The sequence below is a fragment of the Urocitellus parryii genome, chromosome 7, assembly GCF_045843805.1.
Source record: "Urocitellus parryii isolate mUroPar1 chromosome 7, mUroPar1.hap1, whole genome shotgun sequence".
In the NCBI taxonomy this organism is placed as follows: domain Eukaryota; kingdom Metazoa; phylum Chordata; class Mammalia; order Rodentia; family Sciuridae; genus Urocitellus; species Urocitellus parryii.
Genome location: NC_135537.1, coordinates 171535305 through 172112020, shown reverse-complemented (window position 1 = coordinate 172112020; position 576716 = coordinate 171535305). Strand labels below are relative to the sequence as shown.

Genomic DNA, 576716 nt, shown 5'->3' with positions numbered 1-576716 from the left:
GCTTCCGGGAGGACTGGTTAGAGTTTAGACAGGGAGGGGGCGGAGGAGAGGGGCTCTGGGACAGCTGCTGGTGGGACGGGGCTGAGGGTGAAACGGGTGCCAGCCTGGGCCAGCCTGGGCTCTCTTGGACCAGAGCAAGCGTGGCATTGATTGGGGGAGGGGGGACGGGGAGGGTCGGGCCTAGGAAGGGGAGTTTACGGATGGGTCTTTACTCCATCCTCCCAAAGCAGTCCAGTCTCTGGTTTGTGAGAAAGTGGAATGTCAGAAAATTAAAACAAAGCAAAACAGTAACTGCAGGGTGTCTCCATGAAGCTGCTTTTGAGCAGTAAGGAGAAGAATGATCCGGACGTTGCTAGAGCAGATTGGTAGCATTTCTTCTCATGGAACGGATACTAATTTGGAAACTGATACAGTGAGGGATGCAGTTTGCCACTATCAGGTCTCCCCTGTCAGCATCTCTGTGATTTTAATGACTTTTCCTTCAAGGTCAAAAAGTAGTTGCCGTAGCTCCGAGTGTCACACCCTCACATAACCAGGAGAGTGGGACATCTAAAGGAAGAGAGAGTTGAATTCCTAACTTGCAACTTTTATTAAAAGGAAAAAAACTTTCCCAGAAGCATCCTCAGGGTTTTTCTTCTTTGTCAAAGCCATTACCGGCAAAGGGAACAGTTATTTGGTGTGGCTCCATCTAGTCAATATTAATCCCCAGGGGATGAAAGACGTCATGAAATGAGCACGTGCCAGATATTCGAACAGAGCTGGGGAGACAGCAACCCAGCTTAGTGACCCCTGTAGGTGGTGAATTTCTCAGGTCCGCGGCCAGTTCTTCTGAGCAAAAAAGCTTCCAACCATTCAGCTCAGCAAACATGGGGTCACTTGGGAAGAAAGTGGAAGCCGAAAGAGTAAAGTTTACCGAGTCCTGTGGGCCAGGTGCCCATTCCTCCCCACCTTGTATCTTCACTGTACCCAGAAGCTCAGACTCAGGAAGGAGCAGCAATTGTCCAAGCAGCCAGCCATCAGAGGCTAAGTTGAGATTTGCACTCAGATCTTGCAACCACCCAGTGCACGGTTTTCCACGGACCCTCAGCTTCCCAGACAGCCCAGGCCTGGCAGCACGTTGGCCCCTGGCTCCCACCCCACTCCCCGCCCCACTCACGTGTCCTTCCTGCTGCTCCTCTTCTCCGAGCCCTGGCTGGCATCCACCTGGACGCACCGGGCTCTAGGGCTTACTCTGGAGTCTCGGGACACTGGATCTGTGAGGGTTTCCCTGGATGATGGCCCCCCAGGGGTCCTGTAGCCTCGTCCAACAAGCCCCTTGCCCCCCATCACGGGCCTCCTCAGAGCTGCCAAGGCTGTAGCAATCAGAAGGATGCCCTTCTCGTGACTCTAGCACAAAGCGGCTCCTCCAGCTGCGCTCCATCACCTGTCGTCGCTGTGAGCCTTCATCAGGCAACTGACTCCACCGCTCTGAGCCTCAGGTCCTCCTGTGCAAGAGAGGGGGACAGTCTGTGACAATGAGATGAGATCATCGGTGACCCCATACCACGGTGGCTGGCCCTGAAGCAATTCTCCATCAGTATTAGATAGTGGCCACGGAGGCCTCCGGGAAACAGAACTCGGCTTGTGGCTGGTGGTAGGGTTACCATGGACAGCCTAGGGTGTGCAGAGCACCGAGAGTTTGCCTTCTCACGACCTTGATGCGACCCACGGCACGCCATCTTGGTTCACACCAACGTGAAGGAATGAATGGCTGGATGCTTCTTCAGCCCCAAGTGAGAGTGAGCCCCAAACACACCCGTGGAGGGAGAAGTCACTGAGAACCTTGGCTATGGGCCTTCCAAAGACAGGTGGCTAATGAGCTTCACCGAATGCATCTCACTGATACCTCTAGGGATATGGCAAAATGTCAGGTGCATTTGCTGGTCACTCTGTCTGAGTTGGTGCCACACAGGGATGGCCTGCCCAGGTGACTTATGCAGGGATTTATGGAAGATTTGTGTCACCAACGGTGCTTTTCACTGGGTAGAGGCCCGTCACCAGCCAGTAGATCCCTGGGTCCACCTGCTGCTCCATCTGTCTGTCCTCAAGTTTTTAACTGATGGCTGCTGTCTCCCTTGTGAAAAGACCCCTGGCCCCTCAGCCATCAGCAGTGGCAGGCACTGGAATTGGACCCCCACGCCTACCAGGGTGTGAACTCACACTGGTCACTTAACCCTCTGAACCTGCTGGCACCAACTGCCCTGCCACTCATTGGCTGGGATGAGATAGAAAGAAGGTAGAAGGGGAAGGGTTGGGGGAAGAGTGAGGCTCTGCCTCACACCACCGTCGTAGGTGGTCTGTGGATCCATCGCAGCTTATTTTGAACACACATTTGTGCTCCTCGGAGGGCGGGGTGGGGGGACTCTTCTCTCTGGTAGACTAAAACACACTCTCCCGAGAGATTAGCTGCAAATGCAGCCCCACACAGGGGTACTCCATCTCATCACGTGATGCTGGCAAATCTCCGAGTCTCCAGAGCTCAGTTTCCCCAAGTGCTAAACCAAGAGAAGAGGTGGATAACCCACTTCTTGGCTCTGACTTCCTTGAGCTCTAGCCGACTTTAGACTTATTTTTAATTTTTTTAAATAGCTGTAGATGGACAGCATGCCTTTATTTGTTTAGTTTTGGATGTGGTGCTGAGGATCGAACCCAGGGCCTCACATGTGCAAGGCAAGAGCTCTGCCACTGAGCCCCAGCCCCAGCCTCTGACTTTAGGTTGTGAGGGACACCATCACGTCTGGGATCCCAGCAGCCTGAGGACTGGAGACCCAGCAGCACAGTCAGCCCTGTGCGCTTCACCTCACTCTCCCCCAGGACCCTGGAAAGAGGTCCTGGAGAGTTTGATTCCCAAGGCCACAAGGCTAGTCAAGGACTGGCCCAACTCCTGTGTGTCTTCCATATTTTGCCAAGTGACACAGGGACTCCCCAGATTTGCCATGAGATACTTTCACGTCATTTTGTAGGGACACCAGATATGTTTGGGGGCTCGAGACGAAAGTCCTTTCGCATCTTCCAACAAACAAGACCGTGTGTGTCGACTGCACCCAGGATCCGGCCCTTTCAGGATGGAGGAGGAGGGGCCCCGGGAGGGCAGAACGCCCAGTAGCACCCGCCAGGTCTGTGAGGGATGGAGGACGGCGAAGAAGAAAGAGCCGGGAAAGCTTTCTTCCCCCCTCAAGTCAGAAAGCAGAGAGCGCGCACGCGAGATCAAAAACCACTAAAGGTCCCTCATGTCAACCTCTCCCTGTTTTAATTAAGCAGCCGTCCGCACCCCCCCACCACCCCGGCTTTGCACTCAGCAAGGGCTGCACAGCAGCAGGTCACAGTGAAGCCTTCAAACGGCCCCGCAGCCTCGGGAAATGCCAGCAGCCCAGGTGCAGGCGGGTGCAGCTCCCTGCGCCCGGGAGGAGCCGTCCCCCCAAGAACGAGAAGCCCCGAGAACATTCCCTGGACCCTCCTCCAGCTCCAATGGTCCTCGGGAGGAAACGCCTCTCCCCGGGGAACCCGACTTACCCCTGCAGACATCTCTACTCTAAAACTCCAATCAAATGTCACGGAGCCACTCTTCCCATCGGTGCACGTAGCGCAACCGTAATTCTCTGCTCTTCTTTAAATGCCAGTCACAGCCCTCTACATTAGTTCACCACTGAGAGGCTTCCAGCCCCACTTCGAAAACCCGAGTCCTCAAGGAGGGACGGCCTGGCGCCAACGCCCTCCTGTCTCCTCCGCCTGCTCTGTCTGGGTCCCTGCTCCAGCCACCTGGCGCTTCCAGAGTTGTCTCTGATTCTTCCTCTGGGCCTGGCCACTCTCCTCTCTCAGCCTGGCTAGGTGCCCGCTTCTTCGTCCCCAAAATCTTCCTGCAAAATCGTCCCTGGAGTTCTAATGGTAACCACGGCCGTTTGTGAGCACCTTGGTTCTCCACTGAAGCCCAGGTGTGGCCATCCAAGGGGAACCAGGCTGTGAGCCCTTGGGGGTCTGCTCACCGTGGATGGCCAATGTCCCTGTGTGAGCAAAACACCCGACTGGAACAGCTTGGAGGAGAACAGGCTTGTCTGGGCTCAGATCTCAGTCCGTGGTCAGCTGGCGGCCGCTCTGGCCTTGAGGTGAGGCAGTGCTGTCATGGTGAAAGGGAAGGACAGGAAGCCGCTGGGCTCACAGCAGTAAGAAGGGGCTGCGTCAAGATGTCGCCCCCATGCGCTCACCCCGGTGACCTCCCTCTGCCACCGCGCCCCGCCTGCCTATGGCTGCCACCTCCCCCACTCATCCTTTCGAATTTTCAGTCCATCCACTGGATTAATCCATTGATGAGGTTGGAGCCTTCATGGTCCAGTCATCTCCTCAAAATCCCGCCTCTGGACATGGCCACCGTGGGGCACAGGTCTTCAATGCATGATCTTTGCGGGGACATTGCAGACGGTGACCATGCCCAAAGCCGGGGTTCTCCACGCACATTTCTGAATGGAGTGAGAGCAAAGGAGGGAGGATCTGGATGCCCTGCAGCCGCAGGCCAGGCTCCCAGGAGGGGAGCAGCCCTTGTGGAGTGTGGATCCTGCCGTGGATGCCCAGTGAGCCTCCTGGGAAGAGAAGAGCAAGGCCCCCTGGAACTGGGAACTCGGGGAGGCAGGAAGGAGGGAGAGGGGAGAGGAGCCAGTGAGAGAGAAGAGGCCCAGAGGGCTGGGAAGGGGCTGCGTCAGAGGGGAGGCAGGCAACACTGAATCTGCAGAGCACCCCCACCCTACCCTAGTGACCCGTGGCAGTGGATCTGCAAGGAAGAGAAGTGGGGACAGGCAACAGGGGCAGGGGCTGCAGCCATGTTGGCAGCTGGTCACAGGGAAGCCAGGAGGCAGGGGAGAGGCCAGGGGAGGCCCACGGAGAGAGGCAGTGCCAGGCTCAGCCCCGGGGGGCCTCCGCCTCTCGGCTGCACTGGGGGTGGGGGTCATCAAAGGTCCTGTCTCTTAGGAGTTTGTGCAGACCCCAGGGCTCATCCAAAGGACCCAGAGCAAAATAAGGGTTCACTTGTTCTACTCAGTCACTGCATCAACTCTTCAAAAAGAGTATGATTATCCCCATTTTACAGATGAGGACACAGAGGCTCAAAGAGGCCCAGCACAATCTGCTCCAGGAGCAACTGCCTCACAGAATCAGCTTAACAAAGAACGTGGGTTGAGCACCGACCTGTGAAAGGCACCGGGGACCCGGGAGGCTCAGGACCCACTTGACCCTGGGGGGTGGGTTTACTGGCATTTCCTGGGTGTTGGTGAATGCAAGCCCAATATGGCGTCCCGCCTCCAAACATCAGGGAGACCCAGGAGGCAGAGAGAGGAGGAGGCTGGAGAAGGCTTCCCAGGAGGTGCCCCGCCTCGATGTCCTAACCAGGGCTTGTGACGAGGTCCGGAGGAGGAACAGTCACTGCTCAGAGGCAGAGAGACGTTGTGGTTGTTTTCACAACATCTGCTCCAAGTCCTGCGCTCCCTGATACTGTCACAGGAAACAAATGCTCCGGGTCACCGGTGGGCCAAGGACCTCCAGTGTCGGCTCTGGATCTCCACGTGAGGCCGTCCCTGCGACCCTCCTGTCGGTTCAGGAGAGACGGTGCCCGCGCCCCACCATGGGTGAGGGGTAGACATACAAAACAGAGCACAGTTCCAGGCCCGTGGTCCTCAAGCTTGGTGGCACATTAGAATTCCCCAGGGAGTCCCGCCCGCCCCAATTAAGTCCCCGTCTCTGGGGACAGGCCCAGGCATGGCTCAGGCCAGCCTGCAGCTCTGCTTCTTCACCTTCAAAAACAACAAGGACAATAAAGGAAAGTGTCGAGCGCGCGCTCTCCCAGCGAGGAACAGAGAGCAGAAGAGAACTGGCTCCTCTTTGTGATCTCCATCCAGACCTCCATCGGCCCCCTCCCTGAGGGGTTCTTCCCAGCAACCTCCAAGCAACCAGCCAACTGATGGCTGCCCTGCAGTTCTGCTCCACGGCTGCGGAACAAAGACCTCTTTGAGGCTAACAAGAGGGCCACCAAGATGTCCAGTGAGGGCCTGGGCTGCCCATCTAGAGCCCAGGGAGCGTGGGGCAGGTGGGGTGGCCCACTCCTCAGGCAGCGTCTCTGACATCTCTGCCCACCCAGGTTCCAGGCCTGGAGAAGGTGCTTGGCAGAGTGACGTGTCTCAGGGAATGAAGCCAGCGGCTCACCAGCACACCCTGCACTGTTAGGGTCACTGTTAGGGTCACTGGAGGTAGCTGTTGGGTGGCGGTCAAGAAACCACAGACTTCTCTAGGCCACCGTGGAGGACACTGGCCATCCCTCTCCTGCTCCTGGTAATGCCCGCTCTTAACTGGGTCCTCTGCGTTTGCTTTTATGCATACGGATGGCTCTTCGAGGTCACCCTACATGGACCCTCCATCTTCTCCCACCTCACCTGCTGTCTCGGGGTCCTGACGTCTCGCTCATGCCTGGTCCTTCCTTCCACTGGGGTGGGTGTGTGTGATGGGCTCCAGTCCCAGCCTCCACCCCCTTGACCCATCCTGAGAGCCTGTGTGTCATAACCGCGATCCGCTCCGGCTGTAGAGTGGTCTGCGTGTTACATGTACATGTAGGTGTGGCGCACGTGGCTGAAGCCTGTGACTTCTCTCTGTCACACCTGCTACCCCTCTTGGGAGATCACGGTGTTGGGTGGACCCTGGAGCAGGCTCTTCACGGTCGCAGTGAGTTGGGAATGAGGGAGGGACGGGGACCCTGGGGAGAATGAATCCGCTTCTAGTCACTGGTGTGAGGCCTGATGGAAACGGTCGACTCTGACCTTCTCTGAAGACCACTGTCCCCGGGGGCGGGGAGAGAGAGTGGGGTTGTCCCTTCTACATCCCCCGGAGACTCACAACCACAAGTGGGAACGGGTCGCTCTCCAGACGAAAGTGACTTGTGACCCCAGTTTTCTCAGCGGTTGCTTTGATGAGGACACGACCCTGCCTTTCTCTTCCCTTTGAAGATTTGGGTCCCATCCCCGGCACCAATCAACACAGACTCAGTGTTGGTAGGATTCTGGGAAACAGGAACTCGGATTCCAAGCTGGTGAACATACAGTCCAACATCATTTCTGGGAGAAATTTGCTACTATACATTAAAACCTCCTATCCCTTGATTTACCCACTCTCCGGTTCAGGAAGATCTCTGAAGAAAATAATTAGCATTGTATACAAAGATCTGTAGGTAAAGATGTTAATCACCGAGTTCTTCATGGTGATTTCAAAGTCAATAACAACCTGTGGAGCCTGGTGGTGCTGCCTATAATCCCAATGACGTGGAAGGCTGAGCCAGGAGGACGGCAAGTTCAAGGCCAGCAAAAGCCCTAAGCAACTTAGGAAGACCCTGTCTTAAAATAAGAAATGATAAGGGCCGGGATGTAGCTCAGTGGTCAAGCACCCCTGGGTTCAACCCCCAGTACCAAAAAAAATTAATCACAACCTAAGTGTCTGAAAACAGGGAATTAGTTTAATATAGTTAGATATATTGGATAGAATACCACCAATAAAAAAATAATTTCAAAGAATATTTAAGACATATGGGAATGTTCACAATGAAGTATTAAGTGAGAAAAGTAGGTGAGCCGCAACACGTTGCATGCATTAAAACACAAATAGGATTTTTAAAAAATGAAGCTGGAGGAGGCTGGGAAGCCACATCCATCCCCAGCCAAGCGCGTGGTCTACAGGGAGCACGACGTGAGCTCGCTGCCTAGATCTTTTGTCCACTCCTTTGGCCGGAGAGGTGGACTCCGGGGACAGCTCACCAGAGTCACCTGCGGGAGGTGAGGACGCTTGTCAAGGGAGGGACTGCCAGACAGACAGACAAGCAGGCACCTCTACCACGGAGGAATTTGAGGGAGGTGATGAGGTTGGGGGGTGGGGTGAGAGCATTCCTAGTGACAACCTAAGCCTGTCCTTCGACACCTACAAAGCAGGGCACCAAAAAACAATTCAAATTCTCTCCCCAAAGCTTTGAAGTAGGGGGAGGTCAGGACTTGCTGGTCTCCTTGTCTTTCGGGTCTCTTTCAGCCTGGTACTGATGGAGTCTCCGTCCACCCCAGGAGGGGCTGGGCTGCAGGAGGACCGCCTTCCTGCTTGGGGGAGCTAAGGAGGAGGCCCAGCCTGGAGGCCCTGCAGGAGAGCCCCGGGGATCTCAGAAGAGAACTCAGAACAAAGTCCAGAGGCCAAGTGGGGAGAGGGAGCCCAGACGGGAGGGAGCCAGGGAGGCCTGGGGCTCAGGGCACCCTGGGTCTGCAGGGCTCCAAGAAATGGAGGGGCTCCCTTCATGTCCTCCCTTCATGTCCTCCCTTCATGTCTCAGGGCAGCTTTTTCCCTCAGCTCCACGGGGATCCAGGTGAGCTGGCCCAGCAGAGGAGACCTCAGGATGTCCCCTGGGGAGGAGGGGTCACAGATCACAGCTCACTTCCTGTGGACGGGAGGGACACCAGATCCTGCCTGCACACCTGGCTTCCTGTCTGCAGGTGCACATCTTCTCCCTGCCCCGCCCCCACCCACCTTCACCCACTGCTCCTCCAAAGGCTCCCGACACTTGCTGTGTCCTTTCTTCACCCTTGCTCTCCTACACAGCTGGCCTCCCGTCCATCTCTGTCTCCTGAACACATTTTCAAAGCCACCCAGAACCTGCTAACAATCTCGGGCCTTCTGCCCCCTTTAATGCTGTTGGCCAAACCCCACACAGCGGTGCATGAAACCTTGACCCTGGCTCGTCCCCACTGCTTCCCCCCTCCCAGGCCTAGCCCCTTCATTCCAGTTCCTCCTTCTACCCCCCAAAGCCTACGTCTGTCTACCTCCAAGTTCAGAAGACGCGCAAAACTAAGTCTGCAGCCCAACTTCTGTCTGCATCTCCAGCCGCGGCTTTGATTCCTGAAACTCAAGGTCTCAAAAGAAATTCATTCCCTTTGATTCAGTGGAACTCAACAAACACGTGTTGCCGGCATTGTGCTGGGAAAACAAGCCCTTCCTAAGAGAGGTTCCCGGAGCAAACCCTCACGCCCCCCGGGGCGCTGGCAAACCAGCTCTTCTACAGAGAAAGTCCTGATTTGTGACATTGGCCGCCTATGACACAATCTCACGGTGGAAATGCTCCACCAGGGCTAGTTTCAAGCTTAACATGACATTGCTGAACTTGACGGTGGGAAGCGAGGCATAGAATCAGTTCCCCAAAGGAAGAAGGAGCCCACCGCTCCAGAGCACCAGGGCCTGACCCCCACGCATGGGTCAGCTCCTGTCTGGTCATCCATCCTCGGAGCATAGGAGCCTCCTGACCCTCTCCTCTCCCCTTGCCCCTCACATCTGGTAAATCAGCAAATGTGACTTTAATATAAGGCCCTAAGCCGTGTGCGGTGGCACACGCCTGTAATCCCAGCAGCTCAGGAGGCTGAGGCAGGAGGACTGCAAATTCAAAGCCAGCCTCAGTAACAGCGAGGCACTAAGCAACTCAGTGAGACTCATTGTCCAAACACTCCAATTAAAAGGTAGATTATCATAAAACTGAAGAAGAAAAAGGGGAAATAAGGGCAAGACCCAACTTTATGTTGTCTATAAGAAACACAATTTAAATATTAAAACAGGTTAAAAGTCAAAGGATGGGAAAAGATACAATATATCTAAGACAGCTGAGGACGGCAAGTTTTTCCCCCCAGCTCTGAGAATTGAACTCTTCCTCTGAGCTAGGTCCCCAGTCCCTTCTTTTAAAAAAAAAAAAAAATTTACTTTTTAATTTTTACTCCAGTGTAAGTTGCTGAGGCTGGCCTCAAACTTGTGATCCTCCTGCCTCAGCCTCCTTGAGTTGCTGAGGTTAAAGGCATGTGCCACTGGTCCTGGCAGGGCAATGAATATATTATCAGAGATGAACAGAGATATTCCTTAATGATTTAAAGGTCAATTTACCAAGAAATATAAAAAATTTACATATACCTAATGCAGAGTTTCAAAATGCATGAAGCATCAAGGAAAGAAAAAGAAATCGACAATTATACCAGGAGATTTTAAACTTTTTTTTTTCTCAGAATTGAGAGAACAAATAGATAGAAAAGCAGTAAAAATATAGAAGGTTTGAACAATAACACTGTCAACCTAACTGACATTACTAGAATGTTCCATCTAGGATTAGTAGCACATACATTCTTTTCAAATGCACATGGAACATTCATCAAGGTAGACCATTTGCTACACCACAAAACAACTTTGAACATGCAAAAGGGCTGAAGTCATAGATTATACTCACGGGCCACCAAAGAATTCAATTTTTTTTAAATAAGAGGAAAAATATCTAGAAAATCCTAAAATTTTTGGAAACTAAACAACATACTTTTAAATAGCACTTGGAGCAAAAAGGAAATCACAAGAGAAATTTAAAAATATTTTGAACTGAAAGATAATAAAAACAATGTATCAAAATATGGAGGATGCTTCTAAAGCAGTCTTTAGGGGGAAATTTGTAGCTTTAATCCTTATACAAGGAAATAAAGACCTAAAATCAACTATTCAAGCTACTTAGAAAGAATCTAGGGGCGGGGATAGAGCTCGGTTGTGAAGTGCTTGCCTAACCTTTGTGAGGCCCTGGGTTCAATCTTCATTACCACAAAACCAAATAGACAACAAACATACCAAAACAAAAGACGTGGCTAATTTTCCTGGACATGGTGGTGCACACCAGTAATCCCAGTAACTCAGGAGGCTGAGGCAGGAGGATTGCAAGTTCAAGACCAGCCTCAGCACATTAGTTAGGCCTTGAGCAACTCGCAAGACATCGTCTCAAAATAAAAAATAACACTGGGATGTGGCTCAATGGCTAAGCACCCCTAGGTTCAATCCCCAGTCCAAAAAAAAAAAAAAAAAATCAAATAAAACAAGAGCAAATTAAATTCAAATCAAGCAAAAGAAAGGAAATAATAAAAATAGAACAGAAATCACATCAAATAAAAAATAAAATTACAACAGAAAAACTCAATGAAATAAAAATCTAATTCTTAGAAAATATCAATAAAATGATAAAACTCTAGCTAAAATACTCAGGACAAAGAGAGAAAACACAAATCATCACTATAAGAAATGAAAAAGAAACATTACTACAAATCCCACAGATAATGAAAGAAGAATAAGGAAATATCGGAAACAACTCTATGTCAATGAACTTGAAAATTTAAATAAAACAAACAAAAACACTGGAAAGACAGAATTACCAAAACTGACCCAAGAAGAAATGGGAAGTCAGAAATAGTCCTAATCTATTAAAGAAATTGTATTTGTAATTTAAAATATTCTCCTAATGAAAACTTTATACCAGGTAGTTTAATTACACTGGTAATTTCCAATCCAACATTTAAGGAGATATAATGTCAATCTTCCATGAATTCTTTCAAAAAAAACAGAAAAGAGACCACTTCTCCACCTATTTGTTCATTGAGGCTGGAATAACCTGATGCCAAAACCAAATAGAAGTCACACAAAAAAAACTCTAAACCAATATTTCTTGGATACACAAAATTCCTTAACAAAATATTAATAACTTGAATCCAGTGATTTAAAATAGATACTATAACATGATCAAGTGGGGTTCATCCCAGGAATACCAGGATACCTTAACATTTAAAAATCATCCAATTACAGGTGCAGGCCTGTAACCCCAGCAACCCGGGAGGCTGAGGCAGGAGGATCACAAGTTCAAGGCCAGCCTGGGACACTCACTGAAACTCTGTCTCAAAGTAAAATTTAAAAAAAAGACTGGGAATGTAGTTCAAAGATAGAGCACCCCTGGATTCCATCCCCAGTGCTTCACGAAAAGAAAAAAAAGAAAAAGAAGAATGAATGAATTGTACTCTATCAACATTTAAAACACAAAAGTCTCAAAGACACCACAGAAAATCGAAAAGGAAAGCCAGAGACTGATAGAAAACCTCCAAAATATAAAGAAACATCTGACAAGACTTGTAACTGGAATATAACTCTGACAACTCTAGATTCAATTTTTCCCCCCAAGAACTTGGGCTTGAACTTAGAGGTGCTCTACCACTGAGCTACATCCCCAACCCTTTTTGTATTTCATTTCCTGAGGTAGGGCCTCCACTTGCCATCCTCCTGCTTCAGTCTCCTGAGTCACTGACTGGGATGGCAAGCTTGCCACCACACCCCGAAGCCAAATGACCCAATTTTTAAAGTGTCAAAAGATGTACTCAGATATTTCCCAAAAGATAATATACTAATGACCGGTAGCACACAAAGAGGTGACGGATGTCACTCGTCATCAGAATCATGGGAGCGGCATACTGATGGCTACAGCCCGTAGGTGTGTTTGAAATCTGAGAGTAATCGTGTCAAATGCTAGAGAGGACGCTCATGCATCTTCGTACATTGTTGGTGGAGGTACGAAGTGGTGAAGCATTTTGCAAAACAGCTGGCAGCCGATGATAAAGTTAATCCCATGTTTACATAGGGATCAATGATGTTACCTGTCCTCAAGTGCAAACATGGCCATGTAGCCTTGGAAATGAGAGCTCAGGGAGCGTTCACTGCATATCTTAAGGTATGAATAAGTCTGGATTAAACAACAGATTTATTAATATCCCCCAATCAGGAACAACCCAAGTGTCAGTCAGCAGGCAAACAGATAAAGGAAGTATGGTATATCCATACAAGGGACTAGTACTCAGCAATAAAAAGGATGAGCTATTTACATGTCCAACGACAGGGGGTGAATCCCCAAAACTATGCTGAGCCAAAGAAGCCCGACATGAAAGAGTAACACGCCATCTGATTCATAGGAAAATCTAGAATTCTCAGCAGTGGATGATTGTGTTTCCCCAGGGGTAGGATTTGGAAATATCTGGGAACATATTTTTGATCATCACAAGTTGGAATTTGCTCCTGGCATCTGGGAAGTAAAGGCTGGGGATGCTGCTAAACATCCTCCAAGACACAAGGCAGCAAAGAATGATTGGACCCCAGATGAGAACAGTGCCAAGGTTGAGAAACCTCAGGCAAAATTAATCCAGAGTGACAGAAAACAGTTCCGTGATTGCCGCTGGCTGGGGGCAGGAGAGCGAAGGCTGGCGCAAGAGAGTCCAAGGGCGAAGGCAGCATGTTACACATGGGCTGTGGGAGAGGAAGCATTTTGCTTTATGCAAATTATGCCCCCATAAAATTGATTTTTTAAAACACTGGCTCTGAACACTGCCTCAAAGAACATTTTTGAAAGTAGGCACACAGGGATGCACGCCTCTCATCCCAGCTACTCAGGAGGCTGAGGTGGGAAGACTGCAAGTTCAAGCCCAGCCTCAGCAATTTAATAAGACCCTGTCTCAAAAAGCAGAGAGGGTTGGGGGTGCAGCTCAGTGATGGGACACCCCTGGGTTCAATCCCCACTGCAAAAACAAAAAAACAGAAAGCTGGGCAGAGCGCTTGCCTGGCATGTGCTAGACCCTGGGTGTGATCCCCTGTAACACACACACACACACATACACACACACACACACACACATTTGACTCTCCCATTTAGCAGTAACTTAAAGGTCACAGTTCTAACTGGAAGTCTACAAATGACCACGATCAGAACTTTAAGTAGCCAAGATATTATTTTTCTCTAGATGGGAACTTAGATACAGCCATGGGGAAACCCCTGACATCCCATAAAATTCGATCTACAGTTCCTAAACAGAATTTGAGGAAGGTAGAACCAGCTAAGAAGCAAGAATAAAGAAATGCCCTGGCCAACCAACAGCATTATACAAGTGTACTAGTATATCCACACGTACATGTGCATGTGGACACATACTTACGGCCATTTACACGATGATACAAAGAAGTATGTATAGGAGTTAATAACACTTGCCCTGACCCATTTATTTATTTATCTTGGTATTTTTTGAGTTGAACACTGGGGCACTGCACCACTGAGCTATATCCCCAGTCCTTTTTTTTGGGAGATTGGGTCTCACTAATTTGCCCAGGCTGTCCTCAAACTTGAGATCCTCCTGCCTCAGTCTCCTAAATCCCTGGGATTACAGGCCTGTGTCAATGCTTTGTCTCTACACCTATTGATATTTTAATAAAACCCCAAACACTTTCCCCTACCAGCAAAGCTGCAGTCTTTTGGAACCCGAGGTATCATGAGGAGCAGGCAGCTCTCAGAAACTGCAATTCTGGCTGGGTGCAATGGCCCAGGCCTGTAATCCCAGCTGCTTGGGAGACTGAGGCAGAAGGATCGCAAGTTCAAAGCCAGCCTCACCAAAAGCGAGGCATTAAGCAACTCAGTGAGATCCTGTCTCTAAATAAAATGCAAAAAGGACTGGGGGTGTGGCTCAGTGGTGGAGTGCCCCTGAGTTCAATTCCTGTCTCCCCACCCTCCCCCAAAAAAATGCAATTCTGGAGCCCTCATTTCAAGAACAAGCTCCAGCCAGTTTGTGCCAGCCCACTGTGCCCTTGCCCTCGGAGGGGCCCTGGGTTGGTAGCTGGTGGGAGCACATGGACCATGGAAATCAACCAATGCAACAGATCAGGGCTTGTTCCTCGGGAGAGCCTGTTGTTAGAGGTTTGCCAGCACATCACAGCTCTGACTCAGAAAGAAATGAAATTCATACCCCACAGAGAACACGCATGGGTGTGAACGGGGACGTTGTGGTTTGGAATTTATGATTTTTTTCCTCTTATGTCATAAAGACAGCTACGACTGCCCTGAAGATCCATCTTCCCATTAAAAAAAAAGGGCTGGTGGGCAGGGTGGGGGACCTGGCTGCGTTCCACGCGGTGGTTTAAAAGAAAACAGTGACTGGTAGCAAGGGGGCTTCTGGCTAAACCAAACCAAACCAAACCTGGCTATTGTCTTGGAGTAAAATGGAAGTACAGACTTGGGTGAGATCCTGGCCGGTCCTCCAAGGAAGGAGAGAGAAGCCCTGGCTTACGGAGGGCCTGGCCACAGCCTCTGCGGGCTGTGCTTCAGCTGACACCACCCTGCCAGGAGCCCAGGGGACCGAGGTGTTCAGGACCCAGGTGAGTCCCCAGCAGGGCTGAGCAACACTTCCAGCACTTCATCCACGGGTTCTTTACCTAGGGACTGAAGCCAGGCCCAGGGAGGAAAACCGTCCCTAGAGACCAGGTCCCTCCCACTGCCTCCCCATCCCCCACTGCGCCCTCCCACATGGGTAGTCGATCCTACCTGAGAGGTCTATTGATTTCTGGGGGACTTGCTTGGCCTGCAAGGTCAAGTTGACCCATTTCTGACCCCAGTAACAATGAGCCCCACCAGATACCCCATGGCTGGCTCGGCCAGCTCAGCCACACGCAGGCCTTGGAGGTGGGAGCTGTAGAAGACAGTTCTACGGCTTGAGGGTGCTCCTGGAATCTACAGGTCATCTTTAAAAAGGTGATCTTTTTTCCTCACCAAAGCAGTGTTGGGTGGCTACGAGACACTGCCCCCATCCCTGGGCTTGGCCTGCAGACCTGGAGAGCCCAGCGGAGGCCAGATGCCTGTACTGCCTGCTCCATCCACCTAGGAAACCAGGAGCCCAGCCGTGGGGGGCCCCACAGCCAGCAGCCCGCTGGGCAGGCCAGAGCTGGCCCCCCAGACCCCCAGGGCTGCACTGGGACTGGAGTTGGGGGGACCCTCAGCGCAGCCCCCAGCCCCTGGCAGAGGGAGCTGGGCGACCTGCCCTTGGGGTCCGGGTGGGGCAGGAGCCCTCTTGGGGCTGCGGGCTCCCTCTGATAGGGGGATTTTAAAAACTTGATCAAAAAAAATAAATACGAAAAGAAAGAGAGAGGACACAAAAGCACAGGAGGGGCGAGCCCCCGGTAGAAATCAATGCCGCCTTTAGACCCTCCGCGCTGGAGGAGCCCGCGTCTCTCTGTTGTCTCTGGGAACCCGCTGAATGGCTGGGAAAGTGTTTTTAATAAACACGAGTTCAAACGCGGAGGCTGCGCGGCCAGCAGTCACGCCTTAAACTCCAAACTTTACATGAGAACTCTCCCCGTCCCTTTGAACTCGCCCTCCCTCTCCGCGGAGCCTTCCAGGGTCGATGCGTTTTGGAGATTGCTGGCAGGATGGCAGGCTTTGAATACTTTCCCCCCTTTAGCAATCTCTTGCCTTCAGAAACCATTAGTGCCCCACTCAGCAACATCAAGGTGTGGCTTTGAAGTCCCTTCTGGCTACGGGCCTCTCGCACTCTTTGGTTACTGTGCAATCAAATAATTAAATGGATTCTCAGGGGGGGAAAAAATCATTCTTTTCCTTGGTAATTAAACACTCCAGGTTGGACGGAGCGCGCTGGGTTGCCAAGGGACGGCGGATGGGGACGGCTCCAAGCCCAGGAGTCTTGGCCTGTGGCCCCCAAGGGAGAGAAGATAATAGGAAAATCAGCTCCCTCCTGGCTGCCCTCGCTGCCCCACGGCCTCCCGGAGCCCCGGGCGACCCAGGTCCCCCCTCCCTGGGGCTGGGGTGGGAGATCCCCGACCCCAGGGCCCCTTGGCGGGGATGGGGGGCCGCTGGGGCCGTGGGCTGGGGGCTAACTCCGGGCCCAAGAGCTTGAGCCAGGAGGCTGTAGCTGCTGAGTGACAGGGCCAGGCTCCGCCCCTCCCCCTGTAGAGAGGGAGGGGGAGAGACGGAGAGGAGGGGGAGAGGGAGGGGAAGGGGGAGGGGGAGGGGAGGGGAGGGGGAGAGGAAGGGGAAGGGGAGGGGGAGGGGCAGAGAGAAAAGTAGGAGGGAGGAGAAAGGGAAAGGGGAGGGAAGACTGAAAATGAGAGACTGGGAAGGCAGAGAAAGGGAAGGGGTAGAGGAAAGAAGGGAAGGAGCGGGGAGAAGAGATGAGGGGAAATGGGGGAGGGGGAGAAGGGGAGGAAGACGAGCTGGGGAAGGAGGGGCAGAAATGGAGGCAGGGGAGAAGAAATGGGGAGGAAGGCAAAGTGGGGACGGAAAGGGGGTGGCCAAGGGGGAGGAGTGGAGTCAGGCAGGAGGACTGATTTCTGGTCTCCCCTCCTCCAGGCCTCGCGGGTCAGCTCCTGCCTGTACCGACCTTCCCTCCTCTTTCTGTTGGGGCAGAGCCCAGGGGGAAGGGTCCAGGCGCCTCCCACCTGTAGCCTCAGTGCCCACTGGTCTCTGCCCACCTCTGGCCTCTGGGCCCAGGCTGCTCTTCCCTGATGTACCGTCCAGTCTTGATCATGCCCAGGGCCCTTCAAGTCTCAGCTCAGAAGTGACCTTCCACGGGGAGGTCAGGGGCCTTCCTCAGTATCTGCAGACCAGAGCCTCTCTCCCCCTGAGTCCTAACCCCTCAATGGGGCTGCTCTAGGTGGGGGATGGAGTCCTCGTCTGTGTCCCCCTCCACCAGCGCAGGCGCACACACAGTAGCTCCCGGCAAGTGCTGGCGATGAGGATGGTGTGCAGAGGAGGAAAGCGGGCCTGGGTCCCAGGAATCCTTAAACAAAGGCCGTGATATAGCCTTTATAGTGGTGATGGCCAGCTTCCAAGTGTGGCATCCTGTGCAACGTGAACTTGGAGCAGCTAACCTCCCACGGCTCCCATCCTGATTTACCAAATGGCCAGTTTTCCCCGGTGAACTTCTCTCTGCCCTCTGGACCGTGTGATGGACATGCCTGAACCTCCGGAAGCTTGGTCTCTCTGACATCAGAGTTGGCCAGGGGAACCGATAGCCCCCCCGGGGGAAGAGAGCCCTGGTATGAGTTCTACCTTGTGGGTAGGACGTGACAAAAACCCATCAGACTGGCTTAGGAAGAAGAGATAACAGCGTTAGTGCCTCCTTGTCTGGACTCTCGGAGCAGCTGAATCTGAGGACCCCGGTGATGTCATCAAGACTTGGTTGACCTTTTCATCAGCCTCCATCCCACCCCTCCTGGCTCTGATTGCCTCTTGGTTAGCTTCTGCCCAGGTAGGAGATCTTCACACTGTGACCCCAGAAGCTCCAGGACTTGGTCCTACCATTTTAGAAGCCCCGGTAGAAAAAGACCCCCACGTTCTCCGAATCCCTGGCGCTTGTCACAGCGTTGACTCTCATTGGACCGGCTTAAGTCCCGAGTCCATCCCTGAACCAATCAAGGTGGGTGCTAATTGGCCTGACGGGTTGTCTATCCTTGTAGGGGCGGGGTGTTCCCTAAAGGAAAACCAGGGTGCCCTGCGGGGCTCAGAAGGTGGATGTTGGGCTGGCGGAAACACAGCTGGGAACCGTGGAGCAAATCTCAGGGGCGTCCTTTCTGGAGATTCTCAAGGGGAGGAGGCCAGCTAGAAAGACCCTGTGTGTTTGGAATGAAAGGGGGAAGATACACCAGGACCAGGAACAAAGTCTCATCAGTACAAGGTACAAGGTCCACAAGGTCCACCTGTACAAAGGTGGGAGGCCTGGAGCTCTGGACCCGGGCAAGCAGCCGAAAAGCCAAAAGGTGGCCAGGGCCAGGAATTCCTGTCCACAGTTCACTGTCCTGGGAGCCAGCAGCCTGTGCTGGGCATAGCCTGCCTGGGCCTCCTGGTAGGCAGAGCTGGGCTCTGTGTCTTACGAGAAAAGGTGGCAGAAAGGAGCACAGTCCTGACCAGGATGGAGACCGTCAGCAGAAATAACCATCCCCAGGACACAAGTCTTCACAGTGGGGAAATTTATCCTGAAAAGCCATGAGACGCTGAGGACACTCTTTTGAGCAATAGAGTATGTCATATATTGGAAGGAAATTTTTTAAATATTATCAGTTGGTATCTCTGGGTAATGATCATAGGTTTCTTCTTCTTCTTCTTCTTCTTCTTCTTTTTTTTTTTTTTTTTTTGGTAATTCTGTATTTTTCAAATTTTCTACCATGATTACTTTTGTGCTCAGGAAAAATAAAACTTAAAGGAAAAAAAAAAAAAAAAACCTAAGCTGCTCAGGTTGAATGTTCTAGAAGCCACCCTTTCACTACCATCATCCAGTTTTCCATGTATTTCATTTTCTCATCATTTCTCTGTCCCTTCCCTGGGGACCTGGCCGCCTCTCAATCTGGACAGTCAGCCTCTGGCTGACTAGAAGCAGGTGGCTGAAACAGTCCTGCCCCCTAAAGCGAGGTGGGGAGGGGCGGAGGCTGGGTCTGGAAGCCCAGGCCTGGTTCCCACTGCGCCTGCTGCTGCGGAGGAAACTGGGGCTCAGATGCACGGCAGCTGTGACTCTCCCCCTCCTCTCAGCTCCCGGGCTTCTTCAGGCAAGATGAATGAACAACAAAGGCCTTGTGGCCATCTCAGCCAAGCCAAGACATGGGTGTCATCTGCGGGACACATCGGCACAAACCTTTTATGTTGACAAATCAGGTTGATTAGAAGACGGATGGCGGCGCGGTCTTCAGCCTGCCAAGTGCTCAGCCGTGATTCACAAAGCACTTACAGGATTGATGATGACAAATGGCCTTATCCTGGGGGAAACGGACATGACACCCCATTGCCTGATTGAGGACGGGAGTGGAGACACCATTGGAAATGTAGGTGCCAGGCAGGATAGAGATTCTCCTCCCAAAGTTGGTAAGATGCCTGCCTCCCCCCCCACACACACACGTTCAACCAGGTAGTTGATCCCCTTCCCTTGGAAAAAATATGGAGGAATTGCACTTGCAGTCCAGAATCCCAAAAGAGATTCGGACAGCTCCACCGTGGGGGCCGCAGCCTGGGAGAGGTCTAAACGCCAGGGGACATACCTTGCCTATGCTCTTTCCTGGGATCCGTCACAAATTCCATAATTTCTCTCCGTGACCGATTGCAGGGTTTTCTGTCTTGGTCACTAAGGTTGCTGGTGGAGAGACAGACAGGTCCCCACCATTCATCCTGTTTTGCCTTCCGTGGGCAGAGAGGGAAGGCTCAGGCCCTAGCTTCATCTTCAGCTGTGCAGAGATTTGGGCCCCGTGGATTTTCGGTTTGACCCAAGCTGGGTAGAAATGAGAACCAGCCCTGTGTGCAGAGGCCAGGGCACAGGGCACCCAGCAAACGCTGCCTTCGTGGGCTCAGTAGGGCAGGGAGACAGGCAGAGAGGGGCCACTGCACGTGGGAAGAGGAAGTTTCTTCAAGAGGTGATCTTTCTGAACGATTTGTGCTTTTTTTTTTTTTTTTTTTTTTTTAAATCTTATTGTGAGGACAGACAAAATGGTTGGTGTGAGAACATTATCATTCAGGAGACGGACAGCACTCTAGTATTTGTTGTTCACCCAAGAAGTCCGGACTTCCACTCCTTCAAGTTAAGGTGAGGCCGTTAGGATGGGCCCTGATCTGATATGGGTGGTGTCCTCAGGCAAGGGGGAAATTTGGCTGGCAGGGTGTGATGGCAGACACCCGTAATCCCAGCCACTCTGGAGAGACTGAGGCAGAAGGATCACAAGTTTAAGGCCAGCCTTAGCAGCTTCGGCCCCAGCACTGGGGACTGAACTCAGAGGTGCTTTACCACTGAGCCCCATCCTCTGCCCTTTTCCATTTTTTATTCTGAGACAGGGTCTCACCAAGTTTCTTAGGGCCTCTCCAAATTGCCGAGGCTGGCTTTGAACTTGTGATCCTCCTGCCTTAGCCTGCTGAGTCGCTGGGATTACAGGCGTGTTCCACGACACCCAGTTCAAAATTGTAAAAAATAAAATAAAAGGGCCGGGATGGAGCTCAGTGGATAGTTCCCTTGGGTTCAGTCTGCAGTACCCCACACACCAACACAAAAAGATGGGGGGGGGAGGGTTTGGACACAGAGACAGACACGCCCAGAGGGGGACAATGTGAAGAGAGACGGGGGAGTGACGCTGCCACCAGCCAAGGACCAGTGGCACTACCAGAGGCTGGAGGAGATATGAGGTTTCAGAGGGAAATGGCCTCGTGGACACTTTGACCTTGGTTCAACCTTCCGTGCTTGTTTTTTTTTTTTGTGGGACTTTACGGTGGCGCCGAGGCCATACACATTCAGTGGAAACTCTACTTTGAATTTTGAATTTGGTCTTTTGGCAGGTGAACAGAATCCCACCCGGTACTCAGCTGGGCTTGTGACTCCAGGCACGGACCACCTGGTGAGCAGACAAGGTGTATTTGGGACCTTAACTTCTGACAGGGTTACAGGAGTGAAGAAGCATCTGCAGCCCCAGAAAGGCTGGCGTGCCACAGGCTGCAGAGAGAGAGCCCTGGAATCAAACCAGGGCACAGACACTAAGGCACTGGGGACCCAAGGAAGCACAGGTCACCACCTCAGACCACCTAGTGGCATATGGCCCAAGTCCTCAAAAAGACCTCCGAAAAACCTCCATCCTAGTAACACAGGACTATTTAGCTGGGAGCTTCACGGGCAGCTACGAGGACGGATGGAGATTTCATCGCCACGTGGCTTATAGTTGCAGAATTTGGAGACTACGTGAACTCCCAATTCTAAGCGGTTACATGAATACGGCTCAGCCTTACATTTAAGTCATACTGTAGGAGAACATAGGAAAAAAAAAAAGTTAATGATACGGAGATACACCAGTGTCGTGTGATTGAATCAACAGGACAGGTCATAGAATCATGTACACCGTGCGGTCCTCTGTGTGTGTGTGTGTGTAAGTGTGTATTTCATCTGAAAGGACATGGCAGAGTGTTTAATAATCTTCGTCTTAGGTGGCATGACTCTAAACAGTTTCTCTGTTCTTCTTTTGCTTCTATTCCAGAAATATTAATTGAGGGCCTTCGAGGTACACGGCCGGGGTTTCATAATCTGCGGTGAATGAACTAGGGACAAATAACTGAGCAATTTAATAATCACAATCTAGTTACAGACCAGGACATGAAGTGTAGGAAATTAAGGAAGTTCTGCCACGGAGGGCATCTGGCAGGGGCATACGTGGATCCCATCCCCAGAGAAGACCTCTGACACTGACGTGAAGGTCTGAAGGTGGAAAGGAGACCCTAGCAGGAGTGGCTGGGGGGTGGGGGGGTGCCCAGCAGGATCTGCATAAGCAGCCAGCACTCAGGGGAGGGAGACGGTCACTGGTGGATGGAGCACAGGGATCTGTCTTCAGAACTGGGCACTGGACAAGGTGCAGGAGCCTCTGTTCAGGGGGCAGCTGTTCTACCTGGGGCAGGTCCCTTCCAAAGCATGTCCTTCCCGCCACACTCACACAGTCTCCGCAGCTGCCAGACCTAAGGTTCTGTGCACATTCTCCATCTGGGCCCAGAGAATGTACCAGGCAGGCTGGCTGCTCCCTGGGATAATTATGGAAATAGTCAACTTTTTTGTTTTTAAACCAAGTTGCTACCCCTCACTTCCTGGGGTGCCCCTTGAAGTCCAGCCGAGGCTCACTCTAGGAAGTCTGGACCCTAGGGTGAGATAATAATTGCTAAGGAGGATGTAAATAAGTTCAATGAAACGTCTATGTAATTTTGGGAGTTTTTGTACAAACATTTAAGGAAAAAAAAAAAAAGGAACATTTTTCTTAACCAAAAACCAAAATAACTTTACCCTAATTATTCAAATGGACTGGAATAGTTTCTTGGGGGTAATTAACTATTTCCTTCTTTTTGACAGTGTGATTATGGTCCTCCTGTTTTCTGGGGTGGGGATGATACAATAGGATCCTTTTACCAGACCCCACATTCCAGAGCCCTACACGAATGGTCACCCTGGGCCAGAGTCAACCTAGAATTTCCAAGTACCGTGGAAGGACTCGGGTTTGAGAAAGGAAAACTGACAGATGCCTTGGAGCTGGAGGTGGGCGCCAGCTGGGAGTCGGTTGGCCTCAAGCCTTCTTGGTTGTGTGCCAGGCAACGGGTGAGCAGGCGGACCCCAGGGGTGCAGCCAGAAGCAGGTGAGCGTGGAGCAGAGGAGGCGCCCCCGCTAGGAACACGCCTCGGCTTCCCAGGCCCTCTAGAAAGTCAGCACCTCTGTTGGCCTCAGTGAGCAGATGAGGAAACTGTGGCTGCCCCACAGGAGTCGGCTGCAAGTGGACTCTGGCCCAGGTCCGCCCCACCCATAGTCTGCTCTTTTTTTTTTTTCCAAAGCTGTTGGTGGACGCATTACCTTTACTTATTGATTTATTTTTATGTGGTGCTGAAGATTGAACCCAGGGCCTCCTGCCTGCTGGGCAAGCTCTCTATCCTTAGCCACAACCCCAGCCCAGTCTGCTCTTGACCAGAATGATCTGGTGAAGAATCAGAGAATTAAGTCTGGAGCAGGTGGAAGGACCCAAGCCTGTGAACCTGAGGCCGAGGCCTGAGCAGCACGGGGATGTGCACACCACCCCCTGGGGGGGACACACAGACGTTGGCTGTCCTGGGGGGCGGCGGGGGGCGCTCGGTCACCACAGACCAAAGCAACAGGCCCTCAGGAAGCACTAGCAAGGAGTCTGAGGATGAAGATTTGGGATAGGGAAGAGGGGCTGATAGGCCAAGCCAAGGGTTTCTAGTGTTTTCTTTGGAGGCACAGATCCCTGAGAGTTTAGCGATGCCGTGGATCCCACCTCAGAGGAAGGCACACATAACTGATTCTGTACACATTGAAGGTTTCACTAGCCTGGGAGCACATCCAGGCGGAGGTAAGATGCCCTGGTTATGAGTATGAGCGAGAAGCAGAGAAACAGGCCCCTGGGAGAAGCGGCAGAAGTACATAGTTCACCTTTATACCATGATTACCATGTCTCTCTATATAAGGTCTGTTGACACCAAATTCACATCTTTATACATGTATTTTGTATGATGAGGACCGTGCATTAGGAATTGTAATGTACACACACACAAAAATCAATAAGAGAGCTCATGTATATGGCTTAATTTGGCTTGAACATACTTTATATACAGAGTTACGAAAAATTGGGCTGTGAATGGATGATTATGAATGTAATGCATTCCACTATTGTCCTGTATGTAAGAAATAAATTTAAAAAATAAACACAATCTAAAAGAGAAAAAAAAAGAAGTATATAGTCCAATAATATGTAAGAAATTTCTTCAACGCAGTAGCAAAACAACTTAACAACCCAATTTAAAACATGGGATAGGGGCTGGGGATGTGGCTCAAGCGGTAGCGTGCTCGCCTGGCATGCGTGCGGTCCGGGTTCGATCCTCAGCACCACATACCAACAAAGATGTTGTGTCCGCCAAGAACTAAAAAATAAATATTAAAAATTCAAAAAAAATAAAAATAAAAAAAATAAAACATGGGATAAAGACTCGACTCCTAAGACGTACAAGTATAGGAAAAGATGCTTGATGTCAATCACCAGGCAGTAGGGAAACGTCAATCAAAACCACAAGGCACCATCACCTCCTCCCTGTTAGGGTGGATGTTAAACAAAAACCAGGTGGTGGTGAGGCTGTGGAGAAATGGGAACTCTCCGGTGTTTACCGCAGTGTTAGTCACAAGAGCCAAGCTATGGAACAACCCATGTGTCCATTGTTGGATGAAGAGTTATAGAAAATGTGGGGTAGAAATACAATGGAATACTACTCGGCCTTTAAAAAGAAGGAAATCTTATGATGTGACAACATGAATGAAACCCCAGGACATTTTGCTAAATGAAATAAGCGAGCCCCGGAACAAATAATGTAATTCTGGGGCTGGGGTTGTGGCTCAGCAGTAGAGCGCTTGCCTACCCCATGTGAGGCCCTGGGTTCGATTTTCAGCACCATATAAACATAAATAAATAAATAAAGGTATTGTGTCCAACTACAACTAAAAAATAAATTTTTTTAAAAGAAAATGTGTGATTCTGCTTCTATGAGCTATCTAAAACTGTCACTCATGGAGCTGAAGAGCAAAATGGTAGTTCTGGGTGTGGGTGGCGTGGTGATTTGCCAATCAATCAGCAAATCCCAACCTGCGAGCTGAGTAACTTCTAGGTATCTGTGGAACCGCATCATCGCTGTGGCTGAGAGTACTACACTGTACGCTTCGAATTCTGCCAAGGTGTTTGGTGTTTATTCCACAATAAAAGAAGGGCTGAGAACATGAGTGATGGGCTGGTCCAGCTGAGAAGCCCAGCTGAGATGCCAAGTCCTCGCCCACAGCCACCCAGGAGGTGGTACACTTTTAGCCTCTAGCGTCACCCGAGCTGCTCCTCCCGGGCTGCACGGGAAGGCCTGAAGAGGCACAGGCACACCGCACCCCCCCAGCCGTGGCTCCAAGTGCTGCTAGGGCTGTGGTCAAGCTGCCCCTCCCGCACAGAGCCAGGACTCTGGCCTTCATCGCCCTCCACCCGAGGGCAGGGGGCAGCAGGGACAAGTCAAACCAGAGCCACAGCAGACCCCACCTTGATGAGCTCTCAGCACACAGCGCAACCCACAGAAGTCCTCTTAGTTTTAAAAAGGGTTCATCTGTAGGATTAAGCCTTCTTGCTCAACACACGGCCGGGGAAGCCTGCTCGGCCCGGGAAGGGAGCTCCAGTGAATCGCCACCCATCCACTGACCTCCGTGTCCACATGAAGCACATCTATCCCTGGCAGCACCAGCCTCGCCCACTCTTGAATCACCTGCTGCTAGTTCCCCACACCTGGCCAGCCCAGAGAGTGATCAGATGAGGTCATCAGCCTCCCCAGAAAGGGGAGGGTGACAGGCAGGCAATGACTTCAAAGTCCCCTGGCCTCACCTGGCTATGCCACGGATACAAACCCATTTCCAGGGGGGCTCTTCACCTCTGAGACACTGAGTGGAACGCAAGTACCCCTAGGAGGACCCACCTCAGTCCCTTACCACTTGCACCTGCGTGGCCAGACTGCAGACACGCCCCTAGGAGGAAAACCCAGTACACGTGGGGACGCCGTCATTCACACCTGCTCCCCAACAAGAGCCTCAACTGGCAACCAGGAAATAAGTTCTACCAAACCTCCAGGCAGGCGCAGATCAGCTAAGGGCTCAGGTAAGGCGGGATGAATGGCAGATGCTCAAGCAGAAATGGTGTCCTGTTGCACCCTGGGATTCAAAGACGAGGCCAACGTTTTGAAAAATATAAAATTTTAATAAAGGCTACATCTCTTAATTACAATAATTATTGTACCAAGTAATTTTCCTTAAATGAACTCTTTATAATGCATAATTTACAGTATAAGTAGAACAAAATGCCATGACAAAAGTCATTGAGTACAAGACTTGTAATAAAAAGGCATAAAATATATTTATACATAAACCCCTTTCAAAAATTAAGGGAAGCTTGAGCCCTCAATATAGGGCGACACACAGGGGTCCCGTGCAGGTACAGGTACTGTACTGATTCAGAGTCAAGCACTAGAGATAGTGGATTAATACTCTTTTGCCGTACACTATATACAGACGTATGGTACAGGTGACCAGGGCGGACCACGTACACATTAACTTAACACAAACCCCAACACGGTCAAGCGTTGGAGCAGAGGTGCTGCTAGGTCTCCCTGCATCTGGATGGGCAGGGTGGCGGCAGGGGTGGCGAGAGTTTCCTGAATGGCTGTGGTCCAAAGACTAATGGAAAAAAATCAGAACCGTCCCTTCAATACCAGCACAGCTTGAACCACACGGCCGGGATCCCAGCGGCCCCAGCCACCGGGCCCAGGGCTGAGAGAGGCTACAAGATGTGGGGCCTCGGTCCCAGGGTGACTCTGGGGCCCCAACAAGGCACCCCCTCCTCCACGATGGAGCAGCCCATCCAACGTGACCACCCCAAAAAGGTGATGTCGACACACAGCCAACCCTCAAGACCTTTATGACAAAGCAGCACAGGGGTAAAAAAATGCACCAATTTCTGCATGTGTCAATGGTAGGGCACCATTAAATTAAAAAAAAAAAAAAAAAAAAAAGAGATGTCCATCCTCCCGGGAGAAAGGCAGTGCAAGGTGCAATTCCTTCTTCGCCAAGAAACCCTCCGTGCACTCCCAGCTCCGCTCCTAAGTGCAGACAGAACGACTGAACTCCCCCTCTCCCTTCCGTGTTTAAAGCAGCATATCCATAAACTGGGGCTGGGGGCAATCAACTGTTCAATAAATATCAGTAAGGACTCCTGTTCAGGTAAGCTACACAGCTTCGCTCAGTTTATGGATCTCAGACCCCTAGGAAGTCATCTATTATGTATGGCAGGCTCTCCAACACAGTCAGCATCTTCAACAGCCACGAGTGGTCATGTTTTTAATAAATAGTTCAGGCTTTTCTTATCTCAGTACCCAGCTCATGAATAATGAAAATCAACCTCCCCCCCTCCGAAGGCCCAGTGGCCAATGCTTCCCCAGAGTTAGTCTTCGTCATTGGTTTAATTTTCCTTCAAAATGTCGTGTGGCTGTTGCTTAGGTCCAAGACGGGGCATGCGGGCCCCAGCTCCACGCTTCGCCAGAGGCTCAATCGATCCTCTCCACTTTGCCCAGAATCCTGCCCTCGTACATGGGGAGCACCGTCTCGTCGTCCCAGATCTCCTCAAACACTGCTCCACAGGCGAACTCATCACTTGCTTTTTTGAAGTAATACCTTAAAAAGAAAACAGCAAGAGTTTGTGGAGACTGCACCTTCCCGAGGAAGAGCCGAGCTGTGCACCGGCGACAGCAGGTGTGCTGGCAAGTCACTCTCCTCCTCTGATTAAGGGGCAGGTGGGGCGTCTGGCCAAAGGGACCAGACACACGGGGGAGGCTGTCCCCCTCCGGCCCGCCCAGGCCTCTCCCACCAGCGCCTCAAGAGGCTGCGGCCTTCAGCTCACACCTGCCGCTGCCCAAGGCCCACATGACGTGGGAAGCAGAGCTGCTGCTTTCTCCCGTTTTGGGGGAGGGAGAGAATGGGAAGGGCAAATGCGGGGGGGGGGGGGTGTTTATCTGCAGTGGCAACCAGGCTCGGGGGAGGGTGTCTTTCTGACAGAACTGGACTCAGTTCCGGTTCGGCCAGCCTAGCAAAGAGCCTGCACCCACAGGCATCGGCAGAAGGCAGACTTGCAGCTGGTCCGTCAATCCAGAGGCTGCTCGCCCTTCCCACCCCCTGGGCCCAGGGGCAATGGTCCCTGGCACAGCCATGCAGAAGGCCGGCCAGCTCTGGACCTGTCCCAGTGTCCAGAACAGAGCACTGGCCCCCCAACACCCTCCCCCTGGTCTCCATGTTCCTGCGTCCTCTCCCCTGCTCCCCCTCAAGTCAAAGAGCAGAGGCCCTTCTCTGAGCTGTGGAGTCAGGCCCTCTGAGCACCCCCAGGCCTTTCTCCTAAAGCTGTGTGACTGTACAAACGCAAAGGTGGCCTCTCTCTGGAAACCACTGCTGTCCTCGGCCAGGCCCTGTAGAGGGGATCAGTAAGGGCCTCTTGGTTCCCCGTTCCCAGCAAGGGAGACCCCCTCAGGCGGTTCGATTCACCCAGCCCGTAAAGGCTGCTTGAGAGGGAAGGTCACAGTCCCCTGGGAGCAGGAGCAGCCTCTCAGGGTCACGGCTGGGTTTTGTTTGTTTGTTTTGCCTTTTCTCAAAACAAACAAAAAATCAACTGCTTTGTCAAGAGCTGAACTTCTTCCTGTCTAGTGAGGGTGAGCCAAAGGCTTTCTTAGGAGATAGGGTGAAGTCCAAGGGAACAGCTGGGTCCAGTCAGCGCCTCTGCTCCAGCGCTCTGGCCAGGGGGAAATGCTTCAGTCCAGGGAGCAGGTCAATCTTCTTGGGGAAGCTTTCAGAGGAGACGGTGAGAAGCAGAAAGTCACTCTTTCCCCCAGGCACCCATCCCAGTCCCTCAGGCAGCCCAGCCCTAAGCCCTCCAGGCGCTCCAACCTGGGCTCTCAGCACCTCCTCCAGAGAGGAGAGGCAAGGCTCCCCCGCCACCCGGGACTTCAAACGCGCTGCACTGCCCTCATTTTCTCCAAGAAACAGGCTTTTCCACTGCAACATGCTTTATGTGGCAAACTCTGCTTTCTTCTGACATCTGGCACCAATAGCGTCTGGCACGTCTGGAAGGACTGTTTGCTTTTTGAACCCCTGCCACGTTGAGATTACTCAACAGCCCAGGTCCCCACTCCACAGCCCCAACCTCGCTGGGCCTTTTTATTGGGGGGGGGTGGGGGTGCAAATTGAGATGTTGGGGCCCACACAGCACTGGGGGTAAGGCCTGGCACTCCACCCCCACCCCACCAGGAGGGCACTGAATCCAGCCCAGGCCCTGCAGAGATAAAGCAGCTAGGAGGACCTTCCCACAGCCTGATCCAATCAGGAAGGAATCTGAGCGTTGACCATTTGTGCAAGTCTTTGTGCATTAAAGGGGAGGCCAGGGCTTCAAAGCCAGGCTTATTAAATGTGCCTGAGGAAAAAAAATCAGAGCCAGATGTGGCCGGAGTGGCTGACTGCACCTTCCCTGCAAGGCCTGCTCCGTGCTCTGTGGCTCCTCTCCCCTGAAGGTCACCTGCAGCTCCCCTCAAAGTCCAGCCGAGTCAAAGCCGAGATCAGAATGAATCCCTGGAGGAGCACACTTGTGTAATTAGTTTCACCTGTGTCTCCTCAAGATTAAAAGAAGCAGCAGCCAGGCCTGTTCCCTGGTCCCTTTGATAACTTCTCAGAATTGTCTCTTCCCAGGAATTAAAGGGAAAGATCTAGGCTCAGCTACACGCCCTGCTGGTCAGTCACCTGCAGGGTCTCAGCCCATCCTCCATCCCCTCCCTCTCCAAAGGAAGTACTCTCGGCCCCTGCCCAAACTCTCAGATGAAGACGACTACTCTGGAGGGAGGATGGCTGGACCCTGTCCAGGAGCCAAGGACCTCCCCGCCACCCCCACGCCACCCCTACAGGTTGCTAAGCCCTTCATCCCCTGGGTCCGGAGGCAGGATGTGCATGGATGCCTGCTGTGACCCTGCACGGGGCACACAATGAGGAGGTGGCACTCCTTCCTGGGCGCAGATGCACTGAGTGAGCACCTTCCCAGTGCCTCTGGGGTCCTGGACACAATGGAAGCAGAGCCCAGCTCTATTCTCTTGGGAAAAAGACCATGGACAAAGGGCAGAGAGCTCTGCAGAATCTGCTCTCATTAGAGGAGACAAGTGAGAGATGGCCCAAGGTTGGCCCCCACTCTCCTCAGCTCCCGAACCCTCTCAAGGGCCCAGAAAATTCAGTGTGGCCTTCCCCAGGGCACTTCCACTCTGCAGATGAGGAGAGGAGGCCAGAAGTTAGGTTCCCTTCCAGGGCCCAGCAGGAAGGGTGGCCAGCCCTGTTCCCCTGTGCCCACCCACACACCCATTCCTTCCTCAGTGACCTCGGACTCTTCCTTCCATGGTCTTGGCCCTTCTCTTGAGCTTCTAATGTGGAGACCTCTCTAACCTGAGCCACAAGGAGGGGTGCTTTCAGGTTCTCCTTCACAATCACTCTGCCCCACACCCACAAGGTCCCTCATGTCAGGCGGAGCCTCCACCCCAGGGACAAGCCCGGCTCTCCTGAGGAGGCAAACTGCTGCCCTTTTCTTCCCAGTCCGTCCACTTGGAGGAAAAAGCCCAGTCAGGTCCCCAGAGAACCCCAAGCAGCCTCCCTCTTTTGGCTACTGCTACCACTGGGGGTGCGCACGCGCACGTGTGTGTGTGTGTGTGTGTGTGTGTGTGTGTGTGAGAGAGAGAGAGAGAGAGAGAGAGAGAGAGAGAGAGAAGGAACCAAAAAGCCGAGAGAGAGAGAGAGAGAGAGAGAGAGAGAGAGAGAGAGAGAGAGAGAGAGAGAAGGAACCAAAAAGCCAGCACCCCTGGAAGGGCCTCCCTCTGAGCCGGTCCCTCCAGCCCCGCCCAGGCCTGCCCAGGCCAGGGCAGCTGCTCCAGCCTCTGGCTCTGGGTTCTGAGCAAACAAACTCTAGAGCAAAAAAAGCCACAGGACTCTTACCTATAATTTCCCTTCTTGCTGAGCTGCTCTTTAAAGTGGCCCAGGGTCAAGCTCTGAGCCTTCAGCATCCTCCTGTACGGGATTTCTTCTCCACAGAAAAAGTAAGTAACAACCAACTCACTGGCCTGGAGCGCGTGGACTCCTGCCAGTTTCTTTGGCTCTTTGTGACTGAAAATAAGAGGAAGTGCAGAAAGTTTAGCATCTCAAAACAGACACACGTTTAAAGACACGCCACGCCATACCGAGGCAGGACAGGGTGTCCTGACACTGAGGCAGAGCACAGGGCCCTGGGCCCTCCTGTCAGAGGTGGCCGCCTCTGGTGGACACACAGCCCAGAATCACACGATCTGCACAGAGCATGCAGGGAAGGAGGTTTAACGTCCAGCTGTAAAATTGGTATCATCTTCCTCAATGCCACATGGAGGGACTCCATGCAGGTTAGTGCAAATGGGGGGTTTGCCAATGAAGGCAAGAGAGAGGAGAAAGAACCGGAGCTACTAGGCTCATCCCCATTAGGGAATGCTGGGAGGTGAACCTCCAGAGGCGGCTTCTACCTGAAGCCCACCTAGCGTTCTGACAGAAAAAAACACAACTAAGGTAGCCCAGTCATTTCAGCAATCCCAGTTATCCCAAGGTTTTGTGATTTTAAAAGTAACAACAACAACAATGATACTGATAATAGGCTGCTGGTGCCAGACAGCTGGTAGCCGTAAGGCCAACCAATTACAACAATGGGTGGGTCCAGGAAGATGACTTATTCAGGACTTCAAATGCCCACTGCTCAGGATGAAGAAGTCTAAGAAATAAAACTTTAGACTGTTTTGAATGACCATCCTATAATTAAACTGAGCCAGACTTCTCATTCTACTCTTATTGAAAAGGATCATGGCTCAATTTTGGAGAAGACCACATAAAACAAAAAGATGCTCTTGTCAGTTATCTGCAACAGTAGAGAACCTCCCTCCTGCTCAGGGTGACACGAGATGCTTCTCATACTACTAAGCTCAATTTTGGAGAAGACCACATAAAACAAAAAGATGCTCTTGTCAGTTATCTGCAACAGCAGAGAACCTCCCTCCTGCTCAGGGTGACACGAGATGCTTCTCATACCACTAACTTACAAGTTCAATGGGACAACTTTGCTTCTACCCATGTGCTAAGGGCTTCAGGTCCTAGCTGTTCATTCCTAGGAGCCCCAGAAAACCTGTGTTGTGATGCAGTTCTTAGTACTGACATGTTTTCCGGGATCCTCACTGAGTGCAACATCGACATTTACTGTTGCTCATCACTGGTGTTAAAATCAAGATGATTTTATATGCTGAAAAGAGTTTTACAAGAAAGTACCAGCCGGACATGGTAGTGGTACACACCTGTAAACCCATGACTTGAGAGGCTGAGGCAGGAAGATTCCAAGTTTGAGGTCAGCCTCAGTAACTTTAGCGAGGCCCTAAGCAACTTAATGAGACCTTGTCTCAAAAAGTAAAAAGGGCTGGGGATATCGCTCAGTGGTTAAGCACCCCTGGGTTCAATCCCCGGTACAAAAAAAAAAAAAAAAAAAAGTAATTCCAGATAACAAGTACCCGGAAATGAAAGCCACTCAGCACATCTCAGTAATGCTGGGTAAAGACACTCACTCTTCTGGAGCCAGGCTTGGGTTGGAGAAGGGCATGGCTCCTGCCTGACCAGTGGCCAAGTGGTTCCTGTCTCTCTGCTGACTGGCCACACAGCACCTAAGGACACAGCCAGGGCAAAGGCATTATGAGATGCACAGCTGTCCCCAGGGCAATTGAAAACAGAGAGAAAATTACTCTCCTTGGCCTCCTGAAGAAACATGTGCCCAACCTCCATCCCTGTGAGACCCAACCAGGGCCCTATGTTAACAGGGGCTTCAGGAGGCCTGCCGTGTCTCTCAGAACAGCCATCCTGAACCCCAGGGAGCCCAGGACAGGACTAGTCGTGGCTACTTACACATTCATCTAACCCACCTTAATGGTCAGGAGACATTCATAAGGAGTGGGATTTGTAAGGAGATGCTGAAGCTCACCCTCCCGCTCCCAGGTGTGACTTGCCCAGCAAACAGATCCTGCTCTAACTGGCAGAATGATCATAGCTAAACCAGCAATTTCTAGAGGGTAGAAAGGAGGCTCTTACTCAGCCCCAAGCAATCTCTCCCCCCACAGGAGGGCCCTCCCATCAGCAACAGGCCACGTCTCCACCTCAAAACCCAACCCCTGCCTCAACCTCCAAGGCCCCTTGCACTCACCTCTGCTTTGGGGGCTTCGACACCTCTGCCAGCCTGCGGCAGGCCTCCTCTAGCTGTGCCAGGGTGTTGGGTGGTGTCAGGGGAGGCATGGCAGGGTCCTGGGTAAAGGGGTGGGGGCGGGGAGCCGGCCGGGGGTGCCCGCTGCCACCCCACAGATGGTGCCGGCTGACTCGTTCACCTGAGGACCCACGGGCAGACTCCGGTGGGTAGGCCTTTTTTGTGCTTTGGGCACTAAGCAAGGAATAAGAGAAAGAAAGAAAAAAGAAAGAGAAATTAGGTTAGAAAAACTGGAAAATGTGACTTCAACAGAGACTTGTGTATTCTGCTGAGAGAGGGAGAAGAAGAAAATAACTCTACCATAACACCAACACGGGTCATTGCCAAAACATGACATTTTTGTGGTCTGCCCAGTCCAATGTCTAATATTAAGAGGGCAGGAGCAAACAGTCACATTTGTTTTCCCCACTTCAAAAATAGCCATCCCCACAATACCTCCGCACGGAGGCGGCTGCCCGTGTTTACCTATGGGGCTTGGGCTTGCTCTGCCGCTCACTCTCCAGCATCCACTGCCAGACATCCTGCGACCTGTCTCCTTCCTCCCCAGGAAGCTGCAAGGCCCCAGCTCCTCCAGGGGCCCCTCCTTCTCTGGAGGGCAGGGCCAGGCCCGGCTCCGTGCCTTTCCCGGTTCGTTTGGGCAAGGTACTGCCTCTGCTGCCACTGTGGGGAACCAAGAGCCACACTCAACCCAGCCAGCCAGTTAAGTCTCCAGGACTCTGCACCAGGCAGTCAGCAGATGGAGTGCGAGGAGGAAAGCCCGCCCATGCACCTGCCACCTGCCACCCTGCAGCCGCCTCTGCCCACCTCCCAGAAGCCAAGTGCCCAGGACCTTGGACCCCACCTCCTACCCGTCCAGGGCCTGGGCTGACAGGGAAGCTCCACCCAGGACATGCTGGACTCCTGACACTCACCCAAACTGCTCCCCGGGGATGGGCTCTGGGGCCTTGGGGTGGCTCTTGCATTTTGCGTAGCAGTAATACTCGGTGCCCCCAGGGCAGAAGCAGCGCACCCTCTGTGTGGCCTCTGCCTCGATCTCCTCCTTGGTCTTGGGGATGGCGTGGTGATGGATGTAGTGGTGGTGGACGTGCTTCGTCGTCTGTTTGGTTGTGAAGCCCTTGCTGCCGACCAGTGGGCAAGCAGCGATGGGGGGCAGCTTGCCCCCGGGCGGGAGGAGGGAGTGGTACTGCTGGTGGTGGTGGTGGTGGTGGTGGAGGTCGGGCGAGCGGGAGCGCGGGCTGTAGCGGCCCATGCCGGGTGACTGGCAGCCAGGGGTCTTGAGGACTCTAGACAGGTGGTCGTCCAGAATCGTCTGCGGGTCTTCCTCGTAGCTGCCAGAGGGCAGGAGGGACAGGGGGTGCTGGGCAGGCGCCCCCTCCCGCGAGCTCAGCGCCTGCTCGGACCCCTCCTTCTCTTCGTCCTGGAAGGGGAGGCAGCAGAGGGGAGGTGACCCAGGTGGCAGGTGGGGCCCCGGGCTCAGGTTCTCACCCACACGGGGCGCCACGCTTGCGCACACGGGGGGGCGCTACCTCGCGGATCTGCTGCAGCCTCTCCTCCAGGCTGTGGCGGCTCTCCAGCTCCAGCTTCAGCTTCTCCAGCCTCGAGATGAGCTCAGCCGCGAAGGCCGCAGGTTCCACGGGCGTCATCTCCTTGGGCAGGCGGTGGGTTCTCTAAGGAGGCGGGGGAAGGGACAGGCACGCTTAGCGGCCCGGAGGGCACTGGCGGCGGGCCCTGGCCGCAGCGGGGCCAGGGAAGCGCCTCGTCCCCACGTCTGGGTGGAGAGCGATTGGCGAGGCGGCCTGGGCTGCTCGGGATTTTTATGTGCGGGCGCCGCGGCCTCATGGAGAGCCATGGTCCCCACCAGCGTTTGCCTTGGGCAGGAGCAGTTGGTCGCACTCCGAGAGGCCCTGCTTGTTCTCTCTGTAGTACAACCAGCCCATCAGTAGCTACTCTGAAGTAGAAAATCTTCAAAGACTGTTGTCAAACATCAAAAAAAAAAAAAAAGCAGGCCTCTGAGGTGGGGAGGGGAGAGAAACCAACTCAAGGAATAAAAAGTAGAGGCTAAACAGAAAGGGAGTTGGAAATTAGAAAAGTAAGATTGGAAAGGAGGTGGGGGGAGGAAGAGGGGAAAAAAGAGTCCAACGGCCCCAGATCAGAGCAGAAGTGGTAATTTATTTCCTGGCCGCACACTGCGCACCTTTGAGGTGGTGTTGTCTCCACACTGTCCTGGATCTCCCCGTTTTTCTCCTCCCCTCCTCCCTATCTCTTTGTACAGAAAATGAAGAAAGCTGCTGCAGGCGAGGAGCAGAACACTGCTGAGCTCGGCTGCCTGAAGCTGATCTATCAAGGGAAAAGGGAACATCTCCAAATCAAGTGCAGAATATAAAAAGGCACCGAGAACGCCTGCCAAAAGCAGCAAACAGAGAGGACCCCCACCGCCCAGCTTTCTGTCCTTTTTCTGTCATCTTGCTCCCCCCACCACACCCCCCACCTCTCCACTTGTTCTAACCCCTTCTTCCTCATCTCCCTCTTGCTCTGCCGGCTTCTCTGGGGTGGGGGAGCAGAATGCCAACTTGCAAAAAAAGGCCAGCATCTCCCCAGCTGCAGACACGGGCCTTGCCACGGCAACCACTTAGCTTCGGAAACCTGAAAGGCCCCCGGGTAGATGGCCATTCTCACCGAGGCGGGCTCCACGCAGCCCAGCCCCCATCAGAGTAAGGCCTGGTGGAAGAAGTCGATTTGCACACCCCAGGACAAAATCATCTAATTTACAAGCCTGGACAAGAGAACTTTCCATTGTTAACATACATGCCACCACCACCCCAGTCAGAAATACCTGTCATCCACATTACTGCATGGGCAGAAAGGGAATTCTGGGGCACACCCGCCCCCCACTCCAATTAATTAAGTGTTCTGATTTGAAGACAAAGTAAGCCTGCCCTTGTCTGTGACAAGCGTTCAGAGGAGAGCTGTGGTCTGCACTGATGCAACATAGGATTAGCACTGATGTGTTAATTTCCTAAATACCACATAGCCAGACAGACCAACTGGACTCTGAAGTTGGCAGATACCTGCTATAAGCTGGGTGCTCTCCTCCCTTCCCTGAGGAAGGGTGTCCTTGCATCCTGGATCTCAGGACATTCTGAGAAGCATATCCCTGAAATGGGATGCTTAAGGGGTAGCTCTGGAGTTCAGGGGGCCATGTACCAACTACTTTCAGGGACACGTAAATAAAAGGAAGGTTCCAGAGAAATCCTTTACCCACTACCTTAATCATAGGAAGAAGTTGCTCATGGGACCCTCACCTCCAAACACTTCATTCCTTCAAATGTGTTTGGCAGAGACTCATCAGCAGGTACTAACCCAGCTTCTGAGGTTTGAAACAGGCCCAAGAGAACAGCTGTCCTCCAGGGCTTCAGAAGTTAGTAAGGGAAATGGCCAAATAGATAAATGGATCACTGAAATGACTGAGCCATGCATCAATGCAATAAGAAGTCCCAGGGACAGGGCTTTCCTTCCAAAGGAGCAGATTCCTCTAAACTCCCCATTCGTGCACTCTATCAAGTATTCACTGAGCACCTGCTATGTTTCAGGAAACCTTGTTAGTCTGAATACAGAGTGCACAAAACTCCCTGCCCTCAGCAGGCTTCCATTTGCGTGGGAATGCAAATGACTTCATCGTGCAGTCATCTCCTGGCATTGCTTAGTTTCTGGAAAGGAGCTAATCTGGTTTCTTTCTCATAGGGAACTTTCCCTTTTGTGATTCAGAAAATGTAAAAAAGATTCAAAACATAAGTCATCTTGAACCTCATCACTACATCACTGTCACCACACCCCACAGAACCATGTTCTGCCTCTCATCCTGCTCTTCCTCTCTCTCTTTCCCCTGGGGGACCTTAAGTACAGCTCTTCCTCTCCTGTACCTCCCCACCCCACTTCCCATCCTTTTCTTCAGGACTCGGCTCTGGAGAAAACTGCACCTCCCCACCTCCCCCCTGAAATCTGTACTCACCGGGAAATGAGGTAGGGACACCTGGCCATTGGCCTTCACACTGCGATGCATTTCTCTCTGGAGCTGTTTCTTACTCCCCATACGGTAAGGAGGGATTCCATCGCTAAGGAAAAGAAAAGGACACGATCCATTGGCTCACAGGGATCACGGTAGCACATGCGTGGACTCACACATGCTGTCCGGAGACCCTACCAGAGCACAGGGCCACACACTTCCACAGGAGAGCACCACACACCGCCAGACCTGATCAGTGTCCCCACAGGGAAAGAGCCACCTAAGGCCAAGTTGCCAAACCAACTCCAAATCCTGCCCATCAACCCTCACTGGGAACCTGGCCCCTCGCAGATGCAGAAGCATCAACTTGAAAGGAGCTTAGGACGTTCATTTCTCAGGCGGCTGTCTCAGAACTGGTGTGTCCTCCAGCCAACCCAATACAGAGCAAAGGCTTTCCTGTTTTCAGGTGCCCCAAACAGAAGGTTCTCAGGCCCCTTTGGTTCTCCCCACAGCCTGTTATTATTCCAATTTAGGAAAACAGTGCATTACACATGGTGCTAGAGCAAAAGGTTGGAGGGATGGGAACCAAACCCACAGAGGATAACCCAGGCATTACAGAAGGTGTGCATAATCTCCAGCAGTCAACTTCTCAATCATTCCCAAAGTCCGTCTTTTTGATAAATCACCCTATGATTTCCCTTGGCTCCAACACCCGCTCCATAAACAAACTGGGGCATAATTTGGGCAAGGAAGTCCTTCTTGAAAGGAGACCTTAGGGCAACCTGAAGGAATTATGGGCCCATATGTCCATCAATCTATTTAAAAACAAGAACAAAACATTAGCAAATGTAAGAATTTTTAAAAAGAAAGCCTCCACTCAAGGTAGCAGACACTAAACAATGACCCAGAGTTGCTATGATTCTTTTTAGAAAAGCATTTCATTTCATTCTTGAAAGCAGTAGAATGGTTAAGGAGTGACTGTGTGTGCCGCCTCCCCCCATTTATGGGCCTCCCCGAGGCCACTTATTTACCAAGCTGCACGCTCAGGGGCTGGAGATGCTGAAGTCAGGTTCAGACCGTCTCCCTCTCCCTGGGGCTCTGTTCATCATGCGGTGAAAGGAAGGAAGACATCTTTGGTGCATCAGCAGTGCTGACCATGAACAAGGCCTGAGAACACCAAGGGAGCACCAGGAGGAACTGGGTGACCTGTGGCTCCTTATCCTAAGTGATGCTCTTCCCCAAGTTGGCTGACCTAGGCCACAAACAAGGCCATTGAGGGAACGATGGAGAGTGCACTAGAGCAACAGGCCAACCTAGGCGAGCCACACCAGGGCTGGAGGGTGCACCAAGGGGATCACTGGGGGGCGGGGGCAAGAACTTCCAAGCATGAGTCATGCTCCCCGCAGAAAGGGGAAAGGGCAGCAAGCAGAGAGTGTGCGCTGTGGCAGGGGCAAGCTGGCTGACCAGCGCCCATGAGAAGCAGGTCTCCCAGTCAGCTAGCTACTCACTGAGGCCTGCACTTGACCAGGCCCTTGAAGGGCTCTAAGTCCAGCACCTTACTGAGTCACCTGAAACTAATTTATTATCTGCCAGACACAGGAGAAGACTGGACTCCTGTGAGCACATCTAGCTTGACCAGGAACCAACTCCCTCCCAAGGCAACTGACTGCAACCTCAGGCCATCAGCTCCCACAAACTGAGTTCCTACTGGGGGTCAGATGCTGGCTGAAACATCTGACAAATCATCGGACTTCCTTCTCACAAGAACCTTAATGAAGCCCGGCGCGGTGGCACACTCCTGTAATCCCAGGGCTCGGAAGGCTGAGGCAGGAGGCTCATGAGCTCAAAGCCAACTTCAGCAAAAGCGAAGCAACTCAGGGAGACCCTGTCTCTGAATAAAACAGAAAATAGGGCTGGGGATGTGGCTCAGTGGTTGAGTGCCCCCAAGTTCAGTCCTTAGTACCAAAAGGAAAAAAAAAAGAACCTTAATGAACACACATTCTACAGGTGAGCAGAAATAACAATTTGCCCGAAGTCATAGTCAGTAGCTGTTAGACCCAGGGTCAAATTAAACCATTGCTGAACTCCAAAACAGGTGTCCATGACTCAGCAGCCCACCCTTAAGGCCATCGTCATTCCGGATGCCACTCCCAGCCCACCAGAAGAGCAGAACTTCCAGAGGGTCTGAATGGAGTGGTGCCATTTCCTAAACCCCAAGGAGTCACTGGACATCCTGAAAGAAAAGAGAAAATTTGAGGAAGGTTCTAGAAGGTCCTCTCTACAACTTAATACTCCCTGGTCTGGGAATGTGAGCGGTGGAGGTGATCCCACCGATGAATCCTTCCTTTCACCGCATGATGAACAGAGCCCCAGGGAGAGGGAGACGGTCTGGACCTGACTTCAGCATCTCCAGCCCCTGAGCGTGCAGCTTGGTAAATACGTGGCCTCGGGGAGGCACATGCTGGTCTAATCCACTGGCACTGTCCAGGGCTGCAGGTGGTGCTCATGGCCCTCTCCTGACCAGCTGCCCACCTTCAGAGACCTAAGAGTGGATGGCTCTGTTCCAGTCCTCTTCATGACTATCTTGGGGGCAAGAATCAAGAAGCCCACAGACCCTGCCACTGCACAAGTGACACAGGCTTCGACAGTTCTAGGATGGTCCTCCATCTGTCCCCTCTGAAACTCCTTTCAGGTCCATGAACAGTCTTTTCTCTGCTTTCCTTTTGGATGGAAACCCGTGGTAAAGCTTTATACCTCTTCTGCTTTCTCAATGCAAGGTAGGAGAGACAGAGAGACAGAGAGAGAGAGAGAGAGAGAGAGAGAGAGAGAGAGAGAGAAGAGGAAGGTGGCAGGAGAAGCAGGTGACAGCCAGACTGAAGGCAAGAAGACCAAATGATTTCAAATGCACCCCGCCCCACTCCCCAAACACCCAGGGCAGGTGAAGGATCCAAATGTGTGAAAGGCAACTTGTGAACAGAGTAGACAGAGGAGATTTGAGCTTGGAAAGGTGCAAAGGAATTTACAGGCACCTTCAAGGAAATGTGGCTTTAACTCCCCCAGCCAAGAATCTTCTTCCCACACAGTCCCTCATTCCAAGAGGGGGCCTCTCTCTCTCCTTTTATTCAAGTTCTAGAAGTGTATGATCAGTTTCCTGGCTGCTCAAAACTGTGGGCTGAAGAGTGCCAGCGCTCTGGTCCCTCTACAGTCTCCTTTAATTATAAACATTTTAGCTAACGAGCCCGCTGCCAGGCCCAGCTGTTTCTGGGGAGCACAGATTTTGAAGTGTGGACTCCACTTAGCTGCCATTTAAGCCAAGCCAATTAGCTGAGCCTTTTGACTCCGCTGTGCCCGACCTAACCTGAATGTCGTTTTTCCGGTGGCTTTGAAATAGCAGGCTCCTGCACACGCGCATCCATGTGCATCTGCATTTGGCAGCCACTCTGAGGCAGCCTCCGATCACAGCCAACATCAAAAGCCTGGTTTGTAAGATAAGGTAATATTTGAAGTCTGCTTGGATGCATTCCCCGGTGTCCAGAACAAACCCCCATAAATAAGACATAAGGGAATAAAGATAAATAAATAAATAAATACAACAAATCGCCCTGTATGGAATGGGAGGAAATCATCTTGTGCTGATTTGGGGACTCTGAGCAGAAGCAACCTACAAACGTGGCTGACCTTAGTGACAGGAGCAGCTCCACACAGAAAGAGGAGCCAGTCCTCCACGCCGTGGGCTCGGCTTCCTAGTCCTGCCACCACTGCACGCCAGGCTCTACTTGGGTGGCACAGCGCCACTGCTTCTGAAGTCCTTGGCCCCCCGTGCTCCATCTTCCTACGCCTGATGCCTGGGAGCGGCCCCGCACTCCTTCTGTCCCCAAGGCCCCACGGATTAGGGTTTAGGATTTTGCTGGAAGTCTGCCAGTTAACTTCCAAAAATATTTTAAAAAACAAAAAAACATTCGACAATCATTTCTTCCAAGAATACAGGTTCTGAGTGACAGGCTCATAAAACAGCCTTCTCAGAGGCCTATAATGGAGACTCAAATCCCCAGCCATCTTTAACAGGGCTTTTTACTTAGCAGGGGAAACAGAAGTCAGCAGCAGGCTCTAGAAGAAGGCAATGATTTCTTTCGAAGCCCCTGCCTGCTCTGCACATCCAGGCCTGGCGTGCGGCTCACCAGTAACCAAGCCCAGGCCAGCCCTGCCCCACCTTCTACCCAGGCTGCCTGCAAAGGCCCCTGGGACTTAATTGGTTCTGTCGCAAATGAGACGATTGCTTCCCTGGGCTTGTGTCTAATGAACTCCAACCTTCTGGAGTCTATTGAAGGCTGCCTGTGACCCCCTCGGTCCCCCTCCCCAGCCCTGTCCCCTCCCAACTCCCAGCAGGGCAGCTGACCCCCCTCACCAAGCCCCTCAGCCCCTGGCTGCCCACGCTGGCCATTGTGAGAGGAGAAACAGCCGGGGCTCTTTTCATGCTTTATGGGGCGCTCCTATTCACTTGCTCAGGAAATTTCAAAGGGGCCTGCTACCCTCTTATCCCCTCTAAGCTCCCCAGATGAACAATGGGCTGAAAGCGATTCAGTGCAGCTTTTCATCCCCACACACTTTATTTCTCGCTTGGCACTCTCATCTGCACGAGGCCCACAATTGGCAGAGCTCTGAAGAGGGGGTCTAATCCCAGTCCTGGGAATCCCGGTGACTGCCCGAGACAGGGCAGATCACACACACCCAGGGCCATCAGGCCAGAAAGTGCCTCACATCGCACCAAGCTTTTAGTCCATGCCAAGTCTGTTCAGCAAAGAGTGGGGTGACCCCAAGCGACCCATCCCTGGCAGTCAATGGCAGCTTGAGACCTCAGGAACCTCTAAAGTGTTAGTAAGCCCCATCCAGTCGACTCTTGGTTCTGGAGACCCTCTGTCCCCCATCATAGGCAGCATGAGACAAATAACCCCAAGTATGGGCGATATCCCACTCCACAGCTGCACTTACAGTTGGTCTACACACTTGGAATGATAGTGAGTCTAACAGTCCTCTCACCTGGTTGGGAGAAGGCTCTGAACCACCCAGAGCTGCCAAAAAGATCAGAGCCCACACCATGAGCCCTCAGGTCTCTGGGCCTCACAGGTACTCTCTCTAGGCTACCTGGTTGACTCACTATGGACCAAGACAGCTACACCTTGTGACACCCTGTTGTAACACCCAGAGGTTCTGCCACTAGGAGCCCCAAGGTATGTGCTGTGCATGACAGAAAGCTGCCAGGTGATGGATTTCCCCATTTGTCTCTGTGCTCCTGTTCTTTACTGGCCTCCACACTATCTCCTGCTACCCAGGATCGGTGGCCTGCAAATCTTTCTGAGTCCTGAAAGTGGATTCCCCACACTTGAAGTCCACAAAGTGGTTCAGCTAATGCAGAAAGGGGTGAGAGCTTTTGTGTCACTTCTAAATGATAAACTGGAAGGCTGTAGGGAGAGCTTCCTCCTACTCCACCCAAACCTCTTTTTAAAAAAGCATTCTGATCACTAATGAAATGAAACCCAAAGTGACTTAAAGATCTCATGAACAACTAGTCCCATCAACACGGTTCATGGCAGAAATGCTCATACTGGGAAAAAAGAAATGTTCATGCTCAGAGAAGACACAGGGGGCAAGGGGCAGGGATCGCTGTTCTGCTTTGGCAGAGTGGTCAAGGAGGCGGCAGGATCTCCTACCTTGTTGTCAAGTCACCAGGACCTGCCTACCTTTCTGACCGGGTCTTGTGAGGATCAAACAGAAGCAAGTATGAGGACCACACCCGAGTTATCTCATCATGAACCCAAAATAACACCTCAGTGATGGGCACTGAAATGCAGCCAAGACCAGGAAGCAAGCCAAAAATAGTCTCTAAGAAATCTAAACAGAAGCCTCACAGTCTTAAGTAAACTGCACTGGACTTAGAAGACTCCCTCAAAGCCTTCATTCAGTTCCAACTTACTCTTGTATTTTACACGTAGCACTCAGACTCCCACCATCCACAAATCAATAAATGTGAAGAGTAATACTTGGACAAGGACAGTAGGTAGAACGACAAAGAGAAAAATGACCTAAAGGGGGATCAATACATGTAGGGGCAGGTGGCCCCATAGAACCCCACAGCCTATGAGGTGATGGTACAACACAGTATGAACACAGATCTGGATATTAATTTTTTGGATTATCAAGAAATAAACTATGCCTTGTCTAATACTACTCAGTGAAGATAGATCAAATTGCATTGTGAGAAATATGTCCATCAAAGAATGATTTTTCTCAAGTATGGATACTCAAAGCGCTCAGTGAACATGGGACCCGAGACCTTTCATTCCTCCACAGCGGATGAACCCCTGCTTGCTCTGTGTTCACTAGTGCCAAAATGCTGTTCTTTTATTAAAATGGAATTTTTCACTTAGGGATCTCTCGTCTTTTACTAACAAGGGAATTTGAGGTGACGTAATAAAAGCCACCAGGAAAACCAATAGCAGAGTCCCAAGCTAGCCTCCTCTATGTTCCCTCTGCCACAGGCCACGCAGCAGTGGCCAAGAGAAACCAGATAGTCTCTAACCAAAGGGAAGAACAGACCTCCAGTTTAGGAAGCCAAGAAGAACAGATAAATAAGCAGGCAGGCCCCACACCACTCAGTGGGTCCGGTTCGCCCTTCAAAACTGTTTCCTTAGCAGGCAAAGTTCTGGCTCCAGAGCATTTGTTGAAAAGCCTCAGAGACCATTTTTGGAATGGTGATTCTCAACTCAATGTTGGATAAAGAACCTTTGGGGAACTGCACCCATGCCCAGGGTCCACCTGAGTCTCCTGAATCAAAACCTCAAAAGATGGCAGGAAATGGGGACCCCCGCTCCCACACACCCCTACAAGACCCATGGAGAACTACTCTCCATCAAGAGAACTACAGCTTAACTTCAAATGGCCTCAAACTCAAAGCAGGACCTCACCAGATGATCTTCTGATCCCATCAGACCACCTCAATGACTTGGATTACTTAAAAAAAAAAAAAAAAATCGAATCACCCACCTGCAAATGACCCAAACTCAGGTCCCACTTTGAGGAAACCTCTATTCAGAATCTCCAGATTCTACAGTCCAGCCTCCACCAACATTTACTGGACTGAACAACGTCCACTGGAACATCTCCGTGTGGGCACTGCACACACGGTGTCCCTTCAGGAGATACCTAGCTTTCTGGACCACCCCACTTCGATGCCTTTTCCTCAAAAATACAATGAACCCTTGCAGCTCCTCCTGTGTCCCACCTGATGTTTTGAACCTGCATTTCAAGCCCAGTCAAGGCCAACTGCTCCCATAGGGAGAACCAGAAGGCAGGTTTTGAAACTCCAGGAATGCTCATCTTGACCTTCTGCTGGACTTCGGTTTTCTTCTGCTAAGGTGCCACCTCAACTTCCCTTTGAAAGCTCACAGCTTAATGCCACCCAACAACCATGTCACTCCCCTCAACCAGAGCCACGCCACTGTCACACTCCCCTGCATGGAACCAAGGTCCACACTCACGCAGATGGGAATGCCAAGCCAGGGGAGGAGGAGAGGAAGCAGGGGGAGTGGCCAGGTACTCACACACTGCTGTCCGTCAAGGACATGGAATCATCTGTCAGCGCATCACTGGAAATCTCGCTGTCATTAGCGCTGGTGGCTGGTGCAAAGACACAGCCAGAACCCATGTGATATGGATTGACAGGGTCGCTCCTCTTGAGGGACCTGTGGAAAAGCACAGTCAGAGTGTGGCCACTGATGGTCAGTGGAAACCCAGGTCATCAGGTGAATACGCAATCCCACACCTGTCCCATGCCTCCTGCTGCCCAGGTCCAGGTGGGCCACAAAAGGGAGGCCCATCAGCCAGTGAGTCACCCTGGGGAGATGCAGGCTGGGCCCCCCCCTCCCCCGTCAGCAGGTGTCTGCCAGAGCACAGTACTCCCAGAAGTCCAGGGGGTCCTACAGAGTCCTAAATACACACCTGCAAAGAAGGCGTAGACTCTGCTCTGCTCTAGGAGACTGTGATAACAGAGGGGAACAAGTCAGTGGATACAGGTGTCTTTCTCCCCCCTCTCCATACTGAGCCTGGCCAAAACAGTGCAATGGCAGGCCCCAAACATCCGAAGCATCCTCCCTCCCTGCCCGGTTGGTTAGCCCTAGAGATGTGAACAACTGGGGGCCTGATGGGCTCTCTGGCTTTGATCCTGGTTCCACAGCAGGCCAGACGGATGGGGCAGAAGACTTGAGGACAGTGTTAGGGCTCCCTTGGCCTCTGTCGGGCCCCTCCCCCCATCCAGGCCTGCCTTCCCCCAGGGCTGGCGGAGGCCAGCCGGGCCTGAAATGAGCAGCACAGCTGTTTTAAAAGGAGGCCAGGCTCCTCCTCCAGGGATCTCCAGCCCTTTTGTCTCAGTGGCCTCTGGGTCCCCATTGCTCTCTCTTGATCTCCTCCCAGAACAACCAGTGTGCCCCTCTCCTGCTGGGCTGCATTCCTCTTGTGTCACCAGCCAGGGAGTTCAGTGGGGGAAGGGAGATAGGTCAACAGGCTGCAGGAAGGGACCCTTCCTAAAGTCCCTTCAAGCCTAGTGTACCAAGACCCTACCACGCCCCGCAAGGGCAAGGCAGCAGCAAAGAACTCAACTGGAGGAGAAAGGAAGGCTCCCCCCTTTAGAACACATTCTATCAGGCCACAGAAGACAGTCCACAAAGACAGCCTTGGGGCTAGCAAGAAGAGGGGTCTATGAGAAGTCAAGGTGAGTCACCAACAGGTGTTCACCAAGCTCCTACTCATATGTGTCCAGCACCCTGCTGGGCTCTGGGTATTCGCAGTCCCCAGGTTCTGGTCTCGTGGTCTTGGTGGGCACATCACCATCACGTGGGGGGTATCAGGAGGGAGGCAGGCCTAGTGTTATCAGGGGCACAAAGATGACATACATTGCCCTGGGGACGGAGAGCTGTGCTGTGCCCATTTTATAGCTGAGGCCCTTGGTGGTGCCCTGGTCAGAGCCGGAGCTGGCGGGCATGGCGCTGGTTCATCCAGCTCCCAATGAATCTTTCTTTCTGCCTCTTAATACAAATACAGTCTCAACCTTTTGGAAAGTTCTAGAATACAAGGCAGGACATGAGCAACCTGATACATGATATCAGGTGGCCCAAATGACAGACAGGAAGTTTCTAGCAGGGATGGTTGGGGACAGCTCCCTGGGATGGGTGGAAATGAGGTACATCATGATGAATGAGCAGGAATCCAAGGAAAAGACACCCAGGACTGAAGGACAGGAAAGCTCTCCCCCGACCAGCGAGCAGGGTGCAGGACAAGGAAGGAGGCCCTAGGTGCAGGGCCAGTGTCTGTCTGACTGGGACGGGGAGGGGCCCTAAGGCTGGGGGCAGCAGGCACGGGGTAGGGAGGAGAGAGAGCAGGATGTGGGGCCCAGGGTTTGCCACCAGGTGGGACTAGAAGGAGGGGCAAGTGCAAGCCGTGAGCCTCGTGGGAAGCTGTTGCCACATTTGGTGGAAGGGCAACAGGGGGCAGTGGGGATGGAAAAGAAAGCAGGAGAGCCTGCCAGCTGTGTGTGCCAAGAGCTACCCCCGCAGAAACACTGGAGCAAAGCTCCAAGCTCACCTGCCGCCCTCAGTTCAGAAACGTTAATGACCAGGAACACCACTGACCAACCAACCACTAGGCATGCTCCTGAGGGGACAGGGTCTTTGTCACTACTCCCCAGCACCAAGAACAGGGCTGGCACACAGCAGGTTAACAGCTGCGGTTTTCAAATCCTCAAAACCACCCAAGGAGGTCCCCAAGCCTTAAATGGGCCAAGTACCTTATCAAGGCCACCCCACTGGAGACTTGGTTGGATGTCAGCTGGGACCTGACCTTGTTCTAAGGCACTAGGCTGGAGCAGAAAGCCAGACCTTAGAGATGTGACACAGGCATGGAATTAACCAGAAGGTGCAAACATGCTGCATACTTTTGTAACTGAACTGCCCCAAGGACACTGGCCCTGTCCACCTAACTGTAGAGGCTAAAAGTCTTGCCACCTCCTGGGACTTTCAGCAAAGACTCAATGAGAATGGTCAGTCTCCCGTGCACCCCTGCACCCCATGCTTTCTGAACAAGCAGAGAAAGGCTGTGAACACAGGCCACGGGGGACTTGGGGAAAGCACCGTCCCAGCCCATGAGGAACTCCAGCGGAGGATGCTCCCAGCTCACCCTCACCCCGAGGCAGAACCGGAGGAAACGGGCTTCACAGTCAGAGAGAAGAAAGGACTTGTACCCGTTCAGAGAGCTGTGAGCGGGAGTGGATGAGGGTAGGCCAAAGAACCACCCAAGTCTAAACTGCCCCAGTTCCAGCTCTCCAGGGCTCGCAGGTGGGGGCCCTGCCTCTTTGTAGATGACCTCTTTGTAGGTAGGTTCTGCACACTCTTGACAGAGACCAGAAGTCAGAGACTGGGACTGGCCAGCTGGACCCAGGAACAACCTCCCACGTTGGGGGGCATCCACCTGAGAAGTGAGCAGGTCAAATGTGGCCACCTATGCTATGCTCTCCCACGCTGACGGGCCAGGCCAGGGCACTGTGATTGGAGGTGTCACAGTCACACTCCAAAAGAGCCAACCACCAGCAAAAACCACTGTCCTCAAGAGTGCTACTGACCTCTCCCACAGGATTTACCATGACTTAGCTCAACAGAGCGCTGGCCCTTTCCTGTCCAATGTCTGTCTCATGTACCAGACTGAGCACTTCATGAGGGGTTCGGCCCTGTTTGCCACGTGTCTCCAACACCAAAAGTAGTTGGTGGCACGTGGCAGCTCAAAACTTGGTTAAGCCTTCTTCAAAGACCCAGATCCAAACAGATTGCTAAAAAGTTTGAAAAGAGGAACAGAGCAAGATCAGAGAAACCGAGCAGCCGTAAACAGCACTCAAACACTCTCCATCCCTCGGTCCTACTATCTTGGTGGCATTAACACATCAACGATGCCTCAGATGTAAGACTTATATTTCTGCCTCCACAGGGAGAAAATGACTCAATAGAAATTCCTTCCTCCCCAGCAAAAAAAAGGACACCTAACTCAAACCCCATGTGCGCAGAGTCCCGCCCACTCTTTCACACTTGGATCCCAAAATAAACCCGGCTCCCTCCACTTCTAAAATAGAGGGCTACTGTGTGGCCAGTAATTAAAACTGGAATACACTGCTCTCAACTCAGTGGACTGCAATAAAGTACTTGGATTTTCCTGCAGTCATAACAAGATGAAGCAGAGGAAGGAGGTAAGGTTGTGGGGAGACGGAAACTCAATTCTGAAGTGCCCAGAACTTTCTCAAAAGCACCACTTAATTTTAAGAAAGCAGATTAGAGCTGTTTTCTTGTGACTACTTAAAAAAAAAGGGGGGGGGGGAACCTCGACCATGCTACAGTAATTGCACCCAGATGCTTTGATTCCTTCTTCCTGGGCTTCCAGTTGCTGCAAGGACTTTACATTCCTATGGAGCGCAGAGGCCTGGGGCACATATGGGTATGCTCTTTGCACCGGGCGTGCATCCACAGCCTTCCTCTGCCACTTCAGTATGCAGAGGGGTTTCAGCTGTCAGAGCAGAGGCTCCTGGGAGCTCAGCGGATGTGAGTGTTTGTGGCTAGCCCACTCTTCTCTCATCTCCACAAGATGATGAGATGCTCTGCCGCGGCCCCTCCCCACAGCCCGGAACAGAGGCTCCCTACAGAGAGCCCACAGAACCATCCTCAGGGCCTCCTTACAGGGCCCTTTACAGCAATGTGACTTAAAGACGACTTGCTTCCAAGCCGGTGCTAAGGCTTCCAAGAGTCTCTGACAATATACTTACAAAGTCCCTGCCCAAAAGGCAACACCCTCTTCAACAGCATTTTTGAAGGCAAGATCAAGGGGTGTGCAGTGAGGGGTCAGTGCCTTTTGGAACCAGGCAGAGTTTGACAAGTGTATCTTAGCCAAAGGCCTTCACCGAGCTTCATCCTCTGATTGCTGACTACTGCTTCCTGCATATCTTTCCAATGGCATCATTTTCTTTGATAACTGAAGCCAAGATTGATTCCAATGGCTTCACACAAAAACGGGCCTCATCAGCGAGTTCTTTCAGAGAACAGGAAGCACTTGGAGCCAGCAGAGGGCCATCTGCTGGGCCCAGTGGATTTTAAGTGAGGCCAGAGCAGAGGGCCCAATCCAAGGCAGATGAGCCCTGCCTGGGGCCCGGGCAGAAAGGGAAGCAATGCTCTGTGCACCCTACACTGTATCCCCTGCCCAAAATAAATGCTGGGCCGAGAGCCCACACCCGCAGTCCCCTCAGCCCACACCCCGACACTGTGTGTTTGTGTGCTGGGGTTTTTACACGTGCTCCTACCAACAGGTCACTTTTGCGCTCAGTTATTTATAGAGACCATCAAAAGCCTCAGCATCCCACTCAACCACTAGCAAACCAGAGCCCTTCCCTCTGAGGATAATTCCTGCTCTTCCGTCCCAACTATTTATATTAAACCTGACACCAAATCAGTAAGGACGCAAACAAGTCATTAAAAATGAGGCTCCTTTGAGTGCCCAAGGTAAACACAGGGCTTGGAAGGCTGGCCAGTGCCCTGGGCATCTGGCTGCCAAGACTCTCGACAGTTGACCAGAGACCCTCGGCAGGGCTCCTGTTCTGTTTCATTTAGTTTACAGAAGTAACTTCCTATGCCCCTCCTGTGTGCCAGGCACTCTGCACCATGAGGAAGTGGATGCAGGGGTGGGCTTAGCACCAAGAGACAGTGGATGCCTGCAGCACAGGAACTGGTTGGAGAGACGCGCTTGAGCAAGTCCAACAAGCAGCAAGCACTGAGGCCTGGGAAGGGGAACCTACAAAACCTCACAAGGAAAAATGGGCCAAAACCTAAGAGCTACTCTTTAAAAGTGATATGCCAACTCGGTGCCCTTTTCACATCCCCAATTACGGTTAATTATACCAATTATAACACTTTATATCTTTTCAAAATGCTTCCCTTTACAAAGGGCTTTTGTGTTTATTATTTTGATCCTGAGAACAGCCCTATGACTATGACAGAAGGATCATGCCAACCCGTTTTACAGATGGGCACATTAGGTTCAAAGTCTTCAATATTAGTTTCAGAAAGATGAACAGGGCTGGAACCAAGGGTCGGGATAACTCCCAATACACTTTCAGCAAAGACTCGATGAGAATGGTCAGTTTCCCGTGCACCCCTGCACCTCGTGCTTTCTGAACAAGCAGAGAAAGGCTGTGAACAGAGGCCGCGGGGGGACTTGGGGAAAGCATCTCCCTTGGTGGGACCGTACCCACACTCAAATATCTTGCATGTTAAAATGAAATTAGATCATGTGGGTATTCTTAAATTCCCTGACAATGCTCAGGGAAGACAGGCAGGCTGCATATAGTCCAGGGGAAATGCTTCATTCCAACCCAACAGTGGGAAGATCACACATGAATCTAGTATGAGGACGCTCAGCCAATGAACAGCCATCCTCTATCCATCAAGGGTGTCCCCAGTTTACAACCAAGAAGGCAGCACTGAAAAAAGGATCTTCTGTCCTGTCCTGGGACCTCAACAGCTGCTCATGAGCAATCTCAAATTCAGTGCTGGAAATACCCCAGAAGAAGCCTCAGAGAGGGGGAAGAGCAAACCAGGCTCTCTCCTGCCCATGCACAAGGAGAAGAGTGCTCTCCTCCTGCTGGCATCCAAAACCACACTGTGCTATTTGCAAAGGTGACAATCAGGTTGAGACACAGAAGCTCCACTGTCAGAAGGCCTCTGGGAAAGCAGCCTTGTCACAGGCCTTCAGGCATCTCAGCTCTGACCACAGGTGAGTGGGAGGGCAAGGAGGCCAGCAGAAGAGGTTCACCCATGTCATTATGATGGAGCAGCGCACAGTGGCAGGTGTTCAGTGACTTCCCTACTTCAGGGGCCAGAAACAATCTTCCAAAACAACCTGACTTCCTAAGCTTAGAGGTGCTGAAAGAACTCCTTCATGTGGGGCTGGGGCTGTAGCTCAGGCACTGGGTTTGATCCTCAGCACCACATAAAAAACAAATAAAGATACTGTGTGTTTATCTACAACTAAAAATTTTTTTTTTTTTTTTTAAAAAGAACTCCTTCATGTGTTCCTGTACTTCCTTGCAAAAGCCAATCCTGTTCAATTTAGGTATAGATCAGATGTCTGAGCATTGGTAAACTGGCTGCCAAGGCTGTGAGGGCGCCCCCTGGTGGACAGAGAATGAGCCTGCCATTGTCTCTCACTAACCGTCAATGCCCTTGGCTGCATGTAATCATAGCCTGCTAGGCTCAAACCTAGGGACCCCAACCTGAGAGGCTGAAGGTATACTATCAGGTGCCTACCCTCTCCTCCAGTACTGGACAATGGAGGCCACACCCTTCAGAGAGGGGGAAACCTCCGGGCAGCTACCTAGCAGACCAGGGTCCATAACATTTAAGATCTACAGGGAAAGCAAAATAAGCCATTTAGATGGCAATCAAGTACGGCCCCACCTCTTCCCTTGCATGTCATAAGCAACAACCTAGGACCAAGAAGTGCATTCTCTTGTCAGATATTAGGAAGTGGGAAAAGGCAAGGAAACAGAAAAGCTCAACCTTAAAGAAGATCTTAAGTTGCCTGCAAAGATTGAGAATCTTAAGAATCGGCCATTCTGCAAAGGATTTTGTCTTTGAAGCCTCAAAAGGAGAAAATATTCTAGGGCCCAGTCCTCCTGGACCAAGGTCTCTTCTCCATCAGCACTAAGCAACAAAATCAACTGAGGTCTGACTCTCGGGCTCTAGGCATTGAAAAACTTCAATTCATAAACCAGCAGAGTCCAAAGCTAAGGGACCTTCCCAGGGTTAGAAGGGTTTGTGTTGGGGTAAATATCTACAAAGAGAACCACAAGTTTGGTTGTTAAGCCAAATGCTGGCTCTTATCTTAACATAAAAAAGTTCAAAGGATCCCATTTACCCCTTGACGGGTGCACACATTATTTCCTCTGCCTTCACCACAACCCAGCTTCCTCCCTAGCCATGTTAATTCCCCTCTGCTGATTAGTGGTGGAATGACCCCTTCCCAAACCGGTGCTTAGTGGGTCTGGTGACTCAGAGGCATCAAAAGCTGCTGTCCTCTCTCTGTCTCTCTTTCTCTCTCTCTCTCTCTCTCTCTCTCTCTCTCTCTCTCTCTCTCAACCCCTTCTGAGGCTCTAGCCCAGGATAATAAGTAACCCACATTAATGAATACTGCCTGCTACTGTTTGAAGTCAGCACTGGAAGACTTCAGTATTTAGCTGTGCCTGCATCATCTCCACCCACCCCCTTAAACAACAAAACCAAGATCAAAGGGTTCTGGCCAGCGGTCCTAGATCTCAACAGACCTTTGTCAGCCTCTGCAGCACATCCATCCATCCATCCATCCATCCATCCAACTTAATTCAAAACATCTGTAAAGTCCAGATCAGCCTGCAAGCCCCGCCCCCACCCGCCTCTTCCAAAGTCTTACCTGTATCCATTTTCAACAGTCTCTGTGGACCGCACACTCGCTGTGGCCCTCAGGGTTTTGCTGGACAAGCCAACCACAGTGGGTGAAAGTTTGCACTTGAAGTCGGCACAAGTCCATTCCTCTTCTTCATTCAAGGTGGGGAGGTAGCCACACAAGACCTTTAGGCTCCCGAGTCCAGCATTACTCATGTAAGCTGTGTTCTCTCCCCCACTCCTCACATATTCGAGGTATATATCAGAAGTCAAAAACATCTGGTAGGCATTTTCCTCCATCACCGACTGGATCTCAGTCTGTGCCTGGTCAAACATGATGGAGTCAATCTGTTGCTTCTTGATGCCATCTCTTATGTAGGTCTTGGTGGCAGGTTTCAGTTGCTTGGAGACAATGCTGTTGTTCTCAATGTACCTCTTGTAGATTGCTTTGGCTACTCTCAAAGTTTTGGTATCCTTAAGGTTCATCTGCCTGAATCCATTGCAGGCAAACCAGAAGTCTAAAGTATCCACACATTTCTCCCTCTCCAGGAAAGTCCGAAAGAGGTAAGCACCATCTTGGTCGCCCAACAAGCAGTGCAGGGACTTGGTCCATCTAGTCAGAGGAGAATCCGGGGATGCCCGCCCCTCGGGCTCCCCCAATCCATCTTCATTTCGCCTGGTGTTTGAGGCGACAGGCATGAGTTTAGCGGCCTGGCCCTTGCCCATCCCCAGCTGGCAGGGTGGGGTCTCCCCTTCTTCCCCTGGAACCGGGGGCCGAGGGGCATCCTCGCGGAAGCTGCTGCTGGGATCCGGGAGGCGAGTCACCAACACAGCGCTACTCATAGTGAGGAAGCTCTTCTACTGAGTTGGGATTTTTTTTCTTCCAGTTCCTCTCAGCAATCCTCGTGGTCTCTCTCTTTCTCTCTCAAGTCAGCAGGGGCTCATCTGAGCCTCCTCTCTGGGAAGAAAAGGAAGGGGGGAGGTGGGGAGAGAGAAAAGGGTATTGATCTAATCAAAACCAGATCTACCCAACATCAAAGCAAGAAAGTAAACAGGCTTTTCAACTCCTCAAATTCAAATCAAGCAACCCCGCTATCCGTGAGGTGCTCATCTCAAGTATCCGAAGCTGCTTTTTCAAAGGCGAAATCTGAGCTTCCCTCACTCTTTTTCAGGGGTGGTGGAGCTGGGGAGGGGCGGAGAAGGTGAGATGGAAGGGCGGGGGCGGAGAGGACAACAAGGGAGGTGTAGGACACAACTTTCCAAATACCGGCTCAGCCCTAGCGCACGCACACAGGGGCAGCCCAGTCCGCCCCCCCTCCGAGAGCATCAACTCCTAGGAGGCACACTCCCAGCAGTCGGGCTGTGCGCAGGTGATGTCAATTTCGGTTAAAATTTCCCCGCTCAACTCTGCACAGATAACTGGAGCTCCAAACGTGCCCTTCCCCGGCATCTGGTTCCCATTCCTCCCATCCGCCCCCTCCAGTGAGCTCCCCCTTCCACCCCTTAAAAATATAGAAGATCCCAGCCCAAAAGAAGCCCGCCCAACATAGACGGAATGGGGCTCCCACACTTCCAGATTCAGTAGGCACCTTCTCCTGTCCCAGATGCAAATGTTGCCGCCGCCCCCCCACACACACACGCATGCCAAGAATCCGTCTCAGGCTACACCTCTGTCTTACCCGCTCCCAAAACCAGAAAGCAAATCACTCAGATGAGACTGGTCTTGGAACTTTGCAAAACAGCTGAGAAGCCTCAGAACCCGTCGCTCCCTTACCTCTAACCCGCCTCCCTGAGTCGCGAACCCTACAAAACCAGATCAGAAGCGGTCTCACGCTACTACTGCCTGTGCCAAGAATCCCGAACTCCACTGACCTCAAAGCTCTTTTTTTTTTTTCCCCAAAAGGGGGGAAAAAAAACCAAAGTCTTATCTAACCAATAAACAAGTCGCTTTCCCTAGCACGGGAAAGATCAAACTAAGAAGGGTAGGGGCGGTCCGGGTGGACTGCCGGGAGAGGGGCCGGGGACCTGGCCCTGGGTGGGTACATGCCGCCCGGGCCTGGGACCTCAGGACGCCCTGCTGGGCAACGCCGCCTGTGGAATGGCAGGGCTGCGGGTGGCGCCGCGCACCCGGGAGGAGGGGAGGTGGGGCGGCCCCGTTACCTGCAAGACGAAGGCCGCCGAGGCCGGGCTCTCATCTCCTCCGAGCCCCTCCAGCCCGGCCCCCCAGCCCAAACTCAACCGAACACCTCCAGAGCCCGGGGGAACGAACCGCAGAGCGTGGAGTCCGAGCCCCAGGACGGGCGAGCAGCGACCCGAGCTCGGGCGGGGGTCGGTCCCCAGCGCCGCGGTTCGCAGCAGCGCCCGCAGAAAAAGCACGGAAAGCAGCCGCCTAGTCCAGAAATGGCGACGCGCGGAGTCGCTGCCTCTCCGCAAAAGGGGCCTGGGAGACCCGGGGCGCGGGGCCCGGACGGGAGGAAGGGACGCGGGCACCCCGGGCTCGGGCCGGTCCAGCGCGCAGACTGAGCCTCCGCCAGCGCTCAGGGCCCCTTAGCGCGGACCCGCGGCTGGGAGGGGAGAGGAGGAGGGAGAGAAGTGGGAGGGGAGCACCGGGCGGGGGAGAGGCGGGGGAGGGGGCGGAGGGGAGCGAAGGCGGGGGTGGGGGCGGAGGGGAGGGCAAGCGGGGGGCGCCGCCGCCCTTTCATCCCACCTTCCAAAGGCACTCCCGCGTACACTCACTGCCCGACTCACATCCATAACCACAGCGACGCGACCCCCGAGGGGGATGTGCGCCCTCCGCCACTTGGAGAAGTCTCCCAGCCCGGCCCCCAGCCACCCGGCCCCCGCAATGGGGAGGGGGCTTCGGCGCAGGACGCACGGGGTGGCCCGGCCAAGCCCCCTGGAGTGCTGGGCGCCTGTCCGGCAGCTCCCCTCCGCGCTTGCCCAGAGCGAGCCCCGAAATAGCCGGCCTGCCAACTTCAAAGGGCCGCCCGGCACATCAAAGCGCGCGGGCCGCCCGGCCGCCGCGGCCTCGTCACTCACCATTGATCGGCGCGCGCGCTCCGCGGCGAGACCTCGCAGGCACCCCGGGCAGGGCCCCGGCCCCAGCCCCCGGCTTCGCTCGCAGAGGCAGTCCCGGGCCCCCCCGGGCCGGCCGGGGCGTCGGAGAACATAGGGAGTCCGCGGTAGGGGAGGGGGTGCGGGGAAACGACGATCCCGGATTAGAGCGAGGTCTCCGCGGGGGAGGGGAGAGGCGCCCGCCGCCCCTTTTATGCAAACGATCCGAGCGGGCCTCCGCCCCCGCCGCGGCCGCCCCTGGCCCCTCCGGCCCCCGCCCGGCCCGGCTTTCAACACAGGTCCTGTTTCCAGCAGTCACTCGGCGCACCAAATGTCCTCCGGGCGCTTCCAACAAAAACTGCGCTGTGGATTTAACTGTGCACTTCAAAGGCGCGAGCCGAGCGCACGGTCCTGGAAGGGAGGTACTCGCCGGCCGCACCCGGCCGCCCCCCGCGCCCGCCGTCCCGGAGCCCGCCGCCCAGCCCGCACCCCCTGCGTGCCCTGCCTCCGGCCCGCTGGGCCCCCTCCTGTCGCCCGCGCCCACTACACAACCCGACACGACCTCGTCCTGGTCCTAGGGGGCTTTCCTTGAGCTACTTCTCTGGGGCCCCGCCGCCGCCCCCACCTTTTACAGCAGGGCTTTCGACCCGGGAGGCGGGCGCCGCGGTCGCCAGGCAGCCCCCAAATCCATCGCGCTGCGGGGTTATTTTTATTTCCCGGCTCTCGGGCTGTTACTGAGTTGCCAGGACCTTATCAAAGCGCAGCCGGCTCCAGCCGACTCCCTCGGGCCGGGCTTGGGAGCCAGTGATCCCGCCGCGCCAATCACAGCGGCGCTCGGCCGGCCCGCGCCGCCTGCCTTAAAGGGACAGCGCCCCGCGCCCGCCCGGCCCCGCCCCGTCCCGCCCCCGCCGCACGCTCCGCTCCCGCGTTAACTCTTCCCCAGACCTCTACCGCCCCTTGTCAGCCCCCCGCGGCCTCCCGGGCGTTCTCTGCCGGAGTTCTGGTTCGGTCTTTCAAGTTCTCCGGCCTCTTTGCTCTTGTCTCCTCCCCCTGCCTGCCCTCAACTGCTCTGGAATGCAACAGTTTCTTATAACAATCTGGCCATCGCAAGAACTGCAAGCAAGCAGATTTTTTTTTTTCTATCATCAAACATTTTCCACCTCTGTTCAAGTTTCCCTGGGAATTTGTGCTCGGAGGAGCTTGGAAAGGGAGTTTTTGCCCTGGAATCGACTGGCCGAGTGCCGTAGGGCGCACGCCGGCCCGAACGCGGAAGGCACTCCAGGAGTGTGCACGCTTGCACGCATTAATCTGAGTTTGGGTAAATAACAGTTTGCGGATGATTTGCGTTTGTGCATGTGTGAAGATGAGACTGTGAATCTTCTAACTCAGGCCTGAGTGCTGGAGACGCTCCCTGACTGACACTGCGTTAGGGAGTGTGCCTCAACTCCACGAAGATTTACCCCAACTTCCCAACCTCGCCTGGCTGTCAGAGCGCTCAGTGCACCCACCTGAGCCTTCTCTCTGAACCAGCGCATGCTCACTACTGACTCCCAAAAGGTCTCCATCCTCCCCTATGTTACCTATTCAACAGACAGGGAATGTCTTTTTCCCCTCTTGATACACGGTTTCAATGTATTGAAAACACTCTCTTGTCACCTTTGAATTCCTCCCCACATTCACCCCCAAATGTTTATAAGGCACGAAATAGACTGCAAACCCAGAACATTATTTATACATTCATCAATTGCTATACACTTGATGAGCTAATAAACTTTTCTTCCTTTTAAAAAACAGAAAAGTGTGAACTAAAGAGATCCAAAGAGTGAAAGAGCCCTGGCCTCAACAGAGCTGGGCAAGTCTTTGGCTCTCCAATGCTCCTGACTTTTTCTTTATTTGTTGCTGAACTTAATGGATGGCCTATCAGTAGGCCTTCAGAACTTTAAAACAGGCAAGAGACATGACTATCTAGTTTCCAAAGGAAAAGAGAAATAATATAGGCCAGGGACTGCAATCCGTCCATCTCTGCCTATGGGGCTGCCATAAGGGACCAGAGTTCTTATAGCCAAACTTGAGCTACTGGACCCATGACAGGTGGCGTCTACCTCCCCAAGGCCTGCCTCTCTGTGTCCATCAGCCTTGCCTCCCAGGCCTAAAGCCAGTACTCCAGGCTGTGAAATACAGTCCCTCCTGGGAAGGCCAAGGAAAGTGTGTGTTCCCGGGATACATCTTGGTCTTGGGACAAGTGTGAGAGGTAGGAAATTGGGGGGGGGGGGGCTTAACAGCTTCCTGGCATCCTGGACAGTGAATGGCACAAGACTGCTCTCAGCCTTCATCTCAACTGGTATGCAGATCTGGACCAAGGGCACACCCACCCCTACTGGAGACCAAGACTACAGGAATGCCAAGAGCAGAACTGACACCATGGTCCCTGGGAGTCATTAGGCCACAGAGGGTGTTATTACTGGAACAAAAGTGTAGAGGGGGATGAATTGCATAGAAGCATCTACAATACAAACAACAGTAGGAGTGGTGCATGTATACACACACACACACACAGACACACACACACTCTGCGGGGGAGGGGAGACAAAAAAAATCAAAACAGTCCAAATCAAAATAAACAATGTTCAGAAAGAGGAGCCTTTCAAAAAGGAAGTGGAAAGTTGGTCTTCATGGGTGGTTTTCCTCCCCTCCCAGTTGTCCCCACTGACCCTCTGGTGCCCCCCAACCAACCACAATCCTCACAGGCTGGGTTTTAACCAAGGGCTCTCCTGCTCCTTCATTATCCCAGGGCTGCGGCAGCAGGAAGGAGGGGCTGGGGAGCCCCGTTTGGTTTGGATCTTCTTAGTAATAACTCCTCTGGGAACTGGATTCCAGGACAGGTGCTAGGGTCACCTTAGGCCAATGGCTCCCCCACTATCACTGCCATATTACCCTCTGCCCATTCCCTTCCCCGGGGCTTCGTATCTGGTGGGGCATTTTCCATCTGGCAGGAGGCTGAGCCAAGTGCTGAGAAGCCAAAAGCCCTTTTCAGCCGCTAGGTCTTTGGCAACTTGTTGATAATATTTCTAGAGGAGGATCCCCAGTCCTTTGCTTATTCCCAGCCCCTTTCTCAAGATAGCACAGCTTTCCATTTTCCTCTTCTCCCTGGCAGCAGTGCTATCATGTGACTTGTTGTAATCCTGCATGGTTGCCTGGAAACTGGAAAGCAAGGTGATGGATTTTCTGCACATGCTCACTCACACCCTCCCCCCCCCCTTAAAGAAAAACCTGACAGAGGATAAACAGCCCACTTTACCTAAGTGTAGACAAGTTTAATAAAGCAGAGAGTGATCCCTTTCTGGAATTATATCCTGGGCTGAAATCCTAGAATCCCAGAAAACAAGGACTAAGGGCTCCCTGGGAGGCAGCAGGTCAGATCTCTGACCTGTCAGCCCCACAAAGGAAAAAAAAAAAAAAATCACTGTGAAGGGGAAGTCCCACCAGCTGGGACTTCAGAGTTGCCAAGACCCAGGACACTGCTCTAAGATTCAGGAACTTGTTTTTTAATTCTTTGGAAAAGTGCAGCCTTAGACAATGTGCCTTTGTTTTCTCTAAAGACTCGGAGACACAGGTAACCTTTCCTAGGACTGTCAGTTACCTACCCACTCTTGTCATCTGTTCACCTGCGGAGTGGAGGAACGCTCTCCTCAGAAAAGTGTTGTGTGAACTGTAAGCTAAATGCCCTGCCCGTGTTCAACACAGAGTAGGTGTCCAAAACATGGGGGTTCTTTCTGCATGGTCACCCTCTTCTCACAATAGCCTGTTCCCTGTTCTGGGAGAAAATTCCCTGATCTCCAAGCAAAGATTCCCTCCAATTAAGAGTGCATTGTGACCCCCACCCCCGGAAGCTGAGCAGAGGAGGGCCTGTAGCAGAGCCTAAGGAGGTTTTCCTATCACCATCCTTCAAAGACTGTCCTCTCCAGTTCTCAAAAAGAAATAACAGGTTTCTCAAGCCGGGTGGCCCTTTATGTGTTATCTAACCCAACCCATCACTTAAGAGATGAGGGGAATGATGCAGAGCTGAGTGAGAGCTTCCCAGGGGTCTGGATGCCTGGCCCATCCTGTTCTGTCCTCCATGGGGAGTGGACTCAGGGTAGACACTGCCCAAGAGCCAGGCCTGAGCACAGGGAGGCTCTGGCTTTCAGGACAGTGTTTCTAGGTACCTGTACCATTTGGATGCTTTCCAGAAAGAATCGCCACAGGGCTTCAGCCTGAACTTCCTCTGCCACATGCAAAGCCTTGATCCTTGGAATTGGGCTCCCCTCAACCTGACCCTGAAGGGTTCCACCAAATCTTCTATGAGGGCAGCTGTTTCCATGGACATTTCAGTTGGGCTTGGTCCACATAAGGGAGAACTGACTTCGTCAGAGACTCAGAGGAGGAGGAAGAGAGCAGCACTCGGACACGACTTCCTGCCACTCTTCCTCCCTGCTCCTTTCCCCCTTAGCAGAGGAGGAATTCTAAATGCCAAGGTGGAGACTTTGAGGCCACAAATGGGAAAGTAAGGTTTCCCTGAGAAATCCTATTACACCATCAACGTTGTTAAATTTATACCACAGTTAAATGATAACTTAAAACTTTCTAACTTGGTTTATTTTCACAAGGCTTTAATATTTATAATGAATGGAGCTATAAACTGCTGAACTTCTCAGCATCTCACCATTCATCATCTTGAGAGTTTGGCTTGGTAGGAATTGACCTTGGGTGTAACCAGAGGAGGTCATGGATATTGAAGCCAATCCAGAGTCCCATTTTTATCATCTCCACAGTGTGTGTCACACACACACACACACACACACACACACACACACACACACACAGAACAACAACAACCACAGCACTCACCTCCAAAAGGTCCTTTTCAGAAAAGGTATAGAAAACCAGAAGGGCCTCTGAAGTCATCACTCCCACCAAGAGCATGTGAACTGCCCACAGTAAGCTGGCCTGGTGCCCCAGCTGTCCCAGGGCCTTGTCTTCTCCCAGATGCTTCCTTTTGCTCATTTCTAACAGCTTCTGGAAGTAAGGTTTAGCTCAGCTTGAATTGATTCTCATATTCTTTAATTGTTTCTTGACTCTCTTGGAGCATTGCCCCTGTGTGGCCAATGGCTTGCCCAGGGGCTTTCCTAGGGATTTGCCATGCTGGGGCAGGAGGCCCCGCAAAACCCCAGCCTGCCTCAGAACCTTCTGGGTGTTGCTCCACCTTCCCGACATCACATCCCCAACGTTCTGCTCTGTTATAAAACCTGCAGTGCTGAAGCCACGCTCCTGTCCCTCACCTGACTGCAGTCCACACCTGCAGTAGTACAAGCAGTGTGGTCAGCATCTTCGACAGGTCTACACTGGCTCCCTATACTTTCTTAACCCTTGTCATCTACTCAACCAGTTACGGCCTCGCTTCCAAGAAAACCGTTCTCTGAGTTGTTAAGTCACGTGGCCCTGTGTTGCTTGACCTGCCTGCAGCTCTCTCCTCAGATCCTCTCTCACGTATCTGAGGATGTCTCTTTCCTCCACTCATCCCTCTTTCTTTGGGATCCTTCCTCAGGGATTGCCCTGAACTATGTAGAAACCAGGGCCTCCCAAAACTATAACCCCAGCTTCTTTCATGATCCTCGTTGACCGTCTCCCCACTTTCTTAAACCAGCCACAGTCACCTCCAATTTAACGCACTTATAACAGAGATATTTTGTCCCTCACTGATACCAGCTATCTTTCCACTAGGCAGTGACTCACTGTCCCCAGCTGTCTAACGGTGGGGCGTGGTGGCACACGCCTGTAATCCCAGTGGCTCAGGAGGCTGAGATAGGAAGGTCACAAGTTCAAAGCCAGCCTCAGCAATGGCGAGGTGCTTAGCAACTCAGTGAGACCCTGTCTAAATAAAATTCAAAATAGGGTTGGGGATGTGGCTCAGTGGTTGAGTGCCCCTGAGTAGTTCAATCCCCAATACCAATAAAAAAAAAAAAAAAAGAAAGAAAAAGAAGAAGAAGAAGCCTAGACAATGTCTGGACTCCACCCTTTCCCTCAAACACACCCATTCATTCGCCCAACCCTGTTGATCCTGCCTTCTAAATATCTCTCAGCATCACCCCCTTCTTCCCAAATCCAGCCACACCACAACTCTTCGCCTCTCTTGCTGGGAATATTCTAACTCTTATCCATGTCTGCAGATTCTGCACCCCAGAGTTGGCCATGCCACTCCCTTGCTTCACATCCTCCCAGCTGCACAGAGCCTCCAAGACAAGCCCCCAGCCTTGAGCACACAGGCAGTAAGGTTTCCCTCAGAAATTTCCAGCATGTTTCTTGCTGCCACCCCACATCCCCCCCATGCTCAGTCCCCACGATGGCTTGCATTGCTTGCATTTTCCCTTCCTTGGTGCATTTTTGCTGAAGTCTCTCCTGACTGACTGGCCACTCTCCAGCTTCTTCACTCCTATCCTGCCTGTCCCCGGTCCAGGGTGGATGGCTCTCCTCCAGACTCCTACAGCACCCCAGCCTCCTCTCCAGCAAAACATGGTGGTTGACGTACTTCTCCGTCACACCCAATCATAAGACCTCTGAGGACAAGGATCGCGCTTTACAATGCTTGCATCCCTTAGCCCAGGACCTGGCACAAGGAAGGGACTCAACACAGGGCTGACAAGAGCGATATGCAGAGTACTTAAATCTGTGCACCAGCCTGTTAGGACTGATGCTGGCCTGGCTGTGAAATAGGGTCTGGGCCCTGCCAGAACTGAGCCTTTGGTGGGTGCATCATGAAAGCTGGGGGTGGCGTCCCCTATGTTGACCCCCAGTGATCCCCATTTCCTGGCTTCTGTGCCATGTACACTTCCGACAAGGTTCCCAGGGAGTAAGCCCTCTGAGGAGACAAGGAGGGGTGGTCCCAGGAGCACTGTGTTTGGACATAATGGCTTCCTGAGCAGAAGCATCAGGGTGGGACTTGCTGACAGAAAATGGCCAACATGAGGAGCTATCCCTTCTAGAAGTCACAGAAGCCCGTGTTTTCTATGCTTTCTCTGGGGCCATGAGGCAGCTCTCACCTCAACTGAGTGATCTAGAAGCCAGTTCCCATTCTGCCAAGGCTCCAGATGACTGCAGGCCCAGTTGTTGGTCAATCACCTGCAGCCTCACCGGAAAAGCCTGAGCTGGAAGCACAAAGCTGAGCCAAATCCAGATTCTGAATCCACTCATGACCCCATCCTCTTTTTTTGACTCAGGAGCACTTAACCACTAAGCTACATCCCCAGGACTGCCCCCCCACCACGCCTTTTTTTTTAAATTTAGAGACAGGACCCAAGAACCAAGTTGCAAGACATGTGGATTATGTCAACCTTTTCTGTACTTGACTAGTAAAGGCACGTTGATAGGGAATGGCAATAAGTATCCTGGCAACAAGTTGAGTGCTGTGGCCCAGCCACAAGGTAGGCTGAGACAGGAGGATGGCAAGTTTGAGGCCACACGGAGCAACTTAGCGAGACCCTCAGCAACTTAGTGAGACCCTGTCTCAAAAAATTGAAAGGACTGGGGATGTAGTTCAATGGTAAAGCATCCCTGGATTCAATCTCCAGAACCAAAAAAAAAAAAAAAGTATAACCTGGCACCAATTATAACATGTTTAAAGCTCTTCAAAGGTTACTGGAAGTTTTTATAAAACATATAAAAATTCTCCAATGGATGGAGAATGGATGGAAAACCAAATTATTTTGAGACTTTACTGAGTTACAGGATAGAGACCTTCGATGACATTCAAACCAACATTTTCATAAGTCTCCCCCTCCCCCTAAATAGAGGGACAGAAATTATCTTCCTTTTGGAGTGAGAGGGAACCTGAAAGATGCTAATGAGAATAGCATTCCAATTTAAATTGGGTGAAACGTGACTTGGGCAGGGGGCTAATTCTTGGAATGGTGATGCTCTTTGAAAAACAAACCTCAGAGAGCCTGTAAACCTTGGCAGGGTGGGGGTGGGGCAACTCCTGAATGGAATGACCCATAAATTCTTTGGAGAATTCTTTGTCATTTGATGACTTTTTAAATGACAAAGTTCTAGAAAGTGAGTCCTCTGAAGAGATAATGAGAAATTGCCTCAAGATCAGTATGGTTGAACACAATGGTATTCTTAGCAAAATTTAAAATCACAAACAAAAGTCAATGTGTGACTGGAGCCCCCCACCCCCTCCACACACACACCTGGACCGCTGCCCTTGAGAAATGCTTTGAAAAAATACATAATAATTATGGAAGCCCAAATCCAGCTTGCTAACCTGAGTGAATCACCCCAACACTTAGGGGATGTCAGGGAAAACTTAAGTGGGACTCACAGGCTTTGAGCTAGTCCTGGCTTTTCAGGCAAGGAAGACTGGGGTGCGGAAACAGGGAAGTCAAGAGAGGGAAGCTTGCAGCTGGCGGTGTCCGTCAGTCCTTGCCCAGGACTGACTCTACTTTTTTTTTTTTTTATTGTTGGTCGTTCAAAACGTTACATAGTTCTTAATACATCATATTTCACAGTTTGATTCAAGTGGGTTATGAACTCCCAATTATACCCCGTATACAGATTGCTGAATCACATCAGTTACCCTTCCATTGATTGACAAATTGCCTTTCTAGTGTCTGATGTATTCTGCTGTCTGTCCTATTGTCTACTATCCCCCCTCCGCTCCCCTCCCCTCCCCTCCCCTTTTCTCTCTCTACCCCTTCTACTGTAAATCATTTCTTCCATTTGTATTCTCTTGACTTACCCCTCCTTTCCTCTTATATGTCATTTTGTATAACCCTGAGGACTTTGAAGGATTGTGGTTTGTTTTTTCTTTTCCCCCAAAAGGATCAGTTTGTTCAAGGTGTTCGATCTGCCCCCCTTTAATTCACTCAGCAGAAAATGATCAGGACCTGATGGTCTGATTTGGGAGCCAAAAAAATACAGTCACAAAGAGCTGAGTGACGGGTAAGGGGCTTCTTCCCAGCCCCTTCCCTATTCCAATGTTGACTAAAACCCCCGACGGACTTGCCAGAGAGGTGAGAAGAGCAGGTGCCAGACAGCTGCCCGCCTGAGAGGTGGGGGAGGGACAGGTCAGTGTCCTCCTGGTGCTTGGAGGACACCCCGGGGGTGCCCCAGCTGCAGGATGGCTTACCGAGGCCCAGACCCAGAATGGCTGAAGTGGAGCCCCACCACCCAGGAAGGAGCGCGGGGCGGGCGTGGGTGGCCAGGAGGCCTTTCACCCATTTCCGCTTTCTCAGGCGGCCACCCACTTGGCGTAGGTCGAGCAGCTGCTTCACCCGAACTTGGCTCATCTCTTATCGACCTGACTCTCCCCAGCCCCCACCGCCTGAGCTTTGACCTTTGCTACCCCCAGGAAGGCTGGCTTCCTTCCCCTCCCCAGACATCCCCAGGGGGTCCCTTGCTCTGAATGCGCCTGTGAAAAGGTGTCAGCCGTAAACCCTGCAGGACTGGGGAGGATCCCGAGTGGCCTTGGGACAGCTGCTGTGCCCCTGGAAGATGGGCTGGGATGTAGCTCCTTGGTAGAGGCTGGCCTAGCAATCCCAGTGTCCCCCACAACTACCCGACACGATGGGCCTGTTCTTTTCCCAGGGAGCCTGGGCGGCTGGGAAGAAACCTGGTGTCCCATGCAGGGTCCCAGTGTGAAACACCAGGGCAGAGCCTCTGCCATCAGCAGCCCTCCACCTGGATAAGGTGGGCAGAAGACACCAATAAGAACCTGATGGAAATGCACCAGGGAGAGAGGCGGAGCGGGGCAGACTGGCCGGGCAGCTGGGCAGAGGACGCCGGCCGAAGGAAGGAGGCGGTTTCTTTACCCTAAAGTATGATTATGAGCCGAGGATTGTGGCTCAGGTCAACATGGACGCCTGGCCCCCAGTGGAAAGTCTGTCACTTTTCTGTGCCTTGGTTTCTCTAAGTGTAAATGGGTCTGGAGGTCACTATGAAGATTTAATGAGGTGCCGGGGAACCAGGCTTGAGAGCCCTGGAGAAGGGGTGGACATCTTAGGGAAAAGTCAAAGAGAGCAACCCAGTGTGGGTGCTGCTCCCCACCCCTCCAGGGGACAATTCTCCCTGGAAGTCATTTAGGCTCTTCAACCCCACTCATTTAATTATAATGCAGAAATAAAATAAGGGCTTATTTCAGGTGGGATTTGAATGAAAACATTCCGCCCAGTAAATGTAATTTCTCAAAGTAACTGCTCAGCACAAATGGCTTCCCAAGGTCTGTGAAGATCCTGTCATCCGTGCAGTCTTTCTGTTTTCAACTAGGGGTAGGGTCTGCAGTCATCTGGCCTCGCGGAGCCTCCTTCAGAATGAACCCACTCCCACCCCCGAGCCTTGATGTGATGACAGGTACAGTCAGCCCTCCAGTCAGAAATATTCAGAAAAATAATCTGTACTCAACATTTTCCTTGTCATTATTTCAAAGCAATGCAGCTATTTACATAGCACTGACACTGCATTAGGTATTATAGTCATCTAGGGAAGGTTTAAAGTCTGAAGTACAGATTCTATGCCAGTCCAACACCCTTTTATATAAGGGGGACTTGAGCATCCTTGGATTTTGGAATCCATGGGGGTCCTGGAACCAATCCCTTATAGACCCTGAGGGGTAACTGTACTTGCAAATGGTCAACTGTTCTTTGATTTTAAGACTCCCAGCCCTAAGATAGAATCAACAGCCCCCCAGTCTTGCTGGTTCCCCCTATTGCCACCATCTCCCACCTCCGGGCCTTTCCCCAGGGCTAATATCTGCACAGGACTTTGATTCCCATTGTTCCTCCCCAGCGCTATCTAATGGGTCCTTGGGATGAGGAGAGCCCGGCTGCCCATTCTCAGCCCTCTTGCCCTGAAAGCCTCTCCAGAGCCCCTCTCTCTGTGTTTCTCATAGAACTTGGCATAATTGTTGACACTCACTACAGCATGTGAGGTCTCTTGAGTTTTAGCAGTGTTGTAATAATGGAGAGATGACCACCAAGTTCTATACCTTTGTAAATTCTGCAAGATGCTGTGTTTCATCAATTTCTTTCCATATAGATTCTATACATCAGATTCTGCATCAGAAAGAGACTTGTTGGAAGAGAAGCCTCAGGGTTGTGGTAGGATGGCTACAGATACTCCACCCCTTCCCACTGGGGTACATTTGATGTTGCCCACAAGGGGTTCCTAAAGCCATGCTGGTGCGCAAGTTCCCGGTAGGTTTTCCCAAAGACCAGGATGTCTCACCCGCACAGGAGGCTTCTGTGTGTCCAGGAGATGTGGCTGAGTGGGACGTATTGGTGTTTTGATGGCACTCAGGCAACCCCAGGGTAGATGGGAGGGTTAAGAGAAGACGACAGGAGCCAGAGTCCAGACCACGTCCCTCCAGCTCCTTCCCAGTCTTCCCATCACTGGGCTGTTGATTCAGTATTACTAGCGCCCAGTTCACTATCCGCCTGCCTGGGCTGCTCGTCCTCTTGCCTGGGTCTACATATCCTGGAGCCTCTTTGCCCTGGGCTCCTAGGCCTCTTTGCAGATGCTCACCAAGGGACACTGAAGATGTATGCAAACCGGTCTCCCACTGTCTTTGAAGCCAACACCATCCCTGGTATAGCAGGCATTCAGGGTTGAGAGAGGGAGAAGTCAGCTTGCTCATTTGGGAAGTCCTTGACTTTGACCAGAGGTCTGGCTGTATTGGCAGTGATGGCCATCCATGTTCAGATTTCACTTCCTTCTCTGGGCAGCTGGTGGTGGATGAGGGAAGTCGCTTGGCCTTGCAGGATAGAGCAGAACCAGTGCAGGGGTTCTTGGCCTTGTCTCCTTGCCTGAATGCCTAGGGGCAGAGGAGGGCAAAGGGAATTCTTGGGTCTTCCAGCTGGACCTTGTCAGCCTGGACTTGCCAGCTCTAGTCCAGTGAATGGCGTCTCTAAAGGCTTGGCGAAGGAGTCTCACCGACGCTTCTCTCCTGACACCTCTCATGGAGGCTGGTCAGTTCCATGTCCTCACCCAGGGCTTTTCATCACTGCTTTTCATCACTGTGGCTAAAATAACTCACACAACTCAGAGGAGGGAAGATTTCTTTTGGCTCACAGGGTTAGCCCACGGTGAGCTGATGCCAAGGCAGAGACATCATGGCGAAGGAGGTACCAGAGGAAAGCTGCCCAGGTCATGGCACCAGGAAGTGGAGAGAGAAGACAAGGGCCAGGGACAAGATGTGAGCCCCAAGGCCAGGCCCCCAGTGACTTGCTTCCTCAAACCGTGCCCTACCTACCTGCAGTTCTGCAGAAGTCCACTGAAATTATTAACCCTCTAAACGATTAACCCATCGATGAGATCAGAGCCCTCGTGATGCAATCCCTTCCCCAAAGCCTCACCTCGGACAGTGCTGCACTGGGGACCTAGTCTTCAACATATGAGCTTCTGGGGACACTCCAGATCCAAACCATAATACTCACTGACTCTGGGTGGGGGCACACTTGCCCTCCACCCCTCTGGCTTCCATGTGGCTCCAGAAGAGGAGGAGAGATCTACCTGGTGAGTTTTGGACACCAAACTGGATGTGTGTAGCTCTGCCCTTTCCACTTTGGTGTTGGCCTGCAGAGTGCTGCCCTTCGCCTTCACCACACCAAACCCCGAGTTTCCTAGGGCAGGCTCCAGTGGGCGGATCTAAGGTTGGCCCTCCACACCAGTATCAGGTGATCACGGGCCTAACTTGGGATCCGGCTCTTGGAAAGCTAATCACTGCTGTTTATTGCCATGCACTTACTTGATAAGCCATGAACTTGCATTCCATTTCCATTTGCCTGACTCTGGGCCACTGGTGGGCCACTGCCACCCTCATATGTTTGCCTCAATTTACTTTGTTTTTGGCAGAGAAAAGAGACACTTTATGAACCTCCTAAAACCTCAATACTCAATTTAGAAGTTGTTTCCTCTATAAATTGACTTTTCAGCCAGGCCTTCCCCCAGGGCACCCAGGCCAGATTCTAAGGAAACAGAGGGACATGCAGAGATAGAAGATACAGCCCATCCCAGAAGTATTTTCTATCACACTTCTGCATAAGGTCTGTGCTGGGCTGTTTTTGTGGCATATAGATGGTGCTAGATTTTTCCCACGAAGTTTGTCTACACAACCTAACCGACACAGAGCCATCCACGTTGCCAGGATCAAACCTTCCACTTGTTCTGTATCCAACACAATATGATCAAGGAACAAGCAGAAAAATTAACCAGCAAGAAGCACATGATGCTTTGGACTTTGGAGTCAGAAAGACAAATCAAGTTTCAAGTTCTGACTCCAAGTTGTGATCTTGAGTAAATTGTATGTCCTTTTAAGCCTTAATTTCTCCACCGATAAAATGGCACTAAGGACAAATGACCACTTTATGAAGGTTCCTGTGGCTGAAATAATCTTTGAGCCATCCTTTTTTGTTCTCCCCACATTCCTGTTCTTGGCACCTAATAGGCCTGGGTGTTGAGGGTACGAAGATAATAGAGTATGCAAAGTGTCAACCATGGCTGCTGGCACCGAGAGCAGAAAGACTATGGATGTGGGGAGTGTAGACCAGGTCTGGGAAGCTGTCTAGAGACCTGATCAAACTCAGTCTAGCAAAAGGCTTCTGGGTAGAGGCAGGCATGGCAATACAGATTTCTAGGTGACCCCAGACCAGCCACAGTGAATCCTCACCTGTTCCCCAGAGGAAAGGTGGGTCTGTGACTCACAAACCACCAGCAATAGCTCCTGGTCCTTGGGGTCATCTTCTCTCACAAACAGCGGCACCATCTGAACCCACGGGGCCGAGGGAGCAGTAAAAGGGCCATAAAGGGAGCAGGAAGAGCCACAGTAAACCAGAGGTGGAGTCCTCAGCAGTTTCCTTTCTGATAAGTACTTCTAGGGTTCCCAGGAAACTACTATGATTTCCAAGTCTTGGTTCTTGTCCCCAGATTTCTGAATCCTTGGCTTGGAGTTCATGGAGAGAAGATCAAGGAGGAGAAAAGGGGAAGCAGGATAGAAAAGGAAGTCAGATCCCACCAAGGGCAAGAGGCAGGCTGCAGTGGGGCTCTAGGTAGCAGAAACATAAGGATCACTAAGGTACAGAGGCACTTCCCGTGGACTGGCCTAACAGATGGCCCCACTCACTCCCCTACCCCGCCACTCCTGGAGGTCAACACTACTATTAAATCTATTTTTCAGAAAATTCTGGACTAGAGGTAGGACCCACAGCATAATTTACACAGTACAGTACAACACAACACACAAAGGTGCCCCCCTTGTCCAACATTTATTAGGGATTTCAAGATGGCAGACTGCTAGCATAGATTCCTCTGAGCACGGGACCTTGAGTGACTGCATTGATCTTACACCTGTGAAATCAGCCCTGTATGGAGGAGTTGAGATGATCGACAAAGTTCAAATTGTAGCAAGAAGTGGTAGAGCCAGGCACTAACAGTTTGGTGAGAAACGTCACAACTTTGGGTTGGTCTCTCCATTCCTCTCAACCTTTCTACAAGATGGACACCCAGCCATCAGCCATAGGTCAGAGAGGAAGTCACATCCCTCCACGGGCAAGAGGTAGGCTACAGAAGGGCTCTAAGCCACAGGTTTAGAGAAAATAAGTGAAAAGTTCAAGGTCACCCAGCTTCCTGACAGATGGGTCCTCCCTTAAGGCAGAAAACTCAAGATGGGCCATGGACTCTCTTCTGGGACAGTGGAAACTTTCAGGGTTGGAAGAAAATGCTGCATATATGTCCCCTGGATGTGTCTGCTCTGCCATCAGGCAGGCACTCACCTGTCTTGAAGCCTGGGTTTGAGTCTGCCCACTTCTGTGTTTTCTTTTTCTTTCTTTCTTTCTTTCTTTTTTTTTTCTTTGTGGTGCTAGATACCGAACCCAGGGCCTCACACATGCCAAGCAAGCACTCTACCACTGAGCCACACAACCCCAGCACTTGTGCTCTCTTTTATAGACAAGTTATTCATTAAAAACCCTGGTGCAGTGTTAGTTTTCCCCTCTGACTGACAGGAGTCAGTGCTCCTGAATCTCTGAAGCTAGTCTAAGCTGCTATTTTTAAGAATCAGAGCCATCAAACTAAAGAGGCATTTTATGACTTTTTCCAGTTGGCTAGGTGTTCTTACCAACTGAAGGCACCATCAGGAGGGTTACTGGTGACTGTCCAGATTGGGCCCAGAGGCCCACATTCTAGTTCTGACTCTGGCTCCAGCTATTTCTATGACTTAGGCCATTGGGCTGCCTGAGGTCCTCATCTGTATGAGAAAGGGCTCAAACCTCAGTTTCTCTGCCTCTGCGACTCATATTGGCAGCTCTTCTGTCCCCATTCTCCCTTCTCACTGCATATCTCAGCCACAGAGGGCAGCCCAGTCTCACTTCAAAGTGACCAAACTCATTGGCTAAGAAGAATAAAGACATCAGTCTAGTTGGGCATGGTGGTACATGCCTGCCATCCCAGCGGCTCAGGAAGCTGAGGCAGGAGGATCTCAAGTTCAAAGCCAGCCTCAACAACTTAGCTAGTTCCTAAGTAACTTAGTGAGACCCTGTCTCCAAATAAAATATTAAAAAGAGCTGGGGATGTGGCTCAGTGGTTAAGTGCCCCTGGATCCCCAGTACCAAAGAGAGAGAAAAAGAGAAAGAAGAGAGAGAGAGAGAGAGAGAGAGAGAGAGAGAGAGAGAGAGAGAGAGACAATAGGCCAGCCACCCAACTCACTCCTCTTCCCTTTTCAAAGCCTGGGCAATCCTTGGCCTCCCTTTGGACTCACTGGGAGAGGACAGGTGCCTTGGGTCTAGCCTTCAGGTCTAGTATTCAAGAATAACAGCAGAAGCAGATACATGATGCTGAGAGGTTGGTGCTAACCACCTTATTCCCTCTGTCCTTGTGACCTCTTTCAAAAAGTCATCATAGGGCTGGAGATAGAGCTCAGTTGGTAGAGTGCTTGCCTCACATGTATAAGGCCCTGGTTCAATCCCACATACACACATAAAAGTCATTGTCCCCTTGCCTGCGTAAGGACCAGGTTTCCCAAACATTCACAGAGTTAATAATTAGTCCATAATGCCACCTTGTACATTCCTGGAAATATTCTGAGCGTGGTGGGTTGTGTATAGTTGCAGGAATTTGGAAATGACGTCCATATCTGTAAGGGATTGGTTAAGCAATCCATACGCCGCGCCCCCCCACCCCTCCGCACCCCACACACCCTGCAGTATGTAGGAATGCTACGTGGTTATTGAAAAGGTAATAATAGAGTGGCAAAGATATGGAAATGCTTTGACATTGCCTCAAAACAAACAAACAAACAAATAAACCCAGATGCAAATATACTCAGCCAAGCAAAATATATAGAAAAGAGGACTTGACAAATGTAGACGTGGGATTATAGGTCTTTCTCTTTTTCTTATTCTTGCTTGTTGTGCTTGTTTTGCTGGCCACCCCAGCCCCTTCCAGACAGGCAGGACTGGATGGCTGCAGCTGGCACTGTGCACCCCTTCCCACCCCTTCCCCAGGCACAGTTGACTGGACCAGGCCTGGCCATGGCATTCTTGCGAGCTGGTCAGCACGTGGCTTGAGAAACTGGGCCTAGAAATATGAGCTGGGTTATTCAGCTTTTCTTTTGGACTCAGAAATTTGAATTGAGAAGCAAGTTAGAAATTGTGCTCCCTGGGGCTGAAGCTGTGGAAGGGGGCAGTGTGAGGCTGGCAGAAGGGCTCCTTGGGTGAGGGGCTTGCCCAAGTCATAAGGGAGGTCAGGAGAGGGAGGAGCCATGCCCCAGGGTAGAGAAGACATGAACCCCTGCTCCCGCAGGGACTCCATTCTTGGACCGTGCCCCTATTTTTCCCTTGAGGCCAATGGAGGGGGTCTATGGTTCTTGCAATTGAACAATATTATCTTGCACTTTTCAGAATTTCTACAGCCATTATATGTCTTTCAGGAAAATTAAGGACCACAAAAAAGGGCGTTCTACAGCATCCCCAGGTGATCCTCCTGTCTCAGATGCTTTCTTGTACCCAAATGCAGGTGCTCCTTGACTTCTGCTGGAGCTATGGCCCAATAAGCTCATCCTAAACTGAAAATATCCTACGTCAAAAAGTGTACTTAATACATCTAACCCAAGAAAAACAGCATAGCCCAGCCTACCGTAAACATGCTCAGAACACTTCCATTCACCTACATCTGGGCAAAAATATCTGACCCCAAACCTACTTTCTAATAAAGTATTGAATATCTCAACTTATTGAACACGGAGAGAAGCGGAATGGTTGTGTGGATACACCTTCACACTACTGTGAAGTTGAGAAAGCCCGAGTCCCCCATCCCTAGGCCTGAGACAGCTGGGTGTTCCTCAGCAGGGTCTCATGTCTTTCTGCCAGGGATGCCCGAGTGCTGCGGTTAAAGGCCATCTGGAGGCTGTGCTGCTAAGATCTCCATTTGGGGCTTTGGCATCAGAGACTCCCAGCCAGGACCTGCCAGAGGCAACCTGACAGGCCCACAGGACCTTGTCCCTCTTGGAAATGGCATCTTTGAGAGGCAGCATGCGCCGCTCACCTCATGCTGACCACGTTCTCAGACCTGGATCCGTGGACATGGGTTTCCACATGGGCCTCCACGCTGCCTGTCAGAGAATCAGCCCTTGCACATGCACCGACCAGGACCCAGCAGCCCAGGAAGCCCAGACAGGAAAGTGGAAGAAAAGACATAATTGGTTTTCTAGAACTTGAAGTCCATTTCCTCAGCAAGGGCACTTTTGTTAGCGACTCTGGACAGATAAGAGTGATAAATTTCCTGGCCCTATAATCCTTCAGCATTTCCCTTCCACTCACAGCCATCTCCCCTTGAAGTCTCTGTTCACACTTCCTGCTACCTCAGATTCTTGGCCAGATGTACAGATTTGGAAGAGGCAGAATGGCCTTGAATGTTCTTCTTCCTGGAGAAGAGGCACAAAACCCTGCCGCCTGTCTATTAGCTTTGTGAACTTTCTCGCTGCCTGCCCCAAATGTGGATTGCTGAGCATCAGAGGTCTAGGGTGGGAGAAAAGCAGGAGGGGGCCTGGGAGGAGGGAGGTGGATGGAGTCTTCAAATCAATCAGGTACAGTGCAGCCCCCTCCCCAGCCCCACTGGGCTGCCGAGAAGAAGCAAGGAAACGGCTTTGAGAGCTCAAGCCTGGGCATATATCCCAATTTCATCACTTAAAAGCTGTGTGAACTTGGGCAATGGTTTTCACCCTTCTTAAGCCTCAATCTTCTCAACTGTAAAATGGAAATAAACTCTCATCACGGGAAGGATGAAAGAAGGAAACACACATAGAGGTCCATGTAGACAACAAGCACCCTGGATATGTCCCTCCATCTGGGGAACAGGCTGTGGCAGCCCTTTTCCTCCTCAATCTATGGGGAAAGGTCCACCATCCTCTGGGAGCCCTGTGGGGGCTGGGCAGCCACCTTTCAGACTCCCGCACAGCAGACTGCTCACTTTTCCGACTCTGTCAATAGGCAGTGCTGTCCCAGCCGCGGGAAGGGTGAGCAGTGATGACCATGGCTCTGCAACCAGGTTTGGAAACACGTGTCCAAGCCAATTCCAACCAGATGAGGCTGGCCTGCTTCCAGTGGCCACTTTCCATCCGAGCTCTGGCCAGGGGAGCTTTGCCCAGATCCGGGCCAAGGCAGCCAGGCCTGTTTGTTCCCCAGAGTCCTTGGGCTGAGACTGACAAGCTCACCTCTCTATTCTGGAGGCTCCATTTGGAAGGTCCAGCCATGAGTCATGGAGCCCGGCGCCGGTGAAGGTGGGAAGGGAAGGTGTGAGCTCAGGGACACAGAAACACCCCGGAGAACCCACCTGCCCGTCCCATAGTTGAACCAGGTCTGTCCTTTCCCTAACAGTCAGGGGAAGGGGCTGGACAGTGGGGAGGACTGAGATGGTCTCACCACAACTTGGGGTGAGCCATCGGCCTCCTCTAGGGCAGAGAAATATCCCGCATGTGGCAGATGGGCCCGAGGCAGATGTCCAGGAGGAGCCAGTGACTCTCTCCGCTGGGTTAAAAATACTGGCTAAAAAAATAAAATATGCCACGGCCACCCCAAAAACCCACTGGAGAATGCGGCAGTCCCAGAAGGCAAGGCAAGGCAAATGTTTTGAGTTTAGCTATTAAGCATAGTTTCCAGCGAGTGTACTCATGTCTTGAAATGAAACAGATGAAAGCAACATGTGTCCATGGTTGTAGGAAGGCAATCATGTCATCAACAGGAAATAGAGAAATTGAACACTGAAGCTCAGCCCAGAACTTAACTCTTCTCCTGCCCTGGTCCCCAAGGCCTGCTGCACGGAAGACCGAGGGAGCCTCCTGCACAGCTGCCCTGCACCCACCCCCAGGGCCTCGGGAGCCTCTGCAAGGATCAGGAAGGACTGCCTGAGGACGGCCCGGGTTTCCTAAGAGAAGGTGCTTTGGGGGTGAGGAGGAGCCTTCAGCTCTGGGTCCACAGAAGAGGAAGCTGCAGACCCTTCTCCATGAAGAGGCTGCAAGGCTTTGGCAGTGGCATCACAGTTAAGAGTTCCTGGCAAGGGCAGTGCCAGATGCTGGCAGGGGCAGCAAAGCCAAGGCCAGTGTGCTGGCACTGAGAGGGCGGGTGGCGCCACCAGGGAGCCCTACAGGCCCCAGGAGGCACCGAGTCCTGCTGGGGCTCTGGCTGCACAAGCCAGAGGCAGAGCCTGGGAGATCCCTCCTCACCCACTCTCCCTACTGAGGACAGAATAATGAGAGTGTGCACCTGCGCCTCGGCTCACCCCAGGGCGCCTCGTGAAGGATGGTGATATTGGGCCTAGGCAAGTGGAGTCCCTGTCCCTGTATTTTAGTCATTTTTTTTTTTCACTGTTGTGACTCAAAGACCCACCACAACAACTGTAGAGGAAGAAAAGTTTATTTGAGGGCTCAGGGTCTCAGAGGCCTCAGTCCATATACAGCCAGCTCCATCATGGCGGAAGAGCATGGCAGAGGGAAGCAGCTCACATCATGATCAAGAAGCAGAGAGAGAGCCGGGCGTGGCACACGCCTGGAATCCCAGAAGCTTGGGAGGCTGAGGCAGGAGGATCCTGAGTTCAAAGCCAGCCTCAGCAATAGCAAGGCTCTAAGCAACTCAGTGAGACCCTGTCTCTAAATAAAATGCAAAATAGGGCTGGGGGTGTGGCTCAGTGGTCAAGTGCCCCTGAGTTCAATCCCCGGTATAAAAAAAAAAAAAAGAACCAGATACAAATATATGTCCCAAAGCCACATCCCAATTCCCACCTCCTCCAGCCACACCACTTCAATTACCACTCAGTTAATCCCTATTAGAGGATTAATTCACTGATTGGATTAAGACTCTTATAACCCAATCATTTCTTCTCTGAACCTTCTTGCATTGTCTCCTGTGTGAGCTTTTGGGGGGCACCTCACATGCAAACCCCAACACCCTGTGCTCAGAGAGTGGTCCGAAAGGCTCCTTGAGAGCAGCCTCGTGCTTTCGCCTCTGGTGAGTGCACACTGTTGTTCTGAGGTCGCCTGCCTCGTGGCTGGCCCTGGATGTCACATGCAATAATATATCAAATCTAAGCATCAAACAGATAAAGAGGGATCGTGGAGCTCTGAGGCCCAGTGGTACCAGACAGTGCTGGAGCTGTGCCTGTCTCCTGCACCGGAGTCCTTGGGGGAGGTCTCAACAAATGCAGATTCCAGAACTTTGCACCAGAGACTAAGAAGGTCAGCTTTAGGGGTCAGTGGCTTAGCCCAGTGGTTTTGAGACTAGCCCACACCAAGGCATCCTGGAACAAGTGGATGGCAGCACTTGTCATTCCGTGCAAGTAAAATGCCTCAATTTCTTCTACCATGATTAAGAAGTAACCTTTTGGAAGGTCTTGATGCTGGATTCCAGTTATAAGTGCTTTGGTATTCGCTCAGAAATGTCTTTATTGGAGTCTACTATACCTGTATTAGTCAGCCTGGGAGGCCATAGCAAGATGCCATAGGTGGGGTAAGTTGAACAACAGGAATTTGTTTCTCAGTCTGGAGGTGGAGTAGTCCGAGACCAGGGTGTCAGCCAATCTGGTTCTCTTTCTGTCTTGAAGATGGCCAACTCCTGGCTATGTCCTCACAGGGTGAAGAGGGAGCTCAGAGGTTCTTCCTTGCAAGGGTACTAATCTCACCATGCAGGTGCCACCTCAATGAGATCTCATTACCTCCTAAAGGTCCTGTCTCCAAGTATTAGGGGTGACGTCTTCAACTTATAAATTTGGGGGGACACAATTCATCCCATAGTACCATGTGCATGGAGTTTCCCCAGGAGCATCACAGGTGGGTCTGATCCACGTCTGTGAGGGCGTCTGCCACACACCTGGGCACAGGGCAGCGTCAATGGCCATCAAACATAGCCTGTGGCCTTTAGGATCCCTCATTGTGTGAGAGACAGACACAGGAAACAGACAATGTAGCAATGGGGAAAGGGCCAAGCCAGGGATGTCCCCAGAGTGCTCAGGGAGTAAAAGGGGGCACTGAGCCCACCTTGGATGAGATGACAAAGGTACAGAACCATCCCAAAGGAGCTGAGAAGGGCATCCCAGGAAACAGAACAGCTTGAGCAAAGGCTTGGAATCTAGAAACAGCCTTGGGAGTGGGGATAGCTCCCGCAGAGCTGTATCTTAGGTGCTAGCAGACATGGTGCAAGGCAAGGGGGCGGAGGGGCTGTGGCCACTGCCAACACTCTGCTAGGACGGTGGCCTTAAACCTGATTGGGAGGAGCTATGTGACCTGAGCTGTTTCAGAAATTCTGTATTGTGGGCGTGTTGGGGCGGGTTTCAATGAGTAGTAGGATTTAGGAAACAGGGACAGCAAGGGAGTCCATTACACTAAGAGATTGCATTTATTTAGATATTTACACTTTATTTCAGCTCCCTAGACTCTGAGTTGGGAATTCATGTGAATTCTTAGGAAAGAGTCTTGGGAAAAGCCAGCCATGGAGTAAGGAAGTGGAAGGGACACAGAAGGAGGGGAGCCAAGTAAAGGCATGATTCCCTGCTCCCAAGCCCCAGGAGGGAACTTTGGGCCACCTCTGAAGGCAGCACAGGCCAGCCCTTACTGTGTCCCGGTGTGGTGGCCAGGGAGCTGGAGGTTTTACAGTCATGGTGAGGGGCGGGGGTGGGGTGAGGATGGGCACACAGATACCTGGGGCTCTCTGAACTGCAGACAAAGCAGGTTCTAGAAGCTTCCACCAGAGATGCAGGAGGGAAAATTGTGAGTGAAGCATGAAGAAACTGGGGACCTGGATGGGATGAGGGGATCAGAGACCAGAGTCCCACGAGGGCCTCTGCCACCATTATGGCACTGCCCAAGGACTTCCGGTGTATCCCATGAGCACTAGCCTCAGCCAGGAACTGGTGCTTGTGAAGAACAAGTGTGGTTCAAACCTAGAATGTCAAGGAAAGCTCCAAACAGGACTGATGAATTGGCTCCATCTCCAGGATGAGGGTGAGCTAAAGATTCCTTCCAGTGGGAAGGGGCACAGGCCCTAGCAATGAAAGCACTCCTTTAGTGCTGGCCCCGTGATGACCTCAAGAGCTAACCGTGAACCCCGTTAACGGCTACAACAGGGCTTTGCAGCAAGAGTCGGGGCCCATCAGGGTCTGCCACTGACACCAGGCAGGGTCACCTCCCCATCCATTAGTGACTCAGTGCCCTTTATCTCCACAACCAAGATGACTCTAGCTGTCCTACTCACCTCTATGATGGTTATAAGAATAAAAGTGGGATTCCAGCCTGGGCAAGTTCTCCAAGAATGTTCAAGGCACCTTGTTAACCCAGAGCACACCCCACTTCCTGAGTAGTGAGTAATGTCGGCCAAGGGCTAGCAGGAAGGAAAGGGGCAGCACTAAACAGCCCCTGCAGGTCGATGGCTGCCCTTGAAGGCTTCATGCAGATGATAAGCTGCACAGGCTGCAGCTCTGACCCTCAAAGCCTGATTCTGATAATGCCTCAACCACAGATATCACCAAGGCATGTGATCTAAAAGCAGTTAATCACTGAGCATTGGAGTTAGCTCTTCAGATTGCAGGATGAAGAGAGATCAAAGTTGGCCATTCACTAAGACTCGACAGGCCCAGCGCCAGATCCCTGCCTGCCTGCCTGCCTTCCTGGGGCCAGGCCAGCCTTCTGAGGTGCTCCAAATCTATTCAGCCCCCAAGTTAACCTCTTCCCTGTCACAGTGAGGAAGGACGTCACCATCTCTCTCTTGGAAAACCAGTACTGTTGGATGATGTGGCTGAGGGATCCCCATCCCACCTGGCCCCTCCCCATTTTCTCCCTGGTAGGCCCACCAGCACATCTCCCTCCCAAACACTCAACTATGTGCCCCAGGTCCTTTTATAGAGCCTGATTGTCTTGAATTCTAAGTTGCAAGAAAAGAGTCAAAACTCAGAGAGTCACCTCTGAACTATCCTGGGAGTCAGGGCGCCTCTGCCAGCTTCTCTGTTGGGACTTGAACTGTCTTCTTGTGGGACACCTGGGTGTGGGGCTGGGAGCCTGTGACCTTCCCTGGGGTGGCCAGGCTCTCCTTGGACAACAGGGTCTACATCAAAGCCCTCATCATGGCAAGGAAGTCTCTGCCCACGACTTGCTTACTTTATTTTTACTATAAAATAAGCTTATTGGTAATAAGCTTTTATCATTTCTTCCCTATAGTCGATGTAACAAATAGTACGGTCTTAGACATATGTAGACTCCTAACATAAATTCCATTATTTGAGTCTTAATTGCTTTTGTAATTTCCTTTTGCTTTTTCCCACAAAGACCTATGCTGTTCCTTCCATAAACGCATTCAATAAATGCAAAAATAAACTGGGAAAAAGCTGTACAATTTTAATAAACTACACGACTCTCACATGAGACACATTTCTTAAGAGGTTCCTTCTTCCGGAACAGGAAGGTCCTTGATGCTGGTCACTTGTTTTTTGAATAATCCCAAAGCACCTCTATGGCAAACAGCGGCTTCTTCCTCCCTGGACCAGTGCGAGCAGATGCCACAGTTCCTCGTTATTCCTCTTGGTTTCCTTTTTCTGAATTGCCCTATATCCCTTCGGATAATAATAATAAAAAAGATCCTTGGTCCATCCCTACAACCACAGATATCACTAAGGCATGTGAGCTCCACCCAAAAAACAATTAATCACTGAGCATTGGCGTTTCCTTTTGGCAGAGAACTTCATTCAAAGTTCTGTGGGCGAATGCTGGGGACACGTGGAAGCTACCTACAACTTTAAGGGCAAGATCAATTCACTCTACATTCCCAGCAGCTCGCCCTAGGCAGGTACACAGCTCTGGCAGGTGCCCTGGGTGTCTGATTAGTGATTGGCTGTAGTTGCCCACAAAACTCCTAAGCCACAAAGGACCTGCTGGCTGCTGTCTTGCCCAAGCTGGGCTGGTCAGTAAATGGCAGTCTGGACTTGAATACACATCTGTCTAACTTCAAAGTCTGGGATCCTTCCAGTACATCACACACATCTCTGAACTAAAACATCTGGGTTACCACATCACAAAAATCAAAGCTTGGCAAGACTCACGTTCCTAGCATCTCATTTCACACATGATTAGTTCTATACCAGAGCCAAGGACTCATGACCCTGACCTCAGGCACATCTTTACTGACCAGGGGTTCTGGGTAAGAGAGTACAGAAGGCTCATGTCCATGCAGTTCCCTGGGGAAGGACAGACCATGCTAAGCTTGTTTCCAGTGATCTCCAAGTTCTCTCTTCTCTAAGAGTAAGCAGGCTGAAGTGTGTAATATCTATTAGCAGATGCGTTTCTCAGAATTTAGATTCAATTCTGGAATGGATCATACCATCTTCCCCTATCAGCCTACACTAAACATCTATGATAATTTTCCAAGAGCAAACCAAATGTAAGGAACCAACCAACTAACCCTTGATCCCATGATTTGGAAGGTGCATAACTTGATGGAGGAGAGTCTTTTCTGGTCTGAGTACATACAGCTGCACAGGACAAGTCTTTCTTCAGGGGACAGACACTCTGTGATCTCTGCTAATCCTGTCACCATTGGGCAAAGTGTTATTTTGTGAATTTATAAAAGAAAAAAAAGAGAAAGAAAGAAGACTGGAAGTGGAGCCTGATCAACTGAATAGGTCACAGGTGATCAACAGTGCTAGAACCCCGGGCGTGGGCTTCCCAGGACATTCTGCAAAGGGCTGGCAGAGGCAAACAATCATGGAGGGGAGGTGGCCACAGAGGTCCCAGGAGGGCTCCTGGCTCTCTTCTGCCCTCCTGATTCTCCTGGCTGGGCCCCCATGTGCCGGTCCACTCTAGGAGCTTAGATCATGGCTTGAGATGCTGCAAACCCTTTGCCAGGGCAGCAGTCATTTCTGCTTCTGGAGAGAAGGTTTTTGCAAGGAACAGGAGTGAGAACCACAGGCCGCTGGGGCCCCAGGGAGGCGGTCTTCTTAAACCTGCTGGGGACCTGTGCTCTCTGAGAGCTGCCCACAGTCCTTTGCACTCTGAAAGTGCTCGGAGGGGGCTGTGTCATTGCTGCTGGTGGTCCAGGGGCTTTTCCTGGTCCTTTGAGGATTCAGCTCTGCAGAAGCCCATGAGGAGGGCTGGCGGGGCTGAGGTGTGCTGGCAGCAGCATAAGTACTCTAGGAACCTCCGCCAGCCCCTAGCCTTCCGAAGGGATGGCCCAGGAATGCGATCAGAGAGCCCTGCTGCAGTCTGCAGAGGGAGGCTATAGTCCTTGGGCAGCTGTTCAAGTGGTCGGTCCATTTCAAAGGCCTTTTGTTAAACTTCTAACAGCCAAAAGGACTGCCCCAAGCTGCCCCGGGAAAGGCCTGGCAATTCCAGTGACCTGGAAGGCTATCAAGCTCCTCCAGCCGGGAAAATGGAGAGCTCTGCAATCAGTGCAATAAATCAGGGATGGGTCCCCAGGGGCCACAATGACCAAGAGGAGGTTCCCTCCGCCTTTGGGATTTATTGAAGGGTCACATGCAGGTGTGCCGAGCAGAAGGCGACAGGGAGGCTGGAAAAAAGCTGGGCAGGGATGTTGCCACTGCTGTCCATCGTCTCCAGGGCAGTTTTCTACTTGAACGTGGTCTTCTTCCTCCTTCCTCCTTCCCTCCAAGGTCTCTTCCGCTCGTCTAGCATTAGCCATGGGATTCAGAACTGTGCCTGCGGCTGTGATCTGCTGCTGCCAGTTAGTTCACTGGTGGCTTTGGGCAAGTCCCCCCATCTGTTTGAAACACTGGCTTCTCATTTATGAAATAAAGCTGTTGGGTGGTCACCAGGCCTGCTTCTCTCTGCTGGACCACTGAGCATCTCAGGATGATGCAAGGAACATGGACAGGAAAGCCCCTGAGGGTTCAACCCTCCTCCTAATACTTCCTGTCCCAGGCAGCACAGGGTGTACTTGGGTCCTGTCCACAGGACCCTGCCTTCTCTGCAAAGCCTGAGCTGGGAGCATCAGTGAAGACCCAGGCCCGCTGTCACTAAGAAAGGAAGGATTTCTCCCTGCCACAACCTACTGCTTCCTAAGTACCTTCACTTGATTTGAATTCTTGATTGCCATGGTAAAGGGGTGGGCTCCAGCGGGACCTTTGATCTTCTGGCCTTCCCCAAGGTTCTGGGGTCTGTGGTTTGGCAGAGAAGCCTGGGTTAGCAATCGCTACCATCCGCAGCGGGAAGAGCTCAGGCCCAGATTGCTGTCAGGTTCCCGGCCAGGCCCAGTGTTACCTGGCGCTTTGAAGCTCGTAATGACTCCAGACCAGCTTCTCAAGTCAGCGGCTACAAATGTTAATAAAATTAAAGCCACCTGAGAGTTCAGCTTGGGGATCCTTTGAAAGCAAGTCTGTGATGGGTTATTACCCTCAATTACCTAGTTGTCCACTCTCTTAGCTTGGGGTTAAACTCTTAACTCTTCCCTTTGAAGTCATTATCCTTTTATCTATGACTGGACCAAGGAATTTCAGGACAATAATCAATGGAAACTTCATAAGAATAGAAGAGCCGGGAGGGGAAAAGGTGTGAATATCCCTTTAACTGTTGGCCTATGGGGAGGAGGATGGGCAGAAAAGGCACTGTGTCCCCAACTTGAGGAGAAAAGGGGAGCTCGATAACAAAACCACCCAGCCAGCAATGTTCAGACCTGAAAAACACAGAGAGAAAGGGATCACTTAGGGCCGATCAGAGGGGCAGCCCTCATCAAAGGGGTAGAGAAAGTAATGAAGCAAAAAGACACAATTAAAAAATGGGCTTAATTAGGGCTTTGATGTCTGACACGGTACGACACTTAAAGGGGGGAGGGGACTGAGTCCTCTTGCCAGGAAATGGCTTGTTAAACAGAGCTGCCTCCAAAGAAGCTGGGACAGAGGGGAAATCTCCTCCCGCTTCTCCCAGCACAAACCCAGGCTCATGGAGATCCTCACTATCAGGAGGAAAAAAATCAACTCTTTTCCTTTTCTTCCCCTTTCTTTTTGGCAAAAGTCTGGGTTCCAGGAGGCAGCAGCTCTTTCAGGATCATGACGCTGCCTATCTTAAAAAGAGAGAGAAGGAAAAGGGTGAGAAGGAGCGTGTGTACGTGTGTGCGTGTGTGTGCTAATAACGTTGGAAACGTGCGTTTCATTTCTCCTCTCCATTTAATCCCATTTGGAACGCTTGTCGACACAGAGAAGATGAAAATGCCGGAGGAAGAGCCCGTCTCTGCAGCTTTCCAGCCGCACTGGAAGGAGCCAGGAGAGATCTCTCAAGGAGCCGCACCTGCCCCTCCACGCAGCCCGCGCCTAGGCCTGACACCGAATCAGCACGCCGCCAGCGAGGGCTGGAGAGGCACATTTCGCCCTCCGTACAGATCCCCCACTCCTTGTTAAAAAGAAAAAAAAAAAGAAATAATAAAATAAAAGCTCCCTTTATTGTGTGCAACATCTGGAAAACTCCCTTCTCCATCTGCCAGGCCCTGACAGTGCTTTCAGCCACTGCGTCCTGGAGCTGGAGGAAGCCTGGGGACGGCAGGGGGGTGGGTCAGACAAACGGCTGCCCCCCTCCCCTGCGAGGTGTGGGAGCTCTGAACCCCGAGCCCTTGGCCTGGGTTCTGGGTTCTGAGTTGAGTTAAGGAAGCCCTTAACCACTGTGGACAAGCTGCCTTGAGGACCCAGCGTTTGTGTTCAGGACTGGGCTGGGAATGAGCCTGTTGGGTTTTTATTTTCAAACCTCCCTGTCTTGGTTTTTATTCTTATTTATCTGTGCTCTCAGCCAGCACTCTGGAAAGTCCGGGGAAAGGGAGCAGGTTTTGAAAAGCAGAATGGTTTATGTGAAAAGATCAAAATGTTTCTCATACTTTCTCCAAAGGCCTAGGGCTCTTTTCTCCCAGGGACTGAACTTTCTCTCTCAGAGAGTAATCCTTTAAAGCCTCAGCCCTCATTTCTTTTAGGTCACTCTTCCATTTCTTGGATTTAAAGGAACCAGAGGGGTCACGGATGTGGGCATGTCATTCAAACTGAGCCGTGGGGCTCTTGCCACCCTGCTTCTCGGGATGGGGGTTAGAGCTGAGCATGGGTGAGGCTTCCCGGCTGAGAGGGGCACATGCCCTGGCCCAGACAACGAGAAGCCACAGAAATGGAGTATAGCTCAGGCAACCGTCAGGGGTGGCAGATGCTCTGGGCTGTCACTATTTCTACCTGACACATAGTTGTACACAGAACCGTACGTGAGCAAAAGGTGCTGAACGGCCTAGGAGGCTAGATGCATCTGCTACCAATTAATGTCAAGGCTAAAGTTAGCTTAACACAAAACAAACTTCTTCGGATCAAGCGTAATTATTGTAGATACATAAAAGCTGCTTTATAATATGATTTGCGCAGACCCTGGAGGAACTTCTACTTGGACTGGAGGGTTTCATTTGCTTTCCTGTCAGAAGTACAACTGCTCAAACATTCAACTGTGAAGAAATGAAAGATTTAAAAAGCACTGGAAGCCTGAATCAGCCTGCATTTGGAATCATCAGAATCTCTCCTCACTCGGGGCTTTTCCATTTTATAATGGTTTTCTAATCTTTGCCCATTGGACAGTAAGATGCTCAGGGATGTTTGTGCAAGGAGGGGAAACCATTATGGAAAGACTGGAGATTTTAGGGTTTTCAAATGCCCTGGGTCATTCTAAATTACTTTTGAAAGTGTTTTAGTGTTTTCTCTTGGCAAAAGAAATATATGATATGAAGAATATTTTAAATTTTAGGTCCAGGAAATTCTCTTCCGGGTTCTGATATGTAATCATGCTGGACTGGTTGGGCAGTAAGCCATGTGAGGACAGGGCTGACAGGTTGGGAATCCAGGAGGAGAACCACTAGATTCTCCTGTGGGGACCAGGACCAGCTCCATTCTTGAGCATGGCAACCCACGTTTCCCTCTGGGGCTCGTCCTGTGGTCCCTTTACCTCTTGGTGTTTGTTTATGAGACAAACATGGCTGCAGCTGAAGAAAATAGACGTTAATTTCCAAGTGAAGCTGAACCTGGACCTTCCTAGAGACTTCTCCCTGAAGGCTGCAGGCCAGAGAGGAGTCTTACTTCAGGCCCCAAGTAAAAGGCTCTCTTTCATGTTGATTTCAGGGAGGGAGGCTTTGTGTCTGATGAGAGTGGGTGTCAGAAACAGGTTCCTGTTAAAGGTGGCTTTGCTGGAGGCACCCAAGGGCCCAAAGCCAGGGACATTCTTCTTAATAAGCCTTTGCCAGCTCCTGGCCTCAAAGCAGAAACAGGCCGCAGGTCAGCACTCGGGGCAGACGCCCTCCTTCGCTGGCTGCCCAGTTTCACACTGGGTGGCGGGGTGGGGAGGGGTGTAGGGGCATGTGTGAGGGGGGATGGGTGCGTGCCGGGGGAGCATTCTGCTGGCAGCAGGGGACACTCCAGAATGCTTTCGCTCTTTAGGAAAATGAACTTGAGATCCAAAGACTGTGGGACATCACACGTAACCATCCCAGTAAGCTGAGGTTCGAAGTCTTGTCTGAGTAGCTTGAGACTCTCCTTCACTCTGCCACGGGTTGTCTGCAGACCACTTTCCTGGGGCGAGTTCATCCCTCTATGCCTCAGTTCCCTAGCCTGTAAGATGGGGAAGCTCTCCTCTCAGAAGTGTCGAGGATTAGAGCTGGCCTACTGTCTTTGGCACATTGTAGCAAGTCCTAAGTATACTCATTATTTTTCCAATAATTCTGTGAAAACAAAACAGGTGGGAGCGGATTTCACAGGGCCCCCAAGACTGCAGGCTCTTTGAGAGTGGGAACTGCATCTCACTTCATTTCCTCAGGCAGACCTGCGGATACCAATACATGGTCATGGTTGCTGTTATAGATCATTAAAGAATTGCTGTTGGCCACAAGAACAATTGTGGTGGAGGAACTGGAACTACAGGAGCCTTTGCTTTGGAAAAGCATTATTTTATAGTGTTGTTAACAGAACCTTGAGTAGTTTATCCAACAGAACTAAAAAACTGAGGGGGCCAGCTGAAGTCTACAATGTGCTAAACAGCGACACCCACTGGTTGATTATGGAAACGCAACCTGATTCTATGAGACATTGTCACAATTAACCCAAAGGAAGGGGAGGAGAAGGAAGTTCTGAGTTGGAGCATCCTATAATCAACAGCATAGGAAATAAAGGCAAAGGAGAGTCAAACACTACCTTCTCAACTTGCTGGCAGTATGTCATACCTGGATGACTAAGCACAGGAGTCTGTTCCTCAGGAGTGGATCTGCGTGCCCTGCAGTTCTGATGAATCTGCTTCCATCTGCCCTAGACTCTACTGTAAACAGGTAAAATGACAGACTAGGGCACCATCTCTGATGGTGATATGAGGAAAGCAGGATGCACCAAGAGGGATTCAAAACCATGGCTTAAGCCTGGGGACACAGCTCAGAGGTAGAGCGCTTGCCTAGCATGCATGAGGTCCTGGGTTGGATCCCCAGTACTGTAAAAAACAAACAAAACCCAAAATAAAATCATGACTGTGTTGTATGTTCCTGCCACTAGGTTGAGCTAATCAGCTGGAGAGGCTCCCCTCCCCTACCAGGGGCAGTGATTCTGTTCTTGTAATGGGAGTCTGTTCTTGCAACCGGGAAAACAGGGTTCCCCTCACTGAATCTTGGTGGAGCCCATGAGTTCAGCCATGGCTCTGTGGGAGACTGACTGTGCAGATAATTTGATGAGGGTGTCCTCTTGTGCCCCCCGCCAGTCACGAGCATCTACTGTGTGTTGAGTGCTTTGCTGAGGACTGAAGCCCTACTAGAGTAGACTGAAGGGGCTCCTCTGGGGACACATCTGTTAACACTGGCTTGTGTCAGAGCTACCCTAGCAGTTCAGCAATACTTCTTATCACACTTGTGGTGTGGCCTTGGCCAGGCCATTTAAATTCTGTCACCTAATTTCTTCTCTAGTAAAGTGAGGGGGTAGAGTAAATCACCCCCAAAGCCCCTTTTAGCAAAGATATCCTAGGTATCCAGTCCATGTGGAAAAGACAAGGCAATCGGGCTGGGATTGTGGCTCAGCCTAGCACAGGTGGGACCTGGGTTCGATCCTCAGCACCATATAAAAATAAAGGCATTGTGTTGTGTCCAGCTACATCTAAAAAATAAATATTAAAAAAAAAGACAAGGCAATCGCCATCTTTGTGTAACAGAGTGCTGCTGAAGGGTGGCAATACATTCTCTCACTGTCTGACATAACCATGTTCTGCCACATCGTCGCCCCTGCATGCGTAGATGCCTCCCCTATGAAAAGCCTGCTCCCCCTGCCCCCCAGTGCTCCTCTCCAGTGTTGGTGCCATCTACTTCTGGCAGGCTCCTTATTAGAACTGCCAAAGCGCTAAGGCCTTGATGCCGTGCCTGTCCCCTGGCATGAAGGGAAACAAGCTGGATACATGACAGCCATCCACTGTCTCCGAGCACCTCCCGAAGGGAAGGAGGAAGTTGGAGCATTTGAGGTGGGAGAATAAAGAGAGGCAGAGTGCTTTTTCTAGAACAGCTGCATTGATGGTACCGTGGCAACTCTTCCCTGAAGTTCCTTGCCTTTGCAGGGCTTCTAATAGTCACCGGGTGTCAACCGATTGCTTGCCTAACATCTGGGGAGTTTCCTGGGAGCTGCTGGATGGCATATATTCCCATATCTTTGGAGGAGATTATCAGGCATGAGCTTTAACATCTTGACATTTTTGTAATTATTATTTCGCTTCTCCATTGAAATGGAAATGTCTTCCCTCCTACCCTGTTTTACTGGAACTTTGCGTAGGGTAGGTCTTCTGTTGTTCAAAAAGAGAGAGACTGTTTGGAACAGTTTGAAATATCTTTAAAGGAACAGTCAAATCATCCATTCAACTAAATAGGAGTCAACTCCCCTAGAAATAACTTCCAAAAACTTCTTTGGAGTATGACATTTTCAAAGCAAAATTCTTTTCTTTTTCAGAATACCACAAGCAATGCATTGAGTTCAGGGAATACTGCCTGCCAAACTTCAATTTTTATATTTAACCTTTCTTCTCCTTTTTCTAACGTCTTGCAAAAACATGCTTGCAACTCTTCAAAAAACCTTTTCAGCTTGAAAGTTTGGGAAAAAGTCTTAACAGACAAAACCTTCAGTTCTTAACTTCCCTTGTCTTCCCTGCCCCCTCCTCCTGTTAAGGAGAAAATTTACCATTGCTTCTTCACCAAACAAGGCTAACTCCAACCAGCCTGGGGAAGGGCCAGGCATTCAGTGTTGGCTGTTGACACTCACCATCCACACCACGTGCAAGATGGCTCATCAATTCCCAGGGCATATTTTAAAGCAAGAACTCAGGTTCTTGGTGCATTAAAAGTGAGAAATTGTGATCATGGTAGAAACAATCATCAAACAAACATTAGACACACCCCACTATGTATTCAGGAGAAATACGTCAAAGTTCTGCCGAAGAAATTGAGAATACACCTATGAAGTAGAAGTAGTGGCTCAACTATTAAAGAACTGGACTTTTAAAAAGGTATTGATAAGACACTTGTTAGAACAGGAACACTGGATTAGTGGTGGTGTTCTGGATATGATGTCCTTTGGGCCAGAAAAAAAAATCATCTTGTTCTATTTTTCCTGGGGCCCAGCAAGGCACTCTGAGCCCACAGCAGCCCCCTAATCTGATTTTCTTTTTCTCTAGCGTGTATTTTATTAACCCATTTTCTCATTTACCCATTCTGAATAGCTCAGTGGGTTGCATCCTTCTTAGGAAGTAAAAACCTCCTTGGAGATGCAGTGTCCGAGCAGAAATGCACACAAACCCCCAGCCCCAGTGCAGGGAAGAAAAGCCCTTCTGTAATCCTGTCTGGTGAATCCACACATTGTGTCCCGCCCACCGGGAATGCGCAGGCCCTGTGAATACTGGCCGTGAAGGAATGCAGCTCTCACAGGCCAGTGGCTGCAAGGTGATTAGTATCCAGGTGGAGATGAAAAGCCGTCCTCGAATCAAGGCAAAGGCTTCCCACAAATCTGCCACCTGGCAACAGTCTACTGTCCTCAAACTCCATGGCCCAGAGGGGACGGTCTCTGGAGGCGTGCCACTGCAGCACACATGTATCATAGAGTCTGTGTCACAGGAGAGCAGCCCTGGGTTTGGAACCAGCCAGGGGACTACCATCTTGACTTAGCCAGCCTGAATAGCAGCATCTCTTCTCAGAGCCAGTGTACGGAGGTAGTCCTGAGCAAGTGATTTTATTGTCCATGGAAGTCGTGAAGAATTCCATAATAATGCTCAAATATTGCCCCTTGGAATAAAGATGTAGACATAATCTCCCTATCCCAAAGGTGGAGTCTTAAGGTAGGGGTTAGTTATATCCCCCTCACCCCCACCACCCATTTCTCATTCCAACTTCTGGAAAAGTCTGTCGTGTGTTCTCTGCAAAACTGCAAAAGGTGGAGGTTGGTGAAAGCCTCTGTAAGTAAGATAACTCCATCCCATCTAGCAGACAAAGGACCTATATGTATGCCCAGTCTGCTCCAGGTGCTGGTGACTCAAGTGCAACAGCGTTCCTTTCTGGGGAAATGCAAATTAAACCCACAGCAGACTGACCCTATGCATCCATCAGAATGGCTTACATTTTTAAAAAATGATGACATCACGTGTTGACGAGGACACCGAACGATGGAGACTAACAATACATTGTTGTACAGGAGTGTAAACTGGTTCAACCACTTTAGAAAACTGTGAAGATCTATTAAAGCTAAACACATGTCTGTCACACATCCCAGTAATTCTATTTCTGGTATCTATCCAGGGGAAATGATTGTACGCCTTCACCAACAGAGACATACGATATTCAAAGTAGCCCCAAATACCCATCAATGGGTGAATGAAATACAATGAAATACTACAGGGCAATAAGAAGGAATTAACTATTAGTATAAAAATAACATAGGTAAAATTCACAGATGTCAGGGTGAAGAAAAGAAACCAGGTACAAGAGGCTATAGTTCCGTTTATATGAGGCAGAAGAATTAACTTTGGTGATAGAGTCAGACTAGTGATTACCCTTGGTGGTGAGCACTGACTGGGAGGAGCACAGGAGAACCTTCTAGATGGCAGAAATGTTTTATCTTAATCCGGTGATGAAGACATAGCTAGATATGTGTAAAAAATAGACTTAAGCTGTGCCCCTAAAACTGGTGCTCTCTGCCGCATGAAATTATATCTTAAAACACTAAGCAAATGAAGAAGTTTCCCCCAAACATATACTTTAACTTTTCTTAAGCATTTCCTTGGTGACCATTAATTCTTCAGTACAAAACTATGTCTTATGCTAGCAAATATCTATTAGTTAAAAAAAATAGACACAGGACTAAAATTGCATAGCGCTAAATCAACACACACCCACACCACGTTCCTGGCCAAGCTGCAGGAGCAGCCAGGCACGCAGGGAGGAGAACGGGGTTGAGAAGATTTCCAAAACAGTCTTAAAGGACACTGCCATCTGCTCTTTCCAGCAACTCGAGATGATAAGCTGCCTCTGGTCCCCAGTGTTTCTTATTAGAAGTCGCCATTCATTCTTAACATTGTTTCCTTGCTTATGTCTTTTTCCCTCTGGTAGCTTTCAAGATTTTCTCCTAATGTCTTGTTTTCAGCAGACTGTGATGTCCCTTGGTGTGGTTTTCTTGGTAAAATTTATTATCCTGCTTGGGATGTACTGAACTTCTTGGATCTGTGAATTGGCATTTTTCATGAGATTTAATGAAATTCCAGCCATCATGTCCTCCAACATCTTCTCATCCTCATCCCTCTCCTGTCCGTCTTGGATTCTAATTACACAAATGTTAGACCCCATGTTATTGCTCTGGAAATAATGGGGGCTCTCTCTGTGCATTTCTTGCAACATCCTTCCTCTTTTCCTCAAATTGGGTAATTTTTAATTTAACTGACCCTTCTTCACTATCTCCAATCTGCAACCCACCCAGTAAAATTTTCATGTTTGATGTACTTTTTGGTCCTAGAATTTCTTTTCTGAAACTTCAACTTTGCTTCTCCAATTCTCTGTTTTTAAATTCATTATGAACACATTTTCCTTTAAGTCCTTGAACATATTTATAAGTTTCCTTATAGTCTATGTCTTCTAATTTGAACATCTGAATTCCAGTGGGATTGGTTTCTTGAGATTGTTTTTACTTTTGACTAAGATCACATTTTCTCTTCCCTTTACGTCCAGTATTTGTTTTGATTGTTTAGTAGACTTTTTTCCTTTTTCTGGAGCTGAGGATCAAACCCAGGGCCTTGTACATGCTAAGTATGTGTTCCACCACTGAACTACACCCCACATCTAGACATTGTATTTTTAAAGCTATGGAGTCTTGATTTTACGTTGCTTTGAAGATTATAGTTATTTTTTTCCCAAGGCAGTTAACTTGATGGGACTCAAAATTTAGACTATTTCTCTTGGGGATAGCAGCAGCTAAAATATCTGTTTTGTTCTGTCTTCTGAAGCTCCTTGGGTTTCTCCAAGCAAGGACAGTTCAGGGATCATCCAAGAATTTTAGAGAAATTCATTATGCAGTTTTTAGGGATCCCCATCTTTCTGCTTCCTCTTTTCTGGATTTCCCTTTCAATTCCCAGTCCTCCTGACAGCCCCGATTCTGTAGCTTTCTGCTTGAGTTCTAATTTCCCCATGACATGCCAAGTGGAGACCAACCTCGGGGAGAAAACTATATAAACATGGCTCTCAATATAGTTCCTTTCTTTCAAACATTGAATACCCTCCAGTTCAGCCAGTTTCCAGTGCCTCCAATAGGTTTTTTTCTTTTTCTTTAATGACTTAAAAAATAAAGTTTATCAAGTTTATCTTTGTTATCTGTTAGAGGGTTAGTTCAATATAAGTCACTTTACCATTACTGAAATTGGGACTTGACACAGTTTTTTTCTCCTAATTTTTTATACAATGACTATCTTTTCTTTCTTTTTTTCTTTTTCTTTTTGTCCAAAAGAATAAAGAAAACTGTGGTGTGAAGACTCTTCTTATGCCTTGGAGTGTCTGGGTCTATGTGCATATGTGGAGGTAGTGGCAGGAAAATAGCATCTCCTAGAGATGGCGAGGTTCACTGCTGTTTGAAGTTTTCCTAATCATCCTGGGGACAGGACATTGGGCTAACTACTGGGATTGTCCATGACAGGACCAAGAAAGCTTCTTGCACAAAATGAAAGATCAGCAAATGTTGGCCTGACCTGAATTCCAGTTCACGTCCCTGCTCTCAAAGAGCTCACAAAACAACGACATTCTCATAAAACAACAACAACAACAACAACAACAACAACGACATCTCATCCAGAAACACAACCACCTATGCCAAAGGATTCAGCCCCAGTTGGAAAGGGCTGTGTGGTAGGGAAGGTTAGGCATTAAAACCCACATTGAATCTTAGATCCATTGCTAACTGGCTATGTGACATGGGGTAAGTCTCTTTCTGCAATTTGGACTCAGTTTCCCCATCTTCAAGCAGCTGATGGCCTGGTCCTATGACCCAAATCCCCTGCCGTGGTCAGAAGCTCCATCACAGTGGGAACATGAGTGTGTTGCAGTTTACAGAGAACGCAAGGCTTCTTGCAACACTTCCACCTGGGGCCCTGAATTAAGCTCGGAGCTGTAGAGTGACCTTTGGCTGGAGTCGGCTCCCCTTCACACAAAGGTCCTGGCCAAGGAAATTCCAGGTGGTCAGCTTCAGGGGGCTTGAGATCCTCTGGGAAGGGAGCCTCTGTTTTCTCTGATGCACGTTTATGAGGAGGAATGGCCATCACTGGTCAGAGTGATAGGGGGTTGGCAGAGTGTCTGACCTTTTCTAAAGGTCTGATCCCTGCAGGATTCCTGGTGGCAGGGGAGCAGCAGCAAAGATGTGAGGCCACAAACCACAGCTTATAGACTTCTGGGCACCTTACAAATGACCAGCATCAGGAGAGGCTGAGCAGTTACTTCCAAATGATCACCTGAAGGAGCTTCTGACTGCTTCCTCCAGCCCGTTCCACCACAGTCTTCCCATCTCCTTGAAGGGCTGCTACCCGCTGTCGCCTGCTCAGGCCACCATTTTGGAGCTGTGCTTGTTTCTCCTTCACATCCCACATCTACTCCATCAAGAAATCCCAGCCAGGAATCTGATCTCCAGCGTCTGTGCCTGAGCTGCACTTTCAAGTGCCCAGGTCAGACCCCTCCTAATAACAGTGGTATGTTCCATTTCCTTCTGTGTTGTATGACTCAACAAATCAGAAGGATGGCCATTTTAGCTGTCCACTAATTCAACTGATAAGATGAATTCACAGGACCATGGCTTCGGGTCAGACCCAGCTCAGCACGACAATTTTCTACTTCTGTGGACTTGGGCAAATTCCCCTTCAGTGAGTTCACAGTGGCTACCTTACCCATCTGTCCCAGCAGGCGTGTTCTGAGATGCCTCCGGCTGTGCTTCTCTGTCTGCAAAGCACCCTCCTCCACCTCCCACAGAAACACCAGAGCTTGGGGATGCTTGGCATTTTGTGGTCCCTTAGGATGAAACTCCTCAAACCCTGTCCTCATCGTATTTGTGGCCAGAGCCTCTTCATTTCCTGAAGGACCAGTCAGTGGGGATCCAACCTCACAGAGAGAGGGCTGCAGGGGAACTGACTCTTGCCAGCACTGGCCAACTCCAGAAGGACAAGGGCCACTTATTACAGGGGGACACAATTCTTAGGTCACCCATGACAGATGTTGTCACTGAAGGGGAGGCAGTTTGAATTGGCTACATATGGTATAAATTTAATGCAACATTTGCTGCTTTTCAAAACAGACTTTTCAAATGAAACTTGAAAAGTCCCATTGATTTTCAATTAGAAAAATTCCGTCTTAACCTCTTGTCCCCTTTGGTCATTAGGAAGACACAATGCATTGGCCTGGTATAATGGGGTCCTCCTTTAAATGAATTCAGTTATACAGTGCTCCCTGGGATCTGGGAACAACTGATGGGCCCTGAAGTACTTCACATCTTCACATCTGTGGCACCAGTGGAACCACTGTTAGAACCAGGCCTCTCAGGAAGTGTTGGGTTCAAATTCTGCCTGTTTTATGTTGTTCAGTAGATATGGCCAGGGATAAAGGTAGGGCTCTCAAGACTGGTTTGTACCATTTCCCATCTGTGTAAATGACAGAAGAGGGGACTCCAGGCTTATTGTGAAGTAACCCCACCTCCCGATGACCTGCATGGGCCTGGAAGCTGCTGGCCCTGAGATGATTTGCACATGAGGTTATCCTGGGGCATTTCATTACAAGCAAATAAGAAAATGTACCATGTTGAATCCGTCTTCAGGAAAACAGCCGTGGCTCACGCTGCCCAGGGGCCAGCGACATTCCCTCTGCCTCTCTCCTGGGTTGCTTCCAGCATCTCCAGATGGAAAGAGCCATCAGCAATGTGCAGGCCATTCCTTTTGTGTCTGAGTGTTGTGCAGTGGCCAGCTTTGATGATGGCCCTGAGTGAGGACACCTGCCTGGCCACCAGGGTCTGCTGGTTGCCCCACACCTTCTGCTCCCGAGGCCCAAGATTAGCTTCTTATCTGCTTCCTCCGATTTTGTCACAGAATCTTGGAGTTACAAAGACCCAAGAGATAGGGATCAGGGGCTTACACAACACAGCCTCTCATTGCTGGGGACGTGCAGGAATGAGGAGCCACCACCTTGGAAGGGTATGGGGGGCCTACCTGGCACTGCTACGCTCACCCTGCAAACACCTACAAAGAAGTGAAATTCCAAAGAAAAGAATGTCCTCGCTCTGCTTCAGCAATGGCTGCCAGGGAAGGCACGGCTTCCACTCAGGCACTCTTCCTCTAGCCCAGGGAGCACACCGCGGGCTGGGGCATAGAAAAGCATCGCTGGTGCCCAAAGACAAAAGCCATTTGGAAGTGATGCCAGGACTTCCTTCTTGCAATTCGCACCCCATTTCTCAAAACTCTTGCCCAAGAGAAGACTCTTGCACATCCCACTGATGGGGCTTCTGGCTGAGTGCAGTGTGCCTATAAAATGTCTTATCAGATGGTTTGTGAATGAAGCTTTGTTGCCATACAGCATATTTCCAAACAAACACTGTCTCCAGGGCCACTAAGGCCTAAGTCTCTCAGCCTTTCCATATCACAAAACACATAAGATACTGAAGAACTAGTAAATGGACATTGGCTCAAGAGCAACCATTGGAAAAAAATGAAAAAGGCGTGGCTCTTCTCACCACCATGTTCCACTAATGTACTTAAGTGCTCCAGGGATGCGGTGGCCTGGAAGAGCAGCAGGTGGAGGATGTGGGCTTTGAAACCCAAACCTTGGGTTCTAGACCTAATTTGGTAGTCACATAGCTGATCTTTGATCTCACAAAGACTGCATACTTTAGAGAATCGCAGCTTCCTCAGGGGTGAATAACATCAGTGATGTGAGTTTAGCCAAACTGAATGAGTGGATGGAACAATGTTTTTACACAGATAAAGTGACAGTCCAAAGAAAGGGGAGGTCCTCTGTCTCATCCTTAAATCAACAAGATATCATTTGTAACAAGAGGATCAATTTTGGAGAAAAATAAAGGCCTTGGGTCAAATTAACAAGCTAAGGTTTTTTAAGGAATAAAAGGAGGAAAGGTTTCTTTTAGTTGGTCACAAGGTCTGGAGAAGTCATGACAATGGGCTTGCGGGGTGGCCAGGAGCAGAAACTCCTCAGCCCAGAGCAGAAGCAGAGGCCCAGACCACACCTATCAGCCCCATCCCCTGGCAGCTCCAGGATCGCATCCTGATCATGGGGATCTGCTGAGTGACGAGAGGGGCCTGGGTGGGCTGGCTGTGACTGGAGCAGGGACCACGGGGGAAGGAGGGTCCACTCACGAGGGGCTAAGAGTGTGGAAGGAGATCTGACTTGATGCAGCAACTAGAGATGTCCTACACAACAGGAATATACGTCTAGGAGCAGCTCCGGGAGGTAGAATCCATTTATTTGCAACTCTAAAAACTTTCATTGGAAGTCTACTGTGTGCCAATTCAAGTTTTGTATCTTTGTATTCCGGGAGCTCGAAGTCCAGCGAGACACACACACTGACTCTCGCCTCACAGTGCTCGGAGAATTCTGAGACACAGTCACAGCAGTAGAGGAGTGGGGCAGAGGCACTTCGTCCTCATGAGATGAGTCCTGGTCAGCTGAGTCATCATGAGGAAGAGGTGGCCATCAGCCAGCTGGTTGCCTAGAAAAGGGAGCTCTGGACAGAGGGGATGGCACGCCGCAATGCCAGGAGTCAAGAGGCCACAAAGCCCAGCCAGGAAGCTTCAGGTCATGGAGCAAGGCAGGGGTGCATGTGGGGTGGGACAGCAGGGGTGGCTGTCGAGCCACACGCCGTCCCTGGGAAGCACTTGAGTTAGTACCTTCTAGAGGGCCAGGCTTTTTTGATACAAGGATGAGAACAACCCAATCCCTGTGGGGGAGGACAGAAAGACAAGGATAATATTGTGGTATAAGGATAATATGATAATAGGAGCAGGTGCCCATCCCCTACCCAAGGGATCATGTAGGCAGAGTCTCAGATTGCAAAGGACACTGTGCGCTCTGACAGGAGAGTGGCCTTTATCTCTAGGAGCACTGGCAGGGAGCAGCGGGCTCAGAGCTGGCTTTCCAGAAGATGGGCTGGAAGTGGTGGGGGGAATGGACATGGCAGGAGAGGCTGGTTGAGAAGCTACTGGGATAGAATCACCAGGCACTGACGGTGAAGACAGAGAACAGAGTCAGGGAGCTGGGAGGCAGCAGAATTTGCAGAAGGTGACAACTAAGTAGATGGAAGGATCGAGGGAGAAACAGGATTTAGGGTTCCGTGGCCTTCAGATGTGGTGACTGGTAAATAGGACAAGGTGAGTCTTAGATGTTTTGAATCCCTGTTGCTCATTGAATGCAAAGGTGGACACGTCTAAATGTCTGGGTCCAAGTGCAGGAGACAGACCTGAGCTGTGTCACAGGTGATGAGCAGGAGCAGAGGCCTCCACTAGGTTCATCTGGGCAATGAGGTATGGACAAGCCAACATTAAGGGGAAAGGAGAAGAGAAGCCCATAAAAGAGATTGGGAATGGCAAGACGCAGAATGGGGACTAGACAAGGGAGAAGAGTTCAAGAAAGTAGAGGGAAGAAAGCTGGGTGTGGTGGCACACGCCTGTCATCCCAGTGGCTCAGGAGGCTGAGGCAGGAGGATCATGAGTTCAAAGCCAGCCTCAGCAAAAGCGAGGTGCTAAGCAACTCAGTGAGACCCTGTTTCTAAATAAAATACAAAATAGGGCTGGGATGTGGCTCAGTGGTTGAGTGCCTCTGAGTTCAACCCTCAGTACCCCCCCACACCCCCGACAAAGGAAAGTAGAGGGAAGACAGGCAAGTGAGAAGAAACGGAGGCTGCCCTTTAGGTTTGACAATGACATAATTTAGCAAGAGCAATCTCAGTAGTTACTGGCATTGGAAACTAGTCTGTAGAGGGTTAGCACCTTTCTCAAAAAAGGTGAGAAAATACATGACTGAAGCAAGGAGAGCAGCCGGGCCATGTCTGGAGGAAGGGTTCAGTGTGCACCCTTTTAAAGAATTATTGACAACGGGAGGAATCCCCCCGTGGAAAGAGCTGGAGGCCATGTCATCTAGGAACTGCTAAAGGAAGAGGATTCTTCACTAGAGATGAATGTCAAGGGTGCACCTGACAGCAAATGCCAGTCACAAGGGAGGAGAATCAGCACCGTTCTAGGTAGCATTCTAGGTAGCCCTAAAGAGCAGAATTGCAACTAATGGGTAGAAGTTATAGGAAGGACAAGTTGGAGTCATTTAAAAAAAAAAGAAAAGAAAAAAGCTTCAAACGAAGAGGAGCTTCGAACAATAAAATGGTTGTCTTGGGAGCTAACAACTTTACTTTGCACACGGTGATAAGGGGAATCGTCCAGAAGCAGCTGGACTAGGATGCCATCGATCCATTCATTCAACCAAGCATCCCTCCTCCATCCAGGCATACAAGACAGACGTAACTTGAAAGTCGCATGGTAACCTAGAGATTCTATGAGCCCCAAAAAGTTTCTAATTAAAGGCACGTAAAGAGGGAAACCAATCTTCTGCAAGCTGTCAGCTGAAGCATGTCTGCTACTTGTTTTGTAAATAAAGTTTTATTGGAATGCATACACACTTGTCCTGTGACTGCTTCTGCACTGTAATTGCAGAACTGGGTAGTTGTAACAGAGATTGAATGGCCTGAAGCCAAAAATATTTACTATCTGGCCCTTTATAGGAAAATTTGCTGACCTCTGCTGTATATTCCTGAGACAAAATGATTGAGCTTGCTTGTGGAAAATGATCTACATAGCTTGTTGAGATTTCTCTAGCTTATCTTCTATTTAATATAAATCTTCAGGAACTTATGTTCAGAGCAGGGAGAAAAGAACCAAGCAGAAATTCAATCCTGGAGCTGTTTAACAAACCCAGCTACAGGTACCCATCTTATTAGGTACAAGCTGGGTCAACAGTGAAAACAGCGAAGGGATCCAGCAACCCCTCTGCCGACGAAGGAGCTTTCTAATCTACCCACACTTCAGTTAGATCTGATGGAATGGAGTTCTATCTAAAAAGAATATTTCTGCCAGGGGTGGTGGTGCATGCCTATAATGCCAGCAAAGGAGGAGGCTGAAGCAGGAGGATTATAAATTCGAGGCCAGCCTCAGCAATTTAGCAAGCCCCTGTCTAGAAATTTAAAAAATGAAGTAAAAAGAAAAGAATACTTCTTCCTTCTGTGCCTACTCAATGCCTAATAGTGAAGGGGCTAAAAGTTCTTGCACCACAACCTAAAGTCAGTCTGCTTGACTACGGGCTCCTGGAGGGTGTGTGTGAACTGTGAGCCACTGCCTTTCTGACCTGTAACTACACTGGTGGCTTTAACCAGAGAACGGACTTCCTGGCCTCCCGTGGTGTCCACCGCGGTCCTTGCTCCTTTACACTCGAGAAAACGGAGCTGAGCCTACAACTGCACCAGTGGGGTACCACTCATGCAGTGGAACACGCTGCTCTAGAAAGAGGACAGATGCCACATGTCCCCAAACCTGGAGCACGACTGCTACTCTCCCCTGAACTCTCAGGCTGGGAGGGAGCACGCCTTCTGGCTTATTTAGAACTCTCTTAGGAAGCCCCGGGCTCCATACTACATACTGCAGGTATTTACATCCCACTTTATGTTTTTCTACTAGACTGTGACCTCCTTGGGGCATGGGACTTGTGCCCGGTTCATTTATGGATCACTGCCTGACACACAGAGGGGACATCTTGAATACACACAGAATGAATCGCTGCATCTTAAAATGCTAAGTGATGGTCCCCAGGTGAGGCCATACTGAAAGGAAGAAATGGGCGCCATATAGGGTTCAGCACTCCATATTTGGGCTAGGAGAAACCTTTCCATCCGGTAGTCATGACTGTGCCCAGGTCTGTGACTGTCCCACTGGGCAACCCTAGGCACAGGCTCTGCATTCATGTCTGTGTGAAGAATCTTGCATGGAAAACTAAACAGGGATGGTATTCTTATAAAGGAAAGAAAGGGAAGGAGGGGCGTGAACACGGCAGGCTGAAGATGTGCCCTGCGCTGGTGAAGGAGAAGGTGAACAGCGGGGCCTGAGCACACCAGGTGCGGGGAGGGATGGGGTAAGCCATGTGATGTGGAAGGTGCAGCTCCCATGGCCGCATGAGGAAGGCCGCTGGGCCTCTGTTGGGTAGGTGGACTGGTCTTGTCACTCAACTTCTGGACAATGTGTGCTGCTTCTTAGGCAGCTCCCTCCTGGGAGTGGAACCAGGGTCCACTGATGACGGGTGTCCAGCCCCTCCTTGGTCATGGCTGTGAGGAATAGTGGTGTTACTTTCTGTAAAAATTTAAATATTTATTTTCCCTGCTATTGTGGACAGTTCATGCTCTTTCTTGCCTTGGATATTTTAAGCAATTTGAATGACACTCAAATCAGTCTCCTAAATCAATCATTCTTTACTTTGGAAAGCCTAGGGGAAGACACATCGGTCACTTGCTAAGCTAATCTTAGGAGAGGACTCCTCTAGAGGTGTTCTTGGAAAGTGCTGGATTCAGCAAGAGCTGTTTACCGTGGCTCCCCTACAGCTCTGCTCTTTCCACTCTTCTGGTTAAACCTTGAGTTATTAGGAGTAAAAGCTCTCTATAAAAGTTGGAAGAAGTGTATAAAACAATTCTCAGTCCCAAATTCCCTAAATAAAGACAAGTGATCCTTCTATAACCTAATTGGTTACCAAGCTGGCAATAAGTTAAATCATTCTTTTTTCCCCTCATAGGTATCTTGTTATAACTGGAGGTTCCATTTGTAAGAAACTGTTTGATAACATTAAAAATACCACAAGTGGCTTCAAAAATAAAAAAGCAAAGCAGACATTTTCTTACCTAAATACTTAGGAAATATATACAAAACCCAACAATCGAATTAAAAACTAGGTCATGAATGTTCCTGTCTGAAAGAAAGTTTTCCTTTATGGGCAGAGCTGGCTGAGTTTTCTAAAGATATGCGCCCAGTGATGTTGGACAGGAAATGGCATTTTTGCATCATCATTTTTTACTGCTCTGAGGGCCTTGGAACTATGTTCAAAATCAGAGTCATCTCTAGAAAACAGTTACTGTGGCCTTAATGTGCATGAATGTTCTAGAAATCCACTAGGTGGTAACTGCTGGTGGAGAAAAGAGTCCTTTGTCCCCCCTCCCCCTTTACTGACTTTTCTGCAAAACTCTTTGATGCTTCTGGAAAGGTTCTTAAATCTTTCTCTTGTCCTTTGACATCAAAACAGCAGGTTCATTTTTGGAAGTGATGAAACACTGCTTTGGTGGTGCTAAAAATCTCTTCATGTTCTTATGTGCTTAGCAGAGAATGGCTCTTTTGCCCAAACTACTGCTTGATTCTGAGGCATATGGAGATTCAGTCCCTCTGATTAGGTATCTACCACACTGTCAAAATTTTTTTTCTACTTCATAAATGAGCCTACCACATTCTCTTCTAATAAAGGAATTGGCTCTTCAGAAGCTTCAAATATTTTTTACTAAATGCTTATTTAGGTCTGTAGGGGTCTTATTCAGGTTAAGAAAAGACCTTAAAATAGCAATAGGAAGTGGGGCACAGTGGTGCACACCTATAAACCCAGACACTTGGGTGGTCAAGGCAGGAGAATCTCAAGGTTAAGGGCAACCTTGGAAACAGTGAGACTCTCTCTCAAACAAAAATAAAAAAGGGGCAAGTGGGTAGCTCAGTGATAGGATGCTCCTGGGTTCAATCCTCAGTAGCACAAAAACAAACAAAACAAAACAACAACAAAGCAAAAGGAAGCAAGATAAGCTGTTGGGTATGAAGGGTGGTCTCAGCATCAGCCAGGTGACTTTGACATGGCCCTTTCAAGATGCCTGAATGATGCCTATGCTAGAATGCCTACATGTTACTGATTTGATAATGTCTGATTTGATAATGCCTTGGTCATGATTTCTTGTCTATTTATCTGGATGGTGGAAATAAGGCAGACAGAGTTAAGTGGCTAGCATAAAAGCCAATTTAACCAAAGTACTAGCCATAGAATCTGGTTATCAGTACAAGCTCTTGCCCTAAATCAAGCCTCACGAGCTATGCTTTCACAATAAAAGATTTAATAACTTGCCTGAAGACACAGTAGAATTTATTCTTTCTCTTCTCCATGGTCACAAGGCATAAAGTAAGATTCCACTACCCTTTGGGGTATAGTCACTTTGTTAATACAGATAAAACCATTATGATCAAGCAGGAATTACAGTATAGCCTAAGTATGTAAAATGGAATTATTTAAATTATATTACAGTAAAGCTAATGTGAAATAAGATTCCACCTAATTTTGGCCCAAACACTCCCTTCAGAGGAAGACGAATGTGACTTTTGGTTTTACACAGATTTCTAGGAACAACACTCAGGACGTCTTCACAATAGCATGGTTTTTGTGGGTTGGGATCTTCTTCGTTTGTTCCTGAAGTGCCTGGGAGAAGAGCACAGTCCCTGAGCGTTAGTGGTAGGTATTCTGAACTCAAGCTCATGATCACCCACGGCACTTCTCACTTGCTTTGAGTCCATGTCATCTGGGGTGGCACCACTTCTAGGACACCAGGTACAAAAAAAGTCCCAGTTCATGTCGAGAGCCCTCTCACTGTCTGATCTCTGCAAGGGGCTAGTGAATACTGACAGGGTTTAAAGCTGCAGTGGAGCCCCACTTCTCTTTTTGCAGTTGGAAGGTGGACATTCTGTTATTGAGATAAGAAAGAAACTCAGAGCTGGCCTGCTGGTGGCACCTGCCCTCAGCTCCGGGCACGTCTACTCACCCCTGTTGTCTCTGTGGACATTCCCAGTGGAGACTCCGACCCTCAGCACTGTCGGGAAGCCATGCTCTGCTCAGAGGAAGTCAATGGGATCCTCCCTATAGCTTACAGGTACCAGAAACAGTCAGGTCCTTTGCCACTTCTTTGGAGGACAGGCCACAAAAGAAAACATTTTTTTGATTTTACCACCTGCCCTACTCAGAAATTACAAAATGCCCAAGTGTCCTATCTTCAGTGTTACTAGGAGGAAAAAAGCCATTATGTCTCTTTCTTCCTCTAAAATGAACCCCAAATCGAAGCTATTTGATAAAATTACAAAGTCTTGCCTTACTTCCTTGCTAAATCTGTTAACTTTTAGTGTTGACATGAAGGTCATTTTGGTGTTAAACTATGAAAAAAACAAGGAAAGGGGGCTGGGGTTGTGGCTTAGCAGTAGAGCGATCACCTAGCACATGCGCAGCCCTGGGTTCCATCGTCAGCACCACATAAAAATGAATAAATTTTTTAAAATAGGAATTGTGCCGAACTACAACTAAAAAGTAAATATTAAAAAAAGAGAATATTTTTAAAAAAGGAAGAAAGCAAAAAACAAGGAAAGGAAGACATTGTGGTAAGCTTTTACAAAATTAAATAAATTCAGGGCATCAAAATACTGTTGGGCATGGTGGCACACACCTGTAATCCCAGTGGCTGGGATTAGAAGGCTGAGGCAGGAGAATCACAAGTTCAAAACCAGCCTCAGCAACTTGGCAAGGCCCTGAGCAACTTAGTGAGACCTTGTCTCAAAATAAAATATCAAAAAGGGCTGGGGATGTGGATTAGTGGTTAAGTGCCCCTGGGTTCAGTCCCTGGTACCAAAAATCAATCAGTCAATCAATCCATCCATCCACCCATCCATCGATCCATCCCAGAATACTTTTGTGTCGGTAAGCAAGACACTCTACCTATGTCTTCAGAATTTTAATAAGTTGAATTTCCATTTGTGTTAATGTCCATTTTTAAAGTTATTTCATCTTTTGGTGTTCAATCCTAAAGCCCTCATACTGTCCCTTACATTACTGTGTCTTAATGAAATCTTTTCTACCCCTGAAATGTGCTCATGATCATTTGTCTGGGTTCACTACTGGTTTTTGGTTTTGCTTTGTATTTAAAAGGGGGTACTAGGCATGAAAGAGTATAATTTTGTGATTAAATTGTACTAACTCAGGTTAAATTCTACCCAAATATCTTAAAGTGAATATTTTGTTGTAAGAATAAAGATGTCCGGGAACCAGATAATTCTAAAATTTCTTATCAGTAAGAATCAGAGGCAAAATATTTGAATGAGTGTAGAGGAACTTCCCTCTTAGAGGGTCAACTTTATCATCATGATTTATTCTGAGGGCTAGTTTGCAAAGTGGCTAACTTCATTTAGCTACTCCACAAAAATTACAAATTGGTGCAGACTGTATGAAAGGAGAGATAAACTTTTAAAATATTTCCTTTCACTTTCAGAAATAACCCAGGATATCAATTGCCATGGCTGGGCCTCCCAAGCTCCAGTGCTTTCTTGGGCTTAGCGTCTAGTAGAACCCCTGGCAACTGCAAACTGCATCAAAGGAAGGACCTGCCTCCAGCCCCCAGGGGGGGTCTATTCCATGCTCCACTAATCTCAGGACTCCAGATGTCTTGAAGCTACCACACCCTTCAGTTTGGAGCTGTCAGGAATTTAATCCTCTAATCCACTGCCCAGCCTGACTTCTCAAGGGCAAGTTCAAAGGCTTTACCTTCTTTAAAGCACTCCAAGTCCTATCCTGCTGATCAGCCCCCTCTCTGCCACTAGCACTTCCCTCTCACTGACCCCTTTTCCTGGACTCCCCATGACGCACCCTCTGGTCTCCTCTCCTTCTCCCATTCTGTTTCCCCAAGTCCTTGCCTTCTTGGAGAAACCACGGCTCTCCCAGGACCCACTCTAACCCAGGTGCTCATACTTGGCAACACCTCTGGGCCCTGGCCCAGGATTCCAGTTACCTGATGAAGCTATTCTGTCTGACTCCAAACCCATCCCTCTTCCCCTGCTCAAATCGGTGGCACACATTATTTAGGTTGGAAACCTTGACCCACAAGTGTTTGTTTCTCTTTCACAACTTCTCATTCACTCAGGTGCTGGGTGGCTACTGAATCTCTGACCTACTTTCATTCACAGAGAAATGCTCCTCTCACTGGTGACCTGGACCAATTTATGGGAACACGGCACACGTTTCCCAGGTTTTTCTCTGCCTCCAGGCTCGTCTCCGCTGCGGCCTCCCACTCAGGCTGCTGCTAGATAGGTAGGTGCACAGACAGCAATTTCTGATGGTGTCATTCTCCTGCTCAAAATGCTTTGCTGCTCCCTCCTGCTTATGAAACTCCAAACTTGTCCCCCATTACGGGGGCACTGTATTATGCTGAACCATGGAAGTTCCTCACCAGATATTAGATAAGTGGCCTTGGGCAAATTTCCAAACTACTCTTTGTTTCAGTTTTCTTGAGAATAAATAATAATTATGAGATTATCGAGGATTGCCATTTATAAAATCTAAAGAACCTACATTTATTCAAAGTTTATTACATGTTAGACTTTTACAAAATGCACTGTCTCACTGAATCTTCATTACCAGGTCCTGTTAGTTCTCTTTTCTAAGATGAGGGAAACCCAGACTCAGAGAAGCTATGCCACCTGCCTGATTCCAGGCCACCTGACTCCAAAGCCCTTGGGCCCTCTCCTACCGAGGCCTGGCTGGGGACTGAGGGCAGTCAGTAATGCAGTTCCCCTTGTCTTTCATCAACTGACTCCAGTGCACCTTTAAAATCTTTCTCATGCTCTCTTCTCTCAGCAATTGCACTCTAAATGCTGTGAAGGATTCTGCAGGCCCTGAACACAGCACAGACTGGGATGGCATCTGGTAGGTCCTTCCCCACAGTTCCGCTTATTGAATTCCTCCTACTCTATCCCAAACTCCAGCCAAAGCGTCACCTCCTCTGACACTTCATTTCAGATGCTACTGCTTCCTTGGAATTCTCATGGCATTTGGCATTTCTCTCATATAAAGACATGTTTTCTCTTGTATTATGGGTTTTCTATGGTGTAGATGGATTTCTCTTCCTTCGTGGATTACAAGTTCTTCATGGGCAAGGAGCAGGTTGCCAAGGTCTTGTTCGTCCCTGTTTCTCTCTTAATCCTGGGCTTGGTCCCTGACGTAGTCAGCAAAGTTCTGCAGAATATTTAATTTTTGAGCAAATGTATTCAAATTTTGGAAAGCTGAACTCAGTCTAAAGCTCGCTCCTTGCATATTAGAGGTGGTATCACAGGGAGAACGATCATTACAATGTGAGGAGGAGATGGGGCTAATTAATCTCTCTCCTCTACCAATTAAAAAAAATAAAGCAGAGAGAGTGAACATTGTATGGTTTTAGGCAAAGTAGCTAATAGCAGGGGCCAGCAGTAGGAGGTCTACTCACACTTGTGATCTTAATTAGTCTATTTAAAAAAGATTTGGGGCACTATGAAGAAATACGGTATGGATTTGCCTTTGAAGGCATATAGATTTACTACCTCTCCGTCTCTCACATACACCAGCACCGTCCAATGAGATCGTGGAAAGGGTTTTTAAGGAAAACCCTTAGTCCACCCAATCTATATTGCAACAGCTTCCAAATTCACAGTGCATAAATAAAAATACTGAGGAAGAAAATCAGATAACACAAGTGGGAACTCAGTCAGAGAAAGGTTCCCTGGGAATGTATTAGAAATACCACTCTAGGCTGCAAACTGCTGCAAGATCCTTAACTCTGAGAAGGAGCAGGTGGGGACAAGAGGAGGCAACACTGCCCAGGCCCTGTGCAGTCACCAACGCGCTGGGCCTGGATAAATATTTTTCTTACAGATACAATGATAGGTAATGGTCCAAGTGATCAGGGCTCTGAAGGACTTCCCACAGGATTGTGACACCACAGGTGCTGGGAAACACCAAAGTGTTCCAGGGGAACTGGGCTAAAACCAAAGCTTGCACCTAACCTGAGGATGGGCTGGACGCAGATAGGTGACAGCTTGTTACTTCACCAGCAAAATGGGAAAAGCAAGACCCGATCAAGAAATCTCAGTCAACATCCACATATTTCTTTAAAGTACAAGACTCTCAGGACCCTCCATGCTCCTGTTAGGAAAATATTTCCCTTCTTACAGAAAGGGTGTTTTTTTTTTTTTTTCTATTTTCTTTTCACCCTCAAACTTTCAGGCTTTGTTTGCTCAAGAGAGATGAATTCCAGTCAAACTGACCCTTTGGATGTTTTCAAAATACAGGCTGATTACTAGGTTGGCTCAATCGTCCCTTGACCCCCAGCGATCAGTGACATGGGAGAGTCGGACAGCAGAGGCAGCCCAACTCTTTGCACTTGGCTTCCACTGAGTATTTACATTCCCCACCCAGGCGCAGGCTGAGAGAAGCGATACAGGAGATGGCTGAGCACCAAAAACAGAGATAACTCGCTGTCACGGTGAGGGGGAGAGAGCTAACGGGGCAATTAGGAGGCTGATTCATGTGTTTACCTAGATGATTGTGCTCTACTTAGTTGAGCAGTTTTTAAGTGTTCTGTGGCTCAGGAAATTTCCTCTGCCAAAGTTCATCAAGTTCACGTCCTTCCATGTGCTTGACAGTTCCACGAAAGAGGGAAAACTCTCCTAAGCACAGGGTCTGGGTTTTCATGGACCTTTATAATAATATACTTGCTAAGATAATTATAATAAACAGTGCATACCAAGCCCCAAACAGCAGAATTGAAAACAACGTTCAGCTATGGTTGATACCATCTTTCAAAAGATTCAGTGAGGATGACATGGGAAAATGAGGCCAAGAAGAATTTGTAGATCCTCAATTTAACCTAGGATTATAGAGATGTAGCATGGATTAACAGAATTTTTGGACAGGAAGGAACTTTTTAGCAATCAATGAGGTTGGGACTTCTCTAATCAAGATTTGACAGAACTCTGTATAGTAAAATATGTGGGCCCCAGAATAAACTAAAGAACTCTCCCCTGGGTCAAATCCTTTCAGCAAATTCCAGGTTACAGAGATTTCTTTATTCAAAGGGTGTGGCAGATCAAAGATGGCTACACATTATTTGACCTTGCTGGGGCCTCTACCCTGGACTCCGGGAAGGCTCTGTCTTTGACAGAACACAGAATCGATGCTTTGCCAGTTCCTGGGACAGGCCATGGGGTCTCTTGCTGGGCTGGCTCAGGAGAACTCTCCCAGTTGCCAGGCTCCAGCTGTCATGACGGTAGCAACAGCTGCCCACGTGTGAGTGAGCCAGTGTGGCCTGGAGCCCTGTCTCCTATGCTGGCCCCAGCCACTATCTGCCTGCACACCACTTAACACCTAAATGAGAACTGTCTACCTGAGCCCAGTCAGCCATCAGCATGGGGAGTCACGATGATACATTATTGTTTTATAATAAATATTGTTTAAGGCACTAGGTTTTGGGTGACAAATGTACTGTCCAGCACATAGCTGGCAAACAGTAACTATAAAATGAATGAATGACCAAGCAGGTGGTATAATGTGCATCTTCGAAAGGGGCATACAACATGACACGTTTCCAAAACATGACACCTGAACACTTCAAGACACAGAACATGGCTCGTCAGGATACTAGTTTGAGAAACACGGGATGAATTCAGGAAATCCTGGTCTAGCATAACCCTTCATGTTATTATCTAAACAGTGAGATGCAAAGAGTCACTTAAGGAATTAAAGCTAATTGGTTAATTCCACCTGTGAATTTCCTTTCCTAGTTATAGGAGAGGGCATGGGCAAAATGATTTCATTCATGTGACTACATTTTAGCTGATTAAATATATCGCTTCTCACTAGGTAGCCCTTTTCCTGTTCTATGAAGTCTTCATATCCACCTAGCTATCATCCATGTGGCCTCATTTAAGTGGCAGACTCCTAAAAAGGATATGAGACTATTTGCTAGCCTGAAGTGCAGACAAAGCCTTGGTTCTCAAAATGGCAGACTCCAGAGCCACATCCGGGGTCTTTGGTTGTAGAACATTTGCCAGATGGAAATCCTTGCTTAATACTGAATGAACCAACTTTCAATTGAATTAGGTATTATTGGAGAGGGATCCAGATTTTAAAGGTCTTTTGAAGTCTGTGTTATAAATTTTATTTCTCCTCTTCCCTGTGAGTGGTAAATAATCTGATCTAAAGTTTGATTCTATTCCTAAGACAATATAGTGAAGAATGTTGATACTAACCAGGTCAGAATCTGGGGTGTTGAATTTTTACTCTTCAAATATCATTACAGCCTAGGCCACAACTTCCTAATCAAGCCCCCAAAGTCAAGAGCCACTTCGATAGTTGAAAAAAGTTTTATCTAATTATCTTCTTTCCCTACTTTGAATTGACCAACCATGTATCTCTTCCTGGTTTTTATCAAAGGGACTGCCAGGACAAAAGCACATCCAAATTTAAGGAGGCTTTAGTTAGCAGACTTAAAATTGATCACGCATTTTAGTTTCAGTAACTTGCAATTTCTATACCCTTTGATAATTCACTTTAAAGAGCAAACTGTCTTTAATGACAAGGCTTAAAAGAGATGACCTTTCTGAACAAAATATGAAAGCTCAGAAGAGACAGTTCTTTTAAGGAAACTATGAATTAAAATGACCTTGTGTTCTGGAACTTTTCTCCCACCATTTTTGATGTTTTACCTTTCCTTTTTACTCTTAGACAGAAAGCCAACACGCCACTGCCTTCTCTGGGTGGTGATGCACTTCAATGAGGGAGCTGTTAATTGTTAATTCAGGCGCACAGTTTCTTCCTTCTGCACTGCTCTCTGCAGACGCCTTTAATGAGGCTGCTCACCACCAAGAGCATATGCCCGTTTCTGAAGACATCTCTGTTAATGTGTGACATTACAGGAGAATGTTTGCATCTGAGCTCTCTCCCTGGAGTCACAGTCTTTTGTACAACCTATGGAGCACGTCCGTCTACACCTGTTCCCTCTACCTGAGCCTGCCTTTCTGCACTGTGCCTCTATGGCTGCCCTCTGAAGTTCAGGAGGCTGCAAAATCAGAAGTCAGACCCCTGGACAGGGCCCACTGTTGGTGATGCAGAAATGATGGACTGAGACGAAACGATGACACGTGCAGATGACCGAATGGCTAACTGTGAACCCTTCTCTCTTGACCCCTGGAGAACAGAGGGTGGGTAACACACGGCGACAACACTGTCCCAGAGCTTTCCTTCTGCTCTGCTTACTCCCAACGCCCTATCAGCACTACCTGTTGACAATCACATGATGAGATACAGAAGGCACAGGTGGCTGACTCAGGTACGGCAGCCAGTAATAATAACTGGAGATGTAACTAAATTAGGTACTTGTGATGAACAATTGATTTTCCACCAGATAAAAGAAAGGATGAACTCTTAGATGATTTTATAATAAGGCACAGTGTTTATAATTTATTTCCTGAGCACCTGCTTTTTCTCCCAGTAGCCATTTATATACTCAGTGCTCAACTCAGTTAAGAAATTTCAAACATGCCAAATACATTATTTTTCTTTCTCTCCCTTATCAGAGAACATTCATGAGCACATCGGTGTCAACCACCCATTCCTATCACATCCAATCAAAGTGAACTAAAGTTTCGTTTGGTTTACTCCAGACATACACGGCCTGCTTCAGCGGGGAAACAGGATCTGGGCGATGTCAAAGGTTCACCAGTGTTTGTCATTTCACAACTCTTGAAATAAGGGAAAGGAAGAATAGCAGGCAACTTTCCAAAACACCTACTGGTATTTACTCAGGGAACACAAATATTCTTGAGTGGGAGTTCCTATTCCAGCATACAATACAATCCACAAAGTATTTTCAGTCCGAGAAGCTAATAACTTCACTAATGAAATCTGCTGAGCCCCAACCTGTTTTTCATGGTCTGCACAGATGTACTTAACATTAATCACATAGCCATAATCTTTCCCTTTTGAGTACTAAATCATAGTCTGAGTACCAGCTGTCCTCAATAGGTGGTTTTAATAGCATCTGCTACAATTTTGCTTTTCTTGAATATTCTTGAAGGCAGTGCAATAATGTATTGTACGTGGGAGACAAACCTGATCTTCCACAGGACAGAGACTTAGATTTCTCTGGAAGGTGGCAGGGGGAGCACTTAAGTGTCACCGGGAGAGTGCTGGCACTACAGAGATGCGTTAGTGCAAGAAAACCAGCCTGCCCCATGGCTGCCACACGGCCACATCGAGCTGATCCTTGTTCTGGCTTTGGAAGTGGCTGTAAAACCTGTTACTTCCTTATCATCTCCATGTCTCAGTCCGAGCACATAAAACGTAACTAATCCTTGGGCAGCAAACAATAGTTATGGGCGTGGGAAAGAGAAATGAATTTTGAAAAAGTGTAAATAAACTTTCTGCCCTGTCCTTTACCATAAATGAGGTGATTACAGCCACATCCAAAGGTCAGAGTTTTAGAGTCTCCAAGGTCCATGGCGCAGCCATAGAGCATTTGGAAGAATATTATGCACCCATTTACTGCAATACAAAATTTTCAAGGCAAATCTGGGTTAACCTAGTGGCTCAGAATTGCCTAAGGGCATTGGGGAGGAGAGAGGGACCCAGATTTAAACATCCATTCACTGGAACAAAGCCATGTTCTCTCAACAAGGAGGCGCCCCCACGCAAACAGGACCTGCAGAAGTGCATGCTGTGATCACCTGCCAATGTGCTGTAGCCTCCGCACGAGACTTCAGGCTTTCTTAAGGACTGCTGACTGAAATGACAATCACCACAAAACAACCTCCAGAAAACAAGAGGTCCACAAAGTAACAGTACAGCCACAGCTACTGACACAAATGCCCACACCAAGCTGCCTCTGTCCTTCCGGAAGCAGACTGGAGACAACACCACAAGTACTTGACTCACACTGTGTGGCCCGGGGGTTTTATTCTAAACACTGATCTCTAATCATGAATTTGATCTTTGACAGGACAGAATTTTTTTCTCCAAAGTACAATTTGACATTGTCAGTATTTGCTAGGGAAAAATACCTGTATATGTCACATTTATTTTAGCAAATGAGGTGTGGTTAAAAAGTAGAAAGAATACTGATAAGTACAAAATAATACTTTAATAATACATAAACACAAACATGAAACAATGTAAACAGATTAAAATTTTGATATGATACTACAAACTTGATTTTGATCATACCCAATACTAAAATTCTATGCAAACCATGAACATGGCATGCCAGAGGAACCACTGCTTTTTTAAGAAAAGGCGTTTCTCAGCCCACACTCACAAGCACACAAAAAGGAAATCAGAAATAAAAGGGATTTAAAAAAAATAACTTAGGCAGACACAAATAAAACCACCCCACTAATGTGTGAATGATGACGTTTTTATGATATTAATTACACTTAAGTATTAAAAAATGCCAGTGATCTCACAGTTTACAATATCCACATCTTCAAACCTGTGGGATGAAGGGCACGGTGCAGCCTGGACGTTCACACCCACCACAGCTCCTCATGCAGTTACCTGAAAACCAGAACCTCAGTTAGGACTTGTGGGCTTAATGGGTCTGTTGTTATAAAACGTGATATAATTCTAGAGGAGTTTGGGGTTAAAAAGTATATTTGATATCAAAATTTCAGCACTGTTGCCTATAAGAACCAAATTGTATTTACACCAAACAGAATCTTTTGAAAAATTAAAGATTATTTATAAGCTCTTTCCATTTATTTATTTGTCTGTTTACAGTACTGGGAATTGAACCCAGAGGTTCTTTCCCAGTGAGATACATCCCCAGTCCTGTTAATTTGGAGGCAGGTTTCCAATAAATTGCTGAGAATTTCACTAAGTTGCTGAGGCTGGCCTCAAACTTTCAATCCTCCTGCCTCAGCCTCTGAAGCCACTGCAATTACAGGCATGGCAGCTCTTTCCTTTTAATTCAATGCCAAGTAAATGCTTTAATCTTCACCGCATGAAAAGCAAGACTGTTGTACTGAATTGGAGCAGGCAAACACAATCTAGGTCGGTGACATCACTGGGAACCTTTGACTAAAAAGGTCACATCCCTGAGAAGAGCACACTGGGGCACTCATCTCTGCCAGTGTTTCAACTTCACGGAGCATTGATCTATTTGGGTCTGGAGAACAGTGCCAAGCCCTTAGGGGACAGGGGACCTTGAAGATGTGAGCCAGTCACAGCAAAAACTGTATCACCTCCTGGTCTCTGCAATAGGCTTCCAGACCACATCTTGCTGACCACCTGGGGGAGGCCCGCCTTTGCCACGCCCTGGGTTCCCCATCTTGTTCTGATGATGGGGCTGACAAAGCCCTGTGAGCGGCAGAAGTGGGTGATGGCTCAAAGTCAGGCTATTTACTAAAAACATGCCTGTTTTTTCAAAACCCATACTACATCTAAGCATTCTGACAGACTTAAAGTCAAGCCAGGAGACTCGCAGGTGCAAACAATACAAAGCAATGAGAGGGCACTCTGCCCAGGGCTTCACCTTCTGCCTTGGTATGCCGTCAGCTCTTCTTGAAGGATGGATGCTCTCTTTTGTAGAAAGTTAACCTAGAAAAGACACCTTCTATGAGAAAAGGTGACTACGGCTCAAATGTCAATACTGCACATAGAACACGGTAGGATTTTATCTAGATTCAGTAAACTTCTTAGATAAAGCTCAGGATTTGTTGAATGTCAGTGATGTGTTTTTTAACATTTGGTCACATTGCATCCCTACTGAAAATGCACTAGAGAATAAAGTCACACTCCGTTCTGCAGAGACAATTTATCTGGCCCGGTCCTATCTTTGTGGCCTCATCTGCCCGAAAGCCCTTGCCACCACTGTCACCTCACACACGTCTCCCACACTCCTGCCCTTTGGCATGGGCAATTTTCTCTCTATGGAATGCTTGGCTGACTGTCTCCTGTTCGTCCTCTATGGCCTATGTCACCTTCCTACATCCGCTGCCATGATTCCTTCCCCCGCTGCCCGTGGGGGCCTCTCCCTGGGCCACGGCAGCGGCTCCCTCTTCTCCACTGCTGGATGCTATCCCTAGCACCTCCCATCCTGCCCAGTGGCTGTTGGTTTTCAGGTCTCTTCCCCAAACCTGAGGGCTCTCTGGGACAGGAGGACTCCTTCCAGTCTCTGTACCCCAGTCTTTTCCAGGGCTGGGCAGGTGGCTGTTATTCACTAGCTGTTTAATGAATGAATGAGTGAGTGAAAAGAAAATTACTGCTTTCTGGAAACCTCAATCCATCCTAGGAATTCCCTGAGGTTGGAGAGACAGTATTTTGCAGTGGAAAGAGCCTGAGCTTTACCTGGAACTAGGCCAACTTGGGTTCAATTCTTGGCTTGGCTTCTAAGGCTCTAGGAAAGTCACTTCAGCTTTTGAAGCCTCATCTGTGAAATAGGGCTACTGCCCGCTACTTCCCAAGGTCTGATGATGATGCAGAGTGATTAGTAGAAATTGTCCAATGCAGAGCTTGTGGCAGGTGCCACCCTCATGGCCCCACTTTTGCAGGGATGTGAGACAAAAGAAACTAGGATTCCTAGCATGTTCTCTTAAACCGACTTTATGATGTATTTGATTATTTGGAAGCATAAATTTCTATATGATTAAAGATACCTGTAACAAGCATAAGTTAAAAGCACCTTATACACTCAAATAAAAACAATTTATTCTATGGCCTGATGTAATCAAGAGATCAAATTTGGGGCTGGGGTTGTGGCTCAGTGGCAGAGCGCTTGCCTAGCAGGTGTGAAGCACTGGGTTCGATTCTCAGCACCATGTATCAATAAATAAAATAAATGTCCATTGACAACTAAAAATATATGTATATATAAAAAAAGAGTTGTCATTTGATCTGATCGGAATTGTTTATTCTTGCCTCTTTGGTCTGAGCTGTAGCCATGGCAACGGCTGATTCTGAAGCGAAGTTATGCAAGAGTATAGCTGGCAGAACCAAAAATGTGCTTGAGAGAGAGGAAAGTACAGCTTCCAAATGGGTGCCTAGCACAGTGGTCCCTTGAGTTTGCTTATCTGTACTGTCACCCTATTTTTAATTTTATCAAATGACTCAAAGAACAATTAATAATTTTTGCACAGATGCAAGAATTACATTGATTCAACTCCCCCACCCCCCGTGCAGCACTACAATAGGAATTCTAACAATTTAAAAAAAATACAGGCACCTGTGCTTTCAAACTAAATTTGCTCACTCTATGGCCTGTGACTCCATGCAGCTGCCAATTCTGACCCCCAGTGCAGCTGGCAACACTCTTTCTGGGTCAACATTCAGTTTTAAGAGGCTGAAGTAGGTTTTATTACAGTGAATGATATGGATGATAACAGAAGCCCTGCAGGTGGATATCAGATTCCCCCTCAGCTCCCGCAACACCTCCAGGGGCCAGGGGTGGGGAGAAACAACCCAACCTTCTCCACGGGATCAGGTTCTTCCTCGCTGACCCTATGGTAGCTCCCTAGAAGTCAACAGGTGAGTCACACCAGGAGAGCTTTCCATGTAAATAAAGATTGCTTAACTCTTTGTGCTGACCTTTCTTCCAGCACTTAGTTTTATATGCTGGAGTGACACAGCACAACTTCTTGGTAGCCAATGGCAATAAGTAGCAGAAGGACCAACAGAATGAAGATTTCATTTTCAGATAAGAGGCTTTTTACTGAGGGGAATATAACAGGGACAGCTAAAATTTGCTGCATGTTTCATCTTACACATTATAAATATAGCTAATGTGAACTGTATCAAACCATATCATTTATTTGTAAATAAATTTATTGAGCACCTGCTATGTGCCAGGCAGAGTTCTTGGCCTAGAGAGTGCAGGCATACCTCACTCATGGATCCTTTCTAGGAAAACACACATTTTAAAACTATTAAAAATGTGAGTAGGTGAACTCTTTCTCATGTTAGAAGTAAAAACTCATTAGGTCAGCAATACATAAAACAGTCAAAGAATTTGGAAGTATATAGTCTACTTAGATATAAGTATCCAAAGTCAAAACAGTTTTACCTCTCACATTATATTTTATGAACTATACCAACAATCATGTATTTCAACAAGAAATATTGAATCTAACAGCTTGAATACCTTGCCATTATTTTGTCTTGCACTGAAAATACATCTTATTTTAAACAACCATATAAACATGCTTTCGACTTAATGATGCTTTCTTCTCTGCCCCTTAGTGCAGTGAGGATTCAGTAATATGCTGAGTGGTGGCAACTTGGACCAGTTACTGCAAATAAAAGGATGAAGTTGTACTGGGATGTGGATGGCAAAGGACCCAAGCTCCACGACTGAACTTTTCAATGTCAAGGGGACTTGTAAGAAAACCTTATGGAGACAATGAGTTCCTGTTTTGTTTTGTTATTGGTACTGGGGATTGAACCCAGGGATGCTTTACCACAGAGTTGCATCCTTAGCCCTTTTTATTTTTTATTTTGAGACAGGGTCTTGCTAAGCTGCTTAGATCTTCGATAAGTTGCTGAGGCTGGCCTTGAACTTGTGATCCTCCTGCCTCAAGCTCCCAAACTGCTGGGATTACAGATATATGCCACCATGTCTGGCTTGAAACAATGAGTTCTTAAAGTAGTAAGAAAAATAATTTAAAACAAGACAAAACAATCATCCTGGATGCTGGACTCCTTAGGACATAATGTTGATTTCAGAATCAAATTTATTTCCAAGTTTCTTTCCAGGATATTCATGTCACCTAAATCCTTGGGAAAAGTCTCAGTTCTTGCCATTACCTGTGATTTTAGGGAGGAAATGGTGTCTTCAAGTTCTTGTCTTAGAGATGCTGGCATCAACCCTTTGAATTTTGTTTCATATTCTTGCCGTATGTAAGTTATCTAAAATGGAAAAAAAAAAGTTATCTTTTTTTTAAACCACAGACATGACTGTTTTGATTTTAAGAAGTACCAGAATGATATCTATTTATCATAAAGATAAGTTTGCTTATCAGACAATAAAGCTGAAATGAGAGGAGAGTTACACAAATGGAAAAGCTATCCAGCTTGACCTTGCGACTCTGGGAGAGATGGGCCCTACAACAACACTTTTATCTCTTTAAAACCCTTGTTAACATAATTTGCAGCATCTGATAAGTAAATCACTTGTTTTCTCCTCTCCACTCACAAGGCCCACCCCTGCACTAATGCTGTAGCCCACCCTTGATCAGGATGTGGATGATGATCACACTAAACTGTGACTTGAGGACAACTCATGGCATGTCTTTGGTTCGATTAAAGCCATGGCAGGTATCTGGGGAACCTGTATGATTCATATGATTATAAAGGTATGAAGGATGGAGAATCTGCAAGCTGTGTCTCAAAGCCTCCTCAACACAGGTGGACAGCAGTAGTAGTCCTGGATATGGGGAGCTCTCTGGCTCTCCAGTTTCTTCTGCCTCAAGAACATAATCAGGCCTGTGCCCAGCCAGCTGATGATCATTGAGCTGGTCAAGAGATGTTGGTGGCTTATCCCATGCACTTCTCTAAAAGCTGAGGAGGTGAGGGTGGTGAAAATGAAACCGCTGGAAGGTACATCCAGGCAGGATGAAGGTGTGTGTGGATGCCACATAAATGTGAAAGGCACATGGTGTTGCCTTTCCACAGCTGGGTTTGCATTTTTCTTCCTCCTAATCTGAGATGTGCTAGAATTTATTACTTTTAAAATCTGTTGCATGTGCTGTGTCAATTTAAAGCTAACTTGCAGTGTATCACAGAAATGGCTCATCAGACACACCTGGAAATAAGGAAATACACTATGAAAATGTGTATGCCTGAGTTCATCCACACAAGGCTATGGATTTGCTAAGGTAATGTAAAATTATTAATCTTTAAGTCCCCAAATTTTTTATGCTAAAAAGTTGAGGAAGAAATTTATTTAGTAATTCTTTACTTACTAATATTCTGTGGCAATTTTTGATTTTTGGCAAGACACTTTTTTGAGATAAGCTATAATTTTGTGATTTATATCTAAAGGAAAAAGAAAGTAATGAAAATGATCTCTTCTCACTATGTAAAGACTTTGCTGATCAACTATTTGTTGCTTGTCACATCTTGATTTTTCTTACCTTCTTGCACTTATTTTCAATAGCTATATCTGTTAACCAACTCAAATGAAAGGTAAAAAGAAAGCAACACATATGCTGTGTAACACAGGCTTTAGGGCGACATTTACAGAGACTCTCTCTCTCTCTTTTTGGTACTAGAGATTGAACTCAGGGGCATTTGACCACTGAGCCACATCCCCAGTCCTATTTTGTATTTAATTTAGAGACTTATTTGGAGACTTATTTAACTTGCTTAGCACCTTGCTTTTGCTGAGGCTGGCTCTGAACTTCAGATCTTCCTGCCTCATCCTTCCGAGTCACTGGGATTATAGGCGTGCGCTACGGCACCCAGCTAGCTCCTGCTCTTTTAAAAAGGACTAATGCTGTTATTATTAGAAAGGACTATTTCTTGTCTCATCTGTAGGAATTTCTGCTGTCTGTCTGCTTGCAAGACAACTTGGCTGGGTATAAAAATGCTTCAATCTTATTCTTTTCTCTTAGAACTTTGGAAACATTTCTCTCCTCAGTCTGAGGTGAAGCTAATTTTTTTCCATGTTGAATTTGACTTTCTTTCTTTGCTAGGATGAAAAAAATTCATCCTATGATGAACTGATTTTTCCATGATTTTTCCCCCTCAATTTAGTAACTTCACTGGGAAATGTTTTGGTATTAATCATTCTATATCAGTTTTCCTGAGATATTGTGTGTGCCCTATTTTTAAATTCAATTCTTTGAACAGAAGTTACAAGAATTGTTTGTTCTATTTTTTAAAATATTTTTAAATTGTAGATAAATACAATAAAGGCCATTTATTAATGTGGTGCTGAGGATCTAACCCAGTGCCTCACACATGCCAGACGAGTACACTACTGAGCCACAACCCCAGTCCCTATATTCTATTTTTTTTAATCTACAGTTTTAGTTTTCAGGTATGTAGATTTTGCATATGTTGACTATTCTTTAACTATATCCCATAATTACAATTTTCTCTGTGATTACTTTGCTTTCTTATTTTATATCTATTTTATATTTTCACTTCATTTTGCATGATTTCCTCCAGCTGGATTCCATATTTCCTTGGATGTTTTCAGATATAATTTTCTGTTTTAGTTTCTTCTAATATGATTTAAATCAACTCTGTAATCTTTTGGTTTTGTTTACCATTTTTCCTAAGCTCTGAGAGATCATTTTTGAACTGATTGTTGAGTTAGTTTCATCTTTTGACAGCTCTTCTTTTTTCTTCTTTTTCTCCCCCTTCCATTTTGAGAGAGAGAGAGAGAGAGAGAGAGAGAGAGAGAGAGAGAGAGAGAGAGAGAGAGAGAGAGAGGTTTTGTAAATGCTTTGACACTGGGAAGAGCCGTTTGTTACACAGAACTGTAATCTGTCTGACTCTTACCCCTGTTTCTTAAGTAGTTTTCTATTTGATATATGCTCTTTACTTGCTGCTTGCTTACATTCCTTTTTTCTTTCTCTTTTAATCTAGCAAAGACTTTATGCTAGTTCCCTTTTCTTAAAAAAAAATTACACTTCATTTTTTAATAGAAATGGCCAAGTGTGCGAAGCTCCCTGGCTCATGTTCATGGTTACTCCTGACTCTCTCCTTGTCCTACCCCCACTCCTCACATCTGCTGTTCTCCCTCTACTGGAAGGCCAAGCAATGAGAGTAGAAGACAGTGTGTGACAACGTTGGTCTTGATCATCACCATACCTTGCATCACTTTTAAAATTTAGTCTGCTACATCTTCTGACTTTTACTGAGGACCCATCTATTTCTTCTATTACTTTATTCTTTGTTTTTATAATTTCGGTGAATTTGAGTAAACTTAAAATGAGCCCCTGGAAAATGTGAAATTACCTCACCTATGAGTGAGACTTTCAATCAGGAAAATATTAGTATACTGAATTCCTAAGTCCAAATCCTGAATCTAAAAATCACTATATCAAACATAATCTGTTACTTTACTAAAGTCATGGAAAACCTTAACCAACCTGTTTTTATTATATTTATGAGATTACAAATGTTTATTGAGTACTTTCTATGCCAGCTATAATGCTGAATGTTTTATATGGATTTAATCCTTCTGATGATAAAATGAGGTAAGCACAACGAAGTAAGCCAGGATTTGAACTCAGGCAGTCTCCTTCTCTCCCTTCTCCTCCTTCTTCTTTGTTTGGCATGAGAAACTGAATCCAGTGGTACTTTATCACTGAGCTATGTCCCCAGCCATTTTCTTTCTTTTTTTTTTAAATTTATTTATTTTTTTTTATTTTGAGAAAGAATCTCGCTTAAGTTGCTTAGGGCCTTGCTAAGTTGCCCAGTCTGGCTTTGAACTTGCAATCCTGCCTCAGCCTCCTGAGTCCCTGGGATTATAGGTGTGTGTCAGTTCCTGGTACATTCTGATTTTTTAAGCATGCATTCTTATCCACTATGTTCTATAATTTCTCTATTAATCCTTCCAAGTGCTAAAATGTCTCTTCCACACCAAAAGAAAAAGAATGTCACAGACATAGCTGGTTTCAGGACCATCTGGTCTTACAACAGACTGAGAGAAGCAAGATGAAGTGGAATTGGTCCAAGCAAAGGGTTTGATGGACATACAATTTCTTTGACTAAAGGAAGGGGACTGAGTTTTTACAGATATTTCTATTTTATTATACTTCAACATTGAATTTTATTAGCATATAGAATGCTCTTATACCAGTGAGTGATGTTCAGTAAACAGAGAAGAATTCAAAGGCTGTTTTGGCTTACAGACTCTGGAATTTCCAGAATTGTTGTGGTTCATTTCCATCCCACTCGCCACTTCCACTACCCTTAAAAGGCACTGTGTGTCTCCTCTTCCACATTCTCCAGCCACATCACACCAAGCTGGACATCAACATCCTCTCTTTTCCCTTTCTCCATCATGGGAACTTCTCTGCCCACTTTACTCTATCTTAGTTCCTTAAAGCAAAGTCAAATTAGGAAACCTGAATATCATAACAATGACATTTCTGCAGTGTAATAAAGTTCTGGAAGCTGAGTGGAAATGGGGACCATGTGACCAAAGATAACTGTGCCCCACACTCCCTGCAGCAGACTGCCTGTCCTTTCCAAAAAGGCACAGCACTGGCGGTATTTAATTTTTGAAATGGACTATGAAGACTGAGGCATCCCTAACTTTAACTATATTGGAAAAGAAAAACTTATGTGTAATCAGACAAATACTCATTTACATAAATTAGAGACTACAAAGTGTACAGAATGTGCAATTGACTTGAGCCAAGAGGGTCCCTAGAAACAAATGAGTGTTAGTCTGATTACACATAAGTTTTACATGTTAAAAATATGGAAGGGAGAACTAAAGCATATTTTATGATATTTTTATTTGGAAAACACTATTGATTCAGCATGCCAATAGGTCGAAACTATGTCAAAACATGAAACTTTCTTTTATATAATATAAAAAGTCAGAGGGAAGTGTGTGGCTTTGTATAAACCACTTAGGGTCAGTGGCTCAAACATGTCATTATTACAAGTTCCAATGCACTGAACACCGAACACTTTCAAAGGACTGGGAAAAGGGGAGACCAGTTATTGAGTCATCACTGATCTGCCCTGTGGTGTTGTTTACATATATCTGCTTGGTCATTCATTATCGTATTCTATGTAAGATTCAGGAAAACCAGTAGGCCTGATGTTACTTTTCCAAGTCCAACAAGCACCTGGGGGTCAGTTTGGTAAAGAGAAAACTGAGTAAGAATTCTGTCATGTTACCTTTTAATCTCTCTCCACTTTGCCACTGGTATCATCTTAGTCCAGATACCCTCATCTTGTGCCTGGATGACTGCAGTATTGGTACGTTAGTTTTGTTTTTCAATTAATTTGTTTCACTTTTAAAATCAAGGTTAATCCAGTGTGCTTGGGCAAGCCTGTAATCCCAGCAACTCAGAGGCTGAGGCAGGTAGCAAGTTCAAGGCCAACCTCAGCAACTTAGCAAGACCCTGTCTCAATAAAAAAGTGGGGGTGGGGTGGGGAAATGTGGCTTAGTGGTTAAGAGCCCCTGGGTTCCATCCCCAGTACAGCCCCTGACTCTGGTGAGCCCAGAGCTGCCTCGCTACCTGAGCATGGGACATGCTTTCCTTCAATTGATTCGCCAGATGCCTGGGTGTTTTCTCACCACAGGGCTCTCTCATCTTCCCTGATTCCTCTTTCTTGTCTCATGGGGTTTTGCCACTCTGTCCATCTGCACCTCTGGATACTGGAGGCTCCTGTTCTGGGATGAAGTCAGGGAGGCTGCAGATCCAGGTGTCCAGCCAAGGGAGATTCTCCAGGCCCCAGTGAGCAGGCTATTCCTGGGGCACTGCCTGCCACCCTCCGTTAGCCACAGCCCTGAGTGTAGTCGGCAACAGCTTTCATCAGCAAGATGGGGTTTTCAGGCTGCCACCCAGGCTCCTGTCACCTTCCTGGCTAGAGGCACTGAACATTTTGGGTCTCTGTTATCCTCCAGGGCTTTCCTTTCAGCTGCCCCTCTGCCTGCTCGGGGCTCAGGACCACGGGCCTGGAGCTTGGCTCTCCTCTCTACTCTGGGGCTCTGTTCTGTTTCTAGGCCACAGCTGTCCAATATGCTCTGAGGCCACCTTTTCATGTTCTTTTCATATTTGATCATATGTTGATATTCTGAACAGGGAGAGTGCCTTATAATATGGCTTCACAGAGCATCCTGTACCAAAGGACAGACTATAATCTTTTACTTTAGGATTGTAAATGTGGGGCAAAGAGCCCAGACATGGAACTGAATGCCTGGAACTAGAGCTATACGTGCCTCTAAACTATGTGCCCTGGGAAGGTTAACTTCTCTGCATCTCAGTTTCCTTATCAGGGAAATGGGAATTACGGCTTCTCCAGGCCATTTTGAGGATTAGATAATTTGAGACATGTATGACTTTTTACAAGAGTTGAATATAGTAAATGAATAAATGTTAGTTGTCATTACCATCACTTAATGGAGATTTTTATATTTAATTGTATTATTATCTGTATATTATGATTATGTACATTTAATTTAGCCATTCTTGTACCATTAGGCTTTTTGTGCTATTTCTAATTATTTGCAACACTATAAATCCTTACAGCATATTATTTGCATATATTCATGATTAATTTGAGTACTCCATTTAAATCTCTTTTTGTGTTTTTCAGTATCTGCTGATTGAGAAAGTATATAATAACAAAAACTTTATATGAATCCAGAATCAGTTTTAAATGAATTTGTATTTACTAATTAGAAAAAAAAATCTACTGTACATACATTTAAAAAGCAGTAGAACCTATTTATCCAAACTGTTTATAATGGCTGGTCCATGTCTTAGTTTGAGCTGCTATAACAAATACCATCGACTCAGCCCAGTGCGATGGGGTATACCTGTGATTTCAACACCTTGGGAGGCTGAGGCAGGAGGATCACAAGTTCACAGCCAGCCTCAGCAACTTAGAAATTCTCTGACTCAAAATAAAAAGGAATAGGAATGAAGCTTAGTGGGTAAGTGCCCTGGGTACAATCCTCAGCACCAAAACCAAAAACAAATATGTAGAGTGGGTGGAGGCTGCTTAAGGAACATTTATTTCACACAATTCAGAAGGCTGAAAGTATAGGATCGGGGTGCTCGTGTGGTCAGGTGGTTGGCAAGGGCTCTCTTCCTAGTTCTGTCTCCATATGGCCTTCCCTGGGGACAAGCACACAGTGAGCACTGAGCTTTCCCTCTTCCTGTAAGACCACTCATCCAACTATGAGGGTCTCACCTCCATGACTTGTCTAGACCTGACTACCTCTCAAAGTCCCCCTCCTCGAATCCCATCAGGGTGGGAGCTAGGCCTCAGGTGTGGACGTGGGGTGGGTTATCAGCATGCAGTCCACAGAGGTCTGCAAGTGGAGTTTTACAGGTCCTTGCTAGCAACTCTGCCCACAGTTGGAGAACCACGACTCCATACTTCGTGAATTGATGTAAGGAAGGATCTCAAAACCTTCTCCAATTTCTGGATCTCTCTACCAATTAGAAATACATGGGGAGGTCAGGGGGCTTAACAGATGCTTCTCCGCACCGTGGGTTAGTTTATTCGGGGCCTGTCTGCTATCTGTCCTTCTGACACCTCATTTAGCTGAATTATAGAGCAAAGGGAGTTTGACAGGTGGTACATCAAGGAACAGGAGGAGGAGAGGGAGGACAAGAGGCAACTTTGGGGCATATGTAGTGTACTCTGAAGTGGGGCATGGGTGCGCATGTGGTAGATGGTCTGGAGTAACAGAGAGCATCAGAAAGACATTGGGCTTCCAACAGGTTGTGAAGGGCAGGTAAGGGGTGGACAGGAGCAGGGCCCTGGAAGTAGGGGCTTGTTGGGGGGGGGATTAGGTATAATATAAACTGAAATGTGAAGGAAGTTTCGGAGGGATCAGCCTTTGTGTAGCAAAAAGTTTTTGCTTTGGCACTTTAGGGGAGTGAGTACATAGAACTTATATGTCTTATTTTCTGGTCTGAAGAAGAAAGGTGAAAGATACAATAGTAAAAGATGATGCCAAATTTTAAAAAAAGCTATAGTACAGCTGAGAAAAAAAATGCACTACCTTCTAAGAAATGTCATCTTATTGGGGTGAAGGTTCTGTGTTGCCACAGCAACTGCCAAGGAAGATCCACTGTAAGAAGGGTGCTCTGCAGCACTGCTTGTGGAGACTGAACCTCAAAAATACAGTGAAAATAGAAGTAACCATAATTTTCTTAAAATCTTAAAATATTCATATCCCTTTCTTTCTTCAAAATGGTTTCATTTTCTCTAACTGGTGCCCTCCCTGTTAAGCACACAGCTCAGTGGGAGTCCTCCTGTTCCTTGGTGGGGGGGGACCAGTTTCCACTGCAGGGAGCGAAGCCTGCTACTGAAGAGGTCTGTGACCCCAAGGCAAGGGGGTGGCTGGCCAGCAAAGCAGCTGCGGCTGCTATGGTTTGAGGGTGGCATGGACTAGTTTCTAGGAAGGGTATGAGGTTACATTTTCAGGAAAAGGAACAGTGTTCTGGTTCTGTGGAGGAAATGATGGCTACAGAAAAAGAGAAGGATTTGAAAGAATGAGAGGAGGGTTTGAAGCAAGCACTTTAATTAGGTTTAGAAGCTCCAAATCCAGCTTCAGGTAGTTCAAAAAAATTCCCTGACACAAAAAGAAGCAAAGGTTTGATAAGTCTACTTATAAGAATTCACACATATAGGCCAGGCATGGCGGTGCCCGCCTGTAATCCCAGCTACTCAGGAGACTGAGGCAGGAGGGATGCAAGTTCAAAACCAGCCTCAGCAACTTAGCGGGGCTTTAAGCAACTTAGGGAGTCCCTGTCTCAAAATAAAAAATACAAAGGGCTGGGGATGTGGCTTTAATTCCCAGTACCAAAAAACAAACACAAACAAAACCAAAAACAACAACCCCCTCGCCAAACAAAAAATGTGGAAAATGGGGAAGACACTCAATACTAGAAAATGATCAATAAACTGCTCAAATCTGTTAATGAATCAAAGACTCAAATACTTAATAATATTAAGGTTATGACATGAAATAAACAGTTGAATATTAAAGTCTTGGGCAACATTTTGCATATAAACTGTATTCCTTATTTCTTGACGGAGAGGCAAAAGCCAAAACCACATTATAAAACTCCTATAAATAAACATGGTCTTAGAAGGTGCTCCCTTAGCATTAACAAGACGTATGTAGTGGATAATTCATTCACCAGGATTCGTTGGGCTTTCACCCTGGCATTCATTCACCTGGAATCCACCCTTCCTCCACTCTTCACCCCACCCTAGGTCAGGGCTGGAGTCTGTGACAGGGGCCTAGGTTAATCATCACACCACAGCCGGAAGCCATGATTGTTTAGGGCCTACGTACATGATTCAAGTCCAAGAAACCAGAGTGGCTGATTGTCAAGAGACACAGGCTCTCTCTCACCTATTGGACTCCTACCCCAGGGATGCCATCCTGGAATTGTCACAGTTATCTTGTTACCACGGAGTGAGAACTGGACTCAGAACAGGACCAATCCAGGGAGGAAGAATTGAGAACCAGAGAGAGAAAGAAACCAGGCCCTTTATCAAAATACACCTGCAATGAGCCACGTCCTGAGATTTTTCAGTTTGGGTTGGATTTTGTGTCACATGTGACCAACACAATATGAATTGAAACAATAAGCAAAATATTAACTTGCATTCATGTGTATTGCAACCATTAGACCACTGTTCAGCAAACTGCAGCCGCTGGGCAAATCTGGCTGACTGCCTCTTTTTGTTAATAAAGTTTTACTGTAATACAGTTGTGCTCATTCATCTATGGCTGCTTTCTCGTGACAATGGCAGAGTTGTGTAGTCACAACAGAGGGCCTGTGGCTTGCAAACCCTCAAACACTTGCTACTTGGCCCTTTAAAGAAACATGGCAGGGGCTGGGGCTGGGGCTGGGGCTCAGTGGTAGAGCACTTGTCTAGCATGTGTGAGGCACTGGATTCGATCCTCAGCACCACATATAAATAAATAACTAAATAAAGTAAAAACAACAACAACAAAAACATGGCAGCTCCTGTGCAGGATTGTGAGCTCCACAGGGCAGTGACAGTACCCGTTTTGCTGGCTGCTGCAGCCCCGGCACTTAGCCTGGAGCTGGGCATATGGCAGCAGCTCAATGCATATTCACTGAACAATGAATGAATCCAAACCTCAGAGCTCACAACCATTGGTGTTAAGTCCGTCTTTATCTCAAAATGACAGGATCTTCAGAAACTCTAGAGTAAATTAATCACCAAAGCTTTCCCTAAATACAAAGAGCAGATTCTGTCATCATGGTATTGCAGTTCTTAATCAGCACCGTGGCTATTAATAAGTAGGCCAGCTTCAAAGCTGAGAAAGTCGGAGGCAAACACCAGGCCTACAGTGCTGCTGAGATCAAAAGGGATCTTAGAGATTCACCCCAAGGACTGAGGTTTGTTTCATCCACGCTGTTTCCTTTTCCACACTTCTTCTCCTTTACTCACTCTAAGACTTTCTATGGGGCTGCGATCCTAAATGACTCAGGCCTCTCTTTCTTCTGAGATTAAATTCCGGCTCCTTTCTGGCTAGAATGATACTCTTTGCCTGATTTCTAATTTTCCTTCCTAATTTTTAGCTTAGGTTGACACCTACAGTGAACATTCCCCCCAAGAAGGACTGATACAGGTCTTCAAGGACCGGGTGCACTACAGTGGTTTCCAAGATATGGAGGAGAAGGCCTGAGTGGGGACCATCAGGGAGGTGAAAAATAGGGAGCCTCGAAGAGCCAAGCCTGTCTGAGTTAGATGGAAGCACCTTCTCTATTTCACAAGGCACATCTCTGAAAGGCTTTGGAGAAAATAAAACAGGGACAGGTGATTCTCACTTCTGTTTACAGGGCTTGACCTTTCTCTTAAGAGTCACTAGTCCTTTTTGGTTGGGGCTAGACTTCATGAAAAGATAATTTCCATCAATGGAGAGCCAAAACCCCAACCAAGAAGTTGAGGAGGAAGACGCCTAAGATTTAAAGACCCAAGAAGAGTTACAGAGTGAGGCTGATCCTCAGCAAGACTGAAGGGATTTGAGGTTCCTCAGATATTTACTCTTGGTACACTGAAGAAAGGCTGGACCAGCTGGCACACAGCAAATGTGCAACAAATATTGTTTTAACAAGTAAATGACTGAACACAATTGTGGTTGAAGAATAGGTGGGACTGAAATAATGGAAGGCAGTAAAAGCCATGCTAATAAGTTTAGATTTAATGTAGCAGAAACTAGGAAAAGCAAAGAAAAACCCACATTGATAATCACCCAATATATGCTAGATGCTGTATCAAGCACTTAACAGAGTCTTTCACATATTGTGAAGATTCTATTTAATCCTTACATAAAATCTGGGGGATAGATGTCAACACACCCAATCCACAGAGGAGGAAACCAGCTCACAGGAACTGCTAGAACCAGGCTCAAACCTGACACCTAACCCTCTATTGTTCTCACTTACTCTGTGGGTGGGGGGGGGGAAGAGAGGAAAAGATCAACCTGGAAATGTGGAGGAGAAGTCTCAGGAGATGGGATAGCCGGGCATCCTGGGGGCAACTGGAAGCAGCTGGAGAGTCAGGAGTGTGAGGAGCTCTCAGTGGAAGGTGCTGCCCATGGGAAAGTCACATGAGAGAAGCCAAAAATTAGCTGGCTTGAAGAACAGAAGTAAGGGATGCTGGAGAGAAGGATTTTTACCTTCAGCCACGAGCCTAGAAGAAGGGTGAGGTTACTATAGAGGCGGTGGTTAGAGAGGGTTGGTCTGGGTGTGGTAGGAGAGAAGATATGCTTTGAGTTTGCAAAACTTAGTTTGGGGCACCAGGGAGACACCTGTGTGCAGGAGTGGAGCTCAGGAGAAAGCCAGGGGCAGAGACCTGAGAACTGTGGGCCAGCTGAGGAAGTGGAAGCCCTTGGGGAGGGAAGAACTCTCAGGAGGGGGAAGGAGAGGATGGGGATGTTTCCTGAACCATGACTCATCCATAAAGGATCTCACATCGAAGATGGAGAAGGAAGTGGAAGCAGGAAAGACCAGGAATGGCCTGGGAAGGGAGATGAATCTAGAGAGGTGGATGGTGTTGGGTCTCACAAAGGAAGGGAGTAGGTGGATGTGGGATGGTACAGAGAGGCCAAGGGAGTGAAGCCTGAAGAGCACATGATTTCTATCATTTGCCTCAAATATCATCACCATAGAGGAAACAGAGTATTCTAGATAGCATATTAATCCTAAAAGATTTGGGCAATCAGCAATGTTGCAATAAAGAGAGATTAAAATGGAATTAATTTGTTATAGTTGTTTCCTATTTTAAAGCAAAACTTACAATCAAAGGTCCAAGTCTCACCTTCAGTCAATTATCACTCAAAATATCTAATTTAATCAGAGATTTTTGACCTGATTTGAGGGCGCTTTCAAAAAAGGCAAGCTATGACTGCTCCTTCTCTTCTGCACATTTAAACTCTTGACAATTATAAATAAGTTAAACCTCTCCCTCAAAGTGCCAATTATCTCCTTATGTTTGAGAGGGCATTTCTTGCCAGATATGGTATTCTACACAGAACACAAACAGGAATACAAAGGCAGTGGCTGTCCCACCGCACACCCAGGATTCACTTAGGCAGCTCCAATTAACACTAATGAGGATTTTGTGCATGAATCCCCTTACTTCCTAACGAATGGGGACAGAGACCCCACAACCTCAGGCAGAAAATTTCAAAACAACATTGTAAACAGTCACTGACTAAATTCATGAGCTGTTCACCTTTATACAGCAGAGAGGAAAGGGATTTCCATTCAATTAAAAGTTAGGGAGTGTGACTTTATCAAAGATTTCATTTGAGCTTTCTAAAAGAAAAAAAAGCCCACACTTTTTACACGAGAGGTAAAAAAAAGCCACATAAATATAAAACTAACCTGCACTATGCTAAGGAAGGGAATGGACGGGATCATCTCTAAGTAAGATAACATGCAGCTGATGAGGCTCGACTTGGACATGGAAGAATGAGCCGGGGTTTCTAGGTGCATGAGAGGGAGAAGAGATTGCTGGCAGAGGGGAGAGCAGGAGCATGAAGGTGAGTGTGCACACACACTGAGGGACCGTCATGTGGCTGGACTTGGTTAGGAGTCATGGGTGGGCAGGGGGGAGTGAGGCAGGCAGTGAAGATGCGGTTTAGGGTTCGCAGGTCAGACCAAGGTATTCAGGATTTATGGGGACTAATACATCTCCATTACCATTACAGGAAGAGATGCCTTATGTAGCTGTCCTTCTTCTAGGTTCTTTAACTGATCTCCACCACAGTCCTCTATTTCTCTGAAATGCAGATCTGACCAGTGTCCCCACGCTCCCATACAGAGACACTTCACTAGGTTCTTTGACCTCCTTCACACAGGTCATCTAAGCCATCTCATAATGACCTCAGCCTCACTTTCCAGGACCCTGTGGTGCTCCAGCAACAACCTAGCATTTCTGCCACAAGTCTTGTACCGTGTCTCGACCCATGCCTTGCACATATTATTCTGTGCTCCTTCTATGCATTTCCTTCCTCCCAAGTAGCTGGAGACTACTCTCCATTCTCACTTAGAACATTCTCTAAGACACCTTCCCTGGCCTCGTCAAGGTAACCGTTCCCTGTACTAAGACTCCAGGTATTTTGTGCACCTACTGTTGCTACTGTGATGATGATGACTGGTGCTTACTAAGTGTTCTCTATGTTTCAAGCACCATATTGCACCCTTTTGCATATATTTTATTTCATGAATCTTCCCACAAATCTTTGATAGTATTTTATAGCTATTTACACAAAAAGAAACAGGCTTGGGTTGGGGTTGTGGCTCAGTGGCAGAGCGCTTGCCTAGCACAAGTGAGGCACTGGGTTCAACGTCAGCACCACATAAAAATAAATAAATAAAGGTACTGTGTCCATCTACAGCTAAAAATATGTTTGTTTGTTTTTTTTTTTTAAAGAAAAAACAGGGGTCTGGGATTATGGCTCAGCGGTAGAGCACTCGCCTAGCACGGGCAAGACCCGGGTTCAATCCTCAGCAACACATAAAAATAAAGGCATTGTGTTGTGTCCATCTACACCTAAAAAAATATTAAAAAAAAAAGAAAGAAAAAACAGGCTTGCAGAAGTTAATGTCTTACCCATAGTCACACAGCTATTTAGTCATTTAGTACGTGACCCAGGACCTGTATCTAGGCCTTCCTTACCCTAAAGCCTCTGTTTTTACTTCATTATCACATAATATTATAATTACTGATTTGCATACTGTTTTCTCTTAGTAGACTGTGTGTTCCCTGAGGGTAAGTTCTGTGTTTAGTTGAAGATCAATGCTATTTAAGAAGTAAATAAGATTAAATCATTATTTCTTTTGAAGTCTGAAAACACTATATGGATGGTTTTTGCCAGGATGAGGCATTTTGCCTTATGCAGGCCAGAGAGTCATGAAACCAACGTGCTGTACCATGTATTTCTGGGCTTCCTTAAGCACCTGCTCTGGGTGACGTGGAGAAATGGCAGCCAGCTAGTAGCTCATTTTCCATCTTTTAAAAGAGGTTGGGGTCTACATTTTTTTTTTTTAATATATCAGATAAACTGGTAACGAATACTAACTGGCTTGGTCTATGAAGACTTACACGAAAGTACAATTTCCATTAGAAACAGTTATGAGAAACTTTCTTTTAAAAACATAAGTGCATTGTTCCTGATTTAGGCAAAACCAGCGTAGCCTTAAGAAACTGCACTGGGAGGGTAATCGCTGTTAGATTGAGCAAGAGGCTTCGTCCTCTAATCTTTTTTTCATTATTATTTTCACTGGTGTGCTCTTTCAGGAATGTCTCGGTGCATTCCTCATAAAACTGTTGCCCGGATCTTTTTTAAAACACATCAAACCAACAAAGGTCAAATAAAGAGCAGGCAGATTTTGTTCTTTCAGTTGAAGGCATTTCTTTAATATTAAAAATGTACTGAAATCTAGAAACATATTCTAATGATGTCTGAAAAGAATTCGTGCTAGAGAGTAAAAGGACAAAGGAAAAGAGCTCTGACAACTGCTGGTGGCTGAGGGCTGTGGGACCCACCCTGGGACAGCTTTTTTCTCTACTTCAGCAGCAGAGAAAATTTACTATTTAAACTAGAAACAAAAATGTCCTAAACATTGTCGTTCTTTATGTTTATTGGCCCAGAAGGCAAAACGCATTTTAGTGAACATTTTAACCTCCTCATTTATAAGTGAAAACAAACAAAAAGATGTCTTTTCTTATTCAGAGAGAATTCTAGAAGGTTTGCTTTTGCTTTATTCCCAACCATCAGAGGCTGCTATCAGAAGAATCTCTCTGTGTAGCCTGAGTGCCCGAGTTGGTAACTCAGGACTCCATAGCAATTTCATTCCTGCTCTTTATCTTGCACATGTATTTAAAACCAGTGCTGGCAGCAGAACGTCTAAGATTTGGAGGATAAGGATACTATTTTATCTTGCATTATGCTAACTTTTTTTTCCAGCTTTGAGAAAATCTTTTTTTCCCCTCCTTCCTTTTGATGAACTAAATTAATCTTGCTTCCTCTTGGCCTTAGGAAGAGTTTAAATACCAGACAGGTGAGCCCAAGTCCCTGTAAGTGGCTTATGTGATCTTTGTCAAGTCCAGTGATCTTGGAAATATGAGTTGCACTGTGAACTTTGGTTAATATATGTTTTAAATGTCCCTTAAGGCAAAGTAAATGTTTGATGGAATGGGAACTTTTAGAAGACTTGTCTGAGGTTTTCTATTTACTCTGCACATGGTATAGCTTGACTTAGGTAGCTGTAAGGAGCTGGGGAGAGGAGGGTGGCCAGTGCAGCTGGACAAGGACTGGGTACAAGGTATGTGAGGGTGGCTGGTCTTAGGCATACATTGTGGGGCGCTTCAGGATCACCCCCTGCTTCCACCCCCACCCCCTCTGCCTTTTTTTTTTTTTTTTGGTACCAGGGATTGAACTCAGGAGCACTTAACCACTGAGCCACATCCCCAGCCCTTTTTGTATTTTTATTTAGAGACAGGGTCTCACTGAACTGCTTAGCACCTCACTAAATTGCTGAGGCTGGCTTCAAACTTGCAATCCTCCTGGCTCAGCCTCCCGAGCCTCTGGGATATTACAGGCATGTGCAACTGTGCCCTGCCATCACCCTCTGCTTCTTAATTTAACCACTTCAGGCCAATGGGATGGTGGAGACTGGTAGGTGGTCAGGGGAGAAGGATGGTACCACCTCCAGGTGGCCCAGCCCACACAGGCATAGTCACCTGTATTTGGTGCCAGGGTGCTCCTCTTTGCCTCTCCTGATCAATGCTCATAACTAAATTTACCCAGAACTAGGGGAGGTCCTGTGCAGAACACAAAGGGAGAATTGAACCTGTTTTCAAGGAATTCTAGTTTTGCTGGGAAACAAAATTAACCCACAAACATTATTCATGGGGAAACAAGGTACAGTAATAGGTGAGGGGAGAAAGATCTCTGGGCCTGGCTGTGTTTGGAAGTTCAGTGGAAGAGGTGAGTCTTTAATTGTACTACCAAGGGTGGCAGCAGTGAGGGGAAAAAAAAATGTGGGTGGAGGACAAAGCATGAACAGAGGCACAAATGAGTGCAGCTGGTAGAGAAGCAGAGAACACCTCAGCTGGGCCTGCTGGAGACACCAGGATGCTCAGAAATGGTGCTGGACTGGTCCAGACTGCAGAGAGCCTGAAGTGCCTGACGGAGATGTTGACAAGGAGGGCAGTGGTTTGGGGAGGGGAATAGCATGATGACACTGCTCTGTTAGAAAGATTACTCCATGTCGAGAGGCAGCTAGGAAGGGACCACTTCATGGAAACCTGAAGTGATTAGGATTCAAATAAAGACAACAGTGGGGAGAAGACGAATAGGACTGAAGTGACACTGGGAGGTGGAAATCATTCTCCTTGGTGCGGGAAGAAATGGTTATACCATATGATGCTCAGAGCGGAGTCCAAGAATAGGTCAAGTTTCCCAGCAGAGTCTCCTCTTAAGTCTGCTTACACTGTCAAGGACTCAATGTCACAACAGAGCCATCTCGACTCTCTGGTTTCTGGTTCCCCTGTCTTAGTCAACTTGGGCTGCTATAACAAACTACCATAAACTGGAGAAGCTTAAACAACAAAAATTTATTTATCATAGTTCTGGAGGCCGGAAGTTCCAGGTCAGGGTGCTGGCCTGATTGGGTTTGGGTGAAGGGTGCTCTGCCTGCTTGCGGATGGCTGCCCCCCTACTGTATCCCCATGTGGCAGAGAGAGGTATGAGATTTAGCTCATGTCACTTCTTGTGAGGGTGCTAATTTCATCATGAAGTCTCCACTTACATGATCTAGTCACCTCCAAAAGGCCCCCTTCTCCAGCTACTACCATCCTGGAGGTCAGGGATTAAACCCAGTGGGGAGAGAAGGAGGAATAATCGTTCAGCCCATAACATGAACTCAATTTTAACCACTTGCATTTCCATTCACAGGTTTTTTTTCACCCCACTCTGCTAATGCTACTGGCCTCCTTCTCATTTGCAAACCCACTATGAAGCTGCTGAGAAAATGCAGGTAAGGATAGGACATTAAAAGCCTTGGTCCTGGATCTTTCTTCCCATCACCATGACCCCTGGACCGCATGAGAGCTTGCCTCATCAACCCAGTTCATCTGAATGAACTTCTGTCTATCCCCTAACCTTGTGCTCCAGGTCCCTGTTAGAATTAGAGCTCAGGGCCAAGAAATGAGCCTGGGACTTTTGTAGGAGTTGAAATAAAGGGGAACTTTCTCTTTTCTGCTGATATGAGCTTGTAGTCACAGACCCAGGAGCTGAAGGCAGCCATCTTGTGGTCATGAGGGGGCTAGCCTGCAGAGAATGAAGCCAACACCAAAGAGCGAAAAACGGAGAGAGAAAAAAACTGGCTTTGGGTCACATGACTTCAGCCAGTGGATTAAACTTCTTTTGAAGTCAATATTACTTCTCAGTTATATGAACCAGAAATTTCTCCTTATTAATCAGCTTGAGTTTCAACCAGTAATTTTTAATAGATTGGCTGGGCAGAGTTTACCTGCCAAGGGCCTAGACTCTGCGCCCTACGGGCTGGCCAACCACCCCCTGTGAGGTAAGGATGGCCACTCAGTTTCATGCTGCCATACCCTACAGGCTGGAGTGTAGTACTCTGAATGCTGACATCTGTCCCCAAACCAACTTCCACATCTCCAAATGCCATGCCTGCCTCCCTTCTTAACTGTGCAACACTTGTTGCTCAAAGCCTCCCCACTTTCTGAATGAATGATTTGAGTCTCCTCATATCATCTCTTGCTGATTTAGCCTGGACTCGCATACACTGAAACCTCATGTTGCTGGGGTCTTCTGTGCCACCCCCACTTCTGGGTACTCCCTGCCACCTGCTTGCTTCATCTTGAGGCAATCTTTTGCTGCTGCAGAAAGTAAACAATTATAATAAAACACAGACACACAATATTCTGATAGTGTCAACTACAAATTCATGCTATTTAACTTCAGTGGACCTTCTCCTCTGCTGGTAAACCTTTTACTGGCCTCTGGTTTACAGTTATATGAACCAGAAATTTCTCCTAGAAAATGACATCCCCTAGAAAATGTAATACAAAATAGTACAACTGTTTGGTTGCGGGAGGCCCTTTTTCACACAATGTCTATCTGGGACACCTACATACTTAGCAAGCTGGTACTGCTGATGATCTGCTACTGACTGACCTTAGTGTAATTCAGGGCCCATTGACCTCTGTGCTTGGTGAAGCTTTTGCCAATTCCTGGGGAGCACCACAGAAAATAACTTTATATGAAGACAAAGCGTTTAGTTATTTGCTGTGTCTTAATTGATGCAAGCCATCAAAGTAATAATTGCAGAGAACAAGGTATAAATCAATAAAATAAGTAAATGGAAGTGATTAAAGGACAGAGCCACTTTAAAGCAAGTGTTGCTTAATCTCCCCAAAACAAAACCCAACTGGCTTTGTAAAAGAAATTATGATCATTTACTTTTATTTTTCCTAAAAAGCACTAATAAATAATGGTAAGTTCCATTTATAATTAAAGAAAAAGAGCCCTTCACTTTTATGCTCTCGTAAGTGAGGCAACATTCTTTTCAAATCATGATACTCCAGCCAAGCCTGCTCAAGGTACTCTGCTTCTTTGTACTTTTCTCTCTTTATTTCAGATTTTATATGAATGAAACATGATGACTAATTCCTGCTCTTTGGATCCTTCAGGATATTATTTAAACACTGGCATCTGGTCTAAGGGAAATTCAATGCTAAGTCAGAGGAGCATTTGAAAAATAGTTTACATCTGGTTCTGTGCTCGCCGTCCCTACCAGGGCACAGTGGGAATGGAGGAAGTGAGCGCGAGCTGCCGGCTGGGCGCGGGCTGGGCGCGGGCTGTAATGCACACCCCAGCGCTCCCTTTTATAACGGAGGGATTAGTGCCCCCTTCTTTGTAGCAATGTCGTGACCTCTATAATGCTTCTTAAACTGAGGACAACGATGGACCCACGGAGCCTTAACACATGACTTAAATCTGATCTGACAGTACTTAAACCCAGAAGTCCAGAAGGCTAATGGTTGAACAAGCTTGGGAAAATGTCCAGGGGACCAAATGCAGAGGCCTGATGAATTACAGAGAGTGATCACAACTTCAGGGCAATGGGGTGGGGAGATAAAATGACATTTTTTTAGTTGTTATCTGTTGCAGGATTGACTTAAACTGCGGCCCTGCTATCATTTTCTAGGAAAAAAAAAACCCAAAACAAAAACCAAAAAGAATAACAACATGTTCATTCCACTTATAGTTCTATAAGTGAAATAATTTATTATATTAAGGATCTGAGTCTTAAAGACATTCCTACTCTTTCTCACACATACATAAAATACCCATCAAGTGGAATTTCAGAGGCTAAAAATTAGCAGCAAATATATTTTAGGATAATAATTAATTTTAGATACAGACATGTTTTAAATTTCTCACATTTAGTTAGACAAAAATGGAGCCATGATCCAGATCCGTGTGTGATGTTTGTGTCCTGGAGAACTTCACGTGCAGAGCTATGAAGAATGAGTGTGGAACAAGGTGGCCTCTGCAGAACCTATGGGAGCCTGGCAGTGCCCCTGCCTTTTGGAGTAGGGTCAAAGCCAGTGCCACTCACCTAAGCAGTGGTCTTAGGGAATTCCTCGGGACCCCATTTCAAGAAACTCAAAGTTGGTGACATGGCCAGTTTTTATTTCCCTTTTGATTTTAGCTTGTGAACAATTCACACAGTGGGTACACCTCTGCCCTATCCTCTCTGACTCTCCCCCAGGCCTCCAATTACACTGAGCTCTTCGATATCTACACTAACCTACGGCGCTGAGTCAGGAACTTTCTACCCACCTCCAAGAGGCCTTATTACCCCAGCAGTGAGCATTTCAGCACTTTCGTAACTCTGATCCCCTACCAGGGAAGAGCCCCACCTGAGAAGTCCTCTGTCCACAGTCAGCACTAAAATGTCTATGTAGTTCATAACCAAAGGGACAGAGAACAGAGACAACTCTGAAACCACCCACCTGCACTGACTCTGGGGAAGAACTCTCCTGGAGGACAGGCGGGAGGAGTCCAGGTGCCCTCTGACACCCACCAAGCCTGCGCACTCTCCTTCCTGCGGCCTGGTAAGCAGAGTGGCCTTTCCCCTTGGTTTCTGCTAACACCAAGATGTCCTGCCCTCTCGGCATCACCGAGTCACTCTAAGGGTTTGAGCCAACCTTCCAGCTGCCAGGCACAACCCTGCCCAGCGGCGCTCTTCTCGGCACCTCTGGCTTCTTCCCCTGCTCCCTGCCGTCCTGCAGAATCCTGCCCTCCTCTGCATCCTTTCTGAGGCCAACAGGCTCAGCTTTTCTTCCCACTTTCTCCTAGAACACTCTCTTTGGTAAGGTACCTGAACTGTGACCATTTTAAGGGGAAAATATGCTAGAAAATCTCTAACTGAAAAATAAAGTTCTGTCCCTGACACCTGAGAGTCTGCCCCCGTATTTTTTGTTTTCAGTGACAGGCAGGATACACATTTTGGGAGCAGGCAGCCAGCCCTTCTTCCTCTCTCCACTGAAGTCAACCTACCAGCTTGACTGACTAACTCTATTACTCTTGCCTATTTTTAGTGACTCTTTTAAAAAAATGTCATGTCACTGAGCCCCCAACTATTAGAACAACTCTGAAACTGAGATTGAGTAGCCAGGATTTCTCTCCTAATGACTGGCTTTAGACTTCAGAGTCTGGCATGCCAGATTGAGATGCACAGGTCAGCACTCTGCATCAGGCAGGGTAGAGACTGCCAACAGGTGGGACCAGGGAGGAGGAATCTGGGAATCACAGCAAAGAATGAAAGCCGAAGCCAATGAGGATGGATGACATCACTGAGGGAGATGGAATGTGGCTGGAAGAAGCTGGGATAGAGTCCAGAAAACAGAGGTTAGCTACCGTGAGGCGCAGGCTAAAGAGCAGAAATAATGAAAAAAAAAAAAAAAAAGACTTCAAAGGTGGGCTCTATAAAAGAAAAGAAAAATAGGATTATGCCAGCTCAACAAGTCAAAGGAAGTTCACTTTCGGAGTTTGGCTCTTAGTTCCTTCAGGAAAAAAAAAAAATTCACTCATCTTACAGTCCAAGACTAATGATGTCTGACACATAGTAGGTGTTCAATAAATGCTTGCTAAGTGAATAAGTATCTTTTCCTGTTAAAAATAACTAGTGAGACATATGTTCTTTGAGCTGAATTGGCATTTAAAAGAGGGTCTAAAACTTGTGTCCTGTCATTTTCAAAATGTACTCAAACAGTTGTATAGATACTATATAGGATTTCTTAACTGGAAGGATTTCAACTCAATGTTGGGTCATGTTATTTTGTGTATATTTTAGTAAGAATTATAATTAAAATAAACCTCATAATCAAAAATGGTTTTCAGCAGTAGTGGGGATTGAACCCATTGGTGCTCTACTGCTGAGAAACATCCCCAGACCTTTTTATGTTGAGACAGGGTCTTGCTAAGTTGCTGAGGCTGACCTTGAACTTGCCATCCTTCTTCCTCAGCCTCCTGAGTAGCAGGGATTACAGGTGTATGCATCTGGCTCATAACTAAAGTTTTAAGGAGGTTTTCTATTTGCTGGTAATATGTTTATACACACAAATACAAACTTTTTATCATTATTTTTTACCTGTTTATAAAAACTGAATACCAAGAGTGCCAACGCTGAAACACCTCATGCATTCTTCAAACTTCAATGAAACCCCACCTTTCCCTAGACTCATATGCTGCTAAATGTCACAACTCACAAAGAGATGGAATCAGTAAAAATTAACCAACATAATTTTCATATATGCTATGAACAGTTTTTGGCAAGCTTCACTAAAATGATTGGTATGTGCATAAGCAAAAATTTAGCAGTTTTAATGAAGTAATAATGCATATGAAGCAGACATTACTTCAGAAGTATATATCTGACTGTCAGCTTCCAAACACTTGTGGAATGGAGTATGGTCACTGATGGAGCATGGTGCGGGGTGCTGAAGTGATGGTGGAGGACTGAGATCAAGCTCAAAGCAAAAGACTAGGAGATCAACTCACAGGACTGTCCTTTAAAGAACAATCTACTATTACAAAGAAGCAGATAAAGATTGTACATGGGAAAGATATAACATGTAAAGACCATTCATATGTAAAGAAACTTCTATTACTGTTTCTCAAGGACAACGCACAGCTCAGATGCCTGCTGGGCTGTCTGGATGGCAGGTGGGGGGTAAAGCACTCTTCGTGCAGCTGGCTGGAAAGGGCAGTGCTATAAGCAAGGGGAAAAGGGAATGGTGGGATAGGACTCGAAAGGGCAGCCTGCAGGTGACATCTTAGAGAAGAGACCTCTGCCCATCTTGTCCAAAAGTTCCAGAGGGGGAAATGGGGAATGTGCATATGCACAGGGAAGAAAGGTCAAGTTGAAGGCAGGGTGAATTCTACACCTTAGAGATGAGGATCTTGTAGAGTGTCTAAGAGATGCCTTAATGGCGTTGGAGGAGGGCGGGGCCAGCGAGTGACTGATGAGAAGACAAGCTTGGAGGGAAGAATGGTTCTGTTTGATGTGCAAGAGGATGCTGAGGCTTTCTTTGTCTCTCTCTAGCTGGGACAAGCTCCTAGTATCAAATGGAGAGAGTAGTCGCCCCCCCCCCAGTGTTGGGGATTAAACCCAGGGCCTCATGCATGCTAGGCAAGTGTCCTGCCACTGAGCCACATCCCCAGTCCCCCAACTGGAGACCAACTGCTCATCTCCAATTGGTGAAAGTTGACTGGAGAGAATATACTTATTAGACACATATGCACCCAGTACACGCATGTCTATACACGTGTGTGCATATGTATGTGTTTTCTTACCATAATATATTCTCTGTCCTCAAAGAAGCTTTAGACTAGTGGAAATGCAGAAATATGTCTAAAGTAATTATAGGGAAAGCAATGTGTCTAAACCCAACAAAAGGTAGCTATCAGAAGTATTTCCAGTAGAACAGAAGCACTCCTGCTTAAGATGTGCACTGAGAGAACAAACGGGGGTGAAAGGGGAAAGTGAAACACAAACATCATCTGTACCCAGGAACGGTATAATTGCCTACTAGAAAATTCAAGAAATTAAAAAAAAATCAAACTTATCCTGGTACTAGTTCTTATGGCAGTCTATTACGTATATAATCTGAATAGTTTCCCAAACATTAACAAGGACCATTCAGAAAACATAAGGGAAATCCACTAAAGAAAACAACACACCACAATAAACCTGGGGTAGATTTAACAAGAAATGTACAACACATCCGTGTGAAGATCAATTTCAGTTGTACTGAAAAACACAAAAGACCAAATGAAATGCAAAAAGATGCCAAGTTTCTGATGGAAAGATTCAGTGTTGTAAAGATATCAGTTATTCTGAGACTATTCATACATTCAATGCAATCCCAGTCAGATAATGAGTGGCACTTTTAACAAAGAAACTCTACCAAGATTCACAGAATTAGTCCAAGATTCACAGCAAGTGAGAATGCTTAAGAATAACTAAGACGAAGATGAGAGGAGCCTTCCCTTTAGTTCATATTTACTGTGCATTAGTACTCTTCTAGAGGTTTTGTCTGTAATAACTGATTTTAGTCTTCATAGCAATTTTACAGGGTGGCTACTGTTATTAACCCACTTTCAAGCTATGGAAACTGAGATAAATTAAGTATTGCAACTTGTTCGAGGTTTTACAACAACTAAGTGGAAGTGGCAGAGCTGGGATTTGAACCCAAGCGGTGCGGCTCCAGGGTTCATGCTCTTAAGCATCATAACATATGGCTGGTCGGGCATAGGAAATGGATAAATAGGGAAGAAGAGAAAGTCCTAAATAGATTCACACATATTTGGAAAGTATGATTTTTAATAAAGGCATTTTTTTAATGGGGGAAGAATTTTCACAGTCAATAAATCATATTAATAACTGGAAACAAAACTAATAAAAGAATATTACTACCATTGCTGCAACAAATGACCCCAGATGACAATAAACTCTGTCACCTCACATAGGTCAGAAATTTGAAGGGGCTCAGCTGGTTCCTCTGCTCAGGTGGCACAAGGTCAAAATGGAGATATTGGTTGGCCTGGAACCTACCTGGAGGCTCTAGGGGAGAATTCGTTTCCAGGCTCACCCATGTTGTTGGCAGAATTTAGTTCCTAACAGCTATAGGGCTGAAGTCCCCATTTCCTGACTGCTGCCAGCTGGAAGTCCCTCTTAGTTCCTTCAGGCTGCCCTGCGTTCCTCGTCACAGTGCCCCTCCATCTTCAAAGTTCACTGGGTCCATTCCCAGCCTCCAGTCCTTCGGCCGCCTCCTCCTCCCACAGCGCCTCTCCCTTTAGTCAGAGAAAGTTCTCTGCTCTTAGGGTCATGTGTTGGACTGGGCCCATCCCTTAGATACTCTGGGGTAATCTCCCATTTTTAAGGTCACTGATGAGTAACCCTAATTACATCTGCAAAGTCTCTTTTGTCATGTAATGTACACACTCACAGATTCCAGGGATTGGCCTCCTTTGGGGATCATTTTATCATGACCCTTATCTCAATATACACAAGAACTTTGAGTTGAGCTAAAGAGTTAAATGTATAAAACAAAACTCTTGAAAGTATTATAAGAAAATAAGAGTATACATTTCATAATCTTAGGTTAGGGAGGGCCTTTCTAAACAAGTTTGTAAGTCATGATGAAAAAGAAAATAATCTTAAAAAATTAAGATGTTGAATAAAAAAAATATAACAGGGAGGATGGATTTCAAGATATTTAACTAACAGATCATTAATGTACAGGATATATTTTAAAAACTTTTGTAGATCAAGGCAGAAAAATAAATTAGGGGAAAAACACTAGCAGTGAATGTGATGAAGCAATTCACAGAAATGCAAATGCTGAATTTTCACATTTAGTCATGGAAGCCTTGATAATTCTTCCTACATTTGCTTCAAAATGTTAAGAGAACTAACAAGGTAGAACAGCATCATGAGGCTGAGATCCTGCAAATGATAGAATCTGTAAGCCTGGCATTTAGGGACATTTTTATGTAGTGGCCCTTGCTGGTTCTAGAGTGGCTGAGAAGGCTGAACAGATCATTTAACAGTCACACAGTCACACACACACAAATCCAAGGAGATATAAATTACAGTCAGGACTCACTAATGGGGAGTGTCTGGTAAAATCCCTATGCTTTGGGTGCATTTCAAAAGGTTATACTCTGGAAGTAGGAGTGGAATGGAAATAGACTAGAAATGAAGTCTACCTTCAAATCATCTTAATCCTTATAAATGAATTAAGGATATTCAAGATTGCAAATAACACTACTTGTCCACTGAGACTACAAATGTAAATTCTCTCTGGAGGAAATTAACATCACCTTAGGTCTTAAATCATTTCCATAAATTTTCATATAAAGTATCTAGCACTCAATCAAAAATATCCAGGCCCACAAAAACACAAGACCCATGTGAACTCTAGATAATGGTTATTAGGCTAACCATTAAAAGAACAAAGGTATGTATTCAACAGAATTAGGAAAACAATTGTGAACTTGGCATAGGGGAAAAGAAATTTAAAAAACACTAAGTATAAGTTCTAACTCCTGAAAACATAATAACCCATCCAAATTAAGAATGGATTTAAAACTGTGTGCTGTGGTGCACACCTGTAATCCCAGTGCTCAGGAGGCTGAGATAGGAGGATTGCAAGTTCAAATCCAGCCTCAGCAACTGCAAGGAGCTAAGCAACTCAGTGAGACCCTGTTTCTAAATAAAATACAAAATTGGCTTAGAGATGTGGCTCAGTGGCTAAGTTTCTCTGAGTTCAATCCCTGATAGTCACTCCCCCTCAAAAAAAAAAAAAAAGATTTAAAAGCAAATTAGGTACAACTAAGGAAAGAATTAATGAACTAGAAGGTAAAAAGAAAATATTCAGAATACAGAGAGATATAGGGAAGACTTAGAAGAAAAAATATATATACAGTTACAAAACAGAAAATTAGGCAAAAGTATAATAGAAAATCTGATTGCCATAACCACAGAGAAAGCATATCTCTAATTCATTGAGAATCTTTCAACAAAAAATATTCTAGGTCCCAAAGGCTTCCTCTGAATTCTACCAAATATTTTAAAGTAAGAAATAATATCAATGTTACTCAAACTCTGTCAGTTTTTTTTTATTTGTTTGTTTTTGAGGCCAGGAAACTTTGATACCCAAATGGAATGAGAACATTACAATAAAGGAAAGATATAGGTCATTATCAATTATAAGCATGGAAGCAGAAATCCTATATAAAACATATATCAGTGAACCAAAATCTAACTAAAGATTAAAAAAAAGGTTATGATTCAAGTGGGTTTATTCTAGGAGTGCAAAATTTAACATTAAAAAAAACCACATAGTAGCTGAATGAAGAACAAAATTCATATGTTTATCTCAAAAGATAATAAAAGAGAAGGCATTTAAGAAAATCCAATATCCATTTGTGATTTAACAAAGAAAAAATTGAGATTCTTGGTGAGAACAGAAAAAAACTTCATTAATTTAATAAACAATCTATATAAAGTCAGTTGTATTTCTGTATACCTGCAACAAACTGAGAAAACAGAATCTTAAAATACCATTTAAAACAGCATAATACTGTACCTCAGATACAGCAATTAATCTCCAAGATATATAAAGAACTCAAAAAACTTTATACCAAAAAAACCAAATAACCCAATCAATAAATGGGCTAAGGAAGTGTATGGACACTTTACAGAAGAAACATAATTAATCAATCAATATATGAAAAAATGTTCAACATCACTAGCAATTAGAGCAAAGCAAATCAAAACTACACTGAGATTCCATCTTACTCTAGTCAGAATGGCAATTATCAAGAATACAAGCAATAATAACTGTTGGTGAGGGTGTGGAGAAAAAGGTACACTCATACATTGCTGGTGGGACTGCAAATTGGTGTAAGCACTATGGAAAGCAGTATGGAGATTCCTCAGAAAACTTGGAATGGAATCACCATTTGACCCAGCTATCCCACTCCTCAGTTAATACCCAAAGGACTTAAAATCAGCATACTACAGTGATGCAGCCACATCAATATTTATAGCAGTTCCATTCAAAATAGCTAAACTGTGGAACCAACCTAGGTGCTCTTCAACAGATGAATGGATAAAGAAATCATGGTATATATGCACAGTGGATATTACTCAGCCATTTCTGGTAAATAAATGGAACTGGAGAATATTGTGCTAAAAGAAATAAGTCAACTCCAAATAATTAAAGGCTGAATGTTTTCTCTGATATGCAGGTGCTAATTTACAATAAGGGGGGGTGGGGTTGGGAAGAATGGAGGTACTTTGGATTAGACAGGAGGGAGTGAAGGAAAGGGAGAGGTTATGGGGATAGGAAGGATAATAGAATGATAGGACATTGTTGCTCTATGTGCATATATGATTACATGGCTGGCATGATTCTACATCTTGTACAACCAGAAGAATGAGAAGTTGTACATGTATGATGTGTCAAAATGCATTCTATGGTGGCACACGCCTATAATCCCAGAAGTTTGGGAGGCTGAGGCAGGATGATAGTGAGTTCAAAGCCAGCCTCAGCAAAGGTGAGGCGCTAAGTAACTCAGTGAGAACTTGTCTCTAAATAAAATACAAAATTGGGCTGGGGATGTGGCTCAGTGGTTGAATGCCCAGGAATTGAATTTTGGTACCAAACAAACAAACAAACAAACAAAAACTCAAAACAAACAAACAAACAAACAAACAAAAAAACCCCCCAACATTCTGTTGTTATGTGTAACTAATTAGAACAAATTAAAAAAGAAAGAAAAAAGCACAATAATATGTAAAACACATAGAAATAATCTAACAGGAGATGTGGAAGATATATTCACAGAAAGTTTAAAATGTATCTGAAAAATTAAAGAATGCTCAAAGAAGGATATACCATATTCATGAACTGGAAGACTTATTAATAATTGAGAATTCAAGGCTGAAACATAAATAGAAATGAAGGAGGCTATGGAGAACCTATTTCTAGAATGTAAACTTCACAAGGGCAAGGATTTTGTTTGGTTTGTTCATCTATGTATATCCAGGACACATAGCAGGTGCTCAGCGAATACTTAGCAAACCGAATGTTTAAAGTGTCACTTTCAAAAAGTTTACAAACAAGTGAAAGTAATTCTGCTAGAGCACAGAGGCAGGAGGATAGGAGAGGGGAGTGAGGACAGGAGGGAAAAGTGGGGGGTCACGAACTGAAATTGAATTTCATTTGGATTAGACAGAAGGGAGTGAAGGGAGGGGAGAGGATAAGGAGAGAGGAAGGATAATAGAAGATAACCCCGACTATTATGTAAGACCATAAAGCTCTAAAACAAAATAAAGTCTACAAAGAGTCCACTGTGGCTGTCCTTCAGTTACCATGACATGTTGCATTTACCACCTCATTTACCTTCCTGTGTTCAAGTCACACAGAACTCAAAATCATTGAGCCTAGTTTTCTGATTTTTTCCCCTATTCTTTATTCTTTCTGTAGAGACATTCATTCAAAACAACAACAACAACAAAACAAATCCCTAAAGCTGAAGGGTAGAACAGTAAGTTAAACTGTCTGTTTCCACCTGGGTGCCAGCTGCCCATTGGGTCTTAGCTGTTGCTTCTATGAGCTTCAGGACAAGCTCTGAGCCTGAAGGGTCCCATGCCTGTGTCCTTTCCACTGCACCTGGCTACTCACCTGCACTGGGATCAGCCCTCTAGACAAGTCTGTCAGGGCCAATACCAATATGCGACAAATACCTTCCTTCCTTCTTAATATCCTGTCAGAGTACTCTCTACGTCCATGTCACCTCACCCCTTCTGAATCAACCTGAGTGCCAAGGCATACACAAAGCCAAAAATGGTCTTTAAACTATCTATTTTCTTCAAGAGGATGGACAATCAAGTTTTCCATATCATGTCTCCACAGAGAGTTGAGTAATTATTAGGTTGCCTGATTCAAAATGGGCTCACCCTTAAAACTTTTAATACTGACAAGTGTGCTATGGTCTTCACTAGTTCTAATTATTTCATTTAATTCTCTAAGTCACCCTTTACATTTGAACACTTGTAATAATATTTTTTTCCTTACTGGAACTATGCTTTCTAATTCTTTATATAAACCCAACAAGTTACCTACATGGAAAATGGATTCAAATGTCCTGAATTGTTCACTGTATTTTCAGAAACACATTTCTTTCTGTATATTTAATTACATTGATTTATGTTTCTGCCTCTAAAATACCTCTGTTCTGTTATGTGCTTGCCAGTAATCAATTTCAATGCTTCTACCTCCAAATGGCCTTTGCCACAGGAAAAGGAGATCTTTTCTGGCTGGACTTAGTAAGAAGAAACTGCAAGGAAGTGGCATCTTAGAATGCTTGATGTTTGCTTCTGAACGTGACAAGCACAGTAAATGGCCACAGAACGTTTTCTCTCTCCCCTCCCGTGCTGCCTCACCCTACCTCTTTTGCCATCTCTGTTTCTCTCTTCTTTCACTTCCTCTTTCTTGCTGTTCACTCAATTCCATGAACTCAGTGCTTAGTAGTGCCAGAAAAATCAGCCTCGACAGGACACTCCTCAGGGATGTAGTCTCCTTTCATCTTCCTGAGAGACGCTGTTCCATTATCCAGGTTAATGCTTGATAATTCTTATTGCTCATCCATTTTGAGAGATGGGATGGAATACAACTTGGTCTTAAGTTTTTGCTTCTACTTCTTTTTTTTTAAGAGCCTCCATATTTACTGGTTTGGAGGTAAGCATTTGGATTAAATAATTTGGGGAATGAAAAATAATTTTTAACAGACTAATACAAGAGCCTAAACTATCTTTAAAAATTAAACCAAAAGAAATGAGGATATACCATCACAGGACTTCACAGAAGGAATAAAAGCGGCGTGTGACCCAGCCCGAGGCAGGCATAGCCTGGCTTTGAACCTTCCAGTTCTGGGTCAGAGCCCAGTGCAATCCTGGTGCTCTCCTGTCGCGACCCCTTGCCCGCAAGGAGGACGCAACTCAGGAATCTTCTTTCAGCAGTTTATTCAGGTCCTTGATACGTTTTCTTCTTTCAGCAGTTTATTCAGGCCTTTGTATTGACATGTCTTTTAGCTTCTACTGCTACTCCTACTACTACTTCTACTGCTACTCCTACTGCCACTACTACTACTGCTACTACTACTGCCACTACTACTACTTCCGTGTGCCCCAGCCTTAATAAAGCAGATAAAGCCCCAATGCACAACTGCCACGTGGACTTTTCTCATAGGGTGCCAAGTCACAGCGTGCCAACTCATTCTGATAAGGAGTTGTTTGTCACAGACTACAGGGGAAACCAGCGCCATCTTGTAATGGCGGCCACAGTTCACAGAAACGGCTCACCACACTCTCCCCTGGTCTTCCTCGTCCCTTAGTGCTCAGTGTAACGTCAGAGAGCCACTTCAACAATGCAGAAAATGCTTTCTGGAAAAACAGCTGCCATGGTGAGGCGGCTGCTGTGCTGACACTTGGATTTGACCTGTCAGCAAAGCCCAGGATTAAAGACACGCAGCAAGCACATCAGGGCCCCTCTCCCCACCTCCCCCAGCATCGCAAACCAGTGACGTTAAAAACAAAGGAGTCGCAAGAGAGCCAGGGTGCAAGCGCACACTGCCCAGAAGGGTGCTTATAGTTTTTCTTAAAAATGGTGGCATGATCACCATGCAGGCTTTTTAGTGAGGCTTTTGGGGACAAGTATTTGACTTGCTCTGCCACTAAAATCTACTAAAACAACTGATTTAAAAGAACATGATGATGAGATTGTATTTTAATAAAAATATATTGTCCCTGACATTGCAGTTCAAGTGTTTTTTTCAGAAATCAGGCAACTATTCAAACTCTCATTGAGAATAAGTTGTGGCCAAAATTAAATGTGGTTCTATCCCTCATAACAACTGAGTCTTATAACGATGCATCATACCAGCTGTCCGGGAACAAATGTATTTTGTTGGCATGGGAACAAAAGAATTAGTCTGAATTTTGTAAATAAACTGTGGTTATTAAAATTGCTTGAAACAAGCCAGAATAATAACCATTAAACATGAAAAGTCAATAAAAGTCTTTGAATTATATTTCTCTTGCAATTATTATTCCTGTTTTCATAATGTGCTTTGGGATAAAACATAGTTTTGTGTTGTTAGTACTTTTAAATAGATTTCACTACAGATGAGTTAGCCCCACAACAGCCAAGACTGTGAAGTTTTAAAATCCATTATGGAAAATAGAAATTAAAGGCTTGGAAATCTGTAGAAGACCAATTCTTCTTTTTAACAATTGTCACGATTATTGCTTAACTGATTTTCTGTCTGCACAGCATCATCTTCTTTAAGGCCTCCTGTGACTTCATGGATTTGCTGGTTACCCTTGATGATGACTGAGGTGGTTTAAAGATAAGCAGTGCTAGTCAGTGGAAGCTTTAAATATATCGATTTTGGTTCTTCTAATATCCATGTTGCTCCCCGATAGATCACTGGGCATTGTGGGCGGCAAGTCAACTCTTTGGGAATACAAATGATACTGATTGTTAATAGCGTAACAGGCAGCAGATCTAAGGTACTTTCGGAGATGTATAGTGTTATCTGAAAGCTACTTATACAAAAGGGACAAAATGTATTTTTAATACCTAGGAACCTAGAAAGAAATCAGCAGAATGCTCAGTTATCAACAGAGAACGTACAGTACAGAGTGGCACTGTGCAAAGACTAGGCAGGAAATCTGCCCTGTTTTAGAGAGGTGGGCCACATGGCAGGGGCGGGCATCTCACTTTCTCTTAGTTCTCCCTGTTCTAAAACCCTTTGGAGCTGTAATGCCAAGGGAATAGCTGGGGGCCACACAGAAGCCCCAAGGAGCTGATTATGCTTCTGCCAGATGAAATGATCACCCCAGATGAAAATGATAAAAGAACAACTATCATGTTTATTTTCACAAAAGCCTAGGCAAGAATATGCTCAAGGGAGTCGCTTGGAAAAGGTTTGGGAGACACAATACCCAGGGCCCGTAATCATTACCCAGGCTTGGTGGCTTTTGAACTCTTGGTCCTCGAACTTCCTGTAGCATGTGAGGTGGTTAATTTCCCCTTGTCCCCTGCTCCTCCCACCCATCTCCCTTCTCTCCTTTCTCTTTCTTCTTCTTCCCAACAATTTGCCGAGTGCAGCCTGGGCTGGAGACTGGCAAGATGTGGATCCACAGGCACATGGCCCCTCAGAGCACGTCACCTACTGGGGACCTCTGATGGGAAAGCCCTCCATGGAGGGTAGCAGGAAGCACTAGGGAAGCCCAGTGACAAAGGGACAGAGGTGGGCAGGGCCAGGCAAGGACAAGGGTGGGGACAGCAAAAGCTTCACAGAGCAATTCAATTTAACCCGTGCTGGCAGATGACACAGATGACACAGGCCTCACCCTAAGGAGCAGGGTCTAGTAGGGAACTGTCTTCTCTGGTTTTCACGGCAGTCACCAGCTTATCTTCCTCCACTCCTTTTAAGTCCTCCTGGTCTCCTCCCTGCTTTCTTTCTCAGTCCCTTGAACGGGCCCTGCATGGGTTGGCTTGTGGCCTCTCCTCTCTCCCTCTGCTCTTCTTGTCAACATCACCACCCATTCTGGGTTTCTGCTGCAGCCCCAGAAAGATGACTCTCATATCTTCATGTTTCCAGAGCTTCTTCTTGCACCTAGATTCAGATTTTCAACCATATGCCTCCAAATGAATGTCCTGGGATGCAACATTCAAGAAATAATGGTGCTGTTGTCCATTATGGGCCAGCTTATCAAATCCAAAAATGCAGTATTGGGATTGACATATTCTTTTCCTTTGCCCTCTAAGTCTGTGAATTTTCCTTTTTGTTTTGGAACCTGGTTGAACCCAGAGGTGCTTCACCACTGAGCCATATCCCCAGCCTCCCCCTTTCTTTCTTTCTCTTTTTTTTTCTTTTGTAGTTGTAAATGGATAGAATGTTTTTATTTATTTATTTTTTTGTGGTGCTGAGGATTGAACCCAGTGCCTCACACATGCTAGGCAAGCGCTCTGCCTCTGAGCCCCAGCCCCAGCCCGCCCAGCCCTTTTTCTTTAAAAAAAAAATTTTTAGTTGTAGGTGGACCCAATACTTTATTATTTTGTTTATTTATTTGTATGTGATGCTGAGGATCGAACTCAATGCCTCACACATGAGAGGTGAGCACTCTACCACTGAGCCACAACCCTAGCCCCCTCCCTTTTTCTTTTTTCCTGAGACAGGGTCTCCTAAGTTACCTAGGTCCTTGCTAAGTTGCTGAGGCTGGCTTTGAACTTGCAATCCTCCTGCCTCAGCCTTCTGAACCACTGGGATTACAGGCATGAGCCACTACTGCACAGGGCGTGAATTCTCCTTTCAAGGGAGTCTTCACATCAACCCCTCTCTTTTTACTCCTTTTAACAACGTCCAGTTCAAGCCTTCAATATTTCTCTTGTGACTGGTGAGGTCAATAACCTCCGGATGGGTTTCTTTTCAACTCTTGTTTATCTTATCTTCTGGCTGCTGCTTAATCTTTGTAAAGTCTAACCTCAACCATGCAGCACTCCCCAGAAAAGAGAGAAATCCTCAACTGCTGACAATGGCTTTCTGGTGAGTGATTGAACTCCTTGGCACTGCATCCAAGACTGGCCACCGATTGTCCTAACACATACCACAGTGCTTAGTAAAGAGCAGGCCTCAATAACAAAGCATTCTTTTAATGGACAAAATGAATGAAACTAACTTTCTGGTCTTGTTTTCCTCTTCACAGATATTATCCTCTGGCCAAGATATTACTCAATATTCCCTGAACACTTGTGAGCAAGTTCTGCTTCATGTCTTTCCTCATTCTGTTCCCTAACTGGAATGTCCTTCCTCTTGTTAATGGTCAGCAAAGGCCTCTTTCTCTGCTATGAATAACTGTAATTATACACATTGCAGCTGCATATTTTATTGTTTTTAAAGTATTTTTACACGTATCTTATTATGCTGCTCCCAAGAGCCTATGGGAAGGTAGTATTGCCAATATTTTACCAACTAGGAAACTGATACTCAGCAAGGCTAAGTGACTTACCCAAGATCATATGATTAGTAGTGACAAGGGTAGATTTTGAACCAGCAGTGCTTTCCCCACTGGATCAGACCAGTTCTTGAAGTCTCTTCTCCCTGTGTCTTGATGGGGGTGTGTGGACAACCTCTACCCTCACCTGCAAACCCTGAGCACATGACTACCACAGACTGCCTTTGGTCACTAGATTCTCTCCTAAATTTACCAATGTGTTTAGGACTTAAATAGAAAGTTGGCTGCTGCAAAGCTCTGGCTGAAATGGGACTGAGGTGTGACTAGACTTTAGCTATATATTTTAGAATAATTTATGGGTTACTTGTGCCTTACAGTCTAGACCTTTAATGCTTAGACATAAGATTCAGAACTAAACCAGCTGGTTGCAAAAATTGCTGGCCACAAAATCAGAGTCCCACCAGAAGCAGCCCAAAGCAGCAGGAGGAGGTGGAGCTCAGGAGCTTTTAAGAGAACATGCTAGAAGTGCGGGCCCCTTCCTGACCAGCCTTGGAAGAACCTGGTCCTGTGTACCATAGACTCTTGCACCAGGCCCACCAGCACCAAGCTGCCTGTGTTGGTGGGGCCAAACCTTTTCCAGAGCTCAGGCAGGCGAAAGGTGGCACCAAGGATGGTTCTTTCCATATCTTATGACTCTGAGACTTTGAGCCATTTAGTAGAAAAAGAACTGACTTTGAAAATTCCATGCCTGGAGCCTATGTTTATGCCTGTCTCCTTAGCTCTGCTGGACTGAGAGCTCTTGAGGGTAGGACCTGGAGCTTACTCATCTTTGTTTCTTCTCAATGCCCAGTACTGCCAGGCACAGAGTGCCTCTTGAAAGACGAGAACGTTAAGTCAAACAAAGATCGACTCCTGTGAAATGCTCAGTATTGCAAGCTATTTATTAGGATGTTTCTAAATGATGTTTTTCACTAACTTGTTTAAAATAACCTTACGGGAACAGAGTAATCAATGTAATGAAATGATAAAAAAGTAAAATGTCAATAATGTTATTATTAGAGACCATGAGTCTTTTTTTTTTTTTAAAGAGAGAGAGAGAGAGAGAGAGAGAGAGAGAGAATTTTTTTTTTAATATTTATTTTTTAGTTTTTGGCGGACACAACATCTTTGTTGGTATGTGGTGCTGAGGATCGAACCCGGGCCGCACGCATGCCAGGCGAGCGCGCTATCGCTTGAGCCATATCCGCAGCCCAGAGACCATGAGTCTTAATGAAACTTTGTATAAATGTACTGTCCTTAGCCAATGGCTATGGAAAATCAATATGATATCCGATCAATATGAAAGTTATTCATATTTCCAAAATTTAAGAAAGCCAGTTTGAAGCAGGGTTTATTATATGTATATTAATTTCCATGTTCTATCAGTTTAATCTGACACTGTTCATGCCTTTATGATAAACACATGCTTCACACAGTGTTAAGAAACCAGGTAAAGATCATGCCTCCTTCTCTTTTCTATAATGGATCAGACCAAATTTTCTAGGCTCCATGTGAATAGTGAAACACTGTTTGCTTTCAAAGTGAATGTTAGTTTTGCCCGTGACAGTCTGACCTACCCCAAACCTGAGAGGTAAATGGCACCCCCTCATTTTACACAGTGTTTAACATGATGGAAAAAAACACCTGGGAGGACACTGAACATGTGCGGTCCTGCCCTGGGTTTGCTGCACTGTGCTGTGTAGTAGGGAAGTCACTTCCTTTCCTGATGGCTCTGTTTCCTCCACAATCAGGAAGTCTGATTAGATCTTTGCTGAAATTATGGGATTCCTGCTCAGATCTTATCTGGAATTAGAAATTATTTACCCCTGGTATGGATAAAAATAATGGTGATTTTAATTACTTTACTATTTATAGATTAAAGGAAACATCATGCTTTTGTAAGGCTAACTTAGAACATTAGTATTTTCTAACTCCATTCCTCTTGGATCTGTATCAGGCTCAGCACATCCTTTGGACCCACTGGTGAACAGGCCTGCTCTGTGGACTCTGACCTTCCATATGAGTAGACAGAGGAGAGCTGGAGGCACCGAGGCCAGTGGTGGGCAGCAAGGATGCCACCCATCAAGACCTGATGAGAAGCAGTCTTTTGTTTTTAATTAAAAACATAACTTTTAAAATGCTTCATTCATTTTTTGTTTTTGTAGCATCAAAACACAGGAATTTTTCTTAAATGAAAACCAGAAACAGTTCAAACTTTTTTTTTAAAGCGGGCAAGTTAAAAAAAGCAGCCTAGGAAATTGTCCTTTGTAATTCTGCCAGTTTCAATTTTGAGTCTTTATGCAACTAGTATCAGGATAATAATATTTGGTTGAAAAGAAAAAGATGAAAGTATTAAGTGCTGCTCTGCACCCTTTTCAGTGGTCTGATTGGTTAATGGGAGACTGGCTACTGTGACTGCAGTTGCTTTGACGGATGACAAAAAAAGAAAGAAAAAGGAAAAGAAAGTCATAATAGAACATCAATATTTTAAATATCCTAAGTAACTTCATATATAAGTAGACCCTAAAAAGTGTCCGTGACAATAGCTCTAATTATTTTTTACTACTGCTATTAGTGTCACAAATTGAAAGGGGAACATGGATCAAATTTAGGCAAAATAAAATATTAAATTCACTATGGATAAATAGTATTTATTAGATGCCTATTATTTGCTGCTTAGTTTTGTTGAAACAACTGGCATTTCTTTTCTAGCTACACCCTAGGACCTTGTGGAAAGAACCCAATATCTCATAGTTGCAAAGATTATGAAATATTCAGCTTTACCCATGGGTATTTCCTGACATTTCTTTGGTAAACTATAGTCTTCTAGAGATATCAGGAATTAGTGTAAGAAATATTCTAAAAAGCTATTGTCACTACAAAGATGAAAGCAACTTTGATGATCAAAAAGAAGTCAATAAAAAAAGACTGAAAGTAGTTCCTGAATCCTTCCCTATTGTTCATTTGGGATTTCTTAATTTCCCTACTCTCAATATATTATGGAATTTTCTTTGTGAAGTTTTGCCATGAATTAAAGTGATGTTAACAAAGTTTTACCTTAAGTCATATTTTACCGCTGACGGAGAAGCCCCCGTCCTCCGGGGAGCACCCTCTCCTGCTTTGAAGAAGCTGGTCTTTTCTCCTTGTAGTCACAAGTGTCCTTCGCAGAGAATGGTGCTCAGCTGACCTCAAGTGACCATTAGACCCAGGCTGCTTTGACCCGACACCACGGCACTCCCATCTGCAGGGGAGGCTTTATCGGCAGCCGGTCTGCTAGGCGTCCCTTTCCTTTGCCCTTGCTTCTCTTTGCCCGTGGAAGGTCAATGGCATTTGCTACTACTGCAGGCATTTAGAACAATGTTTGTTTTCCTGACAACTTTAATAAACTCACTTTCACTATCACTGCCACCCATTTTTGTTTTGTTACTATTATAGTTTCAAAATTGTCATGAAAGGAGCAATTATTTGAAATTCAGATAAACTTGGGTCTGATAAATCTTCAGTATTTCTTCCTAGCTGTGTGGTCTTGGGTGAGTTAAGCAACTCCTCTGGGTTTTAGTATATCATCTATAAAATACTGTGAGCATTCAATGAGCTAATGTGTGATGTTTCTTTTATAGTGTCTGTCATTTTACAGGCATTTGATAAAGTGTGATTTTTTTATCCCAGTATTTTCATTTTGTCTTCCTACTGACTTGTATGACATAAATACTACATTATACATATATCTATATATGCCTATATGTATTCAAGCAAATCACACACACATTTATATTACACAGGGTGTACATTAGAGAGTAGGAAGTCAAGTCAATTAAGTTTTTAAAAAATTTTTTTTGTAGTTGTAGATGGACAGAATGCCTTTATTTTTTTTTATTTTTATGTGGTGCTGAGGATCGAACCCAGTGCCTTATGCATGCTAGGCAAAGTGCTCTGCTGCTCAGCCCCAGCCCCAGCCCCTCAACTAAGTTTTTTTTTTTTTAAAGCCTCACATCTTTACACAAAAATTCACTCACAATATATCACACAATTAAAGTAAATCATAATACTATAAAACTTTTAGGAAAAAGGAGGAAGTCTGGGCCATAGGACTTTGACCAAAGTTCTTTGACTTGATATAAGTGAACCATACCAGGAAAATCTGATAAATTTCATCAAAATTAAAAATTTTTGGTCTATGAGCCTGTTTAAAAAATGAAAAGACAAAAATTTGGAGCAGGAGGAAATATTTGCAAACTGAATTATTTAGTAAGTATTAATACTCAGCATCTCTCAGGTACTTAATTCTGCCATTTGGTACCATCCCCTATCATGGGATCCTATTTGTAAACATCTCTTACCTTTTCCCCCAAATCAAAATGACCTAACTTAATATTCTTATATGCATTTTTCCACATAACAACCAAAATATAGATGTTTGGCAGTATCTATGGAAAATTCCGTACATAATGGCTCAGTGGCACTTTGAAGCAGGTTAGCAATGCTATACTCAAAGGCCAAGGACAACACATTTATAAAAAGTCTCATCAAGATTCATAGTCTCTATTGATACATTTCGAGCTTTTTACTTTAAATTGTCAAAATTAGCACTTAATATAATCCATTATATGCAGGAGAGTTGGGTGAAAATAATCATGTCAGTAGAAAATAAAATGAATCATTAGCTACTGTCATGGCTAGATTATTCTGGTTTATGCTTTATAAACAGAATGGGAAGAAAGAGGGGAAATCTTAAATTCAAAAGAAAACATATTTATGCTTCTAAGTAAAATAACATCCATTTATTTAAAAAACAGTGACACTGTAGACACCACTGGCTGTATAACTACATCCATTTCCCCTCTTCTTTTTTTCTGTTTTTTCTTTCTTGCCTAATTCCATCACCAGCAGGTGGATCCTGATTGTTCTAGGCTAAGTTTGGTCCTCTTGGTCCTCCTGCAAAGGACTGGGCTTGCCAGGCTGAGCATGTGACCTGCTCTGGCCAATGAGATATGAAGTGAGGTGAGAGACCAGGTGCTAGGAAAGATTTCCTTACTTTTCAGGAGGAGACCCCAGAGATTGTCCATTCCTTTCTGCCTCTGGATAGTACAGATCTGGGCAAGATGCCGGGGACTCCTGGGCTATCTTGGAATCACTTTAACAGTGAGACCAGCACAGGAGGTAGAGCCAGAGCCTGCCCTCCCTCGGGACTTCTTGTTCTGCAGTCTTCCATTCCTATGATGTCGTGCGGACCACAGAGGTGTTCTGTTACTTGTAAAGAACCCTGACTGGCATGGGGGATACAGGAACCCCTTGACCCAGAGAAAGTAGACAAACAAACAAGCCGAAGGGGGCAGGAGGGCATACCTGTTCTTGTGACTCGAGTTCTCTGTGCTGTAACTTTTTCTCTGCACATCGCACCTGATTAGAGCGGTTTTCTAGTTCATCTTGTAAAACCTGAAATGGTGTAAAACAAACACAGCAATGATAAAAATTAGCTTACTTGGAAAAAATAGTCTTGACACATGAACTGGCATTAAAAGAGCCCTAGATCTCTAGTTTATTACTGTTGTTCCATACAGTTCAGACACACAAAATCAGGCTATTGTGTGTTAAGCCCAGATGCGTTCTGTGTTAAGAATACCTAGTGCAAAAAATTCCAAACTTAGGAAACAAATTAGCAGATGTCAATTCACATTATAAAAATATCTCATATTCTCAGCATAGAACCACAACCATGTAATAAAGCATCAAGCTATTTCTAATTAAAATAGCCCTCCCAAGGGCTGTGGATGTGGTTCAGTAACAAAACACTTGTCTAGCATGTTTGCTAAGTTTGATCTCCAGTACTGCTCAAAATAATAAAATAAAATAGCCCTTCCAGTACACCTGCAAGTACACTTATACTCTAAAAGGTATTGGAATAGAGAGGAATCATAATACCTGGTCAACATAGCATTTCTCAAAATTATCAAATGGTTAAATTATTGTAAACTTAAAGGAATTTCTTTATGAAGTTAGAGAGAATAGTGTGGCATTTGAAGAAAGTACAATGACTGGACAGGTATGAACTCTCAGTTGTCAAGTAATTGTTGGAAAGAGAATTCAGGTTAATATGGGGAACTTAGAAGTCACAAAAATCAATAATTATCCTTGTATCAATTGCCATTTTAAGTAAAAAGATAAGTAGAAAAGAAACAGGATCCATTCGAATAGTCCCAAGTAATAATAGAAATAACCCATGGAGAGTTCCAGTGAGCAGCACAGAGGATGACAACACAAAGATGTCGAGTAAATCCTCAAAGTAAAATTCACATAGTTAATATTACTGAGTTCCTGCTTTATGTAGACATTGCAATAGGTACTACAGATGTAGCTCTGAAACAGACCCCCAAAAATCACCCCATCCATAATGCTTACATCATAACACGGCAGGTTAACATGCCAACAGTAAGTATAATACAGTTGGTGATAAGTGCAGAGGGAGACCAAAGCAGAGAAAGGGGATATCCCAGCGTCAGGTGGGGAAGGGGTGCTGCAGTTTTAAACAGATGGCCCAAGAAGGCGCAACTGAGCACAGTCCTGAAGGAGGACAGAGGACAAGCCACACAGGTGTCTACAGGACAGCCTTCCAGGAAACAGAATCAGCTGCATCAAGACCTTGAGGAAGCCACAGAAGCCAGTGAGAAGATGGAGTGATAAGATCAGGGACCTGACAGGGCTCAAGTCATCCAGTCACATGGTATGTCACAGGTCAGTTAAGGACTTTGGTTTTTGCTCAGAGGCACATGGGAAGCTCTTGCAGGGCTGTGGGTAGGCGTTGCTTTGGTAGACTAGAAAGGGAGGAGGCAGAGCAAGGAGGCAGGTCAGAGGCCACTGCAATCCACTGGGAAAGGGAATTAGATGGAGGGTGCGGGGAGCAGTTGGTGAGGGAAGAGTTGGATTCCAGATATATTCTGAGGATAGAAATGGTCGCCCCACGGAAGTAGATGCAAAGCATAAGAAAAAAGAGGGCCCCAAGGAATTGGCCTGAGTAGTTAGAAGAGTGCAGTTAGCACTTACAGAGATGGGGCAGGTGGGAGAAGCACTGGGGCTCAGCCTGGTGTGTATGTCTGAAAGGCCTAGTATGCATCCAAGTGAGACCCTGGGTGGAAAAGCCCAAAGTTCAGACAGAATGTCAGGTGTCCATGAAAAGCCCCTTCAACGCAAGGCCAGTCTCCTCTATGTACAGACACAGACAGTGGGGCTTCAGCATTACGGCGTTCCAGAGCCCTCTGAGCATTTGATGGAAGCCATGTGGTTGGTTCCCCACAATGGAGGAAAATATATGCTTATCATTTTTTCTCTGATTTTTAGGGAGTACATAGATTTCCTGAAGCCCATGCATGGATAGACCTCAGGCTAAGAAGTTCTAATTTAAAAATTGAGACGGTTTGAGAATGAGCTCAAGTGTTTTAGGGTCTCTTTGATATAAAACTTGATTATGAATCTACAGTTTGACGCTTGGAAATCTCTCAAGCTCCTTGATTGTCTCTAATTCCGTTACTATGGTCTGTTTCCAAAAGGCTGAATACAATTGTCCCTGTGCTTGTTGTTCAGGCAGCATTCTTTTACTTTTGATAGCCACCAGTAAATAGATTTTAGCTTCTTTTCTGGCATAATTAGGAGAGTAATGATTACTGCACTTGGAAGAATATTCATGCATCTGCTTCTCTGCCCCTGCTCCTTCCTGCTCTCTAACCCGTCCTCACACTGCTGACAGAGTGATCTTCTTAAACCTAAATCATGTTATTCCCCACTGAAATGCCGAAGCTACTCGCCAGCACCACCGAGGTGCATACCACTAAGGACCTGGCTGAAGCCTCAGTGTGCCAGCGTGTGACACGGATGCTCTTGTCACTCTCAGTAACAGGAGATGGGTGGGTTTTATTTTTACCCTCACTCTGACCCTGTCGTGCAGGTATTATTTCAGCTGCATGAGAGAGGAGTCCACTGAGGCTCAGTGTGGTTATGCAGCTTGCTCCAATCCAGGTGTGGCCAGGAGGAAGGCACTGAACTGGGATTTTAACCTTCCTCTGACTTCAAATTCAACATGTCTGGGCGCCTTCCTGCTGTCCCGATCTCATTCTGTACCTCTTTTTTCTTTGTCCAGAAGCCCTGTCCACCTACTCTGTTCAATGGCCTCATCCCCCTGACCTATGCCACGGCCAAGCGAGGACTCCTCTGGGCTCTTAACTACCTGGTGTTGAGAATTACTTCATGTCTGTGTGCGACTGGCTCTCTCAGGGCTCTCTCCTCGCCATCTCTGCCAGGCCTGGTGCCACGTCCATGTGATGCCTGGCATACATGTGCCTCAATTCCTGCTTGTGGAGGGACTCTTTAATAATTGAACTCTACTCCCTGAGGACATGTCCTTCAGTCATCAGAGCTTCCAGCTGTCCTTAATTCAGTACATGTAACTGAAGGTTATGATGTGTCTTGAAATATAGAATATACAAACACAAGTTCCGTTAACCTGTATATGGACACACATGATAATTACTATTTGTAATAATGTTATCTGGTTTCTTCTACAATAAAAAAATACTTTTTAAAGAAACTTTATTTTTTAAATTTCACACACAAAAAGTAAAGGATCCGCGCCTCTCCCTTCCCTATCCCCAGCTGTCTCTCTTCTTTTGCACTGCAGTCCCCTAAGAGTGCCTGCGTTCAGTGTCTGCTCCCATTTTCTCAGCCCCTCATCATACCTGCCTCTGGCCCCCTTGGCTCTATTGAGCCTGACCTCACTGTCACCTCCCAAGTGCCAAAGCCAGCAGCTAATTCCCCCTCGTTCTATAGCAGCACTTGATCTCTTCACATCCAATTGTGTTTTTCCCTTGAATTTTGAAGAATAAATTCTGTCCAACCAAGTCACAGGATTAAAAAATCAGGCTGCTGCAAAAGAGAAGGCCAAATATAAAGAGGCCTTAAGCAAGGGCAGCGTGGACAGACAAGTGGACAGTGGCAGTAGAATTTTTACCCGGGGATCAGCAGAAAGAGGGACTCTTTCTTTACCATGAGGCTTTATCCTAAAAGACCAGAGGGAAATGAGAATATGGAGCACATCAGAAATGGCGGGGCAGCACTATGTTTGTTAGGGTTAAGAGACTGTAGGACTTCAAGGAGGACCACTGCTGTGGTCTGAATATTTATATCCCCACGATCTATATGTTGAAATTCTGGCGCCCAAGGTAGTTGGCATTAGGAGGTGAGCCCTTCTGGAGGCAGAGCCCTCATGAATGGGACTAGTGCCCTTAGAAAACAGGCCCAGGAGAGGTCCCTGGCCTCTTCTACCATGTGGGGACAGAGCAAAAACAGCCACCTGTGAACCAGGAACCCAGCCCTCATCAGATGCCAAATCTGCCACTGACCCATCTTGGAAGTTGAAGTATCCAGAACTGTAAGAAATAAATGTGTGTTGCTTCTAGTTCACAGTCTGTGGGGTTCTGCTGAGCAGCCTGAAGTGCCCTGAGGACCTGTCCAGCTGTGGCACAGCAAAGGTCTGAATAGGGCAGAGGGCTCTCGCAGGTGCACGTGGGATGCTTCCTTAAGAAGAAAGCAAAATGAGCAGAGGGCCTGAAACCTGCCCTCTGGGGGACACCCACACTTAACCCCAGGCAGGGGAGGAGAAGGTGCTGTGAAGGGAGCTGCTGGGAATCGAGATGGGGGGAGGTGACTGAGAAGTTAGGATGAGCAAAATCTAGCTGAAAGAAAATTTCAGAGGACAGGATAACAAAATCAACCTGAGCCCTTCTCCACACTCTGGGTGTGTATGTTTTTAAAATCACGTTTGTGGGGCAGGCGCTCTACCACTGAGCTACAGCCCCAGCCCAACCCTCCGTATATTAAGAGACTATTGGGTTCACCATATTTTATCAGTATTATCAAAATAGGATTCAAATTACATTTGTTTTTCACTTAAAATTTGCTTATAGTTAAAAATATAAAATATTACCCATTCAAGGTTAATCAGAGAAATTAGTTAGGTATAGAATTTACTTTTATTATTTATTAGAAAGTCAGCTTAAAAAACTGAAAAATAACCAAATAATATTCCATTTTCAAAATAGGTAAAGTGTACCACATGAAAGGAAAATGATAGCTTATATCAGCCACTATTTCTGGTTTTATATTCTAAAAAAATTACTATTAAGATATGCTATAAAATTTATTATTAAAATTGCTGTTAGTTCCAACCTCAGAAATTGACATAAGGACTGTGTGAAAATAACCATGATTTTTCAGTAAACAAAACTGGAGAGAACTTTCTTTTAAGTGTGTCTTCTTTATTTTAAAAACCTCCAAATTTGACATTTTAAACACACACACACACACACACACACACACACACACACACACATACACACACAACTTTTAGGTTATCCCTGAGAAAGGCACAATATAACTGAGTGAAATGTGCAATCCTAGGTCAAAAATATAAAACAAAACCCAACTAGGAGAGTTAAACTGTTGATTCTGCAAAATTATTCCTCATCTCGTAGCTCTGCTGTGTTAAGTGGCATCATTACTGAAAAGATAACTCCTTCCTCCAATTAAACCAGCCTGTAAATACCATCTAAGTCAACTTGCTGGAGCTTCATGGTTCTTGACTTTGAGTACTATGTGTTGATGGGAACAAAGAATGACACTTTTCAGAAGAAAAATATAAATGACTAAATAAGCTTTACAAGAACAATGAGAGTAGACCACACTCTTTAAAGGGGAGGAGGTTACAGGATAATCTGATTTATTTAAAATAGGAAAATAATTAGAGAAAACTAAAGTGTGAAGGATTTTACATGCTAATGGGCTCTTTAGGGTGAGGAAAATAAGTTGGTCGCTAATGTGCCTCTTGAATGGCACCTGTGACAGTCCTAGAACTTTTCTGTTGCCTTGAAAGAACAAAAAAGAGTGTAATAGTCAAGGCCGTTTTCTAAAATCTGTAAACATAACTCAAAGCAAGCCACTCCCTAACTCATAAAACCACGGCAGTAAGACATTTTGTGTAATTTTATCACAACCCAAGTTTTCTCCTGTATTTCTTTGCTATTCAAATGAACATAAAGTGATGGCAGATACATGCCTTTTAAAGATGAATAAATGAAACAAAAGTTCATTTTAATTATAAATTAGTTAAAAAGTCATTTACTAAAGGGAAACTTCATTGGCAGAAGTACTATTTCAATGATAAAAAAGACAATGGCAGGCTGGGGTTGTGGCTTCAGTGGTAGAGAACTTACTTGCCCTGGGTTCACTCCCCAGCACACATAAAAATAAATAAAAATGAAGGGGAAAAAAAGGGCCATATCTAACTTAAAAAAATAAAAAATAAAAAGACAATGGCAATGTTCTCAGTGTACAACAAGGCGTTTGACAGGGGGCTTTGAGACTTGGCTTCCAGTAGGACCAGAAGCCTTTCTAGAGGACTGACCTTGACTCTGGCTGCCCTCTGCATCACCTGAGAGCTGACTTTGCTGCCCCCTTCCCAGAGGGCTGTCTAAGCAAGTAAAGTGTCTTCTGCTCATAGCTCAGAATATTGTGCTGCAGGTTCTCACCAGAGAATTCAGTTTCAAGCTCCTTTCCATCCTTATCAAAATCTCAGTTATGTGGAATTGGAAAAATCCACCTACAAGTCAGTCAGTCATTAGCAGTCAGTCACCTTCTCCTGGATCACTGTTCTGGTTCCACAGCAGAGGAGGCACATACTCTTACATACTGTATGTCACACTTCTCGCCTTTAAAGAGCTTTCCAATTACTCCCCACTGACTTGAAATCTAGGGTGTTTGACACATCTGCCTTATTCTGTGTTGCTAACTCTTGGCAAAATGCTTGCTCCTGGCCTTTCCACAGTTTTCATGAGGCCCATGGGCACACTTTTCTGGGCCCAGTCTACAAAAGGGGCAGAGGTAAGTGGATCCTCTCCTTGGTTCTCTCATGTAGATTTGTCCACTTGTCTGGAAAGGGGACTTGGAATGTTAAGAATATTCTATTATTTAACCATATGAAGTTAAACCATGTGAAGCAAAAAGAATGTGGATTAAAGCTCTGCCCTACAGAAATATAAAACGGGGATTGGCCAAGTCATGGATTTTGAGGCTCTGGCTAGTCTGTGGCTGTGTAGCAGGCGAGTCTTGGAGCCTCACTGGGTGAGCTGCAGGGGGCCTCCTCAGCTGCAAGAGTGGGGAGGAGCTGAGCAATTGAAAATCAGAGTAGAATGAAGATGCTGCCAAAATGGAGTCCCCCTGGCCAGGGCTGGACACTGCGGCTGGGTGATGGGAGATGGAGTTCTTCTGACTCTTCTCCCTACATGTGTGTAAGTTTCCATAAAAAAAGTTAAAAAAAAAAACAACTTTTTTTTTTTTAAGCTTTCTGTCTTTTAAGAATGATGACGTCACCATAGACTTCCTTTTGTGAGGATTGAATTTAATGTCTTTGGAGAAATAGATGATTCACTCATCATTAAACAATGGGTAGGAGGGATGGAGAGGACTCTCCCACGCACATTCTGGATAGAAAGTGAAGAAAGCAGGGAGTTGGGTGTTCATATTTTGACTGGAGGAGAAGTTAACTAGAAAAGGAAGGCTTATTCATATTTTTATTGGGGTAAAATTCAAGGTTTAGGTTTTTTTTTTTTTTTTTTTACTGGCAACTGTCTATTTTCCATTTAAAACATGTATGATGATTTTAAAATTTGTCATAAAAAATCTGTTAATATTATAAAATCTTGACATTAACCTATGGTTGGCTGATTCATCAAACAGAAGTGACAGCTAATCATAAAGTTGAAATCAGAGTTACTCTCTTTTAAACCTGAATCGTCTTTGTAGTAACTCCCATGTGTGTTGAAGCAGAGTGACTCTAGTCTGTAAGTGATGCTGATATTTCCAATGAGTAAGTTTTCTTTGACATGTAAATTGACATACAAATGATAAATGGTTTGCTTTCTAGTACTGCTAACTGAAAGCTAAGGTAAAATAAATAAAAGCAATAAAATTGCACTTTCTTTCCAAGTTAGATTTATAGTCTTTATTTTTTAAATCAGATCTTAAGTGACTGTGAGGAAGCAAAGAGAACAAGCCCTGTCATTTCCACAAGGAGATGTAAATCAGGGACAGCTGAAGATGACACAAGGGAAGAGAGTGACACTTTTACTGGGTGGCCTCACTGGCTATTTGCAAGGCCGCTATACTCCTGTTTTATTATTATTTTGACATAGGCTAAAGCTAATTAACAAAGTGAGAAATCTTTGATGTTGAAGTGCTACTCTAGATTTCTCTTAAGGTGATTCTTCATTCAGACCCACCCAGGGTGAATAACAAACCATTACAAAACCAAACCAAAAGTCCAACCCCCCTTTTTTGTTTAAATTTTTTTTTAGTTGTAGATGGACAAATACCTTTATTTTGTTGATTTATTTTTATGTGGTGCTGAGGATTGAACACAGGGCCTCACACGTGTGAGGCACGCACTCTACCACTGAGCCACAACCCCAGCCCCCAACCCTTTTGTTAGTGGTCCCACAGTCAGTCCACACTGGTCTGATGAGGACATAAAGCAACCAGAGGCACAGTCACTCTGGAGGCCACTGTCGCATTCACGACTGTGTAAGTTTTTCCTTATGGCTTATATTCAGTGTTTAAATTTTTTTCCTGTATCCAAACAAATACTTCTCACAATTCAATCTCTTGTGATATTAGTGTGAAGAAAAGGAGCTCTTTGGGGATTTTAACCCAATACATATGCTACTTTTCACATGAAGCGACATTCCTTTCAGGTGAAAGCTTTCAACAGTTGTCAGAATAAGATACATGCATGAGAAACTGCAGTTGAACATGAGCTTACTGTGCTATTGGTTCAACATTCAAGGCAAAAATATTATGGCCGATATAAAAAACACAAGGATAAGAAAGTTTTCGATTCCTCTGTTTTCTTCCCTCTCTTATCTATTTTCAGTCCTTTAAAAGTCCTAAAGGATTTCCTCTAAAAGTCCTAAAAATGCAGTTTTCTTTCAAAAGTTAGTGTTTCCTGGTCTTAAGAGAGGTTCCAGGAAAAGAAATCATGTTATTTCAAGACTTTGATGATCTGAGGAAGCTGGACTCTCCTCACGCACCTCCTTGATGTTTCCATTGTCACTGAAGGCCATTGACTTTACCCACACCTCCTCCTTAAGGAGCTAGTCAGTTTCTACTCAGGAAATTCTGAGCACGTTTCCCACCCCGTCACTTCAGACGTTTCACTTGTGAACAGGTTCTTATCGGGTGGTAGAAATTCAGGATCAAGTTCAAGAACCACAGCCAGGAGTGCTCAGGATCCTAGAGCAATTTCCTCATCTGGCTAGTGCGACAGCCCCTCCAACCTGAGTTCAGTCTCTGCAGAACAGGGTGTAAACTGCTATCCTACAGACCACGCTCTTCTGCACAAGCCCAGGAAAGAGAGGACTTGTAAGACATTCATTTAAATTTTGATTTTCTTACAGGGCTAATCATTCACACCTGTGATCCATTGAGCCTGCAGAATCACTGCAAACTCCTCCAACAGAACCGTGGATTTCTCCTCTATTAAAACTGAAGTCAAGATTCATTTCTTCCAGACTGGAGAAAATTCCTATTTCCCATTAAGTCCTGTGTCTTCTGCATTATAACATATTTACACATCTCTTACTACTGTGACTTCATCTGACTTTTTTCCTCATTGTAGACTATGAGCTTCATAAGGGTACCCCCCCCTATATTTTTAAAAGTGATCTCTGAAATGCTTGGTAAAGTGATATTTACACTATGATAATAGGTATTTACTGGTAACACCAACCAATTATATAAAGATCAAGTTGCCTTTTCTTTCAAACAGTTAAGGAATTCCTACTAAAATTTTTCAGATTTTTTCCACCTTAGCTACATTTCCTCTTACTCTGTTCCTAGATAAAATTAACTGCTTTACCCAGTTTCCTCCCTCAAGTGTCAGAAGTGGGGTCCCTTTTGGTTTTCTTAAGTTAACACAGCTAGTAGTGTCCTTTTTCCAAATTCCCAGGGTCCACATGGCTGTCCCTTTGCTGGGTCCCCTTGGGATCGACACACTGGCAGGCCCTTCTTTGCCTGCTGCTCTCTTCCAGAGACTGGTCTCCTCCCTACCATCTGTTGTATGGGACAATGGACAAGACCCTGATGATGGTCCCTTCAACCCTGATGCTCTTTCATACTTAGATGGCCACATACCTTTTGTTTGCTTGTTTCTTTTGTTAGGTGGCTACAATTCTCAAGTGACTGCTCCGTTCCTCATATTTCTTCCCCATTGGCTGGCTAACTCTTCCCTCATCTTGATTTTGGTTTCCAATACTTTTTGAAGCTTGTTCTCTTTGAGCTCAGGCATGATCCTTCTATTGCCAATCCAGCAACTTTCCCACATCTTTATCCTCCTGGACGTCTTTATTGTACTGGACCTTGCTGAAACCTCTCCTTCCTCACCACAAAACAATGGTGGCCTCCCTTTTCCCACATGCCTCCTGTGCCTCATTCCTGTGCCACTGCCTCCTCCTCCTCCTCCTCTCTTCCTTCTTCCTTCTAGTTGTGGATATTGCCCAGGTAAAGTTCTCTCCTCTTTACACAGTCCCCTTTGAGTAGTTAATCAATTTCATAAATTAATAAAAAGTATCTCTATAATCTGAATATATAGCATGTGCCAGGCATTGTGCTGTTATTCTTCAAAAGCATTTTATCTAACATTTGGAAAGCTCATAAAGCCATAATTATACTGCTTATAAACGGCACTCCAGAGAGCCTAACCAAGCACTGGGACTGAGCCCAGGGGAAGTCATACATGCTGAGGAAGGTCTGGACAGAGAAACTTCACTGAGGAGGTAATATGTGAGCTGGAGACTGTTCGCCAGGAGCAGAGGTGAGAGGGTGGTGTAGCCAGTCACAGAGGACCAGGAGGCTGTGCAGGGGACAGCCTCTGAAGTCTAGGACTCTAGACTTCAACCTGTAGTAACAGGGAACCACTGAAGGGCCTAGGGAGGGAGATTTACAATACTGGAAGAACACTGGTGTGGCAATGTGGGAAATGGTGGCAGTGAAGCTCACTGGGGCTCTTCACAGAACCTTGGCAAGACATGTGGGTAAATCCTTGGTGTGAAACAGAGGAAGGGATGCCAGATGCGGTGGCGCATGCCTGTAATCCCAGCAGTTTAGGAGGCTGAGGCAGGAGGATCACGAGTTCAAAGCCAGACTCAGGAACTTAGTGAGGCCCTAAGCAACTCAGTGAAGATTCTGTCTGTAAATAAAATATAACAAAGGGTTGGTGATGTGGTTCAGTGATTAAGTGCCCCTGGGTTCAGTTTCTAATAAAAAAAAAAAAAATCCAACCAAAACAAAACAAACAACCAACAACAAAAACAAAAACAAAAGACAAACAAACAAAAACAGAGAAAAGGAGCAGTTTCTACTGTGTCTTCTCAATGTACGGCAGGAGTCCCCTCCCAGAACAATGTGTCCATCAGCCTCATGGTCCTCACGGTGAAAAGGCCAGACACAAGCACCAAGCAGGGCTTGGGGATATGGAAACAGAAAAATGCCAGTCAGTGAGAAATAGTTTGGAAACTCTGAAAAGCAAAGATAATAAAAACTATAATTTGCACACTGGGTAACACAAACATGCAGGAAAATCTGTTCAAGAGCCTGCTAGGAGGCCTGCAGTACCACGTGGAGAAGAGCCTGGCTTGGACGAGGAATGGTGATAAATGATGGGCCTGGGGAACAGAGGTGGGGAGGCCAGTGGGGCCAAAGACAACCATGGGGCCTCTAAATGGAATGGATGCTTCAGGTTTGAGAGGAGGCTTAAAGAATGACTAGGAGGTTTTGGGCACACATGACTGGGTGCTGTCATTAAGGCAGGAAACACAGTAGAATTAAAATACACAGAAAGGAAGGAAAAAATGGAAGTTTCTGCGTGACAAAGATTCGACAGTTATGATGGTGCCAACGGCTTACCCATTAGAGTGTGGTGTCAATGGAGGAGCGCAAGAAACGATTTGGGGCAATGAGATCTGAGTCCCGTTTTGCAGTCACTGAGTTTGATGCACATCCCAGCACTCAGCTGTTCCTGCTCATGGGCAAGGGCCTGCTTTCACCAGGACATGCTGCCTCCTCCTGCTCCTCTCTGCCCCCACGACCTTGCAGGTACCCACGTTTGACAGCTCCCACTGTCTTGCTCGTGTGCACATGGTCACCTCCATGTCATCTCAAATGTATCAAGTCCAAGACCAAACCCATGACTTCCCCACCCAGCAGCTTCCCTCCCTGCTGTCCCGCTGCCACTCTTTCAGTCAGTCCCTGGGTTTCAATCTCACATCACCTGAGTCCCTTCTCTCCCAGTTCTCTTTCCGTTAGTTGCTCAAGTTCCGTCAACTTCTATTTGAAATGGTTCCCACCCAGTCCTCCCTTCTGCACACGTTCCAGATTTCCCAGCTGTGTTAAATTGCAAACCAGGACTACACAACGCAAGCCTGTCACCCTGCACACTTCTCATCAAGGTAAAACTAAACTAAAACTCCTCCAGCCAGCTTTGGGTCCGGTCTTAGCTGTGCTGATCCCTGCGGACTTCTCTCACTGTGCTGAGATGCCATCCCACAGCTAACATGTCAGTTCCTACACATCAGGCCCTGCACAAAGGGCTTTAAGGACTCCACCTCCTTTCACAAGATCCATCCACAATGGAAGCTACTTTGGGAGAAGCAGTTAAGGCTCCTCGGGGTTGCCCAACTACCCAGAGGGAAAGACCTGTGGACCGGGACCGACTCCAGGTTGGCCTGAGCTGAGGGAGGGACAGGTGCTGTCTTTCAACCTCCACCTCCTGCTACAACAGCCCCAGCCCCACCTGCTGTGCTTTCTTCTTCATCTCGTCTAGAATGCCGTGGTCCTGCCCATGCTAGTGTCTCCTTCCTTCACAAGCTTTCAGTGACCCAGAATGCTCTGGGCTTACTTTTAAGATATTTAGTCTTTAAGGAATTGGAATATGTGAACACAAAAGAAGAAATTTGTTTCTTTGTGTCACAGATTCAGCAGTAGTAATAATGCCAACAGCTTCTCTTTCCAAGTGTGGGGCCCAAAGTTATGGGTTGAATAATATCCTCCAAAAAGCTATGCTAAAGTCTTAATCCCTAGAACTTGTGAAAGTGATCTTATTTGGAAATGGGATCCTACCAGATCTAATTAGATGAGGTCATCCCGGAGTGGGCCCTCACCCCAACAGGACAGATGTTTTGACGAGAAGATACACAAGGGGAGGTTGGACGTGTGGTGACCGAGACAGAGACAAGAGATACATCTCAGGCCAAGGAACACTAAGAACTTCTGGAAAACACCAGAAACTAGAGGAGGCAAGAAAGCACTCTTCCTGGAGCTTCAGGGAGCACAGGCCTGCCCACACCTTCATCTCAGACTCCTGGCCGCCAGCACTGTGAGACAATGGCTTTCTCTTGTCTCAGGCCACCCAGTTTGGGGTGTTTATTATGGCAGCTCTAGGAAACTAAACACATGGGAAGGGCACTTCTCTTGAAACACTAAACACACACGTTTCTTTCCTACTACTCAGTTCTTTTAGACCTCATTTTGCCCACATGAGGACCAACAGTATATTCATGACGAGACAATCTGGGAAACAGCATTGAGGGCATTACTACTTCTTTATTCATTAGTGTTTCTATTATTTTGTGTGCACGGTCATATCAGGTTATAAAGAAAGGCATTTCACTAAAACGATGGCACATTCTTAGATGATGAAAGGGAAAATGCTTAGACGCGGAGGTGAGATCCGTAGGTGAGCTGTTTCCCACACCCTCCCCCCCACAGGGGATGGAAATCATCTATGCCAGATAAAGCGCCTTTCTTTTTTTAACCTTAGGGTTCTGTGATATCTGGAGCCCATACTTACGAAGGAAGAAGTTTAAAACTTTCCGTTTAAACCACTTAGAATGAGAGGATTTACAAAGATCCTGTTTAATGTTCAGCTGACACATTGTCAAAAACATTTATCATGCAACCTTTTGAAGTTTCTTCCACTCCCTTCTAGTTATTAAAGCTCAGACTGCAGTTAGTTATCAACAACAAAGCATACACATGATGGTGTTTTTATAGTCAGCCGTTCAGTATGATTTCTGAACTACTAAGCAAAATTTAGTTCTCCTGATCAGAAAAATGATTAGTGACCTAGTTTTCGGTTGAATGCCGGGTTGATTTCTGAGAACCCTTCTGTATGGACCTGGCAGACTGCAAGGAACTTGGAAATTTCATTTGTCTTATAATGTTTCAAACTGCAATAATTTTCAGCTAAAGAAAGGCCACTTTAAGTTAGAATGAAATTCTTTCAGTGAAAAAAGAGGAAATACTGACCTACACTATTGAGAAGATACCTCTGGCAACTGAATTCCTAACATAAATGTCTTCAGATTGAGAAGATACTCTAGTTCAAATTTTGGTTCCAAAAAGAATCAAAATTCTTTCTGTATAATGCAACTGAATAAAACTTTTTGAGTACACACATTGTGCTAGATATCGTATGGAGGGGACAAAGTGGGTAAGACATGGCTTCCTCTTTTAAGGAGCTGACATTCTCATAGAAGGTATGAGATAAGGACAGAAAACTGGAGAGCACATGAAGTCTCTTAAGCAGTCAATTGAGAGAACAAAAAGAAAAGAACAGGACAGAGAAAGAAGTTCAAAGACATCACAAGGAAGGAAGCAGATAAGTCCAGAATGTGGGACATTCTACAGAACAACAGACCTGCTTTCTGCAAGACATCAATGGCATGCCAAAAAAAGTGAAGGAAGGATCTGCTTGACATTTGAAAGGACATAAAAGATATAGCAACCAAATGTAATATCTGCACCTTGCCTGGATCCCGATCCAGACAAATCAACCATAAGAGGGCATTTTAAAGCCAGTTTGGGATCTTAAATATGAAGCAGGTATTAGAGAAGGCTAAAAGACAACTGTTACTTTTTCTAGGTATGATGGATTTGAGACTGTGTAGGATGATGCTGGTTTTCGGAGAGGCATTCTGTAATATGTAGGGCAAAATAACACCACGTCTGAAATTTCCTTCAAAATATTTTAGCAAAGAGAAAGAAAAGATACAGTAAATGTGGCCAAACCTTGATAATTGTTAAAAGTGGGTGACAGATAAAAGGGAGCTCACATAACTATTCTGTTTGGGTATGTTTGAAAATTTTCATAATAAACTAGAAAATCCTTTATGTAGTAAAATAGCATGGGAGGGAAAGTACTTGAGATCAAGAAAGTCTTTAGGTAGGAAGTAGCATCCAGGAAGAGATGCTGCAGAAATTGGAAATAAAAAAGACTTGTTCCCAAGGAACTAGCATCTGCAAAGGTAAATAAGAGGAAAATGGGGCTGTGCTGACCAAAGATGGCACCGCCCATGGAGCAGGACCTGGAGGCGGTGAAGGGGAGATGGTCCTGCAAAGGGAGGGCAGAGTGCAGAGGCCTGGAGTGAGTGGCACTTCACTTGGTAGAAGAGGAGCTACATTCCCCTGAACAGCCTTGTTGGCCGTCCTCTTACCATCGAGCTTGCACACCCTCTTCTGCCTGTAGCGTGGGTTTTCTACTTTGCACTTAGTTATCTTCCTTCATGTGTCTTTTCAATTTCAGCTTAAATTCCCACTCTGGGAATTTAAGCCTTCCCTGACTGGGCTGCCCTGAGTCCTCCTACAACACCACTTGCCTGGGCTGCATAGCTCCCAGCAGACTATGCCTTTATGTCTAGCTCCCTCCTGCCATATTTTCCATGAGGGCAGAAACTACTCTTGTCATTGAGGAACTTTAAAGTTCACTGTTTTAAAACAAGTCATTCTCCTGGGAAATGAAACTCACTGATAAGAGTGCAAAAAATGTGTATAATGATGAGCATGAACATTTATGCTCCTAAATACATAGCAAGAATTCATTAATGATGAAATTATGAGGCATCTCATTTAAATATATGTTTTGCTTTTTTAAGATGAAGGTTTCAGAAGTATCTAACTGATTTTTTTTCTTTTTTTGGATTGCGGTTTCCCATTTAGTAAGGTAATTCTAATTTGTTAACACTTTAAGACTTAAATTTAATTACCTAATGCCAAAAACTTCTGTTAACTGTGCATTTAAGTAGAGGTCAACTTTAGAATGTGGTAGTAAAGTCAGCTACTATCAACTATGATAATATTTTGCTGTATACTTTGTAATTTTTAAATTGAATGACTTTTAACATATCTTACAAAGTTAGGTATCAAGTTAAAGATTGAATGTTGAAATTCAAACATAGATACTTGACAAAAAGAAAGAAAATATCTTGTAATATTATTGATTGCATTCAATAGTTATATAAATATAAGATGGTGCTTTGCTTTGTACTTTGGTTCCAGAAATATGAAAGATATACTTAATGAACAATTTTGGAAGACTTTTTATATGTTCCCTGTATTTACTGTATCTTAAGCTACAATAATGTGATCTTATTGTGTACTAATCAGAATTACTGTTTCTATTGATACTTTGATTAATTCATGGACTTCATGGTAAATTGCCATCAATATTGGATATCCACTATTCAGAGTAGTCTGCTTCATTGGATACTCTCTAATGAGAGTAGTATTAAAAAATCAAATGGAAAAAAAAAGATTGTGGTTTTCCATGTGAGTTAAGACAGTGTTAGGGAATAAAACTTTTTTGAATTGCTGGATTAATAATTACTATTATAATATTCACAAATAGAAATTTAATAATGGTCTAACATCTTTAATTGTTTATTTAATTTGGTACCAGGGATTGAACCCAGGGGTGCTTAACCACTGAGTCACATCCCCAGCTCTTTTTATATTTTATTTTGAGACAGGGTCTTGCTAAGTTGCTTGGGGCCTCACTAAATTGCTGAGGCTGGCTGTGAATTTGTGATTCTCATGCCTCAGCCTCCTGAGTCACTGGGATTACAGGAGTACACCAGCATAACCCAGCCTAACATCTTTCAAAGTAACTTTAATCAAAGATCATAATGTGCAAGGTAAATTGGGACTCAAGAACTGTACAAGAACTAGCTTGGATAACAAATACCCAGTATATTTAATGTAGGGATGCAAATAGTTGGAAATATATATTTTATTTCTTTCATATATGACAATAGTGGAATGCATTACATTCATAATTATCCATTCACAGCACAATTTTTCATAACTCTGTATATAAAGTCTGTTCACGGTCATCATTATACAAAATACATGTACGAAGATGTGAATTTGGTGTCAGCATACCTTATATACAAACAGAGATATGATAAATTGTGGTATAAAGGTGTATTAAGAATTGTAATGCAAAAAACAACAAAAAAAGAAATCAATAAGAGAGCTCATGTATAATGGCATAATTTGGAACTATATTTTTAAAGCAAAAGCCATGTCTGGTTCTTGGAAGTGTTAGATGAACATGTGTTCAACTTTAACTGCCCATTAAAGCCTTTCCTTCACTAATGAATTATGCTTGTAACTAAAAGTGCAAGGCTAGCATGGTTTCTTAAAATGAACTGTTACAAACCAGACCTAAAACTTAAAATACAGTATTGTTTCTCTTCAGTGGACAACATTCATCTTCGTGCACTACTTGACTGATATCCTTGAAATAGATGTGATCTAGGAAATGTGACTTTTTAGATTAATTTTTAAAGACTATGTTTGTTCATTGAAGTATGGTTAGCACAAATTGTTGGCCCAACTTCTGAACAATGGAGGTGATCCAAATATCCTACTTATGGATCAAACCCTGTTCTGGGACTGATGTCAATTTAAAAAATATTACTCAGCAATAAAAGAGAATAAAATCATGGTATTTGCAGGTAAATGATGGAATTAGAGAAGATAATGCTAAGTGAAGTTAGCCAATCCCCAAAAACCAAACGCTGAATGTTTTCTTTGATATGAGGAGGCTGATGCATATTGGGATAGGGAGCGGGAGCATGGGAGGAATAGATGAACTCTAGATAGGGCAGAGGGGTTGGAGGGGAAGGGAGGGGGCATGGGGTTATTAATGATGGTGGAATGTGATGATCAGTATTATCCAAAGTACAGGTATGAAGACATCAATTGGAGTGTGTATACAACCAGAGATATGAAAAATTGTGCTCTACATGTGTAATAAAAATTGTAATGAATTCTGTCATATATAAATAAAAAATTAAAGATTACTTCAGATTATAAAATAATACATGCTAATTAAAGAAAAATATAAAAGGAGCTGGGCGTGGTGGCGCATAATCCTGTTGGGAGGCTGAGACAGGAGGATCCTAAGTTCAAAGCCAGCTTCAGCAACTTAGTGAGGCCCCTAAGCAACTCAGTGAGACCCTGTCTCTAGATAAAATATAGAAAAGGGCTGAGGATGTGGCTTAGTAGTTGAATTCCACTGGGTTCAATCCCTGGCTCCAAATCAAATAGATAAATAAAGACAAAAATAAAAGTCCTATAATCTTTGCACTCAAATATGACCTCCATGAGCACAAAGTCTCCCCCATGCATGCAGCACTGGCATAGTGAAGCAATGGGATCGTGGATGTGATCATAAAAGCCTCTCTCTCTCATCTCCAACAGTTCCTTAATCCTGCTTAGGGGAGGAAGTACTTCTTCCCCTTGGTGAAAACTCAGAAAGGTACCTTGATTTTTCAGGTCATTCTAGTCGTATAGTCACTTTAAACTGCATACGAGGTCTTAATCCATTTAGATCATTCTCAACAGAAACATTAGTGGTCAAGTAAAAAGCAATTTAACTTAAGGTGGGATGTATCTAAAGTATTCCTGAGTACCGGTCTATGACTTATTCAAAGGTTCTTTTACTCCCCTTCAGCTCTGACTCTGGAGACCCGAATCTCAGCTGGAAGGGCCTGGTTCTAGCCTTACACGATGTTCCTGATGACGACTTAGGCTGGATGTGGGAAGTCCCCTGACCTTTACTTTTGGGAATACCCTTCAGTACTTGTCTCTACCCTGCCTTCCTGGGCTTCAGCTCCTTGCTGCAAGTTCTCATTATACATTGTTCTTTTGCTTGCCAGCCACTATAGTCCTCTTCAACCCCTTCGCCCAGTGAGGGTCAAACATAACCCTAATATCTGCTCCATAGACATCCACAGGATGTCTGAACTCTGGGTTCTTGTTAGAGAGCAGAACATCAAGTCTTCTGTAGCTGAATCTAATTGAACACATCACCTCAACAAATAGTCTCCATAAAGATTTGCAAGATAGATGTCACAACAATTCTTTAACACTCCAAATTTAATCTGTGGATAAACCATCATCTGGTGTCAGGCAAAAGTCTGCTTGGGGTGTTTAGTCATCAGTCTACCTGCAGAAGGGCCATAAGAAACCTCCCTGAGAAATTGGATGCGGACTTTTGCGTAGGAATGCTGCTGAGAACATCAGCTACATTTTAACACTTCTTCTGTCCATCTCCCTTTGCTCTCCAATCTCTTCTATGCTATTGCCAAAAGTCTTTCCAAAGCACCGTCCTGACCTGGCTTTTCCTTTGCCGAAAAGCTTCAACAGCTTATCACTATCAACAGAATACTTTCCAACTCCCAAGCACGGTGTACTTCCCATGGCGTACTTCCAAGCTACTCAATGTGTGGTTAATGAACCAGGGGCATTGTAAGATCTTGGGCCCTACTCCAGCCCAACAGTGCCAGAGCCTACATCTTCCCGAGAGTCCCAGGTGACCTCCAGGCACGTTCCAGTGTCAGAAGTACTTATTCAGTGTACCTCCCTAAGGGTCCTATTATTGAAATTCCTCTCAGCTCTCTGTGTTAGGAAAAAATGCTTCTCTTAAAATAAGATTTGGTTTCTATCAAAGACACTGACTACTGACATGATTCCATTCCCTCTTCAGCTGCTGCGGAGGAGCCCATACCTAATGGGCAGGGCCACTTTCATTAGATTTTATGGCAAGTATTTTGTTTACTGATCTTATTCTTGGTTTCATGTTTGTTTTGTATCTCATTTTGCTGTGTTTATTACTTATTTTTTATCCTATAGTATCATATGAATCTCTATGTCACCCAAAATGGTTTTGGGGATGAGGTAAGATTTAAATCCAGCAAGGAAATAAAACAGCCCATAACTCCAGGATTCCGTGGCTTCCCTGGCCCTATTTTTACTTCTAGCACAAGGCCCTGCTCCTCCCATCCAACCAGTCTGTGTGTGCAGAAGCCCAATGCAAGGCACTTGCATCACAACCTGGAGGAATACTTCATGGAAGGACAGGAGAACTAGAGGCAAGAGAGCATTTGGGGTATGGCAGGCTGGGTGTCACAGCGATAGGACGGTTTTTCTGCAGTTAAAACTGCACTGGCCCTCTCGGGCCCCAGCTCCCTCTGCCCTTTCCTAAACGAGGACCATCTGCTTGCTGCTCTTCTCTATCATCAGCAGCGGGCTCCAAAGCAGCAGCCTTTATTAAAAAGTGAAAATGGAGGCTTCCACTTAAATATTAATTCCTGTGGAACTATAAAAAAACAAATGGATTCATATAATGACAATCGACTGTTAGTAAGGACACAGTGGGTGAGCTAGCGTGGCTCAGTAGAAAGAAGAATGGCCGGGACCCCGGGGTCCTGCTTTCTCACATACTATGAGCATAGGCAAGCCAGTTTACCCCTTTGAACCTGTCTCCACCTACATCACAGAGTGATGTTTGAAAAATGTTCTGCTAGTCATCTAGCACCAATTCAACTGCTACAGGATAAACTAAGTTTCTAATATTAGAGAGGACCTTTAGTCATGTGGTAAAGTATTCAAATGTATGGTACAGTGGTTAAGCATTCTATTGTCTTGTCTGGCTACCTGAGACTGAACCTCCATTCTAACTCTTTGCTAGGTATGCAACTTTGGAAGAGTTACTCAGTTTGCCCATTTCTAAAGAGAGCAATAACAATAGTACCTACATTAAATGGCTATCGGGATGATTACCTAAAAACACAATGTCAGTACACCTAAGAGCTCAATAGACATTATTTATATTTTATCACAACTGGGCAATAAAGTCATATTTATCCATATAATTTTGTAGTATAGTTTTCTTTAGTTAAGTTTTGTAATTATTTTTCTTAGAACAACTTTGTATTAAGGCAACATAGCTGTCTATAGGGCTGACTGAACTAGGAATTCTCAGGCTTTTTGGAAATTCATCATGTTTTGTCAAATATCTGATTCAAAACATTTTCAACGTAAATTTCCATACATTTCTTTCTCCCCTTGCTATAGTCACAAAAATGACAAATGCAATGAAGTACAAGCATTGCAAGAGGGCTGGGAGTCCATTCGTGATCTTCTGCAGAGCAAGTAGATCCCACACATTACCCATGTAATGTGTGCTCACTCAAGACTTTGGCAAAGTACACGGGTGGAAACAAAAGAAAACCACTAGCATCTTCCCTCACGGCCCAGAGCCAACTGCTGTTCAATTTAATTTCCATCAAAGAGTCCTTCTAGCGCTGAGTGCCCAGGGCCTCTGTGCATCATCAGAGGGCAGTGTCACTCTCACACCAACATCTGAGAGTCAGCATGTGGGAAGGAGCCTCACTACCACCCTGCGCTCACTCAGCAGGTATCAAATGCCCACTGTGCTCAACTGAGCGACTGTTGCAGTGTAAAGGAGGGAAACCAGGGCATGAAGTTAATGGTTCTTGCCCCTGTGGGGCACTTGGGATAACTTTTCCCCCATAACGCACAGACATGCCACACAGAAGATGAGGAGTAAGATGGAAAGCACACCTCTCCTCATCTACTTCCTTCCGTCTCTGAGGAGCTAAGTGTTCTGCATCTCCACTGAGGTGGAAAGCAGCCTGGAGAAATGCCGCCCAGCAGGCTAGCCTCCTGCAGGCACCGTTCCAGTACTTCTGAAAAATAGCCTGTTCCAACTGCTCGCAGAAATCACACGGCGCGGCCCAGGGCAGCCGGCCTCAACATCCTTGCTGCGTTGTCACCACCCTCTTCCAGACAAACATGTAATTTCTGCAGTGCTGTGGGGCTTCGAGAGTTCTGAGCAACAAAAAAAGCTTTCTGCTTTCTCACAGCAAATGTAAATAGTGACCAAAATAGTGCGAGAAAGCAAGGAGGGTTGAACTGTCTGGGTCCTGCTCTAATTTTCACTTTTGATGAGGAAATGTGAGCAAGTTTGTCCTCTGTGTAGGTGGGTGCTGTGGGTGACTCTCAAAAGCAAAGACTGGCTGGGGCACAGGCTGTGCTATTGGCAGCACGGAGCTATAATGAAGGTTGAGTTTGTGCCCCGGATCACCTATGCCAGGCTGAATTCGCTAAGGTTGGGTGGGAGGCAAAAATGGAGATAAAAAAAAAAAGGCAGGGGCTGAGGTATAGCTCAGTTGGTAGGGTGCTGTGCTTGCCTTGCTTGCATGAGTCCCTGGGTTCAATCCCCAGCACCGCCCCTGCCACACACACACAAAGGCAGACATAGGCACAAAATAAATGGGGAACACATTCAAAGTATAGTACCATGCCCACTAAACAACACCATCACCTCCACACATCAATCATTCCCACTTTTTCTGTGTGGTTTTGGTGTCTGAGCTTTATAGTAAGGTGGGTAGATGATACACGGCAATTGAGTATTCACAGAAGAGCAAAACATGAGGAATGTGGGGAGTCAGGCCTCCTAGCCGATGGTGGTAGCCGAGGGTGTACCAGGTATGCAGACAATTAGAACCTGCTGATAGAATTCAAATTATTACATAGGCTTCTGAAATTGCTGTTTTTATTTTGGGCAACTACAAGTCCAAATCTGCAAAGGATACAAATTATATTAACTTTAGAAACAAAAACATTGGAAAATCTAAATATAGCTATTGGAAAATCTATATATAACTCTACTGTCTAAAGAATAATTGAGGAGTTATTTTAAGAGCTATACTAAACTGTTGTGCTACTTACTGGTTCCTACAAAGCTCATGCAGGTGATACAAAATTCAAATATGTCACAGATATAGTTCATTTCTCTCCAGTTCTTTAAAAGCCATTATTTCCTTCCACATCAAGTCAACTTCCTTTCTTATTCCATAAGTTCATCTCCAAGGAGCTGAAGAACACCTAAACACATCTGGCTAATTGTGGCCAATCTTCCTTTGTGCAAAGGAGCTTCCTGGCCACCCATGTATAGGAGCCTTTGAATATCAGTTCCGAAAACCTCGAAAACGCCCTTTGCCTAAATTCAGTAGCATCTGCAATCTTCTGTTCAAAAAGATTTGATGCTTCTCAAGAAAAATGGCCCTTTGAGTTCCAAACATAATCTCTCTCTTTTCTCATTCTTTCTTCTATAAATACACACATGTATGAATGTATTAATCCTGCTCATAATGTAAATATGTAACATTTTAGGTAATTCTGTTTGTTATATCTAATTTATTTGATCAAAATGTGAAAAAGCCAATGAATCAGATATTTTATATTATTTTTGGTTTATATGATGTCAAAAATTTTATAATGATTTACCATTTAGATGGAGAAGAATAGTTCCTAACAACATAAATCTCTGTCAGTTAATACTTTTCCCTTCATCTGTCAGTTTAGAATGTGACCCCAGGCCTAGCTCCCACATCACATGACTTCAATGTCTTCATTAATCAGCCATCTGCATCCCTAGCCGTCCTGTTAGTTCCTTCACTACTTCTCTGCTGAAAAACCTTCACCTCTATGTTGGCGACATATTCTGTGGTGATATCATATACATCACATTATTATTTGGAATTAATTCATGAACTATTAAGTAATCCCAGATTCTGGTAAAAGGAACAGTTCATCAAAAATTCATATATAAGAAAACAATGGGATATTTAGATAACAAACATCTATTCTGGTAGATGCTTAGGATACATGTCGGGTCCAGGGGAAGGTGAGAGGCAGGAAGGCCAGTTGACCTGTTTGGTCATAGGGAACAATGGAGAGCTTTTAAGTAGGGAGCTAGAGGATTAGGCCTCCATAGACAAGTGGCTGATCTATCTGCACTGTTGATGGATGAAGGAGTTGGACCGCAGGGGAGGAGACCTGGAAGAGTCCAGGAGAGAAGGAGCAAGTACAAAAAGGAAAGGATTGACATAAGGTACAGAAACCACTGGTGAGCTGGAGAAGTGAGAAAGTGGAACGGCCAGCTAAAGTGGGGAGAAGAATGGGGAAGAAATACTCTTGAGATCTAGACACCAAGAGACCATCCATACAGTGTCTATTCACTCTAAAACTTGAGGGGAAACAAGGAAGTAGGGTTCAATCTTGTGATTCTTCTGTAGAATAATTATAATTGGAATGGTAGAACCAATGAGTTTTGCTAATACAAAGGATAGAGAGGGAGACAAAAGAGGACTCTGGGGCAGATTTCATATTGAGGGGCCCTAAAGAGAAAAGAAAAGCCAGTGACCTTAACTACAAAGAAATTTAATGTGTATTGTGGATTCTGGGGAGTCCAGGGAACAGAGAAGTCCCAAGGAGTGGTCATCAGAATTAATGCTCAAGAGAGTTAGGGGGATTCATGACTGATGTATGTCACCTTACCATCATCATCATCAATATGATCACCATCTCAGCAGTTGCTGCTGCTGCTGCTGCTAATGCTAAAATTACATAGGAAGAGGTCTGTCACTTATAAGAACATGGTTTTATGGCTCATAGATGAAATGCAAAATCTACTTCATCTAACAAATATTTGCCAAATACTAATAAGCTTGGCCACTGGGTATGAGAAATGAATACATGTTAAGAAAGCAGAGGGAAGGTCCATAGTCCTATTCTTTTAAGAATTTGGAGTTTGAAAGAGGCTGAGAAGAAAAGTAGTCAAGGATGAGAACCACTAAGTCAGGTTAAAGTTTGTTTTTAGAGGAAGAACTGAATCTGAAAAAGATTATTTAACCTTTCTGTGTCTAAAATATTATATTAATCATATATGCAACTCATCCATCATTTACACTAATGTCTCTGTTGGGACAGAAGGAATACATCTTTCCCTGCAACTGTCTTGGTAGTTGATTCAAAATGTGGGGGTAATGATGAAAATGAGAGGGGACCATGAGACTATGAGAAAGCCACTGAGGGTGTGATGTGAAAGGGCATTTCAGGGGACCTGGGGATTCTGAAGACCTTGTCAGAAATGTGCTGGGACAAGAGAGGTACATGCTCATGTTTAATGGCATAATTTGGTGTGAACATACTTTATATACAGAGTTATGAAAAATTGTGCTGTGAATGGATAATTATGAATGTAATGCATTCCACTATTGTCATGTAAGAAATAAACAAACAAATAAATAAAAAAGAAAAAAAGAAGGTCTAGATTCTAGACATTATTTATTATTGCCATTATATTTAAACAAAAATTGCATTTTGAATCTTCAGAAGCCAGAAGTCTCTAAGTAATGGTGCAGACAATTCAAGTTTTTACCTGTCAATGGACCTTTACTTTATTCATTTAAAATATGCGGTGCTAAGAATCGAATCCAGTGCCTCACATGTGCTAGGCAAGTGCTCTACAATTGAGCCCCAGCCCCAGCTCCCATTTTTTTGTAATTCCTAGAAAAATACTAAGCTTCATGCTTGGGGTCTCATTGGGAAATATAATTTACTCAGCTAAAAAAAAAATCAGTGTATTTCAGGACTTGTAACCACATCACACTTAAAAGTTTTTGCTATGAATTTAAAAACTGGCCTTTTGGAGGATGCCTTAGACAAGTGGCTGGATGGGCTCTATACAGCACCACGTGCTCCTAATCTATAATGACCACATAGACACAAAATGAGTTAGTCTCAGGAGAGAGAGAATTCCAAAAACAAACTGGAAAGAGAATAAAAACAAGATTTTAAAATTTATTTGCTGTTTTTTTCAGAAATGTCATATGTCCATCATACGCTGTCATAATTTTTATCTTTTGATGAGTAGTTTCTCTTCTCTAGGTTTGGCTCCTGTCTTGTCTTAGCTTCAGGATTTAATCTAAAGGCAGAAATCTGAAAGAACATACTCTTATTCAGTACCGCCTGTCCCCCACACACTAGGTATACTTTATAGATGCTATATAATAAATACTGATTTGAAAAAAAATTTTTTTTGATATTGGGGATTGAATTTAGGGGCACTTAACCACTGAGCCATATCCCCAGCTCTTCCTGGTATTTTATTTAGAGACAGGGTCTTACTGAGTTGCTTAGGCCCTCAAAAAATTGACGAGGCTGGCTTTAAACTTGACATCTGTGATCCTCCTTCCTCAGCGTCCCAAGCTGCTGGGATTATAGGTGTGCACCACCGCACCCAGCTTGAACAAACATATTTTACTCAATCCTTTTTTCCATACTCTTCCAGGTTTTGAGTTTTAATTTTTGTGCATATTATTTCTTGGAAGGCTAGCAGTTGAGAACTTGTGCTCAAGGGAAGAAATGGATGGCTTAGGTGAAAATGTTCAAAAGGGTCCCTGACTTTTTGGCTGGGAAGAAATAAAAGAAATAAAAGCAGGAAAGCCGACTAAATTATTCTGGGCATTGATAATCATTTAGGGTGACAAGCTCACTCTTTAAAATCCAAATGGAGGAAAAAATTTTTTTTCTGGAAAGTTTTCTCTATTAATATAGAATCTGACTCATCTAACTCTTCAATGATGCATACATGACTAAACATAAATGCTGGGGTATAAATGTGACAGTCTCCCATCACAGTTACAACTAGAAGTTGCATTTACTATTTTAATTTCAATCAAGTATATATTATTTTTCTGTAGAACAACTCATCCTATCATGATACCCTCATTTAATGAATTCCTTAATTTAATGTCTATTTCAGGAGTAAACAAGTAGGTATTCGATTCTGTTTATTTTTTTTCTGGGGAGGGTATAGTTTTCACTTTCTTTTTGGGAGGAGGAAACTCTTAATGCTTTTTGATTAACCGGAAGGAGTTTTTTATGTCATGAAATAATATAGCCTTAACATGGTTTTTAAAAAGATTTGGGATAAATATCAAAGAAGACCAGAAAGACAATTCCTGCTTTGCAGAGCTTCTGGATAATTTGGGGACTGTCAACTGAAGGGTAACTGATTAGAAAATTGGGGACTGTCAACTGAAGGGTAACTGATTAGAAAATGTTCTTATCATGGGATGAAGCCCGAAAGCATGGCTGTTTCCTTAGCCTTGAAAATTGTGTCAGATGTGTCCACATGAGCAATTCAGAGAAACACTACCAATAATTTGCCCCAGAGAGAGGCAGAGAGAAAAGAGAAGAAAAGGGAGGTGGTAACATGGAAAGAACAGGACTTCTGGATGTCTAAAAAGTCACATTTGCTTTCTCTGTATATGTTTTACCGTACCATTTAAAAAAGAAATAACTTTCCAAAAGGAACTGCGTTTTCGTTGTCTTATACAAAGCTGGACACTAGACCTGGACGTACTTGGCAGAGAACATCAGGCACTGCGCTTCCCTGTGAAGGGCCCATGGAGTTCAGAGGCTGGTAGGGGTGTCAGAAGGCAACAGCGACTGCTCTTTGCACCTGTCTGTGCCTCATGAGAATCTGAAGGCACAAGAGCAGGACAAGAATGGAACCTCGGCCAACATGGGGGGTTGGAAGATCAAGGGAGTCTTTCTAGAGGGACAAGTCAAAGATGAGACCTTCAGGATGAGTAGGAGAGAGGGAAAGAGGCAAAAAGGAGAAGAAATTGAATATGCTAGAAGCTGAGGATGAAGAGTGCTTATCACATCTGAAGGGTTTTCAAAAAGTCAGTAACGGTGGGAGTGTGGGGAGAGAGGAAGGAAGAGGTGGGGATGACTGTGACAGGAGATGTGACAGGAAAGCCTGTGAGCCTTGTTAGTGCATCTGGATGGCCAGTGTGCTCAGGGCTGTGGGGACCCAGGGGTGAAGGCACAGAGACCACTCTAATGTGGAAGACTGGGTGGAAGCCTGTTCAGAAGCAAGAGTGCTGGAACTGCCTGAAGGAGGCGAAGGGCTTTATGGAGGACCAGGTGACTGACCATCTGGGGAATGGAAGAGAAGAGAGGAAGGATGAGGTCTAGGGTTGTGCTCTGGTTAAAGGAGTGGACCTGCCATGAACTGCACTGGGAACACAGGGAAGCAGCATGTTGAAGGGGGTTCAGATAACAGTTTGTTTTGAATATGGTGGACTTGTTTCTGTACAACATGTGGAGATATGCACAGATATCCAGGCAAGATTTAGAACACAGTATGAGAAAGAGAAAATTCCCAGTTGTCAGAAGACAGGCAGTAGTAAGATGGTCTGGTTGAGAATGATGAGAAGAGGGAGCCCAAACAGTGGGGAACAGCAAGTGCATGGGTGGGAGACAAAGAGGGCCCATGAAGGAGGTTACTGCCAAGGAGGCAGAGAACATTCCATTGTGCCAGGTACTGCAGGGGAGTCAAACCAAAAAAGACACAGGATTTGTCAACAAGGATGTCACTGGCTCTCGAGAGCAGTTTCTGTGGAGGGATGGGGACAGAGGCCAGATTGTAAAGTAATAAGAATTGAGTAGGGATGATGGATGGACAATAGTTAGAGGAGGATAAGATTAAGAGGGTTTGATCTGCACCAGGCACGGTGGTGTCCACCTGTAATCCCAGTGGCTCAGGAGGCTGATGCAGGAGGATTGTGAGTTCAAAGCCAGCCTCAGCAATGGCACTAAGAGTTTACCAACCTCAGTAAAGGCACTAAGCAACTCAGTGAAACCCTGTCTCTAAATAAAATACAAATAGGGCTAGGGATGTGGCTCAGTGGTTGACTGTCCCGAGTTCAATCCCCGGTAGCACCCCCACCCCCACCCCAGAAAAAGAGCGTTTGATCTAATTTGGGTTACTTTTGAACAAACTGTATCTTATTGAACAGGGCCTTTTTGTGTTTTGTTTCTTTTTTTTGGTATTTTAATAATTACATAAGTGTAGGCCCTATTAAGTTGCAGACACTACTCTAATATTTTATAAGCATTAATTCCTGTAATTCTCACAATTCCTATGAGACAAGTTTATTTATTACTCTCACTTTGGAAATGAGGAAGCTGAGGCACAAAGGTTGAGTAAATTTGAGGATACACAGTTTCCAACTGGTGGAGCCAGGATTTGAACCCAGTAGTTCTGGCTTTAGAACCATGTTGTTAAGCTCTGTATTCCTCCTCAATGCAGTGCATACAAGATAATCTCAGAGGATACTGTAAGCCCTAGGAAAGATGCAACAGTGGTCACATTAAAAAGATCAGGTTTTGGGCTGGGGTTGTGGCTCAGTGGTAGAGTGCTGGCATATGTGAGGCACTGGATTCGATCCTCAGCACCATATATAAGATAAATAAATAAAATAAAAGTTTAAAAAAATAAGAGGGAATATTATTTTTAAAAAAATCAGGTTTCAGCTGGGTGTAGTGGTGCACGCCTGTAGTCTCAGCAGCTTGGGAGGCCAACACAGGAGAATCACAAGTTTGAGGTGAGCATGGGCAACTCAGCAAGGTCATATGACTATAGTAAAAAATAAATCAACAAGAAGAGTCAGGGAAAAAAAGCAGGTGTGGGGAAGGGGTTGAGGATGATACTGGGGATGAAATTCAGTGGTAGTCCCTGGACTATATCCCTAGTATCACCGGAAAGAAAGAGAGAGAGAGAGAGAGAGAGAGAGAGAGAGAGAGAGAGAGGGGGAGGGAGAGGGAGGGAGGGAGGGGGGGGAGAGAGAGAGAGAGAGAGAGAGAGAGAGATATCAAATTTCATGAACTAAATCCTAGTTTGGCAGGATGACATATTAATCAAAGCAATGTCAGGCCTGTCTTTGTTATCCCTCTGTGATGGCATCCTTCTGAAAATAAAAGAATGCTGCTATTATCAACCCTTTATTTATACATTGATCATCTGACATCATATAAATAAAGTCAGTTGAACTAAATGGATCCTCAAAATAAATGTTTTCCTCTTAGAAGACAAATCCCTCAGGTTTCTCCCAAATCATTCTTGGCCAAGTGTTTTTACTGAACTTCCACATCCAGGAAGTTGCAAGAGATCCTTATTAATCAACAACATTTCCTTCCTTCAGAATGCTCTTTAAATTAGGGAAAGTGTTCAGTGTTTAGAAAGTTGCCTTTCAAATCATGGTCTTTTTTTTTTTTTTTTAAATTGGCTTTGAATATTTTGTTTCCAAGGACACTGGTGATAATTTAAATTAAAAAAAAAAGATCAAAGGATAAAGTCAACTACTGAAAGAACTCTCCTTAGTTCAGGAGAAAAGGCTTAGCTGAGTCCCACTCCAAAGCCAAGGGAAGTTCTGCTTGAATCACAGGGAACCACAGAGTAGGAGAAAGACCCACAACCATTCCAGCAGCTCACACAGAATTTTAAAGTAAAAATGGAATTTCCATTTTCATGTGAATTTGAATGCATACAGGTAGAGAAAGGGATGACCAAAGCAAGCCCTGCTGTTACCAATAGCTATGGAGAAAGGACCAGGTCTTCCCCTGAGGTGAGCTCAGCATCTTCACTTGGGCAACCAGAGATAAGGGTGGGCACAGCAGGAGGTCAAGGAGCCAATTTTCTAAGGTTTTTTATAACTGAAGAGTCTATTAATGAATGAGACAATGTGGAACTCTGATTTTGAGATAGGGATTTGGGGATACAGAAAGAGTCTCAAAAGAAAGGCACCCATGAGCCATTTGGAATGCAGGAAGCACCCATGAACCACTGGAATACAGAAAAAGCAACTCAGAACCACCTAGCCTGTGCCCATGACCCTGCTCTTGCCCACAAAGAGTTAGGGGATGAGAGGCCAATGCACAAGTGCAAGGAAAACTGGGGAAGTTTTGTGACTCCGCCCTGACTTTGCTTCCAGTTCAGCCCCTCACTACTGTCCCTCTATAAACACTACCACCCCAGACCCAGAGACTGATAGCTCACATTCTCCCTTGAATTTGTCTCTGCTTTCCTAAATCAATCTGTATTTCCTGCTAACTGATGTGTCCTTAACTTCATCTCCCTGATGTTTGTCAAGAACCCCACTCATTCTGAGTTGACCCCCACCCCAACCCCGCCGGCCCACTCCCTGGGGAAACTCCTGGAACCTCCTCGAATCTCCAGATTGTATCAAAGGAGAGAGAGTCACATGAGTCCACTATACTTACTACTCTGCTCATTAAGCTTTGCCGAGAATAAAGGTAGACTGGAGAGAACATGATGTTTGAGAATGAGTAGAAAACTGCCAACTAGAAGAAAGGAAGAGAATCGGAATACAGACTTAGCTAGAGAGACCATGACACCATACCTGACAGACAAGTTGAGTATGGGAAACGATCAGTGCTCAGGATCAGTTGTACTGAGAAAGCCCTAGGCCAGGGAGTGGAATGCTGGACTTGCTGGTAGCAAGGCAGAAACAAGTAAAGCTGATCACACAGATGGGATGCAGCACCTGGGCTGGAGGTGATGTTAGGTCAGGCTTGCATCTTTGGCTTCCCCAAATAAGCAGAGCTACAGAGTATTTGACCTAGTACTATAGTGTGTTCAAAGAGGAACACAAGTGCCATCAGATCGAGAAGGCAAACCATCTTGTGAGGTTATTCATGTATTTGTGCTGCATTCTAACAGAAGCACAAATTGTTTGTGAAGGGAATTTACAATAAAGTGCTGTTGAGAAAAGATTAGGCCAAATCAGACTTTGTAAACAAGAGTTTGCTGATACTACTTTAAAACAAAATGAAATAAGCCAGCTTGGAAAACAGAAAGTGAATATATCTCATGAAGGAACATCAGTATTTGCTAAAATCTAAAATAATTAGTTTTTAAAGCAACAATGAAATACTACTGACAAAAATGATTCACTGAATTAAAAGCTGGCAGTCCAGCTGAGCTCTGGTAAGAACTGTACAGGAAGCCAAGTTTATTGGGAAGAATCTGCAAAGAGCTCAGTTCTCTGGATGAGGAAATACAGGCTAATATCGCTTTTGAATTTGGAATGAAGCTGCCACCAGGAATGGCAAAAATATAAAGATGGAAAAACAGCAATTGGGAAGAAAAGAAAAAAATAATGCTTGTTTCTAAGAACGCTGCTGCTTTGTTTTATGAACTAGTCTATTTGTTTTGGCTCCAACTAAACTCAAGAATGTTTCTGCATATTTTACAGTGTAGTTTATAGACATCAAAGGAACAATCTCCCCTTTCATCATTATTTACACATAAAAATAATGCAATTTGTGGTGCATGTAAGATGTTACTTCTTAAAAAGCTCTTGAGTCTAATTTATTAATTGCTTGAGATTTAAAGTTAAACAAGGGTGAGATGCAAATCATCTGTTACTCTGAAATATTTTACCACCAAATCTTGTTTTATTAATGAGATGTTGAACAGCCGTATGAATATTTATTTAGGTGGTTAGAGGGCTTTATGAAGAATCCTGGAGCAAGTGACAGAGACATAAAAGCAAAAGGGTTCTGCCTCTCTTGAAAAAAACGGGGGGCTGTTTCTTTGTTTTTAATTCCACTTTTTCCTCTGTGCTTCCAACATTAAAGCATTCCTGTAACCCACTAGCCACCCCAGCTCTCTGTTGCTCCAAATCTTTAGTTTCAGCTGCTACTACTGCTGCTGTGATGGCAACAGCCTCCTACTGACAGATCTGGAAATAACATTTCATTGTTTTCAGATGGTAAGACAGCAGCATATTAGTTTTTTTCCAATTATATACATTTGGAGAATACAGTACATAAATATCAGACTTATTTTGCTTAGCTTACTGATTTTGATTCAGTCCCTTAGAAATTCTGTGCAAAGCTATGCAATTTTAACATGTTATGTAGTTCCTCCACAACGAATTCCCCCCAAATAACTACATAAATGTAAAAGAGAATGAGCTAGAACTGTATTGATTTTTTTCCATGGCTTAGAAGGCACAATGTTTGCAGAAGCAGCTATGATGATACCGCTGTTTATTCAGTCTCACTTTTTTTCCCCAAAATATAGTACTTAAAAACATTACTTGTATGTATATTCTTTCTTTTTTTTAAATACACCCACATGCACATATTATTTCCTTTTAAAAAAGTCTACATCTATATCGACCTATACATATAAACACAGAATCATGTACAAGGTAGTTAGACTTCTGAGTCAGGGTTCTGAGAAGTTCTGAGACAACAAAGATGATCTGAAACAAAGTCACCGACAGGCAGTTCTCAGCCCGCCTGCTCCAGGGGCTCCATCCGGGGCCACTCCTCCTTCTCTGCCTCCCTTGCATGGCCTCTGCCTGGCCCTCACGGTTGCCCACTCCTGAAGTCTCTAAATTACACTTGGGCACCTTTCTTCCTCTTCTTCCCCAATACCACTTCCTACTCCTTCAAGTAGATGATCTCATCTAATTGTTAAGAAGAAAAGTCTCTGATTAGTTTCATATTACAGCATGAATTACTTCAAGTGGTTTAATGCGTTAACACATCAAGGCTGTCTGCATCTTAAAAGAAAAGGTTGTTAACCCAAGGCTGAGGTGTTTAAGTACAGATTTCTGGGGAGGAGGCCTGGGTTCCAGCCATTTTTAACATCATGGGTGCTGATGTGCTTAAAGCTGCATTTAAAACAATCAATAATAGATATAAAATTTTTTAAGTCAATGAAAACTTTATTTTTGAGTACATAACACTATGCAAGAAATCAGAAGTATGAGATAAGAAAAACAACAGAATCATTAAGCATTAATAATATAGGACATAAGTTCCTTGGGGACTGGGCAGTAAGGAGAGCTTAATGCCGGAGGGGGATGTGGCCTTGAGATGGCCTTGTTAATACCTGGCCATTGGAGAGGCAAAGAGGCTGCAAAGGGGCGGGGGTAGACAGCTGCCTGAGAGCAACAGGCAGAAGGAACCTACAAGGTACTCATGGGCAGTGAAAAGACTTGCTTGGCTAGAATGGCATGCTGAGGGACAGGGAGAAGTCTGGATAGCTCTGGGAACCAAGCACAGAAGTTTGATCTTCATGTTATAAGAAATCCTCCGAATTTAGTTTGGTAAGATGACAGTGTAAAAAACTAAAATTTATCTTCAAAAATATAAAGTAAAAATGTCCAATTACCTCCAATTAATTATTATTACCCATTTTGAGCACCCATTCAGGATATTTTAAATATTCATGACATTTTGTACTCACTATAGAAAATCAGCAAGTAAATTTTCACACAGAGATCTACTTCATTCCTTGTACATGGCCTCATAATATTTTCACTGCCTGGATGGATTATCATTATTTTTTTTCTTATCATTTTGCTCAAACAATACTGCAAAGACATGCTTGCAAGTAAATCCTTGGGATAAGTTCCTGTTAGGGGAACTTCCATGCCAGACTGTGTACAAAACCTTGGTAGATATGACCATACCGTCCTCCACTGAGGCTGCACTGGTCTATATTCCCAGTAATAGTGCGGGAGTGTGGGTTTCCTTCACTTTGGGATATTTTTCCAAATTTAAAATTTATGCTAGTTAGATGGTGATAGGCCTTTCAAGACTTTGCCTTTTGATTTACATTTCCTTAACTGTGAGTGAGACTGAGCTCATTTTTCATGTTTGCTGGACATTAATGCTTTGTCTGTGGATCCCATGTCCTTTCCTTTGCTCATTTAGTCTCCTGGATGTTAGTCTTTCCTATTGATTTCTCAGCACTCTTTGTAAGGCAGGGAAATCACGGTGATTTAAGAATTCTCTGGCAGAGTTCTTCACACTGGAATGGAACTGAAGGACTTTTTGGCAGGGACATCAGCTGAGAGGAGGCTGTTTTAAATCAGTCGCAAGTTGAGAACAGCTCCGAATAGGGTCATATCAGAAGAATAAGAAATACACTCAAGGACTCTGGTGATAGACTTGAGATAAATTGGGATGTAGGAAAGAAAGGACAAAGATGAGCTCAAAGTTTCTAACAGGAAACAGAAAGACTGGTGGTCACCCTGATAGACTAGAAGGAAGAGCCAATTTGGAAGGGAAGATAATAATTCAGTGTTGTGGTTACTGACTTTGAAATCGTAGTTCATCCTCCCAAAGAATATGATTTACAGGCAATGCAAGATATAGGACCCAACCAGGAATAGGCTAGAACTTCTGGGAATCATCTTTACAGAAGTGACAGCTCAAGTCACGGAAGAGGTGAATTTACCATGGAAAGAAAATGGAGAAGCAAAGTCCTGGACACAAACTGGAGGAACACCCACTAGGAGGAAGAGGGGCTAGCAAAAAAGACAAATAAAAAAAGTAGCATACATGCCAAGAACAGAGTGAGTTCCTAGATCAGGGTTTTGCGAACTACGGCCAACAGGCCAAACCCACCCAGGCATTTGTTGCCACTTATCTAAGGCTCCTTTCTTATCACAATGTCAGAGCTGAGTAGTTGTGATAAAGATGGTACAGCCTGCAAAGTCTAAGGTTTTTACTATTTGGTCCTTTACAGAAAAAGTCTGACAACTCCTGTTCTAGAAGGAAAACTGTTGGATAATAGAGTCAAAGGGTACGGGAAGCTAGAGGACAGTCAGAAGCAGGAAAACACCACTGTGTTTGGAGAAGAAGAGGTGACAGGTCACTTTGTAAACCTTCTGTAATATGTTGGGATTACCAAAATGGACTTCAAGAATGAATGGAAGTGTTGGGCTGGGGATGTGGCTCAGAGGCAGAGCGCTTGCCTAGCATGCGTGAAGCGCTGGGTTTGATCCTTAGCACCACATAAATATAAAAATAAAGATATTGTGTCCACCTATAACTGAAAAATAAATATTAAAAAAAAGAATGAGTGGAAGTGTTGAATCATAGATATAAGAATTCGTAGCAGTGTGCACCTGTTTTCATGTTACATCTACTGCTCAGGCAGGCACAAGTGGTTCTGAAATGCCACAACAGGAAGAATTCACCTGGATGTTGCTGTTACCAATGGAGAAGCTGGGGCAGGGCAGGAAAACAAGGTCAAAGTGCTGTATTCTTCTAGGAACAAATCCTGGGAAGCAAGAGATAATATTGCAAGAGTATGAAGAGGTATAAATTTCAATTCTAATAAATGATGAAAAGGAGGTTTTTCAGAAATCACCAAAAGCTGAACAGGAATACAGATTCTGTTGGAGGGGCTGGGCAAACAGTCAGTTAAGTCAAGACAACAAAAGTGATCATCATCTTCTGTAACTAGAATTCTTATGGCCCAGTACTTCTGAATGTACATGTGCACACCAATATATATAATGTGTATAGGCATAGGTAGTGTATTTGTATGTATATATTAGTCATTCCTTAACCATTCAATTAATTTGGTTGTTGAGGCTTACATTTTTAAATTTCGGCAATCTTTATGTTCACTATACACTATATGCTGAACTATCTCTGGTATAGTTTAGAATTATTAAAGTTTAAGAATTTCCAAGCAGTTTAGTGATACATGTACACCCATGTTCAGAATTCACAACAGCCAGGTTATGGAACCAGCCTAGGTGTCTGTGAACAATTAATGGGTAAAGAAAATGTGCTATATATACACACTGGAATCTTGTTCATCCACATAGAAGAATGAAATTATGTCATTTTCAGGGAAATGGATGGAAGTAGAAAACATTACACTAAGTGAGAGATTAGCCAAACGCAGCAAGTTTTCTCTCATATTTGTAAGCTAGAGAAAACAAGGGAAAGAAAAAGGATCTCCTAAAAATAGAAGACCAGTACACTAAAGATTGGGGAGGAAAAGAAAGGGTATAGGGAATGAAATAGCCCAAATTATGAATTGTGTGTTATGAATATACCACAGTGAATTCATTATGTCTAACACCAATTAAAAGTTACAAAAAAATTCCAAGTAGTTATTTGTTAAATTTTTAAACATTGAAAAACCATGTGTCCATATATATGCCAACAGTTAACAAACCAAAAAAGTTCATTTGGGACCATGCAATAATAAAATTAATCACGTAAAGTGACCCACCTACTGACTTCCAAGGAGTAATATGTCTGGCCAGTGGTGAAGGGGAACCTATTCTCCAATATTCCTTTAATGATTCTTCACTCACACATTGCTCATCAAACCTTAATTGATTTTTTTTATTATTTTAGAAGGCAATGTTTCAAGAACTAAAAATATTTTTTATAGCACTTGAAAGATTTTGTCTTCTGAACAAAGATTTTTTTTGACAAGTTCTGAAATAAAATTTTGCCATGCAATGGACCTGGAAGAAAGGTATCAGGTAGGACACTTCTGAGGGAAGACTCACTTCTTCTCTGCTCATTTGTTATTGCTTCTCCTTGCTCTAGGAAGCAAGGTCATAATTCACAGCCACGCTGTATCCAAGCTTATCTTCCAGAGCATTCTTCCTGGAAAATGGCACTTACGCTTTATGCCACTGTGACTGAATGGCTCTGTCTTCCTTTCTGAGTGAGCAGGCAAGCTTCTTGGGTGGGATGGAAAATACATTTCTATTCTTAGCATTATTAATTCTAATTCAAGAGAGTACAAAAGAAAATGCCACTTTCTTCTGTGCCCTTAGGACATGCTTGCAGGGGAGACAAGAATTAAATAATGAACAGGTCCCAAACAAAGCCATTTGATGCTAGGCATTGAGATTTCTTTCTGTTTCTCAATGCTTCTAAAACCCTGCAATGAGGTTTGTAATTTTATTCTTTGGGAAATTGATTCCTGTAAGCTTTTAGCACAGTGAGAATTGCCCAATCTTATGAAATATTCTTTCCCCCCCTCAAGCCCTTCTGGTAACACAGACCAGATTTCTAGATGTCCTACTGGCAGGCGACCTTTTCTCGTGAACTCCAGTCAGTGGCCAACGAAGGGAAGCTTCAATGCTTTAAAATCTCTTTTCTATGCCTGCAAGCAAAAATTTTACAACATTTCTCCTTGATATGAAATCTCTGCTTGGACATCTGGCTTCACAGTGAGGAACTTTCAATACACTGGCTTCAAAGAAAGGACTTAGCCCTAGCGGTGCAGCCAGGGCAGAAGAATGTTCCAGTCTCTCTATAGAACTATTCCTAACATTTCCCCAAGTGAACTTCTGTGAGTTCAGTGGATAGGCCAACTAATATTCAGATACCCTGGGTTTGGCCTACAGCTTTTGTGGCATTTGTGCTGGAGTATATAAATTTTGCTCTCAGATTATAGAAGGTGCACAGTATTCTATCAGGTTTTGCCCAATGAGACAAAATGTCTAATTGTTGCTGCAGGACCTGAGCTCTTCCCATATTTGCTATATCACAGAATATATACAAGCTGGCTGCCATAAACAAAACAATGTGAGAATAAAGTAACATTTTAGTTACCAGGGCCTTGCTTCAAGAGCTAGCATCCTTCATTTATTTAGCATATTCTGGCACTTCCATTGAAACAAATGTTGCAGTAAATGCTCCCTTTTCAAGAAGCTTTTTAGTTGGTGAGAAAAGAATTAATCAAAGCATAGGTCCATGACGTCTTATCTGCCTTCCCAAAGGCCGGAATCCTCTGAAAACCACACATTCTTTTCAAAAGGTTGTAGTTAACTTATTTGACAACAAGAAGTTGATTGACTGATTCTGTGAGTATTTATAATTCTGTTTGTCCCATTTATTGGGAATATGCATACATTTCACTGTTCATTTATGTGTCTGATGACAATGCACTGTCCCAGACCCCACTGGGAAGAAGAGTGGCAGCATCAGATCACCTTCCCGGAATCTGTAGATTCTGATTTGCACAAGGACCTCAAGGACCGGGATGAAAGACCATGGATCAGCATTATAACCTAGCAAAAACTTCATTAAAGGGATGAATACCTCTGGCATGAGCTTCTCAGACTGGCACTTCACAGAAAAGATGACATATAAATCTTAAAAGGAAAGGATGTGCTACACAGAGCACGTCACCACGGAACACATTACTCAGAGATTACCAGTGAGGATTGGGATCACAGCAAGCCCGGCACCTATGAGGACCGAGGTTGATGAGTGGGAGAGAGTGCTATCCTGACAGGTGGCTCTCCAAGGCTTTATTTAGTTCCAGGATCCCTCTTCCCTCTTAAAAGTGAACAATCCCAGGGAGTTTTTGTTTATGTGGGTTATGTCTATTAATATTTATCACATTGGAAATTAAAACTAAGAATTATTAAAACACTTAATTCACTTTAAAGTAGCAGTAAGAAGCCCATTTTATGGGTGAATATAAACATCACATTTTGAGAAATAAAAACTATTTTCAAAAGCAAAAAAAAAAACTGTGAGGCAAAGTGGCTGTGTTTTATATTTCTATAAGATTTAAATGTATGGTTTAACTGAAGGCTGCTGGATTCTCTTATCTGTTCCTGCATTCACTCTCTTGTAAAATGTTGCTTTGATTGAAGGATTGGGAGAAAATCTAGTCTCACACAGAGAAATTGCTAGAGAAGGGAGGAGTATTTTAGTAGCCTTTCAGATGCCTGGGGATATTTGAAAAGTGGGGTTTCTTAAAAGCCAGTTGCAATGAGGAATCTAAGACTCTATCAATGAAATTTTCATATGGCTAAATTAAAATCCCTTGGTTTTTTGTACCTTGAATGGATCTTTTACCTGTTCGTGGTTTGGTAACATAGGATATTGATCATTTGGAAAACATAGTTCAGTGAGTTATATAAATCTTGTAAATATTAAGACACTTCATTCTCTTCCTGCCCCGTTCTTTCCAATCCTATCACTTACAAAATCCCTGACTTCATTAGACACGTCTTTAAGCACTGGGAAGCTGTCAAGCTCAGAGTGCTGGAACTAGTTTTCCCAAATTCTAATTTTTGCTTGAAGCACAAATTTTCTCATTTGCAACAATATAGTCGGTTGTTATTCTTGAAGTGTCAGGCTCACTTCCTTCGTTTTCGAGAAAACGTCTGCCAAATACTCCAGTGTGAATAAGCCCAGGTTGTCTGTCAACTTCTCTCAGAGCAGCTGGAGTTTAGCTCACGCTCAGATGCAGGGCTTCTTTTCCTTGAGATGGCAGTCCTGCTGTAGGGTGTAGCAGAAGGGCTTTCTTGGGCTTCCTATTACTGTTAAAAGTGATATGGTCCTAAGATCTGAGGCTTAGTGATATTAAGACATTTTATTGCTTCTGTTTTTTAAAAGGTGTAAACCACAAGTATGAAATGGTGAAGAATGTAATGACAACTACCATGGCTCAATGGGACCAGTAGCTTTACCTGCCATTGCTTCTATATACCATTAGTGTAAATGTTAAGATAGTGAAAAGGCAAGCAATATCTCTGTGTTATTGTGGAAATAGTTTTGACCTTGTGGAGCCCCTGAAAAGGTCTCAGGGACCCATAGGAGTATGAAGATAACATCTTGAGAATTCCTGTTTAGGATCATAAAGTGTTTCATATGCCATGATGCCAACTATAGGCTTTCTCCTTCAGGCAATGGAAAGCCATGGGTGGATTTTAAGTTATAAATAACATGCTGTTATTTGTACTTTAGAAAGGTCACGTAACAGCAGTGCGAGAGACTGAGCTACTAGTAGTGATTCTACATAAGAGGGACAGTAGGAGGCAAAGTCAAAGACGAGACAGGTCTGATTTAGAGGGCAGACCCAGTGACTGGGGAGTGCAGTCTGAGATATTTACAAGTTGTCTTTAGGATTAACCTATGAGGGTTAGGGAAAGGAAGAATTCATTCAAAAGGACTTCCAGAATCTGACTTGAGTGACTTACTAGATGATGATGGCACTTGAATTCAAAGAATTAATACTAGAAGAGGTGCAGGTTGGGCCAGTGGAAGAGGAAAATGAATTCAGTTTATGAGATGTCTAGTTTGAGCTGACCATGTTCCATTGAAGTGAAAATGTTCAATGGTAGTTAGAAATACGGGTTGAGAGTTTGAGAAAAAAAGGTGAAAAATCAAAATCCATTTGTATGAGAAGTATTCAAGGGGCCTGAGTTCTACCATTATTTAAATGTTAAAAAAAAAAAAAAAAGAAAAGAGAGGATGGGAATAGAAAAGAGGATTTCAGAAAGGTAGATAAACCAGGGAACTGCTATATGAACTTAAGGGAATTATCAGAGGCTGGTTGTGTGCAGAGTAAATCACTGTTCAGTCGCCTCCCACTAAGTGGGAATATAAATTCCCTGCCCTGGCAACACAGACAGAAGAGAGAGGATGCAGGGAATTTTCTACTCATCCTCTTGTACTTCTGTAATTCACCAAGAAAAGGACACACCAGGCAGCTACAAGTCCTGAGAGATCGTGCAGACATGTAGAGCTGGCTATAGCCAGTCAAACCCAGGCAACACACAGCAAGAACCCAAATCACATCAGTGACCCATTACATATTTGTTATTAAAAGTTACTGAATTTGGGGGACTGTTGGTTTTGCAGCATTATTGTAGCAACTGCTGACCAACACAGGTTTCTTGTCAAATGTTCTAAAAAGTCAAACAGACTCATAAAATCAGTCGATTGAGTTTCCCTCTTTTAATATCAATCAAAATGAGTAAACAGGAGTAAAAACTAGAAGCTGAAGGTATAGCTCAGAGGTAGAGCAAGTGCTTATTAGCATGCATGAGCCCTGGGTTCAATCTCCATTTTCCCATAAGTGCTGAACAGTTAGACATATCCTGGTCAGTTACTGAATTTATCCTAGTTCGTCTATCAAAAAGAACAAAAACAAAGGGTAAGATCTCGCAAAACACATTAATATATAGGAGAGAAATGTTGATGTAATAAAAAACACCATTAAAAACCTGTGGTTAAGGAAAAGGAACACAATTCTGGAACCCACTGGAGGGCTGGCTGCTCAGAGATTCATCTTCAAAATCTGCCACTCTTCCCCAGAGTGGTTCTTTTGATATGACTCAACAAAATCCTGAGAAACATCTCATTGATATCACCAAAATCTGGAGAGAGGAAAACTGTGTGGGCATCCTAAACTTTTCCCCTTTTCGACAGCAGTGGAGATGGATGTAGTGGGAAAACAAGTAAATATCAGGGCAGTTAGTCTCAGGACTTTGAGGATATACTGAAATCTGGATAATTCAAAACTGAATGGAGAGGAGAAGTCCTTTCCAAGGTTGATAGTGTGAACCCTGGACCACATTTAATGAAATCTCGAAGGGAGAACAGTCAGCCCAACACAGCGCCACATTCATTCTACTCAGCTCTTCCTGCTGCTGCCCTCAGGTTAGAAAACATGCAGACACTACAAATCAACCTTGTCTACAGAGAAAGGGAACCACTGCGCTTCAGAAGCACTCACTAATGAATGCCGAACAGTTAGATGTATCTTGGTTCATCTATCTAATAAACAAATAAAAAGTGAATAAATACAGAAAAATAAAGATAAAAGCAATCATTTATATGGAGGAACACTTGGTCTCAGCTTTTTTCATGGCAATATGTTAGATGTGCACCGTCTACCCATGGGAAGACAATGTGAACAAGAACACCTTTCAAACACAATGGTTAACCCGAAGTGCTCTTAATCACGGAAAACCTCAGGGTAGAGAGTGCCCTTTAGTCCCATCCAGCCAATTAAGAACCAAATCAAAGCAGAAGCTCTGGGAGTGGTGAGACTATGGGAAAGCCCTGGTGTAAGCACTGTACCCATTTAAATATAGCAAAAGTGTTAAACCAAAGGGTATGGCTAAAAAGAAGTCAGAATTCTTGAGTTTGGGTGGTGTAACAATGGAACTACTATCCAAAGTAGGGAGGTGAGCAGGGGTTGGGGAAGAAAGTATAGAGTACAAATGTCTCATTTTTCAGTCCAAAATCAAATTCTGTCCCAAAGTTCAATAATTCCTTCTGTTTTATACTAGTTTCTTTATATAGTTTTATAAAACAAACAAAATAGAATCTATAGTATTATTCAGTTTATAAGTCTATTTGGCTTTCTTTTTTTCTTTTTCCTTATACATAATAGGGTATCTGAAATGACCTTCATCTTAATTCTATGATGATTATTTCTGGGGAGAAGGATATGAGGTAACTTTTAAATCTTTCACTTTTTATCTTCTGCATTTTGAATTATTCTTGGTCATGAGCACATGCCATTTTCTATTTTTACAAAGACAACAGAAATTTTTTTGAGTGTTTTTTTTTCTTTCCCAAAAGGAGGATGTAAATTTGTCTTGAAGATAACAGTGTTGACTACGTGATATGGGAATTTAGGTATTTTCTTTTTTGTATTATTCTGTACAGTTGAGGAAAGAATAGGAGGTGAAATCTCCCCTTTAGCACAGACTACCATGGAGATTTAAGATGGCCTCAAAATCTCTGCCTTTGCTTCCATTGAGGTGGAGTCTATTTCTCTTTTGCTTGATTCTGGACTGTCCCTGTGACTCATTCTGATCAACTGGATGTGATGAAAGTGACACTGTGATTCTTCCTAGAGCAGGCCTCAGAGGAAGTGCAGTTTTGTCTTCACCTCGATTTAAGACTCCCTTCTGCCATTCAGCCTCCAAGTGAAAAGTCTGTACTGTGTTAAAGAGAGAGGGAGGTCCCTTGGGGAGGTTCTGGAGCCACCTCAGACATTCTAGCACTAGTCAAGCTTCCTCCTAAATGGAACCCTGTGAGGTGCCCAGGCAATGCTACATAATGAGCAGAAGAACCACTCAGCTGCCCCACTGCCCAAATCCCTGGTCCTGAGAATTATGGGCATATGACATAGCTGTTGCTGTAAGCCACCAAGTTTGGGGTATGCTGCAGAGATCATTCTTTTTATAAACTTGACTTTAAATGTGGAAGTGAGCTAAAATAATCAATGATAAGGATTTGTGGCATCTTATTGCAAAAGAGATATTATAATTTAAATACATATAAAGTAAGAAATTTCAACACAAATCCACCACTCAGAGATATCTACCAGTAGAACTTTGATATATGATTGCAATTTTTTCACTCTTGTATACTTTTTTTTTCCCTAAAGAATGAACTCATGTGTTTTGTAACCTGTATTTTCATGGAAAAATATCTTGCGAACATTTTTAACATGCTTAAATATCCTTTTTCAACATAATTCTTAGAGTAGTTTTCAGTTTATTATTTACTGTGAAAAGTATGGGAAGGAGATGGAGAATGCTGGAGTCACAGGTGGCTGGCACATACCAGGAGCCCAGTAAACAGTTAACTGAATAGATTACACTACTGAATGAATGCCAGGACAAGCATCTTCTTGACTAGCTAACGCTCACTGCACCTCTTTAATCGTCACCTTAGGGCAAATTCTGGGATTGGGTCAAAGGCTAGGTATGTCTCTCAGGCAATTTAATAATGATAGGTATCACCAAATTAGCCTCCAAAAATGTTTTATCAAGTTACACTTCAGAGACTGGAACCTTGTCAGCCAATGTTAGTAGACTATTTAATACCTCAAGTATTCTCTTAAGCATTATTTTAACACCCATGGAAACATGACTGGAAGCTCTGGTGGGATAAGAAGAGGTGTACTCTCTCCACGTCCATTCTTGACCACTTGCTAAAGGGAGCTTAGGTCACCAAAAACCTGAAAGTGGGTGAAGGACATTTCACAATTAGCATGAACACTGCTTTTATAGCACTGTTGACTTATCTACAGACAAATGCATTTGGTTCCAGGAAACCAAGCTTCCTGGTGAGTCTGTCTTTGAGTACTTGTATTTATCTACTATCTCTATTTGTATGTATAAAATACTCAAACATAATTAGAATTTCCAAAAAAGCTGTATCATTCAGTTGGACAGAAGAGTAGCTAGAGTATCTCCAGGTTCACCTGACATGGTCATCTGACTCGTTTTCATAGACAAGATGCAGGATCCCGAGGCACGGCATAACCCTGAATACCTCAGGCTCTCCTGTAAGGCACACTGCACATGGTCCAACAGTTGTTAGGCAATGTGGTCTTTGGCTGGTTACTGAACCTCAGTTTCTCCATTTGTAAGATCAGGAAGAGGAAAGTATCTTCCTTATAAATATTACCATTGTGGGCAGGGAGGCCAAAGTGGAGAAAATAGTGGGCAAGAAGGTGGGAGAGGAGAATCCTGCAAAATCACAGTGAGCTGGACCTGCCTGAGCAGTGGAGGAAGGAGAAAGTCCAGCTGTGGCCCTGAGAAGTGATTAGCTGAAGCCTGCAAACCTCCAACAAAGCCTACAAAGGTCTCCAAGTTTGAATTTGCCACAGATCCTCAGGTGACAAAGACTTAGCCATGTCACCAAACTTAGATCACAAGCCTAAAGGAACTGTTCCAATGCTTTCTTCAAAAACCCACTCAGTAACAGAGGTTTTTAAATGAAAGGAAGATAGTGAACCAGAGGCAATGCCTTGGGAGCCAAGATGAGGACGGGCATGCTGGAAGGGCGCACCAAGGCCAGCAGGACAGACACCTTCAGTAAAGGAAAACAGGGGTTTTCTGACAGCCAGAAGCTATGGGAGTGAAAGAAAAGTTCATCATGGAATCGTCCATCACCGAGACAGTGAAATGATGTGTTTAGAAACTGGGGTGTGGGAGGGGTGTAAAGTTAAAGAAAGTTTCCTTTTTAAAAGAGTGGCATATAACTATCTTTGGATCTACTTTTCTCCATTTATTTATTTTTTTGAGACTGAGTGGTATGCTAATAAACAAAAGTAATGTATTCAATTAACTGTTTACTGGGCTCCTGGTATGTGCCAGCCACCTGTGACTCTGGCACTCTCCCTCTCCTTCCCATACTTTTCACCGTAACTAATGAACTATTCTATACTAAGAGTCATGTTGAAGAAGGGTTAGGGTGAGGGTTAGTGTTAGGGTTAGTTTCATGTGATTAATTTCCAAAGGTTACAGAAAATAAAAAAAAATATAAAATGTAAAAAAAAATATTATTGTAAGGCTTAAGTGAGGTATTGGAACATGAGATGAATGAAAATTTTTGGTAGAGAGCCTAGCACTTAGTACATGTTGCATAAAGATCAGATATTATTCCTATTATTTTTTTGTGACATAGCCTAGGGGAAAAAGAGCAAGAGTGACAAGTGCTTAAAAAAAAATCAAGTATCTTAGTATCTTAGTGGGTTAGCAAAAAAAAAAAAAAAAGTCTAACTTTATACCTAACTTAAGTGACCCAAAACTGAATTGTATCTTAACTGGATTATAATTTTAATTCTTGATATTCAGGTGACTTTTAAATATGCTTTATGTTTTTATACTACATGAATAAAAACTGCCATAATTTAAAGCTAAGTCTTAGTGATTTGGGTTTTGTTTAAAATGAGGATGAAAATGTTTTCTCCTTTTAATAGGTAAATGGATTAAAGTTGTAGAATAAGTCATTAAAAATGGGCAATTATACTAATTATAATTCTTTCAACATACTTTTTAATCTTCAAAAACCAATATTGGAATTATGTTGTTAGGGGTAACCAAATTTGTTTTTCCCTTTTTGCTTATCCAGAGGGATTTAATTATTTATTTAAAATTTGGAAATTAACTACCACTTGGCATTTGAACATAAATGGAAAAGAAATTCACTTAAAACAAAACATATAACTGAAACAATTTAGACAAAGTACACAATTCAGTTCATGCAAAGCAAAACAGACGGATCAATGGACACTTCCTGTGCATTTTTAAGTGAAAAGCCTTGAAAGATGTGTTTACATTACCATATGAAAAGGGAAGTTTTTTGTTTTTTAAAATCTCATCACACAACCAGGGAAAAAGCTCACATGAGGAAATAAGTAGGGAAAATATCATTAACAAACACAAGTCTTTACCTGTAAAGTGGGAAGGCTGGTTGTAATAGCCTTAAAGATTTTGTCTCTCAAGGCTTTTTGTTTTATTGAATATTATCCACAGGCTTAAAGAGTGTGTGTGTGTGTGTGTGTGTGTGTGTTGTGTGTGCGTGCGCGCATACACACACACAAGAAAATAACTTATGTGAACACTAACTTTTCCCCAATTTTATTCAGATTGCTTACGATGGGCAATAGAAAAGGAAAAGGAAGAGGTTAGGAAGAAAAGGGCAGTAATAAAACCTGAATTTTTCTTTGTATGATTACATGCTTTAAGCATTGTCAGAATAAAGTCAAATCACTGAAAAATAATCTTTTGGTGGGAATTCTTTAAAAAAATTTTTGTTCTTTTTTAGGCTTTATTTATAAAGGTTTCCAGATGCTTATCCTCATAGATTAAACACAGCATGATGTAGATGCTTACAATAACACCTATCGCTATGAATCCAAGAGAAAACTACTTTGAGATCTGCCTGCCTATCACCTAAAGAATCAGGTCCAGGGAGTTTTCTGTGGCTATTAAGGTGTGATTCTCTGAAGTCACTTGGAAACAACCTCAATTCTCAGCAGCAACGGTCCACCCTGTACTGTGTTGAAGCACATCAAATAGTTGGCATTCCAAGCCTCCAATGGGTTATTTCTCATTATGCGAATACATAATGAAAGGATGTGGGCAAAGAAGAGAATGTAAATTGGAAGCTGACTTCTGAATGTGTTAGGCAGCAGTACTGGGCTGAAACAGTCATTCTAATTTCAAGAGACAATTCCAAAGTGGTTCTCAAGAGAAAGGACAAGGTATTTTTCAAATATTTGTTCAATGTGAATGGACTGGGCTTGCCAAAAATGACTTTTTATGCTGGCATGCAATCTCTTAGAGGGAAGTCAGCCTGAGTCACTGGATACATCAAAGGTAGAGGCCAGTGAATGGAATTACTGCAGGCTGTGTGAGCAAGCCAGATACCTGCATTCATCTGCCCACTGCTGGGATTTCAGCCTCCTTTTAATTACATGAAAGCAGCTGGTACCACTGGTTACTGAAGTCTTCAGATTACCTTGATTGCTCGATCATTATCTCTAATCAGCTGCTGCTTCTCATCTTCAAACTTTTGTACAACATCCTGGAGCCGCCTTTCTGCAGCAAGCTGCTGTCGGCTGCTCTCCTCTTTCAGAGAGGAAATGGTTGTCTGAAGTTCTGCTATGATCTGAAATGAAAACAGCATGCTATAACTCCACATTCTTCAGTGAGAGGCATCTATTTTATATGTATTTATGCCTAACAAAAGACTGAATCTGGCAAAACTCTTTCACAATCTAAATATTTTCAATTAACATATCATACACTATTAATGCATGAAATTCCAACAATAAAAGACTATAATAAAACTGTGAATGGTGAACAACTTCTGGACCAAATATATTTGGAAGACATTTCGACTATAACATTCCACAATATTTACTCATCAGAAGAAAGAACATCTGTGATCTCAAAAATATGAAAAGCGTCAGATTTTATTTTGCTGGGAAATATACTTATTAGAGTGAGAAAAGTGATTCTGCCTTTAAGAAGACTTTGAACTGTAGCAACCAAAGAAAAGAATGAATAGAGTTCACTCCTCATGGTCACCTAGTTCTATGATAAGTGTTGGGTATTCACTAATGTTTGTGCAGTCTGTTAAGGACCTCAAGTTCTTATATCATTTACTACTGTGGGACAAGTATTACCCCTCTTTTATAAATGAGTAAACAGAGCACTGAAAGATGTCAAATATTTTACATTGTTGAAGATGACATCAACAAGGAGACAGGCAGGAGTTGAAGCATGCAGTCAGATCCACTGATGCATTAACTGGTTCCTCTAACTAGCAGACTTGACTTTTCTTTTTTAGTAAGGTTTTGGTATTGAAGTTTATACTTCCAAATATGTTGTCTTCTTCCTAACTGGTACATAATCATGTAAGTTGACTTGGGTTCAAATGGTACCACTTCAGAGACTCCAGCAGCATTCCCAATATATGAGAAATGGTTCCCTCTAGGACAGGGTTCTCCCCAACTCCTCAAATGAACTACATGATGAGGAATTCTGACATTTAATGGGCCTACTGAGAGCACTGCCCTTCTTTTGGTCCAAACCATTTCCTTTCAAATTCAATAGTGATGACTTTTTAAAAGCAGGAAATGGGTTTCTTCTAATAAAAAAAATTATGTCCTGGGTTTGCACATAATTCTATTGGAGCTGGTTGGTGAGAAACAGTGGACTCACTAGCTATCTTTCTTGAGCTCTGTTTTTCCAATTGTTATTTGGTGACAAAACCAGATCACGGCATCAGAAGACAATAAACAGAAATTGTGTGGAGTCTCTGGGGAGCCAAGTCCTATAAAACCTTAGTTGTTATTATTGACACAAATAATAGCATGTTTAGCTACAGAAAATATGGAGTACTTAACTCACTGTAACAAAGCTTAAAATTGAGAATATATAAATAATCAAATAGTACCATAATTGTGAAATGATAAGGTACATAATAGTGATATATATATATATATATATATATATATATATATATATATATATATATAACTATACATATATGCTATATATAAATGTAACTATACATATATGCTATATATAAATGTAACTGGGGCCTTCTGCTCTGAGTGGAGGAATTCATTTACTGAGATTAGAATAGAACAGTTTTCATCTGTTTTCTGAATTTTGATTAAATGTTGTTTCCATTTTGGTATCAATCCAATTAATTCTGATAGCACCTATGTGAAATGGGAAATGTTAAATTCTTATAGTAAATGTCAAGAATTGAAGCACAGAATAATCAACTCTGGTCACATGGCCAAAGGAGCAAGGGATCAGAAAGAGCTGGATTTCCTTGGCCTAACATGAAATTTAAGACTGATATTTTTATAAGAGCATGGGGGTCAAAGAGTAAAAATAACTTAATATTTCAATGTTTCAAGTTGAATAAACCACAACCTTATAGAAATGAAGGGTTAGATTCTGAAATGTGTGTTTAGTTTTATATAATTTTATTACGTGTATAGAGTCACGTACCCACAACCACAGTCATGTGATCTATTTTTAAAGTACAAGGCAATTTTATGTTTTAAAAAATTCTAGGATTGAGATTAGTAATAACTGACCAGAGACTGAAGATAAAAATATTTTGGACTACTTCAAATGACCACAAGGGTACAAAACAGGGGACCCCTTATTTTCAGAAAACTTAAGATAAGACCACATCAAAGGGAGACTTGGGAGCAGCTTCAAGTCCAGGATGTTCTGAGGGGGCATGCTTGGGGAAAACAAAACCTTTTCATTCTTTGGGTGAATAATGAGATTCCTACAGGAGGAATAATAAAACTACATTTGGAAAGCTATTTTTAGAAATTACCAAGGTGACATAAGGAGGAGAATGTCAGACCATTTCAGGTGAAACACCTTGGTTAGACAAATTGGCCGACAGACTGACAGATATGATGGGTACAGAGAGGCTGCTGAAATAGGGTGATATTTAAAAACAGGATTAATAATTACTTTCAGATTGATAAATAATCATAACATTCAGATTGACATGCATGCTTTACATATGGAACAAAGCATGGGTCCTTAGGTCTATTAGTTGTAGCTGCAGAGTATAAGAAAATGTACCATTTTCATCTTAGCCCAGTGCATATAACTAGTACATTTAAGTAGTGTAACTGTAATAATTGTAAATAAGAAAAATTATCACCTGGAAAATTATATTGGGATAGACTTTTAATGGAAAAATAATGTAAAAATTTTCCTGAGAAAAATAAAAGGTAATATATACAAATATAATCAAAACTCTCCAGTTGTGCTTAAATCATAATTAAAAGCCATAAAGTGAAATGCCACCAGTTAACTAAATGTTTACCCTGTATTAGCTTCAGAGAAAGAACTGGCATAGAACATTCTCATATAGATATTAAAAATATGTTGGCAAATAAAAGAAGAGCTATTTGGGGCCAATGCTGTAAGCAACCTAACCCTTAAAAGTAATGGTAGTTTAATAATTGTTAAGCAATGAAAATTTTGTGTAAATGTTAGGGATAATATTGAAGATCTTAAAAATAACAGAATTTCAGGCTGGGGATGTAGCTCAGTTGGTATGCTTGCCTAGCATGCACAAGGCCTTGGGTTTAATCCCCAGATTCACAGTAAACAAACAAACAAACAAACAAAACAAAATATAACAGAATTCCATAGAGATTAAATTTCACCTTTAACTTATTCTATGTTTTTCATATTGTAGTTTGAGATTTTTCTAAAACTACAATATAATCTAGAAAGATTGCATGTTTGAGGCCAGCCTGGGCAACTTAGTGGAACTCTATTAAAAAAAAAAAAAAAAAAAGGTTGAGGGTATAGCTCAGTAGAAGAGCACCCTTGGGTTCAGCTCCACAAGACAAAACAAAAATAAAACATCAACAGCAAAAAACCACCACAGACATGATGAGCTCTGCTGCTGACTAGGAAGGTTAGCACACTACCCTCTGCGGTCTGGGCTGGCCCCTGGAGAGTGACATGAAGTCAGGAGCCAGTGGGATGGGGAAGCGAGCTGGGGCAGCAGGGAGCCGTCCCTCAGCACTGGTGAGCTGGCTGGTGTCCAGCTGTGGTTCTCAAGGAGGCATCTTCTTGCAAAACAGCACTATATTTCTTTGAAAAAAGGCTGCTAGGTGACTGCGGAGCAAGGAAATTGCATTAAGACTGAAAAAGCAAGGCTAATATATAATGTTGAGATTAAAACCCCAAATATGTGATTCTGAGGGAAATGGTGTCTGTTAGCTGCCCAGAGATGATGCAAGCACTGGGGACATGGCAAATGCTGAGACCTGAGGAGAAGCCCAAGTCCGCAGGTGTGCTCAGGGTTCCGTGTGCTGGTGGGTTAGGTCCTAAGGCTTGATAAAATCTTAAAGATAAAGTAGCTTCCTTTAAAGGAGGAAAAATATTTAAAATATTTTCCAAATTTAACCTGTTGCTCTCCTCGGTGCCAATGCATCCATCACTAATGCATTCATTTTACTACCTTTTTAAAAAGAGAGGTTTAAAAAGCATCTGATAAACGGAGTTAAGCAACTTTGCTTCTGGCATTCCTATCAACTTGATGAGATATGTATTAGAGATTCCAGTAAGCCACCACTTGAAAGTGGAAAAAGCCAATCATGGTTTTGTTTTCTATAATTCATTTAAAAATAATCTGTTTTTTTGGCACTGACTGGCATATAGACCAATGTTCCTCTAGTGCTACTTCATGGATATAAATACCTGCAGATATGCCTACATTAGTATAAATATTAATATGTATTCAGCAGTGGGCAAACAAAATACTATCCAAGTGAGGCTCTCCCTCTTATGAGGAGGGAGGGCTGTCTTCTGTTGCTGCGTCCTTTCCATGTTTCTTTTCTGTTTTGGTGTCGCTTTGTCCTTTCATTTATGAAACAAGGACTATAGCATGACAATTGTTCCTGGTTGGGTTTTCCACATCCTTTTCCTGTTCTTTCATGTCTTTATTGAGAAAACAGTGACCCTATGAGCCTCCAAATTTTGCAGGGAGATTTTATCAATCCTTGAACACTCTAAAATACAGTATCTGAGAAATATTTTCTCCCTCTTACAGCCCTTTTAAAAATTCTTCCCTCCCTGTGTCCTTTCTCAACTGCAATTTTGGTACTTCCACTAAAATTGCTCCCAGCTCTGTGGTGCTTTGGCTTGAAGGAGGCCCCACACTGCATGCGTTCTGGTATTGTTTTACTTGGTGGTTGGAATTGTTCTGTGAGGTCAGCACTGCCTCCCCATCCAACAAACGAGAAACCAAATTCCAAAGAAGGCAGGTGAGCTGGCTCGGGGTCACACAAGTGGTAGGACTGGTATTCAAATCCAGGCCTGTGGACTCCAAAGCAGAGGCTTTCTTCCACACTAACTTAAATTTAATTTGCTTTAATGTGACCTAATCGGGCCGCTTCAGACATTCCTTTAGATAAACTTAAGTACTCCTGTTTATACTCTCATTACTTAGGCATTTTTATTAGCTATCTTATATCTCACTCTCAGTCTGCTTCCCCCATTTAATATAAACCAAAATAAGCAGGATATAGGTGTATGCCAGATAGGGATTTGTCATGTTTTAGTTTAAACTTTAATTTTTGGAATAATAAGATTTCTTTTGATTATAAGAATCTCTTTCAGGGGTTAAAAAGGACACATTATGTTTCCTCCTCAAAAAAGGGCTGGAATACTGGAAACAAGACACCACCATCAACTCTTATGTAAACATATCTGACTCTTCATTTAGACAAAGACTTTTGGTTTCCTAATGGGATGAGAATTATATAACATGCACATTTTAGAAATAATTATAGAAATGAAGACACTTCCTGATAACTATCACTGAAGTTTGCCATATTAAAAATGTAAAGGGTTGGGCCAGGCTGGTAGTGTTGAGGTTTGGAATTTCCACTTTGAAGTCAGATCCTGGCTTAGTCACTTGCTAACTTGTGTGATCACATCTCTCTGAGTCTCAGTTTTCTCAACTGGAAAAATGGGGCTAATGATATAGTTCTTAACCCCATAGCTCCTGTGAATGAGGCTGAATGAGTCAACAGACTTAGTTCTCATAAGTAGTTGGATATCATTATTGTTTTGCTTTTGTGTTGTTTCTACTATTATGTGGTAACTCATAACATGGAATATAAATTTCAGTTTACTACCACATATCATTGTATGCTTGTAAATATATAAGACAAGCCAATTTAAAAATCATTATATATGAAGCTTACAAAACTAAATGGCTTAATTTATCCATCTGCAAAATGAAGATTAAATAGTACCTATTTGTTCTAGAATCACCCTTATAACTAGGGAAGGCTTGGATTGCCTAAACAATGCCACTGGACAACATTGTAACAACTTAAGACAGAAAGGTACTCTGGGCATCATATTCCAAGTAGAGATGAGTATTCTTTTTATAGGTCTTTCTTATATCAAAACTACTGTAGTTCATAATAAACAGCAAGATATGGATGTAGGGACTTATGATTTCTTTTTTCTAAAAGGAATCAACAATTGCACTGCTTGCTGATTTAACCTAGAATTCTTTGTCATTTTGACCGATGTTGTAAAGTAGTCTTTAGTGGAAGCAAAATGTAATACTGCAAAAAAGCACAGATGGTATCAAACTGCTTACATCACAAATGTAGGTGTCTTTTGCCCTTGTGAAATGTGCTTCAGCCTGGGCTTGTTCAGGTGTTCAGGCTGGTTTTACAACATCTGAGTGTGTGAGTGTTTAGGTTCAAATGGGTCAATGTGCCTCATTTTTTCTTGAAATATTAAAAACATATTTTATTTATTTCTATACCCATCAAATATATGATACTAATCCACGAGAAACTGAAAAGAATTAAATTTAACTCTGAAGTACAAAGGCTTTGTTGTACTGGTTTCATTTTTGGTTTTTGTTTTGGTTCTTTTACTGTTGCTTACCTGGGAAGATTTGGCAAGCTTCTGAGTATATTCCTTCTCAATCTGCTTCAGCCTGCTGTTGGCCTGAAAAACACACGTACACGAACACATACACAGTGACCTGTGAGCTTGGTATCTCTTCCACATGCCTATCACCAGGCAGCTGGGACGCCCGCCAGCTGCACCGCCCTTCTGGGGCAGCCAGAAAACCACAGGGCTTGTCTTTGATCTGACGCCAACTATTCATCACTTAAAAAGAAAAAAAAAAAAAAAAAAGATCTCTCCTGCCAATTACTAGACAAACACAGACTTCTGCGGATAGAAAGAGAAGAGGCAGAAATAGACACCCCAAAAGTGTGAAGGCTCAGAAGGTAAAGGAAGGGAAGAAAAAGGAAACAGAGGGGAGGGAATTGGAAGAGAAAGCTGAGACAGAATTGGAGGAGGAGGAAAAGAAGGTGGTAAATACAATACTCTTTAGTCTAAAAATAAAAGAAATAGATACTCCTGGCTAGGGGCAGATATGAGAATTTTAGATTCACTCAGTAAAGAGTTGAGCCCCCATGTTGCCTAACACACAGAGCTATTTTTTTTTTTTTTAGCCACAAATACATCTAAATGAAGCAATTTTATGTTCTAGAAGTAGGGCATTCTACAGTGGGGTGGCCTTTCCAGAAGAAGTCCACATCACTTAGAACTAGATTACCCCTCTGCCACGCAAATTCTAATCCTTGGGTGTGATGTGCTTTCCAGTCTCTGGACGTGTTTGGGATCTTTACTCCAGTGTTCACAAAGGACGTGGTGGCTTGCCCTAGATGGGGCCCTCCTCTGTCAGTCATTTAGGGGAAAGCTTTGGGTCATCACTCTCATGATTTCTTCTTCTCCTGTCTGCCACCCCACCCTCACCCTCTCTCTGATTCTTATCTCTCTCAGGTTTATCATCTTTTTCTTATTGTTTTTATTATCATTTCTTTAAATTTTTTTTCATTTCTTTCAGAGTTTCCTCAATTTTTACTTTAGAACTTTCTGCTGGACTTTTCAAAAATTATGCCAACATATTAATAATTTCTAAGGATTCTTTCTTGTTCTCTGAACAGCAGTATGGAACCCAAGCGTTAGTATTTTTATGCTACAATCTTTTACAAAGAGAACAGGAGGGGAGACAACAGTATTGTTAAGATATTAACATCATTTTAGCACTTGAGAAGGGCATGAATCTCCTTTTACAATAGAGGAAACTGAGGCAGAGAGCGGTTTAGTAACTTGCCCAGAACCACAGAGCCAAAGAGTGACAGAACCAGGACTTAGTCACCCCCACACAGTGGGGTGGCACAGCACAGATGCTCCATCGGCTAGAGCACCCAGCAAATGTATATTCCCACTTTCCTCTGAGGTTATTAATTTTATATCTAGGTCTGTATCTATCCATTAATTTATCTAAATGTGGTCATCTATCCATCCATATAACCTTAGGAATTGTTTTTCTGCTCACTAAAGTGTCATTTTTTTTCCTAAGTTCCCTTTATTTATTTACTTTTGCCAGCCTGTTTGGATTTTTGGCTTTTGTTTTACTGACCTTTAAATATCTGGTGATCACTTTGCTGTTCTTTCTTGTTTAAAGTGAGGTCCTCTAAAGCTGACTATAGAAACTCAAGATGTGTAGCTTACGGATGGATGGACATCCCCATAGGATGTTAAAAGGGGCCTGGACTTTCTTCTTGGGCCAGTTTGCCCAGCGCTGCATGCTCTGTGTACTGCCTGGTGGCCTGTCTGGCTCCATCGTTTGTGGAAGACACCTAAGATGCTGGGACTGCCACTCTCTCATAGGCCTGTCTTCGTTCTTGCTCTCAACTGTACCCAGTCCTCTCTCTCACTCTCTCTCTCCAGGGAGCAAGCCTGGGACAGGCTGTGTCACCTGGCTGTTCCTCACACAGCCTTTGAGCCTACCCTCTAGTGTTTCCTTTACTACATGCCCAGATTCCCAGATTCCCAGAGTCCCAAGCCTTCCCAAGCAGGACAGACTCTGTTCTTCTAACAGATGTCCTCCAAGCCTCCTTTATTCCAGGATTTTTTTTTTTATTTTGGTTTGCTTAGTTCTGCTAAGTCCATTTTGGATCCAGACCCATCTCAAGTGCTAAAATGATGTTGATATTTTAAGAGTACTGTTGTCTTCCCTCCTGTTCTCTTTATAAAAATTAGAACATAAAAGTACTGATGCATGGTCCCATCTTGAGGTTCTGATTTATCTGGGGAACAGTCTAGACATCATAATTTTAAAACTTTTGGCAGCTAGTTCTAATGTTCATAGCTGGGTGCAGTGGTGCACTCCTGTAATCTCAGCAACTCAGGATGCTGAGGCAGGAGGGTCATAAATTAGAGGCCAGCTGGGCAACTATTGAGACCCTGTCTTAATAAAAAGGGCTGGGGACATAGCCCAGTGGTAGAACACTTCTGGGTTCAATCCTTGCAAAATAAAACAAAAAATGCCACTGTTCATGACTCTCAATTTTATTTCTTGCATCTTAATGAGCCTTTTTCAAGGTGTGGATAGAAATGGGTGAGTTCTGTCCACTAGATTTTACTGGTAGCAAATGATTTTTTTATTTGGATATCACAATGAGATATCACCTACTCCAGGTGCATCTCTATCAGCACTAGGGCTGAACTGGGAACTGCTGGTTAACGCATCTCTCTTCCACTAGGTGGCGAGATCCCAGAAAGCAGCCCTATTCCCTAAAAAGTGCTGGGTGCATGAATGTTCACCTAGTGAATGGCTAGACACCATCCAGCCCCTTTCCTTTTCTATCCCTGAGCTCACACCTCTGAAGTAATTTTTTTTAATAACCATATGTTTCATGGTTAAGCTCAATTGCAATTCTTTTTTTGTTTTTATTAGTACGTTACAGTTTTATCCAATAATGGGATTTGTTGTGACATACCTGTACTTGTGCACAATATAACAATATAATTGACTAATATCACTGCCCAGCCCTTCCTCCCTCCCTCCTAGCCTCTGTTTCCCCTCCTCTACTGTGCTCCCTTTCATTTTCATGAGATCTCCATCCCACCTCTTTCTTTTCCTTTTTCCTCTCTAGCTTCTACATACAGGAGAAAACATGCAACCTTTGGCCTTTTGAGTTTGGCTTATGTTGCTTAACATAATGGTCTCTAGTTCCATCAATTTTCTTGCAAATGACACAATTTCATTTTTCTTTATGGGTGAATAAAACTCTATTGAGTATATATACCATGTTTAAAAAAATCCATTCATACCTTGATGGACACTTTGGCTGGTTCCACGATTTGGCTACTGTGAATTGTGCTGCTATAAACATGGGTATGCACACGTCTTTATAGTGTGATGACTTTAATTCTTTAGGGTAAATACCAAGGAGAGGTACAGCTTGGTTATGTGGTGGTTAGTCTTTTGAGTAACCTCCATACTGATATCTATAACAGTTGTACTAATTTACAATTCTACCAACAGTGTAAAAGTTTCCTTTTTCTCCACATCCTCTCCAGCATTTATTAATATTTGTATTCTTGATGACTGTCATTCTGACTGGACTGAGATGAGATCTCATGTAGTTTTGATTTCCTTAATTGCTAATGATCTTGAACATTTTTTCATATATTTCTTGGCCATTTCTTCTTTTGAGAAGTATCTGTTTAATTTACTTTCCCATTTATTAATTGGTTTATTTTATTTATTTATTTTGGAGTAGAGTTTTTTGAGTTCTTCATATATTCTAGATATTAATCCTCTGTCAGAAGAGTAACTAGCAAAGCTTTTCTCCCATTCTGTAGGTTCTCTTCACTTAATTGTTTCCTTCACTGTGTGGGAGCATTTTAAATTTGAAGCTGTCTTATTTATTAACTCTTGGAATTATTTCCTGAGCTTTAGAGGTCCCACTGAAAAAGCCATTGCCTGTGCCTATATGCTGAAGTGTTGATCCTGCATTTTCTTCTAGGAGTTGGATAACTTCTTATCTAATCCTAGATCTCTGATCCATTTTGAGTTGATTTTTGTGCAGGGTGAGAGAGAAGGGTCTAGTTTCATTTTTCTACATATAGGTAACCTGTTTTCCCAGCACCATCAAATGTAATTCTTTAGCGTTTATTTCATAAATATCTGTATTTATAATCCCATTGAGCACACTGGGTAGTTTGCTTTTTTCTAGAGTAAAGAGGGCATGTGACTACTGATATTTTTCTAGTAAGCTGTCAGACTCAATTGCTCTGTAAGTCAGACTCAATTCCCCTCTCAGGCTAGGAGAGGACCTCAGTTGTACAGCACTTATCTCACATGCACAAGGCTCCAGGTTCAATTCTCAGCATGGCAAAACAATAAAAAAAATAAAGCCACTCTTCATAATAGAATTAGGACTCCTCTGAACCTCTTGAGGATTACTGGTCTTGGTTCACATTCTGTCAATGTTATTTATCACAAAATGCTTGATGAAGTATTTATTGCTTTTAAAATAAACACAGAGTTCTTACTATGGGCCAGACACTGTTCCAAGTGCTTTAAAAAATATTTATCCACTAGAAAATCTAAAAATTAATTATCATGTCATAAAGAGTAAGTTCCTTTTCCCCAAAAAAGTTGGAGTCAGAGTTGTTGGCTGGCTTAGGAAAGCTGTGCTTCAGCCCTGGAAGCTCACAAACCCAGACAAGCTGCTTGACAACTATATTTGCAGTTCACTCACCCACTCTAGAATAACAGCACTGGACAAACAGCAGAGAATGCCTCTCAACCTTTGTGGAACATCTATCCGAGAGAGTAAACCAATTTCAAAAGTAATATTTGGATGTCTTCAGGGCCATAGAGATGAAGCAGGAGGAGGAGATGGGAAGTGAGGAAAAATAATCTAATTTAAAAATAGGCATGTTTTAGAAGGTCTTCTTGAGAGAGTGACAAAACCTGCAGAGAGGAAGCCATGGTCAACTCCAGGGAAAACATTTCAGGTAGAAGGAAGAGCTGGGCAAGGGCCCTGTGTTGGGGTGTAGTGCAGAGAACACTGTGGTGGATCAGTGAGAAATGTCTCCCTTGAATAAGATGTGTTCTGAGCGAGAACAGGGGTCAGGTTCCACATGGGACTGTGTGGGATTTCAAGGAACTTGGTCTTTAACAGGAGTATTAATAGGAAGTCTCTTAAGGGTTTTTAGTATAGAAGAAATTCATAATTTGACTTATGTACTGAAAAGATCAATCTAGCCTTTGTTGGGTGAAAGAACTGAGTAAAGAAGCCAGTTGGGAGGCTACTGGAAACAATCTAGGATAGTAACAGCTAGTGGTGAGAGTCTGAGAAAAATTTAAAAGTAGCATCAATGGATATGTTGTATGACAGAAAGAAATGATTCAAGGATAACTTCAAGATTTTTGTGCTAAGCAGCTAGAAAAATGAGATTATCATCACTTGACATTGGAATAACTATGGGTGGAATAGGTTTGGGGAGGAAGCTAAGTGATTAGTTTGGGCATATTAAGCTTGGAGATATTAATCAGGTAACCACTGTTGAGATGAATATTTGGGTATTCAAATCTTGAGTTTATGGGAGAAAGGTGGGTTAGAAGTATAAACTCAGAAGTCACCAGTGTATACATAGTGTATGATACCATGCTACTAGGTGAAATCTCAAGACATTGAGTGACACTAAACAAGAGGCTCAAGTATGCTAAGTCTTGGTCCTGCAAATGTTAAGATGTTGGGAGAAGGGGGAGGAAGGCAGACAGAACAGCTGGAGAGATAAGAAACTAAATCCTGAAGCCAAGTGAAGAAAATGTTTCAAGGACTGGTCAACGGTCAAATGTGACAGAGAGGTCATGTAAAATGAGAACTGAGAAATGATCACATTGATTTGGCAACATGGTGGTCCCTGGTGATACGGATGAAAGTAATTTTGGTGTAGTTGGAGAGATGAAAGCTGGATTACAGAGTGCTGAAGAAAGAGAAGAGAGACAGTGGGGGTAGAATACAGACCATCTGTTCAGAATTTTATTAGGGAAGAAAAGGAAAGAAATGGGTAGAAGCTGCAGGGCAAGTAGGTAAGTAGGGGCTGGTTTGTTTTGTTTTGGTAAGGAAAGAGAACTAATGGCCTGCCTGTAGGCTGATGGAAACCACCCAGCAATAGAGAGGGAAAAGAGACAATGTCAGAGATTTATTAGAGAGATATCCTTTATACAACATGTTATGGAGTGAACTGGGTCCACCACAAATTCATCATATAGAAGCCATAATCCTCAATGTGACTATATTTGGAGAAAGGTGCTTTAGAGGGGTAATTAAGGTTAAATGAGGTCATAGGGTGAAGCCTAATCCAATAGCATTGCTGTTATTATAAGAGGGGAAGAGATACCAGATCTTTTTCACCTTCTCCCTCTCCTGGTGCATGTGTGTATGCAAGTGCGCATAGATACAAAGACACACATAGAAAAAAGGCCATGGAAGGACATAGAGAACACTGTAGTCTATAAGTGAACAATTAAAGCCTCACTGGGAGGCAACCCTGACACTGTCTTGATCTTGGATTTTTGGCCTCCAGAACTGTGAGAAAATAGATTCCTATTTTTTGAGCCACCAGGTCTGTGGTATTTTGTTATGGTAGCCTGAGCAGACTAATATAGGGTGGGATTTTGAGCAGAACAGGAAATCGTCCTTGTTAGGAGTACAGGCAAAGGATCCGCGGTACAAGTGGTGAGAGATTCTGATTGGTGAGAGATTTCTCCATGAAGGAGCAGGAAAGATTCACCAACTGGGTATGAGGATGGAAGAAAAAGCTGTTGGGAGATGTGAGGACTGAGGAAAGACACAAATCAGTCATGTAGGCAGGAAAAGGAGGGCCTGGGGAATACAGTGTAAGTCTCAGGATTCTAGGAAGTATTAGGGCCCACTGGAAATTACTAATGTTGAATTCAATATCTCACTTTAAATTCAAAGTAAGACTAGTTTGTAATTTGTAAATACCTGTAGAAGGTGCGGTAAGCTAAATGAAGCAGCATAAATACTAGTAATTAGGCTAGTAATTGAAGAAATGAAATTGATTTATTAATCTTTCAGGTTTTTAGTATTTTTGAACCTAAATCACAGCTTCCTATATTTTTTAATCACTCTTAAATAAATCTAAAAAATGCTTGTTTAGGATAATTTAAATTCACAACTTATTTATCAGGCAAACTATCCCCAAAGCATTTTTAAATTCTTTTACTCTCAGAATAGTACTGATTATACATTTCATCTCTATACATAAAAATAAATCAGGTTTAGTTATTTTATACTCTGGATAAACCAAGTTTTATTCTTATAGCTACCATTTCTAAGTAGAAACAAAATTTTCATATAAATACCTGCAGTATGGCCTGGGTAAAATAGACAAGAAAAATCAAAATTTTGAAGTGAGTCAGTTTTTTTTTTTTTTTAGTAGTACTTATAGTCATGGTTGTGTTCAGCTCTGGGTCTCTCTCGCTGCTTACGTTTAAGATTGGCCACGCTGTCCCCCTCCAACAAGCACTCAGTTCTCTACTTTCTAGGGCCTATTCCTCAGGTCATTATCTTTGTTAAAAAGTCCAATGTGCTGATCAGCTTCTCCTATGTAATTCAAAATCCTGAGTTTGAAAACACAACTAGAAAGGAGAAAAACAAAACAGTTTTCACAAAGGTGTTTATTATTGGTAATTATCTTATTGTGCTACCCTTTTCTTGCAGGGTACTTAACATTATGCCATAATTCAAAAGAAGTCCTCCATTCCTTGTGTTCCAGGTTCCTACTATTAATGGTGAAAAGTTCAGGCAGTCACCTTCCTTTCCAAGAATATGATTTGGAGAAAAAAATACTAAGATTCTACTCTGAAATATTTATATTTAAGGTAAGACCAGACCTTGGAAGGTAAATCTCTTTAAAATATAATAGCATAAGTTTCTGAATAAAATATTTGTTTTTAGGATGAAGGAAAACAAGAATGCTTCTCAGAGTCTGAAACATGGCATTAAGCTCAGATTATTATGCAGTATTTTCTATTGAAAATCTTAGTATGCACCCGGAAACACTATGAATACACTATGGCCAGTCTAGAAAAGCTGCATCATCCTACTGACAAAAATATCCAGAGAATTCATAACAAATACTTATATTTAATTTAATTAGACATATATACAGAAAATTTGAGCCTGAAAGTATCTATGTTTTACTTCAAAATAAAGTTGTAAACTTGTGAAGAAGAAACAAAATTTATGACTTTCACTTTGGCCATGATGGAATAACTGGGAATACATTTTATTTGCCATAGTAAATAGCTAGGACACTTGACAGAATTTTGGAAAAACTTTAGAATATAGGCAACAGGAAACTTAGGAGCACAACACAAAGAGAAGAAGTTTAGTTCCTTGATTTAGTTTTCATTGGAGTTTTGTAGGTTTTTTCATAAATTTTCAGTACATATTTTGTTAAATTTACACACATTTAATTTTGGGAAATACTAATGTAAATAGTATTTCAATAGTATTATGTTTTAAATTTCAAATTATACTTTGTTCATTGCTGATATACAGGAAGGTAATCAATTTGTATATTAACTTTTGCATCCTGCAAACTTACTATAATTTGCTTATTAGTTCCAGGAGTCTGTTGATTCTTTTGATTTAGACAATCATGTCATCTGCAAACAAAGAAAGTTCTATTTCTGGTGCCTGCAAGCTAGGCGAACCTGCAACCCTCGGGCGGGCGGGTCAGGCCCAGCAACCAGCCAAGTGACAGAGCAGCTACACGCACCTGCGGGGAACGCGGACCAGACCCACTAGGACAGGTCCGGCGGCCGGCTGAGGGCCAGGCCCGTCCCCTCCCCCAGTGTCTGCAAGGTAGGCGGGACTGTGAACACCAGCAGAGCGGGCCCAAAGCCTGCTGAGGGGCGGAACCGGCCCCTCCCCCAGTGCCTGCAAGCTAGGCGAACCTGCAACCCATCGGGAGGTTAGGCCCAGCAACCTGCGGAGTGACACAGGTGCCCCTGGCGCCTGCTGGGTAGGCGGACCTTTGACCGACCAGCAGAGCAGACCTAGGGTCTTCCAGCATGGTAGACGGATCACACTAATTGGAGGAGGATCACAGCCACTACCTGCCCTGCAAGGGTGATTTTTCAACTATACAAGAGCAATATAAATAAATAGAGGGAAAATATCAAAGACACAACAATTTCACCAAGCAGAAAGAAATGCCAGCAGTATGAAACGACAAGGAAAGAAAGGACCACAGGCAATGCAGGTCAACTCAACTTTAGAAGAGGTAATAGCTGCAACAGATGGAATGTCAGATAGAGAGCTCAGGACATACATGCTTCAGATGATCTGGAGTCTCAAGGAAGACATGAGACAGCAAAATCAGACAATGAAAGATCACATTGACAAACAAATCCAGGAAGTAAAAGATCAATTTCACAGGGAGATAGAGGTAATAAAAAACAAACAAATTGAAATCCTAGAAATGCAGGAAACAATAAACCAACTTAAAAACTCAATTGAGAATACTACCAGCAGAGTGGATCACTTAGAAGATAGAACATCAGACAATGAAGACAGAGTATTTCAACTTGAAAAGAACATAGATAGCTCAGCAAGTCTACTAAGAAACCATGAGCAGAACATTCAAGAACTATGGGATAATATCAAAAGACCAAACTTAAGAGTTATTGGGATACAGGAAGGCACAGAGCTCCAAACCAAAGGATTAAGCAATCTATTCAGTGAAATAATACAAGAAAACTTCCCAGACTTGAAGAATGAGACAGAATCCCAAATCCTAGAAGCCTACAGGACGCCGAATGTGCAAAATCATAAGAGATCCACACCTAGACACATTATAATGAAGATGTCCAACATACAGAATAAGGAGAGAATTTTAAAAGCTACAAGAGAAAGGAAGCAGATTACATTTAGGGGTAAACCAATCAGGATAACAGCTGATCTCTCAACACAGACTCTAAAAGATAGAAGATCCTGGAATAACATATTTCAAACGCTAAAAGAAAATGGGTTCCAACCAAGAATCGGGTATCCCGCGAAATTAAGCTTCAGGATGGAAGATGAAATTAAAACATTCCACGACAAACAAAAGTTAAAAGAATTTGCAGCTAGAAAACCATCTCTTCAAAAAATCCTTGGCAAAACACTACAGGAAGAGGAAATGGAAAACAACAATGAAAACCAACAGTGGGAGGTAGGACAGTAAAGGGGGGAAAATAATCAAAGAGGAAAACAAATCAGGTTTAATAGCATTAATAAACAAACTATGGCTGGAAGAACAAACTATATCTCAATAATAACCCTAAATGTTAATGGCTTAAACTCACCAATTAAGAGACACAGGCTAGTTGAATGGATCACAAAACAAGACCCAACAATATGCTGCCTGCAGGAGACGCATTTGATAGGAAAAGATATACATAGACTGAAGGTGAAAGGTTGGGAAAAATCATATCACTCATATGGACTGCGGAAACAAGCAGGAGTGTCCATACTCATATCAAATAAAATAGATTTCAAGCCAAAGTTAATCAAAAGGGATAAAGAGGGACACTACATACTGCTCAAGGGAACCATACACCAACAAGACATAACAATCATAAATATATATGCCCCAAACAACGGGGCTGCTATGTTCATCAAGCAAACTCTTCTCAAGTTCAAGAATCTAATAGACCACCATACAATAATCATGGGAGAATTTAACACACCTCTCTCACCACTGGACAGATCTTCCAAACAAAAGCTGAATAAGGAAACTATAGAACTCAATAATACAATTAACAACCTAGACTTAATTGACACATATAGAATATACCACCCAACATCAAGCAGCTACACTTTTTTCTCAGCAGCACATGGATCCTTCTCAAAAATAGATCATATATTATGTCACAGGGAAACTCTTAGTCAATATAAAGGAGTAGAGATAATACCATGCATCTTATCTGATCACAATGGAATGAAACTGAAAATCAACGATAAAAGAAGGAAGGAAAAATCATGCATCACTTGGAGAATGAACAATAGGTTACTGAATGATCAATGGGTTTTAGAAGACATCAAGGAGGAAATTAAAAAATTCTTAGAGTTAAATGAAAACACAGACACAACATATCGGAATCTATGGGACACATTGAAAGCAGTTCTAAGAGGAAAATTCATTGCTTGGAGTGCATTCCTTAAAAAAAGAAAAAAACCAACAAATAAATGATCTCATACTTCATCTCAAAATCCTAGAAAAAGAAGAGCAAAACAACAGCAAAAGAAGTAGAAGGCAAGAAATAATTAAAATCAGAGCTGAAATTAATGAAATCGAAACAAAAGAAACAATTGAAAAAATTGACAAAACTAAAAGTTGGTTCTTTGAAAAAATAAATAAAATTGACAGACCCTTAGCCATGCTAACGAAGAGAAGAAGAGAGAGAACTCAAATTACCAGCATACGGGATGAAAGAGGCAATATCACAACAGACACTTCAGAAATACAGAAGATAATCAGAAATTATTTTGAATCCTTATACTGCAATAAAATAGAAGATGGTGAAGGCATCGATAAATTTCTTAAGTCATATAATCTGCCCAGATTGAGTCAGGAGGATATAGACAACCTAAACAGACCAATATCAATTGAGGAAATAGAAGAAACCATCAAAAGATTACCATCTAAGAAAAGCCCAGGACCGGACGGGTATACAGCAGAGTTTTACAAAACCTTTAAAGAGGAACTAATACCAATACTTTTCAAGCTATTTCAGGAAATAGAAAAAGAGGGAGAACTACCAAATTCATTCTACGAGGCTAACATCACCCTGATTCCGAAACCAAAGACACTTCAAAGAAAGAAAACTACAGACCAATATCTCTAATGAACCTAGATGCAAAAATCCTCAATAAAATTCTGGCGAATCGGATACAAAAACATATCAAAAAAATTGTGCACCATGATCAAGTAGGATTCATCCCTGGTATGCAAGGTTGGTTCAATATACGGAAATCAATAAATGTTATTCACCACATCAATAGACTTAAGAATAAGAACCATATGATCATCTCGATAGATGCGGAAAAAGCATTCGACAAAGTACAGCATCCCTTTATGTTCAAAACTCTAGAAAAATTAGGGATAACAGGAACATACCTCAACATTGTAAAAGCAATTTATGCTAAGCCTCAGGCTAGCATCATTCTGAATGGAGAAAAATTGAAGGCATTCCCTCTAAGATCTGGAACAAGACAGGGATGCCCTCTTTCACCACTTCTGTTCAACATAGTTCTCGAAACACTGGCCAGAGCAATTAGACGAAAGAAATTAAAGGCATAAAAATAGGAAAAGAACTTAAATTATCACTATTTGCAGATGACATGATTCTATACCTAGCAGACCCAAAAGGGTCTACAAAGAAACTATTAGAGATAATAAATGAATTCAGCAAAGTGGCAGGTTATAAAATCAACACGCATAAATCAAAGGTATTCCTGTATATCAGCGACAAATCCTCTGAAATGGAAACGAGGACAACCACGCCGTTCACAATATCCTCAAAAAGAATAAAATACTTGGGAATCAACCTAACAAAAGAGGTGAAAGACTTATACAATGAAAACTACAGAACCCTAAAAAGAGAAATTGAAGAAGACCTTAGAAGATGGAAAAACATACCCTGTTCATGGATAGGCAGAACTAACATCATCAAAATGGCGATATTACCAAAAGTTCTCTATAGGTTTAATGCAATGCCAATCAAAATCCCAAAGGCATTTCCTGTAGAAATGGAGAAAGCAATCATGAAATTCATATGGAAGAATAAAAGACCCAGAATAGCAAAAACAATACTAAGCAGGAAGTGTGAATCAGGTGGTATAGCGATTCCAGATCTCAAACTATACTACAGAGCAATAGTAAAAAAAACAGCATGGTACTGGTACCAAAACAGGCGGGTGGACCAATGGTACAGAATAGAGGACACAGAAACCAACCCACAAAACTACAACTTTCTTATATTTGATAAAGGGGCTAAAAGCATGCAATGGAGGAAGGATAGCATCTTCAACAAATGGTGCTGGGAAAACTGGAAATCCATATGCAACAAAATGAATCTGAATCCCTTTCTCTCGCCAAGCACAAAAGTTAACTCAAAATGGATCAAGGAACTTGATATCAAATCAGAGACACAGCATCTGATAGAAGAAAAAGTTGGCTAGGACCTACATGCTGTGGGGTCGGGCTCCAAATTCCTCAATAGGACACCCATAGCACAAGAGTTAACATCTAGAATCAACAAATGGGACTTACTTAAACTAAAAAGTTTTTTTCTCAGCAAAAGAAACAATAAGAGAGGTAAATAGGGAGCCTACATCATGGGAACAAATATTTACTCCTCACACTTCAGATAGAGCCCTAATATCCAGAATATATAAAGAACTCAGAAAATTAGACAAAAAGATAACAAATAACCCAATCAACAAATGGGCCAAGGACTTGAATAGACACTTCTCAGAGGAGGACATACAATCAATCAATAAGTACATGAAAAAATGCTCACCATCTCTAGCAGTCAGAGAAATGCAAATCAAAACCACCCTAAGATACCATCTCACTCCAGTAAGATTGGCAGCCATTATGAAGTCGAACAACAATAAGTGCTGGCGAGGTTGTGGGGAAAAGGGTACACTTGTACCTTGTTGGTGGGACTGCAAATTGGTGCAGCCAATTTGGAAAGCGGTATGGAGATTTCTTGGAAAGCTGGGAATGGAACCACCATTTGACCCAGCCATTCCCCTTCTCGGTCTATTCCCTAAAGACCTAAAAAGAGCATGCTACAGGGACACTGCTACATCGATGTTCATAGCAGCACAATTCACAATAGCAAGACTGTGGAATCAACCTAGATGCCCTTCAATAGACGAATGGATAAAAAAAATGTGGCATTTATACACAATGGAGTATTACTCTGCAGTAAAAAAATGACAAAATCATAGAATTTGGTGGGAAATGGATGGCATTAGAGCAGATTATGCTAAGCAAAGCTAGCCAAGCCCTAAAAAACAAATGCCAAATGTCTCCTTTGATATAAGGAGAGTAACTAAGAACAGACTAGGGAAGAAGAGCACGAGAAGAAGACCAACATTAAACAAGGATGTGAGGTGGGAGGGAAAGGGAGAGAGAAGGGAAATTGCATGGAAATGGAAGGAGACCCTCAGGGTTATACAAAATTACATACAAGAGGAAGTGAGGGGAAAGGGAAAAACAGTACAAGGGGGAGGAATGAATTACAGTAGTGGGGGTAGAGAGAGAAGAGGGGAGGGGAGGGGAGGGGAGGGGGGATAGTAGAGGATAGGAAAGGCAGCAGAATACAACAGACATGAGTTTATCAGTATGTAAAGCAATGAAGTGTAACTGATGTGATTCTGCAAGCTGTATACGGGGTAAAATGGGAGCTCATAACCTGCTTGAATCAAAATGTGAAATATGATATATCAAGAACTATGTAATGTTTTGAACAACCAACATTAAAAAAATAAATTAAAAAAAAGTCTACTGTTCAGCAAAAAAAAAAAAAAAAAAAAGAAAGTTCTATTTCTTCCTTCGCAATCTGTTAACCTCTTATTTCCTTAGGAAGCACCTTCTCTATTCCTAGTTGCTGTGATTTATTTTTTCACACATGGATATTGGATTTTATCAATTACCTTTCTGCATCTATTGATATGATCACATGATTTTCTTCTTTAGTCTGTTGATATGATGTATTAATTGATTTTCAAATGTTGACCAGCCCAGCATACCTGGAATAAATCTCACTTGACCATGGCGTTTAATTGTTTTTGTACATCATTGGGTTCAATTTGCTAATTTTTTGTTAAAAGATTTTTGTATTGGTGTTTATGAGGGATACTACTCTTTAGTTTTCTGTGTCTAATTTTGGTATCAGGGTAATATTGGCCTCATTGAATGAATTAGGAAGTAGTCCCTCTGCTTCTATTTTTTCAAAGAGACTGTAGAGGATTAGTTTAATGTTTTCCTCACATGTTTGGGAGAATTCACCATTAAATCCATGTCACTCTAATACTTTCTGGTTTGGAAGGTAAAGGTCATTAATTATTGAGTTAATTTTTTATTATAGATGCAGGTCTATACTGATTGTTTCTTCCTGTATAAGTTTGACATTGGATGTTTTCCAAGAAACTTGTCCATTTCAAATCTTTGAGCATAAAATTACTATTTCTTTATTATCCTTTAAATGTCCCTGGTATTCATAGTGATGTCCTGTCTTTCATTACTAATACTAGTAATTTTTATACTCTTTTTTCTTATCATGGTGAAAGCCTATGAAATTTAGTGATCTTTTCAAAGAACCAGTTTTTGAGGTTATTCATATCTTCTAATAATTTCCTGTTTTCAATTTCGTTGTTATCTGCTTTAATTTTTATTATTTATTTTCTTGTGCTTTTCTTTTGCTAGTTTGATAAAGTAAAAATTTATTGATTTTAGATATTTTTTCTAACATGTGCATTCAATAGTATAAATTTTTCTCAAATTGCTGCTTTCTGTATATCCCACAAATTTTGATAAATTGTGCTTTAATTTAGTTCACAATATTTTAAAATTCATCTTGAGGTTTCTTCTTTGGCTCATATATTAGAGTGGGATTTTCCAGCTATCTTTCTGTTACAGATTGGATTCTAGTTTAATTCAATTGTGATCTGAGAGCAGACACTGTATGATTCATATTCTTTTAAAAATTTTAGATGTGTTTTACGGCTCCTCCTCCTCCTCCTCCTCTCCTCCTCCTCCTCCTCCTCCTTCCTCCTTCTTCTTGTTCTTCTTCTTTTTGGTACTCAGAGGCACTCAACCACTGAACTACATCCTCAGCAGTATTCTGTATTTTATTTAGAGACAGGTCTCACTGAGTTACTTAACACCTCACTTTTGCTGAGGCTGGCTTTGAACTTTTGATCCTCCTGCCTTACCCTCCCCAAGGTGCTGGGATTACATTTTTACTGTAATTCCTTATACCCAGTAAAAAGGCCTCTATAACATAGTGGTAAGATGGGGGCAGGGAGCAAGTGTTCTGCAGTCCGAGATTAGATCAATCTGTGAGTCTGTACCCCTGACCTTGAAGTTCACCAGTGCATTTCAGCTTTCCCCTCTCTTAGGTCAGGTATAGGAAGGCTGGAGGGAGCTGCAGTTGCTATTTTTCCTTCCCTGAATGGAAGTCTAGAGTGGGCTGGTATTGGTTATTTCCCTTCCTAAGGTTCAGCCTCTGGTACTTTCTCTTGAGTTTCCTTTTGAAGGGTAACAGAAACTCTGGTATATTTCAGAATGGTCACTTTTCACCTCTCTTCTGCTATGAGCACAGTTGGATTTTTCTTCAATATTCTTTTTGAGCATCTGGGTCAAACTCACTCAAGTTTAATCTCCCAGACTTGTCCAAGGTAAACCTCCACCTAGTGGAGTTCTGGTTTTTCTAGTTCTGGTTTTTCTACCAGGAACCCATTCCTGCAAAGGTTTCTGCTCAGGTAAGTTTGGGTTCTCTGAGTCTTGTCTCTAAATTTTAAGGCAACAGTTCTCCCTAGGAGCCCACTTTTCTGACACGTTTAAGAAAAGCTGTTGATTTTCAGTTTTTTAAGCTTTTCACTTATTTTTGGATGAATGGAAACTTCCAACCACCTTATATGCCTGATCAGAAACCAGAAATATCCAGATAATTTCCAGAAATAAAAGGGCAAATGTAAAGGAGAGTCTTAGTAATCTCTGAGACAATGTCACATTCTGTAATATATATGTAATTATATCCCAGAAGAAAGAAGGTTCAAAAATATTCAAAGATATTATGACTGAAAATTTTCCAAACTGAAAAAAACATCTAAAACCACAAGCCAAAAGATCAGTGAACAAAATACAAGGTAAATATAGAAAACCACATCAAGATACATCATAATAAAATCGTAAAAAACAGAAATAAAGATAATATCTTAGAATCAGCCACAGAAAACAGATACACTAAAAAGAGAAGACTAAAGATTTCTCATTTAAACTATGTAAGTCAGAAAACAAGAAAATTAATACTTAAGGTCTTAAAAAACTGTTAATCTAAAATTGCATATTCAGTGAAAATATCTTTCCAAACTGAAAAGAAAAAACAGAAAAATTGGAGAGAATATGTCATCAGTAGATGTGAATATAAAAAACAATGAAAGAAATTGTTCTGGCAGATGGATAGATAACAAACAGAAACCTGGATGGGCCCAAAGGAATAAATAACACTGAACATAGAAAATATGTGTGTAAATATAACATAATTTTGTTCTCATTTTAACAGTTCTTTAAAAGACAAGTTGAATGTTAAATAATAATAAAAATTTACTGTGGTGCTTAAAATACTTGTAGAATGGGGAAATGGAAGTACTTATTAAGGAGCTTACATTTCACATAATCTGAAGGTAAAGGCAGGCTGAAATTAAGATGCATATTGTAAAGCCTACATCAAGAACTAAAAAAATAAAATAAAGAGGTATGAGTTAAAATTTAAATTTTAATTCATAAAACAATAGAATGATCCTAAATATGTATGTGCCTAATTTCAAAAACTGACAGAATTGAAAGAAAAATAGGCAAGTTCACAAACTGTAACTGAATAGAATTCAATACTCCTTTTTCTGGAATTGGTAGAACAAGTAGATCAAACATCAGAAAGAATACAGATGATTTACAAAAATGGGATGGTATCAAACTAAGAAGTTTCTTCATAGCAAAGGAAACTATCAAGAACATGAAGAGAGAGCCTATAAAATGAGAGAAAATCTTTGCCACCTGCACCTCAGATAAAGAATTAACTTCCAGGATATATAAAGAACTCAAAAAACTTAACACCAACCAACCAACCAACCAACCAACAACCAAATCAATAAGTTGACAAAGAATTGAACAGGCACTTCACAGAAGAAGAAGTACGAATGGCCAACAAATATATGAAACATCTCTAGCAATTAGAGAAATGCAAATTAAAACTACAGTGAGATTCCATCTCACTCCAGCTAGAATGGCAATGATCAAGAATATAAGTAACAACAAATGTTGGCAAGGATGTGGGTAAAGGTAATCATGTACATTGCTGGTGGGACTGCATATTAGTGCAATCACTCTGGAAAGCAGTATGGAAATTACTTAGAAAGCTTGGAATGGAACCATCATTTGACCCAGTTATCCCACTCCTCTATATATAACTAAAGGACTTAAAATCAACATACCACAGGGACGAGGCCATATCAATGTTCATAGCAGCTTAATTCACAATAAGTAAGCTATGGAACCAACTTAGGTGCCCTTTGGCAGATAAATGGATAAAGAACATGTGGTGTATATACACAATGGAATATTGCTCAGCTATAAAGAAGAATGAAATTATGGCATTTGCTGATAAATGGATGGAATTGGAGACTATCATGCTAAGTGAAATAGGCCAATCCTCCCCAAAAGGTGGGAATGGAAGAATAGAAATTCATCAGATTAGACAAAGGGGAATAAAGGAAAGAGAGTGGGGGATGGGAATAGGAAAGACAATAGAATGACTGGACATAACTTTTCTATGTTCATATATGAATAAATGACTAGTATAACTCCACATCATGTACAACCTCAAGAATGGGAAGTTATACTCCATATATGTATAGTGTCAAAATATACTCTACTGTCATGTATATCTAAAAAGAATAGATAATTTTTTTAAAGAAATTAAGATGACTTGAAAAACAACCAGCCTGACCATTAATCAAATAGACCATATTTTGAGCCATTAAATGAATTTTAATTAATTTTAAAAAGGATCAATTTTATATAGTAGACTCTTTATAATGAGGTAAATATGAAATCATAACAGAAATATACCTGATATTTCCCAAATATTTGAAAAGTGAAAAATGTACATATAAATAATTTATAAGTTAAAGAAAATTTTAGAAAGGAAATTAGAAAATATTTTGAAATAAATGAATATGGGAGCATATATTTGTGGAATGCAGCTAGGTCAGTACTTAGAGGAAATTTTTAGCTTTGAATTCATTTATTAGCAAAGGAAGAAGTTCTAAAATAGTAGTATAAACCTGTACATGAGGAAGGTTGAAAAAAATGGCAAGTTAAATATGGAATAAGCAAAGGAATATACAGGTAGAAATGAATGAAAAAGAAAACAGAAAAATAAAAGGGGGGGAATGAAACCAAAAGCTTATTCAAGACAATAAATTTGACAAATTCTAGAAACACTGATCAGAAAAGAGAGGCAAAAAATACCAATATCAGAAATGAGAAAGAGAGACCACTATCACATTCTACAGATATTAATAGGGTTAACAAAGTATTATGAACATTATATTTATGAATTTTTGATAATTTATACCAGTCTCTGAAATGATACAAACTGCTGTATACACACACACACACACACAATAGTCGGGCCCAAGTAGTTTCACTAATCAATTGTATCAAACACCTAAAAAAGAAATAAAACAAACTTAACATTAACTCTTGCAGAAAACAGAGTAGGCAGAAATTACATCATGATACATCATGATAACCAATTATAGGAGCGATACTGCTCCAACAGAACATGATTCTCTCTTAACACCATCAAAACCCTCAAATCATTAATTATGTCTAGTCACCTCTCCTTTCCTCATATTTTCTTCTACATTGACTCATTTCCATGTAATTATAAAAGACCAGTTTTTCTCCTACACCCTACACACACACACACACACACACACACACCACACACATGACCCTTTGTGAAATCCTGACATACCCCTGTGAACTGTGAGAGTTTCACAAACATTTAATTCAATTTTTCCTCTGTAATAGGCACTGTATGTTTACAGAGTAAAAGATTTAATACATTTGGGGAGGATACAGATTAAGTATATAAATAAAATGCTGCATAATAAGTGTCATGAAAGAGATATGCACAGGGTGTTATTAGGGAAGAAATACGAGATACCTCACATCAGAGAAGGCTTCTGTGAGGAGGTGAATATTAAAGGATAATAATGATGCTGCTGATGACGAGGAGAGCAACAACAAAACAACAACTAATTTGTTTTTCTCTTTAATGAACATATTTAAATACTTTATACACATCAGCAGATCTATCTAACTCGCTCAAAAACTCTGAGGTAAGCACTATTACCCTGAAACTGAGAGTCAGGGGAGTTACAGTGTGAAACAAATTTTCAATTGACGTAAAACAAAAATTGAAGATGGAAGAAGTGAGAAGGGACAGGTGCAGAAGCTTGTGAAAGCACAGTGCTTCTGAGCCCCGGTGCGTTGCCTTCTTCTTCACAGGGACACGGCTTGAAAAGGTCATCTCTGCCCTCTGCCTCCATTTTCATCTACTTGTTAGTTCAAGAAATAGTTACTAAGCTCCTTGGTGACCACTGTTCTTTACTTAATGGCTTGAAATTTGATTCTGTCTCCTCTATTCAACTCACCAAAGACCCTTTCAGTGCATTTTTTTTTTCTGATTATAAAAGTAAATACAGATTGTGGTGATGGTTGTACATTTTTTTTTAAAGTCTATTAAAGATCACTGACCTATACATTTAAAACAAGTTTTAGTATGTAAATTAAGACTCAATAAAGTTGTTTTTTTAAAAAGTAAAGAAATTGTTTATTGTAGAAAACCAAGAAATAAAAAGAACCATTTGAAGCCTCCTGTAACCTTCACCCAGTGTAATAAGGTCAACATTTTAGCAATGGTTATGCAGTATCTTTTGCATGCTCCTGGACATTTCTGAAGTCTTCAATCTGGGGATCTCTCTACTCAGGCTCCTCACCTGGCTTCCTACTTATAACCACTTTATAACAGTAGAACTACAGAGCAAACAGAGGAGTCAGTTTGGGCTTTTAATTATAACCTGGATCAACTGGATTCATGGCCCAAAAAGTCTTTCAGAGTTAGTTTTCACCTAGGGAAGAACTTTCTTGGCTTCCCCCATTTCTTCTCCACCCTCAGACTAGAAAAGAGTCCCCAGGCTGGGAAAATGAGGCAGAGTCTGAAGTGAAAGAGAAATGTTTATCTGGGGATCTTTTCTTGAGAGAAGGCTCTAATTCTCTCCTCCCTCTGGGATACACGGAAAGACTGGAAACCCCATGTAGACAGGGGCTACTGAGAGCTAACTGGCCCATGTGCTTGTGCCAGGAGGAGACAAGCGCCACAGTGACGTCTATGTCAGAGCCACAGGAAGAAATGGGCTTTGTGGTATATGGGTCTCAGCAGGCTGGCAACACTCTGTGCCCAGTTCCCCAAGAGCAGCAAGGATGTACCAAAGACAAGGACTTTCAAAGAGGCAAGGGATGATAGAGATGTATTAAATTGGCAGTCAAAGATCACTAGGGAACTCACATTTTTCTGTGGGCTCCTGGGGGAGTAGATGGCACCTGGGATCAGAGGCCCCACTTCATTCACCACCCCTGGCATGACGGAGGAGCCAGCATTTACCTGATATTGTGGGGGAGTGACCATGGTCTGAGGTGACTAAGGACAAGGATCATGTTTCTGCTACATGTGACTCAAAACAGAAGCTGAGATGACAGTAAGATTTTTACATCTGAGTTGATGGCCTGAGGTTTGTAATAGGTATATCATTATAAAGAGTTACAGTGCCATTCCGGGATTATCTGGCTCAGGTCCCTGCTTGCCATCATGCCCCTTCTTCATGAAAGACACATGAATGAAAGGCGACAGAGAGACAAAACCACTCTATCATAGGCTGCGTTTGAGCCTAATACCTTTGAGGTGGTGAGTGGGTGGGAACAGAGGGCTAAGTCTTTGAGCCCCCTGAGATAGAGACCCCTTCTCCTCCCAAGTTCAAATTAACAGGTGACCACCCCCTGGCCAACCACAGGAACTAGGAACCTGAAGCAACTGCAACTTGCTTAGGCCCAAGGAGAGAGGGGACGGCCCTATTACACATGCTCTGGCCTCATCCCCAGCACACAGGAAGCAGAGGGAGGAAGAGCCATGCAGGAGTGATACACAGAGATGCTGCTCACTAGCAAACATGGCAGCCAGCTCATGTGCTCCTTCAAACCTGTGCTGCCTGTGCCCGCAGATAAAGGAGGAACGAGGCAGGATTCGGCAGGATGGCAAGAGCACTGTCGGTCTTCCCCACTTTGCAGTATGTCATGTTTTTCCATGTGATTAAAAATATCCCAACACGTAAACTTTAAAAGCTTTAGTATTTCATCACGTGGGTTGAGAATTTAAAAAAAAAATGTTCCCACAAATTTAGGAAAAGACTAACCATACTGCAGCCACAGTTGCAAGGAGTCATCACAACTGGGAAACCTGATCAGTTAATCAACAGCAACTCACTTTGGTGAATACATTTTTACAACCAACCAAGTGTTGTCAGCCTTCTATTTCTACAGTCAGCCATCAGAGGCGGATTCGCTCCAACAACACCTGAGAGCCAACCCTCCACCTTACTCTCACACACTCCTACTGCCACCAAGCTACAGCTTTGAAAGTCCCCTCATCCTGATTCCCACTTCACCCTCAAACCTACACTGCTCAGAGAGGCTGTGCTGACCACCAACACAGCTGCCCTTTATTATGAGAGCAAAGAATTCAGCTTTCACTTTTTAGTTGAGATACTGACAGTCTCTCTCATGGCTCACTGAACCATTCCTCTATTGCTGAATACTCATGAGGACTTGATCATTAGAAGTAACACTATGGCATCTATCTGCATATATGTGTTTCATTGAAGCACTGATTATATTTTTAAGTCAAATTCCAAGAAGTGGGATTAAACCAATGAATAGAGACAGTGTTAGGGCTGGGGATGTAGCTCACTTGCCCCCATGAGCAAGGTCTTGGGTTTGATACCCAGTACTGCCAGGACTACAGAAACATTTTTAAAGCTCTTTATAAATATTATCAAAGTGCATTCCAGAAATTTACAGCCCCACATGTCAGGGTCTGATTTACCCATTATATTAGATATTCTTAAGGATTAAGTATTCTTATTTTTAACACAATCTTTACCAAAGTAATAATAGTTTTACTCTAATTTGAACTTCTTCTGACTTGACTCCCTGCCTCCATATTTAGCCGATTTCCAATTTCCCCTGTATCACTGTGACAGCTCTTCTGCTGAAGAATCTTGCTTAATCAAGACCAAATTCCCTGGCCCTTGATGCTATGAGCTCACATCTCATTTCTGCTTCAACACCGTCAAACACTACCTTTATCCTGCTAGCTCAAAAATAGGAATCTTGGGCTGGGGTTGTGGCTCAGTGGTACAGCACTTGCCTAGCATGTGAGAGGTGCTGGGTTCGATCCTCAGCACCACATAAAATAAATAAATAAAATAAAGGTATTGTGTCCAACTACAACTAAGAAATAAATAGTAAAACAACAACAAAAAACAGGAGTCTTTCTTTGTTCTGTTCACTGATTTATTCCAAGGCCATCACAAAACACAACCAGTAACAGCTGAATGAATGAATAAACATTTTTAATGGGTTTTGCAGGCCAGTTTTGCTTTGCAGTGTGTCTTTCTGCCATGTCTCTCTCTGACCCCACCAACAGACCAAGACCAGTTCTAATGCTAGTGTTATTTTCTTTGCTCATACCCCTTGAAGTCATTTGTATTTCTGCCCTCTGGTACTTAGAGTCCTAGTGATATGTGAGGTTGTTCTACAGTCTTTTGAAAATGTGTCTTATCTTTCCTGATAGGTTCTGATCAGAGTGTGTGACTTTGGCATCACTGCTCTGCCCCGAGTGGTTGCTTAGCAAATACTGCTTTATAAAGTAATGAAAAAAAAAAGTATAAATGAGCTGCACTGTTAAGTTTTAAAATAGTTTTTTGGAGAAAAAGATCATTATTTCTTCATCTCTACCTAGCATATTCAAGGTAATGCAGAGAATGGAGGTAGAAGTTTGGTTTATGAGTATTTATAAAAAATGATTTTCTAGGCTACCTCTTTCTAAGAGGAGAGGAAAGATAATTTTGAGTAAAATGGACATTGGGCAAGTAATTATTTATGAGAGAAGGCATATTGTTTTTCATCTTGGTAAATATATTTTGCTTTATATGTCATAAGTATTTTAAGACATTTTAAGATAATTGAAGTATATAAAGAAAGCCGATTTAAAAAAAACAGCTTTCAAAAAATGTCTTAATATTAATTCAGAGAAAAGATAACTTTTCTCACATTGCAGTTATGATGATAACTTTCCCCAAACACTACAATAAATCATAAAATTTTACTTAGTTAAAAAATGAAAGCTAAGTTAAATATCATGTATTTGTCTGTGTACAATTATACATATGATACATAACACATAAATAAAATTATGCCTTGCAGATTACTATGCTTGCTCAAACAATAGTTTAAAAGAACTATTTTGACTTTCACTTCCATTTCTTTTAACTTTCAGAATGAATTTTAAAATGGAATAAAGTCTGTATTTTTTGTTTAAAGAAATATTCATAGTGTTTTACATTCATCAGCATTAAATATTTATTGAACCAAATGCTGAAAAAAGAAATAATCCATCCTCAACTTGATCATGCTAATTTGCTTATGACATTCTCTGAAATAAATTAATTGAGGATTAAGAAGGCAGACTGCCACTTAAGACTTCTGATGATCACATTTGTAATTTCAAAGCCCCTTCTGGAGAAAAGTAATCAAGACAGAACCGTGGTGGGAAGTTGATAAACATTTGTTGAATACCTAAAACTCTCAGAGAAAGTTCCTGATGATGAATCCTAAGACTTTCAAGTCTTCTTTTGAGTCAAGGGTAAGCTCTCAGCTTGATACAATCATTATAAGAAAGGGTATTTTAATTAGAGAATTCTTTTCCTTTTCTACCTTTACATATAAATCCCAACTTGAGAAAATGACAAACTAGTCTAAGTAGCAAAGCAGCTGCAAATGTCAATACTCCATATTTAATGACTCATTTTAATTAATCTCTAGCAAATTGATTGAATCATCTTAAATTGAATCAGAAGCTGGAAATCAGGAACCCCAAGTGTTTCCGTCGTCTGTACCTATTCATTTTGTAAGAATCCTATTGAAAAGTCACCTCCTTTTATTAAAGGAGAAACTAGACAGTTATTCAAAAAGGGTTATAATTATCAATATCATTTTTAATAAATCCATTCTAAGAAATGCCCATACATTCCTGAATTTGATCTTATTTCTTTTCCTTTTTCTTTTGTAGTGTCAGAGATTGAACCCAGAGCCTCATGCATGCTAAGCAGGTACTCTTTTCTAAATATACAAATAAGGACTGAATATATTCTCTGTCCTCACAGTAACTGCAGTCAATACTGTAGAATAAAATAATGTGTTATTTAATGTCAGATAACCTAAAGAATAACGTGGGACAGGTGATTGTCTTCTCTTACTGTAATTCAGAGGGACTAATTTTTTCACCATTGCAACATATATTTACATGGCTAACACCCATAAATGATCACATAAGGTTTACACGAATTTCCCCACCCCACTTGCTGAATAAGAAAGCAAACTGTGAAACAAGCTTATGGAAATAGTTAAAGAATTAAGATCTAATCATATTTCAAAGCTCGCCCCCAGAGAAGCTCTCTGAAGCAAAGGCCACAGAAACTGAAACTCATTTATTACTTGGGCAGAAATACAAACTTTAAGAGTAAGGGGAGGGGGAAAAACTTTAGTTTGCTCTAGGGAAGAAGCAGCTATTCTCTGATGTGCAAAAAAGAATTTATCATCAAAGACCAAATGTAAATGGGGCCAATTAATTTTAAGAATCTCTCCCTTCTATAATATTTTTATAAGTCTTTGTTACACTTTACAAGATAGATGTTACCAATGTTAAATGATATGACAAATGTCAAAGGAAAATGATTACTATATTTAACAAATTTAACATGCATACTCTATACTTTAGATATACTTAAAAATGATTTACATATGGGTGGCACCTTCTATGGTATATTTATAATATACTAATTTTAGTAAGAATATTTTCTTCAAATTTTGACTTCAAAGTAAAAAAAGCGACATTTTTCAGTGATCAAATGATATTAATTGCATTATTAATCAAGTAATACAATTTTCAAGTAAGCTTTAAATATAGGAGATATTCTCATTTGACATTCTTATAAGTTCCACTAATATTATACTTGTTCTGAAAAACTTCTTTTTGGCTCATTTGTATAAAAACTTAAAAATTCAATGAATATAAATTAGAATATTTGTGAAATAATGTATTTACAAAATGTTGCTATGTTAAATTTATAGACAGTTCAGTTTAATATGTGACAATGATCTTAATACTTAACAGATGCTCTATACCACATATTGGATTATTTAGAGTTTGGTGCTGAGAGAACATTCTTGATATTCAGTCATTAGCTGTTCCGAATTTAAAATAACCTAGAACTGATTCTAGTTTTCTAGGATCATTTACACTGAGATAGAATACTATACCAATTAGTCTAAAATATTTGAAGTGTTTGACAATATGAGATCATAAAAATATGCCTTACTATCAAGTCTACAAACATAAGGAGTTCAGTTATTTTTGTGGCTGTGCAGCTGAATTTCCCATCACCCAGACTCTTGAAGGCACTTCGACCAACTTTTTCATCAATCTGAGTTGCTTTGATTGACTATGCCAACAATAGTTGCCAGGTGGTAAGCGGCAGGGCCTGGTGGTTAGGCGCAGGGCTTTGAAGTTCAACCAACCTGAGTAGTGTGATCCTGAACAAATTATTTAACTTTCCTGAGCATTATTTTTTTATAATGTGCAGATAAAGTGGACAATAATGATTAAACATGGCTGCAGTTCAGCAATGTAAGAATGGTGGAAGTTCAACATGGCAAGGGATCAGAGAGTGGTGAATCAGCACTGGAATGAGGACAAAGACCAGGTCCTTTATGCATGAGGAAATGGGAAAAATAAAAGGCAAGGCAAGAGTGATCAAAAGGAGAATCTGATGGACACATCTTGGAGGTGAACTAGCTGAGTAATGTTAGGTCTAAGGCAAGTCCACATTTTTTTCATGGATAAAGTAGAAACAAGATAGATGTTACTAAAGTTACTTTACCTGAGCTTACAAAACAACAAGGTCAGGCTGTTAGAAAAGTCAGTTACCAAAATCAGTTACCCTTTCTTGTTTTTTCTTCCACTTTGAGCCCATGGGAAAAAAAAACTATTTGCTTCAGACTCTACTGAGGAAGCAATTTTCTTCTTGACAAGTTCCCAAGACTGGGATGCTCTGTTGCTTCTGACAACATTAGCCATTTTTACTATGTTTAAAGTATGCAACAATTAATACATACAAAGGAGCAGAGCATTATGGAAATTTATGAAACATGATGACGAACCCTCCTGAATCAATAAGAAAACTCAGTATCTGGCATTAAAGAGCATTTGTGTGTGCTTCCTGCCCACCCCGACTCCTACTCTCAGATCCGTTCTAAGAATTCATCTCTATTCTGAATTTTATGTATTGCCTTGCTTAAAAATTTACCAGACATATAGGTATTTCTAATACATTATTATGTTTTATTATTTTCAGTTTTATTCAAATATAATTATGCTCTATAGAGTTTTGTGCAACTTGTTATATTTTATACAACATTGTTTTTAAGATCTATTCATGATTTTTCATTTGAACTGCTTTAAAATATTCAATTGTGAACAGATCAAAATAATTCGCTCATGGGCATTTGGAGTCTTCGAGTTTTTTCCCTCCATACTGCTAAAAGCATTCCTGTACATGTCTTCTGGTGCATATTTATGCATTTCTAGGACACGTGTTAAGGAGATGAATGGAAGGTTCATAAATCAAATGTTCAACTTTACAGTATGATGCCTAATTATTTTCCAAAGCAGCACTTTATATTCTCACTATTGTATATGAATTCTTGTTCCACACCTTCAACCATGCTCAGCATTGTCAGATCTTCTATTTTTAATAGCAATTTTAATAAGATATTACATATCATGAAGTTCACAGTTTAAACCGTAAAATTCAGTGGTTTTTTATTATAGTCATAGAGCTATACACTTATCACCACTATCAAATTCTAGAACATTTTCATCAACTCAGAAAGAAATTTGAACTATTAGTAGTCATTTCCCATCCCCCCACCTCAACTCATCTTTTCAAGCCACTCAACAACTAATCCACATTCTATCTCAAGGGGCTTTCCTGCTCTGGGCATTTCATATGTATCATACAACATTATATTCTTCCTTCCTTCCTCTCTTCCTCCTTTATTCCCTCCCTTTATTCATTTTTCCTTCCTAGACGGTCTCATTGAGTTGCCTAGGCTGGTCTAAAATTTGCAATACTCCTGCATAGGTGGGATTTCAGGCATGTGCCACCATGCCTATCTCCCAACAGGAGGTCTTTTGTAACTGTACTCTTTCATTTAGCATGTTTCCAAGGTTCGTCTATGGTACAGCATGTTATCAGCACTTCATTTCTTTTCATTGCCAAATCCATTGCATGATATATCACATTATATTTATCCATTCATCCATTGATAAACTTTCATGTTGTTTCCATTTTTTTTTACTATTATGAATAGTACTGCTATAAATATTCTTGGACAAGTTTCTTTAGAAAATATTTTTCCAATTCTCATGGGTATACTAGGTTGAGTTCCCCTAATGCAAAAATCCAAAATTTCAAATACACTAAAACTGAAACTTTCTAAACTCTGACAGGACACCACAAGTGGAAAATTCCACATTTCACTTAATCTACTGGTCACAGTGAAAACACAGGCACACAACACACAAATGTATAAAACTACCTTCAGGTGGTATATATGAAGTAAATATAAAACACCAATGAATTTCATGTTTAGACTTGGGTCCCATCACCAAAATATCTTGTTATATACATGTAAATATTCCAAAATCCCCCCCAAAAATCTGAAATATGAAACACTTCTGGGCTCAATCATTTCAGTTAAGGAATTTTTCAAGTTGTGCATAGTAGTAGAATTGCTGGGTCATATGATAACTATGTTTAACTTTTTGATTAATTGCCAGACTATTTTCCAAAGTGACTGTACCATTTTACAGTCCCACCTGCAAAGTATAAAGGTTCCAATTTCTCAACATCCTTGTTAAAACTTGCTATTGCCTGCCCTGTTGATTATATCCATTCTAGTGGTTTGCTTCTAAGGTTTTAATTGATATTCTTTCTTGGGTTAAGGAAATTGCCTCCTATTCCTTGCTGAGTAAGATTATGTATCACAAGACAGGGTTTAAATTTTTCCAAATGTTTTTCTTTCATCTGAGATGGTCATATAGCTTTTTCTCTTTTCATCTGACAATATGATGACCTATATTAATAGGTTTCTAACATTAAATCACCCTTTCATTCCTCTATTGGAACCAGCTTAGTCACAACATATAGCTATTCTTATATATTGCTAAATATTTTGTTAGTAATTTTACACTTAAAATTTAACGTGAGATTAGTATGTAATTTACCATATATGGGGTCCCTGGCTGATCTCCATATCCAGATTATACTGGCCTTAAAATGGACAAGGGGAATAGTTCCCCGTTTCTTTCCTTCAATGTGTTTTGTGTATTATTGGAAGTTAACTGTTCCTTGAAATTATGATAAGGACTATAAAATTATTTGAGCCTGACAGGTTCTTTAATGAAATAGTTAAAATTAAATGTTCTGTGTAATATTGGCAGAACTATTCAGATTGAGCCGAGAGAGACATTTTCAGCTTTGGAAGAAGAATCAGAAGCAGGGACTATGAGGTATCAGGGCTTCCAATAAACCAAGCTAAGGGCTAGGAACCAATTCAAATCTCACCATGGATCTGTGCAGGACCCAGGCTGCAGCACGGGGGATAAGGACATGTAATGAGAACTAAGGAAGATGCAGACTACTGTAAGGGCTCTGCAGTGCTAGTTCAGCCCAACAGTTATTGCATGTGCAAGCCTCATTTCCACACTCCTGGCAGCTCTTATAAAGTTATCAGCCGGGGCCAACCTAGCTTCAGTGACTGGGCCCATTCCAGGCAGTCCCAGAGTGCCCTAAATCATTCTTTCTGCAGTCTTAATCTCCCTAGTCCTCAGCTCCTCTGATTTTTTATGAAGAAGGAACCTGAATTAAAACCTATATTTTCTAACCATATAGGCTCAAGTCACTCTCTCAAAATTCGACTTGCTTTTCATTATTCATAGAGATGCTCAAAAATTGTGTCTCCAACCTGGGAGCCTCGGACTTGGAAGGTATCACAGCACTAACAGGACAAGAGAAAAAGCCTTTCAGGGAGCTTGGGCCTTACAAACCCAACTCCATGCTCTTTTGCTGAGTTATCCAAAGTGCTGCAATTCTCCCATTAGGCCTCGGCAGTGGCGTGGTAAGCCTTCCATCTTAGCCTAACACGTTCTCCTAGAGACATACTTGACATACACAGTGACTAACTAGACTTTTCTTTCCTTTCAGACCAGCATTTTAGGTGGTTAGACCTAAAAGCGAATTACATTTTATTCTGATCCTACTTGGAAAAGGGCACATACTTAATTTTCATATGATTTGTGGGGAGATTTAAGTCTAATGTCAGACTGATTTATTATAGCATTAGTGTAAATCTCCTAAATTTCACAAGAGGGGAAAAAAATCAATAAAAGGAGAATGAAAGAAGTAAAATAAGGAACTATACATTCTTGAGAAATAAGTTTTGTAAAGCTTACATTTAAAAATATTCCTCCAAACAGGATTAGAATGAAGAAAGAAAATAGAAGAGATGGCACCAAAATGAGAGGGGGGAAAATGTACTAAAGGAGAATCCACACATTCTGTGGTCCAGGAACCTATATTAAAGACACTTTCCTTGCTTCTGATAATCAGCCAGGCTGGGGAACCACTTTCTACTAAGTGATGATACAACTGAGGACACTTTTAAAAACAAAAGAACAATAATTTATATATATAAATATATATGTATATATATAAATTATTAAGTTACATGGAGCAATAAATTTATATGTAAATAAACATAAATTTATGTATAAATATATACATATTTATATATAATTTCTACTAACTACTTCCGCTATATGACTCTTCTCTGAAAAGAGCCCAGCTAGCCAAGAATGCTTGTTCTAAATAAGTGAATATCATCAATTTTGATAACCTCCAAAAAGTTTCTATGGCAACACAGGACAGAGATAATAATCATCAAGATCTAAATAATCAAGGCTACTCGGTATGCTCATGCTAACTTGCTTTGAATGATTTTAAATGCAGTGAAAAGCAAACAGTTCAGCTCCAAGGCGTCAAATAGCATTACTGCTGGAGTATTTAACTGATTATTTAGTCCCCCAAAACGCAAATAAAAGTAGAATGGCAAATACTATTTAATCATGAAAGCAATTAAAATACATAAGTACAATTTTCACTGACTCCACTATTCTCGACATGTAATTATTTATCTAATTTAAGTCATGCAGTTAGGTGTTAGAATTAACTTCTCTGAACTAAATACAAAATTGGAAAGCCATTCTGGGATTTGATCCTCATTCATTTTCAACCAAACATCCAAATTCATTTCCAATTCATACAAGAACTGCAACAGCTTCACCTAAATCAGTTTTCTACAAGTTTAACATCCCTTCTACACTCAGATGTGATTGTGGAACTACTTTGATCTTTATTCCCAAATTTATTGCTCCATGTAATCCATGACAAAATATAATGTGATTTACTATATCTCTATATGACAGCCCAGCAGCTGACAGAACTTAATAATTTAGCATAAGAAAAAAACCTTCTGGCACCAAAATATACAGATCATAATGGGGGCTCTTTAGTATCAGTTTACAATGAAGCCTATACAGGACGATCATAAGAACTTCAAAATAATTCTTTTTTTCCTCTTATGCATTTAATGAAGATTCTTATTTCTTAAACATGCTTTGTACCTGCAAGCAAATAATTTGGAAACATTTTGCTTTTGTTTTCCTTAAAACAATATGGGACTAGTCACATACTGATGTCCCTATCTTAAAGAAAAGCACTGATTTTCTCCATTTAATTTCAAATAAGTGAAGTAATACAACACATGTAGATTAAGGAAATTCTTTAAAAAGTATATTCACACTATGTTCTGACATATAAAAAATAGATAAGATGGTTAGGTACTGTATATAAGGTACTGTATATATAATTATCATAATTAAGTGGTATCGAGACCTATCTTTGGAGTTGTTAGCTAAAGTTCTCTGAAATTCCCTCTCCCTGAATACTCATGTGCATGGCAGGAAATGTCAGACCAGACGTCTCTTAGATCTCTTCCACCTGGAAACGTCTAGGATCCTTGAGACTGCTTTAGGATTTTTAGTAATTTTCTTTTTAACAAAGAGCACTTTAATGCCTTAGTTGACATTAAATGTACAAATAGAAGAAAGTTCTAAATTTAATCTAAATTCTAGGGAACACATGAATAAAAAATAATTGAACAGCTTTTATACAAAAGCAAGAGTGAAACCTTGAGGAGTTAAGAGTAGAAATATCCACCCTACCCCACAAAAAGACCAATCTGTCCAATGCTCTTGAAGAAAGCTTTGGATGTTAAACACCTAAACCATATCCATTTTCATTCCATGGAAAGTTGATTTCTAAACTTCAGATAGGAGATATTATTGCAAGTTAATAAATATGCATTTATTGGGCCCCTTCTCTGTACTTCAGATTAGTAGCAGCCAAATCTATCTTTGTTACTGGACCATCCCCAGAGATTCCTACGGCAAGGGCTTGTGAGGAAACACGCAATTCTCTTTTTAATCAATCTCCCCAGGTGCTTCTGATGCTCAGAGTTTGGAAACTGCATTCTAAAATATCTCTCAATTTCTCCTTCAATTTATACTGTACTTTAAAATCCTTTAGAATTATTTGGTTTGGATGACAACAGTTAATTTTGATGACTTATCTACTTTATGTGTTTTGTAACCAAATAAGCAGAAAAATATAATTCTGATATTTATCATATGAATTTTCCACTCCAGGTGTGATTTTTAAAAGTTGCTCTTCCAATTTTTCTAAGCACTTGCACTTAATTACATCCCATTCCCCACCCCCCAACCTCGAGGCAACAGGTGGCAAGCTCAACTGAATCTGAGTTGCTAATATTTTGAAACAAAGACAGACTTTCCTCTATTCCTCATGACTACTTAGTCCAGAGTTTGACAAAACTGAAGCTAAAGTTGAGATAAGTCTCTACCCTCTAGGGTAGATATATCCTTAGTTGTAACAATTGTTCTGTAGAAAAATAGAATTTGTTTATTTCTGGAAAAGTTCTGATGGTAAATATAATCTTTGTTGGACAATAATCCTTCTAACTTTACTGCCTTTCTCTTTAAAAAAAAATTTTTTGTAGTTGTATATGGACAGAATGCCTTTGTTTATTTTTTTATGTGGTGCTAAAGATCAAACCCGGTGCCTCACATGTACTAGGCAAATGCTCTGCCACTGAGCTACAGCCCCAGCCCACTGGTTCTCTATTAGTGCCCCCCCCCATCACACCCACCAAAGCTACTAAGGAGTGATTATGCAAAAGAACTATCCATGATGAAACAGAAATAACGACAGTTTTCTTGAATAATTGAGATACAAACTTTCTGCTGAAACTTTTCATTTATGGAATGCCTACTATATACTAGGCATTCCTCCAGGCACTGGGGATCCAGCAGTGAACAGTGTGGGCAAAAGCCTTCTGCCACAGAAGCCATGCTCCAATGCAGAGTAGCAGCAAGTTCTGTTGGCACACATGATTCTCTACTGAAAGATAAACTCTCTTTAAGGCCACATTCCATTTCTTTTTCACCCCATGACAAAGAAAATATTTTGAAACTGTAGGAAAAGGATAAATATTCATTAAAAGAACCCATAAGTCAATCTCTTTTATGACTTCAGTCTTCCTCTTTGCACTGGTCCCTTCTCCTTCCCCATACACACATATCCCAGACAACATTGTGTCAAGCTACTTTCCTTCCTCTTTCCTTTCCTTCTCTCTATAATACTTTTATATACTTTTATATCTGTATCTATTATTCCTACTCTTAATTTCTCTGTATCCCACCACTATATGGAAATTGGTTTACTGGGGGGTCTTGGTCACCAGTTATGGACAAGAAACTCCCAAGTGTTCTTTTGTACCCTCTACTCCTCTAATTTCAGAAAGATATTCCTCACTGCCTGCTAGAAGGCTCCAAGTGAACATTCTGATATTAAACATCTTAGACTGAAGTTCATCAGTCTCTGCTGGTGAGCATGCATTTCCTCTTTGTTCAGTCTCCTGGCTGAGGTCATCTTCAAGTCTCCCATTTCCTTTCTATCAATACCTAGTCCGGATTCATACCTGTGGCTAATACCTCTGTTTCTCACTTCTACTACCTCTGCCCTGCTTCCAAGCCTCTGTATCAATTCTCTAGACAATCCTAATTGTCTTTAAAGTGTTCATTTTCAACAATAACAATGGTCATTTAGATTGTGAGATCCACAAAGGCTGGGGCTTTCACGTTTTGTCTGTGACACCAAGGGCATACCAGTATCTGGCATCAGACAGGTGTTCAGCAAACATCTGCTGAAAGAAGGAATGAATTCATTCTACAGTTCCTAAGCACTATGCATATACTCCCTCATTTGATCAACACATGAGGGAGGTATTGCCATCCTTAAGTTGCACACAAGGACAACATCTGTTAAGGTGTCCTAGTCATAGAGCTAACAAGCACAGGAGCTGGGATTTGAGCTATATTAGTCTCACTCTGAAATGCCAGCTCATAACCCACTATCCATTGTCTCTAAACTACTAAGGATCCTAAAGGATTGGTTGCTCTGACTATAAGGAGGGGCTACTAGTTAATGAATGAGTCTTTTGTTGCAAATACTTGTCATAATTACCTCAATCACAATTCTGCATGAGACATTATTCCCATTTTACAAATAGGTAACCCAAGGCTCAGAGAGTTTAAGCAACTTCAAACCGCACAAGTCTGGATTATCTCTGGCTGCCAAAGAGTACTATATCAGAATTATCTCCCTAAGACCTGTAATTTTATTCTATCCCAAAATCTTTAATGGCTCCTAGTGAATAAAGAATATGGGTTCCCACTCCCAACCCAGGCATCCCATGCCCTCCATGCTTTTGTAATTAGCTCTTATTTACCTATTTCATGTAGAGTTTGCCCTGGTCATACTGTGTCTCCCTCCACCTTTGCTTTTTTTTGCATGTGTGTGGTGCTGGGGACTGAACCCAGGGCCTTGGTAGAGGCAAGTACTCTACCAACTGAGCAATATCCCTTGTCCTCTGTGTCCACCTTCTTAATATGTCCCAGGCCTCTAACATCCTTGCTCAAGTCACCACCAGCAGTTAGAAAGCCTGTGCCACTTGTGCACATACATCCTAGAAGAGTGAGCCAAAGTCATCGCTTCCAAGAAGCTTTCCTGGTCCTGTCGCTGAGAATCATGAATTTGCCCCTCAGCCTTGGATCTTTGGGAATTGGCAGGCTTATGACCCTTGTCAATGGAGAGTCATCTACTATCTCCTCTCCAGGATAACTGGTTGTAAAGGAAAAATACTATACTTCTAACTTTGATTTAAAACCTGTTCTTTTCTTACAGATATTTGATCGAAAGACTCTTATCTAGGTTAAGAAAAGACTGGCCAGCTAGCTGGCTTCCAAGAGTATTCAAACTCCTCTTCTGATGCTTTCTACCCAGCAGCATCTGACTTGTTGAATTCACCAGGTAATGACAGTGTAGCCCTCTGCCATGTAGGTCTAGAAATTCAACACTATGAGTTATTTTAAAAGACTGACTTCACCCCCCAGACTAAATCTATAATAGACCTAGGTTTTGAAGTACACTGTCATCCTATGTTCTATGCATTATTAAATTACATTTAGATTTGCACATAACATGGCTTGCATTCTAAACCAGTCTCTTGAAATGCTTAATACCTGTCACTCTACTACTCTAATCTCAGAAGAGAACTTGGAAAATTCCAAGAATGTTTACTCTCTATTAGAATCTAAAGTCCTTCTCTCATAAACTACATGATTGTGGTTTTCAATTCACCAAAAAAAAAAAAATCAAAACCAAATAAAATTCTACCTGCAAATGAATTTATAAACCAGAATTTCTTCTACAGGATTTTAGTGAACTCTGAACCTTCATTTATGGCCACAAGCCTTCAGAATATTTAAACATAAAATGAAAACAAGATAAAAGATGTGAACAGAATAATTTAGCTCCTGAAGGGGCAGTTAAAATTTTCTTGACTGGCCAAAAGCACAATATAAATGTTTTACCCTAAAATGGACTCAAAAGATTTCTTTCCACTTGGTTCTGAAAGTTTTAAGTATATGAAAATGTAGTAGCTAATTCTCCAGTCTTACTTTTCTTTTAATTTGAGGTGAAATTAAGAGAAAATGTTTTCTCTGCACAATTTCCTACATAAGGCTCATTGTCTCCTCCCACACCCGCCCTTTAAAAAAATTAATTGTTCTTTTTATAGTTACATATGACAGAATTATTTTGACATTCAATATATACATGGAGTATAACTTCCATTTTTTGCCCACCCCCACTTTTGAAACAAAATTTGTGGCTGAAAATTCTCCTATCTACCATTTTCTACCTGCCACTTTAAACATATATATAAATATATATATTTTAATACATTTATTTATTTATTTATTTATATGTGGTGCTGATGATCAAACCTAGAGCCTCACATGTGCTAGGCAAGCGTTCTACCGCTGAGCCACAACCCCAGCCCGTCTGCCTACCTTGAGAGGCTTGTGGGAAGCCGGTGGTGGCAGTTGGGCTCTGAGGGTTTTCCTGAAGAGCAGTGTAGTGTGGTGTGTGGTTCTAAAAATAAAGTTCGTTTCTTTTGACAAGTGGCTCCTGAATTGTGCCCAGCCAGACTGCGGCAACTAGTCTACTCTCTTATTTGTCTCCTTCTCAAATCTGGCTTTAGAGCCAACAATTCAGGGTTTGGACCAACTCAAGGAGTATCAGGCCAGGACATTTTGATTTTATTCTGGATTCAAGAAGTGGGGTATGTTAGAGGTCTTTGAGCAGGGAGTAAACTGGACAAAAAGCATAATTGGGAAGATATCTCCCTGGGACTGTGGACAATGAACCAGAAGAGCAGAGCAGATAATAGCATTCAGAGGTTTTTAGGCTATTCACAAACTTGTGCAACCGTAATATTAAGTGGTTCAAATTTTTTTTGTTACCCTCAAAGGAAAGACGCAATGTACCATTAGCCATCATTCCCCATTTCTCCCTACCCCCAGAAACTTCTATCACCTCCCCACCAAAATTTCAAATCTACTTTCTGACTCTATGGATCTGTCTATTCAGAACGTTTCAAATAAGGGGATCATACAATATGTGACCTATTGTATCTAGTTTATCTCATTTCTTTAATATCTTTAAGATCTATCCATGTTGTAGTACATATCAGTAAATTCATTCCTTTTTAAAGCTAAATAATACTTCATGGTATCTATATATTACATTTTTCTTTTCTATTCATCCGAACATAGATACTTGATTATTTTCATATTTGACTCTTATTAGTACTGTTACTAGACATACATAGATATACAAGGTTTTGGGTAGATAAAATTTTTAATCTCTTGGGAAATACTTATGAGTAAAACTTTGGGGTCCTATATTTAACTTTTTGATGAACTGCCAAACTTTTCCAAAGTGGCTGTACCATTTGACATTCCCACTATCAAAGTATGAGGATTCTAATTTTTCTACATCTTTTCCAACACTTTTTATTATTTCTTTTTATTGTATATATTCCCATGTGTGTGAATTAGTATTTCACTGTGATTTTGATTTGTGTTTTCCATAATAGCTAATGATTTTGAGTATCGTTTGATGTGCTTATTGGCCATTCATATATCTTCTTCAGAGAAATATTTAGTCATATACTTTGATTATCTATCTTTTTATTGTTTGGTTGGCAAAGTCTATGAAACATCAGATAGACAGTGTGCAAATGTGTTTTTTCCCATTCTGTGGGTTGTCTTCATTTTCTTGATTAGTGCTATATTCTTTACAGCACAAAAGTTTTAATTTTGAGGAAGTCCAATTTATTTTTTTATTTTAACACTTCTATTGTTGTAATATCGAAGGTCATAAAGATTTTCTGGTACAATTTGTTTTAAAGATTTTCATGGTTTTGGTTCTTATGTTTAAGTATAGCAAGTTGCTACTGACAAATTCTCTCAGGTTTCACTTTTTTTTAAAAATCAAAACATCATATTAATTGATCTTTGGCTTATAGAATGCTGTAAGTTAAGACAAAAATACGACTACATTCTGGTTCAATTCTGGTTCTTCTACAAGTAGAACTTCATCTCTGTTAGAGAAAGGAATTGGATTGTGGATGAGACAGACTTAATCACTGAGGAACTTAGAGTCTAGAAGGAACAGGGAAATACCACTAATGTTAAAATTGGGGACAGAATGTTAAGGGCAAGAATGTTAAAGGCATACAGAAACAGGACATATCACCTGAATTTGGTGATAATAATGATGGATGACTTCCTGAAAGATATAGCACTTAGCTAAGACTGAGAGGGAAGTATGAATTGGCATATAAAGTTGTGAGCCTAGAGAGTAAACACTCAAGTAAGTAAATAAAACTTGAATGGAGATATATTTTCTGTTTTTTTTACTTTTGTTCATTTTTCTCTTTTTAGTAGTGTATAGCAAAAAATTTCATTTGCATTTTGCAGTCTTTAATAAACTGCTTCAATTTTAAAAAATCAGTGAGAGCCACAGTCTATTCCTTGCCTGTGAGTCCATGTGGGTTTGTAACTTTTGAAAACAATATAATATGGTGGAAGTGATTGTTTTGATTCATGAGGTTTGGTGAGAAAAGTTCATTTAGCTTCTTTCTGATTCTTTTGAAATGACTGTTCTCTGACAATTCTCTTTAGGATGTTCCCTCTTAGAATGCAGCTGGCACAGTGTGGGAAATCAAAGTTATGTTGAGAACTATGAAGATATACTCTGATCAGTTGTTCCAAATTCTGCCCTTCAAGTTATCCTAGCTCAATTCCCAGACAAAATGAGTAAGAAACTTCCAGATAATTCTATGCTATATTCATTCATGTAACTTTCATGCATTTAAATCTTTCTACTAAGGTACCAAAACAGAAATAAACCACCTCTCTTATTCCCTGACAAGCACTTGATCATGATTTCTGCTGTAAGAGTAAATTACAATTGTTTTATGTTACTGAGTTTAGGATGGGTGTTATGCAATGATTTGACAGTGACCATTAATCTGACCATTATTTCTTGCTTACATTCTGGAAATTTTAAGTCCTAGATTAACTTCTTTGATATATGTACAGAATACAACTGGTGTTCCCTTGATATATGTACAGAATACAACTGATGTTCCCTGTTTCTCATCAGTCATGTAAGAGTGTGGATTTGCCAAAAAGCAATATGTGCAAATAAATATGTAGGATATACAGACACCTAAAAGTAGTTCATCATAGCTGGGTCATAAAACTTGAGGATGGCTAGAAATATTATAAGCACTAACTCATGCAAATAGCTATAGTCAAATTAAGAAGTCAAATTTATGCAAAGGTCAATAAAATCCTCCCATTTTAAGCATCCATATCTTCTTATATTCATATATCAGAAAGAACTGAACCAAGGTGTGGTTTTCATGTCCAAGTAGAATTTTAGAGGTGAAGTCTAGCAATGCAGTGGCCAATTTCAGATCTTTTTCAGTAATTTAGGTGAAAGAGTATAGAGATCTTATAATAGTGGCAATATAGATAGAAGAAACTTAACAAACTCAACGGATACTTGTAAGATAGAACACACAGAAATTTGTTACTTTTTAACTGCTGGCAGTTGGGACAAATATAAAGTCAAGAATGGTGACTAAGCAGTGACAGTCGTCCAGCTAGAGAGTAACAGAGGAAACCTAGAATAATTAAGATAGAAAACAATAGATTTTGAGATTCACATGTTGAGTTGGATCAAGAGATTATATATGGCTGTGTTACAAACCATTCCAAGATTTAATGGTTTAAAAAGCAAAAATATGGGAAATTCAGCAGATCTGGATCATGTGCAATTTATCCCAAGTGGACTTCCTGACATGTCAGTAGTGAGTTGATCAGCTGTGTGGGACTTGACTGATATAGGATGGCTTCATGTTATTGGTGAGATTGACTCTACCTGGCTCAGGTTTCACTTTTAAAGAAAGATTTTACTGAGCTGGGCATGGTGACACATCCCTATAATCCCAGCAGTTTAGCAGGCTGTGGCAAGAGGATCGTGGGTTCAAAGCCAGCCTCAGCAACTTAGTAAAATACAAAAAAGGGCTGGGGATGTTTAACTGTCCCTGGTTTCACGCCTAAATAGAGAGAGAGAAAAAAAAAATGGTTTTACTGGACAGAGAGCTCTTGGATGGCTAGCAGTCTACTTTGTTTAAGGACTTTTGAGTATTTCATTCCACTGCTTTCTGACCTTCATATGTTTCTTATGAGAAATCAACCATTAATCTTTCCTTTATTTCTTTAGAATAGTTTCTTTTAGTTCTTTGAACATATTTAGAATAGCTTAAAGTTTTTTGTCTTGGAAGCCCAATGTCTGTTTCTTTGTAGAAAAAAGTTTCTATTGATTTCATTTTTCCCTGCCAATGGGCCATACTTTGTTTCTTCACATGCCTCAGAGTTATTTTGCTGAAAACTGGAGTTTATGAATATTATGATATGGTAACAGTGGAAATGAGACTCTCACCCTTCCCCTTTGTTGTTGAAGGCGGTTTTGTTGTTGTGTAGTTAGTGACTTTCTGAACAAATGCTGTGAAGTCTATGTTCTGTTATGTGTAGCCACTAACGTCTCTGCTTGGCTAATTAATGGTCAGTGAATGTTTGGGTAGTGGTAGTATCACAGTACCTAATACTTTATAGTCAGTCAAATGTTTCATCTGCGTAGCAGACTGTATTTTCCAGTTTTGACCATACCAAAACATCTCTCTTTCCATATGCTCTTGTCACTAAAAGTGTCAAAACTCCTTTATCAAAGTGTGGGATCTAGGAGTTATTTTCACCGAAGCCTGGGTAGAACTCTGTAACTGTCTTAACCAAAGTACTGGCAGGAATAACACTACCTGATTTCTAAGACTAGGCCAAAAAGGTGATACAAATCCCATCTAAATTTCTGTCCCAGGACAGGAGCCTTGGAAGTACTGAACCAACATGGGGGGATAGCCAGCTACCCTGAAAGCTGTCATGAGGACAAAACATGTAAAGCAAGATGCCCAAGAGTCCATTGTGTATTTTCCTTGTCCAAGAAACAGGAATGTAAGTGAAGAAGACTTCAAGATGACCTCAGCAAACAGCAAACCTATGACACACTCCAAGCAAGAACCAAAATCATTCCAATAGCTCCCACATTCCAAACCCAGAATAATTGTTAATAATGAATATTGGTTGAAGCCACATGTATTGTGATGATTTTATTATATGACATTAGACAAATGAAACAGTAACTAAAGAAAGAAGATTATAGCAGAAATATATCTTGGTATCTGCACAATAGCTTCCTTTCCCCCCCCACTATGTATTGTATAATTTTTTAAATGAAAAAGGGGTAAATATGGGATTAAAACAAAAGTATCTCATATTTGTGTTAAAAAGTTTCAGAATTAAATGAATGTGGGTGGATGTGAAATGAACTTGCATCTAATAAGGAAGTCCTTCTAATAAGGAAGTCCTTTGGGGGTTGCATTATTTGCTCAAAATGTTAACTCACTGCACTATTTAATCATGCACCATATAATATCTAAAAGGTAAAATATAGTCCTGTCCTAAAGTAAAAGCTTATTATCTCCAAATAGATAATTCATAAATGTAATTTATAGATTATTCATATTACAAGTTTCTAGCACTATAGTATTTTAGTATATCATGTTTCATGCACTGAATATTCACAGGTAAACTTTTGCTAAATTATTTGTCTTGGTGCGCTTTTTAGTTTCTTAATGAAAAGAGTATTTTTTTAAAAATATATTTATTTAGTTGTATATGAACACACAGTATATTTATTTTTACATGATGCTGAGGATCAAACCTATTGCCTCACACATTCGAGGCAAGCGCTTTACCACTGAGCCACAACCCCAGCCCCTGAAAAGAGTATTTTTATCAATCATTGGGCACTTCTTTTAATTCTAAATTTTTATACAATGAAATTCAATAAAACTTAAAATAGTTTGTAGCTATGGATTATTTACTATATCCTAGATGTAGATAAATTCACGATGACAAAAATAATGATTCTGCTGTTATTAAACATATTTAAATGAAAGCTAATAGCATTAATATCTTGAGATTATATTTCCTTAGAACAGGTGCTTACCTAACACAGGAAAAAGAAATTAAACACTAAACCAAACTTCATGTAGAAGAATTTGCCACCTTTCAGGAACCTCTTAGCATGAATTAAATGTAAGTTGGGATTACATACCTACAATTTCTAAAAATGGGTTTGGTCTGGTTGGCCTAGCCAAAAGACATTAGGTTAAGAAAGCTCACAAGAGGAGCTTTGTATTTTTTTTTAAGAGGAGGGAAAGTTTTTTTAAGGCTCATGGTTGCAGAAAATCTGCAGACAGCCAACTCCACTGCTCTGTGCCTGAGGTGAGGGAGAACATCAGGGCAGAAGGGCATGGCAGAGGAAGAGCTCATGACATGACAATCAGAAAGCTGAGATAAAACTAGGCTTAGCTCACCAAGGACAAAATATATACTTCAAAGCCACAACCCTAATGACCTATTCTCCTGCAACCACACCCAACAGGCCTATATTATCATCCAGTTAATCCATTCAAATGAATTAATGCATTGATTGGTTTAATAGTCCTATAACTAAGTCGTTTCACCTCTCAACTTTTTTTGCATTGTCTTACACATAAGCTTTTGGGAGACACCTCATATCTAAACCATAACATTACAATTCTGGCCCCCCAAAACTCATGCTCATCTCACAACACAAAATATATCTAGTCCATTTTCAAAAGTATCCACAGTCTTACTAGTTTTAGTATTGCCCAAAAGTTCAAGTCCAAAGTCTCTTTTGAGTCTCAAGGAAATCTATCAGTATGCACACCTGTCAAAATCAAAAGCAAGTTACATATATCCAATATAAAGGCACAGAGCAAAAGTAATATAGGGACTTAGAAAGAATGGGGCCAAAGCAAGACCAAAATCCAGCTGGGCAAACAAGTTCTGCAGCTTCACACCCAGCATCTGGAGCCCCTGGCATCAGGATGTTCTTGCCTAAGGGTTTCTGCAGCTCCACCCCTATGGTCCTGCTGGGTGCAGCCCACATGGCATCACTCTTGGCTTGTCTCTGCTCCATCTCTGTAGCTTTCCTTGGCAGACGTGGCACATTCCTGGCATCTTAATCTTGGAGGTCACATTGCAGCCTTAGCTTCCTTCTCACATCTCCACACAGCACTCTCTCAGGACTGCCCCCAGGGACTTTAACCCTGCTGTACTTTTCCTGGCCTCCAAGACCTTCCTTTAAAATCTCAGTGGAAGTCTTCATGACCCCCTAGTATCCCACAGAACCAGTACCAATATGGCTGATATCAAGTTCTGCCACCATCTTGAGCCAAGCCTCCGGGGACCACCACTGCAGAAGCCTCTGAGTGCCTGGGCTGCTGAGCACAGTAAAATAGCTTCCTAGACCCCTCTGTGCAAGCAGGGTGCTCCCATGGTCTCTTTTTTTTTTAAATAATTTTTTAATATTTATTTTTTAGTTCTCGACGGACACAACATCTTTGTTGGTATGTGGTGCTGAGGATCGAACCCGGGCCGCACGCATGCCAGGCGAGCGCACTACCGCTTGAGCCACATCCCCAGCCCCTCCCATGGTCTCTTATCAAAGGAATCTTTATTTTTATACCCTTGAGCCTGGAGATGGATGTGGTCTTGCCAATTCCTGGATGCCACCAAGTCATTTTCCTATTGTTTTGGGGTAAAGAACTTAGCAGCATCTGTTTAGCAGCTATAATCTCTTTAACAATCACACCTTCCTTAGCCGTATTTTCTCAATCTTTCTGCTTTGCTTTCTGCTCCTGATTATCACAATAAACTTGGCTAAAAGTTGCCCATAATACCCATGCTGCTGCCTGAATGCTGTGTTGTCTTGAAATTTCCTCAGCCAGATTAATTAGTTCATCTCCTTTAAAGTCAGCCTCACAGAAAGTCCCAGGATATAGGCAAAATGTAGACAACTTTTTAGCCAGAACATAACATGAATGGCTTTTAGTCCAATTTCCAATAGAGTCCTCCTGAAACCTCATAACCCCAATCTTTACTATCTATAGTCCTATCAGCATTTTGGTCTTCTGAACAGAATTGCCCATTAAGCTCCACTTACAATATTCTAAAGCTTTTCCACATACCTCTATAAACTTCAGAATTCCTATCATAAATTCTATAAAACTCCAAAAGCTTCTAAACCACACAGTCAGGTTAGTCACAGCAACAACCCCATTTCTCAATTCCAACAGCCAAGCCTCCTGGGACCACCACTCATTTTTCAGTACCAATTACTGTTTTAGTCAGCTTTTTCATTGCTGCATCCAAAAGTCCTGTTAAGAACAATTTTAGAGGAAGGGAAGTTTATTCAGGGCTCATTATTTCTGAGCTCTCCATTGCTCTGTAGCCAAGACAAGGTAGAACATCATGGCAAAAGGTGTGGTGGATGAAAGCAGCTCAGGACATGCAATCAGGAAGCAGAGAGAGCAGGAGGGTGTTTTTGTTTTTTGTAGAACTGGAGTCAAATCCAGGGCCTTGTACATACTAAACATGCTCTTTACCATAGAGCTAAACCTCAGCTCCAAAGCTTTAAAAAAATTTCAGGGACTTTTCCTTGAATATAAGTGAATATATCTAATTATTCACTCAACACATATGCTTATAGTACTGTATTCAACCATGAAATTTCTCCTAGAAGAGATGATAGGAAAATTTTCCTTATATTTACCTTTCTTTTTACTTAATACATTGAACATAATTTCCTATTATGTATATTTCTTATGACAACATTTAAAAATTCCCTTATCTGAATTTTAATTTTTAATTTTAGGCAGTTATATGCCGGGCTAAAAAAATGAATTACTAATATTTTGCAAATTATTTAAAAAGCATTATACAGAAAGTAAAAATAAAATTTACTGTCAAAATTGGATAACTTTTGAGCATGAATATTAAAAAATTACAAGCATTATCCCTGATAAACAGACATAGAAACTGGGACCTATGGTCATCCTAAATATGAATCATATCTTCAAAATGGTTTTAACAGAATAATACTAAATACCATCATACCAGGTGAGGTCCACAGTCCATCTAGCAAAGGGTAAATTCTATACAAGCAATATAGTGGCAGGAAGACGCATAAAAGTCTTCATTAACATCATCATTTTAACGTGTTTTATGCTACATTACTATTTATACTATTACCACAATTCCTCACTTGCACAGAGGTCAGAGTTTCAGCGACTCTGGTGTGTATGATTCAGGAACAGTCCTTAGGCCCTTGTCCATGCTATTGGATATATAAAATCAGCCAACAAATTGAAAGCAGCTGCATCAGCACAAAGTAACAAATGAAGAGGAGGAAGGAGATGGAAGAACTACATAAAAAAAGAGAACTAGAATGAGAGGGGGTACATATTTATTGCAAGGTCATCTTTTATGTGGTACCAAAACTTTCACAATGGTGACTGTGAGTTGATGTTTCTAGTAGTTTGTCTGAAGGAGGAGGGATAACATGTAGAGCATGTTAGAAAAATTTCATATCCTTCAGAATGGTGCACTTTGGCACAGGTACAGAGATTACATTTTGGTTTTTGGAAACTGACATGTGGAACATTTTATTCCTGGAAAATATCTGGTAAATGAGGTATTCTTGTACTTCCTTTTATTTGGCTTGAAATGATCTCTTGCAAATTCATCTAAACAGTGCTTTGTTGAAAAAATAATATGAATTAACCTATTCATGGTGTTAGAGAATCTGATCATAGAATCTCTCATTTTCTGCCTAAAAGCAAAACTTTCAAAAGTCTTTGTGAGGAAGCAGCTTCACTTTCTGTATTGCTTCAGTTATTCTGTTTCAAATTTTTACCAGTTTTGTATTTTCAGAATTTTAAGCTGCACATTTGATACACAAATGCTTTATCACTTTGTCCCTGTTCTGTTTCCAGAAGCCAGAAATACTTATCATTATTACTTTTTCATGGAATCAAGGCTCAAGAATTATTCTTTATAAAATATAGTAAGTCTCAATATAGACAGCAATAGTTGGGAAAAATCATTAAAGTTCCATTTATCAATCTATCTTTTCAAGAAATTTATACTGGATACCTAATATGTGCCAGGAGCTATTCTAAACACAGAGGAAACAACACTAAAAATAGCAAAAGTAATAACAACAATAATAAAGCATAAGAACTGATAAGTGTGTAAAAAAGTAGGATACAATAACAATACTTCAGCAGAGAACCCAGGAGACAGGAAATAGAGCCCAGAAGACAGGAAATCGGAGGGTGACAGAGAAAGAGGAAAAGTTAACTTTAAATGCAACATGTAGAAACAAGGTTGGCCTGGTTATAAATGGCAAGAAATTCATATTCTGGAACTATATAATTGAGGGGGAAAAGAGTAGTAAATAAGTTGAGAGGTGGGCAGGGGCCAGAACACCTAAAACCTTGAGGACAAAGTTAAAGAGTTTCCATTTTGTTCTAATAGTGATGAGAAGTCATTGGATGGTTTTGAATAGAGGAATCACACATGCTCATCTATTTCTAGAAAGATCTGGTTACTGTATAAATAAACTTTTGGAGAGAGCATGTATAAAAAAAGGCGGGTGCTCCTGTAATGGTCCAGTCAAGAGTTGTTGGTGTATTCTAGGGTGGTAATGACAGAAGGGATGAGAGGGAGTTTTATGTGGTGTATGGCATGAAGACAAAATCAGCAGGACTTTCTAACAGGACGAAGGGGGGAGTGAAAGAGAACTGAGTTAAGGATAACCTGTATTATTTACTAATTAAGAAAAAATTACCCCGGGGAATTCTACTTTAGAAATGTTAAGTGTGAAAAACCACTGGACAAATGGTTCAGTGTACTTATGTGGCTAAGAGCTTCATTTCTGTGGATGAAAGAGTGGAGAAAAGACAAGACAGTATAGGAAGTAAGTAGATAGTCCTTTTGTAAACTCTGGCCATAAAGATAAACAGAAAAATGATACAGTGGTTGAAGCGAGGTGTTACAGCAGAGTACTTACTGATAGTTGAATCTCCATTCCCCTATCCTGAATCCTTCTCCCCATGCACACTTCCAAGCTCCTTGCAAGTAGGCAGGACTTTGTATCTAATTCTGGCTAATAGGTTGCCAGTGGAATATGTGTCACTTCTGGGCCAAAGCACAAACAACTGGTTGTGGGCTCTTCACATCCTGTCTTCTCTAGCCAAAGGTGACTGGTGGTATTCAAGATAATCTCCCTGCCAACCAACAATGTACTTATACTCTGGGAAAGCATTAATCACATTAAATCATTAATAACCAGATTAAACTTACAAAAATAGTACTTTCTTATGATTTTACTTAACAATAAACCTTTGTTGATTTAAACCAATGAAACTTGAAATTAAATTTATTCCCACAAGTATAATTTAACATAATTTGGCATGGGTGGTCAAGGAATTCTTTAAAACATGATTTTATGTTGTTAAGAGTTTGGAATAATACAGTAGAGAGGAAACTGCTGACATGTTGGAGTGAGGATGATAACCTGAGTTAGAAAGCTCACAGGTGGGGATGGACAGAGAGTGGAATGCCTGAAACCAGGATTTGAAGGAACAGTTGTTGGAACTGTCAAGGCCTTTAGGTCATCCCCAGGAATGGGTGGCTGAGGTGGAAGAATGATGAGAAGGTGGTGATTTGTAATGATCTCACCCACCAATGTTATCTTGGCTATGAACAATTATGATTTGGGGTAGAACATGCACTGCTCTTTCTGTACCAGATTTATCATGTATAAGTTATACCCACAAAGTCAAGTCCTGTGAATGAGATAGTTGTGAAACAATATATAAATCTCACAAGAAAAGTGTTATCTAATTAAAGTTTTATTAAAGTGTTATTTAATACAAATGTTATTTGTTTTTAAAAACTTATTTTCTTACTTTACCATTGTTTTATTTAGAATAGAAAACTAAATGTCCAGTCATACATTTCTGCAATATAATAGAATGTTTCATTTTTGGTCTACAACTCTAAATTGAAGTGGTACTTTATTGCTAAAATACATGTAAAAACATTCTTAAATTTCTTTCCATGGTTAATTCATAATTTTCTGTCACTGATGTTTTCCAATAATAATCATATGTATTGAAAGCAATTGTTTTGTTGTTGAAAAATATTTTACTCTCCTATGATTTTCATTGTCTCGGCTTTCCAGGATATTTACAGGGGGAAAATATCTTATTTTTCCTTGTACATGATTCAGAGTTATGACAGGAATAGAAATCACTTACACCCCCCATTGCTCTAAAATAGATCCAAAGTGCCTAGAGAAAATTGTTCCACACCTATCAGAAACAGCAGTCTAATGCAGTTGACAAGGACACCTAACATAATCAATCAACAATCAACCTATTTATAATTGAAGATTGTTTATGGCACTATTTTTGGCTCCTGCTATATATTATCTCCACAAAAAGTCAGCCAGATTAAAATGAAATATTACAACAGAACAATAAAACTTCACAGTTTTATTAAAATAAAAAGGCAACCTTCCAAACAAGCATCCCTAATCTCTCAAAGACAATAAAAGCAATCTAGCTGCTTTCAAAAGTCAAAGTGACTTTCAAGATTTAACCTGACACAATTTCTACAGATGTCCAAACAAAATATAAAATGAGAACTTGAATATTTATAAATAAATGTATAAAACTTCAACAATTATATAGAACTCATTTTTCACATTTCTAAAATGAAAGACAAAAACAGATCTTACTTTTATAAAGCTACTATTGAGAAAAAGAATTACTCCTATAAAAGTAAAAATCTGTAGGGAAAATCAAAGCACAAAGCAAGTAAAAAACAAAAATCTAGCACATAACATTATTTCATTTTACTAAGACAATGTAGAGTTGAGCATTTCTTCTGAACCCAGGTGACCAACAGCACATTATAGGAGGATTTCTGGTCACCTACATAGAAATACCAGGGAAAGGTCTGCTGTTTGTTCAGGGACATGGACCAATAATTCTGTTAGAAAAAGCACATTAAGAGAATCCCAAAAGTCAAATGGATCTAAGATCAAGTCCAAAGTGATCATACAGGAGCTAAGGAAACAACCAGGCACCAAAAACTCAAAGATACCAATCAAGATAGAAACAAGAAATGGGGAGGAGGACTTATATAATAAAGCTGTGGGCTGCCCACCTGTCATCCCAGTGGCTTGGGAGGCTGAAGCAGGAGGATCATGAGTTCAAAGCCAGCCTCAGCAACAGAAAGGGGCTAAGCAACTCAGTGAGACCCTGTCTCTAAATAAAATACAAAATAGGGATGGGGGTGTGGTTTAGTGGTCGAATGCTCCTGAGTTCAATCCCAGAACCCCTAACCCCCACCAAAAAAAAAAAAGCTGTGGGTAATGAGGAGTTAAGTCAAAACAGTTTGGCTGGGAAATGAAGAAGGTGGCACTTATCTTGTGAAGCAGGAGCTGCTTCTGTCTCAGCTAGCAGATTGCTGGATGAACTAGGTGCAGCATGGGAAATGAACTGCTCCTGCCATGTTTTTGGAGAATTTAGAATCTTGGTCCTGTAACTCTGAGCAAGTTGCTGAATTCCTCTGAGTGTCAGTATCTCCAGCTATTTTAAAGCAATAATAAATCCAAAGGACTCTGAGAATTAAAGTAGATAATGTATGTGAAAGTGCCTGGCAAATGGAAGGCACACAATAAGTATCTTCTTCCATTAGGCCAATACGTATAGGTTTTTCCTTATTATTTGTTTTAACTCACAGAATTATTTTTAAGAATTTATCTGAGCAGAAGGAAGTACAAAACAAGATCTGAGTTGTCTGACCTTAATGAATACAAGAGAATATATAGTTCATTTGTGGACTATGTCAACTTTTAACAAGAAAAATGTAATTTAAAAAGGTCTTGTATTTCTTGATCAAATTGTTAGAAGGAAAGTGAGAAGGGAAAAAAGGGAATATGCAAACATAGACATACGCAGATAATATAACGCTTTTGTCCCCTAAAGGACTGATTTTCTCATAACAGGAAGGTAAACACAGAGGAGTGGGGCAGCATTCTGTCCAGCAGGTTGTTGGTCGAGGGCTGCTTAGCCAGTTGTGGGCAGAGGCTCTGCTCTGCTGGAACCCACACCTCTCCCTGCACGTGCAGCTAATGTGCATTATTATTCAAGAAGAAGCATAGCCTTATTTCCTCAGAAATCCTTTTGTGATCCTGAGACCAAGCTGTCTGCTCTGGCTGTTCTCACAGATTCCAGCGTTTCCCTTCTCCACAGAGTCACCATACATATTGTTACCATGTGTGTACCCGTCAAGAGCACAGGTTCTGGTGTCAAACTGAGTTTGAATCTGATCTCTCCAAATTACTGAACTTATCTAAGGCTGCACAAAAAGAGGAGAAGCACTTACTTTATAGGGTTGTTGTAAGGAGACAATGAGAGAATCCTTTACAACGATGCTTGACACTTGGTGTAATAAATGTTGGCCATTTTCATTACTCGTCAGTAGGGTATCAAGGAGTGTTTCACACTAGATATCCACCACAGTGTGGAGCTGCCCTGACCCAACAGGACGTGCCCCTTGTCAAGCACTTAGTGGAACAGTGAACCTATAAAATTAATAAACTTTAAACTAGTTGTGATGACCTTTCTTAAACAGAGGCAGTCCTTGCTTTGCTGAGTTCCAATTTTCATGAATCTCAGTTTCCACAGTTTAAATAAACCCAGTACCTCAACAACATAGTTACAATTTTAGTTTCCACAGTACATCATCTATGAAGTTTATTAAATCATTTTCTGATTTTTAAAAGCATGTCTTCTTATTGAGTTATAAGAGATCCTTAAATGTACAATTAAACTCAGAAGCTGCATCACCAGCCCCACCACCTTTTAAAAATTTTTTTGTTTTGTTTTGTTTTGTTGAGGTTAAGTTGTTGAGGCTTGTCTCAACTTGCAATCCTCCTGTCTTAGCCTCCTCAGTAGCTGGGATTACAGGTGTGTGTCAATGTAGCCAGCTTATGGTTTACCTATTTTCTTAAGAGTGTCTTTTGAAGAGCAAAAAACTTAATTTTGATGAAGTCCACTTTATCAACTACTTCATGATTCATGTTTTGCATCAAAGAAAAATCTTCTTAAACCAACATCACTAAGATATTCTCCCATGTTTTCTCCTAAGGTTTTGTATTTTTAGCATTTATGTTTAGGTCCATGATTAACTCTAAGTTAACTCTCATATAAGTATGAGGTAAAAGTTGAGGCTCTTTCTTTCTGCTCCACATGAATACTGTGTTAGTCAGCTTTTGGTGGAAATAACTAAAATACCTGTCAAGAACAAATCAGAGGAGGAAACGTTTATTTTGGGCTCATGGTTTTAGAAGTTCAGTTCATGATTAGTCAATTCCATTGCTCTGGGCCTAGTAACTTGTAACAGCTGGGAAGCAGAAAGAGAAAAAAAATTATAGAAAAAGAAAGAGAGAGAGAGAGGTGCATGGGGTGGGGGGTGAGTGCACAAAATATAATCCTCAAGGGCACATCCCCAGAGACTGACTTCCATCTAGCCATACATTACCTATCTATAGTTACCACTCAGTATTTCATCCAAACTATTAATCCATCAAATGTATTGATCCACTGATTAGGTTAAAGTTCTCATAACCTACTCAATTCACCTCAGAACATTCCTGCATTGTCTGTCACATGAGCTTACTGGGGGACACCTTGTAGCAAAACCATAACAGATAATCTATTTGGTTTTATTCCATTGACTGATATGTTTACTTTATATCAATGCCACATTCCTTTTATTATTACAGCTTTATAGCTAGTTATTAAATCAGGAATCTAACTTTGTTCTTTTTCAAAAGTGATTTGGCAATGTTCAAATGAAATTTAGAGTCATCTTTGACATTTCAACAAAAACAGCTGAAGTTTTGACTAACCTGCACTGAATCTAAAAACCAGTTTGGGAGAATGACATTCTAACCAGGTTAAATCTTCCCACCCATAAACTTGGTATTTCTCTGCATTCATTTAGGTCTTCTCTAATATCTCATAAAAATTCTGTAGTTGTTAGTTTTGTTGTGCCCATATTTCATACTCGTGATGCCATTCTAAATGATATTGACTTTTTAAAATGCAGTTCCAATCATTAATTTCTAGTGCATAAATATAATTGATTTTTGCATACTGATTTGATACCTGTGATCTTGTTAAACTTACTTATTAATTCTTGTAATTTTTTGTAGGTTCCTTTTGGTTATTTCATATAGATGTCATGTTGTCTAACATTAAAGGAGGTTCTACTTTTTCTTGTCTGATTTGTATTTCTTTTTCTTGCCTTGTTGTACTGGACAGAACCTCCAATATAAAGTAGAATAGAAGTGGAGAGATTGAACATCCTGCCTTATTACTGATTTTGGAAAGAAATAATATATAATTATACTTAATGCTAGCATTAAGTATAATTTTAATAGCAGATTTTTCTTTTTCTGGTATCTGTTCTTCATGTGCTCTTTGGAGGGGTATTAAACTTTGTGAAAAGCTTTTTGTGCATTTACTGATATAATATGACTTTTTCTTTCTTTCTTAATATGGTGAATTACAGTGATTGATTTCTGATTGCTGAACCATCTCTGCCTTCCTGGGATAATCCCCACTTGACAATAAAGTGCTATCTCTTTCATATATTGTGGAATTTGACTGGCTAATATTTTGTTAAATAATTTTATAAATAATGTGTATTTGTAGGTTGTAATTTTCTTTTTCTTAGAATATTATTGACCAGGTTTGTTATCAGGGTAATACAGATCTCATAGGTAAGTTGGAAAGTGTTTCTCTTCTATTTTTCTGAAGAAGTTTATTTGAATTAAGTGAATGACATAATCTATCAGTGTAGTTGTCCTATTTGAAGTTTACTTGTATATCTATTCACTTAATATTCCTAAGCTAATTCCATAGAAAGATTGTGGAAGTAGTTGTTCATACTCTTTCTTCTAGAGAATGCTAGCAGTTACTTGCATATAGAGATTGCAAGCAAGTGTAAAAACAAAAGATAAAATGTTACCTAGCTACTGTGTTTTTTTCTTACCTTGCTTAAAAATATATTTTTTTTGTCTGTGGTATATATATATACATACACACACACACGATGGAATATTACTCAGCATTAAAAGAGAATAAAATTATAGCATTTGCAGGTAAAGGGTTGGAGTTGGAAAAGGTCATGCTAAGCGAAGTAAGCCAATCCCCCAAACCCAAAGGCCAAATGTTCTCTTTACATTGTGTAAAACCAGTGAAATGAGAAGTTTCACCCCATTTATGTAGAATGAATTGAAAAGCTTTCTGTCATGTATAACTGATTAGAACTAATAAAAAATAAATTAAAAATTAAAAATAAATCAATAAATAAAAAAGAAGAGGGCGCAGAAAAAACAAACAAAAAAACTTTAAAACAATGAAATGTCCTAAATTTTTATTGATGTAAATAATTATTCAATATAAACAAATACGTTTAAACTTAAAAAAATTATACTTTTTCGTGTCAAATGTAATGTGACGATTTATTTTATTTATTTTTTAAAAATATTTATTTATTTATTAGTTATTGGCGGACACAACATCTTTGTATGTGGTGCTGGAGGATCGAACCCAGGCCGCATGCATGCCAGGCGAGCGCGCTACCGCTTGAGCCACATCCCCAGCCCCGTGACGATTTATATATGCACATAAAATGTATAATTTATTTTGGATATAGTATAAAATTAAAGCCTCTTTTAAAAATATAAAGGGGATTATCACATATTAATAATTACATATATTTCACCTATTGACTAATGTTTTCCATTAATTAAAAATATTACACAGCAGTGGCTAAAATTTTATTTCAGCAGTGACTGAATAGTCAATTTACTGAAAAAGATCACAAAATGGTTTCCTAAATAACTTTCTTCTTGAAAAATGTGATCAAAGTAAAAACCAGATTTCTTTAATGCTTGTGTAAATTTCCTTTCATGTGAGTTTTAAAAACCTAAGATTTCTCTGAGAATTATCTATCAAAAACTGTGCCACTTCTAGCTTCTGAACAGCAAAGATTAAATTTCTAACACTGGACAATTTTGACTTGCTTCTATTCCTGAGGTCTCACGGGGTATTTAAAAAATAAACATCAATCTCAACATCTGTATTTTTTACTACAGCATTGTCCAATTCTTTGGTCATATAAGGCACATTTAAAAAGATGGCAGAGGGCAGTTAAAATCATGTCAAAACTTCACTCTGGCAATTTTTGTAGTATTTTATTTTCAGCTTATAACCTAATAAATGCAGACAACATGGAAATTCTATAGATAGTGCCAAATGTAGCCCACTTATCCTGGGTGAACTCTGTATCTAATTTGAGCTAACACTAGGGTTGGGGCTATTTTATTCTCAGTTATATTTTTTATGGGAACTAATCTTATTCATAATTTTTTATAAAAAGTCTATTAAAATAGATTTTGGTAGTTAGGTCCTCATTAATGTTGAAGATTTTTCTTTTGTGTATCTTTAGTTCTTAACACATCACCTAGCTAATCACCTAGCTCATCCTGTCAGTATTCAACAAAGGCTTAACTTGAATATGAAATTTAACAGAATTAAACCGAATGTGGCAATTTAAGTAATTCAAGCAATCCAGAGTCAGTCATAAATGTGATATACAATGAAAGAAGCAATTACACATTTCTTTTTCCTTTACTAGAGGTGGTTGTAAATGTATAAATACTGTGAAAAGTTAAAAAAAAAAAAACCCTTTTTGTTAAAAATAGCAAAGTAGCTGGGTATGATGGCACATGCCTGTAATCTCAGCTGCTCAGAAGGCTGAAGCATGAGGATTTCAAGTTCAAGGTTAGCCTCAGCAACTTAGGGAGACCCCGTCTCTAAAAATAAAAAAAAGGGGGAGGGGGCTAGGAATGTGGTTCAGTGGTCCTAGGTTCAATTTCTAGTATCAAAAAAAATTATAAATATCTCAAAGTCTTCATTATACAACATCAAAAGTTACATATATTAAGATGTTAAAATCAGCTATTTAAAAATGGAAAATTAACAAAAGATATAACATAAGCAGCATATGAACATCTCTTTTTCTTCTTTTCCTCTACTAAATATTCTTGACTCCAGAAAATTAATTATCAGAAGCAAAAAAGCTCTCAAAAATTATAACAAGATAAACTCTTGTTCAGTCTCAATCTTATAACTTTCTCCTTAAGAAGAATATTTTGGAACAAAATTATTTGGGGACATCCCATTTAATCTCCTTTAGGTGATCTGAAATGAAATGATATACCATAAGGAAGATACTCCTATAACAAGATTTTGGCTATTTAGCCAGCAGCCTTCAAAGAGCAGGAATTCCATTCTCACCAAAGTAAGTGCTACCTGCTCATTAATTTGTTTAGTCCTAAAACAATTTCACAAAACTTATAATGGTTCAGGAGTTCTTAAAGAACGGAAGTTTTCAATGCCCCAAATTTGAGCTAATGGTTTCTAAAAGTTTATTTCACAGAATCTTGTCCTAACTGTGATGCTCTCTTTACATTTGCTACTGGAAACTGCAGAGTCAGGTCGAGGTCCCTCAGCGGAGGAAATGAATCCCTAGCATGCAGTGATGGTGGTGGTAATGGTTTCACAGACCCTATTTTAGCTTTACTTTATTTTTAAAAATTTTTCCTTAGATCAGAGTCCATACTTTAGAAACTAACATCTTACTTTCAATATTTTCTCCCCTAACAATATGAAACAACAAAAATGAAACAAATTCTTCCCCTATTCTCCCACAAAAGAAATAACCTCAGCACAACTTAAAGCCAAAAAAATACTTAAACTTCACAGTAACTGAGAAAGGCAAAGCGGGGAGGGGCGGAGAAATTGTTTCAGGCAAAGACTCACCAAAGGGTAGTAGGGAGAAAGCCTAAGGATATTTGTGTATTCTTCAAGATAAATTTACATCTTATAAATAGAAAATGAATAACTTTCAGCACAATGCCCCAATTTACTGGTTTTGGTAATTAAGATGTTAACATTAGGGGGAGCTGGGTGAAGAATGCATGGGAATTCTCTGTACTTATTTGTGAAACTTTTCAGTAAGTCTAAGTAAAAAGTTTAAAAAGAAAACCTTGGAAAGGTCACCTTCAATCTGTTTTAGAATAAGTGGGGTTTTCATAAACAATTACTATCTCATGTTCTCTGAATTTGTCCTAAGCTTCTTATGGCTTTCTACATTCTCCCCTTTGAGTGCCTTGACAAACTCCTCCTATCTAGTGCCAATTCAAATACAGTATTCAAGACCCACCTCTTGCTTAAAACCTCCTTTAATTACTACAGACTTTCTCAGATTTCCCAGCATTGTACGCTAATGTACAATTTTATTATGCATAAGTATATAGTTTTCTAGTTCTTTTAAAATGCAATTTCTGATTATCATTACAATAAGAAAAATTACCAGAAAGCAGTGATAAAGTTCCACATCTTTTTGTGATCTTCCCCAGCACTGATCTAAGAGTACAGTAAATGCTTGTTAAGTATATGCTGACTCATTCACTCATACATTGTTCAGGAAAATAGAGATTTGGAAGTTCACATCATCCATTTATAGCCTTCTCTTTGCTATTAGACATGGAACATAGGATTCAGCCATTAGATATCATCTAAGTATGGAAACTCTTGATAATTTCTTATTCTCAGAAAGTCTGTAAAATGTGTATTTCCTTCAATCTAATAAAGTAGTTGGGATTGAATAAACACCATACTTTATATTAGAATTATGATAATTTATAGTATATATCTAAATTAAAAATCTTTAAAACCTCATTTAAAAATCTGTTAAAATTCCTTGTTCAATAATAACACGGAACATATAATAATATTAGCAACTGCCACAAGTAAGACTCAAATATACCAATATTTTATGAGATATTTTCCATGACCCAGGGTTGCTTCCTTGGAGTATTTGTAGGATGTCCACTGATCTGTTAAAGTCATGCAGTGGGAACAAATGTCTATTTTCTTTGCCAAGAAAATACCATAGATGAATATTAAAAACAGTTATGTTAGCCAAAATTCACATCTGCACACACTTAAAAATGTAGCTCTTCCTTTTTTCAATAATAATTTGTAATACATTCTGAAAAATACAAAAAAAAGTTGTATGATACTCTACACCTGCCTGGGTTACTAGTGTTACAGCTGTAAGTGTAGTGACACAGGCTCTGCTACCACTGAGACTCCCAGTGTGCTCTAAATAGTGGAGTATGAATGCGCAGAAGTAACTCTACGGGCATCTGTTACATATGTATCTTTAATACACAAATAATAGAAAGTTCAAGATATACTCTAGTGATATAACCAACCAAAAGAAATAAAATATTTTTAAAGCAAATACAATTTTAAACATGAAAGTTAAAGGGTTTTTCTACACAACTTGGGAATTCTAATATTTTAAAAAGTTTTCAATTATTACATGAATAGTTTTTTTTTAACTTTTAAAAGGTAATTAATTCATGAAAATGTCAGATATCACTCACAATGCTTCAAGTATGTGTGGAAAAGAAACATATTTGGTCTGATGCTGGAGAATAAAATATTTTGGGTCTGATTTCAAAACTATGATTTTCAGAAACTTTAAAATATTTAAATACTCAAGATTTTCAATCCAAAGGAATATTACAATATTTTAAAAGTATTTTTCTGTTATCTTTATTTTTAAAAAGGTTGATTTCTCTGGAGAGTGAAATCTAAGAATGAGTTATATCTAAAATACAGGTATTTAGAACTATCTATCACTTTTCCTATCCTATGTTTGTTTACAATGTAATATTTTAAAAATCATATGTATGTCATAAAACAAAACAAGTAAACTGGGAATTTACATATCATATATTCATTTTCTTGAATTAATAGGATTCTTCATATGTTAGGTCTGTTCTGAGAGGCTATTTTCCAAAATTCACAAGTATAGTAATAAAATATATTACTGTGAGAAAAAAATACATTGATATATATGGCATTATTAAAATACAACTAATCTTTCACAGGAAAAACTACTAAATAATTGGTATTTATACAATTATCTGTGTAGAAAAAGAATCTATCAAAAAAAAAGGGACTAGAAGAAACATGAGTTTCGAAGATTATATTGTATTATAAGGTCAGTGTCCAGAAGTCTAGTGTATTTCTACACATTAGCAATTAACAATTAGAAATTGAAATTAAAATCATAAAATTACATAGAAGCTAACAAAATAGATACAACATCTATATGCTGAAAAGTATAAATACAGATGAAAGAAATTAAAGAAAACCTAAATAAATGGCAAGATCTTCCATGTACATGGATCAGAAGAATTTAAGATTTCACTTCTCTCCACAGTGAGATATACATTCAATACAATTTTTTTTTTTTAAATCCCCTCAGGATTCTGTGTAGTTTTCATCACTCCACTTCTAAGAAAAGTACTGAAATTATCATAGCCCAAATAATTTTGAAACACACACACACACACACACACACACACACACATACACACACACACACAATACACACACACACACACAGTGTTGGACAATTCCCAGTCTTACTCTAAAATTGCCTACAAATGCTGTAGTAATCAAGACAATATGTGCTGGAAAAGGACAGGAGGTGCAGGTGAATGAAGGAATAACACAGTAGCAGAGCACAGTATACAGTCAGCTGATTTCCAACAAAGCTGCAAAGGTGATTCAATGAAGAAAGGACAGTCTTTTCAACAAATGGTGCCGAAACAACTGAATCTTAATTTATACCTTGTACTAGTTACAAAAGTTGATACAAAATGGACCACAAACATATCCACAAAGCCTAAAATGATTAAATTTGTGGGAGAAACAGGAGAAAATCTTTGTGATCTGAGGTTAAGTATGTTCTCTATACATGAAAGAACAAACTGATAAACTGGACCTCACCATTCATGGAGAGAAAGAATTTACAAATCACATATCTCATAAAGAACTTGTATCCAGAATATATAAATAACTCTCAAAATGCAGTAACAGAAAATTAAAAATTGAATTTAAAAATCTGAAAAAAAAAATGGGTTGGGGTTGTGGCTCAGTGGCAGAGCACTTGTCTCACACATGTGAGGCACTGGGTTCAATCCTCATCACCACATAAAAATAAACAAACTAAAGACATTGTGTCCAATGTATAATTAAAAATAATTTTTAAAAATCTGAAAAAATTTTTAAATAGGTTTTCACTAAGAAAGATATTCCAATGACAAATACACAGATGAACAGTATTAATATGCTAGACATTACTGGTCATTAGGTATACACCTGTGAAGAGAAATACCTATTAGGATGGCTAAAAAAAAATTACAAACTCAATACAAAGCACTGGTGAGGATGTGACATAGCAGAGCTCTCCTACATTGCTGGTGGGAGTGCAGAATAATAAAATCACTTTGGAAACAGTTCAGCAGTTTCTAATAAAGTTAAAAATCATACTTAACTTACAATCCATTAATCCTAAAATTTATGTCTACACAAAATCTTTATGTGAATGTTTAACAACCCAAATATTCCTCAATTGGAAAACAGATAAAAAATTTTGATACACTGTACAGGGGAATATTTCTAACAATAAAAAGGAAGGAACTACAGCTACACACAAGTGAATCTCAAATGCATTATGCTAAGGGAAAGAAGCCAGATTCAAAAGACTACATACTGAATAATTCACTGATATGACATTCCAGAAAAGGCAAATCTACAGTCACAGAAAATAAATGACTGGTTACCAGGAGTTGGGCTAAAGGAAGGAAGTGGGCTGATGACCAAGGATCTGGAGGAATATTTGAGGTGATGGATGGGAACTGTTCTATCTCTTGACAGTGGTGATGGTTTGTCAAAACTTGTAGAACTGTACATAAACGATGTGAATTATGTATGTTTTTAAAAAAGAGGAATGAATGGAGAGTTGGAAGAATATAGAAAAGAGTCAGTATAGCCAGCAGTGCGTGGAGAAGGCCGGCAGGGATAGGTACCATCTTGGAGGGTGGGTGGTGAGTTACAGGTCTTCTAGGAAGAAGGTACAGCACATGTAAGGCTGTGGAGGGAGGTTGTCACAGCCTATTTGTGGAAAGGAAATTGTCAGGAGTGGGCACAGCAGAGATTGTGGGAAAGCAGTCGAGAAAAGTAGAAGATACACTCCACTCCTGTTGGGATGGCTATTTTAAAACAGACAACTACAGTGTTGGCAATGGAGAGACTGGAAGCCCTGTGCCCACACTGCTAGTGGGAATGTAAAATGGAGCAACCATTATGAAAAACATGGCAGTTCTTAAAAGAAAGAAAGAAAGAAAGAAAGATCATATCTACCAACTTCACTTTTAGGCATACATATGACTGAAAGCAGGAGGAAGAATAGATTTCTGGAAGTCCATGTTCAGAGCATCATTATTCACAGTAGAGAAAAGGCAGAAGCAACCTAAGTGTCCATCAACAGATGCATAGATAAACAAAATGTGATAAATACACACAATGAAATCTTATTCAGTCAAATAAAAGGAAATTCTGACACATGCTACAGCATGGATGAACCTCAAAGACATTATGCTAAGTGAAATAAGCCAGACATAAAAGGGCAGCCACTATATGATGTCTTATCAGGGACTCCAGTCAGAAACATAGACCGAATGTAGAGTGGTAACCACAGGTCAAAAGGAGGAGCAATGGGAAGTTATTGTTGAATGGGATAGTGTCAGTTGTTTCAAGATGAAAAAAGCCCTGTGGATGGATGATGGTGATGTACTTAATGCCACTGAACTGTGTAGTAAAAAAATGGTTAAAATGATGAATTTCAAGTTATACATATTTTACCATGATTTAAAATTAATTAATTAAAATAAATATGGAAAAATAAAGAAAGATTAGAGAGGAGAAATAAGATCATGCAAATCTTTGCCCATACAGCCTAGCAGATGTGATATTGTTTTGGGCAGTGGTACTTTGTAAGTTTTTAAGCAGGGGTGGGGTGGGGTGGGTGGAGAATGTTATTAGTTCACAATCTACATCTTCCAGAAAGTCTGCCCAGTTATATCTATTTCTCCCAGACTTCTAGACACCTTCCTGCTGTTTCCCAGGGCATGCAGTCCAACAGAGTGAGATGATGCCCTTGATTTCAGTTCAGTGTAATCACAGTTCTACCTCTTCTATTATCCCTGTCTCTGTTCAACTTAATCTCCTTGAGAGGCTGTTTTTATATCACCCACGCGGCAATAACATCTCATTTTTAGCAAGCAAGATCGATCCCTCTCGGTCTTACCTTCTTCTCCTTATGACCAGACAGTTCTGGGTCTCTCAGGGGCCGCAACCTGACAGCTTGCTCTACTATGGGAGCATTATTATTCTCTTCTTCCATCCCTATCTGTCCCAGGGCTTGAATTTCCTCAGGAGATAGGAAGTCTAATATCAGAGAGGTCCACATCTCCTATGGTCCCCATTAAGATCCCAGGTGTAATGATGAGAGCGAGCCCCATGCGCAGGCTACAGGATGGGCAAGGCTGCTGCTGTATGCCTTCAATGTCTCCCTGCCCTGATAGAAAGGTGACATGGGCCCATAGGCTTAGTGTTTGAGAAATCCCCAGTCTCTCAGGAAGGGGTGAGGCAGGGCCAGTGACATCATAATCAGACTGCTAGGTTCTTGTTATCACTACAGCAATGCTTGCACTCTCTTTCCTTTGTGATGCCAGTCTCCCAGGGGCAAAAGCAGGAGAAGCAGATTGAAGCCGCCCTAAGGCTTAGGAACAGGGCAACAAAATGACCAGAAGATGACTTCTGAACATTACTGTTCATCTTACAAAGTGTTATAGAACATTTAGGAAGTACAGAAAAATACAATGCAAAAATCACATATGATTTCATCCCCCAAAGAAATGAACTGCCATATTTCTCTCCTTTTTTTCCCTGAGTGTGAATTCCTCCATGGCTTACTTTCTCAGTCTCTCATCCTCCATCAAAGCCATTGGAAAGCTATGTTAACTCTAAACATATCCAGAATCTGACCCCCTCTCCTGCTCCCACTGTGGGCTAAGTCATCATTATCCTCTTATCTGGACTAACTGGCTTCCCACTTTTGTTCTCATGTAGCTTAGAGGTCCCCTCTGTGATGCAATACTCTCATGTTGTCCCATTACTCAGAGTTAAGGCCCAAGTCCTTGGAATGACCTTGAAGCAATGATCAGAGCCTTGGAATCCCTCTCATCATATTCTGCCCTCTCCCCATTGTCCACTGCACTGTGTCCATAATGGTTTCCCTACTGATCCTTAGCCATGCCAGCCCCACTCCTGCCTTAGAGCCATTAAAGTGACTATTCCCTTGTTAGCAATTTCTTCCTCCAAAAGTTGTCATGGCTCACTCAACTCCTTCATTTTGCTCAAATGCTATCTTCCTGATGAAGTCAACTTTGATCACACTATTTAAACAGACATTTTTCAAAATTCTGTTATGTGTATATGTGTGTGTATGTTTGTGTGTACGTATTTATATATAAAAATCAATGCTTACCATCTGTCTGTCTGTCTTGCTGTAATGAGTTCAGAGGGGATAGGAGTATCTGCCTGCTTTGTTCACTGCTATGTCCCAACCACCCAGGATGTCTGTACACAAGACAGGCACCAAACATGGAAAGCACTGAGTGTGTCATTGTCTATTGACTATCCCCAGCATCTCTTTTTCTCTTAAAAAATAACAACCTTCCCTCTTCTATTACTGTCCATGCTTCCAGGTCCCTGCTTCCACAGATGTGGATTGGGACAAAATTATCTCCAGTGGAATATGAGAATGATGTGTGCAACTTCCATAGCACTTCCTCAAAATAAAATGGCCTGTCCTTCTCTTCATCTCTCCACTCTGCCCCCCACTATCCCTTGCCACTAATTAAGAAATGCTGTCAACTGGAATATCAGCCTTTAATACAGATTTGAATCCACCATATTGAGGATAAAAGAGGCATTTCAACAGCTAGGTTGGATTCCTATGTGACTTTGTGCAACAAAATCATTTTCTCAAACTGGTACAGCCAATATGGAAAGCGGTATGGAGCTTCTTTGGAAAACTGGGAATGGAGCCACCATTTGACCCCCCATTCCCCTCCTTGGACTATAGCCAAAGGACTTAAAAACAGCATACTACAGGGACACAGCCGCATCAATATTTATAGCAGCACAATTCACAATAGCTAAACTATGGAACACAATAGCTAAAATATGCCCTTCAACAGATGAATGGATAAAAAAATGTGGTATATGTACCCAATGGAATATTACACAGAAGAACGAAATTATGGCATTTGCTGCTGAATGGATGGAACTGGAAAGTATCATGCTAAGTGAAAAGAGCCAATCTCCAAAAAACAAATGCCAAATGTTTTCTTTGATATAAGGAGTCTGATTCATAGTGGGATACGGAAGGGGAGCATGGGAGGAACAGCGAACTCTAGATAGGGCAGAGAGGGGGGAGGGGAGGTGACGGGGTTAGAAATGATGGTGGAATGTGATGAACATCATCATGCAAAGTACATGTATGAAGACATGAATTGGTGTGAACATACATTATATACATACAACCAGAGATATGAAAATATGTGCTCTATAGTGTAATATGAATTGTAATGCATTACATTGTCATATACAAAAAAATCAGTAAAAAGTGAATATTAAAAAAATAATTTTCTCACCCCACTGGGTTATCCTAATGCTTACAGACTGTTCTGTGTGAGAGAAATAAACTTCCCTATCCTTCCAATATCCTTTTTATAAATGCTTAGGGTCAAGTACCATATACAATTTTTCTCTTTTGATTTATTGATACAATGAATCATACTTTAAGTGTTCCTAATATCAAACTATCTTTGCATTCCTGAAATAAACACCATGCGATCATGGTGTGTAACATTTTAACTGTGCTACTTGATTCTTTTGCCTGATGAATTTTTTACAATATCATAAGGGAGACCAATAATTTTTAGATGGATGACTTTTTTAGGTTTTGATATTATGCTAACCAAGGAATATATTACCAGGTTAAAGAGATGGATATTTTTAAGGTCCATAATAGATTACCAAAAGCTTTCATTCCCATTATCAGCACTTTAGAGTTTTTATTCACTCATTCTTGGCATTTGTTATTATTAACAAAAAAATGATACTTGGTATTACTTAAAATGAATTACTTTTTCAATATGTCAAAAATAGAATATATTCCTAATTGTGAGAATAAAGAGATTTATTTTAAGTTAGTTGTATTTTTTTTCTGACCATGTATTTTCTGTTTCTCTACTTTGTCTATAATATATTTAATTTAAATTACTTGATCATTTTCAATTATCAACTTATTTAATCTTCTCAATACTGGATTGGGAAATCCAGGTTCACAGAAAATAAATGCTATTAAAAACAAGTGTTAGAGCCAGATTTGACTCTAAGCCCCGAACTCTTCCACTGTACCACACCCACAGCACAGTGCAACCTCAGAGACTCAACCTCACACCTAGTACTCACAGAACATCTAAACCAGGAGTCAGGAGTGTAGAATGGGGAGGAACTAACCCTTCACCCCAGCTTCCCTGAGTCTCCTAATAAATGGGAAATAATTTAGGTTCTATGTGCATACAATGCTACTGAACTGTTGATGTGTGGAAAAAACGTCAGTTAGGCTGTCTGGAATATTAAAATAATTATAATCTAGTTATCTATAACCTAAGGTCAGTTCTACGGTCAGAAAGGCACTCATTTAAAATAATTTTTGACAACTGTAACACTCAATTAAGTTATGGGATTCATAAGAAGAAAAGAAGCAACTAATACCTAAAAAGTATCCTGGTAGTTAAAGTGACATATAACAGCATTGAGGCTGGGACATGTTTAAGAGTGAAAATGGTTGGGGAAATGCTAAGTCATATAAGACACTAAGACAACAGGTATAAACTGGGACTTTTCTGGACAAATCAGGATGCACGAGTGGTGAGCTATCAAACCAGTACCATAAATTATGATTTTGTTCTTATTTTCAGTAATTTCATCATGTTAAAATACTAATATTTTACTCCCCTCGACACCCAGGTGAGAGGGGCCTCCCCCTCGAGGAGAGAGTGCCCTCTACCCTGGGAGCTCCCCCCACCCCCGCCCCTGACACCCAGTGACATGGAAAAAGATACAAGTCCAATAAGTCTTATGGCTTTGCTACGAGGATGAGGGGATCAAAAGGCATACACAGTTGTTAACACTAATCTTAAATACATGCACACACCAAAAAAACCCAAACTGACAGGGTGTACTTGCTCACGCACACACAGCACAAACACTGGCTTCTTTTATTTGCTCCCCACTCTCTGGGTTTAGATATCAACCTCTGAAGATAGCAAATAAACTGCTATATTTTCAATAACTTCTAAAGTCAAATCAAAATCTTTTGCTGCACCGACATAAGAGATTCTCAATTTTTCTAGGTAGAATTTTTTTTCACATAATTCAAAAAGAGAAAAACAACAACTTCTGGTCAATGGAAGAATTCCCATTTTTAATGGCTCTCCTGGAACATTGGAGAGTTAGAGAATAACAAGGAAGAATTACTCTTATAAATTTTAAATGCTCAATTTATGGTTCATTTATAATTCTACATTTTGTTTTTAAATAATCTTAACATAAAATACACTGACTTTTAATTTTCTCCAAATAAAACATTTTTTTTCTAGGCTTGGAAAACTCTGAAGGTAAGTTATTGATTGGACCTTCCAGATTGCTAGAAAACAGAAGTGCTCTTTGACATGCAGCAAAGAGGCAGGGAGAGGATAAACAGAAGACTCTAGGAAGCCAAAAGGCCTTCATCAGGGAGCAACCTGTCCTCATGTGTCACAGCTGTGACTACACAATATATTGTGCTTTGCATTCCGCTCAAGTAAGGGTGAGCTTTTGACAATGCAAATGTTCAAGCATAAGTGATGATAAATACCTGCTCTATTTTTTTAAAATACACGAACAGCTCAGATATGGTTCCAGTTTTGATTTTCACCTTGTGAAACAGGTGACTCACATCAGAACTCAGACAAATTAGGAAGAAGCTGGAGTTGAAGTTTGGTAAAAAAAAAAAAACAAACAAAGAACACTACCTCTTGTTACATAGAAGATATATAAACTGAAGTAACTAAAATACCTGAATTGGTTTGATTTGGCATTTTGTGAAAATGGCAACAAAAGTTTTTGCTTTTGTACAAAGCAAGATATAAACCCTTCCTTCATTCAAAGACATATTCAAATTCTCAACTTTAATATACACGAACATTAATTTATTGCTCCTAAAATATGTACACATCCTTAGTTTTCCAAGTTGACCTTCCTTTGGATTTTTCCTTTTATAATCATGTTTAGATGTGTCACTGCAGTCCGTTATACCAGGCTGAAACTATATAATCTCAGAGAAATACCAACATCAAATTCATCATCATTCATGGGTTACTATAAAAATTATACTGGATGTCATTTGTCAATTGATTTTGTAAATCTTAATATTTAATTTTAAAATTTAAAGATATAAACTTCACTTTTTTTTAGTAAAGAAAAAAGTCAAGGAAAAGATCAAAGTTGGAAGGACAGAACTGAGATTAGAAATCCTTTTTAAGCCAAAATGACAATGTCTCTATAAGTTAATATTAATCTGGTAATTATAAATTTCAAAGGTTTAAGTAGCTTCTATGACCTTAGCTTTTTTGAATAATCATGCCATACGGCCTTTCTTAAATTTGAAAAAGATGCTGAACTGTTGCTCAGAATCTTTTAATGACTTCAGGCTGGCAGAATTCCAGCATAATCCTTCAGCTACCACTTAAAATTACAGACCAGGAACCCACACTGGTGAATGCAATGTCAAATTCATAAGCGCCTTTTACTTAGCAGAGTACACTGAAAAAAATGTGTGAGATGTTAATATATATTAAAATATCAAAATGTTAAGCTTAAAGAAACTATAGTGGAGAATTCACAACAGAAAAGATGAATAGATCAGACTCAATAAAAACAAATTTTTTTGTGTCTCAAAAAATTAAAAGGCAACTACCAAAAATACTTGCCACAATGATGATAAGAGCTTTATCATTCAAAAAGGAAAAAGAGTTCATGTAAGTTTATGAAAAATCATAAGAACACAGAAACTGGCAAAAAAATATGAATAGGTAATCCACAGGCAATGAAATACAAATAGGAAATCTATTATAAATGTTCAATTTCTTGCTCTTAAAATGCAAATTAAAATAACCAATTTCATAAAACAGCAAAAGTTAAGGAAAATAGTAATAATACTAAGAATGGGTTGGGTCAAACAGATACTCTATCAGGATAAATATAAATTAGTACAAAATTTTCTGAAATGCAATTTGACCCAGTAATTATACAAGGATTTTAACGTAAGAGGGGAAAAATTGGAAATGTTGACAACAAAATTTTTGTACAAAGATACTAATCTCCACATAAAATATATATTTTTAAAAAATATAAATGTTCCAAAATAAAAGAAAAACACAATAAATTATGCTACACCCATAAAATGGAATACCATAAAACAATGATCACTATATTCTCAATGAATTTCAAATAAAATTAGAATATTCTTAGTGTAAGTTTTTAAAAAGCAAGAGAAAGAATTGTTTACTTTGCATGGTCTCAGCCAGCTAAGTGTGGACAGCTATTTTGCATACATATAACTTATTACCATTAATTATATCTGAGCCATGTTAAGTAATAGGGAGTTTAATACGCATCTCTACTTTCCTTCTGTTCAAGGAAAGGTTATTGTAAAAATAGCGGAAAAGTTTTCTGAAATAATGATAAAATTTAAATGCCAGGGTTTTAATCAATCTTCTGAAAATTACTATCATCACTTAGTAATGTTCTTTAATTTTTCAAAGGTTCATATTTTATGGACTTTATTTCAATTCTGTTTGAGAAGATTTTAAAAGAGAAAAAAAGAAGTGCTCCCTTTGCAAATGCCAATCATTTACTCTCTTGGATTCTCTACTTCAAGCATTTTGACCTTGCGGAGATATTGCACATTTCTTTTAACTCTAGGCCACTGAAGATCTCATCTAGGTCTAAACAGCTGCTGACAGATACCGAGGTAGGAGCTGGACTTAGGAATTCTTTTATAACCTTAACATTGTAAGTGCTACTGAAATAAACCAGGCCCAGAGGGAATGTTACATTTAGATTATTTATTATTCTGGTGCTATTGACCTCGTCTCTTAGAACCTCAATTTTATACTCAATGACAAAAAATTAATTTCTAAAACCTTTAATTCTGACTGAATTTTGAACTGCTAGCAAATATTTTGACCCAGATTTATTTAAACATGACAAAACATTCAACTTTTTATAAGAATCTGTGGGAAGAATCAAGTAGTTTCCAGAATGACACAACAGATTAGAAACTAAATTACTGGAATATTAGTGTAAATTCAAACTTTCAGAGTAGAAACTCAAATGTTTATTAATTTTTGTAGGAAAATTAAAACTATATCTAAAAAAATATGCTTTTTGTTTAATTTATTAATATGGAGGAAACCCAACACTAAAATAACCCAAATGAATATCTGATTGACCTTTTTTTTTAAGACAGATGTCACCACGTTATCCAGGCTGGCTAGAATTTCTGGGCTCCAATGATCTTCCCACCTCAGCCTCCTGGTAGCTGCACTACCACACCAAGCTTACAAACATATGAACACAAACATGCAGTTTGCACTACCCAAAGTATTTATGTGTTGAAATCAAATCTGGATAACTTAATAACATTCCCATCATTCACATTCCCATTCAGAGGGGCTATGCTGAATTTCATAGTTAATCACCCATTTATTCATTCATCTAACAGTTAATGAATGCTGATTTTGTGCAAAGTACCAAGATTGTGAAGCTTTAGAAACTAATATTTCATAAAGCATGTTTTTGACTCAGTCCATTTTGCATTTGGAAATGCTTAACTCCTTTAATTAAGTAAAAACATCTATCAATTGGAAATACAAATAACTCATCATATTAAGAGCTCAGTGCTTAGAGTGCTGTCTCCATGTCAACTAAGATTACTAAAATTACTAAGTTCACTCTATCTTCTTGCTTTACTTGTATTCTCAGTTCAGCTCAGGAACATTCCATTCTTCCAGACTCCTACTGTCCCTACTCTCTCCTCTATCTGCAGGACAACTCTGATTCCATCTCAGCAGATTCCTTCCCCTCCTCTTCCTTTCAGTGGCATCCTCCCACCTTGCTTAGCCTGGCTGCTTCATTTTTTTGAAACTCCACACCTAAGCTGACTACTGTCGTCTTTACTAAGACTTTTAGCTCTCAGGGTTGGGGCTGTGGCTCAGTGGCAGAGCGCTTGCCTAGCACGTGTAAGGTACTGGATTGGATCCTCAGCACCACATAAAATAAAGTTATATAAAAAGAATTTTAGATCTAAGGTCTTCTCAAGTCTTGTCACTGAACTTCTCCATACTTTACCCACCCTCTTCTTCCCTCTCCCTAGGCTAAACACAAGCCTCCTGTCACTCATTCATTTAATATACTTGGGTGATGAACACATACCACATGCCAGGTTTTTAAAGCATTAACAGTACAGGAATGAATAAGATGGACATGCTCATGGAGTGATGTTCTAGTGGGTGGGAGGGAACAGAGAATAAAAAAGCCAACATAAAAAGATTATTTCAGATAGAACTAATAAATGAATTCAGCAAAGTATCAAGATATAAAATCAACACATATAAATCAAAGGCATTTCTGTACATCAGTGACAAATCCTCTAAAAGAGAAACTAGGAAAATCATCATCTACAATAACCTCAAAAAAAAAAAAAAAAGGAAAAAAGAAAGTACTTGGGAATCAATGAAATAGGTGAAAAACCTTTACAATGAAAACTACAGAATGATGAAGAAAGAAACTAAAGAAGACCTTAGAAGATGGAAGGATCTACCTTGTTCTTAGATAGGCAGAATTAATAGTCAAAATGACCACACTACCAAAAGTAGTATACAGATTTAATGCAATCCCAATAAAAATCCCACTGGCATTCCTCATAGAAATAGAAAAAGCATCATGAAATTCATATGGAAAAATAAGAGACCCAGAATAGCCAAAGCAATCCTTAGCAAGAAGAGTGAAGCAGGAGGCATTACTATACCAGATCTTAAACTATACTACAGAGCAACAGTAACAAAAACAGCATGATACTGGCACCAAAATAGACCTGCAGACCAATGGTATAGAATAGAAGACACAGAGACAAACCCACATAATTATAGTTATCTCATATTAGACAAAGGCACCAAAAACATGCATTGGAAAAAAGATAGCCTCTTCAACAAATGCTGCTGGGAAAACTGCAAATCCATATACAACAAAATGAAATTACACCCCTATGTCTCACCATGCACAAAACTCAACACGAGGTAGATCAAGAATATAGAAATTAAACAATAGACCCTGCATGTAACAGAAAAAAAAAGTAGGCCCAAATCTCAATCTTGTTGGATTAGGCCCCGACTTCCTTAATAAGACTCCTATAGTGCAAGAAATAAGATCAAGAATCAATAAATGGGATGGAGTCAAACTAAAAAGGTTCTTCTCAGCAAAAGAAACAATCAATGAGGTGAACAGAAAGCCTACAGAAGGCGAACAAATTTTTACCACACACACATCAGATACACATCTAGGATATATAAAGAACTCAAAAATCTTAACACCAAAAAAACAAATAACCCAATCAATAAATGGGCCAAGGAACTGAACAGACACTTCTCAGAAGGGGAGATACAATTAATCAACAAATATATGAAAAAAATGTTCAACATCTCTAGCAATTAGAGAAATATAAATCAAAACTACTCTGAGATTTCAACCAGTCAGAATGGCGGCTATTAAGAATATAAACAACAAGTGCTGGGGAAGATGTGAGGAAAAGGCACACTCATACATTGCTGATGGAACTGCAAATTGGTGCAGCTGACAGGAAAACTGGGAATGGAACCACGAGTTGACCCAGCAATCTCACTCTTCAGTTTATACCCAAAGATCTTAAAAACAGCAAACTACAGGGACACAGCCACATCAGTAGCAGCATAATTCACAATAGCTAAACTGTGGAACCAATTTAGATGCATTTCACTAGATAAATGGATAAAGAAAATGTGGTATATACACACAGTGGAATATTATTCAGCATTCAAATAGAATAAAATCATGGCATTTGAGGTAAATGAATGGAGTTGGAGAATATAATGCTAAGTGAGGTAAACCAATCCCAAAAAACCAAATGCCAAATGTTTTCTTTGATATGAGGATGCTGATCCATAATGGGGGTGGGGGGAATAGGAGGAATGGAGGAACTTTAGGTAGGGCAAAGGGGAGTGAGGGGAAGGAAGTAGCCTTAGGGGTAGGAAAGATGGTGGAATGAGATAGACATCATTACCCTAAGTACATGTATGAAAAAACAAATGGTGTGACTCTACTTTATGTACAACCAGAGACATAAAAAACTGTACTCTGTGTGTGTACTATGAATTGAAATGATTTCTGCTATAATATATAACCAATTAAAATAAATAAAAAATAAATTTAAATTAAAAAAGATGATTTCAGAAAGTAAGAAGAGATATGAAGACAATAAAACAGTGGGATGAAGTGTGGTATAAGAAGCCAGACTTTAAGATGGGTGCAGTATCACACACCTGTAATCCCAGTGGCTCGGGAGCCTAAGGCAGGAGGATCACAAGTTCAAAGCCAGCCTCAGCAACGGTGAGGCACTAAGCAACTCAGTGAGACCCTGTCTCTAAATAAAACACAAAATAGGGCTGGGTATTGGCTCAGTGATCAAGTGCCCCTGAGTTCAATTCCTGGTACCCCACACCCCACCAAAAGAAGCCAGACTTTAGACAGAGAGGTCAGAGAAAGATGTTAAGAAGTATAGCACCATGAGAAAGAGGCCAGCTATAAGAAAATCATAGACGGCTGCAGGCAGAAGATGCAGGTGTAAGAACCTCGAGGCAGGAGACAGCGGGGCAGTTCCAGGAATGAACCCTGCCACATGTCCTGCATGTACCCCTAAAGCCAAGGGCTGTGATTTCGATAGGCCCTCCTCTGGCGCACTACTGACTATTCTCCATACCAAAAAGCTCTTCCTCTTCACCAGTCCCTTTTTCCTGAATGTTAAAATGCTTGAGACATAACCAGACTAAAAACACATTTTCTTTAACTCCTGCTCTTTGGAATTGTAACTTCCTGTTTTTGCGGTTACTGTTGTTTGTGGTGCTGGGGATCAAACCCAGGGCCTCATGCATGCTAGGCAAGTGCTCAATCTGGCTGAGGTACATCCCAGCCAAACTTCCTAATTTTAAAATCAAATTTTCACAAACAAAGGAGCGTTCACTGATTTGCACTTCCTCACTCTCCTTTTGTGACCATGTTCTGCCTACGCTATCATTTTCAGTGCCCTGTCCAAGATCATCAATGACTTCTCAGTTTCAAGTCCAGTGACCTTTTCTCAACCCTCGTCCTTCCTGACTTTCTGTCACATTCTTGACAATCCTCCTTTTCAAATATTCCTTTCCCCTATTTCCATGAAAATATATACTTCTCATATTTCTTTCACCTTGATCACCCTTCTGTTTCTTCCCTAAGTTCTCAAATGCAGTTGTTCCCTTAAATTCTTCCATTACAAATGTTCCAATTTTCTTCTTCTTTCCCTCTCTTTCCCTCTATTTTCTTCTACCCCTTTCCCTCTCTCTCTCTCTTTCTTTCTTTCATACTCTCATTACTCCCAAGGCCTCAGCTCACACCCTCTTTATGAGTGAACCCTACAGCTGCTTCCCCCCACCCTCCTGCCTTTTCTTAGGATACACAGAAATGTTCTCTCAGCAGCAAGTGAATGTCACAGCTCGGTGTAGGGTGGCACTTCAAACTGAACCTATTCCTAACTAGATTCATCTTTTCTATCCAAACCAGAAACTTCTCCTGTTTCCAACTAATGTACTTGAGTCTAATCAATGCCATCTCCCGGGTGATTTTCCATTCAGTTGCCAGAGACACCCCCAAATCTCACATAGCTCTAGCTCCCTCAGGGCCTTTCACCTGGATAGCTCAGTCCCAGTCAACCCTTCTACTTCTGTGATACCTGGCCTCACAGAATCATTTCCTAATTATCACCTGAATCTTGACACTTCATCTCAGACAATCTCAGTAGCTTCTTACTGTTCACCCTAGGCAGTTGAAGCCTTATCACCAGCTGGGCACACTGGTGCATGTCTGTAATTCCAGTGGTTCAGAAGGCTGAGGCAGGAGGATTGCAAGTTCAAAGCCAGACTCAGAAACTTAGTGAGGCCCTAAGCAACTCAGCATGCCCTGTCTCTAAATGAAATATAAAAAGGGCTGGGATATGGCTCAATGGTTAAGCACCCCTGGATTTAATACCCAGAACCAAAAAAAAAAAAAACAAGAGAAAAAAACCCCACAACCAACTTATCACCACTTTGGAAACTTCCAGTGATCCTTAAACTATCTTTTAGCCTGACCACCCCACTTGGCTTGGCCAGCCTGCAAGCCATACAAATAGTTTTATTCGCTCTTGCTTTGTATTTATTTCCTTTGACCTGAAATGCCTTCTTCTATGTCTATTTGTCTAAATCCTATATATCACTATATCTAGTTCAAATGACATCTACTTCAATTAATTTCCCCAACAGAAAATAATTTTCCCCAGTTTCACATTCTACTTGCATTATAGTTATCTGCATGTGTCTCTCTCTGTGGTCACTACCATTTTATAACACAGTTGGCTAAATCCCTTTCAAGTGTGAGTTGGATCACATCAATTTTTCTGCTCAAAACCCACCAAGCTTCCTCCACTTGCAGTCAAAACAAAGCCTTTCCCATGGCCCATGTCTGACCTGGCCTGGGTCCTGAGGTCTTCTTGGCCTCACCTCCCTTCTCCCAGTCATACCAGCACCCCAGCTGTTCCAAGAAGCCAAGCTCACTCTTCCCTCCTTAGTGCCCCTTTTCTATTTATTTCTAGGTTCTAATCTGTGCTGCCAAAGGGCAGACTGCTGAAATCTGACTTTCAGTTGAATTAAGACACTGTAGAGCAAACACCTCAGGATCGAAGTCGGGGAGCAATGGTGAGAATGGAGAACTGTACTCTCTGAGGGTTTGACATTATTTGAAGACAAAGAAGAGGTAGAGAAACTGAATAGAATAAGCTGATTCTTAAATTATTTTTTTCAAGTTTCCTAAGATACAGATGCAAATTGTCCAAGGGGCAATTTATAGCTGTATGATTATTAACAATTTACATTTGAGTACCTGGTTAAAATATTTATGTTTTCAGAACATCAAAAGTAAGGACATTTGAGGTTATAGCTTAAATATCAGTCAATCCAAAATACATAAACACTATATAGACATTATTTCACTAACATATAATTCTAAAGAAGCTTTTCTTATTTTTTACTAAAGAACCAACCTGGAAATCACGTTATCATTTGTGTTATAAAAAACTATAAAGTCTAGAAATAATTATCAGACATCTGAGAAAATTTGAAACAGTCTAATCTAGGAAAATTCATTGTTACAGCCCAGGAATCCCTAATCAGCATGATACTTGACAACATTATAATACTGCTGCATTGTACCACATATTCACTTACTAATGAATGTTCTGTATAATCCCTTCCACAAAATTCATGGATAAAGTTAGGAAATTACCTAGATTATTTTAGCTGTGTTTAGCAAAGAAACTGAAACTGCTCCTTAAAGCACTTAAAGTGTTTATAAATTTGAAGAGTAAGTCTGTGTCTATTACTTTTTAGAGATTAAACATGAGAATGATGTGAGTGGGTTTAAAGATGGGCTTCACCTGTACATTAAAAATTCCAGTGAGGTGTCTCACCTTCTCCAGTGTCATCTCTGTCTCAGCAGCATGAGTCTTCTTCAGCTCTATCTTCATCTTTTCTGATTCAGCCTTCAGCTTACTGACAACAGTCTCATGGTCCCTCGCAGCTCTTTGCTTTTCCTCCTCACGTAGAAGACCAAGTTCCACCAGCTGCTGTTTACGCTGTGAGTTTACACTGATCAGCTCTTCTCTCAGCTTGTGAACTTGGGCCTCCATGTCCGAAACAACCTTGATTTTAAAAACAGAAAAGAGGTCAGGGGATATGAATAGGAGAGTCACAACAGGCCAATTACAAAGTATAAAACACAAAGTATTAAAAAGTTCACCTTTTCTTTTCTTCCTTCCTGCCTACTTCCCTTCCCTTCCTCCATTATAGTATTCTCTCATCCCATGCCATCAACTCCAGCTCAGAGGTAAGTACCTCTTGGGACGTTTTACCATAGACTTGTATCCTGAAACAGCATAATGTGTAGTTTTGTTTCTAGTATGTATGAAATGAATGTTACTTGTATTTTTCTTATTTGCTTTTCAGATATTCAGTATCATGTTCCTGAAATTTATCCAACATTGTCTATTGCATTTTTGTTTTTTTATTTCATTATCTGCCTTTGTATTTTACATTCTTCCTCCTATTTTGCTTGGGTTATTTTGTATTCCTTCTTTTAAATTCTTATTTAGAATATTTATTTCGGTACCTCAGTGAGTGACATCCCCAATCCTTTTTATTTTTTGAGACTAGGCTAGTCTGGAGCTTGTGATCCTCTTACTTCAGCCTCCTGAGTCGTTGGGATTACCAGCACATGCCACTGCATGGCATCATCATTTACTTTTATCCTTTCTTTTCTAAGACTCTAAATGTCTCTCTCTATATTGCTTTAGGACCATCTCTTAAGGTTTAGATATATGGCATTTTCATTATCATTTAGTTCAAAACATTTTTTAATTCTCTTTTTATCCTTTGACTGATGAGTCATTTGGCAGCATCTTTCTTAATACCCAAACATACGGAATATATTCATCTCATTGGGCTGCCGTAACAAAGAGCCACAAGCCGGGTATATTATAATAAGAGGAGAAACTTACTCTCTTGCAATTCTGCAGGTGGAAATCTAAACACTGAGGTGTTGGAAGAGTTACTCCTGGGGAGGGTCTGAAGCAGAACCTGCTCCAGTCTTTTCTTGGTAGCTTCTGGTACTTGCTGGCAGTCTTGGGTTCCTTGGTTTGTAGACACATCATTCCAGTTTCTGCCTCTACCTTCACATGATCTGTTCTCTCTGGAGATTTATTTCCTTCCTTTTATAAAGACACTAGTCATACTTGGTTTAGGGTCAAGGAATGTAGTATATCTTGCATTACTTTTTTGAAAATTGTTGAGATTATTTGATGGCAAGCCACAGAATCAATTTTTTAAAAGTTTCACGTGTTATTTCTAGCAAATGTGTATTCTATCTTTTCTGCAGTTGAGTACTATGTTCTACACGTGTCCATTGCATCAAACTTCTGTAACTACTGATTTTTTTCCCACATAATGCACTTTAAAATGTGCATTAAAATCTCTTATGCTGGTAGATTTGTCTATTTCTCTTTATATCGCCTGAACTTTCCTTTATATTATTTTGAGGTCATAAAATCCATAGAAATGCTATATCTACTCACTGATTGGATTTTTGTTACCAAATGATTCTCAATTTCTTTTTCTCCAGTACTGATGGTACCTTAAAGTCAGTTCTGTCTGTGATAAACAGATTTGAATACTAGCTTTTTTTTCCGGGAAGAGTATTTGCTTGTCATATTTTTTTTTATCTAATCTTTTCCTCTAAACCTTCTTGCATCCTTAATTTTTAGAGAAAGATATAACAGCATACAGATTTTGAATTTTCGTTTTGAAATGAAAATAATATTTGCCTTTTAAATGGGCATTTAGTCCAATTAGTTTGTATATATTGCATATTTTCCTTTTTTTTCCTCTTTTTTTTTGGTGTCATTTGCTCTTTTGTGCATTTCTTTTTTTCTATTTAGTGTGATTTTATTCTGAAATTTTTTTCTTCCATCACTTTTCTTCTCCTGTTTAGAAGTCATATTTCAGCCAAAATACCCATGCTTCACTTTTCACATTTTAAAGCTATTTTGCTATCTTCTAAACAATAAAATAAATTCTAAGTTGCATTGTCCACTTCCAGATTCACCTTCAATAGTTATTTTTATTTCATTTGTTTTTCTCATTCAATATTGCTAATGTCATTATTTTATCCAGTCAGCAGCTGTTTAAATAGACCATTCATTTACTAATGTCTTACTTCATTACTTTGCCTTGAACTCTGACTTCCCAACAAACACCACTTTCCTTTAGCCCCAACTGCAACCCTCAAGTTCTTTCAAGGAGGTTCAGTGGCTAGCACATTGAGTTTTCACATCCTTGGGGGGCTACTGAAAAGCCAGCTGTCATTCCTCTGAAGGTACATTCAACCTGGCTGCCTTTAAGATTTTCTTCTTGTCTTTAGTGTTGGTCAGTTGCTTCATGATTTCTCTAAGGGGAGGCTTGTTACTCACTTTGATCAGGACATGCTAGTCTGCTAAGTCTTTGATGAGTCTTTGATACATACTGTGAAATTCTCCGCTGTGACCCAACTCTGTTCCTTCCTTTCTCTACTCCTTATGGAATTCAGTGTCTCTTCCTTCTCACTTTACTGCTTATAACTCATTCAGATGAATGTTGATTTTTCTCCCAATTTTCCATTTCCCTTAGTCTCATTTTCACATTGTTCATCTATTGTAGTCCCTTCTACATTCTGTATGATTTCTTCTGTCTAATCTGCTATCAGATCCATCCAAGTTCTTAATTTTAACTGTTTTTATTTTTACTAGTTTTACTAGTTTGTTTATATATATATATATATATATATAAACAAAATATGACTAATTTCTATTTTATGTGTAATATTCCAATATCTCAAGTCTTTGAAGGGCTCTCTCTGCTACTCAAAATTTCTGAAGGCTCTGGTTTATAGCACTTTGTTTTCTTGTTTTGTTTTGTGCTCTTTTTAAAATGTGAGCTCATATTTATTGGGAGTTTTATCTAGTGGAATTGAAAGTGGGTTGGTTCTTTGTCAATCATGTCCTTCTGCCAGACACCTACAGATATCAGCATTTATGGATAAATTTAAGTTCACAGCCTCAAACTTTTTGGAATATTCTGATACTGTAAATTTTAGGCAGCAAACAAAAGAAAATAAAACACTCAAAACAGAAGTTAAGTTCATGTTCACTCAGTTTAGAAAAGGTCCTCGAGATGAGAGCTTTTTGCAGTACTCTGCTTCTGTTTTCACTCAGTGTTTCTTCTCTGAGTATCCGAGCTAATGTACAGCTCAGGAATATACTTTCAAAAACAATTATATTTAGCATCTTCAGCTATTTTGAAAGGAAAAGTTGATCAGGGAATCTAATCTGCCATTCTACTAGATGAACAGTTAGTTTAGTTTTAAGGGAACGTTTTATCACCACCCATACATTAACTACAAATGCAACATTTTCTGAAACATAAGGATAACTGTTTCATGTATAAGGTACTTTCAACCAGCACTGTATAAATCAATACTTCTCTGACTAGAAATCAGAAACTCCCAATGTGGAAGAAATAAAAAAGTAACCCTAGGATGCAGATAATAGGAACACAATGCAAAATCATAAGAAATTGCTTTAGTAATCAAAATACCTATAATTATTTTCAATAAAATATGTTCATCTGGTTGTTCATGCTAACAACCTTACCATTTCTACATGATGCATATTAACTGCTAGAATTTTGAGTACTTACATTGCACCAGGCATTTTATGCAGATTTTATTTAATCTTTGCAACAACGCAGTATGTAGATATTATTTATATACAGAATTTTCCTTTATTTTGGATTGTGATTATTAGCTTAACTATTGACCCTCCTCATTCTTTGTGCTAGATTGGAAAACACATTTATGTTAGAGGAAGAAAAAGTGCTTGATAATAACAAATCTGAGCTCTAGAGTGTGGTGGTGATAGGTATCTCATTTTTATTTGGCCTCTCTAAAATGCTGACTTGAATTACTTGAAATCTACAGGAGGATTTGGTCAATTCATGTAACTGGAACTAGAAGAGATGAGTCTTTTTTAAAATAGAAAATGTTTTAAATGTTTTAAAGCTTGTTTCTCTATTTCATAGATATATTGGTCTCTGTATATTGATACACAGCTATAGACCAATTGTCCTTGAAAATAGAGTCTCTTGCCTGTTGTTTCTTGTTTGATAATGATCCCTTCGAACTCAGTAACTGGGAATAAGAGAGAAGAGATAGTCAATTTAATTAAATTCTGAACAGACAAGAAACCTTCTGGGTGGCAGTGACAGAAGTCGAGTTTTATGAGGCAAAAAAAAGCTCTTTCAAAAAAAGCTCAGTAGTTTCAGATGACAAACGAGGATGGGCTGCTGGCTGCCTTCCTCAAAGCAACCTTGGGGAAATGACAGGAAGCATGGGTCTAGATATTAATGGTGATAAGAACAAGAGTAATAAAAATAACAAACTCTGAGAAGCTCCTGGACAGAAAGAAGGCAGTTCTGAACTGGAGAACAAGTTGCATTTGGAAGGAAGAGGCTACAGATGAGAAGAAAACCACAGGAAGGTGAGGGGAAGAAAGTTTCTTTCTGTTCTTGCCTCTCACTTTTGTAGCCATAGGACAATCTAACCTTGGATATTTATCTTATTTACAATTACTCATAATTATATATCAGGTATTTGTGAACCAATTATAATGGTACTTTGCTTTTATAGTATGTTACCAAAATTATTTGGCCAAAAGATAAGAATTACATTTAACCTTTTCTCAAATTGCTCTGCAGACACACCAAATGCATTCACAGTGTGAACAACAGTATGCAGGTGCACCTGTTTCTCTACACCTTGCAGGTTATGCTGCACTTCACTTCATTATTGTGTCTGTTGTTACTGCTGATTAGGTATGTGATGGGAACTTGGAGGAAGGCATTTTTAATTGCTAGAAATACTAATATTCACTGACTAATTTCTTCCTCCAACATAAATGTGTTTGTCCAGCCATTTTTAATATAGTCCATTGGTAATTTTCAAATAGAAGGAAAAACCCTGGGGAATGTATTAACTAATTATGAAAGAAATAAAATATTAAATGAAAGAACTTAAGGTTGAATGTTTCCCTTATTTCAATCATCAGCATGTGCTGGCAGAGTGATAAAAGTGCCAAGATCTATATGGAATAAATGTGTTCATTTTTCCTTTATATTACAAATAGCTACAAAGCTTCATCTACATGAATGACTTAATAAAGCTGAATTACCAAAAAAAAAAAAAAGTCAAAAAGGTTAGGTCTTTAAGAGACACACTACAAATACAGCTTTTGTCAAGCTAACTTTCCATTACTAGTGAGAACATAGAGGTCAATTTTTTTTTAGAAAGTTAATGACTCTCAAAACTACTCTGAATCTTACCTGAAGTATAAGGTTCAAACTTCCTATAGAAGATTATAGATGCCAGGATGACCATCAAACTAACTCCAGGAAAAATTTACAAATACACCTCATGAAAGCAAAATATATCTACGTTGAGGAAATGATGTTCATGGTTAAGAAACATCCATTTGGGTTATTTTTAAAGTTGAAAAATTATTCCATAGGCATTCTTATAATAAAGAGACATTAATACCTTCCTGACATAAGAGGTTAACTTTTTATATTCATAAAAAGTTTATGACCAATTATAAGAAGCTAAATATTATCCCTAGCTCATTCTTTAATTTAAAATTATGTATAATTTATTTCTTTTGACACATATTTATTAGTCCTTATGATATGGGAGCCATCATGGTATATGACTTTAAGAAAAAAAAAATTCCCTAAAGAATTTTTACTATGATACACAAGCTATGCACACACTTGCTGTAAGAGAAGACAAAGCACCATAAGAGTTTGGATGTGGGAAGAGTTACTTTCATTTAGGAAGAATTCTGAAAAACTGAATAAAACTGAAACCATCTGAGATGGGCCTTAATATATAAATTGAACCATTTGGGAACAGGGATAGATGTAGGACATTTCAGGCAGAAGAAATGAGCAGCACGAAAGAAGCCAGAGAAAAAGGAAAATTAAAAAAAAAAAAAGATTTGGTGCAGACATTGAAGGATCTTGAATGTTTGAAATGGATTAGATGCACTCTAGAGAGAATAATAGGAAGGTAAAGAGTAGAATGGTTAGAAATATGTTTTTAGAAGGAGAATGGTAAGCACTAAAAACCTAAATGCAGGTGGAAGGCGAGCGAGAAAAGGAACACTTGTGATTTAGGACACTCACTTAGGCCAGTTTTGCAGATTAGATATTTTTGAGAGGTCCTCATGATATCAAACCACTAGAGCTTGCATGAGATATAATTTTGCGTTTTTTTTTTCTGTTCATAGTAAGTAAGAGAAACATGCAAAGTAGGGGAAACAAACAGGTAACATTACATGTCCTAAAAGCAGAACAATGAACAACAGGCGCATCCAAAATGCAAGGCATCTTTGAGGAAAATGTTCGAATCAACATCAAAGCTTCACAAGGAAGGACTATGAAAGCTAAGCATGAAACTCCTGAATTAAACCAACCAGAACTGAAACAGGGCCCAATGTGGTTCCTAATCAAGTGTTACCTACTTTCAACTGAAGCAAACACAATTCCCTCTGAAGAAAGGTTCTTCAGTTTAATGTTTCCAAGTTTCTCGCAAAGTAAGATTAAACCAAAAATAAGCACATAATATAAAATTAAAAGTCCAGATAAAAACCACCATGAGTGAGCCAGCAAACAGATTCTCCCTGTCAAGCACTTCAGACATGGGAATGATCAGGAAAAGAACATAAAATAAACATCTGTAAAATAGTAAAGGAAACAAAGAATGGAATCACAAATGAGTAAGCCAGAAGAGATGAAGCAAAAATTTTGAGAAAGAACCCAATATAACTCCTCAAAATGAATTTTTTGTATAAAAGAGAGGATGAATGAGTTAAGGCAATTAATTCAAACCCAGAAGTGAGTATTGAAACAGAAGACACAATAATTACCCAGAATCAAAACAATAACATCAGATGATAAAAGCTAATAAACAAAATTTTTAAAGCCATGGAAGGTAAAATAAATGATCTAATGTATGTCTAATTGGAGTTTCTGAAGGGGAAGAAAGAGAGTGGAGATAGGAAAGATCTGAAAGATGATGGTTGAGAATCTTCCAGAAATGAAGAAAAGCAAAAATCCAGAGAAATAAGGAGGATAATATATGACAGGCAGGCTAGGAAGGAAGGGTGGGAGAAAGGGAAAAAAGAAGGAAGAAAAATTCACATCTAAATACTACTCTATAAAACAGCAATACACAAAAGACAGGTCATCCACTATTTTTCTTTGTGTGTCTGGATGATTTCACTTAGCATAAAGACCTCAGGTTCATCCATGTTGTAGCAAATGGCAAAAAGCTCATTCTTTTTAGGGACAAATAATATTGTGCTTCATATGTGCACCATAGTTTATTTATTTATTCTTCTAGCAATGAATACAGGTCATTTACATCTCTTGGCTACTGTGAATAAGACTGCGATAAAGAGGGGAGTACAGACCTCCTTACAAGGTAGTGACTTCGTGTTCTTGGAGTATATTTCTAGAAGAGGCATTATCCAAAGTATAACAAGCCAGCATAGAAAGAAACATACTGCATGGTCTCATTTATATGTGGGATCTAAAACTCTGAATAAATAAAATACACAGAGATAGAGAACAAAACAGTGGTTACCAGGGTCACTAGTTGAGGGTAGGAGAAAATTGGGAGATACAAGTCAGAGAACAAATCAGCAGATATGCAAGACAAATAGGCCTAGAGATCTAATGTACAATATGAGGTAATCAAATTGTACTGTATATGGGATTCATGCTAAATTCAAGCTGCTGTGCCACATGCACAGAAAAACAGAAGGGCAACTCTGTTAAGATGATGAGTATGCTAATCTGCTCAGTATAGTAAGCATTTTACTATCTGTATGTATCCTATAACATCATCGTTATGCCTTATAATCATACATAATAAAATTCATTTTAAAAAAGAAAGAATGAAAGGAAGGAGCATGGATCAGCTCTCTCAAACGTCACTAACCAACACCTCTTTCCTAAACTTTGATTTCATTCTCCAAGTGATATATTAATATATTCTTATTGTGAAATATTTTATAAAACACAGATAGTTGAAAATCCCTTCTGACCTCTCATCCTATATTTTTTATGGTGTCTCATATTTTTATTGTTAAATTTCAAGATAGATCTTAAGCAATCTGAAGGAAAAAAATCACTATCAATTTCATAATAAAGCTTACATGAAAAGGCAATAAAAACCTGAAATCACCAATACGATACTGAAGAAAGAAAGGAAACTAGAGGGTTCAAACTACTTGATTTTAAGACTTACTATAAAGCTACATAATCAAGACAGGGCATGATGGTATTGGCAAAGGAACAGACACAGAGACTGATGAAACCAAAGAGAGAGCCCAGAAATACATCTATATAGTCTACAGATACTCTCACAAAGAAACAAAGGCAATTCAATGGAAAAAGACAGATTTTCAACAAATGGTGCTAAAACAATTAAATATCGAAAGCAAAGCAAACAAATGAACAAACTCAGATACAATCCTTGCATCTCTCTCAAGAGTTAATTATCAAAAAGTAGATCACAGCCCTAAATATGAAACATAAAACTAAGGGCTGAGGATAGAGCTCACTGGTAGAGCACTTGCCTAGAATGCACAAGTCTCTAGATTCCATCCCCCAAACCACAAAAAATAAATGAAATGACTTAAAAAATTAAAACTTAGAGAAAAAAAAACAGGAGGCAATGTAGTGAACCTTCAAATACAACAACAGCATAATTTATGAAGTAAAATATTGATAAATTGGACAATATTAAAAATTTAAAAAGTTCTGCTCTGTGAAAGACATGTTCAGAGAATGAAAAGATAACTCACAGATTGGGAGAAAATATCTGCAAAACACATAGGTGACAAGGGACTTGTATCCATAATATACAACAAATTTAATTTAAAAAGGACAAATTCACAATACAGTAGGAAATTATATCATGCATATATATCTAGATATATATAAAATGCAAGAATAAACACATTGCAAGAAATTGGTGATACCACAGAGGCATTTCATGACAACACTGAGATTAAAGTTAGGAACCAATGACTAAATAACAGTGAAAGCAAAAATGATTCCCCATATAATATGAAATTAAAAATACACAAGTAACCCATGGTTCAAGACAAAATTGATATGAATTTCAAGAAGTTAGAACTGATCTCTGGAAGTAGACAGAAGGCCCTTTTTACATTGGTACTATTTTAAATAGAAGTGAGGGGGTATGTAGTGATAAGTCAGGAGTGAGTGAAAGACACTGTACATATTTTTGATCAAAGTCAACACATTTCCTAATTAAAAGTAAATGCATAACATTTAAATATCTGTAAATGACTGATAATAAAAACATCACTTCTCAAATCTTGAAGGATGAAACTAAAACCAGAGAAATGTATAGCCTTAACATTTTATTTTTAAAAGACAAATTATCAATGACATAGGTAACCAGTAAAGAAATTACTGGTAAGCTAGTGGATTTCTGAAAAACTAGTGGAGGAAACAAAAAAGGTGGTACAAATAATACTAGAGATGAAAATAAAGGTATAATAGTGTTATCTATAAAACAGGTATCAATAACCAATATTAAAATTAAAAAGAACATACTACAAATTCATCAAAGATTAAAAACCAAGATAATACCATAAAACATTATGCCAATAATTGGAGCAGTCAGGTAAAATGCACAAATTTCTTCATAATAGATGCCATTCTGACTACAATGAGATGATAGAGTAGTTTTGACTTGCATTTTCTCTAATTGCTAGAGATGATGAGCATTTTTTTCATATATTTGTTGATTGATTGTATATCCTCTTCTGAGTAGTATCTGTTCAGGTCCTTGGCCCATTTGTTGATTGGGTTATTTGATTTTTGGTGCTTAGCTTTTTGAATTCTTTATATACCCTAGAGATTAGTGCTCTATCTGATGTGTGAGGGGTAAAGATTTGCTCCCAGGATGTAGGCTCTCTGTTAACCTCACAGATTGTTTCTTTTGCCGAGAAAAAACTTTTTAGTTTGATTCTATCCCATTTATTGATTCTTGGTTTTAATTCTTGCACTATAGGAGGAGGCCCTAATCTTCATCATATGGGATTAGGCCACAACTTTCTTAGTAAATTGGGGCCTAATCCCACATGATGAAGATTAGGGCCTCCTTTTTCTTCTATTAGATGCAGAGTCTCTGGTTTAATTCCTTGATCCATTTTGAGTTAAGTTTTGTGCATGGTGAGAGATACAGGTTTAATTTCATTTTGTTGCATATGGATTTCCAGTTTTCCAAGCACCATTTGTTGAAGAGGCTATCTTTCCTCTAGTGCATGTTTTTGGTACCTTTGTCTAATATGAGATAATTGTAATTTTGTGGGTTAGTTTCTATGTCCTCTATTCTGTACATTAGTTTACCAATCTGTTCTGGTGCCAATACCATGCTGTTTTTGTTACTATTGTTCTGTAGTATAGTTTAAGGTCTAGTATAGCGATGCCACCTGCTTCACTCTTCCTGCTAAGGTTTATTTTAGCTATTCTGGATCTCTTATTTTTCCAGATGAACTTCATGAAAGAAGTGTTGGCAAGATGTGGGGGAAAAGGTACACTCATATATTGCTGGTGGGACTGCAAATTGGTGTGGCCAATATGGAAAGCAGTATGGAGATTCCTTGGAAATCTAGGAATGGAACCACCATTTGACCCAGCTATCCCTCTCTTTGGCCTACACCCAAAGGATTTAAAAACAGCATACTACAGGGACATAGCCACATCAATGTTTATAGAAGCACAATTCACAATAGCTAAACTGTGGAGCCAACCTAGATGCCCTTCAATGGATGAATGGATTAAAAAATGGATACACAATGGAATATTACTCAGCAATAAAAGAGATAAAATCATGGCATTTGCAGGTAAATGGATGGCATTGGAGAAGATAATGCTAAGTGAAGTTAGCCAATCCCCAAAAAACAAATGCCAAATGTTTTCTCTGATATAAGGAGGCTGACTCATAGTGGGGTAGGGAGGGGGAGCATGGGAGGAATAGATGAATTCTAGATAGGGAAGAGGGGAGGAAGGGAAAGGGAGGGGTCAGGGGATTAGCAAGGATGTGGAATGTGATGGACATCATTATCCAAAGTATATGTATGAAGACACGAATTGGGTGTCAACCTACTTTACATACAAACAGAGATATGAAAAACTGTGGTATATGTGTGCAATAAGAATTGTAATACAAAAAAAAAAACCCACCAAAGCACATGTATAAAGACATGTATTGGCTTGACATACTATATAAAAGATATTAAAAATTATGCTCTATATGTGTAATAAGAATTGTAATGCATTCCACTGTCATGTATTTAAAAAACAAAATAAAAAATAAATAAATGCACAAATTTCAAGGAATACATATAATATAAAGAATAGAAAGCTAAATAATCTTATCAAAGAAACACGAAAGTTAAAAATCTGCCAACAAAGAAAATATTGAGTTCATATAGTTTTACAGGTAATTTCTAAAACAATTTCCAAGGGATAGATCATTCAGATATTTACAAATGCACTCAGAACATAGAAATAGAAAAATACGCTCAAACTAATTTTCATGTCAGTATAACATTGATACCAAAAGATGACAGGGACAGGAAAAGAATAAGTTTCCAGGCCAACTCACTTATAAATACAGGCATAAAAATCTTAAATTACTGAAAACCAACTCTACCAATGTACAAATAAAATATACAATAATCAAGTTGTAGATAATGTATGGACAGTTTAACACATGAAAATTTATAAAGGCCACTAAAAATTTAAATGAAAAGGAAAAATTCTTGAACTATAAAATTTTACCAAGACTGTTAAAAAAAAATCTGGAAAACTTGAATCATTCTATAACCATTAGAAAAATAGAAATAGTAGTCAAAAAATCTTCAGAAATTAAATATCAAGCCCAGAGGGCTCTACTGGCCAGTTCCAATAAATATTTAAGAAACAAATAATAGAAAAAGATGCATGATTCAGCAACTTGATTTATGAGGATAGCACAGCATCTATGAGAAACATGTCAAGGAGAGTCCAAAGGGGAAAAAAAAATTTCAGGTCAATCTCTCAACAACTAATGCCAATGATAATACATTATTAAAAAAATAGGATAGAACACATCTACATCATTAATGTATTAGAATAAAAAACATTATCATCTTGATACACAGAAAACTATTTGATAAAATTCACTGATATTTCCATATGTTCATTATATTTCACTAAAAAGTTACTTTTAAAAAATAAAAAATTCAATGACAAATTCATTGAATTTGACAAATTCATTAAATAGAATAGAAAGGAACATTCTTACCTAGATCAAACATATTTGATAAAAACTCAGCAAATTACATTTCTCCTTTTTGTGAAATAAAGTTTTAAAATATGGAAGGAAGAGCATGAGGAAAAGAATAACAGTAAACAAAGACGAATGGGGGGAGAGAAAGGGAGAGAGAAGGGAAAGCATATGGAAATGGTAGGAGACCCTCAATGTTACACAAAATTATAAGAGGTTATGAGGGGCAAGGGGGAGGGGAAAAAAGGGAGAGAATTGAACAACAGCAGAAGAGGTAGAGAGGGAAGATGGGAGGGGAGGGGAGGGGAGGGGGGATAGTAGGGGTAGGAAAGGTAGCAGAATACAATAGTCACTAATTTGCCATTATGTAAAATTGTGAGTATGTAACAGATGTGATTCTGCAATTTGTAGTTGGGGTAAAAACGGGAGTTCAAAACCCAATTGAGTCAAATGTATGAAAGATGATATTATCATGAGCTCTGTAATGTTTTGAACAATCAATAAAAAAAATGAAAACAAAAAAATATGCTTTTTAAAATCAGGAAGAAGAAAAGAATGTCCATTACCATTACTTATATATTCACAAGCATCCAACAAGAATGAAAAGAAAATGAGGGATGGTGGCACAGTAGTAGAGTCCTTGCCTAGCAAGAGCGAAGCCCTGGGTTCCATTCCCAGCACCACAGAACAAAACAAAGCAAGTGAAAGAATACTAAGCTATCTTTAGATAGAGATGTTATGATCATCTATACAGAAGATGCAAAACCAATGTAAACAAATTAAAACAAATTTTATTAAGACACCTTAATAAAAGATCAATATTTAGTAGGGCACAATGGCACATGCCTGTAATCCCAGCGCTCGGGAGGCTGGGGCAAGAGAATCAAGAGTTCAAAGCCAGTCTCAGGAAAAATGAGATGCTAAGTAACTCAGTGAGACCCTCTCTCTAAATAAAATAGAAAAAAAGGTTTGTGGTTGAGTGCCCCTGAATATAATTTCTGGTAACACCCCCCCAAAAAAAGATCAAGGCTTATCAATTGCAATTTTTATACATCAACAAAAATTATAAAACGCCATTTATGACTATGGTAACAAATAAAAGATTCTCAAAAAATACTATTAAAAGGTGTACAAAACTTAAAGGAAAAAATATAAGCCCTTTAGAAAGCCATTAAAGAAGACCTAAATAACAGATCATAGTGATGGAAAGTCTATTAGTTCTTCCAGATTGAACTATAGCATCAATATAAATTAGATTATGATTTAAAGTTTTCAAGAAATTGACAAGGCGAGTGTAATGTACAGAGATGAATGTACTTCCATGACACCCATAAAGGAGAAAAACCAGTTTAACATTCCCTATCAGGTATATGGACCTAATACAATGTTACGGAATACCTCAGTGTAGTATTATCATGGAGAATTTAAAAATTGATGAATGAATTAGAACTAAGAGCCTAGAAACAGGCACACGTTGGAAAGAGATGTCATTGCAGTATATTGGGGATGAGACAAGTACTCTAAAAATTGCAGTTATTCATATAGAAGAAAGATGAAACAGATCTATACCTTACAAGAGACAAAAATCAATTCTCTCAATTCCTAGGTTTATTTCTCAATTCCTAGGTTTATTTATGTCTGGGACAGTGTATCTATAGAGACAGATTAAGTGGTTGCTTAGGACTGGGGGTATTGAGAAATGTGAGGTGACTATTAATGGGTGTGGGTTTCGGGGGGGGGTGATTAACTCTTCTAAAATTGATTACAATCATGGTTGAACAACCCTGTGGATAGAGTAGTCCCTCCTAATCCAGTTTTGCTTTGCAAAGTTTCGATTATACACAGTCATCAGCAGTCTGATTATATTAAATAAAAAATTCTGGAAATAAACAATTCCCAAGTTTTAATAACTTTTATACAGTGTATTATAATTATCTTGATTATAACTTATTGTTAATATCTTACTATTAATCTCTAGTTAATAAACTTTATCATAGGTATATTATGTATAGGAAAAACAGCATATACAGAGTTTGGTACTATCCATGTTTTTGCACATTCATGGATAACGGAAGACTATTAGACACCCCAAACCACTGAACTGTATTCTGTTCATGGGTGAACTGCATGGTATGGCAATTATATCTAAAAGTGCTATTGTTCATTTGTTTTGTTTTTGCAATGCTGGGGACTGAACTTAGGGCTTCATGAATGGTAGGCAAGCACCCTATCACAGAGCCACATCTGTAGCCCTCAAACTGATATTTTTAAAAATTCAATTATCAGTGACTTAGAAACTAAATGTGGGGATGGCTTTATGACTTCAAGGTAAAGGAAAGATTTCTTAAACATAATTCAAGGGGTAATAACTTGAAAAGATTGATAAATTACAATACTATTAAGAATATTTGTTTATCAAAAGACAAAGAAAAAAGATAATGAAAAATTCATTACAAACAGGAAGGGGAGATTTACAAGTTTGTAAAGAACACAAGAATATTACAGAGAATTTCTAAAATATAGCAACAAATAAAAAAACAAATAAAAGATAGCTCAGTAGAAAAATGAGTGAAATATATGACCAATCACTTCATAAAAGATAAAATTTTAATGGCAAACATGAAAATGTACCCAAATTTACTAGTCATCAGAAATATAAACTAAGGCCATTTTGATATCATTTTATAATCACTATATTGCTAAAATTAAGAAATCTAATAATCCAAATGCTGGCAAAGATGTGTATCACTCAATGGATACTCCCAGATATTACTGATTTACTGTAAAGGGCAACTAATTCATTGTGAATTAATTTGGTAGTATCTAGAAAAGGTAAACATTTTCATAAACTATGTCCCAGGAATTTGTAGAGAATATCTCACACGTTTGCTAGGGACAGGACTAAGAATGGACACAGTAGCATTTAAAAAAAACTACATAACTACACATGCCCCAAATGCTTATCACAATTGACTTCTAATTATACCATGTTATAGTATATCCAGCAAAATGAATTAACTAGAGCTACACACAAGACAACAGATGAATCTGAAAAATAAAATATTGAATTAAAAGTGCAAATCAGATTATCTACAATATGTAACAATTTTTCTATGCTTTAAAAACAAGCAAAAATTATTAAAAAAATTGTGTTCATAGAACATACATATGATGAAGCTAGCATAAAAAAATGTTTTAAGTAACTATCAACACACAATGAAAGTTAATGGCACCTGGGGTGTGGGGAAGCAGGGCGTTTAATAACAGGAGACTACACAGGAGAGCAACATTTCAACAGTGTTTAACTCTTGTGCAGTCTACTCAGGATGCTCATTTTATTATGGGTTAGAACTTAAGTTATTATGACATACATTCTTGTATGGATCATATAAAATTTTAAAAAGACCATGCAGAGGTTTAAAACCCAGGTAACAAAAAGAATGTTTCTAATAAAAAATAATGTTTAAAATGTCAACACAACAATTATTTTTAATAATTACTTTTAATAGACTTCCTTTTACTTTAGTAAGGGATGCAGACACCCTAAGATAATTTTTCTTTTTGTTGAGAATATTTTACAGAGAACCCTCAATACCAATTATGTCTTTGAATATCACACTGCTTCATCACTTTACTTTTTGTTTGCATGTAATAAAGTTAATTTAAAACAATATATTTTCTTTAGAATGACATATGAATAATTCCAGTATACATTTTAATTACTTATGGTTAATATCGATACCACCAAATTTATTATATATATATAAAACCGATCAAAATGAATGCCATATTTTCATTATATTGGACATAAATAAATATGTATTTGGATTTAAGCTTACAAATTCAAAGATAATTCATTATTTTAATTTATCGTCTTTGTCTTCTGATAGTATTTTATAAATATCATAGGTAATATAATGTTGTCGTATTGTAAACAATTCCCATAGGAAATTTAATGTAAAAGAGAATTTAAACTTATAAGAAAACATTGCTTTGATTTCCTAAAAGAAAAAAAAGTACCAGAAATAATTTGTCTCTGCCAAATTAAATACCAATTAGCTCTGTTGGAAAGTAGGACAAATGGTGTGTACTAAACACTGTAGGCACAGGCAGTTGCAGGGTCAGACCATATGGATAGGCATATTACAAAGAAACAAACAATGGTAAAAGCAGGCTCAGGAGGTCTGAATTCAGAACAGTCTGATGTTCAGGTGTTTACAGATGGAACCTCTGGAGGTCCTGCTTTGACAACCTTTCCAAACTTTTGATTGTCTGGCAGTTCAACATTCCGGTCAGTCTCTGGTTTGTCTCTGTGTCCATGCATCTAAACATTATACCTCACTAAATCTTATTGTAAGGAGTTAGACTGTCTATATTTAGCTTTTGGGGACTATTTCTGAAGAGTCCTGTTGTTGTTTATTTATGAGATCTACAAAGGAGACAGAATTCTTAAGAGGAAAAGTTGTTTGTATATTGAGAGAAGCAATCCAAGGTCCTGACTTCCTCCTCACTGGAAAGTTCTTCCCTAGTGAAAGGCTAAGGATGCTACCAACAGGGGCCCTGATACTATTCTTTTCCCATTGCATGAAGCTGGAGTTCAAAAGTAGCATAGTGTGAAAGTAGGCAACACTTGGTCAGGTCTCCTTATAATTACTTCCTTCGGGCTTCTGAGAGCAAAATGCCACTTCATTCAAACACACTTGTGTGTCTTACATGAAATACTAAAGGGCTGGGTTGTGCCTGCCAACCTCTATGGAATATAGGAAAGGGCAGTAAACTACTCTCTGCCTCTTCACTATTTCAGGGACCTAACAAAAACCCCACAGATAAGGAATGATCTGAAGAAGTGACCATCTACTGCCATGGCTATTTACATCATGTGGAACAGGTCAGAGTTTCACTCTACCCACCCCTGTAGTTAGGGGGCCTTTTTAGTTTTTTGTTGTTTTGGTTTTTACCTTTGGTTCACATGGTTATTTGATTTTACCTCATTTGAGAAGGACTAGTACAGTTGCTCTGTGTGACCTGGATATGAATGGGAGAATGAACTCATGCTGATCAGAATCACATGGTGTTGCCCACACTCATACTACTTACGTAGAGCTTGCTTAAGGTTTTGGACCGTAAAATAATTCAAACACTAATTATCACTGTAAAATAGTATCTGTATAAAGGTTAAGGGATTGGGGTTAATATATGGTGACTAAATGGGTATCCTGTAAGTAATTTTGAAAAGAAAAAATGAAATCCCATTGTGTCTGCTATTTTATGGAGCCTATATTTAATTTCTCTTTATCTCTTTTTCTTTAGATTCTAAATAATAAGCTTTAATAACAATAGATTTGATTACTGAATATTTCTCTTTTAATGTGTCTCTATGTAAGTTATCCGTATGTAAGTCATCCTTACCTGCAATGTCCTAAAAACTTAACTGAGAACTTTGTTAAGTGACAATGTTGGGAAATTTTCAGTGTTGGAAGCTGCCAGTTTATGAAAGATTTATTTCACAGATTAAATTTGTATCATGCATACAATTATGTACATTACATGTTTACTATTTAAATACTGAAACCCATCTAAACCAAACCAAATTAAGGGCAAATTTTAAAAAATTATTTTATAGCTGAGGTGATATATTTTTGCTGAATAAAACTTGTGTTTTTATAGCACTTTTATAGGACTAATGCTTTTAACGTGCACTCTCATGTCACAGGAAAGACAGGAGCTGATACTGGGAGAAAAGAGAAACACTGAAGGATGCAGGAAGAGTCGAAGAAAGTCTGGGCAAGAAGCCCAGTCCTGAGATTCTCAGGGCACAGTTTTCTATTTTTAGCTTGCTACTTAGAACTAAAGTGCAAACAGAATTTTCTTGACTCATAATACCTGTGTTTTATTTAGCAAATGAAAAAAAAATTTATATTTCTTTCTTTCTATCTATCTATCTATCTATCTATCTATCTATCTATCTATCTATCTATTTATCTATCTATCTATAGTTGTAGGTGGACACAATACTTTTATTTTTATGTGGTGCTGAGAATAGAACCCAGTGCCTCACACATGCCAGGTGAGTGCTCTATCATTGAGCCACAGCCACAGCCCAAATGGAAAATACTTTTAAAACCATTAAATGGCTAATAAATATTTAGGAAGAGCCAGTTAATTTACCTTTCAAGTAATCCAAAAATTGCTGAGATCCAATATGCATGTTGAGATATTTAAATATTTGTGTTTTTAGACCTTAGTAATTAGTAATTAGTAATCGACTTAGTAATTAAAAATAAAATCATTAACCCACCTTGTGGTTCAGTGAAATATTTATTTCCTTACCAACTTGTAAAGATAAGAAAGAGGCTTAAAGTCCACCCACTCAAAAAAAAAAACATACTCTTAGAAGAAATTATATGCATAAGAGTAAAATGAAGAATTATTATTCACAATGACACTACTAAATTACATCATGAAAGACAGGACAAACTAAACATACAGGACAGAAAAACTTTAATTTGGTTAGAATTTTAGCACCAGTAATATTCAGTTTTGGAACACACTACAAAGGGCTAATGTCAAGAAGGAAAAATGCCTCCTGCTTCACTCTTCTTGCTAAAGATTGCTTTGGTATTCTACTGTTTTGATATTCTAGGTCTCCTATTTTTCCAAATGAATTTCATCACTGCTTTTTCTAATTCTATGAAGAATGTCATTGGAATTTTAATAGGATGTTAAGGTCCGTAAATAAGTCAAAAATAACACCTGGTATTTTGCCAGAGAAATGTTAGAGTTCGTAAACAAGTCTGGATGGTGCCTGGCAAAATGTCAGAGGGAGTGGTTTGAAAAGTAACAAAATCGAGCCATTAAGTTTGGAGATGCCTTATTGGTTGATTGATGTATCTAGTTTATGCTAATTAAGCTGTGCAAAAGGTATAAATAGCTCTGTTGTCCTACAATAAATGGCTCCTATTCCTGCTGCATCAATCTACAGAAGTTATTCGTCACCCCCCGGTTATTTTGCTGCAGCCGGACTCCGGCAGATGGTGGCCCATTACGGGGAGCCCCGGGACACTCGGGGGTAAGTGACGAAAAAAAGCTGCCCGTCCATAGATAGGACGGGAGCAATCTGCTCGTCCCTAGACAGATAGGGCGAGAGGAAAAATGGCCATTTCAAGAAAATGGAAAAGATTGATACAGTATGTTTGTGTCTTGTTTTGTCTCAGTGTATTGTATTGTCTTTGCAATGAAAATATGGAAGGGGTGAGAAGTAAATTACAAAGGGAAGAAGACACCCCAATGAAACCAAGAATAGTTAGTGCATGTGTTGATAAAAGCCCAAGAACTCTAGTCAGAAAGAAAAAGAAAAAGAAAGTTCAGAAAAAAAAGGATTATCAGAAAAAAAGTTGCAGCAAAAGGCTATTACTAAATGCTTTTCGTTACCGGAGGGTGCGTGAATCTGTGCAGCGGCTGCCATGTGCGCAAGCGGGTCATGGTGCTGCAAGTACCTTCCAAGCAGCGGCGGCAGCCCGCTGTTCCACTGCCGGGAGCCCAAATCTAGACCTGACCTGGAGGCACAGTCTAGCAGGCTCTTGCTCCCTGTGCCCGAAGCAGTTTGAGTCCGGGACACTCCCCAGGGCCATCCGGGGCTGCCCAGGATGCTACAGCCAGCAGAAGACGCTACCAGCGTCCCTGATGTTTGGTCATTTTCAATGCCAATAACTAAGCTACAATGGTTCTCCCACACCTGGAAGCTAATGAGTAATGAGCACTATTAAGGCTTATTTCAAATGTAAAAAACCTTGAGATAATGTACTAAATTGTTCAGAAGGTTGTTTTCTTAGTGGAATGCTACAGGATTTTCTTTAGTCATCCGGAGTTCCTGCCTTCCACGAAGGTAGAAGAATTTCCAGTGTTGCTGAAAACCGGAGGAGATTTCGGCTGAAAAGTGGACGAGACTTCAGATCAAGCTAGCTGCCTGCAGAACTTGCCTGTGATTTAAGCTAGCTGCCTGCAGAACTTACCTGGACTGTGAACTTAAGCTAGCTGCCTGCAGAACTTACCTGGACTGTGATTTACCTGGACTGTGAGTTATTCTATTGAGATACTGCTTTACCTGGACTGAGACAACAAACTGTAATCTACAACAAATTTTAACTCAATATCTTTGCAAACGGTGTCATTGCTGGTATAATTTTTCCAAGGGCTTCTTGCATGGAGCCATAAGTTGGCTTGGTATTGTAGCATTTTGTATCCTCCCTTTCTGTTTGTAGCAGGTTATTTACAGTGTTTCTGTAAAAACCACTATGGTCTTTATTTAAATTAAACAAAAGGGGGAATTGTTAAGGTCCGTAAATAAGTCAAAAATAACACCTGGTATTTTGCCAGAGAAATGTTAGAGTTCGTAAACAAGTCTGGATGGTGCCTGGCAAAATGTCAGAGGGAGTGGTTTGAAAAGTAACAAAATCGAGCCATTAAGTTTGGAGATGCCTTATTGGTTGATTGATGTATCTAGTTTATGCTAATTAAGCTGTGCAAAAGGTATAAATAGCTCTGTTGTCCTACAATAAATGGCTCCTATTCCTGCTGCATCAATCTACAGAAGTTATTCGTCACCCCCCAGCTATTCTGCTGCAGCCGGCCCCGGCAATAGGAATTGCATTAAATCTGTATAACGCTTTTGGTAGTATGGCCATTTTGACAATATTAATTCTGCCTATTGAAGAGCATGGGAGATCTTTCCATCTTCTACGGTTTCCTTCAATTTCTTTCTTTAGTGTGCTGTAGTTTTCATTGTACAGGTCTTTCACTTCTTTTGTTAGACTAACTCCCAAGTATTTTATTTTCTTTGAGGTTATTGTGAATGGGGTAGTTTCCCTAATTTCTCTTTCAATTGATATATCACTGATGTATAGGAATGCATTTGATTCATGAGTGTTGATTTTATATCCTACTACTTTGCAGAATTCACTTATGAGTTCTAGAAGTTTTCTGGTGGAATTTTTTGGATCTTCTAAATATAAAATCATGTCATTAGCAAACAGTGATTGTTTGAGTTCTTTTTTTATTCATATCCTGTTAATTTCTTTCTTCTAATTGTTCTGGCTAGAGTTTTAAGAATTATGTTGAGTAGAAGTGGTGAAACGGGGCATCCTTGTCTTGTTCCACTTTTTAGAGAAAATGACTTCAATTTTTCTCCATTTGGAATAATGATGGCTTTGGGTCTGGCATATATGGCTTTTACAGTGTTGATCTACTATCCCTAATTTTTCTAGTTGAGGCATCAGAATACCAGACCTTAAACTATACTACAGAGCCATAGTAACAAAAACATATGGTATCAGCAGCCAAACAGACATGAAGACCAATGGCACACAATAGAAGAAGACACAGAGCCAAACCCACATAATTACAGTTGTCTCATACTAGAAAAAGACGCCAACATACGTGGGAGAAAACATAGCCTATTCAACAAATGGTGCGAGAAAACTGGAAATCCATATGTAACAAAATGAAATTAAACCTTTATCTCTCACCCTACACAAAAATCAACTCAAAGTGGATCAAAGACTTAGCCACTAGAATGGTGACCCTGTGTCTAATAGAAGAAAAAGTAGACCCAAATCTTCACCATATCAGCTTAGGAATTGACTCCTAAAGCACAAGAAGTAAAATCAAGAATCAATAAATGGGATGGATTCAAACTAAAAAGCTTCTCAGCAAAGGAAACAATACGTGAACAGAGAGCCTACAGAGTGGGAGAAAATCTGTACCACATGCACCTCAGAGCACTGATCTCCAGGCTATATATAAAGAACTCAAACAACCCAACAACAACAACAACAAAACCCCAAATAACCAATCATATAAGGGCAAAGGAACTGAAGAGATACTTCAAAGAAGAAGAAATACAATCAATCAACAAACATATAAAAAAATGTTCAACATCTTTAGCAATTAAGAAAAATGCAAATCAAAATTACTCTAAGATTTCATCTTACTCCAGTCAGATGGCAATTATCAAGAATACAAGTAACTAAATGTTGGTGAGAATGTGGGGGAAAAGGTACACTCATACATTGCTGGTGAGACTGCAACTGGAGCAACCACTATGGAAAGCAGTATGGAGATTGCTCAGAAAACTTGGAATGAAACCATCATTTGACTAAGCTATCCCCCACCTCAGTTTATATCTAAAGGACTTAAAATCAGCATACAGTGACACAGCCACATCAAACTTTATGACAGCTCAACTCATAATAGCTAAACTATGGAGCTAACTTAGGTGACGAATAGATAAAGAAAATGTGGCATATATACACAATGGGATATTACTCAGCCTTAGAGAAGAATGAAATTATGGCATTTGTAGGTAAACGGATGGAGCTGGAGAATATCAGGCTAAGTGAAATAAGCCAAACCTCCCCAAACAAAGACTAAATATTTTCTCTGATATTCAGATGCTAATTCACAATAAGTGGGAGGGGCAAGCTAGGAAAGAATAGAAGGACTTTGGAATGGACAGAGGAAGTGAAGGGAGGGGAGGAGGTATAGGGATAGGAAGAATAGTAGAACAAATAAGGACATTATTACCCTATATGCTTCTATGATTACATGAATGGTGTGATTCTACATCATGTATAACCAGAAGAATGAGAAGTTATACTCCATTTACCTATGATGTGTCAAAGTGCATTCTACTGTCATGTATAACTGATTAGAATAACAAAATTTTAAAAAGAAAGGAAAAATGCTTTTATAGCTGTAAAGGAACAAAGTATTCTAGATAGAGATAACAACAATAACAAATAAGCAATAGAGTGGAAATACAGAAAAGTCCTCATTAATTCACATGCCTATCTGGAGGGAAAAAAACACTTCAAAAGGAGGAGAGCATGTTCTGCGTCACATGAACTGGCAAACAGTGGCTGTGTTTGTTTTTTTGTGAGTAATGATAATACTTCTAAAGACTCAAAACTGATGTTGAAATTTCTCATTTTATTTTAAAAGATCCACCCCCAAATCATCTAGTTGAAAATAGATCTTAAGGATAACGATTAAAAAATATGTGACAATGTGCTTTTAGGTTAAATTAAAATTAAAAGAAATGAAAGAAGGTTCACAACATATTGGTCTATTTTGGAAATTCACAATTGAAAGGTCTATCTCACAATGACCATGTGGAAGCATTTGTTTTATAAATGAACTACGTATATAACTGATAGAAGCACAAAATATATGCTGTTAAATATTTCCAGACTCAAAAAGAATTATGAGTGGAAATATTCCACTTGAAAATGCTGACACTAACACAAAACTACCTCCAAATGGTACTTTTAATAATCTTACCTTGAAAGTGCAATGCACACATACTACAAAAGCCAATATAGACTTACCATCCCTAACTCAGGTGCGACATCAGGGCTAATGAACAGAAGGACTATATATCTATCGGGAAGGTGTTTTTTGCAGCATCTAAAGACACTTAAAGTTGTATTTTTGACAGAGCCTTCTAGGAGTGACAGGTAACCTATTTGGCCTTCGAAGAAAAATAAAATCCAGGCTGGATTCTTCTTCACTAGAAACCCTCTTCTATAAAGAATGACATTCATGTAATTGGAAAGTAGAATTTCAACTCTTCATTTACTACATTCCCCATTTCAGGAAAGCAGAGTTTTGACTGAGCTTTTCTGCCAGTTCAGTAGGAACTACCCTATCTAAGCATTGTCTACACAAGGTCACAACTGCCCACAGTGTGCTAATGCCATTCAGAAAACACTAATTATCATGCTAACAACATATGATATTTCTCAGGCAATGCATTTAGAAGTTTTGAATGCTTAAATCTAGGACACCATCTAGGACATTGATGACACAAATAACTGACTTTTAAAAAATGATCCAATGAAAGGGAGGTGTCTCTCCTGACCCGCATGAAAGCTAAAGTTGACTCAATGGCTGCTCTATCACAGCCAATGGCAGTTTTCTCCCATCACATACATTTTGGGGCATCATGTGCACTTTGTACAATTAAATTCTTTAAATAATGCAGAAACTGAGATGGATGATGTTTTAAGTCTGTACCACATTTGTAATTTAAGTGTGCAAGAGAAAACATGTCAATCTCACCTGAAGGAGTAATACAAAAAATGAATAATTATATCCCAGCCCTTTTTTTGAGTTCCAGATTATGTGAGGAGATCTAGTTCAAATTCTCGTCTTTTTGTTAATAGTAAAATAATGTAATTATTGGTAGACCTAATTCTAGGAAATTTGAAAGAAGCTTAAGTATCCAGACTGAAGGGAAGCTACTGTAAAGCTATTAAGGCACTGGTGGTAAATGTCTCTGGTACAGCAGCACAACATCCCCTCCAGGCGATTGACCTAAACCAACTTTACTCACCAGGGGGACCTCCCCAGCTGTCTCTTATGTAAGAATTCCTTGCATTATAACTAGGGTTTAACCTCAGTGGGATTACCTCACTCTTAATTCAGCCCACTTGTAAAAGCATCTTGGATAATTTACATTGACACAGCAGCCTCCACCAGACTGTACAACAATAACTTGATTTATTAAAATAATTTGCATTTTTACACATGATCTTGTTATTTGCTGCTTTTGTTTCTCCGTTCCTAAAATCAATTCACCTAACATAAAAAGAAATAAATTAGACAAAGCCAAAGCAAATAACCAGAAAAAAAATGTGAATTCATGGTAATATTACTTGCTTCTGGGTATAAATATAAAATATAAAATATATAATTTTAAGTTATTTAGCTTTTCCATTCTAAAATTACTTTAATTACAAGAACTTTTTGTTATTTGTCTTTTTAGCCAATTCTTTTATAAGAGTTAACATTACAAGCTGTTCTTAAAAATACTGAAATGCATCTTCAAAAAGTATACACAGTTCGATAATAAAAACTGGCATACAGATATTAGAATCATGATATAACATGTGATTAATATATACAGACATCAGAACAATAATATAATAAAAAAATCAAGGCCTTAATTTATAGGAGGATTTCAGCTACCATTTTTAAAGATTAATCTTAGTGGATATTTTAAAATCTTTCCAATATTGCATTGCATATGGCAAAGTAGACAGTTATAAAATTTAAGTAAAATTATGTATCTTAGATATTAAAACAGCTACAGACACACTAATCCTAATTATAATTATGAAGGTTACTATGTGCTCCCCAGATCATTTGGGGGAGGTAGATTTTATACTTTCTCTAATTACATCTTTTTATTTCTTATTTTAAATACCTGGACTTTTGAAGTTTTTTCCCTGACTTCTTGATATGAATTCATTAACCTGAAACTGACCTAACTGAATTTCTGATCTATCATCCGACTCTGTAATCATTAATGGTCCATATTCATGTCTATCCAGGTTCTAGACTCCTCCCTCTCTACTGCCCACTAGAAATCCTGAGATTATTGGATTTATACTCAGGCGATTTACTGAGCCTTATATCTCCTTTTATCCCCAAGTAAGTCTAAGTAAGTGCTATAAATGAAAATACCTGCAAAGTGTTGAAATAGAAATGTATGTTGCCATGGATATAGAACTATATTTATGACCTAACCTTTCTTCTGTGCAGTTCCAAAGTCAAGAAGTAGCCAATAAGGAGACAGAAACATAACTAAGAATGTAACCACAGAAATTAGAAAGTACATATTACTTTAATTAGCAAAAAAAATTGTATAAAGAATTTCTTTTTTGTTTCTCTGTTCAGTTAGACATGCCTTGTAGTTGGGTATATACAATATACTAATTTCACATCATAGGAAAAAATTTTTCCCAGTTTTATATGATTATAACTTTTATATGTCACATATAAAATAGATGCTGTTAAACCAGTACATATAATGCAAATAATGTCACTTAAATAATTCTTTGTATTTCAAATTAACATTTCAGAAAACCATTATATGTAAAAGTATTTGTGTACATATATTATACATGCTCCAAAATTTTACAAGCAGGTATAAAGACTTATTTGAAATCCTTACAATAAATATGTAAGTTATCATTTTTGTTGAAAATGATCAAGTGAGTGCTCAAAAAACTGGAGTTAATGTATGTTTTCACACATAAACCTGACTTCACTCAGCTGTTCTACTTCTCAGGTCTGTTTCAGTAATCGGAAGCCTTTTGGTCCAGAGCTCAGAGACGTTTTGCAGAAGTTTAGGCACAAGAAACTGGGGTACTTTTTTTGGTTTTTCAATAAAATCTTTAATGACCACAATTTGTTTTATTTTATTTTACAAATCATTGCTGGCTAGATCTATAAAACTGGTTCATCTAACATGTTAATACTAGAGAATCCCTAAAGAAACCTAAGACAACATTAGTGGAAAAGCACAAGTTTGATTCTTCCAGATGAAATTATTTCTTATGGACTGGCAAATTATTTCCTTGAAATAATGCCAGTTTATTAGTTTGTAATTTGGCTTTTCTCAAATTTTATTGCATTATGAAATTACATTTCAAGAGGATGTTCAAGATTTATTAAAAAGTTTTGACTTAATCCATCTTCTATTGATTTCCATTAATATTTCAGTTTTCTGTACACCTTATATTTCTTAGGTTATTCTTAATCTTTCTTCTACCTAAACTTTCTATTTTCAACTCACTATTGATGTAGATGGGGATTTTATCTAAGTACTGTCTATTTGGTTAAAATCATATCTGTGGACTATATTTTATCTTGGCAGCACACACAAAAAGTTAGAGTCTTTGTTAAAGCATGTATGACCACCACTGTTGAGCATAGATGGGGTATCCCTATGCCACGTTCTTCCCTATAATTACTCTAAACAATACTTATCTAACTCAAAAATGTATGTTCGTTACACCAATGATAGGAATACTGATCGTTCTTGTAAGAACATAGTAGTACCTGATTTCAAAACACACTACAGAATCATAATAATAGAAATAGTATGATATTGATATAAAAACAGACATGGAGACCACTGGAGAAGAACAGAGGACCTAGAAATAAACCCACATGTATACAGCCAACAGATTCTTCACAAAGGTGACAAAAATATGCACTGGAGAAAAGTCAGCCTCTTCAACAAATATGCTGGGAAAATTGGATATTCACATGAAGCAAATTAAAACTAGATCCCTATCTCTCCCCCTGTATAAAAACCAACTCAAGATGGGTCAAAGACCTTGACATAAGATCTGAAACTTAGAAACAACTAGAAGAAAACATAAGGGAAACATTTCAAGATCCTGGCACAGGCAACAGTTTCCAGGAAACAAAAGAAAGAATCAACAAATGGGATCGTATGAAGTTAAAAAGTGTCTGCATGGAAAAGGAAACAATCAACAGAGTGAAGAGAAAAACAACAAAATGGGAGAAAAATCTTCCCTAGCCATTCACCTTCCAGATAATTAATACCCAGAATATATAAAAAACAAGGAATCTGATTGAAAAATGGGCAAATGATCTGAACAGAGACTTATCAAAAGCAGAAATACAAATGGCCAATAAACATATGAAAAAATATTCAATATCTTTAGCCATAAGGGAAATGTAAATAAAAAATACATTGAGATTACATCTCACCTCAGTCAGAAGGGCTATTATAAAAAAATAAGAACAATAACAAATGCTTATAAGGATGTGAAGAACAAGAAACCCTTATACACTATTGGTAGAAATGTAAATTAGTCACTATAGAAAACAGTATGGGGGTTCCTCAAGAAAACAAAAATAGAACTACCTCTGGATAAAAATAGATATATTCCTGGATATATATCCAAAGGAAATAAAATCAGCATACAAAAGATATAGCTGCATACCCATGTTTATTATATATTATATTTATATATTTTATATATATATTATATTATATTATATATATAATTATATATATTCTATAGCTAAGATATATAGAATATAGAATCAGCCTAGATGCCCATCAACAGATGACTGGATAAAAAAAGGGTATATATACATAATGTTGTTTTATTCATCCATAAAGAAGAATGAAACCATGAATTTTGCCTGAAATGGATGGAACAGGAGGATATTGTGTTAAGCAAAATAAGCTAGACACAGAAAGAAGAAAGACAACTACTGCATTTTTTTCTTTTATAGAAACTAACAAACAAACAAAAAATGCCCTGGAATTGGAAGAGGGATTATTAGGGAATGGGAAAAGGACCTGGGTGGGACAAGGAGTAAGGAGAGAGGCGAAGGCAAGGGTGGATATGATCAAGGCACAATACATTCATGCAAGAAAATGTCACAGTGAAACCCATTAATTTATACAATTAATGTGTGTTCATAAAAAATATAGTAAATGATGACAAAAGATGTTTTACAGGATGCAAGCAGCTACATTCCAAAATATCAAATACAAGTCAGAAAAGTTTTCCAAGTACTTCCAAATTTTTCTGGGAAAGTTCACTATGAATTAACCAGTCAGAAATTTGTGCAAAACACTTGTAAATTTAATTCTAAGAACCTCTTTAGAATAGATAAAAATGGGAAAATAAAAATAAAAATTCAGCCATTGCACTGATGAAATTGTCTTTATGAAATTTTTTTCTCTGAAGTATTTTTTAATTTAAAAATCCTATTTAAATTCCAATGACAGTCTCCATAGAAATAGAAAAAGCAATCATGAAATTCATTTGGAAAAATAAGAGACCCAGAATAGCCAAAGCAATCCTTAGCAAGAAGTGTGAAGCAGGAGGTATCACAATACCAGACCTTAAACTATACCACAGAGCCATAAGTAACAAAAATGGTATGGTATTGGCACCAAAATAAGCAGGAGGTATCAAAATCTCAGACCTTAAACTATACCATAGAGCCATAGTAACAAAAAAGGTATGGTATTGGCACCAAAATAGACAAAGTAAACCAATGGTACAGAAAAGAAGAAGATCAGAGACAAATTCACATAAATACAGTTATCTCATACTAGACAAAGATGCCAAAAACATACATTGGAGAAGATAGTCTATTCAAAAAATGGTGCTGGGAAAACTGGAAATCCATATGTAGCAAAATGAAATTAAACCTCTATCTATCACCCTGCACAAAAATCAACTCAAAGTGGATCAAAGACATAGCCACTAGAACAGAGACCCTGCACCTAATAGAAGAAAAAGTAGGACCAAATCTCCACCAAGTCAGCTTAGGAACTGACTTCCTTAACCAGACTTCTAAAGCACAAGAAGTAAAATCAAGAATCAATAAACAGATGGATTCAAATTAAAAAGCATCTTTTTAACAAAGGAAATAAAAATGTGAAGAGAGAGCCCACAGAATGGGAGAAAATCTTTACCACACACACCTCCCATACAACACTAATCTCCAAGATATATAAAGAATTCAAAAAACTTAACACCATAAAAACAAATAACCCAAGCAATAAATGAGCAAAGGAACTGAACAGACACTTCACAGAAGAAGAAATACAACTTATCAACAAACATATGAAAAATGTTCATCATCTCTAGCATTTAGAGAAATATAAATCAAAACTACTCTAAGGTTTCAACTCACTCCAGTCAGAATGGCAATCATCAAAAATACAAGCAACAACAATTGTTGGCAAGGATGTGTGGAAAAAGGTATACTCATACACTGCTGGTGGGACTGCAAATTGGTGCAACCACTCTGGAAGGCAGTATGGAGATTCCTCAGAAAACTTAGAATGCAACCACCATTTGACTCAGTCATCCCACCCCTGAGTTTATATCCAAAGGACTTAACATCAGCATACTACAGCGACACAGCCACATCAATGTATATAGCAATTCAATCACAATAGCTAAATTATGGAACCAACCTAGATGTCCTTCAACAGATGAATGGTTAAAGAAAATGTGGTACATATATACAATTACTCAGCCTTAAAGAAGAATGAAATTATGGTACTTTCAAATAAATGGATAGAGCTGGAGAATATCATGCTAAGTGAAATAAGTCTACCCTCCCAAAAAAAGGCTGAATGTATTCTCTGATAAGCAGATACTAATCCATAATGGGGATGGGGAGAATGAAGGAAGTTTGGATTGTGCAGAGAGGAGTGAGGGAAGGGAAGGATGGTGGAACGAGAGGGACATTATTACTCTATAGACGTGTATGATTACACTACTGGAGTGACTCTGCACCATCTTCAGCCAGAATAAGGAGAAGTTGTGCTCCATTTGTGTACAATGTGACAAAATGCATTCAACTGTCATGTATAACTAATTAGAACAAATTAAAAAAATAAAAAATTGCAAATAACCAAACTAAAACGTGGAAGAGCTCTTAATGAAAACAATACCATGTATGATTTTCCATTCTCCAGAAGTACTCTCATTTAACTCTTTCAGTTGTCTGCTTTTAACTTTCCTTGTAATTATCATAGTACCATTCCATAGTTCAGAAATTTTCATTTATTTGTTACCTACTGATTTCCTGGTATGAAAGATAAATATTTGGCTTACTGATACCACATGTTCTCTCTCCTTCACCATTTTCAAAGTCCATTTGAATCACCATTTTTAATTCCTTTTATTGGTTACTTTTATAAATTTTAATAAAATAATGAGACTTTTCTTTTTCCAGAAGTTACAAGGCCATGACTTCATTGCTCACTTCATACAAGAGTATTTTGGTGCTTCCCAATCTTCACCTTGCCTATACATTCTCATAACCTCTATTATCTAGATTTTTCTTCTGTTATCCATACTTTTGTTAAGGTTGGTAAAATTTATGTTATATCTATGACCATGAATATGTTTTATATGCTTTATATATAAACTGATTTCAAAAGGTAAAATTGAAGACATAGATCTAAATTATTATTCAAATCATGACCTTATTATATGACCCCAAAAGCATAGGCAACTACAGCAAAACTGGACAAGTAGTACTGTATCAAACTGAAAATGGAATGTTTTTATAAGAAATAATCAGCAGAGTAAAAAAGTCTACAGAATAAGATAAATATACCTGATTAGGGGTTATATCTAAAATACATAAGGAATTTATACAACTCAAAAGCAAAAACACCCAAACAACCTGATTAAATAATAGAAATGAACCTGATAAACATTTCTCAAATGAAGACATAAAAATGGTCAATAGGTCAGTTGGTGGCACGCCTGTAATCCCTATGACACAGGAGGCTGAGGCAGGCTCATTGCAAGTTTGAGGCCAGCCTGGGCAATTTGGTGAGACTCTGTAGCAAAAAAAAAAACAAACAAAACAAAAACAAGGCTGGGGACGTAACTCAGGGACAGATGCCTCATATATATATATATATGAAATTTGAATCTCAAAGAGGTTTCTGCACGCCAATGCTTACCTCAGCATTATTCACAATAGATAAGACATAGAAACAATGTGAATGTCCATCAATGGATAAATGGATAGAGAAACACTGCCCCCCACCCCCACTCACACACATGGCTTACAATTTAGCCTTAAAAAATGGAAATTCTCACACTTATGACAACATGGGTGAATGTGGAGAACATTTCAATCATGTAATGAAATAAGTCAGACACAGAAATACAAAATGGTATCATGCCACTTATACATGAAATCTAAAATAGTCAAACTCATAGAAGCAGAAAATAGAATTGGGGATAGGGAAAGGAAAATGAGGAGAGGCTGGTCAAAAGCTGCAAAGTTTAAGTTATGAAAAATGGTCAAATTCTGGAGTTCTAACATACACCAATGTTTCTATAAGTTATAATTCTTTATTGTATACTTATAATTTACTAAGAGTAGATCTTCTGTGTACTCACTACAAAAAAATGAGGAAAATTAAGATGTTGGGTGTGCAAATTAGTTTGAATAATTAACAATGTGGTGATTATTCAACAATGTCTATGTATATCAAAACATCAATTTACACACTGTAAATATATACTGACTTTTTATTTGCATCTCAATAACATTGAAAAAAGACATAAGTATACATAACATTAAAATAAGTCTGCTTGTAGTGATCTTTGGCCTATTTAGCAAACCACTAAGCAGCAGCCTTGAGTAAAATAAAACTATAAATGTGTGAAACAAAGCCAACCACAGAAAAAAGAATTGGAATGGGCATATTTGGGAGATATTCACCAACTGAGAAGACTTTCAGTAACTTTCTGAAGGGCAGAAAGTAGACAGGCAGGTATCAGATATTGAGGGATGAGACAGGTTGTGAAAGCTGGAGCTGAGTGGGAGAAGAGTTCCGCAGGGCTGGGAATCCATCTGCCCCACACACCTTCCCAATGGGCTCAGGTACAAAGATGGGGAAATCACAGAAAGAGCTGAACATCAGACAAATCCCCAAGATGTGTGGACAGAGAAGACAGGGCCTGATCCAACCTACAGACTAGGCAGCCCAGGTGAAAAACCAGACAGTTCTTTACCAAAACAAAATTTTGTTTACACCCAGGGAAGATCCATGGCCTCCAGCATAGATTCTGCACTCTTAGGAGGGGGATTTAAAATAAACGATTTGCACAAAACACCAGCTATCTGCTATTCTAACTGTGGTAAAATGAATAATGCACTCTTCCCAAGGATGTCCACATGTCACAATCCCCCAAATCTGTGAATATGAGACCTTACATGGTAAAAGGAACTCTGCAGATGGGATTAAGTTCAGAATCCTGAGATAGGAGGTCTTCCTGAGTTCTGCATGTGGGCCCAGCATCATCACCAGGATCCTAACAGACAGGAGCAGGAGAGCCAGAGTCAGAGCGAAGGTGGTGTGATAATGGAAACAGCAGGAAGAAAGGCAGTACAAGGAGGGGCCAGAGCAGGAATGCTCAGAGGTCTCCAAAGCTGGAGAAAGGCAAGGAAACACTGTCCTCTGGAAACTCCAGAAGAACCAGCCCTAGCAACAATTTTATTTTAGTTCCTTAAGACTAATTTCAGATTTCTTACCTTCAGAAGTATAAAATAACGCTTTGTTATTTTAATATACAAATCTTGTGGTATCCATGATTCCTGTGGTACCACATGATTCTTCTATTGCAAATATGAATCAAAAGCAAGAATTATCAAATATATGAGAAAAGCTAACACAATTAAATATGAGAGATCCATATAAAGTTAAATAGTAAAACCAACCCCAAAGGAAAAAGATAATTCGGGGAACAGAACTTACAAATCATTCTAATGCATAAATTTGGCAATAGAAAAATTCATTACATCAATAAATGAAAACAAGATGCTCTGAAAAGTGAATAGAAAAGTACAAAAAGGTTAATTAGAATTTAAAGTATGATTCATAAGCATAAAAGGATGGACATATACAAAAACACTGAATCAAAGGACAAAATGAAAAAAATTTTGAGGCTAGGGAAAAAAAAGTCATAAAAGCTAACCCAGGAGGTTCAAGTGAACTGGAGCTCCAGGAAAAAACCATCACCACCACAAAGCTGGATGGAGACATTATCAAAGAAGTGATCCAAAGGAAGTTTCCAGAGCTGGAAATGACCTTGCCAAGTCACACCAGTGATGAAATTTCAGAAGCGCACATATTTTTGTTAGTTTTATACCTTGGAACCTTGTGTTTTTGTGCTATGATGTCTATTTTTTGCTAAAATGTTCTTGACTTTTATATATTAAATTGACCTTATTTCCAACAATTCTGCTTAATTATTAATAGATTTGGGAACAGTCAACCTACTATTCATATTATCTATAAATAATGATAGTTTCTCTCTTGCTTTCCAACATTGGTATCACCTGTTTCCTTTATTCTCTTCTTACTATAGTGATAGGGACTTCTTTAAAATATTAGAGAGAAGCTATGATAATGGACATCTTTATGATTTTAAAGGTACTACTTCTAAAATATCATCATAAACAATGATGCTTGCTTAGGGCTGATATATTTTACCACTCCAAGGAAATTACCTTCTACCAATATACTAATAACTTTTCAAAATCACAAGTAGGAGTTGAACTATTTTTACTTTTTACTGAAGTTTAACTTAAAGTATAAAAATCTTACATATAGCCAGCCCCAAGTAACCCCTTCTTGACATGCATGCTACTGTGCTCAGGACATCTATTGTTTTACAAATACAAATGGGACATTATAATCATTTTAAATAAATAAACTTGATGTAAATTTACCTTTGTATTCATTCATTTATTTGCTCACCACACCTTCTTGTATCTCCAATTTTCCTCTAGTACCATTTCCCTCTTTCTGAAATATTTTATACAAATTTCTTACTAAAGGTCAATAAATGGTAACTCCCCATTTTCTTTTTTAAAAATTTGAAAACAACAAATCTCCTTCTCAATTAGTGTTACAATATGCTTTTCAACACACCAATATTGAGAGTTGAGCACACAGCTCTATGTTAGCTTTGAAGACTTTACTCCATTCTCATCTGCCTTCCATCATTGCCCAATTACCTGGGTGATTACTTTTCTGACTGCTTTCCAGAAGTTTCCTTTGTTCACTATCATATGTTCAGGTGTGGATTTATTATTCGTTTATCCTACATTAGTATTTGGTGTTCTTCCTGAGTCTGGGTATTACCCTCTGTAAGTTCTAAAAAACTCTGATATAAGCACTTTGAACAGTATACCTATCACATTCTCCTTCTCCTGTATTTCTGGAACTAATGTTAGGTGGTAGGTTATTCCTCACATTCAACAGATCCTAGCTTCCATGTTTCCCATCTTTTTAACTTTATGATTTATTCCAGATAATTTCTTTTCTCTTCTGTTTTTTGTTATTGTTGTTGTTGTTGTTGTTGTTGTTTGTTTTGGTACCAGGGATTGAGCCCAGGGGCACTTAACCATTGAGCCACATCCCAGGCTTTTTTAAAAATATTTTATTTAAAGAAAGAGTCTCACTGAGTTGCTTAAGGCTTCGCTAAGTTGCTGAGGTTGGCTTTGAACTGGCGATCCTCCTCTCTCGGTCTCTCAAAGCTCCTGGGATTACGGTCATAGGCCACAGCACCCGGCGATTCTAGATAATTTCTTAAAATTCATTTTCTGGTTCACTAAATCTTTTTCTATGTCTAATTTTTGGCATCATCTTTCCAACTAGATTATTATTTCAATTATGTCTTTCATTTTGAAAAGCTCTATTATATTTTTTTATATTCTTCTTGAAAAGTTTTGATAGTCCCTGGTTGCTTTCCCATTTTTTCTGGTTTATATTTTATTAATTTAAACATTTCACACATACTATATATTTGAAAACTGTAAAACATGAAATCCTCAGAAATAAAAATCTGTTGGTTGTTTTTGCTGGCTCTCACGCATGTTGGTTTGCTTTATAAGCTCATATTTCTTTTATCTTAACATGTAGGAAACCTGTGGCCCTTGGTTGAAAAGACTTCCACCAAAGAGAATTTTCATTTTCTTCTGATAGGGAGCCCAGGAGCAATATCAATCCAGACCATTTTTGCTCCCTCATAGGGTCCCAGACTTCTACAATAATATCAGATTCAGCGTTCCTGTTTTAGTTAACTTTTCCATTGTTGTGACGAAAACACATGACAAGAATAATTAGAGAAGAAAAAGTTTATTTGGCGCACAGTTTCACAGGTCTCAGTCCATCGATGGCAGACTCCATAGCTCTGGGCTGAAGGCAAAGCAGAACACATGGCAGAAGAACGAGGGAGGGGAAGCAGCTCAGGACATGGCAATAGGAAGCAGAGAGATCCACTCACAGGAACAAAATACAAACTCTAAAGGCACGACCCCCCTGTGACCTACCTCTTCCAGCCACAGGCTACCTGACTATATTTACTGACCAGTTAATACATACCAGTAGATTAATACACTGATTTGTTAAGATTCTTATAACCCAATCATTTCACCTTTGAAAATTCTTATGTTGTCTCACATGTGAGTTTTTGGGGGGCTACTAATATCGAAATCATTCCTGGCCCCCAAAAGCTCATGTCCATCTCATACATTTATTCCATCTTCAGGAGTCCCCACTGAATTAACAATTTCAGCATTACTAAAAAGTCCAAATCCAAAATCTCATCTGAGACTTAAGGCAAACTCATGGATGTTCATTTTCCCCTGTAAAAATCAAAAGCAAATTACAAATATACAATTTAGAATGTCATAAAGTAAACATTTCCATTTCATAGGGGAAAAATAGGGACACAGAAAGAATGGGATAAAAGAAAGATCAAAATCCATCTGGGCAAACAAGTTATATAGCTCTATATCTAGCATCTGGGGCACATGGCATTGTGCTATTCTCTCCAGAGGGTTTATGTAGCTCTACCCTTCCTGAATGCAGCCCACATGGCTTCTCTCTTGCCTTGTTTCTACTTAGTTCCTGCTGCTTTCCCTGATAGACATCACACATTACTGGCATCTTAATCTTGTGGGTTTCCACTGCAGCTTGGGCTTCCTTATCAATCCATGCCCACTATCTCACAGGAAACCTACATAGGCTGGGACCCTGCTGAACTTTGTTTGGTCTCCAAGGTCTTCCTTTGAAATCTCAGTGAAAACCTCCATGACCCCCTAACTTGAGCATCCTGAAATCCTGCAGAAACATGGGTTGGTTGATGTCAAGTTCTGCCACCATCTCAAGGAGTAGCCATGCCTCCAGGGACCATTGCTGCAGCAGCCTCTAAGTGCCTGGGCAGCTGAACATGGTGAAATAACTTCATAGACCCCTCTGTGCAAGCAAGGTGCCACTATGATCTCTAATAAAAAGACTTTTTACCACCACCACCAACCCCAGCCCCAGATGGCTGTGGTCTTGCCAATTCCTGAGATGTCCTCAAGCCATTTTTCTTATTTTTTTTCTGGGAAAAGTACTTAGCACTTCTTTCGTGGCTATAATCTCCTTAACAAACGCACCTTCTAAGGCCGAGTTGTACTTATACTTTTCTGGCCAAACTTCAAGTTTTTCAAATCTTTCTGCTCTGTTTTCTGCTCCAGAACATCACCATAAACTTGGCTAAAAGTCACCAGCAATATCCATGCCATCATCTGAATGCTGTGCTGCCTTGAAATTTCTTCAATCAGATTAATTAGTCCATCACCTTTAAACTCAGCTATACAAAAAGTCTCAGGACATGAGCAAAATGTTTACAACTCCATTGCCAATGCATAACATGAATGGCCACTAGTACAATTTCCAACACACTGTTAATCCTCTGAAATCTCATGAGCCCAGTCTTTACTGGCAACAGTGTCTCAACATATTGATCTTGTGAGCTCCCACTGGAATCCTTCATTAAACTCTGCTTACAAAATTATCCAGCTTCTCCAGCTCACATCTCTGAACTTTCAAAAATTCCTACCCCTGCAAACCAGATCAAAGGGCTTGTGAACCACATGGACAGGTTACTCACAGCAATGATCCCACTTCTTTGTACCAATTTCTATTTTAGTCTTTTTTTTTTTTTTTTTTTTTTTTTTTTTTTTTTTTTTTTTTTTTTTTTGCTACTGTGACCAAAAGACTGACAAGAACAATTAGAGAAGAAAAAGTTTGTTTGGCTCACTATTTAAGAGATCTCAGTCCACAGATGGCAGACTCCATATCTCTGGGCTAAAGGTGAGGCAAACATCAAGGTAGAAGAAAACAGTTCAGGACATGGCAATAGGAAGCAAGAGATCCACTCACCAGGGACAAAATATAAACCCCAAAGGCATGCCCTCTGTGACTTATCACCTCCAGCCACACCCTGCCTGCATATAGTTACAGCCCAGTTAATCCATATCAGTGAGTTAGTACACTATTATGTTAAGATTATCAAAACCTAATTATTTTACCTCTGAAAATTCTTGCACTGCCTCACACATGAGCTTTTGAGGTACACATTATATCTAAAGCATGGCACTACTTTATGAAGGCCTAATCTTCAGACTACTGCACTGGCACTGACATCTATTTACCCTTGGGGCAATCTGACTTTTCCACCTTCTTTATTGTTCATCAATTCTACTTTATTTGGGGGGTGGGGGGAAGGAATCCGGGATAGGAACTGATGATCCTTGATGTACTGCCTTACTTCATACGACTCATGCACACACTAAATCTATTAATTTGACAGATTCTATAATGAGAGATCCTTTCAGACATCATTTACTGATACAATTAGAAGTTCAGAAATTATTTTTAACCTAGAATTATTAAATGTGAGAGCAAAATATATACTTTCTCAATAATCAAAGATTCCATAAGTTTCCTTCCATCACTTTTTTCTAGGGACATTACCTAAAAATGTATTCTAGTAAAATGAGGGAACAAATCAAGAAACATTTGATCCAACCAGGAGGGCAGTGAAGGTAAGCCTTAGGATGAAAGCTATGCAAAAATCCTAGACAGCAACTTATCAAGATGACATGTAAGGGAAGAGAATAAGCTCTAGTCATAGGAAATGAGAGATGCCGCCACTTAACAGTAGGACCACAAGAGTGAAAAATCCTGAAAATGGAATTCAGTTATATCAGTTATAATTAGAAATTCAATACAAATCAAAATGGGAACAAGAAAGTTCTTGAGTTTCTTGTCCTTGTGCTGGAATTCTCTCCTGTGAATGGTCCAGCAGGCACAGCACTGAAATCCCACAGAAGGAAATGACAGCATAACAATTTTAAAAAGATTAAACATAATAATGTTTAGTGTTTTTCAACTTTTGGGCTTGGGGTGCTGGGGGTGGAACCCAGGGCCTTACACATATATGCTAAGCAAGTGCTGTACTACAGAACTTGAGCTACACCCTCAGTTTCTGTTTTTCAAACTTCATCTGCAATTATGACTTCATTGTGAGTGCAACACAGAATGAAAATGTTATCAACCTCAACGCTGGAGCGACCATGAAGCCAGCAGAGGAGGTCCAAGGAAAGACAATGCCGTCATCCTCAACCTAGACAGAAAAAGTCAAGCCCTTCTAGTCAGGGACTGAAGTTAATGGGAAAAGATGCAGATTGACAGGCATATTACTTGTAGTAACTATTACTAATAAACAGAAGTTTAAAAATATTTAATTATACAATATTGGAAGAGAGGGACAGCATGTGACAGTTAAATCCCTACTTCCATAGGAAGAGTCCAATAAATGTCTAAAATCATCAACTCAAAACTCAGAGATAACAGCATACTGTTCAATTATAGAAATTTAAAAAAAAAAAAAAAGCTAAACCAAAAGTGGTTAAAAAAGGTTCCTTCCAGAGTTTGGACTGGGAATAGTGAGGTTTTATCACAGTTCTATGGTATTATTTGTTAGTGTGTACATAAACTATATGGGAGGATATAAATATAAAAAGTTGGACATAGGCTAAAAAAATAAAAATTAAATTAGAAAAAGTGAGGCCATCTTATGGAGGCAGACAAGGTGCCAAAGGCAGCTTCTGTAATTCAACTCGCTGCAGGCCATGACTTCTTTCCTGTAAAAAGTGATGACAATGTAGTGTCAAAGACCTTTCTAAGTGAGGTTTGTGGTCTCTTCCAAAGAGGCCAGCACTGTCTGCTTTCTGACCTCCTTGATTTAGAGTCAGAACACGCTGGAGAGTGGCAACTGACAACTTGTAAGAAGGGCTCTGAGAGCAGGGTCATTTCACCCTCTGTTTGTAGTATGGGGACAACATAGGAAGGGCCCAGCACCAGTTAATTGTCTTAACCTTTCTTATTCAAGTGATACGATTTTATGATTGCTCAATCTCAGAACTGTCGTCTAATAAAAGAATAGTGCTTATTCATCAAATGTGAACTCAATCTTGAATTAGAAAGTTTACGATTATGGTAAAAAAAAAAAAAAGAAATAGGAAATCAGAGCCCTCTAGAACACAGAGCAATGCTACTTTTTTTATTGAAGCTGATGTATTTTCTTTTTGTGTTACTTTTATGAGAACTGATGCAGCCAAGTTCACAAATTAACTTCAGAGACAAATCAGAAAAAATTGTGTGTGTGTGTGTGTACGCGCGCACACACATGCACACTCACACACATGCATATATGCATGTTTTCCCTTTGGCCATCAGACATAGCTTCAAACAACCATCCTATTATTTTACCCCTTGGAAGTTAATTTATTGCCTGGAAAAGAGCTAAACAAGTTCCTGAAGATGATCTCAGACTATGTTCCCTTTGCCAAATAACTATCCTTAATTATAATATCATACCAATTGGACATGGATAAAAAGAACAAGTAAAGGCTCTGTGGAACAGGCATATACTACTACATGGTTACTACATCTGTCCTCACAGTGGCAACACTTCAACAGCATGAGAGCAGTATTTCTACATATTGAATTTAGTTTATGTACCAGAGACGCACCTAAAATCTCTCTACAGATAAAACAACATCAATGTCAATCACTACAAGGAGACCACAAAATTAAAGACATTCTTTATAATGGAGCATATTTTGAAGTTGTGAATATAAATTATGGAGAGAAACATTACAACTATGTAGGAACACTGTTCTAGCCCCAAGGAATCAGTAGCAGAATTCACTTCCTAGCTGACTATGGTGCCTTTCAGCAAAGAACAAACAGGGGACTTGATGTTGATTACATTCTGGCCTCTTATGGAAAAGATATGGGCTTTCTGAGAAAAATCATACAGGGGTAAAATAATTTTGTATTTGCTAAACACATTAAAGGAACACAGAGGAGGAAATTACACTATTTTCACTTGGGAGAAAACTCACAAGAGCAGTACCCACAAAGTAGACACTGTTGAAAGATAGAACTACCCCTTGTACCTGTCTCCCCCTTCTTGGAATGGCTTAGTTTCCTTCTCCACGGCTCAGAACACCTTATTATGTCTCTAATAACTGCACTTAGCATATTATTTTATATTTGTTTCTTTTTCTTTTTCTTTTTTTAACCTCTTCTGATTGTGTCTCTTTTATTTCTTCATTTTTAGCAGCTAGCAATGTGTCTAAAACTAAGGAGGCCCTCAGTACATGTTGGATAAATATTCTTTAATTTTAATCAAATGACCAAAATAGTAGCCAATCTCCTAAAGTCATTATTATTTGAAGAATTTTATAAATATGTTTTACATATTTTAGAAATCTGAGGGTTAAAAAAATATAATTTAGAAACAGGCAAAGCCCAGACCTAAAACAAATTCTATAAAATAAATTTATTAATTTGTGTTCATTCATTTACTGATTAAATATTGGTTCTTAAGCCAGGTCCTTTAATAGGTTCTTGGAATACAAAATATATAAGATGTAGTCCTTCCTCTAAAGACACAAACATGTAAATACTAATGATATCACAGTAATGGTGCCTTTATCAGGTACATGTTTCTGCCATTTTCTGTTAGAAATTTCGTGAGAGCTCAAAGAGAGGGGAATGATAAAAATGCTGATAATACCACCCACTGAAGAATAAGCCAAAAACCAAAATGACTGGTTGGTGGTTTTTCTAAGAGCACAGCAAACCATCATCAACTTCCCTGGCAACCTCACTAAATGCTTATGCCACTATGACTCCTTAAAGGGCACCTACCTTGGCTTTGCTATGGCTTATATTGATCAGTGAAGAAGATGACTTATTAATAGAGCTATTTGTAAAAGTTTTCTGAGGTCACTGTCTATATTGGGAACCTCTTAGGTAGAGGATACACCAAAGTGAGAACAGAAAAGGTCCCTTCTTTCAGTTTATTTGGGGAACAGTAAAAAAAAAATTAATAAATACGCAATGACAAGCTGAGAAAAGTGACACAAAGTTCACAAAGAAGGTGCTCTGAAAGAGAATAGCAGGAGATGTGGGAAGGTGTCAATAGGCTAGATCACACAGGCTATTTAATTGTAGGCCATGCTAAGAAATCTGGATTTTATTCTAAGTATAAGCTATGGAAGGACTTTATGCAGGGCAGTTGCTAATCCAATACGTGTTTTGAAAAAGATCATCACGCTGTTGTGAAAGGAACAGCAGAGAAAGCATGATGATCAGGAGACCCACTGCGGAGGCCTGGACTAGGGCAGTGAGCAGAAGGCAAGGAAGTGAATGGATGGGAGATCTATTTGATGGCCAAATCTATAAGACTCCCTGATGGGTTAAGAGAGGGAAAAATCAAGAATAACACCAAGTGCTGGCTTGAGCACTAACTGTCTAGTAATACCACCTACAAACCTAGGGAAGATGGTGAGGTGGAGCTCTCATCTCTAGACACGTGGAGTGTGAGCAAGCTGAGAAGATGCCAAGAGGCAGCCACATATCTGAGAAGAGAGATGGGCGCTTTGAAGTCTTTAGCATATAGCTATTATTTAAGACCGCTGGAATGCAGGTGACCACTTAACAGAAGCATAAAGAGGGAGAGAGAGAGAAAAAAAAGAAAAAGAATGACTCAGACTCCAATATTTGAAAAGTAGAGGAGGTGGCGGAGAACAAAGCAGCAGAGATGGAAAAGTGAAAGCAGCAGCAGGAAAACCAGGGCTAAGTGGGAAGACATAGGCATAATTGGGTAGGAGAGAGTGAACCTTGATATAGGGGGAAAAGCAGTGAGTAAAAATGAGGAAGCTAAAATAGGATTACAGAGTGAAACACAATGGTGATTGTACCAAGAGGATCCAACTCCTCCCAAGTAATTTGGTAAACTTGTATGTATCTGCAAAATATATGTAAGGAGTAGGTAAAATGGAAAATCCTATATTGTATTATAAAGCCTATCCTACCTGGATCTATGTTCTAGGTTTATAATTATTCTTAACTACTTATTCAGTTACTTAACTATTTGGTTCAAGATAATATTTATTATAAGTGGTTGTGGTTTTTTTCCCATGTTTTCTTCAAAGGAGAAGAAAAAATAATAAAATGTTCTAGAGTAAGAGGTAGACCATTTTCTGTCATCTATAGAAGTTTTCCAAAGGGTTTAGGTTTTGCTAACTTATATTGATAAATATTCAGTATTTGTTCTAACTATGGTTTGAATATTAAATTACAGTTTAATTTGAACTACATGAAAAAATAGTAAATTATACTTCTGTTGGGATGGATGAAAAAACAGTGAATTACTAAATCTGTACAACTAAATGGGCATTTTTAATTCTGAGGAATGGCGAATTTCTAATAGAAAGCAGGAGCATATAGTCTTGAGAAATTTTTCTAATGGATTACTATCCTGAATTACTATTAGAATAATCAAAAGTAATAATTTTTTACATAAAATCAACTTGTATCTATGTTCTAGGTTATACTTATTCTAAACTACTTACTCATTACTTAACTATTTGCCTCAAGATAACATTTATTCAATAGTAAATGGAGCAAAGACAATGTTGAAATCTGTTTTCACAGATTATTTTTTTTCAGGCCAATAATCATATAAGGGGAGCTATTTTAATGTAAAACAAGTAATTGTTTTAAAACTATGTTGTTTTCTCTTTTTAAAAATTGTTTAAATTAATTGATTACACTTCATTATCCTTGCAATAAACTTGAACACATTAATACTGCAAGAAGAATATGTAATAAGAAGGGGAATGCATCTTCAAATTTTTGTCAAATTTTAAGAAATACCAATTCAACCAAACACCTCACTAATAGTCATGGACTGCTGTTTTAATTAGCTGGTGATATTTTTTGACTAAGAATATCAGATGATGAAACTGTTTTTCCTTGTATTGAACCAGCTTGGCCCAGACTAGCCTGTCCCGCAGTGACATGTATATTGAATACAAATCAGACAGCACAGCTTTAAATCTGTGTTGCAGCTCTCATTTCCAATTCGAGAACTGTACTATAATCATAAGCTTCTGGTGGATGAAAGGAAATCAGCTCTCTGAATATTAGCTAATGCCACATTTGCAAGTCCTGAAGAGATCTGTGCTGTTAAAAAAAATAGATCATTTCGCGTGAACCTATATATATGAATTGCTTTGTACTGCTCAACTGATAGAAGCAATGCCTGTGCTGGGATTAAACCCTTTTCATCATAAAACCTCATCTGGTTCGGAGTCCAAGTCCATCAAACCTTTTTCCTTTAAAGTCCCGCCTTTGATTCTACATCAATTTATTCAAACCGCAGCTGGGTGGCTGAAAACGAAAGGACAGCATCATTTAAACCAACCATGTTCCCAACTTGAAAGAAGGGCTATAATTAAAAAAATGGGCATAAAAGAATGGAAATGGGATAATATTTTTTAATGGTAGTTCAAAGGCCGACAGATGTCAGAGCCTTTGAAGATGTCAGTACACTGAGCAAGAAGTTGCCATAAAAGAGTTTGCCTGAGAGGTGAAGCAGCTTTTTAATGGCTGAAAAAACCCTTGCAGACACATCCTTGTGTTTTTAATTTGTCAGAGTTTCTGCAGTATTTTCAGATTAATGACACATGATTATAACTGCATAGCAGACATATTTTTATACTTGGTTAAATGAATAGTTTATTTCACATTCTTTTAGAGCTAGATAAGAACAGGGACACTTTCCTAGGATGTCCAAAACTATTCTGATTGCTTCACATATTTATGCTAATTTTGTGGGACTGGTCCAATTCAGAGTTACTATATGTTGCCAGCTTTTGTTCTTTAATAGTCTGATTGCTAGTAACATTACAATTCACATGTGGTAGTTAGAATGCAATTCACTACAATTTCATTCTTTTCATGTACATGGAACAATATGTGCCTGAATAATTAATTTGCACACCAAGTCATGTCAAACCAAATTAATGTTTAAAAAACATTCCTAAGCTCAATCTAAACAACCATAGGCTGCCATAGGGTTCAGAAGAGAAAGAGCTGCACGGGGGCGGGGGATCACAGCCATAACTACAGTATGATATTAATGTCTCAAAAAGAAAGAGCTGTCATACCCAGGGTAAAATGCTGAGGGACACTTCACTAAGATTTGGGGGAGGGACTCAAGAGTATTTGCCCTTCGAAGTAGTTCTGACATGTCAATTTGATTTGTTCTGTGAAATTACCCTCACGATATTCATGAATGTTAACAAGTCTCTAGTGAGGAGTAGCAAAAAAGGGCTTTCCTGCCAATGAGGATGCCCATAATTTACATCCATGATGGGGTTCAGGGGAGAGGGTTCATGGGCTGTAAGTTGGAAAGATATGGGTTCAAATCCTAGCCTTTTGCTGAGAGCTGCACAGCTTGTGTCTGCCTCCCTGTCTGTGGGAACTGAGATAGTGTCCATCCTCTTCCAGAGAACACAGGAAGTTTGTCAAATAATATGTGCTCAATTTCCTTTCTCAAACCAGATGATACAAAGAAAAAATAAAATTGGTTCATTTCTAATTGAAAATTTTTATATTTCTATATACAAAAAATACTTTAATGTACTTTAATGAAAATGCTATTGTTTCCAAAGTGGGTGTTGAAATTTCCCACTTTTCCAAGACCAAGGGCTCATAAGTACCACTCCTCATGTTGGACTTTGACATGGCCATGGCTCATTGAACTCTGCAGCATACACCTATTGCTATCTGACAGCTAACTCAATCCTGCAAGGACACCCTTGGAGGCAGATTAGCAGATGGAGTATCAGGGTTGGAACTGTGCAGGCCTGCAACCTGACCCTGAAGAAGCTGACCAGCCATCTTTTCACCTGCCCCCAGGCATTCTATGAGGATAGGAGTATCTGGGTTTGTTTCCCTAAGGCAGGCTTGTCTCCTTGAGGTCTTTAGTTGATTACAGTTTGGGCCTTACAAACTCTAGGCATAACTGCAAAGCAAATAAAGCTTCCTTTGAACATCTTTCTACCTTCTTATTTGCACTCTCCAAACCCCTCCCTTTTTTTATCGCCACTCACCTCCACATGTCCAAAGTTCTTCACTCAAACTCCCACAGGAAGACATCTTTCTACAACATTCCTCTTCCTTCTCCTTTTATTTTCTTTCCATCCATCAAAATTCCCACTTCTCTAGAGTAATGGATTTCAACTTGATGGGCATAGTATAATCATAAACAATTTCATAAAATAGTATCTAGATATTTTTTCTTCCTCAGCTCAATGTTGCTCATTGCTCATGTTGCTCATAAAATCATTCCTTTTATGAAGACTTCCCTAGTTCCCTCAGACACACACAGTGTTCTAAGCCTGGGGGTATGGGACAGATGAGCAGTTAACAGCAACCATTTCATGTGTAATGTTCTTTTCCACTTGCTAAATTGCCTGGAAAGACCCTTCTGGGGAGGGCTTCCACAAGCTTGTGGCCTCCTCTTCACCTGTCAGCTGATACTAGATATATTCTCCCTCTAAGCTTAAAGGATCCTCATACTCTTGGCTCATAGGCTCAGAAAAGCCCTGTTTCCTTTTCCTCCTAGAACTGAGTTTGTACCTTACTGGGTGATCCTGACTAGCAATCCTACTTTTTTAGGTAAGATGTAAAACCCTTCTCAGTACCCAAGTTTGGCAGAACTCTCCAGATCTGAAACCTTACTGTTTTCTGGAGCAACAGTGAGACTGGAGATGCTGAGCTGGGCATTCCGTGGGTCCTTCCCACATTACTAACATGCCCACCTGTAAATCATGCCTGACTTGGCCACTAATGGCCCCGTTTGCTTCATTCATCTGAGTCTCATATTTGAACCTCTTTCATGGACTCCCTGAACTCAAAGTTCATGTCCACATGCAGGATTCTATGAGGAAGGGTCAGTTTTCATAGATTATTCACCCAGTGCAGTGGTCTGCTTCTGTTTAAAGAAACAATAAACTAACATTGATAGGGATATTTTTAAAATTTGCCCAGATCAAATTCTCAGACCAATGTAGGAGTTTGGAACTATTGTTTTGAATTTTTCTCCTGCCTCCTGAAATACCACTTCCTCTTGGTTCTGTTCATCTCTCTCTTGACTCCTTTTCTCAGTGTTCATGTCCACCTTCCCTTTAAGCAGTGAGTGTCTCCTATTCTCATTCTCTCCCCCTCCATGTGAGAGAGATCTTGCCTTCACATAGGTATACCGTATATTCCATGCTTGTGATTCTATGTCTTGATTTCCAATGGGGATGGAGAAGATTCGTTTGATTCCTAGTGCCATAGTCACACTTATTTAAATAGATTCAACACCTAAATGTCTTGGGGCATGTCAAACCATAGCTCTGGGTCTCTTCTCTTCCTCACTGCCACATCAATTTCCTCCACTGCTTCTGTCTTAGCTAATCCCTCATTACCTCTTACTAAGACCACTCCAACTGGTTACCCAGCCTACGATTGCACTGCCATAGTGAGGCCAGGGCCTGGCACAGAGTAGGCACTCAAGACATCTTAATGGCATAAATTAATCAAGTTGAAAGTTGAAGTCAAGAAAATTCCACATACATAATTCTTCCCAATGTTCAGATAGGAAAACTTAAATGGAGATAAATTTGATTTTATAAATCTGATTTATATATCATCTGAAGAGTCATAACTATAAAATTTTAAGCCACAGAGTTCCATTTTTCAATATCATTATGGAATAGTGAGATTTCAGAGCAATCAGGTTAATGATAATTTCCACGAGAAGATCTATTCTACTACTTTTACTTCTGAGTTGAATGCTGTTGTTTTAAGAAGCACCAACATTCTGGCGATAGCAATTTTTTATTGCATATCACTAGAAGTAGTTGCAGAGATGAAAGTCCAAAAGTATATTTCCATGTTTTCTCCAAAGCCTGAAACACTATTTGCATAGTCCAGTTGCTTTAATAGGAGAGCTAACAACACACTGTGTCTCTAGAATTCATGGCTTTTGCATGGTAACCGCTCTAACAGTAATTTTGGAATAACTGAGAGACAAAAAGTTTTCAACCCTCACATTTCACTTCTTATGCTATACATGGTAATATCATTCTTTCTGGGGCTATTATATAACTTGTCCACAAGTGAAGATAACATTTACACTTCAAACATTTGGATTTTCAAGAAATATTTGTGACATATGCATTTTGCACATTAAATAATATCTTTGCAAAAACAAAATAAATCAGATCATTAAAAGTATTGTTTAAAGGAATAAACAAACTAATCATCAATCTCATTTTAACCTTAGAAAAAACATGCAACTTCCAAGTCTTTCTATTGGAAAAGTACCTTGTCTTTAGACACTGAGCCTGCCAGAGTATTGGTTCCCCCTGTTCACTAAAAGCTCCTCTGCATCACAGAGTCACTGTATCAGTGGGAGGGACACACACACCCTTAGAGACTACAGCTATGGTGTAACTGTCCCCTCAAACAAGAAAAGAGACTCTGGTTTAGGCCACATAGTGCAGTCAACCTAATTCTCTAAGGGCACCATCAACTCATTTAGATATCACTAATATAGGCCTTGATTGCATGCTTAATCAAGAACAAATCCAAATGGACTGGGCAAATAATATATTTTCAAACTCCAGAAATCTAACTTTATATTGTTTGCTTGTGATTTCTTGTGATCTTTCACAACCTTTTAGGACACAAATATCCAGAAGCACTGGAGGAGTCAGGAGATAATTTAAAATTATAATTATTAAAACAAGTGAAATAATTTTTTCATTAAATTTTAATATTGGTTTCAACTCAACAACTTATCTCAAGTTTCACATTAACCCACCAATTTTGATACTTTGGGTCTCAATTAGGCCAATTATCATTATCTGAAAATTTCCACTTAAGGACAATATTTTTCAAATATTTTCTGCATACAAATATTAAAGGCCATTATTTTTGTGTAATGCCTTGCACCCCTCTTCAAACAGGAGTTTAAGGTCTCCCTAACATCAATTTCTGTCATTTTTGTCATGAAAAATGCTCAGGTATTAAATATCATTTAAATCATGCAACTAGGCATGATTCCAATTAGTCCTGAATGGAAGACAAAATGACAGCTTAATAAGCTTCAATTTGCTAGCTCTTTGAACATTCAATGATATCATCATTTTGCCAATCATTTCTTGCACTCTGGCTTCAACCTTTCTGTCACAAAAAAAATTACCTCAAATATGTAAATGAAGGCATCATCGATGTCTCCTACAGAACATACTGGGTTGGAAATCCAAAAATGGATTTTCCAAGACATCTAGGGAGAAGAGTTATTCATCCAGTATTTCCTCAGTGGTAGTTTCTGCCCACTGGGGCAGCAGGGTGAAAAGGACAAGAAGGAAGGACAATATGCAAGAAATAACTAATGGCATTTTTCCCTATTATTATTTTTACTATTATTATATTTCCCTATTATCCAACATGCTGTATGTCATGTCCACTGACATGATTGTACTGGACACGGTATGCAGCATGTAGAGTAATGATTTATGCTGGAGCATATATTTTTAAAAAAATTATCTTATATTTTTAATTTTGACCAAAATGCCTCTAGAATTAAGTCAAAATTACTTCAACATAAGTTGTTTTTAAGGAGTCTAAAAGAAACACACTAATTATTCCTTGTATTTTTCATGGAAAAAAGTGTCTAGATAATTTATTAAACCACCTTGACCATATTTCTAATAGTCATATTTCTATTGACTAGCTTTTGTCACATATAAAATTCTAACTTAGATTTCTTTAGGAAAAAAATATGAACACAGAACTCTGAGATTTAAAAATTCATTCCATAAAATAAATGGGATATGTAACATTCCAAATTGATATATGGATTTAACATACATCTACCTATAGTAAACCATTTATAACAAACCATATATCACCAGTTTTCAAATGCAAATTCTTATATAATTTTTATAAAGATTAGTATATCACATTGACCTAAATCTTATTGAGTCTTACTGTGGACATTCCTTTTTATTTCAGTAAAATATGAAAACCAGAAATTAAGCTACTTTAAAAATACATTTATTTTTCCATTTTATAAACTCTAAAAGTTGGGAAAATATATATTCCAAAGAAAATATTAAGAAATGCACATCTCTTTATACTTAAATTTATCTCAAAATAGGGAAATGAGATGGGCCTGATGGCACATTCCTGTAGATGTATGATATGATACCTTTATTTTACTTATTTATCTTTATATGGTTCTAAGGATCAAACACAGTGCCACACGCATATGAAGGAAGTGTTCTACCACTGAGCTATAACCCCAGCTGGGATCTCAAATTTGAAGACAGCCTTAGCAATTAGTAAGATTCTGCCTCAAATAAAGGGGGAGGGGGATGGGAATGTAGCTAAGTGGTAAAGCACCCCTGAATTTGATAGCACCCTTGATTTTGATCCCCAGTAGAGAGAAAGGGGCGGGGAACACACACAAACACATACACAGATGGTCACAGACTGTGGTTTTAGAGAAAGATTAAAACTACTGGCTAAAACTTGACTTGGATTTACATAGTCTGAGCTGTGAGTACTACTTCTTTAAATCTAATACTACATGGACAATCCAAAATTGGAAATATAACGGACTTATGCAGATACATAAAATTCAATGACAACATGTTCCATGAGTAAGAGGCATATGGCGCAGGAGACTTTGCCAAGAGTCCCAGCTGCACTAACTACCAGTTATATAACTTTAAAAAGTTTATTTCTGCTTTGAGTTTTCTCTTATCAATAAAATGGGTCATCCTCTGGCCCAGGTAGCAAGGTCAAAACAGTTTATAGGAAGGAAATTTCATTTTCATAAAGAGTTGAATGAGATAATGCAATAAAAGGACCTAGCAGAGAGCTCAGTACACAAAAGGCACACAATAACTATTAGTTGTTACTGTTGCCGCTGCTGCTGTTAAACATACACAAACATAAAAATTCAGTGTTGTTTATGAGGTGCTAGTTACTAAGTGGAAATAAAACAGCATTATTGCTGGGCACAGTGGTGCATGCCTGTAATCCCAGTGGCTCAGGAGGCTGAGACAGGAAAATCTCAGATCAAAGCCAGCCTTAGCAATGGTGAGGTGCTAAGCAATTCAGTGAGACCTTGTCTCTAAATAAAATACAAAATAGGGCTGAGGATGTGGCTTAGTGGTCAAGTGCCCTTGATTTCAATCCCCGGTGCCAAAAAATCCCCAGCATTATTGAATTATGACTTTGGAGCAACATCAAATATGGCAAATCACAGAAAGAAATGTAACAGCTATTGCTCAATACGGTGAACAAGGAGGAAGGAGTATCAGTGTCTCTCCTGTGCTAGGCAAAGATTCATACGTAACCCTCTTCCCTTTTTTTGGCCTGTCCAAGTCTTCCCCAAAACCTAAAACCTTTCTTGGAGGAGGCTGTGATATAAAGAAAGAGCACTGCTTTAAGATAAAGAAGTCCTGATTTGCTAGTTCTATGATCTGGAACAAGATAATATTCTTGAATTATAGGTTCTTTATCTATAAATTGAAAATGATTGGATGTAGTCCTCTCTTTAGATTCCTTAATCTGACCATATTATTTCAAGATACTTAGATAATTGATATGACTAAAACCTTCACATCTAGCAGAACAACTTTTATGCAATGATTCCTGGCTTCTTGCAATCATCCTCATTTTTACCACTGCAGACTGATCACATTATACTCTGTATCTAAAGTATCTCCAGCATTTAATTACCTCTTTCACAAGAACAATTTTAGTATTTCTAAAGAAATCCATTAAGTATAATGAGAACAAAAGACAGATTTTTTAAAAAGAAATCACTGTTAGTTGATATAAAATTGCTAATTCAAAAGGAATACTTTACATGTTATTATTTGGGAGGTTTGTCTTTAAAGGAATATTCTTTAGCTAAAAGTGGACCACATACCATAGAATGTGGTTTCCATGGTAACTACCACATTTAAAAACTGTGCACAGGGCTACAGATACACTGTATAATACTTCTACAAATGGTTCCTTCTTACAGGAATAAATTTTCTTTTCCAGCCTATATTTTTGTTTTAAACTTAATTTTTTCCATGATGAGGACCAAGGTGACTTATTTGTAATACCTTAATTATAGGCATATTTGCTACTTTTGTGTTTGTAAAATGAAAGTACTTACAGAATTTTTAGAATTATAATAGAAAAAGAAGCTGGTGACCTACAAAGAACATAAGCTTTACTTGAAATGGCACTTTCTTATATTTTTTTCTGATTAAGCACATAAGAAACAACATTTGTATAAATATTAACTTATATGACAATTCATAAGTAAAATAAGCATATTATAAAATCCATATGTAATACTATGAAATGCACCACTCCTGGATACTAATAAATTAAATCTTCCCTTCAGTGTATCTATGCCAAAATATGAGAAGAATTTTTGTCCTTCTCTATTTGATAAATTCTATCTGACCTATGATTTGGTGTCAGAAAAAACAGTATTTCCCCCATAGGCTTTTTAAAATGGTCTCATTAGGAGAATCTCTATTTGTGTTTTAAAAGTATATAGAAAATTCTTGGGCTGCCTTAAATACAGCAGTTAAATAACAATATACAAACTTCACCTAGGGGCTGGGGTTGTGGCTCAGTGGTAGACTGCTAGCCTAGCATGTGTGAGGCACTGGGTACGATCCTCAGCACCACATATAGATAAATGAATAAAATAAAGGTCCATCAATATCTAAAAAAAAATTCTTAAAAAACTTCATCTAAAGAAAATACATAGAAAATTGTAATGTGTGGTTTTATCAGGAATCTGTTCCCAAAGTCTTTTCTTTCAGCAAAATAAATGTAAAGAATTAAAAAGTTTTTCCTACCAACTTTCTAATGACTGAAAATTAAATGTGGTCCACTGCAGTAAACCCCCTTAATACTTAAAATACACTCACTTCCACTCCACTTTCTCTCTAATACAAATAACTGGGTAAGTCAGGGATAAGTATCAAAGTTTGGTGTGTACACAGCTGGAGCACCAGGCAAACACCCTGATGAAACTGTGCGTCAACAGGGAGAAAAGGGAAACAAAAAGCAGGGTTGCCAGGGTTAGCAGTGAGAGCCCCACAGGTTGGGGGAAAATATAGCTCCCATAGTTGAGCTTTTCCCAGCAATCACATCAGTTTGACCCTAAGAAAGAAAAAATCATTACTACCTCAGAACAAGAGAAATTACAGTAATAAATAAATATTGTTGATGAAATAGTATTTTGATTAGGCAGGTAAGGTTTGTGAGCCATTTTAAGGTATAAAAATATTTTATTTCTGGAATGAATTATCATTTGATTTTTAAAATTTCCTATTATAGTTTTTCATAACATAAATTCAGAGGACAAGAGAATCTGATATAAGAGAGTAACACACTTGAAAATTAATTTAGGGCATTGCCTTCTAAACTATTTCTAATCTCAGCCATGTTTCTAATTTTTAAAGATAATGTGTAAGGTTTCAAGAATGGTTATAAAATGATCATACCAGAATTTGGTAAGCCTGTGACTTAAAATGTACTTTCTTAGGATTTATAATATCTAAAAATTATCTCTTTCAAAGCAGCTTTGTTTTTTGAGAATAATTGTAGTCTCAATAAATTGAGTGAAAGTCTGGCCCATTAATAGAAAATTTGTTTATTACATTTTATAAAATTAAAGAATTTAAAGTTTTCCAAACAGAGTTATTTGTGAATGTTTTAATATGCAAAGAATATCATCATTTATTGGTCAATGTCGTTCATATTTAGACCCGTTCCATAAATTTCTCTCAGAGCTGAGAGCTAGGGGCAAAGTTAAGATATCTTTCATTGCATAAACAGAATCACAAAAGTCATCATGTTTCCTTCTTTGCTGTGGCTTCTAGGCAAGTTCCAAGGTAAAAATGACATTTAACTGTAGTATTTTTAAAGTATAAATTTTATAATGTGGCTATATATCATATACTACTTAATTATTAGTTTCTATTATATTTAAGTATATGTTTATTATAAAATACTGCATTAAATCCCTTTTAAAAGAAGTAGGCATCTAAAGAAATTAAAATCAAATACTCTCAAGAGAAAAATACTATTGAGCTCAAAGACCATGTACATAGGAAGGTATACCATTGATGTTCAGACCATACAAACTTTAAATTTGTCCTTTTAGTAACCTTGGAAGAATGACAGCTGTGTTTAATCACCTCAATAAATATACACACAACAGGTTTATAAATGGAGACTTATGCCTCATGCCCATATTTTCAAATTCATGGAAAGTATGGTAATATCATTAAAACCTAATTTTTAAAAATCTTCAGAAAAACTCTTTAAGTAGAGGAGACTACAAATTCCACATTTTAGAATCAGTGATAAATTCAGCCTCTCAATACAAAATCAATATAGTAAAATCAAGATGATTTGTCCACTTACTATGCAAAAATTACTGAATCATAATTAGAATCACGATTTTCAGCTTAAGAAATCAAAGGCATTTAGATACCGATGTTATACAAGAACCCTAGAACAAGTGCTATATTCAATGTACTTTTAGATATGGCTGATAACCTTCTCCAAGAATGCCATATTCAATTTAAGAGATACCAAAGGTTGTTCACAACAGCTGTTGGTTACCCTGACTTCTTGATCTTTCTGTACTACAACAGGTCACATAGCCATCTTAGAAGTGACATCACTTCTGGGGCGGATCACAAAGGTTCTATGTAATAGTCATAGAGTATTCATACATACCACTCACATGGGTAACAGACATAAAAGAGCAAGCAATCTCTAAATGGCTCAGGGTCTGAAAAAGACAACTAAGGGATCAAGGACCCTATGTTGTATTTTTCTTCAAATTCAACAAGATAAAATGTAGACATTCTATCATTATAGCACAGCACAAAGGCAAAACAAGAATTACATACAGAATTGACACATCAAAAGAAGCTGATATTTACAAATTTTCTTCATATTAAAACTGTGATTAAATCAATGAAATCATTCTCCAAAATAATTTCAATAAGAGGGTCCTAGTAAATGAGAAATATTTAACAATGAGGTTTAAATTTTTATGTCTTCATTTCTATTGATCTGGTGTATTTTCTTAAATAATCATGAACATCTATATGAGGGTAATAACATTTAATGTACATTTTAGCAAATGGGATTATCATGACACAATATATCCTGCCATTGAAAATCAAAGTAGTGTGATGAAAATATAATATACAGGATAATCAGTTAACTATACCAAATGAAATGAGGAAAAATGTTTAACTGTCCTGAGATGCATTACTGTATCTTATCATTATTCTATAAAATAGCAATTATTAGAATAAATAACCTAATAATTGTAAAACATATTCACCAAAAGGGAATTCCCAGTTGGTATGATTTACCTTAATGCAGGTTAATATATAATAATGACTTTCATATTGGCATATAATTATATCACATATTTGGAAGAAGCCAAAATAAATTTTTAGGGTATCACCCTTGCTTAAGAATCTGATGGAAGAGAAGCTCCAAACAAAGCCATAGTATCCAAACAGATGTTGTACTCGTCCTCTTGTGGTTAAGTATTTCAAATAACCCTTTTTACAAAATGGCCTCCAAACTGGAACAGTCAAACATTAACTGAAAATCAAATCTCTCTGGAACTAAAATTAAAAAAATCATGCAATCTAATATTTATGTTGTGTGTGTTTATTCTGCATAAAAAAACACAGTGAATTTAAAAATATCTTCTGATTTTTTTTTAAAAAAAGTCCATTTTGGGTTTTTTGTTTCGTTTTGTTTTGTTTTGCAATCTGTGAATGGAATTAGATTCCTAAATTACACAATAAACTATTAGACCACAATAATGAAGAGCTATAGTTTGAAAATTCAGGGCTTACCTGAAAAAAACTTTGAATTAATGACCTCAATGGATAACAAAAGATATACAGAAATTATTAGCATTTTGGTATACATGCTAAAATTTATAAAATATAACATTGATGAAAGTTATAAAAACTATTTTCTAAAAACAACTAAGTACAAAACACACAAAATTATTTTCATTTTGGCCAAGAATGCATTTATCCTAAGTTTCCATTGCTTACTAGAATTCCCATGACAGCAATTCTAATTAGTAAAACGTTCCAAGAAAGACACAAAATATGAGAAATATTCTAAACTACAACATTTGAAGAGGTCATATAGCCCTTTAATATTTCTGTGTGAAGAAATTCAATTAATAACCAAATTATACAATCCCTGTGGCTTAATTATACATAGTAATTCTAAAATTTCCCTTTTGTTATGATTGGATGAACCGCACCCTACATGGCAGATCGGGCACATACAAAATCACAAAGATTCCCTCTAAATTCGGCCTCCACTTGTGTCGGCTTTCCACCAAGCACCAAAATGGTAGGAAGTTATGTAAATTAATGTATTTTATTGTATCCATTATTGGATTTTAGTATGCAAACAGATCCTTTACTGATTCAGACCCCATATTCCTTTCGTTATAATGGCAAGACAATGGTAGGGTTTAACATCGTGTCTGAAGGAGGATACAAGTTTGAAAATATTCTAAATAAATTGTATGGCAAAAATGAAAAGTCCAGAATATTTTTTTTAAAAGGCTCTAATGAGGTTGATGGCAAAAGTATAATGTGTGTTGAGTTAATAGGAACCATATGACTATCCTAGTACCATAGCTACTACAATAACTACCTTTAGATTAGCATGCCACCATAAAACAAACTAAAAATAATTTTTCTACAAATGTATATTATCAGCCAAAAACCTATGTTGAGCATATTTATATTGCACCAGTTATTCTCTGAAAGTAAAAACAACCCAAGGTCAAATAAAAAATAACCAATAACTCCCACTCTTTGCCTTACTGCTACCGCTCTCCACTCAAAAAATTAGCATCTTATTTAATTAGCAGTATTTTTATGCTTAGATAATTACAGACTTGTTAAAACATATACCATAACAGAAGAGTCATTTTTTTGTTTGAAAATTATATTATTTTGGGAGGAAGGACAAATAGGGGGAAAAGCTTATCTGTGGTGTGGTTAGTATGATTAGATTTCAATGGGAAAAGAGGTATTTAGACCTAGTATATGATATGGTCTTATTAGAAAAGAAAATTATCTTTTTATTGTTGTCAATTGCTCTTGAATTTTCCTTTAATAAAATTTCACAGCAATCTCCTCAAGAGGATACATTAAAGGCCCTTGATTATATATACCCTAAAGAATGTATTGTACCACAAAGATACATACCCAATAAGATTTTTTTTCATCTGAAATTTATAAAGATAATTTTCCATGCTGACAGTGCACATTTCATCCATAAGTTTGAAGAGTCAAATGCTACCACAGCTGGGGGTTATTCTGCCAAATGGCTTCCAACAGGGACTACAGAGATGGAGGCTAGAAGGCATGTGTATGTGCATGCAGGAAAAAGCAACAGACCTGATGGGAAATAGCCCTTCTCTGGAGTCATTTTATCAATTACCATCTGAGTGATCTAATCAAATAGGCTCATGGAAAAAAAAAAAAAGCAATACTAGGGAGGAAAAGCAAATATGAAAACAGCTGCTTTGATTACCTACAGAGATTAAAACAAAAAGCAAGGAGTGAGGCTGATATATTTCTTAGGGATTTTCTAAGGCTGAGGGGAGGGGTAAGGGGTAGATACCTTTAAAAAAAACCCATCATGAAAGGAGCTGAGACAAGATTATAAGAAAGGGGCCAAGTTATAGCGCGCCATGGGATTTTTAATCTGGCTACCTGTGGTTTCTGTAGTTAAAGCCTTATTCATCCCCCAAACGGGGAGGTGGGGGAAGAGAAAACAAAACAAAAAAAAAATCACATTTATATGTCAGTTTTGCAAATGATCAAACAGCGTGCATCAACAAGAATAAGAAGAAAACATTAAACGCTGATGACTTTTTAAAAAGATACCCGTTTTATCAAATATTATTGGTAATTACCTGCGCATCTCGTTTCTTGAACTCTTGAATTTGATTTTCGTGCTCCATGTTGGCAGCGCGAAGCTGTTTCTCCAGGTTTTCAATTTCCCGTTCATGGTCTCGGACTAGGCTACCCTTCTCCGCGTTATGCTGCTGTAATAGGTGCGTCTTCTCCTGTTCATGCTCCAGCTTCAGCTCTACTATCTGATTGGACAATGAGGAGGACAGTTCATCAACAGAACATCCTTGTCGTCATGACAACTCATGGACAGCTTAATTTTTCTCTAATTTGTCCAAGTTGAAAATTTTATTTTTGCGTCATTATTACCTCACCCTTGAAATACCCTCATTTGGTGTGTGTGGAGGGGATTTTATCCAAACCTCCTAATATTCAAGACTATTGGGCATATTCAAGAAATCCTTTTGCAATCTGTTGACATGAATATCTGAACATTGAAAAAAAATTATGTCGAAAGCTAGGTATTTCCTTCCCAAGATTCCAGTATTACTGATCAGCTATGGTTGTAAATGGTTAATAGTCAGTACGCTTTGCTTTTTGCTTAAATACACAGATGTAAAAAGCAGCAATTAAATCGATCAGTTTTCTTTATGATTTTCAAATAAAAGATCTGAGCTAAATACGCATCTGGATTATTGTATATACAGTTGTCTTTTTAAAAATAAAATGATAAATTTCGAAGCTCTATTATCTCGTTGTCAGCCACGGTATAGCACTATAAACATACGTTATGTCTTCCAGAAGAGCACCTGCTGTGCTGCAAGCTTGCCCCATGATTTCATAAAAAGCATTCTATTCTCAAGATCCTTTCCCAGTCCACTCCACACTGGAGACTGTGACCTTGGCCAGTCTTAGCCTCTCCCTGCTAGACTGAATGGCAGCCCGAGACCAAGGGCCTGGTTGCCGCAGCTTTGATATTAATCCTCCCAGACTGTGCACAATGGCACCCTACCTGGCCTGCAAACTATAGCCAGCCAGGCTGTCTTTGAAGCAGGTGATGAATAGGGGACTGCAGGAAGCCAGCTTCCCCAGTGAACTCCAGGCCACACAGCTGCTAAGAACAGTCACTTGGATTTTTCTTCAGTTTTGGTGGATTTCAGGGGGAAAAACTGCTGTTATCTAGAATATGTTGTGTTATTTTCAGCGTGAGAATCCATCTTCAAAAAAGCTAACAGTAGGAGCCTGCTCCAAATCGATCTTGTTCCCTGCAATGAATCACCAGACTACCTTATCTTAAAGCTATAGCATTCATTTCTCCAGGCATGCACACTGCACTAAATATCAGAAGTTATTTTCTTTTGAAATTTGAAATTCTCATCTCCTAATTGCAAATTAAGAATCAAAACACAAATTAAATGTGCTTTAAAACAGGTTTCTAAATGTTTTATTATTGTTACTTAGAGAGTTGGAAAATTAACAATAGATTTCTAACCATTCATAATTGTATTACACTATTTAGAAGAATGCTAACTCTTGAACATGTACACTTATCAGAACAAAATAATGTACAAATAATATGGGAAAAAAGTATTTTTCATCTGAGACCAAAGGTGTTTTATAGTGAATTTGTTTAAAATTCAGGTTTTCCTCCCATATTACTCTATTGGCAATATAAGAAAAATATTGTATAAAAATGTTCTACTAGCACATACTATGCCAAGTAGTACAGTTTTCTTTGATTATTTACAATACATGTGTATGATTTATTCTTTGAGTCATACAACTAATATTAACTATAACAATAATCCCAACAGAAGACAAATTAAAATGGTATTGTTATTACAGCACTTTTTCAGGCAGCCGAGGCTCTAAATTATTGAGTTGAAAAATTTTTAGTTCTTGGACACATATTTCCACTCAGTGTTATACTATCAAGTGTCATTATAATAAAATCACAAACTTTAGTCAAAATCACTTGCATATGTAACACTGAAAGAAAGTAGGAGGGGGAAGTTATGCTGAAATCTTCAGAAGTCTCAAAAAATGGGAGAATGACTATGACTCAAAATTGAAAAAAGCAAAATATTTTACAAGTATCCAAATGACATATAATTAGAGCCATAAAATTTCAGAATTCCCCCAAAGACACATGATCAGAACTAGATGTATAATCATTATAATGATGCTGTATCATTTTTGGATCTAGTAATAATATACTTTCACAGTACCATTTTAATTTGAATAACCTGATGTTCTTATTGATTGACCAATGATCCTGCCCATGTTCAAACATGTTTATTCATTTTATTAAAAAAACTAGAAAAAAATGAAATTGGTATAACAAAATTTAAACTCTAAAGATAAATGTTCCTAAGTTATTACTGGTTTGTTACTTTGCCAGGGCCTGTTGCCCAGTGATTCTTCTTAATGAATAAATCTCAAGGTTGTTGAGCCTTTTAAGTGAAATAGTTGAGGTTTATCTGCTTAGTCCAACACTGCTTAGCTAACTCCTATTTCTTATGAGCCCTTTCTGGTCTCAGCCTAGGTTTCCTTGTTGTCAACTTAGAGGTGTGTTTTCTAGATAACTGGTAGGGTCAAGGGAAAATCCCTAATATTCTGGGGCTATATTGATGATGGTATTCATAACCACTAAGACAATCACTGAAGTGGATCTGTGCTAAAAATCTAAGTTTTACTGGTCCCTGTCCTCTTCCAAGTAAGCAAATGTTAAAAGAGTCCTTCAGACCTTCCAGCTTGGTCCCTTACTTGAAGGTACATTTTGGAAGTAAAAAGAAGTAGTGTATCTTCTTTACCTTGAACTACTACATACTTTGGGTGAACCAAGAGTAACGTCTAATAGAATTATTGGCAACTCCAATACATTCTGAATCTGAAATTCAAGAGTGAAGGTTTGAAGTTCTGAGTCCTTGAGAGCACAGTCTTCCACCACAGATTAGAATCATTTTACAGCTGTTGATGTCCTCATTCCAACAGATGTTTCATGTAAGTGCCCAAGAACAGGACCACATTCCAGGTGCTCAGGAAGACAAAGATGCAGCTAAGAGATTACCAAGTCTCTGGGAGTCTTGGAATCTACATTTTAAGACCTGCTAACAGTTTTATAGTGAATATACTGCCAGCAAATATGGCTAGAATATTTTTAAATAATTTCTTGACCATAAATTTCAATTCAAAATGCGATAGATAAGGAAATAAAAAGAAGATTCTTACATCACTTGGTAAGACAACTTATTTTATCCCCATGCCCCAGAAATAGAACTGATGACTTGAGATAATTCTGAGAAATATTTCTGGTTACCCTGATTTTAAACAGAAATGGACTGAAGATGGAACACTCACATTTCCTTCTTCTGCCTAGATGGGGAATAAGAAGGGGAACTGTACAGAGTGAAAATGGCTATAGGCCAGAGATGAATAAAACCGAGAAAGAAAAAAACTGGGGCTGATTCTGACGAAACACATGCTTTAGAGTTCCCATCATAAAAAGAGAAACCACCCTCTAACAAACATAGCAAACTCTGGAATAGAGCATTAGTAAATTGTTAAAAGACAGGGGATATATCAGTTTCTCTAACAAAGGTTGCTTAGAACTTTCATTAATATGTCAAATAAGCTCTGACTCTCCATCCCTATCTGAGTCTCAAACTACAGAAAAGTAAAAGCAACAAAATATTTATGTTCTCACACTAAAACTCAGAGAAAGACAACCAGGCTGAAAATAAAGGCAGAAAATCGGTCAAAGAGAATTCATGCATATTATACTAGAATTTAGAAAAAGCTTATAGGTTTCGACAAAGCTTGCCCACTTCATGCCCAAGTAAGATGAGGGGAAAACATGTTTGGACATCTATAAAAACACTACATTGTGTGTGTGCGTGGGAGGTGGTGAGGTGGGGGTGGACTTAATAAGAAAGAGGGAAAAAAAGAAAAGATGAAGAAACCAAGGAAGGCCCATCACTCTGGAGGGAGAAAAAAAGTACACCTTTAAAAGAAGAGCCAGTTATAGGAGAGCTCGATGAAACATGAATGTAATGAAAAGAACTCAAAGAAGATAAAACAACAGAATTAGCTAAGGATCAAGATAACTCGGTCACAAAATCAATTCTAAATTAAAACAATAATGAGTTAAAAATAATGGCTAAAGGGCTGGGCTGCTGCTCAGTGGTAGAGTGCTTGCCTCACAGGTGTGAGGCACTGGGTTCGATCCACAGCACCACGTAAAAATAAATACACAAAAAGATATTGTGTCCATTTACAACTAAAAAGAATTAAATAAAATAATGGCTAAAGACTGAATCACTGACATAGACAAAAGGCCTGAGGAAATCGTAGTAAAGGCCCAGGAAAGAAACAAAGAGAGGAAAGAGAATGAAAATCTGCATGCATACAGATGTGCTATCAGGAAACTTTCACAAAATGAATGAAGAACAGAATGTGTGTATCAAAAATTCACACTATATACCAAGAGAAATTAATTATGATTCAGGAAAATAATGGCTCAAGAAGATTATAACTAAGTTCAAACATGGAAAAACTCAGAAAACCTAAGACAGTCTTGAAAAAAGTAATAATTGAGGATAAGATTCATTTAAACAAGAGATGACTAGAAAAGTGGAGCTGAAAACAATGCGTAGTACCAAAAGACAATGGGACAATATGTACAAAGCTTCAGGGAAACAAAGGATGAATAAGGAAGTTTATGCCCAGTCAAGTTATCCTTTACAGCTAAAAGAACACAAATGATTCTCCAGCAAGAAAAAATGCAATGAATACAACTATAAGCTCTTCTCAGAAAAGTCACTCAGTGATGAAATCTCAGTAGTCAGTAGATGGGTCCAAATAAAGAACTTGGATATGAGTTGTGCCAAATGTCCTGGTGGTGTGAGCACATGGTAGATTAAAAAAAAAAAAAAAACTACGTCTATAGAACTGCGACAACTATAGAACAGAATACAAAGGGCACATATTTCAACAATGTACAAATAATACCATAATTTACAAAACAGAATGGTAGGGACAGGTAAGAAGTGTATGCATGTTAATTTTAGTTTTTAGTGTAGGGGGTAAATGCCTTCAAAATTAAACCATAATATTTATTCAATATACTTTTAATAAATACTTCTTAACAATCTAAGGAATCATTTCTTTAAAAAAAAAAGAAATATTTTTCTGAACCTCTTTCAGTTTCTCTTGTTTCTTCAACTAATTTCACATAATGGTCCTATTTCTAAGCATGGTCCTGTTTCTAAGAAAATTGTTTTTGTCTCTGTACTTGCATATTCTTATACTTATCAATCTCTCATGAAATTTCTGTAATATTACTAAGAATATTATTAACAATAGTCATTTTTGGAATCTAGGATTTGGGTAGAATGTTTCCTTCCTTCTTCTTTGCGTGCAGTTGCCATACCAGAGGGTATCACCTCCCTTTGGAGGAATACTTCCTCGTGGCGGTCAGGTTTGGGTCTTTAACAAGGGATATAGCCTTTCTTCCAACAAATGGGCCTGGGTTTGTGAACTGACCTAGATCTAAAAACTTGTGAAAGACCATGATTTTTCCCCTGAAGTAGAATATGATGTAAAATACACTTGCCAACTCTGGACTTGCTCTGGATGTTGTGACAGCCAACTAATATTCTCACTGGCTATCTGACTACCTTCTCCCAGAATACCAAGCTCCACTCACCCACCTCAAGTCCCTACAGGACAAGACACCTTGGTAGCCAGTTAGCCTTGTTTCAGTGACAGCAATCACTCTGGCCTTCCAGAATACAGTGAGTGCTCCACATGCTGTCTGCCTTTGTGGAACCCTACCATCCTGCTGAAAGATCCAGAGCAGCATCTCTCAATGTCAGCCCTGGAATACAGAGGATGCTTCTAGAATGCAACCACTCAGTGGTATCAGTGTCCCACTACCAGTACTATACTGAAGACAGTACTCTAGACTTTCCTAGGGGTAAGTTCTCTGGTCTACAGCACCAAAACCACCCGCATATTCTCACTTTTCTGGTACTTTTGATTCTTTCTCAATACTGCGAAGGCAGATCCAGTATCTACCTCCACCTCAGGTCAAGTGACTGGAGTGGCAGTGAAGACCACTACCTAGGGAAATCACAAACTATTGTAAGTGTGCTATACTTTTTTTAAAAAAGAGATGAGCTGCATGTAGTAGTGCTCGCCTCTATCCCCAGAGATTTGGGAGGTTGAGGCAGGAGGATCCCCAGTTTGGGGTCAGCCTCAGTAATTTAAGGAGACCCTGTCTCAAAATAAAAAAAAAAAAAAAGTACTGGGAAGAGGGCCAGTTCAATCCCCAGTAACAATCAATAAATCAATCAATATTAATAAAAGTTCAAACATTATTAATTTTATCAAAATAATATTGATCATCAGATTAAAAGTTCAAGAGACAATCTGCTTTGAAATATCAGCCATCAAATGACAGGGTTCTATCTTTCCTGGTAATACTTCAGAATCATTCTATATTATAGTGAAGTGTTCTTTGTGGAAAACTTTTGTTTCTTGGCTGTGAAATTTAGCATTACTTTGATATGGTTCATAAGACTTATGGCATTAAGATCCACACTAATAAACAGGTACATCAAGCCAAGGCATTTAATGAGACAGAGACCTAACATTATTCAGTTATGTCTCTGAGAAATTTGCATATGCAAAAGAGCACATCTGAAATGTCAAAATAAGTTCCTAACTATCTAAAGCTCCGGAAATTCAGCTCCAATGATACAAAGCCTTTTGTAAAGTTAGCAGGGTTTCACTAAGCTGATCTCATATCCTTTCAAAAAGATCTTGGAAACTTTTAATTGCAGCTATATGATGTAAAATATGCTACTAAACATTCATCACATGAGAAATAAGACTCCCTTGAAGATAACACATACTGCTCTGGATCTTTGGAGTCACAGTAAAAATACATCTTAGTATAGAAAATATTATAATATAGTCTGACTTCTGACCAACATCTTAATTGAAAAAGGCACAAAGGATAGTAAAAAGCAACCAGCATATCAAGAGTAGAAACAGAATGTGTAATCTGTGGGTGCCCACATGGCTCCAAGATTTGATACAAAGAAAAGGAGCCATCCACGAAATCTCTCAGATCAACAGATCATGTTTTCTTTATTTAAAGGTTTAACATTGCTTTGACCACTGCAACTAGAGATGGTACCAGGTGTACCAGCGTAGACTGCTTCTTCATCCTTCTTTCTCTCTAATCAACCATCAAGAGCCAGGGACCAATGGCTGCTGAAGCTCCCAAAGCTCAAGATGCACTGTGAGCCAAAGCCTGAAGGTACCAGTGATGACCACGGTGCCCAGAGAAGCATGTGCCAGAAGCAAGTGCTGCCCTAAGACCATGTTTCCCACTTAGCACTTCAAAATACCTCACATGGCACCTGGAGGTAATGAGTGAAAATAACTTCTTGGCTTCTAAAATTTTCTGAAAAATTAGCTATAATTTTCTGTTTTTATCTTCCAAATATCAGTTGAAACTCTGGAAGGCTTTGTATAATGTATACTTTTTTTTTTTAAAGGTTTAATGATAGACAATTCACGCCACACAAATTGGGAAATAATTAAAAATCCATTTTGATAGATGAAATTCAAAATGGTGGCGGGGGAAAACATGTCTTAACTTCATATTTTAACTTATGTTTGTTTCTCTAAGACACATTCAGTTCTTGATGAAATGTGCATTCATCTTAACCTAGTACATCACTGCTGTTGAATGAACATAATATTTAACAATCATCCAAGTTCGTCAGCTAATATGGAACTTCCTGACAAATAGGTCAACCACCTTATAAATCACCCCCCTCACCTAACACAGGCTTCGTAACTGTTCATCATTTTGAATGCAACAACATGGCATCCAGGAACAATCAAAACATAAAATCAGAAGTAATCAGAAGAGAGATGCTTCATTTTCCTCAACACCAAATGGACTTGTCTCCCTGCACTGGGCCTGCCCTTCCCACAGCTCCATGGCTACAGGCTTTGTTGCTAACTAAGCTGAGTCCTTCCACCTGTGGGCTGGATTCCATCCCTTCTTGCCAAATTCAGCACGTTGCTCTCACAATTCCCCATCACTCTCCATCAACATCTCATCTTCTCTGTTGGATCTCATTAACAAACATGTTTTTACTGTATCTCACTTTTTGAAAGCTTACTCCTCTAGCTACCACCCCATTTCTCTGCTCCCGTTTCCTTCAAAACCTCCTCAAAAGGGTTAATCACATCCTACTCTCTCCACCCACAGCACTTGGGTTTCTGTTCTCAAATTCTACTGACACTGGTCCTGTCAAGGTGGCCAAAGCCAACGGCCAGGTGTCAGTCCCTACCTAACTTCCCATCCTGGCAACACCTGAGACAGATGGAGCTCATCTCCTTCCTATAAAACCTACCAAAGGTGGCCCCTGGGAAGTCACACCTTCTCAGTTTTTCCTTTTTCCTCACAGGATGCTCCTTGTTAGTCTCTTTTGCTGCTTCCTCCACCTCCTTCCCATCACTAATTGCAGGTGTAACTCGACTCTCCGGGGACTTCCTTTCTTCTCAGTTTAAGTCCCAGGGTCTGCCATCAGCATTCACCTGATTGCTCAACTGGAAAACTTCTAAGTCTCTTCCTAGCTTCTACTCATTTTCACATCCATTGACAAATCTGGCCTGCAAAATATACCCCAAATCTGGTGGCTTGCTGTCACCCCATCAAACCCAGCTTAGTCCCAGCCACTGCAGTGACTTGCCTGACCACTGGAATCACCTCCAAACCAGCTTCCCTCCTGCTTCTCATCTCCACTACCATCAATGATCCACACAGCAGCCAGAATGATCTTGTTAAGATGCAAACCAGATGTTGCTTAAGTGCCCCCAAGGACTTCCCCTCACATTCAGAAAGAAACCCAGACTCACCACCACCGTCTGCAGCACTTGATACCATCCCCCTGCTTAGCCTTGGCTCCATGGCATGCCTGCTGCACTTCTCCTGACTCTGCTGGAGTGCTCTCTCCTCAACCTCAGAAGTTTTTGTGGCTTCCTCCTTTATTCTCTTCAGATCTTAGTATCACATTGCAGCAGAGTCTCCACTGGATGAACGAACCAAACTAACACCTTATATAAAACAACACCTTCTATGAAACAGCCTCTTCACTGACAAACCCTTTAGCTTTATTTTCTTTGTAGAATTACCATTACCTCACCTTATATTTTAAGAGAGACAGCTTGTTTACTGTCATCTCCTAGGCACCTGGAAGTGTTTAGCACAGAGTTGCTCTATAAACTGAGTTAGTGATTGACCAAGAAGGCATTATGTCCATTTTAATATTTTTAATATATGTTAAATATATTAAATGTATTATATTGTATGTAATATATCAATATTTTATATTCTAATGTATACTAAATGTATTTATTGTATTGTTTCCTTTATATATAAAGGGAATAATGAGTTTCCCATATTGCTATCCAAACAAATTTCAAATAAAATATCTCTGAAAGTAAACACCCATTTTATTCTACTGTTGCTGAAGAATTGCCTCATCTTTGCACCCTAATTCCCAGTCTAGGTAAAAGTGCCAATTATTTTAGGCTCAAAGAGAAAAATTTCAGGCCAAAAAAGAAAAAAGCTTCTTCCTGACCTCGACTGCCCTTCCCTACCTATCAATACCCATTCTGTAAATCCAGGCTCCACAGCTTCATTGCCTGGGTCTCTGATTTGGCAGCCTGGTAGCCAAATTGAGTACTTAGCCTGTGGCCTAGAGGACCCAACTGTGACTGGTGGCATAGCAGAGTTCCCTGAATTAGAGGGCTATTAAAAGAAATAGTTATCTAACAGAGCCTGATTACCACTGAGGAGCAACATGGCTGATTTGTTGTTGGGGCTCAAATATTATTTATTACAAATTGGAAAAGGAAAGCCAAGCCAAAAAAAAAAAAAAAAAGACTTTTAAAAAGCGTAGGATGAGGTAAGTAAGAGCACACCAAAGAGAATAAAAGCGACATAAATTATGCATGCTTAGAAATAAATCATAAAAATCCATTTTGAAGAGATTTTTAGAAGACTTGCAAATGCATGGTTATTAACCACAACTGGGACTTCAATACTGAAAGAAAGTTTACCGAGTTTTTCTAGTCCAATCAGTTTTGTGACCACAAAAATAGCTGCCCACCATTTCCACCTCTCTCCTGACTCGGCAAATGAGCTTGCCTCCTATTCCACAAAGAAAAACCTTCAGTAATTAGAGCATTTTCATTGCCTAGGGCAGGTCTCCACAATTCTGTGCCTCTGTTCTTCCTTCTCACTAGTTCAGCAGAGGGCATCTGCCCTTCCTCTCAGGCCAGCACCTCCACCTGTGGGGAGAGTCCTTCCCATACTCTCTGCTGCCTGAGACCACATGCCAGTGAGCATCTCCATCTCCCCTGTCTCTTGCTTTCTGCCTCTGCTTTTCCAGGGTAGACAAAATAGCCTCATTTAAGAGAACAATTTACAAAAGAAAGGACTGGAAATCCCAGGCTGTCTGCTTTCTAAATAAACTGATCTTTGTAAATTAACTGATCTTATTTAAAATTTCCCACTTGCTTATCTTGCCTAATTGCTGTTTTGTCTCTTCCACTGTCTTTGCTACCAAATGTTTTTGTTTCGAGTAACAGTGGGTTGGTGGCCTGTAAGAGGCTGGCCCTGGAGAGTTCTTTATATTCACTGACAAAAGCATTTATTCTTTCTGGAGAATTTGACCACTTGTTTATCTGCTAAACTCCATTTGTCTTTAAAGGCTTTAAAAGAGAAGATATAAAGTGTAAGATTAAAGAACGATATGACAGGATTGCCAAAACCCAAATTCCACAGTTCAGGAAATCCCAGCATGCCTGCTTGGTTGTTTGTTTCCAACATGAATGAGGTTTGTGAAAAGACAATTAGAATTGTCTTTTTGTTCCAATGGGTTATACAGGAAAGAAACAGGAAATCTTGATGAAAGCTTGGGCTTTACAGGATATTTGTGTGAGTATTTATCCCATGTGTTTGATGTTTTGCTTTGCACATCTGTACGCTTTATGCCTGCATTTGGGCTAAGATATTTTAAAATACCATTTTGCTTTTTTCCACTTCCATTACAGTTCTTGGCATGATGCTTTCTATATGGGTGGGGCTCAAAATTTAAAAGTGAAGAAGGAAACTGAGGCCCAGAAGGCACAAGTCATTCATTTCCTCTAAATGTCAATTCTCTCATTATAAAACGTGCGGATTAGACCAGATAAGAGCTTCTAAAACTTTTCTACCAAAGTAACCCTAGCATCAGTGAAAACGAATAGCATCCCCCTGTGGGACTGGAGGCCTAGCCTGAAGCAGCCTCTGCAAGCTGGAAGTTTCTTTGAAATGTCCTATTTTATCTTAAAAATTCATGGGAACATCACATTTTACAAAACAGGAAAGTCTGTTTGTTTTAATATAAATGTTACCTCACTAGTAAAACTAATTGCTTTCCCACAAAATAATCAAGTGACTGTGGAACACTCCAGAAAGCACATGTGCAGCTTCCCATTCACCCCATTTGCTCCCCACACCAGGGGGTCGCCTTACCCCAGTGTGAGAAGCAGGGTCCTGGGTGGTCAGCACCTAAATTCTCTCCTGGCAAGAATGTTAAGATCTTAACCTTTAAATTTTTATGTTTTAGAGAAAAATAAGATAAAAGAATAGAAAAACTGTCACACTTCATCTAAATGATTACCAAAAAAGTCGGCAGAAGCCCTGATAGTAGGAAACCCAAAGGAAAGCCTCAGTGGTAGAACCAGAAAAGTCTACACCTGACAAGGGAAGGGTGGAGTCCAATCCAGAGAATGAGCAGAAAGTCAAAGAATCTGGAAGGGGCTTTGGTGGAGAAACAGCCCCCAAGAAAGCATAGCTCCTTCCACAATGCTCCAGCCCATGCTTCAACATGCTTATGTTGGGAAACACACTTTCTTAGAAGACAAATCACTGAATAAACAAATAGTTCTGTAGGAAAGTACTACTTAGAAGTAACTCAAAATATTCCTCATAGTACTATCTATACATAGGTTCAATTTCTACCCTGCAAAACCAAGGTAGTGTGTTTAGAGTGGAAGTTGTGAGCTCACCATTCTGACTCTGCCACCTCTTGACTTTGTGGGACCCCGGGCCAGTTACATAACTGGCTGTACATAAGCTGGAAATAAGTCCTGGTACCCAACTCACAGGAGTACTGTGAAGATGGGAGGTGGCTGAACACATGGAACACATGTAGAGCAGGTCCTAAGAACCATTGGCTGTTAGGATTACTGTCACATCCACCAAGCTTCATGTCCTCTGGAAACACAGATCTTACATTTCTGAGACCCAATTCTCCTGAGTCTTCTCTTCTCTTGGCAAAGCAGCCTTTCATTTAAATGCTTCCCTCTGACATGGTTCCAGACATTGCTATACTTTTGGAAATTCCATGAATGTGTTCAAGTTTGTCAGTATCCTGCTTAAGACATGGTGACGAGAATTGATGTTTTCCTTATGTGGCCTGAGATGTCAATAATAGACTAGGACCATCTCTACTAGCTCTCTTGTCCCACTTCCCCCTGTACTCTATACTTACCTCTGTGCCTGTTTTTCTTGCTCCCCACCCTACTTTAGAAACTGATTTTTCTAATCCAAAGCACAGAATTCCGTATTCATCCTCAAAAAATGTAACCTACCTAATTCCAACCTGTTTGAATCTTCAGAAACTGATTTTTCTTATTCTATGTATAACTAACCCTCTGAAGTTGATTCATTCAAAAATGGTCCTTAAGCACAAAAAGGTATCAATACAAAGCCATATTTACCCATAGGAAGGACCTTGTCAGATGGCTCTGTGAAGAACAGGCTTATGTTAATTATTTTTATAAAGAATATACAAAGGGCCGGGGATGTGGCTCAAGCGGTAGCACGCTCTCCTGGCATGCGCGGGGCGCTGGGTTCGATCCTCAGCACCACATAAAAATAAAATAAAGATGCTGTGTCCACCGAAAACTAAAAAATAAATATTAAAAAATTCTCTCTCTCTCTCTCTCTCTCTCTCTCTCTCTCTCTCTCTCTCTCTCTAAAAAAAAAAAAAGAATATACAAAGACATAACAGACTTTAAAATTTATCATTGTGGGAAAACCTTTGAAGCTTAACATACATCCAAATAAATTAACATAAATGTATTTTTATAGTAAAAACATCACAATGCAGAAAGAAGGTGTGTAGTAAAAGAATTAACCATGATTCCGCATCTAAAAAATAATCAGCATTGGTTGTTCACTACTTCTGCCTGATGTTCAAGGTTAAGAGTAACTGAGCCAGGGTAAGTAATAATTCTTTTTTTTTTTTTTTAACTCAGTAGATACTGCCAGACTGTTCTAAAAAGGCTGCATTAACAAAGTATCAATCTCACTAAACTTTTTCCAACTTTAGGTAGTATATCTAATATGCCTTTTTTTTTTTTTTTTGGTATAGGGGATTAAACCCAGGGACATTTAATCACTGAGCCACATTCCCAGCCCTCTGTAAATTTTTTATTCTAATGGTTTATTTATTATTATTTTTTATTTTGAGATAGTGAGGCTCTAAGCAACTTAGCAAGATCCTAAGTTGCTAAGGCTGGCTTTGAAATTCTGATCCCCTCCTTTCTAGACAGACATGACAGTAGAGTATATTTTGACATACATACACAGAGTATGACTTATTCTAATTAGGATCCTATTCTTGCTACTGTGCATGATATAGAGTTACACTGGTTGTGTATCATGTGTGAACACAGGAAAGTTATGTCTTATTCATTCTACTATCTTTTCTATTCCCGTATCCCCTCCCTTTCCTTCTTTCCCCTTTGTCTAATCCAATGAAATTCTATTCTCTGCTCCCTTCTCCCCTAATTGTGTCAGCATCCACATATCAGAGAGTTTTGGGTTTTAGAGAGTGGCTTATTTCATTTAGCATGACAGTCTCTAGTTCCAATCTACATACTGGCTGAGTCATATTACATTGCATATGTGTACCACATTTTCTTTGTCCATTCATCCATTAAAGGGCAGCTAGATTGTCTCCATAGCTTAGCTATTGTGAATTGAGCCACTAAAACATTGATATGGTTTTGTCACTATAGTATGCTGATTTTAAGTCCTTTGGATATAAACTGAGGAGTATGATAGCTGGGTCAAATGGTGGTTCCATTCCAAGTTTCTTGAGGAATCCTCATACTGCTTTCCAGAGAGGTTGCACCAATTTGCATTCCCAACAGCAATGTATGAGTGTACTTTTCCCCATATCCTTGCCAACATTTATTGTTACTCGTATTCCTGATTACAGCCATTCAAAGCAGAGTGAGATGATATCTAAGTGTAGTTTTAATTTGCATTTCTCTAATTGCTTGAGATGTTAAACATTTTTTCATATATATGTTGGCCATTAGTATTTCTTCTTCTGCGATGTGACTGTTCAGTTCTTTTGTCCATTTATTGACTGAGTCTTTTTTTTTTTTAGTTTTTTACATATCCTGGAGATTAATGCTCTATCTAAAGTATAGGTGCTAAAGATTTTCTCAAATTCTGTAGACTCTCTCTTCACATTCTTGATTGTTTCCTTTTCTGTGAAGAAGCTTTTTAGTTTGATGCCATCCCATTTATTCAGTTTTGCTTTTACTTCTTGAGCTTTAGGAGTCTTGTTGAGAAATTTGGTTCCTAATCCAACATGATAAAGATTTGCACTTATTTTTTCTCTAGTAGGCACAGGACCTCTGGTCTAATGCCTAGGTCCTTGATTCACTTACAGTTGAGTTTGTGCTGGGTGAGAGATATAGGCTAATTTCATTTTATTACATATGGATTTCCAGTTTTCTCAGCACCATTTGTTGAAAAGGCTCTCTTTTCTCCATGTATTATGGTGCCTTTGTCTAGATAACTATATTCTTGTAGGTTTGTCTGTATCTTCTATTCCATTGGTCTTCATATCTGTTTTTCTGCCAATGCTATCCAGCATGCTTTTTTTTTTGTTGTTAATACCAACACTGAAGATGTTTCTAAGTGGTTGTTTATTCAATTAATTTCATGTATATTTCTTTCCTTTTGTCATGTCATTTGTTGGGACATTAATGGTTTCATTATGATTTATGCTAATTAGTTACCTACTAATTGTACTTATTATATATCTATTAATTTAATAATTAGAGTTGCCAGGGTCAGCGCACATACCTGTAATCCCAGTGACTAGGGAGGGTGAGATGGGAGGATGGCAAGTTCAAACCCAGCCTCAGCAACTTAGTGAGACCCTAAGAACTCAGTGAGACCTGTCTCTAATAAAATATAAAAAAAGGGCTGGGGATGTGGCTCAGTAGTTAAGTCCCCCTGGGTTCAATCCTTGGTACCAAAAAATAAAATAAAAAATCAGTGTCACTTTGCCTAACGTATTTGCTATAAATATTATTTCTTATTTTTTTAACAAAAAAGAATCTGTGTCCCTTTCATTCCCAATGGCAGGTTCCAATTCTGAATATAATTTTCTATACCTACTTTCTAAAGCTACTTACCCAAGCAACCTCTCTTCATGTTAACTTTGTAGAAAATATTCCTAGGCTTTTCAGATAAAACATATTTCAGTGAAATTACATATTAATGATCTAGCATATGTCAAAATGATTTTCATGTGCCAGTACATTAATCCAAAATTAACTACTTCATTCATGCATTATATTTTAAAAAGTTTCTGATAAATAATTCCATTGGACTATATTTTGCAAAATTCCTCAGTCTTTGGTCTCTTTGAAAATAATCTGCTAATGTTTTATTTTCTGTCTTCTTTTCTCTTTTAGTCTTTTCATCTTTTGATTATTTTACACTCCTATATATCATTTGAATTTATTTTCTACTTCATTACTTCCAAATTTAATACCCAATTAAAATGCAATACAGTAAAATATAATCTATTTTTACTTCATTCTATTGTTTCCTAGCATTTGTAACTCTAATGCTTTAATTACCTAAGTAATGTACGGTACATAATCAATGGGAAATTTCAAGTAAAAAAACTTAGAGCATAAAATGAAAGTCTCAGTTTGTCATACCCAACACATAATTCCATGCCCATTCCACAGATACATGCAATCTTCTAGATTTGTTTACTGAATTTACATACTGAACTAAATGATAAGGACACATGTGTTTTCATTTTACATAAATGAGATCATAATATACAAAGTGTTCTAAGATGTGCTTTACTCCCCTTATCAATACATTTTAGAAGTCTGAATATGTTGGCACATACGGATTCAAATCAATCTTCTTTAATAAGCACATAGTATTCCATAGTGATTCATTTGTTTTATTTTCAACTACTTTTCATTATTCCAAATAATCTTCCACAACACATGTGCACATATATATAATTTTGCACATGTATAAATATTTCCACAGGATAGGTTTCAAGAAATAGAAATTTTGAATTAAAAACTATATGAATTAAATTTTAAAATCAACAATGTATGTGTATATACTCATCCACTCCTGTACTGGCAGCAACTTTTTAAAAACATTTCTGTTTCCCATACTTCTACATAATATACTGCATAGCTCTATAGCTCTTTCTTATCCCACTCCCTACCTTCTTTTTGTTTGTTTGTTTGTTTGTTTTTTGCACTAGGAATTTAACCCCCAGGTATTTTACTACTGAGATACATTCCCAGCCCTTTTCATTTTTTATTTTGAGACAGGGTCTTGTTAATTTGCAAGGCTAGTCTCAAATTTGTGATCCATCTGCCTCAGCCTCCCAAGTCACTGGGAATATGGGACTATACCGCTGTACCCAGCTTGTATAGTTCTTTCATTAATGACCAAATGTATGCACTGTTTTTAGGCTTTCTACTCTAATAAATGGGACTTTAGCCCATTCATCCTCGCTTACTTCCTCTCTTCCACTGTACAGTTGTATTGCTCCTCTCATTTCCTCCATGGTTGATCCTATGCTAAGAAGACATACTAAAATCTGCATGTCTTGCTTCATTACATGGGCAGCAACTCAAATCCCCACTTAGGGCTCCCGCACCTTAGTGCTCTCCTCCTTCCCCCTCCTCTACTTCCTTCTCTTTCTTCCAATTCCAGGTACATATAGCACCTGTTCCTTTACTGTTAGAATAGCAAGGTAAATCATATTTATGCTGTGTTCTATAACCATAAGCTAGTTTCGAAAGCTGAACACCAATGAATGTTAATTATTATGAATATGCACACTGTTCAGTGAAGAGCCTTATTTTGTTAAGACTACATTTCCTTCTTAACTGGCCCAGTGTGATAACTGCTGTGGGATAATGTAGCCTATAATTGTCAGATTTACTAAGGTTATAGGAAAAGCCTGAAATGTGTATTTTTACATAAAATCGTATGTATTTTAAACTGTGACAACTCATTCAAAAATTGGTTTCAGAAACCCTGGGTTGGCCAAACAAAAACAAGTTTGAGGCTTGACTGGTCTAAAACCAGCGAGTTTACCATGTCTATGTTTAGGATTATGCCTTTCTCTTTGGTTCTCTAACAGCCATAAAAATATTTATTGAGTCTCTTCTCCTTCAACTCTGAAAATAGCTTGTATTTTTTCCTTCGGTAACTTCTTTCCTGTTTGCTCTGTATTCTCTCTTGGAAGTCTCCACAGATGGGTCTATTCATCTTCCCAGGTGACTGGCCCCAGTCTCTTTCTGTTCTGATCTTCTGCCTTTTTCTCTGTTTCTGGGAAATTTCCTCAACTTTGTTTTTGGTGAAGTTAAAAGCAGCATAGCATAGCAGCTGTGAGCAGGGACTCAGAACTGGAAAACTCAGGTCTGAACTGCGTAAGAAATCAGTATGCAATGTGATATTGGGCAGGATTTAGATTCTTGGGCCTTGATTTCCTCAATAGTATATGACATTATAATACTACCTACTCATCTTGTGTTCTGTGTTCTATTTCATTGAATTTTGCTGTTCTTTGTTTTCTTCTCTCTGCTTTTTGGGGGATAAAACATGCTCATCTTTTTCTAGTTTCCTAAGATAGACAATTTTACCACTCATTTGAGACCTCTATTTTCTAACATAAGCACACAATACTTTTGGTGTCATGTTTTCATTACCTTTCTTTTATTTAAATTTAGTGTTTTGGGGGTCCCGGGGATTGAAGTCAGAGCTTCACACATGCTAAGCATTCACTCTAACAGTGAGCTACAATGCCAGCCCCAGTGTTTTTATTTTCATTCAGTTATAATGCTTTGCTGTTTTCTTTTCTGGCAATCTTCATACTTACTATAATAAAGTAATTTTAAAGCAAACAAAGAAGAGTTATGAAATTGGATACATCTTCTATACATATAGTTGTTTTATTACTATTAAAAACCTTTTAATAACCTTTTAAAATCTTTCTTAAGGTATCAGAGAAACATCATATGACTATTTGGTTAAAAAGGAAAGAATACCAGAGGGTTCAGAAATTGGATTCTCCTTAAGACTTTACACTATCTAGCTTGTGACCTTGAGAAAATTTTTTTATTACCTAGGATTAAGAATATAAACTAATATAAGCCCCAAACCACATATACCTAGAGGTGATAAGTAGTGATATTTTCATTGATATCATAATTAAGGACATCAAATCTAACTTCTAATATAAAGATAGGAGATATCTATTGATCAAAACTGAAATCAATTCAACAGCAATGAATTGTTACTATTTTGAACTCAATAAATGAAACAATTAATAAAAGTTTAAAGAAATGTAAAAGAAAGTTTCTTCTCTCTTGTAGAATATTCTTTCCAGATAAAAACAGCGTGAATATGTTAACAAATAATACAAGAACCTAAGTGTACAAAATAAGAAGATGGCAGATGCTGTAATTTCAGAGAAATAAGAGACTGGTGTGGATTGAAAAGATCATGTAATATTTGATGAGAGTTGAACACAAGATTAGGTCTTAAACGATAGGCATGACTGGACTATACAGAATAAAGCAAGATAGCTGAAAAGCTGATAAGGACCAATCCAAGAGCTTTTCTATTTTTTATAACTATTTTGCCATTACACCATCCCTAAGCAAACAGCTCAAGCCAGATATTTTTACCAACATTTTAAGATGAAAACAACAACAACCCTGAGGACACACATCAGATCAGACTTCCTTCTTACTGAATTCAAGTGAGCCACTAATTGCTGTCAATTAGTATAAGAAATAAAATCCAGCAATCACAAGGGATTAGTTTTTGATATAATACCTGCTTAATGGGGGTTAAATATAATAATGTAAAAAATTATTCCCATTTCAAGATTTAAAAGATTCAAATATAATCTTTAGAAATTTTTTCTTAACCTGACTAAGCTAATTAATTTTTCCAAATGTTAAGGAAACAAGACAAGCAAATTACATAAGTAAAAATTAATAGCTAAATAAGTATTATGGGAATAAACAGAAATGTATATTTTAAAAGAAACTTAAGATTTTTTTAACTAAATAAGAGGCAGAGCACTTAGTAGAAAACCTAACCTTCTTCTGCTACAGTCAGGGCCATGTCTCCCTGCTCTCCTATAAACCACGCCTTTCCCCCTGCACTCTGATAGCCTGGTCTTTATTCCAGTTTTTGTGCCACAAATGCTCCTAGCTTACTCTCTTCTAAGGATCCTGTGCCCAGTGCTATGTTGCTTTTCATTCTCCATGTGCAAAACCCACAAGGGGACCCTCTTTACCTCAAGTGTGACTATCACCAAAATGTGAGCTCTAAAAGTAAAGGAGACTTGCCTCTCCACCCCTGTTCTCCTCAGTGTTGGTAACAGTACCTGGCATAAAGCAGGTATGCAACAATTGTTCTTAAATGAAAAAGTCAAACTAATCGTTTGACAGGAACAAAATTTAAGAATTACATGTTTCACTTAAATATTCAGATTATCAGACTTTAAGAACAAGTTTTTTAAAAAAAATATTTCTTTCTTTTTTTTTTTTGTTTAGGTGGACACAATATCTTTAATTTACATTTATGTGGTGCTGAGAATCGAACCCAGTGCCTCATGCATGCTAGGCGAGTGCGCTTCCACTTGAGCCACATCCCCAGTCCCAAGAATAAGTTTTAATGGAGTGTTAAAATTCTGTTTCTGAATTTTGTTAAAACAAATATTATTTCAACATTACAAACATGGGTAATAAAAGCTCTTAGTAATATTTCATTATTCCGAGATTTTGTGCTGTGTTTAAAAGATAGATTATATGTATGATAAGAATTAAATGGTGGGAGATGCTGCTGCTGCAGATGCCACTGCCATGCCCAGAGGTCTTTGCTCCCGGCATGGCCACCGATATCTAAGACACTACCACTGAGGATGCTCCCGCTAATGCCTGGAGGTCTCTTCTCCAATCAGCTGCCTCCAATGCAGCTACCTCTAATATTGCTGCTGCCACCTTGAGGTCCCATACAGGTTTTCTTTCTGGGTGCTGCTGCCCATGCAGCTCTGCAGCCCCTGCTGCCACTGCAGACACTGAAGTCCCCAGTACAACTGACACAGACACCACTACTGCCCCCTGGAGTTCGTTTGGTGACACTGCCTCCACAGCCGCAGTTGAAGCTGCCACTGCAGCCACTACTGATACCTGCCACTGCTGCTGACCAGCTGCCTGCTACCACCGCCTAAAGGTCTGCTGCGCCCATTTTGGGACACCGGCCAGGGCCTGGGGCCAGATTGCCAACAGGTTTACCACCACAAGACACTCTGCCTGGGGACTCTGGCTGGGACCTGCAAGGCCAGTGTGGGGGTGCCTGCGGGTTTGGAGGTATTTGGGATCTTCCTTCTGGGAGTGCTAGTAGCCTTTGTCTTACTGCTGCATCTCAGGGTTGCTCCTTTGCTCCCTGGTAGTCTCTCTGCAAGTAGGAGCAGCATTGAGATCTTGGGACTGCAGTATGGCTGACCCTGAGGTACCTAAATCCCAGATCGATGGGATAGTGACTGAGTCAGTGAGGGCTGATCTGAGCCTGGTGATGTCAAGAGACATCAGAGAAAGGGCTGAGAGACTTTTGAATGCTGGTGGAGACAGTTCAACTTTCCATAGAGATTTATTTTATTTTTGATTCACTAATATCTCTACCATATTTGGAACAGGGTGTTTATAATACTCAGTTTGTGGAGGACAATGATTATCTATGGTTTTAAATCTACTTTATCTGAGATGAGGATGGAAACCCCTACTTGTTTATGCAATCCATATGAAGAGAAAATAAACGATCTTGAAAGTAGAGTTGACCATGCAGAGAAGATGGTAAGAAACCATGAACAGAGCATCCAAGAATTATGGTGATTTGCATTTTTTTGTGTATTCTTGTATCTTTAATTTTTCTCTTTATTCATATACTTCCTCTCTCCTGCCTATTTTCTGGGATTTTCTTTCCAACTTTTCTCCAACCAACTGCCAATCTGGGTCAGTTCCTTTTCTACTCTTCCTGTGAATTTTGCTTCTAGCTTCTTTTTTCCTCCATCACGAACATTGCATATTATATTACTTCTGTTCTCTCATTCACCATTAGAAGTTGTAAACTGTTTTATCAAATTTTCTGTTTATACTATACATAGTAATTGAACTTAACATCCTGACTTAATGTAATAAAGAAGTAGACACCTTAGTGGGAGCTATTAAGGTTTAAGGCTATATATGGTTTATACTGGGTGCCATAGATATTGGTCTCACCATTAAAGATGAGGCACTATAAACCTTCAGGGAAACTATAGGTCCATAGGGTAGAATTAATGCTGCCTTAGATCCATACTGCTACATGGGAAACACATGAACAACAAGAAAAAAAGGGAATAAAGTGCCCCAAATAAACCAAGATCCTTCAATGAAAGAAGTCACTGATAACACAGTAGAGAAAATGTCCCAGAAGGGGTTCAGAATGTACATAGTTTAATTGATATGTGAAGTAAAGGATAGTATAAGAAGTAAAATCAAAGAAAAAACACAGAAAGTGAAAGAACACTTCAATAAAGAGAGATTATGAAAAAAAAAACAAGAAGAAATCCTTGAAATGAAGGAATCAGTAAAACAAATTGTAAATTCAATAGAATGCATCACCAACAGACTAGATCATTTGGAAGTCAGAACCTCAGGCAATGAAGAGAAAATATATGATCTTGAAAGTAGAGTTGAATATTCAGAGAAGATGATAAGAAGCCATGAACAGGATATCCAAGAATTTTAGGATAACATGAAAAGACCAAATTTAAGAGTTATTGGAATAGATGAATGAGCAGAGAAACAAACCAAAAGAATTCACAATTTTTTCAAAGTTATAACAGCAGAAAATTTCCCAAACTTGAAGAATGGAAAGGAAAATCAAATACAAGATGCTTACAGGAAACCAAATGTACAAAATTACAGCAGACCCGCACCAAGACACATTATAATGAGAATGACTAACACAGAGAGTAAAGAAAAAAGTCTTAAAGGCCATGAGAGGAAAAACATCAAATTACATATAGGAGGAAACCAATTCAGATCTCAACTGATTCCTCAACCCATGCACTTAAATCTAGGAGGGCCTTGAATAATTTATTTCAAGCTCTGAAAGAAAATAGATGCCAACCAATAATTTTATATTCAGCAAAATTAAGTTTCAGATTTGAATAGGAAATTAAAAGTTTCTATGAAATAAACAAAATTTACAACTAGAAAGCCTATACTACAGAACATTCTCAACAAAGTAAAACCCAGCAAAGTAAGGATCTGCATTAAAGGAATATTCAACCAAAGGAGAAATTAAGTTAAATTAAAACCCAGAAGTAAATTAAAATGACAGGCAATACAAATCATATCAATAATAACTTTGAATGTGAACAGCCTGAACTCATCAATCAAAAGACATAGACTGACAGATTGTATTAAAAAGCAAGACCCAACAATATGCTATCTTGAAGAGACTCACCTCATGGGCAAAGACATCCAAAGGCTGAAGGTGAAAGGATGGGAAAAAACTTATCACTCATATGGACTGCATAAAGAAGCAGGGGTTTCCATCCTCATCTCAGATAAAGTAGACTTCAAACCAAAGTTAATCAGAAGAGACTAAGAGGGACATTCAAACTTCTTAAGGGAAGTATATATCAGCAGGACATAACAATTATAAGTATTTATGCCCCAAACAATGGAGCATCTATGTACATCAAACAAACCCTTCTCAATTTCACTAGTCAAACAGACCAAACACAATAATACTAGGTGACTTTAACACACATCTCTCAATACTGGGGAGAACCCAGACAAAAACTAAATAAAGAAACTATAGAACTAAATAATACAATCAATAATTGAGACTTAACAGACATATATAAAACATTTCATCCATCAATAAGTGAATATAACTTTCTTCTCAGCAGCACATGGCTCCTTCTCTAAAACAGAACATATCTTATGCCACAAAGCAACTATTAGTAATATAAAAAAGATAATACCCTGCATTCTATCAGATCACAATGGAATGAAATTAGAAATCAGTGATAAAATAAAAATAGGAGCTACTGTAATAAATGGAGACTTAATAATGCATTATTGATTGATAAATGGATAACAGAAGATATCAAGATGAAATAAAAAATTCTTAGATGTAAATGAAAACACTGATATAACATATCAAAATTTCTGGACACTATGAAGGCAGTACTAAGAGTAAAGTTTATTGCACTGAGCACATTCATTAAAAGAATAAAAAGATGAAGGAGCAGAGATACAAATCAAAGGAATTCACAATCTTTTCAAAGTTATAATAGCAGAAAATTTGATTTATGGGTGTTGATTTTATATCATGCTACTTTGCTAAATTCATTTATGAGTTCTACATCTAACCAGGCATCTGCAAGCCCTAGAAAAGAAGAACATATCAACACCAGAAGCAGTAGAAGACAGAAAATAATTAAAATCAGAGCTAAAATCAATGAAATCAAAACAAAAGAAACAACTGAAAAAATTGACAAAACAAAAAGTTGGTTCACTGAAAAAATAAATACAACAGATTAAACCCTTGTCCATGCTAATGAAGGGAAAAGGAGAGGAAATTCAAATGACTAAAATACAAGATGAAGAAGGAAATATCACAACAGACATGTCTGAAATACGGAAGATAATTAGAAACTATTTTGAAAATTTAAACTCCAATAAAATAGAAAATATCAAAGACATTGACAAATTTCCAGAGATATATGACCTACCCAAACTGAATGAGGAGATCATACACAATTTAAATAGATCAATTTTAAGTAATAAAATAGAAAACACCATAAAAAGCCTACCAACAAAGAAAAGCCCAGAACCAGATGGATTCTCAGCTGAGTTCTACAAGACTTTCAAAGAAGAATTAACATCAATATTCCTCAAAGTATTCCATGAAATAGAAAAGGAAGGAACCCTTCCAAACTGATTCTTTGAGGTTAATATCACCCCGATAACAAAACAAGACCAAGACACATCAACGAAAGAAAACTTCAGACCAATATCCTTGATGAACATACATGCAAAAATTCTCAATAAAATTCTGGCAAATTGCATATAAAAACATATTTAAAAGATAGTGCACCACGATCAAGTGGGGTTTACCCAGGGATGCAGGATTGGTTCAACATACAGAAATCAGTAAACATAATTCATCATATTAACAGACTTAAAATAAGAATCATATGATCATCTGAATAGGTGCAGAAAACCATTTGACAAAATACAGCACACCTTGATGTTCAAAACGCTAGAAAAATTAGGGGTAGTAGGAATATACCTCCACATTGTAAAAGCTAAACTCAAGGCCAGCATCATTCTAAATGGAGGAAAATTGAAAGCATTCATCTGAAAACTGGAACAAGACAAGGATGTCTTCTTTTACCACTTCTATTTAACATCATTCTTCAAACTCTAGCCAGAGCAATTAGAAGAAAGAAATTAAGGGGATAAAAATAGGTGAAGAAGAACTCAAACTATCACTATTTGCTGGTGACGTGACTCTATATGTAGAAGATCCAAAAAATTCCACCAGAAAACTTCCAGAACTAATAAATGAATTCAGCAAAGTAGCAGGATATAAAATCAACACCCATAAACCAAACACATTCCTATATATATCAGCAATAAATCCACTGGAAGAGAAATTAAGAAAACTACCCATTTGCAATAGCCTCAAAAAAATTAAATACTTGGGAGTCAATCTAACAAAAGAGGTGAAAGACCTCTACAATGAAAACTACAGAACACTAAAGAAAGAAATTCAAGAAACCCCAGAAGATGGAAAGCTCTCCCATGCTCCTAGATATGCAAAATTAATATTGTCAAAATGGCCATATTACCAAAAGTGTTATATATATTTAATGCAATTACTATTAAAATTCCAATGACATTCTTCATAGAAATAAAAAAAGCAATCATAAAATTTATTTGTAAAAATAAGAGACCTAGAATAGCCAAAGCAATCCTTAGCAAGAAAAGTGAAGCAGGAGGCATCACAATACCAGATCTTAAACTATACTACAGAGCTATAGTAACAAAAATAGCATGGTATTGGCACCAAAATAGACTTGTAGACCAATGGTACAGAATAGAGAACACAGAAACAAACCCACATAAATACAGTTATGTTATACTAAACAAAGGTGCCCAAAACATTCACTGGAGAAAAGAGCTTATTCAACAAATGATGCTGGGGAAACTGGAAATCCACATGTAGCAAAATAAAATTGAACCTCTATCTATCACTCTGCACAAAAATCAACTCAAAATGGATCATATACTTAGCCACTAGAACAGAGATCCTTCACCTAACAGAAGAAAAAGTAGGTCCAAATCTTCACAGTCTCAGCCTAGTGTCTGACTTCCTTAACAAGACTCTTAAAATGCAAGAAGTAAAATCAAGAATCAATAAAGGAGATGGATTAAAATTAAAAAGCTTCTTCTCAGCAAAAGAAAACAATAATGTAAGGAGAGAGCCTACAGTTTGGGAGAAAATCTTTACCACATATACCTCCGATAAAGCATGAATTTCTAGGATATATAAAGAACTCAGAAAACTTAACACCAAAAACTATAAATAACCCAATCAATAGATGGGCTAAGAAACTGAACAGATATTCCACAGAAGAAGAAATACAATTTATCACCAAATATATGAAGAAGTGTTCAACATCTCTAGCAATTAGAGAAATGCAAATCAAAATTACACTAAGATTTCATCTCACTGCTATGAGAATGGCATCATCAAGAATACAGGCAACAATAAATGTTGGCAAGGATGTGGGGGAAAAGGTACACTAATACTTTGCTAGTGGGACTGCAAATTGGTACAACCACTATGGATAGCAGTATGGAGCTTCCTCAGAAAACATGGAATGGAACAACCATTTGGCCCAGCTATCCCACTCCTCATTTTTTACAAAAAAAGACTTAAAATCAGCATACTGCAGTAATGCAGCCACTTCAATATTTATAGCAGCTAAATTCACAATAGCTAAACTATGGAATCACTAGGTGTCCTTCAATAGATGAATAGATAAAGAAAATGTGGTATATATATTCAATTTAATATTACTCAGCTTTAAACAAGAATGAAATTATGGCATTTGCCAGTAAATGGATGGAGTTGGAGAATATCATGCTAAGTGAAATAACTCAATCCCAAAACCAAAGGCTAAATGTTTTCTCTGATATGCAGATGCTAATTCACAATAAGGTGGGGGGCACTAGATAAGAATGGTGTTACCTTAGATCAGGTAGAGGAAAGTAAAGGGAGGGGAGGTGGGGATAGGAAATATAGTAGAATGAAACAGACATTATTACTTTATGTATATATGTGACTACATGACCAATGTGATTCTACAACATGCACACTCAGAAAAATGAAAAATTATATCCCCTCTACGTATGATATAACAAAGTACATGAATGCATTCTACTGCCATGTATAACTAATTAAAAGAAATTTAAAATTTTTTAAAAAATTAAATGGTGGGCTGGGGTTGTGGCTCAGTGGTAGAGCACTTGTCTGGCATGTATGAGGCACTGGTTTCAATCCTCAGCACCATATGAAAATAAATGAAATAAAGGCATTGTGTCCATCTATTACTAAAAATAATTTTTACAAAGTTAAATTGTATCACAAAATGAACAACCAACCTGCTGTTCGTATCTTTGTTTGACATCCTCCAGTTGCCATAAAAACTCTGTAGACTGTTTCTCACGTAGAGTCTTGGATCTAGTGAGATCTGCTTCTACTTTTTCCATCTATAAAATTTTTTAAAAAAATCAAGTTTAACATACTTTAAACTATGTTCCATATTATAAAAAAATGTTCATTCATTAAAATAATAGATTTTAAACACCTCATCAATTTTGATGATTAATTTAATGGTGAAAACAATGAAACATTAATTTATTTAAATACAGCTTAATAATTAAAGGAGAAAATTAAAATTGGTATGTATCTGACTATATTCTAACATAACAACAGTATAATGGAAATATAATATGGTCACTCAAATTTTATTCAATACGATTGTATTAAGCATACCAAGGGATACATGCTTAATGGATGCAACTAATTCTGAATATATAAAGAATTTAACAATTCAATAATAAATGGACAATTAATACAGTTTCAAAATGGGCAAAGAATCTGAATAGAAATTTCTCCAAAGAAGATACACAAATGGCAAAAAAGATATGAAAAGATGATCAAATCATTATCAGTAGGCAAACACAAAATTACAATTATCTTATATTAGACAATTGTGCCAAAAACATGCACTGGAGAAAAGATAGCCTCTTCAACAAATGGTGCTGGGAAAACTAGAAATCCATATGCAACAAAATGAAATTAAACCCCTATCTCTCACCATGCCAAAACTTAACTCAAAATGAATCAAGGACCTAGGAATTAAACCAGAGACTCTGCATCTAACAGAAGAAAAAGGAGGCCCTAATCTTCATTATGTGGGATTAAGCCCCAACTTCCCTAGTAAGTCTCCTATAGTGCAAGTATTAAAACCAAAAATCAATAAATGGGATAGAATCAAACTAAAAAGTTTTTTCTCAGCAAAAGAAACAATCTGTGAGGTGAACAAAGAGCTACATCCTGGGAGCAAATCTTTACCCCTCACACATCAGATAGAGCACTAATCTCTCTGGTATATGAAGAATTCAAAAAGCTAAGCACCAAAAATAAATAAATAAATAAATAAATAAATAACCCAATCAACAAATGGGCCAAGGCCTGAACAGACACTACTCAGAAGAGGATATACAATCAATCAACAAATATATGAAAAAAATGTTCAACAGCTCTAGCAATTAGAGAAATGCAAATCAAAACTACTCTAAAATATCATCTCACTCCAGTCAGAATGGCAGCTATTAGGAAGACAAACAATAATAAGTGTTTGCAAGGATATAGGGGAAAAGGCACACTCATATATTGCTGGTGGGACTGCAAAGTGGTGCAGCCATTATGGAAAGCAGAATGGATATTCCTTGGAAATCTGGGAATGCAACCACCATTTGACCCAGCTATCCCTCTCCTTGGTATATATCCAAAGGACTTAAAAACAGCATACTACAGGGACACAGCCACATCAATGTTTATAGCAGCACAATTCACAAGCGCTAAACTGTGGAGCCAACCTAGATGCCCTTCAGTGGATAAATAAATTTTTTTAAATGTGGCATATGTACACAATGGAATTTTATTCAGTAATAAGAGAATAAAATCATGGCATTTGCAGGTAATTAGATGCTGTTGGGGAAGATAATGCTAATTAAAGTTAGCCAATCCACCCCCCTGCAAAAATGCCAAATGTTTTCTCTGATATAAGGAGGCTTACTCCTAGTAGGGTAGGGAGGGGGAGCATGGGAGGAATAGATTCGGCAGAGGGGTGGGAGGAAAAGGGAAGGGGCATGGATTAGCATGGATGGTGGAATATGATAGACATCATTACCCAAAGTACATGTTTGAAGACACGAATTGGTATCAACATACTTTATATATAACCAGAGATATGAAAACTTGTGATGTATACATGGAATAAGAATTGTAATACATTCTACTGTCATTTATTTTTTATTTTTTTAAAAAATCAATTAAAAAAGGTAAAAAAAAGAATGAGAAACCACTTCACACCCACTTTAGAATAGCTATAATAAAAAAGACAAATAATGACAAGCATTATTGGTAAAGAAGTGGAGAAATCAGAACCTGCAACACTACTAGTGGGAATGTAAAATGATATAGGCATTATGATTATGTTCAATTTGTCACAGAGTTAAACATGAAGGTACCATGTGACCTAATAATTCCAATCATGGTGAAGAAATGAATACATACATCTACACACAAATAATTAGCATAAAAATGTTTATACTAATATTATTCTTAGTAGACCCAAGAAGGAAATAAACCAAGTCCATCAGTTGATGAGTGGACAAACAAAATACAATATATTCAATGGAATATTATTCAGTTATGAATAGTAAAGGAGCACTAAGACATGTTACAACACATGTGAACCCTGAAAACATTTTTTGGGAGGTATCATAAGAGACCACACATTATATAATTACATTTATATTAAATTTCCAGGGTGGGCAATTCCATAGAAACAGAAAACAGATTACTGATTTCTTCGAATGAGATGGGGGATAGGGTGGGTTTAAGGATAGGAGCATGCACTTTCTTTTTAGGGAGATTAAAATGTTCTAAAATTGATTTTGAAGATGGTTGCCCAACTTTGGGACTACATTAAAAACCACTGAATTGTGAACTTATGAGCAAACTGTTAACATGTGAACTGTACTTCAACAAAGCTATTATTAAAAAAAAAAGTAAAAGTAAAGACTCCATTCATGCCTCAGGGCTCCCATGATCCACTGCCAATTCCCACTCCTAGCTCCTCCCTTCTACACTGTCCCACTACTACCTGCCTCCTTGTTCTCATTGGAGGGCCTAGAAGCTTTCCCCCAGGTATTCACATAGCTTCTTTCTCAAAGTTTTAAGGTTTTGCTTAAATGTTACCATTACACTGAGGCCTCCCAGACACCCCATTTTTAACTTCATTGTGCCACCCCTCTTGTCCCCTAGTTCACCCAGTCCCCATTTCCAGCTTTGTTGTTCTTTTGCCCCATAGAATATATCACCTTCAGGTTCACTACAGAGTTGACTTCTTCTTTAGGGCTGTTTATATGTCCACCTTCCCCACTGTAACGTAGCCCCACGTTCACTATGTATCTCGACCATTTAGCACAATCCCTGGTACACATAGGGATTCAACAAATAATGAAGAAAAAAAAAAGACAGCATACTTGATTTAGTTCAAGATTTGCTGAATGTACATTTTTCAACCTTTATTGTCAAATTCTTCACAACATATATAAAATAAATAAAGTAGTGCTGGAATATTACTTTTCCTATCACTCTGTCCATGATCACATCAGATATCTTTTCATTATGTGACAGGAAAGAGATGTTCTTACAACCAGTATTTTAAAAGCTCTCCTTATCAATAACAGGAACATAGAACCATTTCTTCACAGTATTGAAGCATTTCATTTGTCCTTCTACCCCTGCCCATTTGGGTATGATTTAGGAAAATATTTTTTTTCTGAGGCAATTTGTAAGTTAATGTGACAACCATTCTATCACAGGCTACTTTATATTCCTTATTATTCTGCTTCACTGGTCTGTTGAGCTACTTGATCTTTTTTACTTGTACACAATGCCATCTTTCAGGTTACCCTTTGGTAAGCATTAAAATTAGTGAAAACATGAATATAAGAGGAAATGAATCATGAAAAGTGTTTTCCCCACAGTTTTTCATGTTACATTTAAAAAATTCAGATGCATTTATTCAAACATGATTAAGCTTCTAAGAACAAAGATATTCAATGACAAGCAACCAGTTTTACTGCATGAGAACAAAATGCATACTACTACTCAGTATTGTTACCTAAAAAATACTACATTTCAGTTTCTGATTCTTATAGTGAAGTATGGAGTATTGACATTATAGATGATCATATAAAAATATAAAAGATCATACCCCTCAAATACTAAGCTCCTAACCTATCATCAGCAATGCGCAATACAGTATCACTGGCATTTACCAAACAAGTCTGGCTGCTCTTGGTTCTAACAACCTTTTGCTCTTCACACTACCTGATATACCACTCCATTTTGTTCCTCAGTCATTTAATTTTTAAGGTTATATCTGGATTTACCAATTTTGGGCATCTGAGGTGTGATTATGTTCAATCTAGGAGCTCTGTATAAGGCTTCCCCATGCCATAAAGAAAACCCATGTTCCCACACATCTGCACAGCCCAGTATCTAACCCCACCTGACCCTTATGATCAAGCAATAACCTTGCACAGTTCTAAAGCCCAGCCAAAGGAGGCAGGCCCATGAATGCACATAACTGTGAAGCATGGCCTCTGGTCCTTCCCATGCCAAGAAGCTGAACAGAAACTCAAGAGGACTTTCCCAGCCTCAAGAGTACAGCCTGCAGTCCTGTCCAACTACAGATTCCAAGCAATACTTCTACCTTTCCAAGGAATGCAGCCTACAACCCTTCCTGATCAGAAGTGACTGAAGAGCCCTGACAGACACTGACACTGACCACAGAGCCTGACTAGTGGTCTCACTGGACTGCAAGATACAGCCAACAGCCCTATCTAACCTCAGAGCCCAGGCAGAAAACTAGCCTAACTAGGAAAAACAACAGCAAGGCCTACCTACTACTAGGTAGTAGTAGTCACTACCAGATATCCTACCCAGAATCCCAGGATAGATTTGAGTGTGAAGGTCTATATCATCCCAAGAACATACCCACAAAGGCTAGAAGGGGTGGCTGCTTCTTCAAATGCATGGACTCCAAGGCAAGGACATAAAGAATACCAAAAAAAAAAAAAAAATCAGGGACACATGGTATCACCAAAAGAAACTTAACAAAACTCCTACATTGAACTCCCGAGAAATAGTGACTTATGAAATGACTAGCAAAGAATTCAGAATAATCCTCTTAAGTAAGTTCATGGAATTACATGAAAATATGGCTGGATAAAAATTCAATGAATTTGGAAAACAATACACAAAATTATAAGTTTGAAAAAAACAAATTTTTAAAAACAGAAATTCTAGAGATAAAGAATATAATAACTGAAATAAAAATTCAATAGAAAGCTTGACCCTCAGACTCAATTAAGCAGAAGAAGCCATCAGGGAGCTCAAAGACAGGACATTTGAAACCACCCTGTCAGAGAAGGAAAAAAGAATGAAAAAGAATGGAGAAACCCTGTGGGAATTATGTTACACCATCAAAAAACCTAACTTTTTGGGGGCTGGGGTTGTGGCTCAAGCGGTAGCGCGCTCGCCTCGCATGCGTGCGGCCCGGGTTCGATCCTCAGCACCACATACCAACAAAGATGTTGTGTCCGCTGAGAACTAAATAAAATAAATATTAAAAATTCTCTCTCTCTCTCCCCTCTCTCCTCTCTCACTCTCTCTTAAAAAAAAAAAAAAACCTAACTTTTTGCACAATAGAAATTCGAGAATAAGAGAAAGAAAACAGACCCAAATGATATTTCAGAAAACGAAAGCTAAATATTTCCCATATCTAGGGAAAGATGTCAATGTTCAGATACAGGTAACTCAGATGTTTCTAAATCCAGCCCAATGAGAAATTCTATCAATTTGAGATACATCAAATCAAACTATCAAAAATCAAAGACAATTCTGAAAACAGGAAGAGATAAGATTCATATCTCTGGGCTGGGGTTGTAGCTGAGGGGTAGCATACTTGCCTAGCACATATGAGGCACTGGGTTTGATCCTCAGCAACACATAAAAATAAACAAATAAATAAAACAAGGATATTGTGTCCATCTACAATTTAAAAGTAAAAAGCTCATATCACCTACAAGGAGGTCTCATTATGGCTATTGGCTGAATTCTCAGCAGAAACACTGCAGGCCAGGACAGAGTGATATTTTATTTCAAAGTGAGAAAGAATAAAAACTATTAACCAAGAATACTTTACCTGAAAAACCATCTTTCAGAAATGAGAAAAAAATAAAATATTCCCAGAAAAACAAAAAATTAGAGAAGTTTAGCACCACTAGGCTTGTCTAACAGAATTGCTAAAGGGAGTTTTAAAAGCTTAAAGAGAAGGCTGCTAATCAATAACAGAAAGCATAGGAAAGTAAAAAGTTCACTGGTAAAAATAATACATGGTTATATTTGGTATTCTCCAGTACTATAATGGTGGTATGCAAAGTAACTTTATGTCCTATATGAAGGTTAAAAGACAAAGCTATTAAAAATAACTCTAACTACAATAAATTGTTAAGAGATACAAATTAGAAAAAAGTTGTAAATTATGACATCAAAAAATGAAATGGAGTAGGAAGGTAAAATAAAAGTGAAGTGCTTTTATGTGTGATAAAAATTAAGTTATTATCGGCTTAAACAGTCTATGATGTTTTATTTGTTACTCCTCATGGCAACCACAAAGCAAAAGTCCATAGTCATTAAGTGAAACCCAAAAAGAAAGAATTCAGTGTTTATCACTGCAGAAAATCATCAAACCACAAAGGGATAGAAGAAAAGAGGATCAAAGGATCTACAGAATATGTTACTTTTACATAATGGTAGTAACAAGTTCTTACCTATCAATAGTTACCTTGAATATAAAATAGACTAAATTCTCAATCAAAAGACAGAGATACCCCATGTACTTCAAAAAATCATAGTGGCTGAATCAATTTATAAAAAAAGATGCCTCTTATAAGAGGATCACTTCACATCTAAGAACATGGACTGAAAGTGAAGGTATAAAAAAGATATTAAATGAAAATGGAAACCAAGAGAGTAAAGGTACCCATAGTTACATCAGACAAAATAGAATTTAAGTAAAAAGAGACAAAGAAAGTCATTATATAGTGATAAAGAGGTCAATTTATCAAAAGAATATAACAATTGTAAGTATATATGCACTTAACATCAGAGCACTTAAATATGTAAAATAAATATTAATAAATCTGAAATGAGAAGTAGACTGCAATACAATAATGGTACAGGACATCAAGACTTCACTTTTAGCAATGGATAGATCATCTAGAAAGAAAGCAGTATGGAAACTTTGGACTTGAATTCCACTTTAGACCAAATGGACCTAATAGAACACTGCATTCAACAGCAACATAAGTTATTCTCAAGTACACATGGAACATTCTCCTGAATAGATTATATGTTAGACCATAAAACAAATTTTAACAAATCTAAGGGAGCTGAAGTCATGTAGATATTCTTTGTTATTAGTGCATATAGTTATACATAATTGTTGGGTTCATTTTAACATATTCATAAATGTATACAACATAATTTGTTCCTTTTTGAGCCTTAGTACTACCTCCTTCCACCTTCCCCCAATTCCCTTGATTAGTCTTTCTTCTATTAATTTATTTTTCAATTGGTACATTACAGTTATACATAAAATAGAATTCACTGTAATATATTCATACATGCACAGAACATAGTCCAATTTCATTCCACAGCTCTTTCCCTTCCTCATCTCTTCTCCCCATCTGCCTTCTATTTTCAAGAGATTTCCTTTTTTAAAAACATTTCTTCTTTCTCTCTAGCTTTCACATATGAGAGAAAAACACTCAACTCTTGACCTTCTGAGACTGGTTTATTATACTTAACATGTTCTCCAATCCCATCCATTTACCATAAAATGACATAATTTCTTTCTTTTTATGGCTGAGTAAATACTCCATTGAATATATATGCTACATTTTCTTTATTTAAAGTTTAACTAATGAATCCATGCTGAATCCATTCATTCTGGGTCCAAGGTGAGGCAGCACATGATGGAGGAAGGGCCCAGGAAGGAAAGTTGCTCAGGGTGGGTTCAGGAACCAGAGAGGGAGTGGGGAGGGAGAGAAAGAGAGAGGGTGAGAGAGAGAGAGATGGGGGGGGGGAGAGGGCACCACAAGGGAGAGGCACCTTTCCAGGGCACACCCGCAGTGACCTATCTCCCCAAGCAGTACCCCCACCTGCTCACAGTTACCACCCAGTCAGTCCATTCACACTGGGATGGACTGATTGGGTTGCAGCTCTCATAATCTAATCATTTCACCTCTGAATATTCTTGCATTACCAGGATCTTTGGGGGGACACCTCATATCCAAACATTAACATCATACTAACAAAAACAATCCATAGATTCAATTAAATCCCTATCAAAATTCCAATGTCATTTTTCCAGAAATAGATTAATCAATCTTAAAATTTTTATGACACCTCAAAAGACCCAAATAGCCAATGTGATCTTAAACAAAAAGAATAAAGCTGGTGTCATCACACTACCAGACATCCAAACATACACTAATCAAGACACCATGGTACTGGCAAAATATCAGACACACTGATCAATGGAATAAGATGCAGAATAGTGAAATAAGCCCACACACTTATAATCAATTGATTTTCCATAAAAGTACCAACATCAGATAATGAGGAAAGAACAATGTCTTCAATAAATGTTGTTGATAAACTGTTCTGAAGAAGAGTAAAACTGGGTCCTTATCTCAGGACATCCACAAGAATCAACTCAAAAATGGATGAAAGATTTAAATATAAGACCATAAACAGTAAAACCACAAAAAGACATACCAGGAAAGTTTTTCAACATTGGTCTTGGCCAACTGGATATGACAATAAGAGCACAGGCAACAGGGCTGGGGCTGGGGCTCAGCGGTAGAGTGCTCCCCTACTACGTGCAAGGCCCTGGGTTCGATCCTCAGCACCACATAAAAATAAATAAACAAAATAAAGGTATTGTGTCCAACTATAACTACAAAGTAAAGTATTTTAAAAAACCACAGGCAACAAAAGCAATTAGACAAATGGGATTATATCTTAAAAAAAAATTTCTGCCAGCAAAAGAAACAACAGCATGAAAGACAACCTACAGAATGGGAGAAAATATTTGCAAATCATCTATGTGATAAAGGGTTCAATATCCAAAATATGTAAAAGAAACTCCAAACAACTCAATTACAAGAAAAACAAATAACCCAATCATTAAACAATGGACAAATGACTTAACAGATATTTCTCAAACCATTAAAATGGCCAACAGGTTCATTAAAAAAATGTTCAACATAACTAAGCATCACAAAAATGCAAACTTATCCACAATGAACTACTATCTCATACCTGCTGGAATGATGAAAGACAACAAAAGGTGAAAGATAACAAGTGCTGGTAGAGAATGTGGAGAAAACGAAATCTTTGCAGACTGTAAGTGGGAATGTAAATTAGTACAGACATCATAGACAACAGTATGGAGTTTTTTTTTTTTTTTAACTAAAAATAGAACTCCCCTTTGACTACTGGGTATATATGCCAAGGAATTGAAATCAATATGCTGAAGAGATGTCTGTACCCCCAGGCTAGGTAGCCTCATTCACAGTAGTCAAGATATATAATCTCCCCAAATATCCCTCAGTGAATAAATGGACAAATAAAAAGTCGTTTATATACACAATGGAATACTGTTCCACCTTCAAAAGAAGGAAATTCTGTCATTTGTAACAACATGGATGAATCTGGAGGACCCCAAAAGCTCACTTGTAAGACAGTGCAAGAAGGTTCAGAGGAGAAATGATTGGGTTGTAAGAGTCTCAACTCAATCAGTGATTTAATCCCCTGATAGAGGTTAATTGAGTGGAAATTGAAGTGGAAGTGTGTGGCTGGAAGAGGTGGGAATTAGGATATGGCTTTGGGTATATATTTGTATCTAGCAAGTGGACTCTCTCTACTTCCTGGCTACCATGTGAGTTGCTTCCCTCTGCCGCACTCTTCCACCATGAGGTTCAGCTTTTCCCCAGGGAATGGAGCCAGCCTTCTATAGACTAAGACTTCTGTAACTGTGCGCCTCAAATAAACTTTTCTTCCTAAAATTGTTCTGGTCAGATCTTTTAGTCACGAAGCAAAAAAGCTGACTAAAACAAAGTCATCACATTAAATAAGCTAGGCACAGAAAGACAAAACTTCATGACATCATATTATAGGTGTGATCTAAAAAACTAAACCCACAGAAATAAAGAGTACAATGGTGATTAGCAGAAGAGCAGAAGGAAGGAATAGAGGGATGTTGTCCAAAAGGAACAAAGTTTCAGTTTGGATAAAAGGAATAAGCTCAAGTAATCAACTGCGTTGTATGGAAAGTATAGCTAATAATGTATATTTCAAAAGTGGTAAGAGAGTGAATTTTAAATGTCTCACCACAAAAAATAAGTGAGGTGATGAATATGCTGATTAGCCTATTTTCATCATCCACATATATCAAAATATCACATCCTACACCATAAATATATACAATATGACTTTTCAATAAAAGTAAACATTATTTTGAGTCTAAAATATCTTAAGGATAACTTACGGATGAATAGAAAAATAAGAAAAAGTGAAAAAAGAAGAAAAAGACAAAAGATAAATTAAAAATAAACTTAGTCGGGCTGGAGCTGTGGCTCACTTGGCAGAGTACATGCCTGGCACTTGTGAGGCACTGGGTTCGATCCTTGGCACCACATAAAAATAAAATAAAGACATTGTGTCCATCTACTAGAAAAAATTGTCTATTTAAATTTTTAAAGACAAAACTTCATATAAAATAGATTTTTGGTTCTTTTCACTTCATAAATAACATCTTAAAAATAAATAAGTTTTAAAAGATTTAATATTCAAAATAAAAATTAAGAGCTTTATGTACTCAAAGAATTATCTTTTATAATCAAAATAAAAAATTATTTAAATCATAAAAGTGCCTTTTTCAACCTGAACATTAAGAAAAATTAAAATAACAATTGTTGTTATACAAAAATGAAATACATGTCACTCTACATAACACTGACCGAAAATGCCAAACCCCACTCCATTGTCCTTCCACAATTTAGTAAATATTGGAAAAACAAATCTCATAAAATTTGTTTAGAAACACAGCTCTTAGTTGCTATAGATGCAAAAGATTCTGCTTCTCAAACATCATTCTAAATTCCATTCAACTTCCAGTTTAAAAAAAAAAAGGCAAGCAAACTCCTTTATTGTATAACTGTGGCTTCAAAAGAATCTAAGAATAAAACTTGGTGGCCAACCTAGAAGCAGAAAAAGAAGTGGATGCATTTCTGTGAGCATTCAGTGTTTAAAAAGAAGCAATTTGAAAGAGAGACAATGAAGGGTTTTGGATCCTTCTGATATGGTGCCTCGTGTATTACGACATGCAAAGCAAAACTGAAAGATCCATAGCATAAACAGCATACTGCAGAGTCTATGTTCTTCAGAAGAAAACTGCTGTACAGAAGCTCAAAGATGTCAGGGTTGAGGTTACTACAATTCAACCTTATCCTAATCACTACAAAATGACTGCTGCAGTTCTGGACATCTGGGAAGAAAAGGGCAAAGGGTAAAGGGCAAAGGACATGTGTTAGCTGACTTGAGTCCTCTTAAAAGAGTTTTTTTTTTCTTTTCTGCAAGTTCTTGCCAAAAGCAATTAATTATCCTGTTTGCATCTCAATCTATAAACTACATTAAATGACAGCTCTAACTACAAGGTAAGAGCCTGTAATATAAGCCTGTGTCTCTTGCTGCCCTAAATAAAATCAGGGTTCTGGGAGAAAGAAGGAATGTATAATGGATGACCATCTGGCAGTCTCCATCAAATATAGTCATAATAAATAATAGCTCTTCTACAAGTAAAGTTCTTTGTGTTGTCATATTCTAAGAAATCTGACATAAATAATATCATTCAATTATGTATTGTATACAAATATACAAAACATTTTATTATATTTAAAACATACTTAGATAAATTGTAAGAAATAATCCTCCAAATATTTTCATACACACACACACACACACACACACACACACACACACACACAGATAAGATACATAGATACACAGATACAAAGGCAGGCTAGCAGATAGCCACAAATGGCAGAAAGCCAGAAAACAATTATTTCTGTGCCTGGCTAAAGATACAATTAAAAATGACTGTTTTCAACAAGGAAAATAAACAAACACATTAATTGATTATATCTGTAGCTCATCTGTGGGTGATATCATTTCTTTGCTTGTTTGCATTTTGGTGCCTGGAACTGAACCCAGGACTGGTGTATGCAAAGCTCGTGCTCTACCACTGAGTCTTTCAGCTACTTAAATACAGTTAGTGTGGCCGCCACTCTTTAAGACTCCAGGTGAAAGGTTCCCTGGCTTAGGCAGCTCCCAATTACCTGTTCAATACAGAGCTGGCATGTTGAGTTCTGCTGAAGCCGCTTCCCACTTTTCTGTCCAGGCCTGGAGAGCAATTGGCTTGAGTACACAGTGTCCCTAGTCCTGATCTGCTTTGGCTGTGTGGAGGTGGAGGTGGGAGTATGAACAAATGTGGAATTTCTGGCTTGGGCTACACTCAGGCAAAAATCCTAAGGTTCCTTCTCTTGAAACCCCTCCCAACTGCCCTAAGGGGTATCTAAGGTGATCAGCAGATAAATGGCACTGAGGGAAAGCTCCCATTACATTTGCCTTTGCAGGGGCCACACAACACTCCCAACCCCGCATCCATTCCCTCCTGGATCCTCCCTTTCTTTCACTGATCAGAAACACTAGCAATTCAGACTGTAGGACTGAGAGAAAGACATGGGATGATTAGTAAGAAAACATCCAGGTTCCCTTTGTTTGCATAGTTACCCTTCACAAGCCAGTTTAAAATCTCCCATTACTATTCCTGTGCTCAGGTGTACTAAATGTATTTTTTTTAAAAAATGCTGCAAGAGGGAGGCGCTCTTTCAACCAACCCCTCCCTTAAATTCCTCAGAAAAAGTGTGTTTGTTTAACAACCAAGAGATGTTCCCCTTACCCTCAGGAGATTCCTTTAGTCTATAGGACAATAATTAGGCACAAAAGGTTAAGACATATACAATTATTCCCCTTTTTCATGGGTTTTTCATAATCAGGAGTTATAGTGGCAAGGAGGAAAGCAGCAACGCCCTTAAGTCTGAATCCTCCCAGCATCTCTGGCACAGGGCAAACTGGGACCCTAGCACTTTGCCAAAGGAAGCCAGAATAACTTTGGCAAAGCCAGGTGATGAGAGACGGGTTTTCTGGACTGCAATGAAGCTCAAGTTTAGGGAGACATCCCTAATGTATTGGATAAACAGTTTTCTCTGACGCGGGAGAAAACTTTAATTTTCCATCACTCAGGTGGGATCTTCTCTCTCAAGTCAGTGATTGACCACTAGTCTACATACTGGGAAATTACAAATGATCAGGAAAAGTGCCTCATTTTCATGTGTTGTCAGGCCTAACCTCAATGTCTACTCCCAGGCCCCAATGATCATTAGTTGATGTAAGAAAGACAACCTGTCTTGTATATATGTTAGCATGGAAAAAGACTGGGATGAAATGGAAGAGATGTGAAAAGAAATATTCCTAGAAATGTAAATATGTTATACTTTACTAGTACCATAGGAGGGTCCACTTAAATTAAACAGAATAATGGACTTAATATACCCATTAATTATTCTTCCCTATTCACTTGATTTGTATATCTGAACTTATATTCATTGACCTTACTAAATTTATAGCCTATAATATTTTGACAAATTAACATTTAATAAATCTTTAGCCACACAAAGATGTCATATGTTTTTTTGCAGATAAAGGCATAATTCACTGGGCTACTACAAGTTCCTATGTGTGTTCTCTTAATGACTAGTCTATTCCACATACAAGCTACAAACATGTCTGCAAATTATCTCCATATTCTTAAGAGTCCACAAGTGTGGTATGAAACAAGTAGTCTTAATTTTTTTTTATAAATAAATGAAATTAAAAATCAAGGCTGTTGAATCTTTGACCAGTCAGTAGGTTAATAACAGTCAAGGTATTAAAAACAAGAATGTTGGGGCTGGGGATGTGGCTCAAGCGGTAGCACGCTCGCCTGGCATGCACGGGGTGCTGGGTTCGATCCTCAGCACCACATAAAAATAAAATAAAGATGTTGTGTCCACTGAAAACTAAAAAATAAATATTAAAAAAATTACCCCTCTCTCTCTCTTTAAAAAAAAAAAAAACTAGAATGTTAATACTTTCACGAATCACAAAATGAAGAAAGGAAGACATTTCTAGAATGAAGAATCTCAGACATTTTCTAGTCTGAGATTCTTAATAGATTTTTCTTTCTTATTTTGTTTCTGAAAAAGAGATTATTCATAGATAAATATTATTAGGGGAAAATTCACTTATTCAATGAAGCACTTAAAAATTTAAGATTTCTTTTAATTATTTGTTTTGTTTGTTTTTCAAAACCAAATATTTAGAGATTTTCTTTGGATGGTGTAATTTAAATTAATTATCACAATGGCCTTTGCTATGGTCTGAATATCCCTTCCAAAACGCATGTTGAAATTTAATTGTTATTATAACAGTATTTAGAGGTGGGCCAGTGTTAAAATGTGATTAGATCACAAGGGCACGGGTGGATTAATATCATTATTGCCAGAATGAGTTAGTTATTGAAAGAGTGGCTTTCTGATAAGAGAGGATGAGTCTGGCCAGATTATTCCCTGTCTCACATGTGCTGGTGGCCCACCCACCATGTCAGGACCTAGCACAAAGGCTTTCTCCAACTGCCAGTGCTATGCTCTTAGACATCCCTGCTTCTTAAAATGTTAGCCAAATAAATAATTGTCTTTATATTATAAATTTCCAGGTCTATGGCTTTCTGTTATAGCAGCAAAAGATGGACTAAGGCAGTCTCTATTTAAACATTAAAATATATTCTAAGGGCTGGGGATGTGGCTCAAGCGGTAGTGCGCTCGCCTGGCATGCGTGCGGCCCGGGTTCGATCCTCAGCACCACATACCAACAAAGATGTTGTGTCCGCCGAGAACTAAAAAAAAAATAAATATTAAAAATTCTCTCTCTCTCTCCTCTCTCACTCTCTCTTAAAAAAAAAATAAAATAAAAATAAAATAAAATATATTCTAAAATTTTACCTAATTTCATTTAAAGGCAAAATTTAAAAGACATTTCTCCAATATTATAAAATGCTTCTATTTATACTGGGTATCATTATCTCAAAACTAGTCTAAAAAATTTTGAATAATAAGAGCCAGCCTGGGTCTAAAAGGATACCAGGACAAAGGTATATCATAATGAAGGCCTGTAAAAATAAAATCATTGTTTTGCTTTAAGTCTGTTTGTTATCCAACTATACATAAATAATGAGATAAACGTATCCAGATGGTATTCTTTCTTCTTGTAAATTGAGAATGTTTTTTCATTAATTCAACAGCAATATTAGGATGATGAACTAAACTTAAAATCTCTAAGAATGCAAAAATTTGCCAACCAGTTTCAACTGTGCTGGAAGCCAGAATCAACCTTACTAGTCAACAGTACAAGTCAGAATTTTGTCTTCATGGCAAATCACTGTTTTTTTTTCAGTAACATATTATCTAAAGACTAAAGAAAAAGGAATGAAATTTAAAGACAGATACTGACATGCAAATACCATTTAACGAGGATATATTTATGAGAGGAGAAAATAAACAAGAAAAGTTGGGAGGCTTCTAGTGGAAGACCCAGAAGGAACTAGTTAACTGACATTCATGCAATGAGTTTACAAGATCAAAAATTTCACTTTAGAATTGCTGCCAATACTTCAAAAATATAGTTGTCTTTTTCAGTCATTTACTTCAGAGAGAATAGGTAAATCATTAAAACATGATTACCTATACACATAGAAATAACTCTAATGTAATACATATTAATTAAAATACAGATCTTTTACATAACTAATTGCTAATAGCTAACACTTATAACGGATTCCATTGAAGTAAAAATTAGGTTATTATTTAAGCAATGTTAAATGAGATTTTTTAAAAAGTTTCTTCAAAGTGAAAGAAACAGCATGAAACAATTTTTTTAAAAGTTTAAGTCTGTTCCATTTTCTCTCATGGGCCTCATTTTTGAAACAGAAATTCTTTTTCTAAAACAAGCTCAAAGCTTTTATTTTTAATGCAAAATCCCATTGTCTGCTATCTCTAGCAGTCTCCAAATGGAAAAAGATGCCCTACAGCTCTGCTGGCTTTTACACAAAATACTTCTGCAAGAAGACAAAAGTAGTTCAAAACAAAAGCAGAAAAGGAAGAATGCTAAAAATACAGACTAGAGAAAAATCTAAAACATGATTCTCCACATAATGAATCTTCTGATTGCCCTTCTTTTAGAATTTTAGCCATATTAGATACATACTTCTTAATCAACTAATAATCTGGGACAGAGAACTTGTAATTTACCATGTTTTAATATACATATTTTAATATTTTGTTTAATATTTGTTCAAATTTTCCCTCTAAGATTACTTGGCTGAGCCATGAAGAAGCCTAGCTGTGAGGATTCTATTATAACGGGATCCCTTATTACTACACTCACACCAAGGGTGCTTTCTCTATTTCAGAAACCCAAGTGTACTTGGCAAAAATGTATGTCATTGAAACTACTGAAGTACATTCCTTCAACATAGACAACCAAAATAATGTCCTGCTCATCAGCTGTCATCACTATTAGTTTTCAAGGAGTCAGGATTAGCAGCACTAGACAGATCGGTCTGGTGAAGGCTGCTCACAAAGATTGGACAAAGGGAATGTGGGGCAATAGGGGATTCCAGAGGCATGCACGAAATACGGTCCTTTAACAGATCATTTAGCCAGTCCACAGAGACATAATACCAAGAAAGCAGGAGCGCATGAACTCTTCAGATAAGAGGAGGATGTCAGCAGTTTGATGAAGTGAGACAGCAGACAGATCATGAGCCTAGCACAGCACGGCACAGTCAGAAATAACTTGAGGGGGGGAAAAATTGAAGGATAGTCCCAGAAGCAGCTCCACAAACACATCCCTGGCATCCCTGGCCATCCTTATAAGGTAGCCATCTCATTCTGTGACTAGGTATGATTCTTAATATCAGCATTCCTAATGTACCTCCAGGGCTTTCAGTTCTGCCACACAGATTGGAGATTTCTCTCTTAACTTAAAAATAATTTTTACATCTTTTCAATTTTTGATGCATATTTTCTAATTCTTCATCATTAGTAATTAACATCACAATAAACATCCTTATGAACACATCTTGAATACTTTGTGTTTCTGGAAAATTATGCCCTACAAGTGGAATCAGCAGGTACATGATGTCTATAATGTTGAAACAATTCTTCAGAAGGAGAATACGATTTTATATCACCAACAGAATGTGTGTCACTGCCTATTTTCTCATGAATCTCGACCACGGGCTTTCATGAATTTCTAGCTCACTGCTTCTTTACTTTTTAAAAATTTACTAGTGAAAATAAACATTTTCCAGTGTATACAAATTCTAATGTACTTTTTTCACGGAAGCAATATTGTCAACTGCACTGGGATTCTACTCAAGTATAGGCCAATTTTGGACGACTTGTCATCTTGATAATATTGTATCTTCCAATCTATGATGAAAGATTAGTTTTCTGTATACTTACATATTTTTAAATTTTGTGTGTCAAAATTTTATACTTTTCAACACATTTTCTACTTAGTTGATCAGTTTATTTATAAATTTTTTATTCTCTTTGATGTTTTTTGAATTATTTTCTTAATTTCATTTTACATTTTCATTGTTAATATGTAGAATTTATTGATTTCTGTATATTTATCTTGTATTTTGAAAAACTTGTTTAATAACTTGTTAGTTCTAATGTATATCTTTTAACAATAGTGTCAGATTTTTACCTACAAGATCATGATATTTGCAATTTTTCTCCCCACACAGCCCGCTTTTTTTTAAAATCTCTTCACCTTGGTGCACTGGCTAGAAGCTGCAATACAATGCTGAAAAGAATTGGAAAAAATAGATATATTTGCCTTGTTCTTAGGAAAAAAGTATTAAATTTTCCAACACTGTTTATTAACTGTGGGACTTTCATAGATATTCTTTATCACACTGAGTGAGTTTACTTCTACTCCTAATATTCTAAGTATCTTTAAAAATCATAGATGGGTGTTGAACTTTTTCAAATGCTACTGAGATGATCAAGTGATTCTGTCCCTTATTCTATTAATATCCTATGTAACATTAATTGATTTTCAAATTTTAAAACAACCTTAGGTTCTTGGAATAAATCCCACGTGGTGTGATGTATATGTTTTATATGTTGCTGGACTCAGTATATGAAAATATCATTAAGGATTTTTGAGCCTATGTTCATGACAGATATCAATCTAGTTTTCTTATAATGTCTCCATATTTGGGTAATTCTGGCCTCAAAGAAAAAATTGAAGTGTTTCTTTCTCCTCAACTTTCTGTTTCCCAAGAATTCAAATTATTTTTCTTTTAAATATTTGATGTAATTCACCAATGAGGCCATAATTGTGAAGATTTTTCATTGATAATTCAATTTCTACATTTATTATATGTCAGTTCAGATTTTCTGTTTTTACTTGAGACAGTTTTGGTAATATGCACCTTTCTGTGAATCTGTCCATTTCATCTAGATTGTACAATTAGTTGACATAAAGTTTCTGGTAATATCACTTTAAAAAAATTTTTTGGTTGTATTTTTTATACCTTTATTTTATTTATTTTTATGTGGTGCTGAGGATCAAACCCAGTGCCTCACACATGCTAGGCAAGTGCCCTACCACTGAGCTACAGCCCAGCCCCAATATCACTTTGTAATACTTTCATTTTCCATAGGATCAATAGTGGGTACTCTCTCCTCTTTTCCTACCTTTGATAATTTGTATCTCCTCACTTTTTTTGTTTGGGTGCTTGGCCTGTCAAGCCAGTCTGTCAGTTTTATTGATCTTTTCAAAGAACTAATTTTTGGTCCCATTGATTTTTCTCTATTTTTCTGAATTCAAACCTTTGCTTTCTGTTCTTTTTAAATTTCCTTTCTTCTACCTGCTTAGATACAAGCTTGTCTTATTTATTTTTTCTGGTTTCATAAAGTGAAGTTGAAGTTATTGATTTGAGAAGTTTCTTTTTGGATATAGGTGTTTGAAGCTATAACTCTTTCTCCTAGCACTACTTGGGCTGCATTCCATAAATTTTGATATGTCATATTTTTACTTTAATTCATATTTTCTAATTTCCCTAGTGATATCCTCCTTGACCCAAGAGTTAGTTAAAAGTATGTTATTTAATTTCAAAATATGTGAGGATTTCCCAGATTTCTTTTGTTATTTATTTCTAATTTATTACTGCTGGGGTCAAAGAACATATTTTGGATGATTTTAATCCTTTTAAATTTATTTAAAAGTCTTGTCTTGTAGCCAAACATATCATCTATCCTGGAGAATGTTCCATGAGTGCCTGTAGTCATTGGGTGGGGTGATTTAAATTACCACCCAGTTTTCAGATTTGCCTGAGCGGCACAAGTACAAACAGACCCAAAGCAGCATAGAAAAACATTTGAAATTGGACTTGAACAGAGTTCTCCCACAAGAGACAACACTTTTGCTGTGAATGAACTGGGTTGATGGTCTGTTAAAACAAAAAGCTCAACATCATTTTAGGAATTCTAACAGAACTTAGAGATTACAGAATATTTAGTATATACTCCTGTTTTCACATTTCAATCAGCAGGGTTTTGAGATTCATCCATATTGCTAAAGGTATCAATAGGACATTCCTCTTTTATTGCTGAATAGTATTCCATTGTATATACCTCATGCTGTTTATCTTTCCACCTTATGAAGAATATTTGGATTGCTCAAATTGGGGCTTTTGAAAATAAAGCTGCCATCAATATTTATGTACAACTCTTTTTCTGGACATGTCTTTATTTATCTTTGCTAAATGCATAGAAATGGAATGGCTGCCATATGGTCATTTATTTTTAACTTTTTACAAAAACTGGCAGTTTTACATGGTGGCTGTTTTATCTTACATACCTACCAGCAGTGCATAAGAACTCCAGCTATACAACATCTTTGCTAACACTTGGTATTGTCAACTAACTTGTCCTTTTGACATTCTGACGAACATCATCTCATTTTGGTTTTGATTTGCATTTCCTTGACATCTTTTCACGTGCTTACTAGTTATTTGTATATCTTCTTTTATGAGGTAAATATTCAAATCTTTCACCTGTTTTTAATTAGGTTATTTGTTTTAAGATTTCTTTTACATTTTAGATAAATTCTTTGAAATATATGTGTCCTGACACAGAGACAAACCCACATAATTACAGTTACCGTATATTAGACAAAGGCACCAAAAACATATGTTGAAGAAAAGATAGCTTCTTCAATAAATGGTGCTGGGAAAACTGGAAATCCATATGCAACAAAATGAAATTAAACCCTTATCTCTCACCATGCACAAAACTCAACTCAAAATGGATCAAGGACCTAGAAATTAAACCAGAGACCTTGTGCCCTTTAGAAGAAAAAGAAGGCCCAAATCTCTATCATGTCAGATAGCCCCCAACTTTCTTAATAAGATTCCTATAGCGCAAGAATTAAAATAAAAAATAAATAGGGCTCGGGATGTGGCTCAAGTGGTGGCGTGTTCGCCTGGCATGCGTGAGGCACTGGGTTCCTTCCTCAGCACCTCATAAAAGAAAATAAAGTTATTGTGCCCACTTAAAACTCAAAAATAAATATTAAAAAAGAATCAATAAATGGAATGGATTCAAACTACAAAGCTGTTCAGCAAAAGAAATAATAAGTGAAGTGAATAGAGAACCTACAGAATGGGAACAAATTTTTACCACATGCACATCAGATAGGGCACTAATCTCTAAGATATATATAGAATTCAAAAAATCTTAACACCAAAAAAACAAATAACCCAATCAACAAATGGGCCAAAGAACTGAATAGACACTTCTCAGAAGAGGATATACAATCAGTCAACCAATATATTAAAAAAAAAAAATTCAACATCTCTAGCAATTAGAGAAATGCAAATCATTCTCTGACTTGCTTTGCTTCATTTTGTTGTTTGAAAACAGTCTTTCAAAGAGCAAAAGGTTTTAATTTAGTGAAGTTCAATGTAGCAATTTTAATTGAAATTTAATTTCTAGTTTTATTGCATTGTGGTAAAAAACATGTCTTCTTTTACATGTCACAATTTAGAAACAATTGAGGTCCACTTTATGATCTACTGAGTTTTAACTGTTCCATGAGAGTACAGTTTTGATGTTTTGTCTCTAAACGGTAGAAAGTACAAACATACAAATTACTATTTTTTTCACTACCACCAATCTATTAAAGATGGAGAAAAATATATTAAAGTATCCAATGACTATGTGTAAATTCCTTTGTGTATTTTCAATACTTGAATTAATTGAGCAGTCTTGATTTTAACATGCAAAAATATTTGTCTAGTTGACTGACTTGTATTTATTCTAATTTGTATGATAGGACTATATTGACGACTTTTTTCTGAATGTAAGCAACATTCTTTTATCATCCTTTTAACATAATCATTGTATAATTTTATTTTAACTATGTCTTTATAAACAGTGTATCTGTGGATATAAGCATGCTTATCAATATTATTTTTTAAATTTTTTAGTTATAGATGGACACAATACCTTTATTTATCTTTATGTGGTGCTGAGGATCGAACCCAGGGCATCACATATGCTAGACAAGCACTCTACCACTGAGCCACAACCCTAGCCCCTTGAAACTATTCTTTACTAAAGAAATTTAGCCTATTAACATTTATTATTAAAATAGTATATTGTTTTGTTTTGTCTTTTGACATGCCATGTGTTTCTGCTTCTATTTCTTTGGCAATATCCTCTCAAACTTTCCTATTATTTTTTTCAAGTTTTTTTTATGAGAATGTACATCTTATTAATTTTATTAATGCCTATGTTTTGTTGACCCAGAATAAACTGGCCTGTTTTGTTAAACCAGAATAAATAATCCATGCTTAAAAATGAGTTTGGCCCAAAGAGGACTCCATATACAGTGAATTAAAACCTAACTTGATGTGCAAATAGGATATAACCTAACCTAAGAATACTCTTGTACCAAAGCATATGAGCCCCAGCCAATCAAAGAAGCTACTCTGAGCCAATCCCAGGTTGAAAGCTGCCAAATTATGACCAAACAAGGGAACTTCCTAACTGCACTAATCAAGTAATCTCTGCATATCATTTCCTTTATGTCTATAAATGTAGCTCATTACTTTGGAAGGCATGAGGGGAATTCTGAACCCTCCTGAATGCTGCCCACATCTAGAGACTTTTTGTGTGTGTGCTCACACAACTTTATAAAGATTAACTGGTTCTCATAGACTTCTTTAAGCAGCTTATACCCTTTAAAAATATTTCAACCTACTTTTCCCTGATTTTAAGAATCTTATGAGCCACACTTTGATCCTCCACCACTCTCACTATTCACCTACTTCTGTTTTCTGTTCTGGGATACACAGGGCATCAAACACGCTAGTCAGGTGCTCTACTACTGAGTGCACCCCTGGTCCTATTCATCTACTTCTTGATCTTTGTTAGTATAATCTAGGGATTTAGATTCAAGTTACTAAATATGCATTTTATTAACATACCTTCTTTTCCAGAAATCAATTGTTAGCATTATACTTTATAATATTTTTATAATTATTTAAATTTTATACTTTATTGGGATCTAATATTATCTCCTCACCCTTTTATATGATGGTATTCTATGTGTAAAGTCCTATGCATTCATCTCTGGATTAATGTTTTCATATAACTTTTTTTCCATAAAATAAGTGGTATACATTGTGTGACTTATAATATATTAAGATGTTATTCTATTGATTTTATGAGTTAAAAACTCCTTGGTAATATGTAAAAACAAATAACTTTTCTCTTTCAAAGCTGTCAACATCACACAATAATTTTTCTGATTTCTTTGCCAGTGTCTTCCTGCCTAGAAACTTCTATGATATTCACTTATTCTTGAGCTTCAGTTCTTTTCCCAGGATGCATGCAGGTTTCACTGCATTAATTTTACTTGATATGTATTCTTTTATAATGGTACTACCTGTCTTAATTTTTTCCAGAATTATACAGTACATCATTTTCAGAAGTATGCTTTTCTTTGTCTACAGTATGGTCTCAGAGGCTCCATGTTATTTGCCTGCTTTTTAACTCTTTAAAAGAGTGATCTTGGGCTGGGGATGTGGCTCAAGTGGTAGCGCGCTCGCCTGACATGCGTGCGGCCCGGGTTCGATCCTCAGCACCACATACAAACAAAGATGTTGTGTCTGCCGAAAACTAAAAAATAAATATTAAAAAAAAGGGTGATCTTAAGGGAATATTTAATATTACATCATTGGCCCCCAAAAGTGCTTTTACTGAGCCAAGGTAACTGTCATTAGTCAGCTTTTCTCAGAAAGTTGTACTCTTGGCCTAATTTTTAGCCTAAATTCTTAACTATATACTTAAAAATTATTTCCTGGAGCTTTCTTTTCAATATTTTCTCAATTCCTTTAATTTTCAGCCAGTCTGAGAGCTTCCTATTTTCTCCATAAAATATCTGGACCGGATACACATCCTGGGGCCTAACCCTGGTCACTGCAGGGAGCTGGAAAGAGGTGCACATCCAGGCAGCACAAACACACAGCAGGAACCCATCTTGTATCTCAGGCAGCAAGTAGAAAAAAGAAAGAATGAGACCTTAGACCCCACTATCAGAGCCCAAATGCTCACAAGTCAGTAGGAATGGAAATCAGATTAAGAAAATAGCAGCCAAAATGGGCATAGTGGCAAGCTAAGCCCTACAGGGATCAGTGGGATTCAAACAAAACTTTCTTTCGGGACAATTTTACCACCAATGTGTGCTTGGGACACCTAAGCAAGGTAACTATAGCTGAAAATGAAGTCACAATGAGTGTACTACAACAGTCTTTCTCATTAGGAAAACTTGAAAATAAAATAATCCAAAAGTTCTTGAATAAGAGCGCTAATAATTGCTAATATGGCTATATTCATGTGATAAATATATTTACCAAAAAAAGGTTTGCATTAAATCAGCTTAGAGCACAGATACATAATATCAAATATAAATAAACAAACAAGAATAATACATAAAATCTGCATTCATCTAATTTTCTAAAAATAGAAAAACAAAATAATTATATATCTATAACATACAATATATAGCTTACATATAGCATATCTGGACATTAAATATGCATAGAAGTATTATATTTTTAATATAACTAATTAAAAGTATATTATAATATTTTATATATTCATATTATACATACAGAACTTAAATATATTCAAGTATAAAATAAACTGACATAATTCACACAAAATTAACTATAAATGTGGAGAGGAGAGAATGTGACTGGACGTGAAAGACAAAATTAAATGCACTTCATTGGTGGTGTTTCAGTTTACATAAACAGGTGCTAATAATTTTTGATTCTTCAAGATGAGTACCTAGGTGTTTATATTAATTCCTCTTATTCTTTTACAATTTTTTAAATTCTCTCAAAACAAAACAAAAACACCATTTAACCTGAAGAATAGTCTCTTTCTTCCTGAACTGTAAGTTAAAAATATTTTTCTGTAACTGGTCAATAATGCACTGTTTTTGGAACATACAAAAACAGGCTTGGTCAACTTGAGCCTGTGCTCTGTGGAACAGTCTAATTGATGGTGGAGTTTTTCTTGCAAGCTGAGCCATCCTCCAGATGAGAAACATTTCTGCTACTACAACATTTATAGAAGTGGCTATTTTTCCCCCTAAAATGCTGGGGATTAAACCCAGAGCCTTGGTCATGCAAGGAAGTTGCTCTACCACTAGCTCCATCCCCATCCTACAGAAGGGCCTTTTAAATGATTGTTCTGAAATTCTTTATGGATGAATCCAAGGCTAAAAGCCCTTCTCAGTTTGAATCTGTGGACCAATTGTATGGCTCATTTAGATAATTTTTATTTTATTTTTTAAAAGGCAAAATGTTTCTCTTATTGAAGATGAGAATGTACCTTCCTACTGACAGAGTGACTTTTAAGAACACTGTGGTTGTCTCTTACCTGCTCTTTCATTTCAGCATAGACCTTCTCTGAATTCAGCTCCACCTGCCGCTTAAACTCTTCTAGAGCAGCGTCTGCCTGTTGGGCCTGCAACCTTTGAGCCTCAGTCACACGAGTTAGTTGCTCCTCTTTTTCCCTAGAAAAGTTCAGAAAGTTCCGGAGTTAAACTATAAAAGCACTAGACTTCAAAGAAAACTACTCAACCTTCTCTAAAATTAAATTCAAATTTCAATGGTCTAATCCAAATTCTACTAAATTTCTCTTTAAAAAGTTGGCAACAAAATAATCTGTCTCAGGAAAAATAGGTATGAACATATAATATGTATTCTGATGAGGGCATAACTACTTCAAAAGACTTCCCTAAAAACAAAACTGTATAAAACCATGTCTCCACTGACTGCTGAACATATAAACAAAATGTGGTATATTCATACAGCAGAGTATTATTTGGACTTAAAAAAAGATACATTCTGATATAGTCTATAACATAGATAAAGCTTGAAAACATTAAAGTAAGTGAAAGAAGCTGTCATAAAATGTCATGTATTGTATGATTTTATTTATGTGAAATATAGGTAAATATATAGAAAAATATAGGTAAATATATAGAGAAGGAAAGTAAACTTGTCATTGCTAGGAACAGGAGGGATGGGAAAATGAGAGTGATTGGTAAAAGATTTGGGGTTTCCTTTTGAGTGAGCATGATCTGGAATCAACAGTAATAGTTGCATATTCTTATAAATAACTAAAATCCACTAAATTATACACTTTAAAATAGTGAGTTTTATGGTTTGTAAACAATATCAAAATTTTTTTTTAAATCCAGTGTACCAACAGAAAGATGCGTTTTTATCAGCAGTGGCTTTGTAGCTGGTCAACATAGTAGATGCAACATGATATCCTAAAGTTATTCTACTGCCTTCCATAGACTTGCCTAAAAGAATAAGTAACCATCTAATTTCTTCATATCTTAAACTCAAGTCGTATAGTCAAAAGGGTTCAACAAAATAAGAGAAACTCTTGCGTGTTAATAGAAGGAAAAGTAGACTTTAGTTTATAAATGCACACAAGTTTATAGTAGCTAATTTTTATTTGTGACTAGGTGCTGGGACCTGAGCAAAATACTTCTATATATTTTCTCACTGTAAACCACAAAAGATTGTTTTCATAGCCTTCTTTTACAAAACAGTAAACTGGAGCTTACAAACATGACGGCTCAAGCCAGGACTCCCAGGACAGCAATCTGCTTCCAGAGCTCCAGCTGTTGGCTGCTATGCTGTGCTGCTCTCCTGATTTTTCAGATGCCATGAGTAACATTAACTTGTTCATCTTCCCAGGAAAGTTATAAAATATTATCTTATGACCAACTGTAACACTGACGAATACTGGGGATCAGGTAATTTAATTAACCCAAATCACATTTTAGACAAACATCATAATTGGGGCAAAAGACTATTCTAAACCATAATACCGCCTTTTACGAGGTGGACAAAAAGTAGCTTGAGCTTCTTGGAGTTACTCATATAGGAATTTAATAACCCCTTGAATATATATAATTTCTAGGCTTCCTTATAAGACCATATATATAATGTAAAGTATCATACTACCAAATTTTCTCCCATTAAATTGAAAACCTTTTTCAAATTTTAAGGGGTCAAAAGACTATGTTGCCTAGTTTCCATTTCAGAAGATATCTCCTGTCTCATTATGATGAGGTATGTATATACAGATCAGTGTTATTTCCACACCCCTTCCGTCATCTGCCCTGTGCTGGGCATGGCTTATCTGTAAATAAGCAGAGGGACATATCTTTGTGTATGGGCTTAAAGAACATTCCCTGAATCTTTATTTTTTACTTAAAGTACTTCTGCCTTTGTCTATATAATCTCTTCATACCCTTCCCTACATCCATCAACCAGAAGATGACAATCAGACTGAACCTCCATGGTAAAGAACATTTCCACTGAAAGCCCTCCTCCCCTGTGTGTCTCTTTTACTGGCAGAGCCACCATTTTTATGACCTTCAGGGTTTAACACTGCCCCAGAGTGATGCTCTGCATGAGAACTAAGCCATTCCAGATCAGGATGCCTGGCAGATGAGCTCTCAGTTTTCGTATTTTACATCAATGGAATCCAGGCTTCTGAAACTTTTTTTTAAAAAGAGCTTCTCTACAAATTGTTCATTTTAATTAAATTGTCCGATTTAAAAGTCTTTCTCTCTACTTTTATTTTACATGCAGTTAAAGCAAAATGTTTTAAATGTTAGCTGATATTGCTAAATCCTAAGGCCTTAACATTAGTGATGCTTTTGTGTCACTTAACACCAGTATTGGCTCAAGGATAATAATGATTAATAACTAGAAATCATGCTGAAGATTGATTCCAAAGGCATCACTACATTAAATACTAAGCACTCTAATGGCTACAGAATTTGAATTTAGTCTGGTGCATTTTTGCCTTCTTTATTCTATTCTTTCCCTAAAGCAGGAACTCTTCAGTTACATGTAGGATTTCTCTGGTAAACAGAGAAATAATTTGAATATTTGAATAACCCAATATCAAAAAGCATGTAGACTTAATGTAAAGTCATATAAACTATGATGGACACCATGGTGTAGACTGGAGTGCCAAATATATTTTCTCTGGTATGATGGTCAACTTTAAGGAAGGAGCTACCTGGTATATTATATTAAAAGTGTTCTAGGGCTGGTGCTATAGCTCAGTTGGTAGAGGCTTTGCCTCACATTCACAAGGCCCTGGGTTCAATCCCCAGCGCGCGCACACACACACACACACACACACACACACACACACACAAAGCAAGCTTGGAAGGACAGGCTGTCAAGGTTGATGATGACTCCATTGCCAGCCACAACAAGGGCTGTTACTCTGCCACACCCCTACATTCATCAATGAGAAGATGACAATCACCACTGCACACCCATAGTAAAGCAACATTTCCACTGAAAGCCCTCTTCAGTGGCTAGTTATACTATGTCACTCTCTAATTTTTGAGACCCTCTGAAAAGTACCTGAGAAAACTATTTTATAATTTGAGTGGAAATTTATCAAAAGTTTACCTTTTATCTGTTTATCTGAAAAGAAAGTACATTGGACAATATTGGAAAGCTTAAAAGTTTGTATATCATAAAAGATAATCATATAATTTAACAGAGCTTATAAAAATAAATGACCTAGGGATGAAGTATCAACTTTGTCCTCTCCATTTTGAAGGTCTCTTGCTTATAAATCTTTCAATTTAATAAGATAAATCTTATTCTTTTCTTTATTTCATTCTTTCCTATCCAGTTTAATTCATTTAATTTATAACTAAGTTACAACTACATAAATCAAGTTTTAAGCTTGAGCCATCATCCATGTATCTTAGAGATAATTTTAAAATGTTAAAATAAAGGCTTGCATAAAAAAGCACATTATTTTTGACAAAATTTCTAGCCTGACCTATGAAGAGCAGATAGTTTTTTTTTGTTTGTTTGTTTGTTTTTAAAGAGAGAGAGAGAGAGAGAGAGAGAGAGAGAGAGAGAGAGAGAGAGAGAATTTTTTTAATATTTACTTTATTTTTAGTTCTCGGCGGATACAACATCTTTTTGTTTGTATGTGGTGCTGAGGATCGAACCCGGGCCGCACGCATGCCAGGCGAGCGCGCTACCGCTTGAGCCACATCCCCAACCCCCAGATATAGTTTTATATTAAATATCAAGCCTGGGGAAACAATACCAACTCCTAACTAGTCTCCAACCTCACCACAACCAGCTCTGCTAACTTAATAGAGAAGCTAAATATCAAAGGTCTTGCTTAATGCAAATCAATGTTCTTGCCCAGTAAAGCCATGACAAACACAGGGAACTTCGCTAATTCTTGGGAATATTCTTCCTTAACATAAATTATCTTAATTTAAATAAAGAGGTGATAATCACTTTAATGAGATCCACTTTAATTTTTACAAGGTGATGACACTGAAATGAAAACTTAGAGCCTCTGAAGGGACTAGGGTCTGCTCCTCACTGTCATAAGAATAGTGTTCCTTTTTACTATGATTCCAAACAGTGCATCCTATAAGGAGTCAGAAAAAAAAAAGAAAAAAGTGACTTTGAAGATTATGTTCTTCAGTAGAACTGGTTGTGGGGCTGAGTATAAATGCATCACTCAAATGCCTTAAAGCCTGGCCTCTGTGAAGATAAAAAGGTGGAAAAAAAATTTGCTTTTTAAGCTCTGATTTATTTATAAAATGCAGTAAATTTCCTCATCTGAGAATATAAAGAATAAAGAAAAAAAGAAAAAAGCAGCAGCATTCTTACACAACCACAAGCCAGCTCAGATTAAAGGATGTTCTAAAGTACATGATTATTCCAGAAAGGGCAATAAAATGTAGGGGACTAATGGACTACGATTTAGTATTTCTTGAGTTTTACAAGCTAACATTTCTATATGCAGGCCAACCCTAATTTGAAAATCTTCCTTTGGCACATTTCTGAACCAGCACTTTTGATAATGATGGCCATGATCCAACATACATTTATAAGGCTTCACATTACATTATACTTCATTTGCTGCCAGCTTGGCATCTCTACTAGAAACTCCAAGAAAAACAAAACAAACAACTTCAAACAAGTCTGAAAAACAGCTAGAAGAGTCTCCATTCCTCTCCAGCTGGGTTGCAGAACAAGACCTTTAGGAGGCAATATCACCTATGTTCTTGGCTGCCAACTGGTACTTCAATTGATTAGACTGACTCAGTAAAAAACATTTTAAAATACCTTTCTCTAAATATTTTAAAATACCTTTCACTAAGCATGATAAACAAACTGCTTTAGCCTCCTCTTTATAGGATTTCTAAAACTAGTAGTCTTCTAAATTCTTGTAAAAAATGGCAAATACTATAGACATCTAAACATTTGATAGTTTAGGAGTCAGAAGGGAATGCCCAGTAAAATGGGCATTGGTATTATTGACCTTAAAACTGAAAATATGACAGTGTTCCCAAATTCATCTATGGAGTCAACACAAACAGTGTGTGCAGAGCCACACTCTAAGATTTAAGAAGATTCAAGAGGCCAGGGACAGCTCTTCCTTTGAGCTCCTGCAAGAGCCAATACTATCACCACCTTGACTTTAGCCCCTAAGTCTCACTTTGAACTTCTTACCTCCAGAACTATAAGATAATAACCTTGAATTGTTTTAAGACATTAAGTTTCTAGTAATTTGTTACAACAGTGATAGGAAACCAATGCAACCTAAATACTTGTACTTATTAAACACTGCATTCAATGGTATGTATGTATGTATGTATATATGTATGTATGTATGTATGTATGTATCTATCTATCTATCTATCTATATATATATATATTTTATTTTTATTTTTTGGTACCAGAACTTGAACTCAGGGGCACTCACCTACTGAGCTACAATTCCAGCCCTATTTTGTATTTTAGAGACAGGACCTCACTGAATTGTTTAGTGCCTCGCTTTTGCTGAGGCTGGCTTTAAACTCACAATCCTCCTGAGCTGATGGGATTACAGGTATACACCACTGCACCTGGTGGTATCTATGATATTTGATAGACAATATATAAAACTTTATAATAGTGTTATGAGGAACAAAATAAGAGTGGGTATAGGGCAAATTTAAAAGTTAAATCAGGCAAAGAAAAAAATCCCCAGGATGAATTGTGTTAAATCTTTAAATATTTAAAATTTCTGTGACTGTTCACTCACTTGATGTTATGATTTGGATCTGGAATTTCCCATTGCCTCTAAAGGCTCAGGTGTTAAAGGCTTGGTTCAAAAAAGCAGAAATGTTCCAAGGTGGGGCTGTAGTGAAATGACTGAATCATGAGGGTGCTACTCATAGATGAACAGGCTGTTGGGAGCAGGGGCTTGGTTGGAGGATGTAGGTCACTGGGGGTGTGTCCTTAAAGGATATGTCTTTTCCCTGGCCACTCACTCTCTGGCTCTTCTTCCTGGCTGCCAAAAGGTGCACAGCTTTCCTCCAAGCCCTTTCACCATGATGTTTCTGCCTCACCAGAGGCCTAAAAGTAATGGAGCCAGAAAATCATGGACTGAAACCATGAGCCGAAATAAAACTTTCCTCCTTTAAGCTGTTATTCTCAAGTATTTTAGCACAGTAGCAGGAAGCTAACGAACACTTGACTTCTTCTAAGTAATATTATCAGGTTTAAAAGACAAACTAAAAATCAAATTCTTCCTTTGAAAGAATATTTACATTTAACATTGGCAAGTTGACTGAGATAAGGTCTAGGTAAAATTGCCCAAAGATTCTTTAATTCCAGATATTTCCTCTAACTGACATACACAAACGAACAAACTAATTTTGCTAGTAAAGAGTCAGTATAATTATGAACCAAACTTCTAAACATCAATGACCACTAGGACTTCCAGTGACCAAAGAAAACTTTGGCTTTATAAGTTAAATTCATAAGATTAGATGTCAACATAGATAAGAAAAGAACTATGTAGTAAATCATGATAATTAAGGGACTTTTAAAAATCTCAGGGGGTCAGACAGATTATGAGATTCTGTGGGAGAATGCCAGTTTACTGATAAGTGCCTTTTTGTGGGAAAGTTTGAAGACCTTAGAAAGAAAGAAAACATTTATGCATTGCTCATATTAAGGACATATTTTGCAATTCTTTCACATAGTGGGTGTTCATGGTGCTAGTCCAATTCAAAATATACAGAGACAGTGTGCTATCTTGAGTTATTAGAAAACCATAGACTGCCCAAGCTTAAAAAAAGTTGAGTAATTTATAGAGACTTAGTAATACACTGGAAGATAAAACAGGTGTTTCTAAGGATAAATAACATACATTTTCAATAGCCTTGACAAACTGAGAAGATTTTCTCCATTCTTCTACTTCCTAAAACAGCATAGCTCAGGGCTGGGGTTGTGACTCGGTGGTAGAGCGCTTGCCTCGCATGTGTGAGGCACTGGGTTCTATCTTTAGCACTACATAAAACAAATAAATAATGGTATTATGTTCATCTACAACTAATTTTTTTTAAAAAAAGAGCATAGCTCAGTTTAGCTTACACCAAGTCAGTCAACCTTTCAATGACTCATTGGTTATACACTGCTTATGATTAACTATTAGGGTTATTAGGTCCTTGTCAGAAGAGAGTTCCTTCCATAGGAGTTCTTTATGCTGTTACCCCTTTTTTGAGTATTTTCATTAGTAGCCACTAGTAGGTTAACCACTAACTTACAATAAGGAACAAAGCTACATAAGAAACCTCTTATAAAAGTCTATCAAGTAAAGGAGAAAAATGAAGATAAATACCAAGTATAATGACAGATACATGGTTATAGGGCTTTAAACAAAAAAGGAGGGTTCAGATACACGTCATGCCCCTTGGTCTACTGGACAAGACAGATGTATGTGAAGCGATATCTACTGGAGTAATCTTTAGCCTCCCCTAGTGGATCAGAAGAACCTTCTCTGAGCTCTTCACATACCCTAATAGCAGTAAAGGTACAGCAAAAACACCAGTACAATTCTTAGTGTCAGAAACAGATGAAGCATAACATTAGCACCAAGAAGGCAGCACTGACACAACACTGGTGAAGCCACCACCCTCAATAAAATCACGACAATTCAGGACTAATCACTTAGTAATTTTTCTCTTGCTACTAATGAAAATACTCAAAAAAGGGGGTAACAGCATAAAGAACTCCTATGGAAGGAACTCTCTTCTGACAAGGACCTAATGATTTACACTTATCCAGAGAGCCTGTCCCTAGGGTCAAACTCTAGTGTTAAAGAACCATGTGTAGTTGAAGCATGTGAGTTATGAACAGGAATAAGAAGGCTTCAGTATCCAAAAATCTTTTAAGGTGATATAAATTTCAGCTAGGAGGGGAAGCCAGCTGGATTTGTATTATGATTCAAAAGCACTTATTCTGGTGTGAACTTCCCAGGCTTCATGCTCAGTCACTTAGCCATGATGCAGGAATGGAGACAAGGGTCCCAGCAGCAAAATCTACCATCTCCTCAGACAAATACCACAGAAAATGTGAAAGAGGTAGGAGAAATGGTTCCTATCTTGGAGAAACTACAATCTGACAAAGGAAAAAGACAAAAGTGCAAGAAATAATCAAATAGTAATGCAATATTATATCTATTAAATTTTATTATAACAAATTTTAAGTGCTATAGAAGTACAAAGACTACAAAAAGTCATTTAGAGTCTGTATTAAGAACCAATCTCAGAAGTTCAGAGTTGTGTAAAAGTTGAAAATAAAATTACGAGTAAATTTAACAAAAGGTTTAAACAATTTAAAATTTTACATAATAATTCTGTGCTAAACTAACTTGTGCCTATTATATGGGTTCATAAATAAATCAAAGAAACTCTGGCTCAGCAGATCAAAAAACAATAAAAATTTTTATAACAAAACAACAAAATCATGAGAAAATGATTTTAAAAACAAAATAGCCATGGTGTATAAAGAAAAGCTGCTATTCTTTAAATTCTTTAAACTTCAAAATAAATTCTAAATACAGTGTTTCCTATATTTAAGAAACTACTAATTAAAACATCCATGCATAAATTATACATGATATATGCCAAGCTTATACGCATACCCAATAATACATTTTATTTTAGAGACAGTAGTATATAAGTAAATGATAAGGAAATACTTGTTCTTCCTGCAAAATGACAAAACCTAAACCTTTTGGAATAAGCTTAGGCCACTTCTTGTTACTAGAGAGGGGAAGAAAGACAGTGTGAAGTCACTCAAGCAGAATGGTAAGTAAACCAAATCCAGATCAAAGGAATAAAGAAAAAAGGCTGAAATGTGAAGCTGAAATATTTATTTCCTTCAAAAACATCATCCATGCCTTGTCCCTGGGCAGTTGAATATTTCAAAGTAGCTGGAAAATATTCTCACTTATGTTCATCACTATGCACAAACAGATCAGACTTAAAGTAGGTATATTTTCCCGTTATTTATCAAATATAAATGTAATCTTTATCATGTAAGAGAAGTTTTCTACTTAAAATAGATGGTTTCCACCTGATGTAAAATGTATTTTAAAGTCACAATAGATATTTTCCAGTTTAGTGAATGATATTGCTACAAACTATAACATTTACAGTGTAACCATAACTTTTAAACATTTGCAAATGAGATAATAAACATTTATTCAGTGTCTACTATGCACATTATAGTCCAGGAATAGTTCACATATTATTTTATTCAATTTTCAAAAAAGTTATTACATATCTTATATATGAAAACACTGAAATTTAGAAGAGTTAAGTGATTAGCCAAGTTCACGTAGTAAATGGCAGAAGATAATATAAAATCAGCCCATCTCACTTCAGAGTCCAGAGTCATTTCATCATTTCTTTAAATCTGTACATATATATATATATATAATATATATATATATTATATGTATTTTAAATTGATGTTATCTTAATTAATTGAATATACAGCTATATCCTTATAATAATTAATGTAACAATATCTGCACATTGAATCACTTTTAGAATGTCTGAAAGTTAAAATGTTTGTTACACTTTTACTTACCACCCATCACGTGCCAGTATCTGTGACCAGTACTAGAAATATAAACATATTTAAGACATTTTCTCTATTTCTTATATGGAAAAAGACTAGATTATGCTATTTTGGGTGTGATTAAAAACTACACAGTGAAACCAACACAATACTATACACAAATAAGGACCAGAGGAATTTATTGTGGCCTATAAAATATGTATGTAATACCTATTTAATACAATAGCAAAGTTTCATTAAAGACTTTTCATTTTAGTGACAGAATGTCACTGAAAATATCTCAGATATACATTGAATACCACATACATATGTTAAAATACTATGTATTTATAAAATGTGTTTGTAAAATACATATTATGCTTGATTTATGTAAAACTTCTTTTATTTTCCTTATAGTCATCATATGAAAATTTTTTCATATGACCATATGAAAATCATATGGTCAGTGAAAATTAACCAAAATAAAGCCCAGAAAACAAAATTATAAAGAAGAAACAGTATCCATGATAGTTTCCAGCAACTTAATATATCCCAGAAAAAAAAAAACAAATCGCCATCAGAAGAATTATCTTTATTTCAAGAGGAAGATAAATATGGCAGGGACAAGGGATTTATTAAGGTAGAATTAAAATTTTTTGAGGTCTAACAAAACATTTAACCACTTTTACTGATTTTAAAAAAGCATGAATTTTGTTCACTTACATGAAAATGTTTTACTTAAATGTATGTTAGGTTTAAGATCCAGATCTTCACATGTAAATACATGCAATCCATTTTTCACTAGGCATTTCTTCCTACCTAATACTAGGCTTTTCTAAAGATCCAGTCATTATTTTATATGTACTTGATGACAAATTCAGTCATCTGAAACTGCTACCATGTAGTATTCATTAATTCTTTTTCCATGAATGCTGTGGTTATGCATCCTATACCAGGTACCTTGCTAGATGTTGAGAAAATATCACTGAAATAGTCATACCCAGTTCCGTTACTAAGGGGGTTTTCAGTCTAGCAGAGAAAAAAACACTCTGAATTAATACAAATAAGAATAATGTATGTTCAATTAATTGAATAAGGAAGAAATGCAAGGTACTATGGGTTGTGTAATGGATCAAAACCTCAAGGAATCAGAATGAAAGAACATGGAATTAAAGTTAAGCAGGTTAAGCAGGACTGGTTAAAAGAAAATACTGGGCCATTTTAACAAAAAGAGTAACAAATTGAAAAGATGCAAAAAGGAAAGACTGGTTAATTCAAGGAAGAAAAGAGGGCCAATGTGGGTGAAATTTAAAGAACAGAGAAAGATGTTTTTAGGAAACTAAAAATTCCTTCCCATACTGAAATTTTACAGATGAAAATTACATGTGATGTGAAAAATACAATGGAGGAACTTTAAGGCAGATGACACACTTCTAAAAAAAGAGAGAGAGAGAGAGAGAGAGAGAGAGAGATTAATGAACTTGAAGGAACATCAATGAAAATTAACTAAAGTTCAGAAAATAAAATTATAAAGAAGAAATGGCATCCATGATAATTTCCAGCAAGTTAATATATCCTAGAATTCATGAAAAAAAGAGAGAAAGGTAAGGACATAAAAAATATTTGAAGAAATAATGGCCAAAGCCTTTTTGATTTGAATGAACTTTAAAAACCTACAGATTCATTAATTCCAAGAATTCCAAGCAGAAGACACAAAAGGAAAACTAAGTTACATAATACTCAAATTTCCCCAAACTAGCAATAAAGGAAAAAAGATATTAAAGATAAGTAGGAAAAAGCAGATTATAAAGGAACAAACACAAAGAAAATGGCAGACTTTTCAGGGCAAACAATGTAAGCAAGAAGACCCTGAAGCATCTTTAAAGTAGTAACAGCAAAAAAAAAAAAAAAAAAAAAAAAAAATGCTGATTTGGAATTTCATAATCAAAAAACAGTCTTTCTAAAACAAAGACAAAGTAAGGAATTTTCAGACACACAAATGATACAAGAATTCATTATCAAGAGACCTGCACTATAGAATACATATAAGGAAATCCTCCAGGCTGAAGGATAATGATATTAGATAGAAATATAGAAATACACAAAAGGATGAAGATGACAATAAAATAAGGCTAGTCTGAACACAGTCTTGATAAAACATGGTAGAATCACAAAATATGGATAAGAAAGATGTGATTTCTGGAAAGGGTGAGAGAAAAAACCTATACCTATACTACTTCTTTCTTTATACAAAAAATTTGAATTATTACTAAACGCTACCATTTGTTGTTAAATGCCTGCATGCATGCTGGGTACATATGCAGTTCTCCCACCTTCTGTATAATTGGCTCATAAATAAACAGTTCAACGCTTTCAACAAGAAGAAATCTCTGCTTCTCTTTTTGCACACACTAACAACAGTTGACTCGGAAGAAACAAGTGGTCCTGAGTGCTCAGCTCCTTACCCTGTCTTTAGGAATGGCCAATCATCACACTGTTCTCTTCCATGGCTTTACATATGCTCTTCTGAGCAGCTGTGGCTGTGACTTGTGATTTAACCTAACGTGGTAAAGATTCCCAACCCTCATGACCACACCCCTGAAGCATCTATGTGATTCTTCTATTTTTTCAAATTGGTTTTAAATTTAAGAAGGAAAGAAGGTGTTATCTGTTGACCTCCTAATCTCTTCCAAATAAAAAATAATACACTTTCAGGTTTTATACAAGTTTATACTAAGAATTTATTACTACAGGAGAAAAATAAGCAGCAAGATTATTAATTTTACTTTCATAAATAATCTTCCTTAAAATTCCTAAGGAACCTATAGAAGCATGTCATTCCCATACTAATTCAGACTTTATTAGTTAAAATTTGTGAAAATTTTGACAGGGAGGAATGTTAAAGTTTACCTTTATTTGTTCTAGGAAAAATTTCTTTTTATCTAGAAATGCATGTTGTAATAACAATATATGGGCCACAGTTAATCATTTTAAGTAATAAATCTTAAAAATACCTTCCAACCCACCTAGATTAAGTAAAATGGCTATAGAGTATAAGGATACGAGTTCTCAGTGAAGGCTGAGATGTATCTCCTGCACAGTGGCTGCATTATTTGTACAGCACCTCTGCTTCTCTATGTGCATCCTGCTTCATTTTCCTCCGGTCTTTAAATAATTACTCAAGTAATTACTCTGCATATGGCCCTTAGTGCCTGTAGCCTAGCCAATCTTCATTCTAGTTACTTTTCAGATTTGCAGTGTCTGCATCAATTGGGTTATCTATCAGTTTTCAGGTTCCAAATTCCTGAGATCACACAGATGCACAGTGCAGTAAAGCAAAGTGGTTAAAAATAAGGGTTTTAGAGTCAAAATGCATACAAAGTTTAAAATCCCAACACTTCCATCAACTGTACAATGTAGGCTCTTTGTACATCAGAGTAAAATGAATTGGCTGTCTTTGGACCAGATATCCTCTTAGATCCAGTGAGCATGGCAGAGAGAGGGCAAGTCCACCACAGAAACATGGTGGGCAGGTGGCAGAGCTGTGGGCCAGGCAGAGTTCCCCATTAGGGGTTAACACAAGAATAAGTAATGACATATCTAGTATCTGTTGCCATCTATAAATGACTTGGATCATTCAAAAGTACAAAAGGAAAACTACTCTGGAGACACAGAAAGTCAAAGTCAGCATTCCATCAGGAAAAGAACAATGAATTAGGAGTCAGCAGGCCCATGGGTGAGCCCAGCTCTGTCACAGATTAGCTATGCCATATTGATCAGATGTTTCATTTCCATGAACCTTGGTTTCTTTCCTCTGAAACACAGATAATAACAAACAACCTCATAGGAGTTCTTTGAAAATAAATTAAGAGAATGTATATTAAAACCCATTCTGTCAACTATAAAACACTAAACGAAGTATTATTATATATTATTACCTAGACCCCCCACATCTGCAATGGGATTAGGTTTATTTCACCACATTTCATTGCTAAAAGAAAATTTGATTGTAATAAAAACTCTAGAAGCTAAATAGGTAAACAGCTAAAAATAGGTTTTGCAAACTCAATTTCTAACGAAACCACCCAAACAATAAAATTATCATGCTACAAATTAAATTGATTGTGTGAAATAGTGTCACAAGTCTCTGTCAATAAGAAACCTCCTGACCATCATATTGTGCTGACACTCATTTAAAGCAGTGTGTTCTCAAAAGAAGAAATGCAGAGTTCTATGAAGATGTACCTCAAAAGATATACTTAATATAAAAGAAATTTCCTCTCAACTTGAAGCAAGGTCACCACATACTGCTCCCTTCTCTCCAATCTTTATATTGTTCTTCTTGCAGGGTTAAGTCAGCATGTTCACTGCAGCTAAGGAATGTTTACAATAAACTGGAAACTCTGCTCTGGATATAAAATGGTTTCAGATGCTCAAGCAGAATGGAAAAAAGAGAACAGATGGGACCTTCCCCAGCAACCACCACACTGATGTTTACGAAAACTATTTGTAAGAAGAGAACGATAGTCAGAGTTTTGAGGAACATTCTAAATTATAGGCATAGATTTTCTAAGACAATGCAAATACTTTTATCAGTAAAAATTGAAAAAGTATCACTCCTCAAAATGTAAATTCTTATTAATGATGTCTAGTAATTTAGGCCTAATTTCCAACTTAAAATATAATGGCTCCAGTTGCAAGAAAAACAAACTCTAATATTCCCAGTAGAGTATCTAGAAAATTATTAAAATGAAACATCTTTAATATATAATAGATATAAAAGTACATTACAGACACAACATGCAAAATGAATGAGTAGACATTATAGATGTGATAAAACTTTCACAATGAATTGGAACAATATCTACTAAACATGGTGAATCTCCTTAATAATAATTTCAAACACTACTACCATTCTAAAGGACATGTTAGTCATGATAGAGTGAACTAAGGAACAATTAACTTTCCAAGTAAAGAACTTGAAATGGTTCTAATTATAATCACATAGCACCCCTTTAAAAAGAAAAGGCAAAATCAAAGCATCAGACATCAAAAGGCCATTAGGTCTCTAGATATAGACCACTTCCAGACCTAGTTTACTCCACATAAAACCTCCTTTGGGGTGTTTTCATTTTTCACTAAGAATGGAGATATATGGTTCAAATTACTGAAAGTTTCTTCAAAGTTCCTTAACATTTGTGTATTCCACAGCTAAAATGAATAAATTTTATATCAAGTAATAAAAAAAAACTAGAGGATTAAGATTTTAACAGTCACCAATTTTAAAAGACCATCATTAAATTTCATGACACAAAACTTCATGGACTATGATTTAGGAAGGAATAAAAGAAATTCAATGAGGAAATAAAAGCATGTTTTTCAAGGATGGGAATGTTTAACATTTTTCATCGATTGCTTATAATAATCTAATGAAGTCTTTCTTCCAGAAAGTCACGTTTGCTTTCTGTGTTCCTAACCTCATGTGTGGACATTAACATGTCATCCAACTCATGTCCTTGAAATATTTTATTCCCTCTGATGGGGAAATTATGTTCTTCAAGAGCTCATGTTCTGTCCTTCATTCAATACTTAGCTTATTGTCAAGAAATATTCAGGAAAGAAGCCTTTTTCTTCAATGTCAGTTTGATCATACACCACCCTATTACCAACTCTTCAACCATTTACTTTTGGGGGAATTAGGGTCATCCTCAATCTGGACCACCAGTCCCCAGTAATTTTGGTTCCAAGCGGACTCTTCTCAGGTTTCTTCTAAATTGTTCCTTAGTTCAACTCTCCACTCTCCATCTATACATATTAGTTTATGCTCTTCCAACTTCCTGGATGACTTTTACTATATGTAAAAATACTATCCTGGGGTTATAGCTCAGTGGTAGAGAGATTGCCTGCACAGTGCTAATATGACCCCAGAACCCCTAATCAATCAATCAATCAATCAATCAATCAATCAATTGGACATATAAGCCATCATATTCAGAATGCAACTTGAGGACACCATCAGGAAGAGATCTACTATTAAAATTAATACCAGATCAAACATAATTTATGTAAATTTATTACCAATGAAATATTTTGAGTCTCTGTAAAGAAAACAGAGTATCTGATAGTTTACAGCCAACATATCTTTGAGATGTCACTATCAGTGAGAATGTTTTTGCAGTATTTCAGATCTGTAACTTAATTTTGCTCTTTCCCTCACAACTTAACACACAAGTTTAAGTTCAATGGGAAACTAGTTGAGGTTAAAAAAGTATTGTCTTTCATTATGGCAAATGAGAATTTCTATTTTGTCACAGATATTTTGTTTGTAACACTTGGCTTCTTATCACTATCATTTGCACTTTTCCCCCTGATTGTTCATAAATACAAGAAGAAACAATTGAAATGACTCTATAAATGAGCTCCATTGGAAATGATAATGATACTGACATACTGCAATATGACCCCAGGTATGACAGTCTAAAAATTCTACTGTTACTCTCCAGGCATAGGGGATAATTAGGGGGGGAGCTATTTTATTATGTTATTACTATTTTATATTTTCATTATACATGGGTGGATATAGAAGCTAAAGGTTTATCAGTGTACTTTTGGCATTGATTAGCAGAGAACTTTGTAAGCCTGGCATAGAGATACAGGCAAAATACTCTGAAGATACAAAGAGGTAACTTTCCCAACTTAACTGCTCACTCTAACTTGATAGAATTACCACATGAAAACATCACACTTTTATAATTCTATAGGGCTTCAGACAATACTTTAATCTATGATTTGAATTCTTGACTAGATTAATATGCTCCAAGAAAAGTAATCTTATCAAATGTCTGAAAACCCTTTATAAAGTTCTCAAAGACTGTTCTCCTTCTGTGGGTAACAGCACTAGCTACAACTAGACAAAAGGAAATAAGAATGGCAACTGCCAGAGTATCATTTTGAAAACCATGCTAGAAACCAAGTACAAAAAAGAGTTAGTTGTCCTAATAATTCCACTCCTATATAAGTAATACTCAAAGAATTGAAAACAGGTGAACAAAGTAATAATTTTCCACAGAACATTCACAATAGTCAAAAGGTAGAAACAACCCAAATATCTATCAAGCGTTGAATGGATCAAAAATTATCACTCAGTCATAAAAATGAAGTAATGATACATGCTACAATGTATATGAACTCCAGAAAAGTTACGTCAAGCAAAAGAAACAGACACAAAAGGTCACCTTCCATATACATGAAATATTCAGAAAAGATACAACCATAGAGATAGAAATCAGATAAGTGGTTAGGTGGGCTCTAGGAAGGGACTGGAAATGAAATGGGGACTAACCATTTAATGGGTATAGGATTTTATTCAAGGTGCTGAAAATGATATGGAACTAGATAGAGTACTACTAGTTCTCAATCTTCTGAATACACTAAACATCACTACATTGTTCAGTTTTAAATGGTTACACGAACCTCCTCCATTAAAAAAGAAAGAAAAATCTCTAGCTGACACTGTATGGCAGGAGTCCACATTCAAATATCTACAGGGGCCAGGCAACAAAAATGAGAAGAGTAAGCCAAACACTGAATGTCATGTATGCCATTGTGTTACTGAGTTATTTTTATTCCTTTCATGTCATTTTTTGCCATCTAGTCTTTTCTTCATCACTCTAACAGAAACCATCAAATTTATTCATTTATTCTTTTCTTAAAGTTGGTTTTAATGAATCTCTACATTCTTTCCAATTTCACTGATTTCTGTTCTTAGCATTATTTTGTATACTTTTTCATGTTTACTTTGTTGCTCTATCAAGCTCTTTGAGGTAAAGACTCAGCAAATTTCGGTCTAGATAGCAATTTTTACATATATTCTACAACATCTGATGAGTAATATTTTCTTCTCTCCAACTTTTAAATATTTGGCAGTTTTTAATTATAGTTTTCTTTTTAACCAAACTTCTTTAAAAGTATAATTTTTAAGATTTTAAATATGAGGGTTTAAAAAATTCTGATTGCTTATTATTGACTTCTAATTTAATTGCTCATTTGACAAGACAGTGTCCATCACAATGATTCTTAAAGGAGTTTGTGACTTTCTTTATGATCTCATTTAACCCCTATTCAATCAGTTTCAACTACTTGTTGCCTTGACAGAAATTGGCTCAATTTTCCCAGAACTTCTTTGAAGAGAAATCAGAAATCTAAAATTTATGTGTAATCTCCAGTTTTATAAGGTTGTCAACTAATTCAAAATTTTGAAAACATTAAGTAGGCCAAACTAAAGATGCATGTAGAATGACTCAAGCTACAGCCCAGGAATTTGTAATGTCTGCTGGAAAGCTTTGACCAGAATAGGAGAGGACATTGGACAAAGAGAAATGCAAAAAAAAAAAAAAAAAAAAAAAAAAGCAAAGATAAGGGTACCACAAAGGACAAAATAACAAGAGGAAAAAATGGTTGAGATGACAGAATCCTGAAGTTCCCATAAAATAAATTTAAAAGTAGGATTTAAAAAGTAAAAACTACATATACAAAATATATTGAGAAATCACATAGTAATAAGTGCCATAAACAAAATTAAGCAAATAGGCCAAAGCTAACACATACATTTGCAAACCACTGCTGAATGTTGGTGAGTAAGGCTGTCACCTCAGACTAGACTGTGTAAGGAGAAAATCTAGAGCTAAGAGGAGGAGCGTGAACATGCAAAGAACCCTGAGTACAGGAAGAAAATCAGGATGGTGATTTGATTCACAAAAATTGAGAAAGAGAATGTCATAAGGAAAGTCTGAAAAATACAGAAACTGGAAGTCACTGGAAACCCAAGGAGAAGTTCTGGAAACCCAAGGAAAGAATCCTGACTGAACTGGGCTGAAAAGTGGAAGATGAAGTGGAGGGGATGAGTAAACTAATTCCTTAAAGGAGTCTATGAAAGCAAAGAGAGAGAGAGGAACAAAGGGAGAGGACCTGGGGTAAGGTTGAGAAACAAGGGTCTTAAGATAGATATAGAAGGCTGGGGTTGTGGCTCAGTGGTAAGAGCTTGCCTAGCATGTGCAAGGCAGTGGGTTTGATCCCCAGTACCACATTGAATTTTTTTCAACTAAATAAACAAAATAAAGGTATTATGTCCATCTACAATTAAAAATATAAAAAAAAAATACATTGGCTCATATATAAATGTTTAAAAGACCAATACAGTTGAAAGAGACTTCAAAATGGAGAAAGATACAATCATTGTAACAGGAAGCAATTAAAGTAAACGAATTGGTGGAAGGATTCGTAGTACAAGAAATATAAAACTTACAAAATCCAAAAAGGAGAAGATATAACAGAAGGACATTAATAAAATAAGAAACAATATTCTGGCCTGGTTGGATATTCAAGAATAGAAATAGCACCAACATCATGTATAATCAGTGATAGATGACTGGAGAGGAGGAGAATGACCAATTGTTGGTTGAAAAATGATGACAAAGACTTACCATACACTCCATGAACAAACAGTGCCAACAATAATTTTTAAAAAGAAATAAAAGCTCAGAAGGAGTTGTCTGCGGTCTATTATATTAATAAAGCATATATTCAATGGTGTGAAAAATCAAAGAACAGTCATGGCAACAGAGAATATGATGATTTTCCTGGAGTAAAAGAAAAAACCATTTGGGAGCTGGTGAGTCAGCCTTTGATTCACTTATTAATTTTGCAGAGAGCTAACCGTGTTATACTGCTCAGGAGGTCATACAGCTCCACATGCTTCACTCTATCTTCTTGAAAAAGAAGCAAAAGACCACAAAGCAAGCTGAGATCAAGGACTTTTTTTTTTTTTAAGAAATCAAGTTTCAAAGTCATGGAAAGGTCAGTGTGTATTTAGATTTTAGTCCCTCAAACTAATCTATAATTGAATCTACAGCAAATCACAATAATTGTTTCCAAAAGTGATGATGCAGACTTATCATAAATTTGTTCATTATGCAATTATAAAAGGATGGGAAAAAATATATCACATTTCAAAAAGAATTCTATCCAAAAAAGTCAGGGTAAGAAAAGTTCTAGTCTTCAAATACAGAAATGACATCTGGCTAACATCTCACAAATAGTCTCCCCCATGTGTTCACTAAAATACCTAGAAGGAGAGGGGGAACAAAAGAAAATAAAACATCACAGTAACAATAAGAATGAAGATGAATAGACAAGCCGATGGACGAGCCTGGAGAGATTCTCTAGTAAATACAAAGTAAAGTAAATGGAATAGATTGATTAAAAGTATCTATAGGGATCTACCTGAAAGCAAATGTAAATTAGTTTCAGGAATTAAAATAAGAGATAGGAAAACACCTTCTATCTCAAGTGAAAGATTCTGTGTCCAAGACTACTGAAATATTTGTAGCTGGATTCTTCCATGATGATACCCTATTTCTGAGTAACATCTATTGGAGTTTTATATACATCCACTTAAAACCAGCAATTCCCAGAAAACACCTGGATTGAAGTAAAGGATGAATGATATTGGTGTACTAGATACAGGGAGCTGCAATCTCCACAGCTAAAGAAATAAAGATAGGTACAAAAATAGGAAGAAATCTCAACTCAAAATATAATGAGAACTATAAAATTTACATTCATCCAGAAAATCAAGGACATAAAATATAACATCAGTAAAACAATTTCAATAGGTGGTATTTTTCTGGAAATTTGGAATTTCACTGGCAACTGACCAATGTATTTTAATAATTGTGGATCTTTAAGAGAATATGACCCTTTTTCAAGTCAATCTGGGGCAGAGACAGGATATTCCATACCCAAAATACATAGGGCATTAATGTCCCTAGAAAAGAACACACACAGTAGGAGCTCTCCAAGAATTTGCTAAATAAATAAAACAAGACCAGATAAAATCTACCTCATTCTAGATTGATTGATAAGGGAGAAACATACCATATGGAGTTTGAGAGATACTCTAGAACCAGGGAAAGAGAACATTCTAGAGACACTGAAGAAAAACCTAGCATCCAATTAATCTAATACAAAGTCCAAAAAATAAAATAAAATAGCAAGAAAAGTGTGAGGCACCTGAACAAAAGAAATGAAATGGGGGTAAAGACTGGAGAATTAGACTAAAAAAAAGAATTAGTTTAAAAGAACAGGGGCCAGGGGTGGGGTGGGGCGGGGGTGAGGGTGAAGGTACTAAGATAAAAAAGGGATTATAAAAGCAAAAATACAGAGCTGAGGGCTGGGGATGTGGCTCAAGTGGTAGCGCGCTTGCCTGGCATGCATGCGGCCCGGGTTCCATCCTCAGCACCACATACCAACAAAGATGTTGTGTCCGCCGAGAACTAAAAAATAAATATTAAAAATTCTCTCTCTCTCTCTCTCTCACTCTCTCTTTAAAAAAAAAAATACAGAGCTGAATAAAAACCCATTATAATTAAATTAGCAATGTGCACAAATACAAATTAATGATGTCATAAACTAGTTTAAAAATATACTCAGGACAAACAATTAAACATGAGAAAGCAAACTAGAAATGAGAAGAAATGACAAAAGAGAGAGAAAAATATTACTAACAAAAAGGAGAAAATAAACATTTGAAATAAACAACTAAGATGTATAATTTTTACTGGAAAGTTAAAATTTTTTAGTTTCTTATTGAATCCTAGAATGAACCTGAGTATCATGATGATAATTTTCAATTGTAAGGACAAAGAGAAAGGGCTTTAACTTTTCAACAGAAAAAATTACCCTCTAGTAAAAATTAGGATGGCAACATGCACTACACAAAAGATACCATAGATATTAGACCTACATATGAAACCTAAACATAGGAGGCAATTTTTGTGATTCAAGGACAGATCACAAAATATTTCTCAGATATGATATCCAAAATCATGTTCTTTAAGAGAAACAAGTAAATAATTGGGTTATATCAAAATTAAGACCGTGCTTTTGAATGACACTATTAAAAGAATTAAAAGACAAGTCACAGATTCTGAAAATATTTTCCCATAACATATTTAATAAAGGACTTGCATTCATAATATATTTTAAAAGCTCTCAAAGCTCAACAATAAGAAATTAACTCAGTAAAATAAAGATACTGAATAAAGGACTCAGTAAAGCAACAGAGAGATCTGGGCCAAAGACAAAGACCTGCAATTCACTCAGCATGTGGTACTTACTGGCACTAGAGGCCTTAGAGAGATCACTAAAGGAGAGGATGCAAATGGAGAAGAAAGGTTGTTCAAGGATGGAACTGGGGAACTCTTAAAATACAGAATCCCAGTAGCAAAGGACTCAGCAAGAGAGACTGATATAGAACAGTTAATTCAGTAGAAAAATCATCAAATGCTTCTGGTGTTATAAAATCACAGGGAAGAAAGTGTTTCCGTAAGAATAAAATTAACTCAAAGTAAGCCAATCTGACATAAAATCATAGGAGTAAAAATTCTGAATAAACTTCGAACAATGTTAAAAATAATGCATTGTGATCAATTATGATTTATCCCAGAATGTAAGTTTTGTTAACCATTTAAAAACCTTTCAGTGCACTGCGATAGAACTGTATTTACAATTAATCTTCTGACTTATGAAAAGTACACAATTCCTTTTCTAAACAATAAAATTTCTAATTAAGGTGACCTTATAAAGATGTTTTTGTTCACTTGCTAGTCCCAGAAATTGTTTAGTTCTTGAGTTTGCAGGCTTTCCTTTCAGCTTCTTTCTTCATAGCGCCTTAATTCTTTTTTTTTTCCATTTTAAAGTAAATATCACTATTCATTCCTGAAGATATTCTTCACTAACCTTACAGACAAAATGAACAAGCCACAGTTCTCACTGGCAATATCTAAAACTAAATTTAGCATTATACTATTCAGCTATACTTTAAAATTCTTATACAAGATTGATTTAACCCAGCAAGCCCTTTCAACCCAAACTCAAAATTCAAGCTCCTAGGTATACTGGAAGGTTGTCTGCTGTTAATGCAACTTCATCTAAATTTTGCAGTTGGCAATGCTCCATTAAAAGGAAAAACCTTATCAAAATAAAGTCCCTTCCCTTCTTGAATAAGCACAAAATTGTTCAGTATTCTATTTAAGTCTTCTATTAAGATTAATGCCTTGTAAATAAATGTATAAAAACACTGTCATTATAACTTTGCAGCTTTAATATCTTTAAGGTGTACCTATTTGAAGATTAATTCCTGTTCCTACTAATATTATAAATGTTGGTTTATAACAACAAATGAGCAACCAAAGATAAATAAAGGAGATTTAAAAGTGCCTTGTAGGAGAGGTCCTCCAATCCTGTTTAAAAATATAACTCATTTAAAAATATAACTCTAGGGGTAAATAATCTGTTTTTCCACTGTAATAGAAGATTATAAATACTATACATATTAAGCAAGAAGATATGCTTTTAAAAAGCTATATGTCAGTTTGCTGGGAAAAACAACACCGCAAAACCTTTTCACAAATTTCCTCATTTTAAACAAAACTAAAGATAATGGCAGGCAAAGAAGGGGTGCTGCCAATCTCTACATGAATAAATAATTTATGGAATGGCTTTCAATAATCAGATGGTAAACATTTGCTGAACAGCACCAACATTCAGAGTTGGCTTCAAATAAAAATACCACTGAAGAACATTCTAAATTACTTCAGAAAGTGTTGAGAGTTTGTTTTACAATAATTCTATGTGCAAACTAAATTGTACTTTTATAAACAATTATATATATAAAAGTATAATTACATGTTTTAAAAAACTGAATATAAATATGTATGAATGTGTAGATATACATAAGCATACACACACTCATTTCATAAACAGACACACACACACTTACTCTGGTTATCTGAATGCCATTGAATAAGTCAAGTTCTGCTGGCTACAGGAATTCACATAGGATTATTCTCCCCACATATGTGCCTTACTTGACACCAACATAAAAACTTAATAGAGTTATACATTCTACAGTAATACAAATATGTATTTATCAAAGGAAACCATATAAAAATGTTCACAGCAGTATTATTAATAATATCCCCAAACTACAAACATTCCCAGATGAATAGTTACATTAAGTAAATAAACTACAATGATATGAAATAATACACATTAATCTCACAAACTTAAATGCTGAGGAGATGAAGCCAGGCACAAAAAAGTATATTCTGTGCAAGTCCTTATATGTAGCTCAAACATATAAAAACAGAAATCTAGTTAGTTTTTGTGGGGCAGGTACTGGTTAGGGGGCTGTGGGGAATCTTTCATAATGGTGGTAATACTCAGTTTCCCAATTTAGCAGCTGGTTACAAAATGTGTTCACTTTGTTGGGTTTTTGGTATCTATCTTGCATGTCAATGAGAAAATTATAAAAACTATGGGACTATAATGCACCAATAAGAAAAAGAAAGAAAATACCCTATAGGAGTACATGAATAACACCCTCAATAAGGTTATGTTCATAATATACAAAACCTAGGAAAGAGGTATTATAGGCTATGTCAGATACATGATGAACAGAAGACATGTGCAGGTCATGGTGAAAAGGGCTTACTGAAGGGTCATTAATAAGATTTAAGATGAACTGAGTGTCCTAAAAGCCATGATTTGAGAGAAACAAGAATCACAATCTGGAGCAACAGTTAAGATTTCAAGGGACAGAAGTTGGCAATTCCAAAAACTTTACGGTACACTTTGTCTCTTGCTCAATTACATCCTTACTAAGTTGACCACAGGTGTAGTTTACCCTCCATCTGTTACACACCTCTCAGTTTCTCATAGCAACTGTTTTCATGCCACATAATGAGTATAGTTCTGGGATAATTGAACATGGGGGAAATTAGGAAGCATATGGAAAGCCAAACACGTGGCACTCCCACCCAGCATTCTTGGGAGGGAAAGAACATCCCAGTTTAGACACTGTCAAGTGCCCTCAAAAGTTGTGCTATACAAAACTTTACAGGTGCGTACAGTGACTATCACAGTGACGTTATGGCTTATGCAGCTCTTTATACTCAGTACCAACCAAGTTCCTAGAGCAAGATATTTGGAGGGAATAATTAATAAATTAATTTGATAAAATCAAATACAACACAGACATTGAATAATGACAGAAGTATACACAAACAGTGTACTCAAGAGTTTACATTCTTCATGTAAAAGTACATGGTATGTCCACAAGTATAGAAATTTTTAAATTTTCATCTTAAATTTTGCTTAAAACTTTAAACCTAGAATGTAACTTTTTAAATCTTCAAGTTACATATACTATTAGTCAAAATACTAACACACATTTAATATAATGGGAAAGAATCAACTTGGGATATTAAGTAACATAAATTTGTTGTGAATTATTTTTGCTTCAAAGAAAGGATATAGCTGTAACATGGCACAAAAGAAGATCCAAACAATTGGAAAGGAATATCATGTTCTTAGATAAAAGGATTCAACATTATAAGGTGTAAACACTTCCTCTGTTGAACTATGAATGTTCAGAAACATTAGTTACTAATTTTTTTTTTTTTACAAAATAAGGTAATTACAAAGCTCAAATAGAAAAATACAAATGAAACAAAAGGAAAATTCTGAAAAAGAACAGAGTGTTTACTGTGGCTGGATAAGATGTCCTACTAGTCTGTAAATACTATTTTTCAACTGCAGTCATTAAAGAATATATCACTGGTAGATGTATATGGAGACCTCTATATACGGAGAACAGTATATGAAAAGCAAAAATTACAGAAATAACTGTAATAATAAAGGTATTATAGCGACACTACAGTGAGGGAAAGGTTAAGATTATTAAATAAAGATAACTGTAATAACTGTAAAGGTAACTATAATAACTGTATAGGTAACTGCAATAATGGTTGAGGTAACTGTCTAACCATTTAACAAAAGCCAAAACCTAACTGGATCCATACCTTAGAACCTTCACCAGATATATCGCAAATGAATCACAGATTTAAATGTAAAAATCAGACCATTTATGTAGTAGAATTTTTACCAGGTGTTTTCCGAAGGAAGCTCATTAAATAAATCATGCTACAACAAATATAAAAAGCATAAAATAAGGAATTCTTTGTCTTCATATGAAACTGGCTTCAAGATACACTGATAAGTAAAAAGATAAAAAAATTACATATTTTTATATTTATATATTTGTGAAAATTAGCTTAACATATGTTTCAGGATTATAAAGTAACTGTGAGAAAATTTAATATAAAGATTAAAAAGTAAACTATTGGAATATCCAGAATTCATAACACAGTTGTCTCATTTAATAAAACTGCATGATTAGTGTGTACTAACAGTATCAAGAGGCATCTGGCCAGAGGTTATGGCCCAGATTTGAATTTGTTTTATCTGTTTTCAAAAATGCAGTAAAATTTTTATTTATAGTGTATACATTTACACAAGAGAGAGATTGTGGTGGGGGAGAGAGCAAGTGAGTACAAATACAATGAAAACAAAATATTTTTGGTTCCAACAGGGTTATGTGTAACTGTATCATCTAAGGACCACTGTGTGGTAATGAAATTACTACTACTTATTTTCAATACTACATGAAAAACAGAAAACTTTTCTATGCTAGTTTTAGGGTAAAATACATTTGTAATGTTTACTTTCTGACAATGCAAAAAATTAAAATAGATCAGCATAAATTGCTGCCAAGTCATCTTTGTATTTTAGTGCAAAAGAAGAATTTGAAAAAGTTATCAAACAGATGTTTTTGAAAGCTTCTTTGAATACTTTAAACAGACAATTTATAAAGGGATACAAATAGGAAAAGAACTCCAACTATTCCAATTTGCCAATGACATGATTCTATATTTAGAAGATCTTAAAATTTCTACTAGAAAACTTCTAGAACTAATAAATGAATTCAGCAAAGTAGCAGGATATAAAATTAAGGTAAATCAACTGCGTTCCTATACATCAGTGATAAATCAACTGAAAGAGAAATTTTAAAAACTATTCCATTAACAATAGCCTCAAAAAAATAAAACACCTGGAATCAATTTAACAAAAAGAGGTGAAACACCTCTACAATGAAAACTACAGAAATCTAAAGAAAGAAACTGAAGAAGACTTTAGAAGATAGAAAGACTTCCCATGTTCTTAGGCATGGGTAGGCAGAAATAATATTGTCAAAATGGCCAAACTACTAAAAGCCTTATACTGATTTAATGCAATTCCTATTAAGGTTCCATTCCATTCTTCATAGAAATAGAAAAACCATTCATGAAATTCATTTGGAAAAATAAGAGGCCCACAGTAGTCAAAGCAATCCTCAGTGAGAAAAGTTAAGCATGAAGCATCACAATATTTGACCTTAAATTATACAACAGAGCTATACAAACAAAAACAGACATTAATTGGCCAAAACAGACATTAAGACCAATGGAATACAACAGAAGACACAGAGACAAACCCACATAAACACAATTATCTCATCCTAGACAAAGGCACCAAAAACATACACTGGAGGAAAGATAACCTCTTCAACAAATGGTGCTGGGAAAACTGGAAATCCATATGTAATAGAATGAAACTTAATACCTATCCTTCACTCTGAACAAAACTCAACTCAAAGTAGATCAAAGACCTAGTCATGATACCAGAAACTCTCCATCTAAAAGAGGAAAAAGTAGGCATAAGTTTCCATCATGTCAGCTTAGGAACCAACTTCCTCAACAAGACTCGTGGGGCACAAGAATCACTAAATGGGATGGTATCAAACTAAAATGCTTCTTTACAGCAAAGGAAACAAAATTGTAAAGAGAGAGCCTACAGAATGGGAGAAAATCTTTGTCACCTGCACCTCAGATAGAGGATTAATCTCTAGGGTATATAAAGAACACAAAGAACTTTATGCCAACAAAACAAATAATCCAATCAATAAATGGACAAAGAAGCTGAACAGACACTTCACATTAGAAATATGAATGATCAACAAATATATTTAAAAATGTTCAACATCTGTAGCAATTAGAGAAATGTAAATTGAAACTACACTTGGATTTCATCTCACTCCAGTCAGAATCACAATTACCAAGAAAAAAAAAAAAACATCAAATGGTGCAGATGCTCAGGCCCTAAAGGATGTAGTGAAATTAGTTCAGATGAGCATCCTTCCAGGCTAATTGTACTGGAAATTCCACAAGCAAGTAAAAAAACAAGAGACCCAGAATACTTAAAGCAATCCTTAGCAAGAAGAGTGAAGCAGGTGGCATCATATATCAGACCTTAAACTATACTATAGAGCTATAGTAACAAAAACAGCATGGTATTGACACCAAAACATACTGGCAGACCAATGGTACAGAACAGAGGACACAGAAACTAACCCACAAAATTACAATTATCTTATATTAGACAAAGGTGTCAAAAACATGCACTGGAGAAAAAGATAGCCTCTTCAACAAATGATTCTGGGAAAATTGGAAATCCATATGCAACAGAATGAAATTAAACCCCAATCTCTCACCATGCACAAAACTCAACTCAAAGTGGATCAAGAACTTAGGAATAAAACCAGAGACCCTGTGTCTAATAGAAGAAAAAGTAGGCCCTAATGTCTATCATGTGGGATTAGGCCCCAACTTCCTTAATAAGACTCTGATGGTGCAAGAATTAAAATCAAGAATCAATAAATTGGATGGACTCAAACTAAAAAGTTTCTTCTCACCAAAAGAAACAATCTGTGAGGTGAATAGAGAGCCTACATCTTGGGAGCAAATCTTTACCCCTCACACATCAGATAGAGCAATAATCTCTAGGGTATATAAAAAACTCAAAAAGCTAAGCTCTAAAAAACCCAATATCCCAATCAATAAATGGGCCAAGGTCCTGAACAGACCTTGGTGTGGTTTGAATAATCTTCAGCAACCTTTCAAAACTACACAAATAAAGACACAATTTAAATCAAATGGTGTGATTATTATCAAAACACAGCATTAAGAAAAATACCTTATTACTCTCTGCAGTCAGATTGCTACCTCTAATGTCCTCTGTGTGGACATTCTGGAGCTGGCACTTGTACTGGGAACAAATTAAGTTGGTTTGTCTATCACCATTTCCATTACTTTGGCATAGACATACTAATTTCCCTTCAATAAATTATATCCCTCTTGAAATTCCATTTTTTTGGAGGTTAACTACCCTCTCAGTAGGCATGTGACTCTGAATTGATTAACCAAATTCTCCTGGAACTTCCAATCTTGGTTGGGTTAGTGCAGAATGGTACAAAGTGGTAGGAGATCATTCATAACCGTGGTGGTAAGTGATGAAAGTGTTGATTATTCCCCAGGGCCTCCAAGTCTCCTTAAGTCTTGACCTTTTTTCAGTATTACTGGCAATTTTGTGTTATGTTACCTAATATCCAATTCATTCATTTTCTGTTTAGAGTTGGTTTCTGTGTGTAACCAAACTGATTATTGATTCAGAGGTGATCCCTAGAACTCATTGACAAGTTCAATCTATTTGAATTGCAATCCCTTTCCCAGAAGTTCTGATCTTCATTTTCCTGCTCTTTTAAAAGTGCATTTTGTAATTTACTTAGCAGGGTTTATTGTTTATTGTCCCTCACTAGAGTGTAAGTTCTAAGTGGCATGGGTTCTTTATTTAAATCTTTTTCTTCGACTCGAATTTACCAAATGCAGAAGGCAATTCCTGGAACATAGAAAGTGCTCAAGAAATATTTGCACATTTAATTAATAAAGTTTTAGGCCACTGTCTTTTGAATCTCTTGACTGTATGGAACAATAATTAGTGCTCAGTTCACTGTAAAACCTTGGCATGTTTTTGCTTCAGATGGTTTTGGGTGACATCACTTTGTGGGTTGGAAGAAAATGTAATTACATGGAGGAGAGCAATCAGCTGCTCTCTACCTCTAAGGAAATGAACGAAACTCTGACTCATATGGTTAAAGTTCTATATGATCTTCCAGGTCTTGATATGTATCAAAGCCTATTTTACTCTCTAAAGAAAAAATAGGAAATATCATTGATGTAATAAAATAAAAGAGATTTGACTTAAAGACTAAAAATAATATTCTTTTTAATAAAAAAATATAAAATAAAAAAAAACAATAAATGTTGGCAAGAATGCAGGGGGAAAGGCAGTCACACATTGCTGGTGGGACTGCAAATTGGTGCGACTCTGAAAAGCAGTATTAGATTCTTCAGAAAACTGGGGATAAAAGCACAATTTCACCCAGTTAACCCATTCCTTGGCATATACTCAAAAGGCTTAAAATCAGCATACTACAATGATACAGCCATATCAATGTTTATAGCAGCTCAATTTACAATAGCTAAACAATGGAACCAATCCAGGTGCCCTTCAACAGATGAATGGATAAAGAAAATGTGGTACATATATACAATGGAATATTACTCAGTCATAAGAAAAATAAAATTATGGTATTTGGTGGTAAATGAATAGAACTGGAGATTATCTTAATAAGTGAAATAATCCAACCCGCCAAATTCAAAAGCCAAATGTTCTCTCTGACATGCAGATGCTGACTCACAAAAGACAGGGTGGAGGGAGGAGTGGAGGTTCCCCATATTGGACAAGGAGAAGTTGTGGCAATGGGAGGACAGAAAGGGAAATGGGAATGGGAAAGACAGTAGAATGAATCAGACATAACATTCCTTCATTCACATACAAATATAAGACCAGTGTAACTCCATATCATGTACAACCACAAAAATAGAAGTTATACTTTATGTATGTATGTCAAAATACATTCTACTGTCATGTATAGCTAAAAAGAATAAATGAATAAATAACTAAATAATTTATACAATATCTCAAATGATGCTTAAAAATCAAATTTAGTAAATACAGGAATACCTTTAAAAAGGAATAAGTTAAACATATACTATATATTGTGGACCATACCTACAGCCTTGTGCATATTAATTGATTGTTAAATATCTTTTTTACTTTTTAGTTATAGATGGACACAATGTCTTAATTTTGTTTATTTATTTTTATGTGGTGCTTAAGATCGAACCCAGTGCTTCACAAAGGCCAGACAAGCACTCTGCCACTGAGCCACAACCCCAGCCCATATAGACAGATTTTTTTTAACTCCTCCAAAAAAGAAACAATACTTTTGAAGTTCCTTCAAAGAGTTATATTAAATTATTTTGTTATATGTAGTCATTTTCCATGTATTAGAGTATACTGATTCCCATATACTTTATGTACTTATGTTCAAAAAATGAACACATATAATTCATTCCATTTATACTTAAAGTTGTAGATAACTTTTAATTACTAGAAGGTTTTTAAATTATTTTCTACAGTAAAAATGAAATAGGATACAAAAATTATTAGAATGTTTGCAGAAGAAAATATTAAAAAGAGAAGCAACTTTAAACTAGTTTCATTTCTTAGGAACAACAACTGGCAGGTTAACTTTCAGGAGTTAGCATTTTAAATTAAAAATGCTGACTACAATCCAGTGTCTCTCTTGAATAATGATAAGTTCTAAAATATTACCTGAGACCTAAACCAAAGACTGAGCTGACAGTTTCAATTACTTGGAGAGAGTGTATCAACTACATCATATTCTCAGAGAACAATACCTAACCTTTTTCAGTCTTTGACATAAGTCAGAAAAAAAAGTTACCCAACTTTTCTAGTAATATCTTAATCACACTGCTTAACATCTTAATTCATAAGAATAACTCCACATGGTCACATAATTCTGTTATTAATTCTTTGAAATAATCAAAGGACTTGTGACTTGAAAGTCATTAGGAAAGAAGAAAAGTACTCTACGGAGAAGGCTGACAGAGAGCTCAGAAATTTAAAAAAAAAAAAAAAGTTTTTTTGTTTGTTTATGTTTTTTGGTGCTGGGGATTGAACCCAGGGCCTTGCGCTTATGAGACAAGCACTCTACCAACTGAGCTATATCCCCAGACCCCTCTGGTGCTTTAGTCCTGATTACTCCTGCTGTACTAGATGCTGTACTGTTGCAATCATGCAGACACAGTGAAAATGAAGATACCACCAGCTTAGGAGATGGCAGAAAGAAACCTACTGAACAATTTTACTTAAAATTCTAAAACAGTTTCCTTTAACTCCAAGATGAAGTATTCTGATAAAGACCTTGAGAGTTAAGAGTATTAGTTCTGTCATTACTCAGTTACAGTTAGATAATAAAAGTTATTTGAGTTCATGTTTAATGCATATTATCATTCCCTTTTGATTTCATCTAATTCACACTTGATGTGAGCAAACAATAAATCTTGGTGTAGATAAAAAATTGGTATCCTGTGATTTCATAATACATAAACTATTTTAAGATATTCTATTCAGCAACTGAGCCAATATATTTTACTAACAAACAATCTGAGAGGGAATGGTTCTGCAGTCTTCCCAGGGAGAATTTGATATAAAGTTTATTTGATGCTGAGTGTTCTTTTTTGACTTTCTGTAAGGTATTTCTATTTGGAGGTTTGAGAAAGCAAGAAAAATGGAATTAGCTAATTCTCTAGGAGTTAACCAGGTACACTGAGCTTGAGCTTAAGAAATTTGTGTTCTTAAATCAGTTTATTGGGTCAGATTCCATGTTGACTTTCATCCAATTAAAGTTCTTATTGTTATGTATTGTAATTGCCAAATTTCTTAAATAACTTTCCAACTAGACTATGTGGTCTTCTGAGAAAGGACCATACATTGCCTGACACATGGTAGAAACTCAGTATTTACTGAATGAGTCAGTGTTTTCAGCTAAAGACCTCAAGATAAAATCTAGTCATAGTTAGGAAAATAATGGAGAAGACAAAATCTAAATCTTCAATGAACATTTACATATTATGTCTTAAGACAAAAACCTTTCCTAAACAATGCCTGTACAGAAATATATTTTTTTAAATATGACAACTGTAACATCTCATTACCCAAATTTCTCAACAAAATCTACAGAGGGATTTCTAAATGTCTTAAGATTTTAATCTCATTTTTTAAAAAATCTGTTTCCATTTAAGAGAAAGAAAACATCTGAAACCACTAGGTTCTATTTTCTTACATTCCTATCACTTAAAAACAGCTGAACTGATTTTTCTTTTTTTAAAAAAAATACTGACTAGTAATAAAATTCTGAAAATAGAAATTCATGATGGAAAACCAATGCAAACTATTCATAGCAATGCTCTTATAAAATATGATTCTCAGGTTCTAATTACTTAATTTGGCTTACAGTTGAATATAAAGGTATATATTTTAAAATTAAATCTGTTGTGATTTTTACTCACTTCAAAGCTTCCTCAAATTTATGAATTTTCTTTTGAGCTTCTTCTTTTTCTTTATCAAGTTCATTCTGCAAGTCATGAACCTGTCATGAAAAGAATATGTGAAATTTACTAAAAGACAAGTATACTCAAAAGGATGAAACAGTAATTTCAAATCCACTTGTAGTATAAAATCAGATTTAGACACTTTCAGATAGAAATTTAGTCAGCCATAATAATTTACCATGGAATGATTTCTATACTATACTTCAAATATAAATTTTCTATTAAAAGCTAATGATTGCCTGAATCCACCTACATATAGACTCTCTTAAAATTGACATGTAAGAAACTCAAAAAGGCACATTTTATTTTTTTAAATTATACTTTAGTCCAAAGAAAACACTATCATGAGATGCAAGAAAATACAATAAGTAATACATCCATCCTCCTCAAGAATAAGGGTTGTGATGAGCAGTCTTCTGCCCCCCTGCTGGGTGTGATTCCTATGCCTGCTTACTGAGTTTGGAAGGATATGTCCCCCTCCCCCATTACCTCTTTCCTGAATGTAGCATCCTTTAAGTAGGTAGGATGGCAACATCAATAACAAGAGCTAAATGAAGATATCTATTCACAAAAAGCTCTTCACAGACAATGTAGATAAGTGTACCTAATGTGAACACTACAGGGATCTTAAAATATGAAAAAGAAACACTAGCACAGCTCAACAGAAAGGTAGGAATAGAATGCAGCCTCAGTTCCACTCACATAGCACCAAGGATGCAGAGCCTTGATGACAGTAAGAAAGCTCTTATGTTAGGGGATGAGAACACCTGCTATGGATCTGCAGCGCTATGGATCTGCAGCCGTGGTGGGACTCAAAACATAACTGGGGGTCAGGGAGATGAGAGAGGAGTGACAAGAGCAATGGCAATGAGCACACACATGCAATAAGCTGTACAAAATGCTGAAGCAATGCTGGCCAAAAATAGTTACTTCTGTCAGTTTGGATGGGGACCTGTTTAACTCAAACCCTGAATGACTTGGCCTTTGCCTTATTATTTTCATTATTATGGAACTCAGGATTGACCTCTGGAGTTTTCACATGTCAGGCCAGCACTCTACCACTGAGCTACATACCCAGTCCTTTTTATTTTTGACACAGGGTCTCACTAAGTTGCCGAGGCTGGCCCCAAACATGTGATCCTCCTGACTCAGCCTTCCCATAGCAGGGGTTACAGGCATGTGCTACTATGCTAGGTTTTCCTGTTCCTTTTATAATTCTCTTTAATTTTTTCCAGTTGGAATTTTAGTAAGGTAAATAAATTGATAAAATTAACAATCTCCTTTAAAACCAAAAGGAATAAGGATAGAGGAAGCAACATTACATGATAATATCAAAAACCTTCTACTGGCTGCTCTGATAGTAATTGCTAAAGCAAGAAAAATACTGAGTAGTAGAGACAAATGCAGGGTGGTAGAAAGTGTGAATTATCAGGAGAATCAGGAGACAGGCGCCCCTCTGCTCCCTCTCTTAAAAAGTAAATTTAAAATATCTCATGAAGGCTATTTTTATTCTCAAGGAAAGAAAAATCAACTTGCCTTGCAGATCTTCATCACTACATTTATTCTATTTTTACATGGGGAAAAAAAACGAATTCTGTTCAAAATTTTACCAGGTTAAAGATTTAAATTATCATCTTACTTCCTTTGGATCCCTACCATGTACTACAGTGCTTGGCACACAGTAAGCATGTTTAACCAGAAAACAAACATTACTAAAGTCACAGGAGCACTTGTCTCAACACAAATCTAGTCTTTTCAAGGTCTAGAATCAAATATTAAAACTCCAAATTGGAACTCAGAAATGACCTAATTTGAAGATTCTGGGAACATACATTTTTATAGCACCAAAATCCTTTCTTGAAATAAAATCTTGCATAAATTCTCTGGCTTGGACTTTCGGCACTATGCTGATTGAAGGTAGAATACGATGTTAGCTCTGATTTGTTACATATGGCTTTATTATGTTGAAGTACATTCCTCCTACACTTAAACTGTTTATCATGAAAGAACGTTGAATTTTATCAAATGCTTTTTCTGCATCTATTGAGATGATCAGGAAATTCAGTCCTTCATTCTATTACTGTGATCTATCATATTTATTGATTTGCCTATGTTGAACAAATCTTCCATCCTAGAGATAAGGTCTACTGGATCATGGTGTCTGATACTTTTAAGGTGCTATTGAATTTAGTGTGCCAGTATGTTGTTGAGGATTTTAGCATTTATGTTCATCAGAAACACTGACCTGTAATTTCGTTTTTCTTGTACTGTTCTTAATGACAGATAGTTTTTAATTTCACCCACTAATGCAATAAAGATTTCACATTAACTTCTATGCATTTTCTAAATAAAATAGCTTAGCACATGTTTATTTCTCTCTACTAGTCATTTTCTTTTCTATAATCTGAGGTTGTTCATCCAGGTGGATGTTTTAAATTTTTAAATTTTATATACCTTCTCTTTCAAGACTCTCTTCTGATATTTATATTATTTCACATCATGAAATATAGATTTAAATGCATCTCTTTTTGATAATTTTGGCATTCACCACTATTCCATTTTCCTTAATACATTTTTTTACTTTCCTCATCAAATTATACATTTTAAATTCTTTTTCACTATAACACTATTATTTTTAATGTTTTATTAATGCATTATACTTATACATAACAGTGAGGTTCACTGTGATATATTCATAGATGCACATAATATAACTTACTTCAATTAATTCCCTAGAGCTTCCTTTCCTTTCCCTACTCCCTACCCCTCTTCCCCTTCCGGTATTCTTCTGGTCTTCCTCCTTTTTAATTCATGTATATGTATATTTTTATTTAGAGCATCATAATTATACATAAAAGTAGAATACATTGTGATATACTCATACACGAATGCAGTACATTTTGGTCAATTTTATTCCTTTATTCTTCCCCTTTTCTTTCCCATCTACCTCCCCCTTGATTCCCTTTGTCTATTCAATCAATTTCCCTTCTATTTTCATAAGATTACCCCTTTTAAAAAAATCTCTTTTTTTCCTTATAACTCCTACGTAAGATAAAAAACATCATTTGACCTTAACTTTCTGAGTCTGGTTTATTTCACTTAACATGATATTCTCCTCTTTCATCCCCAGTATCACCACACACAAAAACAAGTATACATTCCAGTACATTTTGTTTTTGAGTTTTCGCTTATGCTTAGTTTGATGGCTCATTCAATAATTTTCTCAAAAATAATATCCTAGTGATATGTCTTCTGAAGCTCTATACATGCAATTGTGTCATTCTGTTGCCTTCACATGTGTAAGATTCTTAGGTCTTATTTTGGCCTAAAGCCTTAGAATGACGCTACTCTGTTATTTTATGATATTTAAGTTTGCAACTAAAGAGACTAAAGTCATATAAGTTTTGGTCTCCCCTTCCCCAGTCTGGACATCTGAGATCATTCTCTCTGTACTGTAATTCAAATTTTTTCAATCTTTCATTGATTTTTATTTGCTAAAGGGTGAATCTTGTCAATTTACATACATAGACATTCTGAAAAGTTTTCTCATGTCTTACTTATATTTGTGTTATTTTTTTCTGAACCTTCCTTCAATTGTTGTATACTAGTTTTCTATTTCCTGACTTAGTATCTATCATCTTTCCCATAATTTTTGATTCTTTGCCCTTTCCCTTTATAATCCGAAAGATAACTGTTTTTCCTTCATACCACTGATTTAGTTCTTTATAATCTGTGCTGCCCAGTGAAGTGCCCATGTGAATTTTAAATTTGCTACTATGCCTTTCTGTCTTACTTCCAGTCCTTTCTATGACAGTGCCCACCAATTTCATGTCATTTCTTTCGTTCCGTATGATATCTCTTTCTCTTGCATGGCCATCATATCTGCTTGTACTCTATGATGAGTTCTTAATATTTTTTTGGATTAAAACATTTTTAGAAGGAACTCTTTTCTCTGAATCTTCCCTATTTAAGTTCTTATTCCTTTACCATATTTTCCAACAGATCCCATTTTGACTTTTCTCTGGAATCACCCCCTGAATAGTGTTCCCCACTCAGCTCTCAGAGCTACACTACAATTCAATGCCCAAGACAATTCCCAGGAGGGTTGTGCCTAGGTTATCTAGCTCTACAGAGATATTTTCTCCTCATGCCACAGCTATCCTCTCTGATGCACTGAAATACCATCTGTGGAAAACCAACAGGGAATTGATACCAGAATTTCTGACAAAACAATAGTATTCTACACATTGGGTCTGTACCTCAAGGTACCATGTACCTGTAGTTTCCCTCTATTTCCTGCTCAGTTTTTTTTTTCTTTTTTCTTTTTTTTTTGGTTGGGAGTGGGGGAGCACAGAATTTTCTGCACGAAAGCATAACTAAGAATTATCCCTTTAGGGAAAACTTCAAAATATTAACCATTTCTTGGAAAAATCTATCCAAAATTATGCAGTATGAGTGGAGGATCTAAAACCAAATTGTATAGATTTGTAACCTTACTTTTTCCACAATTTAACATTCTCTATCTTGGGCTGAAGTCATGGCTCAGTGATAAAGCACTTGCCTGCCATGCATGAGGTCCTGGGTTCAGTCCTCAGCACCACATATAAATAAAAATCCATTGACAACTAAAAAAAAAATGTTTAAAAAAATTCTCTGTCTTGGGTACTATCTCTGAAAATGGGGGTAATAACACTAAGTATATCAAAGACTTGTGGTAAATTAATTAATTATTCCATGTAATGTTCTTAGAGTGATATTCGGAAAAATTTTAAAAAGCTCAATAAACATGAAAAATTATTATTATCTTCTCAGAATAAATAGTCCACATACATTTTTTTAATAATTTCAGGTCATTAAGAAGATCCAAACTCACAATGTGCTACAATACAATAATTTCCTTGGACTCTTAGCCCTTTCAGAAAATAGCCCCTGAAGTGCTAAGCATTCTTGAGTTCCTATACAAGTGCTTCTTTATCACTCTATTCAATCTTAACCTCTGTCAAATTTTCTGCTGCCACCTCTTGATGCTAGATGGTCTCCTAACACAAGCACCTTGATTTAATTTACTGCCTCTAAATCTATTAGAACCATTTCTAAAGGAAGAATGAACTATCTGGGAAGATGAGGGACTTCCCTCTGAGTGAAATATGGATGTGTTCATGTGCATACTTTTGAGCAGGGGGGCTCCTTAAAGCTTGAAGCTGTTTCTCATTTATTTTTATGTCCCTAGCGTCCAGCATACCTGACCCACACTAGAATATTCAATAAATGCTTTCCTGGTTCATTTTTTCATAATACAGTATTTTTGTACTGTATGATTAAGATCCCTTTGAGGTGTTATTTTTAAGTTTTAACTTATATTCAGATAGTTGTGGGAATGAAAAAACATCAGGTTATTTAGAAATCACCTACATATTGATCTCAGTAAGAAAGATTCCTGATTAATGTTCTAATTGGATTAAAGAATTATTTATTTTTACATGAAAGAAAGTTAAAGAATAAGCAACATAGAGATAATGTTATTACCCAATCTCCTTTTAAATTTTTATTTATTTATTTATTTTTTAAATGGAGTGTCACTATATTTCTGAATGGTAGAGGGAAATAAGACAATGTTTTGTTTCTAATCTTTTCCCCAATATATACGATAAATAAAATGCATTTAAAAGTGGAAAAGATAAGAATTCAAACCAGATAGTGAAGGATACATTATATATTCTCAAATGTGTCTACCTGCTGTAAATGATTATTTTAGGTAGCCATAAGCACATTAATAGATAGATAGTTTACTCCTTTACATCCTAAGAATTTAGAAATCAAGAAAGAAGTACCTATATAAAGGAGGAAGGGACTACTATATTCAGGAATAGATCTACTGTGCAAAACATCATGGCATGGTAAAGAGCTCAGAATTGTTCCTGCCTCAAAAACAGACCAGCTGAACAGCTCCACCATGTCTCTTGGCTGCTCTAACTTCTGCTTCCCAATACAAAAAAATATGGGAGAGTGTGTTGCAAGACTGCTCTAAATCTTTTCACTATGTAATTTCATTTTCTAACACTTTAGGAAAGGCACATAGCTTCTTAAAGAAAATCCCATCAGTAATAGTTGAAAAAAAATATACAATAAACACATAAAGCTATGAAAAATTGTTTTAAACAAAATTAAAAGAATTATATACAAATATTAAGTTTAGATAATCATATTTAAGTGATTTTAAACTCCATTAAAATTCATATCTCATTTGTTAGTTACATCAGAATGATTTCAAGTACACAACTCAATTTTAGCACATTTTAGAATATGCATGCTTAGCATCTGCCTCATAAATTTCTTTAGGTAAACAGCACCATCTTTACTCCCTGGTGCCTGTTCAAAAAACAAGCAACAGGCTATTTGTAGGAGGCAGGTGTTTCCTTGCTAGTAAGATCATTTAGTCTAACCATTTCCTGATTTAGCAGATTAGGACACTTCATCAAACAATGACATTTAGTTTTACTACCTATTATTTGTTTGATGTTCAAAGCTCTTAAGAGCAGGCAACAGCCACCAGAGATCAATAAAAACCACTAGATAATATGTGTGTGCTTAAATTAGGGACAGCATTTGATGCTGTTTCTTTTACCTCAAACAAATTGGAATGGTATGGTCCTATCCTGCTGCTTTTGTACTGGCATGAGGAAATAACTTAGGATGGTATTTCCTCCTCTTGAACAGATATTTAGAACTGAATTTTATGCCCAATGTTATTGAATGTGCACACCTGTAACACTGTCTCACAAACAAAAGCCCTATACAATCCATTTAGCTATAAAGTTACACAGTCCAGGGCTACGTGAGATTTATGTCAGCTCTTTGAGCAGTCCAAAGGGATTTTCCCCAAGGGGAGTACAAGACATCAAATCTTCAAGGCTTGAGATCACAGCAGGTTTAATAAAGAAAGAAGAACAAATGTCAATTTAAAAGGGGAACAATCAAAAATTAAAAAAAATAAAATTAAATTTAAAAAAAATTTTTAAAAAAGGGGGAATATTATAGAATTATTTGTAGATAAAAAGTGATATGATGAGCAACATTTTCTTCCAATACAAATAATTTTAGGAAAATATGCAATATTTATTTTATTTTTAGGGTTGCTCTGATTTTAAACAAGTTTAACATACATTGAAAATAATACACTTTAACAAATTACTTTCTATTAAAAAGCTAGGTAAACTGATTGCTCAAGGAAAAGGAATATTATGCCTAATAAAGAAAATTTAGGTCTGCTCCCTAAATTTTGGAATGAAATAGAACATAAATGGTTGAAAGGTTACTGGATAAGGATGAATTGAGCTCCCATATTTGCTCTCTCGTGTATATTCATCAGGTAAAGGGACTGGCCTCAGAAATTTTAGTCGACTTAGTTGCTAAATATTCAATAAAAGATAATGAGAGAAAAAAAGACTGCCCTTTTAGGTCTAGCTATGCATTTAATAGCCCTCAGCAGAACTTCGAGAAGTTCAGGAAAGGAATATATTCTTTCACAATTAGTGTGTGCCTTTCTCTTAACACCAGCCCATCCATTTCACAGATACACATATAACCACCTCTCAGGAGGAGACTAACCATAAAGCGTAATGGAGCAAGAGGCTAGAAAGATGCTCTGTTTTTGTTTGTTTGTTTTTAAGAATTTCTTTTTCTTTTTTTTTTTTTTTTTTTAGTTGCAGATGGACACAGGACACAATACCTTTATTTTGATTATTTATTTTTTTAGGTGGTGCTGAGGATCGAACCCAGTGCCTCATGCATGCTAGGTAAGCACTCTACCACTGAGCCACAACTAGACCCAGGAAGATGCTCTTTAATGGAAGGAAAGTCAGAAATCTGCCCAAAGAATGAACAATGAACTAACAAGTATACCCAGAGGATCCAGATGCTTTATACCATAGGAAGCAAGGCTTATGATGACACATGTTCTTCTTTTGGTAAGGAAAATATTTATGAAGCCACATTGCTTGACAATAGAAACTGAAAATCTTCTTTATTTCAATAAAAACATTACTTCCCCTTCCTGTTGAGCTATCAATTTTGTAGATATAAAATCTACCTAAAAACTTGCACTGAGTTGTGTTAAAATTGCAGCAGTAAGAAAATCTATTAATAATTTTAAAAAGCACAGACACAAGTCAGTATGTGTCAGTAAAAATACATTTCTTAAAAACAGAAACATTCTTCTTCTTCTACATTAAGCTGTTGGAGGGCAGGGTCTATGCCTAATGTATCCACAACCTCATCTTATTATCTAATATGACACTTTGACCAGTGTAAACAGTTAATGGCTAGGTACTGAGTAACTGATTATATGGATAAGTAAGAGGTGGTAACATAAAAGGTTTTAAAAATTTTTATGTAAACCATGTTTAATTTAAATTTGTATATATTCTAATTAATTGAAGAATTAACTTCTTTCTCCTTTTCCATTATAGGTAAATTTTACAAGTGTATTCATTTGTCAGAACAACAAATAATTATAAAAGCAGCACAAAACCTTGTATTTCAAATGCCCTTCCACTGATAGCAAACAATTTCAGAACATAAGTGTTCATAGTCACAAATCCATAAAACACTGTATTTTACTGCCAAAGATGTTAATATACCCCTAGTTATTACTGATAACAAGGATACTAACATATATCAGTAGAAATATACACTATTCTAAATAATAAAAAATAACTAGTAATTTTTAAGTAGTAGTCAATTCTTTCATTGTTTTATGTTCTTTGGTTAAATATTCAATGCTCTCATTGAACATTATGATAACATAACATAAAATAACTCCCATTGTATCATACTTTTAAGTTGGTAGAAAGAAAATATAATTTAAAAGTATTATTATGAAAGATAATAAATTAAACATGCAAGCAGTGTTTTAATATTGATGTAAATAATAACTGACCTGAAGAAGCTATTTATAAAAATAAAAAATAACGAAAAAATATTCACTACTTTGTGGTTGAAATCAACTTGGAAACAAATTATTCTTTAAGGGTTAAAATGTATGGCATTATAAAACTAAGACCCCATTAAATACCTCATCTACCATTTTCAATGTTTTATAACTTCCCACAAAACTTATTACCTTTTTCTCATAGTTGTGTTTTAATTGGCTTTTCTCCACTTGAAACTTATTTTCTTGGTCCTGTGAATGGTAAATGTTTATTTTTATTATTTAAAATTGCTATTAGAGTCAATATAATGAGAAAATCAATGAAATCAATGAATCCATTAAATGTCAAACTTCAGAGTTTTGAAAATTATTAGGAGAGCCCTATCTGCCCAATTTTCTAGGCTACAAGTAGAAAGTATATGAGTGCCTCCATATTACAGGACCAAAGGCTTTAGCTGTCTGAAGATGTTTACTGTGCTCAAAAGTGCCTACTTTGCAGTAAAGTGTAAGAGGAACTTTTCAATCCTTAGGATTAGGAGGTTAAGAATGGCCAATTGGGTCAATATGAAAATAACAAATTTGAAGTTATACCATACACTAATCTTTGGTACTTTTTGGCAATAAGAGAAAGGAAAAACCAAAAGGTAAAAGAAAAAGAAAGAGGAGGACAAGGGAGATTATGAAAATACGTGGATGATTTAAAAGAGAAAAATTATTCTGAAATAACATACTTTTAGATAAGGTTTATTTTTTAAAACTAACCTCAAAAGAGAGATCATTCAAATTAAAACTATTGTTCTTTATTCTGTACATGTTATTAGTATCCAATTCTTCAATTTAAGTAAATAAAATAAAATTAAAATTATGCAATGCAATAAAAGAATCAGAAAGGGTTATCTGCTATATGATTTGTTTTTTTAATTGACTCTCATCTTAAAACATAAATCAAGGAAAGGAAAGGGGAGTTTGGGCCATTGTTCTGGGTAAAAACCCAAGTCTCACCTTTAGTTGCTGCTGTCTTTGAAGTTCTGATTCCTGTAACTGCTGTTTTAATTGACAGATGTTCTGTTCTAATTCTTTAATCGTATCAGATGCCTGATGGATTTTAAGAAGAATAAAAACTCAAATATTGATTTTTGCACCATCTTATAAATTCTGATTCAAAAAATATATGCGTACCCCCTGAAAATTCAATCAAAGTTTAAATTATCTAGCTATATGAATAAAAACTATTTTTAATGAACAGAAAATTAATTTTTTAAAAGTAAAAATATAAATAGAGTACCAGGTAGTATTTAATGTTATAAATGCAATACTGACATAAAAAATAGGTTTACAGAAAACTTAAAAAATTTTAACTATAAAACTATGGGCTAGGGCTGGGGTTGTGGCTCAGTGGTAGAGAGCTCGCTTAGCATGTGCGAGGCCCTGGATTTGATCATCAGCACCACATAAAAATAAATAAATACAATAAAGGTATTGTGTCCAACCACAACTAAAAAAATAAATAAATATTTTTTTTAAAAAAAAACTACGGGGCTGTTGTTGTGGCTCGGTGGTAGAGCACTTGCCTCGCAGGTGTGGGAACTGGGTTTGATTCTCAGCACTATGTATAAATAAATGAATAAAATAAAGGTCTGTCAACATCTAAAATAATATTTTTTAAAAAAATTTAACTACAAAACTAAAGCAGAGTCAAAATTTCAAGACAGTAATAATATATATCATTACTCAACAAAATGCATTAAAAAAAACGACTTCTCAGAATTTATAGGTTTCCTCCTTTTAAAACCTTCATACTAACAAGGGTTAACTTACAGAAGAATGTAATTTACATACATTTATGTTGTATATTCTATCAGACATTAACATTTGCAACATTTTAAATAATAAAAATTCTCGAAGTTCCCATTATTTCAAGAATAAAAAGTGGTGGTAACATTAATGTCAAACTCCAATTAGCTTCTACATGTCTGTCTATGGCTACAGGCTGAGCAAAGAAAATAACTACTTTGTGTAGATATATCTGTCAGCTTATTCAATACCTTCGAAGCTGAAAGAGCATGTTCTTGTTTCAGAAGGCTTATATCGGCATCATGTTTGCTTTGTAATAGTTTCATGTTTTGCTCATAATCATTCATAAGATGGTCTTTTTCTTTATGCAGTAAGTTGCGCCTAAAAGCAATAAAAAAATAGATTTCTAATATTTTTAGAACCAATCTCTAAAGTGGAATTTTATAATCAATTAATTCTATTATACTTAAAAATGTCAAATAAGTAGGCACATTTTTATTAACTGTAAACATATGCCTCTCATGTTTAAAGGGGACTTTAAGATTAAATGTGCATGGTATGATTAATTTTTACAGATTATTTATATAGTTAATATTTAAGTACTTTGTAGAGGGGACTGGGATTGTGGCTCAGCGGTAGAGCGCTTGCCTAGCACATGTGAGGTCCTGGGTTCAATTCTCAGCATCCCATAAAAATGAAATAAAGGTATTGTGTACAACTAAATAAACAAAATATTAAAAAAATAAGTAGCTACCCCAAATAGATATCTGATTACAGACAATACCTTGCCTTTACTTCTTGTAATTCACTACATGTTATCTGGTAACATCTTTCAAGTTCCAATTTATCTTGAATTAGTTTCTGTCTCTGTAAATTACTGTTCTCTGCTTCTCCGGTCAGTTGCTGGACACGGGCCTCCAGTTCTTTAACCATGTGGTTCTAAAAGAATAAGTTATTGTTGAGAAAGTCTTTTACTTTTGTATAACACTTTTTTACCATAAAGGAGCTTGGAAAATAAGTAAATGCATCATAAATGACAATAGTAAAAATTAAATCAATCTCTAACATCTTTTTTAAAAAAATGCTTTCTACGATAAACTAGAAACAGCACAGTTACATGCTTAAAGTCATTCATTAAATTAAGTGAATATTTACTGAGTCTGCAAATATTCCATGAAGTAGGGATGTGGCAGCATATAGGACAAAGTCCCTATCCTTAGAAGGTTACATTCTCTTCACATCTCTTTATTAGCTTAGGTTCATTAGGTGAGTAATTACCAGTGCCCTTTTCTCTTCATTTGAAGCTGCAAAAACTTTTTCAAATTATAAAACAATGTAATCATATTTTAAGTATAAAATCTATAACTCTCAAATTTTATTACCAGGGTTATCAGATAACCAATATACTTTTTATTATTTAAGTATATAAAAATATTATATTACAGAATTATAGTGTTAGTACACAAATTTTCATTCTTTTTTGAATATCATTTCCATTTTAGTAAAAGTTTTTCTGTATTTTTTCCACAGTATTCAAAATTTTCTCTTAACTAAATCATGCCTCTATCATTTGATATTTAAGCTATTTTGTATTCTTCACCTTGGTAGGACTATAATTTAAAACCTCAACAAAGGTGCTTATGACCTCTTAGGTACTTTATATTTAAAATTAAGGTAGCAAGCATTAGCTGGAGGGATGACTGATTTTCATTTAACAAGTAAACTTCTAATGTGTATGAATAATAGGAAAGATGTACTATGTTCCTTTTATACAGTTTCTAAGATAAACATTTAAAATAAAGTTCAAATATTAAATAACATTAAAATCTCACATCTTTTCATCCTCTCATCCCTTCTTCATTACCAAATAGATATAAAGTTAAATTTTGGTGTAACACCTTCCAAATATGTAAAATGGAAATCATTTCATCTACCTTAAAAGCATGTCAGATAGATCAAATTTTAATAACTGACACAATTCCTGGCTCAGAGCCTGACACCTATCAGATGTCCAGGTTCATTCTTCAAGCATTCTATTTACTTTGGAGTGCTCTTGTTCAGGAATTTGTTTCAGAAGACAGTTTCAATTTTCTAATACATATTCCAAACACCCCTGTTTCCTACATATGTACTGGATGGAAGAAACAAAGAATATATCTTTGGCTTTCCAATTTTAAATGGTGGAATAAAAATTATTTGTATCCCTTCCTCTTCAGAAATTGCCAAAAAGAGACAAGATGTATGAGAAATATAAATGCAAGCTCCAACTACAAATCCTACAAGGGAAAATCCTACTTCTGGCTCTGAAGAAGTAGCTCACAGTAGAACACATTCCCATTAAGAACAACTGAAAGGGGCTGGGGTTGTAGCTCAGTGGCAGAGCACTTGCCTAGCACATGTGGGGCACTGGGTTCAATCCTCAGCACCATATAACAATAAATAAATAAAATACAAGTACTGTGTCCATCTATAACCCCTCCCCAATTTTTTTTTTTTTTAAAGAACAACTGAGCTGGGGATATAGCTCAACTGGTAGAGTGCTTGCATCGCATGCACAAGGCCCTGGGCTCAACCCCAGGCACCACAAAAACAAACAAACAAACAAAAAAACTGAAAGACTAAGAACTTTTTTTATTAGTTTAGGTGTTAGAGGCTGTACAAGGAGGGTGGTAAGGCAGTTAAGAAGCTGCAGAGGGGCTCAGCATTCTCCATTTGCTTTTACCCTGGAGGCATTTTCCAGTCTTGGAGGATGAGGGCAGGGCAAGGGAATAGAGCTCGGCAAGGCCAGAAAAGCCAGGGTTTGAGAAGTCAAGATCCCAGAGAAAAGGGATGCATGGTACTTTAGTCAGCTTTTTCACAGCTGTGACTCAGAGACCCAACCTGAAACACTATAGAGGAGGAAAAGTTCACTTGGGGGCTCAGGGTTTCAGAGGTCTTAGTCCATAGGCAGCTGGCTCCATTTCTTGAGGCTTGAGGTGAAGCAGAACATCATGGAAGAAGAGTATAGCAGAAGGAAGTAGTTCACATGAACATCAGGCAGGAGAGAGAGAGAGAGAGAGAGAGAGAGAGAGAGAGAGAGAGAGAGAGAGAGAGAGAGAAAGAGAGAAAGACACTCCACTCATCAGACACAAAATACATACCCCAAAGGCATGCCCCCAATGACCCACCTCCAGCCGCACCCTACCCACCTTAGATTACTACTGATTAATTCACTGATTGGGTTAAGGCTCTCATAACCCAAATCACTCAACCTCTAAGCCTTCTTGCATTGTTGCAAGCATGAACTTTTGGAGACACTCACATCCAAGCCATAACACATGGTGAAGTGAGGGGTTTTGTGTGTTGTATATAAAGAGAATATAGGAAATCCAAAAAAGAAATAAATATATGCCCCATATGAAGAGAACTTTTTAAAATCTATTTCTTATATAATTTATCCTAATGGAAAATAAATATATGATTATAAAGTATCAGAAAATAACCTAATTGCTAAAGAAATTAAACAATACAAAGGGCCCAAATTGATACAAATAAACAATTCTACAGACTTTGCCTAAGGAAAGGGGGTTTTTATCAGTCAGAAAATCCAGACAGTTCTCCTATGATATGAATAATTGAATACTATAAAGAGGAGAAAAAATGCTCAGATAAAAGTATAAACCATTTTTTATGAGAAAAAGAAAAAAGATGAAAGGGAAAGATATCAAACATTTCAGAGAAGAAAATGATGGACACTGAAATAACACCGTGACCTCAACTGTCTGTCGGTCATTGAACAGAGTAAGAATAATACAGTGAACCTGAAATTTTAACTCAGGAGTTATCAAACTGATCAAAAACCTATTATATCTAAAATAAGAAACCAATGGAATATGCTTATTGAAAAACTGCAGAAAGAATGGAAAGTGGGACCTTTTCATTTTCCTGCTCAATGTTGCGGTGTGGACACTGGTCACTCTTCCTGAATATAACTATGTTCTATAAGAACTGACAAATACTGACAAGAAGGAAGCATCCCTGATGACAGTAGTATTTTTCCACCCTTATTATCTCCTCCATGTCTTGGCAAACTTTTAGGTTCCTACAGAAAAATAACAAGTATTGGTGGCATGTGGAGAAACTGAAACCCTTGTATACCACTGATGAGAAGTAAAGTGACGTGGCCACCATGGAAAAGAGTATGAAGGTTCCTCCCAAATTTGAAAACAGAGAAATACCCAATGATCCAGCATTTTTACTTCTGGGTATTCATCCAAAAAAATTGAAACTATAATCTTAAAGGAAATATTTGCCCTTTTATGTTCCACTCCAGCTATTCACATTAGCTTAGAAATGAAAACAATGTAAATGTCCATGCATAGTGAATGGCTAATACAAAATGATACATACATACATGTAATATTATTCATCCACAAAGAAGAAGGAAAATTAACCATATGCTGAAACTTGCATGAACCTTAAGGACATTACACTAAGTGAAAGAAGACAGTCACAGAAGACAATGCTGCATAGTTCCAGTGATCTGAAGTACCGAGAATGCTGGAATACACAGATTCGGAAAGTAGAGTGGTGCTTACCAGTTGCAAGGAGAAGGAGAAAGCAGGGAGCCCATTATTCAATAGCTACAGAATATCAGTCAAGGAAAATGAAAAAGTCCTAGAAATTTTCTGTACAACATTGTGTATCTAATTAAAGATACTGTGTTGTTAAGAGGTAGATCTCATGCTGCACTTTTTAAAATAGAAAGAAAAACAAGGTATATAACTTACCACATTAGGGACAAATATTTGTAAATATCTTCCCCAATTGAATACCCAGGGTCTCATGGACCACCAACATATTTTGATGATGACAAGAGCAGCCTCTGAGTGGTCACTGTAGACCAGGCACTGTGCTAAGTATTTTATTTTATTTAAAGAGAGAGAGAAAGACAGAGAGAAAGAGAGAGATAATTCCAATATTTATTCTTTAGAAGTTTTTGGCGGACACAACATCTTTGCTTAGATGTGGTGCTGGGGACCGAACCCGGGCCGCATGCATGCCAGGCGAGCATGCTACCACTTGAGCCACATGCCCAGCTCCAATGTGCTAAGTATTTTATAAGGTTTAGGCCATTTAATCATTCCCCCAAAACTATGAGGTAGGTACCAGAAATATAGTTTTAGATATGAGCAAAACTGATTACCTTGCTCTTTTACTTGTTCTTTTAGTAAAATAGTAAGAAGAAAAGAATTTGATTCAATATCTCCTGAACCAAAATTCACTCCATTGTTATAACATCTCCAAGAGTACAATATTCTGCTCATAAGATTACAGAAAATGAACCTGCCGAAATAGCATGAGAAGAGATAACATTTTATAACAGAAGGTACACAAAGAGAAGCTAAATCAAACTTTGGAAACAGTTCAGGTCCCTTTCTTAGTATCTCAAATGTTCATTACTTCAATACCTAGTACTTTAAAAAAAATGTTACATTATTAAACATTTGCAAGATATTTTTTTTATTCTGTAATTTGAGGGCAACAGTGTTTTATAGCTTAGAACTACAAAAATAACAAAAGGCAAGCTAGTGAAATTCTATCCTATCTCAGCATTAGCAATATTAACTCAGTATTAGCAGTATTTAGTACAAGTGAAATGAGACTCAGAAACATGATATTATGTAAGAAGGAAACAGCAGTAGAAGAGCGACAGAAGTAATAATCTATTACCACAAAATATTCCCTAAATATGCTGTTGAAATACAGAGTGCTCATTGCCCAATGATTTCTTAAATATATACCTTTGTTAGCTTGAATTAATAAAGTCAAAAGTCACCTTACACATGACTGAGTGACACTCCCCAGCTGGGTGCTGAGGCTCTCAAAGAAATGTGGCACCCTTCTTGGGTACAAGAGAGAGAGCATGAGAGCATGCACTGACCCCTTTTATTGAGGGAAGCTATTCAAATGAGGCAAGGGGTCAGGTTTCAGGGGGCTGAGTATCTTCATGGTGTCCACTGTCAGCAGGTTGACTGACACCTGGGTAGGCCACATCCAAGGGCACAGTAAGAGAAGGGGACACACACAAGGCACTTCCATGGAAGATTCTATCCTAAATAGGGCAAGGGGTTATATTACAAAGGAACAGGTGAGCATAGCTCCACCCATGGGGCTGTAGCAAGACACACCCATGCAAGAGACCCCGACCCTTGTACCCAAGAAGGGTGCCACATTTCTTTGACTGAGAGCCTCAGCACCCAGCTGGGGAGTGTCACTGAGTCACGTGTAAGGTTGGTCTCCCACAGTCATCAGTTTTAAAAATGACAAAAATTATCTTTGAGAAATCAGTTTTAAAATATACAACTAGAATGCTCTAAAAAGAAAATCTCAATATCTATTCCCCTAACACCCTTGCGATAATGTTAATGGTTATTATATGATTATCTTATGGCTCTCAAATTTCAAACTGCATTGAAAAACTCTTAACTATAATGGGGATTAACAGTTGAATCAATTAATTCTATATTTATGTATAGTCTTTCTCCCATTTGAAAAAAATCAAATGATCCCCCACCCTGAATTTACCATAGTTCCCACATGATGATTTTTCTAATATGCTTATCTTTTTATAACCCCTCTTACTCTAGCACCCCATAAGTATAAAAACCATACTGCAATTACTTCAACAGCAATGAAGACGAAGAAAGTAAGCCTGGAACCAGTTCCTTCAGCATATCAGCACACTCCCTCAGGCTCGTCGTACATGATGTCCATGCTAACTGCACCATAACTAAGACCAAATTTTACCAGGTTATCAAATATTATTTTTCCTAGTGTCCTTAGCAAATAATTCAAAGAATGTATAAAAATGAAACATATTTTATGCGAGTTTATATATGTATGATTAATTATTTATACCTATAGCCACCATGTGGGCAAAAACAGACTAGTTGGTACCTGTCTGTGAAGACTGATTTCTGATTTGTACAAGATTGGGAAGTGATGGTAATGTGCCAGATAGAACAGTCATGAGAAGGAATATAAAAACCAAACAGAAGCAAGGATTCAGAAGAAGAAAAAAAAAAAAAACAGCAGTCAATCAGGCTGTAAGAAGAAAGGAAAAAAGAGAGGTGAGAAGAAGAAACTTGGTAAGGTACAAGCAGATTATTAAAAAAAGACAATTCTGATACTAATTCTTCAAACACTGATCATCTGCTGAAACATAACTGTCATTATAAGTTGACATGTTTTCTGATATGCAGATAGGTATTACAGATCTACATTAACTGATCAATTACTTTTGTATATGCTGACACCAACTCTCTGACTTAAGAAGAAAAATATGTGAGGTCAGTTACTCTTTTTATTATTCATTTTAAGGCATATTTTTGCACAAAGTAAATAAAAGGAATTTAAACTTTGTAATGGCAAGGGAAAATCTATAGGTATAATATGATGGACTTCAAGGACAACAACAATATTTGGCAAGAATAATTTTTTAACTGCATACAGAGAATTGAAAGGATATTAAACAGTGGGGGCCTAAAATTGGGATAAAATTATTCATCTTTTCATATTTTCTTGCATACTGTTTTGCAAGCTGTAACAGATTGTTTAGAAGGAAAATTCAGAGGTATGTAACAAAAATCAGGAAAGGGCCCAAAAATTGTACAGGAAATGATAAATTACCTTGGATACACAGGAAATCATTTGGAAGACTACATTGGATTTCTTGAAATGACATGAGTTATAAGCAGAAATTATAATGGGCATTAGGTTAGGAATTCAGTTCTTAATCATAGAAAAATGGGACAATTTTGTTTTCAACAGATGTGGAAGAAAGAGAAGACAGGGAAAGCAGTGGCAAATTATTGGAGGAGTTGAAGATCAAGGCAACAATGGCCAGACCTCAACCAGCAGCTCTGGAACAGAAGGAAAGAGAACAGATCCAACAAAAATTTCATGGAAGTAAATAAAATGATTCAGTAAAATATTAAATGAGGGAGATGAGAAGTATCAAAAATTATAAACCTTCCAGGTTAAAAACCTAATGTGCCAAGAGTATGCTAAGGACAATGGGAAATAAGAAAAAGTTGAGGCAAGGACATTATTCTGGTGTGCAATACCATAGAGATAACTTTCAACAAGTCTTAGGAAATATAAAATATCCCATGAGCTTTTGGTTATACAGCTTATATCAGCATAATATAGATTATATCTAGCCCTACAGATAGAAATGTTGCCTCTTCACAAACTTAGTTGGAAACCCTGCAAGAGTCAAAATTGAAAAGGAATCCCAATTTCAACTCCTATGGCATAAGGAGCAACATATTTTGATTTACTTCATAAGCTTGTTGTGGAAATATGAAATATGTACAAAAAAATGCACAAATTTTAATTTAAATATTGATAATTTTTTACAGCTGAAAACACTCATGCACCACTAGACGATATGTTACCAGGCCCTCTGGAGCTTTATTAGTCATATTTCATCCAAAGGTAAAGTGCGACTTTATCACAAATAAACTTTGCTTTTTCTTCAAATTTTGTATAAGTGCAATACAGAGCATATTCTATTTGGGGTCAGGCTTCTTATATATGTGAAATTCACCCATATTGTGGAGTTTCAATGCTCTAAACAGCATTTCACTTGGCAAATATATGGAAATAATTTACCCATTTTATTTATCTATCTATTCTGAGTTCCAGGCTATTCAAAATAATATTGCTAGGACTTTCAGACATGTTTTATACTGCTCCTATGCACAGGTTTCTTTTTGTTACCTCTTGCAGTGAAACTGTTGAGTACTAAGATGTATATATATTAAGCTTCAGTAGTTACTACCAAAGTTCAAGGTAGATATAAAAATCTAACATCTCTATAGCACTATATAGGATTTCTTATGATTCTGCATCTTTGACAAAACTAGGAACTATGGTTTTTATTAAATTTAGGCATTTTGTGAATTTGTAGAGATATTGAATTATTTTATTTCAATTTTCCTAAAGAAATAAAGTCTTGAGCACCTTCTAAAATGTTTATTAATCATGTGACTATCCTCTTTTCTGTAGTGTCTGTTTAAACCCAGTATCCTTTTGATTTAGGTTGCTGTTCTTTCTGTTTTGTGATTTATAAAAATTATTTATATATTTAAAAACTTTACTGTATTAAGGAGCTTTATTGGATAAAAGAGAACTTTATTAGATAAAGGAATTGCAAATATTTCTTCCATTTTGAATTGCCTTTTCCCTTTCTTAATGATATCCTTTGACAAACAAAAGGTATTTATTTTGATATATTCTGGTTTACCAGCATTTTTCTTTATGGTTAGTGTTTTAATTTCCTTTTTAAGAAGTCTTCCAGTAGTCCAGACCAGGATAGTCTCCTAAAGTTTCCTCTACACATTTTATTTTATACGAATTTTTAATTTGAGATGTTCCTAGAATTGTTTTATTAAGTAATATAAAGGTTCAAGAAGCATTTTGTCATATGAATATTCAATTGGCCAATTTACTGGAAGGACCATACTTTCCACAGTGAATGACTACATTAAAAAAATATATCAAATAAATAATTATTAACAATTTTCATTAAGATTGTAATCTCATATTGCTGGTTCCCAAAATTAAAAACAGTAAAAAGAAAATGGTTATGAATAAAATAAATTCAGAGTACATAATGAGTATGCTTTGAGAAACAAAAAATTGCCTCCACCAAAATAAGTATTATAGAAAATTAAAATTTTATTGAAACAAAGAAAAACCTGTATGGTCTATGGAACAGAATTTAAATATTAATTTATGAAAAAATTAAGTCAATGAATTCATACAATCACTAACAAAAGACACCTGGAAAATATTTAAAAATTGATATACCTAAGTGTTTGAAAATTGATACACTTATAGCAAGGGTGACAAAAAAAAAGTGGGGGATATATATATATTACCAATGTTGTCATGAAAGAGGATAAAACCCTAGAGATGGTACAAATCACCCTAGAGATAATAAGAGAATATTATAAACAACTTTATGCCAGTGAATTCTAAAAGGATGAAATGGATAAGTTCTTTGAATGACAAATTACTAAAGCTAAAACAAAAAGCAAATTATAAGAACCCTACAGGTATTAACAATTGAATTTATAATTTTAAATCTTCCCAAAAAGAAGATCCTAACTTTGATGGCATCATTGCTGAATTTAATCTAACATTGAAATAACAGTACAAATACTATGAATTATTTCAGAAACAGAGAAGAATCATTTCCCAACTCAATTGGAATGCCAGAACTATCCTGATAACACAACATGGAAAAGATAGTAAAGGAAAGACAATGCTGTGTTAACAACATCCTGATAATTTAGATGCAAAAATCTGTATTAAAACATTAAATCAAATCCTACAATATACAAAAGAATAGCAGAATTTGACTAACGAGAATTTATCATAGTAAAGCAAGGTTGGTTTAACATTTAGAAATCAATCAACGTAAGTCACCATATTCACAGAATAAAAAAGGAAAAATACATACTAATCTAGACACAAAAATGCATTTGATAAAATTCAACACCTAGTCATGATACAAACTCTAAAAACTACAAACTAGAAATACATTTTCTAAAATTTTTTTGTAATTATAGACGAACAGCATGCCTTTATTTTATTTGTTCATATTTCTGTGGTGCTGAGGATCAAACCCAGTGCCTCACATGTGCTAGATATGCGCTCTGCTGCTGAGCCATAACTCCAGCCCTAGAAATACATTTTTTATAGTTCCTCAAACAAGTAAAAAGGATCCTGCAAACAACATAATTAATTATAAAAAATTAAAGCAGGCTGGGTTGTGGTTCAGTGGTACAGTGTTGAGACACTGTGTTGGCGTGAGTGAGACACAGGGTTTGATTCTCCACACGAAATATAAATAAATGATTAAAATAAAGGTCATTAACATCTAAAGAAAATTTTTTTAATTAAATGCTTTCACAGTAAATGTAAAACAGGAAGGAATATCTGTCTACTTTCTCACCTTTAGAGGTGATGAAAATATTCTATAACTTGACTAAGGTGGCATTTACAGAGTGTGTACATCTGCCAAAACTTACAGAACTAAACATCTATAGAAGGTAAATTTTAGTGCATTTAAGTTATAAATAAGTAAACCAGACCTTAAAAACAGGATTTGAGGGCTGGGGTTGTAGCTCAGTGGTACAGCACTTGCCTCACACATGTAAGGCACTGGTTCGTTTCCCAGCACAACAACAACAACAAAAAAAAAACAAATAAATAAAACAGATGTTAAATTCTTTAAAAAAAATAAAATTTGAATTTACAATTCAAATTTACAATTTGAATTTACAATGGCATCAAAACACTGTGCACCAAAATACTTCTGGTATTCCTATATAACAACATACATAAAAACCAGCTCAAAATTAATCAAACACCTAAATATAAGACCTAAAACTATAAAATGTTCATAGGAAATTGGGCAATAAACATCATCTTCTGTGAGGTTCCCTGCAACACAGGCCAGCACAGGCTCTACTCTCCACTCATGAGTGATGCCATAGGCACCTACCCAGTGGAAACTGGACCACAGCCTCATCAAGCCACCATTCTTCCTTGTCACCCTTGCTACTTTTGTATGTTCTGTCTGATGCCTCTCTAGTTTTACATCCAGGTAACTGGTGGCATTCATTAGCTGCTGAAGTCTTAAAGATTGTAAATGAAACTGCTTCAATCAACTTTTTGCCATTGTGATCAACAGACATGACAACAATTTTAGAGGAGTGAAAGTTTATTTAGCATTTGAAATGATATTCATCATTTCAAAAGTCTCAATTCACAGATAGCAGACTATATTGATCTGTGCCAAAAGTGAGGCAGAGGATCAAGATGGAAGAGTATGGCAGAGGAGAGCAGCTCAGGATATGATAATCAAGAAGCAGAAAGAGCTCCACTCATCAAGGACAAAATATAAATCTCAAAGTCATGCACCCAGGAACCTATCTCCTTCAGCCACACCCCACCTGCCTACAGTTATTGCCCAGTTAATCCCTATCAGTGGATTAAGGCTCTCATAAACCAGTCATTTCACTTCTAACTTCTTGAACTATCTCACACATGAGCTTTTGGGGGTACCTAATATCTAAACCATAAGAGAAACTGTTTAACTGCTCAATCTCAACCCCAGGGACAGGGCTATGGAACCTGAGCACAGGTGAGTTCCAAAGAAAAAATCAAGTGACACTAGAGTCTGAAGAGGTTGACTGTTAAACAGTACCAAAGATCTGAATTAAAGTGAGTATCTTTAATCAACACTCATGGTATTCTGGAATACCATACATGTGCTGGTGGAGGCTAAAGTGGACGGTCCCTACCCTGGTCACCAATGGAGGGAGCAGTGGTCCCCAGGTCCAACCACATAAGGACTGAGATAACCCTTGTCACAAGCATGAGTTTTTAACATGGACACAAAGATGAGGCATAAGAACCAAGACTAAAACCTTCAGTTTCTATTGGACAGTCTTTCTTTTTTGGAATAAAGGAACATTCTCCTGTCATGGGGTCATTCTCTTGTCAATTCCAAAAAAGTGCATGTAAGTTTGTAAATTTTTTAAAACATTAATATTTGATGTCAAATGTTCTATCTGGGTTTTATATTTTATTATACTCCATTAAAAAGAAAAAATGTTCATTCTCAAAATGTTTTATGAGTAAATTTAATGTACTGAAAATGAAAAAAAATTAAGTAAAAAAAAGATAATGGCAAGAGTTTCCCATTATTGAATTTAGTGACACCAAATGCACAAGCAACAAAAGAAAAAAAACAGACAAGTTGGACTGCATAAAAATAAAAAAGATTGTGCATCAAAAGACAATATCAGTATAAAATCCACAGAATGGGAGAAACCAAATCAACATTAAAAAATCCACAAAATGGAAAAAAACATTTGCAAATCAAAAATATACAGAGAACTACTAAAACCCAAAAATAGCAACAATGAAACAATATGATTCAGAAATGGGCAAAGCACTTACACAGACATTTTATTTAATTATTTTTGTGGTGCTGGAGAAAAAAACAAAAGTCTCACATGATAGGCAATTGCTGTACCACTGAGCTATATCTCCAGTCCTTCAAATAGACATTTCTCCATAGAAGATATACAAATCATTAATAAATTTAAAAATGTTCAGTATCATTAATCAATAAGGAAATACAAATACAAACAAGTTAATACTTCATAAATTTATTTAATATTTAATAATGTATCTTGGGGAACAGAAAATCCTGAGGACAGGGAGAGAGGGTATAGGGAGGGGAAACACAGGTGATTGGTGGAGCAGTCAGAACACATACATTTATCAATTAAGCTTGGTGTTTATATGGGTGTGGTTCATGGCATACCAAAACAAACAATGGTAACATCAAAGATCACTGGTCACAAATCATCCTAACAGATCTAATACCAATGAAAAAGTTTGAAATATTGTGAGAATTAGCAAAATTGAAAAAGTTTGAAATATTGTGAGAATTAGCAAAATTGACACTGAGAAACAAAGTGACTACATGCTATTAGAAAAAAATGGTGCCAACAGACAAGTTTATTATATGGTTGCTCATAAGCCTTCAATCTATAAAAAACACACCTGTGGAATGCAACAAAGTAAAGCACAATAAAATGAGATGTGCGTATAGAATTATTCCATGTTCACAGATTGGAAAATTCAATATTATTAATATATCAATTATCCCAAATCTGATCTATTGATTTAACAAAATTCTAATCAAAATTGCAGCAAGTTATTTATGGTTATCAATAAACTAATTCTAAAGTTTTGAATTAGAAGTATGAAAAGGCAACAATCCAGAAGAGCCAACAAAACACTGAAGAATCTAGTTGGAAGACTGACTGTAGCCAACTTATAGACATTATAAAGCTAAGTGAAATCAAGAGAGAATGATACTAGCGAAAGAATAAATAAATAGATCAATAGAACAAAATAGAGAGCTCAGAAATAAACCCAACAAATACAGTCAACAGATCTTTTTTTTAAATATTTTTGTAGTTGTAGATAGATAGCATGCCTTTATTTTATTTGCTAATTTTTATGTGGTGCTAAGGATTAAACCCAGTGCCTCACATGTGCTGGGCAAGCACTCTGCCACTGAGCCACAGTCCCAGCCCCAGTCAACAGAAATTGACAAAAGAATGATAGCAATTCAATAGGGAAGAAAGATGTATTTCCAAATTAATGGTGCTAGAACAAGTGGAAATCTGTGTTCCCCACAAAATTGAATCTAGATACAGACCTTGTATCTTTCACAAAAATCAACTAAGAATAGGTATTAGGCATAAAATATAATCCTATAAAACTTCTAGATGAAAAGATACGAGGGATAAAAATGGAAGAAAACTATGTAACCTTTGGTTTGATGATGAGTTTTTACATATACCACCAAAAGCATGTTCCTTGATAGAAAGAGTTGGTAAGACCTGGTTAAAACTGAAAACTTCCACTCTGTGAAAGACATTAAGAGAATGAAAAGACAAGCCAGAAACTGGAAGAAAAATTTTCCAAATATAAATCTCATGAAGACATATCTAAAATTCACATAGAATTTTTAATACTCAACAATAAGAAAATGACTCAACCAAAAACTGGGCAAAATATTGAAAGAGATAGCTCACCAAAGAAGACATATATATGGTAAGAAGCATATGAAAAATGTGTAAGTAACATGCCATTATAGAACTGACAATTAAGACAATACTGATATACCAATACACATATTTTAGACTGGCAAAGATAAAACTATCCATATCAAATACTGGAAAAGACACAGAGAAATAGGAACTTGCATTTTGCTTGTAGAGAACTAAAATGGTACAAAGTAGAAGGCAACTGGAATTTCTTAAATAACCTAAATAAACATATTCTTACTATGCTATCCAGCAATCAAGATCCTCCTACCCAAGTGATTTGAAAACTGTGTTGACATAAAATCCTTTAGGTAAATGTTTGCAAAAGCTTTATTCATTATCTCTAAAAACTAAAAAAAAAAAAAAGTGTCCTTCAAAAGATCAACAGATATATAATCTAAGGCACATTCGGTTAAAACTAAGGAAATATGAAAAAAAAAGCCATCTACTTTAGCTACAAATAACATCTCAACATAGATTCATTCAATCCTTCATGAAACGAGTATACCAAAATAACATAAGATGTGAATATCAGAGAAAATTAGCTCAGGATATTTAGAAATTCTCTGCTGTCTTTTTAAATTTCTGTAAATCTAAAATTGTTCTAAAGAATAAAATCTATTTTTAAAGGGCATTTTATTCAAAATGATAAACTGGTATTATGGAGGGGTCTCCTTTACAAGCATTGAGAGTTTAGGAGAAGAAATGTTGACCGAAACTATAAAATAAAATTCTAGCTAGCTGAGTGAGTAGGGGCTTGCTCTCTGAATGTGTCACTACTAATAAGAGTTAAAACAAAATATTTCAGTTGTCTAAGGCTTTTGATATTCTTTGTAAAGGGGTGGGGGGTTAACCAGAGTGCAGTGAATTTGACCAGGGAAAAAAATTCCATCTTTATTTTTACTATCCTAACTGAAGTGTAGCATTTTCTTTCAATTATGAAAGTAATCATCAAATCAAGGTAGCATTAGTAATACCCATGACTAACAAAAGTCACAGATATTTTACAGTTCATTACACTGATGAATCAATAGTACATATTATTTACCCTCATCATTACTCAAAAATTACTTGCAGGCTCACTACTAGATTGTTATATTTGTTGCATATATTTAGAAACATATATTACTATATTACAATTTTGATTTATTAATATTTTGACAACTATACCTCAATATGATTTTTATAATTTTTTACATATTTTTATTAAATTTAAAAATACTATTCTGAGAAGGACTATACAGAATTCACTAGATTAATAGTGGGGTTCTAAGGACAGAGAAAAATGTTAAGTATTCCACTAACAAAGCCTAGAATCTCAATAGAGTCCCCCACACATATTCATTGTGTTTAAACCCTGAGACCAGGGGAGCCCTATCATTTTACAGCCTTCACCTCCTAATACTCTTGCTATAATTTTTACATTCATAAGTTCTAATATTTGTTTTAAAAATTCAGTGTTTACATGTTGTAACTATGAACCTCACATAAGAAAATGCCTGTGCATACCAAAAGGCACAAGTTGAATGATATAAACAAGCTTCTGATTATAATATGTGGCAATAAAATAAAACAAGATTCAACAAAAAAGTTAAAAAGCTGAAAAAACAACAAAGTGGAGAAACTAATTCTCAGTGACAGCCTCATCTTTCATCTCAAGCCATGCCTTGAACTCTACCTTGTTTAATTATTAAATCAGGAGCTGCTCAGCAAGACATGTCTAGTTTTGATGATTCCTAAATGCATTCCTGCTGACAGACTCTGTCCATTTTTCCCTATATTTACTATTATCACCCATGACAAGGTCTGAATGCTAATTTTTAAATTCAACATTCATTAGAAACAGAATGAAGTTTCTCTGATAGTGACCTCTTCTCTCCAAAGCATAACCTTTTTTTCCATACTAAACTTACAAAAATTAAAAATTCTACTCTAAAAGATACTTCTCTCTTAATATTATTTAATTAGTAAAACATAGCAATTGAATAAACATTTTAAGCAATCAATATATTTTGCAAATTTCTACTTTTAAATTATTTAACATTTTAAGACATTAAAATTTAGAATATTGGGCTGGGGATGTAGCTCAAGTGGTAGCATGCTCGCCAAGCATGTGTGAGGCACTGGGTTCAATTCTCAGCACCACATAAAAATAAAATAAAGATATTGTGTCCACTTTAAAAACTAAAAATAAATGTTTTTTTAAAAAATTTAGAATGTTGAGATGATAAATATATATTTCAGATTTAGATTTGCTTTCTGTCCATGGCTTTAAGATATCTGTATACATGTCCACAGTATCATTATTCACAATTGACAAAGGTGAAAGCAACTCAATATTATAGATGAATGAATAAACACAATGTGGTCTATAAATTCAGTGGATTATTACTCAGCCTTAAAAAGTTACAACATGGATGAACTGTGAAGACATTATGCTAAGTGAAATAAGCAAATACTATATGAAATAAGGCAAATACTATATGAAAGCACTTAGGAGACACATTTGGAAGGACCAATTCATAGACAATAGAAGGGTATTTGCCAGAGGCTGGAAGAGAACAACAAATGAAGAGTTTAATGTGTACAGAGCTTCAGCTGAGCAAGATGAGTGTTTAATGGGTACAAAGGTACAGCTGAGGGAGATGAAAAAATCTGGATCTGCATAGTGATGATGATCGCACAAAAATGTCAAGGCACTTAAAAATCACTGAGCTATGCACATAAAATGCTTAAAATGATAAATTTTATATCATGGATATTTATCACAATAAAATAAAAGAGTGAGGAAAAACCTTGACAATTGGTTTGTACCTGAATCCTAAATATATGAAATATCCTTCAAACTCAAGAAAAAGACAAATAACGGAATCATAAAACAACAAAGAGGATAAATAAGCAACTTGAAACAACCAAGAAATAAAATAGTCACCAAAAAAACCAAAAATTAAAACATGACATTTTACAAGTCAGGAAAAAAAATAAAATTTGATAATTCCAAGTGTGGCAAGAATTTAAAAAGATGACTCTCATATTCAGTTGAACGGGAACATAAATAGGAGGAACCACTTTGAAATGCGTACAACAGAAACAGAAATTACTTTCTTTAATATATACTCCCTATACCAGTGATTTTAAACCTTTGATATTGACCAGTGTGTGAAATCAAGTTGTAAACCACAAGCTGGAAAATTTTTAATAAAATTAAAAGAAAATAAAAATGATAGAGCCTGTCAAGAGTGAACAGCAAATAGCAAAATTGAAACTTTCATTTGAGTTATAAATGTGCAGGGGGTATGTGTTCTTATACATGTATGCTTGAGACACAATTTACAAAATTTATTTTTTAATGGAAGTCATTGTCCAAAATGTTTGTAAACCAATGGCTTAGAGCAACAGTAGTTCTCAAAGTGTGGTCAACAAACTCCTGAGATTCCCCAAGATTCTTTACTTGAGTTTATGGGATCAAAGCAATTTTGCCTTTTTCATTTCCAAGGAGTTTTCCAAACACTTCATGCAATGAGATATCAAAATAAGTGGAAAAACAGATATGAGAATCCAGCTGTCTTCTATTAAGCCAGAGGTTAAAAGAATTTACAAAAATGTAAAGAAACAGCAGACGTCTCACTGAATTTTTTTTCTTTTATATTTATAGTTATCATAATATTATTATATGTGTTTATATGCAATGGTTTTATTATCTTATTTTAAGTGAATTTAAAAATTAAAATTTTAAAAATATAGCCCCCCTGCCACCAAAAAAAAAAAAAAAAGGCCATACCATACTAGTTCTGTTAACTGGCAAAGTCCCAAATTTTGCTTTAAGAAACCTAATGTCTGTAACAAAATGGAATACACAATCATTTTACAAGTATCTATAATGTACATACTAAGTCTTTCTTCTTTTCAAAGCCAATGACTTACTATTCAATATTTTCTGTTTATCAGTAATAACAAGTAGAATAACATTTCTTACCTATTGTTTATGTTGAAGTGTGTGCTCCAAAAGGCCACACTGAAACCCAACCCCCACTACTATAAATGTGACCTTATTTGGATGGAAATAGGGTCTTTACAGATGTAACCAAGTGAGTGTGAGGTGATTCTGGATTAGGGTAGGCCCTAAATCCAATGACTGCTATCCTTATAAGAAGACCATGTGAAGACACTGGCACACAGAGACACACAGGAGAACCCAAAGTGACAGCAGAGGCAGAAACTGGAATACCACAGTGGAATGTCCAGAACTGACAGCCACCAGCTAAAACTAGGAAGAGGCAAGACAGAATCTTTTGTCTTCTTCTAACCCCTTCAGAGAGAGCAGGTTCCTGCTGATACCTCAATTCTGTACTTCCAGTCTTTGAAGCTGTTGGCACAATAAATATCTCCTGTTCTAAACTACCTAAGTTGTAGTAATTTGATATGGAAGCCCTAGGAAACTAACACACTATTTAATTAGCAAAGTTTTGGATTGTTTGTTTTAATTTAAACACCCAGCATTGGACTGAAAAGTAGAGGAATAGACAATCATATATATTTTTGCTAATGGTAATTTTATTATGAACATTAATTTTGTTTCTTTTGCCATACCTTTTCTAAATTTTTAATAATGAGCATGTGTATCTTCTGCAATAAGAAAAAAAGTTTTAAAACCACTATTGCCACTATTATTTAACATTTTATGTAAGTTCTGCTCAATGTATAATAAATTAAAATATTTGCTACATTCATGCAAAGAGTTAAAATCTGTAAGACTTACCTATATGTTTATTCTTACACAGAAAGTGTATAACAAAAGTCTGAGACAGGTATAAAATATTACAAAAGATGTTTAAAGGAAAGATGTTCTCAGAGTTCTGCTTCCTTATTAACTCAGTTAAACTGAATCTAAAAGCATATGTTAAAAGAAAGGGCTCAGAGTAGCCAAGATCATTCTGATGGTCCAGGAAGATATAAAGAGTAATTGTGAGCTATAATAATGATGACAGCATAATATTAGTAGAGCCAGAGATATTTGCCAACTAGAATAGAGATCTTCATATATATGGAAGCTTTATGTACAAAAATGGCCATGACATCAACAAAGAAAGGAAGCATTACTCAAAAAAGTAAAGCTGGAAAAAAAAAATGGCCATCCACAGAGGAAATGATGAAATTAGATACCTATCTTATACTAGTCACAAAAACGAACATCAGAGTTATTGAAGCCTCAGTGTAAAATCAAAACTTCAGTATTCTTAGTAGAATATAGAAGTCAGTCTTCTTGCACTTACAATAGAGAAAGATTGTATTAACAAGATATAAAAAGCACTAATTACAAAAGATTGATAAAGAACTTTCTTCATTAAAAGATAATGGGGCTGGGGCTCAGTGATACAGCGGTCATCTCACTTGTGTGAGGCACTAGGTTCAATCCTCAGCACCACATAAAAATAAATAAAATAAAATAAAGGTATTGTTTTCTTCTATGACTAAAAAAAAAAAATTTAAATCATCCCTCCCCTACACCCTATTTGCTCATGTACTTTAATCTATAGAGAATGTTCTCTCTAATGTACATTTCCTGTAGGACTAGTAAGGCTTGCCTATCACAAATGGGAAATTGCTAGTGGGAGTTCAACAGTGGCCCTAGGCTTTTGTAAACTCCAAATATTATATTAATTTCCCATTCCCTTTGTCCACCTGGTTTTCTGCCTTTTTCTTTATCTCTTTCCTGTTACTTCCATAGGAGGGAATGGAGGCCTCAGCTTCATCTTCAAGCAAATGTTGATTAACTTCTTAGACTGAGCCTTTCTTTTCTCATTTACACTTCTCTGTTATTCTTTGCATTTTCAAAGATAATTGTATGCTGAGTGCTTATCAGGCAATTTAACTTATGTATATTAATTTATTTAATAACTTGAACAACTTATATTATTTAATTCTATCGTTATCCTAACCCACAGATAAGGAAGATTTATATTTGAAGAGTTAACATGACTCCCAAGTTACGAAGGATTTGAAATTTGAACTTAAAAGACTAATCCTAAAGTCCAGTTCCAAACCACTATGTATATCACTTCCCATTTCTTTTACCCTTTGAGATAGGACTTGTCTAAGGGCCCAGGTAACTAAGACAATATCTATCATATGCTGAGGTAACTGATTCCTATTCAAATTCCACAGTGTTAAGTTCAAGAAAGTACTTGGACCCAGCCATCTGGCTGAGGCAGCTGTGAATGATAAATGAGGAGTGGGTTGATGCCTGGGATCCAACTCTGGATAGTGCTATGATGTCATGTTAAACATCAGTAACCAGATTGATGAGGTACACTTGCCTTGGATAAGGGAAGCCCTGATCCATACATGTAGATGAACCTACCAGTCTTATGAATTAGGAAGTCAAGGCTGAAGACATTCACTCCCTCTGACCCCTACTCTACACCAGTGTGTTCAATGAGGAGGCTCTCTGGAGGGAACCTCCACGTTACTTTGGATAATGCCCATGGCCTTTATGCTGGATAGTCCGGCTATGGTGACCTTCCTACTAAAGGGAACTTTTCCGGTTTGCCCAAGTGATGGATGCACGGTTTCTTAGTCAAGATCATCTACCAAGGAAATCTGTCAGAGTGGTCAGGCAATTCCTATCTTCCTTTATGACTATCACAGTAGCATTAAATATTTTCAGAAAGAAATCAACCAAGAGTTTAGTTAAAAAGAATTTTTAAAAAGAAAGAAAGATTATCTCTGAACTAAACAACAACAGGGGAAAGAAGGAGAAAGATTTGTAAAACCCTCTGAGGATTTAAAATAAAAATGGCATCAAACATTCTAGAGTAAAATCCCTTCAAGGAACTAACTGCCCACTGTCACACGTAAATCTACAGCAAGTAGGAATGCATTACATTTTGGATACAAGGTATCTCCCTCCAAAAACTCCTGTTAATGCAAGTATGTTCAGAATTGAAATGCTAATCAGTCCATCCTAGTTTGAATGGACTAGCAGGGTGCTAAGTGCAGGTAGGTGAAGTGTGGCTGGAGGAGGTGGGTCACTGGGGGTTTGCCCTGAAAGGGTTTATCTTCTCTGGGGACCTTTCTCTTTTTTCTCTGCTTCCCAGCCACCATGAGATTAGCAGCACTCTTCCGCCATGCCCCTCTGCCATGATGTTCTGCCTCACTTTGTCCTCAGAGCCATGGGCTCAGCTAACCAGGGACTAACCCTCTGAAGCAGTGAGCCAGAATAAACTCTGACTCTTCTAAATTTTTCTTGTGGGGCATTTTGCTCACAGCAATAAAAAGCTGACTAATATTAGAAGAAAAAGCTTTTTCTTAGTTCAGCAGCACACTTACAGTTCACACCAGTGAAGCATGAGGTCATGAAGATTAAGAAGACAGTTTCTAAAAAAATAAAAAAGGACTTACTGTAGCCTGTGTTTGTGCCATGTATTCACCTTCCATTTTATTCAGACGTACATTTGTATCCTCAAGCAAATCTTGAATATTTTCAGTGTGTCGCTTTTGAAGTTCAAATTTTTCCTTTTCCATTTCTGCTACAGCACTGTGGAGCTACACAATGAAACCAAGACACTTTTACTACTATGGAAAAGATGACTTTGCAATTCAGAAAATAAACATTTTCCAATATTCCTGTATGTGTGTGTATAGATAGATGAATAGATGTGCATATGTATATATTTATACATATAGAGAGAGAGAGAGACAATTTTTGGGGTGTATATATATCACTATATATGTATATGGTGATGTAACTACAAAAAACATAAAACCCACAAGAAAGCTAAGATGACACATAAAGAGCATAATTAAGAAACATTTTCAGTTGCCTTCCTGAATTGAAAGTTTTAATCAATGAGCAAATATTAATGGAAATCTCATACCTCAGGTAGAAAGGGTAAATAAATCAGATAATACAACACCTCAGTTTAAAAATATTAGTCTGAAATAAGAGAAACAGTAATCTTTATATATTTTTTTAATTTGTTCTTTATGTAGGCAGTAGAATGTATTTTGACATATCATATATACATGGAGTATAACTTCCCATTCTTATGGTTGTACATGATGTGGAGTTTCACTGGTTGTGTATTCATATATGAATATAAGAAAGTTATGTTCAATTCATTCAACTATCTTTCCCATTCCAATCTCCACTCCATTCCCCCAACTCTGCATGTCTAATCCTGTGAATCTCCATTCTCCACCCCATTGGGAGTTAGCATTTACATATCAAAGAATATGTTGGAATTTGGGGATTGGCTTATTTCGCTTAGCATGATAGTCTCCAGTTCCATCCATTTACTTGCAACAGCCATAATTTCATTCTTCTTTATGGCTGAGTCATATTCCATTGTGTATATTTTAACTACTGTGAATTGAGCTGCTATGAACGTTGATGTGGCCACATCAATACAATATGCTGATTTTAAGTCCTTTGGGTATAAGCCAAATGGGTCAAATGGTGGTTCCATTCCAAGTTTTATATTGTTATTGATTAGGAATATTATCCATATTTCTCATCTTATTTGCATAAAATTTTACACAATATTAATGTAAAAAATGCTTCTTTGCCATTCAAACCTCCAAAAAGACTTCACATCTTTGTCAAATGCATAAAGTTTTAAAATATCCATGTAAACTAAGGTAAAGAAAAAAAAAGTAAATTCTGAAGGTCCAAACAAGATTCAATGAATAGTTCAAGGGAAGAGAGCGAAAAATTTGTGCTCTCAGCTTCTAGGCATTCCTTCAGTTCTCTTCAAGGGCATGGGATTCTTACTGCCTGAATCCAACCCCACTCACCAAGTAGGGAGAGCTGGAGCCCAAAATAGCCTAAATGATCTATTTGTTTCACTATTCATGAACATGAGAGAGACACAAGGACATGGCACAGGCATTGTGAATGCTTATTTGACTAGGAAGACACTGGAGAAACAGAAGACTGAGAAATGGCTCAGGATGGCTCAGCAGTAACCACACAGAAGACTCTTGTGGTTCACAAATTAACATATGCAGTTTTGACTACTTGTAGGAAGTCCCCCAAGTCCCTCTAAATACATTTTATTTGTATTTTTGAACTGCACATCTTAAAAGTAGTATTACATCCAGTATTCAAAAATGAGAGAACTGGCTGGTATAAGGCATAGCCAAACCCATAGCACCTATATCTCAGTGCTATGATCCATGCACTAGTGATTTTGTTCACATCCAAACAAGTTTAGGCTATAAACTCTGGTCTGGATTACATTATATGTTGTATGATTTTTTCAGAAAGATATTGAACAAAATCCAAGATTAAAACTGATATTTCCTTTCCAATTTTGCTTAAAAACCTATTGACTATGACAAAAAAATAAGAAAATTAATTAAATACAAGAATTAAGTCAAAAGTATATTTTCAAAATGAAAATTACTTTACAGACCATAGACCTCTAAAAAGAAATATACCAAAACATTAACAGTAGCTATTTCTAGTTGGTCTAGAATTTTAAATTATTTTAATTCTCTTTATTATACCTTTCTGTATATTCTGTGAAATTCATTACTTTTACAGTTAAATGTATTACTCGGAAGCATGTTCTTTCATATTTTCTATTACTATTTTAGGCAGCTTACCTTTTTTTCCCAATCATTATTCAGAAATTCTGTACTTTGTTCACATATCTTTTTTAGCTCTATAATCTGGTTTTCTTTAGTCTCTCTGATAACTTGACAGTCACGTATAAGGGTCTGAACTGTCAAAAATGATGAAAATATAGTTAAACCAATTCTAGAAACCAAATAAGAGTTTGATGATATAAAATATAGTATACCACTTAATAGATAATTCAATTTTTTACCAAGAATTCTCAATTCTTTCTTCTAAAATTTTTCTTTTTCTTTGCCCTTTTTTCTCAATTTGTGACTAACATCATAAAGAGCCTTGGTTGAAAAATGGTAACAGTGTGCCATCTTCAAGTAACATTCTGCCGCTAATTGTTGTCCATTGTTGCTTTAAATGGAGCTTTCAACAATACAAATCCAATGTCTCTCCCAGCCTGAAAATCATTCCACAATTATCCTCACCTAAAGGATGAAGGCCAAAAGCCTCTAACATGGAAATCACAGCTCCTCATGATCCAACGATTCTATGGACACTTCTCTTCCCACTTCGGCATTTTAAACCTGTATTCTAAAATACACCAACCTGTCTGAAGAGTCTTGAGAACATATTCTTTCATAAATCACTATCTATATACCCATCTACCTGAAATATCCTTCCCTCCCTTGTTTAAAACAAAACAACAACAACAGAAAAAAAAAAAAAAACACTCCTGCTCATTTTCAGAGTCTCAATTCAAGAATCAGCTCTTTGTGCACTATTCACCAAGAAGATTCCTCCCCTTACAGAAACAGAAACTCCTTTTTATTTCCACAAAAGAACATATATTTTTCCATTGAGTCACTTATGACAGTATAAGAATTTACTTGCCTATTTCCTCTTTAACAAGACTATTTTCACTAAGGAAAAAGGTATTTCAATTTTTTATCTACAGGGCATAACAGAGCCACACAGGCAAGTTCTCCAAAAGTTATGTACTGAAGGAATAAACAAAGAAAACTATCATTTCAATATATTATTGCTCCTAGATTCTTTAAAATATTAATTATCACAGTTTATATTACTAAAATTAGAATATGTTTTACACTATATAAAATATTTCTCTTTGCCTAGCAAGCCATGGGTCTGATCCTAAGCACTGAAATAAACAAATAATATTTACCTTATAAATCATTTTTATTTCTATCTTCTTTCCTAAAATTATTTAAACTGTCACTGATTTAAGTGAAAATATGTTTAATAATTCATGTTATCTGGATAATATAAATTCAGCTCCATATTTTACTTCAATATACCCTTCCTTAATTACTGAATATATTTTTCAGACAGCAGAATGTTCTGAAACATTTCCCTAGAAATTTCTTTCACTCTTAATCTCAACTATGCAATACATAAAGGAAGAAGATGAATCCAAATTAATTTAGTACTGGTCTTTAGCATCTACAACATGTTTTACATGACAATTCCAACATTAAGTAAGATCTGAATACAATTCAAAAGGCTTTAGAAGCATTATTTTAAGAACCCAAATTCTTCTCTTTAAACCTTAAGCATCTCTGAATTACTTGGTTTCAATCAGGGTAAGAAAGAAAATCTAGAAATAAATTTAAATTATTTTTTGTAGTCACTGATAATATTTGGAGAAAAACATATGAAATAAATTTCTAATTATTTTCACCAATGTTTAAGGCTGGAAATTAATTTAAAAATGTCTACTTCATTAGTTAATTTATATAAGTAACTGCCATCCTAAATTATTAAGAACATTACTTAAACACATTCAAATTTGGTGATCTAGGGGAGAGCCACTAAGCTCTTCAAACTCCTGAAGAAAACCTTCCTTTCCCCTATACACTAGCTCATTGCCTATAGCCTATCATTCACAAATCCTCACTCACTCTTCAAAACTTTTTCTTCAGGTCCATTCTCACAACTCACGCTGCCATGCCTCAGATATTCTGGGTCCTTATCATTTCTTATGCAAAATTACACAAGTGTAGAAGCCTGAACATCTTTGAGTTAGAAGGAACTTTACGTATTTTTCTGATCTCAGCATCTTATAATGAAGAGCACAACTGAATGAGATCCTATGTTTTCTAATGAGTGGAATGCTCATTCCCTACCCCCTCCCATTCTGTCTCCATGTTCAACACACTCATCATTACCAACCTACAGTACCTAAAATATGAGGTCCTAAAGTTCACACCTCAAAAGTCACTGCCTTCCCAGCATCTAGAAGATAAGTTCAAATTTGTAAATCTGAAATCCATGCTTAAGCTAGCCCGATGTGAATCTTTAAAATTCTTATGTTAATGCATAGGTTACTCACTCTAGCTAAACAGTTTTGCAGCATCCTTCCCACAACTTAACCAATTTTAGCATTCCCACCCTAACATGGGGGACTTTTCTCCAACTAATTAAATCTTATCAAACTTAAAAATCTTACAAAAGTTCCTTTCTCCAAAAATTACAACACTTTGTTCCATGACTGCCTGCTTATTTAGATGTTTTCACCCATAATCATTGTTAATTTAAACCGTGATTAAATGTTTTCTTGTCCCTCTTCAAGAATGTGTAAATGGGGAATATTGATTAAAAAACACTTAAAACCTGAAGGAATAAAGAAAACTATCATTTCAATATATTATTGCACCTAGATTCTTTAAAATATTAATTATCAAGATTTACATTGCTAAAATTGGAATATGTTTTATATTATATAAAATATTTCTCTTTGCCTAGCAAGCCATAGGTCTGATCCTCACACCTGTCAATCACAATACTAGTTGTTACCACTTCATGTGTACACATGGGTATGCACAGAGACACACACTGTTATACCCAGTCATATGAAAGCCCACATAAATTTGTCCATATAAATTTGATGAAAACTCAACAAAAAGCCAGTAATTAAATTTTAGTTTCAAATTTGATAATCACTAAAATAAAAATATTATTAAAGATTTACAAAAAATCACAATATAACCTTTCTTTTCAAGCTTTCTTATAGTCTCGTCAGCTTCATTTTGTTTCTTTTTATATAAAGTTTTCAATTCTTCGGTTTCTTTATTCTTTCTTTCTAAAATCTGCAATTAAATGTAAAATGTTTTAGTATATTAAGCATAGAATACATAATTTTAAAAATAACCATAATATATCTGCAAGTCTGTCTCTGTCAATTTCAGAAATGGTTTCCCCCCAAAATGGTAAAAATTATAGCACCCTTAAAAAATTATTAAATATGCTAGAATAATTATTATCTGAAAAAGTATGAGATCTCTTTGGAATTTTCACATATCAATTTTTAAGAAGATTATAAATAATAAATTAGATGATTCCCGAAAATATAATTCAGAAATTAAGCTGTTATAAAATGGCAGAGAGAAGCCATCAGAAACTTGACATGCTGGGATAGTACAATTCATTCCATTGAATTGGAATAGAACATATTTTAGCTGAGCAGATCCTGAATCCTCCCACAAGAGTTTCCTCCCATAACAATGACAAGAATTCCCAGATACACAGGAAGATGACATCTAAAAATCTTCTTTAATATCTAGCTCTGCTATTGTGAATCCAAAAAATGAGCTCAAAATATGCCAAAAATTGCACAAAATTTTTATATCAGTGACATGTATCTATATCAGAGACTTTAATCATTTAATAAATTTAATCATTATTTTATACGTCAGAACATATCTTCATTTTTTAAAAAACTACAGGAATAACTAAAGTGTAGGAAAGTTAGCGAGCAAGAGAAAGTACTGACTTGGGGGAAAAGAAAACCAAATTGAGGTAGGAGTACAAACATCCACAACTTTTCTAATGATTGAGCCATATTTCCTATACACCCAAAATCATGTTAAAAAAGATGTCTACTAATGTCTAATCAACTTTTCCTTAGTGTTTTTATTACCAGTGTTCTATTTTACCTTTTCTTGTTTAAGTCTCACATCTAAGACTGACAGGTAAATAAAAAAAGAAGTTTGACCCTAATGTCTGCAAAGAAGCAAAAAAAGAAAAGAATGTATGCAAACAGATACAACACTCTAATTTTATTCCTCCCCAATTGGTGACATTTAGAAAATGCCATACAAGGAGCAAACTAATAACATACTTTCCAAATCTAGCACAAGGTCAAGAATTTTACTTACATTTCACCTGGAAATTCAGATTATCGATACTATTTTCTTTTTTCACATTGGATTTATTTAAAAACAGAAATTTCTAGAAAGAACTTTTAAATTAAATGTTTTTCATAGAATACATCTTTGTAACAAGCAAACCAAGAAGGCCTACTTCAAACTCTATTTTGCTGATTTTGCCAAATATACCTTTTATATCCATTTAGTGTGTGTGTGTGTGTGTGTGTGTGTGTGTGTGTTCACACAGGAAGAGAGATTCTATTTCATTTGAACATGTTATATAAAAATTATATCACTGACTTAAATTTATGATACAGAAATGTTCTACCTAAACAATGTAAAGTAACATTCTAATCAAAGCAAAAAGTAAAATTTGCCTTTGACCTCTGAATGGGGGAAAAGAAAAGGAAATAATTAAATTTTTAAAATATTTTTAATTGTATATAGACACAATACCTTTACTGTATTTATCTTTATGTGGTGCTGAGGATCAAACCCAGTACCTCACACATGCTAGGCAAGCGCTCTGCCACTGAGCCACAACCCCAGCCCAAATATTTTTTTCTGTAATATTCTATCAGAGGTTTCCTACTTGTTGCTTTGAAATAAAATGAGTCATATATGCACCTGACTAAATACTAATATGTTTTCTATTTTTGAGAAAGCTTGAATACATAATGGTTGCCACCACCCACCTCTGTCTGTTATTCAGTTTGGGGAACAGAATATGCAAACTTTCTATTTGGATCAACTTTATGTATTTAAAATACACAAGTGTTATTATCACCAAATATTTTAAATATTACTAAAATATACTCTCAACTCAAATTTCACAATCATAAGTTGACCATTCTTGCTGAGCCAAGTTAGAAAGACAAGTAAAATTTTTATTTAAAAATAAAGATTAAAATATTTGAAGGCCTAAATCTCAATAAGCTGCTCAAAAAGAAGCCTAAGCTATCAGTTCTAGCTTCACAGTGCATGCATCTGTATATAATATAGATACCAACCAGAAAAAAGTCCGAGAGTTGCTTTCTAAATTAAGAGAAAACTATAATTATCAATAAACTAAAAGAATATTAGGATGAAACAAAATCTAAGACAGGTGATGTGTTATTTCAATTTTTATATAAGGTAGTGACAGAATCAAGATAAAAAAAAAAAACTCTTAAGTAGTCCAACCTTGAAATAATAGTAAAAGAAATAAAGGGAAATATAAATATAAGGTCTGAAATAAACATTTTGCAAATGAATTTTAAAGATTAACTTCTGCTGAGAGGTTACCCTAGCAAATTCCATTTATAAGATAGAATATCATAAGGTACACAAACATGTGGATGGTTTGAGAGATAGATAAATAAATGGATCATCACAAGATCTAGAATATTTCAATATTCAATAAAAATGAAATTAATAAGCATATGTGCCCTACCTTCTGGACATCAGCATCATGTTTCTGTTGAAGTTTAAGTTTTTCTTCATGAAATTTTGCTTCCATCATTTTTGTTTTCATGTCCAACTTCAAGGAAAATATTGTAAAGGTATTATTAATTTACTTTCCCCTTTGGCAAAAATATACCATTAAATTAAAATAATGCCCTACATTTTAAAAAGTATTATTTTCTACTTTTACCTTGTAGCCCATGTTCTAGCAATCATACTACATCTACAAATACATCAACTACATTCTTTCAATTACTACCAAACTAATGAAAAATTTTTAAAATAAATTTCACTTTATAGGTAAAACTGAAAATCACCTAAGTTATCCCCTACCTCCTTCTATGACCCACAAAAAATGTCCTTTTATAGTGGTATTCTGCTTATACACTTACATCCACATAGTATTCTAGCCCTTAATATTTTTTATTTTAATAGATCTCTTCCAACCCTTGGTTCCTTTGCTCACATCTACATTCTCATTCAAAATATTCTTATTTTGAATAAATATTAAATATTCTTATTATTCAGTATCCTATATATTAAAAAATGATAGTTTGAGCATAAAATCCTTAAAAATAGCAAATTACTGAGAAACACGTCCCTCTCCTGGGATGACAAACTACCAATCCCTCAAGGCAATGACCTTGTATCTTTTCAAGCATCCCTTAACAACTCCTGTCCTCCCCACCAACACTACATGCAACAGTGTTCTAAGCAGAACCAGAAAAAATATCATCAATGCTTATTGGTAAAGAGTGTACCCTAAAATTAAAATAACAGTAGTAATAGGATTTATTCCTTAGAATTTAAAAGAATATGTAATTTAAAAGAATGGATTCTGACAGAACTCATTTCTAACTATAATTCTAATCCAATTACATATCAATTGTGTGACTTTGGACAAGTCATAATTTTGACATCACCTCCTCTTCTGCACATAAGGAAAATCATGCTTCCCTCAATGACTGAAAATTCTATTCAATGGAATAACTTAAGGGACCATTCTCAGTATAATATGTATACAAAGTAAGTATGCAGAAATATTCATCTACAATCTTAAGAAAAAATGTCCTTTTAAAATATTAGAAATGTACTTTCAAAATATTTTCTTGAAATTTTTTAGATGCATTTTATTTCACTTATTTCAAATACAAAATTAATATAAACAACATAAACATACAGCCAAATTAAAATTTTACAAATAAAAGCTACATAACACACAGTTTCTAACTTTTAACCATTATAAATAGTAAAGGTGACAGTTGCCTATTTACTATGCAAAAGGAAAAAGTCTGAACATTTCTTTTCCTGTGCCTCTAAATCATGAGGTACTTCCTCCTTATCTTTGCTGAAAGGGAACTGATTGATCTAAATAAATAAGACGATCCTTAACAGAAGTGTTTTTGGAGTCTATTAAATAAAGCACAAAAGTCAGTATAACAAAACTGGCCAGGAGTAGAGGACACAGTTCACTGCCAGATGTCCCCATAATACCTTTTAGAGGACTTGTCATATCATCAGCTTCTGAGGGTTGGCCCTAAATACCATGTGACTGTCTATGGTATCCCACTCACCACCTCTCACCTGTCCCACCTGAAACTGTATTGACCAAATTAGAAATAAACACCTAATATATGCTTAAGCAATTGATTACCTGATGAATAAGTGGTTATTCAGATTCTCTCAAGAATCACAACAAAGACAGCAAATCTGTGTACGGTCAAGGAAAGTCAAAGCAGAGGAAGTGGTGTCAAAGTGATGACTCCCCAAAGTCACACAATGATATGTGGTGGGATTAGAATTATAGTTAGAAATGAACTCTGTCAGAATCTACTGTCCATACATATTCTTTTAAGTTGTGCGGAATAAATCCTGTCACCTCTGTTCTTTTAATTTTAGGATAGCTCCTTATATATATTTGACTTTCCATCAGACTATTGTGCTGAGAAACTGGAATGTTCTAGAGCACTATCATCAAGAGAAAGCAGATGAAGAAGTATGCAGAAGAAAGCGAAGCAAAGACACAAACAGAAAAGAATATAAACAACTTAATATCTGAAACAAGATCCAAGTAAACTATCTCTCCAATAATTTCTAGAATATAAGGCTATAATTCAAAATCTGTGTGCCTTTTTATTTATGGTAGAATGATAGATTTCTGTTCTTCGGTATAACATTAAAGAAAAATTCAATTTAGCCCAAGACGTTCCTACATACCTTTTACTCAGAGATTCATTAATTGTTTATGTTTTGCCCTACGTGCTTTATGACTTTATATATAGATCTACATATATATATGTGGGGAGAGAGGGAAGAAGATGAGGACAGAAAGAAAGAGACTTGCATATTATTTTCTAAATCATTTTTAAAATTATTAACATCATGCCTCTATCCCTAAGAATTTGAGCATATATTTCCTTAGAACAAAAATACTGCCTTTCATAATAACAGCATAGTTGTAAAGATCAGAAAATATAATATTAACACAATAATATCATCAAATGAGAAATTTATACTCAGCTTAGAAATTATCAAAATAATGCCATTTATAGCTAATATTTTCACAGTCCAGGATCCAACCCAGGATCAGGCATTGAGTTTAGTTGTCATTATCAACTCTTTCCTTTAATCTGAACAACCTTTCTTTGTGTTTATGAGCTGAAATTTTTGAAGAGTACAGTCAATTACTGTACTCTTTCTTAATTTGAATTTATCTGAAGTTTCTTTATGATCAGATTTCTTAGATTTTAGTAAGAATGGCACTACAGAGATGCTGTGCCCATTTTTTACACCATTGTAAAAGGATATTGGCTTGTCCTAATATTTTCAATGTAAGGTTAAATGACTTTGTTAAAATATGGAATATCACAATTTTATAAAGGTATCATTAAAAAGAAAGTTTCCCTACAACCATCCCTTAAAAAAAAAAAAAAAAAAACAGAAGAGTATCTCTTCTCTTGAAACTCTGAACTTGATGCCATTGGATAGCTCTATATTTCTGCCCTGTACATTATGGAATGATTCATGAGAAAGTATCAGGATCAGAATACATAAATAGTGGGCTAAGGTTATGGCTCAGTGGCAGAGTGCTTGCCTAGCACACATGAGGCACTGGGTTCGATCCTTAGCACCACATAAAAATAAATAAAGGTATTGTGTCTATCTACATCTAAAAAAAAACTTTAAGAAAAAATACAGAAATAGTCTTACTAATGTAATATAAAAAGATAATATGAAAATACAAGGTTTAGGTGGAGATGTAGATCTAAATAAATATAGATGTGTGAATCTATATTCACATTTTGTATAAAAGACAAGAAAAAAAATTGCTTATTTTAGTTTAACAAAAAAAGACTGAAATTGAAAGACTAAATATAACGTTTCTAATTTGTTTGACCTGTAAGTAATCCTGACACCAAACAATACTTAAATGTTCTTTTCCTGGGATCAGGATATGTATCATTTCAAATTTGAAAGCCTGGAGACGTACCTAAGCTATAATGAAGAAAAGAGTACCAAACGAACCTCCCACTGTAAACCAGCATAGAATAGGACAAAATATATGAGGAAACTGTACTCTGGCACTGAACAACAGGCAATGCAGCATGGTGATCCTATGAATTGACTCCACAATTTCAGCTCAGAAACACAAAGAAAGATTGTTCAGATTAAAGGAGAGAGTTGATAACGATAACTAAAGTCAATGCCCGATCCTGGGTTGGATCCTGGACTGGGAAAATATAGGTATAAATGGCATTACTGTGATAATTTCAAAGCGGACTATAAATTTCTCATTTGATAATATGGCTCTTTGCCTGGGTACAACTGGAGTCCAGGTATAGCACCACAGGCCCACTGAGCTGAAAAGGCAGAGGTCTGAGTCCACAGCAGTTAAAGAAGCAGGAATCTTAGGTACAGAGCACTGGAGAAGTCTAAGCTGCCCACTAGAATCCTCTGCCAGTCCTGGACTGTGAGTTAGTGGGCTGGAAGTGCAGGCACTGAATGAATAATGGAACACAGCTGCTACACGTAAAAAACATAACCAGGATTACAAATTAAACAGGGCTGGGAGACACCAAGGATACAGGAATATGGAGACATCTTCCTAAAAACTTGTGAACACCTGGGCATCCAGTTGAAACACCATAAGGACTATACCTTAAACCTACACTAAACTTGCCTACAAAAGGCTAAAGCAAGCCTCTCAGATCCTCAGATACACAGTATGTAAGCTGTGTTCATTAGATTGGAGGGATTTAAGTACATGTTTGACTTTCCACAGATTTGCCCATAGAATATTAAGCCAAGTCTACACAACTTGAATAGTCTACAGGAATGGGAAAAAAATCAATATTCCATAAAGGAAAATAACAGAATCCAGAGTTTCCACAATGTCCTTTGAACAAAAATTAATAAACATGCACAAAAAGAAATTTTGTACATATGCAGACACAAATTTTTTAAAAAGGCATTAATAAAACTCAAGATGACTGTTTACCACAGAAGTGTTTAATACAGCTAATACTAATAACTTCAAAAAACTCAAGGAACATATACTGGTAAAAAAAATTTTCATAAAACAGTAGTGATCAGAAGACAAATAAATTATATCTTAGAAATGCTGAAAGAATAAACAAACTTATCACAGAACTGTAATAAAAAGAAATACTGAAAGATCTTCCTAAGAATGAAAGCAAATTATATGAGATGAAAACTTACACATGAAGAAGGGTAGCAGAAATAGTAAAGTGGATAAGTTAAAATTATTTTTATATTCTTATCATTTTATTTAAAGACAACTCTTTTAAAAATCTAACAATGAAATGTGGGTTTATAATGTACATAGAGTCATCACAACAATAGCACAGATGAAGTAGGGTTAAATTGGATTACACTATTTTAAAATTATTAGATTTAGGAAGTGAGAATTGAAAGTAGGAGAAATTCCATGTGGGTGATAAAACTCTGACATAAATAAACTTTTATAAGGTAAGGACACATATTTTAGCCCTAAAACAATGATTCAAGAAAAAAAAGGAAGATATAAATAAGAAGTCAACAGAAGTTGTTAAAATGGAATAATAAAAAAGTAAATAAACAAAAATAAGCCAAGAAACGAGCAATGAAGGAATGGAAAGAAAAAGAGGGGCTCAGTCAAAATGAATACCAAGAAGGCAGATATAATCATAATGAATAATGATTACATTAACTTTAAGTGCACTAAACAGTCCAATTAAGTGATTGAGTTATGAAATATTCTTTAAATGGCCCCAGTATATGTTGTCTGCAAATAATCCATTTTAAATGTAAAAGCACAAATAGGTTGAAAATTAAAGGATAAAATGAAATACTACAAAATAAACCTGCAGATCTTTTACTGCACTTCTTTTCATTCATGAGAATAAAATACAATAAAATATCTGTAGGAAAAGAGTTGCAACAAAAGACTTAAGGGCTACTTCATAATGACAGAGGAAGACTTCCTAAGGATTCAATAGCAAAATTTCCCTGCACATTCAGAATTAGAAAATATTCATAATAGCTGCCATTCTGACTGGAGTGAGATGAAATCTTAGAGTATTTTAATCCAGAATATGAAAAGAACTCTTACAGGGCAATACTAAGATGAAATTGCTTTAAAATGTTTAGCAAAAATTTAAACAAATGCTTAATATTAAAAAGATAAATTGTCAATAAGTGCATGATAAGATGCTCAATATAATGATAACCATCAGCGAATATAAATTAAAACAATCATGAGATCAAGCTGTACAAACACATGAAGGTAAGCAGGATAAGCTCAGTGGTAGAGTGCTTGCCTGGAATGTGTGAGGTCCTGAGTTCAATCTCCAGCACTTCAGGAAAAAAATAAAGAAATCTTAAATGCAAGTCGCTTAGTGAAAGAAGCCAGTCTGGAAAAGACAAACATAGGACATCTAGAAAAGATAAGGAGAGATGAATAGGTTGAGCACAAAGGATTTTTATGGCAATAAAACCATTCTGTGTGATACTATATGGTGTGTGTGTATATATATATATGGCATTATGCACTTGTCAAAACCTATAGAATTTACAATACAAAGAATGAACCTGTTGTAAACTATGGACTTGAGTTCATTACAATGTGTCAGTAATGGCTCATCAATTTTGTAAAAAGTACACCACACTAATGTAAGACGTTAATATTAGAGGATACTGTTGAGGGGGAAGGTGAGCTAACTGGAAATTCCATATACTTTCAGCTCAATTTTTCTATAAAACAAAAAGTGCCCTTTAAAAAAATCACATAACTTTAAAAAAAAACTTACAGTGAGATACCATTTACATCACTAAAATGGCTAAAATAAATTTTAATTGAGAATATCAGGTGTTGGTGAAGTTATGGAGCAACATGTACCCTCACTGCTGATTGGAGGATAAAATGGCAGTTACCTGTAAAACACTTTAGCAGTTTTGTCCAAATCAAATGAAAGCTTATATTAAAAAAAAAAAAGAAAAGAAAAGAAAATCTTACACACTAATTTTGATAGCATTCTTAGCCTTAAGAGCCAAAACTGAAAATAAACCAAAGGTCAATTAACAGAATAGTGAATGATGAAGTTATAGTACATCCATACAACAGAACATTATTTCAGAATGCTGAACAATTTTTTTAACTGCTGATGCATATAATAACATGGAAAAATCTCAGAAACTTTATGTTGGGCAAAAGAAGCTAGCTACAGAAGGTAAATAATGTATTAATTCCATGTATCTCTAATTTATTCTTTTTCTAAGTTAATCAATTCTCTTTCCTTGTCTTCAGGTTTTTCAAATCCTGATGTCTCTTTTCTCAAATCTTCTACTTTTATCAATTATCTCTGACAAATCACAAATACAGAAAATTGAAAATAAAATATGTACCCATATAACACATTTGAGACATTTCATAAAAATATTTTTTCAAGTTGTAGATGGACATAGTACCTTTGTTTTATTTGTTTATTTATTTATCTATTTATTTATTTTTATGTGGATAATGAGGATCTATTTATTTATTTTTATGTGAATGATGAGGCTCAAACCCAGTACCGCCCATGTGCTGCTAGGCGAGCACTTTACCACTGAGATACACCCTCAGCCTCAAACAACATTTTTATGGGAGAAAAAAGGGACAATCATAAATCTATAGAATTGGGGGATAGAAAGAATATATTTAATACATATAGTTACAGGAAGTGGCTCAAACTTTACCAGCAATGCATTACATCTTAAAATTCAACTTTAATTTTAAAATAAAAACATCGATGAGATAAATGTAATGATACTTCACCGCATAATTATCACTACTACATTGAGGTATTATTCACAAGTATTCTGTGCATCCTAATTTTGCACCAAAGACAGTTTAGTAATAAATACTTTTTCAGGGGCTGGGGTTGTGGCTCAAGTGGTAGAGTGCTCGCCTAACAGCACATGGTAGGCACTGGATTCAATCCTCAGCACCACATAAAACTAAAATAAAGATATTGTATCCACCTAAAACTAAAAAATTAAATATTTATTAAAAATAAATATTTTTAGTGATTCCAGCAAAATTTTAAAAGTTTCACATCATTATTATACTTTACTATTTTGCAAAAAAAAAAAAAAAGGTATAAAATCAGTGACCATCATGTGGTCACAGCAAAACTCAAAGAAAAGTTACTATATATAGCTATTATCAGTCATTAACCCCAAGATTTAAAATACCTATAAAATTAGCAGAAATTTTCTTGGGACAGAATATAATTACATTTTAAAAGGGTAAGAGAAAACTGAGTGAGGCATACAGAAATTATACAGTGTGAGACAGAAATACAGATAGAAAGATGAAATAATAGTATAAATAGCCATTTCAAAGCAAAAATCCTCACTTAAATGATTAAGAAACATTATTATCATAAGAACAAACAATAATATAAGCTATACAAGAAAGTTGTTGTAGAAGTAGCAGTAGAAGAACAATAGCAATAGCTATTGTTGACACAGGAGTAGTAATAGAAGGTACAGTAGCAGCAGCACCAAGAAATGGGATAAAGAAATTGAAAAAGGAAACTGACAACATTTGCTTGATTACACACTATGTGCAAAGCACTGTTCCTAGAAGTTTATATGCATAATTTCATGTAATCTTCACAATGATTTTCTAACATAGGTGCTTTTATTGCCCCCATTTTACAGATCAAGAAACAAAGGCACAAAGTGGTACTGCTCAAGGTCACATGGCCAAGGAGGTATAAAGTCTGGCCTGATTCATATTCAGGAATCTTTCCACATCATAAAGTGATATAATTCTGAGTAATTTTTTAAATGAGGGTTCACCTGTTTTAATAGAATAATACATAAACAGAACTCAAATGAGGAAAAGATGATGGGCTCTCTAAATAAATAATCATGTGGTTTTAATAAATGAGTGTATAATAGAAAACCTGGCACAACTGGAAAGAGAGGCAGGGACAGGCACAGGACAGAATCATCACATTCTTATAAAACACATCATGGCTTAATGTTCTTCTCTGAAGGTTTCTTTTAATTTTTTAAAATTAGTTCAGAGCTCCTACCTTTTCAAGTCCATTGTTTGAAGGTACACTTTACCTCACTGATTTTTATTTAATAGAACTTACAAAAATCCTAGTTAAGTGTTACACAGAAGAACTTGCTGTTTAAATATTTGGGCTTTCACCACAAGAATATTATTCTCTTTTTTCCTTAATGAACTTTTCAATAAATATTCCATACATTCTTCATTTCCCTTCAGAATTTGTCTTTTGCTCTTATTAAAACTGTACTTTCAACGTCACAATGACATTAGTATCATTTTCCATGCAAAGATCCTTTGGTGACCGGATCTAAAGGTGGATTTCATCCTTTTCTCATTGGCAACTTGCACCAATCACCACTTCTGTCCTTGGCTTCTGCCATGGTCTCTTCTCATCCTAGAGGATATTTTTCTACCTCTTTTACATTATCTACTTCTGTGTACCTAATGGTTAGCATTGCCCTGAACCGAATCCCACAGTCATCTTCCACTATGTACAAATACTTTTCGTTGGTGATCTTTTCAGTATCTAATTCTAACCTCAAATGCAGATGAATCACAATTCTCAATCTCCAGGCCTCTTATCTTTCCTGGGTTCCAACTGTCCCTTAGACATCTCCAGTTAGATGTTTCTATGGCACATCAAATTCAACAATCATTAAAAATAGTACCTACTATGTACAAACAAGTTCCTTATCTTTTATTCCTCTTTTCCAGTAGTTGCCAAAATTCCATCCTAGCACACAGTGCCTCACTTGCAGCCTTACTACCACCAATCTGCTAGTCAGTCTTTCTTTGCAGTGCTAGGCATTAAACCCAGTTACAACATTAGGCAAGTGCTCTACCACAGGGCTAGAGTCCCAGCCCCAAACGGTCTTTCATTAACCCTCACCTCAACTCTTAGAATAGCCTCTTCACCAGTTTCCAATCTTTCACACACTAATACATCTGAGAAACTACTACCAATTTACTTTTCTAAAACATAGTTGAGAAAAATGTTACTCTGTAGTTGACATTTCATGGCTCTGTCTTATGGACAACAACATACAGTTTTGACTTTACCACTCTCTTTTCTTTTTCTTAGCACCAGCTAAATGATGGATGAGCTGCAGCTAAAAACACAGCTCTGTTTTCTTGATTCCAAGTCTGCTCTTACTATTAAAATCCCACACAATTCAACTCCTGGCTCAAATGTCACTTCCTTCATGAAGTCTACCTCAGGTTCCCCACACAGAAGCAAGATCTCTTTCCTCATTACACCTCGCATTTCCTGTTCTACATTGCCTCACAACTGGTTTGCACTAACTTTCTTTCTTTCCTAGAACTGAAAAATATGTTTAAGGGACTTTCTCAAAATGTTTATTGAATAAAATAATTTCATAGGACTAGAGATGTAGCTCAATGATGGAACACTTCCTGCACATGTATGTGCAACGCCCTGGGTTCAATCCCCAGCACCACAAATAATAATAATTTTTTAGTCATACTTGCATTCTCTTTCATTGTATAAGTATACTTATATGTGTGTATGTGTATGTGTGTGTGTTAAAATTAATTTTTTAAATTTAGAAAAGTAAATAACTTAGGCTAAATTATAGAATCTTTAATGACAGACCAAAATAGAGTGACTCACTAAGGAATATAAGAAAAAAAACTTCATCTTAAAAACAGTGCATAAGAAAAGTGAATGCCACCTTATTCCATTGCTTAAATCAACTATTGTTCAACTTATTCTCACCAACCAGCTTTCATGTTACAGAGGTTTCATGTGGAACTAAAATATTCATCTATACCATTTGTCAAAAAAAAAAAAAGTTATGGTTAAAAATCAACTGGGAGGGACTGGGGCTGTGGCTCAGCGGTAGAACACTTGCCTCACATGTGTGAGGCTCTGGGTTTAATCCTCAGCACCACATAAAAATAAATACACAAAATCAAGGTGTTTAAAAAAAAAAAAAGAATCAACTGGAATAGGAGCTGGTTGGTGGCTCAGTGGTAGTGCACTTGCCTGGCATGTGTGAGGACTGGGTTCTATTCTCAGCAACACAAATAAACAAACAAATAAATAAAGGTCTATCAATAACAAATAATTTTTTTAAATCAACTGGGATAAATGGAAAAAGGAAAGTCTTAACTCACTGAACCAAATCCCTAGGCAATATGACCAGAAAATCCCCTTAGAAAAATTACATTAACACCCTAGGGCTAAACAACCTACATCCAGAAAAAAAAGATAGACATCAAGACATCAGGGCTCACTTTGCAGTAATAAGAGTATATGACAAGCCACCTTATGAGAAACTACTGCCAAAGCAAAGAAACTGAAATTGAATGCCTTCAATTTTTAGAAGGTATTCCCACAAGCTGTTTTTAAAAGTATTTCTGAAATTTCTACTTGAAATTTAAGAAATTCTATTTACAATGTCCAGTAGGCCCCATCTTCTCTGAAATATTTACTTCAAACAGCTCTGGTATTGAACATTCCTACCAGATGAGTCAACTTTATGAATATACTCACTGATTTAATATAAAAGTCTCCTTGGGTGTAACAATATGCTACTTACAGTATAACTGGTTAAATTTTAAGATAATCACCAATATCATCTATGCATTTTACTCAATATTTACAAACTTTGAATGAAGGATATATATTTTTTAAATCACATTCCCAAATGTTCTACTCACTCAGTTATTCAACATTTACTCCTACAAAATAGCAGTTTTCTTATTCAGAATGCTACATGTTATTCTAAATTGTTTTATATGTACAAATTTTGCTTAACATTTGCTACTAAAATAACAGAAATTAAAGATAAAAGAGCATAATAACCATTAATTACTATGTAAGGGGGAAAATGTATTACAGTTATTTAGACAGTCATCATCCACACATTTTAAAATAATAATGCCAGGTGCAGTGAAGTGCACCTGCAGTCCCAACATGGAGGCTGAAGCAGGAACAACCTTTGAGACCCAGAGTTCATGGTCAGCTGGAACAACATAGTGAGAAACTGTCCCCCCAAAATATTTAATGCATAGCATAGCACAGAGTAGGACAGAACAATACAATTCATACCAAGGAACTCACTATGCCTACATACCAATTAAGTTTTATAGGAAAAAAAATATCTAAACCATTGGTCACCTATTACCAAATGTTATTGGCAAGAGCTGAATAATTTATTTGTTCAGTCACAGTTCCTATGTTTCAATAATAATTAGTCAAATAATCATGCAATACTTATTCACAAAATAACCACTACTCTACCTGCTCAGATATCTAATTAATACAGTCATCTTTCTAGACAATTTTGTTAGTTATTAGAAGAAATTATCATGTAAGCAATTACAATTTTCTGATTAATATCTCCACTACTATACTAAAACCTACTCTCAAAATATCAATTTGTGATATTTCATAAGACCAATTGTTATCCATTTTGCTTACTTATAAACTCGGCCCAAAATATAAATTATTTCTTAGGCTATCTCATACCTAGAGACAACATTCTCTTAAACAATAATTTTAATCATTTTGGAATGTATCCCACTAAAAGAAATGATATTCAAATGCACATAGCACACACAGTTATTTTCCTTTATCTAATTTAAAAAATGGCTTCATACTTCATGTATAACTTATATAAAGCACAAATATAATTATATAACCTATTGAGATATTGTTTACTTTTTTAACTTCTCTGTATGCATTAATGAATACTTCCTTTTTTTACTTGAAACTTTCTCCTTTTCCTTCCTATTTCCTCCTATATCAACACCTGAACTGGGTATTGCATATTAACAACCAGTATTGTTGTAACCTAAACAGAGGGTAAAAACTATTGGCAATGATCTAATCCTTGCCTGGATAGTACTTAAAATGGTATTCCTATTTATTAAATTTGTGTTTATCTAAATGATATATTTCACACACAAAAAAAAATGTTGTAAATGAACCAAATGGTTGTGGTGACATATACCTGTAATCATAGCAACTCAGGAGGCTAAGACTGAAGAATCCCAAGTTCAAGGCTAGCCTCAGCAAATTAGCAAGACCCTGTCTCAAAATAAGAACTCAAAAGGCCTAGGGATGTAGTTCAATGGTAAAGCACCCCTGGATTGAATCCCAGTACCTCCCACTCCCAAAAAGGGTTTTAAATTACTAGTTCTCTCATTTATATGCAGATTTCCTTCTTATATTCATTGAAATTTTACATTTAACTAGCTGACTCATAGGAAAAGAAATATAATTGGAATTACCTGTAAGAAAGTAGCAACATCCTTTTTTTAGGCAATAGGTGGAATATTCAATGTGGATAGAGGTGAAATTCAAAGGAATTTTTCTATTTTATTTCACAAATAGAGAAATATCTACAATCCGTTCTCTGAAAATTGAGGTAGCTCTAAAAATTGATCTTTTTCTTGTTGTGCTACCTCTTCTTCCATTTTCAATGACAACACTTTTACAGATATCTTTATCCACATCAGAAACCTTTTCTCAGATTACAGGGAAAAAAACCCCACTGGATGATGCTCACTGTCACAGAATTCTGTGATGTGGACATCAAAGGAAATGTGTTAGCCATTACAAAAGCAAATAAGTCAAAGTAAGTTTGTGAATGATAAGCTGAAGTTAAAATAAAGAATTGTTACTAAACATATGTTTTAACATGGCACTCAAAATAAATTGAAAGAACAGTTTAAAATATTTTGTAGGTATATTTTACAAACCAAAACAAAACCAACATAATTACTTAACTCAGATTATAATATAAATATTACTCATTTAACATCTAAAGTATCTTTCACACAATTATAAATCTAAAATGGAAGTTGTGCTTGTAAAGTTTGATTTCTGAATGCTAATCAGATATTCTAAGATGCTAAAATTAAACTCTGTAATCTGTATAAAATTTCATATATCTTGATTTGCTCCATATTTACTCTACCTTTAATTTTTTGCTTCTACTCTGATTCATCCTCCCTCACAGTCATCAAATCCTACATCTATTCTGAATTCTCCTGGATAGCAAACCCTTTTAAAATCTTTCTTGTGTTTACTATTGGCAATTACTTACCATACTATTTCTACTTATAGGACCAATTAACATCATAGATGTCAAAATAAGAACTGAGTATTTCCTTTCATGCTGCATATTGTTTGCATTAGTTATTGTTATTATTTGTCTCCCCCCTAAACTGTGAGGTACTAGAAACCTCCAGGGACAATTCAGAGTTCTACCAATTCAGATTCTTATTGATGAATAGATAGACATATAAACAGTATTAAAAAGCAGGGGATCAAAAACCATGCCCTGCAAAAACACCAAAATACCTCCTTAACAGAATCCAATGATATCACAGTGGAGGAAATGTCAGAGAAGGAATTTAGAAAGTTCATAGTTAAAACCAATCTGCAAGGTAAAAGACAATATAAGGAATGAAATCAGAAAGTACAAGAAGTGAAAGATCATTTTGATAAGGAGATAGAAATCCTGAAGAAGAATCAATCAGAAATTCTTAAAATGAAGGAATCAATAAACCAAATTAAAAACATAATAGAAATCATCACCAGTAAACTAGACCACTGGAAGACAGGGTTTCAGGCAATGAAGACAAAATATATAATGTTGAACATAAAGGTGACCATGGAGAAAGGAGGTTATAAGATCACAAACAGAACTTTCAAGAAATATGGGATAACATGAAAAGACCAAATTAAAGATTTATTGGGATACATGAAGGCTCAGAAATACAAACCAAAGGAATGTACAAACTTTTCATGAAATAATATCAGAAAGATTCCCAAACCTTAAAAATGAAATATAAAATCAAAAAATCAAATACAAGAGGCTTATAGGACTCCAAATATACAAAATTACAACAGACCTATACTAGGGTACATTACTATGAAAATGCCCAATATGAAAATAAGGAAAGAATTTTAAAAGTTGCTAGAAGGAAACAACAGGTTATAATTAGAAGGAAACCAATACAAATCTCAGCTGACTTCTCAACTCATAACCTCAAAGCTAGGAGGTCATGGGATAATATATACCAAGCTCTGAAAGAAAATAGAGGGTAACCAAAAATACCATACCCAGCAAAATTAAGCTTTCAATTTGATGATGAAATAAAAACTTTCAATGATAAATAAATGTTAAAAGAATTTGCAACTTGAAAGCCTCCACTAAAAATACATATTCACTAAAATATTTCATGAAGAAAAAAATGAAAAATAAAATTAAAAACCAGCAATGGAAAGACCTACACTAGAAGAATAGTCAATCAAAGGAAAAAATAATTCAAATTAAAAATCAGAAATAAATCAAAATGTCAGGGAATAAAAATCATTTCTCAATAACATTGAATGTAAATGGCCTAAACTCATCAATCAAAAGACAGACTGTCAAATTAAATTAAAAAATAAGACCCAACAATATGCTGTCTCCAAGAGACTCAACTAATAGGCACAGTGTTAAAGTAAAAGGATGGGAAAAAAAAAACAAAACATATCATTCACATGGATCTCATAAACAAGCAGGGGTTTCTATTCATCTATCAGATAAAGTGGACTTCAAACTAAAGTTAATCAAAAGGGACAAAGAAGGTCATTTCATACTGCTTAAGGGAATTATACATCACAAAGACATAACATTAATAAATATTTATGCCCCAAACAATGGAGCATCTACATTCATCAAACAAACCCTTCTCAATTTCAAGAATCAACCCACCACAACACAATAATAGTGAATAACTTTATCACACCTATCTCATCACTGGATGATCCTCAAAACAAAAACTAGATAAGAAGTGATAGAACTAAAAAATACAATTAATAATTTGGACTTAAGAGATATAAATATTTTATCCATTAATGACTGAATACACTTTCTTCTCAGTAGCACACAGATCATTTTCTAAAATAGACTACGTCTTAGGCCACAAAGCAACTCTTAGCAAATAGGAAAAAACAGAGATAATACCTTCTATTCTATCAAATCATAATAGAATGAAATCAGAAATTAACAATATAATAAAATATAGATGCTACTCTAACATCTGGAAACTAAATACTACATTATTTAATGATTGATGGATAGTAGAAACATTAGGCATGAAATAATAAAAAAAAAAAACACTTAGAGGTAAATGAGAATAGTGACACAACATATCAAACTCCCTGGGACACTATAAAGGCAGTTCTAAGAGAAAAGTTCACTGCATTGAGATCACTGGTTAAAAGAATGAAAAGTCAACAAAAAATACCTAACATTACATCTAATGGTCCTAGAAAAAGAAGACAAAAAAGACAAAAGGCAGTAGAAAACAGAAAATAATTAACATCAGAGCCGAAATCAATGCAATTTAAACAAAATGAAAAGAAATTTAAAAAAAAATTGAGTGAAACAAAAATACTGTTTCTTTGAAAAAATAAATAAAATTGATAAATCCTTAGCCATGCTAACTAAGAGAAACAGGGAAAAACTCAAATTTTTAAAATTGTGATGAAAAAGAAAATTTCACAACAGACACCACTGAAATACAGATGATAATCAGAAATCATTCTGAAAACTTACACTCCAACAAAATAAAAAATGTTGAAGACATCGTCAAATTTCTAGAGGCATATGAACTACCAGAATCAAATCAGAAGGACATAGAAAAAAATTTTCTTTTTTTTTATTCTAATTTGTTATATATGACAACAGAATGCTTTTCAATTCATAGTATACATATAGAGCTCTCTGGTTGTATACAAAGTAGAGTCACGCCATTCATATCTTCATACAGGACACAGAAAATTTAAACAGATCAATTTCAAGCAATAAAACTTAAGAGGCCATAAAAAGTAAAGACAGGACTAGATGGATTCTCAGCCAAGTTCTACCAGACCTTCAAAGAAGAACTAATAACAATCCTCCTCAAAGTAGTTCATGAAATAGAAAAGAAGGAACCTTTCCAAATTCATTCTATGAAGCTGGTATCACCCTGATACCAAAACCAGACAAAGACACATCAAGGAAAGAAAACTTCAAACCAATATCCCTGATGAACATATATGAAAATTTTTAATAAAATACTTGCAAATCACACACAAAAACTCATTAAAAAGATAATGCACCATGATCAGGTAATTTTCATTCTGGAGATGCCAGGTTGGTTCAATATATGAAAATCCATAAATGTAATTCACCACATCAATAGACATAAAGACAGAATGACATGATTATCTCAATCAATACAGAAAAAGCATTTGACTAAATACGGCATTCATATCATGTTCATAATAGTAGGAACATACCTTAACATTATAAAAGTTATATAAGTTAAACCCAAAGTCAATATTATTCTAAATAGAGAAAAACTGACAGCATTTCCCTAAAAACTGGAGCAAGACAGAGATGCCCTCTTTCACCACTTCTATTCAACATCACTGTTGAAACCATAGCTAGAGCAATTAGACAAAAGAAAAAAATTAAAGGGATACAAATAGGAAAAGAAAAACTATCCCTATTTGCCAACAACATGATCCTATATTTAGAAGACCAAAAAAACTCCACCAAGAAACTTCTATAACTCATAAATGAATTCAGCAAAGTAGCAGGATATAAAATTAACACCCATAAATCAATTGCATTCATTCATACCAATGATGAATCAACTGAAAGAAAAATTAGTAAAGCCATGCTGTTTACAATAGCCTCAACAACAATAAAATACCTTTTTTTTTTTTTTTAATTTTTTTATTTTTTAGTTATTGGCAGACACAACATCTTTGTTGGTATGTGGTGCTGAGGATCGAACCCGGGCCGCACACATGCCAGGCAAGCGCGCCACCGCTTGAGCCACATCCCCAGCCCCAATAAAATACCTTGAAATCAATCTAACTAAAGGGGTGAAAGACCTCTACAATGAAAACTACAGAATACAGAAAATGGAAGGATCTCCCATATTCTTAAATAGGCATAATTGATATTACCAAAATGTCTATTACCAAAAGCGCTATACAGGTTTAACACAACTCCTATTATGATTCCAATGACATTCTTCATAGAAATAGAAAAAGTAGTCATGAAGTTCATTTGGGAAAGTAAGAGGCCAAGAGTAGCCAAAGCAATCCTCAGTGAAAAAAGTTAAGCATAAGGTATCCCAATATCAAAAATTAAATTATACTACAGAGCTATAGCACAAAAACAGTATGGCACCAAAATAGACATGAAGACCAATGGTACAAAATAGAAAGCACAGAGACAAACTCACATAGAGTTATCTTATCTAGACAAAGGTACCATAAACATCTATTGGAGAGAAGATAGCCTCTTCAACAAATGGTGCTGGGAAAACTGGAAAAACATAGGTAGTAGAATGAAATTTAACCCCTATCACTCACCCTGCACAAAACTCAAAGTGGATCAAAGACCAAGATTATTATACCAGAAACCCTACATCTTCTAGAGGAAAAAGTAGACCAAAATCTCCATCATGTCAGCTTAGGAACCAAATTTCTCAATAAGACTCCTAAAGTGCAAGAAGTAAAATTAAAAAATCAATAAATGAGATGGTATCAAACTTAAAAGTTTCTTGATAGCAAAGAAAACAAAATCACAAAGAGAGAGCCTACAGAATGGGAGAAAAATATTTGTCACCTACACCTCATAGAGGTGTAGAATATATAAAGAACACAAAAAAACATAATGCCAACAAAACAAGGAGGTGAACAGACATTTCACAGAAGAAACATTAATGATAAATAAATACATTTTTTTAAATGTTCAACATTTCTAGCAATTAGAGAAATGCAAATTAAAACTACACTGAGATTCCATCCCACTCTGCTCAGAATTACAATTGTCAAGAATATAAGCAACAATAAATGTTAGGAGGAGTTGGGGAAAAGGTTCACTCCTACATTGCTGGTAAGACTGCAAACTGTTACAAATACTATGGAAAGCAGTATGATGATTCCTCAGAAAACTTGCAGTGGAACCACCATTTGACTCAGTTATCCCACTCCTCGATATAAACCCAAAGGACTTAAAATCATCACACTACAAAGACACAATCACATCAATGTTTATGGCAACTAAGTTCACAATAGCTAAGCTATGGAACCACCCTAGGTGCCTTTCAACAGATGAATGGACAAAGAAAATGTGGTATGTATACACAAAGAAAATTTGAATTTTCCCAGTAAATGGATGAAACAGGCTAAACAAAATAAGCCAATCCCAAAAAACCAAAGGTCAAATGTTCTCTCTGATGTGTGGATGATAACACACAAGGGGGGTGAAGGAGTGTGGTCGAGAACAGATGTTCAGTGGATTAGACAAAGGGAAACAAAGAGAAGGGAGGGGTGATGGAAATAGTAAACTAGAATGAATTGAAAATAAATTTCCCATGTTCATATATGAATGTAACTCCACCTCATGTACAACCACAAAAATGGTATCCTAATTAGAATAAGTTATACTCCATGTATATATAATATGTCAAAATACACTAAACTGTCATTATAACTAAAAAGAACAAATAAAAGTAAGAAGTAATGAAGGAGACAAACAATTCAATATAATATGGAAAAGTATAAGAAAAGACAGCTTAAAGTAAAATTTAAAAGGCAACCAACTGAAAAGTATAGTAATATCATAATAAAATAAATGTAAGTAATGATAATTGTCATCTTACAGTTAATTTAACAAGTTTATAATTTACTGTTGATGACAATATAAGGAAAGACATTCTCATACACCACTGATGTGAGTAGAAACAGACATAACCTTTTTTTACAAACAGTTTTATTGAGACATAATTCATATGCCATACGATTCACACATTTAAACTATACAATTCAAAATTTTTTAACATATCAGAGCTATGAAAAAGAATAAGGCTATAGTTTTAGTAGGGAAAATTCATTAGAAGATATATTTTAGTCAAAAACGCAGTGAAGCACACTGGGTGCAATGGTACATGCCTGTAATCCCAGGGACTCAGGAGGCTGAGGCAGCCGAATCACAAGTTTAAAATCAGCCCCAGCCACTGAGTGAGGACCTAAGCAACGCAGCAAGACCCTCTCTCTAAATAAAAAATCTTAAAAGGCTGGAGATGTGACTTAGTGGTTAAGCGACCCTGGGTTCAATCTCTAATACCAAACACATTCATTCATAGACAATTTTAAAGAGAAATTACACTACATTTTTAGCAATGATTATTACTAAAGAATGAATATTAGGGTTAAGAAAGCAAATATTAGGTATTTAATTCTTAAGCATTATTATTTTACTTGAAAATAAAATTTACTCACTTGAAAGAAAATTATTTATTGTTTTAAAAACATCGCCCAACAACAACAAAACTATTTTTAGATCAGAACATTCACAAGGCACACCAGAACTACTTAACCTTCTCATGCAAGGTTTTCACAAAATTCAAAACACAAAAGCATTTATCAACGTGTCCACAATTAAATGCTTAAAAAGCTCATTTAAGAAAACAAACATAATATCATTCTTCTAAAGGAAAATAATACATTTTATAACATAACTATGCATTTACCTTTAGGAATAAAAACTTTTTACAGAAATATCTCTGAAAGAGGGAGGAAAATAATAAAACAACACAAGCATTGTTTTTTATTTTAAAAATTAAAATAAAACTAGGGCTAAAGTTATGGCTCAGTGGCAGAGCACTTGCCTGGCATGTACATGGCCCTAGGTTTGATCCTCAGCACCATGTAAAAATGAATTAATAAATAAAATAAAGGTATTGTGTCCAACTACAACTAAAAACTGAAAAACTTTAATAGAAAAATATGTTTGACAGTAACAATAAAATCAGTTTAAAATTAGTATTTTTATATTTAAAAAGGCAATCTGAACTGCTACATTCCTTTGACTTTAAATGTCTCCTGATTATGTTTGACTTTTTATTTTCACATAATAAATCCCTTACTTGTATCTTATAACAACATGCAGTTTTCAACAAGCTTCCAAATCTTCATTTTATTCTAGAAATTATGTTGTTTATAATAAGCTCACAAAACCCATCATTTCAATTTTATCACAGAGTATGATTCAGTGTTCCAAGGAAATATTTAGAGATGAATACAGAGACGAAAGTATCAGGATATTCTTCTGAAATTTATTTATAGTGGGAAAAACTGTAAACAATCTCAACACCCAACACCAGGAGTGAGGAAAGTTACTTGGGGATACTTAGGAACAATATTCAATAGCAAGAAAATTACTCAAGATATATGTAACAACATATACAACATCATCCCAATTTTCTAATGAAAATGAATGTGCTTACAGGCTAAAAATATAAAAAAGAATAAAAGACCATGAAATATTTTAACAGTATTTTTTATTTCTATGTGTGATTTTATAGATGATTTTACATATACATATATTTATTTCTCTACCTTCAAAAACTTCATCAATAAAATCCACATCAACTGTAATAAGAAACTTTACTTTTTAAAAAAAAGATAAAACTAAGAAAGCTTTCACATTGGACAATCAACATAAACTTTTAAATGTTTTATGATGGAGAAAAATATGAACAAAACACTTCATTAAACTAAGACAAAAATGACTACTAATAATGCAAAATGATTTTAGAAAAATGTACAGTGGATAATTGATATTTATTTGTAAATCTCTCAAGGATACCACAAACATTCTTATAGTAAGCCGAAAAGAATAACAAAAAGAGTGTAGGAAAAAAATAATGCTGCGCACATTTACAAACATTCTCTGATGAAATACCTGACAACTTTAAATTTTTTTTTTTAAAGACACATGTCATGAACATTGATATGCTCACTCCTGATCCACACTGACATTATCAAGGGTAAAAATTTTCTATTGTCTGAAGTTCATGTATTCTTAAAAAGATAAACAAAAGATCAACCTTACAAGAAATGCTAATGACAAAACTCTAGCTAGACTGAGAAAAAGTAAAGAAGATTCAAATGAATAAAATTAGAAATAAAAGAGACATTGAAACCAATATTTCAGAAATATAAGGGTCATAAGAAACCACTATGAAAAATTATTCACCAACAGATTGATAGCCTAGAGAAATGGATAAATTTCTAAACACACACAACCCATCAAAACTAAATCTTGAAGAAAAATAAAATATGAACAAACCAATAACAAGTGAGGAGATCAACATATTAATAAAGTTTCTCAACAGAGAAAAGTTCAAAACCTGACGGCCTCACTGCTAAATTATACCAAACATCTAAAGAACAATTAAAACCAATCCTGCCCAAATTGACTTAAAAGAGATTAAAGGCAAGCATAAGATCTGAAACTGTAAAACTACTATAAGAGAATTAGGAAAAAGCTTCATGAAGCTTTCCAGACACTGGTCTGAAAAAGGATTTTTTTTTTTTTTAGAACAGATCACAAAAGTGCAGGAAACAAAAGCAAAAGCAGACAAATAGGATTGATTATGTCAAACTGAAATAGGATCACATCTGCACAGCCAAGGGGACAGTTAACAGAGATGAACTACATAATGGGACAAAAGGTATACACTTGAAGGCGGAATAATATCCAAAATATATAAAAAAAATAAAGAACTCAAACGATTCCACAGATGAAAAACAAAGAATTAGATTATAAAATGGGCAAAGGACCTAAGCAGACATTTCTCAAAAGAAATTTTTAAAAAATGATATCACTAGCCATTAAGGAGATGCAAACTAAAACTACAATAAGACATCGCCTCACACTTGCTAGAATGGTTACCAAAAAGACAAATGATTGTTGCAAGGCAGGTGGAAAAAAGAGAATCCTTGTATATTGGTGGTGGAAATGTAAATTAGTACAGTCTTTATGGAAAACTATATGGAGGTTCCTCAAAAAACTAAAATTGAAATTGTCATATAATCTACCAAGCCTGCTTCTGGTACTTATTTGAAAGATTTGAGATCAGCATGTTAATAGATATTTGCACACCCATGTTTACTGCCACACCTATTGCCAACAGCTGTTACAAACTCAACCTATATCCATCAATGAGTAAATAAAGAGAATGCAGTATGCATACATAACAAAATGCTACTTGACCTTAAAAAAAGAAATCATCATTTACAACATAGAGGGAGACAGAGAATATTATGCTAAGTGAAACAAGCCAAACACAGAAAAACAAGTACAACATGTTTACGATTTATAGAATTTAAAACAACTGAATTCATAGAAGCAGAGTAAAGTGGTAGTTACCAGAGCCTGGGAGAGATTATAATCAAAAGGTACAAAGTCTCACATAAAAGGAATAAGGTTTATTTTAGATCTATTCCACAGATGAGAAATACATCTAACAATTGAATAGTGTACATTGCAAATCTCTGAGTTTAAATCTCAAATATTCTCATCAAAAAACAGAATATTATATCATACATTGATACAGCATAGCTTAATTTAGCATATCAATTTAAGTAGTAGGAACAGTAATAATAATAAACAGAATAGTGACAATAAAAAGATGTGTTATAAATAAACTGAGATAAAAGGAGGGTAGAGAGATTCACTAAAGTTAAAGATACTGCTTCTAAAATTTGCCATTTCTTCTGGCCCCCTGATAATCAGGTCTTGAAAATTAGGAGAGGGTCCCTCAGCATATCCCTGCCTGGTAGGGGTGAAGCTGGGACACTCAAGATGGGAGATGGGTGTTAAAAATATTGAAAGACAAACCTGCATAAGCTGCATCATGATTTTATATTTGTACAAAAGATGATCTCTTCCTATCATGCATCATTATTCTATCTAGGACCAGAAAGCACCTATTATATAAAATCCTAAAGCTATGTTAACAAGTAGGTGCATAGAAAACATCCCCATCCTACCTCTTTCTCATGCATTCGAGAAAGAAAATGATCATCATGGAAACTGCTGGATTTTCTCAGGCTGAACTTGGGAGTCATCTGTGGAATTAGTAAGAGTTATTTAATAATTTTTCAGAGCTAGTTTGTCTTCAACCCAAAAGTAAACTTCTAAAATGCCTGAAACCCATACCAAATCATCAGAGAAAAAAAAAGTGATTTATTCACTTTCAAATGAGATAATTTTAAAAATTACTGTGCCTTATAATGTGGAACAATATAATTTTCTATTAAAAAGTATTTGATTGATTGACTGATTTTTAAATCTGTCCCCCAAAAAATCCAGTGGAATTCTCACCTACCAGAGAAACTGGGAGAGGCTTCTGTCTCAGGTACCGAGGATTTTCTATCTGAAGATATAAAAATAAAATAATAGTTTATTAATTTTCAAATTGATAAAATATAGACTTAAGCTGTTATATCAAAACATTTTCTATAATAAACCAATATTTAGTTCAGTTTTAGAATGAATATATAATACATTTTAGTGGTCCGCTAATAAATAAAATATAAAACAAACTCCTTTGCATGCATAAATGCACCTTCAAGATCCTCTCACTGCCTAACTGCCAGTCTCATCTTCCATTACTCTTCACTTCACATTTCATGCTCCTAAAATCCTGAATCACTTGTGTTACCAGAAAGTGATGGGTCTTCTTGTGCCTTTCTGCCTCTGTGAGTTTGTTCATCACTCTGCATGCTATGAGCATGCACCTACCTATTCATTCTTCAAATCTCAATTTGATCACTCCACTCCCAGACAAACCTGGTGACTCCTTAAGCATAGCTCCATACTAGCAAAGGAAAGTCCTTTGAGACTTCGCTTCTGTCTACCTTTTTGGCTTCATCTGTCTCCCACCATACCCTACATTCCAAATACACTCGACAATTTTCTTTATCTTGAAAGCACTACACTTCGGCATCCCCATCATTCAGTCTTTGAAAATAAAATAAAACCCCTTCTCCCCATGTCTTCACATGATTAACTTATTTAAGACTTGCTAATTAGAAATGATCTTTCCCAAGAAACTTAGTTCCTACCATGTTAGTATTATCCCAGATGTTCATTCCCTTTTATGATCTAGTATCCATCCCCAAAAGAATGTGGACTACCTTGTTATCACTTTGTCCCTAACGTCCACCAGAGTGCCCAACAGTGTTCATTAGTGAGGGAGGCAAGAAGAAGAAGAGGAAGGCACAGACAACCTGGTCCCACCCTCTTCTCAGTTCCCAGAGTACCCTGTGTTTACGCTCTTGTCGTCCTTCCATAGTATTTTAAGTGTCTATAGTATGTCTCCACATTGCATTGGGACAATGAGTACAATAATGAGTACAATATGAGTACAGAATGAGTACAATAATGACAATGTCTCAAATTTTGTACCTCTGTTACCTAGCATAATATCTAGTAGTTTTTCAGTGAAAAATTATTGAAATCAGATACAATGATTATTATCTCAACTATTTAATTCACAAATAAACTGAAAATGAAAAATCATCATGACAGAAGTCTAATTTCTTCACATTATGCACTCACAATGCACTACATGTATTATCTACATAATGTAGTAGAACACAAATTCGGCGAGGATAGTGAGTGGTACCAGGAATCATACCATTTGAATTAAGTGATAAATGTTTTCAAACATATACTATTGGACTCCACATCTCTGAAATATCATTTTGTTTGCAAACAAAATTCCCCAAGTAATTTATTATGGTTAAAAATCATGGAAAATGAACAATTGATGAATACAAAGAATCCGTTAATCCAAGAATATGGAGGCAATAAACTTGAAAAAAAAAAAAAAGAACTTAGGTAAAACAGAGAAGAGTTTCAATAGCAACAGATAAGATCTGAAGAGGAACGATATTATAGTACCTAGATTAAGAGGAATATTCAAAGCAATTTTCTTTTACATGGAGGGCATATACCATAAGGTAATGGCAACCAATCAAATTTAAATTTCTCTCCCTAGCCTCCAAGACCCATGCAGATCGATAGAGCAACCAAATAAAAATACCCATCAGCCAGGCCTTCAACATAGTGAAGAGAAAGAGAATAACATGGATTAACATGTAAGTGGTCCACATAAAGATCTGAGACCAGCAGAATAAAATCTTGAACCAAATCAAAGTGATACAGCAGGGAGGACAACAGGGGAACACCTCAGGGTCCTAGAGATGGTAAGAACATAAGCATCATCAAATACTGACCTGCCAAAGGAGAGTGGCCTACCTTTATGCAGCTTGAACTAAAATAAAGGGGCGGGGGGAGGAGAACTGATAGGTCAGAATATTATTAATGGAGCACAAACAGAAGGCTTGGAAAAGTTTAAAAAAAAAAACAAAAAGAGAAAAGGAAGCCTTAGGAAGGATAAGGTTCTACATAAACAAGATAGAACAAAAAATCCAATAACCATAACAACTTAGTATAAAAATAGAAAATCAAAATCAAAACCTTCCAACAAAAGGAAATGCTTTTCTTAAAAAGCCCGAATTAGGGAAAAAAGGATAACAGTTCTCCTTTTGAGTCATCTTCCTCTAGCACTCCTGCCTCATACTTTTGTGCCACCCACTTAGCATAGGCCACTCATTAACAGGTATTTCATTCTTTTGTTCCGTCACTAAGGGGACAACACACATGCAAATATAACTGCAGATATAAGAAACACTGGATACCAGAATAAAAAAAAATAGGAAAAAATGTTAAATAGGAGCTAACCAAATTAAAGAGAAAATGGAAGTCAAACAAAAATCATCTAAGAAATAGAGCCCATATTACACAAGTTAAAAAAGATAACTAAAGCAAAAGCAGGAGATACAGAAGACAGGATATGAAACTAAGAGGTGAAACTGAATATGTTTAAATAAAACATATTTTAAAAGGGCAAATAAAAGCTTTCAAATGTGGACAAGAATCCAATAAATGTATAATTAGATTCCTTAAAGAAGAAAATTAATTGAACACAACCCAGTATTCAAGCATTAAGAAAACTTCCTTAAAATAAAATTACCTGAAACATTATATTGAATACTTTCACTCTTTACCTAAGAAAATTGACCCAGAACAATCCATTCGTAAATACATATCATGTTTTGAACAAAATTCCAAGTGATATACTGAATATGATTCAGAGCATTATAAAAATAAAAAAGTGAACTTCATAAACTAAAAAAAGATTAAATCTTCAGACCCTAGCCAAAAAGAATAAGACATGAATGGAAAAAAAAAAAAAAAACTTCTCAGTTTTACCACACATCATACAATGGAAGATAACAGTACAAAACTATATTTAAGAAACTCATAGAAAGAAAATATGAGTCAACTATTTTATATCCTGTCTAGAGTCCTTCAAAAATCAAGCATAAAAAAAACATTTTAAACATGCAAGAACTTAGAAAATTACTTCCTTCCTGTGAATTAAAGTAGAGAATGCATATTTTTCTCTTAATCAAAGGTAATTAAAAAAAAAAAAAGAACAGCCAAGGAAATTTCAACCATGAGACTAATATTTTCTGATTAAACAATATAATATTTGCAAGGAGGAAATCAAAAAATTCTTAGAGATAAATGAAAATACAGACACAACATATCGGAATCTATGGGACACAATGAAAGCAGTTTTAAGAGGAAAATTCATTGCCTGGTGGTCATTCCTCAAAAAAAGAAAAAACCAACAAATAAATGAGCTCACACTTCATCTCAAAGCCCTAGAAAAGGAAGAGCAAAACAACAGCAAATGTAGCAGAAGGCAAGAAATAATTAAAATCAGAGCGGAAATCAATGAAATTGAAACAAAAGAAACTATTGAAAAAATTAACAAAACTAAAAGTTGGTTCTTCAAAAAAATAAATAAGATCGACAGACCTTTAGCCATGCTAACGAAGAGAAGAAGAGAGAAAACTCAAATTACTAACATACGGGATGAAAAAGGCAATATCACAACAGATGCTACAGAAATACAGAAGACAATTAGAAATTATTTTGAAAACCTATATTCCAATAAAATAGAAGATAGTGAAGACATCGATAAATTTCTTAAGTCATATGATTTGCCCAGACTGAGTCAGGAGGATACACACAATTTGAACAGACCAATATCAATGGATGAAATTGAAGAAGCCATCAAAAGACTACCAACCAAGAAAAGCCCAGGACCAGATGGGTATACAGCGGAGTTTTACAAAACCTTTAAAGAAGAATTAATACCAATACTTTTCAAGTTATTTCAGGAAATAGAAAAAGAGGGAGCTCTTCCAAATTCATTCTATGAGGCCAACATCACCCTGATTCCGAAACCAGACAAAGACACCTCAAAGAAAGAAAACTACAGACCAATATCTCTAATGAACCTAGATGCAAAAATCCTCAATAAAATTCTGGCAAATCGAATACAAAAACACATCAAAAAAATTGTGCACCATGATCAAGTAGGATTCATCCCTGGGATGCAAGGATGGTTCAATATACGTAAATCAATAAATATTATTCACCACATCAATAGACTTAAGGATAAGAACCATATGATCGTCTCGATAGACGCAGAGAAAGCATTCGACAAAGTACAGCACCCCTTTATGTTCAAAACATTAGAAAAACTAGGGATAACAGGAACTTACCTTGACATTGTAAAAGCTATCTATGCTAAGCCTCAGGCTAGCATCATTCTGAATGGACAAAAGTTAAAGGCATTCCCTCTAAAATCTGGAACAAGACAGGGATGCCCTCTATCACCACTTCTATTCAATATAGTTCTCGAAACACTGGCCAGAGCAATTAGACAGACAAAGGAAATTAAAGTCATAACAATAGGAAAAGAAGAACTTAAATTATCACTATTTGCAGATGACATGATTCTATACCTAGAAGACCCAAAAGGATCTACAAAGAAACTACTAGAACTAATAAATGAATTCAGCAAACTGGCAGGATATAAAATCAACACGCACAAATCAAAGGCATTTCTGTATATCAGTGACAAAACTTCTGAAACGGAAATGAGGAAAAACACTCCATTCACAATATCCTCAAAAAAAATAAAATACTTGGGAATCAACCTAACAAAAGAGGTGAAAGATTTATACAATGAAAACTACAGAACCCTAAAGAGAGAAGTAGAAGAAGACCTTAGAAGATGGAAAAATATACCCTGTTCATGGATAGGCCGAACTAACATTATCAAAATGGCGATATTACCAAAAGTTCTCTATAGGTTTAATGCAATGCCAATCAAAATCCCAAAGGCATTTCTTGAAGAAATAGATAAAGCAATCATAAAATTCATATGGAAAAATAAAAGACCCAGAATAGCAAAAGCAATTCTAAGCAGGAAGTGTGAATCAGGTGGTATAGCGATACCAGATTTCAAACTATACTACAGAGCAATAGTGACCAAAACAGCATGGTACTGGTACCAAAACAGGAGGGTGGACCAATGGTATCGAATAGAGGACACAGAGACTAATCCACAAAGTTACAACTATCTTATATTTGATAAAGGGGCTAAAAGCATGCAATGGAGGAAGGATAGCATCTTCAACAAATGGTGTTGGGAAAACTGGAAATCCATATGCAACAAAATGAAACTGAATCCCTTTCTCTCGCCATGCACAAAAGTTAACTCAAAATGGATCAAGGAGCTTGATATCAAATCAGAGACTCTTTGCCTGATAGAAGAAAAAGTTGGCTATGATTTACATATTGTGGGGTCGGGCTCCAAATTCCTTAATAGGACACCCATAGCACAAGAGTTAATAACAAGAATCAACAAATGGGACTTACTTAAACTAAAAAGTTTTTTCTCAGCAAGAGAAACAATAAGAGAGGTAAATAGGGAGCCTACATCCTGGGAACAAATTTTTACTCCTCACACTTCAGATAGAGCCCTAATATCCAGAGTATACAAAGAACTCAAAAAATTAGACAATAAGATAGCAAATAACCCAATCAACAAATGGGCCAAGGACCTGAACAGACACTTCTCAGAGGAGGATATACAATCAATCAACAAGTACATGAAAAAATGCTCACCATCTCTAGCAGTCAGAGAAATGCAAATCAAAACCACCCTAAGATACCATCTCACTCCAGTAAGATTGGCAGCCACTATGAAGTCAAACAACAACAAGTGCTGGCGAGGATGTGGAGAAAAGGGTACTCTTGTACATTGCTGGTGGGACTGCAAATTGGTGCGGCCAATTTGGAAAGCAGTTTGGAGATTCCTGGGAAAGCTGGGAATGGAACCACCATTTGACCCTGCTATTGCCCTTCTCGGACTATTCCCTGAAGACCTTAAAAGAGCATGCTACAGGGATGCTGCCACATCGATGTTCATAGCAGCACAATTCACAATAGCTAGACTGTGGAACCAACCCAGATGCCCTTCAATAGATGAATGGATAAAAAAAAATGTGGCATCTATACACAATGGAGTACTATGCAGCAATAAAAAATGACAAAATCATAGAATTTGCAGGGAAATGGATGGCACTAGAGCAGATTATGCTTAGTGAAGCTAGTCAATCCCTAAAAAACAAATACCAAATGTCTTCTTTGATATAATGAGAGCAACTATGAACAGAGAGGGGAGGAAGAGCAGGAAGAAAAGATTAACATTAAACAGAGACATGAGATGGGAGGGAAAGGGAGAGAAAAGGGAAATTGCATGGAAATGAAGGGAGACCCTCATTGCTATACAATATTACATATAAGAGGTTGTGAGGGGAATGGGAAAATTAACAAGGAGAGAAATGAATTACAATAGATGGGGTAGAGAGAGAAGATGGGAGGGGAGGGGAGGGGGGATAGTAGGGTATAGGAAAAGTAGCAGAATACAACAATTACTAATTGGGCATTATGTAAAATTGTGGATGTGTAACCGACGTGATTCTGCAATCTGCATTTGGGGTAAAATTGGGAGTTCATAACCCACTTCAATCTAATGTATGAAATATGATATGTCATGAGCTTTGTAATGTTGTGAACAACCAATAAAAAAAATAATAAAAAAAAATAAAAATAATAATAAAAACTAAAAAAAAAAAAGTTCATATTAAATGTAAACAATTTCAAAATAAACAAATAAATAAATAAGTAAAATAATGAAGTTAAAAAAAAAAATAATAATAATAATAATAATATTTGCAACTTACATTCAGATAGTTCCAATAGAGCAAAGTGACAAAATTTAATAGGCAGCAGATACGTAAGTTATTAATGTACTATTCTTTTTCTACGTGGATTTTTTCACAATAAAAGTTATAAAAATGTTTTCTTTAATAATCTATTATACTCAGGAGACTGAGGCAGGAGGATTGAAAGTTCAAATCCAGCTCAACAACTTAGCAAGCCCCAAAGCAATTTAGTGAGGTCCTATTTCAAAATAAAATATTAAAAAGGGGCTGGGAATTTGGATTCGTGATTAAGCGCCCCTGGGATCAATCCCTGGTACAAAATAATATTTTTTATACTTTTTTCAACATTTATTTTTAGTTGTAGTTGGACACAATACCCTTATTTTAGTTATTCATTTCTATATGGTGCTGAGAATCAAACCCAGGGTCCTATACATGCTAGGGAAGTGCTCAACCACTGAGCCACAACCACAGCCCCCAAAACAATATTTTTTAAAAGGTATTATATGCAAACTGATCAGTTTTATTTTTCTCCCGTGAAGCCAGATACGATTGCTTAGCCTAGTTAAAGGGCAGTTTGTGATCAGTATATAGCTTAAAACATGCTGGAAAAAAACTTTTCAAATAACATTGATTCTGAGGAAAGAGAAACAGGATCATGTTAAATTTTTATGGATAGTCACTGCAAAAAAGTCAGTAGTTATTTCAGATTACCAAATAAATGGAATGACCATATATGACTTCAAAACAATTAGACAAAAACTATAAATATATTTTAGAAGGAAAGAATTATTATGCTTTAAAAATAATTTTAAAATATTTTTTACAGATTAGAACATATCACTTAGAAAAGTTACACTGTCTTAATACTTTATATAGATAAATGCATGGTAGCTTTTTTTATATATCTTTAGTTGTAGATAGACACAATACCTTTATTTTGTTTATTTAGTTTTTTTATATGATGCTCGGGATCAAACCCAGTGCCTCAGGCATGCTAGGCAAGCATTCTACCACTGAGCCACAACCCCAGTCATCATGGTAATTTGGGGAAGATAAAAAATCTGGGAGAACATCTTTAACTACAAGGCAACATAAGAGATCCTTCAAAGGAGTTATTTTCTATATCACGCTTAAGGTTATAGCATGTTCATTCAAAAATTACTTCCTACACATTTCCTGTGTGCCAGGCATTTTGAAAGATTGTTTTTGATGAAGCTATCAGGAAAAGAATTGTAAAGACATGACAATAATACCAGTTGAAAACACTCTATAAAGTCATGCTAAATAATGCCAGAAATGATAAATAGTTGGATAAATAGATTACTTTTATCTTACGTTTTAAATATCTTTAATAAAAATGACTATTTTAAAGCAAAATTAACAAAAAATAATAAAATTAAAATTTTGTTGTGAGGTTTACAACATTAGTAGATTAAAGGAGGAAAAACTATATGAACTTCTCAAAAGAAGAAAAAGGTATTAAAATGTTCTACAAGCATGCATGATTTTTAATATCTTGAGAATGTGTGAATAAAAGAGACATCCTTAGCTTGGTAAAAGGACTCTACAAAAAATATTTATCAAGAATCATAAATCCTAAAGACTCAAAGCACTCTCAAGATTAGAAATAATACAAGGTGTCCCCTATAAAAACACTTCTATTCAACAATGCATTGTATCCTAAGTAGCATTTTTTTTTTTTTTTTTTTTTTTTTTTTTTTTTTTTTAGTCAAACAGTGTGAAAAGAAAGAAGAGGAGGAGGACGGGGAGGAAAAAAGGATATAAAGATCAGAAAAAGAATATTTCATCTCTATACATAGAACCATAAAAGGAATATGTAAATACAGAATTATTAGCACTATTAAGATTTTGGCAAACCTGTCAGATGTCAGTCAACATATAAAAGTCAACTGCATTTTTGCAAATGAGAAAAACCACCTAGGAGAAAAGACTTTATGAACGTCTTATTAATTGACTTGATTTCATACTGGTGATTGAACTCAGGGGTGTTTTACCACAGCTGTGTCAGAGGTTTCCTCACCCTTTTTCAGGTCTGAGGGCTTGTCCGTGCAGAGGCGTGTCTGGCCACTACCCCGAAGACCCAATTGTCACCCCTGATCTTGGGATGTTGCCCCCTTAATCTTCATTGGATGGGATTTTCCCCAGAATTTTTTGTTCCCCAATAAAAGTCCACTGCCTGGCATGTTCTCTCTCTCTCTCAACAGCTTCTTCAGTAAACCTCATTACCATGATAGGTGGCTGGAGCTAGGAGGAGCCATCCTGGAGCTGGTTTAAAGGTAATTAGAGTCTTGTCTCTTTAATTCAAAACTCCCTAGTGGTTTCTCATGATTTGAACCTTCTTTCATGAAGCCATGGCGGGTTGCGGGATAAAAGTGGCGCCCAACGTGGGGCTCATGAGTTAAATCGACCAGGTTGAGTTAGAAAGCGTGCTATAGAAATCTAGAATTTGTGACAATTTTTAGGGTCACAGAGGTACCAGGCAGTTTTTGGAGCTAAGAGACATTAAAAGAATTAATGATGGGAAATTCAACTTCTACCAATAAGAACATGTATTTGACTATTTTAGAGACAATAATTAATCAGAAGGGAAAGCAGGTCAAAAAGACCCAGCTGCTACAATTTTTAAAAGTTATCAGTGAATTTTTGTCCTTGGTTTTGTGACCAAGATTCACCAAATTTATAAACATAGGAAAAATTAGGAAAAAAATTGCATAAAGTTTGCCTTTCTAAAGAATTACCTGGAAATATTGACAATATTCAAAAGGTTTGAACTACATTGCAGATCTGTCTTTTTTATAGGCCAAAGTCCTTGGCCCCCTGAAGATCTATTGAAAGGTATTCAGAGAGCCATTAAGTCTATTCAAATGGAAAAATTGCCTGAGGCTAAGGAAACCTCTTTTCCTCTAAGCCAACTAAAAACAAAAACAAATTCTATTCAAGCAAAAAATCTCGGGGCAAAGCCCAAAGTAAAAAACTTAGCTTTGCCTGAACCAAACCAGAGTACATCCAGGGGAAAAGCATAGAGAGGAGGCCTCCGAGAGGGAGATAAAGAATCCCTCTCCAGGAGAGGAAAATCCAGAAGAAAATCATAGAGAGACAGAAAGTCCTCCTCCTCCTCCATGAGGCTTTGAAGGTCACAGTCAAGATGGCAACAGGGAAGCGCCCATGGAAGGGTTACATGAATCAATGAAGTCCAGGAATTACCAGGGAATTTTAACAGATTGTGCTTAAGGGCACTTGCCCTGGCCATTCAAATTCCTGCTCCCTGTTAGAAGCACTAATTTTAACAGGTATTCTGAACTGTCGTTCACCTTCCTTACTCCATTCCAGCGGAGAGTTAAAAAGGTGCAGTAGCTGGGGAAAATATTACTGGCTTTCAACTCTTTCCAGTTTTTGAGCAGGTTAATGATCAAGACCAGTGTGTTCTCGTCCATGCAGTAATTCCATTTAAAATTATTAAAAAATTGAAAAATGCTTATGATGTTTACACTCCTAATCTGCGATTTATACAGAGCTTGCTTAAACAATTTGCCGCCAGCCACTCCCACTGGGTGACTGAGATGCCAATGAACTCTATTCTAATTTTGACACATGGCTCTATCAGACCGCAAACAGATCTATTAGAGACCATGTGGCAGGACAAGAGAACTACCAAGATGGCATTGATCTGTCTGCATTTTGGCCTCCACTTCCGCCTGGTAGAGAGTCAAAAAACTTCCAGTTGGCCCATCCCTGGGCTGGAAAAACAGGGGAACCATAAGAGAGGTCACACAGTTTAACAGCCGACCATAGGGAGCCTCCATTTCTACCAGAGCGGACCTCACAGGCAATTCCTTTACAACCATCCATGGTAATTGAATTGATTCCTGAAAAAGAGCCACAACAAATTCCTACTGGGGTTTTCGGGCCACTCCCTAGAGAAAATATAGGGTTAATTTTGGGACATAACAATTTAAAAGAGGCCATCGAGGTGATACCTGGAGTGGTAGATTCTTGTTTTGAGGGAGAATTAAATGTAACTGTAAAATCAAATTATGCCATCCGGCTTGCTCCTAAAAACACTATCGCCCAATTGATTCTTTTACCCTGTAATTCGGATGGACACCCACAAGTAAATTCAGTTTCCAAACTGCCAGACAGAGTGTACTGGTCTCAATTAGTGCAGCAGGAGAGCCCCCTACTGGAACTTAAAATTAGTCATAAAAATTTCAAAGGCGTATTGGACCCAGGAGCAGATAAATCAGTCCTGTCTAGTCACTTCTGGCCTAAGAACTGACCCTTACATATAGCGCCAGCTAACTTAGAAGGAATTAGACAAATCTCACAGCCTGCTCAGAGTGCTATGTATCTCCATTCGGAAGATCCTGATGGGAATAGTGGAGTTGTTAAACCTTATGTGTTAGAGTCCTTACCAGTAAATGGGGAAGAGACATATTAAACAAAATAGGATTATTATTAATAACTCCAAATTCTATGAGATCATTTGAAAAAAAATTAATCAAGGGATTCTTCCTGGAGATAATGAAGGAAACTATCAGGAAAAGTATCTGCTTACAAACCAGTCTCCTCGACAAAGATTAGTAAAATTTTAGGCCATCCTTAAAACTAACCAAAATTTTTACTAGGGGCCCTGAGGGTCTCCCTGATCCAAAAGACAGCAGAAAAAATTACCTGGCTCACAGAAGAGCCTATATGGATTTCTCAGTGGACCATCTCAGGAAAAAAACGTAAGATAATTCATGTGTTAGTTGAGGAACAACTTCAGGCTGGTTATATAGAATCAATGCTTAGTCCTTGGAACACTCCCATTTTTGTTATTAAAAAAAAGTTAGATAATTGGAGGTTACTACAGGATTTAAGGGCAATAAACCATGCAATTCAGCCTATGGGATCATTGCAGCCTGGACTTCCTTCTGCTACAGCAATTCCTTTAAATTATAGCTTACTGGTAATAGATCTAAAAGATTGTTTTTTCTCAATAAGGTTGCGTCCTGAGGATTGTGAAAAATTTGCTCTCAGTGTCTCAGCAATTAATTTTTAAACACCTGTTAAAAGATATTGCTGGAAGGTTTTGCCTCAAGAAATGCGTAATAGTCCAACTTTATGTCAAAAATTTGTAGGTCAAGTGATAACTCCTATAAGAAATAACTTTCCTGATGCATATATTATTCATTTCATGGATGATATATTATTAGCTCATGCTAATCCAGAAGTACTTTCAGAAATTTTTACTCAGTTAGAGGCTTCACTTACAGCAATAGGTTTGTGCATTGCTCCTCAAAAGATACAAAAGATGCCTCCCTTTCAATATTTGGGTCAAATAATTCAAGGACGTACAATCCGTCCTCAAAATCTACAGATAAAAGTTAAGGAGTTACATACCCTTCATGATTTTCAAAAGCTATTAGGAGATATCAATTGGCTGAGGCCATCCTTAAAACTAACTACTTCTGATTTAAATCCTTTATTCCAGATATTACAAGGAGATCATTCTCCAACTTCTCCTCGACAAGTGATAATAGAGGCTAGAGTAGTTTTAAAAAGGTTGAAATTGCAATTAAAAAGGCACAACTTACTGGAATTAATCCTCAAGAGCTCATACACTTATTAATATTTCCAACTGCTCATGCCCCTACAGGAGCTATATGGCAAAGATTGGGAGTTATTGAGTGGATTAATTTAGCCCACTCTCCCCAAAAGACATTAATTCCTTTTCATGACTCTATTGCTCAATTAGTAATTAAAGGTAGAACGAGAGTTTTACAACTAATTGGATCTAAACCTGATATCATAATTATTACATTTTCTGTTCAACAAAATAATTGGCTTTTTCAAGCTTCTAGTCTATGGCAAATAGCTTTTGCTGATTTTTCTGGTCATATAGAAAGTCATTACCTTCGTGATAAAATTATTCAATTTACAATAATAACATTGCTTATTTTTCCAAAGATTGTACATGCCCAGCCCATAGATGGAGCCCTAACAGTGTTCACTGATGGTTCAAGCTGAGGTAAAGCAGGTTTTTATAGCCATGTTCACACAGAGATAATACAAACCTCATATACTTCTGCCCAAAGAGCAGAGCTACAAAGCTCTCATTTGTGCCTTAAATTACTTTGCAAATGAGCCTATTAATATTTATTCTAACAGCTTATATGCAGTTGGAGTTACCAAAAATACTGAAACTTCAGTAATTGGATATACCTCATCACAAGAGCTATTTAAATTATTTTGTAATCTACAAAAGGCAGTACAAATACAAAAATACCCATGTTTAATAGAACACATACGAGCTCACACTAATCTTCCAGGACCTTTAACTTCAGGTAATGACAAAATTGATAAATTGGTAGCTGTTTGTCAACAGATGTCTCCATATGATTGTGCACAAGCTTCTCATTCTTGACATCATCAAAATGCTTCTAGTTTACGTAAAAAATTTAATATTACCAGAGAACAAGCTCATCAAATTATAAGTCACTGCCCTAAGTGTGTTATTCAAAATCTATCTCTGCCATCAGGGGTAAATACCCGTGGATTAAGACCAAATCAAATATGGAAAATGGATGTAACTCATATTCCTCAATTTGGTAAGCAATGTATGTACATGTAATAGTTGATACACACTCCAGATTCATTTTTGCCACAGCATGTACAAAGGAAAATACTCAACATGTAATTTCTCATTGCCTAGCAGCCTTTGCTGTATTAGGATGCCCTTTACAGATTAAAACACATAATACACCAACTTATGTAAGCTCTTCTTTTCAACAATTTTGCCAAGAGTTTCAAATTGACCATAAAACAGAAATTCCTTATAACCCCCAAGGTCAAGCCATTGTGGAACGAGCTGATTTATCTATTAAGCTACAATTACAAAAATTAAAAAGGGGGAATAGGTTTATGACTCCCCAAATAGCCTCAACCATGCCTTGTTTGCTTAAATTTTTTAAATTGTGACACAGAAGGTCACACTGCAGCTGAGAGACATGTCTTCCACAGCAACAGGCCCTTTAGGCAGAGTTTTGTGGAAAGACTTACAGAATGGTCAATGGGAAGGCCCAGATCCAGTGATTATGTGGGGCAGAGGTCATGCTTGTGTTTTTCCAGAAGGTACTTTCCATCCTATCTGGGTGCCTGAAAGCGCAATCAGACATGAAGGAAATAGAGCTGAGATTCAAGCAACTGAAAATCAACCCGGAGAAGCCTCCACTCAAAAGAAAGAGATATGGAAGAAGAATGAAGACAACCCACAAAGACTCAACTGAAAAGCTGATCTCATGGGAAGAGGTGAAAAAGCTGACAACACACGCTTTGCGAATGATTTGACTCCTAGGAAGAAAGAAGACCCCATTGATAATGGTAGCTACAGTGATTGCCCTTCTGGGCTGTCAGGTAAAAGGGAGTCAAGCAGACACTTACTGGACCTATTTCCCAGATCCAACCCTGGTACACCCAGCTGTGTGGGCTGAAGAATCTATTCCAGTGTTTACTAATGACTCATTCATGATGGGAGGATTTATAGATACTCCTATTACTACCAATCATGTGACTAGATTTACTTAGTCTGGCTACAGTGCCCAATTATCCTTGTGTTGGTCCCATGATAAACATGCTGGCTATCTGAGAGTATCATTTGAGGAAAAGACAGCGATTGGGAGACCTAGACTGATTAATCATACTATTTATGGAGACTTAAAACCTTATACTAGATCAGTGATCATAACAAACCAGGCATTTCTGCAAAACCTCCAAGAATACCTCATTGTCCTAATAGTTCTACAATTAAGATTGGCACTTGCCTGGATGGATGCTTGTGTAAATAACTTTCTAGTACAACATAAGGTGTCTAAAGATAGTGGGTGTATCTTAGACTGGTCTCCAAAAATTGATAAAAGACAATTACGAAAAAGTTCTGCTATGACACCTGCAGGATTTGTTAGCAATATTTTGACCTACAGTGAAGGTGGTATTCAAAAAGATGTTTGGTACTTAATTGCTGCCTCAGAATTCTTACATTTTACAGACAAGCCTTTACCAAAATTTGTTGACAAGAGCTGTAAGAAAGGTTCTTGCTATGGCTTACGAGCCAGTGTCCAATCTCCTTATGTTTTAATCATTGGAAATGTAAAAGTTAAATGGAGAGATGAAAGATATGTTGTAACATTTAACAAATGTAACCTAACCAATTGTATTACTAGATATAATAGAGGAAAAGGAGTGCTGGTACTTCATTAGCCCTCTTTTGTTTTATTGCCTGCTAATATTTCAGAGCCATGGTATGCTGATGCTGGTTTTCAAGTCTTACAGCAAACCCATACCCAGCTAGCGAGACCTAGACGTGCCATTGGAATTATAATTGTGGGAGTTATGGCCTTGGTTTCTTTCATTGCATCCACAGTCACAGCTTCTAGAACTTTATCTCAAAATATTCAACATGCAAAATTTCTTAATAATTTAGCCCAAAATACTTCCTCTGCACAATCAAGTAAATATTGATGAAAGGATTGAGACTAAGTTAAATGCCTTAGAAGCAACTGTTATAAATATACATAATGAACTTTCAGCTTTAAAGTTTAAAGAAAGGCTTAAATGCCACGCAAGTTATAAATACGTGTGTGTTACAGCTGCCAAGTACAACGCTTCTCTCTGGGACTGGGAGAAGGTTAAGAACCATTTGTTGGGTATTTTGCAAAATAATAATAATAGCTTGGATCTTTTGGAACTCCATCATCATATCCAAGATATTCAAAATAATAGAGCTGATTTTCAGATCCTTCTTCTTTAGCTAATCAAATATTGAAGGAATTAAATGGATTTAACCCTGGAAACATTCTTAAACACTCGGCCTGGTCCATTATTACATTGTTCACTTTGCTGTTAATTCTTTTTTGTGTTATAATTATAGGATGGCGAGTCTTCAGAGCAAGAGTACAGAGACTCAAGAGAGTAAATCATTGCCTGCTTTTTAAAAGAAAAAAGGAGGAATATGTGGGAGGCATCCTCAAATGTGATTTGAGTTACCTCCCGGGCTGGGTGAGAGGCGCTTAGGTACAGCTGTGTCAGAGCTTTCCCCACCCTTCTCCAGGTCTGAGGGCTTGTCTGTGCAGAGGCATGTCTGGCCACTACCCCGAAGACCTGGCGTGTTCTCTCTCTCTGGCTAGCCTCTTCAGTAAACCTCGCCCCACAATAGGTGGCTGGAGGCTGGAGTTAGGAGGAGCCATCCTGGAGCTGGTTTAAAGGTAATTAGAGTCTTGTCTCTTTAATTCAAAACTCCCTAGCTGTTTCTCATGATTCAAACCTTCTTTCATGAAACCTGCGCAAGCTGAGGGCTAAACTTGTCTTAAAATTTAAGACTTGTAAGACAAGTGGTAGAATGCCCTGGAGTCAATACCTGGTACAAAAAAAAAAAAAAAAAAAAAAACCTTCTAGATAGATATAGATATAAAGATTTATACATATATAATCAAGGAAAAAACAGACAAATGTCACTGAATAGAAACAAATGACAAGTGTAAAAAACCTTGAGGCACAATTCGCATTTGAATGGCAAATATACATACGAAATATGCTTAAACTCCTTAGAAATATGGAAATTTAAAGTAATATCATAGGGCTGGGGTTGTGGCTCAGCAGTAAAGTGCTCACCTGGCATGTGTGAGGTCCCGGTTTCGATCCTCAGCACCACATAAAAATAAACAAATAAAATAAAGGTATTGTGTCCAACTACCACTAAAAAAAATAATTTTTTAAAAAAGTAATATCATAATGAAATAACATTTTATCATTTTATAGACTAACATACATTAAAATTTTAACAAAATTGTTCATGATATGAGCCACTACTTATGGATGTATGAATTAGTACACTTTGGCACTAAGTAGAGGTAATAATACAATCTATTTAAATATTGTACCACAAAGAGAGGCATATTCTTTACTAAATAGCAATACTGTAAGCATCCATCTCTTTGAAAACTAAAGGCAGCAAATTTCCAGCACACTTTTATTGTCTAAAAGTATAGATATATATATACATGAAAAATAAGTAATCATTCTCTATTTTTGAAATGCTGAAAACAAGCACAGAAAATAAGCTCTTCAAAGACATATACAAATCTGAAAATATATAAAACTCTAATTCATGAAGCAGAATTAAATATAAGGGGGGAAGGGGAAGAGGAAACAGGAATTCTCAAAGATGCTCAAGCACTAATTAAGTTTAGAACTTAAAACCGAAAACCATCTGTGATTTATTTTTACCCATCTCTACATTTATAAGCAGGGTACAAAATATTGGTTTAGCTAATTACAATGTAGCATTTCAACTATGCAGATGTAGTTCCTATTTTATTCCCTTCATCTTTAAAAGTTATTAAAGAAGTAGAAGACTCATTTTATTATGATGAATTTCCTTTTTCAAGCCGGTCATTCAAAAAGAAGGAAAACTAGAAAATGTCTACTGTAATTTTTAAAAGCAACAATGAGCACAGTAAACTAGTCCTGATATTCTGTTGTTGTTCATGTACAATACACTGAGTTTGTCTTCTAACCACTTTTAATGTGCAATGGGAATTATTCATGGTAAAGCATGTTCTTGAGTCTATTTGGGGAAAATAAGCAATCTATTTTCTGATTTTGTAACAATTGCCAGATGTGCTTTGAAGTTAATGTTCCCACTTTGTAATCCACAAGTTCTAGGACTTGAAGCAATCTGTAAACAGTCTTAACACTGACTTTTCATGCTTTTTTAGAAAACTTCTTTTTCTCTCATAATACCTCAAGAAAGGATACCACAATAAAGAATATCTGAAATGGAAGAAAAAGGACTTATGTGAAACATTGACATCTATGAAAATATTACATAGAAGGCAAAACTGAAAATAATTAAATTCCAATAGCAAGATTAAATCACATTTGTACATTTCCCATTGAAAAAGCAAACAGAATCACAACAATAAAATATATAATTTTGAAGCTAGAAATGAATACAGATATCTGAATGCTCTTTAATGAAAACTAGCTTCTGACATTTTATTTATTTTTTTAAGCTGGCTTATTTGATTACAAAGGGTGTTCTGCCAGTTTATTTTGTTTTGTTTTGTTCAAATTATTCAGGCCAAACTGACATAAGCAAATACCTCCATATAGACTAATGTTAATCAACTAGAGAAGTTTTGTTTCCAGGAAAAATTTAAAGGAACTTTACCTGATATATGAACTTTCTCAGAGGCAAGGACATTATCAAGCAATATATTACCAGCAATTCAAGTAAAACAAATGTTTTTATGTAACAATATCAGAACTGCCAAACATTTCTTGATATCAAAAGATAAATTCAGACTTCAACACCAAGTTGATTATGCTTCAAAATTGTTTTTAAGTCAATATTTTAGAACTTTACGAATGTTTTACCACAGAAATAACACTAGTGGAGACTCATTCACTAGTTTACCTAAAACATTTTAACAAACATTTACCAATCATAAATAATATACAGATAAAAAAACACAGTCCACTGGCACAAGCAAAGGAGCCAAAGGAAAAGAAGAGAAACAGGCATAGTGCCACTTGATTTATGAGACAAACAGCACTGTGGTAAAGAAAAAAACTGTCATCTTTTTCAATAAATGCTAGTGCCACTTGGATTTATACAAAGGATAAAAATAAACCTTAACTCCTGATCTTAAAACATACCAAACATATACCCGATGGCTTATAGATCCAAATAGAAAACAATAAAACTTCTATAAGAAAACTATTTTTTCCCCCAAGAACATCTTCAGGACTTTAGGATAGAGATTTCTTTAAATTCAAGACACAAAATGGTTCTACGATATGAAGAAAAAACTGATTAAATTAGCATTCAAATTTAAGATTTCTGTTCATTGAGGATACCAGTAAAAGAATGAAGAAAAGCAACAAAGTGAACAAAATATTTACTATACTATATCCCAAAAGGACTCTTAGCCAAAATACATTAAAAAACCCCCTTACATATCAATAATAAAAAAGCAGATAATCCAACACAAAGATAAAACTACTTAAAATCCTAAAGACAAAATTTTATGTAGGCACTGTACTATGAGAGGCTATCTAAATTATCAATAAACATATAAAAAGGAACCCACCATCATTGGTCAGAAAAATACATATTAAAATCACACAAAGCAATACCAATAACTACCTTCAAGAACAGGTAAATTTTTTTTAATTAAAAAATAAACTGGCGACCAAGTATTGGAGAAGAAGCAACGCAAAGGCAACTGGCTCAGCACTGATGAGGACATACTGGCACACCACTTTGGAAAACTGTTTTGCAGTATCTGATTTTATCTGTTAGCTTTCTGCTGCATGACAAATCACCCCAAGACTTCAATAACTTAAAACTACAACCATTTTATTTACCTCACAATTCTGTGAGTTGGCAACTCAGGGAGCTCCTCTCTGCCACTCTTGCTCAAGTGTCTGGAATAGTGCAAGAGCACTAATTAGCACAGGTTCAATAGGCTGCTCAGAAGGCCACACTGAGAACAGCCAGACTTCCCAAATTCCTCACAAGGACAGCAGAGGAGCAAGGAAAATTTGACCCAGCAGAGGATCAAAAAAAAAGTATGATCCTGATGCAAGACAAGGGCAGTATGTGTGATGAAAACAATCATTACCTGCTCTTCTTGGAAATGTATAATGTTCCTTACATACCAATTCACCTTATATGCCAGCTCAAGCAGCACTTGCTGCTTAAATCTGCTAAAATCTCCATATACTGCTTTGATCTCTTTTCAGCAGCTAACATTATTCTTTGTCTTCTCACTTGTTTCTAGATCACACTGAAGGCAACTAAGAATTTCCCATTATACTGTTCTTTGCTGAGATTCAGCTTGTTTTACTGATCAGTTCCAATAATTGGGGCAAGTTTGTTTTTTGGGTTGTTTGGGAGGGTTTTTTTGTTTGTTTGTTTATTTGCTTGTAGATTTGGGGGGGTTGGTTTTGTTTTGGCTTAGTAAGTTTTGGGGGGTTTTCCCCCATTAAATTAAAAAGGGATCTTTAATCCTCAGTAATCATTTTGGACACATCATAATTGTTTATCGAAGCTCACTATTATCCATTAGTCTATGCTTGGTTTTAATTACATTTGCACAGCTATTTGGGGTTGTTTTGTATTTTTTTTTAAATGTCCAGGTAAACACATGAGTGCTAATTTCTAGTTTCACTTAAATAATCATTTAATAAAAATGTCTTTATGCCCTAATTAGATCATCTTTATAAATATCCCATGAGTATGTGAAAAGACTAAAATTCATATTACATTCTTTTTTTCACTTTTAAAAACTGCCATGCCATTTTAAATAAAACAACCATAACATTTCTTCAAGCTCAAAACATTTTTTGAGTTATTTCAAAAAGGTAATTCAAGGTGAATAATTATTTTTAAAAGAAAAAAGTCTATATCTAGAAATAAAATAAGAAAGGTGTTATAATAAACACTTGCTTACAGATTTTTGTGTGGACAAAGACTCTCATCTCATTTGAGTAAATACTTAGGTGTGAAACTGCTCTGTCATATGGTAAATGTTTCACTGTATTTAAAAAATAAAAAACTGGGAACTGTGTTTTAAAATAATGTTCTGTGTTGCCATCAAGAAGAAGATAAGTGCCCCTGTTGCTCCTCTTCCTCACCAGCATTTGGCATTTTTAAAGTTTTTGTTTTAACCATTCTAATACATATGTAGTCATGTCTCACTGTAGCAATCCAACTTAGCTTTTCATTAGGCTATTTTCTTACTGTTGAGTTTTGAAAATTCTTTATATATTCTGAATAAAATCTTTGTCAGATATGTGATATCCAAATTTTTCCCCTAATCTCTGATTTGGGTATTGAAATAAAACTGGTCTCATAATCTAGGCAGCAATACCTCCTATTCTGTCTTCTAGAAGAGACTGGACAGTTGTTATTATTTCTCCCTCAACTGATGGATTAAATTTATCAGTGAAACCATGAGGGCCCAGAGTTTTCTTTGTTGGAAGACTTTTAACTATAGGCTCAGTTTAGTTCATAGATAAATGAGTATTCTGGTTATTTATGTCTTCCTGAGTGAGTTTTGGTAGTTTGTGTTGCTCAGGGACTTTATCCCTTTCATCTCCATTGTCAAATTTATGTCCATAGGGCTGCTTATAGTAATTCCTTATTTTACTTTGAACATCTGTAGGATCTGTAGTGGTATCCCTTCTTTCATTCTTGACATTAGCAAATTGATTCTTCTTTGTATTCTTGGTCTATCTGGCTAAAAGTTTACTAATTTTGTTTATCATTTAAAAATCCAACTTTTGAGTTTACTGCTTTTCTGGGTCCAAATTTGTTTATTGCTATTTTAATTTTTAGTGTTTCCTTCATCTGATAGCTTTGGGTTTAACTTACTCTTTTTTCTCCAATTTCTTTAGAAAGGGTTGAATGATTTAAAATTGCCTTCTTTTGGGCTTGGGCTGTAGGTCAGTGGCAGAGCGCTTTCCTAGCACATGTGAGGCACTGGGTTCGGTCCTTAGCACCATATAAATATAAACAAACAAAGGCATACTGCCCATCTACAACTACAAAAATTTTTAAAAAAAAAACAAAACTTCCTTCTTTTCTTTTTTAGGCCTTCCTTTTTTTTCACTTTTGTGCTCTCAAGATTATTCTACTTGTGTTTCAAAATTCTTCCTACAATGCACCTATGTATACATATCTTTGTGTTTATCTTAACTTGAAGTGCATTGAGTTTTTCTGATGTACAGATTGATGTTTTTCATCAAATTTGAAAATTTTCAGCCATCATGTTTTAAATATACCTTCTTCTTTGTTCACTCTCCTTTCATTCTTGTACCTCCATTATACATGTTAGAACAAACACTTAATGCTGTCCTACATTTCTCTAAGGCAATATTTTTCTTTATCCTTTTTTCTTTCGGTTCTAATTTAGTTTGCATAATCTTTATCAATCTATCTTTAAAGTCACTGATTCTTTCTTCTTCCAGTTCAAATCTACTGTTTGGCTCCTATAATGTGAAGTTTTCACACTAGTTATTATACTGTTTCCACATTACACTGAATTCCCACATGGTTCTTTTTTGTAATTTCTCCTTATTGATATTTTATTTGATGCTCATCATAACTTCCTTTTCTTCTTTAAACATGGTTTCCTTCAGTTTTTGAACATATTTGTAATCGCTGCTTTGAAATATTTTGTCTGATAAATCTGAACACTCTCATAGGCAGTTTCTACTGCCTTTTTCCTGAAAATGGGTCTCACTTCCTGTTTCTTTGCATCTCTTGTTTTGTTTGTTTATTCCTTGAAACTGGACACATTTAATACTACTTAACACAGCAACTGTGGATACTGAATCCCTTCTCCAAGAGTAATTTTTATTATTGCTTACTTATTGACTTACTTAGAGCTGGCGAGACTATTTCAGTGCAATTATTTCCCTTACAGTGTGAAGACACTGATATTAGTCCTCAGTGGATATGTTGGGCATTCACATTGTTATCCTGGAATGATGGTAGTTTTTAGCAGGACACTATTTGATTGTCTCTGATCCTTCTGTTAAACCATATGTCTAATAGGGTTTCCCATAAAAATCTCCACTAAAGATGTTTTCTAAAGCATCCTTAGGCTTGAACTTCCCACACTTAAGTTTCCCATACAGTCAGTCCATAGGGAGAGCTTCTGATCTCACTGTTCTTCTGGACTGCCTATCCCCATGCAAGAATCTCAGCCATTACTCTGGGCACGGTGCAGTGGCAAGAGTCTCTGGTCTTATTGGCTTTTCACCCTCAGTGTGGAATCTACCCTACGGGAAGGACAACCCTGGCTGTAATATTCTTGACCTGTTGTTTATGAGTATGTTGTACCCTATAAGTGGGGGTTGAGTGGAGGAAGGGACCACCCACCACCACCACTACCACTCAGCAGCACACACCAAGAACTCACCAGCCTCTTCAATTCAAGACTTCAAAAGGATATGAAATGCTGGCGGCATGCTCCTCCTAAGGAGACACAGTATTGGGAGGTAAGGGGAGAGAAAGAGAACTCCATCTTCTTTGCCATACTCACCACTGGAACTTCCATAAAATTGAGCTGGAGAGACAGTAGAGAGTAAAAGCAAGTCACAGCTCAAGTACCACAGACTTCTGCTGCTCTTACCAAGCTGTAGCTGATTTTCTTGAACAAATGTATCTTCACTTGCTCTATATCCTTAGGATAATTTCCAGAGACATTCAATTTTTTTATAGTTTTTACCAATTATTCTTGTTTTCCTAGAGAGCAGGTCTGTGAAGCTCCTCATGCTGCCAATCAAGAAAAAGAACTTCTCTCTCTTCTGCTTTAAATATTTCATGATATAAATTTCCCTCTAAGATCTACTTCAGTCCAATTCCACAAATTCTGATATGCTATCGTATCATTTTAATTCAGTTAAAAATATTTTCTAATTTCCCTTAGGCTTCTTTACTTCCAGATTATATTATTTAGAAGTATGTATCTAATTTCTAAATGATTGTGTATTTTCCAAGCAATTTGTTACTGATCTCTTAATTACAATATCAGAGAAATTATAATCATTGTAATTAAATTGTGAGGTTCTGAAAAATCCTGGTGTTTTGTTTCTTTCAGTGTGGGAAATCAATAGATCTGTCTATAAGCTCACCTCTCCTGTGAAAAGTGGTTTTGATGTCATTCCCATGCTCCAAGCTTGTACTATGCCACCTGAGTCTGCCCCTAATAGGTCATCACTCAGGAGTTGATAATGTACAAAAGTGATGACTTAAACCATAATTCAGCTCTCTAAAACACTGCTACGAGTTTTGGTGGGTATGTTCCAAACATGCACACTTTGGAGTAAGGCTGGGTGGAACCTGTGTTGCTTCACACACAATAAGGCTTTACTTCTTCCACTCTTCCCTCTCAGATTTTCTCTGTCCAACTGGTGAGAATGATTAGAGTTCCCTTCAGAGTTTGTCTCTTACAATATCACAGAGTTCTACTCTCAAAGAAAAGTAGCAAGTGAAAAGAAGAAAATATAAATACATACATATTATCCCCCTATAACATTCCTTGCATAAGAGGTAACCTTTTCAGTACTTCTACCAAGACAGATGGGCCCAAACTGCTGCTGCTGTACCACAACAGTACAGTTCTCCACCAGTGCTAGCATAGGGGAAGGGCCAAAACAGGGGCGGAGTGGAGGGAGTAAGGGAACATTCTCATACAGCCCAGTCTTCTTCCTAGTCCTCCAACCAAAAAGATGTGAGTTTTTACTGTCCAAGCCCACTACACAAACCCCCAATTTTGCCCACCCTGGAGTCAAAGCTGGGAGTTAGATAAGAAAAACAAACAAACAAACAAAAAAAAAAACACAAACAGAAAAAAAGAAGACAACTCTCAACTACTGTAGCAGTCATTCTTCATGTTTTCCTCTCCTACCAGCCTCTTATTATTTACTTTCCAGAGTCCCCAGGTAGTTGCTTTGTTTTATTCTGTACAGAGTTTTTAGCTGTAGGAGAGCTAGGATGCAAAAGACTTACTCCATCATGGCCAGAAATGGGAGTTTATATTTATTTTTAAAAGAAATAAATGCCAATTTCTCAAATAAAACTCTGAATATCATTACATTACCCAAATACAAGCTTTGGGAAAATACTATAAATATTTTATGGCTTTGTGTGTTTTATGAGTAACAAATACTAAATATAAAAAAATTAGAAAACATAAAATGTTAAGAAAATAAGCACTCATATTTTACCATGTAGAAATTACCTTTTAATATTTTGAGGAGATAATTCCAAACATTTTTATACTTTAAAGAGAGTGAGAATTTGCCTTATCAAATGTTAATTTTTTACATAAACCACCTCTATAACTCTTTTTCATTTAGATAACTTTGTCCTAGTCACAAAATCTGACATGTTTACTCATTTATGGAAAACCACAGGCAAATGAGAAATTTAAAAGATCAACATGTTCAGCTCTGTCTTTCCAAGATTACTGAATAGTATGAAAATAGGATTCTAACATAAATGGAAAAACCTCAAATTGCCAAGATAAAACCATACAAAACAGGTTAAATTGTACCGCTGCTTTAACAATAATTATTGCAACTAATCTCACCTCAAAATAGTCCATTAATGAATAAAAACATATTGACCTTCTCAGTCCCTTCATTGAAATGACAATAGGATAGAAGAAGAGGAAGAAGGAAAAGGAGAAGAGGGAGGAGAAGGAAAAGGAGGGGAAAGGAAGAGGAAGGGGAAGGAAGAGAAAGGAATGGATGAAAAAATAGGAGAAAAAAGGAAAAGATACAACAAAAATCTGTATACAGATCTCAAAATAAATACCAATTTAATTATTGTGTAACAGCAACAATAATTTTTTAAAATAACAATTTCTATGTATAATCATTTTTTTAAACCATCAATAAGTAATTACCATAACTACAATTAAACCTTCATGCAATGGAAGCTTTCAAATGTGTCAGCAAACTAAATTTTCCCATTCATATCTACATCTATAAAATAGGAAAAAGATTCAAATACCTACTCAATTTGTGTCATGATTGTAATTTTCTCTGACTTTTAAGGTTATATACCCCACTTTCAAAATAAAATTCACAAAGATGCTCTAGAAACCAGGAAAAAATTATGTATCAATTTTTTCCTACAACCTTAAAATTGTACCTTAAAATTAAAAAGTAAAGAAAGTCTCAAATAATTCCCAGTTATAATCAATACTCTCCAATAATCCCTACAGATCTTAACATATTAAATTATTTATAAAATAAATAATAAAATCTAAAACTTGAAAAATCGATGACAATTTTTAAAGTTTTTTTTTCCAAATGAGTACACATAGCTTGTTTCATAGTGCTATGAGAGTCACTGGTTAAGGACAGAATACTCCAAACCCTCCATCCATACAGTTACTCAAATTAACTTAAAAATAGTAAAACTGCATAGCACTATAATTTATCCTATGACTTAGAGTCTCATACATGAAATGCATTTAAAATATATCATGAAAACTAGAAACATCACAAACAGTAAGTTTTAAAAAGGTTAAAGATTAAGAAAAACACACAGGATGAAAATTTCATACTGAATTTTTAAAACAAATCTCTAATTGAATTATGTATTCATAAAAAATAACATATTCCTAGGAAAAAGAAATATATTTGGGTGCTGGGGTTGTGGCTCAGCAGTATAGCGCCTGCCAAATATGTGCGGGGTGCTAGGTTCAATCCTCAGCACCACATAAAAATAAAATTTTAAAAAGTAAAAAAAAATATATATATATATATATTAGAAAAAATGTATTTTTTGACAAATAGTAGAAAATTCAAATGCTCAAATATCAAATGCATTAAAACAAAGGAGTTGACAGGAATGCCAGCAATATAAAACAATGTACCTTTTGTTAAGAATACAAAAATTAATTCTAGCTATTAACTGATCTTTCAAAGGAAGAAAGAAAACAAAGCTTCTCAGGCATTCTCACACAAAACTAAAATCAAAACAAAATTTGGTGTCAACATACCTTATATACCTTATATACAAACAGAGATATGAAAAATTATGATATATATGTGTATTAAGAATTTTAATGCAAAAAAAAGAGTACATGTGTAATGGCATAATTCGGCGTGAAAACTGTGCTGTATATGGGTAATAATGAGTGTAATGCATTCCACTATTGTCATGTAATTAAAAAATAAATCAAAAAGGGAAGATGATCAGAAAAACAATAAAAAATTTTAAGTTTTCTAAATAAATTAAATACTTGCATTATTTAACTCTAATGAAGAGACATCATTTAGCCTGATTAATGCTTATACATTATAATCAATAAGGATGTTAAAACCAAGCAGACCTAGTTTTTAAAGTATTATATCAAAATATTTTAGATATTTTAATTTTATTATAAGAAGCAAAGATTTAATCCTCTGAACAGTTAAATAATTGTGCAAAGTACACTATGTACTAGGAAATGTACATCAAAAGTTTCAAATGGCTAAGGGCAAAGGCAAGTTTAAAAGGATAGCTCCACAATTTCATTTTTCTCTTTGATGTTGCTCTCTGGCAAGAGGACTTTGTCCTTCTGTGGGATTTCCTGTGCTCTTCTCCCACATTGGGAATATGACTTCCCTCCAACAGCAACTTTCCCCTACACTTTCAAACATGAAAATGTTTTTCTTTTGACTTATTATCCTCCCTCTCATCAATTCTGTTTCTCTCTTCTCTCACTAGCATACTCCCAGAATTAACAGGAGATCCATATTACTTTCATCTCCTACCCATTTCCCAAGCTTCTACTTGTGTTAATTCTATGACCCAAACATCCTCATTCTCCACTCTCTACCACTTATTCTACTATCTAAAGGCTTGAGCTCTTCTTCAATCTTGCCACCACCCATATCAGAAGGACTCTAAAATATGCCGTTAGCCCTCCCATCTCATGAAGCTCTAGGCCTTGAGCTCTGCAATTAATGTTACCACCTCTTTAAACTCCATTAATCTAAAATAAAACTTTAAACCTCTAAAATGGGTTATCCTATCTGATAGTCAATTAACAGCGAACATTTCCATTTTTCAGAAACAAACATTTAGGTCCCTTCAGTTCAGGCCTCCAATCAGTCACTGAGGATCAAAGGGTTTTCTTTTCTATCCTTTCAATCTTCCCAGCAATCACACTAACACAAAGTCCACTTTGTGTTAAGCATCAAAAAGGTAATTGATCTCCTGTGTCAAATTCTACTCACATCCAATAGCACCTTCACAAAGCCACGAAGACAATTTTTCTAAAGCACTGCTTTCACTAAAGACAATGATTAGTAGAAAGGTTTTTAGGTTTTCTAAATTAATAATCCCTAATTTAGGTGAATAAACGGAAATGGACAACTGGTATATTGCTGGTTGTAAGTATTAGAAACCTTCTGGAAGGTGATGAACCAAAGATGTGATATAACCTAAGAAAACAACCAAATATGAATAAAAAGATTCTGGTAAAGAATTTTGTTGCAGTATTATTTATATTAACACCAAAGTGTAAGAAACAGAAATAGCAGAATACTTACAATATCTATCCAAATAAAAGTGAATGTTATCATTAATAGTCATTCATAGAATTCTTATAAATTTATATAAAAAGTTAAACTGCACATAATATAGTATTTATAAAATGACCTAATTTATTTAAATTTTAATTTTATAAAATGATACAGGACAAAAAAGGAATGATGTATACACCTGAAATTTAAAAGCTAAAATTCTCAAGATAGCACTCACAGATCCAATTTAATCCAGTTGCCAACACTGTCCACTAATTCCATACATAAATCCCAGAGACTGTGTCAGGACAGTTCACTTACACAACCAAAGCTTTCTTCCTGTCTACTTCTGCCTTGAATCCCTCCTTTTCCTTCTGCCCACCTATCTAAATACTTCCATGCCCCTAATTCTCTATACATGAAAACTGCTATCTCCCTGAGTTTTTTTTTTAACCCAAATGACTTTGCTTATTAATGTTCACTCTGACTTCCCTCCTGTTAACATCAGCATAGTCTCATGCTGCATAATTACATCCTGATCAACAACAAAGGACATATGTGATAGTGGTCCCATGAGTATTATGGAGCTGGAATGTTTCCATCACCTAAGTGATGTCATATTCTGTCATTATTTCAGAGTACACATCTTATTTAAAAAAAAAAGTTTACTGTAAAACAGTGTGCCTTGTTAAGCCAGCAACGGCCTCATGCATCTCATGTCTTACTGCATCTCTTGATTGGATTAAGAGACCCACACTGAATAATAAGCGCACGCTGTCTAGGTTTGTGTAAGTATTGAACAATGTTCACACAATGGTGAAACCACCTACTGACACATTTCTTAGAACATATCCCTGTTGTTAAATGATATGTGATGACATCTATCATATAATTCACTTTGGTATCTTATGAGATAGTATCTTAAAATATTATTTAACTATTTTATGTGTATATCTCTCATATCACCAACAAGAAAGTTAGCTTGCCAAGGCAGGAAATATTTATATTGCTTTGGAACAGTATTTGTTTCCCATACTTAAAGTCCTTCTTAAAACCAATATAATAATAGATATCTAGCATCCAAAATTCAAGCAATAGAATTAAATTAGCTCAGCTGTAATTCACATACAATATGACTCTTCTACATCAACATATACATTAAAAAAATGCTACTTTTACCCCAAGATTCCAACTATTCAGGCGAGGTTCAAGGTCACTGTCATCCAAAGAAATAGGAGATTTTTTCAAATGAACTTCCTGAAATATAAAATAGAAAGGGAAGAAGAGAAGGAGAAAAGAAATAAAAGATGAGAGAATAGAAGAAAGAAACAAAGGAAACAAGAGGAAGAAAGGAAGAGCAAGAAGGTAGAAAAGAAAACAAGACAAAATATATGTCATTCAGAGTAATCAGAGTTTTATGTACTTATTTGGTAATGCTATAATACCCTCCAAGGAAAGGATTATGTTATAACTAAGCTAGAGTTCTCAATTCTAACTAATGACTGTTTATTATAGCTGCTTGGGGCTATGAGATGCCTTAACAATATATTCACACAGTAACTAGATTTAGGAAAAAAAAACATCAAAAGAATATTTTAAAAATTAATCCAGACTCTCCTCTTTAAGTTCTTTTACAAAAAGTTTTAATTGTGGTATACCACAGTAGCTTGAAAGGGGTTGGTGGGTTGGGGAGGAACACTTGAAAAGATGAATTATTTACTCTCATTAAAATTAGTTAACAGGGAAGTTTTGTGTTGATGTCCAAAAGCCTCTTTGTTCTTAAATTAACTCTAACTCATACATTGAATAAAAAGAGAAATAAGTTTGGGATTCACATCATGAAAACACAATTATGGTGATTCTTTACTTTTTAAAAAAATTCTGCTTTTTTTCTCCTACATTACTATATTACATATTTATCAATCAGATTAAAACTACAATTAACTAAATAAAACCTAAGATCTGTGCCCAGAAATTAATAATTCCAAAGCATTGAAAACTTAGAAAGGTAAATCTGTATAAAATAATAATGTCTATTTTATAGCCCCAAATTTTTAAAGTTAAATTACAGCATTTTCATGCTTTTGTAGAAAGCCTCATTACTAACAAATAAACCTTTTTACCTATCTTCATTTAAATTAATATAAAGTGATGAAGGAAAAAAATACACTAAAATGTTCTGCATACTTTACTAAGTCTCCAAATTTATGTTCAACAAAATGTTGACTTTCCATTATTTATATATTATATTAAAATTCATTATCACTTCTACTGGTGGTACCTTGATTTTTGTGTTTTCTTTGTGAACAGAACTTCTTAAATAAAAAACATACCTGCCTTGATTGAGTAAATATACTGTAAATTATTATTAAAAGTGTGCTGCCTCTTATATTAAATTTCATGTTCCAAACTACCATTGGAGAAAATGAAATGAGTTATGTTTAAAGAAATATGTGCTAAAATAGTCACATGTTATACATGATGTCTTCTGTAACTAAGTCATATACCCAAGATAGCCAAAGTAGGCAATAAAGACTTCAGTGAGCAAGTGCAATTTTTCACTTTACAAACCTTATTCAAACTAAATCTTTGTTAAACACAGAGATGCAAGAAAGACATCCATATTTGAAAATAAAAATAGTTCACCCCAATCAGAAAAGCAGTGTTTCCTATTTGACTATAAATTAATCCCTATTTCTTCTTAATTTCCAAGTGTATATTAGGTAAAAGGGGAAAAATAGATAAATAAAAAATAAAATGTTTCAGTTTTTCTTCGATATGCTGGAGAAATGATAGACTTAGCAGCATACCTTAGAGTCTCTGAGAAAACAGAAGGAATACCATGGTACACCACTATCTTTCACATCAAAATGTTCTCCTTTTCCTTCATACTTTATTCATTGTTTTTAAGTAACCACTGGAACTTTGACAATATAAAACTAAAACTATGTAGAGTTATTTTAAAACAATTAAGAACAAATAAATATAAAATACAATCTTACAGAGTTCTTTGGGATAACATTTTGTTCTTCTTCTTTGTAAGATGGACTTATAGATCGTGAACTCATTTGGTGCTTCCCAGTGTACTGCTCTCTATAAAGATATCAAAACAGCAAAAATCAAAATCTGGAGAAGTCAGAGGACACCGAGTGTTCAAATCTACAATCACCAAGTCTTTTCTTTTGAATGAAATGATTGATAGTTTATATTCACAATGATGGTTCAACAACAGAAAAAAAGATCTACAAATAATAACCATTTGTTTTTTTCACATTTTATTTCATTTAGAGTAAATCAAAAGTAAAATGTCACTCAAATGGCACGTACTTGCTTAAAAATAAATTCTATTTTAAGTGGGACTATAATAAATCACATGTATTTAAATCTTTTCTCCTCCTACACATATTCATATTTATATTTTGAGATCATATATTCTGAGAGATCATTGTTTACAGCTTAGCAAATTTTGTTGGATTTAAGACAAAACCTTAAAATATATAAAGTAACAAAACTTTCAAGGAGCTTAAAGTCTCTATTAATCTGAAACCATGTTAGAAACCACATATATAAAATCTTTTATTAAAATATATACCATGTTAATTCATGTAAAATGTGATAAGTAGGAAGACAGTTTAAATGGATTTTACCAAAAAGACTCTTCTCTAATATATCATACAAAGATACCATTCTCAAATATACTACTCTTGCCTAGAGTCTCTCTTTATGTTTTAATTCAAGTTACTTCAATGAAAGCCCCATGGTTATGAATACCTATTCTCTATTCAACCACTTCAAGAAGTATAAATCATAAATTATTATAGAGCAGGACACCCCCATCCATGCTTTCTTTTCCCTACAGTGGTAGTCACCCCCAATCAACTAAAATCTGAAAATGTTAAAGAGAACATTCCAGAAATGAACCATTCATAAATTTTAAATAACTTTTAATTTGGTATACTATTATAATTGTCCTATTTTCATATTATAGTTAATATCTTAATATGCCTAATTTATAATCAAACTATAAGAGATATGTAGATAGGGAAAAATAGAGTATATGCAGAATTCAGAACTATCTACAGTTTCAAGAGCCTTGGAACCTATTTTCTATGATTAAGGGGACCTCTGTATAGGGAATTAAGAGTCATTAACTTTCATCCACAACCCATATCAGAATTTCCTCACAAACACAAATTATTCCCAAAAGACAAACTATAAGTTCAAAAAGTTCATATTAAAACTCATACATTTTTTGGTAGCAACACTGATAAAAATAACAATCCCTAATCTGGTTACTACATATATAGAATATCTTTAAAAATCTGTTCTGTTGGGGCTGGAGTTGTAATTCAGTGGTACAGCATTTGCCTAGCATGTGTGAGGCACTGCATTCGATCCTTAACACATGAGAAAAATAAATAAGATAAAGGTATTGTGTCTATCTACAACTAAAAGAAAAATATTTTTTAAAAATCTGTTTTAAAAAGAGTGCTATTCATTTTTCATACCCTTAAACAGTATCCCAGATATACAAATAGTTAAAATCAAATAGACAAAGTAATATTTTGAGGATAATTTCACCAGTCAATGTACTTGAGTGGATACACGCTTTTACAACTCAGTGTGTCGGAAGAGGCAATCTGATAAGCAGTGGCCTATTCTTTAAAAATTGATTAAGCAATCATGAAAAGAGCTATACTTAAAAATTGAAAAATGTTTAAATATTAAAAGTAATTCTCATAGAAAATATTAATAAAAAAGAGGCCTGAAACATTTATCTATTTATTGCACAGGGTGCATACATAAAATAACACATTCTTTTGATTCACATGTAGCTATCCTTTATACCAATGAACCTCTTTCCCTTCACAATAAATTTTCAGAAGTTACTGGGTCCATGTCCTAACCTGTCATATACTTTTCAATCAACTATAAATTGACTTCTACTTATAGTAAAAGTACTATAAATAAGGTCATCAGTGGTCTCCTACACACTCGAGCAAATGAGTTGAAATCTCTCTTTACTATAGTTGATCTCACTAGAATATTAGAAATAGTGTTTTAAATGTGTCACATTCATTGGCTCCATAAAACCATTCTTCCCTGGTTCTTGTCCTGTATTTCAAAAATATCCTTCACAGTAACTTGCTCTGGTTTTTCCTTCTCTACCAACCCCATATGTGTTGCAACCCCAGGGTTCTGTGTCTAACCTCTTTGTTTTCATTTTACATGCTTTTCCTGAGTGATCCAATATACTATTAATATTTCAAATAATAAGAAGTTTTGCTTACCAAATCTACATCTCCCATCCAAATTGTTCTCTTAGACTACAAATCCATTACAAATACAAATTGAATAGCCCTGTCTCCAATTCAACATGTCCAAAACTAAACTCATTAAGTTGGCCCTTAAACATGTACCTACGAAAGCCAAATAAAGCAAAGGCATTGCAGAAGCCAGCTTCTTGGAAGGCAACTGATCCAACTAAAGGAGGAGGTCAGTATCATTGCTAAAATCTGGCTAGTATAAGAAACACAGGACATTAGGCACAGAAGTTTCATTTCTTGCCATGAGACTGTCTCCAGCTGGAAACACAATTAATCTGAACTCAAAATACAAAAACAGCCTCAAATTCATAGTGATGGGGCTAGTGGTCAGGGTGAACAATGCAACTGTGACTGGGAGAAAAATGACAATCCTAAAAAGCTTCTTTATGAATAACTAGTGCTCCTGCCACAAAGAATAGTAAGACAGTATACGTCTGGTACTGAGGACATGCTCATAAGTGAGCTCATGATATGGTTCTAGGGCCAACTAGAAAAGGGGGCTGTGGCTCAATAAATTCCAGGGTGTCAAAATTTACATAGAAAGATGGGGCTAGGATTGTGGCTCAGCGGTAGAAGCATTCGCCTAGCATGTAGAAGGCCCTGGGTTCAATCCTCAGCACCACAAATAAATAAATAAATAAAATAAAGACATTGTGTCCAGTTACAATCAAAAAATAAAATATTTTTAAAAATTTAAATTAACATAGAAAGAAAAAAATTCAATACCTTAGTAAAATTTTCTAACATACCGTTTACAACTCTTGAACAGTAAAACTACAGGAAATATAAACTCTCCAATTTGCTCTTTCTCATGCTGAACTAGTTCAACACTTTCAAGGTATCTCCATTGATTCCAAATAATAAACATAATGTTGGCCCTATCCAAACAGAGATATGCAATGAGATAAAATCTAAAGCCTAAAGAATAGCCAATTGTCCTTCTGAAAAAAAATTAATTAAGGGGATGATGTCAATAATGCAGCAGAACATGAAGCCCCAAACCCTCCTTTCTTCCATAGACATACAAATTCAACCACAATATGCAGACCATTCCCTTTGTGAGACATCCAGAACCAGTATGAGAGGCTCCTATACCAGAAACAATGAAACAAACTGCACTGAAGCAGGTAAGAAAATTGGTGACGTCTCTTGCCACAACCTTCTTCTAAACAAACAGCCCCATATGATCAGGAGGAAATCCCCTGCTCCCAACTTCTCCCTAGGAAGGAAAAAAGAGGAATGGACAATACATCCAATGTTCTGACTTTCCCAGGGGCTACTTGAGGGCCTGATTTCTGTATCTGACAGGAAGAGGCCCCAAGTTGGGAATTGCTGAGAAAAAAGGCTATGGCTTGAACTAGTGTGAAAAATCTGGTCATAGCCCCTCCCACCAGCTCATCGAAGAATTACCTTCTTCCTAAGGAAGGAAAGAGTTGGAGTATCCATGTAACATTCTGATTTTGGGAGGGGGTCACCTGAAGAACTGGACTCTGTAAGAACTAACAGGACCAGGGGCTATTGAGAACAAAGGAATAATTTGTACTATTATATACTCAGAGCCAGAATTCCTCTTCCTGCTTTGGCATGACATGACTGGGAAACTCAAAGCCCACAGTTTCTCTCTGGGGTAAAAAAAAGAAACTAAAGTATATGTCCAATATTCAGACATTTTAGAGTACTGCCCGATGGACTTGTTCCTATTTTATCTCTCTTGATGCTCTGACAGGATAAAGTATAGAGGTGGGTGAAATTTTTAAAAAGCAAACAAACGAAAAAGAGTCAGGCTACTGCTCCTGAAAACCTGCAGTTCAAGAGATAGATACCAGAGGGAGCAAGATATTACAAGTTCCTGAAAAGAGAAATTAGCAAATACCCCTAATTGAGAATTTGTACATGACAGTCCAGAGGAGACACATCCACAGACAAGGTTTGAGATGGCCTTGGAATAAGACTGATTCTTCAAGGTTTTACATGTACAAAGACATAGTTCACAAAGACAGGACAAGAGTATTATTTTCAGGTATACAGACACCAACAAGAAGTATTAAGGAAAATGAAATACGGAACAAAGGAACAAAATAAATCTCCAGAAACTAACCCTAAAGATATGGAGATGTATAAATTATTGACAAAGAAATCCAAATTAACTACCATCAAAATACTCAATAAACTTAGGACAATTATGTATGTACAAAAGAAGAATGTAAAAAAGTAGAAGGAAAATGTTTCTAACAGAAAATTAGGGAATTAAGAGTAAATAGCCAAACTAAAAAATTAACTAGAGGGGTTTAACAGTAGCCTGGATCAAGTACAAAAAAAGAGTCATCAAACTCAAAAACAGCACATTTGAAATGATCTAGTAAGAAGAAAAAAATAAAGGAGAATGAAAAGCAATGAAGTTGAAGGGACTGTGGGACAATATCAAGCAGTACAATATATGTATCACTGTTATGAAGAAAGAAAAGACAAACAGAGGCATTAAGATAATTTAAATAAATAAATACTTAAAGAAAGCTTACTTAAAGAAATAATCTGGAAAAGGAAATGGATCTCCAAAAAGTTCTAAACAAGTTAAATATATAGAGATCTACACTAAGACACACCATGAATCAAATTGTCAAAACTCAAAGAAATAAAGAGAGTAAAGTAACTCATATTTAATAAAGGAGTCCCCATAGGATTTTCACTGGATTTCTCAGAAGAAACCTTACAGGCCAGGAGAGAATGATACATTCCAAATACTGAAAGAGAAAAATTGCTAACCAAGAATGTTGTATCCTACAAAACTTTCTTTTAGAAATGAAGAAGAAAGACTTTCCCAGATATAAAACTTGAAGGAATTCAGCACCAAAAGACCCAACTTAGTGACTAACCTAATGATTCATAGTTTCTAAGACTGAGCATCAGTAAAAGCTATCATTGGAATGCTGAGTCTAAAATGCAGTATCTTTACCAAGCCCAATACAAATATATTGGAAAGTTTCCACTTTCTTTCTTAATAAAACAAAATACATTAACCCCTTGTAGCTAATACATTTAGTACACAAATGTGATGGAAATAACAATATTTACTTTAAAATGCTTTAATGCCAATATTAACATTATTCACTCATCAATATAAAAATTTTCTTAATTTTCTTGCAGCAGGCAAGGACAACACAGCTTCAATAAGTGTTATGGTTTGGATTTGGAATGTCCCCCAAAAGCTCACATGTTGATGATTTGGTCCCCAATGTGGAAATATACAGAAGTGTGACTTTGCAGAAGTGATTGGATCATGAAGGCTCTAACCTCATCAGTGGATTAATCCACTTGATGGATTAATAATACGAATGGACTAGTAGGAGGATGGGAGGAAGTAGAAATTGTAGGCAGGTGGGGTGTGGTAAAAAAAAAAAAAGACCCAACTTAGAAGAAATGCTAACAGGATATCTTCAAATTGAAATTAAAGATGCTAATTAGCAGCATGAAAACCCATAGAAATGTAAAGCCACTGGTGAATGTAATTATATAGTGAAATACAGATTACCCCATTAATGTAATTGTGGTACATAAATCATTTCCAACTTTAAAAGTTAAAGAAAAAAATCTTTAAATTCAACTATGATTATAATATTTTGTTATTGGATATATAATACAAAAAGGTAAAAACTGGGACATTAACAACATAAAGCATGGAGGGAGTAATAATATAGAGTTCTTCTGCATGATCAAAGTCAAATTATTACTAGCCCAAAATACAGTAGTCCTATTATTCATGGGAGATACATTTTAAGACCCTTCCCCACTCCAGTGGAAACCTTAAATAGTAGACATTACTGAATCATGTGTGCAATACTAAAACAAGTTACTACGGGCAAGTAACATACATAGTGTGGATAAACTAAACAAAAAGATGATTTGTATCCCAAGCAGGATGGAATGAACAGCACAAGAATTTATCATGTTATTCAGAATGATGCACAACTTAAAATATATGGATTCCTTATTTCTGGAATTTTGCATTTAATATTTTCTGACTGAAGTTTACTGTGGGTAACTGAAACTACAGAAAGTGAGACTGTGATTAAGAGAGGACTGTTGTAGCCTATTATAACCAAAACATGATTTATGTAAGCCTTATAGCAACACAATTTTTTAATGTGGTAGACAAGAAATATAAAGAAAAAGAATCAAAGCATACCATACCAACCCAAAATAAAATAAACTCACAAGAAAAGACAATGAGAGGAAAAAATGTACAAAGGAATTGTAAACCAATTAGAAGGCAATTTACAAATGGCAATGCTAAATCCACAAATAAGTAAAAATTAAACAACCCACACTTAAACAACCAATGAATCAAACAATAAATAACAAGGAAAATTAGAAAATATTTTAAGACCAATGAAAACAAATACAACATAATGAAATTATGGAATGCAGTAAAAGCAGTGCTAAGAGGAAAATTTATAGGTGTTAAAGTGCTTATATTAAAAAATAAGAAAAATCTCAAATCAACAACCTAAATTTATACCATAAGGAACCAGAAAAAGCAGAACAAACTAAACCCAAAGCCACCATAAGGAAGGAAATACTAAAGATGAGAGCAGAGATAACAAAATAGAGAGTAGAAAAACAATGAAATCAACCAAGGAGGCCAGGAGGTTTGTTTTGTTTTTTCTTGAAAAAGATCAACAAATTGACAAACTTTAGGCTCCCAGGACTAAAAAAAAAAAAAAAAAAAAAAAAAGACAGAACACTCAAGTAACTCGAATCACAAATGAAAGAGGTGACATTACAACAAATTTCATGGAAATGAAAAGAACTCTCAGAGTCCTACAAGAAAATGTCAACGTATCGACTAACCTAGATGAAATGGAAAAATTCCTCAAAACACACAACCTACCATGACTGAATTGTGAAGAAACATGAAATCTGAACCAACCTATAACTAGTAAGGAGATGGAATCAGTAATCCAAAACCTCCCAATAAAAAAAAAACGCTTACGAACAGGTGACTTCACTGGTGAATGCTACCTAATACTTCAAAGAAGGAATTAACATCAATCCTCCTCAAACTCATCCAAAAAATTGGAGAAGTGGGAATTCTTCCAAACTCATTTTACAAAGCCAACATTACCCTAATACTAAAATGAGACAATTATAGGCCTATATCCTTGATGAACACAGATACAAAAACTCTCAGCAAAATACTAGCTCAATTCAATAACATATTAAAAAGATCATACATCATGATCAAGTGGAATTTATTCTTGTGATTACAGGATGGTATAATATCTGCTTAACAATAAATGAATATACTACATTAAAAGAAAGAAGGATAAAATTTTTACAACCATCTAAATAGATACAGAAAGGGTACTTGACAAAATTCAACATTCTTTCATGATTAAAAACTCAGTAAGTTAGGTATACAGAAGGACTATAACTCAAAAAAATAAAATAAGGGCCACAAATGACAAGCTCATAGCTAACACAGTACTCAACCTTGAAAAGCTAAAAGCTTTTCTTCTAAGATCCAGAATAAGGTAAGGATGCTCATTCTTACCACTTATATTCAACATAGCACTAGAAATCTTAGGCAGAGCAATTAGGTAAGAAAAATAAATAAAAGGTTCCAAATCAGAAAAGAAGGAATAGTATCTGTATGTAGATATGACCTTATATTTAGAAAACCCCAAATATTGCATTTAAAAAACTGTCAGGAAGGATAAACAAATTTAGTAAAATTTCAGGATACATAACCAATACAGAAAAAGAAGTAGTTTTTGGTTTTTGTTCTTTTTCTTTTTAGTTTGACATTTTTTTTCTTTTTTCTTTTTGTTTGTTTGTTTTGTAGTTGTAGATAGACAGCATGCCTTTATTTTTATGTGGTGCTGAGGGTCAAACCCAGTGCCTCACATATGCTAGGCAAGCACTCTGCCACTGAGCTATAGCCCCAGCCCCAAGAAATAATCTTTTTTTTATAATAGAACCAAACAGAATATACTATCTAAGAATAAATTTAGTCAATGAAGTTTTTTAAAAAGGTATATAATAAAAACTTGAAAGAAACTGAAGATGACAAATAAATGGTGAAGTACACTGTACTCATGGACTAGTAAAATTAATATTGTTAAAATAACCATACTCTCTACTGAAGCAATCTATTATCAAAATTCCAATGGCTTTTTTTACATAAGTAGAAAATATAATCCTAAAATCCATATGTAACTACAAGAGACTCTGAATAGTCAAAGCAATCTTGAACAAAAAGAACAAAGCTAGAGATATGACCCTTCCTAATTTCAAAATATATTACAAAAATAAATGCTAAAGAAGACATGGAAAAAAAGGAACCCTATAAAACTACTAGTGGAATTGTAAATTAGTAAAACCACTATGGTAATCAGCATGAAAGTTCCTCAAAAGACTAGGAATAGAACCACCATATGACCCAGCTATACCACTCCTGGATAGTTATCCTAAGGAATTAAGGTCATATAATTCTCTAGCAATACATGAACACCCACATTTGTAGCAGCACAATACACAACAGCCAGATTATGGAACCAGCATAGGTGTCCATCAACAGATGAATGGATAAAGAAAAATTGGTGTATATATACACAATGGAGTTTTATTCGGCCACAAAGAACAATGAAGATTCAGGGAGGTTTTCAAGATGGCAGAATAGAGGAGGCCCCTTTCTTAGCTGCTCCATGGAGTGAAACCAAGAAAGCAGACAGGCAGCTTCTCAGCAAGGTAGGTGAACAAAAAAGAAGAGAGGAACTTTGCTGGAATTTAAAATTGGATATTCAAAGCAGACCATGGACTCAGGAGGTTGGATATTATAAAATAAAGAAGATATCCCCAGATGTACAGCTACTGCTTCAGCTGGGTCTTAAGCACCAGCCAGAGCAGTCCCTCCATGAGCATAGTGGAAGGATAAGGAAATTAAAGGAACCTGTATTTTGGGGAGGCTGGAGGCATGTCAGGGTACAAAGGGTGTGAGATCAAGGACACTGCCCAGCAAACCTGAAAGATGTACTGCACAATATCTGTATGCAGGGCGAAGCTGCCATCTCTCCAGGTGGCATGCAGCTGCTGTGTGAGAGCTGGCAGCTGATGGGGCCCGAAATACAGGCCCACATTAGACCCACGATATAGAGTGTGCTTAAGTGACCAGGAGAAAAATCAAACATTGAGAGAGGTTTACACAGGGGACAACTGGTCATGGAAACCCACCCAGCACTACCCTTCCCCCTCCAATCCAACTGCTTGCGGGACCTTCTGGGAGAGACGCATCTGGCGGGGAACTTGGAAGGTTGGGGGCAGGAGAGATTGTTTGGAAACTGAACTGGAGACCAGGAAATATGGTGTCCGAAGATGACATGGCTCCCCCACTGCACAAGTGGAACCCAGGGGAGATCCCTGGGTTACAGTCTTCCAGTGTGGACCAGCAAGTACTGGATGCTGGAGGTGCACTGATATAAAGTCTCCAGATCAACAGGTATTCAGCAAAGAGCATGGAGCCCACCTAAACCTAAACCCTGCCTCCAGGAGTTCTGCCTGTGGCATTACCTCTCTCACTCCATCAATCCAGAGGGTAAGGCATCATTCTAGAGAGAACCCCACCTAAAACTACTGAGAATCTTTTGAACTCCAATAGAAAGAATTCTTCAATTTTCATCAAGATCCTTTTTTTCTGCTTACTTGTAGCTTTAATAGTACATAGTTATTTGTACATATTCATATTTGGGGTTTTTTTTTTTCCTCATTTCTACCATTTTTGAAACCAGTTACCTTTCATGGATTAGATTTCTGTGAACTAGGAGGTTTGATAAGTATATTTTAATTTTGTTTTTTATTTTTTATTTTTATTTTTAATTTATTTTTTAAATTTTTACTTTATATATATTTTTTCTCCTCTTTCCCTTGATTGTCTCTTTTCTGCTAATAGCCAATTTCTATTGTTCTCTCTTTCACTCTTCCTTTAATTTTTTACTTCTTCATCTCTCCTCCTCCCTCATAGTCATTACATCCTATTTCTGTTCTCTTCCTTCCCACCATTTGAAATTGTAAAGTCTTTTGCAAATTTGCCGTTTTTATTGTAGGTAATAACTGATCATATAATCTCTATTTATTGTGATAACTAATATTTTAAACATCATAGTAAAAACTATTTGGTTTAATGGTATAAATTGTTTGCATTAATTGTTACTATCATTTGTCTCCCGCTAAACAATGAGATACTAAAAACTTTCAGGGACACTATAAGTCCACAGGGTAGAAATTTTACTGCCTCAGATTCATACTGTTAGATGGGCAGGCACACAAACAACATGAAAAAGCAAGGAAACAAATCTCCCCAACAAACCAAGATACTCCAGTAACAAAATCCATCCACACCACAGTGGAACCAATGTCAGAGAAGGAGTTTAGAATGTACATAGTTAAACTGATCTGCGCAGTAAAGGATGGTATAAGAAATGAAATCAGAGAGAAAAAGTGAAAGATCACTTCAATAAAGAGACAGAGATTCTGAAAGAAAAAAAAAAGAGAAGAAATCCTCAAAACGAAGGAAACAATAAACCAAAATTAAAAATTCAATAGAAAGCATCACCAACAGACTAGACCACTTAGAAGATAGAACCTCAGGCAGGGAAGGAAAAATTTATAACCTTAAAAATAGAGTTTAGCACAGAAAGAAGATGTTAAGAAACCATGAACAGAACTTCTAAGAACTATGGGATAACATGAAAAGACCAAATTTAAGATTTATCAAGAGGATGAAGTTGCAGAGATACAAACCAAAGGAATGCACAAGTTTTTCAATGACATAATATCAGAGAATTTCCCAAGCCATAAGAATGAAATGGAAAATCAAATGCAAGAAGCTTACAGGACACCAAATTTACAAAATTACAACAGACCCACACCAAGGTACATTATAATAAAAATGCCTAACATACAGAATAAGGATAGAATTTTAAAGGCTGCAAGAGAAAAATATCAGATTACATATAGTGGAAAACCAAATCCTTTAAAGTTAGGAAGTCCTGGAATAACATATACGGAGCTCTGAAAAAAAATGGATACCAACCAAGAATCCTATATCCAGCAAAATTAAGCTTTAGATTTAAAGATGAAATTAAAAACCTTCCATGATAAACAAAAGTTAAAAGAATTCATAACTTGAAAGCCTAAACTACAGAACATTCTCAACAAAATGTTCCATGAAGATAAAATGAAAAAAAAAGTGAAAACCAACAAAGGAAGGAACTACACTAAAGGAATAGTCAACCAAAGGATAAACTAATTCAAATTAAAAACCAGAAATAAACCCAAATGTCCGGGAATATAAATCTTATCTCAATAACAACCTTGAATATTAATGGCCTAAACTCATCAATCAAAAGATATAGACTAGCAAATTGGATTAAGAAACAAGACCCAACAATATGCTGTCTTCAAGAGACGTCACCTCATAGCAAAGACATCCACAGACTGAAGGTGAAAGGACGGGGGAAAAAAAACATATCACTCACATGGATCACATAAACAAGCAGGGATTTCTTTTATAATATCAGAAAAAGTGAACTTTAAGTCAAAGTTAATCAGAAGGGACAAAGAAGGCTATTTCATCCTGCTTAATGGAATTATATGTCAACAAGACATACCAATCATAAATATTTCTGCCCCAAACAATGAAGCATCTAAGTAAACAAACCCTTTTCAATTTCAAGAATCAAATAGACCACAACACAATAATACTGGGTAACTTTAACATGCCTCTGTCACCTCTGAATAGATCCTCTAAACAAAAATAAATAAAGAAGCTAAAGAAGTAAAAAATACAACTGATAATTTAGACTTGACAAACATATGTAGAATATTTCATCCATCAATGACTAAATACACTTTCTTCTCAGCAGCACACAGATCCTTCTCTAATACAGACCAGTAAGCTATCACATATGTTGGCACACAACTGTAATATTACCTTAATATATTTTAGCATCTATAGGGTTATTGTGGTAGCTCCCTTTCCACTGATATTAATTTTTGTGTTCTTGCTTTTCATCTTGATTAGACTTGTTTGGTTTTTATCACATTTTAGCTGTATTATTTCTTCTCTATTTCATATTTCTCTGCTCTTACTCTTATTTTTTCCTTCTTACTACATAATTTGAAAATAATTTGATTGTTATTCTATCTTCTTTCTGATAAGTACTTTAAGTACTTAAGTACTTTAAATCACAAATGTTCATCTGAGTACTGTTTCATCCCAGAGATCCTGATATTTTAAGCTTTTATTATCACTTAGTTCAAAGGACTTTTTATCTATTTTCTGGTGCTTTCTTCCTTGACCTCTGAGACATTTATAGGTATGCCATTTAATTTTAAAATAGTTGACATGTGTGGGTGGGGTTCTATATATCTTAAGGTGATTGATTTCTAATGTAATAAATCATGCAGGAAACAGTCTGCATGACTTCAAATTTTAAAAATTAACAGAAATGATTTTTATATTGATTGTATTGGCTAGATACATGTCAAAACTGAACAAACTGCATACTTTAAATATGCGCATTTATTATACTTCACTTTTACCTCAATAAGGCTGTGGGGATGGGCTGGGGTTGTGGCTCAGTGGTAGAGTGCTTGCCTAGCATGTGTGAGGCACTAGGTTCGATTCTCAGCACCACATATGAATAAATAAATAAGCGTCCATCAACAACAAATAGAATATTAGAAAAAAATATATATATATAAAGCTATGTCAAAAAAAAAAAAAAGTTCATCCAGATAAGCCAACCAAGGACCTGGATCTTCTGCCTTGATTTTGGCATAACTGTTCTTTTCAAATTTGAATATTGCCCAGATTTTTTTCTGCTTGCCAGTCTTATTGTTACCTCTTGCAAGGTTTGCCAGATAGCAAGATGCAGGCAGTCATCCCCATAATTTTCTAACCATTGCAGTTTACTTCAACTGTAAGTAGCTAATACATTACATCCTATCTTCAAAGCAGGAATAATACTTCAGGAATAACTCAGTGAATATCTCGGTAACTGTCACTGAGCAATTCAATTGGGTAACATTTGAATGGACTCCACATTTGGGTACTCCAATTCAATAAGCACGGAAACACAACATGTTTAGAATGGGAAGGGTCAAAAGGGATAATCATTCTCTCATTTTGTAGATAAACTGAATTCCAATGAGGTGAAAGCATTCTCATCACATTCTTCAACATTTCAGATTTATTTGAAATAAATATTAAGTTATTAAGTTAAAAAAAGAATTAAATTATGTAATTTACAGAAAAATGGATGGAACTTGAGAATACTATATTAAGCAAAATAAACCAAACTTAGAAGGTCAAAGGACATGTTTTGTCTCATGTTAGAGAAGAGAAGCTAGAGAAGAAAAAAAAAAAAAGAAAGGTAGAAGATCTCATGAAAACTGAAGGGAGAGCAGTAGAAAGTATTAGGTTGCCTTCTAGTAGTTTTGCAGTTTCAGGTCTTTTGTTTAAGTCTTTAATCAATTTCTAGTTGATTTTCTTGTGTAAAATATGAGGTAAGGAACCACTTTTATTTTTCTGCTTGTGGATATTCAGTTTTCCTAACACTTAAAGAGAGAACCCATTATCATTGTGTGTTCTTGGCACCTTTACAAAGATCAGTTGGGCATATGTGTATGGATTTATGCATAATATTTATATATATAATATGTAAATTTATACACAATAGAATTCATTGTTGCATATTTGTATATGCACATGATATAACAATATAATTTGGTCAATTTTATTTCCCATTATATCCCCTTTCCTTCTTCTCCCTCCCCCTGAAGGGCTAAGGTTGTGGCTCAAAGGTAGAACACACACCTAGCATGCGTGAGGCACTGTTATTGTATCCACTTATAACTAAAAAATAAATTTTTTTTAAAAACGAAAAATGAAAAAGAGAGATTTTCTGGAAAATATTGTGCTTACCATTAACAATATTGTGCTATACACTAAAAAAATTGTTAAGATGTTAGATCTCATGTTACATAATCTTGCAATAAATAAAAGATGAGAAACTTCTGAATGTTTATTTAATTTGCATTCACAATGTGATTCAGGTGGTCACTGTGTGAAAGGGAAATTGAACAAGCTGTAATCGTAAAACCGTGATTACAAATGGAAAACATGATTACCTATTTTAAAATCACAATGGATAAATAAAATGGTAGACTAATATAGCAGAATATTAAAAAATGGATTAAAAAACTAGTTCAAGAAATTCTCTGAAAAAACAAAAGAAAAAAGTGATGAATATAATAAATAAAAGTGTAAGGGAGAAAGAATATAGATTCAAAACCTCTTAACATAGAGGCAAAATCAATTCCAGAAGGAGGAAACAAACAGAAACTGAGGATATAATGAAGAAATAGTACTGAAAATGCCAATCAAAACTGCAAAGAAGGGCTGAGTTTGTGGTTCAGTGGTGAAGTGCTTGCCTAGCACATGTGAGGCACTGGGTTCAATCTCCAGCACCACATAAAAATAAATAAATAAAATCATTGTGTCCATTTACAATTACTAAATAAATAAATATAAAAGATTGTATAGAGAAGTCTTAAAGACAGACTTTGAACCAGTTTGTCTTGGACAAAAATGCACTGCAATAGAAAGCATGGAAATGGTCTACCAGACTCTGATTCCAGAAGCAACTAAAAAGATAGTAGGAAGCATGACTATCAAAAAGTAAAAAGAGGGACCCAAAGTGCTCCACTAAAGTAGGAGAACAAAGTCAAACTCACCAAGAAACCAGAGGCTGGGCTGGCGTGCCTTGCTCTTGAAAGGAAGATGAAATTAAGAGCTGGTAACCACAGAAACAAACAGAAACTGAGGATATAATGAAGAAACAGTACTGAAAATGCCAATAAAGACTGCAAAGAGGGGCTGAGTTTGTGGTTTAGTGGTGAAGCGCTTGAACCTTCACAGAAGAAATATAATCCATCAACAAACATATGAAAAAATGTTCATCATCTCTAGTAGTTAGAGAAATGCAAATCAAAACTACTCTAAAATTTCATTTCACTCCATTCAGAATGGCAATTATCAAGAATTCAAGCAATAATAAGTGTTGGTGAGGATATGGGGGAGAAGCCACACTCATACATTGCTGGTGGGACTGCAAATTGGTGCAACCACTATGGAAAGCAGTATGGAGATTCCTCAGAAAACTGGGAATGAGACAACCATTTGACCCAGTTATCCCACTCCTCGGTCTATACCTATAGAACTTAAAATCAGAATACTACAGTGACACAGCCACATCAAAGTATATAGGAGCTCAATTCACAGTAACTAAACTATGGAACCAAACTAGATGCCCTTCAACAGATGAATGGATAAAGGAAGTGTGGTACATATACACAATGGAGTATTACTTAGCCTTAAAGAAGAATGAAATTATGGAATTTGCAAGTAAAATGGGTAGAGATGGAGAATATCATGCTAATAAGTGAAGTAAGCCAAACCCAAAAATTCAAAGGCTGAATGTTTTCTCTGGTAAATGGATGCTGATCCATAATGGGGGGAAAGGGAGTAGAAAAGAATGAAGGAACTTTGAATTGTGCAGAGGGGAGTGAGGAGAGGGAAGGAGATGTGGGGATGAGGAGAGTGGAATGAGACAAACATTATTTACCTATATACATGTATGATTACACTACCAGTGTGACTGCACTGTGTTCAGCCAGAGGAAGAGAAACTGCTCCATTTGCGTATAATGTGCCAAAATGCATTCTACTGTCATACATTATTAAAACAAATTTTTAAAAGAAAATAAATTAAAATGTAGAATTTAATGAGCTTTGACAAAAGTGTGCACCTGTATAGCCACACAATAAATATACAAATTGTTCCCAGCACACCCCAAAATTTTCCTGAGACCATTTAGAATCAACCTACCTCCTCCTCCAATCCCAGAAGACAAATATTTTCTAGAATCTCTTATGTATGAAATTAAAACAGCATATATATTTTTATGTCTGGCTTCTATCACTGAGGATGCTTTTGAGACTTATCCATGTTGTTGCATGTATCCAAAAGTCATTTTATTGCTTAGTAGTATTCCATTATATGTATAAACTAGAATTTGCTTTTCTATTCACGTATTGATGGACATTTAGATGGTTTACACATTTTGACTATGATAAATAAAGCTACTATGAACACTCAAGTATTTATGTAGACATGTTTTCATTTATTCTGATTGAATATATAGGAATAAAACTGCTTGGTCATATGCTGTGTTTTCATTTCTCCTGATTACATATATAGGAATAAAACTGCTTGGTCATATGCTATGTTATTAAAAAATAAGAAAGTTCCAAACTGTTTTCCAAAGTGGTGTGCCATACTATGTTCCCATCAATGGTATATAAGACTTCCAGTTGCATTACATTACCCCCATAGTGGTTTTCTAAATCTCTGCAATTTTAGCCCTACTAATGGATATATACTGGTATCATATTGTGCTTTAGAATTTGCATTTCCCAAATAAAAAACAGCACTATCTTTTCATGTATGTGTATCATCCCTTCATATAATTTCATTTGAAACTGTCTACAAACTCTTCTACACATTAATTGGATTGCTTTCTATCTTTTCTTGAGTTGTAAAAGACATATATTCTATGCAAGAGTCCATCAGATATATGTAATGAATATATTTTCTCCCATCCCATTCTGTACCTTGCTAGGTAATTTCCAAATGACAGCTTTCTAAGAAAAAAGCCTTTACAAAAATATTTTATTTAACTGTTCAGTTTTTACATCCTATTTTAGATGTATTTGTATACTACAAGTTCCCAAGATTTAATGCTTTCTTCTAGAAGTTCTATAGTTGTGGCATTTTCATTTAAGTCTATGACCCTTTTCACTGTTTTTTCAATGGATATCAAGTTGTTTCAACACAATTTGATGAAAAGACCTCTTCCTTCAATTTCATTGCCATCGTTAGGGAAAATCAACTGATTATATACATGAGGCCTATTTCTAGAATTTCCATTCTGTTCTACAAATCCATCCATTCTTTCATCAATACTCCTGCCTTCATTAATGAGATTTGACATGAATATTAGGATGTATTTTTCAATTTCTGGAAAAATAAAATCTTACTGGGATATTGATAGGGATTTTTATTGTATCTGTAGCTCATCTTGTGTCATATTAACATCTGTAAAATATTAAGTCTTCCAAATCTTGAACACAGGTTACTTTACTTATTAGTGTCTTTTTAATTCTTTCAGCAAAGATTTGTAACTTTCAGTGTACAACTCTTTTATCTCCCTGGATAAGTTTATTCTAAGTAATTAATTCTTTTTGATGCTATTGAAAATGTTACTGAGTTTTAACTTCCTTTTCAGATTAATCACTGTTAGCATATTAAAATGCAAATATTTTTGTGTACTGATTTTGTATCTTGCAAACAGGCTGAATGAATTTCATCCTTAGGGTTTTTTACATATATGTAAACATATGTAAAACATATATGTACATTGTTTGTGAATAAAGATAATGTTACTTTTTGTTTCTACTTTAGATGCCTCTTATTTCTCTGCCAAGTCCATACCTCTGGCTAGGACGTCTAGTGCTCTGTTGAATACACACGTAAAAACAGACTATCTTCCCTTATTCTTGATCTTAATAGAAAAGCTTTCAGTCTTTCACCTAAATATGATGGCTACAGGCTTTTTTTATATGGCCTTTTTATGTTGTGGTAGTTTCCTTCTAAGTTTTTTAATCAAATGTTGATAAATTTTTGTCAAGTGATTTTTTCTGAATCAATTAAGATAATTGTGTGAGGTCTTTTTCTGTCATATTGTTAATGTGGTACATCTTAATTATATACTTTCATATATCAAACTATCCTTGCATTCTAGGAAAAAAATCCCATTTGGTCATGATATATAAGCCTTTTAGTTTGTTGTTAAATTTAGTTTTCAATTATTTTATTGAGAATTTTGCATCCACGTTCATCAGGGTTTTAGCCTATAGGTTTCCTTTATTGTTGTGTCCTTGTCTGCCTATAATACCAGCTTAATGCTAGCTAGCCTCACACAATGAATTGAGAAGTGTTCCTTTCTCTTTAATCATTTGGAAAAGTTTAAAGAAGGATTAAGTATAATTCACTAGTGAAGTCACCTGGTTCCGGGTTTTTTGGTTTTTTTTTTTCCCCCATTGAGAGGTTTTTTTGATTACCAATTCCATCTCCTTTCTAGTTACAGACCAGTTCAGATTTTCTATTTCTTCCCGATTTAATCTTGGTATGTTGAGTGTTTTTAGAAATTTTTCCATAATATCTAGATTATTCAATACATTATCATACAATTGTTCATAAACTCTCTAAAAATCCATTTTATTTCTGTCAAATTGCAACATCCCCCCTTCATTTCTGAATTGAGTGCTCTCCTTTCTCTTAGTCCTTGTAGCTAAAATTTTCCCAAAAAACTACACTTGGTAGTTTTTATTGATATTCTCCATTGTTTTTCTACTCTCTATTTTGTCTATCTTTGGTCTAATCTTACCCATTTATAATTGTTATAACATGCTTATGAACTGATTCTTACCATTTAGTCTTTTGTAATTCTCCTTGTCTTGAATTCTATTTTATCTGATATCTAAAATAGTCATTCACCTTCCTTAGCCTTATTGTTTCCATGGAACATCTCATTGTATTGTATTTTGTTTTTAAGTTATTTGTCTTTATATTTAAAGTATGTATCTTATATGTAATATTAAGTTGGTTACTGAATTTTTATCCAGTCTAACTTGAGTGTTAAGTTCATTTATATTTAATGTAGTTATTAATATGGTTCTAAGATTTTTTTTCAAGGCTAAGATTGTTCTAAGATTTAGTCTATCATTTTGCTTTAGTTTTTACCCCAACTCCTTTTGTACTTTTCTTATATCAATAAAATAACTTCCACCTTGGACTAAAAAGAGACAATATGAAATTAAAAGGGGCCCAGACTGGGAAATAGTTTAATAATTTTTTAAGTTAAAGATACACTTACAGGGCTAGGGATGTAGCCCAGTGGTAGAGTGCTTGCTCATCATGCATGAGGCCCTGGGTTTGATCATCAGAACCATAAAAAAAGAAAAATACAATACACTTAAAAACACAACCCACTTCTAGATATCTACCCAAAGAAATACAAAGAAAAAATAGCCAATCAAAAACTTGAATTTCTGTAGCAGCTGGGATACAGTACTGAAAACTAATGAGTAGTATACATGCTTAGCATGCATTAAGCCCTGAGTTAAATCCACAGCATGCACACATACGCACACACAAAAACAAGTCCACAGCAGGAATATTCTAATAGTGAAAACTGAAAACAAAACAAATATCTACTTAACTGATAAATGGATAAACGAAACGAGATACCGTCATCCATGAAATGCCAATCAGAAACAAAAAGGAGTGAACTAATTGATATATATGAACTTAAAAACTTCAAAAGTTTTTTGAGTGGGGTACTAAAGTGAAAACCAGACACATAGAACTACATATCTTATGATTCCACTTATGAAATTTTTAGAAAATTAAAGAACACAAATACAAACAGAAAAAGGAAATCATTGCTTGCCTAGGGCTTAGGAAAGGCCTATGCTATACTACTAAAAATCAATATTTATTTCAAAGCTATAGTAATTAAGGCAGTATGATAGTAACACAGAGATAGATAAACAGACCAATGAAGAAACTAGAGACCAGAAACAAGCCTATACAAATAAGATTTCCTAGTGTATAACAATGGTGCCAAGGGGCTGGAGTTGTAGCTCAGTGGTAGAGCACTCACCTAACACATGTGAGGCACTTGGTTTGATCCTCAGTACTATATAAAAATAAGTTAATAAAATAAAGGTATTGTATCCATCTACAACTAAAAATTATTTTTTAAAAAAATGGTACCCAGAACAGCAGTGGAGAAAGAATCAATTGGATATCCACTGGAAAGGTACTGAGACAGAGGAGATGAACCCAGCCATGATCCCTACCTCACTTCATACAGAAAAATCAATTCCAGATATACCATATACCTAATAGAAAGGTAAAGTAAATTTTCTAGAAAAAAAAAAACATAGGAGATCACCTCCATGATCTTGGAATAAGCAAGCCAAAAAAATCCCAAACACCCATAAAACACACAACAGAGATAGCACAAAAAACCATATTATAATTAATAATGTTCAACAGATGGTTTGGATGTTTATCACCTCCAAAACCCATGTTGCAATTTAATTGCCATTAAGCAGGACCTTCAGCAGGTCCATGATCCACATGAACGGATGGATTAATGTTACAGTAATAGGAATGGATTCATTATAAAATGGCAAATTCATCCTCTGCCTCTCTTTCTTGCTGTCTTCTCTCACTCTCATTCTCACTCTCTCTCATCCTCTTACCTTGCAACATGGAATGAAGCAGCACAAAGACCCTTGCAAGATGTCAGAAGCCCAAAATCAAACTTCCCAGCCTCCAGAATTGTGAACCATAAATTCTGTTCATTACATACTACGTTGTCTCAGATATTCTATCACTCTAGCATAAAATGGAGTAAGACTCCAATCGAAAGTGAAAACACAAGATACAGATCTGGATAAAAGTATTTGCAATACATATATTCAACAAAGAATTGGTACTCAGAACATATAAAAGCAAATCAACAGAGATATCATTTTTATACATAGAAAATAATGGTCAAGGACTTAAATAAGAACTCCACAAAATCAGAGATTCAAAAGGTCAAATAGGAATAAAAATAGATGCTGAAAATCATTAGTCACAAAAGAAAATGTAAATTGAAAGCACACACCCATCCTGCCAGAATTGCTAATATTAAAGGATACTAACAACACAACTATTGGCAAGAATGGGGAGCCAGGAACTTTCAAATCCTGCTAGTGGAAATGTAAATTGGCCTAGTCACCTTGGAAAACTCTTTGGCAGTGTCTACTGTAATTATACTTATAAGTCAACTTTTTAAAAAAAAAGTGGGCATATATGCACTAAAAGGCATGTAAAAGAATGTTCACAGTAGAATTATTTGTAATAGACAAAAACTGGAAACAATCCAAAAGTCCAACAACAGTAGAATGAATGTATATAAAATGTGATGTATTCACATTGTAATAGAAATTTATTTTTAAATATAACAACATGGAGCAATCTCATGAGCTAATGTTGAACAAAAGAGGCTAGAAACAAAAGTGAACACACTTTATGAATCAAAAACAGTTAATGATAATCTATGCTGACATCATGCAGAACAGTGGTTACCTCTGGGGCGGGTGATAAATGACTGGAAGGGAGCAAGACAGGATTCTGAAGAGCTGATTAAATTCCTCATTTGATCTAGAGGAAATGTTGGATTTTAGGGATGTTTTTATTCTTTAAAACTCATCAAGCCTCACACTTTGATGTGTCTTGCTGTACATACATTATTATACATTATTCTTTGTGTGTCCTGCTGTATATATGCTATACTTTGATTTTCAAGGTTTACAAGACAAAAAATGCACTTGAGCTACCTTTATTAACATGGATGAATCTGAAAAATATGGTGAGTGAAAGAAGCAAATCTCAAAATAACATACACAATGTTGAAAAGGCGGCAGGAGGAGGAGAAAGAAAGAAGAGGAAAGAAGCTAAGAAATGATAAACACCAGTGTAGAAGAATGGTTTCTGCTCAGGAGGAGGGAAGAAAAGGCAATGGGGAAGGAGCAGCCAGGATATCTGGAGTATTTTAATGTGATGTTCCCTGGCTGGGTGGAAAGTTCAGGGACTTTTATATTATCATTGTTCTTTAAACTTTTAGTACATGTGCATTTTATGCATTTGTTAAATCTGTTATGTTTCACAGTTTTAAAAAAAATTAAAGTGATATAACCCTGAATTAGATTAGAAAACTAAGTACTAACTTTTGATTTTATGTCTTCTCATTTATCTGAGCAATGGGTAATGTTGTTAAATACCATCTTCAAAATAGTATTCTTTGGGTATAATTGCTAAATATTTTTGTGAAAGACAAAAATAAATAGCAACAATTTTAATATCAGTAAAGTATCAATCCTAAAAATAAAAAAGTAACTTTCATGTTCTACAACATATTTATCTTAATTTTTTCCTTAAGAAAACTTTATTTGAAATAAAAAAAATAAATTTAAAAAATGAGATGCTCAGCAAAACTAAAAAATGACCTGATGCCTATAAACATCTTGAGACTTTATATTTCTTATTACCTACTTGAAAATAACACATTTGATTTAAAATTTTAAAATAAAATAATGCTTAATAGTCACACCTTGAAATCAATATTTATCAATATATCTCTGCTTATAACACTTAGTATATCACTGTCATCTTTTTTATTAATAAAAGAACAATCAAAACTGTTTAGTATTACCTGACAGAACAAAATTTACTAGTGAAATAAAAAGATGCTATTAAAAAACTTTAGTAATCTTTTTAAAAAAAGAAAAAGAAAAATGTGACAAAAGGAATATAGTTGTCAAAAATCTGACTTAGGGGGAAAAAAATATACCTAAAAGAAAAGATGCAGAGTCATTATAATTATGTTCATAACTATTCCATCTCAATTACAAAATTGCTGCCACTTGGCCTTGCTTTGGTAAATACCTAAAATGTTATTTAACTAGCACACTAATGTTGATAATTAATGAGTAGCAAAGTGGTTTTATTAGTGTGTGAACGTCATATATTATTAAGTGCCCTACCAAGCAGTTTTACTTCTTGTTTATGTAGCAGTCTTCTATTCTGAGCTCAAGATTAAATGTCTTTCAAAAAGTACATCAACGGGGTCTAGGGCTGTGGCTCAGTGGTAGAGCACTCATCTTACATATGTGAGGCCCTGGGTTCAAACCTCAGCACCACATAAATAAAATAATAAAGGCATTGTGTCTACCTACAACTAAAAAATATTTTTTTTAAAAAAAAGTATATCAAAGGGCTACAGTTGTAGCTCAGTGGTAGAGCACTTGCCTAGGATGTGTGAGGCACTGGGTTCGTTCCTCAGTACCACATGAAAATAAATAAATAAAATAAAGGTATTGTGTCCATTTACAACTTAAAAATATAAATAAAATTTTTTTAAAGTATAACAAATATAACAATTAATCAGGTTTATTTCATGCTAAGTGTTCTACCCAAACTGATGAAAAAGATAAACAGTATCTTTTCTATTAGGGAGGAAGCCTCAGAAACCCAACACTAATAAACAGAATAGTAACTATTTATTTATATATAGTTATATTTATATATAAATATAACTATTTATATATAAATATATATTTATTTTTATATATAAATATTTATATCTAAAATATATAAATTTTATATATAAATATTTATTTATATATAAATATAAATTTATATATGGATGCTCATGGATGATCATCATCAAAAAAGGGATGCCATGAACTGCACATAAGCACACAAGAGGCCTCGCCACAGCAGAGACAGTTTATATGCACTAATACCCATCACCACCACATTTTCTCACCTAGACAGAGAACAGGCCTGCAGTACTCCATCTACTAGGTCAGGTTTTACAATGGCCCATTAGAACACTGAGATCTAGAACTGCACTAGTGGCCCAATATAGTGACCACTAACCACATGTGACCATTTAAATCAATCAGAACAAAAAATTTTGTTCCTTGGTCATGTCAACCACATTTCAAGTGCTCAAAAGTCACACCTGACTAGTGGCTACTGTATTGGAAAACACAGCTACAGAACATGACCATTATCACAGCAAGTTCTATTAGTGTTGCTATAAAATATGTCTTTGCCAAAACATCAGGGAAATTTTTTAATGAAATGAATGCATTTTGGTGAATAACATTCAAGGACATTTTACTATGTGCAATCCTAACTAGGTTGACAGACATGAAGATGCACCAAGAAAGGAAGGTACTGATTGGCTCCCTGACAAATATAGCCAACAATTTCAGGAGCAGGAACTGTTTGTAGAGTAAGTCTTATTTACATATAAAAATAAATAGAGTTCAGCGAAATAAAAAGATTCTGTTTTTATTACTACATAAACTGAAAAATCAATATCTTTTAAATAAAATTTTTTTCATTTAGATCAACATTCGACCACAAGTAGGTTTTCATTATACTTTATCACCATCTGCTGGCTATGCTGTTACACTGCACAGCAAATTAAATATTAACTGTCTTCGGAGACCTTTTTAAAGGACATACAGAATACCAGCTTTTTGCTACAATGCATTCCTGGAAAACCACAGTTTAAAAGAGAGTCATTGTAAAGCAAATCACATTTTCCAAAATTGTATGAGTATGACCAGATTCTTCATTCCAAAACAAAAACCAGCATCAAATAACCTATAGAAAAATCTCATCAAAGCAAAGATGCAAAGACTACTGGAGTCCTCTACCATCATTTAAAATAGGATAATTGTACTCTAAGTCATTTCTTACAGGCATAAAATAATGCATTAGTTAGATGATCTAATAAAAGCTAAAAGATCAAATTTATATAAAATTAGCCTAAATCTGATATGCTAAAAAATAACATAAATAATGATAATTTTGTTTGCACATTCTTAAAATTTTTAAGTAATCTGGATGACACTTGTTATAAAATGGTATCTAAAGAAATTTAGATGAATATCTTCTTTAAGCATGAATAAACTTCTCTAAAATTAGCAGAAGCAATGTGTTTTTTCACAGGCAAAGCAGTGTTTAAAGGCCAATGTTGATTTAACATTACTTTTCTTCACTCTCTGACTCCTAACTTTTAATCAAAGTTTCAAGTAAAAATGAAGTCATTAAATGATTTTTCTTCATCTTTCCCTGTCCCAGAACCTAACTATACTTTGGAGATAAACTATCAGATCACATCATATTTTGTTGAAAATTCATAAAAATACTGACAAGCCACTAAAAAAGAAGCTTCAAAATATTTTTTACATAATTGCATGGTAAGAATACACTCCATTACCTTTGTGTTCTGTCTCTGGGATACAGCATGAAAATAATAAAGACATGACATGAAAAAAGTCTAAATATTATTAAGACAGCTTCTAATATAGGCTGCAGAAAAAATATAAAAAAGTAGGAATGTCAAATTTTTAATCAGTTTTTTCCTCTAAGGACTTTTTATCCCTATAGTACTTCAAGGAAGAATGAAGCTCTGCATTACTTTTTTTTTTTTTAATGTGGGACAGTCACTTTTTCTAGGAAGATTCTAGGTAAAGGGGAATATATGAATTGACCAACAAGTTAGAATTTGTTCACAGTTAATTTAATTTTAAAACTACATCATTACCTATACTACTTTCAAAAGAGTATGACCTAAGAGTATAGGAAACAAGACGAGAAGGGTATCAATTTGGTTAAAATTCACCATTTTATAAGACTAAGCAATAATGTTAAAAATCTTTTTTCCTGATTAAAGGTCTTTGTATGGTGTTATCACTAAATAGTATCTGAATTGCAGTCTAAACTCTCTTAAAACCTTCAGTTATCAATAAAAATAAATCATCTATATCTGACCTTACTAATGGAAAAAATCTCTGTAAAATCATATCTTAAAGATTTGTGGAAATGCAAGAGAGTATAAGAAAACTAAATACAAAAAATTCGCTTTATGCCAACTATCAACTACATGTTAAATAAAATAGCTTATTCTTTTTAAAAAAAAAAATGAGGCCAGCCACCCTGTATTATTTCTAACCTGAAAAAACAACATTTGTTATGTTATTTAAATAAACATTCCTATAAATCCTCTTCTGAAATACTATTACCACTCTTCTGAGAGTGAGCAGTATTACAATGAAAATCTTTCTGCACAGGTATCAATTTATTTTTCTTGGAGAATACAAAATGATTCTCAATACCTGAAAATACTTAATAACCAATGGATTTTAAGATTATACTCTCAGGATTACACAATTAGGGAATGAAAAGAATGATCAAGGGGCTGGGGTTGTGGCTCAGTGGTAGAGCACTTGCCTACCACGTGCGAGGCCCTGGGTTTGATTCTCGTCACCCCATAAAAATAAATAGATAAAATAAAGGCACTGTGTTAAGAAAAAAAAAAAAAGAATGATCAAACAATCTGCCTGGCAAGCCCAGAGTGGACTATTATAATAGCAATCACCATGACAGTGATGGTGGTGGTAGCAGCAGCTAACCTCTAGGGGATCCTGTGCCAAAGGCTCCACGTGTATTATTTTACTTTGTCCTTAAAACTCTGCTTTACAAATGATGAAACTGGGGTTTAGAGAAACTAAGTAACTTGCCTGAGGACAGATAGTTGCCAAGTGTCAGAAGTAGAATTTGAACAAAGGCAAAGTACCTCATTTCAAAACTCAACCTAGAAATATCCCAGAACAAAGGCACAGCCTAGGATTAGATAAGAATGAAATTAGATAAGAATGAAATTTCCATATTTTTTACATAAAGTACTTATGCCTACATGGCATACTAGAAAGAAAATAATAAACCTGCACTGTAATACCGGATCCACTACTGGTAAAATGACTTGATCTTCCTGAAGGGTGTTACCTCCTCTATAAATACAAAAGGGCAATGATGCCAACCTCCCAGAATTGTGAAGAGAATTAAATCAGATAATTTAGAAAGAGTTTTAGAATAGTGCCTAAATATAGTAGGAACTCCATGAACTGTACAACTCACCTCACTTGGTTTATGCTTTAACAAATAGAAACCAGTAGAATCCAAACACATTTAGAATATTTACTGATAAAAAAATTTTCATTCTTATGTTTAAATATATATTATATAATTAACTATATTAATCTGCATCACTAATACTGACAATATGTATGACTGAAAATTTTAATAAAATGGTATTTTAGTAAGCAATGTAACAATATTTATTAAAAAAAAACTAGTTGTGATTACTAAAAATAACATGCACACATATACAAAAAGAATATTTTATATGCACAATCACTCACTAAAGATAACCCTCTTTAACAGTTTCATGTGTGACACCCAGAAATATTCCGTGCACACGTGTATCCATACAGCTTCGTTAAAACACACACACGTAAATGGAAGTTTACTATGTTTTATGTATTTCTTTTTAACCCTATATATCTTCCAAGCCTCACCATAGCAGCCTGTATAGATTTTTCTTCCACGCACAAGGATGTTGGATAAACTAACAATCCCACCAACACAGCAATTCCTCTTCTAGAAATTCACAACAACCCAGAACACACGCAGGTGTGTAAAAATCAATCTTGATATCGTAACTGAAATTATGGTTCAAACTAACAGCCAAAGCCGTTTACATCCATACCATCCCTATCTTTTTATGGACATGTGGAAATCATATATTTTAAACCCCTGAACCACAAACCCCAACATCTGTGTTTCACTTCCCACCCAACGAGAACATCTCCACAACTAAAGTAACATAAAAGGCTCTCACTCGTGCTTTCCTCTTGCTTCTTCTGTCACCTAACCAATCCTGTTGCTTCCCCACATAGGCCTGCATGGCATGGCGTGCCCTTTACTCTTGCTATTGGAGTAATAAACTCTTTTTTCAAAGGCAGTTGTCGGACATCTGTCATCTTCCCATATCTGATTAAAATAAATCCCAGGTCCATTTTAATACAAGGTGCATAATGTTAGATGTACTAGAATGTTAACTAAAGCATTCTTTATAATAATAAAGAATAAAAGCAGTAGAGACAGGTTAGAGTATATCCACAGTATAGAGTATTATCTGCAAGTAAAAAAACTCCACAGACTACATGACAAAGATTTAAGATATAGTTAAGTCAAAAAATAGCAAGTCACAGAACAGAATATATAGTATAAGTCAATTCATACTTTTTAACTACACAGGTGTGGGTGTTAACTGTCTAGTGTAGAATAATGCAAACCAAACTGTTGATGATGATTGCCTCTCATGAGGAAAGTAGGAAAAGAACACAGAAAATCTTTGGCTTTTTACTCTACATATTTCTACCCTGAAGTTTTTATAACAAGCATGCTTTGTATACAGATTGCATAACCTAAAATGAAGATAAATACTGTATTGGTCATCTACTGTTGCAGAACAAATACTACAAACATAACAGCTTTAAACAACACACACATATTTTCTTATTTCTGTGATCATGAGTCCAGACACAGCTGAGCTAGGTCCTCTGCTTAGGCTTACATATGGCTGCATTCACGTTTGGACCAGAGCTTGGTTCTCAGCTGGGGGCTCAACTAGGGAAAGATCCACTTCCCTGTTTGCATGGTTGTCAGCAGCATTCATTTCCTCATGGATATATGATTCATGGCAGCTGCTGTTTCAAAGTCAGCAAAGGGAATGACAGAAAAACTCTAGATCAAGTCAGCTAGCAAGATGGAGTTTTATATAATATACTGTAATCACAGGAGTGACATCCCATCATCATTTCCATAGTCTATTGGCTAGAAACAAGTCACAGGTCCTCCCCATGCTTGAGGGGAGAGAATTACAAAAGAGAGACCAGGAGAAGGACCATGGGGCCAACTTAAAGTCTGTCTACCACAAAGACAAGGTCTTTACTGGATTTCAGTGCTAAGAATCTGAAGAATAACCAGAAAGGTAATACACATTGACATAGCCCATGACTGCAGAAATAAGTGAAATTAGCCAAACTCTACAGGGTAAGATCTAAGTTTATAATCTCTTTATAGACATTTTATAAATCATGCTCCAAAGTCAAATATAACTGAAGTATTTCTTTGTCAAGAAAAGAGCCAGGTATTTGACATAAAAATGCAATAACAGAATTATAAGAAAAAAGCAATGACATCTGGACAAGTGGTTCTTCTAAAAGACTATATGGGTAAAAACGATATATAATAAATGAGAAGAAAGAAAGCAAAGAAGACAATCAGGGACTGGGGCTGTAGCTCAGTGGCAGAGCACTTGCCTCACATTGGTGAGGCACTGGCTTCAATCCTCAGCACCACATAAAAAAAAGAACAAATAAAAAACAAAGTCATGCTGACCATCTACAACTACAAAAAAAATTGTTTAAAGAAGAAGACAACAATAGGGACAGGACTAGCTATGTGCTGAAGCTTTTTGGTATGAAATATCAAGTATAACTAGTATATGCTGTGTATCTGGTGGAAAAAAAAAGAAAGCATGATAAGACAGATAGAAAATAACCTCATCATACTTTTAAAGTGTGTGGAACAAGGCCACTACCATATCCTACAGAACGGATAAAGGTAAAGGAAAGATGCCATCTCTACTGAATAGGGAGCCCTAACAAAAAAGCTTCAAAAGGACTCTGCATCTTTAATAATATAAAAAGGCTAGGGCACAAACAGCATAATCTAAAATGCCATTAGAAATACTTCACATACAAAAAGGTCTAAGTAAAGCAGGATTTTATAAAGTGATCAAAAAAGAAACACTAAGGGGGAAAAATCTTTTAAGATTAAAGAGGTTTTTCAAAGGACAAGTTGAAGTGGTTGTAAAATTTATGAGGCAGCATTAAACTTCAGTTCTAAGTAACAATAAATTATTCACTATAAAAACATACATGTGTCAAATATTATAAGCCTCTTAAACTTTTTAAAACAATTTCTTACAGAACTGATTAGATGTATTAGGTCAACATTAGCAGATACTAACTTTTTCATTAGCACAGTATGACCACTCAGAGTAAAAGAACAACTTTTTAAAAAAATGTACAGACAGAAGCATCAATAAACTATTCACCACCACATCTGATCTGATATTACACATTATGTATTTGGCCTTAAAATCAATTTTTCCGGCTAGCTAAAATAAATGTTAGTTTTATTTTTTAAATGACTTCAAGTATGTAGAACTACAAATATCTCTTAAACAATATGCATATGAATTAAAGTTTTAAATAAAATTGAAATTTTAAAATAAATCAAATTATAATTATTAAATTAAAAGAAACGTAAGATATTCTGAGAAGTTTTGTTTTGGCAGTCCTAAATGACCATTAGCCCTAGTGATAGCCTGAAATTTGACCAAAGTGATAGTTCGGAGTATCCTTGCCAGCTCCTTTGCTGCATACTACATTCCTCACAGTAAGAGACATCTCTGTTGCATGTATCTGCACTTCCTTCAATGTTGTCTAAAATTTATTCTTCCCCCAACATTTTCTAAGTTAAATGAAAAATCCTTTTGGACAAAATTCCATAACATACCTGTCTCAAAGGGTTTTTTTACAGATTAAATACATGGCAGTGCCCAACACAATCCATTCATCCATGCATGCATACACCCACCAAATATAAATACTTATGGAATTCCTAACATGTTCCCACCCAGCGCTGGGAGCTGAAAATATAGTGCAAATAGAAAAAACAGCATTCCTATCTCAAGAAATTACAATCTAGCACAAAGAATAGATATTAAACCTTTGCTCATGTGATGAGTGCAAGAGGAAGCACAGAGTGCTACAGGAGTAAGTAATGGGGTCACCTAAGCTACCTGGGATATCACATAGGGTTCTTTTGAAGTTATAACATCTGAAGAATGGATAGCACTAACCAGAATCATAAGACTGTCTGCTTTTCCCATTAATTATTCTTTATATAATTGAAAATGCCTCAGACTCAAGTAATTATTTTGCATTAAAATGACATTTAATTATAGGTGACCAACAAAGAAAACTATTTGTTAAAAATGTGAGGATTTTACTCTGGTTTCATTTTCCAGAAAAGTCACTGAGTAATAATTAAAGAATATTCTCAGTGTATTTTCTTGAACTTTATCCTATGTTCCAAGGAAGAAAAAGTCCATTCACCTGGACTCCTGGAAATCTCAAGTCTGTCCTATTCTGAACCTTCTCTTATATACACTTCAATCTCTGCAAATTTTTCCGTGACTACACATAACCATCACAATGAATTTATCCACATACTTATCTCTCTCCTCCATTTATCTAAATCAAATGTCAACAGAACTTAAACAGATAACAAATGAGGGATTAAGATGCCAACAGTATCTTCATACTGTTCACTTCTACAAGACAAGTCTCTTTCCTTCTTGAATTATAGGATCCTTCTTCTTTCTTCTTTGCACTTTTGATAGAATACAAAAATAGAAAAATAACACTTCATGTTCCTTTTAAATCTACTTTAAGAAAAAATGGCAAGCTCACTAATGAATGCAATTAACATCAAACTCAGTGTCTGGAACTAGGAGGAAAGAGTGAAGACATATCACATCCAGGGATTAAGCAAGTATTACTTATCTAATCTAGGGGACACATGACTATCTTCTGGAAAGATTACCAGGTTTCTAGTTTTTAAGAGGAATCACAAAACTGAATTTTGATATGAAATTTCCCAATTGTTAATTTTGACAACTCACTCAAAAATCTTTAAAGACACTATGTAAGGCAAACAAATTTACCAACATAATTCATTCAGTTCAGAAAGATTATCAATTTCAACCTCTGTTCTAAACTCAAAGATATAGTTACTAACCTTAATCCACCTGTATACTATAAAACTCCATGTTCATCACACCTAGAAAGGAATCTAGGATTTAGGTGGACTTTAGGCAAATATTTTAGCAAACAATGGATGGATTCTGCAACCAAATTAAGAACAGTATTTTTCTTGATACAGAAACCACAATCTCTTTACATGACTGCTTACCTGCCTATCGGCTAACAAAAATTATACCTCTTCTAATTTTATTTGTCTATGGATTTTAAAATAAGTATTTAATACTACCTCCTTTAAATTGTCCTATTCATTTCCTCTTATTCTTCCTAACATGTCCTTAATTATATCACCTCTTCAACACTGCCTCTCCATTTTAATTTGTTTCCCCTTTCAAACAAAATAATTTCATGGACTGGATTGCTTGCTCTGTGTTCATCTCTTCTTTTCCACTATATCATCTTAGGTCTGAAAAATACACAGCGAGACCACATCAACTATGGAGAAGTTGAAAATTTCTAATTACATTTCTGTATCTGATTAAGGAATAAGCCAAAAATATTATAGTGGGAAAAGAAAGATTACATTGATAACAGAAACAAAGTCCTATAATTAAAATTACCAAGACAGTGGTGAGTATGAAGTAGGGTACTGGTCAATGGATGCTATTCAATATTCTAACATTTTAGAGAACATTGCCAATATGAAAACTAAAAATAGGATAAAAGTCCAAATTTAAATCTATTCTTCTTAACAGCAAAAAATTATACTGTAGCAGTAATGGCAGTAAATCTTGAAATTAGCTGAAGTAAGGTTAGTCTTATTTAAACTAAAAATCCTATTTAAGATTAAAACTTTAGTAAGAAAGCGCAGTTTAATGATGTTTATCTTTACATTTTTATTTCATTAAATAAAAATAAATACTGTTCACTGAGGGAAAAGGAGATTCAAGCAAAAGTTCCAAGATGGATATGTAAGGTGTCATTTTGTTGAAATCACTGATAATGTTCTTAAGTTAACTCTTGTCATGAAGGAAAAAAACAAACACAGTTATGTTATTTAAAGATTCTCAGGCAACACTTTCCAAGCAATGAAAATACATGAAGTTAATAGATATCCATAAAAGCTGCGAAAAATATAAAATAATCTTAGACATACAGTAAATGGAAAAGCAAACCTGTTATTTTGCCTATACAGTATCCACTCACAGTATTCAACTTTAGCAGAAATATAAAGCAAAACAATTTATTAAAAAGAAAAAAAGGAAAAATTCAATATATGAACCAGTTTCAAGGACAGGTTGAAAGATGAAAAACATTCGGAATCCCATTTTCTTAACGTACCTGTGGGCACCAGTTGGTGACAGCACCAAAGTGCTATCTTCGCCAGAAGAAAGTTTCCATGATTCACTTAATTTGTGTTCACTTGTCCCCAGCTCACCCATTACCCAGTGGGGTAAGCTCTCTGGGCTTGAACTTTTTGCTTGTGCTGGATTTGGCTCATCAAAATAGATGGACTGATTTTTAAAAATTAGAGAAGTTATTCTTTCAAAATGTACTATAAAGAAACAATTTCCATCAAGTTTCAAGTTCGATAACATTCTTTCAAATACTCAAATTTCTTTACATAAAAATACATAAAAAGTATCACAATGCACAACAAATTACAAAATATTTAAATAAAATGGATAACATCTTTACATTTCAGTTATGTTCTGCTTTATTAAAAATCTGAGGGAATGAGCCTGTAGCTCAGGGGTAGAGTGCATGCCTAGCAAGTGTAAGACACTGGGTTCCATCCTCAGCACGGCATAAAAATAAATAAAATAAAATAAAGACATGTTGTTCACCTACAAATACAAAAAAAAAATAATTTTAGAAAATCTGAGAAACAAAAACAGAAAAATCTAATACTTATATAACAAAAGTGATATTAACTTTATGAAGAGTTAAATGGAAAGATATTTTTAAATCCTGTAATACCGTATTTCTTTCTGTGATCATTAACTATTTTATGAACACATTCACATACTCGGTGAACAGAAAAACCACAATCAATAACAAACCAGAAATTAAAATTAGGAATTCCTTAATGAGGTGTGAGCAAATGAGTGAGAGATCTGGGAGTTAGTTCTGGCCATATTACTAACGTATTGGTCCCTAGGCCTTCTCATTATTTTATTTGTAAAATAAAGCTCTCCCTTATGACTCTATGAAATTGAATGTGAATGGGAAAATAGGACACCATGCACACTCCCATCTTAACATCTGAATGTACTTCACAGAATGTTCTACTCTAGTTGCTGAGAATGGCATTAGCCCATTTGTTTCTCTTCAAATTAACCAGGCTGCATGACAAATTTCTAAAGAAAACTTCACTGCCCAGACACCTCTACAACAATTCTCCCAATCCTATACAGAAAATCTTCAAGGGGCTCTATATAGGGAAAAGTGACACACGACTCTCTATCCCAAATCAAAAATGCATAACAACTTCTTTTTAAATGGAAATCAGAAGTTTCCCTCTTACCCACAGTTTCACTTTCCATGGTTTTAATTACAGTCAACTATAGCCCAAAAATATTAAATGGAAAACTCTAGAAATCAACAATTAAATTTTAAATTGTGTTTGAGTAGTATGATGAAACCTCACACCATCCATCCCACTATGTCCCTCCAGGCATATTCACACTGTATACACTAGTCATTTAGTAGCTGTCTTAGTTGTCAGAACAGTATAAGGAATTAGGTATTACCCACTATTTCAGTCATCATTGGAGGGACAGTTCTTGGAACATATCCCTCACAGATAAGGGGACACTACTACTGTCATCATGCTAATGGCTGATCAATTATCAAGTCAAGCAACTACAATCCCAAATACTATAGATCTTAAATAAGCAAAATGCATGGCTCTACTTGAACATACAATGGATAAAACTATTATAAAAATAATAGTTTTATTATTATTTGGTTGACATTCCTCAACCAAAAAAAAAGAATTATCCTCTATGTGTAGCATGCCTTGTAACTAAATTTTGCCTTATGTGAACTAATAAAATACATAAAAGTCTTATATTACATAAGAATTTTACAGTTCATGAAAAAAATACATGGATATCCTGACAACAACTATCAATTACCTAATACTCCTGTAAGACTTCTCAAGTATTCAAATTTCGCACAAACTAAGGTATATTTCATGTTTATTAGGAACCAGATAGTGACAATTCATCAAGCAAGCATTGGAACAAAACTGTTTATAAAAATGAAATTAAATGAAGTACAGAAAATCACTTCTAAACTCCAGCATTACAGTAGAAGGGAATTTATAGAAGTCATCCAATCCAACCTCTCATAAATATTATTTTAAAATTTATAAAAGAGTTTAATAAGCTAGAATCTACTGAAATACATAAAATGTCACCATTACAATCCAATGAAAAATCAGTTGGCAGTTAAAGTTCAATATTAAAAATTCATTCATTTTTTTAGCAATATTGTAGAATACAAATGAATGATTCAATAAGGTTCTTCCCATTATAGGTAAATTCTTGTTTTCTACTGAAAGTAGAAAAAACTGAATCAGAGAGGAAAAAAAATAATTTTAATTAATGTGTTACTAGGACATATAACCTAGTATTCCCAAAGGGATGAAAACTTACGCACTTTTGAAGAAATAAAACTAATACACTCTGGTCAATAATACCTACCATGTATGAAGGTAATGTTTTTAGTGTGCCTGGTTCAGGGCGGTGTGTAAAAGGGCCTTCAAGCACTCCTCGCTTAAGCATATGCAATAACAATTTTGCATACAGGTTCCGATTCTTCCTGCCAATTACTCCTGCACCTGTTCCTGAAGGTTCACACAACTTTCTAATCCAAAGAGCACACCTCTGCCGTTCTATAAATACAAAAGAACTATAAGAAATTTGATTTTTCAGAAGAAAAAGCATTTAATTACAAAGACCATAATGTATCTGCTTTAGTCTAGAACAAGAAATAGAAAAAAAAATTTTTATAAAGATTCAAATAGTAAATAACTAGATTTAGGAGGCCATGTGGCATAACTACTTGACTAAGCCACTGCACCAATAAAGCAGTCACAGGCTATACATTAAAAAAAAAAAAAAAAAAGATGGTTCCAATAAAACTTCACCAAAAAAGGTGAACTAGTGTTGCCTCACAAGCCATAAACTCCCAATCTACAATTTAACTTTAATCAGTAGTTGGACAAAAAATACAAAGAAAAAATTTCACAAAAATAAAATCTCTGGGGGCTGGGGATGTGGCTCAAGCGGTAGCGCGCTCGCCTGGCATGCGTGCGGCCCGGGTTCGATCCTCAGCACCACATACCGAAAAAGATGTTGTGTCCGCCGAGAACTAAAAAAGAAATATTAAAAAATTTTCCAGCAAGGCAAAAAAGGAGATACAGTAAGAAGATTCAAGGGAAAGTTGTGCCAAGCTGCCCTGGACTAGGAAAGGCTGCAGGCTTTGGAAGTGAGTAGGCACAGTGCACAATTCATGCCACACTCACTTCTCCCATTGCAGCCCCTGAAATAAATATCTAATACTAAATAATTTCCTCACTTTAAATATAGAGTTCACTCAGACACCTCAGGAAACAGGGAACTTGGAAAGAGTAAAGGCCACAATTTCTTGGCCCCACTCTAAACCCTCTACTCAACAGCTACAGAATCAGGTTCACCTTCACATCCAACCTTATACCTACTATAACTGAAAGAATCTCCTAAGTCCCCCAAATTCACTCCAATTGCTCTCTGATGCCTTAAATATTCAGAAAATTCTCTAATTTCTTGAGAAAAAGGCCCTCATTCCAAAATAAAAAATAACAGATTGGGAAATGAAGACAAAATAGCAACAAAAACTCATTCACACCTGATTTTATTCAAACAATCATAATCATAAAAGACCAATGGATTCTCTTCTGCTCTGATAGATAAAAGGATCAGAGAATAAGTGAATAATAGGTTCCTAAAATAGAAGGCACTTTCACAGAAGGAGGTAAACACAGTTGTGGCTAACTTTAGAGATCAGTTTTCATGACATGTAAAAAGTGGTATCACAATAAGATCTTTTCACAGCTTAAAGAACACAGTCACTAAATTTTTATTACCCATGAATAGCTCAAAGTAAACAACCTATGTCAATGACAAAAATTATTAATAAAATATTTCAGCTATCCATTTTGATAGCTCACTGGTTTAATTAAATATAAAGAAAAAAATTAAATTAAAAATTTAGTTTCACTGGGTGCAGTGACACATGCCTGTAATCCAGCGGTTCTGGAGGCTGAAGCAGGAAGATTGCAAGTTCAAAGCCAGCCTCAGCAACTTAGCCAGGCGCTAAGCAACTCATGAGATCCTGTTTCTAAATAAAACATAAAAAAGGGCTGGGAGTACGGCTTAGTGATTAAGTGCCCTTGGTTTGATTCCCTGGTACCAAAAAAAAAAATCTAGTTTTCAAACACAGTCTTACCTGACCTATGGAGTAATTTTAGAACAAAGGGCTTCATATCTACCACAAAGTGATCAAATTCTGCATCCAGCTTCTCCCATTTTTCTTCTTCACTTTCCACTTCCATAGTCGGATCTGTAGAAGATTTAAAAATAAGGATCTGTAAGCCAAAAACTATAAAACTCTAAAGAAGATAAAAGAAAACTTACCAATTAAATAAATAACAATTCTCCCCAAAATTACCTCCAGATTTAATGCAATTCAAATCAAAATCCAGCAGCATTCTTTGTAGATACAGACAAGCAGATTCTAAAATTTATATGTAAATGTAAAGAAACTAGAGAAAACAAAACAATTCTGAAAAAAAAAAAAAGTTGAAGGACTCATACTACCTGATTTTTCAGATGGACTATAAATCTACGGTAGTCAAGACAATGTAGTATTGGTGAAAGAACAAACATAGATCAAGGAAATAGACCAGTGGGTCTCCAAAATGGACTAACACAAACATGAACAACTGATTTTCAACAAAGGAGAAATCACAGTTTTTATAACAAATAATACTGTAACAACTGGATATCCACATGCAAATAAAAATTACACCTCAAACCTAAATCTATATTATATAGAAAAATTAACTCCAAACAAATTGTGGGCCTAAGTATAAAATGTAAATCTATAAAACTCTTAGAAGAAAATAGGAAAAACAAATCCTCATGACTTTGGTCATGAAGAATTAGGAAATAAACCACAGAGGGGCTGGGACTGTGGCTCAGTGGCAGAGCGCATGCCTCAAACATGTGAGAAACTATGTTCAATCCTCAGCACCACAAAAAAAAAAAAAAAAATATATATATATATATATATATATAAACAAAATTGTGCCCATGTATAACTAAAAACAATTTTTTAAAAAAAGAGGGGCTGAGGTTGTGGCTCAACAGTAGAATGTTCGCCTACCACATGCGTAGCCCTGGGTTCGATCCTCAGCACCACATATAAATAAATAAATAAAATAAAGGTACTGTGTCCAACTACAACTAAAAAATAAATAAATATTTTTTTAAAAAAGAATACATACAGTTGGGGAGCTGCGGTTGTGGCTCAGTGGTAGAGGACTTACCTAGCTCGTTTGAGGCACTGGGATCAATCCTCAGCATCACATAAAAATAAATAAATAAAATAAATAAATAAAAGTATTGTGTCCATCTACAACTAAAAAAAATTTTTTAAATATAAGATCTATAAGTATATAAGGTATATGAATATATAAAATATATATAAATATATAGTATTTTTTAAATATAAAGAATATTTTTTTAAAAAGAATACATAGGGGCTGGGTTTATGGCTCAGTGGTAAAGCACTTGCCTAGTATGTTGAGGTACTGGGTTTGATTCTCAGCACTGCATATAAATAAATGAATAAAAAAAAGGTCTATCAACATCTAAAAAATTAAAAAAAAAAAAAAAAGAATATATAGGGTTGGGAATATAGCTCAGTGGTGAAGACTTGCTTAGCATATACAAAGCCCTTAGTTCATTCCCATCACTGAAAAAATACACACATACATATGTACACATTTATATGCATACTTTTATACACATTTATATGTATTTATATATATAAACATTTACATACACACACTTATACACATTTATATACATTCACACATATAGAAAAGAAATCTCAAACTTTAACCCAATAAAAATAATCTACAAAAAAATTAATGCCTGGTTGGCAAATAACTATATGTTTCAAATTAGCTACTGGAGATGATTTTGAATGTTTCCAACACACACAAAAAAATGATAAATATCTGAGGTGATGAATATGCCAATTACCCTGACTTGATCATTATACATCATTTGCATGTTTTGAAATGTTACATCATATCCCATAAATATGTACAATTACTATGTGTCAAATAAAAATAACCATATTTTTTATAAATCAATCTCTAGGAGCTGGGGGTGTAGCTCAGGGGATAGCACTTACCTAGCATGAGCAAAGCCCTTGGTTCAATTCCCAGCAAAAGTGAAACTAAATCAATCCCTTTACCAAAAAAGAAATACAAATAATGGCAAGTAAGCATGCAAAAAGATGCCCAACATCATTAATCACTAGGAAAATGAAAATTAAAACCCTTAAGAAAGCCAGGCGCAGTGGCACATGCCTGTAATCCCAGCAATTCAGGACACTGAGGCAGGAGGATCACAACTTCAAAGACAGCTTCAGCAACTTAGTAAAGCCCTAAGCAAATCAGTGAGACCCTGTCTCAAAATAAAGAAATGAATAAATAAAAAGGGCTGATGATGGGGCTCAGTGGTTAAGTGTCCCTGAGTTCAATCTCTGGTACCCTACCCCACCCCCCCAAAAAAAACATAATGAAATACCACTACAAACACATTAGGACAACTAAAATTTAGAATGCCAATAATACTAAGTGCAAGAGAACAAGAGAAACGCTCCTGCACTGCTGATAGGAATGTAAAATGATACTGCCACTCTGGAAAACAGTTTGGCATTTTCTTACAAAGTTAAACATACACTCACCATATAACCCAAAAATCCCAGTCCCAAGTATTTACTTAAGTGAAATTAAAAATGTATATTCCCAAAAATGCAAATGTAATGCTTACAGGAATTTTTTGTTTGTTTGGAATCACCAAATGCCAGAAACAGCCCAAATTTCCCTTGACTGGGAATGAAATAAATTGTGGTATATGCACACAATAATTAGTACTAAACAACAAAAAGGAATGATTACTGATACACACACCAATATGGATACACTACAAATGTTTTATGCTAAGGGCAAGAAGCCATTCTTGAAAGATTACCTCCATTTATATGACACTCTAGAAAAGGCAAAAAAATTCAGCATAGAGAACAGATCAGTGGTCAGTAGAGTTAGCAGTAGAAGAGAGTATGTATTCCAAAAAATGGCACAAGGAAACTATATGTGATGTTGAATTGTTCTGTACCCTCTCTAAAGAGGAGGCCTCAGAATCTACCAATGCATAAATATAAAAATTCACTCAGCTGCATAGCAAAAAAAAAAAAAAGTTAATCTGCTGTAATTTAAAACTTTTGTAATATTCTTTAAAAAATATTAGTGTTCATATTTCTTCCAGTTAGCAAAAAGAAAAAAAAATCCTACTAAATGTAAAAAGACTGAATCCCCAAAAATCAGAAATACAGGTTTTGACAAAACTTCTTTAGGTTAAAAATATATCCATATTCTAAATGTTCTTTTAAAATGTGAAATGTCTTGGTAGGAATGTGGACTACCTTTGTGTGATATTTATATAATTCAGTTTACAAATTAAATATTTGGGGTAAAGCTCTGATCTGTCTCATAAGCTACGTTGTTCTACAATTGCCCTTTCTCTGCTAAACCAGCTTCTAGTATTTTCCTCAGCACCTGCCATTTTATTATCAATAACCTCTTCCAGAAACTTCTCTCTATCCTATTTCTCTAAGTAAACCTCAGCTTTCACTGGTTGACTTTATTCCCTCATAGCTATGAAAGTGTACAAGTCTTTCTTAAGTGCACACAAGAATTTCAGGAAAGAAAACACTGATCAACATCCATGCTGCCACTTCCCAACTACTACTCTTCCAGTTTCAACCCCCAAATTCCTTTTATTGGAGGCTCCAACCATCTTACTATAACACACTCCCCATTCTCATCACTGTCTTGCAAAGAAACCCCTCCAGCTGATAACAGCCCTTTAGCCTCTTAAGCTCTCTCTCATTCCACTAGATTTTTTCTTTCTACTGAGCAAGACTACAGTTCCCGCAATGCCACACTTTGTTCTCAAACAAAGGGCTGCAAGAAAAAGATGGTACTGCCTTGGAGTCAGATAGCTTCTGATGCCACCTGAACCCTAAGGAGTCTTAATATTTCTTACTCCACAAAGCACTTTAAAACTTTTACCAGATATCTTAATGCCCATTAAACAACTCCAAACTCACCTTATTCTCAATTTTAAAAAATCTTACTTCCTGATTCATGGAAAAAATAATGAATGGTAACACCCTAGTAAAATGGTATTCCTAACATCTCCCAAATTACTTCTTAGAAACAGACATTCTTACCTCCTTTGCTACTGTATCAGAAAAAAGCAACAACTCTACTTCTAAGGTCCATATTTCTTCCTGTCATTTATCAATTATCAATTACTTCTTCTCTAGATTACATTCTCTGACTCCTTCCCCTCCCATGATAATCCTCATTCTAATCTTCCACTCATCAGTCTGCTTCTTTCTTTCTTATCAACTCCCAGCTCTATCCTGCAATGGAAAATCTTTCAAAGTTCACTAATTATCCACTAGTTCACAAATCCAAAGGGATAGCTCAATTTGCACCCTGTTTGACATCTCCACACCATCATGTACTTCTTAGGACTCACTACTCCTAGAAACTCAGCAATTCCTTTCACCCCTGGGTCCCCTGCTGCCTCTCAGATCATTCCTTCCCCTTCTCTTAATGGCTCTTGCTTTTCCACCTAACATTAAATCGGTATTCTTCCACTCTCTCTTTAGCCTCCTTTTGATCTGACTTGCACACTCTCTGTAGGCTATCACACTCAGTTACTGTAACTCAAGTAACTTCTCATATAATTCACTCTTAAATTTCATTTAAACTCCACTTTCTCTCTGCAACTCCAGACTCCCATTTATTACAGCCTCCCAAAGAAAATTTTTCATGATTTCCCCATACATCTATTCTACCTATGCTATACTCTCCTTGATGGCATCATCCTCTATGTCATCTGCTAGAATAGAAGTTCCAGTGTTCCCATTCTCTAAACTCACATAAACTGATACATCAACAAATACTGTCTCAAATCTGCCAGCTTTTCTATTCTCACTGCCATTACTCACAAAGCCCTACGTACCACTGACTTGCATTTGTATATTATTTACATTATCTTCCATCATCTAGGATTTGCTCCTGGAGAGCAGGGATCACAATTTACACATTTAAGAAGGTACCTAGAATATTGTCTGATACATTTTACAAGCTAAATAAACAATTGCTAAATAAACACTAACCAAGTAGACTAGTGTTCCACTTTTACATGACTAATTTGTTGTTCTTCTTCTTCTTGGTACTTGGGATTGAACCCAGGGGTGTGTAACACTAAGCCACACCCCTAGCCTTTTTTAATATTTTATTTAGAGACAGGGTCTAGCTGAGGGCCTTGCTAAATTGCTGAGGTTGGCTTTGAACTTGCAATTGTCCTGCCTCAGCCTCCCAAGCAGCTGGGATTACAGGCATGAGCACTGTACTCAGCCACAACTAATTGTTTTTTAATGTTTCTGTTCTGAATACCAAATAGGTCTTCCAAAATAGGAATACTATATGCTCATAATTTATTAAAACTGGTCATCATACCTTCTGAATTATGGTAAGATAATAATACTTCCAAATTGAAGACTTGGTTAAAATAAATTTTATTTAAAACTGGTGATGCAGCTCAATGGTAGAGTACTTGCTTAGAATGTATGCAAGGCCCTGGTTCTATCCCCAGTAGTGTAAAAATAAATAAATTTGATTTAAATGCATTTCCTGATTAGTTGATTGGTTTGGAAGCTGTGTGTGTGCATGTGAGTGTGTGGTTGTTGGTTTCATCTTACATTTCTATAATATATTCCATAAGTTATGTACTTGGTAAAACAGGCTATGATACCACTGATTGATGTTAGATCATAATATTGAAAAGCAGCTATTCAAACAGATAAACCAATGGAAACTCATAAGCCAAGAATTTTAAGCACAGCTTTGGCCTTGATGAACTTCCAGGCTCAATATCTTGTCCTAAGAGCATCATCAACTATGGCAAAGGTAAAAATATCCTTCATAATCACTAATTCTTAACTAATACTTTGATACCAGCAGGAAATGTTAGTGTTCAATGCTAGAGAAAACTACAACGCAACAGTTAAGTGATGCACCAAAATCATAAAACAAGCCCAAAACTCAGATTGAAATTCTGAAATTTTAATTTCAGATCTATTGTATCTCACCATTTGGCCACTTACAAATAAGTCAACTTTCTCTCCAATTAATAAAATTTGAAAAGCAGAAAGGCAATCTATAATGACATGCAATACTACAGCTCAAATTTTTTAAAAAGATGAAGTCAGTGATGTTTAGTAAAGACTAAAACTCTGCTTCTTCTTAACCCTTATTCATTCTCCAACAAATTCAAAAAGAAAAAAAAATTAACATTTCAAAACTTCAAAGAATATATCCAGCTAATCAAGAAGTTTTATATTTATCAGATTAGATTCAAATTATTAAAACTGAAAAATAAGTGAAGTCACATCTTTGGTTTAGGCTTAAAGTACTTAGAGTGTCTTTTCTAAGTGATATAAATTGTTGTGTGACTACTAGTCATATAAATTACTTCAAAAGCAAAAAAAATGGATGGTTTTTGCTTATATCTATAATCTGTATTTGGTTCATGTCTTTTGTTAAACTGTTTCTTTGTGGACAGCCACAAAATGGGTTAAGGCCTTCTCAAGGTGCTTAGCTGCCATAGGAGTCAGCAATTTACATAAGCAAGTCACAAACGTGAAAAGACGCAGGGGAAAAAAGTCACAATTGCTAAGTCAAGAATGCGCTTCCCACATATCATGCCTCTTGCCTAACATGTTTCTGAAAATTGTGTAAAATCCATTATGTTCCATCAAATCATATTTTAAACATACTTCAAAAGACAACTTGTCAGTAAATCAAAAAGTTGTACAGGTGCACGTTTATCTTGCTTACATTTGGATGTTTTGACAGGCGCCTTCCCTGACTGTGCCAGGTGCTGCTGAGCACTTTGGAAAGGTATCCCAGGGCTGGGGGTGTGGCTCAGTGGTAGAGTGCTTGCCTAGCATCCATGAAGCCCTGGCTTCTTCGATCCCCAGCACTGCAAAAAAAAAAAAAAAAGAAGAAGAAAAGAAAGGAAACTTATTTCAATGTATCCTGAGCACCCTGCCAGATGGCACTACTTCCATAAGCCACTTCACCCTGATTAGGAAGTGGAGGCTTAGCCCGGTGAAGTAGCTGACCCAGTCCCACCGGAAGTCAGCTGGACCAGAACACTGTACAAATTGCCCTGCCCTCCTCTTTGGTGGAGACTGACCACTGCAGAGAGGCTGGTGGCGTTTCATTTGCCTTTTCTTTCACTCATCTTTAAATAGTGAAGACAAATAACAAAAATGCGCGCAAGGATCTGAATAAAAGTTGTTCATGATTACTTCTGTCCTCTTGAACACCTAAAACTCAGAAACCCTGCACGTCTTCCTGAGGCCCTGACGCTGGGAATAGGGCCTTTCCAAGCGGGATGTTTATTAGGATTGTTTGTACAGGCCAAGCGCACCTGGAGCTGCCCAAACCCAGCGCACTGCGGCTCCGCTCTGACAGGGCTTCCGCAACTCTAGCAGTCGGGCTCCCCGCAGTCCTGCCTCGGCCAGCGCGGGCACCGGGGACGGGCGGCCTCCTACCATGTCCCAGAACACAGCTTTCTCTCCACAGCCGCAAGCCCCGGGGGCAGATTTCTGGACCTCGTCATGCAGACCAGACCCCCACCCCCACCCTCGCCTGGCTGATCAAACTTTACTCAGAACTTCACCACTCGGGACTTCACTCTGTAGGCGACACGGGGGGCGCGCGCCCCCCAGGCCTGGAGAACCGGCCCGGGCCTGCGGGCGACGCCCCGCCCCGCACGAGCCCGCAACAGGAGGGGCGGCCGCCAACCCGCGCAAAATTCCACTGAGAACCTGGGAGGAGGGGTGGGAGGGGGGAAATGCGAAAAAACGAGAACCTGGAGCCCCTACAAGGAAGCCCTCCGTTCGGCCGCCGCCGCCGCCGCCACCAAACGGTTTCAAATCCTTGCGGGCCGCTGGGTCGCCGCCGCCCAGCAGGCCGGGGGCGGGGACTACCGGGCTCGCCTTTCCCCGCCCCCTGCCCCACCCCTCGGGCTGCGGCCGGCTCTCGGGCGCCGTTGCCGTGGCGACGCTCCGGGTGGCGTCCACTACCGCCCCCCAGGCCGCAGGGGAGGGTTTCCGCGCCCTCCGGCGGCTGCCGGCGCGCGGCGCAGTTGTCATGACGACGCTCAGGCGGTCGTCACTACTCCCTAGCGGATGGGGGGCGGAGACTTCCGACTCCGCATTTCCCGGTCCTCCAGGCGGCGGCGTGCGCACCACGCTGTTGCCAGGGCGACGCTCCAGCCCACCGCGCCGTGGTCAGGCTCACTTTCTACACTGGCAGCTCTTCAGCAGTCCCAGGCCGATTCTTCCAAGACAATTAGGCTGTTGTCTTGCACCGTGCTGCCCTAGAGCATCCTACTCACAGAGTAGTTTGTGAGCCCCTGAAGGGTCGAAGAGAAAAAAAAAAAAAAAAAAAACAAGTAAAGGACAAAGAAAAAAAAGGACTGCTGGAGAATGTTCACGGAAGGGTGTGTGTCCATTATTTGGACACAGGTCACAGTTAAATGGGTGGAAAGATGTGAGAATTTGTCCCTGATATCTTACAACCCGTATATATGAGGGTGATGGATTATACAGAAAAATGAGCAATGTCTTTTTTTTTTTTTTTTTTTGCTATTATAAGTCTGAAAAAACCCTGACTCTGAAGATCTGGGGAAAAAAAATAAAAATGATTTATGTTTACCAATTCGGTGGAAAACAATAACATCAAGTGGGAAATGTAGTTTTTTCCTCTTCCCAGGAAGTCTCATCTACCTCAAGGCAATATCCATATTTGCTTTGCTACATTGTGGTGTTCTTTGGTCTCTTACATTTCTAGAAGCTGTGAACTAAACGTATTTTTTAAAATACCAGACAGAAGCAAAATTTAAATTGTAAAAATACTCACTTAAATGAAATCCGGTTTACCACTGTTTTTCATCTAATTTCACAACAGGATTCCTTCTGCAGAATCTTTGCAATGCATTCAATATGTGCCAAACTTAACATTAAACACAGCTTGAAGCATCTTTTCAATTTTCCATAAAGAAAATAGAAGGTTCATTCATTCGTAACTAGTTACTTTCAAGCTTCCAGAAGGAAGTCATATTCTTTTCAAAGTGCTTTTCAAACCTATCTCACTGGAAATAAACACCAACAGTACTTTATTGTTTCAGAGATAAATCTAAGGAAAAGAATATTACAAAATGCTCTTAAGACTTAGTTTGCAAAAGTGTATTGAACATGTTTATAACTAAGGAATGATCCATAATCCAGATCATTTTCACTGAGAATCAAGGACGCCACACCAAGTAGGTAATTGCAGGAATATGACCTATCATTGAAGACATTCAAAATACATAAGGGGTAGGGAAGACTTATTGGTCAAAGGATACAAAATTTCAGTTACATAGGAGGAATAAGTTCAAGAGTTCCATATGGTAATGTAGATAATAGCAAGTATTGTATTCTTGAATACTCTTAATTCAGTAGTTTTGGAGTGTTTTCATCACAAAATTGATTAAGTACATCAAGTAATGCATGTATTAATTAGCTTGAATTAACCATATCACAATATATACCCATTTTAAAACATCCTCTTGGACACAATACATATATAATCTTTTACCCATTAGAAAATAAAAATGCATAACCAGATTACTGAAAGAACATGAAAAGAATTTGATAAATGGTGTCTAAATGAATATAAAAAGGAAAATTGAAGATTTTTTTTAAAGGAGGATCAAAGGAAAAAATGTAACAAGGTCAAGTTCATCTCAGAGGGAATGAGTAAAGAAATTTTACTTCCTTCACATCTATCCTCAAATCTCTCAAAAATAACTCTATTTCAAAAATATTGGTGTAGATACAAAATTAAGACATTCACCATATTTTTCTCCTCTAAAAAACTTGAGAGTCAAGGTTTCAAAAACTTCCTTGTGAACTTATCTGGTAATTTGAATGATTTTAAGTAATAAACATATTAAGAAGTGCAAGACACAAGAACAGATGTTAATGACTTTGAATCACCATAGTAGATTATCAATTTTTTTCATTATTAAGAATAATCAAGAGTTAGCTGTAAGAAGAAATGAAATTTTTCTTCCTAGACTGAGATTTTGAATAGCATATTTTTTTTCAGATTGCAAAAGTTTTCATCCAAATAGTCAAGTTTTAGTGATTCACCATTTTACATTATTAAGATATTCTGTATCATTAGAAAGAAATGCATGAAAGACTTGGTTATCTTGAAGGAAAGCAATTTGTAAATACCAAGTAGGGAAATTGGAAAATATTGAAAGATTTAAAGATGAAAATAAAAGTTATGTATAATCCTTCCATTAAAGAATAACCACTTGGGCTGGGGTTATAGCTCAGTGGTAGAGCACTTGCCTAGTATGTGTGAAGCACTGGGTTCAATACTCAGCATCACATAAAAATAAATAAAAATAAAGGTATTGTGTCCATCTACAACTAAAAAAAATTGAAAAAGAATAACCACTATTAACATTTTCATATATTTAATTAAATCATATATATATATATATATATATATATATATATATCTTACCATTTTTAATGTTGACTCATCATTCTATCATTTGGATATAATGTCATTTGCTTAATTATTCTCCTGTAGTTACTAAAATTTACTCTTGTAAATAATGCTGCAATAAATGTCTTTGACTTATACATCATTGTTGAAATTTCATCTATCTCCATACAAGAGATTTCTATGGACATAAAATGTCATTAAGGTTTTTTTTAACCTGTACGGCCAATTGGCCTTCTAGAGGCATTTTGCAAATCTGTAATCCCACTCAACAGTCCATAAGAATGACTGACTCATATTAACAATTTTTTGGATCTGTTCTAACAATATCTTTAAAAATGGCATCCCTTGGGGCTGGGATTGTGGCTCATCGATAGAGCACTTGCCTAGCACGTGTTCGATCCTCCCTGGGTTAGATCCTCAGCACCACATAAAAATAAATAAATAAAATAAAGGTACTGTGTCCAACTACAACTAAAAAAAATAAATAAATATTTTTAAAATAGCATCTCCAAGGTCATGAACAGATACTTTTCAGAAGAGGATATTCAAGGGGCTGGGGATGTAGGTCAAGTGATATCGAGCTCGCCTGGCATGGTTTGATCCTCAGCACCATGTACAAAGATGTTGTGTCCGCCAATAACTGAAAAATCAATGTTAAAGTTCTCTCTCTCTCTGCCTCTCTCTCTCTCTAAAAAAAAGAAGAAGAGTATATTCAATCAATCAACGAATATATGGAAAAAATGTTCATCATCTCTAGCAATTAGAGAAATGCAAATCAAAACTACTCTAAGATATCATCTCACTCCAGTCAGAATGGCGGCTATTATGAAGACAAACAACAATAAGTGTTGCCAAGGATATGGGGGGAAAGGTACACTCATACATTGCTGGTGGGACTGCAAATTGGTGCAGCCAATATGGAAAGCAGTATGGAAATTCCTTAGAAATCTGGGAATGGAACCACCATTTGACCCAGCTATCCCTCTCCTCGGACTATACCCAAAGAACTTAAAAACAGCATACTTCAGGGATGCAGCCACATCAATGTTTACAGCAGCACAATTCACAATAGCTAAACTGTGGAGCCTAAATGCCCTTCAGTGAAAGAATGGGTTAAAAAAATGTGGCATATAAACACAATGGAATTTTACTCAGCAATAAAAGAGAATAAAATCATGGCATGGAGTTGGAGAAGATAATGCTAAGTGAAGCTAGCCAATCCCCCAAAAAACAAATGCAGAATGTTTTCTCTGATATAAGGAGGCTGACTCATAGTGGGGTAAGGAGGCGGAGCATGGGAGGAATAGAATTCTAGATAGGGAAGAGGGGTGGGAGGGGAAAGGGAGAAGGCAGGGGATTAGCAAGGATGGTGGAATGTAATGGACATCATTATCCAAAGTACATGTATGAAGACATGAATTGGTGTGAATATACTTTATATACAAAAAGAAGTATGAAAAATTGCTCTATATGTGTGTGTAATAAAAATTGTCATGCATTCTGCTGTCATGTATTTAAAAAATAAAACCAATTAAAAATCCTGAAACAGTCAAAAATGCCATCCTTTTTAATGAAAAATTTTGTAATATTTTATTAGTGTTTTATTTTTATTCTTCTGTAAGATTGTCTCTTTTGCCCTTTTACTATTTTTAAGGAATTTGAGACAGGAGAGATGTGCAAATTTCTACATCTTCCATATCTTTAAATTTGTCATTTCAAAATGAGCAATGGCTCTGTACATAATAATTGTGTATAAAACTGATCATCTAAATAATCAAATTTCAGTCGGTGACTCACCATTTTACATTATTAAGATATTCTGTATAACTAGAATGAAATGCATGACTATCTTGATGAAAAGCAATTTGTAAATACCAAAAGTTGTTACTGTATTATTATGCTGTGAACTCATTAGAGAGAAACATGGAATAATCCCATAACCAGTAAGTTCCTTAAATTGGGTAGTAAATGATTCAGAACATTTCATTTACAGACCACAAAAGTATAAATTATAGCATAAACAGATATAATATAATGAGTGTAAAAAACAATAACTAAGAGGCATAATTCCTTTTGTTCCCTAGTAAAAAAATCCCTGCCTTCAGCACAGTGATTCAGAATTCTTTCCTCATGAAGAAAATTCCATCCCTACTTCTCTGTTTATCCGACCTTCTCAGGGCAATTTATGCTAAAGTCTATTAACAGAGATAAACTGACTCTTTTTCTTCCCTCACCTTCAACAATGCACACATTGCTCTAGCCAGAATCCATACAAACCAGCAGTCAGTGACTACAACATGTCCCATTATCTATGCAATAATCTTCCCTAACCAACCTATTACAGCACTAGGCTGTAAAATTCCAACTTTAGAGTGCAATTATTTCCAAGAAGCCACTGGGAAGAGTCATACTAGCTTAAGTGGCAGTGTAAGAATGGTACAAAAGCCATAGTTCTGAAGTTTGAATGTCCGATTCTGTCACTTGTTAGCTTTGTAGTATGGATAACCCAATTTACATAACTTCTTTGAGCTTCAATGCCTTTATCTTCCTTATGAGACAATCAGAAAGACTGAATTAACAGAGACCAAATATTGTATATGAAAAAAATTGCCCAGTCCCAAACACAAAGAGACTTTGATATTAATCTTATTTCCAAACTCCTTTGTGAGCACTTTGAAATGCAAGAAATGCCACTAGGAGGCAGCAATAACACACAAAGAACTAACCACCCCATACACACACACAAACATACATATTCACACACACAGGCACACAGGTACATGATCACATGCATACAGAGAACATTCAAACCACTTACAGATTCACATGCACATGAATACCATGTACAACACACATGCATTTAAACACACATAAAGGCCAAACATTGTCACACACATAACAGTCCATACATACACTCTCACATACACAGAGCCAATGTCTGCCATGACTTGGAAGTGACTCCCCATCATTTAGGTAGTAGCTCATTTGATTTCACAAGAGCATATTCAATGTGGGAGGCTACACAGGAGCATGAACATCTGGAGGCAAAAGTCACTAAGGTTCATCCCAGAGACTAGATAGTGTACACTCAAAGGAGATTCTGCTTATAATCCTGATTAGAAATGACTGCAACTGAGACAGGGCGTGGTGGCACAGGTCTATAATCCCAGTGGCTCACTCTTGCTCATGCCCCATGCTGTGGTGGAAATGGGGTTACCCTCAGTGGAATGGGCTGAGAAATAAAAGCTAAGAAAAATAGAACAGCGAACAAACCACAGTACACACACCAAAAAAATAGTTTCAAAAGCAGGGGCAGGACAGCCAAGCTGATCAGGATGGATCAAACTTCTAGACTGTGGCCAAATGGAGCCTACGTCTGCTTCATTTATATTCGGAAACATCAAAGGCCTTCCATAGAATGTTCTTCACCAAAAAAGGTTAAAGGTAGGTGGGTTGTCCAGTTCCCAACGGGTTATGCCCACCTCCGGAGCTACTGTGAGGCATTTTCCTAGTAGAGTGAAGATAAAGGTCACGTGCATTGGACAATGTATTGCTGAGGGAGAGCCACGGGTAATTCAGATAATTCGCAATGCCAAACCTAAATCTCCCTGGCTACCATACGGAGAGAAGATCCTCAACTAATTCACGGATGGCTTCCCGCAGCTCAAGAGGCTGAAGCAGTAGGATCACAAGTTCAAAGCCAGCCTCAGCAATGGCAAGGTGCTAAGCAACTCAGTGAGACCCTGTCTCTAAATGAAAAAATGCAAAATAGGGCTGGAGACATGGCTCAATGATTGAGGGCCCATAATTAACTCCCCAAAAAAGAAAAGAAATGAATGCAATTGATAATAGATGAGCTGAGGTGTGAAAGAACCTAAAGCTATTCTTTTTCACTAAAAGGAAACCTGGATCATTATTCTGAGGGACTTGCTGAGGATGGACAAGCCCATCTACCTTCCCTTCCTGTTGAGAACCTAGTGTCGGGATTGTAGAGATGCTATATCCAAAAATTCCCCACAGAAAGTCTGGAAAATTTATAAGATCAGTGCAAATTCTAATAGAGGCTGATGATCAACCAGGTATATGAAAATGTAGAAGAAACTAAAGATAGTAACTCTGGAGAAGGGAGGCCAATAAAGTTAGAAAGGTTATGGTAACACCCACCTCACTTGCATATAAATATTTTTAGTTTTAATGGATTAATTTATGTAAATTGCTTGCCACATGCTTGGTGCATAAGAAATTCTCAATCAATGCTAGCTACTGTTAAAATAGAACAATTGTCCACTATTTATTGTGTCTATTTTTCACCTTGCTAAGCATTTTATCTTAATCCTCCCTAAGAACCCTGATACTTAGAAATCATTTCACCATCTCACAAATGAGAAAATGTACTCAGATAAGTCAAGAAGTTTACAAGAATGGAGTCAGGATTCAAACTCACATCTTCCTGATTCTGAAGACCATGTTCTTACCTGGATGCCAGGACTCCTCACATGTAGAAAGGTAGGTATCGACATTTTCTGTGGCTTTTGCAGAAAGCACTATCCAATTAATGTAAGTCACAAAAATATATATTTTACTTACATATTATTACTTACAAAATATATCAATTAAAACCTACCGGAAATTAAGAGGGGAATGTCCACATAATAATCTTAAATGTATAGAGACCTAGTAACAAACAGCTTCAGTATAAAGAAAGTAAAAAAAAAACAACATAATTAAAAAGAGAAATAGAATAATTCACAATTATACATCTGCATTGAAGAATTTGATGCCACTGGAAAAACAACTTCTAATATAATATTGGATGCTGGGGCACCATGTGACCAGGAAGCTACAGC

At 38.6% G+C, this 576716-nt stretch overlaps 2 protein-coding genes across 4 annotated transcripts; both read right to left on the bottom strand.

Moving 5' to 3' along the window:
* Nucleotides 1-25991: 25991 nt before the first annotated feature.
* On the bottom strand, nucleotides 25992-55935 carry Axin2 (axin 2). The gene is made up of 11 exons (XM_026406638.2): nucleotides 55639-55935; nucleotides 52628-53557; nucleotides 44701-44841; nucleotides 37109-37211; nucleotides 34626-34766; nucleotides 34011-34516; nucleotides 33565-33759; nucleotides 33043-33273; nucleotides 32414-32509; nucleotides 30780-30947; nucleotides 25992-27443 (listed from the first exon to the last, which is right to left on the bottom strand). Exons 2-11 carry the CDS (start codon nucleotides 53440-53442, stop codon nucleotides 27317-27319), a joined length of 2523 nt encoding a protein of 840 aa, XP_026262423.2. The 5' UTR covers nucleotides 53443-53557; nucleotides 55639-55935; the 3' UTR covers nucleotides 25992-27316.
* Nucleotides 55936-113111: 57176 nt separating this feature from the next.
* On the bottom strand, nucleotides 113112-561476 carry Cep112 (centrosomal protein 112). Of its 3 annotated transcripts, XM_026406648.2 has the most exons (25): nucleotides 561363-561476; nucleotides 559577-559767; nucleotides 557208-557380; nucleotides 524040-524130; nucleotides 522217-522294; nucleotides 493101-493148; nucleotides 492763-492840; nucleotides 469323-469409; nucleotides 466732-466831; nucleotides 463760-463878; nucleotides 461552-461695; nucleotides 440245-440399; nucleotides 439712-439841; nucleotides 438669-438761; nucleotides 437859-437918; nucleotides 428696-428775; nucleotides 395869-396004; nucleotides 370903-371010; nucleotides 343776-343958; nucleotides 285563-285793; nucleotides 210196-210258; nucleotides 203735-203884; nucleotides 156311-156400; nucleotides 116382-116483; nucleotides 113112-113180 (listed from the first exon to the last, which is right to left on the bottom strand). In XM_026406648.2, the coding sequence occupies exons 1-25, from the start codon at nucleotides 561466-561468 to the stop codon at nucleotides 113112-113114; spliced, it is 2865 nt and encodes a 954-aa protein (XP_026262433.2). In that variant the 5' UTR covers nucleotides 561469-561476. The 3 variants fall into 3 exon arrangements, with proteins under 3 accessions (XP_026262433.2, XP_077656945.1, XP_026262432.1); XM_077800819.1 differs by lacking the exons at nucleotides 559577-559767; nucleotides 561363-561476 and having other exon boundaries at nucleotides 557208-557343; XM_026406647.1 differs by lacking the exons at nucleotides 285563-285793; nucleotides 343776-343958; nucleotides 370903-371010; ... (15 more) ...; nucleotides 559577-559767; nucleotides 561363-561476 and adding an exon at nucleotides 271904-272065.
* Between the last annotated feature and the right edge of the window lie 15240 nt (nucleotides 561477-576716).

Coding starts and splice junctions, on each gene's coding strand:
- Axin2 (XM_026406638.2), bottom strand. CDS start 53,442: ATGAGTAGCGCTGTGTTGGTGACTCGCCTCCCGGATCCCAGCAGCAGC. Junction 37,212..44,700: donor TCCTTGACGGACAGCAGTGT/GTGAGTACCTGG, acceptor TCTTTTCCTTAG/CGATGGAATCCCTCCTTACC. Junction 33,274..33,564: donor AGCAAGCCCAAGCCCCATAG/GTAAACACGGGC, acceptor TTCCTTGCTTAG/TGCCCAAAGCACAAAAAAGG.
- Cep112 (XM_026406648.2), bottom strand. CDS start 561,468: ATGGAAGTGGAAAGTGAAGAAGAAAAATGGGAGAAGCTGGATGCAGAA. Junction 492,841..493,100: donor AGCCTCTCCCAGTTTCTCTG/GTAGGTGAGAAT, acceptor CTAATTCCACAG/ATGACTCCCAAGTTCAGCCT. Junction 469,410..492,762: donor CTCGAATGCATGAGAAAGAG/GTAGGATGGGGA, acceptor TTTTCCTTGAAG/TTGGACATGAAAACAAAAAT.